The following is a 576,716-nucleotide window of genomic DNA, read 5'->3' as shown; positions in this document are numbered from 1 at the left end:
GGCCCAAGCCCAACGAGCCGCCGCGGGCGGTGCTGGTGCAGTTCCACTGCTTCGTGGACAGGGAGTGTGTCCTAAGGTGGGAAAAGAAAGAGTGGAGCAGCAGGTGGGAGAATGCAGAGGTCTGGCTATACCAGGACTGGAGCGCGGAGGTGGCCAAGAAGAGGGCCGGGTATAATCGGGCTAAGGCGGCGCTGCATCAGAAGGGGGTGAAATTTGGAATGTTGCAGCCAGCGCGACTGTGGGTCACCTTCAAGGACCGCCAGCCGCCACTACTTGAGACGCCGGAGGAGGCATGGACCTTTATCCAGGCTGAAAACTTGGACGGGTTGAGGGTCGGTGGCAAGGGGATGTCGAGAGGGGATTGATGTGATTGTTGTGTTTTGGGGGGATGTTCTGTTCTGTTCGGTACTGCTTTTTCTCTTTTTTTTTGGTTTGTAGTGGGGGTTTGGTGAGAGTGTGGGTGTTGGTGGTTGGAAGAGGGGGCCCCGTTGGGGGGGTGAAGGGAGAGGGGAGGCCTGAGGTGGGGGAGCTGGGATTAGGCTGTGAAAGGGAGCTGCGCCAGAGGGGGCTGGGCCGGCAACTGGGTTGCTGCTGCAATGGCCAAGGGGGAGCTAGAGTCTGTAGAGAGAGTCGGGGCGGGGGTCTGCCGCTGGGGGAACGGAGAGTGCGGGAGGCCCGGGCACGTGGCTGGCCTAGAAAGGGTGATGGCTAATCGGTGGGGGGGGGGGGGGGGGGGGGGGGGGGGGGGCGGGTAGCCCCCGATCCGGCTGATAATTTGGAATGTGAGGGGCCTGAACGGGCCGGTCAAGAGGGCCCGTGTGTTCGCGTACCTGAAGGGACTGAAGACAGATGTGGTCATGCTCCAGGAGGCGCACCTGAGGGTGGCAGACCAGGTTAGGCTGAGAAAGGGGTGGGTAGGGCAGGTCTTCCATTCGGGGTTGGACGCAAAGAATCGAGGGGTGGTGATTCTGGTGGGGAAGCGGGTGTCGTTTGAGGCGCTGAGCATTCTGGCAGACAATGGAGGCAGGTACGTGATGGTGAGTGGTAATCTGCAGGGGGTGCGGGTGGTCTTGGTGAATGTGTATGCCCCGAACTGGGATGATGCTGGATTTATGCGGCGCATATTGGGCCGGATCCCGGACCTGGAGGCAGGGATCTTGATAATGGGGGGGGGGGGACTTCAATATGGTATTGGATCCAGCATTGGACCGCTCTAGATCCAGGATGGGTAGGAGGCCGGCGGCGGCCAAGGTGCTGAGGGGGTTTATGGACCAAATGGGAGGAGTGGACCCATGGAGGTTTGTTAGGCCGGGGGCCAGGGAATTCTCATTCTTTTCCCACGTCCATAGAGCCTACTCCCGGATTGACTTTTTCATGATGAGCAGGGCGCTGATTCCGAGGGTGGAGGACACGGAGCATTTGGCCATAGCCATCTCTGACCATGCCCCACACTGGGTGGACCTTGAGCTTGGAGAGGAGAGGGACCAGCGCCCGCTGTGGCACCTGGAGGTGGCGTTGTTGGCGGATGAAGAAGCGAGTGGGCGGATCCGGGGGCGTATAGAAAGATACCTAGAGGTCAACGATAATGGGGAGGTGCAGGTAGGGGTGGTCTGGGAGGCACTGAAGGCGGTGATCAGGGGAGAGCTAATCTCCATTAGGGCCCACAAGGAGGGGAAGGAGAGGAGAGAGAGGGAGAGGCTGGTGGGGGAGATGGTAAGGGTAGATAGGAGGTACGCAGAGGTCCCCGAGGAGGGACTACTCAAGGAGCAACAAAGCCTCCAGGCCGAGTTCGGCCTGTTGACTACCAAGAAGGCGGAGGTACAGTGGAGGAAAGCGCAAGGGGCAAGGGGCGGTGTATGAACACGGGGAGAAGGCTAGCCGGAGGCTGGCATACCTGCTTCGGAAGCGGGAGGCAGCGAGGGAGATCGGGGGAGTTAGAGATAAAGGTGGGGAAACGGTGCGGAGTGCGGTGGGAATAAATGGGGTATTTAGAGACTTTTATGAGGGGCTGTATAGGTTGGAGGTCCTGACAGAGGAGGGGGGGATGCGCCAGTTTCTAAACCGGCTGAGGTTCCCGAGGGTAGAGGAGGGGCAGGTGGCGGGGCTTGGGGCACCGGTAGGGCTGGAGGAACTGGCTAAGGGGCTGGGGAGTATGCAGGTGGGGAAAGCACCGGGGCCAGATGGGTTTCCGGTGGAATTTTACAGGAAATATATGGACCTGCTGGGCCCACTACTAGTGAGGACTTTCAATGAGGCGAGGGAGGGGGGGTGTCCGACCCCCGACAATGTCTAGGGCGCTGATCTTGAAGCGGGACAAGGACCCCTTACAGTGTGGGTCGTATAGGCCAATCTCGCTCCTCAATGTGGATGCAAAACTGTTAGCAAAGGTGTTGGCTACTAGAATTAAGGACTGTGTCCCGGGGGTCATCCACGAGGACCAGACGGGTTTCGTGAAAGGAAGGCAGCTAAACACCAACGTTTGGAGGCTCCTAAATGTAATCATGATGCTGGCAGTGGAGGGGGGGAGGCGGAGATAGTGGCGGCTATGGCTGCGGAGAAGGCCTTTGATAGGGTGGAGTGGGGGTACCTGTGGGAGGTATTGAGGAGTTTTGGGTTCGGGGAGGGGTTCGTCAGTTGGGTTAGGGGAGGGGTTCGTCAGTTGGGTTAGGGGAGGGGTTCGTCAGTTGGGTTAGGGGAGGGGTTCGTCAGTTGGGTTAGGTTACTATACAAAGCCCCGGTGGCGAGTATGGCCACGAATCGGAGGAGGCCGGAATACTTTTGGCTGCACCGGGGGAACGAGGCAGGGGTGCCCCGTATCCCCCCCTGCTATTTGCATTGGCAATTGAGCCTTTGGCGATGGCTTTGAGGGAGTCCAGGAACTGTAGGGGGGTGTTGCGGGGGGGGGACACCAGGTATCACTGTATGCCGACGATCTGTTTTCTATGTGGCGGACCCGGTGGGGGGGATGCCGGAGGTGATGCAGATCCTCAGGGAGTTTGGGGACTTCTCCGGGTATAAGCTAAACATGGGGAAGAGCGAGCTGTTCGTGGTACACCCAGGGGGGCCAGGGAAGGGGGATAGATGAGCTTCCACTGAAAAGGGCGGAAAGGAGTTTTAGGTACCTGAGGATCCAGGTGGCCAGGAGCTGGGGGGGCCCTACACAAGCTCAACTTGACGAGGCTGGTGGAGCAAATGGAGGAGGAGTTTAAAAGATGGGATATGCTGCCGCTCTCCCTGGCGGGTAGGGTGCAGTCGGTGAAGATGATGGTGCTCCCGAGGTTCCTTTTTATATTGCAGTGCCTCCCCACCCTGATCCCTAAGGCCTTTTTTAAGCGGGTCAGCAGGAGCATTATGGGCTTTGTATGGGCGAAGAAGACCCCGAGGGTGAGAAGGGTGTTTCTGGAGCGGAGCAGGGACAGAGGAGGGCTGGCGTTGCCTAATCTATGCGGGTACTACTGGGCTGCTAACGTGGCGATGATACGCAAGTGGGTAATGGAGGGGGAGGGGGCGACATTGGAGAGGCTGGAGATGGCGTCCTGTGTGGGCACGTGCCTGAGAGCGCTGGTGACGGCACCGCTGCCGCTCCTGCCGACAAGGTACACCACGTGTCCAGTGGTGGCGGCGTCCCTCAAAATTTGGGGGCAATGGAGACACCACAGGGAGGAGGTAGAGGCTTCGGTGTGGTCCCCGATCCAAGAAAACCATCGGTTTCTCCCGGAGAGAATGGATGGGAGGGTTCCTGAGCTGGCACAGGGCAGATCTTAGAAGGATGGGGGACCTGTTTATAGACGGGACGTTCGCTAGCCTTGGGGCGTTGGAGGAAAAATTCGGGCCCCCCCCTGGAAATGCCTTCATGTACATGGAGGTAAGGGCGTTCATAAGATGGCAGATGAGGGCATTCCCGCTGTTGCCAGCAAGCAGGATCCAGGATTGGGTGCTCTCGGGGGCCTGGGTTGGAGAGGGCAAGGTCTCGGCGATCTACCAGGAGATGCAGGAGGAGGAGGAGGCTTCGGTGGAGGAGCTAAAAGGTAAATGGAAGGAGGAGCTTGGGGAGGAGATAGATGAGGGTACGTGGCAGACACCCTGGGTAAGGTAAATTCTTCCTCCTCTTGCGCCAGGCTTAGCCTGATACAATTTAAGGTTCTGCACAGGGCACACATGACTGAGGCAAGGTGTTCGGGGAGCCTGGCAAACCACGCCCACATGTTCTGGGCGTGCCCAGCGCTGGATGAGTTCTAGAGGGGCGTTGCGAGGACGGTGTCGAAGGTGGTGAACACCCGGGTTAAGCCGAGCTGGGGGCTCACAATATTTGGGGTATCGGACGAGCCGGGAGTGCAGGAGGCGAAAGAGGCCGGTATTCTGGCCTTTGCGTCCCTGGTAGCCTGGCGGAGGATTCTGTTGCAGTGGAAGGATGCGAGGCCCCCAAGTGTGGAAGCCTGGATCAGCGACATGGCGGGGTTTATTAAATTAGAGACGGTAAAATTTGCCTTAAGAGGATCCGTGCAAGGGTTCTTCAGGCGGTGGCAACCGTTCCTAGACTTTCTAGCGGAGCGTTAGGAGATGGTCAGCAGCAGCAGCAACCCAGGGGGTAGGATTGGGGTACTTTGTGTTTACTATTGTATTTATTATTGTTTATCGTTTAATGGGGGGGCATGTAGTCTGGTGGAATGTGTGATATAGCTATAATCTGTTTATTTATGCGTTTTTTTGTTGTTTCTCTTATTTTTGTAAGGAGGGGTTTTGTTTGTTGTTGCAAATATGCAAAAAATTTTGAATAAAAATTATTTTTTTAAAAAGATACGGTTAGGTGCAACATTAAACAGGAATTTCAAGAAAATGTTGAGGTATGAAGTGAAGGAACAAGTTGCTGCAAAAATAAATCAATGTCAAAGCAATAAATTGATCATTTAAAATTATGAGCAATTAATGAAGATGACCATTAGAGTACTGGGCGGCAAGGTGGCAAAGTGATTAACCTCACAGCACCATGGTCCCGGGTTCAATTCCGGCCTTGGGTTACTGTCTGTGTGGAGTTTGCATTTTCTCTCTGTATCTGCGTAGGTTTCCTCCGGGTGCTCCGGTTTCCTCCCACAGCCCAAAGATGTGTAGGTTAGGCGGGGTTACGTGGATAGGGCGGGCAAATGGGCCTTGATAGAGTACTCTTTAAGCGGGTCAATGCAGACTAGATGAGCCGAATAGTCTCCTTCTGCACTTCAGAAATTTTATGGTTCCATGTAGTGTGAGAGGGTCAAATTGTGCTTTTCAGACTCAGTCTCTGGGTATTCATTCACTCAAACTCAACTATGGTGTGGGTTCGTCTGGGTGTGTGGCAGTGAGGGTTGATGTGAACCCTGAGCTTAGGACTGAGCCAATGTCCCATTGACAGAGACGCACACTCTCTTACTTACACACAAGCTCAGGCTCACACACACCCACACCCGCTCTCTGTCTCACTCTCTCACATACACACTCTCTTGTGCTCACACACACACTAGGCGCTATCTGATAGCGTCGTCACCCCTGACTAGGTGACGCGACAAGGCCGTTAAATCTCGTGAGAGGCCTCTCGCGGGATTTGTGACACTGTGAACGCCTCGCGAGATCTAACGAGATCTCTTGAGACGTCACGGTCTGGATCTCGACGGCCGAGATCCAGATTAATATATTTAAGTGAGCCATTAGACTAATTTAAACATGTCTAGTCCGGATTCTCTCGATGCCCGGGAACTAGTAAAGTGGCCTCACCTAAGAGACCACACCACGGCACCAATTAGCACTGGTCCACACAATCGTGGGCCAGGCATAACGGCACCTGGAAGGACCTCCCAGGCCACTGGAGGCCCCCTGTGGTACCTTGGCACTCCCGCTGCCAACTGGGCACCTTGGCTTTGCCAACCTGACACCATGGCGCTGCCACTTGGACACCATGGCAGGTGTCATCCTGGCACTGCCAGGGTGCCCGAGTGACACCGTCAGTCTGGCAGGCGCACTACCAGTGTGCCAGGCTGGCAGTACCAATGTGCCAGATTGCCCATGCCAGGGATCGGGCCCAGTGGTGCTGCTCCTTTAAGCGGTGGGGTGCGGGGTTGCTCAAGGACCCCCTGAAAGGTAAGTTGGGGTAGTGAGCAGGTCTGGAGGCCACCGTTGAGGAGCAGAGGAGTGGTGTCGAAAATTTTAAAATGGTGCCCTGATGGCGCACTCGTCTGTGCAGGAAATGAGATAACTGCGGCCTCAGTGGGGCGTTCCCAACCAAGGCCAAAAAAAACGGCAGAGTCCCAAGGCCGAGAACAACCCTGCTGTATGCGCCCAAGACAGGACTCTGTTATTTTGCGCGTTAAATCGCGCCCACGGTCTCACTCACACACCAACAGCCAGTCTCTTTCCCCTGCCCGGTAGTCAGTTTGGTCCCGCCTGGCAGCCATTTCCTCTCCACTTGGCAGCCATTCTCCACGTGCCCAGAAGCTCCTCCAATCAGAGACTGGGAGCGGGATTCTCCGAATCCCCGCCAGGTCGGAGAATCGCCAGGGGCCAGCGTCAATCCCGCCCCCGCCATGTCCCAAATTCGCCGCCATCCGAGATTCAGCGGGGGCGGGAATCGCGCCGCGCCGGTCGGCAGGCCCCCCGCAGTGATTCTCCGGCCCGCAATGGCCCGAAGTCCCGCTGCTTACAAGCCTCTCCCGCCGGCGGGAATCAAAACATGACCGGCGGAATTGGCGGCGTGGGCAGGTGCCGGGGTCCTGGGAGGGCGCGGGGCGATCTGACCCCGAGAGGTGCCCCCACATGTTTGTTTCAAACACTACCTTTCGGTGGACTGCTCCTTCCTCAGGTGAATGAAGAGGTGGGTTCCAGAAACATATATATAGACAAATTCTATAATTTGTCATTCCAAAGGATGGACGCAAAGAAACTGTTTCCGTTAGGCGAGGAGTCGAGGACCCGTGGGCACAGCCTTAGAATTAGAGGGGGTAAATTCAAAACAGAAATGCGGAGACATTTCTTCAGCCAGAGAGTGGTGGGCCTGTGGAATTCATTGCCGCAGAGTGCAGTGGAGGCCGGGACGCTAAATGGCTTCAAGGCAGAGATAGATAAATTCTTGATGTCGCGAGGAATTAAGGGCTATGGGGAGAATGCTGGGAGGTGGAGTTGAAATGCCCATCAGCCATGATTGAATGGCGGAGTGGACTCGATGGGCCGAATGGCCTTACTTCCACTCCTATGTCTTATGGTCTTATGGTCTAAATTCAAAGATGCCAGACAATGCTTGGAATGCAAGCATTTGCAGGGAATTGAATCTTTACAGATCCAGAGATAGGTGTAATCCCAGGTTAAAGAGGTGTGAATTGTCGCAAGCCAGGACAGTTGGTAGGATTTCGCAAGCCCAGGCCAGATGGTGGGGGATGAATGTAACGCGACACGAATCCCAGGTCCCGGTTGTGGCCGTACTCATGTGTGCGGAACTTGCTTATAAGTTTCTGCTTAGCGATTCTGCGTTGTCGTGCGTCCTGAAGGCCGCTTTGGAGAACGCTTACCCAGAGATCAGAAGCGTTCTCCAAGGCGGCCTGAACATACTTCTCCCTTCACCTGAGGAAGGAGCGGTGCTCTGAAAGCTAGTGTTTGAAACAAACCTGTTGGACTTTAACCTGGTGTTGTCAGACTTCTTACTGTGCTCACCCCAGTCCAACGCCGGCATCTCCACATCTTGGATACGTACACTTCAAGTGGGAGATTTCTTAATTTTCAGATTGGAAGACGGAGAACGGCTTTACTGTCACAGCTTATTTTGTGTGCAATATCATCAGAGATTAGCTATGTACAGCATCACCCCCCCCCCCCCCTCCGCCCCGACTATGTACAGTGAGTGGTTGCAACAATTTAATGGTATTGTGTCTGTAGATGATGCTGAGAGGATCATATTATGTGATGCATTCAGAGGATAAAAGGCATTTAGGAACTGTCCCTTGAGCCTGTTCTAACATTCAATGATCACAGCTGATCATAGCACACCAACCGACCTGAGATTTTATGTGAAGCTCAAAGTGCCCTTTCTCAGGAGCTCCTCCATTGTTTTTGCAGGCCTTGACATATCATCCCTCAATCATGGCCAACACGTGAACGTTCACTGTCGAGTCGTTCTGGGTAATGGTGCAATAAGAATCCTGATGCTGCATCTGTTGCTATTGGTTTTAAACTGCCTTGGCTCCACTAGCAAGCTCTCAGCGGGTGACCCTACCAGCTGCAATTATTTTCCTGCAAACGCGTTCCCAATATAATTTCCTGGCTTTCGATCAACCCCAATTTCCCTTATTCTCCCTCCTTTTCTCTCACGTTTTCCCCCCAATTCTTTGCAGCGGCTGAATTGTCAATAACCAGAGGGCACAGGTTTAAGTTGACTGACACAGGAACGAAGGGTAACATGAGGAAAAACCTTTGTATGCACTGAGTGGTTAAAATCTGGAATGTATTGCCTAATTGAGTGATGAATAATGACTCTCTTGTAGCCTTTTGTAATAATTCCAGGAGGCACAGGCTAAAAGGCAAAGCAGGTTTATTCTCCAACACAAATAAAGCCGCCGCCACAGTGTACAAAACAAATATCCCAGCCCAGGACTATAGGGAACTGCTAGTTCGGGTCTAGGGGTCGATATTTAATGCCCATGGGGAGATCAATCAGTGATTCCCCGTGGTCTTCATGAGGGTCATAATGTCTTTGAAAGGGAATTGAGTAAATACTTGTGACCTAAAAGAGACTGCTTTTCACAAAATCTGTGGAACTGATGGGCTAAATGGCTTCCTTCCTAACCTCATCCTGTTAGTCCCTCTTCTTGTATCTTCTCCTCTTTTTCTTCCTCTCCCCTCTCTCCCTTTTCCTTGCTCTCCCCTCCCCTTACTGTCATTCTGTCACTTAAGTGCTTTACATTCATTTTTAAAGAATCGATGCAGTAGCTGTACCTTCAGATCTGCTGACCTTATCAGCCTCTGATCTGTCAGGAGAAGTAATGGCTATGGAAGTGGGCGTTTTGCCTTTTTTCTGTCTCTGGGGAAGCCAGGTCAGACACCAGCACCAAGCGACATGCACTTGGCCAATATAGATCCAAAATAGTAGCGCTGATAGAGTAGCAGGAAAGGTTGTCTGAGTAATTTACTATTCAGCAGAATGCTAATGATTGGAAAACAAGATATACAGCTTGCTTTGTTTGGTAGTTCATTAACATCCTCAGTCATACTTTTACCAATTCTGCTCTTAACAAGTCCAGTCTGTGTGAATTGTTCATCCTATAAGAGCTGAATATAGATATCTTGGCATTACCTAAGAACATAAGAACTAGGAGCAGGAGTAGGCCATCTGGCCCCTCGAGCCTGCTCTGCCATTCAATAAGATCATGGCTGATCTTTTTGTGGACTCAGCTCCACTCACCGTAACTTTTTACTCTTTTACTGTTCAAAAATCTACCTACCTTTGCCTTAAAAACATTCAACAAGGTAGCCTCAACAGCTTCACTGGACAGAGAATTCCACAGCTTTACAATACTTTGGGTAAAGAATTCCACAGCTTTACAACACTTTGGGTAAAGAAGTTCCTCCTCAACTCAGTCCTAAATCTGCTCCCCCTTATTTTGAGGCTATGCTCCCTAGTTGTAGTTTTTTTTAAAAGTATTTTTATTCTCCTTTTTCACATTTTCTCCCAAATTTACACCCACCAACAATAAATAATAAGCAGTAACGAATATAATGTCAATCCTCATATCAACAACAACAATCCCATCCTCCCACCAACCCCCAAATGCCCGCATGTTAACAAACAAATAACAAAAAGGAATCAGGAATCACCCATAGTCACCATTAACACATGCATTCCCCCCCCCCCCCCCCCCCCAATGTTCCATGTTATCCAATTCTTGAAAGTGCATAATGAATAACGCTCATGAATTGTAGAATCCCTCCATCCTTCCCCTCAGTTTAAACTTAACCTTCTCAAGAGTCAAGAATTCTAACAGGTCCCCCCACCACGCCAGGGCACATGTTGGCGAGGTTGCTCTCCAACCCATCAGGACTCGCCTTTGGGCAATCAACGAGGTGAAGGCCACAACATCTGCCTCCGCACCCGTTTCCAACCCCGGCTGGTCCGACACCCCGAATATGGCCTCCCGAGGGCCCGGGTCCAGTGTCACGTGCACCACTTTAGAGATTACCCTAAAAACCTCCTTCCAGTAAACCTCCAGCTTTGGACAGGCCCAAAACATATGAACGTGATTCACAGGGACCCCCCCGCAGCATTCACACATCCTCTACCCCCTCAAAGAGCCGGCTCATCCTCGCCCCCTTCAGCTATATCAGCCCCAACCTCGCGCACGGGGTGGAGGCGTTCACTCTCTGGAGCACCTCACACCAGAACTTCTCCTCCATCTCCTCTCCCAACTCTTCCTCCCACTTTGCTTTGATCCCTTCCAGTGGTGCCTGCTCCTCTTCCAAAATGGTCCCTTAAACCACCGACACTACCCTCTTCTCCAGTCCCCCTGTCGTCAGCACCTCCAACAGCAATGTGGAGGCCGGCTCCACTGGGAAGCTCTATCTTCTTCGTGGCAAAATCTCGAACCTGCATGTATCTAAACATTTCCCCCTGCTCCAGCCCATACTTTGCTCCCAGCTCCTTCAATCCTGCAAACCAAACCCCAAGAAACAAATCTTTCAGTGTCTTAATTCCCTTCTCCTGCCCCCTCGTTCTAACTAGCAGCAGAAAAATACTTTTCACTGTATCTCATTACACGTGACAAACAAATCCAATCTAATCCAATATTAAAATCTCATTTGAAAATATTACGATACCAGCTGATTTTTAAAAAAATGTTTTTATTGGGAATTTTTTTATACAAAACAAAGGTGAAAGTGAACTTACAAAAAAACTAGATACGTCGGTTACCATTCACTATATACATCGGTTACAATTCATATTTTTGTACAAGTGCTTAGCTTTGACTTGGCCTCCAGAACCCAACTGCCCCTTTCTTCCCACTCCCCCTCCCCTTCTTGCTTCTTTGTTTATTGGATCATCCAACCTGGACCTGTTGAGTAGCGTAGTGCTACGTATGCTGTTTACATGTTGGATTTGGTTGAGTTTTGTGCCTCCGTGTTCCCTGCCTCCCTCCTTCTCCCCCCCCTTCTCCCTCCTCCCCCCTCACCTCTTCCCCCTCTTTCTGTTTGTGTCTGTGGTTTCCCCACCCCCCGGCTTATTGGCTGCTGGCTACAAACAGTGTCTTGGAACAGGTTGGTGAATAGCTTCCACGGATTTGACACCATCAACCAGATTAACATAATCTAACAATGAAGCTCGGCCCAATTGCGTGCCAGCTGACCCCCAGATAATGAAAGCAAGGTGAAAAGGTAGTGTCCCTCGTTGGGCTCTCCTCCCAGGGATTGACCAGGAAGCATTTGCTCTTGTCCAAGTTCAACGTGTACCCAGAGAAGGAGCCAAAACTCGTAAGCAGCTTCATTATCTCATCCATGAAGGGTACTGGGCCCGTAATATAGAGAAGTAGGTCATCCGGATAAAGGGAAACCTGATGCTCCACCCCTCCGCAATTTATCCCCCTCCACTTAATAGAGGATCTATAGGAAGCAGTACTATTACCAAGGCAAATAGGAGCGGAGACCGTGGACACCTCAGTCTCGTGCCCCTATTCATCGGGAAGTAGCCAGAGATCAGAGTACCAACACTATCAGTTGGGGGCCCTATACAGTAGTCGAATCGAGGAGACTTGTGTTCAAATCAAAGCCTCCCAAGAATCTCAAACAGATATTCCCACTCCACTCTATTAAATGCCTTTTCAGCATCCAGAGAAGCAATCACCTCCGTTTCGGGCACCAAGGAGCAGAAAATGACAACTTTTCGCAGGCAACATATATTGGCCGACAATTGCCGACCCTTAACAAAGCCTGTCTGATCCTCCAAGATCACCTCTGAGAGGCAGGGCACCAGCCGCAGCACCAGCACTTTAACAAATAACAACATTCGTATTCAAGAGTGAGATAGGTCAATACGACCCACACTCTGTTGTCTTTGTCTGTCTTAAGAATCAAGGAGATAGATGCCTGTGTGAGGGTAAAGGGCAACGAACCCCCGGATAAGGAATCATTAAACATATCCAGAATTAAAGGTACCAACTGTTCTGCAAACCTCTTCTAAAATTCAATGGGGAAGCCATCCTGCCCAGGGCTTGACCAGTCTGCATCAACCCAATGCATTTCATAATTTCCTCTGGGCCCAATGAGGATTCCAACTCCTTGCTCCTCTCCCGCTCCGCAACTGGGGTGGATAAACTGTCCAAAACGTCAGTCTTGACTGATCCCTCGACCGGAAGTTCTGATCTATAGAGATCCCGATAGAACAATTCTGAGAGGTGGGGTGGAAACCAGACTGCCGTTTGCGTTATGTATCTGTACGATCTCCGGGAAGCTGCCTGTCGCTTCAGCTGATGAGCTAAGAGGCAACTGGCCTCCTCCCCGTATTCATAAAACACCCTTTGAGCGTCGCAGCTGGCCCACCACTCTTCCATTGACAATAGCTGGAATTGTGTGCAGTTCTTTTCTACTTGCCAGCATACCCGGCGTTGGGGCAAGTGATTACTGGTGGTCCACCTCAGGAATGGAGTTCACCAGGGTAGCACGGTGGTGCAGTGGTTAGCACTGTTGGCTCACGGCACTGTGATCCCAGGTTCCATCCCGGCTCTGGGTCACTGTCCGTGTGGAGTTTGCACATTCTCCCCATGTTTGCATGGGTCTCACCCCCACAACCCAAAGATGTGCAGGCTAAGTGGATTGGCCACGCTAAATTGCCCCTTAATTGGAAAAATGAATTGGGTACTCTAAATTTATTTTAAAAACGAGTGGAGTCCACCAGCTTCTGCTGCTCCTCCCTCGTTTTTATCACCATGTGCACTTTGTTGGAGATAATCTCCCCTAAGGACCACCTTAAGGGCTTCCCACAGCGTAGAAAGTGACATTGACTCACTTCTATTAAATTTAATTATTCCCCATTGGCAGTGGACATGCGTTCATAATATTTCTTGTCATCTCATAAGCCATGTCCATCCAATCTCCATGGTGGATGCTCGGAGGGACCTGACTCTAGTGCCAAATCAGCAAAATGCAAGGCATGTTCCAAAATCACAATCACTTAGTAACTGGCCGCCACCACTAAAGGGAGGAGAGACCTATCCACCACAAAAAAATCAATCGGCCAATATACAGGATGCACATGTGAGAAAAATGCTTATCGAATTCTTTCGCCAAAGTACTCGAAAGCACCTCTGGGGTTAGTGGAGTGGCCAGGGAACCAGAGGCTGCCTCCGCCATCTTTTCAGCCGATGAGGTCTGAGAAGCCTCTGATTCCCTCAACGAACTTCTACTGACTGCCTTTTTTCCCCAGGCTTTTCTGGGCACCACCTTTATAATAATAATAATCTTCATTGTCACAAGTAGGCTTAACACTGCAATGAAGTTACATGAAAAGCCCCTAGTCGCCACATTCTGGCACCTGTTTGGGTACATAGAGCGAGAATTCAGAATGTCCAATTCACCTGACAAGCACGTCTTTTGGGATTTGTGGGAGGAAACAGGAGCACCCAGAGGAAACCCACGCAGACACAGGGAGAACATGTAGACTCTGCACAGACAGCGACCCAAGACGGGAATCGAACCTGGGACCCTGGTGCTGTGAAGCAACAGTGCTAACCACTGGATCTTTATGCCATTAATTCTGTGGGTTTTCAAACGAAAATACCCCCTTAAACTATGCAAAAAGGGAAGAAAATGCAGTATAGCAGGAGCCACCTCATGCATATCTTCCCCCCACATATCACCCCTACATATCACCACCGGAAGTCCCGATTCTGCAAGCTTAAGTACACAGTCCTGCATGATGTGCACAAACTTGGCATTGCCTGTGTGTGCAAAAGTACAATTTTTTAATATTTATAGACAGGCCCCCATCACAACTATGATCCATTTTTCTCATCCAAGTTCCTTTTGCCCAGATATATATTTGTAATGCCTGCGAACTTGCAGACTCCATTAAAGGTAATATATGAACACAAGTTACTGTTCACAAACCAGTACTGGGGCACTGCAATTTGCTTCATGCATTAGAATAGTATTTTTTGTTACAAACTTTGGCCTGATAACAGGCAGGCATGCATCATGCACATCGCATGTTTAGCAAAACACTCCATACTATTGCAAACACAATCAGTTCTGCGACCAGCCAGGTACTGAATTCTTCATGTGACCTTCAGAATCCAAGTCGGATTGATTTTCTGGAAAAGCATTTCCTTGACTACACATTCTGGGGAGGATGTTTATGCTTTTAAAGTTTCCATGCTTCAGTTCCTGAGGCGTTAGGGACAGGAAATGGGAGCAAGTCCACATTGCCAGGTCTTTGCACCTTTTTACACATGAAGAACATTTCCAAGGTCTAAATGAATGGGGGGGGGGCAGGAAAATCCTGTCTGAAGCAAGCATAAGGATTCATACCCTATGTAACCAACGCAGGTAAAGACACCCTCGGCTTTTGGGCAGGATCTTCTTTTGGAATTATTCAGTGCAGCAGGTTGCACATTGGGGATGTTGACAATCTGATTATTGTCTCTGACGGTGCCCATCTATATTGCAATGTGCTGCTGCATCCCTTTAATATCCCCAGCAGTGCACAATGTTCCATCCCTAGTTTGTATGTCCCCAGCTTCTGTGCAGCACATAAGCTGAAACTGGGAAACTGACTGGGTTTACCTGAGGTTACACGGTGCACATGAAATGTGCGACATTCAACATAAAACGAGCTGTGCAGCGGGTGATGTTCATGTATCTTTTGAAAAAGACCCCAATTAGCAAGATTTGACACCAACATTTACCAGTATCTCTTAATAAATCAGAATATCGATCGCCTAAACACAAGTAAACGCATACGTTGTACATTATTAATATTTGCCGAGATTGTGACAATTCCAAAAATTGTCGCTAGTGAAAAACAGCAGGGTCTGAAATCTACAAACACGGTCTTGCTACATTTCTTAACATCAAACGTGAAACAGGGATTCAATAGAGGATTACGCTGTTTATTGAATGATGGGTTTAGTCTGCCAAGCAGTCCAATTCCTGCTGCTCTTTGGAATCTTTTATTCAGAGTTTTCATGAATTGTTTTGATTGAAATGTTTTGTGGTTTAAATTGCCTTAGAGTTATAATTCTTGCTACCTCAACTGTTACTGACAAACGTGATCAGTAGATTTCTTGTTCACTGGAGTGTTGAACCATGTACACAAGGAGGAAAGGCTAACAAAGAATGCTATGTGTGTGTTAGCGGTTCAAAAAGCTGCACTAATTCCAGCAATGAGCAGAATGAGCTGACTTATTTTAGGTTTCTTTTATTCGTAGCTTCCTGCCCCTCTTTTGTTCTTGTCTACTGTACGTTATTCTACAGCCGAGTGGGCAAAATGACAGCCCCCTGCTCGGCTTCTGCTGTGTTATTCGGTCACTTGGCTGTTTGCCAAAACACCAGTGACCATCCAAACTTTTGTATATGTCTGTTTTTCTTCTCGTTGTCCACTGACCTGATATTTGGTCCCACCCCCAATCTCCCCTGTCCCTCTCCCAATGGACTGGTTGAACTCAGGACATTACATGTGAAGAATGCAGACATTACAATTATTCTATTTCCCCATCCTTTTTCTTTCCTTCTGCAAGGCAGGAATTCACATCCAAGTAAGTATTCTTAGAATTAATGATGTCCTTCGAACATGTGAAAAGCCTTGAACTTATGTCCGATTGCCTTATTTACTAGAAAGGCTTTTGAAACTTTGGAGTGCAATTGCTAAGAAAACAAACATTTGTTATTTAAACGCTTAGGTGCAGTTACTGAAGAAGTGTGTTTGACTTGGAATGATGAATCGGAACACAATGGAAAATGCTGAAAGTTGCAGAATAGTGTAATCATTATTAGAAGGAATGTATAAAGATAAATATTGCATACATGCTGATTTTTAAACTAATTTTCGGAATGCTTAAAAAGGTGCTTTCCACTTTTGTAAGTGTCTCGGGGAAAATCCTCCAGTAATTTTCTTTCGATCTTTTTTTCCTACCTTCAACATTCAGGTGTTTCAAAGAAGCTATCATTTTTTAAAAATTTGTTCAAGAGATGTGGGCATCACTGGCTCGGCCAGTATTTGTTGCCCATCCCTAATTGCCCTTGAGAAGGTGGTGGTGAGCTGCCTTTGTGAACCACTGCTGTTCATGTGATATGGGTACACCCACACTGCTGTTAGGGAGGGAGTTCCAGGATTTTGACCCAGCGACAGTGACGGAACAATGATAAGTTAGGATGGTGTGTGACTTGGAGGGGAGCTTGCAGGTGGTGGTGTTCCCATATGTCTGCTGCCCTTGGCCTTCAAGGTGGTAGAAGTAATGGGTTTGGAAGGTGCTGTAGAAGATGAGCAGTGTGCATTCATTTTTGCTGTCGTATATTCTTAAAGCTGGGAAACCCAATAGTTTGAGTTTCATTCGAAATAAGCAGTTACTGCTCCAGTGCCCAGCATGCATATATGTACAATATGAAACCTCAGTAAATGGACGCCAGCCCTGGGAATAGCTGGTGCCAGCTGCCAAAATGAGGAAAATGCTTACATTCTCCCCGAGGTAATTTTTTTGCAGTTAAAAATGGAAATAGCACCGCTATATCAAAATTTGGTTGAATAGTGCTTCAGTTAAGGGCTCTGTGTAATTATCATGTTCTTCCACAAGAATACAAAGAGAATGCTATTTTACTCATCACCACACCCTTCCCCCAAATGCAGACTTCTGAAAATGATGGCAATTAAGATTGAACTCTCAATTTTCAATGAGTAAGTCATTTTTAAGTCTATTTTCATATTTAGTGGAAATAGCCCAGACTGGCAGCCTTTTACACCGTAAATACCAAAAGGTTCAACGTCTATTTTAAATTATATTAAAGGGAAAGTATAAGAGTTCTTTAAAAGTGCTTATCCTTCTCATAAAATAACTGTCTTAAAAGAATTTCCTGTAGGCGTGATGCTTTTTATTTCCGAAATAGTTTTGCCGCTGCCATGGAGACTGTAAAGTATAGTGTTACTTGCTCCTTGCCAGACTGGCCCGGAGCTGTTAATTATAGGATGTATAATGCAGGTTTTTCCAACCTGTGATGTGTTTGTCCAGAAACTGTAGAGTGATTCTTGACTGCTTTGAAATTGTGCATCCTCAGTGGAGCCCCTCTGGAACAGCACAGAGCATTTCCTGCATTTGCTGACTGCAGTGGTTTGGTCCAATGAATCATAGAATTTACAGTGCAGAAGGAGGCCATTCGGCCCATCGAGTCTGCACCAGCCCTTGGAAAGAGCACCCACGCCTCCACCCTATCCCCGTAACCCAGTAACCCCGCCTAACCTTTTTGGAAACTAAAGGGCAATTTTAGTATGGCCAATCGACCTAACCTGCACATCTTTGGACTGTGGGAAGAAACCAGAGCACCCGGAGGAAACCCACACAGAAGCGGGGAGAAAGTACAAACTCCATACAGTCACACGAGGCCAGAATTGAACCTGGGACCCTGCAGTTGTGAAACAACTGTGCTAACCACTGTGCTACTGTGCTGTCCTCGGGAACAGAGGTTCTGCTTGTGAATCTACACCGTGATGAAACTGACATCTTAAAAAGTGTCTAATAAACTTCTGCTGGAAAAGTTATTTTCTTCTGTAAAAAGGATTGGGACTTTAAACCAAAAGGAAATACGAAGATGTCACAAGTTGACCTGTCTCTTCAATCTCCTAGTATTTTCCCCCTCCCACTTCCCTTACCCTCTGTGTGGAGGGACTTGTCATGTGGATGAATGCAGGCGTTAAGCCTTCTCTCTGTTCCCTGATCCCGAGGATTTTTCAAAATCCCAGCATTCATCTTGTGAATTGCAAAAGTTGCTGGAATTTGCCAGGCAATGATGCTGTGGAAGGAGAAACACGTTTGTAATTTCTTGCTTCCTTTTCACGCACGCACCAGATCTGCATGTCAGGCAAGCTGTGAGATTAGCACTGAGCAAAGACTGTGAAGTACGAGCAAGAATAATCACCCAGGATATCCTCACAGACGTTCTTAAAAGTTGACTGAATAATTGGTCTCCCAGCTCTAGGGGGAGGGGATAACTTTCGAGAAGGAGAGAAACTAAAGTCAAAATATGTTAAAAAGGAGGAGATAAAATCACCACAAACATCATTAAAACTGCTACCATGTGGAACTCTCAATTTTTTGGAAAACAGTCCTAAGGGTTCATGTATTTATGTTTATATTTTGGGACAACATAATTGTACGTTTGAATGCTCTTAAGTGGCTCTTCCAGACTTTTTAGGATATTGAGTAGGATTTTTCTTGTTTATTTAGGTACAATTCTGAACCCCTCAGCTGACTCCCCCCCTCCACCCCCGGTCCCACTCCAGTGACTTTTCAACCGAGACAGTCACTGCCAAGAAAGATCATGTAAACTTGAATACTGATGAGCGAAATAGAGGTTCCTCCACAGAAAAACAAAGGTCTAATTCAGCTGAGGCCAGCATTGATTTTTGTCCAACAAATAACTTCCACTGAACAGGTTGTATCCAAGCAGCTGAAGCAAATTTAGAGTCGGGACCTCCTGGTACTGACTGCCAACTACACAGGCCGGGACGGTCGTTCTTCTGTAACTTGGAGTTCAGCTCAAAGGAGGCTGACAGGAGAGTTGATCATCCAAGAAAGTATTTGCATCAAAGGCTCCCTTGACTCTTGTTAGTGAAGATTCATGCCAGAGTTTAACATGCTGCCCTTTAATCATTACAGAGAATCAAGCACATGCCTTTCTATAAAGAACTTTGAATTTTTAAAAAATTTTCCCCAGTGCACACCTGTTCATGTATTTACAGAAACAGGCATGCATTGTAACGCCAATGTATGGTAGACTGTTTCTACAACAACTTGCAATTATCTAACCGCCTTTATCGTAATAAAATGTCCCAAGCTGTTTCACAGCAATGTCATCCAACCAAATTTGTTACCCGGTCACATAAAGAGGGACAGTAACGAGGTCATAGAGGAATGTTTAAAGGAGCATCTTCAGGGAAGAGAGAAACGGAACGTTTTGGGGAGTGTGACGAGTGGAAGATGTTAGGAAAATTGGATTATAAATGGATTGGGCCATTCAAGTGGTTGGAGGTGGGGGAGGGATGGTGGAACGTGGGTTTCAGCGAAAATTGGCACGAATCACATTGGTTGTTCCGGACCAAATCTGATTGCGATCTTCCTGCACTTAGTCATTTTTTTGAAGCGTGGTGTGTCTTGCACCGACTCTGAGAATGTTGGGGCGTAAATACGTTGGCAGGTCTGGCTCCTCCGAGATAGGGGTGCTTTTTTTTAAATTTAAAGATTCCAATTCATTTTTTCTAATTAAGGGGCAATTTAGCGTGGCCAATCCACCTACCCTGCACATCGTTGGGTTGTGGGGGGGGAAACCCACGTAAACACGGGGAGAATGTGCAAATTCCACAAGTGACCCAGAGCCGGGATCGAACCTGGGACCTCGGCGCTCTGAGGCAGCAGTGCTAACCACTCTGCCACCGTACTGCCCTTGGGGACACCTTTTTAAAATATCTATCTGATCTCAAAGTTAAGTGACAGGCCCCCTTCCCAACCACTCATGCACATTGTGAAACCCTCCCCTGCAGACAAGAAGAATACCCCCACCCTTGACCGCAGAGGGCATCCTCCCTCCCATCATTAAATGCTCGGCTCCCCCCCATCCTAAAAACCATGCAGGCATCCCCCCCCCCCCCCCCCCCCCCACCCCACCACCACCAATTGGAAGCATCAGCCCCCCTCTCAAGTGAACAACACTCCACTATCAGACTGCCAGTCGCCCCACCCTTTAGGACCCACCACATCTGGCACTGTCTCCTGGACCCTGACAGTGCCAACTTGACTGTGCCACCCTAGCACTGCCAGGCTGGTGGTGCCAGGGTGCCAGGAGAAGTGGTAGGGCACTGCCCTGCCATGTCCCCAACCACCTGCGGGCTACTATGGCCTCCGAGACCCATGCATGGTAATCCTGCCTGTTCTCGATTTGTGGAGACCAGGAGTGATTCTCGCTGGCGCCACATAGTATCACAAGTAGCTTACATTAACACTGCAAAATCCTCTAATCACCACACTCTGGCGCCTGTTCAGGTACACAGAGGGAGAATTCAGAATGTCCAATTCACCTAACAATCATGTCTTTCAGGACTTGTGGGAGGAACCCGGAGCACCCGGAGGAAACCCACGCAGACACAGGGAGAACATGCAGACTCCGCACAGACAGTGACCCAAGCCGGGAATTGAACCCGGGTCCCTGGCGCTGTGAAGCAACAGTGCTAACCACTGCGCTACCGTGCCGCCCCATCATCTCACTGGCAGGAACATTACATGTGTCCGGTAGATTCGGCGTCAAGCTGACTTTGCATATTTCAATCCATTTAAATGAATGGTAATTAGGTTCACGCCCTCACTGCATATGAAACTGATTCCGTCTGCTGGGCGGGCTCGGAAACGTCACAAATCTCATTTCAGGACACTCCTGATATTTTCCTGACATCGCAGATTCGCACCGGGGCAATGTGACCAGAAAACCACTCCCAATATCTGACTGTAACAATTAACCTTCAGTCAGGTGATAACCAAGGAACATCTATTTGTGTTTGTAATTATATATGATAATTCAAGCAAAATATTGTTTTTGTTTTTAAAAAAAAAACATTTTATAAAAACATTTATGATTTTATAATAACAAAGTACAAAAACAAATGTAAACATAATTCAGTACATAACACCACCCCCTAACCAATAACCATACCCAGCCAACATGGCTTATATACACAATTCCCCAGTCCTTCCATCTCCTCTCGCTGATCCCACCTAAACTAAACTAACTCCCCTACGCCCCCATTCCCTAATCCCCCTCCCTTCCTGCTAACAGTTTAATTTTCCGCAAAGAAGTCGAGAAACGGCTGCCACCTCCGAACGAACGCTAACATCGATCCTCTCAGGGCGAACTTAATTTTCTCAAGCCTGAGAAACCCAGCCATGTCACTAACCCATACCCCCCGATTTTGGGGGCTCCGAGTCCTTCCTAATAGGATCCATCTCCGAGGTACTAAGGAGGCAAACGCCAAAACGTCAGCCTCTCTCACCCCCTGGACTCCCAGGTCTTCCGATACTCCAAAAATCACCGTCTCTGGACTCGGCGGCACGTTCATTTTTAGCACCATGAACATGACATCAGCAAATCCCTGCCAGAATCTCCTGAGCTTCAGACATGCCCAGAACATGTGAACATGGTTTGGGGCCTGTCCCGCACACCTCACACACCTGTCCTCTACCCCAAAACACCTGCCTATCCGGGCCACCGTCATATGTGCCCAGTGAAGCACCTTGAATTGTATCAGGCTGAGCCTGGCACATGATGAGGACATGTTGACTTTACTCAGAGCATCCTCCCACCCACAGACCTGCCAAGCAAAATATTGTTAACTATCCTTTCACTGCTTGGAAGGCAAATGATGGGCTCTTGAAGCCACTGCCTTGATTTACCCACCAGTAGACATATTTCAGCGAGAAATAAAACGTAAAATGCAATTTGGCAGCACGAGGAAGAATGATCACCCTCACAGACCTTCTTAAATGCTGACTGAATAATTGGTCTCTAAGAATGGGGGAGGAGGGGATGGCTTTAGAGAAGGAGTGAGACTAAAGTAAAAATATAACAAATAAGAGATACAATTATCACAAAGACAATTATAACTGCTACTGTGGGGCAGCACGGTGGCACAGTGGGTTAGCCCTGCTGCCTCAGGGCGCCGAGGTCCCAGGTTCGATCCCGGTTCTGGGTCACTGTCCGTGTGGAGTTTGCACATTCTCCCCGTGTTTGCGTGGGTTTCGCCCCCACAACCTGAAAGATGTGCAGGGTAGGTGGATTCGCCAGGCTAAATTGGCCCTTAATTGCAAAAATGAATTGGGTACTCTAAATTTATGAAAAAATAAAAAAATAAAAATAACTGCTACTGTGTGAATCCCTTCATGTCTTTAAAGCAGTCCTGAGAGCTTATATATTTAACTTGAGGCGGGATTCGCCACCTAGTGGCGGCGGAATCGCGATCAGGTGGAGAATCGTGCTTCAGCTGAAAATTTTTTTTTAAATATTTTTATTCTCCTCCTTTTTCACATTTTCTCCCGAATTTACACCCACCAACAATAAACAATAATCAGCAACAGATATGTCAAACCCCATAACAATAACAACGATCCCATCCTCCCACCAACCCCCAAACATCAGCCAGCATATTAACATAAACAAATGACAAAAAGGAATCACCCATAGTCACCATTAACACACACAGCCCCCTCCCCCTAACCCTCCCACTCACCCCCCCCCAACTAATGTTCGATGTTATTCAGTTCTTGAAAGTGCATAATAATAATGTCCATGACTTGTAGAGCCCTTCTATCCTTCCCCTCAGTTCAAACTTAACCTTCTCAAGGGTCAAGTATTCCAACAGGTCCCCCTGCCACGCCAGGGCACAGGGTGCAGAGGCTGCGGGCGATCTGCCTCTGCACCCGTTTCCAACCCTGGCTGGTCCGATACCCCGAATATGGCCTCCCGGGGATCCGGGTCCAGTTTCACATGCACCACCTTGGAAATTACCCTAAAAACCTCCTTCCAGTACTCCCCTAGCTTTGGACAGGACCAAAACATACGAGCGTGATTAGCCCCCCCCCCTCCCGCAACACTCACACACATCTTCTACTCCTTCAAAGAATCAGATCATCCTCGCCCTCGTGAGGTGCGCTCTGTATACCACCTTCAGCTGTATCAGCCCCAACCTCGCGCACGAGGTGGAGGCATTTACTCTCCGGAGCACCTCACACCAGACACCCTCCTCTATAACCTCTCCCAACTCTTCCTCCCACTTTGCTTTGATCCCTTCCAGTGGTGCCTTATCCTCTTCCAAAATAGCTCCGTACACCGCTGACACTGCCCCCTTCTCCAGTCCTCTTGTCGTCAGCACCTCCTCCAGCAATGTGGAGGCCGGCTCCACCTGGAAGCTCCGTATCTCCTTCCTGGCAAAATTTCGAACCTGCATGTATCTAAATATTTCTCCCTGCTCCAGCCCATATTTCAATTCCAGCTCCCTCAATCCTGCAAACCTACCCTTAAGAAACAAATCTTTTAGCGTCTTAATCCCCTTCTCTTCCCATTTCCGAAAACTTCCATCCCACTTCTCTGGCTCAAATCTGTGGTTCCCCCGAATCGGCATTTCCCTTGACCCTGCCCCCAACCCGAATTGTTGGCGAAACTGCCTCCAGATTTTCAATGAAGCTATTATTACCGGACTTCCTGAGTATTTCCCCGGAGCTATCAGGAGCGGCGCTGTTGCTAGTGCTTTCAGTCCCGACTCCCTGCACAAACACTCCTCCATTCTGACCCACTGGGAATCAACCCCTCTGACCCAGCTCCGCACCTTCTCCACATTCGCCGCCCAGTAGTAGTACATCAGGTTCAGGAGACCCAAACCCCCTGCCTGCCTTCCCCTCTGTAGCAGCACCTTTCTCACTCTGGTCACCTTCCCTGCCCATATGAACGAGGTAATCCTCCCTCAATCTCCCTGAAAAAAGCCTTTGGGTGGAAAATCGGTAGGCATTGAAAAATAAACAGAAATCGCGGCAACACATTCATTTTAACCGCCTGTACCCGACCCGCCAGTGACAGAGGGAGACCATCCCACCTTGCCAGGTTAGCTTTCACTCTCCCCACCAAACTAGAGATGTTGTACCTGCGAAGCCTCCCCCACTCCTGGGCAACCTGCAGCACCAGATACCTAAAGTGAGTCACTGCCCTACGGAATGGCAGCCCCCCACCCCTGCCCCCACCACCGGCGAGACACCACAAAATACTCCCTCTTGTCCAGGTTCAGCTTGTACCCCGAGAACGACCCAAATACTCGCAGTAGCTCCAATATTCCTCCTATCGACGCACTGGGTTCTGACACATACAGCAGCAAGTCGTCGGCATATAAGGACACCCTATGCTCTATCCCCCCCCCCCCCGCACTATTCCTTTCCATGCTCCCAAACATCTTAATGCGATGGCCAATGGCTCAATCGCGAGTGCAAACAGCAGGGGGGACGTAGGACATCCCTGCCTAGTTCCACGGTGGAGAGAAAAGTATCTCGAGCTGATGTTGTTTGTGCGGACACTCGCCTTCAGCTCCTTATATAATAGCTTTACCCAGTTCATAAATCGTGGTCCAATCCCAAACTGCTCCAGAACTGCCATCAAGTACCCCCATTCTACCCGGTCAAACGCCTTCTCAGCGTCCAAAGCCACAACCACCTCTGTTTCCTTCCCTTCCACTGGTGCCATAACGACGTTCAAAACCCTCCTAATGTTCGAAAACAGCTGCCTCCCTTTCACGAATCCCGTCTAATCCTCACCTATCACCTTTGGGAGGCACTCCTCCAGCCTACCCGCCAGTACCTTCGCCAATACTTTTGCCTCCACATTCAGAAGTGATATGGGCCTATATGACCCACACTCCGTCGGATCCTTATCTTTTTTTAGCAACAGTGAAATCGATGCCTGCCCCAAGGTTTATGGCAACACCCCCTTCCCTATCGCCTCTTCAAACATCCCCACCATCAGGGGTGCCAACTTATCCTTGAATTTTTTATAATATTCCACCGGAAACCCATCCGGCCCTGCCACCTTCCCCGACTGCATCCTCCCAATAGCATCCTTTATCTTCTGCTCCACTAGCTTCAGCTGAAAATTGAGGTTGGTGCAGGGCACCCAACAGCTAACGGTGCCCGGTGACGCATCTCTGGCCCTACCATTCCAGCGGCCCCGCATCTCTGACCCAGGCTCCTGCTGCCTCTGAGGGCAGCGACTTGCTACTTGGGGTACCCCCGACTGCCTTGTGGGGCCCTGGCCGTGCTGTCCTCCCATACATCACCCCACGTTACCGGCCTCCCATGCATCGATCGCCCGGGTGGACAATGCTGTCAATGCCCGCAGCCATGGCCCGTTGTGATTCAGCCAGGCTCAGGAGCGCCATAACAATGTCCATATGGCTGAAGTACATGGCTGCCCTGACCTGTACCTCAGCCACCGCCTGCATTCGGGTGCCCCAGGCCTTGGACATCCTGAACCATGGCTGAAACCTTTGCATCCAAGGTCTCCACCACGGACGCCACCCATGCAGTGTTGGCCTGGGTGGTACACATGATTGGCACCACCTCCCCCTGCTGCTGCAGGCACTCTTCCAACTGTACCAGCAGGCGCTGGATGCCTGCTGACAACCCCTCATGTAGTCACGGGCTCTGTGCCTGCATCTCCAACATTGATGGGACCACCCTTTCCAGAACAGCTAGTCCCTGGGGTTGGGCCACCCTCCCGACTGTCCGCCATCTCGAGGGTTCCTACCTTAACCTGATGTGCTGCTGCATGTGTGTGGTGTGCACCAGGGGGTGCCCCAAGAGCCTCTTCACTGAAATGCCCAATCGAGGTGAGTGTCTCTGGGACGGTGGAGGGTGACAGCAGTGACGAGACGTTAGTATCGTCCCCAGACGTGTGCTCCAGGATGTCGCGGGGTTGCAGCGGGGGGGGGCTTGGGATCCCGGACAGTCCTGCCTCGTCGCCCGGCGAGTTGCGTGATTGCGGCTGGGAGCGGGGGACAACAGCCTGTTCCTCATTGTCTGATGGTGACTCTGCAAGACACAAGACACGACGCATGGTTAGACCAGGGTGAGGCGTGGTGTGGGGGTATGACATCACAATACATTGAGCACTCATTTGGTTGTCCCATGTGACCTCTGCGACTGCCCGCTTTCCCACTCTGCCGATCAGATCCAACGCCCTCTGCTCCACGAGGAAACCCACAAAGATACTGATCTGATGTAATCTTCAGCTCCACTTTCCTGCCTTATCCCCATAACCCTTGATTCCCTGACTATTTAAAAACCAGGGTCCCAGGTTCGAGTCCCACGTGTCACTGTCTGTGTGGAGTCTGCACATTCTCCCTGTGTGTGCGTGGGTTTCCTCCGGGTGCTCCGGTTTCCTCCCACAAGCCCCGAAAGATGTGCTGTTAGGTGAATTGGACATCCTGAATTCTCTCTCTGTGTACCCGAACAGGCGCCGGAATGTGGCAACTCGGGGATTCTCACAGTAACTTCATTGCAGTGTTAATGTAAGCCTAATTGTGACAATAATAAAGATGTTTTAAAAATCTGCCTATCTCAGCCTTGAACATATTTAATGACCCAGTCTCTACAGCCCTCTGCAGCAAAGGATTCCACAGATTAATTCACTATCTTCTGAGAGAAGAAATTTTTCCTCATCTGCCTTAAATGGGCGACCCCTTATTCTGAGATTATGCCCTCTGGTCCTAGACTCTCTGATGGTCTGACTTGGATGAGTACAATTTGAGCTTTTCCTCATGTGACCACACCTCCCCAGTTAACAAGCTGTTATTTGCAGTCAACGAGATGTGCCATCGAGAGATGGGGCCAATGTCGGTTTGTAGGGTGTAGAGTGTGTTCCAGTGGGGTCTACAGATTTTGAGTTGAGTGCATTTCAGGTCTTTTGCAGTTTTTTGCTCTGATTGACAGCTGCTGGCCACTTCACAATGCTGAGTACTTTCTGTGGTTAGAAAAGGGGAAGAGAAATCATTGATGCATGCGTGGTGTGGTAGTTTAATCCGTTCTTCCGCTGATGCGGGGGGAGGATGACCCACCTTGATGGGGGGTTTGGGGTGCTCCCTTTGTTAGCGGGGGATCAACATTTGCGTTGTGTGGGGCGGGGGCCTTTCTCTGGATGCTGGGACCATTCAAGTTGACGGCCAGAGACCTGTAAGGTCAGGGAAAGTGGCGTGTTGACCTCTATGTATAATTTAGCTTGGCAAAGGTATGTGAATAGCACCTCAGCGATGCTCCTAGCACCAGCTCCTAGCACAGTCCCGACTCTCCGCCCGGGGGGGGGGGGAACACTTTAGTCTCTGAACGAACTGTATCCCACCCAAGTTCTTAGGCGAATATTCTTTTCTTACAGCAACACCAAAGGAGATACAATGTGTTACTATGGAAGTAAAAGTGGCCAGGAGCCCAAAACACTGGAACCAGGTTTGAATTTTTAAATTTGTTAATAAGTTTCTAAGAGGTGGGAGAAGCCAGGCACAGAATGCGGGGATGGCTCTTGTGAATCCCGTAGAACGGGGTGGGCAAACTACGGCCCGCGGGCCGCATGCGGCCCGCCAAAGGTCTTTATGCAGCCCACCAAGATCAAGTCATAAAAAAAATTTAAAACATTTTTTTTTAAATTAAAATTTTTTTTTTATAAGGTAAATGGGGGGGGGGGGGCTGTTGGGTTACTGGTATAGGGTGGATATGTTGACTTGAGTAAGGTGATCATTGCTCGGCACAACATCGAGGGCCGAAGGGCCTGTTCTGTGCTGTACTGTTCTATGTTCTATATGAGGCGCCCAGAATCATAACCGGGTGAAGCGCCATTTTTGAAAAGTAGAGAAAAAGAGGGCTAAAGGCAGGATGCCGCCGGGGGAAGCGCCAGGGCCGGCTCAAGGCACCGGCAACTCGGGCAGTCGCCCGGGGCGCCATGTGCTAGGGGGCGCCAGAGACTCGGGTCCCGCGCATGCGCAGTTGGGCCGGTGCCAACCAGCGCATGCGCGGGGGCCGCCCTCCCCCAGGGCTGTCCGCCCCCCCCGCTCAGTCCGCCCCCCCCCCCCCGCCCCGCTCAGTCCGCCCCCCCCCCCCCCCCCCCCCCCCGCCCCCCCCGGTCCGCTCCCCCCCTCGGTCCGCTCCCCCGCCCCCCCCCCCCCCCTCGGTCTGGCCCCCCCCCCCCCCCCCCCCCCCCGCCGCCCCCCCCCCCCCCCCCGGCCGCCGCCCCCCGGCCCCCGGCCCCCCCCCCCCCCCCCCCCCGGCCCCTCCGCCCCCCCCCCCGGCCCCTCCGCCCCCCCCCCAGCCCCTCCGCCCCCCCCAGCCCCGCCGCCGTCTGTGTTGAGTTTGCTGATCTTCCTTCTCCTTCAGATACCATGCCCCAAGAGGACAATGGTGATTATGGACTTACATTGGTTTGGTCTGTGAAAATGCTTGACAAAGTACTTCAATGGTTTGCCATTGCCTTCTGCAGTCTGGCTGACCAGGAAACTCTCCCGCCCTTACCACCTGCTTTCAGGTGTATTGAAAGGATTAACAGGCTGATACTCAACCTGTTTGGCCATGTGATGAATATATCTTCCATGGACATCAGGCCCTGACGTGGGACTTGAATCTGGAGCTTCTGGTCCAGAGGAAGGGACACTACCACTGTACCACAAGACCTCCACCCGGGTTTACAGATATCTTTGGAATAATGATACTGTCACTATATTTAGTCTCATCGCCTTTTTATTGGAGAAGGTAAATCACCAACTAAGCTCCTGAAAGCTTCTCAGGGATTCCCTAATCCTTTCCCATTGGAAAGTATATTCATGTTGATGTTTGAGAATTAAAAAGGGACTTATATTAATAATTATAATAATAATCGCTTATTATCACGAGCAGGCTTCAATGAATTTACTGTGAAAAGCCCCTAATGATTAAGGGCAGCATGGTAGCATTGTGGATAGCACAATTGCTTCACAGCTCCAGGGTCCCAGTTTCGATTCCGGCTTGTGTCACTGTCTGTGCGGAGTCTGCATGTTCTCCCCGTGTGTGCGTGGGTTTCCTCCGGGTGCTCCGGTTTCCTCCCACAGTCCAGAGATGTGCAGGTTAGGTGGATTGGCCATGATAAATTGCCCTTAGTGTCCAAAATTGCCCTTAGTATTGGGAGGGGTTACTGGGTCATGGGAGAGGGTGGAGTTGTTGACCTTGGGTAGAGTGCTCTTTCCAAGAGCCGGTGCAGACTCAATGGGCCCTATGGCCTCCTTCTGCACTGTAAATTCTATGATAATCTTTTTTTTTTTTAAATAATTTTTATTGAGAAATTTTGATTTTATACAACATTGACGCACCTTAGTAAAATACCGAAAATAACAATAATATTAACAATCATATACATTCGCCCCATCCCCATGAACAACCCAGCATTTTAACAACAACGCAAATTAACACACTATAAAGTTACAGAATAAACACTACAATTCCAAAGGCCAGGACACCGGCCTCTTTCGCCTCCTGCACTCCCGGCTCTACCGCAACTCCAAAAATCGCGAGTCCCCACCCTGGTTTGACCCTGGATCCAACCACCCTCAACACCGTCCCCGCCACCCCCTTCCAGAATTCTTCCAGTGCTGGGCATGCCCAGAACATATGGGCGTTGTTCGCAGGACTCCCCGAACATCTGGTGCACCTGTCCGCACCCCCGAAGAACCTACTCATCCTAGTCCCGGACATGTGGGCCCGGTGCAGCACCTTAAATTGGATGAGACTAAGCCTCGCACATGAGGAGGAAGAGTTGACTCTCTCCAAGGCATCCGCCCAAGTCCCGTCCTCTATCTGCTCCCCGAGTTCCTCCTCCCATTTAGCCTTCAGCTCCTCCACTGACGACTCCTCCACCTCCTGCATTACCTTATAGATGTCAGACACCTTCCCCTCTCCTACCCACACCCCCGAAAGCACTCTGTCCATCGTCCCCTGCGAGGGCAGCAAAGGGAATCCCTCTACCTGTCGCCTAGCAAACGCCTTTACCTGCAGGTATCTGAACATGTTCCCCTGGGGAAGGCCAAATTTATCTTCCAGTTCCCCCAGGCCCGCAAACCTCCCGCCAATAAACAGGTCCCTCAATTTGCTGATGCCCGCCCTTTGCCACCCCCTGAATCCCCCATCCGTGTTCCCCGGGATGAACCGATGGTTGCCACCCAGTGGAGCCTCCATCGAGCCCCCTGTTTCCCCCCGATGCCGTCTCCATTGTTCCCAGATTCTTAGGGTCGCCGCCACCACCGGGCTCGTGATAAACCTCTTAGGGGAGAGCGGCAACGGTGCCGTTACCATGGCACCCAGGCTCGTACCTCTACATGACGCCATCTCCATTCTTTTCCACGCCGCCCCTCCCCCCTCCATCACCCATTTACGCACCATTGACACATTGGCTGCCCAATAGTACCCCAGAAGGTTGGGCAGTGCCAGCCCACCTCCATCCCTTCCTCGCTCCAGGAACACCCTCCTCACTCTCGGAGTCCCATGTGCCCACACAAAACTCAGAATACTGCTAGTCACTCTCCTAAAGAAGGCCCTGGGGATAAATATGGGCAGGCACTGAAAAAGGAACAAGAACCTCGGAAGCACTGTCATTTTGACGGACTGCACCCTCCCCGCCAACGACAATGGCAGCATGTCCCACCTCCTGAACTCCTCCTCCATCTGATCTACCAGACTGGTAAAGTTATGCCTGTGGAGAGTCCCCCAGTCCCTGGCCACTTGCACCCCCAGGTACCTAAAGCTCTCCCCTGCCCGCCTAAGCGGGAGCCTACCAATTCCTTCCTCCTGGTCTCCAGGGTGCACCACAAACACCTCGCTCTTGCCTAAGTTTAATTTATAACCTGAGAAGGTCCCAAACTCGGCTAGTAACTCCATCACTCCCGGCATCCCTCCCACCGGGTCCGCCACATACAGTAACAGGTCGTCGGCATACAACGACACCCTATGTTCCTCTCCACCTCGCACCAAGCCTCTCCACCTCTCTGAATCTCTCAATGCCATCGCCAGCGGCTCGATTGCCAGTGCAAACAACAAGGGGGACAAGGGGCAACCCTGCCTGGTCCCTCGGTAAAGCCGGAAGTACTCCGACCTCCTCCTATTCGTAGCCACGCATGCCATCGGGGCCTCATATAACAGCCTTACCCATCTAATGAACCCTTCACCAAATCCAAACCTCCTCAACACCTCCCATAGGTACCCCCACTCCACTCTATCGAAGGCCTTCTCCGCATCCAGTGCCACCACTATCTCTGCCTCCCCCTCAATCGCCGGCATCATAATGACATTCAGCAATCTCCGCACATTCGTGTTCAGCTGCCTTCCCTTCACAAAACCTGTCTGGTCCTCGTGCACAACCCCTGGCACACAGTCCTCTATCCTGGTGGCCAGGATTTTTGCCAGCACCTTAGCGTCCACGTTGAGGAGAGATATGGGCCTGTATGAACCACACTGCTGGGGGTCCTTGTCCTTCTTTAAAATTAACGAGATCAGCGCCCGTGACATCGTCGGGGGCAAAGTCCCCCCCTCCCACGCTTCATTGAGTGTTCGCACCAGCAAGGGGCCCACTAGATCCACAAACTTTTTATAAAATTCCACCGGGAACCCATCCGGCCCCGGTGCCTTCCCTGACTGCATCTGCCCGATCCCCTTAACTAGCTCCTCCAGCTCAATCGGCACACCCAACCCCTCCACCTTCTCCTCCTGCACCTTCGGGAAAGAAAGCCCGTCAAGGAACCTCTCCATTCCCCTCCTCTCCCCCGTTGGCTCCGACCGGTACAGTTCCCCGTAAAAATCCTTGAAGACCTCATTCACCTCTACCCCCTTCCGCACCACATTCCCACTCTTATCTCTCACTCCAGCAATCTCCTTAGCCGCATCCCGCTTACGCAGCTGATGAGCCAGCATCCTACTCGCCTTTTCACCATGTTCGTACACTGCCCCTTGTGCCTTCCTCCACTGTGCCTCCGCCTTTCTAGTGGTCAGCAAATCAAATTTAGCCTGCAGGCTGCGCCTCTCCCCCAACAGTCCCTCCTCTGGTGCCTCTGCATACCTCCTGTCCACCTCCAGCATCTTTCCCACCAGTCTATCCCTCTCGCTCCTCTCCCTGTGTGCCCGGATGGATATCAGCTCCCCACGAATTACTGCCTTCAGGGCTTCCCAGACCATCCCCACCTGAACCTCCCCCGTATCATTCACCTCAAGGTACCCCTCAATACTTGCCCGGACCCTCCTACACACCTCCTCCTCCGCCAACAACCCCACATCCAACCGCCACAACGGACGTTGGTCTCGCACCTCTCCCATCTCCAACTCTATCCAATGCGGAGCGTGAATTCTATGATAATCTATGTTCTATGATCTTATCTATGATGTTCCTCAAGCTCAAAGCCTGTTGACACTTGCAGCCTAGGTTCAACACATGAACTTGAAGTATCGGTCTGTGGACAAGATGCCAGGGACTTGATCTTGTGGCCCCTTTAGCTGCGAACGCAAATCCCATAATGGCTGCTAAATCTCAGAGCGACGAAAAACAGGATTTGCGCCGGCGAGGTCTCAGTTTGAAATCTTCCCCATCTCCCGTGGGTGAGATAATCAGGCTCACGCCCAGAGAGTGTGTGCACCTGATTTATATATATCTTTAAAAATGTGCATTTGATTACTGGGCTTGATGCTGTAATTTCAGCCCACGACGTTTCTTCATCCCTCACCCGATGGCATCATGCCAGCACGAATCACTACTTTCACTTTCACAAGCAAGAACCAGTCATAATGACCACGCGGGGGGGGTGCAGAGGTGCCTGTAGACCCCAAGGGTTGAGGGACATGCCTGAACATTGCCTCCTGGCACCCTGGTGGTGCTCCCTGGCAGTGCCCCCTGATATTGCCAGGGGGAACTGCCAAGTTGGCACATGCAGGGGAGGTTACCCCCCTCCATTGTGGGGATTCCCCTCTGCGAGTGCCGCCCACAGGGGGGGGTCAGGATCCCCTTATCCGTGGGGGAAGGGGGGTCCCCTTCTGCGTGTGGATGTTAGGCGCTGTTCCCCTTGTCCGTGGGAATATCCCAATGTCTGTTGGTTTGGGAGCCTTAAATGTAACTTTGAGATCAGAGCGCTGTTTAAAGTTGACACTCCAATCTCTGATTCTCAGCTTTGCTGATGTGTTTAGGCCCTGTCCTGCCAGTTGGCTGTATGATCCCCACCAACCACTCTGAAATTGCACAGAGCTCCGCTTAATCAGGTGAGAAAAGGCAGCTGTGAAGCCAGCAAGTTTCCCACAGCGTTTCTTGCCTGATCAACACTCCGTACAATTTTGTGAAGATTGCAATTGTCCATGAAGTTTTAACCTTCAAGATAAATGGTGAAATGCTAGTGTGCCTGTTGTGTATTTCTGAATTGGCATTTGTAGATTTGTATTTAGAGTGCATTTTTTGAAGACTCTGCCATAATATCTGGAGCCTGAGGAATAATGGCCGGAACTTTCCCAAAAAATGGCAAAGTGTCAGATTCAGTCAGAAGGCCGGCATGTTTCTCCCCAGAGAAACAGGGAGGTTTCCCGACCAGATCTTCCCACACTTTGCCATTTTTTTGAAAGGGAGTGTGTTTTGCGCCGTCTTTATGAGGCTTTGAGGAAGCTTGGCTTTGAGAACTCAAAGTGACCCACCATCGGGACCATCCCACCCCACACTGATGGCATGTTCACCCCCCACAACCTTCATCCCCCAGCCCCCGAATATAGATCACCACCCACAGAGCTGTTTAGCTCACTGGGCTAATCGCTGACTTTGAAAGCAGACCAAGGCAGGCTAGCAGCACGGTTCAATTCTCGTAACAGCCTCCCCGGACAGGCGCCGGAATGTGGCGACTAGGGACTTTTCACAGTAACTCCATTTGAAGCCGACTCGTGACAATAAGCGATTTTCATTTTCATTTCATTTCAGAGCATGCTCTCCCAATGGGTGGTCTGATAATCCCTACCCCCTTCAGACCCCACCCCTTGGCACTGCCAGGGTGCCAGGGCACTGCCCTGCCAAGGCCTCTACCACCCAGGGGCTACAATGGCCTCAATCTCCTCCCCCCTCCCCACCCAACCCCCCACCCTCAGGGGCTGGTTTAGCACACTGGGCTAAATCGCTGGCTTTGGAAGCAGACCAAGGCAGGCCAGCAGCACGGTTCAATTCCCGTACCAGCCTCCCCGAACAAGCGTCGGAATGTGGCGACTAGGGGCTTTTCACAGTAACTTCATTTGAAGCCTACTTGTGACAATAAGCGATTTTCATTTCATTTCATTTTCTGGGGTGGTCGTACCATTTGGTCCCTATTTGTGGAGATCAGTCATGATTCCTGTTGACACCACATCACGCCAGCAGGTGGGAACCTTGCATGTTCCCGGAAGATTCGGTGTTAAACCAATTTTCAATATTTCAATCCATTTTAATGAATGGTCATCAGGTTTACACCCTCGCTGGGTGTCTGCTAGGAGAGCCCGGGAACACCATAAACTGTTTAGCACTTGACGCAAATCCCATTTCTCCTTCTCCCAGAATTTTCCCGACATAGAGAGATTTGCGCCGGGCGCAATGAGGCCGGAAAATCGGCCCCATGGTTGTGAGTTCAAGGAACTACATTTTCAGTTGCAGGAGAAGTTGAGCTCAGTGCAGATGCAATTGAAAATCACGTTCTTGGAGGGCGTTCTGGATCCCATCACCTCCAGAAAACAATTTTCAAAGGCAGCATGGGGAGCTCATTTGTTTTCAATTAAATGCCCATTAAGCTGTTTTGAGGAGTGTGTTAACAGGTCAGGTGGGCCAGGAGACAATTTTCAAATCAGGATTCGCCAAACCCAATGTTAGTTGTGCAGCTACCAGGTTTCATGCAGGGAGTTGCAGAGATATTTTTGAAACCAGAAGATTTTGCCCCTGGAGTTTTTGCTGTCAGATTGGGTGCAGTAACGTTTGGCTGAGCATTTTACCAATTCTCTGAGGGCTAAGACTTCTGGGCCTCCAAATATCTGCTTTCTTACTTGTTTCAAACAGCGGCAGATTTTTTTCTTGACTGCTGTCATCCTTTGACCCTCCCTCTCCAACAGGCATCTTCCACCTCCTCCCAGAGCTCACACCAGTAATTGGGCATCAAGCTCACCCCCAGTCCAATTAGGACACTGACGTTTAGAAAGCACCATGTGAGCGATGCAGGCACTGGAACTGGCACTGATCCATTGTCAGGTTCCCAACCGGAATTGGAAATGAAGCCCCAGAGATCTCCAGTGCTGACTCAGTTTGCCGTAATGATGATCTACTCTTCTCGGTGTTCAGGCTGCTCGATTTCCCGGAAGATTTGGTGTTAAGCCTATTTTCAATATTAAAATCCATTTAAGTGAATTGGAATCAGGTTCAAAGTGATGTTGTACCACTCTGAGTCACAGGGCAGTACGGTGACGCGGTGGTTAGCGCTGCTGCCTCACAGCGCCGAGGACCCGGGTCCGATCCCGGCCCCGGGTCATTGTCCATGCGGAGTCTGCACGTCCTCCCCGTGTGTGCGTGGGTTTCCTCCGGGTGCTCCGGTTTCCTCCCACAGTCCAAAGATGTGCGGGTTAGGTGGATTGGCCATGCTAAATTGCCCGTAGTGTCCTAAAAAGTAAGGTTAAGGGGGGGTTGTTGAGTTACGGGTATAGAGTGGATACGTGGGTTTGAGTAGGGTGATCATGGCTCGGCACAACATCGAGGGCCGAAGGGCCTGTTCTGTGCTGTACTGTTCTATGTTCTATGTGCAGGCGAGGTGAATTGGTCACGCCAAATTACCCCTTAATTGGAAAAAAACAATTGGGTACTCTAAATTTACAAAGTATAATTCTGAGTCACATTTGAGTCATAGTTGTCATTGGCGCTGTCACTAGCTCCTAATAAATGGTTCCAGGACCTTCAAAAGAGTGGCAAGCAAGGAAAGACTGGAGAATTGTCATCCTGTTTAAGGCAGCGCTGGGTCTCTAGAGATGAACAACACTTCTGCATTCAATTGGATGAATTAAATCTTTCTTGTAATTATTCTTATTTTTTTTTACATACCTAGGTATTTATGGGCTTTCTAACAGTCTTCTTGAGACTCCATGGAAAAAACTTGTTTTGGGAAAAAAACTTTTTACAGATACAATTAAGCAAAGCAAGGAACTTTCTCCGGAGAACTTGATGCAAGAACTCATCACTGTGCTGAATAATGATGAGTTGTAAGTATTATTGACAATATTTATCCCCCAAACTGCTTTGAATATGCAGATATCCAAAGTTAAACTGGAGCTGCTCAAATGGTTTGGTCAATACAGCACTGCCATTAGTAATACAAAGCCAAACAGAGCAGAAGCTTCTGGTCGACCACCAGTTCAACTGATGTCGTCGAAGACAGTTAGAGCACAACAAAGCTGTCCTTAGCACCCGTGGACTATAGGGGAAAAGGCCAGACATTGTTTCCTTATCTGATCATTTGTCCTTTTTTGAAAACATTTTATTAAGGCATTTTAAATATATACATGATCACAAAAATACAAAAAACAAGCGCAGCAACTGGTAACAGAACCACCCTACTCCCTACATCTCCCCCCAGACAGTCGACAGCCTCTTGGAGCACTAGTACTCCCAGATCCTCCAACACCCCAACTAACACCACCTCAGGACTCAGAGCTACCTCTACCCTCAAAATCTTTGACATTATGTCCGAAAATCCCTTCCAAAACTCCCTCAACTTCGGACACGCCCATCTACCACCCCTCGATGTCATCATGTGGGCTCTACCTCTACCACCTTAAATTGGATAAGACTTAGCCTACCACGCGACGAGGACGCATTCACCCTCCGCAGAGCTTCCCTACACACACTTGCACCTCACCGGCTCCATGGGAGCACTCTCCCTCCAGATCAGCTCCCCATTCATGTTCACAACCCTGCCCAACCCAATTTCATCCTTGGGCAGAAGCTTATCCTGCAGCACTGGGGCGGCAGCATTGGAAAGGACGGCACCTCCTTCCTAATAAAGTCCCTAACCTGCAGATACCTGAACCTATTCCCCTTTGGTAACTGGTACGTGTCCTCGAGCTCTTCCATGTCTGCAAACTTTTCTCCCATGAACAAATCCCTGAAGTACTCTATCCTCGTGTTTTCCAAACTTTTTTTCCCGGGACCCACTTTTACCAACCGATAGACCTTCAGGACCCATCCTGGCCGACGTCAGCGACCCACGACGACTGACCTTCGCGACACACCATTATTGCTTACCTTTAATGTGGCGGGTGGGCCTGATTTGTCCTCACGATCACTCTTGCTTCGTCATTCAATGTTACATTTCTGCTAAGGATTTCAGCTGATTATTTACGTTCTTGCTACATGTTTTGAAAAAAATCAACAGATTTGTCCTTGAACTCTCCATGCTTAGTCTTCAAATGCCTTTGAAGATTTGAGTGTTTTAAACTTAATTTGTCAGTACTTCCCTGCATCTAACACACATGAGCTTTGCATCCTGATTTCCATTGGCACAATTAGCGTCATACCTCAAGAAATCATCTTTATTCTGCTTTGTTCCCGATTTCAGTTTCTTCGTAATTGTTTGTTCACCAGAGGCCCTGGAGCTTGGGATATAGCCCACACCAGCACTGCCTTGCCCTACCGTGAATTCTCCTGAGACGCTTTCTCTATCAGATTTAGTTGTGAGATCCTGTTCTGTTTCTTTCTCTGGCTCTTGCTGCCTTATTACATAATGACCCATCTTCAGTTCTTCACACAGTCCTGTTGCTTGCTTGCTGGCAGCTACAAAATGGAGGAATCTCACATCTATGATTTTGCACCCAGAGCATTGATGTGCCGGACGCATGACCTTCTCTCTGCCGCTGCCTCTGGCGGAAAGACTCTTCTTTCATATTTAAAGGCCGGTCGCAGCCGACATTCTTTTTTTTTACTTTGAAACTTTATTTCTAATACCTAATTTTTCCAAATTTATGACTTTTTACTGCTAAAAATTAAAACAACATCAGTTGAACATGTGCATCCTTACATTTACACACAGTATTTGTTTGAAATATATTCCCATTTCTTTAGAAATATAACCAGTTACAGAACAAAGTAGAACCTTGTATTTACTTCACAAACTATGACTTTAGAGGCGATGATGTAACTTGTCAAACACGCACAATGTCACAATATTTCTTACTGGTTCCACTGCATTGCACTATCCAAACAGCCAAGTCACCTCCTGCTCCATTCTCACCAAAAGCACTGACTTCCTGGTTTCTAGAGCGTGGTGGCACAAAGTGATGACTGTGTAGGTTTCTTCCAGTGTTCACATATGTCAGACCTGTTGACTGGCCTCGGTTAATCAGTATTCTGACAAACCTGGCCTGACTTCCTCTCACTGTACCCACCTCAGTCACAGACCACTTCCCGACCAGTACTTACCATCGTGGGAGTGCAAACGGACATTGTGCTGGTCGTTGAACGGATTGACCAAATTGCCGCAGATTGCATACTGTTGATCGGTGGTGGGGGACGAGCCGAGCAGCGCACAAATTACGATCAATAGAGCGGAGCTCCAAGTTGGGCCATCGCTGTTAGCATCGCGTCCATGTGGATGCCGTCAGCACCCCCCCCACCCCCCCAACCACCACCACTCTGCACGCGGTGACCAGCACACAGCCCAGCCTCCTGCCCCCTCAAACACCGCAACCAATCGGTGACTGCTCGCGGCCGGCATTCTTAAAAGCTGGACACTACAAGCGATTGCTCCCCAACCCTCGAGACACCCGCCCGCAATCCACCTGTGGGTCGTGACCCTGAGTTTGAAAAACCCTGCTCTATCTCCACCTGCCGCCACCCCTAGAACCTAGTTCTGGACGGAGTCCCTAGACGTGCACTCAGATCCTGCGCAGACCAACTGGCAGATATGTTTGCGGACATCTTCTACCTCTCCCTACTCCGTTCGTAAGGTCCCCACCTGCTTAAAGAAGATCACCATCATACCAATACCAAAGAAGATCCAGGCAACGTGCCTCAATGACTACCGTCCGGTGGCCCTGACATCGATTGTAATGATGTGCTTCGAGAGGTCTACAAAATGATGAGGGGCATGGTCAGAATGGATAATGAGAGACTTTTTCCCAGGGTAGAGGGGTCAATTACTAGGGGGCGTAGGTTTAAGGTGCGAGGGGCAAGGTTTAGAGAAGGTGTACGAGGCAAGTTTTTTACACAGAGGGTTATGGGTGCCTGGAACTCGCTGCCGGAGGAGGTGGTGGAAGCATGGACGATAGTGACGTTTAAAGGGTGTCTTGACAAATACATAAATAGGATGGGAATAGAGGGATACGGACCCCGGAAGTGTAGAAGATTTTAGTTTAGACGGGCAGAATGGCCGGCGCAGGCTTGGAGGGCCGAAGGGCCTGTTCCTGTGCTGTACTTTTCTTTGTTCTTTGAAAGTTAACAATCAATCAGTGAACAGTGTACTGAAGAGCAATAATAACCCCAGCCCCCCCTTTCCCCTCCCCTAATGTTCGATGACAACCAATTCTCGAAAGTGCATAATAAACAGTCCCCGTCAATTGTAGAACCCTTCCTTCAACCCCCTCAGCTCCAACTTCACCTTCTCGAGAGTCAGGAATTCCAGTCAATCCTCCCGCCAAGCCGACAGAACTTGGAGTCATGATCGAGACTAACACTTCAGCGCTATTTGTTTCTGAATTCCTGGATGCACCAAAGTCATCAATTAAATGCATTAACATGGCAGTTTCCAAAATAAAAAGTATGCAGTAGAAGCTCACTCAGTGAAGTTGACATGCTTCTCTGTCTAAACTGTTTTCATACTGTCAGTCTGGTTAAAATAAAAAAAACATAATACTTGTTTTAAACCAACACATTTACAAGTCTGTTGAGTGTTTATGGGTGAACGCCACTGATTTGACATTCCACAACATTGTTTTAAATTGGCCATTTTTATGTTTTGCCCACTCTTACTCCTGTATTCTCTCGACACTCGCCAATGCTAACACCCCTTTGGGGTGGCTGTTAGCCACAATCCAAACTCGGGCTCTCGGGGAGGAGTGCTGTGTCACTCATACACCAGTAATTCTTGCCCAGGTTTATAGGTGAGTGTTATTGTGTATTACTACATATCAGATGATGCATGTACTGTGGTGAAGTTAAAGGAAAGAAAACCTCATGGTAGAAGATTAAAATCTTAAGCAGCTTGACTGCATAATTGGTTGTTGCACTGTTTGACAGTTGATTTTTGTCATTTTATTTCCAGCCAAATGCCAGCTACAGATATAGAGGAGCAGGGTCAGGATTTTGTTCGACCGTTCCTGAAGGAGCTATCAGCCTTGTTTGTCCGCACTTCCTCTTATGGCACCCGGTGAGTTCTTCCTGTTGGGTTGGAATCAGCTTTGTTCTATTTTACCGGTGGTATCAGAGCTCAGCAATGATGAACTAACCATCCATATCATACAAGAGGGTTCTTAGACAGGCATCTAGACTTGAAAGGCAAGTTGAACTTTCATTAGCTGGTGCCCTCAATTCTGCTATTTGATCATAATTTCCATATTGCCTTGTTTTTCTTGTAATGTCTGCAACATTGGGAGTAATTTTAGCCCCCCAAATGGGTTGGTTTAAGTTGAATGAGAAGTTAAAATGTAAAGCATTTCCCAAACCCAACCCTTGTCAACACTTCCCGTTTGAATGATTGTAACACTGTAGCCGCACTGGCTGAACACAGCTGGGAACTGAGGCCCTCAATCTGGGTGGCTGAGATACGAAACAGGCTCATGGCACTGAGGACCTGCGATTAGTTTCAGCTGGACCTGAGGAAACAAGTCCTTTGAGGTTTCCCGTTTGCTAAATTGCACATATTATAAACCCGAGCTGTTGCTCGGATACCGGACTGAAACCCCAATATTTTATTTAATTTGTAAGAATCTGAGGAAAGTATACTTTAGAACATAGAACATAGAACAGTACAGCACAGAACAGGCCCTTCGGCCCTCGATGTTGTGCCGAGCAATGATCACCCTACAAGCCAACGTATCCATCCTATTCCAGTAACCCAACAACCCACCCATTAACCTTATTTTTTAGGACACTAAGGGCAATTTAGCATGGCCAATCCACCTAACCCGCACATCTTTGGACTGTGGGAGGAAACCGGAGCACCCGGAGGAAACCCACGCACACACGGGGAGGACGTGCAGACTCCGCACAGACAGTGACCCAGCCGGGAATCGAACCTGGGACCCTGGAGCTGTGAAGCATTTATGCTAACCACCATGCTACCGTGCTGCCCACTTTGCTCCAGGAGTGACTCCACACACAAATAGGGATATGGTGCATTAAATCATAGAATCCCTACAGTGTAGAAGGTAGCCATTTGGCCCATCGAGTCTGCACTGACCCTCCAAAAGGGCACCCAATCTCGGCCCGCCCGATTCCCGCAACCACACCTAATCTGTAGACACTGAGGGGCAATTTAGCAAACCCACCTCACCTGCACATCGTTAGACTGTGGGAGGAACCCAGAGCACCCGGAGGAAACTCACGCAGACTCGAGGAGAATGTACAAACTTAAACTGAATTTGGCCTTAACTCCACTTTCCTGCCATAACCCTGTCGATCAAAAATCTGTCCAATTCAGCCCTGTCCAACCCTCACCACACTCTGGAGTCGAGAATTCCAACAATTAACCCTCTAAGGGGAGGTATTCCTCCTCACCTTCATCTTAAATGGAAGATCTCTTATTTTGAAACTCTGTCCCTAATTCTAGATCCCCCACAAGAAGGAATATAATCTTGGCATCACCCAAGCATTTAAACATCTACCCTGTCCAGCCCCCTCAGAATCTATTCAATATGTTTCAATAAGAGCACCTCTCATTCTTCGAAACTCCAATGCGTGTGGGCCCAACCTGCTCAACGTTTCCTCATTAGACACCCTCTTTACCCCAGGAAACAGCTTCGTAAATGTTCTATGAACAGCCTCCAATACAAGGATATCCCTCAATTAAGGAGACCAAAGCTGGACACAATCCTCTGGGTGCGAACTCTTTATAGCTGTAGCAAAACTTTCCCCCTCTTTATAATCTAACTCCCTGGCATATCTGCATGCTAATTTTCTTTTATAAATTTAGAGTACCCAATTATTTTTTTCCAATTAAGGGGCAATTTAGCTTGGCCAATCCACCTACCCTGCACATCTTTTGGGTTGTGGGGGTGAGACCCACGCAAACACGGAGATAATGTGCAAACTCGACACGGACAGTGACCCAGAGCCGGGAGCGAACCTGGAACCTTGGTGCAGGGCTAACCCACTGCGCCACTGTGCTGCCCTGCATGCTAACGTTTTAATGATACATGTACATAGACATCCATGTCCCTTTGTACTTGAGCATTCTGCAGCCTCATTCTGTTTAAATAATATTCTGCTCTTGTATTCTTTCTGACAAAATGAAATGAAATGAAAATGAAATGAAATGAAATGAAAATCGCTTATTGTCACGAGTAGGCTTCAATGAAGTTACTGTGAAAAGCCCCTAGTCGCCACATTCCGGCGCCTGTCCGGGGAGGCTGGTACGGGAATTGAACCGTGCTGCTGGCCTGCTTGGTCTGCTTTAAAAGCCAGCGATTTTAGCTGAGTGAGCTAAACCAGCCCCAGACAAAGTGGACAACCTAACATTTTCCCACATTATACTCCATCGGTCACATTTTTGCCCACTCACTTAACCTGTCTGCATCCCTTGAATAATGTTTGGTTGGACCTTACAACTTGTTTGTCTTTGTGCCAGCAGCATAGTTGGCTGCAGTACACTCAGTTCCTTCATCTATGTTATTAATACAGGTTGTAAGTAGTTGAGGCCACAGAACCGATCCCTGTGTCACTCCACTAGACACAGTTGTCAACTTGAAAACATTCCATCGATCCCACCACTCTGTTTCTCATTAGTTGGCCTATCCATGTTGATATATTAATCCCAACATCTTGAGTTCTTAACTTGAGTTGTCAGCTTTTGTAGCACCATATCAAATGCTTTTGGAAATACAAATGCACAATTACTGGTTCCCCTTTATTCACCTTGCTTGTTACATTCTCAAAAAACTAATAAATGACGAGGTGGCACAATGGTTAACACTGTTGCCTCACAGCATCAGGGACCCCAGGGCTGGTTTAGCTCACTGGGCTAAATCACTGGCTTTTAAAGCAGACCAAGCAGGCCAGCAGCACGGTTCGATTCCCGTACCAGCCTCCCCGGACAGGCGCCGGAATATGGCGACTAGGGGCTTTTCACAGTAACTTAATTGAAGCCTACTCGTGACAATAAGCAATTTTTATTTCATTTTTATTTCATTTCAATTCCCCTGCACATTCTCCCAATGTCGGCGTGGGTTTCCTCCGGGTGCTCCGGTTTCCTCCCACAGTCCAAAGATGTGCAGGTTAGGTAGATTGGGCATGCTAAATTTCCCCAAGTATCCAAAGATGTGTAGATTAGGTGGGGTTAGTGATCGGGTGAGGGAATGGACCTAGGTAGGATGCTCTCTCTCAGAGGGTCGGTGCAGATCGATGGGCCAAAAGGCCTCCTTCTGCTCTGTAGGAATTTTATGGTTCTATGGTCCCACTCAGACAGTCACCCAAGATTGAAATCAAATGGTTAGCGGTGCTAACCATTGTGCCACCATGCTGCCCTAAATAAAGTTTATTACTAACACAGGATCAAACTAACTTTAACATCAAACAAAGAATAGCTTTCAATTGCCAGTTAAACAATGCTTAACAATAAAATGAAACACTTCAACGCCCCACTACTATCTTTTTATCAGCAATGAAGCAAATCGTCAAAAACCACTTTTAACTAGAGGTAGCAAACACGGGGCTGGATTCTCCGCTGTCGGGATTCTTCATTACGCCGGCAGCGCACCCACGCTCAGGGATTCCCGACGGCGTGGGGCTGCCCACAATGGCCAGCTGGGTGGGTGGAGAATCCCGCTGCTGGCGGGGGCTTGCTGGAGCCACGGGATGGGGATCCTGCCCAGTATTTCTTGCCAAATATTGGATAGAGATCTTTTGAGACTTTGTGAAGAGTGAGACTTGATCCCCTGTCAGAATAATGCAGAATCTGTGGCTGTATTCTGTATTCTTCAGAAACAGTCCCTCAGCTCGCCATTCAGCCTGCTGGCTCGTCCCGTTTGCTCCATCATCTCTACCCCACCAACTGGGTTATGACCATCTTATATAAGATAAATGCAATGGGCACAATTTATCAGCCTCGTTGTGCCCGACTTGGTGATGCAATGAGGCAGTTGAATCTTGCGAAAGACCACTCGCGAGATTCGCAACAGTTGAGACGTCTCGCTAGATATAAGTGAAGCTAGCGAGGTGTCACTATCTGGATCTCGTCCTCGCTGGACGAGATCCAGGTCAGCATATTTAAATGAGCCGTCCAGCTCATTTAAATATGTCTGCATCGGAGTTTCCCTGCATCCAGGAACTAACGGTCTCCCCAGTGATGCCTCGACCAAGCACCGTTTAGCACTGGTCCACACAAGCATGGATCCTGCCAACGGCACCTGTGAGGTTTTCCAGGCCATTGGAGATCCTTGGGTGGTTGGGGACACGGCAGGATTGCCCTCCGGCTCTCCTTCTGGTACCCGGGCACCTTTGCACTGCCAGCTGGGCACCTTTGCACTGCCAGCTGGGCACATTGGCATTGTTACCCTGGCACTGCCGAGGTGCCCATGTGGCACTGCTCAGATGGCAGGGGCACTGCCAGTGTGCTAGGGTGACAGTGCCAGGGTTCACATGTGCCAAGGTGGCACTGACAAGGGTCAGGGCCTGAGGGGGGGCCATGCCCATGGAAAGGGGAATGATATTTTGGTTGAATTCCACCCAATGTCTTTAATTATTTACTCCCAGGGAACTTTCTTTCTATGAACAAAATTGCATTAGCCATATTCAGGTAAAAAATATACATGATTGAATGAATTATTAACTTAAATTTACAATGCTTTAATTATCCTTCTATAAGGGCAGCACGGTGGCCTAGTGGTTAGCACAGCTGCCTCATGGCACTGAGGTCCCAGGTTCAATCCCGGCTCTGGGCCACTGTCCGTGTGGAGTTTGCATATTCTCCCCGTGTCTGCGTGGGTTTCACACCCACAACCCAGAAATGTGCAGAGTAGGTGGATTGGCCACGCTAAATTGCCCCTTAATTGGAAAATATAATTGGGGTAATCTAAATTTATTTTAAAAATAAAATAAAATATCCTGTAGCCACAAAGTCTGGCCGTCTTTCATACCCGGATATTTTAAACATTACTGCAGCAGTCACATACACACCCTAACCCAGGCCATTACTGCACACATGGGCGGGATGCTCCATTAGCCGGCACTGAAATCAGGAAGTGCGTTTGGGAGTAAAAAGGCTTCAGACGGCAAAATCGCGACAGGCCCCAATTTGATGCCGAATCGCGATTCTCCGTCACCTTAAAAACAGCGTCAATGTGTTTTATTCCTCACCTGCAGTAGGCACCGTTTGCATACCATTAGTTGGCTCGACCCGGTATTTTCCGGAGCTGCCATGATTCTCCGCCTCCGATGGCCCGGGTTCCCGACGGTGCGGTTCACTTGTGCTTTTAAAAATCGTGAAACCGGAGTGGCGGCTGCTGATAGTTGTGCCATTGGCTGGGGGGCTTCTGCCAGGGCTGGGAGGAGCAGTGGGGGTGGCCAGGAGGTGGGCTGTGGGGTCGGTGGATGGACATGGAACACCAATGCCACAGCCAGCAAGGCAGCCATGCAGCTGCGCACGCCGCTACCAGCCCACTTTGAACCTGGTGCCAGGGGTCGTATAGGTGTCCCACCCGGGCACTCCCCTGGGTGCCCTCTGGCCCCAGTCGACCCATCAGCTGTATGGGCGCACTCCAACACAACCAGTGCCATCTTTTTGGCTGGGATAAATGTGTGTGGGGAGTGTAATGTGTATGTGCGGCTGCAGCTTGTCAGCCTCCCGAGTGTCAATAATGAACCCGGTGAATCCCGCACCATTTTTCATCAGAATTTATTGTGTTCCACGCGGCACCGGTAATAGACCCTTAATAGTAGCAGAATCGGTACAGGTGTGGCACCGTTTTGTTTTGTGAAAGTCCACGGATTCACTGTTAGCGTCAATACTTAGTCTCAGAAACAGAGAATCCAGCCCAATATATCTGACATTCCTACATTCATCAGGTTTTATCTGTAGTCTGTACTGAATTCAGCTGCAGCAGTAGTGCTACTAAAATTGTCTCAAACACCTCCTATTATATGGAGGGTATATCGGCCATTTCTGATCACTAGCCATTGACCTCTCTTGGAAATGTGTGCATCTTAGCATTGGATGAAGTCGAATTGTGGTGCCTTTAGAAAGGGGTACTGATCGGCATCAGCGTGACCACTTGCTGGGGAGGCTGATGAATGATGGTAGGCCGATGGATATTGGGTCGCTCTTGTTAATTGTATGGAAATGGGGCATAAATTGTGATAATTGGTTTCCCGCCACACTACGGCGAGATCCCGATTTAGCCCACGGGAGGAGGCCGGTTGCAAACAGTTTGCCGCCTGGTGCAGATCTTGTCTTTTAGCTTCTCCCGCTATTCACTGGTCTCGTTTTGCTTGAGCGAGAGTGTAACGTGGTCGGAGAATCACGCCCTTTGATGTGCCCTGTTGCAACATCTTTAATAATTCCCTTTGTCAGATGTTAAGATAACTGGCCTATGTTTTCCTGCTTTCTGCCTCCCCCCCCCCCTTCTTGAATAAAGGAGTTACATTTGCTATTTTCCAAACTAATGGCACATTCCCCAAATCCAGGGAGTTTTGAAAAATTAAAACCAACACATCAACTCATTAGCCACTTCTTTTATGATCCTAGGATGAAGTCCATTACGACCTGGAGACTTGTCAGCTGACACCTCCCAACAGTTTACTCAGTAAAGTAAAGTCACCTTATCCCAGATGACCATAGGCTGCTTTTCTCCCTTTGAGAGAGAGAGCTGACTGATGGGGATTTAGCCCGAGGAACATCACACCTCAGGCGAGGAGCAAGGCTGAGAAGGTGGGGCCTTCATGAATAACCTCAGTACTCAGAATTGACTCAGTACCACTTTCCTGGTGATCCTAATTTACCAGAGTTCCTCCCTTCCTTCCATTTTCTGATTCACAGGAATGTTTGGAATGTTACTTATATCCTCAAAAGGGAAAACCAATGGTAAATAGTGGTTCAATTAATCTGTCATCTCCTTATTTTCCATGATTAATTCCCCAGACTCACTTTCTATAGAATCAATATTCACTTTGTTAACTCGTTACCATGTAAATATCTTGTTGGTCATGAAACACATCAACTCCATACTCCCAGAAGTCCTTGATCCACTGCAATTCGCATACCGCCGCAACTGGTCCACAGCAGACGCCATCTCCCTAGCCCTACACACATTCCTGGAGCATCTCGACAACAAGGACTCCTACGTCAGGCGGCTAGACATTGACTACAGCTCCGCCTTCGACACCATAATCCCAGCCAAGCTCATATCAAAACTCCAAAACCTAGGACTTGGCTCCTCCCTCTGCAACTGGCTCATCAACGTCCTGACCCATAGACCAGGATAAACAACAACACCTCCTCTACAATAGTCCTCAATACCGGGTACCACAAGGCTGCATACTTAGCCCCCTACTATACTCCCTATACACACATAATTGTGTGCCAAAATTCAGCTCCAACTCCATCTTCAAGTTTGCTGATGACACAACCATAGTGGGTCGGAACTCAAACAACGATGTGTCAAAGTGCAGCAGGGAAATAGAGAACCTACCAGCGTGATATAATGACAATAATCTCTCCCTCAATGTCAGCAAAACTAAGAAGCCAATCAACAGGAAGCAAAGTATCGTACACACCCATGTCTGCATTAATGGTGCCGAGGTGGAGATAGTTGGCAGCTTCAAATTCCTGGGTGTGCACATTACCAACAATCTGTCCTGGTCCTCCCACGTTGACGTAACGACCAAGAAAGCACAACAGCGCCTATACTTCCTCAGGAAACTAAAGACATTTGGCATGTCCACATTGACTCTTACCAATTTCAACAGATGCACCATAGAAAGTATCCTATCTGGCTGCATCACAGCCTGGTACGGCTATGGCTCAGCCCAAGACCGTAAGAAACTTCAGAGAGTCGTGAACACAGCCAGTCCATCACGCAATTCCGACTCCCGTCCATTGATTTTGAGTACACTTCCCGCTGCCTTGGGAAAGCGGGCAGCATAATCCCCGTACCAGCCTCCCCGGACAGGCACCGGAATGTGGCGACTAGGGGCTTTTCACAGTAACTTCATTGAAGCCTACTCGTGACAATAAGCGATTTTCATTTCATTTCATAATCAAAGATCCCTCCCAACCGAGTTATTCTCTCTTCCAACCTCTTCCAACCTCTTCCATCGGGCAGGGGATACAAAATTCTGAGAACACGCACTAACGGATTCAAAAACATATTCTTCTGCCCTGTTACCAGACTCTTGAATGATCCTTTTATGGACTGAACTGATCTCTCCACACATCTTCTAGTACTACACTCCGCATGCTTCACCCAATGTCTATGTATTTACATTGTGTATTAATCATATGTCCTAGGTTTTTCATGTATTGAGGGATCCACCTGGACTGTACGCAGAATAACACTTTTCACTGTACTTTTTACACGCTACAATTGTCATAATATACACACAGGTATATGATGGCGCACAGAGAGACATTGATTGACACACAGGATGATCAATGAACACACAGAACACAGCAGCCAATCAACAGACAGGATACGGCCATTATAAAGCCAGAGGGCACTAGTTTTCCCGCTCTCTCGGGATGCAGCCTCTGAGACAGCCAAAGCCCGTGAGCAACAACACAAACATCCACCATGTGGTAGTCAGATAGTCTGGTCAGGTTAGCCTCAGGTCTCCAGTCAACTCAGCATAGTGTCAACCCACAGTCTAAGTATGTTTAATAGTTGGTGGTTCAATAAAATCGAGTTGCATTTATTCAAGTGTTGGAAGCCTGTCTCTCTCACTGCTGTGGAAAACGCAGTCCTCGCAGACCCAGCATACCCAACACATCATGGTACCAGTGCGTGATGTTAGAGTTTGACGGACCTACCTTGAGATAGTCTGCCTTTGACCAGCGATCAGCCATTCGGTAACATGGACAGCGTCCGCCCTCCCCCGCCGCTCCGCGTCGCCGGCAACCTCGGTGCCAACTGGAAGATTTTTAAGCAGAAGTTTCAGCTGTATCTCGAAGCCACTGACCTCGAAGCCGCATCGGATGCCAGAAAGATTGCTCTCTTCCTCTCTACAGCCGGGGACCACGCTATCCATGTTTTTAACTCCCTCACCTTTGCTGAAGGTGAGGACAAGTCCAAGTTCAAAACAATCCTGCTGAAGTTCGACAGCCACTGTGACATCGAAGTCAACGAGAGCTTTGAATGCTACGTGTTCCAGCAGAGGCTTCAGGGTAAGGATGAACCTTTTCAGTCCTTCTTCACCCATCTCTGTATCCTCGCGCAATCCTGCAACTACGGCTCCACCTCCGACTCCATGATCCGCGACCAGATCATTTTCGAGGTCCACTCCGACCCCCTTCGCCAGCAGCTCCTTAAAGTGAAGCAGCTCACCGTCGCCATCGAGACCTGCGTCCTACATGAGCACGCTAATAACCGGTACTCCCATATTAAGGCAGCAGAGACGGCGCGGCAAGGCCCCCACGATGCGGAGCGGGTGCAGGCCGTAAAACAGCTTCAGGGCCTGAGTCTGGATGAGGGCAGCCATTTTGTGCGCTTTTCTCAGGCTTCTGCGCATGCGCGCAACGGCCGAGGGGACGGCGAGGCCGAGGAGCGAACTGCACAGGTGCGCACATCGTTTGACCGCGCATGCGCGGTGGCGAACGGACCGTCCTGACGTCGGCGCCATGACGTGCAACAACTGTGGCTCCTCCCACTTATAGCGGCAATGTCCCGCGAAATCTCGACGCTGTCTCCGGTGTGGCAAGCTTGGCCACTACGCAGCCCTGTGCAGATCTACTCAACTGCCCACCACACAGCGATCCCAACCGCAGCGCAGGAGCGTCCGGTCAGTGCAGTAACCCGTTGCAGATTCCAACTCTGACATGGTTCCAGATCCCGACACCGAGGATCTCACATCCCCATTCCGGGTGGGCATCATCACCAAGCATACGATGCTTTCCTCAAAAAAGGCCAAGCCCCTCCCAGTGCTGAGCATTGATCCGGACGACGAATGGTGTGCCACCCTTACGGTCAACAAATCTTGCATATGATTCAGGCTGGACACCGGCGCTTCAGCCAACCTCATTTAGCAGTCTGACCTGGATACCATCCATGTCAAGCCCAACATCCTTCCATTGGCCTGCCAGCTTCTCGACTACAATGGCAATGCCATTGCTGCCAGTGGCTCATGCCAGCTTGTGGTACTGCATCGTTCCTTAAGAACCACCCTGCGTTTCGAAATTGTAGGGTCCAACAAAGCTTCCTTGCTCGGTGCTCAGGCCTGCAAGATCCTGAATCTCGTACAGCGGGTTCACTCCATGTCACCCGCTGAGGCATCAGCCTCGCCAGATGCCAACTTCCAAACACAATTAAATTACATCATTGCACGATACCACAGCGTCTTCAAGGGTATGGGCACGCTCCCATACACGTACAAAAGTATTTTGAAACCGAACGCCACGCCTGTGGTTCATGCACCCTGTCGGGTGCCGGCGCCCCTGAGGGACCGCCTCAAGCAGCAGCTGCAGGACCTCCAGGACCAGGGCGTCATTTCTAAGGTTACGGAACCCACGGACTGGGTTAGCTCCATGGTTTGTGTCAAAAAACCGTCAGGGGAACGGCGCATTTGTATCGACCCCAAAGATTTGAACCGCAACATCATGAGGGAACACTAGCCTATCCCAAAGCGCGAAGAGCTCACCTGCGAAATGGCTCGCACCAAATTTTTCACAAAGTTTGATGCCTCCAAGGGGTTTTGGCAGATACAACTTGACGCATCCGGACGGAAGCTCTGCACTTTTAACACCCCATTTGGCCGGTATTATTACAACCGGATGCCCTTTGGTATCATCTCCGCCTCGGAGGTGTTCCACCGAATAATGGAGCAAATGATGGAGGGCATCGAGGGGGTGCGGGTGTACGTCGATGACATCATTGTCTGGTCCACGACTCCGCAAGAACACATCGATCGACTCAAGCGAGTGTCCAGAGGATCCACGAGCATGGCCTCCGACTCAACAGAGCCAAATGCTCGTTCGGTCAAGCAGAAATAAAGTTCCTTGGTGACCATATTTCGCAGTTCGGTGTGCAGCCAGATGCAGATAAGGTGTCGGCGATCAATGCTGTGAAGACACCGGAGGTCAAGAAGGCGGTCCTCCGCTTCCTAGGGATGGTCAACTTCCTTGGGAAGTTTATCCCCAACCTTGCATCTCACACCACAGCTCTCCGCAATCTTGTAAAGAAAACCACCGACTTCCAGTGGCTCCCCGCTCATGAGCCAGAGTTGCGTGAACTCAAGGCGAAACTCACCAAGGCCCCGGTACTGGCATTCTTCGACCCTGCCAAGGAGATGAAGATCTCCACTGATGCGAGCCAGTTTGGCATTGGGGCAGTACTCCTCCAGCACAACGAATCCTCCTCCTGGGCCCCAGTTGCATATGCATCTAGAGCCATGACACCTACTGAGCAGCACTATGGTCAAATCGAGAAAGAGTGCCTGGGCCTCCTCACGGGGATTGACAAATTCCATGACTACGTGTATGGACTCCCCAAATTTACGGTCGAAACGGACCACAGGCCACTGGTTCACATCATACAGAACGTCCTCAACGATATGATGCCACTCCTACAACACATCCTCCTCAAACTCAGACGCTATGATTTCAAACTGGTCTACACCCCGAGCAAGGAGCTCATTGTGGCCGATGCACTCTCTCGCTCCATCACATGCCGTGCGAGCAGTTGGACTTCGTCTGCCAGGTCGATGCCCATGCTGAGTGCGGCGCATCCAACTTTCCTGCCACTGACGAAAGGGTCGTGCAGATTCGTCGTGAAACGGCCAATGATCCTCTACTCCAACGGGTCATGTGCCATCTCACAGATGGGTGGCAAAAGGGCCAGTGCCCACAATTCTACAACATAAAAGACGATCTGGCAGTGGTCGATGGCATTCTGATGAAATTGGACAGGATCGTCATACCACAAAGTATGCGAGAGCTCGTCCTTGACCAGCTCCACGAGGTTCACCTGGGGGTGGAAAAGTGTCGCCGGCGAGCCTGAGAGGCAGTATACTGGCCTGGCATCAATCAGGACATCGCCAACACTGTTCTAAATTGCCCAACGTGCCAACGGTTCCAGCCGGCTTAACCGAAAGAGACTTTGCTGCCCATGAACTGGTGTTGTCCCCATGGACCAAGGTTGGCATTGATCTCTTCCACGCAAAAGGCCGGGACTAGGTCCTCATTGTGGATTATTTCTCTAACTACCCCGAGGTGGTCAGACTGCATGACCTCACATCAGCAACCATCAGGGCGTGCAAAGAGACCTTTGCCCATCATGGCATTCCACTCACGGTCATGACTGATAATGGCCCGTGCTTCTTCAGTCAGGAGTGGACCGATTTTGCCCGACGGTACAATTTCACGCACGTCACTTCAAGCCCCCACTACCCCCTGTCAAATGGGAAAGCTGAAAAAGGGGTACACATTGTCAAACGACTCCTGTGTAAAGCAGCTGATTTGGGTTCAGATTTTAACCTCGCACTGCTAGCCTACAGGGCGACTCCCTTGTCCGCTGGCCTGTCCCCAGCACAGCTGCTAATGAACCGCACACTATGGCCGATGGTGCCGGCTATCCACATCCCGGACCTCGACACCTTTCCGGTCCTGCAAAGAATGCAACAGTCTCGGGCCCAATGCAAGTGGGCGTATGATGCCCACGCCGCGGATCTCCCTGCTCTCGTCCCTGCTGACCGAGTTCGTGTTCAGCTACCTGACAGTGGCTGGTCTGCCACAGCTGTGGTGGTCAAGCAAGTGGCCCCCAGATCATTTCTACTTTGCATGCATGATGGCTCCTTTCTTCGGCGAAATAGGCGGGCACTGTGGCTGCTTCCACGCTCGCCACCTGACCATGACACCCTGCCTCGCCTGATGATTCCTCAGGACACACCCTTCCAAGAGGTCACCGGTCTGCCTCTTCTTTTGCCACCCTCTACAGTCGATGCAGCTCCGCACATTCCAGAGCAAGCGGCCCCGACCCACCCTTGAGGCGGTCAACCAGAATTCGTCGCCCGCCACAGAGACTGAATTTATAAACTAAATGTTTTGTTGCCTTGTTCTTCGTTTACTCGGCTGTACATATTGTTCTTTATAATTTGTTATATGCACTCTATCTGCACTAGACACCTTCCCATGTAAATACGTTCATATTTTTTGCATATAGTCAGGTTCCTGTTCATGTAAATACGCTCACATACTTTGTACATAGTCAGGCACATTCACATACTCACTATTTATTGACATATACACATTTTTTAAAAGGGGGGAGATGTCATAATATACACACAAGTATATGATGGTGCACAGACAGACATTGATTGACACACAGGATGACCAATGAACACACAGAACACAGCAGCCAATCAACAGACAGGACACGGCCACTATAAAGCCAGAGGGCACTAGTTTTCCTGCTGTCTTCGGATGTAGCCTCTGAGACAGCCAGAGCCCGTGAGCAACAACACGAACATCCACCATGTGGTAGTAAGATAGTCTGGTCAGGTTAGCCTCAGGTCTCCAGTCAACTCAGCATAGTGTCAACCCACAGTCTAAGTAAGTTTAACAGTTGGTAGTTCAATAAAATAGAGTTGCATTTCTCCAAGTGTTGGAAGCCTGTCTCTCTCACTGCTATGGTAAACGCAGTCCTCGCAGACCCAGCTTACCCAACACATCAACAATAAAACTAAATCTACTATCTGCCTTCAAGACCTGAATTTTGCAGACTCTCCCTTCCCACCATCCGAAGAGTCGATGGAGAACACATCCTCGCTGACTCCAACTGCCCCGCCGCCATTTCATACTCAAATGAGTGTCAAGTGACTGGAGACGGGTTTTCTGCCACTCACTAGGAAGGGTGTCCAGATAGCTCCCCAATCTCTGCAGTGACATGAGCTGCAATTGACAGAAGAGGTAGTGCACCTGTCCAAGGCCTTACCCCCCCCCCCCCCCCCCCCCCCCCCCACACACACACACACACAAACACACACACACAGCATGACATCACTGTGTGGTTGGGGTGGTGGGAACTTGGGGGGAATTCTTTCAATTTCATCTCCCCACCTATAAACACGACAGAGGGGGTGGGGGGGGGGTGAAATTCTGGCCGCCATTTCTCGCTCCCTTTCATTGGGCCAGGTTTTTTAAAGAGTTGTCATTTACATCTCCTCAGAGGAGTCATGAATCCTCGTCTACATGACGAGATCTTTTAAAATGTAAATTCAAAAGGTCCTCCTCATACCCACTCTACCAAACTCTGACTTCCCACCCACCCCCTGAGACCCCTCACGTCCTCCATGACAAGCTATGGAACCTCCATGTCCATTGATCCACTGGAAACTCATTCATAACATTCTACTTTATTGGAGAAAAGTCATTTCGCTTCCAGCCTTTATAAGTGTCAATCAACTAAACCCTTTAAACAAAAAACCAAAACCACTGAAACTACTTAACCTTGTAACGTTGGCAGCAAAAATCAGAGGGCTGAGCTGTTAATTGAGCGATATTTTCTCCAGGTCACAGGTGTTTCAATAAGCTGAATGGATGTCTGGGCTCGCAGCCAAGCACACATAGGCTTGGATCATATGTCAATGGGCATGGCCATAGCTTGGCAGGGGGGGTGAGGGCCAGAAAGGTTGGTGGAAGGGCAAAGCTTGTCATTGGTGGCATTATGGGCCATTGGGGTGGATAAAAGGGCAAAGCTTGTCATGGGGTACATGAACAGCCAAAGGGGATGGGTGGGAGGACAGAGCTTGACATAGGAGACATGAGGTGCCACGGGTGGGTGAGCGCACGAGGTGAGGCATGGAGAGAGGTCAGAAGGAACTGGGACAAAGTCCCACTGCACCAAGGCGGGCCTTTTAAACAGGCACCTGACAGCCCCTGTGACTGCTTCCAAACTTGATCGCAGGTCAGGTGGCCCAACCCCTGCCCGCACCCGCCACTGGCAATGAAGATCCCGCCTTTACGGACACTTTCTCCCGAGGCGGGTGAGCCATGCTGGGAATTTTCCTGACGCCCACCACCCAACTCAAGGAGAGAAATTGAGGCGTTTGTGAGGGCTGGATTATTCACACATTAACAATCTGAACAACTAAACCATCAGCAATTATATGTCCCAAAATCTACTGGTACTGTAAAATATACAGCCCAAGATCCTGTGATTTGTTTTTATCTAAATGTATTTTATTGGGTTTTGTACCAGTTATGGATACAGGTATATACTTTGCAAAGCACACAGTTTCTGGGAAATATAACCGTTGGAGAGAGGTTCGATACAGTTTATCGTGGATCAATGAACATGGAGGTTCCATAGCTTTTTACATTCTTTGGTGCAGTTGCCTCGGCCCCAATACCCTGTGATTGATTAAAGAGAATAACCAACTAAAAATAAAGCAGAACCATGAATCCATCAATGGTTTCTCTGTGCTGGTTTCAGTGAATCAGGAAGCTGTTGCTTTATTTATTTAATTGGAATGCTTCATTGTCTTTCAAGAGTTAACACTTGATACCGGGGCAGCATGGTAGCACAGTGGTTAGCACTGTGGCTTCACAGCACCCGAGACCCGGGTTCGATTCCCGTTTCAGTCACTGTCTGTGAGGAGTCTGCACGTTCTTCCTGTGTCTGCATGAGTTTCCTCCGGGTGCTCCGGTTTCCTCCCACAAGTCCCGAAACACGTGCTTGTTAGGTAAATTGGACATTCTGAATTCTCCCTCTGTGTACCCGAACAGGCGCCGGAATGTGGCTACTAGGGGCTTTTCACAGTAACTTTATTGCAGTGTTAATGTGAAGCTACTTGGGACAATAAAGATTATTATTATATCATTAATTTACGTACCTTCATACAGTTTTGGACTCGCTATAGTAAGAAAGGCGAGTCAGCACTTTGGTGATCTTTCGATGGAGCTTCATCTCTTTGAAGCCGCTTTTCTCACTGACTTTTGTTCTTTGTGTTTTTTGTCTTTTAACTTCAAAGTTCTTTTTGAGTGCATTGAAAGGTTTGATTTATTATATTGTCAGGACAAACACAGTCATTCTCGTTGATGCAAAAGGTCACGTAAACTTCACAGAACGTACCATGCTCTGCCCCGACGCAAACCAATGGAAAGTCAGCTCCTTCCAGTTTGAACTTGAGATTTAACAGCTTTCCATTCAACACACAGCGAGAAAGAAAGGAACAGAGAACAAAGTTGAATGGAAATTAAAGCATGCTTCACAGATGCTGCAGGTTTCTGGGGGCACTACACATGTAAATAGTTGATTAAATCATACCGCAGCCTAGCAACTGTTTGCTTTTAAAATGCACTTTGTGTTTCATAAATTTAGGGTCCGTGTGTGTGAGTTGAGTGTATGTGTGTTTCGGTAAGTGAATGCTACTGAATGGGTGTGTGAGTGTGTGTTCATTTGTGCAAGTGTGTGTTTGCGTGTGTCCATCTATGTAAGTGTGTATGCGTGCAAGTGTGAATATGTGTGTATGTATGGGCTGGAATTTGTTTCCCAGTGGGGTCAGGGAGGTGAAATGCAAAGTCCTCCTGCCCTGCCATCTCAGCCCCAAATGAGTGTCAGATCCAATTAGTGGTCGTCCCATGTAAAACAAAAAGGCCAATCAGAGATGCAAATGGGCGCTCAGTGCAGACTGTAGGCCAACGTGTCACTTGGCAACAGGGCACTGCTCCATATAGAACATTGGTCACAGCTACAGGTTTAAAGGCCTCTCAGAATCAGTCTTTACTTTTTAATGAAAGGTTCAAAAAAGATACAAGATGTGGTTCAAAAAACAGACCGACGCTGCTCCCTTCACCAGCAGAACCTGCTGCTCCATTCAGCCAAGGTCCGGATCACAGGCCTTATCTCTCTCCCTTGTGCCTCCTCATCGTAGCTGCCGTAATACAATCCCAAACCTTTTCACCCCAATGTCTGAAAAATGCAGCAAGCAACAGAGAAATTGCAGACAGTTGGTTCATTTAATAACTTGTTAATTATTAATAGTGGGTGGGCTGCCGATTTCCACGCCTGCTCAGCTTCCGTAATTTGGGAGACTGGAGTAAATGACCTTGTATTTGCAACCCGTCGTCACGCATTGGGAGGGGGTGTGGGTACCTCCCGCCTAATTTGCAGGCATAAAGACCAGCCCTACGAATGTTTGTGTGTACGTGTGCAGATGTGTGTTTGTGCGCGTCTGTCTGTTTGTTTGAGTGTGTGTGCGATGGATGCCAGAGCATTGAGTACATTTAAGGAGGGGATAGGAAGATTTTTAATTTGCAATGGGCTGAAGGGTTATGGAGAATGGCAGGAAAGTGGAGTTGATGACATCAGCTATGATCGTATTGAATTGCGGAGCTGGCTCGAGGGGCTGAATTACCTCCTCCTGCTCCGAGCTCTGATGTATTTGTGCGACACTTGAGTTAGTGTGTGAGTTTGTGTCCGGAATGTTGCTTTTGTTTGTTTCAGTTTGGTGAATAATTCTACCATTGATCAATGTAATTGTATTCTTAGAAACAATGCAGGTAATTTCAGCTTAAATATGTTTTTATTTTATGAAACAAGTGAACAGAAATTTTGTGTGGAACATAAGGGAAAACTTTTTTTTTTAACCCCCTCATTCTCAACTATTTGTTGTGTATTTTCCTGTTTTTATAAACCTTTGCCCTCCAGTTCACAATCATAGTTATGAGGTGCTGGTGACGTATTCTCTGGATTCTGCTGTGTAACTCAGTAACCAGTCACCAGACTTTGCCTGTCCTGTGGGAAAAGCCTTCCTCAGAGCTGTCTCAGCGTTACTGCCTTCTCAGAAGGAATGGAAGAGAGCACAGCTGAGCGAATCAGCAGTGCAGTGTGAGAGCCCTACCTGATAATCCATGTTCCCGTTGGGAACCTGCTTCAAACTGGTGTTGAGGAACAGTATTTTTAATATCATTTGCTCTTCTCAAGATTGATGGATATAAGTTATTGTTGAAACTGACGGTGCAAGTGTGTCAAAGTAGTTAGTCAATGCACTTAATTTTCCAAAGAGGGGTGAGAATAAAACCATATAGATTCTCTCAAACAGTGGTATCTACTGTAAATTCTACAACTGTGTAAATGACTACATTGTACTGAATGTTATCTTTAGAAATGCCTTTGATACACACAACCTTTTTAATGAATTATTTGAACGTGCCAATCTTTTCAGCCAACGATGTAAGTTAACTGTTGGTAGCTCCATTTGTTTCCATGTGATGCAAGAAATTCCAGCCGTATTAAAAGTGTGGGAGTCTTTAAAGTAGTTCCAGCACAACAAAGGTACTTTTTCTGGCTCACGCAGATAATAAATTTTCATTATTGAATCACACAAACCATCTCGGTCTCCCAGTTCTCTTGCTAAAGGCCCAAACTGCTGTGGCTTTAGGTTCATTCCAAATGTCTGTGCAGTGTTAACGACCCGAGCCAAGCTGACAGTGGAAGTGCAGCAAGTTACATCAGTGGGAAAATGAGTCAGATTCCCTGCTGCTTGTGATGTTCAGTGGCACCTGCTAGGAAGTGCGTATGTGTGGGTTTTCAGTGGGTGGGCGTGGGGTGGGTTCAGTCCTGATTCCTTGGGCGGTTACACACGCATGCCAACGTTCAAACGGGAAGAATGAGTGCTTGGCTGAGATACTGGAGGATTTCCAGTGACTCTGGAGCAAGGAATCAATATCGTCAGGAGGAGAGATAAATTTGTGGCAAAGTTGGGAGAGGAAAGAGCAGTAGCTGCCATGGTAGAAGACAAAACCAGCTTTTTGAATTAGCAATTCCCCCGGGCTCCCATTTCTGTCTGTGATTTGCCAAGTGGAATGAACTCAAAACAGAGATAAGCAGCTTTGATAAAGCTCATTAGTGTTTAATGTAAGAGCGATAATGGTGCAACTTTGGAACGGGAACGTTTCCAGCCTCGCAGAGATGCATGAGACTTTACAGGCAGAAGAAAATACTTGGGAGTGGCACGGGGGCTCAGTGGCTGGCACTGCTACCTCACGGTGCCCAAGATCTGGGTTTGGTCCTGGCCCCAGGTCCCTGTCCGTGTGGAGTTTGCACATTCTCCCTGTGTCTGCGTGGGTCTTACCCCTACAGCCCAAAGATGTGCAGGGCAGGTGGATTGGCCACACTAAATTGCCTCTTAATAAAGAGAAAAGAAAACACTTGAAAATTAAGCCAAAAGGGACATGTGGAGTTCGGGAGAAAAACTCACTTGGGCAAGTCAGATACAAATGATTTTCTGGTTTAATAATCACCGTAGAAATTGATATGGTTTTTGACTCAACAGATGACAGCTGTGTTTTTTTTTAATTTCTGATTCTGGAAGTCAAGATACCGGTGGCTGAAGGGTTCGTTAGCCCACACTGAAACTAAACTGAATTGAGGAGAATGGCCTAATATTTGGTTCTGGTTTGTTTGCCCTGATCTGAATTAACTCAAGTGTGATCAATGTTACCATTCCATAGCTCCTAGTTATGTCTGTAATGACTGTAAAGGGGATTGTATTCAAGCGTTCTATTACACAAAGTTGTTGCTAATCAGAGCCATTCGTCTGGATTCAGTTTGTGATGTGTTTTGAAGCTGGTGCAGACAGTTCAGCCCCTTGATTTGTTCCAACATTCCATTAAATTATGCCTGATTTGAACCTCATTTTTAAAAAATATTTTAATTGAAAACTTTTTTATTGTAACAAAATTATATAATAATATAACATAAAACAGATGCATCAAGTTACAATCTAAAAAGAACACAATCAACAAGCTAGGACACATCCAATCCCCACCCCACAATATAAATCTAAAATCCCCTTTACACCTGACGGTGGCTAAGTCTTTGAAATGGAGTTGAATGCCTGCCATCGACCAACCCACTAACTTGACCGTCTCCAAATGTAGGAACTCCATGAGGTCACCCAACCAAGCCGAGGCACTGAGCAGAGTAGGAGACCTCCACCCAAGCAGAACCTGTCTCCGGGTTATCAAAGAGGCGAAGGTGAGGACATCCACCTTCACCCCTGTCTGGCACCGCGAGAAAAGCCACCAATGGAAAAGGCTCCAGATCGACATTAAGTATCTCAGACTTGGTGTTGATGAAAGAGATCCAAAAGCTTACTAACTTGGGATACAACCAGAACACATGAGTGTGGTTAGCCGGCCCCCGAGAACATCGCTCAGACCAGTCGCCCACACATAAAAAACCCCCCAACCATCCTCACCTTGGTCAGATGAGCCCTGTGCACCACCTTGAACTGGATTAGACTAAGCCGAGCACAGGAGGACGTGGAGTTGACCCTGTGAAGAGCTTCGCTCCACACCTCCTCATCCAGAATAGGACCCAATTCACCCTCCCATTTCACCTTCACCTCATTCACCTTCACCTCATTCAATAGGATCTGGCTGTAAATATTTGAAATACTCCACCCCCCCACCAGACCCACCCAAAGATAAAATCCTCTCCAACAGGGAGGATTTGGATTTGTTTTATTGTCACATGTACTGAGGTACAGTGAAAAGTATTGTTCTGCGTACAGTCCAGACACATCATTCCATACATGAAAAAAACATAGGACATACATAAATACAAAACGTAAATACATAGACACAGACATCGAGTGAAGCATACAGGAGGGCAGTACTACTCAGTAGAGAAGATGTGTGAAGAGTCCATAAGAGGGTCATTCAGGAGTTTGGTAATACGGGGAAGAAGCTGTTTTTCAATCTGTTCGTGGGTGTTCTCAGACTTTTGTATCTCCTGCTCGATGGAAGAAGTTGGAAGAGTGAATAACCTGGGTGGGAGGGGTCTTTGATTATGCTGCCCGCTTTCCCAAGGCAGCGGGAGGTGTAGACAGAGTCAATGGATGGGAGGTGGATTCACGTGATGAACTGGGCTGTGTTCACAACTGGACGGTGGTGCCAAGGAAGAAAAAGAAAATCATGAATCTGGAAATATCTCAACAAATTGGTCCCAGGAGTTAAAATCTTTCCGACAGCTCATTAAAGCTGGCAAACCTTTTCTCCACAAACAGGTCCCCAACCCTCTTCAAGCCCTTCCTCTCCCACGACATAGAGTCAGTGCCCGCTGGGACAAAGAGATGATTATTACAGATAGGAGCCAACAACGACATAGAGCTGAATTTAAGATGCTACCTGAATAGCTTCTCAGAGTGAACACAGCAACTGGATTCAAAGAAAATCTTGGAGGAAAAAACAAAAGCAAAGCTGTTCCTGAAGCACCCAAACTGGAGCCCCTGTAAAAACGCGACTCCGTTGACAGAACTCTGCCTTCAGGTTTCTTTGTCCTGGTCTTTCTGGGCATTTCGCTTCTGTGGGCACCCTATGCTATCACTGAAGTGCGATATTAAACAAAAGTACCCGCAGCAACTGGGTGAAAAAGGCTAAAGATACAGTACCCTCGCAGGAGCCACCACATACTGCCACTGGACGTCCCTGTGTGGGGTTCTCTGTTGGCCGAAGCGAAATGCGATTCAGCGGAGAATCAGATCCGACGGCAAAATCACGGTGGGCACCGATTTGAGGACAAATTGCAATTCTCCGTCAGCTCGATAGTGGCGCAATGCGTACCAGAACGAATGTACAGTAAACAAAGTGAATTGGACATTCTAAATTCTCCCTCAGTGTACCTGAATGTGGCAACTAGGGGATTTTCACAGTAACTTCATTGCAGTATTAATGTTAACGTTTGAGTGTTATTTTGTGTAAATGAGCAGCGTATTGTGTTACTTTGTTTTAAATTTTATCATTCAGTGTACAGTTACTGCTGCCTTGCCAATAGCTGTTGGTAAGGATATGGAAAATATGAAAAAGTAAGGAAAGACTGGTTGTGAACAATGTGATTAAAGTTATTGCTTCTTAGGAAATAAAAATGATTAAATAGGAAAAACGGTGAAATGAATGGCAACAAATAATGAACAGGAAATAGGGCAGGTTGTCAAAGGATAAGAAAAGACTAAAATGGAGAACTACATGGTGAAATTAAAAATAGCATCCAGCAGCAATTAAACATAGTTTGAATCCTTGAAATCATAACGCCCAGACGTGGTGAAAGTCCTCTGCAACGCAGAATTGGGCTGAGTTGAGAAGGGATGGTACCTCCTGGAATCATAGAATTTACGGTGCAGAAGGAGGCCGATCGGCCCATCGAGCCTACACTGGCTCTTGGAAAGAGCACCCTACTTAAGCCCACACCTCCACACTATCCCTGTAACCCAGTAACATTTTTTTGGACACTAAGGGCAACCTAGCGCGGCCAATCCACCTCACCTCACTTCTTTGGACTGTGGGAGGAAACCGCAAGAAACCCACGCAGACACGGGGAGAACGAGCAGACTCGCACAGACAGTGACCCAGTGGGGAATCGAACCTGGGACCCTGGAGCTGTGAAGCAACTGTGCTAACCACTGTGCCACTGTTCACCCTCTCTGCACATTTTCTCTCGGCCATAGCTACAGATCAATTCACATGCACAATGCTTCCCAGACATAATCACACTGAAACAGGAATCAGGGACGTATAAAAAGAGGTAAACGGCATGGTGGAGGGGACCCAATGAGCAGCTTGAGACAAAAATGTGTTTGACAACCTAGTGAGCAACCTGAGAAATGGTGTTTCACTACCTGGCTTTGAATTCTGTTTGGCATGTGACCTCGTATTGGACTGGCTGAGGACCCGACCCGAGTAGGGCCTTAAATTTCCGAACTCTGGCAAGAGACTCTCTTTCTATTCTTTTGTTTTGATTGCATTGGCAAATAGCTTAGTTATCCAGCTAAATATATAGGGAAGATAATTAATGTAAAGATAGCGCTCAACAAAGAGCTAGGTTTCCATTTTGTCTTATTTCCTCATTATTTTGAAGCGCCTCGCTTTTGCAAAACAGACTTTGCAACAATAAAGATAGTCATTGTGCCGTTTACCTGAACTCCCATATTAAAGTGTGCTTAACTCCCTGCTTATAAGATCCCAGCACAAGGCAACAGCCTTGATAATGTTGCACCACTTTTTTAAAAAATGTTTCCAATCAAGGGACAATTTAGCGTGACCAATCCACCTATCCTGCACATCTTTGGGTTGTGGGGGTGAGACCCATCCAGACATGGGGGGAATGTGCAAACTCCACACGGACAGTGACCCGGGGCCGGGATCGAACCCGGGTCCTCGCCTCTGTGAGACAGCAGTGCTAACCACTGCGCCCCTGTTACACCACTTTTAATGAGAATAGGATTTCACCAGATATTCACCAGTGTTAATGGTATTAATCAAATGATTTGAAACATACAAATTCTGAGAATTCAATTTCCTTTGCAGATTACTAATTTTGGATTTAAAAAAATGTCATCCTCTTTTTTTTTATTAGAGGAATTTCTGTCTCCTGGTTTCATTCTTGTAAATGTGCCCAGTTTGTGAGCTCACCAGCACTTGCAATAAAGCTCATTGTTTTAAACTGCAAACAATGATATTTTCATGTCATTCTGTAAGAACTGTCCCTTTAACCCAACTTGTCTTTGCGAGAGTCACAGGTTATTTTAGCTATAACTTCACAAATGCCAATGTTTAAAAATTTAATATAAGCAGCTTATTATTTTGTAAAGTTCTGCTCAGTTGTATGTGGTATTTACGTGTTCAGAATGTGACTTATGTATCCAGGTGGTCAGCAAATGTCACTGCAGGGATTATTTTTTGGGCTTTACCTGAATTTTGAAAAAGATATTGGTGCAATTCTAGAACCATTTGAATAATGTATGCCATTATTCCTGTGGTCATGTCCTTAATTTGTGCAACTTCCCAATTAAGTTAATTCAGCAGAATTACTACTGAAATTGTATTTTGTGACTCAAAGGTTTTTTTTGCAACAATGCAAAATAGAATTTTACATTCCGTAATGATTGTTTTTGATTATTGTTCAGTTTGTAATAAATATCTATAAATTACTATCAATAGAAGTTGCCCTGATTAGAAACTTATGGTGTTGAAAATACAGAGTCACTTTCCTAACTCAACATAATCATCTGATAATGAAATGAACTGATTTTGCAAAGTTTGAACACTTAAAATCATAGACTAGAAAATTCACTTTTCAAGCTGCTCCTACTTGGTCAGTACTACTTTGCCAGAAATTAAGTGGAAACTCTCCATACATGCCAAAATGTCAGGAAGCTCTTTTGCATGCATTAGCAGGTCATGCGTGCTCACTAAAACGATACCTCACCGGAATTAGGTTACCCGCCCAATTAAGTTCCCCACCAGTGAGAAATCAGAAAGTTCACTTTTGCGAGGGTGCATAAGTGGCATGCACCTGACAAGGTCAAATTCTTCCATGATTAACTGTGAGTTGCCACTGCATGGTCCTCTTTGGGGAGCCTTTGTAAAAGGGGAAGTGTTCCTTGCCTTTTCCTCCAAGATAGCCAGATATGTAGTGTTGACAAAGAACATAAAAATAAGAGGTTTGAATCAAAACAAATTTAGTTTATACTACTAAACTTGATCAGGTTCGCACACTTTACTAAGTAACAGATACTAAACTAATAATACTGAATCTGTAGTACAGTAATCAATACTCTCTCTAACAATTAAACTACACTATAACTTGACCGTGTGCGATATCTCTACAATGAAATCTCCCTCTGCTTTCTCATCAGCTTCTCATCATGTTCTCCCAGAATTCCTAGAGATGCTGCCTTATATACAATAACTTAGTAATGCCATCTAGTGTTTTATTTACACATAGTGTCTGATGTTAACCCTTTACTACACTTGTACTATACATATCATCACAGGAAGGATGGGGCAGTGGCCAGGCAAAGGTGGAAAGGATAGTGCAAACTCTCTGGGTGCCCTTTAAACGTTGTGCCTGGACTTTCAACCTCAAGAGGTAACGACGGGGACGCCAACTTCCTGCTTGCCTCTGTCGCAAGAATCAGGAAGCTCATTGTTGATGCGTGTGTAACGGGTTCAACATTAATGTTAGTGTTAGACTTACGATGCATGTGTAACGAGTTGAACATTAGGGTTACGATGCATGTGTAATGATTTGAACAGTGTAAGATGGTGCATGGTTAGTGTAGCCCCATTCCCCCCACCCCCACCAGCAGCAGAAACTATTCCCACTTCCATACCCACCACCAAATTCAGACTTCTGAACAGAAGATTCCGGTTCGCGATTCTGCCACACTTACAGCAAAGTATTACCAACAAAGCAAGGGCAGCTTTGAGAAATGTCCCCGCCATGTTATCGGGAGATAATGGGATGAAAGTGCTAGGGGGAGAAAGGGTCGGGGAGGGTGGAGGAAAGGGCTCAGTAGGAAGATTGAAGTATAAGAAAGGGTTGAAGAAGAAGGATGAGAAAAAGGAATGGAGAGGCAAGATGAGAGGAGAAAGGGTTAAAGGACAGAGAGAGAATTTCAGGGAAGAGGCCTTTGGACCAACATATGGGGACAGATTTTGGGAGTCGGAATAACAAACCCAGCATTATTTAGGTGGTTAGCCATGGACAAGATGGACTGAATGGGACATGGGCACACAGGCTGTGCCAGCATTTATTGCCCAACCCTAATTGCCCTTGAGGGGTCAGTTAAGAATCAACCACATTGCTGTGTGTCTGGAGTCACCAGGTAAGGATGGCAGATTTCCTTGCCTAAAGGACATTCATGAACCAGATGGATTTTTACAACAATCGACAATAGTTTCACGGTCATCATTAGATTTTTAATTCCAGATTTTTATTGAATTCAAATTACACCATCTGCAGTGGCGGGATTTGAACCTGGGAGCCCAGAGCATTACTCTGGGTCCCTGGTTAAGCAGTCCAGTGACAATACCACGGTGCCACCGCCTCTCAGCTGTCCCATTTATATGGTTCATGGGACAGCGAAGTCTGGAGACCACACATGCACAGTTAAATGCGGAGATCCAACAGTCCATGCCGGAGTTCTACCTTTTCAAAGGCAGCGCTGCACAGGTTCGAGAACCATGACATTCAAATGATTGAAACGGTGGGATGCTGTGGTACCGACCTGATAGATACCTACTAAACATGCCAGAAAAGATAGGGGGCTGTATTCCCCGCAGCCCCGTGCCAAAATCGCGTTTGGTGAATTGGGCCTGGCGCCACGCCCGTGATTCTCCGGCCCCCGCCGCCCATCAAGCACCGGGGGGGGGGCCTTATGGGCGGCAATCGGGCGGGTCATATGGAGCGGCGTGGGGCAGATCCGTGGGACCTTGTTTGTTGGTCCAGGTCCGCCGGCTGAGTCCGCCATCACGTTCGGCGCAGCCGCAGGACTCGGAACCGGACAGGCAGGGGGTATCTGCAGCCAAAGCTGCGTGAAGCTCCCCAGGTCCCTGCCAGACCCCTACAGGTAAGTGAAGTCTTTTTTTTTCAGGAAAGTCTGGAGCGAAACACCGTCGTTTTTAAGCCGGCGTGGGGACACAGCCCCATTTTTGGAGAATCCAGCCCAGGGCTTATCTCGTCCAATGTAAGAATTTGGAACAGTATTAAAAGTTTAAATTACTGCCAATCAAACCTTTTGATGTGGTCTAATTTCTTCAGATTTTCATTATTGTTGCAGAATTTTAAACAGGTTTTTAGTTTTTTGATTTTTTTTCTCTTTCTCTCTCTTGGGGTGCGATTTAACGTAAAGAAACCAGAGTCCCGTTTTGGATGGGTATGGAAGGGTTGTTCCCGGTGCTTGTAGCTATGGGAAGGGCCCGGCTGCCGAACGGGACTGTTATTTTTTCAGGCCTCGTCGGGACTACCTCGTCGAGGCCGGACTCAGCTGCATTTCCTGCACTGAGGAGGTCCATTTCTCCCGCCACGCTGGCCCCCGGGTGGCGCTGTCAGCATGGCAGTGTCACAGTGCCCAGGTGGCGTCAGCAGTGCCAAGGTGCCACCCTGCCCAGAGGCCAACCACCCGGGGCTCTCCTATCGCCTGGGCGACCCTCTCCCCTAAGTGCTGTTCCGCCTGTCCCCGTCTGTGGACACCAGTGCTAAACAGCACCCGGCTCGAGTCTCCTTGGTGAGGCCAATAGATAATCTTTCTTATTGTCACAAGTTGGCTTACATTAACACTGCAATGAAGTTACTGTGAAAAGCCCCTAGTCGCCACATTCCGGCGCCTGTTCGGGTACACAGAGGGAGAATTCAGAATGTCCAATTCGCCTAACAAGCACATCTTTCGGGACTTGTGAGAGGAAACCGGAGCACCCGGAGGAAACCCACGCAGACACGGGGAGAACGTGCAGACTCCGCACAGACAGTGACCCAGAGGGTAATCGAACATGGGACCCGGGAGCTGTGAAGCAACAGTGCTAACCACTGTGTTACAATGCCACCCAGTCCCAGGGGCTGGTTAGTTCTGGCAGAGACATAGTTAAGCTCACGTAACTATGCAAGTTTGGATCCTGCCCACTGTGATCTTGTTAGATCTCGCAGGGTGTAACGACCGTCGGGAATCCTGGAAGAGGCCTCTCCTGGGATTTAGCGGCCATATCCCATCATGATTCCAGCGGGACGTGGCTGGTAAGTCGCACCCTCAAAATCCCATCTGATTTTCCTTCTCTTTATTTCATTCTCTATACCTGATATGACATGGAATTGAAAATTCCACATCCCACTTCCCGCCCCATGCACTAAATATTTTTCAATCTGATTGGTTAAGGAGGGCTGCTTGCCTGCAAATGCTCGCATTCTACGCATTGTCTGGCATCTTTGACTTTGTCTATATATATGTTTCTGGAACCTACCTCTTCATTCACCTGAGGAAGGAGCAGTGCTCCGAAAGCTAGTGATTGAAACAAACCTGTTGGACTTTAACCTGGTGTTGTAAGACTTCTTACTGTGCTCACCCCAGTCCAACACCGGCATCTCCACATCTTGGTGAGTATGGGGCTTGCTCGAGTTGAGTGTGACCGTGACTGGACGGTTGTCTCTGGACGGAAAGCAGGAAAGGCAGAGGTGGACAGTGTCTATGTCCTTAACAAAACTAGTGACCGAAGAGAAATCCAATGTTGCATAAAGAATGCTTTCCTACTTTTATTGGAATGCTGCTGATGTACTGACGAGAGATAAGAATCCTCATTCGCATTAAGTTGCCATTTAAAAACATGGTTGTTCAGAACTGACTTTAGCAGGGGAGGGGAAGTTATAAAAATATTCAGTAGAACAAATTTAACAGAATTCCTACAGGGCAGGCAGAAGCGCCTCATCTGAAAGATAGAATCCCTACAAGGGAAGGAGGCCATTCAGCCCATCGGGTTGAACCAACCCTCAGAAAGAGCACCTTACCCAGGCCCGTTTATCCCATAACCCCAGTTAACCTGCGCATCGTTGGACCGTGGGAGGAAACCGGAGCACCCGGAGGAAACCCACGCAGACACAGGAAGAACGTGCAGACTCCTCACAGTCACCCAAGTCTGGAGTTGAACCCAGGATCTGGATTCTCCGCACCCCGATGCAGAAATCGCGTCCCGCGCCAGGGCGGAGAATCCATTTCCGTGCACGGAATCTGGACCGGCGCCGGTTCGCCGATTCTGCGGGCCCCGAAAAATGGCGTACTCGGAGAGTACACTGTGCCGCCTATCCCCTACCTACAGCCATTGCTGGAGGCCCGCCCCACTATTCTCCGCCCCTGACCGGCCAAAGTCCTGACGGCGTGGATCTAACATGGTCCCAGCTGTTCGGGATACTCGCGTGACGGCTGCGGACTCAGTCCTCGGCCGCCATGGTCGGGGGCGGGCCGATCGGAGAGCGGGGAGGGGTCTCATACAGGACCGGGGAAATTTTGGGCGGGCGGCCCGGATCGGGCCATGGATGTCTGCCATGGAGCACGGTATGGCAGCTGGAGGCCACCGCTGTACACATGCAGAGCCTCGGACCCGGAAGTGCGGGGGGGGGGGCTGTATCGGCAGCTGGAGTGGCTAGATTCACGTCGGGTCCCTGCAAGCCCCTACAGGGCTATGAATATGGTCCTTTATTGCGAGTTTTTTTGGCATGAAAGCCCACAGTTTTTACGATGGCGTAGGGATATAGTCCCAAAAACAGAGAATCCAGCCCCATGTCTCTGGTGCTGTGAGACAGCAGTGCTAACCAATGTGCTACCTGTACAAACTCACATTTGAATGGTTAATGTAAGGTGAGATGTTCACTGTTACTAAGGCCTGCAAAACTAGAACAGGTTGTATTTATAATGTATTTATAACGGGGCCTCACGGTAGCATGGTGGTTAGCATCAATGCTTCACAGCTCCAGGGTCCCAGGTTCGATTCCCGGCTGGGTCACTGTCTGTGTGGAGTCTGCACGTCCTCCCCGTGTGTGCGTGGGTTTCCTCCGGGTGCTCCGGTTTCCTCCCACAGTCCAAAGATGTGCGGGTTAGGTGGATTGGCCATGCTAAATTGCCCGTAGTGTAAGGTTAATGGGGGGATTGTTGGGTTACGGGTATACGGGTTACGTGGGTTTAAGTAGGGTGATCATTGCTCGGCACAACATCGAGGGCCGAAGGGCCTGTTCTGTGCTGTACTGTTCTATGTTCTATGTTTATTTAACATTAAAGACTGAGAAAATAATTTCCATTGAAAAGAGGTTGTTTCTGGCATGTGATACCGGGTTCACATCACATCATGTTAACAGATCATTCGGTTTTATATTAATTTCAAAAATAGAGCTCCATTTAGAAAATAGATTATTTATTGATCTTTTACAGTCTGCAAATGACATCATTTATGTCCCAAATGAATTTGCTGAGGCTGAATTTATTCCCAACAATTAACGTCGGATATTGCAAACTGTAATCATTACCTTGCCAACATACACATATCATTGATAAGTTAGTGTAGAGCTTCCCCAAGCACCACATTATCACACAGCTCACAAAGGTCTGACTTAAATTGGTTATTCTCAGATGTGGAGGGCGAGAGAAAAATATCAGCTTGAAAATGCACATGTTGATGACGGGTCGGAATAGCAACTTGTGTTTACAATGCATCTTGAGATAATATAAAGCCTGTGGCCAGAATCCTGTGGGGGGGGGTCTGAGGAATTATTAGCCCAGCACAGGGCGTGGGCAGCGGAGTTGGAATGAGTTGGATGTGATGGAGCTCAGGAGATTGAAAAGGATGTGACAGAATTATGTTGTTCAGACCATTGAAGGGTTTCCATATCAGTGGCAGGCCAGGCAATGTTGGCAGCGACCAATATTGTCCCAATGTAATTAATACGTTCAGGAAATCCTGGAAGGACACAGCCGATAAGGCAGCATTTGGCGCAGTGCCACAGGTGCTGCTGTCTGTGATAAACCACTCTTACACCTGTATTAGGTGATGTAAGGTAGAACCTGTATTACAGGTTCGCCGGTAGCCCCTGCCTGCTGGCTCCGCCCAGGAAGAGGAGTATAAATATGCGTGTCCTCTATTCAACTGCCATTTCGCCCGCTGCTGTAGGAGGCCACGCATCTGACTGCAATAAAGCCACAGTTGTACCCAATCTGAGTCTTTGTACAATTGATCGTGCATCAATTTATTGCAGTAAGATTTTCTACAAGATGGACCTCCGAATCCAACCAGATCGCCTGCAGCTGGATCCACAATCGGCCGACGCCAGAAGAGACTTTAATCACTGGCTAGCTTACTTCGAGGCTTACAGAAACTCAGCGACCAACACACCGGCAGAGGCTTAGAAAATACAGATCCTGTACTCAAGATTGAGCTCCAGCGTGTTTCCGCTGATCCAGGACGCCCCGACTTACGCGCACGCGATGGCGCTCCTCAAAGAGAACTACGCGCAGAAAGCGAACTCACTCTTCGCCAGGCACGTGCTCACCACTCGCTCTCAACTCCCTGGTGAGTCCATTGAAGACTTCTGGCGGGCCCTAATCCCAATCGTCCGGGACTGTGACTGTCAGGCCGTCACGACCACCGAACATTCTAATCTCCTCATGCGCGATGCTTTTGTAACGGGGATTGGGTCGGACCTCATCCGCCAAAGACTGCTCGAAGGGGCCACGCTCGACCTAGCGGAGACTAAAAAGCTAGCGCTCTCCATGACGGTCGCCTCACGTAACGCTCAGGCCTACCCCTCCTATCCCTCATGGACCCCGCAAACGGCCGCCCCAGCTGTGGCCTTACCCAGCCAATACGCCTGCGCCACATGCCAATCCGCGCACCACGGGGGTCCCCGATGTTACTTCTGCGGCGAGCAGAAACACCATCGCCAACGCTGCCCGACTCGCACCGCCATTTGCAAGGCTTGCAGCAAAAAGAGCCACTTTGCCGCAGCATGCCACGCCCGCGCAGTCGCCGCGATCACCCTCTCACCCCTGACACATGCACAATGGACGCCGCCACCTTCGTCCAGGACCACGCGCGGCCAGTGGTCCCCGCCATCTTCATCACCCCGGACCACGCACAGCCAGTAGGCACCGCCATCTTCACCCCCCCCCCCCCTCCCCCGGGGCCATGTGGGCCAGTGTGCGCCGCCATCTTCCCCCCCTCAGTCCACGTGCGGCCCATGGGGGCCGCCATTTTGTCCCCCGGAGGATCTTCAGTCGCCGCCATCTTGTCTTCCCCACAGGGCATGGACGCCGACGACATTCCACAACCGGGGTCACCCACGCTCTCCGTCTTCTGACACCAGTGATGATCAACCGCAGCTCGCCTCGATGACGCTCGACCAGTCCCGGCCTCACAACCTGGCCACCGCTTCGACTACGGTGAAAATCAACGGCCTCTTGCCTGCTGGACTCCGGGAGCACCGAAAGCTTCATCCACTCGGATACGGTAAGGCGCTGCTCCCTCGCAGTCCACCCCGCCAACCAAAGATTCTCCCTGGCCTCCGGATCCCATTCCATTCCGATCCGGGGGTTCTGCACGGTCACTCTCACGGTCCAGGCATAGAATTAAGCAGCTTCCGCCTCTACGTCCTTCCTAATCTCTGCGATGCACTATTACTAGGCCTGGATTTCCAGTGCAATCTCCAGAGCTTCACCCTCAAATTCGGCGGGCCCCTACCACCCCTCACTGTGTGCGGCCTCGCAACCCTAAAGGTCGACACCCCCTCCCTCTTTGCCAATCTAACTGGATTGCAAACCCATTGCCACCAAGAGCAGATGGGACAGCACCCAGGACAAGACCTTCATCAGGTCCGAGGTCCAGTGGCTGCTTCGGGAGGGTATCAACGAGGTCAGCAATAGCCCCTGGAGAGCCCAAGTGGTGGTGGTTAAAACTGGGGAGAAGTACAGGATGGTCGTGGACTACAGCCAGACCATCAATCGGTACACATAGCTCGACGCGTACCCCCTCCCACGCATATCTGATATGGTCAATCAGATTGCGCAGTACTGGGTCTTCTTGATGATTGACCTAAAGTCCGCCTACCACCAGCTCCCCATTCGTAAATCGGACCGTCCATACACTGCCTTCGAGGCGGACGGTTGTCTCTATCACTTCCTCAGGGTTCCCTTCGGCGTCACTAACGGGGTCTCGGTCTTCCAAAGGGAAATGGACCGAATGGTCGACCAGTACGGTTTGCGGGTTTTCCGTACCTAGACAACGTCACCATCTGCGGCCATGATCAGCAGGACCACGATGCCAACCTTGCTAAATTCCTCCGCACCGCCACTCTCCTCAACCTCACCTACAATAAGGAGAAGTGTGTGTTCAGCACGACCCGCTTAGCCATCATCGGCTATGTGGTCCAGAACGGAGTTCTGGGGCCCTATCCCAACCGCATGCGCCCCCTCAATGTGCTCCCCCTTCCCCACTACCCCAAGGACTTCAAACGCTGCCTGGGGTTCTTTTCGTACTACGCTCAGTGAGCCCCAAACTACGCGGACAAGGCCCACCCACTCATTTTCCCCTTATGGCCGAGGCGCAACAGGCCTTTGCCCGTATTAGAGCAGAGATAGCCAAGACTGGGATGCATGCAGTAGACGAGACTCTGCCCTTCCAAGTAGAAAGTGACGCATCAGACGTCGCACTTGCCACCACCCTCAATCAGGCAGGCAGACCCGTGGCATTCTTTTCCCGCACCCTTCATGCTTCAGAAATTCGGCACTCGTCCGTCGAAAAGGAGGCCCAAGCCATCGTTGAAGCTGTGCGGCATTGGAGGCGTTACCTGGCCGGCAGGAGATTCACTCTCCTCACTAACCAACGGTCTGCAGCTTTCATGTTCAACAACACGCAAGATCAAGAATGATAAAATCTTGCGGTGGAGAATCGAGCTTTCCACCTATAATTACGAGATTTTGTATCGCCCTGGCAAACTCAACGAGCCCCCAGACGCCCTCTCCCGAGGTACATGTGCCAGCGCACAAGTAGACCGACTCCGGGCCCTACACGACAGCCTTTGTCACCCGGGGGTCACACGGTTGTACCATCTTGTCAAGGCTCGCAATCTGCCCTACTCCGTCGAGGAAGTACGGACAGCCACCAGAGACTGCCAGGTCTATGCGGAGTGCAAGCCGCACTTCTACCGGCCAGACTGTGTGCGCCTGGTGAAGGCCTCCCGCCCCTTTGAACGCCTCAGCGTGGACTTCAAAGGGCCCCTCCCGTCCACCGACCGCAACACGTACTTCCTCAGTGTGGTTGATGAACATTCCCGAGTTCCCCTTTGCCATCCCATGTGATATGACGTCTGCCACCATCATCAAAGCCCTCAACACCATCTTCGCTCTGTTTGGTTTCCCTGCCTACGTCCACAGCGACCACGGATCCTCATATATGAGCGATGAGCTGCTCCAGTACCTGCTCAACGGGGGCATTGCCTCGAGCAGGACGTCCAGCTACAACCGCAGGGGAAATGGGCAGGTGGAGCGGGAGAATGGGACGGTCTGGAGGGCCGTCCAGCTGGCCCTACGGTCCAGAAATCTCCCAGCCTCCTGCTGGCAGGAGGTCCTCCCCGACGCACGTCACTCCATCCGGTCGCTCCTGTGCACCGCGACTAACGAAACCCCCCATGAACGTCTCTTTGCCTTCCCCAGGAAGTCCACCTCTGGGATTTCGCTCCCAACATGGCTGGCAGCTCCAGGACCCGTTCTCCGTAAACATGTGTGACTCTACAAGGCGGACCCGTCGGTTGAGAGGGTACAGCTACTCCACGCCAACCCGCAGCGCTTACGTAGGGTACCCAGACGGCCGCCAAGACACAGTATCCCTCAGGGCCCTGGCACCAGCTGATTCCCCACACACTCACACGCGCCCCTTCTGCCCCGGCGCCACCCTCCCGCCTCCCCCGGCGCACCCCACTGCAGCCCCCGCTCCAGGAGAATCCGTCCTCCCCTTGCTCCCACCCGGGGATGAAGAGGATGCCGACACGCTCCCGGAGTCGCCGAAGACCAAGCCAACGCCTGAGTCACCACCAGCACTGCGGCGCTCTCAACGGCAGATCAAGGCGCCCGATCGCCTAAATTTGTAACCTTCTCTGTAATTTTGAAAAGCAACCTGTCTATATATAGTTTCCACCACCCCCGCTAGACTCATTTTTAAGAGGGGGTGAATGTGGTAGTCACCACTGTTGTATTATATTGTATATATATATATAAATATATGGGTATTACGGTAAGGCTCCTGTACTACAGGTACGTGGGTAGATCCCTGCCTGCTGGCTCCACCCAGTAGGTGGAGTATAAATGTGCGGGCTCTCCGAACAGCAGCCATTTCATCAGCTGCTGTAGGAGGCCACACATCTCTGTGTAATAAAGCCTCGATTACATCCTACTCTCGTCTCGTCGTAATTGATAGTGCAACAGTTCTCATCTCCATGCTGGGCCTTGACATCACCAAAGACACAATGTCAAGATTCACAGGTACACTGATGATATTCAGCTTTATATCACTACCAAGTCCCGTGACCTCTCCACTATCTATTTGTCAGACTGTTCATCTGACCTGAATGGGTCAACATTCCCTCCAGTAATGATTGGCAAGACAGAAGCAATTATTTTGAGTCATCGGGCCCAATATCCTCGATAGGGTCCCAAACACTGTCTCCCAGTATCTCTCAAATCCCTCACACCCACAAAACACGTGAACGTGATTCTCTCTCCCCCCACCCCCCCAGCTCACATTTCTCACATCCATCTGTCACCCCCGGGAAGAACTCACTCTTCCGAGTCCTGCTCATGTGGACCCTATGCACCATTTTAAACTAAATCAAGCGCCTCCTCACCGCAGGAGGAGGTACAGTTCACTCGCTGCATTGCCTCACCCCCCTGTCCCCATCCCATCTCCCACTTCCGCTTGATCCTTTCCACCCGCGCCTTACCCTGCTCTCCCAACCACCCATATATGTCCCCAATCCTGCCCTCACCCACCTCATCTGGGAGCAGCATTTTCTCCAGCAGAGTGGACTCCGGTAAGTGGGGGAATGTCGGAAACTCCTGTTGCACAAAGTCCCACACCTGCCAGTATCTAAACTCACTCCCCCTCGGTAACTCAAACCTCTCCCAGTTCATCCAACCAGCGCATTTCCCCTCCGAGAACATATCCCTGACCCGCTCCAGCCCTTCCTCCCTCCACCCCCTGTACGTCCCGTCCATCCCACCTGATGTAATGCTATCGGCCGGGATTCTCTGAAAACGCGGCTAAATGTTGACGCCGGGGTAAACACCGGAGTGTTTCACGCCGGCATCAACAGGCCTCTTGTCCCAGTGACTGTTACCCACAGGACGCCAGCACGGCACCGGAATGCTCTACGCTGCTCCAGATGCGGGTCAGCGCATGCGCACGGTGGCCGCTTGCACGCCGGCGCCACGCAACTGGCGGAGCCACACAGCGGGATGGCGCGGAAGAAGGTAGGTCCCCCCGGATCGCGTGCGCTCGCCGGTCGGTGGCTCCCGATCGCGGGCCTGGCCATTGATGTGGCCCCCCCTCGGAGTCTGATCCCCCTGTCCCCCCCCCCCCCCCCCCCCCCCACCAGGACAGCCACCGCGGCTGTGGGTCCGAGCTCCCGCCGGGTGGAACCAAATGGGACCCACGCCGGTGGAACTTGGCGGGAAGTCAGCCGGTCGACCGCGGAGAATAGCCATGGGGCCTCTTTCAGCTGCCCCCTACCAGCGTCACGTCCCGGCATCGGACTGGCGTCAGGGTCCGTCTCGGTGTCAGCGCAGATTCTCCGAGCCAGTGTGCGTTCGGACAGTCCCAGCCATGGTTCCCACACGGTGGCATCAACACCGACATTTGATCCAATTTAAAATGCCTTCTCAGCTGATTCCATATCTTAATTGTTGACTCCACCACCGGACTCCCCGTATACTTCCTCGGAGCAACGGCAACGGGGCCGTCACCAGGGCCCTCAAACCTGAGCACTTACAGGAATTTGTCCCCCTCCCGTCTCCACCAATGCCTCACCGTCTCCACATTCGCTGCCCAATAACAGTGCATCAGGTTCTGGAACGGCAAAAACCCCTCTCTGCCTGTCTTTGTAGCAGCCCCCTCTTCACCCTCGGTACCTTCCCTGACCACAAAAATTCCGAGATCAGCACCTCCAATTTCCAAAAAAATACTTTAATAATTAATTTAATAATCGCTTATTGTCACAAGTAGGCTTCAATGAAGTTACTGTGAAAAGCCCCTTCGGGAGAAAAATCAGGAGGTACTGGAAACAAACAGAAAGCGTGGCTGCACATTCATCGTCACCACCTGCACCCTCCCTGCCAATGTCAAATGCAGAATATCCCACCTTTTAAGATCCCCTTTGACCTCTTCCACTAACCCCGTCAAGTTCCACCTGTGCATTGTGGTCCAGTCAGGCATTACCTGAATCCCCAGATACCGAAACCATTTCCTTGCCACCTTGAATGGCAGCGCCTCCAGGTTTGACCCTCCGCCTCGTTGCATTTGCTGGAAACACTTCGCTTTTCCCTACCTTCAGTTTATAACCCGAAAAGGCCCCGAATCTCTCCAACAAACCCATAATTATGCCCAAATTCTCCAGCGGGTCTGACACAAACAGCAACAGATTGTCCGCATTAATCCCGATATTCCCTACCCCCCCCCCCCACCTCACAATCCCTCCTCACTTAGACAATGCCCAAAAAGCCATCGCAAAGGGTTCGATGGTCAATGTGAATAGCAACGGCAGCAGCAGGCACCCCTGCCTCGTCCCCCTATGCAACCCTAAATACCCAAATTCGTCTCGTTCGTTCACACACTAGCCATGGGGGGGTGCATACAACAATCGAACCCACGCCACAAACCTCAGACCATTTCCATTCCTATTATTTGCCACTGCCTTAGTTGAGCCAGATCCAAGCGGATAACTCATTGGCCCTGATGCTTCCATGTTTTCTGGGCCTCTTATTGCTCCTCCCAAACCCCCCCCCCCCCCCCCCCCCCCCCCGCTCCATCCTCACACAACCACTTAACCATCCCCTCAAACCCTTCAGGTGCCCAGCATTGGGAGCCATAGTCACAATGGGGTTGAACTGTTACATAGAGTATTGCTGTAAGAAGTCTTACAACACCAGGTTAAAGTCCAACAGGTTTGTTTCAAACACGAGCTTTCGGAGCACTGCTCCATCCTCAGGTGAATCTAGAGTATTACTGAAAGAAGAGAGATATAGGGCATGAAATGTTTCTATTGGATTCGATTTCATTTATTGTCATGTGCACCAAGGTACAGTGAAAAGTATTGTTCCACATACAGTCTAGACAGATTGTTCCATACATGAAAATCATAGGACATACATAAACTCACAATGTAAATACATAGACACAGGCATCAGGTGAAGCATACAGAGTGTAGTACTACTCAGTAGAGAAGATGTGTGGAGAGATCAGATCAGTCCATAAGAGGGTAATTCAGGAGTCTGGTAACAGCGGGGAAGAAGCTGTTTTTGAATCTGTTATTTCGTGTTCTCAGACTTTTGTATCTCCTGCCTAATGGAAGAGGTTGGAAGAGAGAATAACCGGGTGGAAGGGGTCTTTGATTATGCTGCCCGCTTTCCCAAGGCAGAGGGAGGTTTCGACAGAGTCGATGGGAGGCGGGTTTGCGTGATGGACAGGGCTGTGTTCACGACTCTCTGAAGTTTCTTACAGTCTTGGGCCGGGCAGTTGCTACATCAGGCTGTGATGCAGCCAGGTAGGATGCTTTCTATGGTGCATCTGTAAAAATTGGTAACAGTCAAACAAGAACTAAGAAAAGATACAGCACAGGAACAGGCCTTTCGGCCCTCCAAGCCTGCGCTGATCCAGATCCTCCATCGAAAACTGTTGCCTATTTTCTCAGGATCTGTATCCCTCTGCTCCCTGCCCATTCATGTATCTGTCTAGATACATCTTAAATGACGCTATCGTGCCCGCCTCTACCACCTCCGCCGGCAATGTGTTCCAGGCACCCACCACCCTCTGCGTAAAGAACTTTCCACGCATATCTCCCTTAAACTTTTCCCCTTTCATCTTGAACTTGTGACCCCTTTTAATTGACACCCCCACTCTTGGAAAAAGCTTATTGCGACCCACCCTGTCCATACCTCTCATGATTTTGTAGACCTCAATCAGATCCCCCCTCAACCTCCGTCTTTCTAATGAAAATAATCCTAATCTACTCAACCTCTCTTCATAGCTAGCGCTCTCCATACCAGGCAACATCCTGGTGAACCTCCTCTGCACCCTCTCCAAAGCATCCACATCCTTCTGGTAATGTGGCGACCAGAACTGTACGCAGTATTCCAAATTGGCCGAACCAAAGTCTTATACAACTGGAACATGACCTGCCAACACTTGTACTCAATACCCCTTCCAATGAAGGAAAGCATGCTGTATGCTTTCTTGACCACTCTATCGACCTGCATAGCCACCTTCACGGTACAATGGACCTGAACACACAGATGAAAAGCCCCTAGTCGCCACATTCCAGCGCCTATTCGGAGAGGCCGGTATGGGAATTGAGCCTGCGCTGCTGGCCTTTTTCTGCATTACAAGCCAGCTGTTTAGCCCACTGTGCTAAACCAGCTCCAGATACCGACAATATATATACAAGCTAATTACTGCGGATGCTGGAATCAGAAACGAAAGAGAAAATGCTGGAAAATCTCAGCAAGTCTGGCAGCATCTGTAGGGAGAGAAAAGAGCTAATGTTTCGAGTCCGATGTCTCTTTGTCAAAGTTAACAGACAGAAAAAGTGGGAAATATTTATACTGTGGAGTGCGAATGAAAGATGAGTCATAGCCACAGAATCCCAGGAAACCGGGTGCTAATGGCCACAGATCCCAAGGGGAAAGAGTGTTAATGGCTGTCCCCAGCGAGAACAAAAGATGTGAAAGGTCAAACAGCAGAGAAACTAACATCAGAGGATGAACTGTAGATGTGGGGGGAGGGGAAGGGGGAAGCAAAGAGGAGAAAAGATAAGGAAAGGTGGATAAGATGGGGGGGTTAATATATAAATGTGCGAATGTGTTGGACAATGGATTCCTTAGACTTACTGGGGCCTCCTGTGTTTCCCTTTTCATATTCAAATGATTAAATCATTTCCAATGTGGGTGACTTTAACCCCTTGCCTGCTGGTTTGCCCTTGACCTGTGCTATTAAAATACTTTGAGACATCTTTATTATGCCAATCCTGACACATATAGCAATTTCTTCCGCTAACACCTTCATTGGCCGGGGCCGGAGTATAAAAATTGGCAAGTCATGTTGCAGCTGTACAGAACCTTAGTTAGGCCACATAGAACGTAGAACATAGAACATTACAGCGCAGTACGGGCCCTTCGGCCCTCGATGTTGCGCCGACCTGTGAAACCATCTGAAGCCTATCTGACCTACACTATTCCATTTTCATCCATATGTCTATCCAGTGACCACTTAAATGCCCTTAAAGTTGGCGAGTCTACTACTGTTGCAGGCAGGGCGTTCCACACCCCTACTACTCTCTGAGTAAAGAAACTGCCTCTGACATCTGTCCTATATCTACCACCCCTCAATTTAAAGCTATGTCCCCTCGTGTTGGTCATCACCATCCGAGGAAAAAGACTCTCACTGTCCACCCTATCTAACCCTCTGACTATCTTATATGTCTCTATTAAGTCACCTCTCAGCCTTCTCTCTAACGAAAACAACCTCAAGTCCCTGAGCCTTTCCTCGTAAGACCTTCCCTCCATACCAGGCAACATCCTAGTAAATCTCCTCTGAACCCTTTCCAAAGCTTCCACATCCTTCCTATAATGTGGTGACCAGAACTGCACGCAGTACTCCAGGAGCGGCCGCACCAGAGTTATGTACAGCTGCAGCATGACCTTGTGGCTCCGAAACTCAATCCCCCTACTGATAAAGGCTAGCACACCATATGCCTTCTTAACAGCCCTATTAACCTGGGTGGCAACTTTCAGGGATTTATGTACCTGGATGCCGAGATCTCTCTGTTCATCTACACTACCAAGAATCTTGCCATTAGCCCAGTACTCTGCATTCCTGTTAGTCCTTCCAAAGTGAACCACCTCACACTTTTCCACATTAAACTCCATCTGCCACCTCTCAGCCCAGCTCTGCAGCTTATCTATGTCCCTCTGTATCCTATAACATCCTTCAGCACTATCCACAACTCCACCGACCTTTGTGTCATCTGCAAATTTACTAACCCATCCTTCTACACCCTCTTCCAGGTCATTTATAAAAATGACAAACAGCAGTGGCCCCAAAACAGATCCTTGCGGTACACCACTAGTAACTGAACTCCAGGATGAACATTTGCCATCAACCACCACCCTCTGTCTTCTTTCAGCTAGCCAATTACTGATCCAAACCGCTAAATCACCTTCAATCCCATACTTCCTTATTTTCTGCAACAGCCTACCGTGGGGAACCTTATCAAACGCCTTACTGAAATCCATATACACCACATCAACCGCTTTACCCTCATCCACCTGTTTGGTCACCTTCTCAAAAAACTCAATAAGGTTTGTGAGGTATGACCTACCCTTCACAAAACCGTGTTGACTATCGCTAATCAACTTGTTCTTTTCAAGATGATTATAAACCCTATCTCTTATAACCTTTTCCAACATTTTACCCACAACCGAAGTAAGGTTCACAGGTCTATAATTACCAGAGTTGTCTCTACTCCCCTTCTTGAACAAGGGGACAACATTTGCTATCCTCCAGTCTTCCGGCACTATTCCTGTCGACAAAGACGACATAAAGATCAAAGACAAAGGCTCTGCAATCTCCTCCCTGGCTTCCCAGAGAATCCTAGGATAAATCCCATCTGGCCCAGGGGACTTATCTATTTTGACATTTTCCAAAATTCATAACACCTCCTCCTTTTGAACCTCAATTCCATCTAGCCTGGTCGACTGAACCTGAGTATTCTCCTCGACAACATTGTCTTTCTCCAGTGTAAACACTGATGAAAAATATCCATTTAACGCTTCCCCTATCTCCTCTGATTCCATACACAACTTTCCACTACTATCCTTGATTGGCCCTAATCTTATTCTAGTCATTCTTTTGTTCCTGATATACCTATAGAAAGCCTTAGGGTTTTCCTTGATCCTATCCACCAACGACTTTTCGCGTCCTCTCCTCGCTCTTCTTAACTCTCCCTTGAGGTCCTTCCTGGCTAACTTGTAACTCTCAAGTGCCCTAACTGAGCCTTCATGGCTCATCCTAACATAAGCCTTCTTCTTCCTCTTGACAAGTGCTTCAACTTCCTTAGTAAACCACGGTTCCCTTGCTCGACAACTTCCTCCCTGCCTGACAGGTACATACTTATCAAGGACATGCAGTAGCTGTTCCTTGAAAAAGCTCCACATTTCGATTGTACCCATCCCCTGCAGTTTCCTTCCCCATCCTATACATCCTAAATCTAGCATCATAATTGCCTTTCCCCCAGCTATAATTCTTGCCTTGCGGTATATACCTATCCCTGCCCATTGCTAAAGTAAACATAACCGAGTTGTGATCACTATCACCAAAGTGCTCACCTACATCTAAATCTAATACCTGGCCGGGTTCATTACCCAGTACCAAATCCAATGTGGCCTCGCCCCTTGTTGGCCTGTCTACATACTGTGTCAGAAAACCCTCCTGCACACAGTGCACAAAAACTGACCCATCTATAGTACTCGAACTATAGTATTTCCAGTCAATATTTGGAAAGTTAAAGTCCCCCATAACAACTACCCTGTTACTCTCGCTCCTGTCGAGAATCATCTTTGCAATCCTATCCTCTACATCTCTGGAACTATTCGGAGGTCTATAGACAACTCCCAACAGGGTGACCCCTCCTCTCCTGTTCCTAACCTCGGCCCATACTACCTCATACGTCCTTTCTACCGCCGTAATACTTTCCTTGATTAACAATGCCCCCCCCCCCCCCTCTTTTACCATCTTCTTTGTTCTTACAGAAACATCTAAATCCTGGAACCTGCAACAACCATTCCTGTCCCTGCTCTACCCATGTCTCCGAAATCACCACAACATCGAAGTCCCAGGTACCAACCCATGCTGCAAGCTCACCCACCTTATTCCCGATGCTCCTGGCGTTGAAGTAGACACACTTCAAACCAGCTTCTTGCTTGCCGATGCCCTCTTTCGAACTTTTAACCCAATCCCTGACCTCACTACTCTCAACATCCTGTACACTGGGACTACAATTTAGGTTCCCATCCCCCTGCTGAATTAGTTTAAACCCCCCCCCCCCCCCCCCGAAGAGCACTAGCAAATCTCCCCCCCAGGATATTGGTACCCCTCTGGTTCAGGTGAAGACCATCCTGTTTGTAGAGGTCCCACCTACCCCAGAATGAGCCCCAATTATCCAGGAAACCAAAACCCTCCCTCCTGCACCATCCCTGTAGCCACGTGTTCAACTCCTCTCTCTCCTTATTTCTCACTTCGCTAGCACGTGGCACGGGTAACAACCCAGAGATAACAACTGTTTGTTCTAGCTCTCAGCTTCCACCCTAACTCCCTGAATTTCTGTCTCAAATCCCCATCTCTCTTCCTACCTATGTCGTTGGTACCTATGTGGACCACGACTTGGGGCTGCTCCCCCTCCCCCTTAAGGATCCCAAAAGCACAATCAGAGACATCACAAACCATGGCACCTGGGAGGCAACACACCAACCGTGAGTCTCTTTTGTTCCCACAGAACCTCCTGTCTGTTCCTCTAACTATGGAGTCCCCAATGACAAGTGCTCTGTTCCTCTTCTCCCTTCCCTTCTGAGCAACAGGGACAGACTCTGTGCCAGAGACCTGTGCCCCATTGCTTACCCCGGTAAGTCATCCCCCGCAACAGTATCCAAAATGGTATACTTGTTATAGAGGGGAACGACCACAGGGGATCCCTGCACTGCCTGCCGGTTCCCTCTCCCTCCCCTGACGGTAACCCATCTACCTTCTTCTTTTACCTGAGGTGTGACTACCTCCCTATAACTCCTCTCAATAACCCCGTCTGCCTCCCGAATGATTCGAAGTTCATCCAGCTCCAGAACGCGGTTCTTGAGGAGCTGGAGTTGGGTGCACTTCCCACAGTTGTAGTCAGCAGGGACACTAGAGGTGACCCTTTCCTCCCACATTCTGCAGGAGGAACATTCAACTGCCCTAGCCTCCATTCCCACTGAACTAACTTCCCAACTACTGAAAACTAAAAAAAAACTTGTTAGTTTAGCAATCCGACGGACAGAACTTTTTTTTTGGTTAGAGGAGGAGGATGGGTGGGAGACACTACGTAAGTAGTGTTTCGGGTAAAGCTGTCACTCGAGAACAGCCCCTTCACAAACCATCTTCAACTTACGCTGACCGCACTGCACGTATGCAAATCTCCCCGGAACAGCCAATCAGAAGCTCTGCTCTGCTGCCCTCTGCTGGTTGCTTGCCTTCCGTCGAACTCCTCGGGTCACTTGTGCAGGTACACCTTCAACTTACACTGACCGCACTGCACGTATGCAAATCTCCCCGGAACAGCCAATCAGAAGCTCTGCTCTGCTGCCCTCTGCTGGTTGCTTGCCTTCCGTCGAACTCCTTGGGTCACTTGTGCAGGTACACCTTCAACTTACGCTGACCGCACTGCACGTATGCAAATCTCCCCGGAACAGCCAATCAGAAGCTCTGCTCTGCTGCCCTCTGCTGGATGTATTGGAGTATAGTGTTAAATTCTGGTCGCCACACTACCAGAAGGATGTGGAGGCTTTAGAGAGGGCGCAGAAGAGATTTACCAGGATGTTGCCTGGTATGGAGGGCATTAGCTATGAGGAGCGGTTGAATAAACTCGGTTTGTTCTCACTGGAATGAAAGAGGTTGAGGGGCGACCTGATAGAGGTCTACAAAATTCTGAGGGGCATATACAGAGTGGATAGTCAGAGGCTTTTTCCCAGGGTAGAGGGGTAAATTACTAGGGGGCATAGGTTTAAGGTGCGAGGGGCAAGGTTTAGAGGAGATGTACGACGCAAATTTTATTTACACAGAGGGTAGTGGGTGCCTGGAACTCGCTGCTGGAGGAGGTGGTGGAAGTGATAGTGACGTTTAAGGGGTGTCTTGACAAATACATGAATAGGATGGGAATAGAGGGATACGGACCCCAGAAGTGTAGAAGATTTTAGTTTAGATGGGCAGCATGGTCGGCGCAGGCTTGGAGGGCTGAAGGGCCTGTTCCTGTGCTGTACTTTTCTTTGTTCTTTATTCTTTTGTAGGAGTGTGTACAATACTTCGCGTCCTGGGTCAATGACCAGGCAGTTTTGCTGGCATTAAGGGATAAATTGTTGCTGCTCGTGAGTGACAAAGTTGGTACATCAGCTTCCCAGTCGATATCAATTCAAATTCCATTTGTAATCTCTTTCTCTGTGCTAACAGCTCCATTGTTGGGGCCATGGAGTACTATCACCTCCAGAATTGAGTCAACCAGCCTCTGCCTGTCTACCCTCACAACCTTGCCTTGTATCAGATTACCTCCCCTCTGATCACTGCCTTCAGCGCTTAAGAATTAAGCAAGATTATGATTAAATTACCAGTCTAAAGGGAACAACAATTTATACTGCATGAGAAGAATGCACTGATTGGAGGGCAGCACGGTGGTGCAGTGGTTAGCACTGCTACCTCATGGTGCCGAGGGCCCGGGGTCAATCCCGGCGCCGGGTCACTGTCCGTGTGGAATTTGCACATTCGCCCCGTGTCTGCGTGGGTCCCTCCTCCACAACCCAAAGTTGCGCAGTGTAGGTGGATTGGCCACACTAAATTGTCTCTTAATTGCGAAAAAAAAAATTGGGTACTCTAAATCAGGGGTGTCAAGAGGAAGAAGGGGGCTTATGTAAGGATGGGAAAACAAGGTTCAGTTAGGGCACTTGAGGGATACAAGATAGCTAGGAAGGGGCTCAAGAAAGGACTTAGGAGAGCTAGGAGGGGGCATGAGAAGTCCTTGGCGTGTAGGATCAAGGAAAACCCCAAGGCCTTTTACACTTATGTGAGGAATAAAAGAATGACCAAGGTGAAGTTAGGGCCGGTCAAGAACAGTAGTGGGAACTGAAGATATAGGAGAGGCTCTAAATGAATACTTTTCTTCAGTGTTCACAAAGGAGAGGGGCCATGTTGTTGAGGAGGATAGTGTGATACAGTAGGCTGGTAGCCTCCAGCTGGTAGGCTGGAGGAGGTAGATATTCGGAAGGGAGATGTGTTAGAAATTTTGAGAAGCCTGAGGATAGCTAAGTCCACCGGGCCTGATGGGATATATCCTAGGATTCTTTGGGAGGCGAGGGATGAGATTGCAGAGCCTATGGCTTTGATCTTTATGTCCTCACTGTCTACAGGAATAGTGCCAGAAGACTGGAGAGAGGCGAATGTTGTCCCCTTGTTCAAGAAAAGGAATAGGTATAACCTTGGGAATTATAGGCCGGTTAGTCTCACTTCGGTCGTAGGTAAATTATTGGAAAGGGTCCTGAGGGATAGGATTTATGATCATTTGGAAAGATACAACTTAATCCAGGATAGTCAGCACGGATTTGTGAGGGGTAAGTCTTGCCTCAGAAGTTTGATTGTATTCTTTGAGGAGGTAACTAAGTACATAGATGAAGGTACAGTAGTTGATGTCGTATACATGGATTTTAGTAAGGCGTTTGATAAGGTTCCCCATGGTCGGCTCATGCAGAAAGTAAGGAGGCATAGAGGGAAATTTGGCCAATTGGATAAGTAACTGGCTATCACATAGAACACAGAGGGTGGTGGTAGATGGTAAATTGGTGGTAGATGGTAAATTTTCATCCTGGAGCCCAGTCACCAGGGGTGTACCACAGGGATCAGTGCTGGGTCCTCTGCTATTTATGATTTTTATCAATGACTTGGATGATGTGGTTGAAGGTTGGGTTAGTAAATTTGCTGATGACACCTGTTGTAGGCTGCAAAGAGACATTGATAGGATGCAGAGCTGGGCTGAGATAGGATGGAGTTTAACCATGATAAGTGTGAGGTGATTGATTTTGGTGGGACAAATTTGAATGTGGATTACAGGGTTAACGGCAGGGTTCTGAAGAATGTGGATTAGTAGAGAGATCTCGGAATTCACGTCCATCGATCTTTGAAAGTTGCCACCCAAGTAGATAGAGCCGTGAAGAAAGCCTTTAGTGTGTTAGCATTTATTAACAGGGGGATTGAGTTTAAGAGCCATGAGGTTATGCTGCAACTGTACAAGACCTTGGTTAGACCACATTTGGAGTATTGTATGCAGTTCTGGTCACCTCATTATAGGAAGGATGTGGAAGCATTGGAAAGGGTGCAAAGGAGATTTCCCAGGATGCTGCCTGGATTGGAAGGTAGGTCTTATGAGGAAAGGTTGAGGGAGCTAGGACTTTTCTCATTGGAGCGAAAGAGGATGAGAGGTGACTTAATTGAGGTGTATAAGATGATGAGAGGGATAGAGAGTGGACGTTCAGCGACTTTTTCCTCGGGTGGATGTAGCTGTTACAAGGGGGCATAACTATAAGGTTCATGATGGAAGATATAGGAGAGATGTCCGAGGTAGGTTCTTTACTCAGAGAGTGGTTGGGGCATGGAACGCACTCCCAGCTATGGTAGTGGAGTCGGACACTTTAGGAACTTTCAAGCGGTTATTGGATAGGCACATGGAGCACACCAGAATGATTGGGAGTGGGTTGATTTGATCTTAGTTTCAGACTAGTTTGGCACAACATTGTGGGCCGAAGGGCCTGTGCTGTGCTGTACAGTTCTATGTTCTAAATCAGACATTGTCAAAGTCGGGGGAGCGACCCACGGGTAGGTCGCAGGCGGGTGTCGGGAGGGTCGGCGGGTGTGGAGCCGTCTGTCGCGGCATGCGCAGAATGAGCGGGCATGCATGCGCATTGCGGCTGCGTTTTTTTAATATGGTAAAAAGGCTGCTCACAGCCGGCATAGTTAAAAGCCGGCTGCTACTCGCTCTGCCCGGTTCGGAAATGCTCGGTTCTTCTGAACGAAGCTAAAGCCGAGATTCCCCCCGGTGACTAACACCATCGGACCCACCCGCAGAGATCCAGCGCCATGGCCTCCATCTCGGAACTCGCCTGTGTCTACAGCGCCCTCATCCTGCATGGCGACAAGGTCACTGTCACCGAAGACAAACTCAATGCCCTGATTAAAACAGCTGGTGTGACCATTGAGCCTTTCTGGCCAGTCTGTTTGCCAATATTGACGTCAATAGTCTGATCTGCAACGTTAATGCTGGTCATCGTGCCCCAGCTGCTGCAGCAGCTGTTTCCACCGCTGCCCCTGCTGCTCCTGAAGAGAAAAAGGAAGAGAAGAAACAGGAAGTATCTGAAGAGTGACGATGACAAGAGGCTGGTTTAGCACACTGGGCTAAACAGCTGGCTTGTAATGCAGAACAAGGAAGCAACACGGGTTCAATTCCCGTACCGGCCTCCCTGAACAGGTGCCGGAATGTGGCGACTAGGGACTTTTCACAGTAACTTCATTGAAGCCTACTTGTGACAATACGCGATTATTACTTTGGTCTCTTTGATCAAATGTGCCGTGCAACAACATTGTTACAATTTACAAAAAATAAATAAAAATTGAATATAAAAGCTGGCTGCTGCGGCTGCAGACCGCGAATTTGCGCAAACTGAGAGGCAGAAGATTTTTTTTTTAAATTCTGTATAATCTTCTTGCCTGAGGGAGGCAGAGAGCAGGTCACAGCCCCTGAACATCGGCATCACGTGCTTTGGGCGCGATTGCGATTCCTCCATTTTGTCAGCAGCAAACAAGGCAAGAGAAAATGGTGGGTCGCGAAGGTCGGCCAGCGTGGGTCGCGAAGGTCGGCCAGCGTGGGTCCCGAAGGTTGGCCAGTTGGTAAAAATGGGTCCCGGAAATAAAACTTTGAAAAACACTGCTCTAAATGTTTAAAAAGTATACTCTGATTGCTGGAGGTATTTCCATGGAGAATGCAGCAGGGAACAGTTAACTGCCAAGCTCGTCTTTAAATTCAAACCAAGCAGATCAATTGGTTAGTCAAGGCAATGCCATGGGGAATGAACCAGGGAATGGCTGCCGCTCAAGATTTTATTTAGTTAAAAAAGACGCGAAATGCGTGCATGCTGTCTCTGTGTGCAAAGGACTCGACCTTATGTGAACATACGTAGCTTCTAGCACACCTAAGTGAGCCATACAGTGAGCCCAATCATGGGATTTGTGCTTCATCGGCCAGCATTTGTTGCCCATCCCTAACTACTCTTGAACTGAGAGGCCATCACATTGTTGTGGGGTTACACAGATGTAGGTCAGACCAAGCATGGATGAGTGAGCCTGATGGGTATTTTGTCACTATGAGCCTGGGTCTCTACGTTACTCATTGTTACCATGTGCCCACCATTTCTTCTTAATTATATTCCATTTGCCGCAGATGCTGCCAGACATGCCAAGTATTTCCAGCATTTGCTGTTTTTATTCCAATTTCCAGCAGCTGCAGTATTTTGCTATTTCAAACAGTATCTTTCCAAAAGACCAAGTCAACAAGACCAAAGATTAAAAAAAATAAAAAAATTTAGAGTACCCAATTATTTTTTTCCCAATTAAGGGGCAATTTAGCGTGGCCAATCCACCTACCCTGCACATATTTGGGTTGTGGGGGTGAAACCCACGCAGACACGGGGAGAATGTGCAAACTCCACACGGACAGTGACCCAGGGCCGGGAATCGAACCCGGGTCCTCAGCGCCGCAGTACCAGTGCTAACCACTGTGCCACATGCCGCCCTCAACAAGACCAACGATATTTAGGTTGGGTAGATTGGCCATGCTAAATCAGCTTTGACAAAGAGTCAACCACACTCGAAATGTCAGCTCCCTTCTCTCTCCACAGATGCTGTCTGATCTGCTGAAATTGTCCTGTATTTTCTGTTTTTGCTTCTGATTCCAGCATCCGTAGTAATGTGCTTTTATGCTCAGTTGTCTGTCCAGAGTCTGCACGTTCTCCCCGTGTCTGCGTGGGTTTCCTCCGGGTGCTCTGGTTTCCTCCCACAAGTTCCGAAAGACGTGCTTGTTAGGTGAATTGGACATTCTGAATTCTCCCTCCGTGTACCCAAATAGGCGCTGGAATGTGGCGAGTAGGGAATTTTCACAGTAACCTCATTGCAGTGTTAATGTAAGCCTACTTGTGACGATAAAGATTATTATATTATTATAATTTAGCGTGGCCAATCCACCTACCCTGCACATCTTTGGGTTGTGGAGGTGAGTCCCCCACACGGACAGTAACCCAGGGCCGGGATTGAACCTGGGATCTTGGCGCCGCGAGGCAGCAGTGTTAACCACTGTGCCGCCCAGGGTGGGTGCAGACTCAATGGGCTGAATGGCCTTCCTCTGCACTGTTGGGGTTCAATGATCCTGACCTCTGGAGGAGGAGAAGGCACCAGAGCTTTGATTGACACTCAGATGGAACAAAGAAAAGTACAGCACAGGAACAGGCCCTTCGGCCATGCAAGCCTGTGCCGACCATGCTGCCCGTCTAAACTAAAAGCTTCTACACTTCCTGGGTCCGTATCCCTCTATTCCCATCCTATTCATGTATTTGTCAAGATCCCTCTTGAATGTCACTATCGTCCCTGCTTCCACCACCTCCTTCGGCAGCCAGTTCCAGGCACCCACTACCCTCTGTGTAAAAAACTTGCCTCGTACATCTCCTCTAAATCTTGCCCCTCGCACCTTAAACCTATGCCCCCTAGTAATTGACCCCTCTACCCTGGCGAAAAGCCTCTGACTATCCACTCTGCCTATGCCCCTCATAATTTTGTAGACCTCTATCAGGTCGCCCCTCAACCTCTGTCATTCCAGAATTCATTTAACCACTCCTCATAGCTAATGCCCTCCAAACCAGGCAACATCCTGGTAAATCTCTTCTGCACCCTCTCTAAAGCCTCCATATCCTTCTGGTAGTGTGGCGACCAGAATTGAACACTATACTCCAAGTGTGGCCAAACTAAGGTTCTATACAGCTGCAACATTACTTTCCAATTCTTATACTCAATGCCCTGGCCAATGAAGGCAAGCATGCCGTATGTCTTCTTGACTACCTTCTCCACCTGTGTTGCCCCCTTCAGTGACCTGTGGACCTGTACACTATCTCTATCAATACTCTTGAGGGTTCTACCATTCACTGTATATTCCCTACCTGCATTAGACCTTCCAAAATGCATTACCTCACATTTGTCGGGATTAAACTCCATCTGCCATCTCTCCGCCCAAGTCTCCAATCTATCTAGATCCTGCTGTATCCTCTGACAGTTCTCATCGCTATCCGCAATTCCACCAACCTTTGTGTCGTCTGCAAACTTACTAATCAGACCAGTTACATTTTCCTCCAAATCATTTATATATACTACGAACAGCAAAGGTCCCAGCACTGATCCCTCCGAAGCACCCTTCCATTGCTACTCTCTGCCTTCTATGACATAGCCTGTTCTGTATCCATCTTGCCAGCTCACCCCATCCCATGTGACTTCACCTTTTGTATGGGGGCGTGCTCAGCACTCGCGGGCTGATTGGCTGAAAGCAGTGTCAATCAAGTTGGGACGTGACGAGCTGCCGTTCCCGGGGCGACGCGCAAGGGAAGGCGGTGCCACAGCTGATGATTGACGTTGACAACCGCTCCGCCCCTCGCGCGGGTGCCGGCCCTCCGAGATGGGCAGGCCGGCCGGTGACTGGCTGAGCGGGACGTCAACCATCCTGCGGACGCATGCGCGGTGGCGCCGGGATAGGCGGGCCGGCCGGTGACTGGCTGAGCGGGACGTCAACTATCCTGCGGACGCATGCGCGATGGCGCCGGGATGGGCGGGCCGGCCGGTGACTGGCTGAGCGGGACGTCAACCATCCTGCGGACGCATGCGCGGTGGCGCCGGGATAGGCGGGCCGGCCGGTGACGGGTTGAGCGGGACGTCGATCATTTTCGTCATCAGCGTGGCGCATGCGCGTGGGCTGGTTCAGGTGCTCGGGGTCGATGGGTGAAGGGAGGGCGATGAGAGTCTGTGGTGTTTATCACTGTATAAGAGGTAGGCTTGGCTCACTGATAAACATGGCCGTGAAAAACACCTTCTGTGTATTGCATGGCAAATAACGTGGTTTACCCTCTGGAGGAGCAGCCTCCCCAGATAAATGCATCTTGTTTGTGATGAAGCCAAGACCAGGCCTCAGGCCTCGGGCTCTCAGCCTCTTTCCCACCCCCTAACTTTCCTTTTTAAATTAGGCAGCAGTGGGACGGCTTCTTGTATTTTCGGACTGTGCGGGTTTTTTAAATAATTGGTGTAATCAGCGACAGGTTGATGGTGGCTGGGTGAAGCTGAACGGCGTTCATGAGGCCTGTTGCTGTGTGGCCTGCATCGATTGGAATCATGCTCCACCTGCCATAGAGCCACCCAGGGAGATGCACACACAGGAGCAGCAACTCTTTCGGAATTTATGGCTGGAGGTGATTATAGCCCAACTCTTTGGGGTTGGGTTGTGGGGGACACACATTTCCCCTTGTTGGTCAGTACTTTTGAACACAGTTTCTGGGTTTAAAGCTGCATCTTTTGTGCCCTTTTAAAAAAAAAAGTTGACATTTTATTTTCTCTTTTTAACAAAGTCTGGAGGGTCGGCAAGGTGGTGCAGCGATTGGCACTGCTGCCTCACGGCTCCGAGGGTTCGATCCCAGCCCCGGGTCACCGTCTGTGTGGAGTTTGCACGTTCTCCCGTTTGCGTGGGTCTCACCCCCACAACCCAAGGATGTGCAACCAGAGGGGCTGGTTTAGCACAGGGCTAAATTGCTGGTTTTTAAAGCATATCAAGGCAGGCCAGCAGCGCGGTTCAATTCCCGTACCAGCCTCCCCGAACAGGCGCCGGAATGTGGTGACTTGGGGCTTTTCACAGTAACTTCATTTGAAGCCTACTTGTGACAATAAGTGATTTTCATTTTTCATTTTCATTTCATGTGCAGGGTAGGTGGATTGCTCCTTGATTTTGATTTTTTTTTAAGCAATGTCTGGATGTATTTATTAGAACTGATTTTTTAAAATGCTGTATAAGAAATGCAGGCTGAAATTTTATGAGTTTAAATTTTTAATGCAGTAGTAGTTAACAGAAATCTCATTGTTATGGTATAGGAGGGAGGCCACCATGTCTGCACTGACTCTCCCAACGATTATTATGTTTAGTGCCATTCCCCTGCCTTTTCCCCTACCCTCTGCATATTGTTTCTGTTCAAAATGTCATCAGATGCCCTCTTGAATGCCTCAATTGAACCTGCCTCTACCACACTTCCAGGCAGTGGATTCAGGAGCTGAACCACTCATTGTGTGAACACTTTTGTTTTCTCACATCACATTTGCTTCTTTTGCAAATCTCTTTAAATCTTTGCCATCTTGTTCTTGATCCTTTGGCAAGCATGAACAGTTTCTCGCCAATCTACTCTGTCCAGCACCATCATGATTTTGAATATCTCTATCAAAACTCTTCTCTAATCTATCCTCATAGCTCAAGTTTCTCATCCTTGGAACCATTCTTGTGAACCTCTTCTGCAGTCTCTCCAATGTGTTCACATCCTTCCAATAGTGTGCTGCCCAGAACTGTACACAATATTCATTGTGCATCAAATCAAAAACATAAGAATGTGTATTGCTGAAAAGAGACATGTTGAAGCAATGGTACAAAAAAGTCTTACACTCATCAGGGTACTTCAGAAAAATACCAGCATAAGGTGAAAACACAATTTATACTGCTTGAGAGGAGATTGTTGATTAATTGACAAATGGCTCTGGTGGAGGTGATGCATGGAGAATGAGTCAATTAAAGGTGACTGACAGATCACAGCCAAGCATTATTTGAAATTGAAACCAGGTAGCTTGATTTGACCTGGATTGGTCAAGGTGTTGTCTTGGGGAATGAATCAGCGAATGGCTGTCAGTTACTTTGTTTTGCTAAAGTGGGTGCAATGTGTGCATGTTTTCTTTCCGTCTGCAAAGAACAAAGTCCTGTGTGTTAATATATGTAGCTTCCTGTACATGCAAATGTACCACACTGCGAGTCTAAATTGGTTGTCAGCATAATTCTTAGCGCTGTGGATTATTTAGCAAATATTGTCCAATTGTCGAATCACATCTAATGTTAGGATTGTTCTTGCTGGAATTCAGAAGAATGAGGGGGGGGGGAGGAGGGAGGGGGGGGGGGGCGGGGAATCTCATAGAGACTTAGAAAATTCTAACAGGACTAGACAGGGTAGATGCAGGGAAGATGTTCCCAATGATGGGCGTGTCCAGAACCAGGGGTTGCAGTCTGAGGGTTCAGATCGGACAGAGATGAGGAGACATTTCTTCACCCAAAGAGTGTTGAGCCTGTGGAATTCATCACCACAGGAAGTAGTTGATGCTAAAACATGGAATATATTCAAAGGCGGCTAAATATTGCACTTGGGAGAATGGGATCAAAGGTTATGGGGAGAAAGCAGGATTAGGCTATTGAGTTGGATGATCAGCCATAAAGAACAATACAGCACAGGAGCAGGCCCTTCGGCCCTTCAAGCCTGCACTGATCACATGTCTTATCTAGACAAACTGCCTGTATCCTTCTGTACCCCTTTGTTCATGTAGCTATCCACATAAGTTTTAAACGTCGCAATATCCATGATCGTGATGAATGGCGGAGCTGGCTCGAAGGGCCAAAAGGCCCCTTCATGCTCCTATCTTCTATGTATCTCTGTAATGTTGGACACTGATTTGAGTTTTGTAAGCACAAGCTGGTTTGGTACAGTCTTTCCCTTGTCCATTGCGATCAGCAGCTGGGGCATGCTTTTTAAATTATTTAATGTGATGCAGACGTCACTGACATGGCCAACCTTTGTTGCCCATCCCTAATCACCTTTGAATTAAGTGGCTTGCGAGGTCATTTTAGAGGGCAGTCAAGAGTCAACCACATTACTGTGGATCTGGAGTCACATGTGGGCCATACCAGGTGAGGACGACAGATTTCCTTCTCCAAAGGACTTAGTGAACCAGATAGGTTTTTACAACAATTGATGATAGCTGACATGGTCACCATTATCGAGAGTAGCTTTCAATTCCAGATGTTTATTAATTTATTCTTTGGTATGTATGGCCTACATACCAAGCGTCACACAGGCACTGAAATGAATTCAACACATTACTAATTTGTGCGACAGGCAGAATGTCTTTTTGGCATGATGGCAGCATTCTGTCAGTGGTGAATACCACTCCTGTTGCTGCTGGATAGTAACAGTGCGAAACAAAAAGCCTGTTGCTCAAACGTTTGAGATACCTTGCTCTTCCAGGGTAATCTGAGGTAGACTGGGCACTTTTCAGGGCCAAAAGTGATGACCTCAGGTCGTTTCATGGATTTCTGTGATTATACAGCACAAAATTATCTGATTGGGTAGCCAGTATCCTGCAGGGTGTATACTGCAGGATGCCTGTGATGTGTCCTTACTTCAGCTTCAGTCTTGTATGATGAGCAAGTGGCTTGGGCCCTATTTACAAGGTGCTGATCCAATCGTGTAGCATATGAGACTGCATGAATCCCAATGCCTAGATTGACCAGTGATAGAGAACCTCCCAGCAGATCTGTCTTTTCAAACAGTATAAATTGCTGTTTCCCTGGTACTGGTATTCTTGTGAAGGGTCCTGTTGAATGCATGATAAAAAAAGTTTTTTTTTCTCAGCAATACTCGAGCTCTGTAATACCAACGGCTATTAATAAGAATGTGATAATACAAGTTTGCTAACACAACAGTAGTGACTGCACTTGGAAGTAATTGTGTGAAACACCTTGGTAGGAGTTTAGTGTGAAGTGTTGTATAACTACAAATTTCTCCCGTTTTGATATCAGGAAGATGTGGTAAATGTGCACCTTGACATGACAAATTTTCTGTGTCCTGATTTCTGCAAGTTGAGTAATACCACACATTACGCTAACATTAATTTTGCATACTATAATGTATGGGTTATTTAATCAACTGCTGGGCTAGTTGTCTACTGTTTGGTGAATAATTCTAAAAAGACTTAGAAAAGTTACAAGTTGTAGATTTGGGTGATTTAATACTCTGAAATACTCGGCAGATTTAATGTGTAGAGGAATACTGCTTTTCAAATTGTTTGTGATCTCACCAGGGCTTCAAATAAAACTAGAGAATTAAATTGTACAACTTGAATAGTCTTTAGAAATAAAAACAGGAACACAAATTTTCAAATACTTTTTCCAGTTCTTTAAAAGCTTTAACACTGAAATTACATTTGCAGGATACTTCTGAACAAATTCCTTACTGCATTAGTTTGGACTTTTTTCTCCATTGCATCAGTGGAGGTGTTAACTAATTTGTTTCAATACTCAAGACCAAAGAAAGAATGAACTAACAAATAAGCCAGTGAAGTAGAGCCACTTTCCTAATGTCGGCGTATGTGGCAGTCCGCCCATGTCCGCACAACAAGGTTGCACACACATGCCAATACAATAAAAGGCTGCATATTGCATTGAATGGCAATGGCTAGGACACTGAACCTTTGCATTGAACTTCAGGATCTTTTACATCCACTTAAGACAGCAGACTGGACGTTGATTTTGTCTCGTATCCAAAAATGTGACACCTGCAACAGTGTAGCACCACCTCAGTACTGCACTGAGGTGTTACTTCAGATTAATATAATAATCTTTTATTGTCACAAGTATGAAGTTACTGTGAAAAGCCCCTAGTTGCCACATTCCGGCACCTGTTGGGGTAAGCCCGGACAGGAATTGAACCCGCGCTGCTGCTCTTGTTCTGCATTACATACCAGTTGTCTAGCCCACTTGAGCTAAACCGGCTTCAAATAAGACTCGAGAATTAAATTGTCCAACTTGAGTAGTCTTTAGAAATAAAAACGTGAACACCAATTTTCAAATACTTTTTCCAGTTCTTTAAAAGCTTCAACACTGAAATTACATTTGCAGGATACTTCTGTACAAATTCCTTACTGCATTAGTTTGGACTTTTTTCTCCAGTGCATCAGTGGAGGTGTTGACTAATTTGTTTCAATACTGTACCAAAGAAAGAATGAACTAACAAAATAGCCAGTGAAGTACAGCCACTTTCCTAATGTAGGCGTATGTGGCAGTCGGCCCATGTCCGCACAACAAGGTTGCGCACACATGTCAATTCAATGATGTGCTCAAGTCTCTGGAGCAGGTCTTGAACAGAGAACAGATGGGAATTTAAGAATGTACTGGTTAGCGTAGTTGTGACAGCTAGGTTTTCACTGACAGTTGATAACCTTTTGGTGAAAATGATTATTTGCATTTTATTGTGTCCCTGCAGGTGGTGATCAGTAGAAGATGATGTCAAGGACTCAAGATGATGAACTCTTGTCTAATCGCAGGCGTTGATTAAGCTGAATACATTGTGATTTCCAATAATTGAGACAGTGATTCTGAAAGCTGTCTACTTTAATGAAAAGAACAATGTAGTCAGCTTAACTGAATCATCTGTAAAATTTGATTAGTACCATAACTTTCAGATAATTTACTTGGACTGGCATATGTTTAATTTCTTAATTGGGTATTTGATTAAGATATAATTTGTTCAGGACTCTTTATAGCTTAGAATTGATATTGGGTTTTGAAAGATGGAGACGTTTGGAAGTATACCACCTATGCCCAAAGAGCCACAGAATGTGGAGAATCAGCCGTGTCCCCCACCTCTTCCTCCAAGCACGCCGCCGCCTCCACCACCTCCCCTGCAAATGTCCAGTGACGCAGAAGTTATGGACGTTGGCTCTGGTGGTGATGGACTTTCAGACACTCCCGCTGGGGACTGTAACGCGTGCAGCCAAGACCAGCTTGTTACGATGGAATCCACTGTCTTTAACAATCAATTCACAACAGTATCGGGAAGCTGTCCACTGAGTCCAAGAACAGCGCGTCACGCACCAGCTGTTCCTAAGTTTGCCCCTGATATTAAGTTGCTCAAGGATGTAAAAATTAGAGTTGTCTTTACAGATAGTAGTAAAAGCAAGGATAGGCAGGTAGTTTATACTGGTGTTGAATCTGGTGAGAAAAATATTGAATTTGTCAATTGTGAGAATGGAGATTTGCATGGCACTCCTTTTGACAGTAATAGGGTAGTGGGGTCAGGGGGCGTCTGCAGTGACGGTACGGATAAGCAAGAAGTTGAAGACAATCAAGAGAAAAAAGTGGAATTTGCAGTACTCGATGAACTAGAAGACTTTACAGAAAACTTCGAAACAGATGATATTGAGGGAACAGGTTTCAAATCTGAAATGATCATTCAACAGGATCACGTCGATGAAGAAGCTCTGAGTTATTCATTTGAGGTATGTGAACAGGGTTCAAAATACTCACGTGCACACGTGACTGCACGTGGAGTTATCCTTGTGTTATATAAATGCCTTGTCTACCTTTTCCTTTTTGTCCCTTTCACCTACCTGGTGCATGTAACCTTTCTTATTAAAGATTGGCCTGTTATTAAATTGCAAAAGAGCATGCCGTCAAAATGTTGACATTTGCAGGCCATTTCGGATCAGATTTCTAATTGTTCACTCTATTTACATGCATCAGGTAATATGCATAGTATTTTGAACCCTGTGTTTTTTTCCAGCCCTTTCAGGCCAGGATACCCTGTCCACCTACATAACTTTTCAAGCTGGCAGAGTTTGAGTCAAAAGTGCAATTTATTTCAGTCACAAGGCAGACAGCTGTATTTATATTTACATACAGTTAGTGAGGGGAAAACATTTCCATTATTGGTGAACATGCAGATCGTCTTAATTTTTTTAAATGCGAAAGTATCCTTCCGTTCCAACTTCGCTTCTTTTCCTGCACCTCAGTCAGTAGAGTGGATGAACAGAAATGCAAACTGCTGCGTAGTTCTGATGCCAGTTCCTTGTCTATGAATTGGTTAGTCGGAGTTGTGTCCACCCATCTGTAGGTGTGTATGGATGAACCAACTCTGAAGACTGACCAGAGCATTAGATAAAGCTCAATACAGTGATGGCATCGAGCCTGGGCTGGAAGTTTAAACTCTGACAACGGAAGTGTGCAACAAGTATCTTTTGCATCTTTTAGTGTATTGTATGTGTTTCAATTTGAAATAACCTACCCACTTTATAAATAGCTGCAAGATCGTAAAATATATATTTTAAAAATAAATATATAGATATATATATAGTGCTTCCAAGTAATTTATTATCATGACCGACTTTAAATTTAAATGATGGCATCCCACATAATGTTTTGTAGTCATAAACTCCGTGGATAAAATACAAGCTTGTCTGTTGGCTCACCAGATTCTTCAGGTATGTTTATTAGTTTATGAAACATTTTTAAAGCAAGCACCTTTAATTGCTTCAGAAGCATTCTTTTAACTTTTTGTAGTATTAAATGCTTTAAAATTGCCCAGAAACAAATTGGGAAGACTGGAATGATCGATTCATTGTTGGTGTGCGAGCTGTAACTTTACTCCACAGAGGAATGTCAGCAGACTTTTGTTTTAGTAATATGCACTCTGTAGTTAATTGACAAGCTTAAGAAGTACGTATATATTTATTTCAGTCACCTTGTACCCCTGTTGTTAAAGGTTTTTGGAGAGCGCGGTAAATGGTCAGTATTTGTGGCCATTGTTACAAAAATCCTGCAGCTTTAGTTTAATGGAACAAAAAATATTTAAATCACACAATTATTGTGTTAATGCAGCTAAAGGGTGGCACGGTGGCACAGTGGTTAGCACTACTGCCTACGGCGCTGAGGACCCGGGTTCGAATTCCAGCCCTGGGTCTCTGTCCGTGTGGAGTTTGCACATTCTCCGCCGTGTCTGCGTGGGTCTCACCCCCACAACCCAAAGATGTGCAGGCTAGGCAGATTGGCCACGCTAAATCGCCCCTTAATTGGAAAAAAAGTAATTGGGTATTCTAAATTTATTTTTAAAGAAGTGAATGCAGCTAGAATTTAAAAAGCATTTTTTTCTTTTGAAATGACCCATTTAGAAATCTTCATACTATTATAGTGGGATGGCCTTCAATGCTGTATTTTACAGGATGATTTTGATAATGATGTTGATGCGCTCCTGGAAGCGGTGCTACCCCCTCCAAGAAAGAGGAAACGGGTAGAAGAGGAGAATACTGGTGACAGTGACCACCAGACTGATGAAGAAACTAGTGTGCAGCCAATGATGACCAAAATTAAAACTGTGTTAAAAAGTAAGTGCATTACACAACCTAACCTGGTTTTCTTCCCTTTCTTGCTGAAGTTTTTTTAAAAACGGGGACTGGACACTGCTTAAGAAAAGGCAACTCATTACCCAATTTTGCATTCGTAGTTAAGCTCGAGTGTGATATATAAAGATTTGGTGTAGGTAAAAGCTCCTGCTCTACCTCGCTCCTACCCTTTTGTGGCCATTATCTTTTTTACACAAACCCTAGTTTTTGATGCTGTCATTGTTCCTGAACTTTATTGAGATTGTGCTAATATTCAAGGGACAGAAAAAGGCCATTTAGCCCTTCAAGCCTGTTTTGTCATTCAGTGGGATCATGGCTGATCTGTGACCTAACTCATAAACCCTGTCTTTAGTTAATCAATCCCTGATTTAAAAATTAATAATTTACCTAGAATCAATGTTTGTGGAAGAGAATTCCTAAATTCTACCATTCTTTCAAGCGTAAGTGTGATTCTTAATTTCACTCCTGAATGTCCAGGCTCTCAATATTTGGGCTATGTTCCATAGACTTGATATTCCCCATCCAGCAGAACTAGTTTCTCTCTACCAATTCCCTCAACACCTTGAAAACTTTGATCAAGTTACTTAATCTTATAAATACTGAGAAATGTAAATCCGGTTTGTGTAATCTGACTTGATTTAACTCTTGGAGAAGAAGAAAGAGAGCTAGGTGGGGATGGCATGAAAGGGAGCGAGTAGCAGGCAAATAGGCTAGAAAAAGCAGGAAGTCCAGGTATCATGCTAGTAAATTCATATCTTCCAAAGCCAGTATAGCCTACCTAAATTGTAGTGCCCAGACCTGCGAGCAGTACACAAGGTGTGACATTTTAATAAGTTCATAAGATATGGGAGTAGAATTATGCCATTCGGCCCATTGAGTCTGCTTCACCATTCTTTCATGGTTGATATGTTCCTCATCTGTTACCTACAATGCTACAGACCAAGAGCTGGATTGTGGAATCAGACAGAACATCTCCTCTCTGGAACACATGACCTAGAGTGGGAGTCGGCGATTTAGCCTCCTGAGCCTAACACCCTCAATGTGATCATGGCTGATCCCATCCTGCCCTCAACTCCACTGTCCTGCCCCTTCTCCAGAACCCTTCAACCCATTACCAACTAAAAATCTATTGAACTCCTCCTTAAATTTACTCACTATCCCAGCACCCACTGCACTATGGGATAGCGAATTCCACAGATTCACAACCCTTTGGGAGAAGTAGTTTCTCCTCAAATCTGTTTTAAATTTGCCGCCTCTTATTCTAAGAGTATGACCTCTCATTTTAGAATGCCCCACGAAAGGAAGCACCTGCTCCACGTCTACTTTATCCATACCGTTTATATCTGACCCAAGTCTCTTTGGTCTCTGGCTGCTTCTGACCTTTCACCATTTAGAAAGTATCCTTTTTAAGCCCAAAGTAGATTACCTCACACTTGCCCATATTGAAATCCAGTTCCACAGTTTTACCCATTCACTGAATCTATTAGTATCTCAGTTATTTTGTGTTTTCATTTATACTACTTAAAATGCTGCCTTAATTTTGTGTCATTTATAGCTTGGATATGTGGCTCTCTATCCCATCATAAGTTGTTAATAAATACAATACACAGTTGAGGCCTAATTGGCAGATCCTTGTGGGATGCCGCAATCCTGTGAATTAGCCTTCTTGTCCATAATCCCTATTCTGTCTCCTGCCGCTCAGCCAGTCTCCTAATCAGGACAATAACTTGTCCTCAATTCCATGAACTTCCACTTCAGTTATGGTGATCGTTCACCAGAACTGAGAAAAGGTTTGCCTGAACTAAACTCGAGGTCTGTTAGTCATTTGTCTCCTAATTGTTCTGTTGGCTACGCTGTTCTCTGGTCTAAAGTTCAGTAGATGACATGGTCCCAGGTCTCTGCCAATGGGTTTTAAAAAAACATCTTAATTTTACTTTAACTCTACGATGCGTTTTCTCATCTACTTGTTGTGTCATTTGGATAGATTTGAGAAGATAAATGTTTTAACTTTATTCGGTGTTCAGCATCCATTTTGATTGTACTTATCCAGCTGCTGTTGTGTTCTGCTGGTGTTCCATTCATTCTCTCTACAGTTTGCAGAAGTTGATACAAGTTTATTCTCTGGTTGAATTTGCTTTACATTATCTCAGAAGCCTGGTTGTGGGTTTTGTTTGTGTCATTGATTTCATGGTTGTCCATTAGTTCTACAATATTTTCATCCCTGATTCTCTTTTGGTATTGTGACTTGAACTAAGATGCCTTGAGCTTTGTCTGGTGCTAAGTTTGTTTTATTCTTTATAGATCGTGGCCGTCCACCAAGTGAGCCCCTTCCTGATGGCTGGATCATGACATTCCATAATTCTGGTATTCCAGTTTACCTGCACAGGGAAACCAGGGTAGTTACTTGGTCGCGACCTTATTTCTTAGGAACTGGAAGCATCAGGGTAGGAAATAAATTAAATATTACATCTTGAAAATATTTACCTGATCCATTTCTGTTGAACACAGTAAGAAGTCTTACAACACGAGGTTAAAGTCCAACAGGTTTGTTTCAAATCACTAGCTTTCGGAGCACTGCTCCTTCCTCAGGTGAACATACCTCTTCATTCACCTGAGGAAGGAACAGTGCTCTGAAAGCTAGTGATTCGAAACAAACCTGTTGGACTTTAACCTGGTGTTGTAAGACTTCTTACTGTGCTCACCCCAGTCCAACGCCGACATCTCCACTTCATTTCTGCTGAAGGCAGTAACTTGTTTTTAAATTCATTCTTGGGACTTGGGCATACTAATCAGGCCATATTTATCGCCATAGGATGGTGATTTGGGGTCTTAATTCATGATTTTCTTTTTCTTTATTCTTTCATGGTATGTGGGCGACAATGGCAAGGCCATCATTTGTTGCTCATCTCTAATTGCCCTTGAACTGAGTGACTTGCTGGGCCATTTAGGAGCATAGTTAAGTGTCAGTCACAGTGCTGTGCGTCTGAGACCAGACCAGGTACGGTTGGCAGATTTCCTTCCCTCGAGGACGTGAGTGAACCTGGTGGGTTTTTAATGGTAGTTTATGGTCACCAATGGTGAGAATAATTTCAATTCCAGATTTCATGAATTGAATTTAAATTCCACCAGTGGGGGAGCTCATGTCAGCAGAGCGCCATCTCTGGGTTGCTAGTCCAGTGATATTATTGATGCGTCACAGCCACGGTCCATGGAGATCCCCATTGGGTCTGACTTAGAGAGTGTTGGATGAGCTGTTTTGCATCTTTGCACTTTTCTGAGAGGTTAACTGGATAACCGTTTTCAAAAATATTTAGAGTACCCAATTATTTTTTTCCAATTAAGGGGCAATTTAGCGTGGCCAATCCACCAACCCTACACATCTTTGGGTTGTGGGGGTGAGACACACGCAGACACGGGGAGAATGTGGAAACTCCACATGGACAGTGACCCGGGGTCGGGATCGAACCCGGGTCCTCGGCGCTGAGGCAGCAGTGCTAACCACTGCGCCACCGTGCCACCTTAACTGGCTAGCAGTTGATGGCTGATGTTATTCCCCTTGTGTAACTCAGGAATGCTGAGTCTATTTACATCAGAAACTCCTCTGGCTAAATTAAAGCTACGTAGGTCTTGGATTGAATCCAGGTTATTTTTGAACTTCCTATTTGGATTCTGATTCCCAGAAAACCATTGTAGAAGTATGTTTAGTTTCGTGGGCGCTATGATTTATTATCATAGATCTCCTTTATTTCTTCTCAACTCACGCTGCCAATTTATTTCTGGAAGGAATAAGCTACAGTGGTAATGTATTAATTTTGAAAGCAGTGGATTTAGTTTATGTGCAGAGTGGATTGAGGTTATTTCTAATAGGCAAGGCATAAAATCACGAACCGCATTGTCTAATTTCACACTTCAAGGTCGATTATGCTACCTGCAGTTTTGTTTTTCCAAGCTACACTCCTTAATGGAGCATTTTTTTTTCTTTCCTTCCAATTCCCCAGCCCAGTTTTGGCCTCAGCCAGGTTGATTGTGTTGTTTAATGCCGCTCTCCCTTTCATTATCTGCACTTCGCACATGATTTGCCTGTGAAAAATGCTTCTTCTGTTGCAACTTCTCTACACTGCTCTATTAGAATTTTCCATGTGATGTGCAAGAAAAACATGGCCGGGGTGACTTGGGAGTTTTATTCTTTTACTGTTCATGGAAAATGTGCAATCTGCAGGTGCCTTCCTCAATGTTGATTGCCAGGAGACATGCAATGGGAGTAGGCGCATGAGAATGGACCATCTTTCTCCCTGTGTCCTTTTTGGTACTTGTCATCGTGGTCTTGCCTTGGAGTTTCCAGGCGAATATTCCTTCCTCAATCTGCACGTTCAGCTGTTTTTTTTAACCAAGTGTCTCTTTGAAATCTTATAAGTGGATCCAAAGTTCATTTTTATATTTGTTCTGTACAGAAACATGATCCTCCACAGAGCAGCATTCCCTGTCTACACTATATGAAGATGAGAGACCAAGAAGAGAGCGAGCAGAATAAACTGGCTAGTAATGGAGAGATAACCAAAGTGACCACGAATGGAGAACTGTCTCCAGAAAATTGTGAGAACACGCCAATAGAGATAAATGAGAAACTAGACCACACTGCCACTGATCACAACTCTGTTACTAATTCAGTACCTCTCAGTAGCTCAGGTACAATATACTCTAAACCCTTAGATGACAGAGAATCCTTGAGTGGAATCATTGCAGCAGGAGCCCTTGGACAGGTGAAGGCTAAAGTAGAAGTATGCAAAGAAGAATCTATTGGTAAGATGATTCTTGATCTCATCTAAAACAGAATGATAGATGTTATTTGGATTAGGAATTTAATGTGTCCCTGCCATGGTATGGAGGTTTGCACGTGTACTGTGGTTTCTGATTTTTTTCTCTCACTTAAGTTCTCTGTGGCAAAGAAAACGTGCTGCCAGGCCTCCCCCATGGCCACCTGGGCTTCAGGTGCATCGGGGACCTAGCCACTTGAATGGTTTGTTGCATACTGCCTTTCTCTTGGCAAGTATCAAGTCCACGCTGCGCTTCCCCGTGATGGCCCAGCCAAAATTCAAAATATCTTGGTTTAAGTTTTTGAACTGTCCTGCAAATTATATTATGCAAACAATTAGAAGGCAGTTCTGTGCACTTGACATGACTATAATTGTTGGTGCTGTGGTGTGTTCTGAAATTGGTTGCCAGATCCATGCAAGTCACCACACAAAGTGAGTTATTTTGTGCCCACTGATGGGTATTGTGCTACCTGACTTGATTGTGTTAGCTGTCTGATCAGAATATAAAAACAAAACACTGGTATTTTCTAAAGAGCCATATTTAAACACGACACCTGTCTTTTGCCAAGTTACATTATTGTTTCTTGTCCGAGCAGTCTGAAGCCTACTACAAATGTTGTATTTATCACCCAGATACTCATTTTATCACCTAAAGATAGTTGTAATTCTGATTTACTATCACAGATAGCCTTTGATTAAGTAGTACAAAATGGATCTTGAGGAACCTCATATCCGTACACAATTATATTTTATCCAACTCTCCACATTTGTTACCTGGGACTGTTGGGTCTAGAAAAGCGCACGGAATGCAGATTTCTCCCGTTCATTTCTCATTTTATTATTTATGCAATTTTTAAAATCTGCAACGTTTCCAGCTATTGACGACTTTAAAAAATACCTGGAAAAACGCTTTGATTTCGAACAAGTCACTGTGAAGAAATTCCGGACCTGGGCTGAACGACGTCAGTTTAATCGGGAGATGAAGCGAAAGCAAGCAGAGGCTGAACGGCCGATTTTGCCAGCCAATCAAAAGCTCATTACACTCTCGGTCCAAGATGCACCCACGAAAAAAGGTAAAAGCAAAATGCTAATTTTCCACGAACTATTTATACAGACTGTTTAAAGCTATGCCTCCCAACATCTTTCAGAAAGTGAACTTGTACTTTGTGAATGCGTGCAAGTGATGGGTAAGTAGACCTATAACCTAAATATTAGGGTGTTGGTATTGGCAGCAGTGTTTAATTCTTGTTTAATTAATGTTTAATTTTTGTTTTTCTTCCTCAAACACCCCCAGCCCCATTTGAGTTAATGGCTGAAAATGTGCAGTTAACATACGAATTGGGAGCTGGAGTCTATCACTTGGCCCCTCGAGCCTCCCCTGGCACTCAGTGAGATCATGGCTGACCTGATTGTAACCTCAATTTCCTTTCACCCCCTTGATAATCAAGAATCTACCCAGCTCTGCCTTAAACACATTCAAATACTGTGCTTCCACCACCTTTTCAGGAAGAGCGTCCCAAAGACTCACGGCCCTCGGAGAACAAAATTCTCATCTCTCTTTATATCAGCAACCCCATACTTTTAAACAGTAACCCCCTAGTGCTAGATTCTCCCACAAGAGGAGACATCCTCCCGACAGCCATTTGGTCAGACAGGACCCCTCAGGATCTTAAAAGGTTTTGGCTAAGTTGTATTTTACTGTTCTAAACTGTGGTGGATACAAGCATAGCCTGTCCATCCTTTCCTCATAAAACACCTGCTCAATCTGGTTGTTAATCTGGTAAACCTTCTCCAAAGTGCTTCCAACGCATTTATGCCTCCTTAAGTAAGGTGACCTATACTGTGCACAGTACTCCAGCTGTGGTCTCACTAGGGCCCTGTTCAACTGAAGCATGACGCCCCTACTTTTGTATTTAATTCCCCTCACCATAAATGACAATATTCTATTAGCTTTTCTAATTACTTGCTGTAGCTTCGTGCTTTGCGATTCATGTATTAGGAACCCAAATCCCTCTGCACCTCCGAGCTGTGCAAACTCCCACCATTTAGATATTATGTTTTTTTTTTATTCTTCCAAAATGGACAATTTCCCATTTTCACACATCACACTCCATTCACCAGATCTTTGTCCACTCATTTAACCTACCTATGTCCCTCTGTAGCCTTCTTATGTTCTCTTCATAACTTTACTTTCCTATTTTTGTCATCAGCAAATTTGGCAACCATTCCTACAATCCCTTCATCCCAGTCATTTATATAAATTGTAAACCGTTGAAATCCCAGCACTGATCCCTGTGACACACCACTCATTTCATTTTGTGACCAGAATGAAAGATCCATTTATGCCCACTCTCTGCTTTCTCTTAGCCAGCAGATCTATTCATGCCAATATGTTACCCCCTATAATATGAGCTTTTATTTTTCACAGTAACCTTTGATGTGGCACTTCATCAAATGCCCTTCTGGAAATCGAAGTACAGTACATCCATCGGTTCCCCTTTATCCACAGCACATGTTACTTCAAAGAACTCCAGTAAATTGGCTAACCATGATTTCCCTTTCACAAAACCATGTTGACTCTGCCTGATTACCTTGAGCTTATCTAAGTGCCCTGTTATAACTTCTTTAATAATATCTTCTAACTTTTTCCCTGTGACAGATCTTAAACTAACTGGTCTGTTGTTTTCCTACTGTCTGTCTCACTCTCCCTTTTTGAATAATGGAGTTACATTTGCTATCTCCCAATCTAACGGAACCTTCCCCGAATCTAGGGAGTTGAGGAAAATTTAAACCAATGCACCTCGCTAGAAAATTCTTCTAAGATCCGAGGATGAAGTCCATCAGGACCCAGGCTCTTGTCAGCCCACAGCTCCAACTATTCACTCAGTACCACTTCTCTGGTGGCTGTAAGAATCTTGAGTTTCTTCTATTCCCCCGTTTATGTTGAAGACTGATGCAAAATGCCTGTTCAACCTTTGTTCCCCATTATCAATTCTCCAGATTATTTCTGTAGAAGCAATGCTCGCTTTAGACTTCTAAAAACTCTGACGATCTGTTTTTATACTTATGCCTCCTGTGTGATATTACGGGTGTGGGAGATTGGCAATGCTCCAGTGTGACTTGTCTCTTTCTGTTAAAATTGGTTTTCTATTTTACCATTGTCCAAATTGCCTATTTTGTTCTCTTTCAAATATTTGACAATTTTTTCACAAGCGTACATCTGGAACATCGTCAACCAAAATGGTTCCCTCTGAATTTGCTCCTTGTCCTATACGTGACTTGTTCTGGGTTAAGTGGCAGGCTGGATTGTGCTGATTGCTCTCGTTGGAGGACGTTCCTTGCCTCTCAAGTAACTCCTTATGGCATGGCTGTGTTTGAGGTTGCCACACTTGCAGTCACAAGAATAACTAGGAAAATGGGAAATAATTTCTTGGATAATTTTCTCCAGGGTATTCTTAAAAAGTAAGATGGATTGCTATGCTGTGTTTTGTTGCACCATAGATCATTGGGATAGATGTATCTCAATTATGGAATGAATTGTCTACATTTAGATAACTAATGGGGCCTCACGGTAGCATGGTGGTTAGCATCAATGCTTCACAGCTCCAGGGTCCCAGGTTCGATTCCCGGCTGGGTCACTGTCTGTGTGGAGTCTGCACGTCCTCCCCGTGTGTGCGTGGGTTTCCTCCGGGTGCTCCGGTTTCCTCCCACAGTCCAAAGATGTGCGGGTTAGGTGGATTGGCCATGCTAAATTGCCCGTAGTGTAAGGTTAATGGGGGGATTGTTGGGTTACGGGTATGTGGGTTTAAGTGGGGTGATCATTGCTCGGCACAACATCGAGGGCTGAAGGGCCTGTTCTGTGCTGTACTGTTCTATGTTCTATGTTCTAATAATAATTGCTTATTGTCACAAGTAGACTTCAATGAAGTTGCTGTGAAAAGCCCTGAGCGCCACATTCTGGCGCTTGTTCTGGGAGGCTGGTACAGGAATTGAACCCGCACTGCTGCCTTGTTCTGCAATGCAAGCCAGCTGTTTAGCCCTTAACTGCTTTTTTGGATGCATTTGCATAGAATAGAAGTAATTTATAGTTAATTGTGTTTATAGGTTAGCAACATGAAAGGACATATGGATGATATTTGAGAATGCACAGTGAATATATTTTGTTCTGTTTTAGATCTCCCACCTGACCGTTGCAATATTTTAATTTGAGTGAGGTAGTACAAGTATATTTTAAAATTTGTTTTGGAAGCAAGGGAGGAATTAACTGTTAGTCTGTTCTTTTCAATCAAAGACATTCCTACAGTTTCCCAGTCTGAGGGTAAGTCCAGCTGCCTCTCCAACCCTCAAGCTTTCACAATCTCTCTTGGTTTAGTCTTTATGTTCAATTTTATGGCCAGCTTTCAGCACATTGGGAAATCTAAACAATGCCATGGTGCTTTGCAAGTTCTACAATAGAGGCAATTATGCTTTTCCAATGTAGTGAGCTCTTTGGCTTCAGATTCCAGCTTAACTAGCAGCATGATTGTTTTTCTTATGATTAGCTTTCAGTCAATCTAGATATTTTAGGTTGACAGTATTAATTTGGGACAGCATCTGAATGAGCTCCCAGACTATGTTTTTCTTCAGCACTTAAAGCATCTTTCAATAACTAGTCTGTTGATTTGAAAGTATCCACCTTCAGACACTAATAACTGGCGGGAAAGTACTGTGAGGACTTGGAGGTATAGTTGTTCAGTCTATGATTGGTTAGGGGTTGGAGTTGCTTGCAGTTTGCAGGGGGCTGTGCAACGCCAGCTAATTTTTGGCAGTCCCAGTGGAGGTTAGTATCACTAAGGAAATGGGATGCAGATAACTTGATAGTTCAGAATAGTAAAGGCACGGTAGCATAGGGTTTAGCACTGTTGCTTCACAACGCCAATTCGCAGTGAGTATAAATTAATCTTACTGCTGCAAAAAGAGACAGTGTTGAAGCTTTTTGTGTTGCACTCATCAGAAATGACACAAGAATGGAGATATGGTGCCGGATTCCGGCATGGCCACTCTCTGCGAGCTCTCCCAAACAGATCCTCTTTTTACATCTCTTATCATGTACTTAATGATCTGTTAGAGCTGCTCACATAAAAATACTTTTCACCGTACCTCAATACATGTGACAATAAACAAATCTAATCCAATCCAGGGTCCCACGTTCGATTCCCGGCTTGGGTCACTGTCTGTGCGGAGTCTGCACATTCTCCCCGTGTCTAGGTGGGGTTTCTCCGGGTGCTCCAATTTCCTCCCACAAGTCCCGAAAGACGTGCTATTAGGTATTTGGGACATTCTGAATTCTCCCTCTGTGTCCCTGAACAGGCACCGGAATGTGGCAACTGGAAGATTTTCACAGTAACTTCATTGCAGTGTTAATGTAAGCTGACTTGTGACAACGATTATTATTATTATTACCAGCATAGGCAAGATGGCCTGAATGGTCTTTCTCCGCACTGAATCATTCTATGATTCTAAGCTGGACATTCTTGAACAGATGATATTTTTCTTTTATCCTTGGGGTGAAAGACAAAAAAAAAGAATAGCACCTTTCATCACCTCTGGCTCTTTGGGACATCCAATGAACTGTTTCAATTTTAGTAGCTGTTGTAATGTAGAAAATGTGGCAACCAACACAGTGGAGTGCCACAAACAGCCTTGTGATAATAACCTAATAATCTGCTTTGATTTTAATTGAGGAATGAATATTGAGCCATGGCTAAGACATCTCCATAACAGTGAATAACTTTTTAAAGACTTATTAATGGTTTATTTTGCTCCATTTTCAACAGCTGTGGTGGTAAAGGAATAAATGTTAGCCTCAAAAAAACATTAGTCTCAAAACCATTTTCTAAAATCAAAATTAAGGCCTAGAATAGTGTATGTTGAACAGGAAAACATTTTTGAAAAGGTAATTGGTTGTACACACTGAATACCAAGTACAGACAAATCTCAAAACAAAGCAACAGCTGCAAACATTTGCACATCAGAACTTTATGGAACACCCCCTTTGAATGGCTTAAAACAAGCATCTCTTGATCCATGCATTCTTTTTGGCACCTGAGGCATTGCCACCTTGCATTGTGTTGTGTTGATGACCTGCACAATTCTGTTTGCTATAGGACTGGATAGAGAAATCATGCCAGGACCACGGCTGTCAGTAGTTTGCCTCATGTCTTGATAGCCACTACCTTGAGAACTGGGTCCAGCAATGCAACTGTTCCGTTGTCCTCCTGATTCACGATGTTCCACCGTCACCTGCCTATAATCCTGGTATCTCTCTGCTATTGCCCGTCTTCCTCCATCTTTGCTATTATATCCAGCCTTACTGTTCGGTGGCCGACTTTGCATACTCTGTCCCCAAGTCCCTGGGCGTATCCGATCTCTCTCTCCCTTGAATTCCTCAAATCATGTTTAGTGGAGCCCATGCTACCACTAAGCTTCCAATCATCTGGTCTCGAAGACTTGGCCAACTGTGGTGGACTGCATGGTCCTCCACGTTCGGATGAATAATTGAGGTTTCACTCTATAGAACTATTTAATCAGTCGTTGAGTACGGGTGAACTGATTATTCCCCGATCTGAGCCATGAATCCATTTTGTAGCATTTACTTAAAGGAATATTCTAGGGAAGTGAACTTTAAACCGAAGACCATGCACTGTTAAAATAAGCAAAGCATTTCACCTGATCAGGATTGAGGGTAATTACATTTAGATTAACAAATAATAACTTCTCTGAATTATTCCTTTAATGTGAAATTAAATTTTTATTAAAAAGGAGATTCACTGATTGGTAAGTGGTAGCACTTGTTCTGAATGTCTGTCAGTGTTTCCTCTCTTCAACAATCTGGAATCTATCGTGTACGAACAGACTGCGCTCAACCAATGTTCCCCATGAGATGCATGTTTGTGAGGCCACGCAGTAATTTTAAAGGCATTGCACGGAGCAACAAATAGATTGCAAATAACAACATTTGGAGGAAACATGAGCCCATTGACAACAAAACTTAATTTCACAAGGGAAGCAATAGAGAAAGGAGTACTTTGGGATCCTCTCCTGTCGCCCAACAGTACAAATATGGATGCATTCCTTGATCCAGGCACCTCAGGCCTTGGTGTGAAGGAGAATCGGGGAGTTTGTTACTCTTGACAGTTCTGCTCGAAGACAGTTTCCAAAGGTCTGCAGTATTGGTTTAGACCCTTAAAGGATATTTAATGTTGATGATGTTTGACAATTGACAACATCCCTGGGCACTTTATTCTTTTAATTAGGAGGTGCTGAGTGCTTGACTTCCATAGCTGTCGAAAAATAGAAATGTGATCTGTAAATCCAGAACATCTAATGTTGCTAGGAATGAATAGAAAAGTAGCAATTTTGGTGATTCTAATGTCTCACATTATCTTCCTATTGGATTGGATTTGTTTATTGCCATGGGTACCGAGGTACAGTGAAAAGTATTTTTCTGCGAGCAGCTCAAACAGATCATTAAGTACATTAAAATAAAAAGAAAATACATAATAGGGCAACACAAGGTACACAATGTAACTACATAGACAGCGGCATCGGGTGAAGCATACAGAGGTGTAGTATTAATCAGTTCAGTCCAGAAGAGGGTCGTTTAGGAGTCAGGTGAAAGCAGGGAAGAAGTTTTTGAATCTGTTTGTCAGTGTTCTCAAAGTTAATTGATGAGGGAAAGGCTGTAGATGTCATATACATGGACTTTAGTAAGGCGTTTGATAATGTTTCCCATGGCAGGTTGATGGCAAAAGTGAAGTCGTATGGGGTTCAGGGTGTACTAGCTAGATGGATAAAGAACTGGCTGGGCAACAGGAGACAGAGAGCAGTGGTGGAAGGGAGTGTCTCAAAATGGAGAAGGGTGACTAGTGGTGTTCCACAGGGATCCGTGCTCGGACCACTGTTGTTTGTGATATACATAAATGATCTGGACAAAGGTATAGGTGGTCTGATTAGCAAGTTTGCAGATGATACTAAGATTGGTGGAGTTGCAGATAGTGAGGGGGACTGTCAGAGAATACAACAAAATATAGATAAATTGGAGAGTTGGGCAGAGAAATAGCAGATGGTGTTCAATCCAGGCAAATGCAAGGTGATGCATTTTGGAAGATCAAATTCAAGAGCGGACTATATGGTCAATGGAAGGGTCCTGGGGAAAATTGACGTACAGAGAGATCTGGGAGTTCAGGTCCATTGTACCCTGAAGGTGGCAACGCAGGTTGATAGAGTGGTCAAGAAGGCATACAGCATGCTTGCCTTCATCGGACGGGGTATTGAGTACAAGAGTAGGCAGGTCATGTTACAGTTGTATAGGACTTTGGTTAGGCCACATTTGGAATACTGCGTGCAGTTCTGGTCGCCACATTACCAGAAGGATGTGGATGCTTTGGAGAGGGTGCAGAGGAGGTTCACCAGGATGTTGCCTGGTATGGAGGGTGCTAGCTATGAAGAAAGGTTGAGTAGATTAGGATTGTTTTCGTTGGAAAGACGGAGGTTGAGGGGGGACCTGATTGAGGTATACAAAATTATGAGAGGTATGGACAGGGTGGATAGCAACAAGCTTTTTCCAAGAGTGGGGGTGTCAGTTACAAGGGGTCATGATTTCAAGGTGAGAGGGGGAAAGTTTAAGGGAGATGTGCGTGGAAAGGTTTTTATGCAGAGGGTGGTGGGTGCCTGGAACGCTTTACCAGCGGAGGTGGTAGAGGCGGGTACGATAGCATCATTTAAGAGGCATATAGACAGGTATATGAACGGGCGGCAACAGAGGGAAGTAGACTTTGGAAAATAGGAGACCGGTTTAGATAAAGGATCTGGATCGGTGCAGGCTGGGAGGGCCGAAGGGCCTGCTCCTGTGCTGTAATTTTCTTTGTTCTTTGTTCTTTTGTATCTCCTGCCCGATGGAAGAAGTTGGAAGAGTGAGTAAGCCGGGTGGGAGGGGTCTTTGATTATGCTGCCCCCTTTCCCCAGGCAGCGGGAGGTGTAGATGGAGTCAATGGATGGGAGGCAGATTTGTGTGATGGACTGGGCTGTGTTCACGACTCTCTGAAGTTTCTTGCGCTCTTGAGACGAGCAGTTGCCATACCAGGCTGTGATGCAGCCAGATAGGATGCTTTCTGTGGTGCATCTGTAAAGGTTGGTAAGGGTTAATGTGGACATGCCGAATTTCCTTAGTTTCCTGAGGAAGTATAGGCGCTGTTGTGCATTCTTGGTGGTAGTGTCGACGTGGGTGGACCAGGACAGATTTTTGGAGATGTGCACCCCTAGGAGTTTAAAGCTGTTAACAATCTCCACCTTGGCCCTGTTGATGCTGACAGGGGTGTGTACAGTACATTGCTTCCTGAAGTCAACGACCAGCTCTTTAGTTTTGCTGGCATTGAAGTTGTGAAGTTGGTTCTTGTTTTTATTTTATTGTAGCCTTTCAAGGAATGTATCATTCACAGTGGGGTGAAGACTTTCTGTTTGCTGAAAAGACTGTTTCAAAAGTCCACATCAGACCCCGATTGTTATTTCTACAATATATACTCTGGCTGGACATTTAAGAACATAAGATTACTTGGCCCATGAAGCAAAAGACAAGGCTGAAGCGTTTGCTACTACATCAGCAAGAACTGCGAGTGGCACTTTGCCAGATCCAGAGGTCCAAACAGTGACAAAATCTAGTATTCGGCCAAATCCATTTGCACTACACAATACCAAGAAATGGCTGATTGTCTCAGTTACAACAAAAGTTGAGAGTCTTGGCCAACAGCCCAGTAGAAGATGTGCTCCAGAATGAGCTATGCCTTGACCCAGGCTGTTCAGATACAGCTACATCATTGACACTTACTTTTTTAAAATAAATTTAGAATACCCAATTCTTTTTTTCCCAATTAAGGGGCAATTTAGCATGGCCAATCCACCTAGCCTGCACATCTTTGGGTTGTGGGGGTGAAACCCACGCAAACACGGGGAGAATGTGCAAACTCCACTCGGACAGTGACCCAGAGCCGGGATTGAACCTGGGACCTTGGCGCCGCGAGGCAGCAGGACTAACCCACTGCGCCACCGTGCTGCCCTCATTGACACTTACTTGACAACATGGACGTTTGTCCAGGTTTGTCTTGTCCATCAAAAGCAGCAAAAATCTAATTGTCTAATGACAGTCCCATCAATCTTCTCTCACTTATTGATGAACGCAGTAAGAAGTCTTACAACACCAATTGTCCAACAGAGTCCAACATGTTTGTTTCAAACACTAGCTTTCTGAGCACTGCTCCTTCCTCAGGTGAATGAAGAGGTAGGTTCCAGAAACACACACATTGACAAAATCAAAGATGCAAAACGATACTTAGAATGCGAGCATTTGCAGGTAATTAAGTCTTTACAGATCCAGAGAGAGGGGTACCCCCAGGTTAAAGAGGTGTGAATTATCTCAAACCAGGAGAGTTGGTAGGATTTCACAAGCCCAGGCCAGATGGTGGGGAGTGAATGTAATGCGACATGAATCCAAGGTCCCGGTTGAGGCCCTACTCGTGTGCGGAACTTGGCTACAGGTTTCTGCTCGGTGATTCTGCGTTGTCGTGTGTCCTGAAGGCTGCCTTGGAGAACGCTTACCCAAAGATCAGAGGCTGAATGCCCTTGACTGCTGAAGTGTTCCTCGACTGGAAGAGGACATTCCTGCCTGGCGATTGTTGCACGATGTCTGTTCATCCGTTGTCACAGCGTCTGCATTGCCTCACCAATGTACCACGCTTCAGGACGTCCTTTCCTGCAGCGTATGTGGTAGACAACGTTGGCCGAGTCGCATGAGTATGTACCTTGTACCTGGTGGGTGGTGTTCTCACGTGTAATGGTGGTACCCATGTCGATGATCTGGCATGTCTTGCAGAGATTGCCATGGCAGTGGTGTCGTGGTGGCTGTTCTGAAGGCTGGGTAGTTTGCTGCAAACAATAGTTTGTTTGAGGTTGCGCACATTAATTAATAATTGCCAACCTTTAATTAAATCATTCTGGTCGGCCTCTATCACCCCTAGAACACACAACTCCAAGCGCAGCGCCAACACCGTATCTATCAATTTGTCGTCGACTGACCTATTCTCCGGGGGCTCTGACCTATAGAGAGGGGTTCCTGTAAAAAGATTGATGGACTTCATTCGGGGCAGAAACCAAACTGCTGCCCGAGTTTTTACTTTGTACAATCTCTCCGGAAGCCGCATGCCGCCTCAGCTGGTGGGCTGGAAGACGGTTGGCATTCTCCCCATACTCTTTTTTTTTTTTTTAAAACAGTCTCGAGCTAGGAGCTGGTTCATTACCTTTCCATTAGACAGCAAATGAAACTGGGCTTGCACCTTCTTCCTACTCACACGCAACTCCAGGGTCGGTTCAGACAAATATTCTTTTCATAAATTTAGGGTACCCAATTCATTTTTTCCAATTAAGGGGCAATTTAGTGTGGCCAATCCACCTACCCTACACATCTTTAGGCTGTGGGGGCTGAAACCCACGCAAACACGGGGAGAATGTGCAAACTCCACACGGACAGTGACCCAGAGCCGGAATCGAACCTGGGACCTTGGCACCATGAGATAGCAGTGCTAACCACTGCACCATTGTGCTGCCCCTAAGTTCAGACAAATGTTGATGATTCGTCTCGAGGAGCACATCCACCAGCCGTTGCCTCACCTGTCCATCTAAATGTGCCGTAAAGGAGATTACCTACCCCAATGCAACCGGCTTAAGGTCTTCCCATAGTGTGGAGGGAGAGCGAGTTGTTCCTATTTCATCTGGTGTACTCCTCGATGGTCCTGGATATGTGCTCACAAAGCTCTCTGTCCGCCAACGAACAGCACTATGTCCAGCCTCCAGGATGGGCAGTGATGAGAATCTGTCTCCAGGGTCAAGTCAATGAAGTGTGGAGCATGGTCCTAGATTGCAGTTGCCGAGTATTCTGCTCTTCATACCCAGGGCAGGAAAATTCCACCAATTAATAAGTCAATCCTGGAATAAACTTTATGCACATGGGGAAAGGACAAGAACTCGTCCCCTGCAATGTGAAACCACCCCACGGGTCTGCACCCCCCACCCGCCACCCCCTCTTACCATCCCTGAGGGAGTAAACAATTTAGGCCTGGATCGATCTAGTTTAAGATACATATACATAGAAGATAGGAGCTGGAGGAGGTCTATTGGCCCTTCGAGCCTGCTCCACCATTCATCCGGCTTTCTCCCCACAGCCTTAGATCCCATTCTCCCCAAGTTCTATATCCAGCCGCCTCTTGAATATATTCAAAGTTTTAGCATCAACTACTCCCTGTGGTAATGAATTCCACAGGCTCACCACTCTTTGCGTGAAGAAATGTCTCCTTGTCTCTGTCCGAAATGGTTTACCTTGAATTCCTCAGACTGTGACCCGTGGTTCTGGACCCATCATTGGTAACATCTTCCCTGCATCTACCCTGTCTAGTCATGTTAGAATTTTATAAGTCTCTTATGAGATTCCCCCCTCATTCTTCTGAACTCCAGCGACAACAATTCCAACCTAGTCAATCTCTCCTCATATGACAGTCCTGCCATCCCTGGAATCAGTCTGGTAAACCTTCACTGCACTCCCTCAAGAGCAATAACATCCTTCCTCAGAGAAGGAGACCAAAACTGCACACAATACTCCACGTGTGGTCTAACCAAGGCCCTGTACAATTGCAGCAACACATCCCTGCTTCTATACTGGAAACCTCTCGCATTGAAGGCCAACATACCATTAGCCTTCTTGACCGCCTGCTGCTCCTGCATGCTTACCTTCAGCGAACGGTGCACAAAGACACCTAGGTCCCGCTGCAAACTCTCCTCTCCCAATTTACAACCATTCAGGTAGTAATCTGCCTTCCTGTTTTTCCTTCCAAAGTGATCTACCATTCATTTGCCCAACCTGTCCAGATCATGCTGTAGGATCCCTGCATCCTCGTCACAGTTCACCCTCCCACCCAACTTGGTATCATCTGCAAACTTTGAAATGTTACATTTTGTTCCCTCATCCAAATCATTAATATATATTGTGAATAGCTGGAGTCCCAGCACCCGATCCCTGTGGTACCCCACTGGTTACTGCCTGCCAATTTGAAAAGGACCCACTAATCCCTACTCTTTGTTTCCTCTCTGCCAACCAGTTTTTTATCCACCTCAATACATTTCCCCCAATCCCATGCACTCTAATTTTACACAATCTCTTATGCAGGACTTTGTCAAACGCCTTCTGAAAGTCCAAATATGCCACATCGCTTGGCTCCTCCTTGTCAACTTTACTGGTTACATCTTCAAAGAATTCCAACAGATCTGTCCAGCATGATTTTCCCTTCATAAATCCATGCTGACAATGACTGATCCAGCCACTGCTTTCTAAATGTTCGCTATAAAGTCCTTGATAATGGATTCAAGCATTTTCCCCACTACCGATGTACGGCTTACTGGTTTATTATTCCCTACTTTCTCTCTACCTTCCCAGGAAGAAGATCCAATTCATAGTTGAAATCCCCACCAACGATCAGTTGGTGTCTCCAATTTGGCGCGTAGATGTTTACTAGTACCACCGACGTGCCTGCCAAAGACCCACTGACCGTCACAAATCTGCATTGGGATCCGCTACAATCCTAGTGGCCGAGAAAAGAACCCGTTTGCTGACTAAGATCACTGGATCTTGGGCTGTCCATCAAAGCCTGAATGGGACAATTGGTCCACTCACCCCTTCCGCAGTCTGGTTTTATCCCATACCTGCCAGTGGGTCTCCTCCTAAAGCACCACATCAACACCGTGCCCACAGAAAATATAACATTTGGGCAGAGGTGATAATTGGAAGCTAATTTTCTCATCAAGCGAGTGCGAGGCAATGACTATAACCAGCAATAGAGAGTCTGGTCATCTGCCCTTGACATTATTATTGACAATCTTCCACCATTGACATCCTGGTGGTAAGAAGCTTAACTGGATCAGCAGACATAAGCAATGTGGCTACAAGAGCAGGTTAGAGACTGAGTATTCTGCATTGAATTACTTGTCTTCTGACGCCCCAAAGCCTGTCCACCAACCGCGTGTCAGGAGTGTGATGGAGTATTCTCCACTTGCCTGGATGAATCTTCCTCCAATAGCCCAAGAAAAAGGAGTCTGCTTGATCAGCACCTTACCCACCACCTTAAACGTTAACTTCTTCTGCCAGGGATGCATGGAGGCAGTACTGTGCACCATTTGCAAAATGCACTGCTGAAGTTTGCTTCTTTGAGATCACCTCTCAAACCTGGGACCTCTGCTACCCAGAAGGACAAGGGCAGCAGGTGCATGGCATCACTAACATCTGCAAGCTGCCAACAAAGTGGCAAAATCTTAGAACTCCCAACCGAACTGCGCTTGGAATACCTACACCACACGGACTACAGCAGTAGTTCAGAAAGGCCAGCTTCTTGGTGGCATTGTTGAGCAAGACGAAATCCCATTTTTTTAAAGCCTCTACTCATGTTCATTTCTCTTTCCTTTGGTTGTGGAACTCATCAAAACTAAAAATGAAGCTGATTTATTTTTGCTTGCACCCCCACGCATATCACTCTGCCGTCTTGTTCATTTGTGTTATCTTGCTCTATTACTATCCCCAGACCTCCAGTTTCTTACTGGACAGGATTTGATTTAGTTCTGCTAGATGGGGAGGAAAGGAAAGTTGTTTCATAGTTTCTCTGTCTTTTGTTGAGTCAAAATCATTGTCACCGGAGTCTTCCATTTTTTCGGGGCTCTGGGTAATGTCTACCACCGTATGATAGATTTTGAGCCTGTAATATTGGAGATAAGTCTATACTAACAGTATGGTCCTGCAGCTCCATTAAGGTTGGGGGGGGGGGGGGTTACAAACAGTTTTTAGCTGCCGTGAGTCTATTGTCCATAGCACAATGGTTAGCCCAGTTGCTTCACAGCACCATGGCCCAGCTTTGATTCCCTGCTTGGGTCACTGTCGGTGCGGAGCCTGCACATTCTCCCCGTGTCTGCGTGGGTTTCCTCCCAGGTGCTCCGGTTTCCTCCCACAAGTCCCGAAAGACATGCTTGTTAGGTGAATTGGACATTCTGAATCCTCCCTCTGTGACCCGAACAGGCGCCGGAATGTGGCAACTAGGGGATTTTCACAGTAACTTCATTGCAGTGTTAATTAGGGGCTGGTTTAGCTTACAAGGCTAAGTCGCTGGCTTTTAAAGCAGACCAAGCAGGCCAGCAGCACGGTTCGATTCCCGTACCAGCCTCCCCGGACAGGCGCCGGAATGTGGCGACTAGGGGCTTTTCACAGTAACTTCATTGAAGCCTACTCGTGACAATAAGCGATTTTCATTTTCATTTCATTAAGCCTACTTGTGACAATGAAGATTATTATAATACTATAAAAAAAAGTTTGGGGCACACCTATTTTCTCTGCCTTCTTCCATTCCTGGAAACTTGGTTTTGAACTTCTCCCCGTCGTCTCTTTTTTTTTTCCCTCTCCCTGTCTGCCTCACTTCTCCCAGGATTCTTGCACCCTTTTTGGGTCTTCCCTTTTTGTGCTGGCGCATGGGGACTTTTGTCTTCAGCTCCAAGTCCTGTTGTCCACGCGCATGGGCATGACCAACATTAAAAATCTATACCGCACATGTGCTCTTTCTCAGCTGGGGCTAGTGGGGGAGGCCCAGGATTCATCGAGTCTTGGCGATGCCAAACGGAGAGCTGAAGATTAGGTTTTGTTTTAGTTTGATTGTATGAATTTTGAATCATTTTCTGCGGCACCCTTGGGGGGGGGGGGGGGTGTTGGCATGTGGGCCTTCACTGTGCACCAATTGGTTGGGATCCACTGGCTTCTCCCTTCCTCCCATTCACAGGGACTGTTATTTCAATTATTTTTGCTTCCACTCCAAATATTTCATCTGACTTTGCACCTGAAAGGTTGCTTTGCTGCATGCCAACCAATATTGAAATAGCGATCAGTGCAGTGGGAAATCTCCGATTGGATTTGTTATGGCATAATGATGAAATCTGTGCACCATATTCCAGTCGTGGCCTCACCACTGACCTGTACAATGTCATAGCTTTTAGTTATCGATTGCTTTCCACCTGCAGCACAATATCTAATTTACCTTATTGACAGCTTCTGCGACTTTCAATTACATTTTAACAACAGCTTGCATTTCGGTACAAGAAGTACTGTTACCTAGAATATAAAAATGTATCGTATGACCTTGACTGATGGGAAAAATTGAACCATTAAATAGACAGATTGTGTAACAGATAATGAACTATTAAAAAAATTACTTATTCTGTATGTGTTTATATGTTGCATTAATCATTATTACTGAATTGACCACTAAATGGAAATTTGATCGAACAAGTATGAAGCATTAATCAAGTGTGTGATTTATTTCATAAGGGATGAGTGATTAATTTAGTGATGGTACTTAATCTAGATTTCAGTTTTATAAATGAAAATCGCATATTGTTACAAGTAGGCTTCAAATGAAGTTACTGTGAAAAAACCCCAGTCGCCACATTCCGGCGCCTGTTCGGGGAGGCTGGTATGGGAAATGTTAATATTTAGCATTCTGGGCACAATCCACAAGGACCTGATGAAACTGCTTGTGATGGAACCTTTCTTTGAATTAAATCAAAATTAATATTCTGTAATTTCTTTGTCAGAATTTGTCATTAATCCAAATGGGAAATCAGAAGTTTGCATACTGCACGAATATATGCAAAGGGTCCTGAAAGTTCGCCCTGTTTACAATTTTTTTGAATGTGGTAAGTCTCCTTTTGTGAAAATGTTTACAAGTTTTTTCCCCCCAGAAGTTTCAACTCCATTTGTCTTTGTCAAAGAGGGCAGCTGACCAGAACTTCTGACTGCTTTAAAAAAAATGGGAAGAATGCTGCTTAAGGAGCTTGGGACTGAGGACCCGGCTCTGGGTCACTGTCTGTGTAGAGTTTGCACCTTCTCCCCATGCCTATGTGGGTCTCGCCCCCACCACAACCCAAAGATGTGCAGATTAGGTGGATTGGCCATGCTAAATTGCCCCTTAATTGGAAAAAAATAATTGGGTACTCAAAAATTATTTTTAAAGAATGGGAAAACCCCACATTGTCAGTTAATTCAGCTTGGGTCACCATGTGTATAATTAGACAGAGTGAGTGCTAATATTAACTATTATTGCTAGTTGCTATCCGTTATGGCGAGTGTACCGAAGCACAATGGCATTGAGGGAAGCCAGGCTTTGATACACAAAAGTAGAAATAGTCCTGCCTTGCCATTAACTGAAAGATATTGGCAGGGAACAAAATATTTGCTCACAAATATCAGGAACACAGTAGTATCATGGTGATGATATTGGACTGAGCACAGATGTTGGGTGCACAAACCCTACAATAGCGAATTGTAAAATTGAATTCGGTGAATCTGCTAATTTGTTGACTGGTGCCAGAAAGAAAACTGATCCAAAAGCTGCAGGATTGTCAGAAAACCCATTCAGTTTAATACGAAAGAGAAAATGCTGGAAAATCTCAGCAGGTCTGGCAGCATCTGTAGGGAGAGAAAAGAGCTAACGTTTTGAGTCCGATGACTCTTCATCAAAGCTAAAGACAGAGAAAGTGGGAATTATTTATACTGTGGAGTGAGAATGAAAGATGAGTCACAGCCACAGAAACCCAGGGAAACCGGGTGCTAATGGCCACAGAAACCAGGGGGAAAGAGTGCTAATGGCAGTCTCCAGAGAACAAAAGATGTCAAAGTCCAAACAGCAGAGAAACTAACATCAGAGGATGAACTGTGACAGATGGAGATGTGGGGGAGGGGAATGGGGAATCAAAGGGGAGAAGGGGAAGGAAAGGTGGATAAGATGGTAGCATGGTGGTTAGCATCAATGCTTCACAGCTCCAGGGTCCCAGGTTCGATTCCCGGCTGGGTCACTGTCTGTGTGGAGTCTGCACGTCCTCCCCGTGTGTGCGTGGGTTTCCTCCGGGTGCTCCGGTTTCCTCCCACAGTCCAAAGATGTGCGGGTTAGGTGGATTGGCCATGATAAATTTCCCTTAGTGTAAGGTTAATGGGGGGATTGTTGTGTTACGGGTATACGGGTTACGTGGGTTTAAGTAGGGTGATCATTGCTCGGCACAACATCGAGGGCCGAAGGGCCTGTTCTGTGCTGTACTGTTCTATGTTCTATGGGGGGGGGGGTTAAATATATATAAAGAAAGACAAGAAAGAAAGAAATGATAAGAGACAGTTGAACTGAAATGGGATGAAAACAAATGGGTCAAGGTGGGGTAGAGCTGATCATCTGAAGTTATTGAATTTGATGTTGAGACCGGACGGCTGTAGAGTGCCTAACCTGAAGATGAGATGTTCTTCCAGTTTGCATTGAGCTTCACTGGAACAGCAGTGGAACTTCATTGCAGCAGGCCAAGGACAGACATGTGGACATGGGAGCAGGGTCTTGTGTTAAAATGGCAAGCAACAGGAAGGTCAGGATCCTGAATGCGCACAGACCGAAGGTGCTCAGCAAAGCGATCACCCAGTGATCTCCGATATGGAGGATATGGAGGAGACCACATTGGGAGCAGCGAATGCAATAGACCAGATTGGAAGAGGTGCAAGTGAAACAATGCTTAACCTGGAATGAGTGTTTTGGGCCTGGGATGTTAAGCATGGAAGAGGCAAAGGGGCAGCTTCTGTGATTGTGTGGGATGGTGCCATGGGTGATGGGAGAGGTACTGGGTATAGCACCTCTCTTTCCGAATCATGGATCCCCGACGGTGTAGAGGGAGGCCTTTGATTCATCGACCATCTCGAAGAGCACTCCATCCAGGCCTAACCCCCCCGCCCTATCTCTGTCACCCCACCTAACCATTGGACACTAAGGGGGAATTTAGCACGGCCAAACCACTTAACCTGCACATTTTTGGACTGTGGGGGGGAAACCAGAACACCCAGAGGAAACCCACGCAGACATGGGCAGAACGTGCAAAACCCACCCAGTCACCCAAGGTCAGAATTGAACCCAGGTCCCATGCGCTGTGAGACAGCAGTGCCACCTTACTGCCCCATGTAAACTTAATATTTTACTGTAAACCCTTTTTATAAAACAGACGACTTAAAAGCCACAGCGTCAAATTATTTGACAAAAGATTTGCTAGTACATTTGATATTTTTCATCAAGAAGTGATAACTTTTCAAATGCATGTATGTTTCAGAAAATCCAAGTGACCCCTTTGGAGCTTCGGTGGTTATTGATGGAGTAACCTACGGTACAGGAACTGCCAGCAGCAAAAAACTTGCGAAGAATAAAGCTGGTACTGATTTCTTATTAAATATTAACTTTTCTTTATTTGTCAAAAATGATCAGTAAAAGGCTGCATGAAGAGAGCCTGTTTGATTTCACCCTTGCAGAACACAAGCTCTCCATAGCAGCAAATTAAAAAATTTAAGTGCAGTGGCCCAAACCATCCTTCCTGATACATATTCCAGCTATTGGTTATGAAGAAATATTTCACAACGTTGTCCTAAATTTGCATTTCATGATTTTAAGCTTGAGCCTTTTATCTGGCTAGAATTGAAGTGTAACTTTGCAGGGATTTTTTGCGAGCTTTCTCCTCTCATTATCCCATAAAACTGTTGCCTTGGTGCTGATTTATGATTCAATGCGAATCATCACCAACTCAGACAATACCCAGACAAATTGCAACTTATTTTGCTTACATTCGTTTTTTTGTTTTTGAAAAGCTAATTTATTTTATTGCAGTGTAATCCCAAACAAGGGTAGGTGACCAAAACAGCCCCTGAACTACCCTCTTCCCAACCTCCTGAAGGAGAGACTTCTTAGTGAACACATCTTGATGCAATTTTCGACACCAATTCCGTTGAGAATGTGCGAAATTTCTGTTGCAATATTGGCTGACTCTGGAGTAAAGTCACGACTAACGAGAGATAGACTGTGGTCTTTTGATTTAAAACTTTATTGAAACATAACATTGATAAATTATTTGGGGCATCGGCCATGGTCAGTTGAAGAATACAATATATTTGTGTTGGAGCCAGGAGAACAATTACATTGTTACAGCCGACTGTTTACATGGAGATTTCAAGTTAAATAAAGAAAATAATGCGGATGCTGGAATCTGAAACCAGAACAGAGGATGCTGGAAAAACTCAGCAGGCCCGCCAAATCTGTAAGGAGAGAGAGCAGGGTTAACGTTTCGAGTCCTTTTGGCTCTTCATCAGAACTAAAGAGAGGGAGCAATGTGTTGGATATTGAACTGTAGCTGAGAGAGATTGCAACAGGATGTAGCAACCTTAAGAACACAGATAGATGGCCTGGTGTGTGAGGATGAAGGGAGAAAGGAGGGGTTTATTTTCCATTGAGACTTATGGGATTTTTTTTTTAAAGAAGGATTTAAGAGGAGAAAGGTCACCATCTAAAGTTGTTAAATTCAATGTTGAGTCCTGAGGGCTGTAACATGCTTAATCAGAAGATGAAATGCTGCTCCTCCAGCTTGTGTTGGGCTTCACGGGCACATTACAACAGGCCAAGGACGGACATGTTGGCATGAGAGCAAGGTGCTGAGTTGAAATTGGAAGCGAACGGAAGGTTGGTCCCTGCGCAGTGTTGACGGGGGATGAGGGGAAGATGTGTTTCTGGTACTATCATTCTTGATACTAGGGCAGCACGGTAACACAGTGGTTAGCACAGTTGCTTCATAGCTCCAGGGTCCCAGATTTGATTCCCGGCTTGGGTCACTGTCTGTGTAGAGTCTACACATTCTCCCCGTGTGTGCGTGTGTTTCCTCCGGGTGCTCCGGTTTCCTCCCACAGTCCAAAGATGTGCAGCTTAGGTGGATTGGTCATTCTAAATTGCCCTTAGTGTCCAAAAAGGTTAGGTTGGGTTACGGGGATAAAGGGGATAGGGTGGTAGCGTGGGGCGCTCTTTCCAAGAACCGATCTAGACTCGATGGGCTGAATGGCCTCCTTGTGCACCCGTAGGTTCATCATCATATTATTCCCCACAACTATCCTTAGCCATGTCTACATGCGTGTTTTATTTTCCCACAGAGAGGTTTTATTAGTTGATTTGGAGTGCAGAACCCTGATCTTTTTTTTAAATCTCCTCCCTCATGGGGTTGTGCTGAAGCCAACTGTGGCATTGCTACTTTCATCTCCATTGAGATAATCTAATTCTGCACACACTGAGTCGAACCCTCCTAGAATCTCTGATTTAATCTCTCTTATGGATAAGCTGCTAAGCTACTGCAGGAGCCTTTTCTTCAAACTTGATGATTGAATGCGAACAGCTCTTCCCTGGAATTTCTCTCAGTGAATATGATGTTTGATAAAGAGGGTTATGAACAAAAATATGTGGCTGGGAAAGTGATGCACGATCAATCACTACTGAAGCGAGATTGTAGAACAATTGAAGGCTTTAATGAACAAGTAGTTACCCCAGCAGCTCTGGTACAGAATGATTGCTGTGGGTGAAACACAGACTCTTATGCTCCGCATACTCATACTACAGTATAAGGTACATCCCACCAAGGTACCGCGATACCCCTAATATAGCCTACCACATTCACCCCCTGTTTAAAAAAGAGTTTGGCGGTGGTGGTGGCCTTGCTTTTACAGTGGTAGAGGTTATAGCGGCACCCGTCGGTGCCTTTACATGCAATACACATATTTACAGACAATTATTTACAAGTTTATTTTATAATGAAACTATCAGCCGGTCGAGGGCCCTGGTCGTCCTCTGCGATCATTGCAGTCCCGGTAGTGATGCTGGCGCGGCTCGGACATCCGTTGGGGGGGGGGGGGGGGGGGGATCCAGCGGGGGCCAGATCCCGGAGGGAGACAGTGTCTTGTCGGCCGTTGGGGTGCGCCACATAGGCGTACTGTGGATTCGCATGGAGGAGCTGTACCCTCTTGACCAGTGGGTCCGACTTGTGGGCCCGTACGTGTTTGCGGAGTAGGACGGGTCCGGGGGCTGCCAGCCATGTTGGGAGCGAGGTCTCCGAGTAGGACATCCTAGGGAAGGCAAGGAGACGTTCATGAGGTGTTTCGTTGGTAGTAGTGCACAGTAGTGATCGGATGGAGTGAAGTGCATCGGGGAGGACCTTCTGACATCGGGACACTGGAAGATTCTTGGACCGTAGGGCCAGTTGGACGGCCTTCCAGACGGTCCCGTTATCCCTCCGTACCTGCCCGTTTCCCTGGGGGTTGTAACTGGTCATCCTGCTGGAGGCAATGCCCTTGCTGAGCAGGAATTGACGCAGCTCATCGTTCATGAAGGAGGATCCCCGATCGCTATGGATGTAGGCGGGGAAACTGAACAGGGTAAAGATGCTGTGGAGGGCTTTAATGACGGTGGCAGCCGTCTACAGGGGCTGGTTTAGCTCACCAGGCTAAATCGCTGGCTTTTCAAGCAGACCAAGCAGGCCAGCAGCACGGTTCGATTCCCGTACCAGCCTCCCTGGACAGGCGCCGGAATGTGGCGACTAGGGGCTTTTCACAGTAACTTCATTGAAGCCTACTCGTGACAATAAGCGATTTTCATTTTCATGTCATGTCGGGCAGGGGATGGCGAAAGGGAACCGGGAGTACTCATCAATCACATTTAAGAAATACGTGTTGCGGTCGGTGGAGGGAAGGGGACCTTTGAAATCCATGCTGAGGCGTTCAAAGGGGCAGGCAGCCTTCACCAGATGCGCTTTCTCTGGCCTGTAGAAGTGCGGCTTGCACTCCGCGCAGATTTGGCAGTTTCTTGTTACGGCCCTGACCTCCTCGATGGGGTAGGGCAGATTGCGGGTTTTAACAAAGTGGAAGAACCGGGTGACCCCCGGGTGGCAGAGGTTGTCGTGGAGGGTCCGGAGTCGGTCTACTTGTACACTGGCATAAGTGCCGTGGGACAGGGCATCAGGAGACTCATTGCGTTTCCTGGGATGATACAAGATCTCGCAATTTATAGGTGGAGAGCTCGATCCTCCACCGTAAGAACTTATCATTCTTAATTTTGCTCTGCTGTGCATTGTCAAACATGAATGCTACCGACCGTTGGTCAGTGAGGAGAGTGAATCTCCTGCCAGCCAGGTAATGCCTCCAATGCCGCACAGCTTCGATGATGGCTTGGGCCTCCTTGTCGACGGAGGAATGGCGGATTTCTGAGGCGTGGAGGGTGTGTGAAAAGAAGGCCACGGGTCTGCCCGCCTGATTGAGGGTGGCAGCCAGAGCTGCGTCTGATGCGTCGCTCTCGACCTGGAAGGGGAGGGACTCATCGATTGCGTGCATCGTCGCCCTGGCGATGTCTGCTTTGATGCGACTGAAAGCCTGGTAGGCCTCTGCCGATAGGGGGAAAAACCGTGGACTGGATTAGTGGGAGGGCCTTGTCCGCATAATTGGGGACCCACTGGGCGTAATAAGAAAGGAAGCCCAGGCAACGTTTCAGGGCAGTGGGGGAGGAGAAACTCCATGAGCGAGCGCATGCATTCGGGATCTGGGCCGATGACTCCATCATGCACTACGTAGCCGAGGATGGCTAGGCGATCGGTGCTGAACACACATTTGTCCTTGTTATAGGTTAATTAAGGATTTTTGCGGTATGGAGGAATTTGCGGAGGTTGGTGTCGTGGTCCTGCTGGCCGTGGCCGCAGATTGTGACCTTGTCGAGGTACGGGAACGTGGCCCGCAGACCGTACCGGTCAACCAATCGGTCCATCTCCCGTTGGAAGACCGAGACCCCATTTGTGACACCAAAGGGAACCCTTAGAAAGTGGTAGAGCTGCCCATCTGCTTCGAATGCAGTGTACTTGCGGTCGTCCGGGCAAATGGGGAGCTGGTGGTTGGCTGCTTTTAAGGTCTACTGTGGAGAAAACCTTGCATTGCGCTATCCAGTTGACCATTTCAGATATGCGGGGGAGAGGGTACGTGTCGAGCTGCGTATACCTGTTGATGGTCTGATTGCCAGCCAATGTTTAAAGTTGCTGTTGGATTTGCCGCGTGGTGGTTGATTTGTAGACACTCTGGCTTGTTGCGGAGAGCCCCCATTCTTAAATTTTGTTCATTAAATTGATGCACGATCAATCACTACTGAAGCGAGATTGTAGTCCAATTGAAGGCTTTAATGAACAAGTAGTTACCCCAGCAGCTCCGGTACAGAATGACTGCTGTGGGTGAAACACAGACTCTTATGCTCCGCCTGCTGGGCGGAACCAGCAGGCAGGTTTTACCACTCATACTACAGTATAAGGTACATCCCACCTAGGTAGCGCGATACCCCTAATATAGCCTACCACAGAAAGTATTACAGGGAATAACAATGATATTTATGGTAAGAAGTCTTACAACACCAGGTTAAAGTCCAACAGGTTAGTTTCAAACACGAGCTTTCGGAGCACTGCTCCTTCCTCAGGTGAATGGCGAGATATGTTCCAGAAACATTTATATAGACAAAGTCAGAGATGCCAGACAATGCTTGGAATGCGAGCATTTGCGGGTGATCAAATCATTACAGATCCAGAGATAGGGGGTAATCCCAGGTTAAAGAGGTGTGAATTGTCTCAAGCCAGGACAGTTGGCAGGATTTTGCCAGGCCAGATGGTGGGGGGGTGAATGTAATGCGACATGAATCTAAGATCCCGGTTGATCCCGGTCCACACCAATGATATTTATAGCAACGTGTGCACAATATACAAGATTTTTGACATAATGATGATGTAGTAAACTTTTTCAATTCTACAGTTATTACACATTTATAAGTAGTGTTGCAAAGTTCCTAGCGGTTAGCAGATTTTTCCAACGGCACCAATTATTTTTAGTAATTTTAATGCTAACTACTATGCCATATTAATATAATTACATCTGTTAACTTTGCCAGCCCGTGCTACACTGGAAATCCTCATTCCTGACTTTATCAAACAGACTGCGGATGAGAAGCCCAAAGACAGTGATGAACTTGAGGTAATTGTGATGTTTTTCATTTTTTTTTTTTAATTTAGAGTACCCAATTCATTTTTTCCAATTAAGGGGCAATTTAGTGTGTTCAATCCACCTATTCTGCACATCTTTCGGCTGTGGGGGCGAAACCCACACAAACACGGGGAGAATGTGCAGACTCCACACAGAGCCGGGATCGAACCTGGGACCTCGGCACCGTGAGGCAGCAGTAGTAACCACTGCACCACCGTGCTGCCCTATTGTGATGTTTTTCTAACCTTTACGTCACTTGGCTGCAATTTAACAGAGCCTGTGGGTGGGATAGGAGGCGGTGTGGGTGGGGTTTCAAAATCTGGAGGGAGGGCAGGATGGTGTGCCCATTAACCTTCCTACCACCATGTGATTTTTACTTGCAGTAGGGTGGGTGGAGGATTGCCCTCTGGCCCAGCGGCCAATTGTTCCACTTAAGTGTTCACTTTGAGAGCCTTTTCTTAAAGTGATGGGAGCCGGGAAGGCAGCTTACTAGCGGTGAGGTGAATACAAACCAGCTGGAGTTCACCAAAATGGCTGAGTTGCCCCTGGTTTTCTGTCGGGACCACCACCACACCGACAGTTCCCCAGCCTCAGTTGTGCTGCAACCAATGGACCCATGTAAAGGATAGTGTTTTAAAATTGTTATACTGTGTTCATTTTGATTGGCTTGTACTGCTTTGCATGCAGCATTTATTGTTTTTTTTACCTGCACGCCATGACCAGCTGTTTCAACATTATGCTTTGTTTCCTATGTTTATTTCTTTTTATGTTCTTCAAAGTGGTGAGTTAAAAAACAACTTTGCTTCAAAATTGTTACTTTAATTATGTTTGCACTGACATTTTTGCCCTTGTTAGTCTGTCTGTAAACAATATAACTCAACAACGGATCAGTGGATCGCAACAAAGCTTGGTACAGAGAATGGGTATGGCGCAAGCAAGAACTGATTAAGTTTTGGTGAAGATAGGTTGTGGATCCTGCAATTTCTGAAAGGAGCTGTTAACATTGGGAAAGAGGGAAAATGTACTCTTGTTTGAAGAGTGCTGTGGGTTGTTTGACCTTGAATGTAGGTGATTGTTTTCGAATGTTGTTGATTGGTGCTATTGGTTACCACTGTTAGTGGGGGAGAGAAGAGGGTCGAGGTTGATGCTCTTTCAGAGGGTCAGCGCAAGTTGTTTGGAGATTCCCCTTCCGGTCAAAAGGGCCTTTGCCAGTTGTTGTGAGGTTCGACTGCACAGTTGGAAATATCATCTTCATTCCACCGAATGGCCGCCTCCTGTACATAGGGATTCTATGATTTGATAATAGATATAAACTCATCCTGTTCTCATGGGCTTTGTGATTTTTCAGATATGGAGAAACGGCGTTTGCAAACAGTTAGTATAATTGTCATTCCTGTTGTCTCAAATCAGAAGTTAGTGGCTTATCGGAACTTAGCTGGCCAATTCTATTTTTTAACTGCTTCAGATGGAGTGTTTTCATGTGAAACTATATTCTACTTCCACGCACCAAATAATAAAGCACAAATTTATCAAAACAGTTGAGCAGAACCATGGACAGAAGCTGATAACACCTTTTGACCTTTATGTATATCAATAACATTTGATGGAGATTCCGCTTCCGGTCAAAAGGGCCTTTGCCAGTTGCTGTGAAGTTCAACTGCATCATCTTCATTCACTTTGTTCTTTGATGAATGTGTAGGTATTGATGTTTGTGTTTCATGGGCTTGGCAAAGTGTTTGGAAATGTTCTTTGTAGTTGGAAATAATTTCCATCTCCCTGAAAATACACCACGTAACATGAATAGTTGGTTGAAATATTAATTATTACACTTCATTAAAGGTTTTGAAAAATTAAGCTCATGGTAACTGGCAATTTGTATCCAGGATAGTTTTGTGATAGTTACTCTTTATCTGATCTAAAATCACCATTTTATAAAGGGACTCGGACTCAGACATCAGGACGAATCATACGGTGGTTACAGCACAGGAGGAAGCTTTCAGCCCGATGTGTCTAAAGGAACAATTCACTGTGTGCCACTCTCCTCTCTTTTCCCCGCAGCCCAGAACATTTTTTCTTTTCAGATAATGATCAAATTTGTTTTTTAATAAATTTTTCCAATTTTACAAGCTATGAACAAATCCTCAAAACTGATCCAGTGCAGCATAAATGCTTCTGCGTACATGAATACAGAAACAAACCGGAGGACACCAAAACAGTGGTTAAGCTTAATAATTAAACCTGGTGCCTCCCATTATACAAGGAAATATAGTGGATGGATTAGCTAGAGAATGGGAGAGAAGAGGATGAAGCCATGAAAACATGGTGCACACCTTCACGTATAGCAAGTTCAAGACTGTGCTATGTAACATATGATAAACCTTTTGGAGCAGGTCAGACATTACGGAACCTGTCGGACATTACGGAACCTGTCGGACATTACGGAACCTGTCAGACATTACGGAACCTGTCAGACATTACGGAACCTGTCAGACATTGCGGAACCTGTCGGACATTGCGGAACCTGTCGGACATTGCGGAACCTGTCAGACATTGCGGAACCTGTCAGACATTGCGGAACCTGTCAGACATTGCGGAACCTGTCAGACATTGCGGAACCTGTCAGACATTGCGGAACCTGTCAGACATTGCGGAACCTGTCAGACATTGCGGAACCTGTCAGACATTGCGGAACCTGTCAGACATTGCGGAACCTGTCAGACATTGCGGAACCTGTCAGACATTACGGAACCTGTCAGACATTACGGAACCTGTCAGACATTACGGAACCTAGCAATTTGAGATAGGGGATTCTATACTTTTGGAATGCATCTGATTTTGAACAGTGTATGTAAGTTAGGAACTGCATTGGGATACTTCCCATGATAATTTTGTCAATTCTGAATTGATGAGGGCAGCATGGTGGCGCAGTGGGTTAGCCCTGCTGCCTCACATGTTAGACGTATTAAATGCTGTGGTATGAAGAGGGAAAAGTTCTCCTTTTTCACCAAACCACTTTTATTTGTTCCAACTGAATCTGCACAGAACTCTGCACATCACCAGATCCAGAGGCCATCTGAAGCCCCTTTACATATCAGTGTCAATCATTGAACACTTAACATAAATGAGACAACTAATTGCAATGTCTCTTAACCCATTACTTAACATCACGGTGCCGAGGTCCCAGGTTCGATCCCGGCCCTGGGTCACTGTCCGTGTGGGGTTTGCACATTCGCCCTCTATTTGAGTGGGGTTTGCCCCCACAACCCAAAGATGTGCAGGCTAGGTGGATTGACCATGCTAAATTGCCCCTTAATTGGAAAAAACAAATTGTGTATTCAAAATTTATTTTTAAAAATAATTAAAAGAAAAAATTCTGAATTGATGGGTGTTTACCGCTAATCCAGGAGCAAGGGATGATTTTTTTTTTCTTTACTCATTCATGTTATGTGTGCGTCGCTGGCTGGGTGGCTCAGGCTGCCCTGAGGGCATTTAAGAGTCGACAACATTGCTGTGGGTCTGGAGTCACATGTAGGCCAGACCAGGTTACGATGATAGATGTTCTTCCCTAAAGGACATCAGTGAGCCAGGTCACTTTTGCAACAATCGACAGTGGTTTCATTAGACTTTCAATTCCAGATTTTTATAGAATTCAAATTCCACCATCTGCCGTTTAGGGATTCGAACCCACATTCCCAGAGCATTACCCTGGGTCTCTGGATTGCTAGTCCAATGAAAATACCACTACGTCACTGTCTCCCCTTCTATGCTGTAAAAGTTAGGATATTATATAGCCTTTTTATTGGCATCAATAATTTTCCTATCTGGGAGACACAGCATTAGGAACAAAGGGTTAAATTCTAACTATCTTCCCACGCTCAGTAGACCAAACAAACCAGATTTAATTTTGACACAGGACCACACAGTGTATGTCGTCTCCCTCGACTACCCTGCACTTTTGGCACAGTGAGGATATAGAAGGGTCAAACCCTGTGTCTCAGGTTTGGTGTGATATGTAGACAAATAAAGAACAAAGAAAAGTACAGCACAGCAACAGGTCCTTCGGCCCTCCAAGCCTGCGCCGACCATGCTGCCCGTCTAAACTAAAATCTTCTACACTTTCGGGGTCCTTATCCCTCTACTCCCATCCTATTCATGTATTTGTCAAGATGCCCCATAAATGTCACTATCGTCCCTGCTTCCACCACCTCCTCCGGCAGCGAGTTCCAAGCACCCACTACCCTCTGTGTAAAAACAACTTGCTTCGTACATCTCCTCTAAACCTATGCCCTCTAGTAATTGACCCCTCTACCCTGGGGAAAAAGTCTCTGACTAGACGGTGTAATATTCTGAACCGAGTCTCCCTCATTCTATTAGACTGAAATTTGGCATTTTCCCATTTATTACCCCAGGCTACCTCATCAATATTAACTGTGCAGTCTTTTTGTCCTCCAATACCACAGTGTTTCTAACACACGCAGAATAGAATCTCTACTGTGCAGAAGGAGGCCAATCAGCCCATTGTGTTTGCACCGACCCTTGGAAAGAGTACCCTCCCTAAGCTCACGCCTCGACCCTGTCCCCAATATTCAGTAACCCCACCTAACCTTTTGGAAGACTATGGGGCAATTTAGCATGACCAATCCACCTAACCTGCGCATCAAGGCTGGATATAGCACTTGGGGTGAATGGGATCAAAGGCTACGGGGAGAAAGCAAGATTAGGCTATTGAGTTGGATGATCAGCCATGATTGTGATGATTGGCGGAGCAGGCTCGTAGGGCCAAAAGGCCTCCTACTGCTCCTATCTTCCATGTATCTATGTATCTTTGGATTGTGGGAGAAAACTGGAGCACCCGGAGGAAACCCACGCAGTCACGGGGAGAAAGTTCAAATTCCACACAGATAGTCACCTGAGGCTGGAATTGAACCTGGTTCCTGGAGCTGTGAGGCAGCAGTGCTCAGCACTGTGTCCTGGGATTTAGAACATAGGATCTAGAACATAGTGTCATGAAACCTGTTAATTAGTTGCTTAGGTTCCATTGCGATCAGGATTTTTGCACCTGGGCAATAGAAACACCCAAGATGCGTAGTTGCTTTATTAACAATAAAGATTCTGAGTTGCAGATATTTGAAAAAGGAGTACCTCGGGATATCAAATTGTTGACGTAGCTACTCAAAAGATGACATAAATGAGAAATTAGTAAAAGGGGGAGGTGTCCCAGTCAGCCTACTCAATGGCATAGCCTCACTCTTTATGAAATTGGTTTTACCACACGAATAAAGACTAAATCTACCCAGCACATCAAAATAGCAGGAGTGGAAACAAGCGGCTTAGATAAAAATAGGAACACGTCATCCATGTGTGATATAATTTTATGTTGCTTCCTTCCACCGTTCAGTCCAAAATCAGAGGGATCTTGCCTAATTGCCTCCCCCCGGGCCTCAATAGCTATTTGTTGTTCATACAATTGACAGAGCAGAAGGAGGCCATTCGGCTCATCGAGCCTGCACAGGCCCTTGGAAACAGCACCCCAACTAAACCCACACCTCCACCCCATCCCCAGCAACCCTACCCAACCTTTTTGGACACTTCAGAGCAATCTATCATGGCTAATCCACTTAATCTGCACATTTTTGGACTGTGGGGGGAAACCGGAGCACCCAGAGGAAACCCACGTAGACACGTGGAGAACGTGCAAACCCCGCACAGACAGTGACCCAAGCCAGGAATCCAACTTGGGACCCTGGAGCTGTGAAGCAACTGTGCTAACCACTGTGCTACTGTGCCACCTATTGCGAACAATAACAGGGATAACAGGCACCCTTGCCCGGTCCCTTGCTGGAGCTAAACAATCTCAGACTTGTACCGCTCGTAAGAACTGCTGCCAGAGGGCTTTTATGATGCACCTGTATCCACTGAATATACTCCCCTCCCAACCGAAAGTTCTGCAACGTATAAAATAAATAATTCCATTCCACCCGGTCAAAAGCTTTCTCTGCATCTAAGATGACTATCTAATTTAATCTCCGGGATAGTGTTACACGAATTCCGACCCTTAATGAACACAGTGTGGTCGCCCCGAGTGATCATTTGGACATCTCCTTCCAGGCGCTGCACCAACACTGAAGACAACAATTTCAAATCTACATTCAGCAGCAAAATTGGCCTATAAGATGCACAATTAAGGGGCAATTTAGCATGGCCAATCCACCTACCCTGCACATCTTTGGGTTGTGGGTGTCAGACCCACGCAGCACGGGGATAATGTGCAAACTCCACACAGTCAGTGACCCAGAGTAAAATGCACACTCTTGAGGATTCTTAACCTGCCTTCAGAATTTAGGAAATGTTCTTTCTCGGAGTGTCTACAGCAACAGACCTTCATTTGAATGACTATACATGTCAATCAGCGGGTCCATTAACAAGCTTTTAAATTCCTTGTAAAATTCACACCCGAAACATTTGGACCCTGGGACACTGCTAGATGGAAACATCCTTCGAGACAAGAGCCACTTCCCCTTTAGAAATAGGGAACGTTCAGGACTCGCCCTTTGGTCCTCTGAGATTGTTGGGAGTTCCTGAGATCCTCCGTTCCTGAGGCTTAAGTGCCGGCGCCAATGGAGATTCTGGGGATGGTTCACGACGGGAAAATTAGCGCAATCCCCTCACCGATCTCAGAGCCAGTCAGGGGCTAGCAACGGCGCCACGTGGATCACCCGCGGATCATACAGAAAACAGCCGGAGAACTGCTGGGTCCCGGGCCGCGCATGCGCAGGCCTGACGAGCTGCACCAGTTGTGCCAGAAAACATGGCGCCGGCCGTGCTGGAACCCTAACCTGCCCACCCCGACTACACAGATCATCTCATGGCCACCCCCCAACACACTTCCTGGCCCGAGCAGAAGCCCCACCCCGGCCAGCAGCGCCGATCCCGGGCGAGTATGGAGGAGCTGGACACTGTCCGCAGAGGCGTGCCATGTTCCTTACCGCTGGGACCACATGGGGCCCGTGCCGTCGGGAACTCGGGCCATTGGGGCCGGAGCATCACGGGTGGGCCAGCTGATGACCATAAGACATAGAAGCAGAATTAGGCCACTCGGCCCATCGAGTCTGCTCCGCCATTCAATCATGGCTGATATTTTTCTCATCCCCATTCTCCTGTCTTCTCCCCATAAGCCCTGATCCCTTTATTAATCAGGAACCGAACTATCGCTGTCTATAACGGGATGACATTGGCTATCCTCCAATCCACTGGGACTTCACTTGTGGCCAATGAGGAAACAAAGATTTCTGTTAGAGGCCCAGCGATTTCACCTCTCGTCTCCCTCATTAATCTGGGATAGATACCATCTGGCCCTGGGGATTTGTCCACCTTAATGCTTTTTAACACACCCAACACTTCCTCCCTCGTAATAATGACTTGTTAGCATATCATAGAATTTACAGTGCAGAAAGAGGCCATTTGGCCCATCGAGTCTGCCCGGCTCTTGGAAAGAGCACCCTACCCAAGGTTAACACCTTCACCCTATCCCCATAACCCAGTAACCCCACCCAACACTAAGGGCAATTTTGGACACTAAGGGCAATTTATCATGGCCAATCCACCTAACCTGCACATCTTTGGACTGTGGGAGGAAACCGGAGCACCCAGAGGAAACCCACGCACACACGGGGAGGATATGCAGACTCCGCACAGACAGTGACCCAAGTCGGAATCGAACCTGGGACTTTGGAGCTGTGAAGCAATTGTGCTAACCACAATCACTTGTTCTAAAGTGTTTACATATCTCTCAGACACCACCAATCAACGTGTCCCTCTTTTGTGAATACCGATGCAAAGTACTCATTTAGGATCTCACTTACTCCTCTGTTTTGACACATAATTTCCCTCCTTTGTCCTTGAGCTCTTTCTAGGGCAGCACGGTGGTGCAGTGGGTTAGCATTGCAGCCTCATGGCACCGAGGTTCCAGGTTTGATCCCGGCTCTGGGTCACTGTCCGTGTGGAGTCTGCACATTCTCCCCGTGTTTGCGTGGGTTTCACCCGCACAACCCAAAAAAAATGATGTGCAGGGTAGGTGGATTGGCCATGCTAAATTGCCCCTTAATTAGAAAAAAAATGAATTGGGCATTCTAAATTTATTTTTTAAAAACTCTTTCTATAGCTACCCTCTTGTTCCTAATATGTTTACAAAATGCCTTAATCTTGTCTGTCAAGGACATTTCATGACCCCTTTTTGCCTTCCAACTCCTTGATTGAGCTCTTTTCTACTTTTCCTATGTTCTTCAGACTATAAGACATGGGAGCAGAATTAGGCCACTCGGCCCATCGAGTCTGCTCCGCCAATCATGGCTGATATGTTTCTCATCCCTATTCTCCTGCCTTCTTCCTATAATGAAATGAAAATGAAAATTGCTTATTGTCACAAGTAGGCTTCAAATGAAGTTACTGTGAAAAGCCCCTAGTCGCCACATTCTGGCGCCTGTTCGGGGAGGCTGGTCCCCCTGATCCCCATATTAATCAAGAACCTATCTATCGTTGTCTTAAAGACACTCAATGATTTGGCCTCCACAGCCATCTGCAGCAAAGAGTTCCACAGATTCATCACCCTCTGGTTCTAGTTTTTCCTACTAGTGGAAAAATCCTCTTCCACGTCCACTCTATCGAGGCCTTGCAGTATCCTGTAAGTTTCAATAAGATCCTCCCTCATGCTTCTAAACTCCAACGAGTAGAGGCCCAGAGTACAGGCCTCATACGACAAGTTCTTCATTCCAGGGATCATTCTTGCGAGCCTCCTCTAGACCCTTTCCATGGCCAGCATATCTTTCCTTAGAAACGGGGCCCAAACCTGCTCACAATACTCCAACTTGGGTCTCCAAATGACACACCAACGGTGTTGCGGCTGTGCGCGGTATGCGTCCCAATTATGCCAATTTGGAGGGGGCAGAGCACCGCGAACCGGCGCCTACCCCGAATCCGGTGTTGGATGCCATTCTCCGCCCGATCTCGATTTCAGCGTCGGGCGACGGAGAATTCCGCCCATAGTGTTTTAGCCGCAACAGCTTTCTGTGGTAGTGAATTCCACAGCTTCACCACTCCCTGAGTGAAGAGATTTCTTCTCACCTCCGATCTAAACAGTCTGCACCGTATCCTCAGACTGTGACCCCTGGTTCTGGGCACCTCCACGATCGGGAACATTCTTGTTTCATCTACCCTGTCCAACCCTGTTAGAATTTTATTGGTTTCAGTGAGATCCCCCTCCATATTCTTCTGAATGCGAGTCAATACTGTCCTAATCGACTCAATATCTCCTCATACATCAGTCCTGCCATCCCAGGAATCAGCCTGGTAAACCTTCACTGCACTCCCTCAATAGCAAGAACATGCTTCCTCGGATAAGGAGACCAAGACTACACATGAATTCCAGGTGTGGCCTCACCAAGGCCCTGTATAATTGCAGCTCCTCTATTCTTGTGCATCAAACTTTCAAAACCGAGATCCACCAAAGGTTAGGGTGACAATTCAAGTCTCTATTCTCTCTTCCCTCTCTCTCTCTTCTCCCCCCCCCCCCCCCCCCCCCACACACACACACACACACACACACACACACACACACACACAAAGGAATTAGCAGATGCCAAGAAGACTTTAGTTGGTCTTCTTAGTCAAGAAGTTGGGGGAATAATTTGGCAGACCATACACATTGATTTTTGAGACGCCTTCCCTTCCGCTCCCCTCCCCGCCCAGTCCTTCACACAGTCACCCCGACTGTTGGTTGAGAACGAGGCAAAAAACACATCCCCTACCTCGTCCCTCTTCAGCTTTAAGTACTCCTTGTCATCTAAATAAGTTTCTGCAAAAAAGCTATGGTAATTTTCTCTTTTTTGAGGAAAAGCAGGATCTTTTTCCTCTTTGTAGGATGATGAACATTCGATGAGCAAATTTTCGAAGTAGCTGCTACCGCATTGGCACAATCAGCCAAAGAGAATATAGGTTACGGTTTTTGCTCCCCATTTGGACTTGCATCAAAACTTACCTCCCCCATTGGCATTGGTGGCACATTATAACATCTTGTTCTCAGATGAGAGACCTGCCTGCACCATGGCAGGACCCAGTCAACGATTCTTCAACCCCAAAAGGAAAGAAAACACACACCATTCACGACAACATTAGTTCTAAGGGGCATTCCTCAATACATATGAGGACCTCCTAGGGCTATCCCTACAACCTTTCCTTCATTACGCTCAGGAGACATACTCCTCAGAAAATGAGGAGATAAGGTATGCCAGAGTATGAATGCCTATCCGCACTCTGACCCCACCTATTAGGACTTGAGCCACTCTTCTGGCACTGGCGCTACTCATAGATATCACAATTAAGGCAAGAAGGCCATCAAGCACCTATTACCATCATAAACATCTGGATAGGGTAGCATTGTGGTTAGCACAATTGCTTCACATCTCCAGGGTCTCAGGTTCGATTCCCAGCTTGGGTCACTGTCTGTGCGGAGTCTACATTCTCCCCGTGTGTGTGAGGGTTTCCTCCGGGTGCTCCGGTTTCCTCCCTCAGTCCAAAGATGTGCCGGTTAGGTGGATTGGCCATGATAAATTGTTCTTGGTGTCCAAAATTGCCCTCGGTGTTGGGTGGGGTTGCTGGGTTATGGGGATAGGGTGGAGGTGTGGACCTTGGGTAGGGTGCTCTTTCTAGAGCCGGTGCAGACCCGATGGGCCGAATGGCCACCTCCTACACTGTAAATTCAATGATCTATAAGAAGAAGAAAAGACGGATATCTATTGTACAGCCTTAGTACCATACCACATACACAGCGCACCCCATAACTAGAAGTAGCAAGCTGATGGGTGTTCATGACAAATGGAAGTCCTGAGATTATAGCGCTGAACACACCCCTGCCAGTATGTTAAATAGCAACATAAGATCAGGCAGGAAATATAATAACGAGGGATAGAATCTGGATTTTGCAATCAACTGCAGATTGTTACTCCAGACTATTATTATTTGCGTTACACGGAGTTAACAAACAACAAGATGTTAGCCGGATTGTCGAATGTCTTTAAGGAGTTGTCGGATGCCACCCTCCGTGTAGCAGGCTAAAGCATGGCATGATTGTGTCGCTTTCTAACTTCATTAAAACCTCTACACTCATTGCCGCCGAGAAATCTTGCGAGGAAGAGATCTTCACCCCTCATGGGGTAAGGCCCCATTACACATCGCTGCTTCCTACCCATCTCTAAAGTTGCGAACATTAATAATTATGGGCCGGCGAGGCTGTTTGTCCGCCGGATACGATGCGCCCTTTTTAACTTGACGTTTATTGCAACCAGCTGATGCAAATGTGGCAGTCGGCTCTCAGACAATTTAATAGGGAGCTTACCCTCCACACTCTGGATAACTGACGACCCAGATATTCTTCTTCTGGTCTCTTGTCCAGATACTGCAGGACCTACCACGTAGCTGGCTTTCCAAGGATTGCAAGTGGGCCTCAACTAAGGAGGTTACATTTTTGACAGTCATGATTCCCTTGTCTGTTTCGCCGAGCCTCGTTCTGCCGTTCTGACTCATGAGCACAGATATTCTGTGCCAACAAGCTGTTTATCGTCAATGACTTTAAAAATATTGACTCATTAGCGAGAAACAAGGCCAGAGGCTGTCTAGGCGAGTTAAAGCAGGGAAAGGGAGAGCAGCTTCAGAGCAAGTAATGGTGCGGAGAGAGGCGGACTTGGTGAGTTAAAACAGCAGGGGAAGGGTGCCGTGGGACTCATCGTAAACAGTGGAGAAAACAGTACATCACAGGGAAAAATGTAAGTTCATTGGTTGGTAAGTCACTGCTAATTTGAATTACCTATTCTAAATTGTTTTCAGATTAAAGGTAAATAGGAAAAATATTTGACAGATAAAACTAAAGACCAGTCGGAAATTTAAAAAACAAATTAAATAAAATAGGGGTGCAGGTCCAGGCAATGTGTTGTACCTGTATGATGTGGGAGCTGGTGGACCCCATTGCGATTCCTCGTGACCACATCTGTAGCAAGTATGGTTGTTCGAGGAACTCCGGCTCAAGAGTTGATGAGCTGGAGTCTGAACATTGGACACTGCAACACATCAGGGAGGGAGAAAGTTACCTGGTTGCTGTGTTTTAGGAGACAGTCGCACACCTTGAATTTGGCCAGTGGTCAGGGATAGGAGGATGTGATTACGAGTGAGGCAAGGAGAGGGATTTAGGAGGTAGGGTTGCAGGAACCTCAGTCCTTGTCCAACAGGTTCAAGATTCTTGCTTCGTGTGAGCACAAGAGCAGGCATTCTGCAGGGAGAATGAGCAAACTGGATAGAGATAAGAATTAGCAAGGGAAAGAAATCCCTGGTGGGAGTAATCTATAGGGACTGGTTTAGCACACTGGGCTAAATCACTGGCTTTGAAAGCAGACCAAGGCAGGCCAGCAGCACGGTTCAATTCCCGTACCAGCCTCCCCGAACAGGCGCCGGAATAGATAGATAGATAGAGAAATACAGCACAGAACAGGCCCTTCGGCCCACGATGTTGCGCCGAACTTTTGTCCTAGGTTAATCATAGAATTTTGGACAATTTGTCATGGCCAATCCACCCAACCTGCACATCTTTGGACTGTGGGAGGAAACCGGAGTACCCGGAGGAAACCCACGCAGTCACGGGGAGGATGTGCAGACTCCACACAGACAGTGACCCAAGTCGAAATCGAACTTGGGACCCTGGAGCTGTGAAGCAATTGTGCTATCCACAATGCTACCGTGCTGCCCTTAAGAAGTTAACCTACACTCCCTTATTCTACCCTAATCCAAGTACCTATCCAATAGCCGCTTGAAGGTCCATAAATTTTCCGACTCAACTACTACCACAGGCAGTGCATTCCATGCCCCCACTACTCTCTGGGTAAAGAACCTACCTCTGACATCCCCTCTATATCTTCCACCATTTATCTTAAATTTATGTCCCCTTGTAATGGTGTGTTCCACCCGGGGAAAAAGTCTCTGACTGTCTACTCTATCTATTCCCCTGATCATCTTATAAACCTCTATCAAGTCGCCCCTCATCCTTCTCCGTTCTAATGAGAAAAGGCCTAGCACCCTCAATCTTTCCTCGTATGACCTGCTCTCCATTCCAGGCAACATCCTGGTAAATCTCCTTTGCACCTTTTCCAAAGCTTCCACATCCTTCCTAAAATGAGGTGACCAGAACTGCACATGGAATGTGGCGACTAGGGGCTTTTCACAGTAACTTCATTTGAAGCCTACTTGTGACAAGCAATTTTCATTTCATTCATTTCTCTGTCCCCAAACAGTTCCGCAGTGTGGCACAATATAATCCAGGAAATATTGGGGCTTGTAGAAAGATACGGCAATAATCGTGGGTGATTTTAATATGCATATGGACTCTATTAATCAAATTAGCAAGGGTTGCCTTGAGGAAGAGTTCATTGAATGTCCCTTGGAGCGATATGTTGTGAAACTAACCATGGAGCAGGCTATTCTGGATTTGGTATTGTGTAATGAGGGATTAATTAAAATATATTCCAGAGAGGAAGAAAGATTGTAAAGAGGGGGAACAAACATCAATGGCTAAGCAATGAAGTTATACATAACATGGTACATGTTGCAAAAGCCAGTGGCGGGCTGGAAGATTGGGAAACTTCTAACGGTAATGGATTCTACCAATTTCCCAATGACAGATATTAAACGAACTGGTCTAGTTTCCTATGTTCTGCCTCCCTGGCACCTTTCACATTTGTCCTCCACCTCCAGAGAGAACCCACTCATTCGTGTTCTGATCTAATGATCAGCAAAGGATTATTTAAAAAGTGATAAAACGAACAAGGGTAAGTTATGAAAGAAAGTGTGCGCAAAATATAAAAAGGGATATCAGTGGCTCCTGATCCACTCCCCCCCCCCCTCCCCCCAAAGCATCATATGAACCCCCTATTCCTTTTCGAAAGCCTCAACTGACCCTACCTCCACCACACTCTTCGGCAGCGCATTCCAAATCCGAACCACTGCTGCGTGAAAAATATTTATCTCGTGACACCATTGCTTCTTTAACCAATTACTTTTAAATCTGTCCTCTCAGGTTCTTCCTTCCACCAGTGGGAACAGTTTCTCCCCGTCCACTCTGCCTTGCCTCCTCAAGATATTGAATGCCTCTATAATTTCCCTCCTCCGCCATCTCCAAGGAGAACTTTCCCAACTTCTCCAATCTGTATAGAACTGAAGTTCCTTATCCTTGAAGCAATTCCCGTGAATCTTTTCTCCAGCCTCTCTGATACCTTCACATTCTTTTTTAGGTATGAAATGAAAAATGAAATGAAAATCGCTTATTGTCACGAATAGGCTTCAATGAAGTTACTGTGAAACGCCCCTAGTCGCCACATTCCGGCGCCTGTCCGGGGAGGCTGGTACGGGAATCGAACCGTGCTGCTGGCCTGCTTGGTCTGCTTTAAAAGCCAGCGATTTAGCCCGGTGAGCTAAACCAACCCCTGCTACCCAGAACTAGAACAATACCCCAATTGAGGCTGAGCCAGTGTTTTTTACGGGTTTAACATAATTTCCCTGATTTTGTAAGCTATTGATAAAGCCCAGGATGCCGTATGCTTTACGAACCGGACTCTCAACCGGGCCTGCCCCCTTTAATGATTTATGCACATAAACACCCACATTCCTCTGCGCCTCCACCCCTTTTAAAGCTCTTCACCTTATGTTGTCTTTCTGCATTCTTCCTACCAAGATGAATCACTTCACATTTCTCGGCATTAAATTTAATCTGCCACTAACCCGCCCATTGCACCAGTTGTCCTTGTGAAGTCCTCCACTTATCCTCCTTATAATTCACAGTACTTCCAAGTTTTTGTATCATCCACAAATTTTAAAAATAGGATTTTAACGCTCGTTAAGAAAAACTGGATTCCTGACGCCGATCACTGGGGAACTCCACTGTAGAACCACCTCCAGTTTGCAAAACAACAGTTTAACACTACTCTCTCGGGCTTGTGTGGCACTTTATCAAATGCCTTTTGGAAGTTCATGTGCACCATAACAAGAACATTACTCTTATCAACCCTCTCTGCTACCTCATCAAACATCTGGTTAAATACAACCTGCTCGTAACAAATCCATGCTGGCTTTCCTTAATTAGCCTTCATTTGCCCAAGTGACAATTACTTTTATTCTGAATTATCATTTCCAATTCGCCACGAATGGGGATGTTTGATATTTGCCAAGTTCGAGGCATTTGAAAAACTTACTTTGGGGGGGGGTTGAACCCAGGAGTGATATCATCTTGCCAAGCTGAAATTCATTAACTCCACAGGGAATCCCCTTAATCCAAACAAAACTGACTCAGCCCAAGCTTTTTATGGTGGCTTAATTGCACCCCGGCTCCCAAAACCTTTGATGTCTTTCAACCTAAGATTCTTTCAAAACATGATTGCAGCGGTTATACATGCACACACACACACTAACCCAGGCTTGTAACCCTTACTCCACCAAATACCCATAATACAATATACCCTAAATTCTTACAATGTACGCATTCAAACTGCATTCTATTAGCTTCCTTTTCCAATGGGTTGGATTCAAAGTCACTTTGTATAATTTCTTCCACGGTTTAGCCTCTCTCTACCTCCTAACACCGTACAAGCCCCAACTAGCAGCCTGTGCCCATTGGCCCTTCACTCTTGAAGCTTCCATGTGGAGTTTGCACATTCTCCCCGTGTCTACGTGGGTTTCACCCCCACAACCCAAAGATGTGCTGTTTAAGTGTATTGGCCACGCTAAATTTCCCCTTCATTGGAAAAAAATTAATAATTGGCTGCTCTAAATTTATTTTTTAAAAACTCTTTAAACTCTTGAAGCTTCTGAATAATCTTACCCTTGACCTGCTGCTTTCTCTCTAAATCTGTCTGTCTGCCTTGTTATTTCTCTCAAATTCCTCTCCTAACTCTTTGTAACTACTCTACATCCAGAAAGTTATTTAGAGTCCTTTATATATTTGCAGTCCCCTAGGTGAATAAAGACAGTTGTAGAAATTTAGAACCGGTGTGAATTGGGGATCTGACTCGTTATACAGGTCTGGCTATTTGTCCCTGACCTTTGGGCCTCTTGGTTTTTGAGTTTGTGGGTTGAGGTGTGTGGATGTGTTTGAGATGCAAAATGTATTGGAACAATGTCTCAAATGTGTGTCTCATCACTTACCACATTGGTACTGGCTAGATGATGTCTCAAAATTAAATGGAAGCAACACATTTCCATGAAACTGCCTACAGCTGCTAATATTGTTTTCACAGTGACCTTTATGTAGCATTTTATTCATTACTTGATTTAGTGTATATGTTCTCTCGTGTGCCAAAAACTAATTTTAGTCTGCTCCCTGTCAAGTTCTAATGTTTGGTGTGGGGGCGGGGTGAAGAATGTATTTGGATGCAATGATGTTCGTCTCTTGTATAAGTCCCCGTGCAAGTTTAGCCTTCAAATAATTAAAAGTTTAACTAATTATTTTGCTTAACGCTGGCAGTCGCAAACTAGGACAGCAACTTGTCGACATTTTAACGTGGCTAGTTATGAATCACATTTTTCTTCCTCCTCACTTTCTTGAAGATTTTGGCTACCAGCCATTGCTGTTGGCTTGGTTTGGATGTCCTTGAATGCCTCCCTAGTAATGATTCAGCTGGTAGGTTGAGCGTCAGCAATCTGTTTGAACATGGGTGGGTGAAGATCAAAGCTGTGCGTGTCCTGTCTGAGGATCCTAATTGCTCACTTTTCAGCAAAAGCCATTCAATAGCTATCGACGTTGCGAGGTTGAAGCTAAGGTAGCTGTGATCATGTAACACAGCACAGACCGGGAAATGAAACTGGGATATTGTGAACTGGTGTACTCAGTAACATACTAACTGAGCTAGTGGGACATATTATTTTTGGCTTGATGTACAGCAGATGTCTTGGCTGCGATGATGAGCTGGAGTCCCAATGTCGAGACCCAGTGCTGCACTTCAGCTGACTGCAGGGAAATGTGAAGGAGTAAATCCAGGGCAGTCATGATTTATTTTAGATTGTGGGAAGTCACTCCTTCTCCAAACAGCAGAACTTGCCCTTTATAACCCTCAGCCTTTGTACCCTTTTCACTCTGTTCCCTTTGTACCTCACCCCTGCAATCTTGCACAATTTCCCTTTTGGTCAGTTTTTCTACTCTCTATATAGTTCATCAGTGCCATCTAGTGTTGATACTTTATGTCAAACTCAGCTGAACGTGTTGCACCAGAATTGTATTTTGTAGTATTGGCTGCTATTCAGAGCTCAACGCCAGTGTAAAAGAAAAGTGAGACTCTGTGCAGTATTGATGTGGATTTCTTTCCATTTTAGTACTTCAACCATATCAATATTGAGGACTCACGGGTATATGAACTGACCAACAAAGCTGGACTCTTGTCACCATATCAAATTCTCCATGAGTGCCTTAAGAGGTAAGTCATATCATCACCTGTATTTCTTGCTTTGTAAGTAAAACTTTGTTTTTAACCTTTGTATTCTGGCATTGCAATAAGATTACTTAAATTCCATACATACAAAGCTCCATTTCGATGTGAGAAATCTTGGGAGTTTATTTGTAACAGCTTTGTGGTTCACTAATAAAAAAGGGGACCATGTGAATTTATTACCATTAATTATACTTCAATAACATATTGTTTGAAGAATGTGTTTGTACCCAGTACAGCAATATTACGTAAAGTAGCAATGTTAGCTTAAGGCTGACTGTACACCAACAATCTTCTGCGCAGTTAATTATCACAAATTACAACAATCTAATTCATAAATATAGGACCATAAAACACACTTCTATTTACATATTTACCTTTTTAAAATAGCCTCTACTAGAATTATCGAATAGAATTTACAGTGCAGAAGGGGGCCATTCGACCCATCGAGTCTGCACGAGCCCCTGGAAAGTGCACCCCACTCAAGTCCACGCCTCCACCCTATCCCAGTAACCCCACCCACATCTTTTGGACACTATGGGGCAATTTAGAATGGCCAATCCACCTAACCTGCAGGGCTTTGGACTTGGGAGGAAACGGGAGCACCCGGAGGAAACCCACGCAGACACGGGGAGAGAGTGCAGACTCCGCACAGACAGTGACCCAAGCCGGGAATTGAACCTGGGACCTTGGAGCTGTGAAGCAACTGTGCTAACCAGTGTGCTACCCTCAAAGTTAGTTTGTGGATTGCAGTTCCAACTCTAGAGACATGCTCACCAAAGTCTGGGCCAACTTGTCTAATACCCGTCATTGGGGAAAAAAATACTAGAATCCATGAGTAAGGACGCAGTAGCAGAACATTTAGAAAATTATAATGCAATCCAGCAGAGTCACATGGTTTTGTAAAAGGGAAATGGGTTTTGACAAATTTATTAGACTTTGAGGATGTAACAAATGGGTGGATAGAGGGGAACCAGGAGATGTAGTGTATTTGGATGTCCGAAAGTTATTCGATGAAGTGCCACATAAAGGTTTACTCCACAAGATAAGACCTCATAGTCGTATGTTCTCATTGATGCAGGATTGGCTATGGAATGGAATCACTAAAACAGATTATTACATTGTTGATTGTGGAACTAACTGCGCATATTGATTTCCTACAGTAACAGTGACTGTGCTTGAAAAGTATTTTGTTGACTGTAAAGGACGGTGAGGACTGAGGTGGTGAAACGTGCTATAGAAATTGCAAGTCTGTCTTTGGGCAGCAGTCTCACTCACCCTCTGGAGAAAACAATGCTGGAATAGCATTCCGCTATAAATTTGCAGTCTTGACATTCACAAACTTCATAGCTGCCATGGCCACAGGCCAGCCTCTCGATCCTGTTCCTATTTTCAGAAAAGAAAAGTCTTTGCTGTTGCTTTTCTTTTCATCTTGTGCTCCACACTTACCTTGTTGCAGTCTGTGAAGCTTTGCTGCCCTCTTCTGGAGTTGGTGGAGTTTTTAATGCAGCTGCTACAGTTGCATAGTCACTATGTTAAACAAAGTGAGTAAATTAACACGGAAAGATGTTCAAACTCTTCGATGTTTAAAGCAGACCGTGGTTGACGCACGCCCAATTTATTTACCACTTTGGTGGTGACGTGATAAGATGTGGAATGTGATCTAATAAGGAAACCAGAAAGAAGATCTACTCGTCGTATGTCTTTCCGTATCCTTTGTACGTAACTGATTTTCCAAATTGTCTACTTTGTCCAATGCCACAAATTTTTTGCATTTGACTATTTTGTGGTTTAATTTTTTTTTGTTGACACTTTTAACCAAAGTGGAAACTGATCAGTTTGTGACCTCCTTGGCCTGAGAGACTGCCTCCAGGCAGCTTCTGTACTGCTGTCTCTGTGAGGGGCCCACTGGCTGACGGGCATTGGCTGACAACTCGCTGTTGCACATGAAAATGAAAATCGCTTATTGTCACAAGTAGGCTTCAAATGAAGTTACTGTGAAAAGCCCCGAGCATCCACTCACCTGTGTTCCTGGTGGGAGGGTGGGGTGGGCGAATGTTTCCTGTTCTTTGTCTCTGTATGATCATAGACTTGAGGGGTGAATGAGTGACAGCTCTGACACAGTTGTGCCTCTGCTGTTGAAGATGCTGTTTCTAGCAGTGAAAGTATAATTAAGTTTAAAATGCTGTCCTTGTGTATTACCGAGTTGAAGCACAGGCTGAATGAATTTGAGCTTTGTTTGTGGGGATGTTGTTAATCTCCATTTCATGTCCTTGTCATATTACCAGAGTGTCTGACTTCCGCTGTGTGGATATTCAAATTCATTTGTGTTGAGTACAGAGTAAATGTGTTTCAATTTTCAGAAATCATGGAATGGGCGATACAACCATCAAGTTTGAGGTAATTCCTGGTAAAAACCAGAAAAGTGAATATGTCATGACCTGTGGGAAACACACAGTGAGAGGCTGGTGTAAGTATGGAAATGAGCTGAGATGATGGTTTGTGTTATGTCCAATATTCTGTAATGTTTTCTTCTCAAAGTCCGTGGATATTTAAAACTGTCAGGAGGTAATTTTATATAATGTAATTTTCATTAGTGAATGTTGGTGTATTTGAGGTGTTCCAAGTCATTATTGGTTTGAGACTTGATTAGAAAACACAGGTGGAGGGAGGGATAGAAAGTATCCTTTTTCTTATGTGATACTTTCATTTTGTGGGTGTAGTTTGAAAAAAACAAATTGTTCGCATGATATATGGTGTTCATGGATTACTACATTCATTGCTTTTTTGATTTGATCTTAAAATATCTGACCCAAACAATATCATCTTCAACATTTTTTGAAACAGACCTTGCTGCTTGAGTGAAGATTGATATTCATTAGGTGCTTTTCATAAGGTCTGTGGAAGATCTATATTGTAATCAACATTATTATACGCAAATTTCAGATTTTTACCTACTGGTAGAAACTTAATAATGATTTATACACCTATGATTAATTGCTGCTGTGAATCTGCATCTAATTTAAGAAGGACCGCTATCTCAGAAGGTCTCGGAGGATAGTGAATCTTTGGAACTCTTTGCTGCAGCGGGCTGTAGGGGCTGTGTGGTTAAGTATGTCCCAAGGTGGAGAGAGACAGATTTTTAATCCAGGGTTACGGGGATATGACAGGAAATTTCATTGAGGATTATCAGATCAGTCATGGCCTGATTGAATGGTAGATCAGACATGATGGGCTGAATGGCCTACTTCTGTTCCCACGTCTTATGGGAAGTGAGCAGCACAGTTGTAATTAATTGGCTTGTGTTTTAAGCTAATTGGGTATTGGCTTCAACAAGTTGTAAACCACACATGCTGATGTTGTGCAGGCATTAATCTTTCTGATCTCATTACAGCATTGCCAGCTTCTTTATATATTGACTCATTCATGAATGTATTTATTTTCCCTTTTCCTATTTTTGAATGCATTGTGAAATACACTTTTTGTTTTAAGTACCTACCTGTTTAACATTCTGTTTCTCCTAAGGGAATGAATATTACTGTTCATTTCTAAATTTTTCAAGGGTTCTGTACATCCTGTTATTTTTGCCTATCAGTAAATTTTTCCTTTATAAATATTAATCCTAAAAATGTCTCCACTTAAGATAGAGCTATAATCATTTTCTTCTACCTTGCCCATGGGTTGGATAATTTATTCTTTGCTTTCACTTCACTCATTTTAATGTTGAATTCAGCCTATTCTAAAATGTTAATATGTTCAAATTTGCAGTTGATTAATGTATCAGAATGCTAGCTCGTGCTGTGGGAGATTTTAAACTTGATTGTTTATATAACATTTTTTCATATTAATGGTATAAATAAGTGCTATTAGCATAGGAGCACGACAGACCCCTATTTAAATTTTTCCTGACTTAATTGTCTATCCAATGAATAGTTAAACTATACAGACCAGTTAGTGCCATGGTTTCAACCCTCTGTCTCTGATGAATTAAGTTGTATGTCAGAACAAGAAAGTATCACTATAGTCTGTTTCAGAACCTGAGATTAATGGAAGGGAAAACCCATCCGGGTTTCCGCCGCTGCCCAATGAGGTATGCTGGAAGGATTGTCTGAGTACGCTCACAGTAAAGTTGCTTTATAAAACCCAAGTTGAACCACACTTGGAATAGTGTGTCCAGTTCTGGTCGTCACATTATAGGAAGGATGTGGATGCTTTGGAGAGGGTGCAGAGGAGATTTACCAGGATGCTGCCTGGACTGGAGGGCATGTCTTATGAAGAAAGGTTGAGGGAGCTAGGGCTTTTCTCACTGGAGCGAAGAAGGAAGAGAGGTGATGATAGAGGTGTACAAGGTGATGAGAGGCATGGGTAGAGTGGATAGCCAGAGACCTTTCCCCAGGGCGGAAATGGCTGTCACGGGGGGACATAATTTTAAGGTGATTGGAGGAAGGTATCGGGGAGATGTCAGAGATTTACACAGAGAGTGGTGGGTGTGTGGAATGCACTGCCAGCTGGGGTGGTGGAGTCAGTCATTGGGGACATTTAAGCGACTCTTGGACAGGTACATGGACAGCAGTACATTGAAGGGGTGTAGGTTAGGTTGATCTTAGATTAGCATAAATGGTTGGCACAACATCGTGGGCTGAAGGGCCTGTACAGTGCTGTACTGTTCTATGTTCTATGATGGTAATGGATTTCAGTTCCTTATTTTGTGAACTGTACCAGGATTATTTGAAGGCTGAATTTGATTTTCTATCCCAATGCATCAATCCTTCATGTAAATTGTGCTGCATTGATTGCACCTTCACCCCGTGTCTGTGTGGGTCTCACCCCCACAATCCAAAAGATATGCAGGGTAGGTAGATGCTAAATTGAAAAAAATATATATTTTTAATTTCAAAAGTAAATTGTGCTGCCAATTATAGTTATTTGCATGTTTTTGTTTATTTGTTTGTTTTGGAGGATTTATTCTGTTTTCCTTCAGGTGTGGTAAGTACAATCTAACTCTTGACACTGTTGTATAAAATGTGGATTTCGTAATCAGGGCTGCGATTTACTCTTGATTCTGTGTACATGGTATTGGGCGTTAGCTTAACGTTTACATGTACTTGTTCATCTCTGGCTTTAATCTGACTAGGGAATGAGGGCTAAGTTATCTGCACTTTCTCGCTGATGTAATTTAAAAACTGCTGCAATTTTCAGGCAAGAACAAACGAGTTGGCAAACAGCTGGCATCTCAAAAAATCCTACAGTTACTACACCCTCACGTCAAGAACTGGGGATCACTACTGCGCATGTACGGCAGGGAAAGCAATAAAATGGTCAAACAGGTAAATTGGGAGGTAATGCAACGAATGTTGCATTTCTGTGGGAGTGGTATCCGGGCTTGACCCTACTGCGTTTCATGGAGAGTTGTTTTTTTTTTGTGGGAACTTTTATAAGTGGGTGCAAATCTCATACTCGGTTTGAAGAAAGTGGTGTGAAATTAAAAAAAGATGAGCTGGGTCGGAAAATGCTTTAAGCCCGAACAGTATCATTTCTGAAGCACTTGGGGCAGCATGAATTGTGAATTTTCAAAGTCGTTCCAAGTGAGAAATGAAATGATTTGACTAACTGGTTAAGTGCCGTTCCATTGTAGCCAAGAGAACCATCAGTCCAACTTAAACTTTGTGATTGTCGTGTTTGTATCCCTCGGGCACCGTTTCATTGATGTATTTTTATCCCAGTTACATAAACAATTGAACATTTTGCTTAATGCTTTTCAAATCTTTTAAGTATACATCTGAAAAGCTTGCAAGGTGGGCTGAGTAAAACCTTCTTTATTTCATGTCAAAAGCACGTTTCTCGCACCCAAGCGCTCAGTGAAAACCAATAAATTAGATACTTTAATTGGCTTTCATATCCTTTAGCAGTGCTTCACAGCTAAGTAATTGTTCTGCATTGAGGTTCAGCTGTGGTATAGCAGTGAATCTATGCATCAGGACCCATAAACAGCAATGAGGTAATTGGCCTGTTGAATCTGTTTCTGTAGGTTTGTGCTCTGGGTGCTATTTATTCAATAATCAGCAGAATGCTGATTTATTTTGGGAAAAGTACAGTAGCATCCTCTATGTGCACCTGAAAAGACAGACAAGATCTTGGTTTAATGTCTGATCTGAAAAATTCTACCTTCAGTAAATACAGTGCTGCAGGAACCTCAGTGTGGACTGTGATCAAATCCGGTCGTGCAATGACCTGATTCGGGTGAAAAATGCTACCACTGACTCTCTCTCACAGAAAATAGGAACCAGGAGGAGGCCATTCGGCCCATCGAGCCTGCTCTGCCATTCAATGTGATCACGGTTTCTCAAACTGAGTTCTGTGGAACATTGGGGGCACACTGAACGCTCCCAGGGGTTCAGTGGCAGGACAGGTTGATGTATAAGATTTGAAAAATGCATGAAACTGCTTGTTCAATCAGAGGCTGGCTTCAACAGGGTGGGAGCCGTGTGGGGATGGGTGGGTGGGAGACACGTGTGTGTGTGTGTGAGACACGTGTGTGTGTGTGTGTGTGTGTGTGTGTGTGTGTGTGTGTGTGTGTGTGTGTGTGTGTGGGGGGGGGGTTAGGAGGAGACGTGTGTGTGTGTGTGGGGGGGCTTGGGTGGATCACTGTGTGTGAGAGTGAGTGAGAGACGTGTGTATTTGTGGGGGGGAGTCACGTTTTTCTGGCTGGGGGACAGACACAGTGGGGGGAGTCGTGGGGATGGTGGGGAGACGTGTATGTGTGTGTGGGGAGGTGGGGGAGACTCGTGTGGGACGGAGACACGTGAGGGTGTGTGTGTGAGGGAGACACGTGTGTGTGTGTGTGTGTGTGTGTGTGTGTGTGTGTGTGTGAGGGGGGGTGAGATAGACACGTGTTAATGATAAATGTTTTCACTTATAATAAATGTACATATAAAATATTAAAATTTTCTATCAATTAGGGCTTTTGTTCAATCATACAATTATATGAACACAATCAATATTATGTTGTTTAACTCAACACAATAAGAATGTTTCTCAAGGGTTCCTTCAGTACTCTTCGGTGGTCGAAGGCTTCTGTGGCCAGGAATGTTTGAGAAACACTGCTCTACCTCAACACCATGTGTCCACTCTCTCCCCATACCCTTTAATGTCATGAAATATATCTCTTTTTCTCAAATACCTTCAGTGACTTGGTCTCCACAGCCTTCTGTGGTGGAGAATTCCACAGGTTCAAGCTAGTATGGCAGGGGGGTGGGTACCGGAGCAATAGGTCAGAAGGCGGCAAAATTGAGGGAGAACTAGGGAATAGGGCCAGTATGGCTCTGAGGAAAAGCAGACAGGGAGATGTGGCTGAAAACAGCGGGACTGGTGGCCTGAAGTGCATATGTTTTAATGCAAGAAGTATAACAGGTAAGGCAGATGAACTTCGAGCTTGGATTAGTACTTGGCACTATGATGTTGTTGCCATTACAGAGACCTAGTTGAGGGAAGAACAGGATTGGCAGCTAAACGTTCCAGGATTTAGATGTTTCAGGCGGGATAGATGTAAAAGGAGTGGAGGAGGTGCACTACTGGTTAGGGAGAATATCACAGCTGTACTGCGGGAGGACACCTCGGAGGCAGTGAGGTGATATGGGTAGAGATCAGGAATAAGAAGGCTGCAGTCACAATGTTGGGGATTTACTACAGGCCACCCAACAGCCAGCGGCGCTAGAGGAGCAGATAGGTAGACTGATTTTGGAAAGGAGTAAAAGCAACAGGGTTGTGATGGGAGACTTTAACTTCCCCAATATTGACTGGGACTCACTTAGTGCTCAGGGCTTGGACGGGGCAGAGTTTGTAAGGAGCATCCAGGAGAGATTCTTAAAACAATATGTAGATAATTCAACTAGGGAAGGGGCTGTACTGGACCTGGTATTGGGGTATGAGCCCGGCCAGATGGTAGAAGTTTCAGTGGGGGAGCATTTCGGGAGCAGTGATCACAATTCAGTAAGTTTTAAAGTGCTGGTGGACAAGGATAAGAGTGGTCCTAGGGTGAATGTGCTAAATTGGGGGAAGGCTAATTCTAACAATATTAGGTGGGAACTGAAGAACCTAGATTGGGGGTGGATGTTTGAGGGTAAATCAACATCTGACATGTGGGAGGCTTTCAAATGTCAGTTGAAAGGAATTCAGAACCGGCATGTTCCTGTGCGGAAGAAGGATAAATACGTCAAATTTCGGCAACCTTGGATAACGAGAGATATTGTAGGCCACGTCAAAAAGAAAAAGGAGGCATTTGTCAGGGCTAGAAGGCTGGGAACAGACGAAGCCTGTGTGGAATATAAGGAAAGTAGGAAGGAACTTAAGCAAGGAGCCAGGAGGGCTAAAAGGGGTCACGAAAAGTCATTGGCAAATAGGGTTAAGGAAAATCCCAAGGCTTTTTACAAGTATATAAAAAGCAAGAGGGTAGCCAGGGAAAGGGTTGGCCCACTGAAGGACAGGGGAGGGAATCTATGTGTGGAGCCAGAGGAAATGGGCGAGGTACTAAATGAATACTTTGCATCAGTATTCACCAAAGAGAAGGAATTGGTGGATGTTGAGTCTGGAGAAGGGTGTGTAGATAGCCTGGGTCACATTGAGATCCAAAAAGACGAGGTGTTGGGCATCTTGAAAAATATTAAGGTAGATAAGTCCCCAGGGACTGATGGGATCTACCCCAGAATACTGAAGGAGGCAAGAGAGGAAAGTGCTGAGGCCTTGACAGAAATTTTTGGATCCTCATTGTCATCAGGTGATGTCCCGGAGGACTGGAGAATAGCCAATGTTGTTCCTTTGTTTAAGAAGGGTAGCAAGGATAATCCGGGGAACTACAGGCCGGACAGCCTTACGTCAGTGGTATGGAAATTACTTGAGATAATTCTTTGAGGCGTGATCTACACCCATTTGGAAGCAAGTGGACGTATTAGTGAGAGGCAGCACGGTTTTTTGAAGGGGTGGTCGTGTCACTAACTTGATAGAGTTTTTTGAGGAGGTCACAAAGATGATTAATGCAGGTGGGACAGTGGATGTTGTCTATATGGACTTCAGTAAGGACTTTGACAAGGTCCCTCATGACAGACTGGTACAAAAGGTGAAGTCACACGAGATCCGAGGTGAGCTGGCAAGATGAATACAGAACTGGCTAGGTCATAGAAGGCAGACAGTAGCAATGGAAGGGTGGTTTTCTGATTGGAGGTCTGTGACTAGTGGTGTTCCGCAGGGATCAGTGCTGGGACCTTTGCTGTTCGTAGTATATGAAATGAAATGAAAATGAAAATTGCTTATTGTCACAAGTAGGCTTCAAATGAAGTTACTGTGAAAAGCCCCTCGTCGCCTTTTCGGAGAGGCTGGTACATATATAAATGATTTGGAGGAAAATGTAACTGGTCTGATTAGTAAGTTTGTGGACGACACAAAGTTTGGTTGAATTGCGGATAGCGATAAGGACTGTCAGAGAATAGAGCAGGATTTAGATCGTTTGGAGACTTGGGCGGAGAGATGGCAGATGGAGTTTAATCCGGACAAATGTGAGGTAATGCATTTTGGAAGGTCTAATGCAGGTATGGAATATATAGTGAATGGTAGAGCCCTCGAGTATTGACAGTCTGAGAGATCTAGGTGTACAGGTCCACATGTCACTGAAAGGGGCAACACGGGTGGAGAAGGTAGTCGAGAAGGCATACGGCATGCTTGCCTTCATTGGCCGGGGCATTGAGTATAAGAATTGGCAAGTCATGTTGCAGCTGTATTGAACCTTAGTCAGGCCACACTATAGTGTTGAATTCTGGTCGCCACACTACCAGAAGGATATGGAAGCTTTAGAGAGGGTGCAGAAGAGATTTACCAGGATGTTGCCTGGTATGGAGGGCGTTAGCCATGAAGAGAGGTTGAATAAACTCAGTTTGTTCTCACTGGAACGACGGAGGTTGAGGGGCGACCTGCTAGAGGTCTACAAAATTATGAGGGGCATAGATAGGGTGGATAGCCAGAGACGTTTCCCCAGGGTAGAGGGGTCAATTACTAGGGGGCATAGGTTTAAGGTGCAAGAGGCAAGGTTTAGAGGAGATGTACGAGGCATGTTTTTTTACACACAGGGTAGTGGGTGCCTGGAACTCGCTGCCGGAGGAGGTGGTGGAAGCAGGGACGATAGTGATGTTTACGGGGCATCGTGACAAATACATGAATAGGACGGGAATAGAGGCATATTGACTCCGGAAGTGTGGAAGAGTTTAGTTTAGACGGACAGCATGGTCGACACAGGCTTGGAGGGCCGAAGGGCCTGTTCCTGTGCTGTACTTTTCTTTGTTCTTTGTTCACCATCCTTTGAGTGAAGAAGTACCTTTTCATCTCAGTCCTAAATGGCTGACCCCATGTTCTAGACCCCCCCCCCCCCCCCCCCCCGACAGAGGAAACAACGTCCCTGCATCGTCTGTCCGTCTCCGTCCGAGTTTTATACGTTTCAATGAGATCCCCTCTCAATTTTCTTAACTTCAGAGAATACGGACCAAGCCTATTTCTTCTCTTAGCAGTGTCCAGAGGGAGGAGCCGAGTGACCCGTTAGTGTTTAAATTGAGCGCCGGGGAACTTTCTGCAGGCGTCAGACTTTCAAAAGAGAGAGAGCCCTAAGCCCTTTAATTTCTAGGCTCACTGGAGTAGATTCTGAGCTACATTTTGTACAGCAAGAGTTTTTTTCTTCTTCTCACACTTTAATTAGAGTGCAGCAAGCTACATTTAACATTTTATACCAACCTGTACTAACCAGGAGACACATTCAATTTTAGGGGTCTATTCGGGAAAGCAGCAACAGTATATTTTTATTAAGGGCCTAACTAGAGTTTAGCTTTTAATCTAACAGCCAACAGAGGGAGAGGAATGTCAATTGGCGGGATTGTGTGCTACTCCTGCATGATGTGGGACATCATGGGCACTTCAAGTGTCCCTGAAGACTACATCTGTGGGAAATGCATTCAGTTGCAGAAGCTGACCGAATGCATGGATCGGTTAGAGCAGCAGCTGGAAGCACTGAGGAGCACACAATTAGCTGAAATTGTTATAGATAATAGCTACAGAGATGTCACACCCAAAGTACAGGAAGATAGATGGGTGACAGCCAGACGGGGTAGGCAGACAGTGCAGGGGACAGCAGCAGCATTGGCCATAGCGAAGGCATCACGACTAGCCCTGCTGCACAGATGGCTGGTACAAAGCGTAGCAAAGCAATAGTTGTCAGGGATTCAATAGTTAGGGGCACAGATGGGTGCTTCTGTGGCTGCGAAAGGGACTCCAGGATGGTAGTTTGCCCCTCTGGTGCCAGAGTCCTGGATGTCTCTGAGCGGGTACAAAGCATCCTCAAACGGGAGGGAAATCAGACAGAGGTCACTGTCCACATTGGCACGAATGACATTGGTAGAAAGAGTAGCGAGGTCCTGCAACGGCAATTTAGGGAGATAGGTAGAAGATTCAAAAGCAGGACGTAGAAGGTGGTACTGTCAGGATTACTCCCCATGCCACGTGCTGGAGGGGCTAGGAACAGTGATATCGTGCAGCTGAACACATGGCTAAAGAACTGGTGCAAGAGGGAGGGCTTCAATTTTTTGGATCACAGGGATGTCTTCCTGGGAAGGTGGAGCCTGTACAAGAAGGACGGGTTGCACCTGAACTGGAGGGGCACCAATATCTTGGCTGGAAGGTTTGCTAGTATGATTTGGGTGGGTTTAAAATAATATGGCAGGGGGGTGGGAATCAGAACAGTAAGCCAGCAAGTGTAGAGACTGGGGATGAGCATGGTACAGGACCAGGCTGTCTAAGAGGAAGGGCAAGTGTGGGGAGGTTGAACTCAGTGAGCCTGAAGTGCATCTGTTTCAATGCATGGAGTATAACAGGTAAGACAGATGAACTCAGAGCCTTGATTCACGCATGAAACCTGATTGCGGTAACGGAGACTTGGTTAAAAAAGGGACAGGACTGGCAGCTAAATATTCCAGGATATAGGTGTTTTAGGTGAGATAGGGAGGAAGGTAAAAAGGCGGGGGGGGGGGGGGGGGGGGGGGGGGGTTGCAATACTGGTTAGAGAACATATTACAGCTGTACAGAGGAAGGACACCATGGAAGAATCAAGTAACCAGGCACTGAGTAGAATTCAGAAACAGGAAGGAGGCAGTCACTCTGATGCGGGTGTACTTTAGGCCTCCCAACAGCCCACAGGAAGTTGAAGAACAGATATGTAAGCAGATTCTGGATAGATGTAGAAATAATAGGGTTGTTGTAGTGGAAGACTTTAATCTTCCTCGTATTGACTGGAAATCCCTTAGGGCTAGGGGTCGGGTGGTGAGGAATTTGTTAAGTGTGTCCAAGAAGGTTTTTTTGGAACAACATGTGGATAGTCCGACTAGAGAGGGGGCTATATTGGACCTAGTACTAGGGAATGAACCCAGCCAGGTCATCAAAGATGCAGTGGGAGAACATGTGGCCAACAGTGACCACAATTCGGTAAGCTTTTGGATACTGATGGAAAAGGACGATTGTTGTCCTCTGGTTAAGGTGCTAAATTGGAGAAAGGCAGGATTTAGAGCGTGTTTGAGGTAAATCCACATTTGGCATGTGGGAATCTTTCAAGGAGCAGTTGATGGGAGTGCAGGACAGGCATGTGCCGATTGGAAAAAGGACAGGAAAGGCAGGACTCGGGAACCATGGATGGCCAGGGAAATTGCGAGTCTAGTCAAAAAGAAAAAGGATGCATACATGACATCTAGTCAACTAAAAACAGATGAAGCACTTGAATAATACAAGGAAAGCAGAAAAGAGCTCAAACGGAGTTAGGACAAAAAGGGGTCATGTAATGTGCTTGGCAGACAGGATTAAGGAGAATCCAAAGGCATTTTATGCATATATTAGAAACAAGAGGGTAGCTAGAGATTCGAGGACAAAGAAGGGAAAATATGCGTAGAACAAAAGGAATTAGGTGACGTCATTAATGAGTACTTTGCACAGGTATTCACAAAGGAGAGGGACACGTTGATTGGTGGTGTCTCAGAGGGATATGTAAACACCTTTGAACAAGTCATTATTACAAAGGACGATGTGTTGGATGTGTTAAAAAGCATTACGGTAGACAAATCCCAGGGCCAGGTGGCATCTATCCTAGGTTACTGCGGGAGACGAGATGAAATCGCTGGGCCTCTAACAGAAATCTTTGTTTCCTCGTTGGCCAGAGGTGAGATCCCAGAGGATTGGAGGATAGCCAATGTTGTCCCGTTATTTAAGAAGAGTTGCAAGGAAATTCTGGGTAATTATAGGCCGGTGAGCTTGACGTCAGTGATATTGAAATTTTTGGAAAAGGTTCTCAAAGATGGGATCTATGCACATTTGGAAGTGAATGGTCTTAATAGCGACGACAGCATGGCTTAATACGAGGGAGGTCGTGTCTCACTAATTTCATTGAATTTTTTTAGGAGGTGACATAAATGATTGACGAGGGAAGGGCTGTGGATGTTGTCTACGTGGACTTTAGTAAAGCATTTGATAAGGTCCCTCATGACAGGCTGGTGCAAAAGATTAAATCACATGGCGTCAGGGTGAACTAGCTAGATGGATTCATAACTTGCATGGCCATAGAAGACAGAGGGTAGCAGTGGAAGGATGTTTATCCGAATGGAGGTCTGTAACTAGTGGTGTTCCACAGGAAACAGTACTGGGACCTCTGTTCTTTGTAATATATATAAATGACTTGGAAGAAAACATAGCGGGTCTGATTAGCAAGTTTGTGGATGGTACTAAGATTGCAGGAGTTGTGGGTAGTGATGAAGATTGTCAGAGAATACGGCAGGATAGACAGGCTGCAAAATTGGGCAGAAAAATGGCAGATGGAATTTAACCCGGATAAATGTAATTCAGGTGGGAGATATAAAATAAATTGCAGAACCATTAGGATTTGGTTTTGGGTAATGAACCAGGCCAGGTGTTAGATCTGGAGGTAGGTGAGCACTTTGGAAACAGTGACCATAATTCGGTGACCTTTACATTAGTGATGGAAAGGGATAAGTATACCCCGCAGGGCAAGAGTTATAGCTGGGGGAAGGGCAATTATGATGCCATTAGACATGACTTAGGATGTGTAGGTTGGAGAAGTAGGCTGCAAGGGTTGGGCACAATGGTTATGTGGAGCTTGTTCAAGGAACAGCTATTGCGTGTTCTTGATAAGTACGTACCAGTCAGGCAGGGAGGAATGGGTAGAGCGAGGGAACCGTGGTTTACCAAAGAAGTGGAATCTCTTGTTAAGAGGAAGGAGGAGGCCTATGTGAAGATAGATAGAACATAGAACATAGAACAGTACAGCACAGAACAGGCCCTTCGGCCCTCAATGTTGTGCCGAGCCATGTTCACCCTACTCAAATGCACGTATCCACCCTATACCCGTAACCCAACAACCCCCCCCCCCCCTTAACCTTACTTTTATTAGGACACTATGGGCAATTTAGCATGGCCAATCCACCTAACCCGCACATCTTTGGACTGATGAGGTGTGAAGTTTCAGTTGGGGCGCTTGATAGTTACAAGGAAGCGAGGAAGGATCTAAAGAGAGAGCTAAGACGAGCAAGGAGGGGACATGAGAAGTCTTTGGCAGGTAGGATCAAGGAAAACCCAAAAGCTTTCTATAGGTATGTCAGGAATAAAAGAATGACTAGGGTAAGAGTAGGGCCAGTCAAGGACAGTGGTGGGAAGTTGTGTGTGGAGGCTGAGGAGATAAGCGAGATACTAAATGAATACTTTTCGTCAGTATTCACTCAGGAAAAAGATAATGTTGTGGAGGAGAATGCTGAGACCCAGGCTATTAGAATAGATGGCATTGAGGTGCGTAGGGAAGAAGTGTTGGCAATTCTGGACAAGGTGAAAATAGATAAGTCCCCGGGGCCTGATGGGATTTATCCTAGGATTCTCTGGGAAGCCAGGGAAGAGATTGCTGAGCCTTTGGCTTTGATTTTTAGGTCATCATTGGCTACAGGAATAGTGCCAGAGGATTGGAGGGTAGCAAATGTGGTCCCTTTGTTCAAGAAGGGGAGTAGAGATAACCCCGGTAACTATAGGCCGGTGAGCCTCGCGTCTGTTGTGGGTAAAGTCTTGGAGAGGATTATAAAAGATACGATTTATAATCATCTAGATAGGAATAATATGATTAGGGATAGTCAGCATGGTTTTGTGACGGGTAGGTCATGCCTCACAAACCTTATCGAGTTCTTTGAGAAGGTGACTGAACAGGTAGACGAGGGTAGAGCAGTTGATGTGGTGTATATGGATTTCAGTAAAGCGTTTGATAAGGTTCCCCACGGTCGGCTATTGCAGAAAATACGGAGGCTGGGGATCGAGGGTGATTTGGAGATGTGGATCAGAAATTGGCTAGTTGAAAGAAGACAGAGGGTGGTGGTTGATGGCAAATGTTCAGAATGGAGTTCAGTTACGAGTGGCGTACCACAAGGATCTGTTCTGGGGCCGTTGCTTTTTGTCATTTTTATAAATGACCTAGAGGAGGGCACAGAAGGTTTGGTGAGTAAATTTGCAGACGACACTAAAGTCGGTGGAGTTGTAGACAGTGTGGAAGGATGTTGCAGGTTACAGAGGGACATAGATAAGCTGCAGAGCTGGGCTGAGAGGTGGCAAATGGAGTTTAATGTAGAGAAGTGTGAAGTGATTCACTTTGGAAAGAAAAACAGGAATGCGGAATATTTGGCTAATGGTAAAATTCTTGGCAGTGTGGATGAGCAGAGGGATCTCGGTGTCCATGTACATAGATCCCTGAAAGTTGCCACCCAGGTTGATAGGGTTGTGAAGAAGGCCTATGGTATGTTGGCCTTTATTGGTAGAGGGATTGAGTTCCGGAGCCATGAGGTCATGTTGCAGCTGTACAAAACTCTGGTACGGCCGCATTTGGAGTATTGCGTACAGTTCTGGTCGCCTCATTATAGGAAGGACGTGGAAGCTTTGGAACGGGTGCAGAGGAGATTTACCAGGATGTTGCCTGGTATGGAGGGAAAATCTTATGAGGAAAGGCTGATGGACTTGAGGTTGTTCTCGTTAGAGAGAAGAAGGTTAAGAGGTGACTTAATAGAGGCATACAAAATGATCAGAGGGTTAGATAGGGTGGACAGTGAGAGCCTTCTCCCGTGGATGGAGGTGGCTAGCACGAGGGGACATAGCCTTAAATTGAGGGGTAATAGATATAGGACAGACGTCAGAGGTAGGTTTTTTACGCAAAGAGTGGTGAGGCCGTGGAATGCCCTACCTGCAACAGTAGTGACCTCGCCAACATTGAGGGCATTTAAAAGTTTATTGGATAAGCATATGGATGATAATGGCATAGTGTAAGTTAGATGGCCTTTAGTTTTTGACTTCCCAAGTCGGTGCAACATCGTGGGCTGAAGGGCTTGTACTGCGCTGTATCGTTCTATGTTCTATATATGGGATCTGGATGTGCAGGTTCACAGATCCTTAAAAATGGCAGCACAGTGGAAATGATGGTAAAGAAAACGTATAGCATGCTTGCCCTCATCGGACGGGGCATCGAGTATAAAAGTTCGCAAGTTATGTTATAGTTATATAGAAAGTTGGTTAGGCCACATTTGGAATACTGTGTTTGGTTCTGGTTGTCACACTACCAGAAGGACATGGAGGCTTTGGAGAGAGTACAGAAAAGGTTTACCAGGATGTTGCCTGGTATGGAGGGTATTAGCCATGAGGAGAGATTGAATAAACTGGCATTGTTCTCCCTAGAGAGATGGAGGCTGAGGGGCGACCTGATAGAAGTTTCCAAAATTATTAGGGGTTTAGATAGGGTGAATAGTTGGAGGCTTTTTCCCCAGGGTGGAAATGACAATTAAAAGGGGCCACAAGTTCAAGGTGAATGGGAAAAGTTTCAGTGGAGATGTGCGGGGCAAGTTTTTTTTTACACAGAGGGTGATGATGGCCTGGAATGCACTACCAAGTGAGGTGGTTGAGGCAGATACATTAGCGACCTTTAAGACTTATCTGGATAGGCACATGAGCAGACGGGTATAGAAGGGGATACAGGTGTTTGGTCTAGATAGGACACGTGCTCGGCACAGGCTTGGAGGGCCGAAGGGCCTGTTCCTGTGCTGTATTGTTCTTTGTTCTTGTTCTTTGTCTCTAAAGTTCCTACGGAAATTCAGCGACATTGAGTTTTGACAGGATGAGAATCAACAAGTGATTTTTGTTTCTGAAAGGTTGAAATTCAGTTTCCAGATAAAGTACTGAATGTCCAAGGCAAAGATGATCCCATACTACTGTATAAAAATCGTATTAAGTTGATCTTTTCTCTACACCTTGCTATAACTGTTAACATATTCTGCAGTCTCTCCTTCCTTCCCTATGTACGGTATGCATTGTTTGTACAGCATGCAAGAAACAATACTTTTCACTGTATACTAATACATGTGACAATAAATCAAATCAAAGACAGTGAAAGCCATGTCAAAAGACATTCCAAGTTGAGTAGAATTTTGTATTCAATTTTTTTGGTTTTAGACGGTTTTAATATACCAACACACTTGAGTCTTGACTTGGTTATGATTGTTGCAGATGGCAAAGCTTAACATTTACTTACTTAGCCTTCCTGTTACTTGATTTCTTTGTGGCACGTTTTATCTTTTCTCCCATCTCTGCCGTACACTATGGTAATTTTGGTGTATTTGTCCATCGTTTACACAGTCCCCATTTAAAATACATCTGTTTCTACTATTTTAACACAGGAAATGTCTGATAAAAGTGTGATTGAACTGCAGCAATTTGCCAAAAAGAACAAACCGAATCTTCATATTTTGAACAAATTACGAGATGAAATGAAGAAACTGGCACGGGATAGGGTAAATATTTTCACTTCTCAGGGTGGGTAGGGAGTGCTACCAAAGGTTTGAATCCTGCTGGGCATGTTTCTGGATAATTGTTTTATGTTTTTGCTCTTGTGTCTTGACTTTCTTTTGCCTACAGCGTTTTCTCTCCTGCCAGCTTTTAAAAAAAATAATTTGAGAGTACCCAATCATTTTTTTTCCAATTGAGGGGCAATTTAGTGTGGCCAATCCACCTACCCTGCACATGAAAATGAAAAAATGAAAATCGCTTATTGTCACGAGTAGGCTTCAATGAAGTTACTGTGAAAAGCCCCTAGTCGCCACATTCCGGCGCCTGTCCGGGGAGGCTGGTACGGGAATCGAACCGTGCTGCTGGCCTGCTTGGTCTGCTTTAAAAGCCAGCGATTTAGCTCAGTGAGCTAAACCAGCCCCATTGGATCTTTGGATTGCAGGGGCGAAACCCACGCAAACACGGGGAGAACGTGCAAACTCCACACGGCAGTGACCCAGAGCCGGGATCGAACCTGCCAGCTTATTCTTTCAATCTTTAACCATGATGAGCGTCAAGAGTGCGGCACAGTCTGGTACTGCCCTCCCTTGACATCTACTTGGAGGTATTTTTTTTTTTCAAACAAAATTTGTACAATTGTCATTTGTTTCTTTCTCTGCCCCGCAAAAGGAGGAAACTCGGAAGAAGCCGAAGATGACAATAATGGAATCAGCACAGCCAGGCAGCGAACCTCTTTGTACTGTTGACGTGTAAAGCACTGCAAAATGGAGAGCAATAACGCACTGGAGAAACTCATCCTCAACAGTTTTTTTTGTTACCTTCTTACATTGTGAAATGCAGGACAATTTTTAAAGGTTTCCTCCACCCCAGCTCGGCAGTGTGCCTCTTTAATTATGATTAGCGCTTTGCATTGCAACAGGGCAATATTACTGAACTTGAACCCCGTACCTCTATTTCAGGAAAGGGCACCAGGTTAATTGGAAGATTGAGATTATATTGGGTGACATTGTTGCGCCAGAAAAGAACATTTAGGTTTTGAACATTTTAGTTTGTCAGTTAAATTTTAAAGGAGATATAATGGCCCAATAAGTTCCCTGCATCTGCCAACTACAGAATGGCCATTAAATTGTCACTGTGCACTGATCTGTTGGATAGTCAGACCCAATGGGAGTAACCTTCTGGAAGACATTATACTTTTCATTGTTTACGTGTAGACTGATGTCAGTGAGAAGTTGCTTTCAATACACACAATTTAAGCTGTTTCTTTTAATATGAGCTTTTCTTTTTGTAAACAAATTTTAAGCAATTTATCAAGGAACTTTGTTGGGAAGCTACTTGTTTTAATGAAGTGACACTTAACCATTATTGAAGAAACACATAGTGTTTATATATGCAGATCGTATGAATTAAGGGTTTTTGGAACCATAGATTTATATTGGAGAATTTGGAGCTTGGGTTACTGGCATTTCAACCGAATAACCTTTGTCGGTGGTAATTATTACTGAGTCATAAATCAAAAGAAATGTGACTATCTTGTCTCTTAATACATGGACACAATGGCTTTTTAAACACTTTTTGTAGCAATTGTTTTGTGACTTTTATTTTGTTACGGGGGTCTGTTAATATGCATCATTTTTATATGTAATTTGGGTCAAGCCGTCTGGATCCTCTATAAGTAAATATAATGCATGCATGAGACTACAAGATCCCTGTTGAATAGCTTGCGGTGTTCGGCTTCGACTCTCCACTTCTGTCATTTGGCACAAGTACAGAATGTGTATTTCTGTGACTGCAGTTTAGTATAACTCGTGCCAAACTGATGTTCAGCTTTGGAATTGCAACAGAGCTGAAGTTGCAGCTATCTTGTGTTTTCTTCTGATTCTGCTTTGCAATGATAGTTTAAGACCAGATCGTTCAAGTTTGGACAATTCCAAAATCTCATCAGTATTTTTTTGATAGCAGCTTTAACGTTGTTGAAGCTGTTGTTGACATTTGTTCATTGTTTTTAATTGTAGTCTGGCCCACTGTTTCAGTTGGAACAAATCATTAATGATGCAAACAAACAGGTTTGATTTGTCTCACTGCTAGAAGTAGAATTGATTTTTTTTTTTAAAAGAATATAATGTTCCTCCACCTATAGTTTAATTTATTATTGGGCATGCAGATCGGAGGTTTTCATATAGAAGCTTGAATTAGTTCTCATTGTCTTATGCTTTGTGTTGGGAAATTATTTTCCTTTCAACAACTTAATTTTACCTCACTTAAACCCAGGATAGCAACCTGAAGGAAACAAAGTACCATGACTGGCTCCAGTGCATTCTTGGTAATGTGAACCAAAGTTTAATAATAGTGTCTTATGCAAACTGACAACATTTTTTTAATGCTTGCTGCAGGCTTCAAAAGTAGCAGAGAGAGGGAAAACAAGATTAAAAATTTGCAATAACTGCTGGAACAAAAACAAAACTTATATTTAAACTGCTGTGCACTGTCATTTTGTGACGTTATGTGTTTTAAATGTTTACTACTATTCTCTGTTGAATACAACTTTTCTTGCCTTTGCACATGAGCACTAGTGCTGCTGCGAGAGAGTACAGATTGTGGTTTTGCGAATTTGCATTTGTGTGATCAACTAAAGTGTGAATTGAAATGGAAACTAATTGTCTTACCTTCATCCTAATTGATTTGTACCTTTAACATTGATATTTATGTGTATGGATTGTAACTTGTCAGTATATTATAGTCAATATGGATCTCATTTTTAAAATTTAAACCCACCAACTAATTTTGCTCCTTAGAAGGTAATCATGAAGTATAGGATTGTAATTTGACTGCCCTTTTTTAAAAATCCATTGGAAGCAAAAATTATTATGGGTTGTACCTTTATAGGGCATAGCTTCATCCTCTTAAGCATGAGTCTGTCTTATTGGTGCATCATTGTGTAAATGGTATTATTCTAGGAAGAAAAGCCAATAAGCTTGAAAAGGTGTTGAACTCTCATTAACTACATGATAAATCACTTCCAAGATTCAGTAAAACATTTACTCTTAAATGCATGTCAAGCACGTAATAGATTTAAATGTTCAATCAAAATGGGGAGGAAAATATTTAAAAATAAAGTAATTTTTAATTACATGCAATAGCCCTCTAACACTCCAAGAAAGTTATCGATGTATTACGCAATCTGTAAAATTTGGAAACCGAGTGAGAGGCAACGCATTTTGTTTTTAATCTTCCATTTGTTTTGTTCAAAGATTTGAGGACTTGACCTCACTTTAAATGTAGCTCTCATTGCAATTACTACTGTTTGTGATGTCTGAAATTTATTCCAGCAAAACTAATGGTATTTTGTATGACTGAAGTGTTTCAAATGTGACTCCTTACAAACTGGCACAAAATAAGTGAATGTGATTATTGAAGCATTCATGGAAAGGCAAATTCTCATTGGAAATATTCTCGAGGCTTGACTTTTGTTTGGTATCCTGGACCCTACTACCTAAACTCTATTCCAGTCATGAAAGAACACTCAGCATCCCTGTCTTTACAATCTGATTCACTCATCTTTTCTCAAGACTTTTTTTTATTTCTTCATTAACTGATTATGGTCTTATGCTGTGGTCTGTTTAAAATCAAAGTTCGAACACTATTATTCAGGCAAGTAATCTCCAGTGGCTAGTGAATGAAGTTCCTCAAATTGAAGGACAAATTTTGTTTTCGTTAGAAAAGTTAATGAAGTCAGAGTGTTTCATAATTGTGCAATTGCATTACGTGGAAGATTTGATCTGGAGTCTTTTTTGAAACAAAGAGCATAATATCCAGTTCATGGTGTGCCCTGTGTTTTTAAGTAGTTTGTGTCTGATTAGGGAACTTGCAGTGCAAGGGTGGTGTTGCACTAATGATTTGTACATTGTGTGCAGTTACCACACTAACTGTGCTATTGTAAGTGGCTTTCAGGCTTCATGTACATGTCCTTTGGCCTATGCTTGCTGCAACCTGCACAGCCATCTGGATGTTTGTGTGTGGTCCTTTACGTGTGACACTTTTTTTTTGCTCTGTAGTTTGAAGCAATAAAGTTTGATAATTCATTATAAAATGTTTGTTCTTTTCCTGGCCCTCCATTTTTTGTTAAACACCACAATACCATGTTCTTTCATATGAAACTTTTAGCAAAATATAGAAGCTTGCTAAATGAGCAGTAGAAATAACATGTAGTGGATTCATTTCTCAGGTTACCAACATCAGTTAAACTTGGATCTTAAACTAGAAATTTAGTTTTATGCAAGTTGAGAAAGGAGACGAAGTTCAAACTGATAAATCCAAATTTGATACCTATCTAACATTAACAGAAATGTAATCACAGTCATGGGTCAGTATTGATACTGACAGGTCCTCAATTATGCCACGGTAGTATGTGTAAAACTCTACTTGTAACACAGTGGTACATAATGTTGCCGTACGCTTCTCCATTTATGGTCTTAAAGTTTCATCTCTGCCAATTAAAAAAAAATCTTTGTCAAGTAGGCTTAACACTGCAATGAAGTTAGTGAGAATCCCCAAGTTGCCACATTCCAGCGCCTGTTCAGGTACACTGAGGGCGAATTCAGAATGTCCAAATTACCCAACGAGCATGTCTTTCGGGATTTGTGGGAGGAAACCCAGGCTAGGAATCGAACCTGGTACCCTGACGCTGTGAAGCAACATTGCTAACCACTTTGGACCAGAAAATAGCTAATATTAATGTGCAGAGGAAAACAATAAAACTGACCTATATGAAGAGGGCAATAGTTACAAATTCAGGAAAAATTAATGTCATGTCTTTTTGATGTTTTCTGTGACACCCCCATATGAATTTATGCCTGGAAGCAAATCAATCAATAGGTTTGTCAGATTCTACTTTCTCAAACCCTTTCACGTGTATCTTCACCACAAAAGACCAGGTTTGCAACCACCTCTCCTGGTTAGTCATATCTACAACAAGGGGAGATGGGCAATGGTCATTGGAGACATCATTCCAGCAGCAAGATATCACCGCAGGTATTCAAGGTAGTGTTTTAGATCCATTTTCAGTTGCTTTTAACAATGTCAGAAGTGGGGATGTTTGACTCATCCACTCTGCATCGTCCCCCTGAAACTACCTAGTCCCCCTGAAACTACCTAATCCCCCACCCTATCCCCAGAACCCCACCTAACTTAGACTAAGGAGCAATTTTAGCATAGCCAATCCACCTAACCACATCTTTTGATTGTAGGAGGGCACCTGGAGGAAACCTGTGCAGGCATGGGGAGAATGTGCAAACTCCACACAGTTGCCAAAGGCCAGAATTGAGGCAGCAGTGCTAACCACCTGGTTATTATGAATACCATTTGCAACTGCTTCAGATCTGTGGAGTTATTGCCATACATAGCTAGACCTGGACAACATCCAGGCTTGGGCTGACAAGTGGTAAATAACATTTCTACCACACAAATGCCAGGAAGTTACCATTTCCACAAGGTGAATCTTAGAATTTTCCATTAGCATTCCTATTAGCACAGTGGGCTAAATTGCTGGCTTTGAAAGCAGACCAAGGCAGGCCAGCAGCACGGTTCAATTCCTGTTCCAGCCTCCCCAAACAGGTGCCAAAATGTGGCGACTAGGGGCTTTTCACAGTAACGTCATCTTGTGATAATAAGTGATTATTAACATTTTCCGTGTTACCATTGACCAGCTAAATAAATACTGTTGGCTACAAGAGCAGGTCAGAGGCTGGGAGTTCTGACTGCCCCAAAATCTATCCCTCATCAACAAGGCGCAAGTGAAGCAAGTACAGAATGCAGCTAAAATAGTGTGCTTGATTGACACCCCTTCCACTTTAAATTTTAATTCTCTGCACCACTACCAGCTACAGGATGGATTGCAGCAACTCACCAAGGCTGTTTCATCAGCACCTGTGACCTCCACCACCTAGGCCAAAGGTAGCAAACCCATGGGAACATCGCCGCCCCAAGTCACACACCATAACAACTTGGAACTACGAAGGGCCTCTGCGGCCATAAACACATTCCTTCATCATTTACACCAGATCAATAACTTGGAGAAGGTGGCTCACTATCACCTTCAAGGGCAATCCGGGTGGGCAGAAAGTACTGACCTAACGAGCAACACAAACGTTTGGTGTGTTGCATATTTCAGCCGCTCACCCGCACTCTGCACCCCCTCACCGAGGTACTGTTCTGTTCTTAGAAATAGTGTTGGAGGACTTCCGGTGGCGGCGATGTACGAGTGAGCCGCACATTCGGTGGGCTCTCACTCCGGCGGGGCTGAACAGCTGATTCCCCGCGATAACGGGACCATGGGGGCGGCAAAAAGGCTGCCGGGAACAGAAGAGGAGAGCGAGCTGCAGCAAATGGAAGTGTGGGAGGCCAGCAGGTGAGGAAGAAAGAGAGAGAGAGAGACGGAGGCAAGGAGGAAGCTGACCTGAAGGGTAAGATGGCGGACCCACGGACCTTCCTTCCTCCAGGACAAAGGAAAAAATAAAGTTTGGAGTTGCTGAGGAGGGACAGCTTGGACCCACTTCAGATGCCCAGGAGGTAAAATTCAAGGAGCTGGGCGAAGGAAAGCAGCAGCGAAGGTGCTGAGGAGCGGGCTGCGGCACATGGAACAGCGGGATTCCAGAAGGCAGAAGAAGAAGGAGAAAAAGGGACAGAGACAAGGACCTGAAGAAAATTACCTGGGACCTAAGATGGCGGACACACGGACCCCGGACTCAGCAATCCAGGTGGCGCTGGATAACATGCTCCAGGTAATGAAGTCCAGTTTTGAAGCGCTGAAGCGGGACAGCTTGGACCCAATCCAGAAAGCAGTGGATCAGCTGAACCAGAGGCTGGACGCCCAGGATGTTAAAGTTAAGGAGCTGGGAGAGGCGGTGGAGGAGCAGGCGGATGCGCAAACGGTTGCAGCGCTAGAAGTGGACGGCCTGAAAGAGCGGCAGAGAAGACTGCTGGACAGAGTGGAGGAGCTGGAGAATAGAGTCCGCAGGAACAATCTGAGGATGGTCGGCCTCCCGGAGGGGGCGGAGGGAGCTGATGCTGCAGCGTTTGTAGCAGACCTGCTGAAGCAGCTGATGGGGGCCGAAGCCTTTCCGCGACCGCTGGAGCTGGAGGGGGCACACAGAGTGCAGGCAAGGCAGGGGCGGCCGGGCGGACCCCCCTGCCCGATGGTGATTAGGTTCCACAGGTTCGTGGACAAGGAGTGGGTGCTGCAGTGGGCAAAGAGCGCCAGGAGCAGCACGTGGAACAACAGTGTGCTCCGCATTTATCAGGACCTAAGCCAGGAGGTGGCTCGGCGGCGAGCAGCCTTTAAGAATGTCAAGGAGGTGCTGTTCAAGAAGCACGTGAAGTTTGGTCTGCTGTTCCCAGCTCGGCTATGGGTCACGCACCAGGGTCAACACCACTACTTCTCCGAGCCCGAAGAAGCGATGGATTTTGTGAGGGACCTGGGGCTGGTCCCGAAAGGAGGCCCCAAGGACGCGAGTTAGGGCCCGAGGATTTCTGTGGGAAGGAACGCCGAATGTGCCTGGACTGCTGCTCAACGGTTTGCTGGGCCAAGGGGGCCAAGCGGAACATTTGAGACTCTTTCCTTTGTTCATGGACATTTATGTGCTTTTTCTCTTTTTTTTCTGTGGTTTTTTCTTTTTTCTTTGGATTCTCGCAGGCTAATAATGGGAGGGGACTTTAACATGGTCCTTGACCCAACTTTCGATCGGTCGTGTCCCAGAACAGGTAGACTCTCAGCAATGTCAAGGGAGCTGAAAGGGTTTATGGAGCAAATGGGGGCAGTGGACCCCTGGAGAGAGGGACAGCCAACAGGAAGGGGCTACTCGTTTTACTCGCACGTCCACAAAGTATATTCCAGGATAGATTTCTTTGTACTAAGCAGGGACTGTATGGGGGAGGTAAAGAACACGGAATACTCAGCAATTACCATTTCAGACCATGCCCCGCATTGGGTGGACCTGCAGTTCGGGGGAGCGAGCTATCAACGCCCGCAATGGAGGCTAGATGTGGGACTGCTGTCGGAGGAGGGGATCTGCGAGAGGCTTCGGAAATGTATAAAAAAATTACCTGCAGGTGAATGACACTGGGGAGGTCTCAGCGGCGACCGTGTGGGAGGCGCTAAAGGCAGTAGTGCAGGGGGAGCTGATTTCAATTGGGGCCCGCAGAGCCAAGGCAGACCGGGCAGAGATGGATAGATTGGCCAGGGAAATGGGTCGGATAGATGAAGAGCACGCGGAGTCCCCGGGGGAGGTTTTACTCAGGGAGAGGCAGAGACTACAGGCGGAACTGGGGGCACTATCCACGAGCAGGGCCGTGGAACAGCTTAGGAAGGCGAGGGGAGTGGTGTACGAGTATGGGGAAAAGGCCAGCAGACTGTTAGCGCAGCAACTCAGGAGGAGGGAGGCGGCCAGGGAAATAGGTAGAGTGAGGGACGAGGGGGGGGGGCGCAAAGTGGAGGATCCGGCAGAATTGAATAGGGTATTCTGGGACTGCTATCGTAAGCTGTATACTTCGGAGCTGCCGGAAGAACCGGAGGGGATGAAAAGGTTTCTGGACGGGTTAACATTCCCAACAGTTGGGGGGGGGGGGGGGGGGTGGAAGAGCTGGGGGCCCCGATCAGAGTAGAGGAGGTATTGGGGGGCCTAAAGGCCATGCAGTCGGGGAAGTCCCCGGGGCCGGATGGATACCCAGTAGAGTTTTATTGGAAGTTCCCTGAGCTGGTGGGCCCGGTCTTGGCGAGGGTTTTCAATGAGGCAAGGGACAGAGGGACCCTGCCGCCGACAATGTCACAAGCCACCATATCTCTGATATTGAAGCGGGGTAAAGACCCGGAGGTGTGCGGGTCCTACAGGCCAATCTCCCTGATTAATGTAGACGCCAAGCTCCTGGCAAAGGTACTGGCGGGTAGAATGGAGGACTGTGTACCGGAGGTGATTGGGGAGGATCAAACTGGGTTCGTGAAAGGTAGGCAGCTGGCGGCCAATCTGAGGAGATTGCTCAATGTGATAATGATGCCCCCGGCGGGTAGAGAGGTGGAGGTAGTAGTGGCAATGGACGCAGAGAAGGCCTTTGACCGGGTGGAGTGGGACTATCTATGGGAGGTGCTCAGACGGTTTGGGTTCGGGGAGGGATTGGTGGATTGGATCAAATTATTATATCAGGCCCCGAGGGCCAGCGTCAGGACCAACAGAGAAGTGTCGGAGTACTTTAGGTTGTACCGAGGGACCAGGCAGGGCTGCCCACTCTCCCCGCTGCTGTTTGCGCTGGCCATAGAGCCGCTGGCGATTGCGCTGAGAGCCGCAGAGGGTTGGAAGGGGATGGTGAGGGGCGGGGTTGAACACAGGGTTTCTCTTTATGCAGACGACCTGCTCCTGTACGTGTCGGACCCAGTGGCCGGGATGGGAACGATACTGGGAATGCTGAGGGAGTTCGGCCAGTTCTCAGGATACAAATTAAATACGGTCAAGAGTGAAATGTTTGTGGTTCAGGCAAGGGGCCAGGAGAACAGATTGAGAGGGCTACCGTTTAGGCTAGTTGAGGAAAATTTCCGGTATTTGGGAATCCAGGTGGCACGAGACTGGGGCAGGCTGCATAAGTTAAATTTGGCCAGGGTGGTGGAGCAAATGAAGGGAGAGTTTCGGAGATGGGATGCACTCCCGCTGTCGCTGGCAGGGAGGGTGCAGACTGTAAAGATAACAATCCTCCCTCCATTTTTGTTTATTTTTCAGTGCCTCCCGATCTTTATCCCACAGTCCTTCTTCAAAAGAGTTAACGGGCTGATCATGAGCTTTGTCTGGGCGGGAAAGTCTCCACGGGTGAAGAAGGCGATGTTGGAGAGGAACCGCAGCGAGGGAGGGCTGGCTTTGCCGAGTCTGGTCAATTATTACTGGGCGGCCAACATCGCTATGATAAGGAAGTGGATGGTGGGTACGGGGTCTATTTGGGAGCGGGTGGAGGCGGCTTCGTGCAGGGGCTCCAGTTTGGAAGCCCTGGTCACGGCTCCTCTACCGCTGCCGCCGGCCAAGTACACCACCAGCCCGGTAGTGGTGGCGACCCTGCGGATATGGGGCCAGTGGAGGAGGCATGTGGGGGAAGATGGGGGCGTCTGTCTGGGCGCCAATCTGCGACAACCATCGGTTTGCCCCCGGCAGTATGGATGGGGGGTTCCGAGTATGGCGGCGAGCAGGGGCGGGAAGGGTGGGTGATATGTTCCTGGAAGGGAGCTTCGCGAGTTTGAGGAGCTTGGAGGAGAAATTTGGGTTGGTAAGGGGAAATGATTTTAGATACCTACAGTTGCGGGACTTTGTTCGTAGACAGGTCCCATCTTTCCCGCGCCTCCCGCCAATGGGGATCCTCGACAGAATAGTCTCTGGGAGGGACGAAGGGGAGGGCAGAGTTTCGGGTATATATAAGGTGCTCATGAGGGAGGAAGGGTCCCAGACAGAGGAACTGAAACTTAAATGGGAGGAGGAGATAGGCGGGGAAATGGAGGATGGGCTGTAGGCAGAGGCCCTGAGTAGGGTAAACTCGACCGCGACATGTGCTAGGCTCGGGCTGATCCAATTTAAGGTCGTTCACCGGGCCCATATGACGGTGGCTCGGATGAGCAAATTTTTCGGGATAGAGGACAAATGCGCTAGGTGCGCGGGAGGACCAGCGAACCATGTTCACATGTTTTGGGCATGCCCGGAGCTGAGGGGGTACTGGGAGGGATTTGCAGGGGTCATGTCCCAGGTGCTAAAAACAAGGGTGGTGATGAGTCCAGGGGTGGCAATTTTTGGGGTTTCGGAAGACCCGGGCGTCCAGGGGGAGAAAGAGGCCGATGTGCTGGCCTTTGCTTCCCTGATAGCCCGGCGACGAATATTATTGGCGTGGAGGGACTCAAAGCCCCCGAAGACTGAGTGGTGGCTTGCGGACATGTCGAGTTTCCTGGGGATGGAAAAAATTAAGTTCGCCTTGAGGGGATCTGTGCAGGGGTTCACCCGGAGGTGGCAACCATTTATTGACTTCTTTGCGGGAGAGTGAGCGTCAGCAGGGGGGGGGGTTAGAGTAGAGTAGGAGGGAAAATATGGCGGGTAGTACCGGTGGGAGGGGAGCGGGCTTGTGCAATATGTTACGATGGAAGTATTGAAAGTACGTGGATGTTTGCACATTTTTGCTTCCTTTCTGATGATGTCTGTAACTTTATAAAGCCAAAAATTACCTCAATAAAATTGTTTATTAAAAAAAAAAGAAATAGTGTTGGAATGTTAAACAAACTGATTCAATGGCAATAATAAAATGTCTTCAATATTGTCTTTACAAAACCCTGCTATGGGAAACAGGTTGCTGTTTCATATATAACAGACTACATTTCAAAGCTTAATTGGCTGGAAAGTGTTTCAGGATGTTGAGTCATGAAAGGTGAGGTTGGATGTGTGGTTTTCTAAGTACAGCTTGCTCCTGGCAGAATAAAATTAGAGACTTCAATACATAATTTCAGCTGACAACAGTACTGAGGGAGAGGTGCAGCATTAGTCCTGTTTTTTTTGGAGATACTGAACTGTTCTTTTGGTGATCTCATTAACAATTATCCCTCAAACTCCAATTAGTACTGTGCCCCTTGCACACAGCACAACAGAAAACCTCAAACATGAACAAATTGTCAAAACTTGATGGTACTGACCACATTTTAATTAGTTCAACAAATTCATACACGTTGGTAACATATACAAAATACATGTACCATTCAGATTGAAGTCCTCATTTTCTTCATGACTGCAGCACAGACTTGGTTAAAATACAAAAATAACAAACATTGCACAAAGACAAAATTGTATTCGACATTATACACAAGAAATAGTTACAGGCTGAAGGCGACTATACATGGTCTGTGAAAATGTGATCTTCAAGGTAGCATTTCCAGTAATTATGTTTTTAAACACTTGGTTATTTGCAAATTTACTATCTTTATATGCCCCAGGAAATTCTGGAGCATGAGTTTATTCCACTCTCTCAAACAATATTAACAGTTCAAAGTACTTTGTGTGCGGGAAAAGATCAACAGCCATGGCTTTAACTGGACGAAAAGGAGATCCCTTCACTCTATGAGATGGGGCACGACAAAGGCTATGGCAAAAGGGGAGAAAATAAATTAGTCTGTTTCCTTAACAAGGAATGAGAACACCATATATTCAAATAATCTGTAATGTGTGTGTATGAAGACCTCCCTAACCCAATGCTGTTGAAAATTAGGTTAATTTTAAACTAAGCGCAATTCAAATTTTAAGCCCCTTTGAGCCTGCTCCGCCATTCAATCAGATCATGGTCGATCTCTTCCTGATCTCAAATCCACCTCCCCACCTGTTCCCCATATTCCGTTAACCTGTTTTTAATTAAAAATATCTCTTTCTTAAATATTTAATAATTCAAATTCCACTCCACTGTAGGCAGCGAGTTCCACAAATTCACCTCCCTCTGGGAGAAGTAGTGCCTCCTCATCTCAGTTCGAAATCTATTGCCTCTCAACCTCTATCTGTGACCTCTCGTCCTAGATTGCCCCACAAGGGGGAGCATTTGGTCTACGTTCACTTTATCAATCCCTTTTAGCAATTTATGTACTTCGATCAGATCCCCTCTAAACCATCTAAACTCCAGCGAGTACAAGGCCAAACTGCTTAATCCCTCATATGTCCAACCCTTCATTCCCAGAATCAATCTGGTGAACCTCCTCTGCACTGCTTCCAATGCCACCACATCCTTCTCAAATAAGGAGACCAAAACTGGACACTATACTGCAGATGTGGTGTATTGTAATTTGTGGTGTACATTTCCCCATTCATTGCACACTTCACTTGTTGGGAAGCATATTCAATTACCTAATCCCAAGCTTCTTAATCATCCTGGTTATCAATAGCTCAGAATCTAGCATTTCAATCATGGGTTCAAGCCAGTATGTACAAGTTGCATGTCCCACTTGTGCAGGTCGGGATAGGCCATTTAGTACTGAGATGAGGAGGAATTTCTTCCTTCAAGAGGGTGCTGAAGCTGTGGAATTCTCTACTGCACAAGGCGGTCAAATCACAATAGAATTTGCAGTGCAGAAGGAGGCTATTCTGCCCATCGAGTCTGCACCGGCCCTTGGAAATAGCATCCTACCTAAGCCCACACCCCCACCCTATCCCAGTAACCCAACCCAATCTTTACGGACACTAAGGGCAATTTATCATGGCCAATCCACCTAACCTGCACATTTTTGGACCATGGGAGGAAACCGGAGCAGCCGGAGGAAACCCACGCACACGGGGGGAGAAAGTGCAAACTCTGTCAGTGACCCAGCAGGGAATCGAACCTGGGACCCTGGCGCTGTGAAGCAACTGAGCTAACCACTATGCTACCAAGCCCCCCCTAAAATGTATTTGAGAAAAAAATAGGTTTCTAGACACTAAAAGCATCGAGGCAACCGGGGGGGGGGGGGGGGGGGGGGGGGGGAGAGCAGGAGTTATGATATCGAGATGGAGGATCAGCCATGATCACATTGAATGGCAGCAGAGCAGGCTCTATGGGCCCAATGACCGACTCCGGTTCCTATTTTCTGTGGTCTTAAGCATCTCCAAAGCTACATAGGGCAGCTCCTGAAATGTTTCTGAACACAACCCTGTCAAACGATGGTGCTCCACACCAGCAGGTGCGACTGCTATACTTCAAGACTGCTCACTCCTGTGACACAGCCTTCATGATGAGGGAGTCAAACACACGAGAGAAATGCAAGGTGATGCCTCGTTTCACATCATCAGCATTGCACATGATCACAAGTGAAGACTAGTGGTGCAGCTCCAACTAACATATATACTTACTCGACAAAATTGTTCATAGCTGCTCGGGCATTGCAAGCAACATAAATCAGAGTTTTCAGGTGCTCTGCTCTTCTTATTGCTAAAACAACTCTGGAATCTGCAAGTCAAAAAAAAAATTAAATGTCAAAATGTTAATAAAATATTGTACGCTCAGCAAGAGAAAAAGAAAACATCTGCAATGCCGGATGGGCAACATTCAATAATGCCGTGCTCAGTTTTAGAATGGTTCTTACGCAGTCCTGCCCTTGGTGGGTCCACAATGGCGACCAGATTTTGCGATGTTATAGAGTTAATTACAGTGGGAAAGAGATCTTCAGCTTTCCCACACAGGAATTCCACATTGGATAGACCTGGATGGAAGCAAAAAATTTAACTGAAGTTAGATTGAAATGCGAAGATAGTACATTTTCTGCCAGTCTCGAATAGGAAAATAGAACTTGAGTGAATTCTTCATTAAGACATTCCGATAAAATAAACACAAACGGAGAACATTTCAAAAATCAGACCATTTCAAGTCAGGTCACCAAGGACAATTTCAAGCAACCCCAGCAAGGTTTCCATCAAACACCAAGAGAGGAGCTGGGTTTAGCGCAGTGGGCTAAACAGCTGGCTTGTAATGCAGAACAGGCTGGCGCGTTCAATACCCGTACCGGCCTCCCCGAACAGGCGCCGGAATGTGGCAGCTAGCGGCTTTTCACAGTAACTTTATTGAAGCCTACTTGTGGAAATAAGCGATTATTATAAAGTTTCAGTACTTAACATAATGCAAGCATTGAGCAACCGCTGCGGATGAATATTTCCTGAGAGTTTCTCTAAGTTTAGTCTGTTTATCTGTGAGGGAAAAAAAAAAGAGAGCTTGGGGCAGAGGGAGAACAAACAAGATTAATACCTTCCCCATACCCTTCACGGCCATGAGCAGATGTGATTTTTGGCTGTGCCTAGCACAGGGCCAAGAGATAGCCTTACTGCTCTTATGGCCAAGGAAGATACTACTGGGGTAGAAAGATTAACATGGTCGCCTATGGGGTGATGGTTCGGAGATGGGAAACCTAAACTAGTACCGGGGGAAGGTATTGATAAGTACCAACCATTTAATTCTGCATTCACTTTAGCGTCTTCAATAGCTTCCTGGCACATTTCAATTCCAATAACTTTCTTCACACCCTGATCAGCAAGATAAAGAAAATGTTAATCATAATTATCCAAACATCCAACCCTAATTTCAGCATCTTTTGTATTATTCTGCTGCTTCAATTTAGTTCAGTTGATTTCCAGTAATGTCAGAAATGGCTGGAGCATGGGGAGGCGTGGTTAGCACTGCTGCCTCACAGAGCTGAGGACCCGGGTTCGATTCCTGGCCCAGGGTGACCGTCCGTGCGGAGTTTCCACATTCTCCGTGTCTGCGTGGGTCTCACCCCCACAACCCAAAGATTTGCATGGTAGGTGGATTGGCCACGCTAAATTGCCCCTTAATTGGAACAATTAAAAATAGATATGGCTGGAGCCTAAAATGTAGCTGCACTGTTTAGCGCTAAACTCAGACGCCTCTGCTCAGGTATTCTCTGTTGGGCCTTTGTCCAGAAGTCAGTTATGGTGGCAGCGTGACTCTCCGTCACATCTCGCCTTGGTCTCTCCCCTCACTCCTTTGAGCATCTTGCCTTGATCCACCCCACATCTCATTTAAAGTCCTCGTCCTCTACTCTATCCAATGATCATTAAAAAGTTATGGGATAGGTCATATGATGTGAGCACAGGAGAGGCCGCGTTTTCACGATTCTGGCTCTGCTAGTCGTTTTTTTTGCTGCTTTTTTAAAAATAGATTTAGAGTATCCAATTTTTTTTTTTTTAAATTAAGGGGCAATTTAGTGCAGCCAATCCACTTAACCTGCACATCTTTTTGGGTTGAGACACCCACGCAGACACGGGGAGAATGTGCAAACTCCACACAGACAGTGACCCGGGGCCGGGATCAAACCTAATAATAATAATAATAGCTTATTGTCACAAGTAGGCTTCAATGAAGTTACTGTGAAAAGCCCCTAGGCGCCACATTCCGGGAGGCTGGTACGGGAATTGAACCCGCACTGCTGGCATTTTTCTGCATGACAAGCCAGCTGTTTAGCCCCCTGTGCTAAACCAGCCCTAGGGTCCTCGGGCCATGATGCAGCAGTGCTAACCACTGCACCACCGTGTCACCCTGGCTCTGCCTATCTTTTTAATCCTTTATTTTATCCCAGTGCACATTTCATAGTTGTCTTTTATTTGGGATGGATGATCCTGATTGGACTTTTGTGACGAGGAGCCAAGTTAATTTGTAGAGAATCCTGGTGGGACTATGATGGTCAGAGTTGGCTGTGGTGAAGCCAGGCTTGCAGTGGCGTTGTTGCTGGTGAGCAGGCTTTTGCCTGGCAGAGCTGTGTGCATCAGGATAATGGCCGCCACTGACAATGCTCTTCTAGACGAGGATCACGGTTCCGGGGCGCAAGTCTTTCTTTCTTTGACGAATGCGAGGTATCCTTGGGAAAATGGTGGAGGCACAGGAGAGAATCCTTGCATTCGATAAGAGTACTTTCCCTGGTAAGGGCCAGTCTTCAACGCATTGAAATCCTGCTGCATGGGGTCATCTAATGTGACGGTTTTGGGAGGTAGGGACTGGAGAAGGAGTGTCTGTGAACCCAATCCTTGGAAGAAATGAGAGGCGAGTTCCCAATTGGCTGTCAGGTTTTAGTAATCTTGATCTGGAAGCATCAGGTTCTATGGAACACAGAATATCTGATCTTCAAAGCCTGGGGTCAGTTGGGCCCCCTGACCATTGACCTGATATTATCCTGCACTCAATGCCTGTTGTGAGGGGTTGGAGTTGGCTGATTGTGCAGTCATTCCCACCCCCGTCCAATTGTTGGGTGTCTTGTCTCTTCAGTGATTGTGCACTGTCATGGGTGTGGTTGGAGAGGTGCAGGATTGGGATGTGCGGGAGGTCCCGGGAGTAGTAATTCCTGTGTCAGTATGTGCTGGGCTAGGCCAGGTCCAGTGCTGTGGCTGATAATCCTGTTGCTCCTGGAGCTTGGGGTGTCCCTTCTCAAAGTCACTTATTAGGGACATCCTGAGAGGCTTTGCTTCTTCCCTACACCGGGCGGGGGAGCAGAGTCCTGTACTTTGGTCGATATCCTGTTGCCTCCCAAATGCTCAGGAGGCTTTCTTCTTTAAATGAGCAGCTTGTTTCCTTCCCCATGTATGGGCGATGGGCGTGCACTGGGGAAATACAAACCCATGGTGGAGTCCTGTGATTCACTCCGAGGAGTTCTAGTTCTCCTTCCTTTTTGTTTTCTTAGGAGGTGGTGTTGATGGCACTGATCAGAATCCGAACATGTCACAGCTGGTCCTCTGTATCAAAGTGTACAATAATGTTGGTTTGCTGCTGGGCCTGAGACTGGGTTATGTTGCGTTGTGTGATATATATATACAACACCCTTTTAGAACTGGGGTTTTTGCATATTTTTGCTCCATGTTTCCTTTGGGGGGGGGGGGGGGGGGGGGGGGGGATGAAGAATCCATGATTGGTTCCTGCATGGGTGCAGATGGGTCTGATCTCCGAGAAGGGGAGGTGGCTGTGTGCCTTTGGCGCCCCTGGGCTGCTGGAGTTGAGGGAGAATGTATAATGATGCGCAACCAAACATGGTGTGAAAACTTCATCCTGAACTCTCGTGGCATCGCGAGTAATCGTTGTGTGGGAATTCACCATTCTTTCATGGTCGCATCCTATTTCTCCCTTGTTCTCTGGTTGGGCTTATAGAGGCATCAGGTGATGTCTAATTATTGTATCGAGCTAGTTATACTGCTGCTCTCCTGTCCCCCTCTGTATTCATGTATGCTGAACCTTTTTATGCTTGCTGTGCTGCCTCAGTCTTGTGGTTTTGTTGTGCTGTTTGTAAAAATGTAAAAGCTTAAATATACTTTAAAAAACAAATTCTCACTGTGACATCTGCATTGATTTTCTCCCTCAGCATCGGCACCAAGTGGATTCTTGTCCTCTGTGATTTCAACCTCCACGGCAATTCATCATGTTCCATTCTGTGTTTACTAATCTCTTTATCCTCCTGTAATCTCTCTCTCCCCATGTAAATTGAACACATTCACTGCCAGTTCCTTTATCGTCATCTCATGTGGCCTTGCTGCTCCCATCATAAAATAGATCAGACCATGTTCTTTCCTGTATCACTCTCCATTCAACACCTCCCAACCCTCACATTTCTCCTGCCAACCCCACTTCCTTCTGTGTTCACCTGTAGAAACTCTATTAATTTACGTACAAAATCCTAACTGTCTAGTCCTTGGCACTCTATCCACAGCTTAATTTCTGCAGCTACTAATTTGTTCAACCACAACCCCACCATCTTTGATACACTCACGAACAGTAAAACCAGAAATCTCTCATCCTTTCTCCTTTAACTCCAAAGGACACAGACTTGAACATATACAACATCTAGCCATTCACCGTTAGACAACAAAAGTACAATCAGGCCCTCCTCACCTTCCAAAGCCACTCATTATGCCAGGAGCAGAATGCAAAGGTAACTCCCAGGTTCTTCTCTACTGCAAGCAGTCTTCTTGGACCCCTCTCCCATCTCCTCCACCCTTTGTCACGAAGACTGAACTCACAGTTCCACCATTAGTAACTGAGCTCAGGAATTCCCAATCTGTCCGCCTTTGAAAACGCTCTTTTGAAACCTCTTCCTTCGATCAAACCGCTGATTATCTGCCCTAATGTCCCCTTATGCAATTCAGTATAAAATGTGATTTATAACGCTATGAAGCGCCTTGGAAAGTATTTAAAGAAAGTTTGCAAATTCTCAGACTCTGCTATGCCACTGCCCATGGGGTAGACAACGCATGGCGGGTTCAAATCCAGTCCACATAGCTAAAAAAAAGACCAGAGAAGTCTTGTGGCACAGTCGCAGCATCCCTGTCTCTGAACCAGAACCTCCAGCTCCAAGTCCCACATATGGACATGGATGGCCTTGGATATGCATAACAGCCAAACACAACCAGCCAATCCTGCTAACACACGCCTGCGGCAGACAGTAAGAGTGGGAGTGTTTCCTGGTCAGACAGGTGATGGAAAGAACGTTGGAGCCTCTCCCATTACTATCCATAGCTCCAGACTACAACATGCATGTAAAAGTGTATTTTGCTCAAGGGTGGTGGGATCCAGGGTCAAGCCAGGATGGGGACTCGCGATCTTTGGGGTTGGGGTAGAGCCGGGAGTGCAGGAGGCGAAAGAGGCCGGTGTGCTGGCCTTTGCGTCCCTAGTAGCCCGGCGAAGGATTTTGCTACAGTGGAAGGACGCGAGGCCCCCAAGCGTGGAGACCTGGATCAATGACATGGCGGGCTTTATTAAGCTTGAGAAGGTTAAATTCGCCCTGAGAGGATCGGTGCAAGGGTTCTTTAAACGGTGGCAACCTTTCCTCGACTTTCTGGCTCAACGATAGGGTACTGGGACAGTAGCAGCAGCAACCCGGGGTGGGGGGGGGGGGGGGGGGGCGTTGATTATGTTAGCTTATTTTATTTAAATTTGATTTATCTAATTTTAATTTATGGTTAAGTTCTCTTGTTTGGGGGGGGGGGTGGGGGAATGTGATACATGTGATGTTACGGTATGGGGGGAATTGTGGGTGTTATGGGGCTGTTAGTTGCATATTACTGCTTTTTGCTATACTTTTTGTTATATTTTCTGCAAAAAATTCCAATAAAAAAATTTAAAAAAAAAAAAAAAAAAAAGTGTATTTTGCTACAGCAACTTGACTCCCTGGGTGGGGACTGATTGGATGGATGGTCGGTGTGAACCAGGTTGGTGCCGACTGCATGGAGCAGATCACGGATCCAGCTGGGATAGATTTGGGACATGCCTCCTTGCGCCAGCTGTGTGGAAATCGCAGTGCTGTGGGTTGGGCCTGACTTTGGAGAGAACACTCATGAAGAACAATATTTTCAGCCTGAATCCAATGTAAATACAAAACTCATCGACCAATTTCCTTTCCAGTGTTGCTTTAGGCGAATGACGATTAGAGATAAAACAGCAAAGGATGCTTAGGCGTGGAAAAAGGTAATTCATGGGCGGCATAGTAGTGCAGTGGTTAGCACTGCTGCCTCACAGCGCTGAGGACCCGGGTTCGACCCCGGGTCACCGTCTGTGTGGAGTTTACACATTCTCCCCGTGTCTGCGTGGGTCTCACCCCCACAGCCCAAAGATGTGCAGGGTAGGTGGATTGGCCACGCTAAATTGCCCCTTCATGGGGGGGTGGAGAATTGGATACTTCCCTAAATGTCAGTGACAGTGAACCCTTATTGGCTCTTCAACCAGGTTTCTCAAAACAAAAAACTTTCAATTTACCTTTGCGAGGGAAAGCCCAATAGTTCCTGTGCCACAGCAAACATCCATCACAATACTATCTTTGTTAAGATTGGCCCAGTCTCCAACTGCTGAATAAAGCACCTCTGCAGCCTGGGTATTGATCTAAATGCAATAATATTTCATTGATTAGGTTATGAAGGTACCAATGCAAAACAAACCTCCACCCACCCCCATCTTAAACAAACAAAAGATATGCAATGTGATATCAATCTGCTTCCAGGTCACAATTAAACCCGTTTTCAGTCAGTCTTTTCTGATATGTGGAGATACCTGGACCCCGGTGGGGAGAGAGAGATTCGTTACTGATTATTGTTTATTGTTGGGTGTAAATTCGGGAGAAAATGTGAAAAAGGAGAATAAAAAATATTTTATATTAAACACCAGTGAGGAGGCACTATTCATCTTCTCTGTGCAGTGAATGTAGAAAATGTTATAGATTATATTTTATATCTTTTAAAAGCCTAAGATAAGACAGGCATTTTTTGCAGTAATATTAATAAAGAACCTTGGCTAAGGTACCCAGACTATGTCTGCCACAGCTGTAATTGAGTCGTAAAAGCACGAGATAATACTGATTGTGAGATAATATTGATTTTAGCCACTAACTTTGTTACTGATAAAGGGCTAATGGAATTGTGTTTGATTGCTGTAGATTCCCTGGAGTGCAGATGATTTATGAGGGAGTGATGTTTAGTCCTAGCTAAGCAGGTCACGAACTTAGTGGGATACAGATGTTGCGATTTATAGGAGGAGCCAGGTCTGTCTGTAGTTTTGCATTTGGTTATAGGATTTGAAGTTGACCAGCAGTTTTGCCAAATTCTGTTAGGTTGAAGTGTACTGGATCGGCTCTTAAAAGGAACTCTGCCCAAAAGTCTCTACACAACTAAGCAAGTAAACGTGTCTTGTTAACTTTATTTATAAGTGGCATTTTAACTCTACTGGGTTGCTTAGGTGGAGTTAGTATAAGGTACAGAGTGTAAATTTAAGTTTTTCCTTGTGTTTAAGAACTGTTTAACTGTTAATTGTAAAGCTATTTCTTTGCTGTTAATGTGGTTAATTCTGCATTTAAAATTTGTTTCATCATAAAAGATACCTATTGGTCAGTCATAACTTCTGGAGTGACGTGTCCCTGCCACAGTTTTACAAATTTTTTAAAAATTGTTTGGGCTCTCGCCCAGTATTCTTGAGTCACTGACTGTGCAGAGTCTGCATGTTCTCCCGGTGTCTGCATGGGTTCCCTCCGGGTGCTCCGGTTTCCTCCCATAAGTCCCAAAAGATGTGGGGCTGGATTCTCCGCCGCCGGGATTCTCCGTTTTGTCGGCAGCCTGGGGTTTTCCCGATGGCGCGGGGCTCTCCCCACAATGGGAAACCCCATTGACCAGCCGGCGAAACAGAGCACCCTGCCGGCATGCTGAACCAGGAATCTGGCGCGAAGGGACGGAGAATCCAGCCCATGCTGTTAGGTAATTTGGTCATTCTGAATTCTCCCTCTGTGTACCCGAATAGGCGCAAGAGTGTGGCGACTAGGGGCTTTTAAAAAAATAAATTTAGAGTACCCAATTATTTTTTCCTAATTAAGGGGCAATTTAGTGTGGCCAATCCACCTACCCTGCACATCTTTTGGGTTGTGGGGGCGAAACCCATGCAGACACGGGGAGAATGTGCAAACTCCACGCAGACAGTGACCCAGGGCCGGGATTCAAACCCGGGTCCTCAGCACTGTAGGCAACAATGCTAACCACTGTGCCACCGTGCTGCCCACCCGACATGGGGCTTTTAACAGTAACTTCATTGCAATGTAAATCTAAGCCTACTTGTGACAATAAAAAAAGGTTACGTTCAACTACACTTTGGCAAAACCCACAACAGAGACCAAGTTTAAAATCTTTTTAGGGTCCAGGTAGTGTCACAGGTTAGCACACTGTCCTTCCCTCCCACCCCACTGCAGCTCGGTTTTAAATCCAACATAGATGGAGTTTGGTTCCCTTCCCCCCCCCCCCCCCCCCCCCCAGATAAAGCCATTATCTACCAAGCGCTTGAACAGCATGAACACACATCCTGGCTGGCTGATGACTGCAGCACAAATAATTCTCTCTTTTTTTTTTTTATTTAGAGTGTCCAATTCATTTTTTCCAGTTAAGGGGCAATTTAACGTGGCCAATCCACCTACCCTGCACATCTTTGGGTGGTGGGGGCGAAACCCATGCAAACACGGGGAGAATGTGCAAACTGCACACAGACAATGACCCAGAGCCGGGATCGAACCTGGGACCTCGGCGCCATGAGGCAGCAGTGCTACCCACTGTGCTGCCCTCACAAAGTAATTCTCAATTTGCCAGTATTCAACAAACTCACTGAGCAGTCACAAGAAGTGTTACTATGCAAAATGATATCACACCGGTACAATGGGCCAGCGTTCCTGTTGAAACGGAGTTGAGCTATCCATTTAGCTATGCTACCTAAATTAGGAATGTTTGACACACATGCAAGAACCTACAATGGTATGTGCCCATTTGCCAGCACTACATGCTCAAACAAAATAAATATGTCATTGGTGGCATGGGCGCACAGTGGTTAGCACAGTTGCTTCACAGTGCCAGGGACCCAGGTTCGATTCCCAGCTTGGGTCACTGTCTGTGCGGAGTCTGCGTGGGTCTCCTCCAAGTGCTCCGGTTTCCTCCAACAAGTCCTGAAAGACGTGCTTGTTGGGTGAATTGGACATTCTGAATTCTCCCTCTGTGTACACGAACAAGCGCCGGAATGTGGCGACGAGGGGCTTATCATAGTAACTTCATTGCAGTGTTAATGTAAGCCTACTTGTGACAATAATAAATATTATTATATAATCTCAAACATTGATAATCAATTTCACCTGGAAAAATGCATGAGGAGAAATGCGGAATTTAAGTCCAAGGAGCTCTTCATATATGTACTTATCCCCAGTCAAATGGTCCAAAGGCAAGTCTTCCAAGTTGGGAGTTTTTCTGGAAGTGGAAATAAGAACTTCTATTGCTACAGCACTGAACACATCCCCAAGATGTACCAAAGCAGCTTTGAATGTGACCATGTGGACAGGTCTCGCAAACAGAAAATTACTGAATAATTGCTTTCAGGTGATGTTGTCGGAGGATGAATATTGGTCAGCACACTCCCAGAACTCTGTTGCCTCAAATAGTATTGTGGGATCTTTTTTAATGACTCAACGGAAATACAGCACCTCAGATAATACAGCACTTCCTCAGTGAAGCTCTCAAGTGTCAGTGCTAGCTATGTACTAAAGTCTATCATGTGATTGGGGTTTAATAAATTTCTCTTGTCAAAGCCACCCAAGCTAAGTACTAAGACACTGCACAATTAATTATAGTCAGAATGGCTTTAGTTCTATTATGTGCTGATTTTCTACCTGCAGAATGTGAAGGATACCAAAGCTATGGTAAGGGTTGAAAAAAAGGAAAACCAGAATGATATAAATCTTAGAGATCTGAGGGTAGGTTCCAAGAGACAGAACACTTAATTCCTGGAGAATCAGAATTATTAACACAATGACCCAGGGTTTCAATACGATCAATTTAGGTAGATTATTTAAAAGGGATAGCATTGGTAAAGTTCGCACTGATATAATCCGGAGATGCTCAAGAAATTTAAACACTCCTCCACCAAACAGTGTTGTAAAAAGCAGCTGTTTTATAGAGGTCCATCGCCCCAAGGGCAGCACATCAGGAAGTTGGAGGGTGTAATGTTTTAAAACCAGAGGGATGGGCTATTACATCATAGCAGCGGTTACCTGTACTTGAGCCTTTTACCCTGCTGACAGAGCATAATGGAAAGCGCAGATGGTAGGACCATCTGGATTGTTCTTCGAAAGAGACATATGCTTGATGGGCCAAATGGACTTGCCCCTGTGCTGCACTATTGCATAATTCTGTGATATTGAACTGACTGAGTTTTCCATTTGTTAACTGCCTTGGAAAATTGATCTTTAGCTCCTCTGCTGTTTTTCTTTCCACCTTCACTTCTGCGATTTGATGGTACAAAAGGCGGAGCGTGAGTGGGTCGAGTCAGGCAATCAGCAATCTGGAAGTGATTTTTTTACAATATAAATTCAGAGTACCCAATTTTTCTTGTCCCCCACTTAAGGGGCAATTTAGCGTGGCCAATCCACCTACGCTGCACATCTTAGGTTGTGGGAGTGAGACCCACGCAGACACGGGGAGAATGTGAAAACTCCACACAGACAGTGACCCAGAGCCGGGATCAAACTCGGGTCCACGCTGCCGTGCGGCAGCGGTGCTAACCACTGTGCCACGGTGCTGCCCACCTGGAAGTGAAATTGGCGCTAAACGGGACTTTCCAAATCTGGATAATTCCTTACCTTTGACCTTCTTCAGCAAAGTAAAGTGACGTCACGCCACAATCCTTCCCATCACCTTCTGTGAAATATCTGGCTAATTCAGCTTGCAATTCTTTGAGTTCTGGTTTGGTTACTTTCTATAAATAGTGGGGAATTTAAAAGACACAGAAACTCATCAAGCAACAGGGGAAATAAAAACAAGGCAACAAGAATCAACAAAAATCAAACTCTAAAATTTAAAGAATAATTATGTATAATTGCGGAGAATACATGCAGTCCCATGTCAGAAATCTCTGAATCGCAAGAAGCCACTATAGAGAGTTGAAGAGCAAGATGTCTTCTCCCTCCTCTTGGGGCAGGTCATGATTAAGAGATGAACGCAGGGCAGCACGGTGGCACAGTGGGTTAGCCCTGCTGCCTCAAGTCGCCGAGGTCACAGGTTCGATCCAGGCTCCGGGTCACTGTCCGTGTGGAGTTTGCACATTCTCCCAGTGTTTGCATGGGTTTCACTCCCACAACCGAAAGATGTGCAGGCTAGGTGGATTGGCCATGCTAAATTGCCCCTTAATTGGAAAAAATTAATTGGGTACTCTAAATTTATAAAAACAAGAGGATTGGAACGTCAGAGGAAGGAGCAAGAAACAGAACTGGAATGTGCAATTTTTTTATTTTAAAAAAAAAGGCAAATTAGCGTGCCTTATCGTGCCTTAAATTGAAGGGGTGTAGGTTAGGTTGATCTTCGATTCGGATAAATGGTCGGAACAACATTGTGGGTTGAAGGGCCTATACTGTGCTGTATTGTTCTATGTTCATGCTTTAGAACTGCAGTCAATGCCAATCCCAGCGCATAGATTTTGTGGAATTACTTTGAAATTAAGTTATTTTACCCGGTGATGGTATGAATGGGACAGAGAGCTGTGAGCCACAATCACAATTCAAGGTATCACTGCAGCAGAATTTCAGGCTGCTGGAGGTATTCTACACAAATGTACGTTCCCAGGCTACCTTCGCCAAGCAAGTGCAAGACATAAAAATACAGGATTACAAGAAAGACAACCAACACTAGCAAGCGGAGAAACAAATTAGCCATCTTCCCAAGACGGTTCAGATCAATTCTAAATTCGGTACATTAACCATTCTGCACCCAATTTCTCTTAAACTGGTATTAAAACACAAAATTACCATTTGTCAAACAGACCAACAAATTAAATATTGTCAACAGTACCTGAGGGTTGAAGTAAATTATAGCCATGATCTGATTAGCTCTAGTGACGCGTACAGTCAACTGTGTCCAGTGACCTTCATACGTTTCTGGGCAATACACAGCATAAGATGATGACCTGTGAACCATAAAATACAATCAGAAATATAATAAACTTTTAAATGAAATGGAGGTATGGGGGAGGGGGGTTTTCCATAGCTTCATTGGTGACCTGAATACTAATTTATTTCAGCACAATCCAATTTTTTACTACTTTTCTTTCCCCGACACCTTGCAGCCAAATTGGCAAGTAGCAAAACGTCAGCCTACATGGTGACTACTCAAGTAGATTTCCCACCGTCTGTGTTTTGCTTGCATGTTGCAAAAGATTGCCCAAAACAATGCTGTTTTGTTTATAGTTTTGACCAAGTCAAACACACCTGAACAACAGCTAAACAGTTTAAAAAGAAATCTTGGCGCATCGTGTTACAGATTGCAAAATAGTATGTCCTGAGTTACTGTAGAGTTACTGCAGGACATTACAACAAAAATACAAAAATGCTGGATTGGTATTTTAAGGAGAAGTAGGCAAACAGCACAGGTCCCATCCTAAGCTGCTGTTTACATGGGGTCTATTTCGCCAAAGCAAGGGGAATAACCAAGTCACCCAGCCTGTCAAAAATTCATATCTTCCTTCAAATTAACATAAAGGAGTATAGAGCAGAACTGGTAGAGAAGTAGTGTCTCAGACGTTTTCCATGTGAATGGAAGGCACCATTTTCAGGGGAGGCAAAGGGAAGCAACAGTAGAAAAGAGATATGAAAATAATATGGTAATAATCCAACTAGAGAAAAATAACTCAGTAATCCACTGAGGTGGTGACTGGCTTTATTAACCTTATGTACTTCTGAAATGTCTTCACAACTTCCTTTGCTTGAGCTGGAATATGAACAGTGTCAAATGGCTCTACAACTTCACACGATCCTCCCTTGTATTTACCCAAGCGACATCCTATAGTTTTATCTTCTCCATTTGCTCCAACGCCAATTAGAAATTCACACTTGTTACGATACCCAGTCTGAAACAGAAAATTCCAACGCTGGAAATAAACTGGCATAACCAAAGCTATAATTAGTACAAATACCAAACTTGCACCATTGTAGCCACCACATTTCACACCACTCAATGGATTCAGGTAATAACCCAGTTATGATTTTGCAAAGTTAGGTAACAATTCACAGGTGAAAAGTGTGTGTTCTCATGTGTCTACACATGCACATGTCAACAACGAGGTAGCAGAAGTGACTACTAAATATCCGCAAACTTTGCTGGACCACAAACACGCCATTAGCTGAAGACGGACTGCCTATTCCCATTTAGCATATGACCTTATTGAAATGTAAAAGACCCTGAGGGAACTTGATCGGGTGGATACCAGGAAGAGTTCCCTCTTACGGGGGACACTAAAACTAGGAGACACAGTTTAAAAATAATCTCTTCGTTTAGCAGGTTGTAAGTCTGTGGAAGGGGGTCGTTTTAGCTCAGTTGGCTGGATGGCTGGTTTGTGATGGGAGCAATGCCAACAGTGCGGGTACAATTCCCATACCAGCTGAGTACCAGCTCCGCCTTCTCAACCCTGCCCCTCGCCTGAGGTTTGAGGTGTGATGTGGTGACCCCCAGGTTAAATCGCCACCAGTCAGCTCTCAAAGTGGAGAGCAGCCTATGGGCCTTTGGGACTGTGGTGACATTTTATTTGTATTTAGTCTGTGGAATTCTCTTCCCCAAATGGCAGTGGAGATCGGGTCACTGAATTTATTCAAGGTAGAGTTAAATTTTTGATAGAGAAGGGACAGATAAGGACTCAGTGTCCCTGCATCCCTTTGCACTTATACAGCAGAATGCATGTGTTCATTGCTTAAGTGAGAATTCCACAGGCTCACCACTCTCTGCGTGAAGAAATGTCTCCTTATCTCTGTCCAAAATGGTTTACCCTGAATCCTCAGACTGTGACCCCTGGTTCTGGACACACCCACCATTGGAAACATTTTCCCTGCATCTTCCCTGCCTAGTCCAGTTAGAATTTTATAAGTCTCTATGAGATTCCCCCCTCATTCTTCTGAACTCCAGCGAGAACAATCCCAACCTAGTCGATCTCTCCTCATATGACAGTCCCGCCATCCTGGAATCGGTCTTGTAAACCTTCGCTGCACTCCCTCGAGAGCAAGAACATCCTTCCTCAGAAAACGAGACCAAAACTGCACACAATACTCCACTTGTGGTCGAACCAAGGCCCTGTACAACTGCAGCAACACATCCCTGCTTCTATACTCAAAACCCCTTGCAATGAAGGCCAACTTACCATTAGCCTTCTTTACCGCCTGCTGCACCTGCATGCTTACCTTCAGCGACTGGTGCACACGGACACCCAGGTCCTGCCTCACACTCCCCTCTCCCAATTTACAACCATTCAGGTAGTAATCTGCCTTCCTGTTTTTGCTTCCAAAGTGAATAACCTCATACTTATCCAAATTATACTGCAGCTGCCATTGATTTGCCCACTCGTCTAACTTGTCCAGATCTTGCTGTAGGATCCCTGCATCGTCACAGTTCACCCTCCCACCCAACTTGGTATCATCTGCAAACTTTGAGATGTTACATTTTGTTCCCTCATCCAAATCATTAATATATATTGTGAATAACTGGGGTCCCAGCACCGATCCCTGTGGCACCTTACTAGTTACTGCCTGCCAATTTGAAAAGGACCATTAATTCCTACTCTTTGTTTCCTCTCTGCCAACCATGTTTCTATCCAACTCAATACACTCCCCCAATCCCATGCGCTTTAATTTTGCACAATAATCTCTTATGTGGGACTTTGTCAAACGCCTTCTGAAAGTCCAAATATACCACATTGATTGGCTGCCCCTTGTCAACTGGTACTAGTTACATCTTCGAAGAAGTCCAACAGATTTGTCAAGCATGATTTCCCCTTCATAAATGCTGACTCGGACTGATCCTGTCACTGCTTTCTAAATGTTCTTCTATAAAGTCCTTGATAATGGATTCAAGAATTTTCCCCACTTCCAATGGTAGGCTTACTGGTATAATTCCGTTTTCTCTCTATCTCCCGTTTTGAACATTGGAGTGACATTAGCTGCCCTCCAATCTGCAGGGACTGTTCCAGAGTCCATAGAATCCCGGAAGATGACCACCAATGCATCCACTATTTCCAGGTCCAGGACAAAACTAAAAACTTTCAATATTCAAGCTTCTCGAAAGGTTCCGAAAGGATTTCAACCACTAAAACTCCATTTGACTTGACGACTGAGTGGAGGGTGTGTAGCTTGAAGCATCCAAAAGGGTTGATCAATCCTTGAATCAGAAAGTCTGTGCATCAGCTTTTCTGTGCAATTACAGGAGAACTTTAGCTCTCTTTCACCCCCACCAGAATCAATATTGTTCACTCGAATCTTAGGAAAGATTCTGGCCTGTGGAGGTGAATTCACATTGTCGTGTGATTTACTGGATGTTAACTTACCTGCAGGGGTGATGGCTTCACTCCCTCTAACGGGCAACAGGTTCCACCAAACATCTTTTTCTGTTGAAACAACCATGGCGCAAAGGCCCGGTTATTGGTTCCTATTTCTCTAATATTTAAAAATGAAATGGGAAGAAGAATTAGAATCAACCAAACGATGTTGTACCATAAAAAGCCAATTAATTGATTGGTTTCAATTTTGCTCGGCTTGATGTAGATTGGCTGCAACAATAATCAGTGGACTTCAAACTTACAGAATTAAGTATTAAGATGTGAGAAAGTGTGACTCAGAAGGGGTCAGTATTGTTTGTATTTAAGTGCGCTAGTCCTTCTTCACCCACTCACGCAATTTTCCGGAGGAGCTTCATTTTCACGGTCAGTTAGCAAGGCCAACCCAGACTAGACTTCTATCTATAGACCAATGCTACTGTGATACATTCTCTCCAGATTCTGCTCCATTGAAATTTCTAATGAGATTATCAAGACCCACCAGGCGTTCAGTGTCCCTGCCTCCCATAGAACAGTGACACAACAATGCATGTGTTCATTATTGCCCCCTAATCCTGACTGAAGGCTCTTACATTTCAAGTCCAGACATCCTGCAGTGCTCAATTAAGGGCCATTGCCTGTCCCTACTGGCATTTTACATGCAGGAGGGCTCTATTTGCCTGCTTCATGGATGAAGGAGGCACCCTCACCTCGCTTCAGTGGCAATGGCTACTCCTGCATCACATCTTGAAAGTGCTTTTCTCAATGTTATCAGCAGGGAGGGGGGCAATTAAGAAGCAGCTGCTAGAACTACAGCCCATAGCAAGGTGAATTGGACATTCTGAATCTCCCCGTGTACCCGAACAGGCGCTGGAGTGTGCCAACTAGGGGATTTTCACAGTAACTTCATTACAGTGTTAATGTAAGCTGACTTGTGACACTAATAAAGATAATTATTATTAAGGTGTCCTTGAACACAAGCTATGTTTATTCTATTGGGCCGGCGTCAGGCACGTAGGCTGCGGCAATTGGGCAGTGGTGGGGGAAAAGCACCTTCACATGGTGGTGCAGTAGCCGCAGGGGTGGCCTTTACCATTGGGGTGAGGCGAGGGTGAAAGGCCAGTAAAAAGAGGTGGCCTTTAATTGGGCACTTAAATGCCACAATTGGCCACAAATGTTCCCACTGCTGGTACAAATTTTCATTTTTTCATGAAGTGTAGAGGAAGAGGGCTTGGGGAGCCTCGGCAGCTGAAAGTAAGTCTGCCGATAGTGGGCAAAGTTTAACAAGCCATGGAGTTCCGGAGGGAAAAGTATGCTATGGAAACGTGGCCCTTGCTGCAAGAGTCTCATGTGAATGACAGTCGGACTACAGTGCGTTCGTTGATCAGTCAATATTAGGACTGTACCAGTGAGCTGTAGGGACCAGCCCCAGAATGTGGAGCAACATTGGCCAAGTAGAATGCCATCCAAGATCTCAAAACGAATGGGTGCTACTGCTGGAGAAAGAAACCAATTTCCATTGTGGCTACTCAAAGGCAAGGCCCCCTCTACTCGGTTCTAACAATGCCTGTAAGCAGCCAAAATAGCATCTGGAATTCAACTAAATTTATTCCATACTTAACCATCGTAGCTGGGTGAGTGAGAATGCAGTTACTGGTTGTGGTGTGATGTGGACTCTAACAAAGGACTGGCATAAGGAATGGTCCAAATCCGGCTCACTTAGAATCCCTACAGTCTGCAGTGACTCCCACCAAGAGTCTGGTGATTTTTGACAATCAGGAAGTCGCTTTACAAAAGGTATGTGTGATGTGCTTATTCTTACAAAAAGGCATGCCTTTACACATGAAGTGCTTCATTATGAAACGCAGAATCCCAACTCTGGTATACATACGTGGTCAACAATGCCAACACTTGCAAGACATTCTGCTCTTTCTTTTTCAGCTGTTCATCGTATGGAATGTTCCATAGTGGTGTCACAACATCAGCAATTTGTTCACTTAAAGGTTTGTCCAAACCTTCCACTGGAACAGCACGCTTGTGTTTGTGATTATCGTTCTCAGTGCTTTCCTGCTTCCGTTTCTGAGCAAAGGGATCAGCTTTGGGCTTTGCTAACCGTACAATCAAATTCCTATTTTTCCAAACTTGCCCCTGAAGGACCTTCATTGCTCGGTCTCGTTCTTGCTCTTCTTTGAAAGTCACAAATGCAAACGGCCGTTTTCCAAGGAGCTTGATTTTGTGAGGAACTAGGTTATTCCTGCTGAGGAATTTTCTTAAATCACTGAAACTCACAAATTTTGGGAGGTTCTGTATTTCAATCTTGTAAATCTCAGATGTAAAAAGATCACCTTTGATGTATCGATACTCTTCAGCCTCAGTCCCATCCATCTGAGTATTGTCTGAGATACTGGAATCTTCGTTTTCCGCCGGCACGGTTAAATTCGCCATTTCATTGGCTTCTTTTTGAACCTCTACAGGAGGAATGCTGGTTCCTTCTTCAGACATTGTTTCTCCAGATTCTAAAATATATAACCATACCAAATTTTTTTTTTTAAAATCTTTTATTGTCACGAGTATGAAGCTACTGTGAAAAGCCCCTAGTCACCACATTCTGACGCCTGTTCGGGTAAGCTGGTACGGGAATTGAACCACGCTGCTGGTCTTGTCCTGTATTACGAACCAGCTGTTTAGCCCACTGAGCTAAACCAGCCCATCATTACTAATCTACAAACACACAAAACTAATATCCAGCGCTCCTAGATCAGGCATTGTACTTCCATATGCCTTTCATACGAGATATTAAATGAAGGTTCATCTACTCTCACCAGTGGATTTAAAATATTAGACAGCATTATTTGGAGAGTAGGGAAGTTCTTGCTTAAAAGAAAAATACTATGGAAGCTGGAAATCTGAAATAAAAACGGAAAATGCTGGAAAAACTTAGTTTGGCATCATCAATGGAGAGAGGACTGAAAAGAGGTAGAAATGTGAAGGGTTGCATACTGTTGAAAAATGGGAAGGGGAATCAGATGGAACAAAATGTAAGGTCAGGGGTAGGTTAGAGGACTGTGGTCATTAAACACCAAAGAAGTCATGGAGGAAAAGGCAAAGGAGTTGTCATACTCGTGGTAAAGATGCAAAGCATTGGCACAGAGTAGGTTTTAATAGAAGAATAGAGGTCTTAAAGCAAAAACAAGACAAACAGGTACGGGAGTGGGGAAGAATTCAAAATGGAAGACTGAGTTCATTGTCTGAAGTTGTTGAATGCTGAGTCCAGAATGTTGTAAAGTACCTAATCGGAAGATGAGATGCTGTTCCTCGAGTTTGCATTCGGCTTCACTGGAGCATGGCAGCAGGCCAAGGACAGAAATGCAAACATGAGAGCAAGATGGTGAACTGAAATGACAACTGAAAGTTGCGGGGCCATGTTTGTGGATTGCACAAAGCAGTCACCCAGTCTGCATTTGGTCTCCTCAATGCACACGAGACCAGATTGTGAGCAGTGAAACAGTAGATTAAATTGAAAGAAAATTGAAAGGTTCCCCACGGTCGGCTATTGCAGAAAATACGGAGGCTGGGGATTGAGGGTGATTTAGAGATGTGGATCAGAAATTGGCTAGTTGAAAGAAGACAGAGAGTGGTAGTTGATGGGAAATGTTCAGAATGGAGTTCAGTTACGAGTGGCGTACCACAAGGATCTGTTCTGGGGCCGTTGCTGTTTGTCATTTTTATAAATGACCTAGAGGAGGGCGCAGAAGGATGGGTGAGTAAATTTGCAGACGACACTAAAGTCGGTGGAGTTGTAGACAGTGCGGAAGGATGTTGCAGGTTACAGAGGGACATAGATAAGCTGCAGAGCTGGGCTGAGAGGTGGCAAATGGAGTTTAATGTGGAGAAGTGTGAGGTGATTCACTTTGGAAAGAATAACAGGAATGCGGAATATTTGGCTAATGGTAAAATTCTTGGTAGTGTGGATGAGCAGAGGGATCTCGGTGTCCATGTACATAGATCCCTGAAAGTTGCCACCCAGGTTGATAGGGTTGTGAAGAAGGCCTATGGTGTGTTGGCCTTTTATTGGTAGAGGGATTGAGTTCCGGAGCCATGAGGTCATGATGCAGCTGTACCAAACTCTGGTACGGCCGCATTTGGAGTATTGCGTACAGTTCTGGTCGCCTCATTATAGGAAGGACGTGGAAGCTTTGGAACGGGTGCAGAGGAGATTTACCAGGATGTTGCCTGGTATGGAGGGAAAATCTTATGAGGAAAGGCTGATGGACTTGAGGTTGTTTTCGTTAGAGAGAAGAAGGTTAAGAGGTGACTTAATAGAGGCATACAAAATGATCAGAGGGTTAGATAGGGTGGACAGCGAGAGCCTTCTCCCGCGGATGGAGGTGGCTAGCACGAGGGGACATAGCCTTAAATTGAGGGGTAATAGATATAGGACAGACGTCAGAGGTGGGTTTTTTACGCAAAGAGTGGTGAGGCCGTGGAATGCCCTACCTGCAACAGTAGTGAACTCGCCAACATTGAGGGCATTTAAAAATTTATTGGATAAGCATATGGATGATAAGGGCATAGTGTAGGTTAGATGGCCTTTAGTGTTTTTTTTTTTTCCATGTCGGTGCAACATCGAGGGCCGAAGGGCCTGTACTGCGCTGTATCGTTCTATGTTCTATGTTCTATGTTCTAATACAAGCAAATCACTGCTTCGCCTCCAAGGGGTGTCTGGGGCCTTGGACAGTGAGGAGGGTAAAGGAGCAGGTGTTAAAAATTCTACTATTGCATGGGAAGGTGCTCTAGGAAGGGCATGAGGCGTTAAGGGTGACAGTGGAATGGACCAGGATGTTGCCGAGGAAACAATTCCTTCGGGGGGGTGGATGGAAAGGGAGGACAAGGAATGCCCTAACGTGGTCCAGGGAGGGAGGGAGGACAAGGGGTGAAGGCAGAAGTGCAGAAATGGGTTGGCAAGTATAGTTGAGGTGTGCTTGTGATGAATATTAGGAGACAATCTATTCTTGGAAATAGAGACAGAGAAGTCAGGGAAGGGAACTGTCGCAGACCACGCAAGTCTGCACATTCTCCTCGTGTCTGTGTGGGTTTCCTCCGGGTGCTCCGGTTTCCTCCCACAAGTCCCGAAAGTGCTGTTAGGTGAATTGGACATTTAGAATTCTCCCTCCGTGTACACGAACAGGCGCCGGAATGTGGCGACTTGGGGCTTTTCACAGTAACTTCATTGCAGTGTTAATGTAAGCCTACTTGTGACAATAAAGATTATTATGAAGGTGAGGGAAGGGTGGAAATTGGAAGTAAAATAGATTGTTTTTTTTAGTTCTGGATAAGAACAGGAAGAGATACCAATACGGTAATTGATGCACTGGAAAAAGTGTTGTTGAAGGGGACCGGAGTAAGACTGGGCTAAAGAATATTCCACGTACCTCTGAAAAAGACAGGCATAACAAGGACCCATAAGGGTACCCAAAACAACACATATTTGGTGGAGGTGAGACAAGTTATCGGATAAATTGTTCAATGAGAACACCAGTTAAGCCAGGCAAAGAAGGATAGGTGATGATTGTTCAGGTCTCTGTTCAAGGAAGCAGAGAAGCTTTGGGGAATGCAAAAAAAAATTCCAAGAATCCCACCCAAGTTTGAGGGACTTCAGTATGACAATAGATTGGAAAAACTGGTGATGCTTTCCTTAGAGAAGGGAGAATCATAGAATTTACAGTGCAGGAGGCCATTCGGCCCATCAGAGTCTGCACCGGCTTTTGGAAAGAGCACCCAACTTAAGCCCAGAACTCCACCATATCCCCGGAACCCAGTAACGCCACTTAACCTAAGATCAACCATAGCATGGCCAATCCACCTAACACTGAGCATTTTTGGATTGTGGGAGGAAACCGGAGCACAGAGGAAACCCACACAGACACGGGAGAATGTGCAGACTTTGCACAGTGACCCAAGCCAGGAATCAAATCTGGGACCCTGGAGCTGTGAAGTGACTGTGCTAACCACTGTGCCACCATGCTGCATAGTGATAGTGGTGTTCAAAATCATGCACGGTCTAGCATGTGGGCAGCACGATGATTGGCACTGCTGCCTCACAGCTTCAGGGACCCGAGTTCAATTCCGGCCTCGGGCAAGTGTGGAGTTTGCACATTTTCCTGGTACTACACGGGTTTCCTCCGGATGCTCCGCCTTCCTCACACAGTCACAAAGTCCAAAACATTAGGTGGGGGTAACTGGGATAGGGTGGAGTGCAGTACTCTTTTCAAGGGCCTGTGCAGACTCTATGGGCCGAATGGCTTCCTTCTGCACTGTAAATTCTATGTCCAGACAGAGTCGATAGAGAAGACGTTCCCTTTGGCAGAGACATTGAAAATAAAAATCAAAGAGTCCTGATTTTAGTGAAAGAACCAAAGACAACTGGAGAAAACATTTAGTTTACTCAGCAATTGGTTGGGACCAGGAACGCACAGCTTGATAGGGCAGTGGAAGAGAATTCAATTGTGGCTTGCAAAAACGCAGCTGAAGGTTTAAAAAACAAGTTAGAGGCATGATGCAGGAGGGTGGGGGAGTGGGGTTAGCCGAATTCTTTTGAGAGCTAACGATGAGAGATAAATGGCATCCTTCTGGCAACTCTGTCGTTTGGCACATGGCTTCAACCAATTTCAGGTGCCCTGCGCAGAAAAGTCGTCCAAGAATATGGTTATGTTCAATGTGTAAACTTATCGCGGGCATTCTTCCTGGGGGGGGGGGGGGGGGGGGGACAAACTAAAATCCCGTTTCAAAACCTAAAGAAGTAACGCGAGCGAGAAATGCAGATCAACGGCAGTGTTTCAAGCATTAAGAGTCGTGGGGAAAAAGGGCGTTTGCGTTTTGAACGCGAGAACAACGAGGAACACATATCACTCAGAAAAATGAACTGCTGGACACCTGAAGATATCATATTGTGGAGGGGACTGGAAATCTGTCCTGGGACCATCGTGGGCTACAAAGGGATCGTACTCTTGAAATCGTACTTTGCACAATTGAGAATATATTAATATGAATTTCAGAAAAACAAACGACCGCCCCATTCCGCCCAACTTGCTGATTTATTTGATGTTTACTTACATTAATTGATTCTCTAAGGATTCAGCAGAGCACACCTGACAAGCGCAGCCATTTTGTGAAGGTCAATCCCAGGGAGCCGTGCCGCGCGGCATTGTGGGGGTGGCCCCGCCAAGGGCCGAGCCCTTTCTTTTAAAATCTTTTTTATTTAAAAAAACAATTTAAATCCCCAATAATGTCTGACGGTCGGTTGCTGAAAAGACAACCATGTCGATTTTGTGTTGCGCGCGCTGAAGAGAAGCGAGGCTATATGGGGGAGGGGAGGCTGGCCGGCCCCTGGTTGCTAGGGAGGCCATATTGGACTGAGGTAAGGTGGGTAAAAAATCAAGCGCGAAAGTAGAACGGGAGCCGGAGCTTTTGTTGTTTATCATCCGCAATCCGCAGCCATCCTCCCTCCAAATGGCAGACGAGAGAGTAAGTATCGGCACCGAGTTGATGCTCAGTGTCCCTGCTTTCCACCCGGGCTGATATTGGTCGGGTTTGATGACTTAACGGTTTTTTAAAAATTGGAGTTGTTGAAAGACGCGATGATCCTGGGCTGGTGGTTGTAGTGGAGGGCGAGGAGGTGGCGGGAAGAGGGTGGGAGGGAATGGCTCGGCCAGAGCCGGCGGCCTGACTCCACACCGGCAGAAAACGTGCGTTAAGATCAGAGAGGTGGAGGCTGCCGACGTTTGTAGGATTGAAATGGTGGAGAGGAGGAAACCTAAAATTGTGCCCCCCCCCCCCCCCCCGTTTAAAGTTAAGTTTTCTCATCTAGTTAGTTTTCCTCCAGGCCTTACTTCGCTCCTTCTGCAGTAAAATTCACACCCATGGTGCAGCGGTGGCCTAGCCCCCAGATGGAGATGAGTCGCTCATTTTTAAAAAATGTGCCCCTTGCCCCCCCCGGTATAGTTTTCTCAAAGTGATTGGGATTTTGTCCCCCCCCCCCCCCCCCCATCAGTTCTGTTTAATCCAATCAGTTCTGTTAAATCAGGGTTGATACAAAGCGGAAGAAAGACCGATTTAAATCTCGATCCTCTATAGCCAGTGGGAATAACGTTCAGTTTGGAAATATTTTATTAAAAACACACCGCCAGCTTCTTTAAGAAGTTACATTGTCTTTTAAAATTGCCATAAAATCGTTCTATCCAGTTAGTGTGACTAACTGGCAAGATTAAAATGTGATCACTGTGGATCATTTTTTGTATTCGGGTGTAAGATTACTTTCATGAGTGATTTTGTTTCATTCTCTTATTAAATTTGAATTTTCTTCCAGGCAGCTGATGTTTTTTTTTGCAGGTATAAGGAAGGATAGGTCCAATTTCTCCACCTTGCTCCTTTTTCACCCCTCCCCCTCGAACTCAGTGGCTATTAATTTGAGTAAACGGCAAACAAAATGCTTTGGATATGGAAAATCTGAAATAAAAGCAAAACGTGGTGGAAATGCTCAGCTGGTCGCACAGCATCTGGAACAGGGTTAACATTACAGATTGTTCTGTTCTAATAAGGCATAGGGGCAGAATCAAGCCCTTGGGGCCAGCTCCACCATTCAATCATGGCTGATATATATGGACAGCACGGTAGCATGGTGGTTAGCATAAATGCTTCACAGCTCCAGGGTCCCAGGTTCGATTCCCGGCTGGGTCACTGTCTGTGGAGTCTGCACGTCCTCCCTGTGTGTGCGTGGGTTTCCTCCCACAGTCCAAAGATGTGCGGGATAGGTGGATTGGCCATGCTAAATTGCCCCGTAGTGTCCTAAAAGGTAAGGTTAAGGGGGGGGGGGGGGGGTTGTTGGGTTACGGGTATAGGGTGGATATGTGGGTTTGAGTAGGGTGATCATTGCTCGGCACAACATCGAGGGCTGAAGGGCCTGTTCTGTGCTATACTGTTCTATGTTCTATATTTTTCTCATCCCCATTCTCCTGCCTTCTCCCCATTACCCCTGATCCCCATGTTAATCAAGAACCGTTCTATCTTTTAAAGACGCTCAGTGATTTGGCCTCCACAGCCTTCTGCGGCAAACAGTTCCACACATTCACCACCCTCTGGCTGAAGAAATTTCTCCTCATCTCCGTTTTAAAGGATCATGCCTTCAGTCTGAGGCTGTGGCCTTGGGTTCTAGTTTTTCCTATTAATGGAAACATCCTCTTCACATCCACTGGATAAAAGCAAATTACTGCAGATGCTGGAATCTGAAACCAAAAAGAAAATTCTGGAAAATCTCAGCAGGTCTGGCAGCATCTGCAGGGAGAGAAAAGAGCGAATGTTTCGAGCCCAGGTGGCTTTGACTCAAAATGTTAGCTCTTTTCTCTCCCTAGATGCCAGACCTGCTGAGACTTTCCAGCATTTTCTTTTTGCTCTCTACATCCACTCAATCCAGGCCTCTCAGTATTCTGTAAGGTTCAATAAGATACTCCCTCATCCTTCTAAACTCCAAGAATGAAAGGCTATCAATCAGTAATGTTAACTTTTTCTATGTAATGTTATTTTGCATCATTTTGAGGGCTGCTGAATTGCATTTTTTTTACTTCTCCCAATGATGGGTTGGCTCGACTTGTCTACATGGGCATTTTGTAAACAAATATTGACAGGTTTGAACTTGGGCCTCTTACCATGAATACTTTTTTTTATGGTTGAGTACTCATTACAATTTGTGTAACATTTTTGTAACTGTCTTGAAAAGGTTTTACAATTAAACATTTTTTATTTATGGTTTGATTGTCATGTTTGCAGGAAAGGCAAATTTAACTGTCGGCGTGCCTGATCCCAATATAAATAATTTGTATTTATATAATGTAAGTAAGACTTCAGAATGAAATGCAGTTTCAGTTGTCTTTGCCTTGGAATCTCAACCATTTGGGACCTAGATCTGCAAGAGTTTTGATCATTGAAGTGAAACCATCTGATACATGGGCACACCAGTCTACAAAAAGAAAAAAAACTGGCAACCCCACTTGAGTCCTGCAACTCAAATGGGAATTGCCTGTGTCACAACTGATGCCTGTGTCTATGTATTTACATTGTATTTATGTATATCCTATGTTTTTTTTCATGTGTGGAATCATCTGCCTGGACTGTATGCAGAACAATACTTTTCACTGTACCTCGGTACATGTGACAATAAAACAAATCCAAATTGAAAATGTATTCCATTAATAGTCATCTTGTGAGTTTTGGGTTTAAGCACATAGAATGTTTTGAGTATGATGTAATGATACATTTGGGGTGGGGGGACAGATTTTCTACCTTGTTCATGATGTCCCTGTATTGCATATGCTTAATGTTGGTCCTGTGTATAGATAATTTTCTTTAAAAGGTTGTTTGCTTGCTAGATATTTCTCCACCTAAACATTACTCTTTCTCTCCCCTCCACAAAATAAAACCTCTAACTTATCCAATCCTTCCAATGGCTGAAAGATTGTGTATCTCAGCAGATTTAATGTAAGGTAACCATTGTGTCATACTAGAAATGAGCTGCCATTCCATGTGCTTTCTAATTCCCCCCATTCAGGCCATCTTTAACCAGTGTTTTGTTGTGCGTAAATGCTGTTCAGTCATTTAAGCTGACCTCTGTTTCCTCCCTGATGGCTGTGTACATTGTAAATCCTGCAGTGACTGATCAGCATTTCAAAATAGTAGTACGAACCTTTTAACCTTGCAAATCACAACCGGTCAAAATTACATAAAGCAGTGCGGATTTGATGGAATGCAATCTATATTTAAACTATTGAATTTAACATCTGCTCTTTCTCAAACTACATCTCAATATAAATTTTAACACAACGAACTAATTACTGAATTTCAGTTATGGTTTGGATTTTTTTTCCTAATCAGTTTTTCACTTCCTGTTTTGAAGATGTTGATTTTTTTTTTTCCTGGGGTATGGTGCCGTGTGTGTTATACCCTTCAGGAACTCTCCCAGGTGGCTACGTTTGAAGCGTGAGCTTTGACAGCAAATGTTAATAAGTTAGTTACGCTGATCTCGTTCTTTCCTGATGACCACAAGTGCCTGCTCCTGTCCATCAGGGATTGCAGCCAAGAGATCAGAGGTGACAGCCTTGGCGTTGAAGTTTGAAAAGCAGAGGATGAGTTGGAATTGAAAAACTGAGATGTAGTGGAGGCCAACATAAAACAAGGATAGAAAACTCTATAATAGTAACAAAAAAAGGGAGAATTTGTTTTGAGCTTTGCCTGCATATAATTTATTTTTATGTTTAGGAATTCCTCATTATAGGAAGAACGTGGAAGCTTTGGAACGGGTGCAGAGGAGATTTACCAGGATGTTGCCTGGTATGGAGGGAAAATCTTATGAGGAAAGGCTGATGGACTTGAGGTTGTTTTCGTTAGAGAGAAGAAGGTTAAGAGGTGACTTAATAGAGGCATACAAAATGATCAGAGGGTTAGATAGGGTGGATAGTGAGAGCCTTCTCCCGCGGATGGAGGTGGCTAGCACGAGGGGACATAGCCTTAAATTGAGGGGTAATAGATATAGGACAGGTCAGAGGTAGGTTTTTTACGCAAAGAGTGGTGAGGCCGTGGAATGCCCTACCTGCAACAGTAGTGAACTCGCCAACATTGAGGGCATTTAAAAGTTTATTGGATAAGCATATGGATGATAATGGCATAGTGTAGGTTAGATGGCCTTTAGTTTTTGACTTCCCATGTCGGTGCAACATCGTGGGCCAAAGGGCCTGTATTGCGCTGTATCGTTCTATGTTTGTATACGGTACTAGCTGGAAATAATAGCAAGTAGGAATGCTAGTAGGAATAATAGCGAAAGGGATTATTATTTAAATGATAAAATATTAAAACATGCCGCTGGTATGTTAAAGGCTGTTTAGCATTTAAACAGCCCTGGGTATCCAGAGGAACCAAGCCACACAGGCTAGGAGGGCACAACTCGTGGATCACATGGCTCTTCATTACTCAATTTTACCTGGAATTAAAGAGATGTTTAAAACATAACCGTCGTATAAACCATCATATTCATAATAGCTGTCCTGTAGCAATGTGTTGTTTCAACATTCGTTTGTCATCCTATATAACAGAGAAAGTACCCCTAAACTGTCTGAATGGCGAATTATTTTTATAACCAACAAAATTAGTGTACCAACCGTTTAATAATTTACAATAGCTTGAAAATTATTGTTTACCTTTTATATTTTTGCCTTTCCCAGGAAATAGGAGACCATGACACTTCTGTAGAGAATGTGACTGAAGATTCCAACCATGATCCCCACTTTGAACCAATAGTTTCTCTTCCTGAGCAAGAGGTAAAAACATTGGAAGAAGATGAGGAAGAACTTTTCAGAATGTAAGTAATATGTAATGAAGTACACATCAAGTGGCTAACAGTCGACTTCTGGTGGACTGATGGTGATTTTCTCTGCCGTTAGCTTGGTGCTGTATGATGCATAGTTTTGTAACTCACCTGTTTCTGACTTGATCAGGTATCTCTTTGTCTTGGACTTGTATTTGGCCTTCCAATTTTTCACAATTCTGGCTTGGGTCTGCTTTGACTCAATTTTATCTGGAAAGTGGGAAAGTGGAAAAAATGACTCGCTTTGGAGCAACCGCAATGCTGAGGACATCATTGATAGCATGTTCGCTGAGTTGGTCACGCCGCAGGTGAAAATTACTGAGGGAGATAGAAAATGGGTGACCAAAAGACAGAGCAAGAGTAGGATGGCAGTGCAGGTGTCCCCTGCAGTCATCTCCCTGCAAAACAGATATACCGTTTTGGACACTGATGAGGGAGATGGCTCACCAGGGGAAGGCAGCAGCAGCCAGGTTCATGGCACTGGCTGGCTCTGCTGCGCAGGAGGGCAGGAAGAAAAATAGCATGGCTATAGTGATAGGGGACCCACTCGTAAGGGGAATAGACAGGCGGTTCTGCGGACCAAATCGAGACTCCAGGATGGTATGTTGCCTCCCTGTTGTAAGGGTCAAGGATGTCTCGGAGTGGCTGCCGGACATTCTGGAGGGGGGAGGGTGAATAGCCAGCTGTCGTGGTGCATATAGGCACCCACAATATAGGTAAAAAAAACAGGGTGAGGTCCTACAAGCTGAATTCAAGCAGTTAGGAGTTAAGCGAAAAAGGGGGACCTCAGAGGTCGTAATCTCAGGATTGTTACCAGTGCCACGAGCTCGTCAGAGTAGGAATGTCAGGATAGATAGGATGAATGCGTGGCTCGAGAGATGGTGCAAGAGGGAGGGGATCAAATTCCTGGAGCATTGGAACCGGTTCTGGGGGAGGTGGGACCAGTACAAACCGGACGGTCTGCACCTGGACTGGAACTAATATCCATGGCGAGATGTTTGCTAGTGCTGTTGGGGAGAGTAGTTTAAATTAATGTGACGGGGGGTGGGAACCAATGCTGGAAGACGGAGGGAAGTAAAAACGGGGAAAGAAGGCAGTAAGGGGGAAAGTGTAAGGCAGAGAAGCTATAGTCAAAAACAAAAAAGGGCCACAGTACAAGGTACAGTGACTGAGGAAAGCACAGTGAATGGGCCCAATAATACTAAAAGGAATAAAACGGGAAGTAAAAACATAAATGGCAAGCGAAGCAGCAGGTTATTACGTGAAGATATGGGTTCAACGGGAGGGAAAATTAGGAGAAACGTTAAAAGGAAAAATAGCTTGGGAGAGGTTACTGATATAGGAGTTAAAAATTCAAAACGGAGGTATAAAAGCCAACATAAGTGTACTTTACCTGAATGCTCGTAGTATTCAGAATAAAATAAATGAGTTGATGGTTATTATTATTAATCATTGTGAATGACTGATTTGGTGGCCATTACTGAAACATGGTTAAAGGATGGTCACGACTGGGAGTTAAATATCCAAGCGTATCAAACTATTCGGAAGGACAGAGTGGATGGTAAGGGAGGTTATTTAAGGATGACATCTGGGCAGTGGTGAAGGATGACATCGGTGCTATGGAGGATAAGGTTGAATCCATTTGAGTGGAAAGCGGGAATAGTTAGGCGAAAAAGTCACTGATCGGAGTAGTAACATTACTAAAGTAGTACCAAATAGTAACATTATGGTGGGGCAGGCAATAAACAAAGAATTTAGCACAGGGCTAAATAGCTGGCTTTTAAAGCAGGCCAGCAGCGTGGGTTCAATTCCCGTACCAGCCTCCCCGAACAGGCGCCGGAATGTGGCGACTAGGGGCTTTTCACATTAACTTAATTTGAAGCCTGCTTGTGACAATGGGCGATTTTCTTTTCATTTTCAACTGATGCATGTAGAAATGGTACAGCAGTTATTTTGGGGGATTTTAATCTACATGTCAATGGTTTAACCAGGTCAGTCAAGGCAGCCTTGAGGAGGAGTTTATGGAATGTATCCACGATAGTTCCCTAGTACAGTATTTAATGGAACCTACGAGGGAACAAGCGATCCTAGATCTGGTCCTGTGTAATGAGACAGGATTGATTAATGATCTCATAGTTAGTGATCCTTTCAGAAGGAACAATCACAATATGGTGGAATTTAAATACAGATGGAGGGAGAGAAAATAAAATAAAATCCTAGTGTTTTGTGCTTAAACAAAGGAGATTACAATGGGACGAGAGAAGAGCTGGCTAAGGTAGAGTGGGAGCAAAGACTTTATGGTGAAACGGTTGAGGAACTGTGGAGAACCTTCCAAGCGATTTTTCACAGTGCTCAGCAAACGTTTATACCAACAAAAAGGAAGGACGGTAGAAAGAGGGAAAATCGACCGTGGATATCTAAGGAAATAAGGGAGAGTATCAAATGGAAGGAAAAAGCATACAAAGTGGCAAAGATTAGTGGGAGACTAGAGGACTGGGAAATCTTTAGGGGGCAACAGAAAGCTACTAAAAAAGCTATAAAGGAGAGTAAAATAGATTATGAATAAACTTGTTCAGAATATAAAAACATAGTAAAAGTTTTGATAAATTTATAAAACAAAAGAAGAGTGGCTACAATAAATATTGGTCCTTTCGAGGATGAGAAGGGAGATTTAATAATAGGAAATGGCTGAGGAACTGAACAGGTTTTTTGGGTCGGTCTTCAAAGTGGAAGACACAAGTAACATGCCAGTGACTGATAGAAATGAGGCTATGACAGGTGAGGACCTTGAGACGATTGTCATCACTAAGGGGGTAGTGATGGACAAGCTAATGGGGTGAAAGGTAGACAAGTCTCCTGGCCCTGATGGAATGCATCCCAGGGTACTAAAAGAGATGGCTAGGGAAATTGCAAATGCACTCGTGATAATTTGTCAAAATTCACTCGACTCTGGGGTGGTCCCAGCGGATTGGATATTAGCAAACGTGACACCACTGTTTAAAAACGGAGGTAGGCAGGAAGCGGGTAATTATAGGCCAGTTAGCTTAACTTCGGTACTTGGGAATATGCTGGAATCTATCATCAAGGAAAAAATAGTGCGGCATCTGGATGGAAATTGTCCCATTGGACAGACGCAGAATGGGTGCATAAAGTGCAGGTTGTGTCTAACTAATTTTGTGGAATTTTTTGAGGGGACTACCAATGCGGTAGACAATGGACAGCCGGTGGATGTAGTATATCTGGATTTCAAGAAAGCTTTTGACAAGGTGCCACTCAAAAAATTACTGCATAAGATAATGATGCATGCCGTTAAGGTAAAGTAGTAGCATGAATAGAGGATTGGTTCATTCATAGAAAGCAAAGAGTGGGGATTAATGGGTGTTCCTCTGGTTGGCAATCAGTAGCTAGTGGTGTCCCTCTGGGATCAGTATTGGGCCCACAATTGTTCACAATTTAGAGAGATGATTTAGAGTTGGGGACCAAGTGCAATGTGTCCAAGTTTGCAGACGACACTAAGGTGAGTGGTAAAGCAAAAAGTGCAGAGGATACTGGAAGTCTGCAGAGGGATTTGGATCGTTTAAGTGAATGCGCTAGGTCTGGCAGATGAAATACAATGTTGACAAATGTGAGGTTATCCATTTTGGTAGGAATAACAGCGAAAGGGATTATTATTTAAATGATAAAATATTAAAACATGCTGCTAAGCCGAGGGACCTGGGTGTCCTAGTGCACGAGTCGCAAATAAGTTGGTCTACAGCTGCAACAGGTGATTAAGAAGGCAAATGGGGTTTTGTCCTTCATTGCTAAAGGAATGGAATTTTAGACTAGGGAGGTTATGCTGCAACTGTATACGGTGTTAGTGAGGCCACACCTGAAGTATTGTGTTCAGTTTTCGTCTCCTTACCTGAGAATGGACATACTGGCGCTGGAGGGTGTGCAGAGGAGATTCACTAAGTTAATCCAAGAATTGAGGGGTTGGATTACGAGGAGAGGTTGAGTAGACTGGGACTGTACTCGTTGGAATTTAGAAGGATGCTGGGGATCTTATAGAAACATAGAAAATTATGAAGGGAATAGATAGGATAGATGTGGGCAGGTTGTTTCCACTGGCGGGTGAAAGCATAACTAGGGGGCATAGCCTCAAAATAAGGGGAAGCAGATTTATGACTGCGTTTAGGAGGAACATCTTCACTCAAAGGTTGTGAATCTATGGAATTCCATGCCCAGTGAAGCAGTTGAGGCTCCTTCATTAAATGTTTTTAAGATAAAGATACAGTTTTTTGAAGAATAAAGGGATTAAGGGTTATCGTGTTCGGTCCGGAAAGTGGAGCTGAGTCCGCAAAAGATCAGCAATGATCTCATTGAATGGCGGAGCAGGCTCGAGGGGTCAGATGGCCTACCCCTGCTCCTAGTTCTTATGTTCTGAACTGTTCCTAATCTCCTGTCTGATCTTGGGATCTCCAGCATTGGTTTTCTGTTCTCCCCTCTGTCTTGTTTCTGGTCCATGTACGGTCACTGCAGGAAATATTTGGAGTCTTTCACATGCCGTAGCATCCCAAAATATTTTGTGGTCACTCATATTTTTATTGGGGAAACCTAGCAAGCGAACTTGATACAGCAAGGTGCTGGAAACAAAAATTGGGTGAATATTGAATTAATATTTTTGGCGGGCGAGGAGTAGGAGTGGCCATGTCCTGAGTGAGAGACAGCCCGAGTGAGTATATTTGGGAATTTGGATCAAAGAGGGAAAGAGCTGCACTCATCCCTAGAGCATCTCGACAACAAGGACTCCTACATCAGACTCCTATTTATTGACTACAGCTCGGCCTTCAACACATAATCCTAGTCAAGCTCATGTCAAAGCTCCAAAACCTAGGACTTGGCTCTCCACTCTGCAACTGAATCCTCGATTTTCGACAGACCACAATCAGTAAGAATGAACAACACCTCCTCCACAATAGTCCCCAATACCAGGGCCCCGCAAGGCTGCGTACTTAGCCCCCTACTCTACTCCCTGTACACACACGTCTGCGTGGCAAAATTTGGTTCCAACTCCATTTACAAGTTTGCTGACGATACAACCATAGTGGGCTGGATCTTGTATAACGACGAGTCAGTATACAGGAGGGAGATAGAGCACCTAGTGGAGTGGTGCAGCGACAACAATCTCTCCCTCAATGCAGCAAAACTAAAGAGCTGGTCATTGACTTCAGGAAGCAAAGTACTGTACACACCCCTGTCAGCATCAACGGGGCCGAGGTGGAGATGGTTAGCAGTTTCGAATTCCTCGGGGTGCGCATCTCCAAAAATCTGTCCTGGTCCATCCACGTCGACGTTACCACCAAGAAAGCACAACAGCGCCTATACTTCCTCAGGAGACTAAGGAAATTCGGCATGTCCACATTAACCCTTACCAACTTTTACAGATCTACCACAGAAAGCATCCTATCGGGCTGCATCACAGCCTGGTATGGCAACTGCTCGGCCCAGGACCGCAAGAAACTTCAGAGAGTCGTGAACACCGCCAGGTCCATCACACGAACCTGCCTCCAATCCATTGACTCCATTTACACCTCCCGCTGCCTGGGGAAAGCGGGCAGCGTAATCAAAGACCCCTCCCACCCGGCTTACTCACTCTTCCATCGGGCAGGAGATACAGAAGTCTGAGAACACGCACGAACAGACTCAAAAACAGCTTCTTCCCCACTGTTACCAGACTCCTAAATGACCCTCTTATGGACTGACCTCATTAACACTACACCCTGTTTGCTTCATCCGGTGCCAGTGTTTATGTAGTTACATGGTATATTTTCTTTTATTCCCTTTTCTTCCCATTTACTTAATGATCTGTTGAACTGCTCGCAGAAAAATACTTTCCACCGTACCTTGTACAAGTGACAATAATCCAATCCAATCTAGGTGCTACTTTGCTTTTGGCTTTCTATATACTCTTCAGAAAGTGGCCTCACCCTGCTGCAGGAGTAACAATCTGAGTATCTAGTAAGTGTTGATAGTTTATTCCATTTCTACAGTTTAAAATGGAATAGGAATTGTTTTGTCAGTTGAAATAATATTTTAAAAGCACCAGAAATAATTAAATTAATTATTTAAAACACATTAAAGATGGCAAGGCATGTGACGCATCAAGGCTGCAGCCTGTGGAAGCTCCTGGAAAACTGCGGACACTGCGACATGTTAGGGAGGGCGAGACTTACCATAGAATTTACAGTGTAGAAGGAGGCCATTCGGCCCATCGAGCCTGCACTGGACCTTGGAAAGAGCACCCTACCTAAGCCCACACCTCCACCCTATCCCAGTAACCCCACCTAACCTTTTTTGACACTAAAGGCAATTTAGCATAGCCAATTTGCCTTACTTGCACATCTTTGGACTGGGTGGGCAGCACGGTAGCATTGTGGATAGCACAATTGCTTCACAGCTCCAGGGTCCCAGGCTTGGGTCATTGTTTGTGCGGAGTCTGCACATTCTCCCCATGTGTGCGTGGGTTTCCTCCGGGTGCTCCGGTTTCCTCCCACAGTCCAAAGATGTGCGGGTTAGGTGGATTGGCCATGCTAAATTGCCCATAGTATCCAAAATTGCCCTTAGTGTTGGGAGGGGTTACAGGGTTATGGGGATAGGGTGGAGGTGTGGACCTTGGGTAGGGTGCTCTTTCCAAGAGCCGGTGCAGACCCGATGGGCCGAATGGCCTCCTTCAGCACTGTAAATTCTATTAATAGACAGGTGGAAACCGGAGCACCCGGAGGAAACCCACGCAGACATGGGGCGAACGTGCAGACTCCTCACAGACAGCGACCCAAGCTGGGAATCGAACCGGGGACCCTGGAACTGTGAAGCAACTGTGCTACCGTGCCGCCAAGGGTGCTTTAATTGAGGAGGAGTTGGATACAGTCTCCTGGATTGGAAAGTGGTCAGTGACGGGGGGGTGTGACTGCAGCTGAGGCAGTTAAGGGGACCCAGAGTGCAAGCATGTCAACCTCTGCAATTGTCCCAACAGGTTTGAGGTTCTCTCAGCTTGTTTGAATGGTGGGGACTGCAGGGTCTATGAGCTGACTGACCATGGAATGGGAAGCCACATAAGAATGTAGTGGTAATAGGGGACAGAATAGTGAAGGGAATTGACACTGTTCTCTCCAGCAAAAAGCCAGAGTCCAAGCTGCTGTGTGGCCCACCTGGTGCCAGGGTTCAGGGCATCTCCGGGCTGAGCTTCGTGCAAATTGGCATAGGGTACATAAATTAGAGGGATGCTTCTCAAAGACTGGTATGGGAGAAGTGGCTTCGAGGGGCACTGACAGTCGCACTGGAGAAAGTAGGGAATGTGCAGTTGCCTGTATTTAAATTGTGCTGGGACCAGTGCAAGCTTTAAACGAATTAGATGGGATGATGGCTTTGGAGAGGGAATGTACAGGAAGCAATTTTGGCAATGATACCCAGGAAGGGACAGGATATACAAACATATTTTTTTAAAGCAGCAAATGGGGGGAGGGGGGTTGATTAAAAAGGAAAAATTAATTGCACTTAAATGCACATCATATTCAGCATAAAATAAATAAATGAATGGCACAAATTGAAGTTAATGGGTGTGATTTTATAGCCATTACAGAGGTGCCCTAAGGAGATCAAAACTGAGAACTATATATTTAGGGGTATGTGACTTTTCGTAAGGAATGGGGTAGCTTTGTTCGTACGAGATGGAATAAGTACGATAGCCAAAAATTATTTTGGATTGATTAAGGGCAGCAGGGTAGCATGGTGGTTAGCATAAATGCTTCACAGCTCCAGGGTCCCAAGTTCGATTCCCGGCTGGGTCACTGTCTGCGTGGAGTCTGCACGTCCTCCCCCTGTGTGCGTGGATTTCTTCCGGGTGCTCCGGTTTCCTCCCACAGTCCAAAGATGTGCGGGTTAGGTGGATTGGCCATGCTAAATTGCCCGTAGTGTCCTAATAAAAATAAGGTTAAGGGGGGGGTTGTTGGGTTACGGGTATAGGGTGGGTTTGAGTGGGGTGATCATGGCTCGGCACAACATTGAGGGCCGAAGGGCCTGTTCTGTGCTGTACTGTTCTATGTTCTATGATTTAGAATCCATATGGTGGAGGTAAGAAATAATACGGAGAAGAATCTTTTGTGCTCAGGATCCTTGTCCTAGGAGCCTTCCAAACCCATTTCAGTTAGTGTGTTTTATTTTGCTGGACTCCACTGCAGAGGAAATGAACTACTCTACCACTTTGTTCCCTTCTCTTAAATAAAAAGGTATAGAGTGGATAATGGCCATCAATAACTGCTTTGAGAAGTAAAATGGTAAGATATAAACTGGCCTAATCTTGTTTTTTTTTCACCAGGCGTGCAAAACTCTTTCGATACGCATCAGAGAATGATCCTCCTGAGTGGAAAGAACGAGGAACTGGGGATGTCAAGTTGCTGAAGCATAAGGAAAGGGGGACGATTCGCCTTCTGATGAGGAGAGATAAAACTCTCAAAATTTGTGCAAATCACTATCGTAGGTCCCTTGCTCTAAATTTTACTTGTAGATTTGACTGCAGTCATCTTAGAGTCTTTCAGAAATTTGTTTCCAGTGATTGTGTAAGTCAGGGGTTCTCAACCTTTTTTGCTTCTGAAGTGATCCCTCACATAAAAATTCCATGGACCCTGTAATTCCGGTACTTTTTCAGTATTATAACTTGACTGCCACTGTCATCCAGTTTTCCTCTTGAGCTGAGATTCTCCTTTCTCCACATTGATATAATAGATCTCATGCGATTATTCTTATAATTCACAACTTCTTTGTACCTTGAGCTTTTTTTAGTTATGTTTATATTATATAAATATAGCACTGGACAGAGTTCTGAATGATACAGCTGACACAGTGTTTTGTGAGGAGAAAGTCACATGCAGGGGGTGGAATTAGAAGAAATCGAAAGCGCAAAGGAGACATGAATACTGAGAAGTTCGCCAAACGATTTTGCGCACATAATCCTGGCACTGGGAAAGCAAGAGATGAATTGTTTAAGTCATGGCCTCTTCCTCTGGCAGTGTGGTTTGCCAGGCAAAAACATAACTGACTTTTTCTTTGTCCTATAGCCTCCCCCTTTTGGGGTCCCACATTTGTCCAAATACCAATCTCCGCATGGGCAGCTTGCTTTCTGCTATCTTAGATTCAACCTCCTTGACGATATATCTCAATCATTATTTGTCCTCACTCAGATTCTAGTTGGTTCACTACCACAAAACATCTTTTCTTACACATTCTCTGGTGTTTTTTGGCATGCCCCTTAAAACTTTCTCACCATCGCCCTACCCACTTGAGAATCACTGGTGTAAGCTACTCTTATCGCATATGGTAAACCCTTTTCTGTACATAAACTGGTCTCTGATTTAAAAGGCCTTATTCAGATCATTCTTTGTCGTGCTCCTATATTTTCATAGAATCCCTACAACGCAGAAGGAGGCCATTTTTGGCCCAATGAGTCAGCAACAACCCTCTGAAAGAGCACCGCACCCAGGCCCAATCCCCCACCCTATCCATGTAACCCCACCTAGGGGCAATTTATCATGGCCAATCCACCTAACCTGCACATTTTTGGACTGTGGCCGGAAACCGGCGCACCCGGAGGAAACCCGCACAGGAAGAATGCAAACTCCACACATTTACCCCAAGGTCAGAATTGAACCTGGGTCTCTGATGCTGTGAGGCAGCAGTGCTAACCATTGTGCCACCATGCAGCCCAATCTTCAGGTTTTATGGCTCTGACTTGCTGCATTCTTTTCCCATGAGAAATAATTATGTTTCTGCTATTGTTAGCACTTCAGAAGCTGCTGGGTAATCAATAGCCGAGGCCTAATGTGTTAGGGTGTCCCTTTAAAGTAATATATATATTTTTTAATATAAATTTAGAGTACCCAATTCATTTATTCCAATTAAGGGGCAATTTAGCGTGGTCAATCCATCTACCCTGTGCACGTTTGTATTGGGGTGAAACCCATGCAAACACTGGGAGAATGTGCAAACTCAACACAGACAGTGACCCAGGGCCGGGATCGAACCTGGGACCTCGGTGCCATGAGGCAGCAGTGCTAACCACTGCTCCACCGTTGTGCCCCTAAAGTAAAATATTTTGACTACTCCGATAGAAAGAAAGAAATAGAAACTATGGGTGCAATCCAATGCCCATGCTGCGCTTGGAAGGCAGCTCATCGCAGCCCAGATTGGCCGTTGAAAGCCGGGGGACCCTACTCCCAGGATCTAGCCAGCTTGCAACATCTCGCTAGATTCAAAACAATCTCCTGAGACGGAGACGTTGGGCGGAATCACCTTTTAGCAAATCTATATCTCACTAATATGCAGATTCCCAAGCCTTTGGTATTCAACCCCTTCACCTCAGAAACCTCGGGTGAGCGCCGCTTGGCACTGGTCCCCACAAACAGGGACCGGGCGGAACCACAATAGTGGGGCTTCCCCCAGGGGATCGGAGCCCCCCAGCTAAATGTCCTCTGAAATCCTCACAAAAGCAACAAACAGAATATGGAGTGCAAAAGGTTGAGTGAGTCAGATTTTGCTTAGTTGGGAAAAATCATTTGGCTTTTGCTTGGAAGTCTCCCAGGAATCTCCAAAAGCTTTCACTAGATCAGTCAGTGCACTAAGCCACTGAGACCAGCTTCTAGTCGTGATCTGCATGAATTGGCTATTCTCAGGAATTGTCTGGTTGGGTACTGGTCAACATGAGTCCTGCTGCTTTCTGTTTCCTGGCGACTGAGTTTGAAATGCACAAGTGAAACCAGATTGGCCGAGAAGCTTGTCAATACAAACTCTGCCTGGTTCGCATAAAGAATGGGCATAAAAATGAGGCATCTGCCTGGTGGAAGGAGCCACCATCTTGAGAATTAAAAGAAGAAGCTGCTGTTTGTAAAGTGATGAATTTAGTTTTTTTTATAATCTTTATTGTCACAAGTAGGCTTACATTAACACTGCAATAAAGTTACTGTGAAAAGGCCCTAGTTGCCACATTCCGGCGCCTGTCGGGTACACAGAGAGAATTCAGAATGACCAAATTACCTAACAGCACGTCTTTCGGGACTTGTGGGAGGAACCTGGAGCACCCAGAGGAAACCCATGCAGGCACGGTGAGAACGTGCAGACTCCGCACAGTCACCCAAGCCAGGAATCGAACCTGGGACCCTGGAGCTGTGAAGCAACAGTGCAGCACTATGCTACGGTGCTTCACACCTATTTTAGTTCTTTAGTTTAATTCTTCATACTAACACTGAAGAACTAAATTGCGACCTGTTGCTCCAGATTGTTTGTTACAAGTGACCAAATGAAAATGCATCTATTGCTGTATGATGAGCAAATGCAATTGTTTGTTAAGTGAAATACAAATTTTGTGTGTTCCTTCTTTCTAGTTACACCTACAATGGAACTACGGCCTAATGTAGGTAGTGACCGGGCATGGGTCTGGAATGCACCTGCTGATTTTGCTGATGAAGAACCCAAACCTGAGCTTTTGGCTATCCGATTCTTGAATAAAGAAAGTAAGTATTTGGATTAGAAATAAACTGTCTGCAGGCATGACTTTTTCTCCAGTAAATACAAATAAAATTATACATTTAACCAGGATTGAATAGGAAAATGTTAAGAGTCCATTATAAAGAATATAATAGCAGAGCATTTAAAAATACACAATCTAATCAAGCAGAGTCAGTGTGGCTTCATGGAGGATAAATCATACCTGACAAATTTATTGGAATTCTTTTGAGGTGGGCAGCACGGTGGTGCAGTTGTTAGAACTGCTGCCTCCGGCGCTGAGGACCTGGGTTTGATCCTGGTCACTGTGGAGTTTGCGCATTCTCCCCGTCTCTGCATTGGTTTCAACCCCTCAATCCAGAGATGTGCAGGGTAGGTGGATTGGCCACGCTAAATTGCCCCTTAGTTGGGGGGGAAAAAATTTGAGGTGGTAACGTGCGAGATAGATAAAGTTAGATGTGTTTGTTTGTTCTGTTTGGGGTTAGGGTTGTTAGTGGTTTATGTTCGCCGTACTGTTTTCTGTATGCATATTTGAGCGGAGTAATCTCTGGGGGCAGGGGTGGTGATAGTTTGCTGATGGTGACTACGCATTTCTCTTCTCTTTGTTTAATCTTATTGGTGGCTTTGTTGGCCATCTTGGGTGGGCCTGGTTGCTGTACTTTCTATGTAACTGTTGGATAATCCGTCTTGGTGGAAGTAGCTGCCTCTGAGGTCGAGGGTGGGAGGCCCCCAATTCATTGGTCACCTGGAATGTCGGGGTTGAATGGCACAGTGAAAAGGATTTTGCTGACCATAAAAGTTTAAATGCTAATGTGGTGTTTTTCTGCAAGAGACTCAATTACGTGTCAGAGACCAGACAAGGTTGGAAGGGGTGTGTGGGACAAGTTTTTAATTCGGGCTTTTAATGGTAGTGCCCAGAGTGTGGCAATTTTAACCCATTAAAGGGTTCCATTTTCTACCGCTAAGGTCTTGGCTGACCCTAATGGTAGATATGTTCTTGTCTGTGGATCTTTGACGGGCACCTTGATGGTCCTGGTTAATGTCTGCTCCAAACAGTTCTGGGCCCCAGGATGGATCGCCCCAGGCCCAAATCTCTGATTCCATCAGGGATGGCCAGGGCATTGTTGGTTTCCATGGAGCAGCAACTCTGGTATTTTCTCGCACCCAAGTGGCGATATCGCCTTTGCTCCCAGGTGTAATCGGGCGTGACATTTTTGTGATGGATAGGTCTCTCCTCCCTTTGGCGGAGGAGGCAGGCTACTCCGTGATTGTGATTGGGACAGGGCTAGAGCAGGGATTGGCCTCGGTAGGGTGGTCTTTCAAAGGGTCAGAGCAGACTCAATGGGCTGAATGGCCTCCTTCTGCACTGTAGGGATTCTATGTCCACTGGTGGCCATTTACGCACTATCAGACCCACCAGTGATGAAGGCGGATGTCCTCTCCTTTGCCTTGTTAACAGCCCGGAGATGAGTTCTGCTTGAGTGGAGGTTTCGTACTCCGCCCAGAGCCTCGGCTTGGTTGGGTAACCTCATGTTAGTCTTGCGTTTGGAGATGGCCAAGTACACCATTAGGGGGATGGTAGAAGGGTTCTCCCAAAGTTGGCAGGCATTCATTCCCTTTTTTTAAAGAGCTAGTTACCGTCAGATGTTAAGGAGTTTAGTTTTGGGTTAAGTTAATTGGGACTTTTGGTTGTTTGTTGCATTCTTTCTCATTGTAACTTGAATTAAATGTTTTCTATCATTTTCTTTATAATGAAAAGTTTTCAATAAACATTTAAAAAGGCATTTGACTGTCATTAGTAAATTACAATTACTGTAATTACATCGCCTATACTAACATTGGGCTGAGAGTCCGTATGCAATGTAAAATACAAATCCATCGGGTAGCAGTGCAAGAATGTGAGCGATAGGATTAAAATGTGGACAGAAGGTAAATATGTAGAATGAAAATCATGGGATACCTATAAAAGCAGCATGTCTTTTTTTTTATAAATTTAGAGTACCCAATTCATTTTTTCCAATTAAGGGGCAATTTAACGTGGCCAATCCACCTGCACATCTTTTGGGTTGTGGGGTGAAACCCACACAGCCACGGGGAGAATGTGGAAACTCCACACGGATAGTGACCCAGCGCCGGGATCGAACCTGGGACCTCGGCGCCGTGAGGCAACAGGGCTAACCCACTGCGCCACGGGCAGCACGCCTTTTAATCAAAACCTGAAATACAAAACATTTTAATTCGAGTGAAGAAAATTCTACACACTTGCCACTTAAGCCATAAATACACAACATTCTAATTATGGCATTGAATTACCAACCTGGAGTTTGAGAGTTTGGTCCTATCATGGATAGTTGTGATTTGAATTTTAAGAATCTGGTAACCTGTAGGGTTATACCTGAAAGAAAAACCATGCACAGATCTGGATTTTCATAAAAGCACAAATGGTTCGCCAGTATATTTCAGGAAAGGAATCTTTATCTACCTGGCCTGATCAATGTGTGATTCCGGACCTACATTTTGTGATTGACTCTTGGTGCCCTTGGGCAACTCTGTGTGGTTAATAAATGCCACTTTCATCTTGGGCGATCTCCATCAGTGGCGCTGAAAACAAGCTGTTGCTTAAATTCTCAGTGGCAGCCTTCTGTCTTGCAAGATGGTGGTTAACTGGGTTAACATCATCTGGTCTGATTTAGGAGCCCCAATCTGGCATGGCAGTTTCTGCAGCATTGCTGTAGAGGACGACAGTTTTTAATGTTTAAATTGGCCCTAAAGGAATAATCATTGCAAATTGCACTAATATCAATTGCTGGTTGTGGCATCTTAAGCACTCTGTTTATTTATTTATTTGAATTAGTGTACCAAATTCATATTTTCCAATTAAGAGGCAATTTAGCATGGCCAATCCACCTACCCTGCACATCTTTGGGTTGTGGGAACGAAACCCACACAAACACAGGGAGAATGTGTAAACTCCACACGGACAGTGACCCAGGGCCGGGATCGAACCTGGGACCTCGGCACCGTGAGGCAGCAATACTAACCACTGTGTCATCATGCTGCCCTAAGTGCTCTGTTTATTTTGGACTGTGTTTACATTTGTTTGAGCCATGTAGATGTAGCAATGCTCCGTTGCAAACCAATGTCAAATTCATTCAATGTCAGTCCTGCTGCATGTACATGGAGGGTGGTAAATGCATTGGATTCCCTAATTCTTTCCACGCCCATCAGTCATGTTCTGTTGCACTCTCTTTTAGAAGGGACACCCTAACCAGCAAAAGATCTAGCGATAGTGCCATTACCTACTTGTCTATTAACGATAAACCAAAGATAATCTGAATTAGCTTTTAAGTTTATTAAATAGTGGGCTGAAATTGTGTGAAGCGTCTTCCAATGTCTCTTAAATGTTGGCTACTAATAGTTTTTCTTTAAATTTTCTTTATTTGATATCACATTTAATACATACAACAACATAAACCCCTCCAAGCACAGATAAATGAGCCGATGTTGAACACATGCAGCACTCCAATCGTGCATTCTCATTGGATTGCATGTTATAATGCTCATAGCAGGCAAATTGCACATACACAAATGTGCCCACAATAAATGGTGAGGACTGATCCCAAAAGCAGTTTTTCCCAAATGTTCCAAGAATCTAAACAACACCCATTCCTGCAAATATATGTACTTCAATCAAATCCCATTGCTATAGGCTTTGTCAAGCTGGTGCAACATACTGACTGGAGAAGACAAAGGTTGATGTGAACCTGTCAAAAACTCCCACTGCAATAGGAATTCAGAACTGAGTTTAGGAAAGTGGCTTACACCATTGGCAGGATGGTGTAATTAAGCATGACCAATTTACTTAATTAGTTTCCATTATAAATCTGGGGGTAGTTTCTTATAAAGATCCGAATGTTATGGACAGGAGGCGGTAATTTAAACAGCCCTGATTTCTCCTCTCGCCACCCATCTGTAAATAACAAGGTGTTTGGATTTTTAGTTTCCCCCCTTCACAGGCAGTGACATATGTCCCAACCTCCAAGTTTTCATGTGATCCAATTCTCTATTAATAACCGAACATAGAATTTACAGTGCAGAAGGAGGCCATTCACCCTTGGGAAGAGCGCCCCATTTAAGCCCCACACCTCCACATTATCCCCGTAACCCAATAACCACACCTTTTTAAAAAAAAATAAAATTTAGAGTACCCAATAATTTTTTTCCAATTAAGGGGCAATTTAGCCTGGCCAATCAATCCACCTACCCCGCACATCTTTGGGTTCTGGGTGTGAAATCCACACCGACATGGGGAGAATGTGCAAACCACACGGACAGTGACCCAGGGTCGGGTTTTCCAATAACCCCATGTAACCTTTTTGAATACTAAGGGCAATTTAGCATGGCCAATCCACCTAACCTGTACATCTTTGGACTGTGGGAGGAAACCCATGCAGACTCCGCACAGACAGTGACTCAGTAATCTCGAGATGGGGGTGTGCTGAACAAGAGGCATAGGTTTATGGTCCATGGGGCAAAGTTTAGAGGAGATGTGCGAGGCAGGCATTTTATGTGGAGGGTGGTGAGTGCCTGAAATACGTTGCCAGAGGAGATTGTGGAAGTAGATACATTAACGCCGTTCAAAAGGCACCTTGACTAACACATGATGAAAAAATGAAAATCGCTCATTGTCACGAGTAGGTTTCAATGAAGTTACTGTGAAAAGCCCCTGGTCGCCACATTCCGGCGCCTGTCCGGGGAGGCTGGTACGGGAATCAAACTGTGCTGCTGGTCTGCTTTAAAAGCCAGCGATTTAGCCCAGTGAGCTAAACCAGCCCCTAGTCATGATTGGGATGGTATAGAGAGATACGGCACAAGGAAGTGCTGAAGGTTTTGGCAAAGGGTGGTATCATGACCAGTACAGGCTTGGTCTTTGTATTTGTTTATTTACACACAAATGGGGAGGCAGGTAGCAATGTGATCTTTTCACCCCCAAAATAAAGGTGGACAAGAGAAAAGAAAGAGGTACTGGAAAATGACCTCAGGAAAAAAATAAGAATTATTTTTCCATGTGAATCCAGCATCAAAGTGTATTCCTTCAGAGTCGGCAGGTTGAAGACCCATGCTTGATAATTATTTTTTCAGTAGAGGTGGTACAGAAATTCCAGTAGAGACCTTGTAGGTGGGGAGCCACATCTTCAACCCTGGACAGAGCCTTTTTTTCTGCCTCTGCCTGCTAGATGGAAAATGGTAGTCTGAGCTTTGCAACTCATTACACAGTGAAACTGGTTCTCGTGGCAGTGGGGTGGGGTGTGATTTGACTCCCACTTCATCCACTTTGGTTTGGATAATGGATATATGTTCCTTTGTTTAGGTTCCTTTTGTCCTATTAGCCAGGTAGTCCCTGGCTGGCGCTCGCCATAGAAATGTAAATAGACGTTGTACGATTCCCTTCGATTTGATCTCTGCAGTTACAGATCATGATTTTCAGTGATAACAAGGTGGTGACTGTTCCCAATTCCAGGAGGTTCCTTTCGTTTGGGTCATAGCCGAAGTTATTTTAAATCCATTGTCCAGTTTTTAAGATTTTATAAATTAGCCAAGATATATATTTTCTAAAAGTATAGAGTGAGGTCTAAGCCCCCTGACACACGAGTCACGCTTGGTCATGGCTCTCCTATGCATTATTGTAGGAGAATGGTTACCTTTTTAAAAATAGGATGATTCTGCTCTCGGAAGTCTCGTATCCTACATGAAAGAATCTAGCTCACCAAGTAAGTAAGTTGTGCTGAATTTTGACATTGTCCAAATTCTACCAGATTTCAATAACTGAATATGTTGTATTTTTGCTCTGAGAATTATTGATCGTGATGGAATTGTTGCAGAACATTGTTCTTTACACATATAAAATGTGATTAAATTGCTTATGCATCTCAGTTTCAGGTGAAGAAACTTAGCAATATTTTTCACTTTCCTATTTAGATGCACAGAAGTTTAAGGCAAAGTTTGAAGAATGCAAGGGGAAGATGCAAGTAAAAGGTGAGTCACCATGTAACTTGCAACATAGTCAGAATATAAAATGCTTACGTGTCAGTGTCTACTCAATTCGCAATCCTGAAGATCGCATGGAAGTCATGAAAGACAGGATTGTCTGCCAGATTAGCTTGAAATTACATCAGTCACGCAGTCCTTGCTTGAACTCCATAATCTTAAAACATAGTAAGAAGTCGTACAACACCAGGTTAAAGTCCAACAGGTTTGTTTGGAATCACTAGCTTTCGGAGCACTGCTCCTTCCTCAGGTGAAGGAGCAGTGATTCGAAACAAACCTGTTGGACTTTAACCTGGTGTTGTACGATTTCTTACTGTGTTCACCCCAGTCCAACGGCAGCATCTCCACATCATGGCTACCATTAAAACATAGTGACAATGGGCAGCACGGTGGCGCAGAGGGTTAGCCCTGCTGCCTCATGGCGCTGAGGTCCCAGGTTCGATCCCGGCTCTGGGTCACCGTCCGTGTGGAGTTCACACATTCTCCCCGTGTTTGCGTGGGTTTCGCCCCCACAACCCAAAGATGTGGAGGCTAGGTGGATTGGCCACGCTAAATTGCCCCTTAATTGGAAAAAAAATGAATTAGGTACTCTAAATTTATTTTTAAAAAAACATAGTGACAATGAAGACCAAGTGAAATTTGTGGCGGAGAATGCAAGCAGGTTTTTGAAAAAATATTTTTTTTATTCTCCTTTTTCACATTTTCTTCAAAATTTACACCCACCAACAACCAATCAATGAAAACAAATACAATGTCAATCCTCTTATCAACAACCATCCCATCCTCCAACCAACCCCCAAACAACAACCCACATGAACCAGCCTCCCCGAACAGGCGCCGGAATGTGGCGACTCGGGGCATTTCACAGTAACTTCATTGAAGCCTACTCGTGACAATAAGTGATTTTCATTTCCTGTCAACACAAACATCAAATAAAGAAGGAATTGGGAATCGCCCGTAGTCACTATCAACATGCACAGTCTCCAACTCCCCCTAATGTTTGATGTCATCCAATTGAAAAAATGCAAGCAGGTTTAAGAAGCTTTTGACTTGTTTTGAAAGTCAGATAGTTTCTGTTCACCAAATATACAATAAATTGATCAATCGATCTGATTGATTGGGCTGAGGATGTGGCATCACGACAACTTTCAAGATGCCAATTTGAGAACTGCCGCAACAATGTTAATTCAGTATGAGAGGTACGATCAGTTAAAGCCACCTCGTTTTCAACAATCTGCTCCTACGTTTTAGTGCTGTTTCTTTTGACCCATGTCGGACATTGTTTCTGCTGTTTGACCCCAGTCCAATTAAAGCAATACCTGGTTGGCAGAAAAAGCATGAGGATGAATATGCTGCTCACTTGATCTTTGTCAAAGAATGCTATTAAGGCGTGCCATTAAAAGTGACTTGAGTTTCCAACCAGTTTCATTATCTCCGCCAGTTGCCTTACAATTCCAATCGATTCTATGAAGGCAGAATGTGAAATCTCAATATACAGTCCAGTATTTACACCCCCATACCCTCCCCCCTTTTCCCAGCAAATAAAGTAAATTGGCACGGGCAAGAAAAACGTAATGTATATATACCACTGTTTATAAATATGAGAAATGCCAAGAAAAGGCTGGTTTAGCTCACTGGGCTAAATCGCTGGCTTTTAAAGCAAACCAAGCAGGCCAGCAGCACGGTTCGATTCCCGTACCAGCCTCCCCGGATAGGCGCCGGAATGTGGCGACTAGGGGCTTTTCACAGTAACTTCATTGAAGCCTACTCGTGACAATACGCGATTTTCATTTCAAAAGACTTTTTTTTAAAAAAGTATTTATGCCCCCAAGGGCAGCACGGTGGCATTGCTGCCTCACGGCGCCAAGGTCCCAGGTTCGATCCCGACTCTGGGTCGCTGTCCGTGTTGAGTTTGCACATTCTCCCCGTGTTTGCGTGGGTTTCGACCCCACAACCCAAAGATGTGCAGGCTAGGTGGATTGGCCACGCTAAATTGCCCCTTAATTGTAAAAAATGAATTGGGTATTCTAAATTTATATTTTTTTAAAAGAGGGGGGGAAAGTATTTACTCCCCAGAGTCACAGCGTGTCAGCTGCAACAGCTGGTGGATGCTGCATTCTGATGTTGAACAAATAAGATGGTTCGTTCATTTTATGAAAGTATGCAGAAATGTGTATTTCCAAGCTCTGGCGGTAATAAAATATAGACAAACTTGTAATGTGTGAATACAGCCAGAAATATAGGAATGTTTTGTTTGCTGTTTATGCCTAGACAGGTATTTGAGGTATTGAATTTTTTCACAATTTGAGTAGATCTCTGCCTAAAAGCAATTACAAATAATACACCGTGAAGTTTGAAAAATTTTAATTTTAAGTTGAGTATGGAGCCTATTTGAGTTAAATCAAATAATAGGTATGTTAACAGGTTGTTGTTCTATGATTCTTCTTCATTCATAACTTTGATTTAATGTCATCAAAACCTGAGAGTTTATCGAGTCATGTACTCTGGGTGTGCTATGTTATTTTGATGATAGTTTGCATGGTGCACTGCACAAACCTATCCATTAGTGAGATCAAAAACACAACTTGCATACAGAAAAAAGTGCATGATTATATTTACTATTGTTAATTAGAGGAACATTGGGCCCTTCAAGTCTGCTACGCCATTTGATAGGATCATGGCTGATCTGCTTGTGGTCTCTGCTCCATTTTCCTGTGTGGCCCCCATAACCTCTGACTTGTCTATCAAAAATCTTAGCTTGGCCTTGAATAAATTCAACGACCCTGTTTTTTTGGGGAAGAGAATTTTGCAGACTAATGAACTTCTGAGATAAAATAATTCTCATCTCCGTCTTAAAAGGGAGACCTCTTTACTCATGAAATGTATCCCCCACTTTTTGTCGTCTCCACAAGAGGAAATATCCTCCAGGTATCCAACCTATCAAGTCCTCTCAGGGTCTTATGTTTTTTTTTGTTTTTTTAGGGTCTTATGTTTTAATAAGATCACATCCCACTCTTATAAATTCCAGTGAACCTTTCTTTGTAAGATAAGCCTTTCATTCCAGGATTTAGTCAAGTGAACCATCTCTGAACTGCTTGTGAATGCAATTAATCAATTTTAAAATCAGAGTGACCAAAACTGCACAGTTCTCCAGAAGTGGTCTTGCCAATGCAGTGTACGGCTGCAGTAAAACTTCCCGACTTTTATATTCCATTCCCTTTGCAGTAAACATCAATGTTCTACCTTCCTAACCATTTGCTGAATAAAAAATAGCATTAACGCTTTCAAGTAGTGTAATGCAGCGATTCCCTGAACTACAACTTGACTACAAAGGAACAATTTTTGTAGGACTTTTTCTTTCTTTCTTTTCCCCCACTTTGCCCTCTATAGATTTATGGTTGAGAAGTTGATCTGGAAAAAACATGGGGGACAAGTTCGCAATTCCTTCCTCTTTGTTGCTGTTGGTGCATCATATTCTTGAATTTCTTGTTCGTCTTGTGAGTTAAAGAAAGAGCAGACCTGTATTTGAATAATATCTACCATATCCTCAAGGATATCCCACGGCACTTTACAGCCAGTGACTATTTTGTTTTAATTCATTCACAGGTTGTGGGTATCGCTAGCCAGTCCAGCATTTATGGCCCATTTCTAATTGCCCTTAAGAAGAGGATAATGAGCTTTTCATAGCAATTTTAGAACAACTGAGTGGCTAGGCAGTCAATCATTCTGTTTGTGGGTCTGGAGTCATTTATAGAGCAGACCATCAAGTAAGGACAGCAGCTTTCCGTTCCCACGGATCAGCAAGCCAGTTGGGTTTTTAACAATGATTGGTAATTCCACAGTTACCATTATTAATGCTGTTTGTTCTACATTTGCTTAATTAACATTTTGAAACTGTTATGGTGGGCTTTGAATTCACACTTTCTGATTACTAGTCCAGTAACAAACACCATGCCAAAAATTAATAACAGTGACTATGCTTCGAAAGAATGCAGGACAATGTGATAGCCTGTTTGCATACCAAGTCCTGTGAATAGATACGCGATAATTGACCAGAAATCTATTTTAGTGGTTTTAGCTGAGGAACTGTTGGCCCAATTGAAGGGACATCTCCCAGTTTCTTTTAAATAAAATTCATTTTGCCTTTTGATGCTCATTTCACTGCCTGTTGTCTGTTTTCTATCAGGTGATGATGAAAGTGCAGATAAAGTTGCTGAAAAGCTAGAGGAGCTAACCGTTAAGGAAGATAAAAAAGAATCTACCAAAGAGGAAGAATGCGAGAAGAAAGAAGTGACCAGTGAAAAAACTGAAGCAAATTAAATATTCCTGGTCCTTGTTTCCCTTTTTCCTTTTTTTACAGCAGACTGTAATGAACTGGATTTGGACACAGAGGAGCCCTTTTCTAGGCTTTTGCCCTGTGCTCCCAAATTGGTTATGAAGATATAGTACCTTCACAGAATGTCATTCCTCAGTCATTAACCACCGTAAATGTGCTATTGTATTCCTTTGAAACTTTAGGAGTGTTAACTACTGCCTTATCTATTTACAGTCTTCTGAGAGAATAATTTAATTCTGTTGCTTTAATTCCTGAAAATTGGTGATTATAACATGCTTTACTGTGTATGACTTGACCTTTTTTTAAATTTCTTTTTGTTTTTTTGTGAATAAGACTCCAAATGCCAGAATTCCCACATTGGGTAGGACATGGTTTATAACTAAATTAAATTCAGTTAAGTTGTATATGAGAAAACTTAGTTTTTTTTTATATTTTTGCCCGACAGTGTTTCTGGATGGGTCAAGTGTGACAACAAGTTGGAAGATTGCATTTAAGACTTTTTTTAAACTTTTACTGTAGATTCCCCTTTTCCTGCCTAAATTGGTTAAATTAGTAACTGACAGATTACACTATGGAAAGATTAGTGGCAAGTTCATTGTGGGTTTAAGTGAAGTTTTATTCTTGGACCTTGAGGGGGAAGAGTCAGAATTTCTGTTGTAAATTGGCAATGCTTGGCTAAAATATCCTAATGAGGAAACTAGCAAGCAGTGGTGGACTGGCCCAGTTCTAGACTGTTGGTCTAGTCTCTTGTCCCCCTTGGAGCCCCCCCCCCCCCCCCCCAAACAATCATAAACCAGAACACGTGCACATACATTACTATCAAATCACACATAAGATATTGTACTGAAACGGAATACTGTCTGTGATGGTACCAACAAGATGCATGAGTAATGCATGTGAAGAGAGAGGTGATGGTTTCACACTGGGCCGTTTTGATTTTCTGCTGGCTACAGCTGTACTGCTGGTATATAGCGGTATCTATTTGTAGCGGTGTGACATTTGGCATGTACAAAATTCGTTACACTGACATTACTTACAGAAAGGGTCACTCAATTTGAGAGAGAAAATTAGTGATAAGTTGCCATGGACCACAAACATTTGCGAATAATCTTGTTTTCTGTTGGAATGAACAAACCACCTTGATCTACTGTTTTGTAATTGGGAAACTCATAAAATGGAACTGTTGAAAATTGATAGTCTCGTTAGGAAATTTGCAATAAAGATTTTTGCAAACGGCACGCAGTTTAGAGAAATAGATTTCTTGGCATCAACTCTGTTTAGATTGAACCCAATCAGTAGATCATTTGATGTCCGGCTGAGATTGTTTCTGAACAATTGGTGTACTATGCAGGATCCAATATTCACCTATATTGTGCAGTGTGTGTTTTCTGGAACTCTCCCCAAACCTTCTGCATTGCTTCACTGTGAGCAGTTCTGGGCACCACACCTAAGGAAGGATATTTTGGCCTTGGAGGGAGTGCAACGTAGGTTTACAAAAATGATACCTGGATTACAGGGGTTGAGTTACAAGGAGAGATTATTCAAATTAGACCCATTTGTACTAGAATTTAGAAGGCTATGGGGTGATCTGATTGATATTAACAGGGAAACACAGGGTAGATAAAGATAAACTATTTCCACTGGTGGGAGATTCTAAAACTAGGGGGTATAGTCTAAAAATTAGGGCCAGACCGTTCAGGAGAGATGTCAGGAAGAACTTCTTCACTCAAAGGGTGTTAGAGGTTTGGAACTCTCTCCCACAAACAGCTGTTGAAGCTAGATCAGTTCTCGATGTTAAATCTTGAGATTTTTGTTAAGTAAAATATTGAGGACTATGAGCCAAAGTAATATGGAGATAGGTCACAGATCAGCCATGATCTCATTGAATGGTGGGACAGGTTTGAGGGGCTGAATGACCTATGTTCACTTCTTTCCATTTGCTCAGTGTCAAATTTGATTTCACCCGCTCTGTGAAATACTTCAGGATATTCCACTACATGCTTGCAATGTACAGTTGTAAGTTGGTGAATTGAATCCTTGGAATATAAGTGCTCTTTGCTACACATTTCCAAGTGAATATTGAATCCAGACAATCTTTCACTAATAACATGCAATTGAAATTCTCTTCAAGTAATTGATGGTGGAGCAGTTGCACATTATGGGTACTAACAATATAGTCTTCCTGGAGTATGTTCCTCAGTATCGCTTGCAAAGCTTTCATGTACCTTCCTACAAATGTGACTTACGCTTAGCTTTTAATACCTGGTTCCACAGGTACCAGTACCTTTAAGCAAGAATGGTCTACACGATGAACTTCCATGTTCTGTTCAACTATGAGATGGCATTGTAGTTGAGCTTGGCCTGTCTTTCTCAACATCCCAAATATTATTCAGTAACAATCATGGGATAGACGTCAGGTGCAGAAATCCATGCCTACTTAGTTCTGTCAACTACCTTAATCACCAATCGCTGCCGTATTGACCAATTTACCACTTGCTTTCTCGATCTTCAGGATTGAGGAGATTGAGGCTTTCTCGATCTCCAGGTGAGACATATTTATCTATTGGCGGTAGGGCGCCCATGTCTCCCTTGTATGAATGAATACTGGAGCAGAATGAGTGATAGGGATGGAGGGCAGAATGGGATACTAAATTTTAACATTATACTTTGTAGCGGGGGCTTGCCTGTGATGTGTTTGCTCCACACTGGTTCAGTCTGACTGCCTATATTTTGGATTTTCATCCTTGGGTTCAAACTCCTTCGCGGCCTTACCTCTCCCTCTTTCCCAACCACCTCCAGCCTTGCAATCCTCCAATGTCTCTGCGCCACTCCAATTCTAGCCTCTGCATCCCTGTCTTTCACCATGTCCGACCATACCATTGGTCGCCCAAGCTCTGGAATTCTCTCTTTAAAATATCCCCTAACTCCTTTTGTAAGATGTACCAGGCGTTTCGTCGCTGGCCCCAGCATGTAGCCAAGTGTCAATTTTTTTTTTTTGTCATCTGATAATGCTCCTTTGAAGCACCTCGGGATGCTTTACATAAATGCAGATTGTTGTAATAGAACTTACAGTGCAGAAGGAGGCTATTCAGCCCATCAAGTCTGCACTGACCATTGGAAAGAGCACCTCAACCCTATCCCAGTAACCCCCACCTAACCTTTTTGGACACTAAGGGTAATTTTGCGTGGTCAAATCACCTAACCTACACATCTTTGGACTGTGGGAGGAAACCGGAGCACCCGGTGGAAACCCGCACAGACACTGGAAGAACGTGCAGACTCCGCACAGGCAGTGACCCAAGCCGGGAATCGAACCTGGGACCCTGGAGCTGTGAAGCAACCGTGCTGCTCTATAATATATCGGTTATATGTGTTTAGACAGCGAGCACAAGATAGTAATAGATGTGAATGGCCATTTGGCCCCATCTTCATTCATCCACAACATCCCAATGTTTCTTAAATGATTTCTACCTTCCGGAAATCTAATACATGCTTCGAAGGATCTCTTGCTAAGTCTAAAACCTTGATTGATTTGAACTGGCATGACCATGTATTCTGCAATTTAATTTACCTTCATCATTCTCGTAACTATTTCAGTTGTCTCTTTCAACTTATCATCTGGATTCATGTTTTTCCAGATGGTAAAACACATTTTTCAGTATTCCTTCAATATTGGGGATCAGTCTCACAAATCCTTTATGGTTTGCTTAAGAATCTCCTTTATTTCAACAACTGGTATTGAATGTTACACTTGAAGTTTGGTCTGACCAGAGCGATATATTGTTTGATCATTATTTATTTTGACTCTCACCTTAGTTGTGTTGACTGTTGCTCTGCGTTGTTTGGATGCTGCTGATTGCTAAGATAATTATGTCCAGCAACTACTTCAATGGTGGCCAATCCACCTAGTTTGCACATCTTTGGGTTGTGGGTGCGGAATGTGCAAACTCTACACGGACAGTGACCCAGAGCCGGGATCGAACCTGGGACCTCGGCGCCGTGAAGCAACAGGGCTAACCCACTGCACCACCATTATGCAAATTATGAAGGTCTAGACAGAGTAGATGGAGAGAGAGACTTCACATTAATGGAAAGATCAAGAATCCAAGGGCACAGATTTAAGTTAATTGGCAGAAAGTGTAGTAGGAAGCCATTCGGCCCATCGAGTCTGCACCGGCCCTTGGAAAGAGCACCCACTTAAACCCACCCTCTCCCTGTAACCCCACCTAACCTTTTTGGATCCTAAGGGCAATTTAACATGACCAATCCACCTAACCTGCACATCTTTGGATTGTGGGAGGAAACCGGAGCACCTAGCGGAAACCCACGCAAACATGGAGATAATGTGCAGACTCCGCACACAGTGACGCAAGTCCAGAATTGAACCCAGGTCCCTGGAGCTATCAGGAAGCAGTGCTAACCCCTGTGCAACTGTGCCGTTGATGAAGGTAGTGCTGTGGATGTGGTGTACATGGACCCAAGCCGGCATTGAAACCTGGGACCCTGGAGCTGTGAAGCCACTGTGCTACCGTGCTGTCCTAAAGAAGCAATGGGGACATGAGGGAAAGCTTACATGCAGCAAGTGGATAGAATCTAGAATTCACTTCCTGAGCATGCGGTTGAGGCAAAAGAGAATTGGATCATCATCTGAAAAGGAAAAGGCTTGCAGAGCTATAGGGAAAAGGCAGGGGGGTGACACAGGCATAAGAGGCCGAATGGTCTCTTGTGCTGCAACCTATGATTCTAAAATGAGGATATCCTTCACTGTCACCTTAACATTATTCATGGTGTATGTAGATCGACTAATTTCCCGTTACATTCATCTATGGAACTTCATAAGCAATCAACTAAATATTGGGCTAGATTTGCTGGGAAAATAACAGCATGTTGTTGATGCGCAAGCTGGTAAGCAAGGTCAGGACACAGAACGCAGGTTGCAGATCTCCAGAACTTGTCGGTCTATATAAGTCGCTCCACATTTTGCTTCACATACATAAGAACTAGGAGCAGGAGTAGACCATCTGGCCCCTTGAGCCTGCTCCGCCATTCAATGAGATCATGGCTGATCTTTTGTGGACTCAGCTCCACTTTCCGGCCCGAACACCATAACCCTTAATCCCTTTATTCTTCAAAAAACTATCTATCTTTACCTTAAAAACATGTAATGAAGGAGCCTCAACTGCTTCACTGGGCTAGGAATTCCATAGATTCACAACCCTTTGGGTGAAGAAGTTCCTCCTAAACTCAGTCCTAAATCTACTTCCCCTTATTTTGAGGCTATGTCCCCTAGTTCTGCTTTCACCCGCTAGTGGAAACAACCTGCCCACATCTATCCTATCCCCTTCATAATTTTAAATGTTTCTATAAGATCCCCCCTCATCCTTCCAAATTCCAATGAGTACAGTCCCAGTCTACTCAACCTCTCCTCATAATCCAACCCCTTCAGCTCTGGGATTAACCTAGTGAATCTCTGCACACCCTCCAGTGCCAGTATGTCCTTTCTCAAGTAAGGAGACCAAAACTGAACACAATACTCCAGGTGTGGCCTCACTAACACCTTATACAATTGCAACATAACCTCCCTAGTCTTAAACTCCATCCCTCTAGCAATGAAGGACAAAATTCCATTTGCCTTCTTAATCACCTGTAAACCAACTTTCTGTGACTCATGCACTAGCACACCCAGGTCTCTCTGCACAGCGGCATGCTTTAATATTTTATCGTTTAAATAATAATCCTGTTTGCTGTTATTCCTACCAAAATGGATAACCTCACATTTGTCAATATTGTATTCCATCTGCCAGACCCCATCTCATTCACTTAACCTATCCAAATCCCTCTGCAGACTTCCAGTATCCTCTGCACTTTTCGCTTTACCACTCATCTTAGTGTCATCTGCAAACTTGGACACATTGCCCTTGGTCCCCAACTCCAAATCATCTATGTAAATTGTGAACAATTGTGGGCCCAACACGGATCCCTGAGGGACACCACTAGCTACTGATTGCCAACCAGAGAAACACCCATTAATCCCCACTCTTTGCTTTCTATTAATTAACCAATCCTCTATCCATGCTACTACTTTACCCTTAATGCCATGCATCTTTATCTTATGCAGCAACCTTTTGTGTGGCACCTTGTCAAAGGCTTTCTGGAAATCCAGATATACCACATCCATTGGCTCCCCGTTATCTACTGCACTGGTAATGTCCTCAAAAAATTCCACTAAATTAGTTAGGCACAACCTGCCCTTTATGAACCCATGCTGCGTCTGCCCAATGGGACAATTTCTATCCAGATGCCTCGCTATTTCTTCCTTGATGATAGATTCCAGCATCTTCCCTACTACCGAAGTTAAGCTCACTGGCCTATAATTTCCTGCTCTCTGCATACCTCCTTTTTTAAACAGTGGTGTCACGTTTGCTAATTTCCAATCCAGCGAGACCACCCCAGAGTCTAGTGAATTTTGGTAAATCATCATTAGTGCATCTGCAATTTCCCTAGCCATTTCTTTTAGCACTCTGGGATGCATTCCATCAGGGCCTGGAGACTTGTCTATCTTTAGCCCCTTTAGCTTGCCCATCACTACCTCCTCAGTGATTACAATCCTCTCAAGGTCCTCACCTGCCATAGCCTCATTTCTATCAGTCGCTGGCATTTTATTTGTGTCTTCCACTGTGAAGACCGACCCAAAAAACCTGTTCAGCTTCTCAGCCATTTCCTCATCTCCCATTATTAAAACTCCCTTCTCATCCTCTAAAGGACCAATATTTACCTTAGCCACTCTTTTTTTGTTTTATATATTTGTAAATCTTTTGCTGTCTGTTTTTATATTCTGAGCAAGTTTACTCTCATACTCTATCTTACTCTTCTTTATAGCTTTTTTAGTAGCTTTCTGTTGCCCCCTAAAGATTTCCCAGTCCTCTAGTCTCCCACCAATCTTTGCCACTTTATATGCTTTTTCCTTCAATTTGATATTCTCCCTTATTTCCTTCGATATCCGTGGTCGATTTTCCCTCTTTCTACCGTCCTTCCTTTTTGTTGGTATCAACCTTTGCTGAGCACTGTGAAAAATCACTTTGAAGGTTCTCCACTGTTCCTCAACTGTTCCACCATAAAGTCTTTGCTCCCAGTCTACCTTAGCTAGTTCTTCTCTCATCCCATTGTAATCTCCATTGTTTCAACACAAAACACTAGTATTTGATTTTACTTTCTCACCCTCCATCTGTATTTTAAATTCCACCATATTGTGATCGCTCCTTCCGAGAGGATCCCTAACTATGAGATCATGAATCAATCCTGTCTCATTACTCAGGACAAGATCTAGGACCGCTTGTTCCCTCGTAGGTTCCATTACATACTGTTCTAGGAAACTATCACGGATACATTCTATAAACTCCTCCTCAAGGTTGCCTTGACCGACCTGGTTAAACCAATCGACATGTAAATTAAAATCCCCCATGGTAACTGCTGTACCATTTCTACATGCATCAGTTATTTCTTTGTTTATTGCCTGCCCCACCATAACGTTACTATTTGGTGGCCGATATACTACTCCTATCAGTGACTTTTTCGCCTTACTATTCCTGATTTCCACCCAAATGGATTCAACCTTATCCTCCATAGCACCGATGTCATCCCTTACTATTGCCCGGATGTCATCCTTAAATAACAGAGCAACACCACCTCTCTTACCTTCCACTCTGTCCTTCCGAATAGTTTGATACCCTCGGATATTTAACTCCCAGTCATGACCATCCTTTAACCATGTTTCAGTAATGGCCACTAAATCATAGTCATTCACGATGATTTGTGTCATCAACTCATTTACTTTATTCCGAATACTACGAGCATTCAGGTAAAGTACACTTATGTTGGTTTTTTTACCTCTGTTTTGAATCTTAACATCTCCAGTTTTAGTCCTTTTAGTATTACTGGGCCTATTCACTGAGCTCCCCTCAGTCACTGTACCTTGTACTGTCGCCCTTTTTGATTTTTGACTATGTCTTCTCTGCCTTGCACTTTTCCCCTTACTTACTTTTGCTTTCACCCTTAACCTTCCTACTATTTCAGAGAAGTTGCTGAACTTGAATATTAATTGTTCCAGAAACTCAGCAGAAAGTTAGGGCTGGAATTTAACAGTTTTTAACAATGTGATAATCATTAATACAATGTGAGTCAACTCCTCTGATCAAGAAGGCAAGCAATTTAAATCATTCTCATCTCATTCCATTATGAAGTGAATTATTAGAAATTTCTCCATTTTTTTTCTCCCATAGGGGCTGGTTTAGCACAGGGCTAAATCGCTGGCTTTTAAAGCAGACCACGGCAGGCCAGCGGCATGGTTCAATTCCCGTACCGGCCTCCCCGAACAGGTGCCGGAATGTGGTGACTAGGGGCTTTTCACAGTAACTTCATTTGAAGCCTATTTGACAATAAGCGATTTTCAGTTCATTTTTAAAGTTTGTTTTGTCTTTTTTCTTTTAATCCGGTCTATAAAACAAAAAAAAAGTTTGGAGGTTCAAATAAAACGTCGAGCTTTATTCAGAAGGTGTTAACCCTAGAGGCTGCGATGTTGGACTTCCTGTTTGTCTGACATCATGAAACCATCCTCTTTAAAGTGCCCCTGTTCAGCCACATGGCTGCTTGTGAGGTAACACTAAAACAGAAGAATGCACAACACTTAAACTTGCTGGCCAACTTTCATTTCTGAAACCAATAGATGTTGCACAGAAGCAAAATACTTTGGATGTGAGATGTCTGAAATTAATGGACAAATCTGGGGATAGACTAGGTCAGGCAGCATTTGTGGAGAGAAAAACAGCAAATGTTTCAAATTGATGATCCTTCATCAGTACTGGATGGGTACACTAATCGAGGAAACCTTTCCCCTCGTGGGCTCAATGTATTTCACCATGGATGTACTCTCCTATGACTAAATTCAACAGTAGGGGGAGTAAGATGCTTAGTTTTCAGCATTCATGGGGAAAATATTGGGACGCGACTGCATTGAAATTAAATGAAAGTCACCATCGTCCCTGAGAACCATAGGGCTTCTTTCCCCATTTGAGAGAGTGCTGGCTGGTGGTGATTTAACCCAAAGATCACCAAAGATCATTGGTCGGCACAACATCGAGGGCCGAAGGGCCTGTTCTGTGCTGTACTGTTCTAATCTAATCTTAAAAAACCTCAGGCAAGGGGCAAGGTTGAGAAAGCTGGGCCTTAGCCAGTACAGGAATTGAACCCATGCAGTTGGCATCAATCCACAGCACAATCCAGCCAACTGAGCCAACCAACCCCCTGGCTTTGAGGTGAGATACAGAAGTCTGAGAACACGCACAAACAGACTAAGAAACAGCTTCTTCCCCACTGTCACCAGACTCCTTAATGACCCTCTTATTTATTGACTGACCTCATTAACACTACACCCTGTATGCTTCATCCGATGCCAATGCTTATGTAGTTACATTGTATATCTTGTGTTGCCCTATTATGTATTTTCTTGAATTGTGTTTAATTCCCTTTTCTTCCATGTACTGAATGATCTGTTGAGCTGCTTGCAGAAAAATACTTTTCACTGTACCTCGGTACACGTGACAATAAACAAATCCAATCCAATCCAAACCTGTAGGGGCTAGTGTTCCCATACATCTGCCCTTGTCCATCTCGGTAATAGAGGTTACAGATTTGGAAGGTGCTATCGTAAGAGCCGTGGTGAGTTCCTGCAGTGCATCTTGTAGATGGTACGCAGGGCTGCCACTGTGTGTCGGGGTTGGAGGGAGTGAATGTTTTAAGGTGGTGTAAGGGTGTCAATTAAGTGGGGTTGCTTTATCCTGAATGGTGTCGAGTTTGTTGAGTGTTCTTGGAGCTTCCTATAGTGTGGCCTGTTTAGTTCAGTTGGCTGGAAAGCTGGTTCGTCATGCAAAGTGAGGCCAGCAGTGCGGGTTCTATTCATGAAGGCCCTGTCTTCTCAACCTAATCATCTTTATTGTCACAAGTAGGCTTACATTAACACTGCAATGAAGTTACTGTGAAAAACCCCTTGTCGCCACATTCCAGCGCCTGTTCGGGTCACAAGAGGGAGAATTCAGAATGTCCAAATTAACTGACAGCATGTCTTCCGGGACTTGTGGGAGGAAACCGGAGCACCCGGAGGAAACACATGCAGACACGGGGAGAACGTGCAGACTCCGCACAGACAGTGACCCAAGCTAGGAATCGAACCTGGGTCCCTGGTGCTGTGAAGTGACAGTACTAACCACTGTACTACCGTGTCAACCTTGCCTGAGGTGTGGTGATCCTTAGGTCAAATCACCACCAGTCAGCTCTCCCCCCTCAAAGGGGAAAGCAGCCTCTGGTCATCACCACTTATAGTGTGGCGACCAGAACTGCACACACTACTCCAGCTGTGGGCTAACCAGCATTTTATACAGCTCCATCATAATCTCCCTGTACTTCTGTTCCATGGCTTTGCTAATAAAGGCAAGCATCCTATACGCCTTCTTAACCACCCTGCCCTGACTGCAGAGATCGAAGGATCTGCACCCAATCCCTTTGATCCTCTGTACTTCCTACAATTCATTGTAAATTCCTTTGCTTTGTTCGTTCCCACAAAATGCATTATTTTGCACCTTTCAGGGTTAAATTCCATTTGCCACTGTTCTGCCTATCTGGCCAGCCCATCAATACCATCCTGTAATCTAAGGCTTTCCTCCTCACTATTTACCCCAGCACCAATTTCTGTGTCATCTGTGAACTTACTAATCACACCATCATGTCCAGATCATTAATGTACTCTACAGACATTTAAGGGACCAAGCACCAATCCCTGCAGAACACAAACTTCCAGTCACAAAAAAAACCTTTGACCATCACCCTCTGCCTCCTGCCACTAAGCCAATTTTGAATCCAATTTGCCAAATCGCCCCGGACCCCATGGGCACCTTCTTGATCAGTCTCCCATGATACCTTTCAAAAGCCTCACTGAAGTCCATGTAAACTACATCAACTGCACGACCCTCATCTACACACCTTGTCACTTCCTCAAAACATTCAATCAAATTTCTAAGACATGATCTCCCTTTGACAAAACCATGCTGACTATCCTTGATTAATCCTCGTTTTCCCAAGTGGAGATTAATTCTGTCCCTCAGAATTCTTTCCGATAGTTTCCCTATCATTGAAGTTAGACTCACTGGCCTGTAATTTCCTGCTTTATCCCTACCACCCTTCTTGAATAATGGTACCACATTAGCTGTTCTCCATTCCTCTGGGACCTCTCCTGTGTCCAGGGAAGATTTGAAAATTGCCAGAGCCTCGGCAATCTCATAGCAGCCCGGAGAACATCCCATCTGGGCCTGGGTACTTATCCATGTTTAAGCCTGCTAAAACTGTTAATACCTCCTCCATCTCAAGTATGACACAGTCCCCTCGCTGATTTCTATCCCTGCATTGTCCTTGTCCATAATGAACACAGGTGTAAAGTACTCATTTAAAACCTCACCTACATCTTCCAGCTCCACACAAGTGTTGCCACATTGTTCCCTCATGGACTCTACTCTTTCCCTGGTCATCCTTTTGCCCTTAATATCCCCATAAAACACCTTGGATTTTCCTTTATTTTACCTGCCAGTGTTTATTCATGCCACATCTTCATTCTCCTTATTTCTTTTTCAAGTAAGTTTCTATACTCCTCTAGGGACTCCCGTCCTTCACCTTTACAGGAACATGTTGCCCCTGTACTCTCTCTATTTCCTTCTTTAATGAATGCCACAGATCTGATGAAGATTTTCTTAGAAGTCGCTGCTCCCAGTCAACTTTGGCCAGATCCTGTCTTGTCCTAGTAAAATTGGCCTTCCCCCAATTCAGATAGTTTATTTCTGGTTCATCTTTGTCCCTTTCCTCAACCAACTTAAATCCTACTGAGTTATGGTCACTGTCATCAAAATGCTCCCCCAGTGAAACTTCAACCATTTGTAGCACTTTCTACATAGTGGCATAAAAATTTCTCCTGGATGCATTTTATGAATTCCATTCCCTCTAAGCCTTTAATACTGTGACTATCCCAGTTTTTTTTATATATAAATTTAGAGTACCCAATTCATTTTTTCAATTAAAGGGCAATTTAGCGTGGTCAATCTTCCTACGCTGCACATCTTTGGGTTGTGGGGGTTAAACCTACGCAAACACGAGGAGAATGTGCAAACTCCACACGGACAGTGACCCAGGGCCGGGATCGAACCTGGGACTTCGTGCCGTGAGGCATCAGTGCTAACCACTGTGCCACAGTGCCGCCCCTATTGACTATCCCAGTTAATATTGGGGAAGTTGAAATCCCCGACTATTATTTCCCTTTTTTTTTACAGTTCTGAGATTTGTCTCCATATTTGCCCTTCAATCTCTCCCTGATTGTTTGGGGGCTACAGCACACTCCCAGAATGTAATCTCCCCCTTTTGTTTCTAAATTCTACCTATATGGCCTCATTTGAGGAACCTTCTAAGATATCATTCCTCCTTATTGTAGTATTTGACTCCTTGAACAATATTGTGACACCACTTCCTCTTTTAACCCCCCCCCCCCCTCCCCGCTCTCGTCCGAAGATACTGTAGCCCCGAATAGGTAAAGTCGTTGAGCAGCAATTTCTGATCCTCCCTCAACCATGTCTCTGTGATAGCAATAACATCATATTCCCAACAACACTCTCAAATCATATGCCTTACTTGCATGACTCCTTGCATTTAAATAAATGCCATCCAGCACTGCCATACTATTCCCTTGTGCCTTCACTTGGATTGGATTGGATTGGATTGGATTTGTTTATTGTCACGTGTACCGAGGTACAGTGAAAAGTATTTTTCTGCAAGCAGCTCAACAGATCATTCAGTACATGGGAAGAAAAGGGAATTGAACAGAATTCAAGAAAATAATGTTAGCTTTAGAATTAATTTTTAAAAGGTTAGAACGAGTATAAATAAAGTTAAAAGTGGATCTGTTGGGGAGAGCCTGCAGAGAGTCACCTCGCTCCGGCGCCATCATCTGGTCATCACTTGTCCATAATCACTCTGCCTTCCAGACTGATTTGTTTTTTTCTTCTATATTTGGCTGTGCATCACCCCCTACTGTACCTCCACACTGAGACCCATCCTCCTGTCAAATTAGTTTAAACCCTCCTCAACAGCACTGACAAAGCTCCCCGCCCAATGCCAATGAGCTTTTGAAGACTGACAACCGTGATGCTGGGGAGATCAGGAGGAGTTGAATCCATCACTCGCACCTCTGACTGAAGATGGTTGCAGATGCTCCAATCTTACCGTCTGCACTGAGGTCCCTCCATCATTGAGGATGGGGATATTTGTGGAGTCTCCTCTTCCAGCAAATAGTTTGATTGTCCACCATGATTGTTCATGACCAGATGTGGCAGGACAGCAGAGCTTAGATCCGATCTGTTGACTTTGGGATCATTTGGCTGTGTCTGTCTGTTGCATGCTGTTTGGAATGCAAGTACGTTAACACCTCATTTTTAGATATTGATCAGCTGAGTGCGGAGCGTGGTTGTGACGGTACGTGGCAACCAGAAGGAGGTTTATTTGCCCATGTTTAACCTGATTCCAGGAGACTTCATGGGATCCAGAGTTGATGTTGAGGCCTCCCAGGGGAACTCCCTCCCCACTGTGCCACCATCTCTGGTGGGTCTGCCCTGTCAGTGGGGTAGAGTGGTGTCCGGGACAGTGCCTGTAAGGTCGGATACCGTGATTATTTCAGGCTGTTGCATGACCAGCCTGGGGATGGCTCTCCCAATTTTGTTCCCAGATGCTAGTAGGAAGGATTGACTGGGAATGTTGCTGTCACTGGTGAACCTAATTGTTCTTGAGAATAGTAAGAAGTCTTACAACACCAGGTTAAAGTCCAACAGGTTTGTTTCAAACACGAGCTTTCGGAGCACTGCTCCTTCCTCAGGTGAGCTGTGCTCCGAAAGCTCGTGTTTGAAACAACCCTGTTGGACTTTAACCTGGTGTTGTAAGACTTCTTACTGTGCTCACCCCAGTCCAACGCCAGCATCTCCACATCATATCTTATAGATGGTACACACGGCTGACACTGTGTTAGTGGTGGAGGGAGTGAATGTTTGAGTGTGGGATGCCAATCAAGTGGGCTGCTTTGTCCTGGATGGTGTTGAGCTTCGAGTTTTGTTGGAACTGCACTCATCCAGGCAAATGGAGAATATCCCATGCCTTGTAGATGGTGGACAGACTTTGGGGAGTCAGGAGGTGAGTTACTCGCTGCAGGATTCCTAACCTCGGACGTGTTAGTGTAGCCACAGTATTTATACGGCTAGTCCAGTTCAGTTCCTGGTCAGTGGTAACCCCCAGAATTTTTTTAGTGGGGATTCAGTGATGGTAATGCCATTGAATGTCCAGTGATATTATCATTGCCGCCCCTCCTAACCCACCAATCACAGTTAACACTGGGTCCATTAATTAAATAAATGATCAATAAATTAATCAAAAATGAGAGTGGTTAAAAGCCCCTGGTGGGGCAGTGTAACTAAAACAAAACCTCAAAGGGTACTTAACTAACTCATTCCCAGCTCCCACAGAACCCACTGGTCACGGGCTGAAGCGCTCTGGAGGACATCGCACGCTCCCCCTCCAAGGCCGCCTGGCTGCAAACGTGGCCGTGGAAGAGGGGCTAACAATCGGGTCAGAAGCCCCCCTCAACCGCCCTCTGCCTGGACCCATTAATGACCAACTTGGCCAGGCACAGTTGCAGGCTTACGAGGTCCACCAAGCTCCCCTCTGCACCAGGTGGTCGAAGGTGAGGAGCGTGGGGGTGAAGTGCAATCAATAGTCCTCAATACTGGGGCCCCGCAAGGCTGCATACTTAGCCCCCTACTCTACTCCCTGTACACACACGACTGCGTGGCAAAACCTGGTTCCAACTCCATCTACACGTTTGCTGACGATACGAACATAGTGGGCCGGATCTCGAATAACGATGAGTCAGAATACAGGAGGGAGATAGAGAACCTAGTGGAGTGGTCCAGTGACAACAATCTCTCCCTCAATGCCAGCAAAACTAAAGAGCTGGTCATCGACTTTAGGAAGCAAAGTACTGTACACACCCCTGTCAGCATCAACAGGGCCAAGGTGGAGATGGTTAACAGTTTCAAATTCTTTGGGGTACACATCTCCAAAAATCTGTCCTGGTCCACCCACGTCGACGCTACCACCAGGAAAGCACAACAGCGCCTATACTTCCTCAGGAAACTAAGGAAATTCGGCATGTCCACATTAACCCTTACCAACTTTTACAGATGCACCATAGAAAGCATCCTATCTGGCTGCATCACAGCCTGGTATGGCAACTGCTCGGCCCAGGACCACAAGAAACTTCAGAGAGTCGTGAACACCGCCCAGTCCACACGAACCTGCTTCCCATCCACTGACTCCATCTACACCTCCCGCTGCCGGGGGAAAGCAGGCAGCATAATCAAAGATCCCTCCCACCCGGCTTACTCACTCCTCCAACTTCTTCCATCGGGCAGGAGATACAGAAGTTTGAGAACACGCACAAACAGACTCAAAAACAGCTTCTTCCCCACTGTCACCAGACTCCTAAATGACCCTCTTATGGACTGACTTAATTAACACTACACCCTGTATGCTTCATCCAATGCCGGTGCTTATGTAGTTACATTGTGTACCTTGTGTTGCCCTATTATGTATTTTCTTTAATTCCCTTTGCTTCCCATGTACTTAATGATCTGTTGAGCTGCTCGCAGAAAAATACTTTTCACTGTACCTCGGTACACGTGACAATAAACAAACCCAATCCAATCCAATCCAAATGTTGAGGGGCTGCCCCTTCAAATAACGAAAAAGGTCCCGCAAACTCTGGCAAGTTACATAAACATGGACCACGGGATGATCTTGGACGCGGAGAAGGATTGCGGCTTGGGAGTCCGTGAACCACATTAACCTACAGTCGCAGGGCACTGCCGCATGCAACACACTCCAGGCTGGGTCCCTGATGGAAAAGGGGAAGACTCCCATTTGGAGAGCCGCCACTGGGGAGCTCCCTCACCCCCAGGCGCTGGATCCCCAGCTAATGCCCACCAGCATACCACTGAACACAATTAGTATTCAAATAACAGAAGTCACTTCTTTTGAATCCATTCCATAATATAAGAATATTATATGAATCTGACCATTTATGTTATAGATCAAAGAATCAGATTACTTTTTGATGACATCAGTTGGTATTTACTTTATTTTTATAAAGTTAGAGTACCCAATTATTTTTATTTTCCGATTAAGCGCCAATTTAGCGTGGCCAACCCACCTATCCTGCACATCTTTGGGTTGTGGGGGTGAAACCCACGCAGACACGGGGAGAATGTGCAAACACCACACGGACAGTGACCCAGGGCCTGGATTCGAACCCGGGTCCACAGCGCCGTAGGCTGCAGTGCTAACCACTGTGCCACCCTAGTTGGTATTTACTTTAACTGATTTTCCAATCTCACTTAATATTTATGGATGAAAACTTGGCATCACCAACATCTGCACAAACAGAGACACCACATGAAGGACCATCGATGCTGGAAGATTTTCCCCACCTTATTGCAGAAACATTAAGTCCATCTGTAGCATCCTTTCTTTCCAGCTTGTGTTGGCCAGCAGTAAGGTACTACAACTGACTTAGCTCACCTGGGATAGACGGGGTTATCAGCCAGGGTTCCCAATCCTAATGCTGGCCCCTGGATGGAAAGAGGATGTGCGCCTTCTGATGAAAAGAGGGCTAAGACTGTGGTGGACTGGTGGCCTCCACAGTCGATCAGCCTGACAAAAGTCACAATCTAGACTCACAGGCGGAAAATCAAAGAACCCCTACAGTGCAGAAGGAGGCCATTCAGCCCATCAAGTCCGCACCGCCTCTCTGAAAGAAGGGTCTATCCCTGTAAGCCACTTAATCTTTGGGCATTAAGGGGCAATTTAGCATGGCCAATCTACCTAACCTGTACATCTTTGGACTGATAAAGGAAACCAGAGCACCCGGAGGAAACCCACGCAGACACAGGGAAAAGGGCAAACTGTACACAGACACTCACCCAAGGTTGGAATTGAATCTGGGTCCCTGGTGCTACGAGGCAGCAGTGCTAACCATTGTGGCACCCAGAATAGTAGAATTAGGCAGAAGAGTGTGGGTAAGTAATGGCAGCAAAACCTATTCCAGAATGGAGCTCGGGCCTTCAGACCAGGAGGAAGAGATCATAGAATTTACAGCGCAGAAGGAGGCCATTTGGCCCATCATGTCTGCACCGGCCCTTGGAAAGATCACCCCACTTAATCCCACACCTCCACCTGATCCCCGTAACCCAGTAACCCCACCTATCCTTTTGGACACTAAGGGCAATTTTTCATGGCCGATCCATCTAACCTGCACACCTTTGGACTGTGGGAGGAAACCGGAGCACCCGGAGGAAACCCACGCACACACGGGGAGAACGTGCAGACTCTGCACAGACAGTCGCCCGAGGTCGGAATTGAACCCGGGTCTGTGAAGCAGCAGTGCTAACCACTGTGCTGCTGTGCCGCGCCGTCAAAGGAGAAAAATGCAGGAGGTAAGCTTTGCCTCAGCTGTAATTCCTCCACAGTTTACCAACATTCTCGATGACTAGGCAGCATTCATGATCATGGGTAAGTTATCCACAGAATCATACTCCAGCGAAACAACATCCGTACCAAAGGAGAAAATCGAGGATCACTTCCAAGAATTTTAATTTGGAAAAAAAGTAAGGCATGGAAGTGAGGTTTTATTTAAATGATACACTCTGATGTGCCACAGTCAATAATTGATCTCTCATGTATGTCAAATCCATTTTATTAGTGTGGCGAACCACGTATTGCTACATATATATTTACCGTTATTCATCCTACTGTTATCCACCACTGTATATATGTTCACTGTTGTTCTTATTCACTGTTACTTACTGTTGTTGTGTTGATGCTTCTGTTGGCTCTACCTGTGGCTCCGCCCCTCGGGCGAGGTATATAATTGGCAGACCTGTGGCCAGCAGCAGGCTGGCATACTTCTTAGCTTATTCAAACCACTGTTCTCTTCTACAACTTAACTCGTGTGAATTGATGGTCCATCAATTAGGTTCCTAACAATTAAATTCAGGCACTGTTGGGGCGGTACTTTGGCGCAGTGGTTAGCACTGCTGCCTCACGGCGCCAAGGTCCCAGGTTCGATCCCAGCCCTGGGTCACTATCCCTGTGGAATTTGCACATTCTCCCTGTGTCTGCATGGGTTTCACCCCCACAGCCCAAAAATGTGCAGGGTAGGTGAATTGGCCACCCTAAACTGCCCCTTAATTGGAAAAAAGAATTGGATATTCTAAATTTATTTTTCAAAAAAAAAAAATTCAGACACTGTTTAGGAGTCAGAACTGTTGGAAAGCTGAAGCTTGTTTGGTGTTATTGTAAAGGCGATTGTACACACTGTATAAAAATAATGGACAATAGATGGAGGAAATCCAATCTCACTTAGTGTTCATGGATGACAATGTGTCGTCACCAACATCCACACAAACACAGGCGCCACATGAAGATGATCGGGACCATCACTGCTGGAAGGTTTCCCCCACCTTATTGCAGAGACATTAAAGCTCATCTGTAACATCCTTTTTCTCAGCTCGTGGTGGCCTACTTCTAACACTGCATTGTTATCATTGAAGGCAACAATTAAAAATAGTGCTGCCAGTTCCAAATTATTTTTCTCCCTATTGATCATGAAAAATAATTTTGTCACCGTGGGAGCTGACTCGGTGCTTTTTATTTAGGTTAATCGTCACTGATTGTCTGATGATAGGATTTGCTCTGAAAGTTAATCCCTTCTGATGCCTCTTTAGGTGCTGCTGATTATAAGGACTGTCTGAAGGCTCTTGGACTTGTCTCTCACACATTGCACAACAAAGATCTGCTGTTGTTACATTGAGGGACAGCCCATATTTTCAATCTGTACTCCCAGCAAGGGATTATTCAGTTTGAGCCAGGTGGCAAGACTTTTTAAAATAAATTTAGACTACCCAATTCATTTTTTCCAATTAAGGGGCAATTTAGCGTGGCCGATCCACCTATCCTGCACATCTTTGGGTTGTGGGGGTGAAACCCACGCAGACACGGGGAGAATGTGCAAACTCCACTCGGACAGTGACCCAGGGCCAGGATCAAACCTGGGACCTCAGCGCAGTGAAGCAACAATGCTAACCACTGCGCCACCGTGATACCCACAGATGACAAGACTTGATGTATGTAAGGCGATGATGGGAGAAATGCGGCCCATCATTTGTGCAGCATTGAGTGTAAACAGAGTACACTAACATTTTACAATAATGGAGCCTTTGTTGCTGCGTTGCTCTACTAAATGCTCCAGGCATTTTTGGTCTTTGGTCTAATTGTGCTCAGGTAACTGGTTCTCAATATTTGGGATATTGCAAATGGCCTCAGAACTCCAGCGTAGGGAGTGGAAAACTCAGCCAGGATTCTGGCCCCTGGGTCAAGAGTGTGTGAGTCACGAGGACGAGGTCAGAGTGGGCTGTGATTCTGTCCACAGTTGAAATGTCAGCTAATTTTCCACGATGCAGATGAGAGGAACGACCACTGGGATGAAGTGGCGGCGGACGAGAGTTGGTATCCATTTTTATTGTCACGTGTACCAAGGTACAGTGAAAATTATTGATCTGCATACAGTCCAGACAGATCGTTCCATACACGAAAAGACCCATAGGACAGACATAAATACACAATGTAAATACATAGACACATGGAACTGCACCAAAGCGAGGCTCAGGAGCTTTGGTGGGTGGTGGTGGAAGAGAAATAAACTGGGGAGAAAGCACATGTCACTTTCCAACAACAATAAGAACAACAAAAATTTGCATCGGTGTTGCATTTTTAATGCAGTAAAATGTTTCAAGGTTTTTTTTGTGGGACTGATAGCAGACAAAATTTGACACCAAGTCATGGAAGTAGATATTAGGTCAGCTAACCAGAAGCTTGGTCAAAGAAGTAGGTTTTAATGACGGTCTTAAAGGGGTCAAGTTGGTTGAGAAACTTCGAAAGCTTAGCACATGACAGCTGAAGGCAGGGCATCGTTGATGAACCGATTAAAATGGGTTTTGTGCAAGAGACAAGAATTGAATGATCTTACAGATGTTGGAGGATTGTAGGTCTGGAAGAGGTTCTAGAGGTAGGGAGAAGAAAGGCCAGGCAAGGGATTTGAAAACAATTCAATATAGCCAACGGTTGCAAGGTCTAAATCTTATCATTTGTTCAATCAAATTTCCCAATAATTTATTTGAAAACAAATATTGGCAATCTGTGTGTGGTATTCTTTGTGATTCTGACCTCAGGATGGATGTTGTAGTGTTGACAAAGAAGCTAAGTTCATTAACAAAGCTAACATTGATTTACACTACTTATTAAAGTTTGACCACTTACTCCTATAGTAAACAATAATCTAGTAATCTACTAACACTAGTCTGTGCACTCTGTCTATAACTGTACTTTACCCATAGAACATAGAACATTACAGCGCAGTACAGGCCCTTCGGCCCTCGATGTTGCGCTGACCTGTTAAACCACTCTAAAGCCCATCTACACTATTCTCTTGTCATCCATATGTTTATCCAATGACCATTTAAATGCCCTCTCTCTTTTTTTTAAATTTAGAGTACCAAACAATTTTCTTTCCAATTAAGGGCCAATTTAGTGTGGCCAATCCACCTAACCTGCACATCTTTGGGTTGTGGGGGTGAAACCCACACAGACAGGGGGAGAATGTGCAAACTCCACAGGGACAGTGACCCAGGGCCGGGATTCGAACCCGGGTCCTCAGCGCCGTAGGCTACAGTGCTAACCATTGTGTGACGTGCCACCCTCTCTCTCATTGCTCTTCTGCAGCCTTCTCCTGTGAGTCAATGCTGCATCTAGCTCCATCTAGTGGTTAATTATGATATGACATTAACCCTAGTGGTGTTCCACAGGGATCCGTGCTCGGACCACTGATGTTTGTGATCTACATAAATGACCTGGAGGAAGGTATAGGAGGTCTGATTAGCAAGTTTGCAGATGATACTAAGATTGGTGGAGTTGCAGATAGCGAGGAGGACTGTCAGAGAATACAACAAAATATAGATAGATTGGAGAGTTGGGCAGAGAAATGGCAGATGGAGTTCAATCAGGCAAATGCGAGGTGATGCATTTTGGAAGATCAAATTCAAGATCAATATGGTCAATGGAAGGGTCTTGGGGAAAATTGATGTGCAGAGAGATCTGGGAGTTCAGGTCCATTGTACCCTGAAGGTGGCAACGCAGGTCGTTAGAGTGGTCAAGAAGGCATACAGCATGCTTGCCTTCATCGGACGGGGTATTGAGTACAAGAGTTGGCAGGTCATGTTACAGTTGTATAGGACTTTGGTTCGGCCACATTTGGAATACTGCGTGCAGTTCTGGTCAGGGCCGGCTCAAGGTACCGGCAACTCGGGCAGTCGCCCGGGGTGCCATGTGCTAGGGGGCGCCAGAGACTCGGGTCCTGCGCATGCGCAGTTGGGCAGGTGCCAACCAGCGCATGCGCAGTGGCCGCCCTACCCCAGGGCGGCCCCCCCCGCTCGGTCCGCCCCCCCCGCTCGGTCCGCTCCCCCCCCGCCCCCCCATCGGTCCGCCCCCCCCTCGGTCCGCCCCCCGCCCCCCCCCCTCGGGTCCGCTCCCCCCGCCCCCCGCCCCCCCCCTCGGGTCCGCCGCCCCCCCCTTGGGTCCGCCGCCCCCTCGGGTCCGCCGCCCCCTCCCTCGGGTCAGCCCCCCCCTCGTGTCCGCCCCCCCCTCGGGTCCGCCCCCCCTCGGGTCCGCCCCCCCCCTCGGGTCCGCCCCCCTCGGGTCCGCCCCCCCAGCCCCCCTCGGGTCCGCCCCCCCCGCCCCCCTCGGGTCCGCGCCCCCCTCGGGTCCGCACCCCCTTGGGTCCGCGCCCCCCTCGGGTCCGGGTCCGCCCCCGCCCCCCCCCATGGCCCCCTCCCTCTCGGCCCCGCCCCCCCGACCCCCCACCTCGGGTCCGCCCCCCCACCTCGGGTCCGCCCCCCGCCCCCGCCCCCTCCTCGGCCCCCCACCCCTCGGCCCCCCCCCCCTCGGCCCCGCCCCGCCCCCTCGGCCCCGCCCCCTCGGCCCCACCCCCCCCAAGGGCGCCGAAGTTCAGCTTGCCCGGGGCGCCAGCAACCCTAGGGCCGGCGCTGGTTCTGGTCGCTACATTACCAGAAGGATGTGGATGCCTTGGAGAGGGTGCAGAGGAGGTTCACCAGGATGTTGCCTGGTATGGAGGGTGCTAGCTATGAAGAAAGGTTGAGTAGATTAGGATTGTTTTCGTTGGAAAGACGGAGGTTGAGGGGGGACCTGATTGAGGTCTACAAAATTATGAGAGGTATGGACAGGGTGAATAGCAACAAGCTTTTCCCAAGAGTGGGGGTGTCAGTTACAAGGGGTCACGATTTCAAGGTGAGAGGGGGAAAGTTTAAGGGAGATGTGCGTGGAAAGTTTTTTACGCAGAGGGTGGTGGGTGCCTGGAACGCTTTACCAGCGGAGGTGGTAGAGGCGGGCACGATAGCATCATTTAAGATGCATCTAGACAGGTATATGAATGGGCGGCAACAGAGAGAAGTAGACCTTGGAAAATAGGAGACAGGTTTAGATAAAGGATCTGGATCGGCGCAGGCTGGGAGGGCCGAAGGGCTCTGTTCCTGTGCTGTAATTTTCTTTGTTCTTTGTTCTTTATATTCTGAACATTTCACATAATGTCACACTGTGCATGAGGTTAGAGTAAACTACTTGTGCACAGTGGTTAGCACAGCTGCCTCACGGCACTGAGAACCCGGGTTCGATCTTAGCCCCGGGTCATTGTCCGTGTGGAGTTTGCACATTCTCCTCCCAGTGTCTGCATGGGTCTCACCTCAACAACCCAAAGATGTGCAGGGTAGGTGGATTGGCCACGCAAATTGCCCCTTAATTGGAAAAAAAGAATTGGGTACACTAAATTTATTTTTAAAAAGAGTAAACTGCTTGCAACTACTCTGATTGGTGTGATGTAACAGGTCATTATGATTTTAAACAGACCACTTAGTCTGTTGAAAAAAAGCACAAGTAATAATAATCGCTTATTGTCACGAGTAGGCTTCAATGAAGTTACTATGAAAAGCCCCTAGTTGCCACATTCCGGCGCCTGTTCGGGGAGGCTGGTACGGGAATTGAACCCGCGCTGCTGGCCTTGTTCTGCATTGCAAGCCAGCTGTTTAGCAATGCCCTGAAATTTCAGTTCTACTTTGCCGGAGTGTTTTTTTAACCATGTGAGGCAAAAGCTGAGAGAAGAAGGAAAACAAACAACTTGATAAAGGAGCAACATCTTGTAATCCCTCAGGATATTTCAGAATATTCATGATTACTTTTGAAATGGCGCCACCAGCAAACACAGCAGCCAATTTTCAGAAAGCTATAAACATCGAAATGGAAAATTTAAACGCTTGCCATTTTTCAAATTTATTTAGCAAATGCTATACAGTGATTTAGAAAAATGTATTTCAGGCATTCCCTTAATTGTATTGCAGAATAGAAAATAACCCAAATAAATCCTGTTTAAGATTAGACAGCTATTCTGTACACTGCCGTTTCTATCTAATCAAAGAATCAATGCCATTGCTTTAATAAAGAGTCATCCAGACTCAAAACGTTAGCTCTCTTCTCTCTCCTCAGATGCTGTCAGACCTGCTGAGACCTCCAGTATTTTGTTTTTGTTTGCGATTCCAGCATCCGCAGTAATTTGCTTGTATCAATGCAGTCAAATCATTTTGAGAATTAAATATTAGTCTGCTATTTTTTGAGAAAGTCACATTGTTTTTTTTCCCCTATTAAGGGGCAATTTAGCATGGCCAATCCACCTTCTTTGCGCTGTGGGGGTGAGACCCATGCAGACACGGGAAAAGAAGGACGCATTGTTTTTTTTTATATAAATGTTTTTTATTGGGGTTTTATTATGGGCCAGGGTTTAGAGAACAACTTTTAATAGATTTTGGTTATGGGGAGCACAAGGGCCCACTTTACAGGTGTGATGCAACAGAGATCTGAAGTATTTTTAAACAAAACAATGTTTATTCTATGAATCCAGTTAACATTTTATAAACACACAGTAAACATCTTATCAACTACCAAAACTGATAACCCCCCCAAAGATGCAGTACTCTATGGGTAACCCTTAGCAACTTTCCTAACAACATCCTTAAGTCAAAGACAATAGGTTTGCATTCCTTACAGAAACAGGTATTACTTTGAAATCATCAAGTGATCTGGAGACATTCTTTAGCATGCAGAGAGAGACCCAAAATACACCTCCTTGGTTTGAATGCAGCTCTCCAACTGAAACTGAAACTAAAACTCAGAGCCAAAAAACAGCTTCCAGCTCAAAACGAAAGTAAAAAGCAGAGCCAGAGCCCAGCACTACCCACACACTGACATCACTGCAGCCACTTGAGAAGACAAACATTTCTTAAAGTGACATTCCCATGACGGTTCCAACAAGTTATGGATACAGGTATATACCTTGCAAAGCAAAACACTCAGGCTCTAGGAAATATAACCAGACGAGAGGGGTCTTTCCTCCCCTCTCCTATTCTTTCCTTTTTAACGAGCATCTAACTGGGGTGGAGGGTAATGCTTTTTACATTCTTCGTGCAGTTGCCTCGGAATTGGCCATTGTTTGTTTCCTCGTCCTGTTTTTTCTTTGCGTTCTCTCGCCATGCTATGGTTGCTGCCACTATCGTCTTTCCTAGTGCTCGCCCCCCCCTCCCACCGTTTTTGGTCTCTTATCTGTTCCCCCTTCTGACGCCCCTCTTTTGTTCTCGCCCCTCCCCACCCTACTTCCCCTCTTCTTCACTGCTGCCCCACATTCTTTCTTGCTGGGTTTTTCTACCTCACCTCGCTCCCCCCGCCCCCACCCCCCTCCCGGGTCCTCCCTCGCTTTCCTCTTTCTGTCTTGTCCTGGCTATTTCTCCCTGGCTACTGGCTACTTATTTATTTATGTGTTGGCCACAAACAGGTCTCGGAACAATTGGGTGAATGGCTCCCATGTTCTGTGGAAGCCATCTTCCGACCCTCGGATGGCGAATTTGATTTTCTCCATTTGGAGAGATTCCGAGAGGTCGGACAGCCAGTCTGCAGCTTTGGGTGGTGCTGCTGACCGCCAGCCGAGCAGGATTCTACGGCGGGCGATCAGGGAGGCAAAGGCAAGGCCGTCCGGCCTCCTCCCCATGAGGAGACCTGGCTGGTCTGATACCCCGACGACCGCCACTTTCGGGCATGGCTCCACCCTCACCCCCACCACTTTGGACATAGCCTCGAAGAAGGCTGTCCAGTAGCCAGCAAGTCTGGGGCAAGACCAGAACATGTGGGCGTGGTTGGCCGGGCCTCTTTGACGCCGTTCACATCTATCCTCCACCTCCGGGAAGAACCTACTCATTTAGGCTCTTGTCAAGTGGGCTCTATGTACCACTTTTAGCTGCGTTAGGTTGAGCCTCGCACATGTGGAGGTGGAGTTTTAAAAAAAATTTAGATTACCCAATTATTTTTTCCAATTAAGGGGCAATTTAGTGTGGCCAATCCACCTAGTCTGCACATCTTTGGGTTGTGGGGGTGAAACCCACACAGACACGGGGAGAATGTGCAAACTCCACACGGACAGTGACCCAGGGCCGGGATCGAACCTGGGACCTCAGCGCCGTGAGGCAGCTGGGCTAACCACTAGGCCACCGTGCTGCCCTATGTGGAGGTGGAGTTGACCCTGTGCAGTGCTTCGCTCTAGAGTCCCCACCCTATTTTGAACCCCACGTTTTCCTCCTATTTCCTCCTTGTAATGTCCAGTTCGGTGGCGGCTCTCTCTAGCAGTTATTCGTGTATGTGACTACAGTTCCCTCTGCCTAGGATGTCTGCGTCCAGTAGCTCTTTTAATGGTGTCTGTCGTGGTGGTCGCGGGTATGCCCTTGTCTCCTTCCGTAGGAAGTTTTTAAGCTGCAGGTATCTGAGTTTGTTGCCTTTAGCTAATTGGAATCTCTGCGTATGTTCGTCCACTGTTGTGACCCTGCCGTTACTGTATAGGTCCCTGACTGTCAATGTCCTCCATGTCCTGTCTCCACCTTTGAAGGTGGCGTCGATGAGTCCTGGTGCGAATCTGCGATTATAGCAGATGGGGGCTTTGTTGGATATTTCGGTCAGTCCGAATTGCTGTCGTTGTTTGAGGGTGGCTATCACCACTGGGCTGCGGGAGTGTTTCTTAGGTGGGGATGGGAGGGCCCAGAGAGAGGTCCTGTTGCAGGAGGCCTCCTCCACGTGCACCCACTCGGCTACTGGCTCCTATGTCCATCCCATCGCTGCCCAGTGCTAGAATTGTAGGTTTGGGAGGGCGAGTGGGAGAGTGGGAGTGTGTTCCACCTCTGCAGGTCCTTTTTGATTTCCTCTGTCAGACTGGTCAGATTCCATTTGTGGATCTCCGTCCAATCATGAGTTATTTGGATCCCCAGGTAGCGGAATTTGTGTTGGGCTTGTTTAAACGGCAGTCCCACCAATTCTGCTTGCGGGTTCACTGGGAAAATGTTACTTTTGCTCATGTTGAGTTTGTAGCCCGAGAAGGCATCAAACTCTTTCAGGAGCGTGATGATTCCTGCCATGCTGCTTTGTGGGTCCGAGATATAGAGGAGCAGGTCATCTGCATAGAGCGACACTCTCTGCTCTCTACCTCCCCTTCGGATCCCCCTCCAGTTCTTTGCTCTCTGAGCGCGATCGCTAATGGTTTGATTGCTAGGGCGAACTGCAGCGGGGAGAGCTGGCATCCCTGCCTGGTGCCCCTGAGCAGCTGGAAGTACTGGTAGGTCACATTGTTGACTTCCTTCTTCACAACAGCAACCTGTTAATGAGTCCTCTGTTGCTTGGTTCTTAATGCCCCTTCTAATGAGCGCCCGGAGGAAATCCATGCAGACATGGGGAGAACATGCAAACTCCTCACAGTCACTCAAGATCAGAATTGAACCTGGGTCCCTGACACTGTGAGGCAGCAGTGCTAACCATTGTGCCACCGTGCTTCCCCTTTGTGTCACTGTGCCTCCCCCATCACTTAGCCATTGCTCCTCATGGCATTCGCACATGTGTAAATGGAGGAGACTGTGACATAGTGGTAAGGTCACTGGACTAATAATCCAGAGGGTCAAGGGGACATGGGTTCAAATCCCACCAGGGCAGCTGATGGAATTTAGGCTGAAAGATAGTTTCAATAACGGTTACCAAGATACTTTCAGTAATGGTGACCACTGTTGACAATTGTTGGAAAATCCCATCTGGTTTATTAATGCCGTTTAGGGAAGGAAATCTGCCGTCCTTACCCGGTCTGGCCTACACGTGACTCCAGACCCACAGCAATGTGGTTGACTCTTAACTGCCCTCTGAAATGGCCGAGCAAGTCACTCAATTCAAGGGCAATTATGGATGGATAACAAATTCTGACCCAGCCAATGACACCCATATCCTCTGGAACAAATGTATTTTTGTAAAATGCTGAGTTAGGATTGGGCTCACCGACTGCCATTGTTGTGATTAATGGACTGAGACTTCTATTCGGAATATGGAACTGAGGTAACGAATTGTATCTCAGCATAAGGAAAATGCATCAAGAGAGAAAGGGAGGGAATAGGAGAGGATCTGCCATTAAAATCTATTACTTAATAATTAATGTCTTCAAACTTGTAGAAAATCATTACAGTGTATATTGCCTTTCTATTGAACAGTTGGCATTGAAGATATTCCCTGATGGCATAGTAACATCATTGTCCTTTCATTCAGTCACATGTCTTGCAATAAAATTGAAATGTGCATAAAGCTCTATTTCTGGAAATGAGCAAATGAATAGCTCTATTATGGTACAATGTTAAAACCTAACAGAAGCTCAACTTGCACTAATCATGGGAAGGCTATATTCCTGAGGATGCAACTTAAATCTATTTTTATATAAATTTAGAGAACCCAGTTCTTATTCTCCAATTAAGGGCCAATTTAGCATGGTCAATCCACCTACCCTGCACATCTTTTTTGGGTTGTGGGGGTGAGACCCACGCAGACACGGGGAGAACGTGCAAACTCCACACGGACAGTGACCCGGAGCCAGGATCGAACCTGGGACCTCGGCGCCGTGAGGCAACAGGGCTAACCCACTGCGCTGCCGTGCTGCCCTTTGATTTCTCTGTCATCAGTTTGTTTCTAAGGGATGCAGATTTGAAAGGATATGGCTGACAACTGATTCAGCCAACTGCTGGATCAGCCTGGTCAACATGAAGCCCTGGATAAAAGCAAATTACTGCGGATTCTGCAATCTGAAACCAAAGAGAAAATGCTGGAAAATCTCAGCAGGTCTGGCAGCACCTGTAGGGAGAGAAAAGAGCGAACGTTTCGAGTCCAGATGACCCTTTGTCAAAGCTGAACAACATGAAGCCCTATTGGGTCCAACCCTGTCTGCTAAAACGGTTCACTATACCAGGATCATCCTGAAATGCAAAGATAACCCTCAGTTTCTTTACAGAAAACCATCTTCTTAAACCCTCTTCACTCTATCCTCATCTCCAACTATAGGCGTGAAGAGCTCATGGACATTTTTATCACTAAGATCATGGCAATCTGATCAGCTGTCTCTGCCACATCCCTCCCTTCCAATAGCCCACCCCAGGCCAAACTTCAGAAGCCCCCCTGCCTTAGCCCTGAAGGACACTTCTCTAGTTTCTCTCCTATCCAACCACATGCCCTCTCTGAGCTCATTTTGTCTCTGAGACTCACCCTCTGCTTTCCCAATCCAATTTCCACTAAATTGTTTTTTAAAAAATATTTTTATTAGGGTATTTGCAATTTTTAAAATAATAACAATGACAGCGACATAAACATGGTACAATAAACATTTCCACCCCCGTCACAATCTTCACACACCCCGACCCTTTGGAATTCTGCTTCTGCTGACATTTTAATTTTCCCGAGAAAGTCGACGAACGGCTGCCGCCTCCGGGAGAACCCTGACATTGACCCTCTTAAGGCGAACTTTATTTTCTCGAGACTGAGAAAGCCAGCCATGTCACTAACCCAGGTCTCTACACTCAGGGGCTTCGAGTCCCTCCACATTAATAAAATCCATCTCCGGGCTACCAGGGAGGCAAAGCCCAAGACGTCGGCCTCTTTCGCCCCCTGGACTCCCGGATCTTCCGACACTCCAAAGATCGCTACCTCCGGACTCGGCACCACCCGTGTTTTTAGTACCGTGGACATTGCCTTTGCAAAACCCTGCCAAAACCCTCTAAGCTTCGGGCATGCCCAAAACATGTGGACATGATTTGCTGGGCTTCCCGCGTACCTCGCACACCTATCCTCTACCCCGAAAAATTTGCTCATCCTCGCCACCGTCATGTGTGCCCGGTGGACTACCTTAAATTGTATCAGGCTAAGCCTGGCACATGATGAGGATGTGTTAACCCTGCTTAGGGCATCCACCCATAAACCCACCTCTATCTCTCTCTCTAGCTCTTCTTCCCATTTGCCCTTGAGCTCCCCAACCGGAGTTTCCTCCGATTCCAAAACTTCCTGGTAGATATCTGCTACCTTCCCCTCTCCCACCCAGGTACTGGAGACCACGCTGTCCTGTGACCCCCATGGCAGCAGCTGCGGAAAGGCCGGCACCTGTTTTCTCAAGACGTCTCGTACCTGCAGGTACCTAAACCCATTCCCTGCCGGCAATTCAAATTTATCCTCCAAGGCTTTCAAGCTGGGAAGCTCTTGTCTATAAATAGATCCCCCATCCTCCTAATTCCTGCCCTTTCCCATCGCCGGAACCCACCATCCAGCCTACCCGGTACAAACCTATGATTATTATAAATTGGGGTCCAAATCGATGCTCCCTCCACTCCCTTATATCTCCTCCACTGCCCCCAGATTCTCAGACCCGTCACCACCACCGGACTTGTGGAGTATCGGGCCGGTGAGAACGGAAGAGGTGCCGTTATCAGTGCTCCCAAACTTGTGTCTTCACGTGGCGCCGCCTCCATCCGCTCCCATGCTGACCCCTCCCCCACTACCCACTTCCTAATCATGGCTATATTAGTCGCCCAATAGTAATTGCAGACGTTCGGCAGCGCCAACCCACTCTCTCCCCAACTGCGCTCCAGCAACACTTTCTTCACTCGCGGGGTTTTACCCACCCACACAAAGCCCAAAATAACCTTATTTACCCATTTAAAAAAGGACTTCGGGATAAAGATGGGGAGGCACTGAAAGACAATCAGAAATCTGGGGAGGACCGTCATTTTCACGGTCTGTACCCTCCCCGCCAGTGATAGCGGGAGCATGTCCCACCTCTTAAAGTCCCCTTCCATTTGTTCTACCAACCGGGATAGGTTTAACTTGTGCAGTGCCTCCCATTCCCGGGCCACCTGGATTCCCAGATATCAAAATCTCTTCCCTACCATTCTAAACGGCAGCTCTCCCAGTCTCTTCTCCTGTCCTCTTGCCTGGATTGCGAACATCTCGTTTTTCCCCATGTTCAATTTATACCCCGAAAAATTACTAAATTCCCCCAAGATTCGCATAACTTCCCCCACCCCCTCCAATGGGCCTAAAATATACAGGAGCAGGTCATCTACGTAGAGCGAGACCCTGTGCTCCACCAACGCCCACCCCCCCCTCCGAACCAGCCCTTTCCAGTTCCTAGAGGCTCTTAACGCCATGGCCAATAGCTCTATGGTCAGAGCAAACAGTAACGGGGAGAGGGGGCACCCTTGCCTCGTCCCTCGGTGTAGTTTAAAATACCCCGATCTCAACCGGTTCATACACACACTCGCTACTGGTGCCTGATAGAGCAACCGCACCCAGTCAATGAAGTTGTCACCAAACCCAAACCTTCCCAGCACCTCCCACAGGTAATCCCACTCCACCCGATCAAAAGCCTTCTCCGCATCCATCACGACCACCACTTCTATCTCCTCCCCTTTTGAGGGCATCTTAATAACATTTAAAAGCCTTCAAACATTGGCCTTGAGTTGCCTGCCCTTTACAAATCCCATCTGGTCTTCCCCTATCACCCCCGGGACACAGTCCGATATCCTTGTGGCCAGTATCTCAGCCAGCAGTTTGGCATCCACATTCAGTAGAGAAATCAGCCTGTATGACCAGCATTGCTCCGGATCCTTCTCTCGTTTCAGGATCAGTGAAATCGAGGCCTCCGACATTGTTGGGGGGAGGACTCCCTTCTCTCTTGCTTTGTTAAATGTCCTCACCAGCAGTGGGCTCAATATCTCCGAAAACTTCTTATAGAATTCCACCGGGTAGCCGTCAGGCCCCGGGCCCTTGCCTGTCTGCATGCCCTCCAGCCCCTCCATTATTTCCTCAATTTAAATTGGGGCTCCTCATCCCCTCCACCTGAGCTGGGGGTTCCGCCTCATATAATTTACTGTAAAAGTCCTTAAACATCTCATTCGTCCTCACTGGGTCCAGGACCTCTACTCTTTGCTCTCCCTATCTCCCTGGCCGCCTCCCTTTTTCTGAGCTGGTTCGCTAACATTCTGCTTGCCTTTTCCCCGTACACATAGATTACTCCCCTTGCCCTCCTCACTGCCTTCCCTGTAGTCAACAGCCCTGATGGAACCATCAATTCACTAGACACGTGCTTTAAGATATGAATAGTGGTTTTAATCTACTTACAACAGAGCCAGCCTGTTCCACGTTGAACTCTCAATGAACTGAACGACTGGTTCTGAGCATTGGTTTTTATACAGCAGTCCAGGGGGAGGAGTCATGGGCGGAGCCAAGGGTGGAGCCCTGTACAAACTCCTAAGCATTCCCAGCGCTACTCCCCATAGTGGTCGGGCAACGCAACTGCGCTTATCAATGCATGGTCTCATGTATATACAATACAGTGTGAATTACGGAGTTACATTCACCACATTCACCCCCGAACAAAAAAATCAAGTCCGGCGGGGGTGGTGGTTCATAAATTGAGTCTGTCCGGTGGTCGAACTCTCCGCTGCGATCTGCGGAGCACCGGGGTTGCAGCCTCTTGCGGTGGCTGGACGGGTGTTGTGGGTTGGGGTACGATGGCGGACTCCAGGGAAGATCTTGTCCGAGCTCCATACCCGTCTGGTTCAACTGGGGACTGGGGGGTGCTGGGGGTTAGCTGGTGCGGGCATGTGAAACAGGTGGAGCGAGCTAGTGGGCTCGGGAGCGCGAGGGGGCGGCTGGGTTGCGCGGAACCAATGCAGCGAGCTAGTGGGCTCGGGAGCCCGAGGGGGCGGCTGGGTGGGGTGTAGGGTAAGGGGTGCATCTGTAGTGATAGAGGGGATGCTGGATCCGGCGGGTGCAAGGTCCCGGAGGGATACGGTGTCCTGGCGGCCGTCAGGGAACTCGACGAAGGGGTTGGAGTTAAGCAGGCGCACCTTCCCTACAAGGGGGTCGGTTTTGTGCGCCCTGACGTGCTTCCTGAGGAGTACGGGGCCCGGCGTCCTCAGCCATGCCGGAAGTTAGACCCCCTTGGTAGTGCCCCTGGAAAAACTAAAGAGCCGCTTGTGAGGGGTCTGATTGGTCGCTGTGCATAGCGTGGAGCGCGTCTGGGAGGACTTCCTGCCAATGGGAGACTTGGACATTCCTGGACCGGAGGGTCAGTAGGACGGTCTTCCAGACCGTCGCATTCTCCCTCTCCACCTGCCCGTTCCCCCTGGGGTTGTAGCCGGTAGTCCTGCTCAAGGCAATGCCCTTGTCGAGCAGGTACTGACGCAGCTCGTCGCTCATGAAAGACGAACCCCGGTCGCTGTGCACGTAGCTACGTAGCTGGGGAAACCAAACAGGGTGAAGACACTTTGCAGGGCCCTAATGACTGTGTGGGAGGTCATGTCGGGGCACGGGATAGCAAATGGGAAGCGGGAGAACTCATCTATGACTTTTAAGAAGTAAACGTTCCTGTTAGTTGAGGTGACCCTGTCTGGTCTATAGAAGTGCGGTTTGCACACCGCACAGATCGGGCAGTCTCTGGTGACGGCTTTTACCTCCTCAGTGGAGAAAGGCAGATTTAGGGCTTTGATGTAGTGGGCGAGCCGGGTGACCCTCGGGTGGCAGAGGTCGTTGTGGATGACTTTCAGGTGGTCGATCTGCGCGCTGGCGCATGTCCCGCAGGATAGGGCATCTGGGGGCTCGTTGAGCTTCCCCGGTCGATACTTAATATTATAGCTGTAGGTGGACAGTTCGATCCTCCACCGAGGATTATATCATTTTTAATTTTGCCCCTTTGCGAGTTGTCAAACATAAAGGCAACCGATTGTTGGTCGGTGATGAGGGTGAACCTCCTACCTGCGAGGTAGTGCCTCCAGTGATGAATAGCCTCCGCAATGGCTTGTGTTTCTTTTTCGACTGCCAAGTGTCGGAGTTCCGAAGCGGAGAGGGTACGGGAGAAAAATGCAACTGGTCTTCCTGCCTGATTTAAGGTGGCTGCTAGAGCTACCTCTGAGGCGTCGCTCTCAACCTGAAATGGAGTGGATTCAGCCACCGCCCGCATGGCTGCTTTGGCGATGTCCTCCTTGATGCAGTTGAAGGCCTGGCGCGCCTCAGCTGACAGGAGAAATAGTGTGGCCTTAAAGGGTGGGCGGGCTTTATCCGCATATTGAGGGACCCACTGGGCGTAGAAGGAAAAGAAACCCAAGCACCGTTTGAGGGCCTTGGGGCAATGGGGGAGGGGGAGTTCTAAGAGCGCCCTACTCTTTAAGGCATACGGTCCGGGTCTGGGCCCAGGACTCCGTTTTCCACGACGTAGCCGAGGATGGCCAGTCTGGTTGTGCGGAAAACGCATTTCTCCTGGTTATAAGTGAGGTTTAATTTCTGAGCCGTCTGGAGAAAACGGTAGAGGTTGGCGTCATGGTCCTGCTGGTCATAGCCGCAGATGGTGACATTGTCCAAGTACGGAAACGTGGCCCGCAGCCTGTACTGGTCCACCATTCGGTCCATTGCTCGTTGGAACACCGTTAGTGACGCCGAAGGGGACCCAGAGGAAATGGAAAAGGCGGCCATCGGCCTCGAATGCCGTGTAGTGGCGGTCCTCCGGGCGGATTGGGAGCTGGTGGTATGCAGACTTCAGATCCACCGTGGAAAAGAGCCAATACTGGGCGATCTGGTTTACCATGTCTGCAATCCTGGGGAGGGGATACGCGTCAAGGAGCGTAAATCTATTTATGGTCTGACTATAGTCGACAGCCATACGGAATTTCCCCCCGGTCTTGACGACGACCACCTGAGCTCTCCAGGGGCTGTTGCTGGCCTCTATGATCCCCTCACTGAGAAGCCTTCGGACCTCCGATCGGATGAACAGCATATCCTGCAGGCTGTACCGCCTGCTGCGAGTGGCTACGGGTTTACAGTCCGGGGTGAGGTTGGCAAAGAAAGGAGGGGGGGGGGAGATTCGCAACGTGGCTAGGCTGCAGATAGTGAGTGGGGGTAGGGGTCCGCCGAAACTGAGGGTGAGACTCTTGAGATTACACTGGAAATCAAGGCCTAATAAGAGTAGGGCGCAGAGTTCGGGCAGGACGTAGAGCTGGAATTTGGCATAGCTAGCGCGTTGGATTGTGAGCGTCACGGCGGTGCGCCCTTGGATCTGGACAGAGTGGGAGCCCGAAGCGAGGGAGATAGTTTGCCGCGCGGGGAAAACAGGGAGCAAACAGCGTCTTACCAGATCTGGGTGTATGAAGCTCTCAGTGCTCCTGGAGTCGCAAAGGCACGGTGTACTGTACCCGTTAATTTGGACCGTCGCCATTGAGTTTTGCAGATGCTTCGGGCGTGATTGGTCCAGAGTGACTGCGCTGAGTTGCAGGTCGTCGGCGGCTCGATCAGCTGTGCTGGAGTGGCCCCGTGATGACTGCCCTCTGAGTTCGTAGTCGTCAAGGTGAGTTTCAGAGTTTGAAGGGGATGGATCCCAAGATGGCCGCCCACATGAGTCGCACATGGCCGGCCGCATGGAGGTGGACTGCCAAGATGGCCGCCCCCATGAGTCGCACATGTCGGGTGGGGGCGGAGTCGGCATAAAGGCTGCAGCATTTCGGGGCCTGCGGGCCTATGAATTCAGGGAACGAGTGCTTTGAGCCGTGGGAGGGTTAGAGGCTGGGGCTTTCTTCGGCAGACACACTCTGGCATAGTGTCCTTTTCACCCGCAGCTGCTGCAGGTCGCGTTGCGGGCCGGGCAGTGCTGCCGCGAGTGCTGATCCTGGCCGCAATAATGGCAGGCTGGGGCAGCATTGTGGCTGGGCGGCCGCATGGCGCAGGCCAGGGGGAGTCGCTGGTCGGGGACCCATGACGGGGAACGAGGTGAGGCTGCGGAAGGAGACCTCCATAGTGGTAGCAAGTTCAACAGTCGCTTCAAGATTTAGGGCCCCCTTTTCCAGCAGTCGTTGGCGCACGTAATTTGACCTAAGGCCCGTAACAAAGGCATCGCGTACAGCAAGTTCTCTATGTTCTGCCGCGGTAACCGCCTGGTAATTACAGTCACTAGATAAAGTTTTAAACTCTCTCAGGGATTCTGCGAGCGATTCTGTAGGCCGCTGGCGGCAAGTAGTAAACACGTAGACCTCATTTACAGGCCTTACATACATTTTGTCGAGTAGCACTAGGGCTTCAGTATACGAACCAGCGCAGTTTAGTTGAGTAGAGATTCTGTGGCTCACCCTCGCGTGCAGTAGGCTCAGTTTCTGCTCCTCTGTTGTTTCGGCTGTGCTTGCTTTAAAACACCGCAGCCAATGAGAAAAGAATTATTTTGCCTCTGCATCCTGCGGGTCAAGTTCCAGTCGCTCAGGCTTGAGGGCTGATTCCATGATTGATCCTGACTGTTTCTTAAGTAGATTAAATTGATGGAACCATCAATTCACTAGACACGTGCTTTAAGATATGAACAGTGGATTTAATCTACTTACAACAGAGCCAGCCTGTTCCATGTTGAACTCTCGATGAACTGAACGACTGGCTCTGAGCATTGGTATTTATACAGCAGTCCAGGGGGAGGAGTCGTGGGCGGACTCCAGTAAACAAACATTAGAAAAAACAGTGGAAAAACAACCACAGAAAAACCAACCACAGAAACCCCCCCATACTTCCACCCAGCTCCCAGTGACAAAGTTAACTTTAGCCATCGAAACAGCCCCTTGTTGCACATAACATTACTTATTCAAACCAGCACAAAAGTGATTGTCAACAAATCGCCATCGCAATACTCTCGCCCAGGATTCAGTGTCTTTAGTTCACATCCAGTCTTTTTCCCCCTGATGAAAGTCATTGTATCGTCTGGTGTTTCGAATTAAAATTCCCGGTCCTCATATGTAACCCACAGACGAGCTGGGTACAACATCCCGAACTTCACCCTCTTCTTAAAGAGGGCTGATTTTGCCCGATTAAACCAGGCTTGCCTCTTGGCCAAATCCACGCCCAGGTCTTGATAAATGCGCAGCTCACAATTCTCCCACCTGCTGCTCCATTCTTTGTTGGCCCACCATAGAACGTGTCCCTTATCCAAGACTCGGTGCAAACGTCCCACCATCGCCCTCGGTGGCTGATTCGTTCGGGGCTTCTTTGCAATGGCTCTGTGCATTCTATCCACTTCCAGGGGCCAAGGGAACGCCTCAGCCCCCATCAACTTCTCCAGCATGTTCGTCACATGGACCCTCGCATCCGATCCCTCACTGCCCTCCGAGAGGCCGACGATTCTCAGGTTCTGCCTCCTGGACCTGTTCTCCAAGTCCTCCAGCTTCTCCTGCATTCTTTTCTGGTGGTCATTCATCATTACCAGCTTGGTCTCCAGCACGATTAGGTATTCCTCGTGCTCAGACACCTTTTTCTCCACGTCCTGGATTGCACGTCCGTGGATTTCTTGATTCTGCACCACCTGATCAATTGAAGCTTTGATCGGGTCCAGCATGCCATTCTTCAGCTTGGTGAAGCAATCTTCAAATACCTTCACCAGCTGCTCCGTCGACCACTGTGCCGCCTCCCCGCGGCCCTGCTTCTTCGCCATGCTTTCCCGAGTTGCCCGCTCTGCTCACATCTTTCTTGTAGTACTTTGTCTTCTTACACGACCACTTCTGGTCCAGTTCTCCATACACTGGAGGGGGACTTCTCCTCACTGTCTCACTCTTCACCGATTCATCCAAGAAAATCCGGAAAAAACGGGAGAAAAAGGTAAAAGTCCATCACTGGCAGGAGCTATCAAATGTGCGACCTACTCCTCCATGGCCGCCACTGGAAGTCTTCCACTGAATTAATAAGTATACAATTTCTCTTCCTGGTTTCCATGGGAGCCGATATCGTTAATGGTTGTCCCTCTTCATAGAGGTGATGTAATCTGCCACCATTGTCCCTCTCCTCAAAAACCAACCCTTGATCCCACTGTGCTTGGCAACGGGCATTTCATCCCTAACCTCACTTTTCTCTCCAAAGTCCTTGAAAATGTTGCCTCCCAAATCTGTGCCTGTTTTCCAAGATGTGGAGATGCCGGCATTGGACTGGGGTGAGCACAGTAAGACGTCTGACAACACCAGGTTGAAGTCCAACAGGTTTGTTTCAAACGCGAGCTTTCGGAGCAGGACGGAGCAGGACGGAGCAGGACGGAGCAGGACGGAGCAGTGCTCCGAAAGCTCGTGTTTGATACAAATCTGTTGGACTTTAACCTGTTTTCCAACACCACAAGTGGAATTTAATGGAAAAATGTCTAAGTTCATTTGTGGCGGCGTTTTTCAGAGAGTTTCCCGTTGGCTCTGCCGGCGAGTTCCCCACCGCTCTTCAATTACACTCAAGTCACTTTTTTGTGCCCTGGGGTGTTTCTCACCGGTTTAGCCCACACTTAGAATTTTTCTTTGGCTCAGAGATGGGGCCGCCATTTTGAAAGGATGCCCCGATCTCTAAGTGAGCTTACACCCCCCCCTCCCCCCCCACGGGCAATGTCATCCCCCACACACATGGGCACTATCCCATCCCCCCACTATCCCATCCCCTCTCTTCAAGCACCCCCATGCCCCCTTACAGGCCTCCCCTCCAGGACCCCCCCCAACATCCCAGAGGCCATGCACTCTTCAAAGCCCCCCCTCCACCCTCCTTTAATGGGCATGGTCCCCCTCAGGCATTGACCCTTGGGAGTGCCACCCTGGCACCTGGACACCCCTGCATTGACAGCTCGTCAGTGCCAATATGCCAGCTGAGCAGTGCCAAGGTGCCCACGTTTCAGGGGGAGGAAGCCAGATCCTTGGGAGACCCCAGAGGCACAGAGATATTTGCTGTGACAGCAGGAAGAGAAACCAAAGCAAATTGATACTCTGGGTATAGTTAGATAGATAACAATGGAACAAGAACAGTCTCACTTGGCAGGACTATTCAGTGGGAGAGGGGTCTCTTTATTTAGGAGTCTCAGTGTTGGGGGGGGGGTCTCTATATTGAGCCGGTCTCTTTATTCAAAGGATCTCTTTGGGGGACTCCTTATTTAGCGGGTCTTGGAGGCACTCTGTTGGGAGGCAGGGGGGGGGGGGTTTGTCCACAATGCCAGGGGCCCAGGTTCGATTCCCGGCTTGGGTCACTCTCGGTGTGGAGTCTGCACGTTCTCCCCGTGTCTGCGTGGGTTTCCTCCGGGCGCTCCGGTTTCCTCAAAAAGTCCTGAAAGACGTGCTTGTTAGGTTAATTGGACATTCTGAATTCTCCCTCTGTGTACCCGAACAGGCGCCGTAGTTTGGTGACTAGGGGATTAATGTGTTAACGTAAGTGTTAATGTAAGCCGACTTGTGACAATAATAATAATTATTCAGATGAGCATTTGAAACATCACCGCTTACAAGGCCTGGAGGACCAATTGCTCGAAAATGGGGTTTTGAATGGGTAGGCGCTTGTCGATGGCCGGAAGGATCTCGTTCTGCACTGTAAAACTCTATAACTCGGGAAGAGTGGTGGAAGCCGATTCATACATGTGCAACATAATTAAGGGCACTGTGTGAACAGCCTCCATCCTGGGCACCATGAGGCTGGGCACGGGGCTCAGCCCTTCACCATCAGGCTGGGCACGGGGCTCAGCCCTTCACCATGAAGCTGGGCACGGCACCCAGCCCTTCACCATCAGGCTGGGCACGGCACCCAGCCCTTCACCATCAGGCTGGGCACGGTACCCAGCCCTTCACCATCAGGCTGGGCATGGCACCCAGCCCTTCACCATCAGGCTGGGTACGGCACCCAGCCCTTCACCATGAGGCTGGGCACCCAGCCCTTCACCATGAGGCTGGGCACGGCACCCAGCCCTTCACCATGAAGCTGGGCACGGCACCCAGCCCTTCACCATCAGGCTGGGCACGGCACCCAGCCCTTCACCATGAAGCTGGGCACGGCACCCAGCCCTTCACCATCAGGCTGGGCACGGCACCCAGCCCTTCACCATGAGGCTGGGCATGGCACCCAGCCCTTCACCATCAGGCTGGGCACGGGGCTCAGCCCTTCACCATCAGGCTGGGCATGGCACCCAGCCCTTCACCATCAGGCTGGGCATGGCACCCAGCCCTTCACCATCAGGCTGGGCATGGCACCCAGCCCTTCACCATCAGGCTGGGCACGGGGCTCAGCCCTTCACCATGAGGCTGGGCACAGCACCCAGCCCTTCACCATCAGGCTGGGCACCCAGCCCTTCACCATCAGGCTGGGCACGGCACCCAGCCCTTCACCATGAGGCTGGGCATGGCACCCAGCCCTTCCCCATGAGGCTGGGCATGGCACCCAGCCCTTCACCATCAGGCTGGGCACGGCACCCAGCCCTTCACCATCAGGCTGGGCACGGCACCCAGCCCTTCACCATCAGGCTGGGCATGGCACCCAGCCCTTCACCATCAGGCTGGGCATGGCACCCAGCCCTTCACCATCAGGCTGGGCATGGCACCCAGCCCTTCACCATCAGGCTGGGCACGGGGCTCAGCCCTTCACCATGAGGCTGGGCACAGCACCCAGCCCTTCACCATGAGGCTGGGCACCCAGCCCTTCACCATCAGGCTGGGCACGGCACCCAGCCCTTCACCATGAGGCTGGGCACGGCACCCAGCCCTTCCCCATGAGGCTGGGCATGGCACCCAGCCCTTCACCATCAGGCTGGGCACGGCACCCAGCCCTTCACCATCAGGCTGGGCACGGCACCCAGCCCTTCACCATCAGGCTGGGCACGGTACCCAGCCCTTCACCATCAGGCTGGGTACGGCACCCAGCCCTTCACCATCAGGCTGGGCACGGTACCCAGCCCTTCACCATCAGGCTGGGCACGGCACCCAGCCCTTCACCATCAGGCTGGGCACGGCACCCAGCCCTTCCCCATGAGGCTGGGCACGGCACCCAGCCCTTCCCCATGAGGCTGGGCACGGCACCCAGCCCTTCCCCATGAGGCTGGGCACGGCACCCAGCCCTTTACCATCAGGCTGGGTATGGCACCCAGCCCTTCACCATCAGGCTGGGCATGGCACCCAGCCCTTTACCATCAGGCTGGGTATGGCACCCAGCCCTTCACCATCAGGCTGGGCATGGCACCCAGCCCTTCACCATCAGGCTGGGCACCCAGCCCTTCCCCATCAGGCTGGGCACGGCACCCAGCCCTTCACCATCAGGCTGGGTACGGCACCCAGCCCTTCACCATGAGGCTGGGTACGGCACCCAGCCCTTCACCATCAGGCTGGGCACGGCACCCAGCCCTTCACCATCAGGGCACAGGGCTCAGCCCTTCACCATCAGGCTGGGTACGGCACCCAGCCCTTCACCATGAGGCTGGGTACGGCACCCAGCCCTTCACCATCAGGCTGGGTACGGCACCCAGCCCTTCACCATCAGGCTGGGTACGGCACCCAGCCCTTCACCATCAGGCTGGGTACGGCACCCAGCCCTTCACCATCAGGCTGGGTACGGCACCCAGCCCTTCACCATCAGGCTGGGCACGGCACCCAGCCCTTCACCATCAGGCTGGGCACGGCACCCAGCCCTTCCCCATCAGGCTGGGCACGGCACCCAGCCCTTCCCCATCAGGCTGGGCACGGCACCCAGCCCTTCACCATCAGGCTGGGCACGGCACCCAGCCCTTCACCATCAGGCTGGGTACGGCACCCAGCCCTTCCCCATGAGGCTGGGTACGGCACCCAGCCCTTCACCATCAGGTTGGGCACAGCACCCAGCCCTTCACCATCAGGCTGGGCAGTGGGCACGGTACCCAGCTGAATGGCACAAACTGAACCCGAACGCCAGGAGGGGGAGCGGCACCTCCGGCCCAGCCAATCGGAATAATGGTGCAGGAGGACCAGCCTCCAATTGAAAGGAGGCAGAATCTCCGCCCATTGTCCCATGCAAAGCAGCTGGGCGGGGCTTCAGGGGAAGGGGGTGGTGCCGAGCGGGCCATTGATTGTCCAATCAGGACGATCGGCAGCCAGCCCCGCCCCTTCGCGCGCCTGCTGTCCGCCTGGCGCGTGCTCCTGCGTCGCCAGCCCCACCCCTTGCCCGGAAGCCCCGCCCGCTTCGACGCTCTCTGTCCAACTGGGGCGGGCCGGCCAGCTCCTCCCCTGCTCCCCCCCTCCCCCCTCCCCCCCGCCTAGCAAGCGCCGCCCCCTTCAGGCTGGCACGGAGCGTGAAGCTCCGCCCCCTAAAGGCTCTCTGATCATTTGGCGCGGGGCCGTGAGGCACCGCCCACTCTCGCGCGCGCGCAAGCCGCCTCGGACGGCCCCTCGCGCACGCGCAGTCCGCCTGGCCCCGCCCCCTCGCGCGCTCGCAGTCCGCCCTGCCCCGCCCCCTCGCGCGCTCGCAGTCCGCCCTGCCCCGCCCCCTCGCGCGCGCGCGGTCCGCGGAGCACCGCCCCCTGTCGCGCAGGCCCCTCCCCCTGGCGTATCCCCCCTGTCCATCTGGCGCGGTTGCTAAGGGAGAGAGAGAAGGGGGGGGAGGAGGGAGGATTTTACTCGTGCCTCCTCCGCCAGCTTCTCCGGCCTCGGCTCCCCCCCCCCTCCCCTTCACTCACTGGCCCGCCCGCCCAGCTTTGTGGCTCAGCTCGCTTCGGTCAGTGCTGGCTGGCGGCGAGGCGTTGCATTTGATCCATTTTAATTTCTTTTTTCTGTTGTTGTTGTTGCTGCGCGCGGCTCAGCCACTCACTCCCCCCCCCCCCCCCCCCCCCCCCCCCCCCGAGACTATGTGGAAATTACAGGATGCCCAGTGGAAAGAAATTTAAACCCACCAAATACATACCGGTCTCCACAGCCGCCGCCTTGCTCGTTGGTGCCACCACCTTATTCTTCGTCTTCACGTAAGTAAATCCCCCCCCCCCCCCCCCCCCCCCCCCAAGGCTGGTTTGTGTCCGGTTGCTAAGGCGGTGAGTTTGACAGCGGCTGCAGGCCGCACGGTGCTGTCTGGGCAGCGGGCTGCTCCCACCTCCACCATCCGGCCGCTCGTATCTTACCCCCCCATTGGATTTATGCACCAAACATGTGCAACATCGCCGCCAAAAGATAAATCCCAATGCAATGTAAATTGCAATCCACTTTTTGATGTGCATTTAAATCTATTCATGTGGCCGTGATTTATTTTGACTCTTGGAATAGTGTGTGTGTGTGTATTCGGTGCAAGGTGAATGCATCTCCCTCTGCATTGCCTGTCTGTCAGTGTATATATTGTGCATGGGTTACTTAAATTACATATTCTATCGCGCCACCCATTTATTTATATATATGCCAAAGCCCATTCGCATTCACTGCCCACCCTTGCTTTCTGGCTGGGGAATGAATGCTCCTCAAAACAGCGGGGACGCGGTTGACGAGGCGTCTCGCTACATCTCATCGCTGTTTGTATGGATTCAAGTGGCATTTTATTCATCATCGGGGAATCAAGTCTTCTCGGCTGTCTGGGGTTCCGAGATGCCGCTTTGCTCCTCTGGTGCCTCCTCCGTGTCTGTCCTGTTAGGTTTGCGATCGTTGGCAATAATTTGTGGGAATGGCCAAATGGTTCGTGTTGGAGAAACTGGAGTTTTTTTCAGTGCGAGAACTACTTGGGGGGCTAAAAGTGTTGTGTTAAAACAAATGAGAGCGATCTGTTAAGGCGCTTTGGGTCGAATTGGATGAAATTTGCAAATGGGAATCCAAACCTGTTGACTTTTTGCTGTTCACAATTGTTGATGTGCGTTGTTTTAAGTATATCCGAAACCGTTTGTGCACGTAAGATTCGAAGGTGAACTAAATATGGAACTATAGCCTAATTCTGACTGAGCAATAAAAAATAGTATGCCGATTTCTTTCAACTCAACTCTTGAAACTCGACTCTGCAGCAGATGTCAACCCAGCATGATGTCATTGTAAAGTTGCACCTACAACTTAAGATGTGTTTAAAATAGCTGAACAAAGCCAGCGATATAAATTATTATTTTGAGCTCTGTGAAAGGGCTAATTTAGTTTCCCAGTTTCACGTGCCTGGTGGGTGGTCTGGAGATGAAATGTTGATATCTGCCCTTTTCTTTTCAGATGTTGCTGCGTGTTCTGTTTTTATTTGACTCCAGGCATTGCGGATTCTTTTTCTTTTCTCTTGTCACTTTTGTTTGATTCACTGCTCTCTTTCCACGCCTCCCCAGCAATGATTTGTTCGCTGTCACTTAAAAAAATCTTATTTATGAATATGTATTTGCCAAAGTCTGCTGCGTATTTTTAAAATTCCAGCCGAGCTGCTCGTTTTGTGTGCACTCAGTTCTTCAACCTTCTTGTTTGTTCTTTTGCTGTTATGCTATAACGTGGCTCGCTTGCAGACTGTCCCAGGATCGATAACCTAACTTTATTAATCTCTCTTTGGCAGCTGATTGTGTTTTCTAGTTTTTAAATTCAGATTTACAGCACTTTTGTTGTTGTTCTGTTTTTATAAAAAAATCTGGCATTTCCCGTCATGTTGTTTGTACTCGATCTGCAGTCTGGATCCGGAGCTGCTTTAATAATGTAGCTATGAGTGGACTGCTCCAGTCATTAAATGTGGTTTGACAGGGGGAAAAAATGATTGTTTGCGCTGTAGCCATTGAAAGTGATGGTGCTGCACTGCATTTGGCTGTAGGAACCTGCTTGGGAGATTATTTCTGTCCACATCAATATTTTATGTAGAATGTGCAATGAGTTGACAGACTGATTTTTGATGGTGCCTGCAATTCCTGGCGTTTTAAGTGTTCCAAGCAGCGTGCTGTGTAAAAGATTTTATATTTGGCCACGGGAGGATGGATTTTAAAGTGCATTATCAATCATCCATTCCACCTCGCACTATAACTGATGGCCACGTTTGCCTTCGCATTTCCATCTTTTTAAAAATGTGATTCTAAGGCTGTTGAATGCACCAACCTTCCCCAAGCTCCTCTCTCTCACCATCCCTCACAATCCCCGAATCAAACACTGGATTGTGAGGCGGAACACGCAAGTCTCTCCATACTCCCGATTTCTGCTTCCACATTCGGGGGGTGGGATGGAAGGTAAAGTGCTCTTGGAAGCAGAAATTGGACACCGTAAGACTTCACTTTGAAAGTTTCCTGTACCATTGGTTGAATAGTTCGTGAGGCTGTGGCGAGAGGCGCTCCGATTAGTGAAGGAATTCATACTGTTGCTGGCACAGCTGGAAATCCAATTGGTGGATGATGCGGAAATGTTTGCATTCCTCCTTGTGCGGAACACTTGGTAAACTGTCCAGCATACGGCACAGTAAATGTGCTAAGGAAAAAAAGGGAGGAGCAATTACTGTACACCTCATTAACTGGAGGAGAAATCGGTCAAGAGCAGGCGGTGGTGATTAGAATGTAGCAATATATAACCATGTTTAGAGATAAATTGAATTGTTGTAAATTATTTGTCTAAAGATCACGATAGAACGATTCCAAAGCTGCATTGACCTGAGAAGGGGTGAAACCAGGTCACCGCTCGATTTGTGCATCTGTGTGATCTCCCGGCAGGGGGCCTGCCATTTAGGCTGGTGAGCCAAAAGACCACGGGCCTTCTCCCCATATTCGTAAAACATGCATCTTGAGCGCCACAACTGGCTCACCGCCCTGCCAGTCGACAATAGTTCGAACTGTGTTTGCAGCTTTTTCCTACTTGCCAGCAGGGTAGGGTCAAGTGAGTAATGATGGTCCACCTCAAGAATGGAGTCCACCAGCCTCTACTGCTTCACCCTCGCTGTCCTCACCAAATGCACTTTTTATAGGAGATCATTTCCCCAGTAAGGACCATCTTAAGTGCGTACCATATTGGCAGGGCAGCACGGTAGCATGGTGGTTAGCATAAATGCTTCACAGCTCCAGGGTCCCAGGTTCGGTTCCCAGCTGGGTCACAGTCTGTGCGGAGTCTGCACGTCCTCCCCGTGTGTGCGTGGGTTTCCTCCAGGTGCTCCGGTTTCCTCCCACAGTCCAAAGATGTGCGGGTTAGGTGGATACCCGTAGCGTCCTAAAAAGTAAGGTTGGGGGGGGGGTTGTTGGGTTACGAGTATAGGGTGGATACGTGGGTTTGAGTAGGGTGATAATTTGCTCGACACAACATCGAGGGCTGAAGGGCCTGTTCTGTGCTGTACTGTTCTATATTCTATATAACGTGGAAGGTGGGATTGACTCAAGTTCTAAACATTTTTATATAGTCCTCTCTGGCATTGGACATGTGCTCACAACATTTCTTATCCACCAGTGTTGTGACAATAGTTGTCTCTAACCCCCATGGCGGATGTTGGGTGGGACTAGACTCCAGCGACAAATCAACAAGTGTGGGGCATGGTCCGAAATAACAATCGCCGAGTACTCAGCCGCTACTAGTGAAGGTTGGAGGATCCTATCTAAAATAAAAAAAATCAATCATCCGCGAATATACCTGATGCACATGCGATTGCAATGAAAAATCTTGATCGCCTGGGTGCAAGAAGCACCAAGGATCTACCTAGCCCCCAATCTGCTCCATACAAGACAACAAAGCCCTAGCCGCCGCCACAATGGAGTAAAATATTTGGGCTTGGACCATCCAGTCTAGGGTCCAAAGTACATTTGAGGTCTCCACCCAAAATGAGCTGATGCAACTCTAAATCGGGGGAGGGGCAGGCCAGCAGGGTTCGGCCATCATGGATAGCTCCGATTCCGGCAAGGCAATCCCATCACTGTGGCTCGAAGTGCCTCTTCCATAGCTTTGATCGTAGTTCCATGGGCTTCCACGGTTTCATTGGTTTTCCCCAGAACTGCTTGAATGAGGGCCAAGGCTTCTTTCATTGATTTCCGACGGTCATCCGATACAATTTGTACTATAAAGCACCTTGGCCATTAGTGGTATGGCTGGAGCACCAGAAACTGACTTTGCCGTTTTACCTGCCAATGACCTCTGAGAAGCCTCTGACTCTGTCGACGAACTTCTGCTTTCCACCTTCTTTCTCCTGACTTTTTGGGACATTTCAGCCATAGACGGTCCTTATTCCATTAACTATGTGGGTGATCAGGGCAGCACGGTGGCGCAGAGGGCTAGCCCTGCTGCCTCATGGCGCTGAGGTCCCAGGTTCGATCCCGGCTCTAGGTCACTGTCTGTGTGGAGTTTGCACATTCTCCTCGTGTCTGCGTGGGTTTCACCCCCACAACCCAAAGATGTGCAGGGTAGGTGGATTGGCCACGGTAAATTGCCCCTTAATTGGAAAAAATTAATTGGGTACTCTAAATTTATTTTAAAAACTATATGGGTGATCAAGAGGAAAAGGGACAAAAAGTACAGTTCTCCAGTGGGAGCCACCTTGTGCAGGTCATCCCCCTACATTTACACCACCCGAAGTCTCAAGTAGGGAGATCTTAACTGTACACACTTGCTACAAGATGTCCTTATTTGTGTCCTTCTACACCTTGCAATAAAGGTTATCATTCCATTTGCTTTCCTAATTGCTTACTCTGCTTCCATATTAACTATGTGGTTCATGCACAAAGATGCCCAAATCCTTTTGTGGGTAGCTGTGGCCTGTGATTGACTCGCACACTGTATAATTCTATTGATACAACATCTGATTTCTAATAATAATAATCACTTATTGTCACAAGTAGGCTTCAATGAAGTTACTGTGAAAAGCCCCTAGTCAGCACATTCCAGCGCCTATTCGGGGAGGCCGGTACGGGAATTGAACCCAGGCAGCTGGCATTGTTCTGCATTACACGCCTGCTGTTTAGCCCACTGTGCTAAACCAGCCCCATTGTGATCCCCATTGTGTATTCCCCTTGTGATCACTGCATCCAAGACTTTGATACTCCATAATGGGTCTCAGTAGTTACTTACAGTAGGAATAATGAACCCTGGGGAGAGACCACCAGAGGTGATTGTCTCTGGACGCAGAAAAGGCCTTTCTTCCCCTTTCCTTGTGCCAGTTCGCAGCAGTACTGTTGGATACAGCCTCATCTCCAATCCCACTTTCCACTCCAAAGACCTTGAATGCATTGTCACCGTCCAAATTTGTCCCCATCTTTCTCGAACTCCATGTTTGAATTCCTGTTGTCAGGTTTCTGTCCAGTCATAATACTAAACTTGCTGTTATCAAATTCACAAATGATAAAGGTAAAATATCCCTCCCTCATCCTTTTGACCTGTCTGCAACCTATTACACAGTTGATGGATCGCACCATCCTCCTCCAATGTCACTGCACCATCGTCCAGCTAGATGAAATGAATGAATGAAAATCGCTTGTGACAGGTAGGCTTCAAATTAAGTTACTGTGAAAAGTCCCTAGTCGACACATTCCGGCGCCTTTTGGGGAGGCTGGTACGGGAATTGAACCGTGCTGCTGGCCTGCCTTGGTCTGCTTTAAAAGCCAGTGATTTAGCCCAGTGTGCTAAACCAGATTATGCTCACCTGGTTGTATTCTTATCTATGAAATTGTAGCCAGACAATTGCTGTCAGTGACTTCCCGACTTGGGTTACTGTCTGTGCGGTGTCTGCCCATTCTCCCCGTGTCTGCGTGTGTTTCCTCTGGATGCTCTGGTTTCCTCCCACAGTCCAAAGCTCTGCAGGTTAGGTGGATTGGCCATGATAAATTGTCCTTAGTGTCCAAAAAGATTAAGTGGGGTTACTGGGTTACGGGAATAGGATGGACGTGGGCTTAAGTAGGGTGCTCTTTCCAACAACCGGTGCTGATTTGATGGGCTGAATGGCCTCCTTCTGCACTGTAAATGCTATGATTCTTCCCATTGCCCCACAATTAGGTCTGCCCCCAATAATCTACCCGTGGCCCTCTCATATTTATCATGCTGCCTGCCCCTCACTGCTACCATCCATGAACTTGCTTTTTCCATATGTACACTGACAATACAATGTTACGTGACCACTCCTTCGTATCTTGATAATTACCTCCAACTCCCTGATATATGGAGTCGTGTTTTGGAGGGTCAGCGCAGAATGGCCTCCTCCACTGTCGTGATTCTATGATTCAATACCTGACGTCGGTGAGGGATGGACAGCAAGGGATGCCAAGTGCGCATGGCACCCAAAGCTGTTCTGCAACAGACAAAACCCTTGGATTTTCAATACTGTGTCTTCAGAATGAATTGCAAGTGTAAAGGTTTATCACAGCTTGGTACGGGCAGCACGGTGGCACAGTGGTTAGCATTGCTGCCTACGGCGCTGAGGACTCGGGTTCGAATCCCGGCTCTGGGTCACTGTCCGTGTGGAGTTTGCACATTCTCCCCGTGCCTGCGTGGGTTTCACCCCCACAACCCAAAAGATGTGCAGGTTAGGTGGATTGGCCACGCTAAATTGCCCCTTAATTGGAAAAAAATAATTGGGTACGCTAAATTTATTTAAAAAAAAGAAATCACAGCTTGGTTAACACCTAGCAATTCTTCTGAATTAAAGTTATGTATTTATGTATCAATGTCCCAAAGATTTAAAGTTTACTGTCTCTAAACATGGCTCTTTTCATCCTGTGCATTACTTTTTAACATTCGCTGAAACTGGCAGTCATTCTGGAATGGAACTAAATGGCTGCTGATTATGGATCATATTGCCTTTTTTCCACTAAACTTGTTGCTGATATTTGCTCTTTACTTTGTGTTTGAGAAATGGGGTAACATCTGGAGGAACATTTTACCAGTAGCAGAAATTCTATTGAGGCAGTGTTAAGAATTTTACAAGTAAAGGTTTCTTGATATGTATTTCCAATTTTCAAATATCACTTACTTGTAATGGCTTTGTCCATTTCTCGTCCACTTTTAAGGTTGCAGTTTTCGTGTAATCTGTACTTGACTAAATTCTTTGTGATTAAAAATGTGTTCATGGTCCCTGGCTTGTGCCCAGTTTACTGGTCCAAGTCGGACACCGCTTTAGTTAGCTCTAATCAATTCTTGGTAATGGGAAACTGTGAGCAAGGTTCCTCTTCTGATTTGCTATGTAATGACTATGTTGGAACATGTAGAATCATAGAAAAGTTACAGCACAGAATGAGGCCATTCGGCCCATCTTGTGCATGCCAGCTGTATGTGCAGTGAAGGCATGGGTTTGGATGGTTAATTTGCAATAACCTGGCTTTCGTTCCCTTGAGTATAGAAGATCGAGCGGTGATTGGATCAAGGTTTTTAAAATGTTAAAAGGATTTAATGGGGGAGGTACTGAAATACTATTCACCTAGTGGGAGGATCGAGAGGGAAGGGACATAATGGGGTTGATTCTCCGAGCCCCGCGCCGGGCCGGACAATCGGCGCAACTGCGCCATGTCACCCCGACGCCAGTGCGCAATTCTCTGAGGTGCGGAGAATCAGTGTAATTTGCTCTGGCGTGTTTGGCGCAGCACCAGCCGCGGGCCCCTGGAATCGGCAGGGCCGCCGATTCTTCGGCCTGGATGGGCTGAACGGCCGCGTGGTTCGGACAGAGTGCCGCCGGCGCCGTTCACCCCTGGTCGCTGCCAGCAGGAACTCTGCGCAAACGGTCGGGGGGGCTCCTTCATTGGGGATGGAGGGGGCCTCCGATGGGGTCTGGCCTGCGATTGGTGCCCACTGATCGGTGGGCCAGCCCCCCCCCGTGGCCGGCCCCTGAACACCGATGCCATTTTGAGTCAGGGCCGGCACGCTAAAGAAGTCCCCCGCGCATGCGCAGGTTGACGCGGCCCAACTGCGCATGTGCGGGTTGGCGTGGTGCCTATTTAACGTTGGGAAAGGAGGCTGGAGTGGCGTGAACCGCTCCAGCACCATGTCGGCCCCCTGTGGTGGCCAGAATCGGTCGTACCCGGGCCCACTTCGCACCGTCGTGAAACGCAATGGCATTCACGACGCGTGAGCACGTGGGCTCCATATTGGAGAATCGTCCCCGATAAAATTAGAACTAGGCCATTCAGAAGCAAATCGGGAAAAACTTTCTGCCACAAAGGGTGATTGAAATTTGGAATTCTCTTTCCCAAAAAGCTGCGATTGCTAGGATGGTTAAAACTTTAAAGATTGAGATGATTAGATTTTTGTTAGGAAAGGAGTTGGAGGCAAGCTGGGAAGTGATAAAGTACAAATCAGAAATGATCTAATTGAAAGGGAGCAGTAAGATCGATAGGCTCAATAACTTACTACTCTCTGTAATGTTAGGCTCAATAACTTACTACTCTCTGTAATGTTCCTAATGACCAAATCAGGCTTAATTGTGATGGCTCTTGCAGGTGAACAGCATTCTGACTCCAGTTGTCGGGGTTCGCATGAAGGTAATGGGTACGTAAGAGATTCTGGAAGATGACTGGTTATATCCCAACAAGGAATGAAAATGAATGAAATGAAATGAAAATCGCTTTTTGTCACAAGTCGGCTTCAAATGAAGTTACTGTGAAAAGCCCCTTGTCGCCACATTCCGGCGTCTGTTCGGGGGGGCTGGTACGGGAATTGAATCCACGCTGCTGGCTGCCTTGCTGGCTGCCTTGGTCTGCTTTAAAAGCCAGCTATTTAGCCCTGTGCCAAACCAGCCCCTGGTTGCCTTCAGGAGGTTAATGGAAAAATTATGACACAATTAATGGAATAATGCATGTCTTCAGGAAGTTAATGGAAAAAGTTGAAAAGCCAACATAAAACTTGTGCTAAAAAGTGGTCCAGCATGTGGTACACCAGTCTTTTGTGCCACAGCTGTGCCTTTATAGGGAGAGATTTAAAGCAGAACCTCAATGTTTCCTATGTGGAGGGAAAAGAAACAGCCCTGGACCACATTTCTATGCTCAGTGGTGACATTTGATTGGCATCGGCAGAGCAGAGATGATATTCTTTTGTTACCATCTCAGCTGGTGAACTATACTACGCAGAAAACAACTTTTGTCTGAACCTCTACTGAAACTTTCAGTGGGAAGAAGCTATTTTTAAAATCATCAGCTGTGGCTCAGGTACCACTCTTGCTTCTGAGTCAGAAGGTTGGGGACTCGTGTCCCAGTCCAGAGCCTTGAGCCCAAAATCCCAGGCTGACACTCAAAAAGTACAGTCACTATTGGAGATACTTTTTGACTGAGAGTTAAACCATCTTTCCTCTTGGGTGGACCCAATGGAATACTGTGGCACTATTTTGACCATGAGCAGAAGATCTATGTCCACCACAATATTTATCCCTCTTTCGATGTTTCTATAAAAAATTATCCAGTCATATGATGTTTGTGAGAGCTTGATGTGCCTCAATTGGCCGCTGTTTCCCACATTGCATCAGTGACTACACTTTATTTTTTAAAATTGTCATTGATTGTAAGGCACTTTGACATTCTGAAGTTGTGAAAGGCAGTATTTAAATGCATGTTTATCCTCTGCTACAAGGCCACCTGTAAACAAGATAGGAGATCGCATACATTGACACAGGCACACAACTGGGCGACAGTCACTGACGGCTGTAGTAAGGGGCCCAGAGAAAACAAGAAGTCAGTAAACCATGCACCGTCTCAACCTACTGTCTTTCTCTGCGGAAAATGTAGCAGATGCCGGAGTAGGGCTCAGGAGCTACACTGGGCAATGCTTAACACAGAGTTGACGACTATTGTTTTATAAGGAAGGGTGCCTTAAATTGTTTTTTAAATGGTTGGAAAGATGTGCAAGGTTTTATATTTGGAAAAAATGAAAGCAGAATCCAGTCACAAATGAGCAAAGAATACGAATTCTATCCTTCCTGCTTACTCTTCAATTGATAAACTTCCGGTTCATCTGATAACAGCAGTTTGATGATCTTTGTTGCTGATCAGTAGAGTGTGTAAAACCCAATGCTCAGCCAACTCTAGGAAAATGCAAAAGGCTTTCAGTCAGGTGATGACTAGGAGTCATTTTCGCTTTTACATCATGCTTGACTGACCCAAGTGAGGCAAATCCTTTAAATTTAAAGATAAGATAATATCTAAACTGCAAAAGCAATTCCTGATTGCCACACCTTTCACAGTATGGAAGAGATATTCTCACTTGGATTTTAGTACAATGTGTAAGTTTCATGCTATTTCCACCTTGACCTGTGAAAGATAACCCATGAGTACAGCTAAATCATAATTATCTGCCTCCCCCTCCCACCTATTTTTGTATTGCTGTGAGATAAGATTATTTGGAGCCACGATGAAGCACTAATGGAACAATTAGAGCACACTAATGAAGTGTATGACACAAGAAGCTTGAGTACAATTTTTCGAGAGGCTTGTGACACCAGTAAGCCTTATAACAAAATTGCAGTGTAGAAACTCCACGTTGTAAACTATCAAATGCATATCTGGTAATCCAGCATTTGAAAAAAAATTAAGGGCACAATCACATTTTACCTTCATATTAATAGACCTACAGTTCTATGGGTCCAGGAAAAAGATAAAAACATGCCCTAAAATGTTTATCTTCAGTTTTTAAAAAAATGGGATGTAGAGAATCAGATGTCTACCATCTGAAAATGTTTTATATTTGATGGAGCTCCACTGGTTCCCACAAGCCACTGATAACCCAATAAAAAGAGGACAATGCATTTAATGTCATAAAATATGCCAAGATGCTTCCCAGGAATGTTATAAAAAGTTTCAAAATTTTTTAAGTCAACACATCTATCGCACCTAAGAATTTAAGGCATAATGCCTTGCATACTCACCCCCAACTACTCATTCCCATCCTTACCGATAACACTCCTTCAACCAGAAGGGTTCATCCTGTGACTTTTCTTTAGAACAACTGCCAGTATTGGGCTGTTTGTTCTCCCACTATCAATGGAATTGATTGTTGTTCCACATCTGGTAGCATTGGTAGGATGCTGGAAAATATCATATAATAATCTTTATTATTGTCACAAATAGGCTTACATTAACAGTGCAATGAAGTCACTGTGAAAAGCCCCTAGTTGCCACACTCGGGTGCCTGTTCGGGTACACAGAGGAAGAATTCAGAATGTCCAATTCATCTAATAAGCCCATCTTTCGGGCCTTGTGGGAGGAAACCGGAGCACCTGGAGGAAACCCACGCAGACACGGAGAGAGCGTGTAGACTCTGCACAGACAGTGACCCAAGCTGGAATCAAACCCGGAACCCTGTGCTGTGATGCAACAGTGCTAGCTACTGTGCTGCCCTTCCATGCTGTCAGTTATCAAGTCTGACTGGCATTCGTCACACGAGAGTCCAAATTTCTATTGTTGCAGTATTTAAATAGTTCCTCAAATTATAATGACATTTTTAAAGCATAAGCCACATGGTCTATCCCTCCACCTTCATTAGGCCACAAAGGTTGAACTGTAGGTATAGGTGTAAATTACCACAAAATGCACTGCAGTGGTGAGTCCAAATTAATAAGATGTTGAACTATGTTGTTTTTTAATATCCTTAAACCCATTTGTGAAACTATGTACAGTAGAATTCAAGTAACCGTTATTCAGGGCTTATTAAGCTTACATTTTAAAACAAAGTGGAAATGCACTGAATCAAATACTGTTCACCCATCCCTTCCTCCCCTCATCCCCAATGTGCATCATAACTAGCATTCAGAGAGACTAGTCTGAATTTAATTTTTCTCCCAGTGATGTCCAGAGCCTGCAGATTAGTTTGCTGTTGGAAAGCAATAATGCCTAACTAATTGGACCGGTCTAGGATTTTCGCACGCTCATTGAATCTCTGTGCTTCAGAGTTAATTCGTTCTGCTTTTTTGTGAAGTGAATAATTCCGGTGAATGGCCCTATTTTGATGTTGTGTCTTTAGGGCCATGTCTATAACAAAACATTGTATTTATATAGGACCTTTGAACTAAAACATCCTAAGGTGTTCAGGGTAAGATACTGGTATGAATTGATGATTGGCTGACTGGCAGAAGGCAGAGAGTGGGGATAAAGGGGTCTTTTTCAGGATGGCAGCTGGTGACTAATGGTGTGCCTCAGGGGTCGGTGTTGGGACCACAACTTTTCACAATATACATTACAATCTGGAAGAAGGAACTGAGGGCACTGTTGATAAGTTTGAAGATGATACAAAGAAATGCAAGCGGGGGGGGGGGGGGGGGGGGCAGCACGGTGGCGCAGTGGTTAGCACTGCTGCCTCATGGCGCCGAGGTCCCAGGTTCGATCCCGGCTCTGTGTGAAGTTTGCACATTCTCCCCGTGTTTGCGTGGGTTTCGCCCCCACAACACAAAGATGTGCAGGGTAGGTGGGTTGGCCACGCCAATTGCTCCTTAATTCGAAAAAAATGAATTTGGTTATAAAACAAAACTAAAACGTCCTAAGGTGTTCAGGGTAAGATGCTGGCATGAATTGATGATTGGCTGACTGGCAGAAGGCAGAGAGTGGGGATAAAGGGGTCTTTTTCAGGATGGCAGCTGAATGCAGAGGGGCAGGTACTATTGAGGAAGCAGGAGTGCTGCAGAATGACTTGGACAGACTAGTAGATTGGACAAAGAAATGGCAGATGGAATACAATGTGGAAAAGTGTGAGGTTATGCACTTTGGCAGGAAGAATGGAGGCATAGACTATTTTCTAAATGAGAAAAAACGTAGGCAATCAGAAGCACAAAGGGACTTGGGAGTCCTAGTTCAAGATTCTCAATGTTAACGTGCAGATTCAGTCGGCAGTTTGGAAGACAAATGCAATGTTAGCATTCATGTCGAGAGGGCTAGTATACAGGACCAGGGATGTTCTTCTGAGGTTGTATAAGGCTCTGGTCAGACCTCATTTGGACTATTGTGAGCAGTTTTGGGCTCTGTATCTAAGGAAGGATGTAGTGGCCTTGGAAAGGATCAGAGCAAGTTCACACATATGATCCCTGGAATGAAGAGCTTGTCATATGAGGAACGGTTGAGGACTCTGGGTCTGTGCTCGTTGGAGTTTAGAAGGATGAGGGGGGATCTTATTGACACTTGCAGGATACTGCGAGGCCTGGATAGAGTGGACGTGGAGAGGATGTTTCCACTGCTCGGAAAAACTAGAACCCGAGGGCACAGCCTCAGACTGAAGGGATGATCCTTTAAGACAGATGAGAAGTTTTTTCAGCCAGAGGGTGGTGAATCTGTGAAACCTTGCCGTAAAAGGCTGTGGTGCCAAATCAGAGTCTCTTTAAATCAGAAATTGATAGGTTCTTGATGAATAAGGGGATCAGGGGTTATGGGGAGAAGGCAGGAGAATGTGGCTGAGAAACAAACAGTCATGATTAAATGGTGGAGTAGACGCATGGGCTGAAAGGCCTAATTTTGTTCCCATGTCTTATGGTCTTGTGGTCTAAGGCACTTCACAAGAACATTATCCAAAAGAATTTGCAACAAACATATTAGTAGATATTAGGGCAGGTGCCCAAAAGCTTGGTTAGAGGGGTAGGTTTTAAGGAGAGCCTTAAAAGGAGGAGGAAGAGGCGGATATCTTTAGGAAGGGAAATCCAGATCTCAGGGACTTGACAGCTAAAAGCACGGTTACTAATTGTGGAGTGATTGTAACAATAAACTGGTCGTGTTTATTTTTTAAACCTGTATGCCCAATCAAACGTCAAGGGGAAAGGAGAGAAATCTTTGTTTATGTAAAAGTGGCCCATGAGATCAATCATGTCTTATTGAAATGTTGAGCAGACTCCATGAGCTGAATGGCCTAGTTCTGCTCCCAAGTCTTATTTGACAAGGAAACTTTCGCTTTCACAGAAAGCAAAATACCGTGGATGATGGCAATCTGATACATAATCAGAAAAGGCTGGAAATATTTAGAGCATCATGTAATGTCACCTGTTGCATATTATTGACATTACATATTATGTAATGTTACCTCTGTTTCTCTAACCTGATCTGTAAATTACTTCCAGCTTTAGTTTCTACTTTAATATGATGTCAAACAATCCTTTGGGAGCTGGCATTTGTGTCTTAAGGGGATTGACCTGCACCAAAGGATGTTTTGATAACCCATATAATTTTGTATTGCAATATTACAAATCATCATTTGACTAACTGTTCTGTGTTCGTATTTGTCATATTGTAACCGGGATTTGGAAGTCATCAAAATATAACACTTCATATTCTGTGCTAGTTCTGATGTATAACCTACAGCTACTGGTCCTGTAGTTTGATCCTGATGAAACAGAGACACCAGGGGCCTATTTTGTGCACTTAGTGATTTGCATTATTCACTGGTATGTGTGATTCAGGAACATTGTGTATCTTTTAGGGGAGAGAGGCCTTGAATTCTGAGTAAATTGCCCAGCAGCTCAATCCATAGAACAGTGGAAATTAATTGATAAACTGTGATTTTGGCCCAGAGTGTGCTGGAGCAGGGCATCTGCAGAAAGATGTGCTGATAGGGTTTGCTGAAGACGGGTGGGAGGAGGCTCATGTGGAGTGTCATGTCAGCATAGAACCGTTCAGCTGAATAATGTAAATTCTGTGTAAACTCACAGTTAGCACTGTGAGTGTTTTTTTCCCTCATCCTTTAGCTCCAGTTAATTTTGCATTGCAAATTGCTGGAAGTGCAAGCTGACAGTGGTGCATCAAGGCTAATCATCTGTCTCTTTTAACCATTCACATCCTTAAATGTCATCGGTTAACAGTTCGAGCTCTAGTGGCAGCTTAGACATCTGATCCTGATCATTTAAACCAAGTTTATGATTGATTTGTTTGGAGGAAGCTGTGCAGCCGGAGTTCTTATGCTCTTGGAGCATGACACGTGAATAAAGCCAACCCCTTTCCAGGGGTATGAATTATTATTGTTTTTTAGAAAACATTTTCTCCAATGTTATGTCCAGTCAATGGTTTCTATGGATATGAAACCTGGACTGTAAGCAATCAAACGATCAAAAGACTCCAAGCTTTTGAAATATGGTCATGCAGAAGAATGCTCAGGACACTTGAAAGTGAGACGAAAGAATGAGAACATCCGAGGGAGAAAGAAGAGCAATGGCAGATCTCATCAAGCACCACAAATTGAGTTATTTTGGCCATCTATAAGGCACAATAATATGCACAATGCTGCTTGAAGGCCGCATTGATGGTAAAAGGAGCCTTGGATAAGTAACGTGAAGGAATAGGCAAACATGAGTGATTGGGAAATTTATGATATAAGCGACTGGCGCAACATTGCATTCAACTCTTGGCAAGAGGAAGGAACCTAAAAAAACGTTCATGACCATCACAAACTGAAGGCAGCTGCGGCCACATGCAAAAACCTTATAGCAATTCAACTTGTGGTATCAGCATGGTGCTTGGTGGTTACTGCAAACTGGTGAAGAAGCCACACTGAAAGTAATTCTAAATCCTAAAAAGCTGAACTTAATTTACTCCCAGTTTAATCAACAACTGTAACTTAAACTTATTAAGTACCTATTATTGTAATAAAACGTCCCAAGACACTTCACAGGCACATTATAAAACAAAGTATGACACTGGATTACATATGGAAATATTAAGTCACATGATCAAAAGCTTAGCCAAAGATGTAGGTTTTAAGAAGTGTCTTCAAGGAGGAAGATGAGCTGGAGAAGCAGAGAGGTGTAGGGTGCGTTTTCCAAAGCTAGGATCTAAGCAGCTGAATACACAGCCAACAATGGTGGAGGAACTAAAATCAGTGATGCATCAGAATTTGAGTGCAGATATCTGAGGGTTACATGGCTTTACGAGATCATAGACATGAGAGGTATGAGCCCATGGAGGGATTTGAAAATAAGGATGAGAATTTTAAAATCAACATGTTGCTTGACTGGAAGCCAGGTCAGCGAGTAAAGGGATGAAAGGGGAATCTTTTAGGTGTCTTTTGAGTTTAGAAGGTAGAATGTGGGAGACCAGTCAGGAGTCCATTGGAAGTGCCAAGTCCACAGGTAACAAAGGCATGAATGAGGTTTTCAATAACAGATGAGTTGGAGTAAGGGTGAAATTGGGTGATGTTATAGAACATAGAAAATACAGCACAGAACAGGCCCTTCGGCCCACGATGTTGTGCCGAACTTTTGTCCTAGATTAAGAACAAATCAATCCACACCCCAGCAGATGGAAATCGGTGGTCATTGTGACGCCATGAATATGAAGTCAGAAACTCCTCTTCAAGTCAAATGTGACACTATGGTTGCAAACAGACAAGCTTAAAATCTCAAGTCTGTTGCTGGGAGAGGGATGGAGAACATTGAAAAACATTGGCTTCAGTCTTCCCAATATTTAAAAGAGGAAATTTCAGTTCATCTAATTCTGGGTGTGGGGAAAAAAAGTCTGATAATTTAGCAATGGTCTAGGAGGTGGTGTGGTGTTATGGTAGAGCTGGGTGTCATCAATGTATAATGTGACCTTGGAAGGGCGGCATGGTGATGCAATTGTTACCACTGCTGCCTCAAGGCTGTTTAGCACACTGGGCTAAATCGCTGGCTTTGAAAGCAGACCAAGCAGGCCAGCAGCACGGTTCGATTCCCATAACAGCCTCCCTAAACAGGCGCCGGAATGTGGCGACTAGGGGCTTTTCACAGTAACTTCATTTGAAGCCTACTCGTGACAATAAGCGATGTTCATTTCATTTCACGGCGCTGAGGTCCCGGGTTCGATCCCGACCCCGGATCACTGTCTGTGTGGAGTTTGCACATTCTCCCTGTGTTTCACCCCCACAACCCAAAGATGTGCAGGTTAGTTGGATTGGCCACACTAAATTGCTCTTTAATTGGAAAAAAATATTTAGGTACTCTAAATTTATTTTAAAAAACGTAACATTGTAATTTTGGAAGATGTTTGATTGTTCCGAACTTTTGTCCTAGGTTAATCATAGAATTTTGGACACTAAGGGCAATTTATCATGGCCAATCCACCCAACCTGCACATCTTTGGACTGTGGGAGGAAACCGGAGTACCCGGAGGAAACCCACGCACACGGGGAGGATGTGCAGACTCCACACAGACAGTGACCCAAGGCGAAATTGAACTTGGGACCCTGGAGCTGTGAAGCAGTTGTGCTATCCACAATGCTACGGTGCTGACCTTAAGAAGAAATTAATCTACACTCCATTATTCTACCCTAATCCATGTACCTATCCAATAGTCGCTTGAAGGTCCCTAACGTTTCCGACTCAACTACTTCCACAGGCACTGTATTCCATGCCCCACTACTCTCTGGGTAAAGAACCTACCTCTGACATCCCCCCTATATCTTCCACCAATGACCTTAAATTTATGTCCCCTTGTAATGGTTTGTTCCATCCGGGGAAAAAGTCTCTGACTGTCTACTCTATCTATTCCCCTGATCATCTTATAAACCTCTATCAAGTCGCCCCTCGTCCTTCTCCGTTCTAATGAGAAAAGGCCTAACACCCTCAACCTTTCCTCGTAAGACCTACTCTCCATTCCAGGCAACATCCTGGTAACTCTCCTTTGCACCTTTTCCAAAGCTTCCACATCCTTCCTAAAATGAGGTGACCAGAACTGTACACAGTACTCCAAATGTGGCCTGACCAAGGTTTTGTACAGCTGCATCATCACCTCACGGCTCTTAAATTCAGTCCCTCTACTAACGAACGCTAGCACACCATAGGCCTTCTTCACAGCTCTATCCAATTGAGTGGCAACTTTCAAAGATCTATGAACATAGACCCCAAGATCTCTCTGCTCCTCTACGTTGCCAAGAACCCTACCATTAACCCTGTATTCCGCATTCATATTTGTCCTTCCAAAATGGACAACCTCACACTTGTCAGGGTTAAACTCCGTCTGCCACTTCTCAGCCCAGCTCTGCATCCTATCTATGTCTCTTTGAAGCCGACAACAGCCCTCCTCACTATCCACAACTCCACCAATCTTCGTATCATCTGCAAATTTACTGACCCACCCTTCAACTCCCTCATCCAAGTCGTTAATGAAAATCACAAACAGCAGAGGACCCAGAACTGATCCCTGCGGTACGCCACTGGTAACTGGGCTCCAGGCTGATTATTTGCCATCCACCACCATTCTCTGTCTTCTATCGGTTAGCCAGTTTGTTATCCAACTGGCCAAATTTCCCACTATCCCATGCCTCCTTACTTTCTGCACAAGCCTACAATGGGGAACCTTATCAAATGCCTTACTAAAATCCATGTACACTACATTCACTGCTTTACCTTCATCCACATGCTTGGTCACCTCCTCAAAGAAGTCAATAAGACTTGTAAGGCAAGACCTACCCCTCACAAATCCGTGCTGACTATCCCTAATCAAGCAGTTCCTTTCCAGATGCTCAGAAATCCTATCCCTCAGTACCCTTTCCATTACTTTGCCTACCACCGAAGTAAGACTAACTGGCCTGTAATTCCCAGGGTTATCCCTATTCCCTTTTTTGAACAGGGGCACAACATTCGCCACTCTCCAATCCTCTGGTACCACCCCTGTTGACAGTGAGGACGAAAAGATCATTGCCAACGGCTCTGCAATTTCATTTCTTGCTTCCCATAGAATCCTTGGATATATCCCGTCAGGCCTGGGGGACTTGTCTATCCTCAAGTTTTTCAAAACGCGCAACACATCTTCCTTCCTGACAAGTATCTCCTCGAGCTTATCAGTCTGTTTCACACTGTCCTCTCCAACAATATGGCCTCTCTTGTTTGTAAATACTGAAGAAAAGTACTCGTTCAAGACCTCTCCTATCACTTCAGACTCAATACACAATCTCCCGCTACTGTACTTGATCGGACCTACCCTCGCTCTAGTCATTCTCCTATTTCTCTCATATGTGTAAAAGGCCTTGGGGTTTTCCTTGACCCTACCTGACCAAAGATTATTCATGCCCTCTCTTAGCTCTCCTAATCCCTTTCTTCAGTTCCCTCCTGGCTGTCTTGTATCCCTCCAGCGCCCTGTCTGAACCTTATTTCCTCAGCCTTACATAAGTCTCCTTCTTCCTCTTAACAAGACATTCAACCTCTCTTGTCAACCATGGTTCCCTCACTCGACCATCTCTTCCCTGCCTGACAGGGACATGCATATCAAAAACACGCAGTACCTGATCCTCGAACAAGTTCCATATTTCACTTGTGTCCTTCCCTGACAGCCTATGTTCCCAACTTATGCACTTCAATTCTTGTCTGACAGCATTGTATTTACCCTTCCCCCAATTGTAAACCTTGCCATGTTGCACGCACCTATCCCTCTCCATTACTAAAGTGAAAGTCACAGAATTATGGTCACTACCTCCAAAATGCTTCCCCACTAACAAATCTATCACCTGCCCTGGTTCATTACCAAGTACCAAATCCAATATGGCCTCCCCTCTGTTCGGACAATCTACATACTGTGTTAGAAAAGCTTCCTGGACACACTGCACAAACACTACCCCATCCAAACTATTTGATCTAAAGAGTTTCCACTCAATGTTTGGGAAGTTGAAGTCACCCATGACTACTACCCTGTGACTTCTGCACCTTTCCGAAATCTGTTTCCCAATCTGTTCCTCCACATCTCTGCTGCTATTGGGGGGCCTATAGAAAACACCCAACAAGGTGACTGCTCCTTTCCTATTTCTGACTTCAACCCATATTACCTCAGTAGGCAGATCCCCCTCGAACTGCCTTTCTGCAGTTGTTATACTATCTCTAATTAACAATGCCACCCCCCCACCTCTTTTACCATCCTCCCTAATGTTGCCGAGGGACAGCATGTAAATGAGAAATAGAAATGGGGCCCAAGGATCGATCATTAGGGAAAACCAGAGGAAATCGCGTGGGGACTGAAGAGAAGCCAGATTTTCTGGTAGACAGATAAGAGTTCCACAGTCCCACCCAACTACATGATGATGGGAGAGGTGTTGAGCGGAAGTGGTCTGGTCAACCGTGTTAAAGGCTACAGACGGTCAAGACGGCCAAGGAGGAAGAGATGTCATTTGTGACAAGTGTTATTTTGGTACTGTTACATTTTTAAACTGGACATTTCTGCCAAATTAAGACAATTAAGATGGCTGACTCTCTGTCTGTTACCAGAACCAAATAACTCATTTCTCAGTATGGAAAAGGCCCACCCATATTATATTCAAGAAACTTCTTCAGATACCCTACACCGAGCAACTTCAAAGAGAACTACAAGAAGCCAATTTGCATTTGATAAGCCAAGCTTATTAGTGAAGTTGGTGAGTCTACAGAGAGGATGACTTGTCAAACACAAACCTCCAACAGATAGCACCTCTTTCAACCCATAATGGCTGAGACGTTATCGGTGTCGTGGGTGGTTGGGGGGGGGGGGGGGGGGGGGGGGGGAGGCAGCCAATTTTGCAGCACTGGATAAACATTCTTGCATTCTTTTTTTAAGTCATTATGGAGAGGTAAAATCACATTACTCAAGTCTGTCTTGCTGAACAGGCTAATATTACTCTTGAGCTGCGCATAAAAGTAGTCTGCTGTTAAACATCCGGCTAGCAGGCCACATGGAAACAAGCTCTGGCCAAGTTGGACAACTGGCCCCCATCTAACCTGACTCTGCTGGGAAGGGGAACTAAAACCAACTTAAACAGCTTCTGAAGAGATACAGCCAGAGCTTCTGCGTGGTTCTGACAGTTTCTTCAAAGCGGTGTCAAAAGATCTTTCTTAAAGAACATCTCTGTAAAGCAAGTATTTCTGAGTGCAAATGGTTAATAGTGGATCGAGAGCTGAGATGTTTTTTTTCTCCCTTATTGTTTAAGTGGGGATAAAGATAGCAGTTAAGGGTATTGTATTCACTGAATTGAGTAGAATTGTTCAAGGGTAATTAAATTATTTTCTTGCACGTTGTTACGGATAGGTTAAAAGTAGATTAGTAATAAAGTCTGTTTTAATATACCAATATACCATGTCTCTATTTCTTTCTGTAATCAATCTTACAAAATTGAAACCAAATATTGGGATTTCTGTCCAGTATCCCAGCAACCTTTGGGGTCTGGTCTGAAATTGTAGTCAAATTGATTCAATCTCTGCACACCTACTAGGGGCTTTTCACAGTAACTTCATTGAAGCCTACTTGTGACAAATTATTATTATTATTTTTATTATTTCATCTAGGGATAGCAACAGCTCTGCAAAATAATTCCTTGATGGGCTTTGATTCTGGACTTTCTCTGTCATCCGTGTACTATATAACCTTTTCTCTATCTCTCCTGTTACTGTATAAACACAAACTGGGAATTTGCACAGGCTCCTTTTCATACATACATGCATACATACAGTGCAGAAAGAGGCCATTCGGCCCATCCCGTCTGCACCGACCCACTTAAGCCCTCATTTCCACTCTCCCCATAACCCAATAACCCCATCTAATCTTTTTGGACACTAAGGGCAATTTAGCGTGGCCAATCCACCTAACCTGCACGTCTTTGGACTTATGTGAGGAAACCGGAGCACCCGGAGGAAACCCACGCAGACACGGGGAGAACATGCAGACTCCGCACAGACAGTGACCCAGCAGGGAATCGAACCTGGGACCCTGTTGCTGTGAAGCCACAGTGCTATCCATGTGTGCTACCGTGCTGCCCTTTATTATATATTTTTTTGAATGTGTGCAATAAGCTAACTTTGAGTTGATCGGGTTTGCTGCGGGGCTGTTAGTAGCGGATCTCACAAAAACCGAGGGGGTTGAGAAATATGCTACCGCTTACTCAAAAAAATTCAAGACACCTTCTGTTTGGGGACGAGTGGAAGGAGAAAAATCGGTGCTGTTTGAACTGACCCCCTCCTATCTGCAACAGCACTGGCAGTAAGTGAAACCTGATTGGAGGGCTTCAAACTTGGAATTCCATGCATCAGGCAAACAAATCAGTTAAACTTGCATTTTAGTTGTGTGCTTCATGTGAAATTAACATCTAAAACAAATGACCTCATTAACAGTGTTCTTGTGTGGTGAGTTCAGCTGGCATTCCCAGCACAAATTGACACACATTGGTGTTTTAAAAGTGACCAGTGAGATTTGGCAAGTGGGCTGTATCTTCAAAAAAGAAAATACTTTTTTGTACAAAAACAAAGATGCTGGAAATCTGAACATAAAATCGTCAGCACGTTTGGCAACATTTGAGGAGAGAGAAACAGATATACTACATCAGAGAAAAATAGATGTGACTCCCTCCTGACCGAGATTGCATAGAAACTGGCCATTTGGCCCAACGTTTCAATGCCAGCATGTATGCTCAATTGAGCCTCTTCCAACCCCTTTTCATGCAACCCTATGAGCACATCTTTCTGGAGGTGCCCTTCTTCAGTAAATTCTGCGCTAAAGTTTCAGTTTATCAATTAAATTCAAATGTTCTGTGGACTGGGCTGCTAGATATTTATTCTGAGTCTAAAGCTTCTCTCCAATCCACCAGAATTTCTGCAAGTCCAACATGAGAGTGGTGAAATTGTCCAGCAATTTGCGGCAGTTCGCAACTCACGCCACATCTCTTCTCGCCGCAAATTGCTTTGTACCTGCACACTAATAATGGCATATATATTAAACTCATTGTTACTTTCCCAGAAATGCCTTGACTTTTACAAAGGTCAACATGAAACTCACAGAAGATTGAGAAGTCACAAAAAATTAACTGTGGGAACATTGCTTTAACGGCCAGTTGGCAGAATCTTTACCCTTGAGGTTTAAGCAATTTGTAATCTGCTACATGCTGTATCAGTTATAATTTCCAATGCTTAATTATAGTCTAATTTAATTTTGTATGAATCATTTCTTAATAAATTAAGTTTTAAGGTGTATTAACTGAACTTGTTAGTCAACATAAGCAAAATAATACCAAGACTTCAGTAAACTGCATTAAATAAAAGGTGCTTTCATTTTCTGTAGCATTTAAAGTGTCATTCTTGGTTAGTCTGCTAACTATTTAAAAGTAGATTGTGATCTGAGATGGGCTTTGTTTGGGTGGAGATAAAGATAGCAATTAAGATTATTTAATTCTATTGATAAGCCTTGTTTAACTGATAATTGAATGCTTTGACTTCATAAAATTAGTAATACTGTGTTAGTAATAAAGTTTGTTTTAACATACCATTTCCCTATTTAGCCCACCTGACTACCCTGGCTCAGCCAGCATATGGTATATTGTTGAGCATACAGTACCTGCGAAGGATAGAAGCAACAGACTTTTTTTTAAACAAACAATTTTATTGAGGTATTTTCTGGCATTGTAAACAGTTACAGATTACAGAAATGTGCAAACATCAACGGAAAACCAGCACTTCAACCAAACCATAATGCACATACCCGCTCCTCTCCCATAGACACTACCCACCTATTTATCCCTCCTACTCTACTCTGATCTCCCCCCCCCTTCTGACGTTCACTCTCCCGCGAAGAAGTTGATGAATGATTGCCACGTTTGGGCGAATCCCAGTACAGATCCCCTCAAGGCGAACTTGATTTTTTCCATACCCAGAAAACTAGACATGTCCGAAAGCCATAGTTCGATCTTCGGGGGTTTTGAGTCCCTCCATGCCAGCAGTATTCGTCTCCGAGCTATCAGGGAAGCAAAGGCTAGAACATCGGCCTCTTTCTCCTCCTGGACTCCCGGGTCTTCTGAAACCCCGAAAATTGCCACCTCTGGACTCATCACCACCCTCGTTTTCAGCACCCGGGATATGACAACAGACTTTTATGTGCTCTTTCCATCTTTCTTTTATTCAAAAATGCACAATGTATAAATATTGCATGACATTTCCCTATCCCCATGGCTCTGCAAATAAAATCAAGGAATGAACTTGTATGCAGAGCTTTTGTGGCAATTTTAAATGAATGAATATGTTCGTGTATGAGTTTCTTTCCATCCCTTACACATGTCATGTCATACAAAGCATCCCTTGGTGAGTGTTGGCACTATCATGTTAATTGCTATGTCAGAAAAATCTACATCCTGACGTTGTGGTTGTTGGGTGAAGCGAGGAGTTGTGCTCTCTTAAATTGTAGCAAAAACACTCAGTCGTTTTGCAATCACTTCAGATTTACTTCAAGTTAAAGTCAATATTTGTTATTTATTTTGAACTATTGAGATGATTTGTAAAGAAATTGGAGTGGATTGTGTGATACTACAAAATAAGTGATGGTGAAATTTGGTCTTCAATATTTCTCGATTTTTAATTTCCATTGTGGAAATAAAAATCGGGAGAGATGTAAAACACGCTGCACATATTGCTGTCACCATTATGTGCTCTTGTGTTAAGTAAAATCTCTGCCCATTCTGTTTAGTAATGAGAATGTTACCCCGAAAGAATTCAATATCAAAGTGTTCTGAATCAATAACAGTAGTTTAAAAGTTAAAATTTATTTTTTTTAAACTTTCTTTTTAAATCAGCCAAATCTAAAGATTGGTTTACAGTGATAAAACATCACTTACAACTAACTGGCATTTGAAAGGTCTCTTTTGCTGACCTTGCTAATATGTTACAAAATGAATCTTAGAAATAGTTTTTGGTCTGCAGAAAGCAAGACAAATCCACGTGGCCAATTCCCATTCCTCCGTCTACTCCTGATCATCAGCAATGTGATAGTAATGAAATGAAATGAAAATCGCTTATTGTCACGAGTAGGCTTCAATGAAGTTACTGTGAAAAGCCCCTAGTCGCCACATTCCGGCGCCTGTCCGGGGAGGCTGGTACGGGGCTAGTAGGTGTCGCCAACTAGTCGCCAACTATCAGCACTTACCCAGCAATAACCTGCTCAGTTTGGGCTCTGCCAGGGCTACTCAGCTCCTGACCTCATTCGCCATGGTCCAAACATGGAGAAAAGAGAAGAACTCCAAAGGTGAGGTGAGCATGACTGCCTTTGACATCAAAACAGCATTTGACTGAGTGTAGCATTAAGTAACCCTGGCAAAATCAAGGGAGGTTGGGGGGGCGGTGGAGACTTGCTGCTGGTTGGACTCCTACCTAGTATAAAGGAAGATGGCTGTGATTGTTTGGAGGTCAGTCATCTTAGTCCTGGGACATTGCAGCAGGTGTTCCTTGGGGTAGTCTGTGTGGGTTTCCTCCGGTTTCCTTCCACAAAGTCCCGAAAGGTGGGCTTGTTTGGTGAATTGGACATTCTGAATTCTCCATTTGTGTACCCGAACAGACGACGGAGTGTGGCGACTATGGGATTTTCACAGTAACTTAATTGCAGTGATACTAATAAAGATTATTATTATTGCCCTAGGCTCAACCATCTTTGTCTGCTTCATCAAATGGGTTAAATGGGTTAGATTCTCTCTTATTGGAGATGGTCACTGGCTGGCACTTGCATGGCATAAATATTACTTGTCACTTATCAGCCCACGCCTGAGCGTTGCCCAGGCCTTGCTACATATGGATGCTGACTGCTTCAGTGTCTGAGTCATCGTGAATGGTACTGAACACTGTGCAATCACCAGTGAACATCACCACTTCTAACCTTATGATGGAGGGAAAGTCATTGATGAAGCAGACAAAGATGGTTGAGCCTAGGACACTAATAATAATCTTTATTAGTATCACTGCAGTGAAGTTACTGTGAAAATCCCCTAGTCACCACATTCCGGTGCCTGTTCGGGTACACGGGGGGGGGGGGGGGGGGGAGAGAATTCAGAATGTCCATAGGGGTAACATATTAACATGGACAAAAGATTGGCTGGCAAAAAACGTAGAACTTTTTCTGATTGACAAGTGGAGTCACGCACTTTGAGTCCATATTGGGGCCTCAACTTTTTGCAATCTAAGTAAATGACTTGGATGAGGGGAGCGAAGGCATGATGGCGAAATTTGCAGATGACCCAAAGATGGGCAGGAAAATTTGTTGTGAAGAGGACACTAGGAGGTGGCAGAAGAATATAGATAGGTTGTGTGAGGAGGCAAAAATTTGGCAGATGGAGTATAATGTGGGAAAATGTGAAGTTCATTTTGGCAGGAAGAATGAAAAGCGGAGTATTAATTAAATAGAAAACTGTCTTAGAATTCCGAGGTGCAGGGGGTTCTATATGTTCTAGTGCATGAGTCACAAAATGTCAGTATGCAGGTACAACACAATTATGAAGGCCAATGGATGCTACCCTTTATTGCAATAAAAATTGAACATAAAACTGAAGATAAAAGCAAATTACCATGGATCTTGGAATCTGAAACAAAAACACAAAATTTTGGAAAATCTAAGCAGGTCTGACAGCATCTGTGGAGAGAGGACAGAGCTAACGTTTCGAGTATGGATGACTCTTTGTCAGTAACGATGTTATGCTTCAATTATACAAGGCATTGGTGAGATCACATCTCAAATAGTGAACTGTTTTGGTCTCCTTATTTAGGGAAGGATGTAAATGCGTTGGAGGTGGTTCAGAGCAGGTTTACTAGATTGATAACCTGGAATGAACGGGTTGGTTTACTGAGGATCGTTTGGACAGGCTGGGCTTGTTTCCACTGGCGTTCTAAGATCCTGAATGGTATTGACAAGTTTCTTTTTGTGGGTGAGTCAATTAGGAGGCATTGTTTTAAAATTAGGGGCCTCCCTTTTAGGACCGAGGTCAGGAGACTTTTTTTCTCCTGGGGGTTATACAACTTTGGAACTCTGTGGCTCAGAAGGCGGTGGAAGTGTGTGGGTGTTGGGGGGGGGGGGGTCATTGAATATTTTTAAGGCGGAGGTAGATTGATTATCTTGCCTAACAAGAATGTAAGGTTATCGGGGGGATGTGCGAATTTGAAACTTGAAACAGATCAGCCATGATCTTATCGAATGGTGGACCAGGCTAGAGGGAGCGACTGGCCTACTTCTGCTCCCACTTCATAGGTTCGTATGATAGCTTTAAATTCCTATTACTGCCATTTTTGTGCTATTTCAAGTTGTTCTATGTGAGGTACCAATCTACCGAAGGTTTTTAACAAAATCTGGACTCCTCCCCTGAAGCATGTAAAATATTTGCTTTATCCAGTGCAAATACTGTAAAATGCATAGGAATAAGATGTTGCTATGGAACATTCCCCTCGCACATCTTCTTTAAACAGTAGAGAGGACCCGGTGAAATGTGACCGGGCCCTGTGTGAATAATGCTGTTGCTGAATAAAAAGACTTTTAAGACACTCGTTGGACTCCTCTCGCTTTATCAAAGGCAGCTATCCAGGAAAGTGGCTTATGACTGGAGGGTGGGGCAGCGCTCTGAGCATAAAGTTGCTGCAAGCACAATAATTACATGCAGACACGGGGGGAGGAAGGAATGTGCAAACTCCACACGGACAGTAACCCAGGGCCGGGATCAAAGCTGGGACCCCAGTGCTGTAGGCAGCAGTGCTAACCACTGCGTGCGTCATCATGTTGTCCTTGCTTGATATATTTTGCGACTAAAACTAATAAAGAAACTGCAGGTGGCGCAGTGGTTAGCATTGCTGCCTCACGTGCTGGGGTCCCAGGTTCCATCCTGGTTCTGGGTCACGGTCTGTGTGATGTTTGCATATTCTCCCCGTGTTTGCATGGGTTTTGCCCCCACAACTCAAAGATGTGCAGGCTAGGTGGATTGGCCACACTAAATTGTGCCGTAATAAAAAAAATGGATTGGGTACTTTAAGTTTTTAAAAAAATGAAAGAAACTGCAAACATTTTCATGTTTGTACTGTATTTTTACAAGATAGTTGGCCAAATTTAACATTTAGAAGCTTGCAAATAGATTGAGGTCTCGCTTCCAGGGAAGTAAGGGAGCAAGGTAGGAAAATATTTACTGGAAAAACTGGATCACTGGTCGGGTCACACCTGGGGGTATCTACATGGCTGAACAACTACAAATCTTTGTTTCAGTACATAAAATGAGCTCAAAACCAGTTGCTGATTATAAGTTTCACCATATCACAGCATTTTTGCCTGCTTTTCCTTTAAACATTTATTTATTGGGGCTTTTCAATTTTTTCACATTCATACAAAACAAGCAAAAGCCGAAAGACAGATACACATGTCAATGTACAACATGCACAACCCAGAACAGCCATTACAGCATTAGGAGGTGGTGGCATAGTGGTATTGTCACTGGATTCGTAAACCAGAGACCCAGAGTAATGCTCACTGCAGATTGAATTCAACAAAAATCTGGAATTAAAAGTCTAATTATGACCATGAACCCATTGTCCACTGTCGTAAAAAGCCATCAGGTTCACTAATGTCCTTTACGGGAGGAAATCTGCTGTCCTGCCCTGGTCTACATGTGACTCCAGACCCACAGCATGTGGTTGACTCTTAATTGCCCCCTCAAGGTGCAATTAGGACAAGAAATGCTGGCCCAGCTTGCGACGCACACGTCAAAGAACAAAGGAAAGTACAGTACGGGAACTAGCCCTTCGGCCCTCCAAGCCTGCGCCGGCCATGCTGCCCGTCTAAACTAAACACTTCCGGGGTCTGTATCCCTCTATTCCCATCCTATTAATGTATTTGATAGGGTGGAGGCGTGGCCTTTAGATAGAAGATAGAACAGTACAGCACAGAACAGGCCCTTCGGCCCTCGATGTTGTGCCGAGCAATGATCACCCTACTCAAACCCACGTATCCACCCTATACCCGTAACCCAACAACTCCCCCCCCCTTAAACTTACTATTAGGACACTACGGGCAATTTAGCATGGCCAATCCACCTAACCCGCACATCTTTGGACTGTGGGAGGAAACCGGAGCACCCGGAGGAAACCCAAGCACACACGGGGAGGACGTGCAGACTCCGCACAGACAGTGACCCAGCCGGGAATCGAACCTGGGACCCTGGAGCTGTGAAGCATTTATGCTAACCACCATGCTACCGTGCTGCTTTCGGAGGGTCCTCTTTCCAAGGGCCGGTGCAGACTAGATAGGCCGAACGACCACCTCCTGCACTGTAGATCCTATGATTCTATGAGCAGAACCAGAGCTCAAGAAAACGCTGCCGCTTCCGCACTCTCATCACGTGATCCCCCCCCTCCTTTGTGCTTTAAAAAAATAAAAAGTATGATTGTTCTATCTTGACTTATTGTGAGATGAGCTGCTTTTTGCTAGCTGACAAATTCATATGTTCCCACCAAATCAAATTATTTAATAGTATTGCCCTCCCTATCTCTGATCTCTTCCAACTGCACAACCCTTTGAGATATCTGTACTGTTCTACTTCTAACCTGTTGAGGATCCCTGATTTTAATCGCTTCACCGTTGACTGCCTGAGCCCTAGATCCAGGGATACCTTCCCAAAACTTCTCTGCCTCTCTACCTTGCTTTCAATCTTTGTCACTTCTTAAAACCTGCCTCTTTGACCAAGCTCTGATCATCTTTCCTGATATCTCCATAGTTTGGCTCGTGTCATATTTTGTTTTATGATGCTTCAGTGAAATACCTTTGTATTTTTTATTCTGTTGAAGGTGCTAAATAAATACAAGTTATTTATTTAAATTTAATTCTCTGGATGTGGGCATTGTCATTTATTGCTCATCCCTAGTTGCCCCGAGAAAGTGATGGTTGACCACCTTAAACTGCAGCAGCCCAAAGTGCTGAAAGTGCACCCACTATGCTGTTGGGTAGGATGTTGAGGATTTTGATTCGGTGACAATGCTATACTTTGGGTACTGCCAGGCAAATGCAAAGGGCAATTAAGAGTGTTTGACGGGATCACGCAAATATAGCAGGTTTCCTTTGTTAAAGGACATTGGGGAACCAATTGGATTTTTATGAGCACGCCATCACTTTTACTGGTGCCAGTTTTGAAACTATTTCCAATTTTTGTTTTAACTGAATTCAAATTCTCAAACCGCCATTGTGGGATTTGAAGTTGCATTCCCTGGATTATTATTCCAGGCCTCTGGATTATTAGTGTAGTGACGTAAACACTGCACAAATGTTAGATCTGGTTCTCCCTTAGAGCTACTCTGACTGGGCTTTTCCAATCTTGCCTGGACTGTATGTTGAAGACGCAAGATGGTTCCTGAGAAAGATTAACTGTACTTGTGGGGGCAGCACGGTGGTGCAGTGGTTAGCACTGCAGCCTCATGACACCGAGGACCCGTGTTTGATCTTGGTCCCGGGTCACTGTCCCTATGAAGTTTGTACATTCTCCCCGTGTCTGCATGGGTCTCACCCCCACAACCCAAAAAGATGTGCCAGGCAGGTGAATTGGCCACACTAAATTGCCCATTAATTGGAAAAAAGAATTGGGTACTCACAATATATATTTTTTTTAACTGTACTTGTGAGCCTTTAGTGGCAATCTTAGAGTGGCACTGGTGTAACCTGAGGTTTCTTGTGCAGCGAATGTTTCTTGTTATGGCAGGATTTCTTTTCAACAGGAGAAGAAAAAATAAGTCAAACAGGGAATTCATTCAACTTTTGGAGATTTTGTATGGGTGATTTTTGGAAATAAGATTTTTTTGCTCCAACATGTATAAAATGGATCCTTTCTCTGGTTTACCGGCATACTGGAAGTCAGTACTGCAGGTTTCACCCTGCACAAACTAGTTTGCATTGAACAATCTAAAAGATGACTAACCTTTTTGAGAAAATTGAAAGGTTACTGGAAGGCATATGTAAGTTATTAGTTTATGGCAGAATTGATACAGAATGAATGCTATTGGTGTGGAAGCTTTTAGTTTTGTTCTGTGTAGCAACGTTGAAGAGCATTGAAAAAGAGTCTATTCACTATCCCTATACACAACTAAAGCGATTCTATTCCCTTGGTGGCTCCGTGCAAATGCATCTCCAAAGCTAAAGGTCAGATATTGTGCTCCTGAGCCCGTCCAGGTGCTGAAAATAAATGTTTGTATTTATTTAGCACCTTAGACCATAAGACATAGGAGAAAAATTAGGCCACTTGGCCCATCGAGTCTGCTCCGCCATTCAATCATGGCTGATATTTTCTCATCCCCATTCTCCTGCCTTCTCCCCAGAACCCCTGATCGCCTTATTAATCAAGAACCTATCTATCTACCTTGTTACATTGAAATGCCTCAAAGCACTTCACAATAAATTTGCTGAGGTATGCAGAGTAACTGATATGCAATTGTGTATGGCATCGGATTCTACAAATGAATGTGTAGCAAATTGCTCTTGTATTTTTTTTTGTGTAGTTGGCTAAGGAATAAATGTTCACCCTGGATTTTTACTGTCTACCTAAACCACTGGAACTGGAAGACAGGAGCAAGTTAGGATATTTACAACAACACATCACTCAGTATTGCACTGGAATCTCAGCTTGGTCTCTCTCTCTCTCTCTCTCTCTCTCTCTCATATACAGACGGGGGGGGGGGGGGGGGGGGGGGGGTAAAAATAATAAGTAAAAGGGACAAAAGACTTTGTTTCAGATGGTTGTCTTATAGCGCTTTCAGTTTGAGGCTTTCAGCGTAAATTCGTGCAGATTCTGTGTGCAGCGTTGCAGCTTTTCTGAAGAAACATGAGGGAGAGAGAGCAGCTCCTTCTCTCTGAGTGTCCAGGACCTAACTAGCTCCCTTGGCGCCCTGGAAAATCATTTCACTCCGGCAAGACTCAATCACCGCCTGGGCCGCTAAAGGCCTTTTGGCCAATTCTTGGGCACCAGCCGACCAATCAAATGGAGCCCAACCGATCTCTCGGGTGCCAAAATGTCTGGGTTCTGCTGTCCGAAAGCTAGCACAGTGTTCTCTTTTGTAACCTGAATTTCCGACCCCCCCCTGCTCGACTTCATCCATGGATCAAAATGATGACAGCAAAAGCAAAGGCGAACAAAGGAAATCAACAGGAAGGGCCCTTGCACTACAGTGAGAAATATATCCCATTATACAGAGCAGACTTGAGAATTCAACATTGATCAATTACTGTAGCTTTGTGTAAACTAGTTGTAATGTAGAGTTTTTATGAACTTCCCTGAGGTTTGCATTGTCCTATGGTGGAAACTAGGAAAAACAAGTAAACACTTCTAATAACTATGTGATTAAAATCCCATGATTGCTATTTTCATTTGTGTTGGGAAAATAAAGGTAGTTTTAAGGGATTTATATTTGTATTGGTAAACATAGAAATAAGGTATAGTGGTAGTTGTATTTAATGTTTTTGTGCGTAGAAGGGTGTTTTGTTTGTGTGGGGGTTGGTTAAGTTCCAATTTTGTTTCTATTGTGCTTGGGGAGGATAGCAATGTGAAGAGTAAATAAGAGCCTAGAGAAGAATAAGATGTTGCTGAGCAACAGAAACCCGCTTTGAGCTAGAAACCAGAGCAGTTGCAGATAGGGCAGAGAGAGAGAAGACAGCTCTGCTAGAAGTTGGTTTTATAAGGCTTGCTCGAGGAAAAGCCATACTATGACCCAATGGTTCAGAAAACCGATGCTGGAAATCCAAAGTCCAGCTAGTTAAGGAAGCTAAAGAAATGGAGAGAGGTGTCCAAGAAGCCTAGATGTTAAGTGAACAGAGACCAAGATATTGTTCAGAAGAATTCAAGGAAGAATAAACAGTGTTTGGAGTTAAAAAGAAAATTACAATAAACAGATTTAAAGTGGGACCGCAGCCTTCAAAGGTAAATCAAACGTCTGATGCCATTTAATATAGTTGTACAGTTTGTACACCCTATCCCCATAACCCAGTGTAATGAACTCCAATTGGCTTTATTGGTTGGCCAATTGGAGTATGAGCTCCCTCAATGATAGCTCATTGAGGGGGCCCATATAATCACCTGTGTAGGCTTTGTGAGCCAGTCTTAAGTTGACTGGACTGCTAGCAGCACTGTTTGTAGCTGCTCCTGTAATATCGTTATTGTAAATAAATATTGGTGTGGTGACGGAACTCCTGACTCCCGTGGATTACTACACCCAGTAACCCCACCCAACACTAAGGGCAATTTCAGACACTAAGGGCAATTTAGCATGACCAATCCACCTAATCTGCACATCTTTGGACTGTGGGAGGAAACCGGAGCACCCAGAGGAAACCCATGCACACACAGGGAGAATGTGCATAATCCGCACAGAGAGTGACCAAGCTGGGAATTGAACCTGGGACCCTGGAGCTGTGACGCAATAGTGCTAACCACTATGCTACCGTGCTGCCCACATCTGTGTGGGCCTCACCTCTACAACCCAAAGATGTGCAGGGTAGGTGATTGGCCAGGCTAACTTGTCCCTTAATTGTAAAGCAGAATGAATTGGGCACTTTAAATTTCTATAAAGAAAGTTTTTGTGATTCATTCATTGATATTGCATGGATTTCACGCAGTTCATGCGAACTAATTGATTTAAAGTTTTACTTGTGAGGTAGGTAGGGAGCAGATATTCAGAGTTTCGTCTAGAGGTTTAGGACTGGAGTCTCTTTAAATTCAGTGGCGAGGTTCATTTGGCATTTTTGGTTAGGGAGGGAAATTTGGAGCAGAATGTGGTAGGACTGGGCTTATTGCTCAACCAGAGACTATCACTGACTAGCTTTTGACAAGCTGGTATATTGATCTGTCCTTTCATTCCCTGTAATAGACCAGATGTGGCATTGTAAAGGTTCATTTTCTCTCTGATCAACAATCGCAACCCGGATTGGCTAACTAGCTAAATGTGCTTATCGCAAATGCGTGTTACCACTCGAGTTACTATTTGTTAAATAAAATACTAGTACAAAGTTTGGGTCCAAAGTGAATTGCTCAGTTTTAATTATGTTTATGTGGTATTTATGTAAGAGACAACATTTGGGTAACACTCAAGATTTTGTTTTAATCAAAATCCCGGAACACCTGCCCCATAGCATTGTGTGTACCTGTCACCTTGCGAAACCAGTTTAACAATGGATTGGAAAAAATGCAATGAATGTATACATTTGTACAGATATGTTAGGAATGCCATAAATAATTGTCTCTTAATATCCAGATCAAAGACAGATATCACCATGATAGATCATGTCACCTGCCCCGCCTAAAGATTTCTCATCTCTTAGGATCTTCTTCTTGTCTTTGAATCAAAAGAGTCAGAGTCATTAAGGTACTGAAGGATAATATTCTGCCTATTAAGTCCCTGTCAGTCCTATGTAGAGCAATTCATTCAGTTCTATCTCCCAGCTCTATTCCATTAGCTCTGCAGGTGCTTATCCAGTTTCCTTTTGATATCATCTATCATCTCTGCATCCCTTTGTAGGCAGTGAGTTCCAGAGGCAGAAATCCTTGACTTTTAGAGATCATAATTTCTCAGACAATCTGTGGTGCAAATATTATCTTCACATGCCTGTTAAAGCCTGAGTAGTGTTTGTCCTACTGTAGGCTTTCATGAGTTGATTTTCTTTTTGGAGGAGTTATCAATGGAGCAGAACACTATTGCCAGTGAATAACCCTACTCCTGAGCTTGTGTAGAAGGAAGGATAATTGATAAAATTGCTGAAGGTGGCTGAACTGAAGATGCTTCTTTGAGGAACTTTTTCATTGAAGTTCTAAGACTGTGCTGGTTGGCACCCAGCACCTGTGACCATTCCCCTTTGTGTCAGATATGATTCCAGCCATTGGAGAATTTTTCCTCTTGTCCCCATTGACCTTCATTTTTCTGGTGCTCAGGGGCAGCACGGTGGCCTAGTGGTTAGCACAGCTGCCTCGCGGCGCTGAGGTCCCAGGTTCGATCCCGACTCTGGGTCACTGTCCGTGTGGAGTTTGCACATTCTCCCCGTGTCTGTGTGGGTTTCGCCCCCACAACCCAAAAATGTGCAGAGTAGGTGGATTGGCCACGCTAAATTGCCCCTTAATTGGAAAAAAAATAAATAATTGGGTAATCTAAATTAAAAAAAAAAAAATAAAATAAAAATTTTTTCTGGTGCTCCTTGGTGTCAAATTTGCTCAAGTACTGCCTTGAAATTGATGGCAGTAACTCCCATATGTTTGTTGCCATTCAGTTCTTCTTCCCATGTGAAGAGTGATAGTCAGAAGCTGTGATTCTGATAGAAATCAAACTCCAGTAAGCAAGTTTATTGTCGAGTGCACCTTGCTGGATAGAAGTATTGACAACTCCTTCTACTACTTTGCTGATAAGTTTGGAAGAGGCAGTAATTGGCATAAGCGTGCGTGCACATTTGAAATGGAGATGAACAAAGCTAAGATGGGATACAAGTAAACAACATGGATATAATTTTTTCTTTCTCTCTTGATAGATGCTGGCAGACCTGCGTTTTTTCCAGCGTCCCTTGTTCTTTCAGATTCCAGCATCCAACATATATTGCTTATTTTGGATAGAAATTTACTTGAGGAGATACCAAAGGTTTGTTGGTGTTTACTTGAAGTTTGAAAAGAAATAACACTGGCAAAGATCATAAATGAATAAAGTAGTTATTAAGACAATTTTTAGCTGAAGTAGTGATCATAAAGGTAATGTGAAATATTTTCATACTTTAGGAAAGGTAACTTTCAAAGAAAATTCAAGAACAATGGGCTTAAAAATGAAAGAGAAAAAATATTTATGGAAAAATTAAAGACCATATGAGAGAATGTGTTGTGCTGGGACAGACCTGTGAAGTAAAGGTAAAGTCACCATAGTCCCAGGTGACCATAGGCTGCTTTCCCCTTTTGAGGGGGAGAGCTGACTATTAGTGGTTTAAGCTGAGGATCGCTACACTTCAGAGGAGGGGCAAGGTTGAGAAGGTGGGACTTCAGGAATAACCTCAGCTTGCACAGGAATTGAACCCTCTGTCTGCATCACAAACCAACTGAGCTAAACCCGAATCCCTGTTTTAATTACTCTGAGGATTTAACCCAATAACACCCTCTAGGGTGCTTGCCGCTCTTCATATTTCAACTAATAAAGAATGACCTCTCATTTGTATAGTGCCTTTCAGACCCAAGAATATTTAGAGCGCTTCGTAGCAAATAAAGTACTTTCTGGTGTATTATTTTCACGTGAGAGTACCTTTAAGAAATGGGTGTTTATAAATGGGTATGTATATAAATATCTGTAGTGAAGTACCTTTTATGAAATGGGTGTTTATTACTGCAGTGATGTCAGAGTGGGTGGAGCTGGGCTGTCTGTGAGCTTTTTACTTTCATTTTAGGCTGTTTACTGCAGGGTGTGTTTTAGCTTTGTTTTCAGAGCTGGATAGCTGCAGTCACAGCCAGAAGGTGTATTAGAGTGTGTCTCTGTAAAGAATGTAAATCGATCCTTTGGTGATTTAAAACTAGTAGTGACTTTAACCTGATGTGCTTCTGTTAAAAAGTTCTTTTTTAAGTCTTATGGATGTTAAAAAGACAGCTTAAGGATTACTTAGTGTTGTATTCTTTGGGGGTTGTATTTGAATTAATGGTTGCTAAGATGTTCACTATGTTTTAAAAAGGTTAACTTGGGCAGCACGGTGGTCTAGTGGTTAGCACAACCGCCTCACGGCGCTGAGGTCCCAGGTTCGATCCCGGCTCTGGGTCACTGTTTGTGTGGAGTTTGTACATTCTCCTCGTGTCTGCGTGGGTTTCGCCCCCACAACCCAAAAATGTGCAGAGTAGGTGGATTGGCCACGCTAAATTGCCCCTTAATTGGAAAAAATAATTGGGTAATCTAAATTTATTAAAAAAAAGGTTAACTTGAGTTCATAGAATAAACATTGTTTTGCTTTAAAAAAAATACTTTTCCATTTCTGCTGTACCACACCTGTAGAGTGGGCCGTGTGCTCCCCATACCACAATCTATTAAAAGTTGTGGGTCAGGTGAACTCCATGATACACTTTAGGATTCTCTAAACCCTGGCCCATAACACTATGGAGGCAACTCTAGCAGCCAGTTTGAAGACCGGAAGACCCTTCATAACAGCATCACATTTTGGTGGTGTTGATTGTGGAGTAAATATTGGTCAAGAAACTGAGAATTACCCTCCCTTTTTTCTTCCAAGTTCTCTTTGGTGCCCTCATGAGTAGGTAAATCGGTTCAAAATATCACTTCATCTTTAAGATGGTAGCTCTAACACTGCAGCATTCCCTCAGTGCTGTATTGAAATGACAGCTTGGACCATTTGTTGAAGCTTTTGGAGTGTATGGGTTTGAATGTAATACCATCAGTGGTATCAGTGAGCTGAAGTTGACAATCCACTACAAACTCAAAAACCCATGTCATTTTCCACACAAAGTTCTACCTATCCCTCCAGTCCTTCACTTTGGTAAATTGATTTGTGTCTTTGTAAAATCACCTTTTATCCATATTTTCCCTTCCCGATCTTGGTAACCACATCAAGCCCTTCAACCCTCGGCCTATCTGCACTCCTCCAGTTTTAACTTCACGCCACCTGATTTCTTTTGCTTCCATTGAAATGAAATGAAAATCGCTTATTGTCACGAGTAGGCTTCAATGAAGTTACTGTGAAAACCCCATAGTCGCCACATTCCGGCGCCTGTTCGGGGAGGCTGGTATGGGAATTGAACCGTGCTGCTGGCTTGCCTTGGTGTGCTTTCAAAGCCAGCGATTTAGCCCTGTGCTAAACCAGCCCTTCAACTGCTGAGGTGCTAAGCTCGGGAATTCACTCTCTATGATCCCTATAGATTGCTCTCCTCCTTCAAGGTGCTCTTTGGCCAAGCTTCTGGTCATCTGCCCTAATATCCGCCAAATTTTGATTAAAATGCTCCTGTGACGTGGGACATTTTTGCCACATTAAAGATGCTGTATCAATGAAAATTGTTGTTGCTTTCACTTTATTCTTTGAACTCAGTTATCATGCTGCCTCAATTTGGCACTCAATCATTCAGTCACCCATTTTCTGGAATTCTCTCTTAAAATCTAAAATCTCTCTTATAATAATAATAATAATAATAATAATCTTTTGTCACATTAACACTGCAATGAAGTTATTGTGAAAATCCCCTAGTCGCCACAGTTGCCTGTTTGGGTACACAGAGGAGAATTCAGAATGTCCAAATGACCTAACCTGCACATCTTTGGACTGTGGGAGGAAACTGTCGGAGGAAACCCATGTAGACACTGGGAGAACATGCAGACTCCGCACAGTGACCCAAGCCGGGAATCAAATCTGGGACCCTAATGCTGTGAAGTGTCAGTGCTAACCACTGTGCTACCGTGCAGCCCCTTCTGCATCTATGTCTTATGGTCACACTCTTTCTATTCCCCTCCTTATCTTGAAAACCTCTTGAGATAACATTTTATTGTTTGTTCCTTTAATCTCTTCCCTTACCTGCTCCATTTGAGGTATTCTTGTTCAATACTCACTTCAACTTCTGAAACGTCAAGATATTCATTTTTGGTGCTCTGCCCTTTTCAGACCTATGTTTGCTGCTAAAATATAAATGAAAGTACAAGAATAGCGAATATGTAGCTCATTCATAATGTATGGCCACCCAGGTATCTATTGAAAGATTGTATTTAATCAGTTGTGATGCAGTGCACATGCCTTTGACTGTTGAACTGTAGGCTACCGAACTCACTAAAAGTTAAGCTTTGTAAATTTTCCAAAACAGCTACAAGATGTAAAGTACCTGCGTTCTGTGACTTTGAATTCATCACAGTCACAAAGGATCAGTCACAAAGGTTCATGTGATGGTCAAAAGCTTTGAAATTGCCAAAATGGAATTAAATATATTTGGTGACTGTTTACAGTCCTTTGCTTAATTGGATGATACCAACTTGTATGTCTCTTTGCCCCATGTTGTCCTAGATAGATGAAGGATACAGGTACAACTTGTTCCTTACTTGCAATTCCAGTTTTGTGATTTGCTTTCTGCAGTTGCTGATTTGCCTCCAGATCTAATGTGCTCTACTTCTAATCTTGAGTGCTGAGTTAACCAGTGGGGTATGGTGGTGTATTCTAACCTCTGCTTCAGTATTAAATAGCCTTGTAAGACTCCAGGTGATCTGAAAATTATTGAATGGTTGATTTATTTGGCTTTGAAAGCAGACCAAGGCAGGCCAGCAGCACGGTCCAATTCCTGTACCAGCCTCCCCGAACAGGCGCCGGAATGTGGCGACTAGGGCCTTTTCACAGTAACTTCATTTGAAGCCTACTTGTGACAATAAGCAATTTTTCATTTCATTTCTTTTCATTTATTTGTGTTTCGGGGATTGGGGAGGTGGGACTGGAACTGGTGGTGACGTAGATTATCCTGAGGGTTGCCAACTTCGGTCTGGCCCTAAGTTCTTACATTATGCAGGGTAGCTTAATAAACCTCTCAAACATATCCACACATTTGAAAATGGAAATCGCTTATTGTCACGAGTAGGCTTCAAATGAAGTTACTGTGAAAAGCCCCTAGTCGCCACATTGCGGCGCCTGTTGGGGGAGGCTGGTACGGGAACTGAACCGTGCTGCTGGCCTGCCTTGGTCTGCTTTAAAAGCCAGCGATTTAGCCTAGTGTGCTAAATCAACCCCTGTTTATTTGCATTCATGATTCGCAACTCCTAGGCATGCAATAGCAGAACTACTTCTGATTCATGTGAATTTCAGGACCAAACTGAGATGTATTTGTGACAAATAAAGGAACGTAGATGCAGGAAAGAAGCGCCTCAGACCACAGCAAGTGGCCTTGAGCAGGAGACCATTTCTGGTGAATGCTCCAAGCCCTTCATGTGATTGAGCTGATAGCGCTGGTACAGGACACTGGTCTTTGAGGTCCGGAGCATTAAAGTTGCTGGCACTATGCATTTTCTTTTATGTTGACCATTTTGTAAATCTGAAGGCAGGTATCTGTGATAAACCTGATGAAGGAATCCCAGGAAATTGGACACCGGTGAAGAAAGACATTAACTGGAAACTGGGTGTAAGAACATGGTATATATTTAGGAATTGCTACATGCCGTGATTGTGTTGCAGCGAGGCAGTCAGCCACTGGTGCTGCTGGAATTTCATAGCTCCATGTTGTACAGTGGAATAGGGTGTGTGCATGCTTGGTTGGTGTGCTCCCAGTCTATATGACAAATTATGCTGTTGCTGTTGCATCTGAACTTCTAATACTTATTGAGAGTTGTCCACTTAGTGAGAGCTCAAATGTCTGTTTCTGAATTGTCCAATGTCAGTCTTGCTTGGGATCATGTAACAAGGTCTCTGGGCCAGAGGGAATTTAAATATGATGTGCTTTTTTTTCCAAAATAATTTTATTAAATATTTTTTTAATATATACAAAACAAATGAACACCCAAAAGAAAATACACCCCCCAACCCATCCATCCAACATCTGATAGGGACCAGTTCCTTGAAATACATGACAAATGGCTGCCATCTTGTATAAAACCTCCCAATTGAGCCTCTCTGCATACATTTAATTTTCTCAAATAAAGATGATATGCTTAAGATGATAAAGATGATAAAAATTTGGAAACAAAGTGATCCTTTATGGTGACTTTGGTGATCTAATACTTGAATCAGGCAGATCCACAGTAGACCAGAACACTGTCGATCAACATGGTATATATTTAAGACACTGGAATGTACTGCCTGGGAAGGGGGTAGAGGTGGGTTGCCTCAAATCCTTTAAAAAGTACCTGGATGAGCAAATGGCACGCCATAACATTCAAGACTATGGACAAGTGCTGGCAAATGGGATCAGGTAGGCAGGTCAAGTGTCTTTCATGCATCGGTACAGATTCGATGGGACGTAGGGCCTCTTCTGCACTGTATTATACTGAATGAAATGAAAATCGCTTATTGTCACGAGTAGGCTTCAATGAAGTTACTGTGAAAAGCCCCTAGTTGCCACATTCCGGCGCCTGTTCGGGGAGGCTGGTACGGGAATTGAACCGTGCTGCTGGCCTGCCTTGGTCTGCTTTTTAAAAGCCAGCGATTTAGCCCAGTGTGCTAAACCAGTCCCAGTGTTAAACCAGCCCCAGTGGTTTGACCCAGTGTGATCAACTAGTCAGCTACCCTCAGTAATAGAACCCCAATATTGGCTGGGGTCCTTTTTGCTCGTCTCGAGTGAATACTGCAGAACAAAGCCTCAGTGGATAGTATGTTCCTAGGTGAATGAGCAACAAAGATTTCTCGTAAACTCAATGATTTTAGTTAGTTAAACTTCTCCAATAACAATGGCTAATGCAGTAGTAACACAACAGGACACTGTTCTTTAGTAGCAGCATCCTCAAGGACAGCCGCGTCCTCGGGACGTGTAACTCAACTGATACTCTATAAGGAGAGGTTTGTAAACTATTGGCTAAAAGTACTCCAGGTACAGTATCATAGGCATGTTTTCAAAAGAAAACTCCCAAGTAAATTAACGAGGTAAACAAAAGCTACTAATTTAGTTTGTTTTCTCTCGCGCATTATCCTCCAATTGCGAACCCTACTGAAAATATACCATAATTATTCCCCTTTTGAATAATTTTATTGTAACACATTTGGAGAATTGCAGTGACTGTGCACTTAGCGGAACCACTGTTTGTGTTTCTTTGAATGTTCCTACCTGTGGTGTTTTGTTGGTTATATAAGATAGGATTCTCTGGTGGTGCTGCTGCGAATTAAGACGGAAAATTTTGGCCATAGCCTTTCTTCCAATGAGCTTTATCATATTTCATAATTACAGATTCTGATTATTTTAATGTAATTTAGGAGAACTGTATGTGATAAGGGGTTTCACAGTAAGTAAGCAAATTAGAAGCTAGGCCTGTGAATTGAGAGAGTTCAGAGCAGTGTGATATTTCTATTTGATTTAAAATGAGTAACTGGGAAGCACACCGAATCATGCTGGCATTTAAATGTGCTTTGGTTTTATTCATTCATGGGACATGGGCACACAGGCTGTGCCAGCATTTATTGTCCATCCCTAATTGCCCTTGAGGGCAGTTAAGAGTCAACCCCATTGCTGTGTGTCTGGAGTCACATGTAGGCCAGACTAGGTAAGGACAGCAGATATCGTTCACTAAAGGACATTAGTGAACCAGATGGGTTTTAACAACAATCGACAATGATTTCATGCACATCATTAGTCTTTTAATTCCAGATTTTTATTCAATTCAAATTTCACCAGCTGCAGTGGTGGGATTTGATTCTGGATCCCCAGAATATTACTCTGAGCCTCTGGTTAACTAGTCTAATATCACTATGCCACCACCTCCCCTTGCTGTCATGTGATTTGCAATTGTTAAATGCGCACCTTTGCTGAATGTGTAGAATAAGGGTATCTGGCGTAGCAAAGGTTAATGTGGGATATATAGAACATAGAACAGTACAGCACAGAACAGGCCCTTCGGCCCTCGATGTTGTGCCAAGCAATGATCACCCTACTCAAACCCACGTATCCACCCTAAACCCGTAACCCAACAACTCCCCCTTAACCTTACTTTTTTTTTAGGACACTACGGGCAATTTAGCATGGCCAATCCACCTAACCCGCACATCTTTGGACTGTGGGAGGAAACCAGAGCACCCGGAGGAAACCCACGCACACACGGGGAGGACGTGCAGACTCTGCACAGACAGTGACCCAGCCGGGAATCGAACCTGGGACCCTGGAGCTGTGAAGCATTTATGCTAACCACCATGCTACCGTGCGGCCCATATATATGTGTTATTTTTAAAACTCACCATACAAGACTTAGACTCATTATATGGACCTACTAAATATATGATGTCCAGAAACATGACTTTCTGTCATGCTATTTTAAATTGAGTGATTTACACTGGCCAGCTGTCTATCTGGGATGCCTGTTTGAAATTTCCTGTGGCATGGAGCACAGGAGTCTGTGAATGGTCAATGGCTACTTGCAAGTAGTCAGTCAGCCTTGCTAAATATGCCCAGAATAGGACGATGGGCGGAATCTTTCCCTCACTACACGGAGTGCTGGCTGAAGCTGGCTGAAGTGGCATGCAGCTCTCCAGCTGGACAGCTGAGTTTTCTCTCCAGATTTTAGTGCACACTGTGGAAACAAAATCTGGGGCATTGTTTTCACTGTCACTGTGGCGGGGCAGGCATGATAGAGCCCGTGCAAGATGTCATGTTAGTGAGGTATGAATATTCAGTGCAGGGAGAACATATTGTGGGAAAGCCCCCTACAATACTACCTATGCGCACACAACTGTGTGGCAAAATCTGGCTCCGACTCCATCCACACGTTTGCTGATGACACGACCATAGTGGATCGGATCTCGAACAACGATGTGCCAGAGTACAGGGGGGAGATAGAGGATCTCGTGGAGTGGTGTAATGACAACAATCTCTTCCTCAACGTCGGCAAAACTAAGGAGCTGGTCATTGAGTTCAGTAAGCGAAGTGTCGTACACACCCATGTCTGCATCAATGATGCAGAGGTGGAGATGGTTGGCAGCTTCAAATTCCTAGGTGTGCATATCACCAACAATCACGCCTGGTCCACCCAAATCGACGCTACGACCGAGAAGGGACAACAGTATCTATACTTCCTCAGGAAACTAAGGAAGTTCAGCATGTCCACATTGACTCTTACCTATTTTTACAGATGCACGATAGAAAGCATCCTATCTGGCTGCATCACAGCCTGGTATGGCAACTGCTCGGCCCAAGACTGTAAGAAACTACAGAGAATCGTGAACATAGTCCAGCCCATTGACTGTCTACATCTCCCACTGCCGTGGGAAAGCGGGCAGTATAATCAAAGTCTCTCTCACCCAGGTTCTTCTCTCTTCAACCTCTTCCATCGGGCAGGAGATACAAAAGTCTCAGAACACGCACCAACAGATTCAAAAACCGCTTCTTCCCCGCTGTCACCAGACTCCTGAATGACCCCCTTATGAACTGAACTGATCTCCCCACACATCTTCTCTACTGAGTAGTACCACACTCCATCTGCCTCATCTGATTCTGTGTCTGTGTATTTACATTGTGTATCTATCATACGTCCTATATTTTTTCATGTATGGACCGATCTGTCTGGACTGTACGCAGGACGTTTTTCACGGTACCTCGGTACACGTGACAATAAGCCCGAATCCAAATGATATTTAAATTTATTGAAGTTGGGATCCCGTCCCTTCTCGGTGGGAACCTCATTATGTCACGGGTGAAGGGCGAGAGTCTCGTTTCCCGACTCTCTCAAAGTTTTGGGTCCATGTCCTGTTTATGCTGTCAGCTAACATTGGTTCAAAATCGTCCTCTATAGATAACTAGGTTTAAAATGGAAATTATTGTTTCATACTAAACTGCTGAATGAAGCCCACAGCTCGGCTGTCTTCAAGAACCATACTCAAAGCATTAATAGGTAATGCAAAGCCTGAAAGGGGCATCAACAAATTTCTAATTGTGCCGTTGAACTTGATTGATTGACAGCTCTTTATTAGGAGTTATTTTGATCTGTGATATATATATATATATATTCCTGATATTTTTCATCTTTATTTTAGTTCAGTCCAATTTCTGGAATTGTTACTTGGATTTGTAGACAAATTAAGTGTATCGTCTATAGACAAGCAGAGAAACCTAGAAAATGGAAGCAGGAGGAGGCCAATCGGCCCTTCGAGCTTGCTCCGCCATTCATTATGATCATGGCTGATCATCAAGTTCAATACCCTGATCCTGCCTTTCCCCTATATCCCTTTACCCCCAAGAGCTATATCTAATTCCTTCTTGAAATGACACAACGTTTTGGACTCAACTGATTTCTGTGATAGCTAATTCCACAGATTCACCATTCTTTGCGTGAAGAAATTTCTCCTCATCAGTCCTAAAAGTTTTACCCCTTATACTCAAACTATGACCACTAGTTCTGGACTCCTCCACCATTGGGAACATTCTTTCTGAATCTACCCTGTCTAATCCTGTAGAATTTTACAAGTTTCTATGAGATCCCCTCTCGCTCTTCTAAACTCCAATGAATATAATCCTAATGGATTTAGTCTCTCCTCATATGACAGTCCCGCCATCCCAGGAATCAGCCTGCTAAACCTTTGCTGCACTTCCTCCACAGCAAGTGTCATATTGGGCATCTGGGAAAAACCTTTTCCTCAAAGTCCTGCAGATTATCAGGCTGTATAAGGAATGCATGAAATTCGTTGCTTTATCCTTTTGTGGATTGATTCAATTAACATGGTATCTGTCTGTTTCTGTGTATTCATAAATTTGGATCTTAATTTTGCCTTGAACATTGTTACCTCCCACACAGCGTGTGTCATCTTTAGTGTAATTTTCAGTAGACAAGCATTTTGTGGACATCTTGAACTGTCTCTGGCATGTTATGCCACAATTAAAAGGGAATTGACCCCATGGTACAATAACCCACTCACAACACATTACCTGCTTATTGAAGCTGCAATTTAGTTCAGAACCAAATTAAGTGCCTGGGGAAGGCCTCACACATGAATGGCACTGCACAAAAATCTAGTTGGAGAGTTGAGTAGGGCTAAACTTTGCCTTGTGAGAAGTTGCCTCAAACAATGCTATGTTTAATACAGAATTATTCACTGTGTTTGATACTTCCTCTGGCATCTATGATTTGTTTTGCTTTTGCAAGGTGGAGGAGGATGGGCAATGTTATTGTACTCAGAATGACTTCCCATTTAACTTTCTCCTTGTAAATTCTGAAAAGTAGCATAATGCAGATTGCTACAATTTTCTGCAAAATTCTGTTGTCAATCATACCACTGGCAGATGTGTGCAGCCAGAGTACCTCCCGTTGGGACAAAGAGTTTGTTTTATCTGAAGCTGATAGGCAGGATTAGGGTAGGAATTACAAAGTCAATGATACAGTATTGAGAGGAGTTAATCTGAAGATTGATATTCTGTGAGCAGTAGTTTTGAGAGAATGTAAAATAAATGATGTTCAGGATTGTTATTGGGGCGGGAAGGACGGGGGGGGGGGGGGGGGGGGGGATGGGATATGATTGAGACTGGAGCTATGTGTGCATGCATATCCATGTAGTATTGTGCTCAGAGGTCATAGAGGTTTACAACATGGAAACAGACCCGTTGGCCCAACTTGTCCATGCCGTCCAGATTTTACCACTAAATAGTCCCAATTGCCTGCATTTAGCCCATATCCCTCCTCTACCATCTTACCCATATAACTGTCTAAATGCTTTTTAAAAGACAAAATTATACCTGCCTCTAATACTGACTCGGGCAGCTTGTTCCAGACATTCATCACCCTCTGTGGAAACAATTGCTCCTCTGGACCCTTTTGTATCTCTCCCCTCTCACCGTAAACCTATGCCCTGTAGTTTTAGACTCTCCTACCTTTGAGAAAAGATGTTGACTTTATCTATGCCACTCATTGTTTTATAGACCTCCATAAGTTCATCCCTAAGCCTCCTACGTTCCAGGGAAAAAAATACAAGTCTATCCAGACTCTCCTAACTCAAACCATCAAGTCCTGGTAACGTCCTAGTAAATCATTTCTACACTCTTTATAGTTTAATAATATCCTTTCTATAATAGGGTGACCATAACACATTACAGTATCCCAGGTGTGGCCGTACTCATGTCTTGTACAACTTCAACAAGACGTCCCAACTCCTGTATTCAATGTTCTGACCAATGGAACCAAGCGCATGCCGAATGCCACCTTCACCACCTTGTCCACCTGTCACTCCACTTTCAAGGATTTATGAACCTGTACCCCTAGTTCTCTTTGTTCTATAACTCTCCCCAACACTCTACCATTAACTGAATAGGTCCTGCGCCGATTCGATCTACCAAAATGCATCAGCTCATATTTATCTAAATTAAACTCTATCTACCATTCATCGGCCGTTTGGTTCAATTGAGCAAGATCCCATTGCAATCTTAGATAACCTTCTTCACTATGCCACCAATCTTGGTGTAATCTGCAAACTTACTAACCATGCCTCCTAAATTCTCATCCAAATCATTAATATAAATAACAGATAACAATGGACCCAGCACTGATCCCTGAGGCACACCACTGGTCACAGACCTCCAGTTTGAAAAACAACCCTCTACAACCACCCTTTGTCTTCTGTCGTCAAGCCAATTTTGTATCCAATTGGCTACCTCACCCTTGATTCCGTGAGATTTAACATTATACAACAACCTACTTGTCAAAGGCATTGCTAAAATCCATTTAGACAACGTCGACTGCACTGCCCTCATTTATCTATCGCCATCCAGATATACATGCCCCGCAGGCGCAACCACAATCAAAAAAGATGAGGCACCATCCTGCTTCTTTCGGCAGGTCTTTGGACTTTGTGGGGAGGGATGTTATAACCCGCACGAGACCTATGAGGACAGACCAATTAACCTCCCTGTGAGCCTCGTGGAATACGAGTTTCCCCACTGAGGGACGGGGCCCCACCAGCGGAGTAAAGGACTCTAGCAGAAAAGCCAGCCCAGATGGGAGTGAAGTATGAGTAGTCCCGGCTGGCACCTGGGTCGCGATTCTCCGCTCCCCACGCCGGGTGGGAGAATCGCGGGAGGGCCGGGCGACTGACGACACGCCCCCCTGGCGCCCCCCGCGATTCTCCCACCCCCCGCTCGGAAGAATCACTGCTCGCCGTTTTTCACGGGGACCGGCGATTCCCCGACCCGGATGGGCCGAGCGGCCTGCCGTTCGCGACCGGTTCACGGCGGCGGCAACCACACCTGGTCACTGCCGTCGTGAACATGGTGCCAAACGCTGGTTTGAAGCTTGTGGGGGGCGGAGAGGGGAGTGAGCACAACGGCCGTGCTCCGGTGGGGACAGACCCGCGATTGGTGCCCACCGATCGTCGGGCCGGCATCTCAAAGGGACACACTCTTTCCCCTCCGCCGCCCCGCAAGATCAAGCTGCCACTAATGCGCGGTTTGAGCCGTCAGCCATCGTAACGTCAGCCGCGCATGGGCGAGTTGGAGCCGGCCTTAGGCGCGTCGGCCGCATCATTCTCGGCGCGCCGCCTTGACGCAAGCATCAAGGCCCGATGGCCGAGAGTTACGGAGCGCCGCTCCTAGCCCCCCGGGTGGGGGTGAATAAGGTGAGAGGAGCGGCCTCCGAGGCCCTTGTGAAACTCGGCCGAGTTCACGACGGCCTTCCCGATTTTTCGCGGGAGCGGAGAATTGCGCCCCTGGAGTATACTCTGTTGTATGTAGTTTTTTAAAATATAAATTTAAAGTATCCAATTCTCTTCTGTTTTGCAATTAAAGGGTAATTTAGCGTGGCCAATCCACCTACCCTGCACATCTTTGGCTTGTGAGGGTGAGTCTCACGCAAAAACATGGAGAATGTGCAATGTCCGCACGGACAGTGACTCCGGACTGGGATCGAATTTGGGTCCTCAGCGCCTTGAGGCAGCAGTGCTAACCACTGCGTCACTGTGCATATAGTTTACTTTGTAATAAAATAAGTTTCTTTACACTTCTCATTGTGGACACTTATGGCCACTAAACATATTTTTTGGCAAGTATCATACTTTGTTTAAATGCTGGTGAATCACAAAATTTTAAATGTAAGAGTAAATTTCCAATTGCTTTTTCTGAGTAAGAAACTCTCCGCTCCAGGAGCTTCAGCTTGCTATACAGTTCTGAAGGCTATAATTTTCTGCCCCTTAATTTAGTGGATGGAAAATTATGGGCTGTGTGCACACATGATTACCCAATGTGCCCTGACAGGAATTGTAATTGGAAAATCTACCCTATAGTTCTCGCTGGGTGTGGTACATAAATCAATTTCCCCCACTCCAAAATATTGGACAGCTTTATTTTGGCATGAAAAAGCACTAGTTAATGCCGTAACTGTTAACAAAACAAAATTGCCTAAATGTGCTGGTAGGAGTTTTGCTTAGTTTGATGTAGATTATGTACATGTAAATTGAAATGTCAGACAATAGCATGTAAAATTAGCAAAGACATCCAGCCAAACTTTAATTGCTGCAATATCCACTGGTTGAAGTTAGTTCCTTGTGTCAGTTATACTCTGTGCTCGAATGTATAAACAGGCATCTACTTGGTGAACTATTCGTTTTTAAAGAGCATATATGTTCTATGGGCAGCACGGTAGCATTGTGGATAGCACAATCGCTTCACAGCTCCAGTGTCCCAGGTTCGATTCCGGCTTGGGTCACTGTCTGTGCGGAGTCTGCACATCCTCCCCGTGTGTGCGTGGGTTTCCTCCGGGTGCTCCGGTTTCCTCCCACAGTCCAAAGATGTGCAGGTTAGGTGGATTGGCCATGCTAAATTGCCCTTAGTGTCCAAAATTGCCCTTAGTGTTGGGTTATGGGGATAGGGTGGAGTTGTTGACCTTGGGTAGGATGCTCTTTCCAAGAGCCGGTGCAGACTCGATGGGCCGAATGGCCTCCTTCTGTACTGTAAATTGTATGTAAAAAAAAAAAATGTTGATATGACTTCTCTGATTAATTTTACTCCCACTTCACTCCGCTTCCTGTCTTTTGAAATTTTAATCCATATACCACTTTGAAATACACAAAATATCCACATTAGAACTGGTAACTGCACATGAACTCTCAGATTAAGCTTTTGAGTTGATCTTCGTTGTGTTACATGTGGTATGTTGGCCTTCAGGTGAAGTGGTCCTGGGACTGATACTGAGGTTCTGGAATATTTGGACCAGTCCTCCTTTTTTCTCAAATCTAATCCATTTGTCATATTTATGTATTTCTCTATCTCCATCTTCTATCCCTTTTTCATTCATTCGTGGACTGAGCGTGTCGCTGGCTAGACCAATATTCATTACGCATCCCAATTTTCCCCTGAGAATGTGGTGGTGAGCTGACTTCTCAACTGCTGCAGTGATGTGGCGTAGATACCCCCACGAGGGAGTTCCAGGGTTGACTCTGAAAGTGAAGGAATGACTATCTTTTTCCATGGTGATGAATGGCTGAAAGGGGAAATTCCAGGTGGTGGTAATCCTATGCATCTGCTACCCTTGCCCTTTTAGATGGTAGTGGAATGTGCTGTCTAAGGAACCTTCGTGAGTTCCTGCAGCGCATCTTTTAGATGGTGCACACTGCTGCCCCAGTGTGTTTGTGGTGAAGGGAATGAATGTTTGTGGATGGGGTGCCAATCAAGCGGGGCTGCTTTGTCCTGGATGGTGTTGAGCTTCTTTTGTATTGTTGGAGCTGCATTCATCCAGGCAAGTGGAGACTATTCCATCACACTACTGACTTGTGCCTTGTAAATGGTGGACTGGCTTTGGGGAATCAGGAAGTGAGTTACTTGCTGCAGGATTCTTAGCCTCTGACCTCTTGTAGCCACAGTATTTTTTAGAAAAAATAATTTTTATTGAAATTTTTTACAGAATATATAACAACAAACAATGAAAAGCAACAATAAAACACCATAATAACTGTAACACCCCCAAGACCGTGTCAACGCATGTATCTCACCCCCCCCCCCACCCCCCCAGACCCAGTAAACAACAAGAGAACTTAAAAATAAATTAAATTAAAATTAAATAAGCAAACATAGTCAACGCCCCTCCCCCCTCCCCCCTGGGTTGCTGCTGCTGCTGACCCAGTATCCTATCGCTGAGCCAGAAAATCGAGGAAAGGCTGCCATCGCCTAAGGAACCCATGTACCGACCCCCTCAGGACAAATTTGACCTTCTCCAGCTTGATAAATCCCGCCATGTCATTGATCCAGGTCTCCACGCTTGGGGGTCTCGCATTCTTCCACTGTAGCAAGATCCTCCGCCGGGCTACTAGGGACGCAAAGGCCAGCACACCGGCCTCTTTTGCCTCCTGCACTCCCGGCTCCACCCCAACCCCAAAAATCGCGAGTCCCCAGCCTGGCTTGACCCTGGATCCTACCACCCTCGACACCGTCCTCGCCACCCCCTTCCAGAACTCCTCCAGTGCCGGTCATGCCCAGAACATATGGGCATGGTTTGCTGGACACCCCGAACACCTGACACACCTGTCTTCGCCCCCGAAGAACCTACTCATCCTAGACCCGAGGGCAGCACGGTGGCCTAGTGGTTAGCACAACCGCCTCACGGCGCTGAGGTCCCAGGTTCGATCCCGGCTCTGGGTCACTGTCCGTGTGGAGTTTGCACATTCTCCCCGTGTCTGCGTGGGTTTCGCCCCCACAACCCAAAAATGTGCAGAGTAGGTGGATTGGCCATGCTAAATTGCCCCTTAATTAGAAAAAATAATTGGCTAATCTAAATTTAAAAAAAAAAAAAAAAAATCCTAGACCCGGACATGTGGGCCCGGTGCAGCACCTTGAATTGGATGAGGCTAAGCCGCGCACATGAGGAGGAAGAGTTAACCCTCTCCAGGGCATCAGCCCAGCCTTCGATCTGTTCCCCCAGTTCCCCCTCCCACTTAGCCTTTAGCTCCTCTACTGACGCCTCCTCCACCTCCTGCATTACCTTGTAGATATCAGATATCTTCCCATCCCTGACCCAGACCCCTGAAAGTACCCTGTCAATCACCCCCCTCGCGGGAAGCAAAGGGAATCCCTCTACCTGCCGCCTAGCAAACGCGTTTACCTGCAGATACCTGAACATGTTCCCCGAGGGGAGCCCAAATTTCTCCTCCAACTCCCCCAGGCTCGCAAACCTCCCATCAATAAACAGGTCCCTCAGCTGTCTGATGGCCGCTCTGTGCCAACCCTGGAACCCCCCATCAATGCTCCCCGGGACGAACCGGTGGTTCCCCCTTAACGGAGCCTCCATCGAGCCCCCCACTTCCCCCCTATGTCGCCTCCACTGCCCCCAAATCTTGAGGGTAGCCGCCACCACCGGACTCGTGGTATACCTCTTAGGAGGAAGCGGCCACAGCGCCGTTACCAGGGCCCCCAAGCTTGTGCCTCCACAGGACTCCATCTCCAACCGTTTCCATGCTGCCCCCTCCCCATCCATCACCCACTTGCGCACCATCGACACATTGGCCGCCCAATAATACCCCAAAAGATTGGGTAACGCCAGCCCCCCACCATCTCTACCCCGCTCCAAGAAGACCCTCTTCACTCTCGGGGTCCCATGCGCCCAAACAAAGCTCATGATGCTGCTAGTCACCCTCCTAAAAAAGGCCCTAGGGATAAAGATGGGCAAACACTGAAAAAGGAACAAGAACCTCGGGAGAACCGTCATTTTGACGGACTGCACTCTACCCGCCAGCGATAGCGGCACCATGTCCCACCTTTTGAATTCCTCCTCCATCTGCTCCACAAGCCTGGTAGAATTAAGCTTATGGAGAGTCCCCCAACTCCTGGCCACCTGCACCCCCAGGTATCTGAAACTCTTCACTGCCCTCTTAAACGGGAGCCTCCCAATTCCCTCCTCCTGATCACCCGGGTGTACTACAAATACCTCACTCTTGCCCAGATTTAACTTATAGCCCGAGAAGCTCCCAAACTCAGCCAACAGCTCCATCACCCCCGGCATTCCCCCCTCTGGGTCCGCCACATACAACAGCAGGCCGTCCGCATACAGCGATACCCTATGTTCTTCCCCACCCCGCACCAGGCCCCTCCACCTCCCCGACTCCCTCAGCGCCAATGCCAAAGATTCTATCGCCAGTGCAAAAAGCAAGGGGGACAGGGGGCTCCCCTGCCTGGTCCCACGGTAGAGTAGCCACAGTATTTACGTGGCTAGTCCAGTTTAGTTTTTGATCAGCTGTAAGCCCCAAATGTTGATGGTGGTAGACTCGATGGTAATGCCATTGAATAGTGTCGAGGGGCAATGGTTAGATTTGCCCTTGTTGGAGATGGTCATTGCCTGGCACTTGTGTGTGCTAATGCTACTTGCCACTTGTCAGCCCAAGCCTATATATTGTCCAGGACTTGCTGCATTTGAACATGCACTGCTTCAGTATCTGAGAAGTTGTGAATGGTGCTGAACATCGTGCAATCATCAGCGATCATCCCTACTTCTGATCTTACGATGTAAGGAAGGTCATTGATGAAGCAGCTGAAGATGGTTGGACCCAGAGTGCTACTCGAGGATTTCCTGCAGTAATGCCCTGAAACTGAATGACCTCCAACAACCACAACCATCTTCCTTTGTGCTAGATATGACTTCAACCAGTGGAGCGTTATTTGCCTGATTCCCATTGACTCCAAATTTGATAGGGCTCTTTAAAACCACTCTTGGTCAAATGCTGCCTTGATACCAAGGGCAGTCACTTTGACGCTTGGAGTTAAGCTCTTTTTTGTTCCTTTTGAACCAAGGTTATAATGAGGTCAGGAGCTGAGTGGCCCTGGTGAAATCCAAACAATGATTTCATGGTTGTCGTTAGACTTGTAATAACAGATTTCAATTGAATTAAGATTACACAATCTCTCTCTCTTTCTCTTTCCCCTGCCCCTCTCGCTCTCACTCTCCCCCTCCCTTTTCCCCTCCCATTTCACTTTTGTCTCCATTACCCTTTTTTTCCTCACTTTTTTTCCCATTCACATCCTCTCCACTTCTTCCGTCTCTTTCTGCTCCTCCCTGGAACTCTTTCACTGGCTCTTTGCTCTCCCTGTTTCTTTAAAGGTTCATGGATTATCTTATTGGTGTGAATACAGGATTGGTCAGGAAACAGAGTGGGCATAAAAGGACATTTTCGGATTGACAAGATGTAACAAGTGGAGCACCACAGGAATCAGTGCTGGGGCCTCAACTATTTACAATCTATATTAATGACTTGAATGACGAGATCAAATTTATGGTTGCTAAATTAGGTGACAAAGATAATTAAGAAAGTAAGTTGGGACGAGGACCTAAGGAGGCTGCAAAGGGATATACGTAAGTTAAGGGCTTGCACAGAAAATGGCGGATGGAGTTAAATGTGTATTTGCCCAATTTGGCAGGAAGAAGAAGAAACAGCATATTACTTAAACGGGGCAATTTTTCAGAATTCTGCAGTGCAGAGGGATCTGGATGTCCTGGCAGATGAATCACATAAAGTTAAGTGAGCAGGTGCAGCAAGTGGGATGTTACCACAAGTGGAATCGAATATAAAAGTCAGAATGTTCTGCTACTGGGCATTGGTGAGACCACATGTGGAGTACGGTGTAATTTTGGTCTAATTTAAGAAATGCCATAAATGTATTGGAAGCAGTTCAGAGAAAGTTCATTTGACTGATAGCTGGGATTGATTGGGATGGGGTTGCAAACCTGGAGTTAGGTTGGGCCTATATCCATGGAGTTTGGAGTTTAGAAGAATGAGAAAATTCTGAGGGGAATTGTAAGGGTGGCTGCTGAAGGCATTTCCCCTTTTGGGAAGACTAGAACTAGGGGACGCTGTTTAAAAATAAGATTGAGATGAGATTTTTTTTCCTGAGAGACATGAGTCTATGGAACTCAGAATGGGGGAAGACAGACTCATTGAATACTTTAAAGACTGACTTAGATAGCATTCTTCGATGACAAGGGAGTCAAAGGGTATAGAGGGTAAGCAGGAAAGTGGAGACGAGGACAGAATCAACCGTGACCTTATTTGAATGGCAGAGCAGGCTTGAGAGGCCGAATGATCGACTGCTCCTAATACACAAGTTTGGCATTAACATGCTTCGAAATGTTGATTATTTCACTGCCTTTTTTGAAGTTTGTTTTTCAAAGCCACCGATCTCAATTTGAAGAAAAATACTGCTGATTGGTACTGATGTATCCTGGGAAACTTGGTAAATTGCACATGTTCAAGCTGCATAATCTAAATTCAGCTCAGCCACAGATCTGAGCAAAAACAACTTCAACCGTAGGCTTTTGGGAGAGGCTAGGCACTTCAAGGCAACAAAGAGACGATAAGTAAAACATCTAATAATTGCCATGATGGTGTAATCAAGATTGCAATATATTTGGGATAAGCCCTTGGTAAATATGAAAAATAGGAGTTAACTATAAGTGTAAGATATCTAATAATCTTTAATATTGTCTTTATAATCTTTATTCGTGTCACAAGTAAGCATCATTAACACTCCAATGACGTTACTGTGAAAATCCCCCAGTCGCCACACTCGATTTGATTTGATTTATTGTCACATGTACCGAAGTACAGTGAAAAGTATTTTTCTGCGGCTGAGGAACGTACACAGTACATATATAGGGAACACAAGAATAATCATTAGAGAACATTGACACTCCGGTGCCCGTTCAGCTATGCTGAGGGAGAATTCAGAATATCCAAATCACCTAACAAGCATGTCTTTCGGCACTTGTGGGGGGAAACCGGAGCACCCGGAGAAAACCTGCGCAGACACAGGGAGAATATGCAGACTCCGCACATAGTGACCCAAGCCGGGAATTGAACCCGAGACCCTGGCGCTGTGAAGTAACTGTGCTAACCACTGTGCTACCGTGCTGCCCAATAAAGTATGTGTCAGAAGTGGGATTCGAACCCACCCAGTTGGAGACCAGAATACCCAGTTTATCGCGGAAGGACTTTAATCCTTGAATCTGGTGCCTTAGACCACTCGGCCAGCCTGACACCCATATACAATATCTCATTAAAGTAGATCACAATTTGAATGCAGGCAGATGTACCTAGGTCTGTTGAGGACTATATGTTTTGATGTGCTGTGCAATTGTCCTAATTCTACAAATGAGCACCAAAAACGCATAAATTGATTGTTTGAAATTTGAATTCCCCAGTGTTTGGGTTTGTAATTGGGTTTGTAATGTTTTGGGCTCAAAGGTGAAGTGTTTTAACGTGAATTCATTTTTAAAAAATTTAGAGTACCCAATTAATTTTTTCGAATTAAGGGGCAATTTAGCATGGCCAATCAACCTACCCTGCACATCTTCGGGGTTGTGGGGGCGAAACCCATGCAACACGGGGAGAATGTAACATGAATTAATTTTTGGTTGTGAAAACAACTAATCACCAACGCATCGGATACAAAATAATCCATTATCTTGAAAATGTTTCCAGCAGGATTTTCTATTAATAATGTTATATGGAACTGCATTAGAACAGTCATATGCCCTGATATTATTGCTAATATTCTACTGTACCCTTATATATTACTTGATGGTATGTGCCTGTGACAACATTTAAGCTCCATGCTAAACATTCTGAAATGGGAATTGCTCAAGAGAGCTATAAATTTCAAAAGCAGAGCGCTGTAACCATGAGAAATATTATATTCTAAAATCTGCACTGGAGCATTGTTCGGTTTTTATAGATTTAATGAGTGCTGCAGTCGTATTATTGCAACTGGTAGCTAGAGTAAAAGAGACAGCTGTAAAACCGTTCATCATTTCATCATTGGAATAACAGCTGCATCTGCTGAGATGTGTTGTAGTATCGGGGACCAGATCAGCAAGAGGATGATAAGCAGATAACAGATGCTTGTGCTGGTGTTCCTATTCAGACATGAAGGTGGATTCCAAAGGACTCAATGGCAGATTCCTGAAATATCGAAAGGGACATGGAGCAAATGGATTAGTAAAACTTTCCAAAAGTCTTCTGTTTAAATTTGAAGAATATTCTGCTTGCTTTGGAACGCATGAATTGTGATGCTGATATACCAGACTGAAAAGATCCAGTTATCCCATGATTATTCATTCTGATATTTATGTCTGAGCTTATTTATTGATAAATAAATAAAAAGGCATTTGGTCTACTCGAGCAACTCCAGCTTACCCAACTTAGCACTCAAAACTGTATTTTGAACTCCCCCAATGTCTTTTTTTTTTATTATAAATTTAGAGTGCCCAATTATTTTTTCCAATTAAGGGGCAATTTAGTGTGGCCAGTCCACCTACTCTGCACATTTTTGGGTTGTGGGGGCGAAACCCACGCAGACACGGGGAGAATGTGCAAACTCCACACGGACAGTGACCCAGAGCCGGGATTGAACCTGGGACCTCAGCGTCGTGAGGCGGTTGTGCTAACCACTAGGCCACCGTGCTGCCCTTCCCCCAATGTCTTTAACTTCACTATCAGATCTGGTAAATTATTCCAAATATTTATCAGCAGTTGAATAAAGGCATCTTTCCGTTTGCATTAACTTGTTGTTGAATTATTTCACTTGCTCTAATTCATTCACTGAGCTCATTTTTATCTTTACAATTTAATTCTGCATTTCCCCCCCGCTATTTCAGTGAAGACTTGCCCTCCTCTTGACCACCCTTGGCTCTACTCCCTTGCTTCTAGATTGCAGAACTTTTTAAGATCATTTTGTTTGGCTCCTTTTGAAGTATTGTAGGTTAAATTGTAAGTAGACTAGGGCGGCATGTGGCGCAGTGGTTAACACTGGGACTGCGGCACTGTGGACCCGGGTTCGGATCTCGGGCCCTGGGTCAATGTCCGTGTGGAGTTTGCACATTCTCCCCGTGTCTGCGTGGGTTTCACCCCCACAACCCAAAGATGTATAGGCTAGGTGGATTGGCCATGCTAAATTGCCCCTTAATTGGAAAAAAAATAATTGGGTACTCTAAATTTAAAAAAAAAGAAAATTGTGGGTGAAATGAATAAATATTTTGCTCCTGACTTCACTTTGGAGGATACAAACAGATTCCACCAACAGCTGTAAATGAGGAGGTTGAAGGGAGAGAGGAACCTGGTGAAATTGGAATCACTAGGGAAGCATCATTGAGCAAACTGATAAATCCGCAGGCTTACAAGTCTCTGAGTCCTGATGGACTTCATCCCAGGGTCTTTAAAGGAGGTGGCTAATGAGGTAGCAAGTGGCTTGGTGTTAATCTTCCAAAATTTGCTAGATTCTGGAAAGGTTCCATCAGACTGAAAAGTAGCAAATATAACCCCTCTATTCAAGTAGGGAGGGACTCACAAAACAAGAAACCTGACATCTGTCGTGGGGAAGGTATTAGAAAAACTCAATTGAAGAGTCAATATGATTTTGTGAAAGGGAAATTGTGTCTAACCAAGTTATTGGTGTTTTTTGATGGATCAACATGTGTTGTGGATAAAAGGGAGCCTGTGGATATATTGTACTTGGATTTCTAGATTACATCTCATAAGGTGCCACATCAAAGGTTATTGAAAATAAAGGCGCATGGTGTCGGGCATGAAAAGATCGACTGGCTGGAGCTAGCCAAAAGACACATAGATGGGTATTTTTTGATTGCAGGATGTGACTAGTGGAGTCCTACAGGCATCTGTGCTGGGCCCTCAATTTCTTACAATTGATATCAATGACTTGGATGAAGGAACAAAGGCATGGTAGCTAAATTTACAGATGATGCAAAGATAGGTAGGAAAGTATGTTGTGAAAAGGACATGAGTTTACAGGCAGATATAGATGGGTAGAGTGAGTGGGCTAAGATCTGGCAGATGGAGTATCATGTGGGAAAATGTGAAGTTGTTCACTTTAGTAGGAAGAATAAAAATTAATATTAAACAAAGCGACTGCAGAATTCTGAGGTGCAAAGGGATCTAGGTACATGAGTCACAAAACATTAGTATGCAGGTAGACCAAGTAATTAAGAAGGCTAATAAATGCTATCCTTTATTATGAGAGGAATTGATCATAAAAGTATGGATGTTATGCTTCACTTATACAGTGTATTGGTGATAACACATCTCAAATACATGTGCAATGCAGTGGAGGTGGTTTAGAGGAAGTTTACTAGATTGATAACTACAATGAGTGGGTTGGCTTATGAGGATAGGTTGACAGGCTAGGCTTGTTTCCACTGGAGTTTAGAAGATTGAAGGCTGATTTGATTGAAGTATATAAGATCCTGAATGGTCTTGACAAGGTGGACGTAGAAAGGATGTTTCCTCTTGTGGGTGTATCCAGCACCAGGAGGTACTATTTTAAAATTAGGAGTTGCCCTTTTAGGACAGAGATAAGGAGACATTGTTTTCTCTGAGAGTTGTGTGACTTTGGAACTCTCTGCCTCAGAAGGAGTTGGAAGCAAGGTCATTGAATATTTTTAAGGTGGAGGTGGATAGATTTGGTGCAGATGGGAATGTGGAACTCAATGCAAACAGATAACCATGATTTTATTGAATGGCGGAAGAAGCTTGAGGGGCTGAATGGCCTACTTCTCCTATTTTGTATGTTCACATAGCTACACCAGCTGCATTTGATTCTGCTACTGTACTTCACCTGGCTGAAGCTGTTTTATTTAGCGTACAAATGTTTCTCGCCTCAAACCTTCCTTTCTGCTCTTCCTATAATTCCCTATACTAGCCAACCTATTTTCTTATACACCAGGTCATATACCCATTGCAGGACAGTGCGGAATACAATAAATTATGAGTTATGTTGGACTGCATGAGGCAGAGACTGTTTTCTCGTAGTCTCTGCTAATGCACAAAGGGACATCCTCTTATGACTTAAATTAACAATTAATAGGACAGGCCCAATGTGTCTTCATGATCTTTCACAAAACTGAAGCTATTATCAACCTACTGGATAACCAAGTCCCTCCGTTTTCAAATGGAAAAAAAATCAAACTCCAAATATCTTGCTGACAGTTTAATGCTACTGGTGCTGTCTCTCTGGAGTGAAAACGATGGGTATTTAAATCAACCGTGCACAAGTGAAAGGTTAAACTCGACAGCTGTCTTGATCTTTTTCTCACAAAAGATTCTTAATGTAATTCTTTTGCACATGTTATATTGCCTTGGTTACAGGCTTGATAGATAACCTAAATGTGAGTGAGTCAAGCAATGTAGAAACACTTAATTGCTTTTGATTTTTTCAAAGGTGGTTTCATTGATGCAAAATAATATGGAGTGTACAAAAATTGTAAGTATGCTTATTGAGGGCAGACTTATTATTGCAGAACAGGTAATTAGTACAACTTAACATACAATGGGCTGGAATCTCCGCCGCCGGTAGCAGAGTTCCTGATGCAGCAAAGAATCCAGAATTGGCCAAAAAAACTGGGCGCCAATCTTATTCCGATACTCCGATCCCCTCCTGGTGGTGGCATAGAGGTTCTCCTCCCCCCGCCTTAGTGGGCTGGACACTGGATTCCGCAAGCCTACGTGAATCTTGGGTCCTCTGGGCTGGGATTCATGTGGGCGAGAATGGTGCAGATATTTCCCAACATGGCCCAGGTGGGCCAAGGGGGGTAACTCTTTTAGGGAGCTGTCCCAAAAGTCCATCAGAGGGCCCCTCCCTCCAAAACTGGTCATATCAAAGGCAGTTAAGTGCTTTCTGCAGAGAAAAAGTGGCCTTATTGTTAATGAGAGCTGTCAATCAGAGCTAGATGTTTATAAACATTGGTTACTTTCACAGCAGGGTACTTGAAATCCACTGGAATATGAAGGGGAATGAGGTTAAACAATTCAGACAGCTGGATGTTGATCACAACCTAGTAAAACTAATTTCACAGTGATGTGAATGAAATCCCTGCAGATCAAAGATCTAAGGGGGTTTAAACCCAGCTGATGTGGTTTTCCCTTTCTAGGATTTTACAGGTGTTGTTTTCTCTGCCTGATCCAGCAGGTGTATTGCACAAGTGAGCTTTAAAGCAGTGATATATATTATCATTGTATCTGTCTGGGCTGCTCTCGAGCTTCCAGGCAGGGAGTCTCTGTAATGGGGGTGAGGCTTCCAGGGAGGGGGTCTCTGTAATGAGGCAGGTGGGGCTTCCAGGCAGGGGTCTCTGTATTTGGGGAGGGGGGGGGGCCGGAAGCAGCCACTGGACCCCTCTGTTAGGCCACCTGAACAAAATAACGGCCCGAAAGCAAGATACCCGACCGAATCGCCGGCAGGCATAAATTAGCATGGCAAGGGGTAGTGAATCGCCCAGTGTGAGCGCAAATCAGAAATGAATCATTTCGGGCCGGAGAACATAGTCTCCCAAATGGAGCATTTCAGCTAATGTCTTTTGGAAAAAATTATTTTGATGTTGGGATATATTTCATTTTTGGAGACCTATAATTGTAGTATGTGGACATTTCATATTCTTTATAATTGCCAGAACAGTGGCACCACAACTGTCTCTGTTGCTTAGCAGAGGAGGGCAAAGTGCAGGAGAGTGATAGTTATAGGGGACTCTATAGTAAGGGGCACAAATAGGCTCTTCTGTGCAAGTGAAAGAGACTCCAGGATGGTGTTGCTTCCCTGGTGCCAGGGTCAAGGATGTCTCCGAACGAACACAGGATATGCTGAAGGGGGAAGGTGAACAGCCAGAGGTCGTAGTACACATAGGTACTAATGACATAGGCAGGAAGAGTGATGAGGTCCTGCAGAAGGAGTTCAGGGAGTTAGGCAGTAAGCTAAGAAGCAGGACCTCTAGGGTTGTAATCTCAGGATTACTCCCTGTGCCACGTGCCAGTGAGGCGAGAAATAGGAGGATAGTGCAGCTAAACATGTGGCTAAACCAGTGGTGTAGGAGGGAGGGTTTCAGATTTCTGGATCATTGGGATCTCTTCCGAGGCAGGTGCGACCTGTTCGAGAAGGACGGATTGCATCTGACCTCGAGGGGCAGCAATATCTTGGCTGGGAGGTTTGCTAGTGTCACTCGGGAGGATTTAAACTAATATGGCAGAGGGGGTGGGAACCAGAGAGTTAGCTTAGAAGGTGTCATAACTGAAGGGGAAATGGAGAACAAAAATAATAGAAATCACCCTCAGACAGAGCAAAAAAGGTGACAAGTGTGAGAAGGGAGGTGGTCAATGCAGGACTGAGGGTATTGTACCTTAAAGCGCGCAGTATACGGAACAAGGTAAATTAGCTTGTTGCACACATTGAAATTGGCCGATATGATGATGTGGGCATCACAGAGACGTGGCTGCAAGGGAATCAGGGCTGGGATCTAAATATACATGGTTTTGTGTTTTATCGAAAGGACAGGCAGATGGGCAAAGGGGGCGGGGTTGCATTGTTGGTAAGGAATGAAGTTAAATCGATAGCAAGATGCGATATAGGATCAGAAGGCATAGAATCTCTGTGGGTAGAGTTGAGGAATCGTAAAGGTAAAAAGACCCTGATGGGAGTTATGTACAGGCCCCCTAGCAGTAGTCAGGATGTGGGGCAGAAAATAAATCAGGAGATGGAGAAAGCATGTAAAAAAGGCAGTGTCACAATAATCATGGGTGACTTCAATATGCAGGTGGACTGGGAAAATCAGGTTGGTAGTAGATCGTAAGAAAAGGAATTTGTGGAATGTTTAAGAGCTGTTTTTGGAGTAGCTTGTGGCAGAGCCCACTAGGGAACAGGCAATTCTGGATTTGGTAATGCGTAATGAGGCAGACTTGATTAGGGAACTTAAGGTGAAAACCTTTAGGGAGCAGTGACCACAATATGATAGAATTTATCCTGCTGTTTGAGAGGAAGAAGCTGGAGTCAGTTGTTAACGGTATTACAATTAAATAAGGGTAACCACAAAGTCATGAGGGAGGAGCTGACCAGAGTTGATTGCAAAAGGAGCCGAGCAGGGAAGACCGTGGAACAGCAATGGCAGGTGCTTTGGGGGGTATTTGGGAGGCACAGCAGAAATTCAACCCAAGGAGGAGCAAAAAATATCAAGGGCAGAGCAAAGCATCCATGGTTGACGAGGGAAGTCAAGGACAGCATAAAAGAAAAGGCATACAAAGTGGCAAGGATTAGTGAAAGCCAGAGGATTGGGAATCATTTAAAAGCGAGCAGAGGACAATTAAAAAAGCAGCAAGGGGAGAGAAGATGAAATGTGAGTGCAAGTTAGCTAGTAATATAAATTAGGTTGGAAGTTTCTTTCAATATACAAAAGGTAAGAGAGAGGTAAAAATAGACATTGGATCACTGGAAAACGTGGCTGGAGAAGTAATAATAGGAAACAAAGAAATCGCGGACAAGCTGAATAGTTACTTTGCATCAGTGTTCATGGTGGAAGATACCAGGGGGATGCCAGAGCTCCAGGGGAATCCGGGGGCAGAGGTGAGTTCAGTGGCCATCACTAAGGAGAAGGTTCTGGGGAAACTGAAAAGGTCTGAAGGTGGATAAGTCACCTGGACCGGATGGACTACACCCCAGGGTCCTAAAAGAGATAGCTGAGGAAATTGTGGAGGCATGGTGGTGATCTTTCAGGAATCACTGGAGACAGGTAGGGTCCCAGAGGACTGGAAAATGGCTTATGTAACACCACTGTTTAAGAAGGGAGGCAGACCAAAAACGGGAAATTATAGGCCGGTTAGCCTGACTTCGGTCATTGGTAAGATTTTAGAGTCTGTCATTAAAGATGAGATCGCGAAGTACTTGGAAGTGCATGGTAAAATAGGACTGAGTCAGCACGGCTTTGTCAAAGGGACCAGACCACCATCTGGCCTGGGCTTGAAAAATCCTACCAACTGTCCTGGCTAGAGTCAATTCACACCTCTTTAACCTGGGGTTACCCCGATCTTTGGATCCATAAAGATTTAATTACCTGCAAATGCTCGCATTCTAACCATTGTCTGGCATCTTTGAATTTGTCTATATATATATATATATATATATATATATATATATATAATATATATATATATATATGTTTCTGGAACATACCTCTTCATTCACCTGAGGAAGGAGCAGTGCTCTGAAAGATAGTGTTTGAAACAAACATGTTGGACTTTAACCTGGTGTTGTAAGACTTCTTACTGTGCTCACTGATGCACGATCAATCACTACTGAAGCGAGATTGTAGTCCAATTGAAGGCTTTAATGAACAAATAGTTACCCCAGCAGCTCTGGTACAGAATGACTGCTGTGGGTGAAACACAGACTCTTATGCTCCGCCTGCTGGGCGGAATCAGCAGGCAGGTTCTACCACTCGTACTACAGTATAAGGTACATCCCACTTAGGTACCGCGATACCACTAATATAGCCTACCACACTCGCCCCAATCCAACGCCGGTATCTCCACAACATTGTCAAAGGGAGATCATGTCTGACAAATCTGTTAGAGTTCTTTGAGGAAGGGCAGCACGGTGGCGTAGTGGTAGCACTGCAGTCTCACGGTGCTGAGGTCCCAGTTTCGATCCCGGCTCTGGGTCACTGTCCGTGTGGAGTTTGCACGTTCTCCCCGTGTTTGCGTGGGTTTCGCCCCCACAACCCAAAGATGTGCAGGGTAGGTGGATTGAACACATTAAATTGACCCTTAATTGGAAAAAATGAATTGGGTACTCTAAATTTAAAAAAAGAGTTCTTTGAGGAGGTAACAAGGAAGTTAGACAAAGGAGAACCAGTGAACGTGATTTATTTAGATTTCCAGAAGGCCTTTGACAAGGTGCCACAGAGGAGACTGTTAAATAGGTTAAGAGCCCATGGTTTTAAGGGTAAGATCCTGGCATGGATAGAGGATTGGCTGACTGACAGAAGGCATGATGTGGAGATGCCAGCGTTGGACTGGGGTGAGCACAGAAAGAAGTCTTACAACACCAGGTTAAAGTCCAACAGGTTTGTTTCAAACACGAGCTTTCGGAGCACTGCTCCTTCCTCAGGTGAATGAGGTGCTTCCTCATTCACCTGAGGAAGGAGCAGTGCTCCGAAAGCTTGTGTTTGAAACAAACCTGTTGGACTTTAACCTGGTGTTATAAGACTTCTTACTGTGACAGAAGGCAGAGAGTGGGGATAAAGGGATCATTTTCAGGATGGCAGCCGGTGACTAGTGGTGTGCCTCAGGGATCTGTGCTGGGACCACAACTTTTCACAATATACATTAATGATCTGGAAGATGAAACTGAAGGCACTGTTGCTAAGTTTGCAGATGATACAAAGGTCTGTAGAGGGACAGGTCGTATTGAGGAAGCAAGGGGGCTGCAGAAGGATTTGGACGGGCTGGGAGAGTGGGCAGATGAAATACAATATGGAAAAGAGAGAGGTTATGCACTTTGGAAGGAGAAATGGAGGCATAGACTATTTTCTAAATGGGGAGATGCTTTGGAAATCAGAAGCACAAAGAGACTTGGGAGTCCTTGTTCACGATTCTCTTAAGGTTAACGTGCAGGTTCAGTCGGCAGTTAGGAAGGCAAATGCAATGTTAGCATTCATGTCGAGAGTGCTAGAATAAAAGACCAGGGATGTACTTCTGAGGCTGTATAAGGCTCTGGTCAGACGCCATTTGAAGTATTGTGAGCAGTTTTGGTCCCATATCTAAGGGAGGATGTGCTGGCTGTGGAAAGGGTCCAGAGGAGGTTTACAATGATCCCTGGGATGAAGAACTTGTCGTATGAGGAACGTTTGTGGATTCTGGGTCTGTACCCGTTTGAGTTTAGAAGGATGAGAGGGGATCCTATTGAAACTTACAGGATACTGCGAGGCCTGGATAGAGTGGACGTGGAGAGGATGTTTCCACTCGTAGGAAAAACTAGAACCAGAGGGCACCATCTCAGATTAAAAGGGACGCTCCTTTAAAACTGAGAAGAGGAGGAATTTTGTCTGCCAGAGGGTGGTGAATCTGTAGAACTCTTTTGCTGCAGAAGGCTGTGGAGGCCAAATCACTGAGTGTCTCTTAAGACCGAGATAGATAGGTTCTTGATTAATAAGGGGATCAGGGGTTGTGGGGAGAAGGCAGGAGAATGGGTTGAGAAAATATCAGCCATGATTGAATGGCGGAGCAGACTCAATGGGCCAAGTGGGCTGATTCTGCTCCTATGTCTTATGATCTTATAAAGCGTCTTCAGTTTTAACACTGCACAAAACATATATTCAGGCAGTTTCCCATTCGCTGAACAGCTTTTAATCTGCTAGAGGATGTCCCAAGGTCTTGAAGCCTTTTTAGTTCATGCTTCAAGTCTATATTTTGGTTCTAGAAGGCCATGATTCTTCAACCTTCAAATTGAAATAAAGACCTGTTCTATGCATCATCGTAGTTTTGAAGATGGCATTGTTTGGGACAGGGTTTGGAGAACCCCAGAGTGTATCATGGAGTTCACCTGAACCACAACCTTTCACAGATTGTGGTATGGAGAGCACACGGCCCACTCTATAGGTGTGGTACAGCAGAAATGGAAAAGTATTTTTTAAAGCAAAACAATGTTTATTCTATGAACTCAAGTTAACCTTTTTAAAACATACAGTGAACATCTTAGCAACCATCAATTCAAATATCCCCCCCCCCCCAAGTATACAACACTAAGTAATCTTTAAGCTGTCCTTTTAACATCCATAAGATTTTTAAAAAAACTTTCAACAGAAGCAAATCAGGTTAAAGTCACTACTGAGAGCAGTTATTAGTTTTAAATCACAAAAGGATTCATTTACAGTCTTTAGATTACAGAGAGAGAGAGACTAATACCCCTTCTGGCTGTGACTGCAGCTATCTAGCTCAGAAAACTAAACCACACCCTGCAGCAAACAGCCTAAAATGAAAGTAAAAAGCTGACAGCCAGTCCAGCTCCACCCACTTTGACATCACTGGTAAACACCCATTTCTTAAAGGTAAATTTCTTAAACACCCATGTCTTAAAGGTACTCTCACATGACAGCATCTAGAAGACCTATGGGCTTTCAGAGGAGTTGTACTATAGTACTGAGTTCCGATTTTGCACCTTTATCCTTTTAAAGTTCAGCTATTATTATTCTGGTAAGCATTTGTGAAATAGATCAGTGTATTTTGAGCTGGCCATTAGTGGTGGGCATTTTAAACATGTTTTTAAGTTTCACGGTAGCAGAGTGGTTATGGGACTGGACTGACAACCTCAAAACTGAAAGTTCAAATCCTAGCATGGAAATTTTCAGAACTGAATCAGTAAATCGGAATAATTGTGGACTGTCACCAGAAAAATGATATTTAAAGTTCATGTGAGAAATCCAATTGGTTCACTAATATGCCTTCAGGAACAGGAACTAGACATCCCTCTGTTCTCTGACCAGATCTACACGTCACTCTTCATGCCCTCTTGTGTTGTCCACATCCCAAGGAAGAATATTTTAAACAGATCCTGTGATGCAGCCACAGGGATGTTTTAGTGTTTGTGTTGGAACGGCTGTATGTGGATTTAGGATAAGAACAGGATTAAGTTCACTTGTGACATTGCATGTTAAAATAATCTGGCCGCATTTACTGTAGTGCTCAAGAAAGAGTAGTGATCACTTAGGCTGCGCCTGTGGACCATTTTAAAATCTAAATGATTTTTTTGATTTAAGACTTGAATGCTGCTAAGCAGTCTTGCCTTGATTTAGGCTCGGGTTCAAAACATTTTAACCGTATTGAAAGCTGTGCATATTGTTTTTTAAAAATAAATTTAGAGTAACCAATTATTTTTTCCAATTAAGGGGCAATTTAGTGTAGCCAATCCACCTAACCTGCACATCTTTGGGTTGTGGGGGTGAAACCCACGCAGACACAGGGAGAATGTGCAAACTCCAAGCTGTGCATATTGTTAAACCATCAACACTCTTCCCACGCACAAAATCTTTAACTTGCATGTTTACAGATCACCTTTTCTTTACATTAAATCAATGTCCCAATAAAGCCGAACAGAGCTCCGAAATCTGTTTTTTATGTTCTGCTTCCTTTGTTTGTATATTTGTTTTTAGCAGGTGAGCAGGCAACTGTGTAGCCGTCTAAGATGGCCACCTGCAAAGGACCATGGGAATTGTGGCCAACCCAGTACTCCGACAGATACAGAGCCTATGTGTATCTGAAACACAAGTAATGAAGCCTGATCGAAATCCCCGCTCATTTGCATTTCAATGGCCCATTTTCCCAGGACAATAGAACTCCAATCAAGCAACTGGTACAGACACAGACTGATCGGCGCCACTCCCTTTACTCCGAAAACCCAACTGCCAAGGTCAGTGACTGCTAAGGACCTGCCCAGCTAGCAAGGCACCCGCCCCTTTATTGGCCAAAATCGAAGACCGTGATCAGAGCCCTTTCGAACTATTGGGTCCAAGGTTAAGGACCGCCCCAAAGAGCGAGAAATCCCAGAGGGATAAAAGAGAGCACAGCCATGTGTTCTGTCTCTTGGATCCGGCCTGTGCCAAACCAACTGTAGCAGGAACAGCCAGCCAAGTTCAAGACCAACGATCGCTACCTGACTGATGAGTCCAGCAGAGCCAGCCACTTTCTTCAAACCAGCCAACTGAAATCCAGATAAAGGCCTTATCCACTTGCACAGTGCCGGTCGTCCTGAAGTTAAGTACAGGTTATTGTAGCTGATGGATGTAGTTTAACTCGTAGTAGATATTCTGTTTGCATGTCGAGGTAACTCTTGTGTGTGTAAATAAACCATCCTTTGAACTAACTAACTGGTTGTGTGGTTATTTGATGATACAAGGGAAGGCTTGTGGTTCACCAACATTATCATTAATATTAGCAACAGTATTGGTGCGTGGTTGGGATCAAAACGGGCAACAACTGTTAGTAAATCTATTTCACAATCTCGTACTGTTATATGCTGATTTTGGCTATTGTCTGAACTTGGAAGGACAAGGCATTGGAATAGACATCAATGGTGTCTCTGGGTGTAGCAATTTTGCTTTCTAATTATGCTGTTTGTTAATCTAGGGCCTCCAATTGGGATTTACACTCAGTATTTAATGTGCTGACTTCACTGTATTCTGGTTTCTTTTTGCGTCGGTTGAATCTCCTGGTATCTGTTGCATTTTTCATGCAAACTGCGTATTTTGTGCATTTCATATAATTTGTACTATTTATATTGGGAATTTAAATAATGGTAAAATACAAGGATATTTCTGCCTTATTGAATACTGCAAGCTATAAATGTGTTGACAAGCTGGAATGCTGACTGTTCAGGGATTGTAAGGTACAAGCCAGAAATAAACGCTATAATGAACCAGACGATTTATTGCATTATGAAAAAAGTACTTGCGGAATTACTTATCTGGTTGCAGCTTTCGATTCTCAGATGGGCAAACGTTCCTGCTGCAGCTGCTGTTTGAATCATGGAATTTGGTGCAGTAGGCTAGCACACATTCCTTTAAAACCGTGGGCCTGAATTTGAATCCGTCACTATCTTCTGAATGCCAGTCTCTTCTGCTGGCTGCAGAAGGTCCAAATAAAACAGATTTAGGCAATCTCAATCCAATTCTGGCTCATGCACGACTGCCCCCGTATACACAATTTGACGTAGTGGGGGGGGGGGGGGGAGAGATAGAAAGAGAGAATAGGAGTCATAGATATGGTATGAAAGGAATTTAAATGCTAGACTGAACTCTTCAGATGGACTATTGGATTGCATTGGCTGGTGGGGTACTCCACCACGCAAACCAAGATGGTCCAATCAATCACTGACTTGGGTTGACTTAACTCCTGGTTGGGGTACAGTTTCCAGTTGGAAAAATACTCTGAACGGAAACTTACAGGACTATGGTGCTGGATAGTGGGAGTAAGGTTTTCATAGAGCTGGGCAGAGGCACAGTGAGACAAATGGTTGCCTCCATTGGAGAAAGAAACAAATTTTATGATTTGAGTCCAATATGACTCCTGTTTTGAACAGTCATTCACTCTTGAATAAGAGTCATATTGGAGTCAAAATATTAACTCTCCACAGATACTGCCAGACTTGCTAAGTTTTTCCAGCACCTGTATTTCAAATCTCCAGTATCTGCTATATTTTGCTTTTATTATAGTGGCCGCTTTCTGTAGTGCATCATTATATGATTCTAACCGCCAAGGACCCGGGTTCAATCCCAACCCTGGGTCACTGTCCGTGTGGAGTTTGCACATTTCCCCCGTGTCTGCGTGGGTCTCACCCCCACAACCGAAAGATGTGCTGAGTAGGCGGATTGGCCACATTAAATTGGCCCTTAATTGGGGGAAAAAAAGTTTGGTTTCCAAAAAAAATTAGGATTCTAACCAGTCTTAGTAGTGGTAATTGTTGGAGGTGTTTTAGGTTCCTTCACTTTCTATAAGGTGGGAAAGAGAAAATTAGCCAGTGGTGGTTAATGGTCTAATGATCATTATTGGAAAGTGGCCATAAGTGTATATAAGATTGGAAGCTGCCGCGATATGATAGTCAAACAACCCACTAGTGCTTATTGTAGAAAACAATTACTTGGGCTAGGTACTGGTGCACTTGGCGCCTAAAGAGTTATATCTCTTTTATCAGGCCACAGAGGTGTCCACACCGAGTAATTCAAAGAAACTTAGTTTATTTGCAATCACTATTACCGACATCACACGGTAGATCCCGCCTGGGTCTGCCATGCCCGTGCCTAATTGCTTGGCTTTATATTCACTACAACTATACATTGTTTCGAAGTCCGCTGCCCCCTTAATAGGGGAGCTCATATTCTACAAGGACCATGTGGAATTTAATTGCGCCCACCCCCCTGTCTGAAGAATCCTCCAACGCCTGTGGGGAAGGAGGGTGCTGGACTATATTTGTGTCTGGTTGTACGGTGAGCACCTGGAGCGTCAGATTGGGTGGCATAAAACTGGAAGTCAAACGTCGCTTCCATTTTGAACACTGTGGTGGCTGCTGAACTATTGACTCCCCATCGGAGATTTCCGATGTTTGAGTTTCCATCTCTGAATCAGTGTCCACAACCTCCGCCATTTCGGCTTCTTGATAGGCCTTCATAGCAAGAGGACCTGAGTATAGGAACAGAAATATTTTACTGCAGTTGTATAGGGAATTGGTGAGGCCACAGCTGGAGTATTGTGTGCAGCTTTGGTGTCTTTATCTAAGGAAGGATGTTCTTGCTATGGAGGGAGTGTAGTGAAGGTTTACCAGGCTGATTCCTGGGATGGCGGGACTGTCATATGAGGAGAGACTAAATCATAGAAGCATAGAATTTACAGTGCAGAAGGAGGCTATTCGGCCCATCGAGTCTGCACCGGCCTTTAGAAAGGGCACACTAATTAATTGCACACCGCCACCCCATCCCCGTAACCCAGCAACCCCAACGGATCTTTTTTAGACACTAAGGGCAATTTAGCCTGGCCAATCCACCTAACCTTCACACATTTGGACAATGGGAGGAAACCCACGCAGACACTGGGAGAATGTGCAGACTCCGTACAGACAGTGACCCAAGCCGGGAATTGAACCTGCGTCCCTGGAGCTGTGAAGCAACTGTGCTACCCATCGGTTCGGATTATATTTATTGGAGATTAGAAGAGTGTGAGGGGATAGAAATATACAAAGTTCTAACAGGATTAGACAGGATTCAGAAAGAATGTTCCCGATGGGCAGAGACAGAGTGGATAGTCAGAGGCTTTTTCCCAGGGTAGAGGGGTCAATTACTAGGGGGCATAGGTTTAAGTTGCGAGGGGCAAGGTTTAGAGGAGATGTATGAGGCAAGTTTTTTTTACACAGGGTAGTGGGTGCCTGGAACTCGCTGCCGGAGGAGGTGGTGGAAGCAGGGATGATAGTTACGTTTAAGGGGCATCTTGACAAATACATGAATAGGATGGGAATAGAGAGATAGGACCCCGGAAGTGTAGACGGGTAGCATGGCCAATGCAGGCTTGGAGGGCCGAAGGGCCTGTTCCTGTGCTGTACTTTTCTTTGTTCTTTGATGGTGGGGGGAGTCCAGAACTAATAATAATCTTTATTGGTGTCACAAGTAAGCTTACATTAACACTGCAATGAAGTTACTGTGAAAATCCCCTAGTCACCAGACTCCAGCTCATATTCAGGTATACTGAGGGAGGATTCAGAATGTCCAACTCACCAAACAAGCACGTTTTTCGAGACTTGTGGGAGGAAACTGGAGCAACTGGAGGAAACCCACGGAGACACGTGGAGAACGTGCAGACTCCACACAGACAGTGACCCAAGTGGGAATCGAACCTTGGATCCTGACGCTGTGAAGCAGCAGTGCTAACCACTGTGCTGCAGCGCCGCCAAACTATGGGTCATAGTTTGAAGATAAGGGGTAAACCTTTTAGGATTGAGGTGAGGAGAAATTTCTTCACACGGAGTGGCGAATCTGTGAAATTCGCTACCACAGAAAGTAGTTGAGGCCAAAACATTGTAATTTCAAGAAGGAATTAGAGAGAGCTCTTGAGACTAAAGGAATCAAGGGATATGGGGGGGGGAAGGCGGGATCAGGGTATTGAACTTGATGATCAGCTATGATAATGAATGGCGGAGCAGGCTCAAAGGGTCGAATGTGTCTGTTTCGGTTCTGTCATGATGTTGTAAATGCAGTCAGACCGATGTTTTCATTCAATAATGATTTGCCAGGGATTCTGAACAAATTATGAGAATAACTTAAAATATTGTTTTAAAATGTCCCGGATTACTTTTAATAGCGGTCAGGAGATTGGTAAATCCAGTACAGTCCTGACCAGTCTGGGAGGGTTGACAACCCTTCGCTGAACTGCCTCCAAAGCAATTATATACCTCCTTGGGTAATAATAATAATAATCTTTCTTAGTGTCACAAGTAGCTTACATTAGCACTGCAATGAAGTTACTGTGAAAAGCCCCTAGTCGCCACATTCCGGTGCCTGTTCGGGTACACTGAGGAAGAATTCAGAATGTCAAATTCACCTAACAAGCACATCTTTCAGGACTTGTGGGAGGAAACCGGAGCACCCGGAGGAAAACCATGCAGATAGGGGGGAATGTGCAGACTCCGCACAGACAGTGACCCAAGTGGTGGACCCGGGACCTTGGTGCTGTGAAGCAACAGTGTTTACCAATGTGCTACCTTGCCGCCCCACCGAGGTTGGGCTCCCGAGTCAACATGAATGCGAGTTGCAGCCCCTTGTATCTTGCCCGGTCCGTGTTGAAATACTTTGGGGTACTTGCCAACATTTTGCCCAAGCAACCGGACCACACCTGGAGGATGCGTTACCAATTTGTTTGCAAGTGCCGCAATCAATCACATCCCAACAAGCTGGGGTGTTGCCCTCTGACCACAATAAGCGGGAGGCTCGCTGACTGGTGACCATAAACCACCAGAGTCATGGTGGCACCTGCAATGTCCAATGGCTCACCAGCATCGGTGGCGAGCGTAGCCTTGGTATTGGTCAGTTTCAAGTCCTTATGCCCTGTCTTAACGCGGCCAAATGTCTTCCATCCCAAAATGGAAACCGCCACGCCAGTGTCCAGCTCCATGTCCAGTGAATGCCTGTTTACCTGCACCGTGATCCTTACGGGGGCCACCCAGGGCACCACCATACAATTTAACTGCATGCAGTCATCTTAGCCAGCTTCTCTCAAGTGGTAGGTATGGGCTCCAGCTTGACGCCTAACTACCTCTACTGGAGCTCCTGGATCTCTGTTTAGTCTGCAGTTTGTGCTCTCGCCTGGGCCAGCGACCACGTGCCTTACAATGACTCTGTTCGTCCTCAGCGGACTCCGGGGAAGTTTCTCATTGGGACAACTCAGCCTTCGGCCAGTGGGTCGGTCCTTTATGGCGCTCAGGGCAGGGCAGGGTAGCTGTCTGGGGAGGTGTCCCGCGCCAGGAGGAGGCGCACCCAAAGATGTTACTCCTATGCCTTGTATTTCATGCACCCGTGCTCCGCACTTTCCCAGGACAGCAAAATTTGTATAGCTTGTTGTAGATTCAGTGACGGTTTGGCCAAGTTTCTTTTGGGTGATGGCAATATTGATGCCGCATACTAAACGGTCTTGCAGCTTTTCCTGCAAGGAAGTGCCTAATTCACAGAACTCATAAATTTTTTGCAAACGTGAACAGTACTCCGTGATGGACTCACCCAGGGTCTGCTTTGCATTATGAAAATGATACCGCTGCAAAATAACGGATCGAGTTGGGTTAAAGTGCTCTCCACTAGACTTACTAGTTGGTCAAAGGTTTGCATGTTGGGCGCCGCTGGGTAGCTAAGGCTCCATATCACTGAATGTAACAAGATGACTGTCTGGTGCTCATTCTCCGTGACATTGTTGTCCCTGAAAAGGTACCACATTAACTTTGCATACTGACTCCAGCCTTCCAAATCTGACATAAAAGACATCTAACTGTCGAGCAGAGGCATAATTAAAAGAGAAATCAAATCTTTATCCAACAGGGACCGGGAGGTGGCTTGTCCAATAGTGTAGCAGTGTTGATAGCTATCCAGTTAGACCCTTGTTGCCAGTTTTATAAGGCCACGACGGGGTCCACACCAAGTTGTTCAAAGTCAGTTGATTTATTTACAATTGCTATTATAAACATCACACAATAGATCCCAAATGGGTCTTCGTGCCCATCTGGCCTGCTTTATATACCTTACAACAACTATACATTGTTTAGAGACCCCTGCCCCCTTAATGAGGGAGCTTATACTCTGCAAGGTCCATGGGGAAGTTCATTGTTCCCATCCCATGAGGTACTTGTGGGTTACAACAATCTCATTAATTGTAATTACCTTCTGCCAATCAAGGGATGGTGACATGCATGACTCGAGGGTACACTTCTGCTATTGGAATTAAGGTCCTTTGCTAAAGGTAGCAAAGTAGATGCTTTAATCTTCATCTGGCTTGGTTTGTGCCCAGAATTGGTTAATAAAAATGATAGGTCCTCAGATTGTCCTGTCAACTCTTTGAGTATATAAAAAAGCTGCAAAAAATACCATCCTTGTTGTGGAGAACATGAATGCCTAGTATCTCGAGTGCTGTAATTTCCAAAGCATTGAAAAGGACTGCCCCACTCACATTTAAAAAAAAAATTAAGTTTAATTTACAGTGCATTTCTGCCTCGTCAAATATTAATATTTTAGCACTGAACGTTTTGTTTAAAGTGGACAAAGTTTGAGATTTAAGACACTTGCTCAGTGAATAAGACACAGGATTCCATGGGTTTTGAGCAAACAAAAATAAACTTTACAAGTTAAGGAAGATACAACAATTTACAATGTCTATTTTATACTTGAAAATTCAGGGTAACAGGGTCCCTGGCGCTGTGAAGCAACAGTGCTACCGTGCCATCTCTCTCTGTCTGTCTCTGTGTGTCTCTCTATCCCCTCTCCCTCTCTTTCTCCCTTTCTTTTTCTCTCTCTCACTCACTCTCAGACTCATGGACTTTTGGTGTGTTTTTCATGTGGTATCACAGGTCAGGTACAGCAGCATAGTCTTTTAAGTTGGATTCAGTTGTAAGTTAGTAACTGACTCGGGAGTCTCAACCTCAAAAATAATTTTTCACCCACCACTTCTCTTTCAAAATCTGAAACTTCTCTCTTATGCCCTGCATATATCACACATGGACTTTGCATCCTTATTTGCATTGGCATAATTGACAAAACTATACCTCAATAAATCATCTTTTTAATTATTTTTTCCTCTCGAGTTAAGTTTCTTCTTTGTAGTTTGTTAACCAGAGACCCTGGAGCTCTGTACAGAGCTAACACCAGCACTGCTCTGTCCTCCCTGACTATGCTGAGTAGCTCTCTCCAGCAGATTCTGTTGTGCAATCCTGTCCAGTAGGTACACTGCCTTTTTGAGTCTTTGACCATCTCTTACTTTTAAGAAAACAATCCATCTTCACAGTTCTCTCACCGCAGCTGGAAAATGGAAGCAGCTCTGCTCCATGATTTAGCGCCAAACGCACATACATGCACTTGACATCAAGTGTACGTGTAGGGCACATGACTTGCTCTCTGCTGCCACTTCTGGATGGAAAAGCTGCAGACAACATCCTTTTCATTTAAAGTCGGTAGTGGCTGTTGTGTGCTTCTCCCATGATCGGGGCCACTGTGGGAATAGTGCAAACAATCGCTTCATGAGGGGGGCAGCAGGGTAGCATGGTGGTTAGCATAAATGCTTCACAGCTCCAGGGTCCCAGGTTCGATTCCCGGCTGGGTCACTGTCTGTGTGGAGTCTGCACGTCCTCCCCCTGTGTGCGTGGGTTTCCTCCGGGTGCTCCGGTTTCCTCCCACAGTCCAAAGATGTGCGGGTTAGGTGGATTGGACATGCTAAATTGCCCGTAGTGTCCTAATAAAAGTAAGGTTAGGGGGGGTTGTTGGGTTACGGGTATAGGGTGGATACGTGGGTTTGAGTAGGGTGATCATGGCTCGGCACAACATTGAGGGCCGAAGGGCCTGTTCTGTGCTGTACTGTTCTATGTTCTATGACATTCCCGGCACCCTCCTGTGACCCATGTGTGGGTAGTGGGGAGCACAGATACGTTAAACATTAAACATGTTTGTGTTTGCATTTGGAGCAACATCAACTTAAGATTTGGAACTATTCATTCATCCTTTGTCTCAGGACTTGAAAGTGGTTAAGGGGGAAGGACTCTGATTTCGCATAGAGGTGTACTGTCTTGCAGCTCAAGTTCCAACTGCTTGCTAAGGTAGAGATTAAAGATACCAAGCACTATGCAAGGAAGAGTAAAGAGCTCTTCCATTTCAACATTCTTTCTTCAAGCAACACCGCAGACACTGATTTAGTCGAAAATCATTCATTTGCTGCTACTAGCAATCCTATTTGCAGTTATTTGCCTACATAAAAGCCGTAATATCATTCCGAAGAAATTCATTGATCATAAATTCCTTTCAATGTCTTTAGATGTGATGCTCTGCTGTATAGATACAATTTTTTTTACTCATGGTCCTATTCACCGAAGTCACTGTCCCAGCTTATTGTAGGTGCCAGCTGCTGTAAGGTTTACTTCTCCTAGGAAATGGTTTGCTTGTTGATGGGGTGACAGGAAAAAGGGGTTGCACCACTTGACCTTCTGATGTATGAACACAAACTGGCATTTCTCCAGTTTCAACAGGTAGTGGAACATTATTCATTCACATTAGATTATAAATTGGGCGGCATGGTAGCACTGTTGCTTCGCAGCGCCAGAGACCCGGGTTCGATTCCTGCTTGAGTCACTGTCTGTGGGGAGTCTGCACGTTCTCCCCGTGTCTGCGTGGGTTTCCTCCGGGTGCTCCGGTTTCCTTCCACAAGTCCCGAAAGACGTGTTTGTTAGGTGAATTGGCCATTCTAGATTCTCCCTCTGTGTACCCGAACAGGCGCCGGAGTGTGACAACTAGGGGATTTTCACAGTAACTTCATTGCAGTGTTAATGTAAGCCTACTTGTGGCACTAATATTATTAGTTCAATGGGCTAAATCGCTGGCTTTTAAAGCAGACCAAGCAGGCCAGCAGCACGGTTAGATTCCCGTACCAGCCTCCCCGGACAGGCGCCGGAATGTGGCGACTAGGGGCGTTTCACAGTAACTTCATTGAAGCCTACTCGTGACAATAAGCGATTTTCATTTCATTTCATTTCAGATTAGTTTGTATGGGTGCTTCAGTCTCACATATGTTGTGCAGAGGGGAGGGCACCACAAAAAACAGTGATGAGCCCTAGTTAACCAGTTAATCTATGTGGAATAGAAATAAATATGGTGGCGGTTCCTCAACACCGCATTCGACAGCAAAATAAATTTCCCTCCCCCAATCACAATTGCTGATTTTGATCCTCTGTGTTGCAATTGGAGGAGGGGCATCAGTCAAAATAACTTTCACCTACAACAACTACAACCGAAATGCAGCACATGAATATAAAATGTCCGAAGCTGTTTAACAGGAGCCTTCTAAAAGAAAATCTGGCACCATATGACATTAAGCGACAGAAGGAGACCTTATCTGAGATGACCAGAATCTTGGTCAAAGTAGTGGACCTTTAAAGGAGGAAATGAGGTGGAGGGGTGCAAGGAGTGAATTCCAGAGATAAGATCCTGGGCTATTTCTATATTCCCATGTTCCGAGCGAAGATCTGGAAGATGACAGGGACCATGATCAGCCTTGCAATTCCGTAGAACCTGCTTGAATTCATTACCCTGCTTATCTGAAAATGAGGGCAAGAGGCTATCAACGTCATTCATAAGAGCAAAATATCGAGTAATGCAGGTGACCTTTTTTTGTGGATGATATTTTTTCTTATTTTTACGAGCCATGAGGCATATCCAGACATACAGTTCAGTAAGATTTAATTTATGTTATTGCTATCCTATTCGCATAATTATCTGAACAAGTTTGACTACATATTTCACTGAAAAATATTTCTAACTTTCTATTGCTTTGAATAGTGTAAAATTTGGGTTAATAAACCCCAGGTGCAATTTTTATTTCTGTACCTTGCCTTTGAAATGCAGTGCGATATCGGTGCTATGCTATATTTAGAGACGTACTGTGTGTTGAAGGTGATAACCACAAAATCAGTTGTCAGAATTTACATTGATATATATTCTATTAGTTGGATGATGTGAAAGTTCACTTTAAACCCTTTGCAATTGTGCCTCTCCGTTCCAGCTTTGGGTTCATAAACTGCTGTGGATTATTGGTGAATTGCCCTCTTTGTCAGTTATGTTTAAGACGTAACTGGGAGGATTTGTTGATGGCAATTCAATAATTTTTTTAAAGTCTAAATAATTATTCAATAATTACTTCATGAAAGATCTACTGGCTTTTTTCTATTGTGACGAATTGAATATAATCATTATTTAGCTCCCAGAGTATCACAGACTGCTATTGTCTCCTATGATTACTTTCAACTCATTAAACTGCTCGCCACCGTTCTTAGCAGAACAGTTTGTAGCTGTAGATAATAGCCAATTGCGTTTTGCCCTAGTTCCAAATTGTGGTTAAGATAAAATAGAAATTGTGAAAGGAATTAATAGCTGCGAATCAATCATTCTGCTGTACATCTAGATTTTGTATTCCACTTCATAATATTGGCTAACGAGTCGGAATACAGGAGGGAGATAGAGAACTGAGTGGAGTGGTGCAGCAACAATAATCTAGCCCTCAATACCAGCAAAATCAAAGAGCTGGTCATTGTCTTAAGGAAGCAAAATACTGTACACACCCCTGTTTGATTGTTGTAGATTGTTGTCGTTGCACCCCTCCACTCGGTTCTCTATCTCCCTCCTGTATTCTGACTCGTTAGCCAATATTATGAAGTGGAATGATTGATTCGCAGCTATTAATTGTCTTAAGGAAGCAAAGTACTGTACACACCCCTGTGAGCATCAACGGGGCCGAGATGGAGATGGTTAGCAGTTTCAGATTCCTAGGGATGCACATCTCCAAAAATCTGTCCTGGTCCACCCACGTCGACGCTACCATCAAGAAAGCACAACAGCGCCTATACTTCCTCAGGAAACTAAGGAAATTCGGCATGTCCACATTAACCCTTACCAACTTTTACAGATGCACCATAGAAAGCATCCTATCTGGCTGCATCACAGCCTGGTATGGCAACTGCTCGGCCCCAAGACTGCAAGAAACTACATAGTCGTGAACACAGCCCAGTCCATCACACGAACCTGCCTCCCATCCATTGACTCCATCTACACCTCCCGCTGCCTGGGGAAAGCGGGCAGCATAATCAAAGACTCCTCCCACCCGGCTTAATCACTCTTCCAACTTCTTCTATCGGGCGGGAGATACAAAAATCTAAGAACACACACGAACAGACTTAAAAACAGATTCTTCCCCGCTGTCACCAGACTCCTAAACGACCCTCTTATGGACTGACCTGATTAACATTACACCCTGTATGCTTCATCCAATGCCGGTGTTTATGTAGTTACATTGTGTACCTTGTCCCTATTGTGTATTTTCTTTTTATTTTCTTTAATGATCTGTTGAGCTGCTCGCAGAAAAATACTTTCACTGTAAACCAATCCAATACTCTTTGTATATTTAAAATACAAAATAACTATTTTTGTATAACGGTTTTTTGGTGGTCGTCTTCTTGACTCCTTTACATTTTTTGTTTTTTTGACTTCTTCCCTTAATTACAGTTCTTAAGCAAGTTCTACTGTGCCGGTGAAATTATTCTATAGGGAACAGAACCCATGGATTCAGTGGGTGATTCTATCTCGTCATTCTAGTGCCTGGCTCAAAAGGTGCCAAAGCCATAAGGAAGAAAATGATGGCCAGCAGACATTTGTCTTTCAGATGTGATGTTAAACTGAGATGTCATCTATCTTATCGAAGGGACATTATAGATTCCATAATAGCATCCGAAGAAGAGTATGAGCATTCTTACCATGGCCTAGCCATTATTTATTTTTCAACGAACATCTTAAAACAGATTATCTCGTAATATAGTTCATTACTGTTTGTAAGACCTTGCTGTGCACAAATTGCTTTTTGCGCTTACTACATTACAACAGTGAAACTACGCAAGTATTTTTCGAACTGTAAAATGCTTTGGGATATCCTGAGGTCACGGAAGATTCTATAAAAATGCTAGTTCTTGCTTTGTAGTATTGGGGGTGTCGGGTTGATGCGAAACGCGAGCAAGTGTTGAACATCTGTACACGTGGTTATAAAACAACTGTCACACGTAGTAATTCCTCCAAGTGAAATCCTTGACGTTATCACCAGTTGCTGTGTAAACAAAGCTGTTTGAGTGGTACGGTCTGCTGGATGCTCTGTCATGAGATTTGAGTCTTACAACACCAGGTTAAAGTCCAACATGTTTGTTTCAAACATTAGCTTTCGGAGCACTGCTCCTTCCTCAGGTGAAGGAAGGAGCAGTGCTCCAAAAGCTAGTGTTTGAAACAAACATGTTGGACTTTAACCTGGTGTTGTAAGACTTCTTACTGTGCTCACCCCAGTCCTAAGCCGGCATCTCCACATCGTGACATACAAGGGTATGTGATCACAACTCAGCACCCAAACTGCAGAATTCTTGAATAAAATCATAAAGGTGGCACTCAGTTAATCTTGTAATTTAAACAACTTTATATTCTAAAGTTCAAGTGTAGTTACACTGAAATATAATCATGATTATTACTAAATGAGTGATTTGATGAATCTAGATATATTTACCTTTATCAGTATAGATTTTATTTGAGCTGCATTTGAAAACACTGCTTTCAGCAGTAATTAGACTTGATACTTAGTGAGACTTTTCACTCACAGTGGGTGGGAAATCAGTGTAAAATGGTGCAGCGTATGCACTGACGTTTCTGATTCGATCAACATTAGGTGTTATTTATCTCTGTTAATATCGTGAAGCAGTTAAGGCTGGCAAAATGGTTGTCGTACAGTCCATACTGTCATTGTTTCTCTGAACTGTAAGAGATGAAGAGAGGTTTGGCTGGATGAAATTTAAGATGACATTTAAATGGATTCTATAAATAGGGTCGTTGCCAGGAGACTCTCCAGATCTCAGATTCCAAAGGAAACAGCTGATGCAGTGTTGGGAAAAGTGCAGTTGGCATTGATCTCAACTAATACAGCATGCTCCTTCTAAAATTAATTGCAAATAATTCTAAAAATACCTTTACAAAAAAGCTAAACAGGCAGTTAAAGTCGTTCTGGGTTTTATTTTCTCAAACCTCCATTCTATCTCTTCACTCTGCTCACTTTTCAGCCTCCTGAAAAACAGCCTCATGTTGCTCCTTCAGGACTACAAAACAAAAGTTTCCCCTGCTCGGCCTACTGACTACAAGTACATTTTCATCCCGTGCTATTCAGTTTTAACTTTCCCGGCAGCTTTATTTGGTTGTTTGAAAGACTGTGATTATTGCTGTTTCAGTTATTTGAAAGAGCAATTGAATTTGGCAATGGTACAATTCCACAAAATGATTTGGAACAAAGGAGAAGGGTATGTTTGGGCCATTTAGTCCTTTGAGACTGTTATGACATTTAGTGAAATCATGGCTGATCTGCAGCTTAACTTCTTTGTTCCATGTCCTTTACTTTTTGGTTAACAAGCTATCCATCTCAGATTTAAAATTTAATAATTGATCTAGTATCAGGAGATTTACAAACTTCTATCACCCTTTGTGTGTAGAATTGTTTCCTAATGTCACTGCTGAAAATGTCTGATTATAATGTTTGGATTATGTCCTATTCTAGGCTCCCCAACCAGTGGAAATAGGCAGTGAGAAATCAAATTGTTCCCCTTAAAATGAAAATGTAGAAGGTGAAGGGGTGATTTGATCTAATTGCAGGGAATACGGCCCTACTTAGTGTAATCTTTCCATGTAATTTAACCATTGGAGTCCAGGTATTATTCTAATGACTCTACGCTGCACTCTTTCCAAGGCGAAGATGTCTTTCCTAAGGTGTGGTGCTGAGAACCAATTGCACTACTCCAGATGTGATTAAGCAGGGCTCCCTTGTCTTCTCATGGGCAGCACGGTAGCACAAGTGGATAGCTCTGTGGCTTCACAGCGCCAGGGTCCCAGGTTCGATTCCCCGCTTGGTCACTGTCTGTGTGGAGTCTGCACGTTCTCCCCGTGTCTGCATGGGTTTCCTCCAGGTGCTCCGATTTCCTCCCACGGTCCAAATATGTGCAGGTTAGGTGAATTGGCCATGATAAATTGCACTTAGTGACCAAAAAGGTTAGGAGGGGTTATTGGGTTATGGGGATAGAGTGAAAGTGTGAGGGCTTAAGTGGGTCAGTGCAGACTCAATGGGTTAATGGCCTCCTTCTGCACTGTACGTTCTATGTTCTCGGCCTTAAAAAGGTCAGCATTTCATCAGTCTTTTTTTATTATCAGGAAAATGTGATTAAGAGTTACTGGATTCCTGATGTCACATATTCCATTGCTTTCTAGTAATTTTTCACACATTGTTTATAAAGTACATTTGGATTAGAGGTGAGTTGCAGCTCCAAATCTCTTCTCATGTGCCTGTGATGCCAGGACACTTTTCAGAGAAGAGCAAGGAGAGTTATCTGGCTAACATTTATCCTTGACACCAACATCACTTAAAAACCGACTGTTTGGACATAATATCATAACTGTTTGAGACCTTGCTGTGCGCATGATCAGGTGCATTTCCTTATATTACACTACGTTTCAAAAATACTTAAGGTCAGGAGGGACCCTCTCTTCTTTTCTTCCCCCACTCTTTTCTCCCTCATTATTAAATTGCTGTATAAACACAAAGCCAGTAATTCTTATGATTAGAGATTTCTAATCAGGTAATTAAGGCATAATAATGATTATCACAATGAGTTTATCTTGGTTGGAATCACACCTACAGAACAATTCACCAAACACTCCAATCATGGCCTTTAGGGTATCCAATAATAGCACCTCCTCCGGTGCGGTAAGATCTGAAGAACCTGCTGCCTCAATGTGAAAACCTGGGGTAGCAAAATAAAAGGCCTGAAGCCTGCACAATATATGCAGCTTTTACTTGCTATAATCCACTTCCCACAAATCATGATCATCATCTTTCGAAGTTTCTGTCATCTACCTGTCACAAGACCTGCAGTGATGGACGAGTGATGTAGCAACTGGTGTGGATTCACTGGGCAATGTAGCTGCGAATCTGCTCACGGGCGGCTCAGGCCATAGGATCATTTTTCATTGCAAGGCAGCAGAAGCAGAACTCGACAGCTCCCCGAGTGAATGAGCAGCCCTTTTCATACCACACTTCGCAGCTCTATAGTACGATAAGGGCCGTAAACATGTCTGCTTCACCCGCAGCTAATAGGGCTCCAACCAAAGTAGAACGGCAACATCGGTAATGTGTGTACCCTCGTGGACAGCACCACAGCCAACAGGCCTGAGAAAAGAACTGCTCTTGCCAGTCGAGAGCTGGCTAGGTACAATGTCCAAATTCCCGCTCTTGGCAAGACTTGTCTACCTGGGGACGGTCATCTCAAGGAAATCTGTGCAAGTGGCACATTCTTTTAGAGGGACTGTGGAAAAGAAGCATGGCATGAAGCTGGTGTCGGCTTTGCTGTCAGTAAGTTGCCTCGCCTTCCTAAGGATGTTAATCATCGCCTGAAGGAGCTGAAACTCCTACTGCACAGCAACAGACAAGCAAACTCTCATCAGTGCGTACGTCTCTACTAAGGAGAACCTTGATGAAATCAAGAATAAATTCAATGACGACTCCATTTCTCAATGTTGTTGTACAACCTGCGCTGTTCAAGACAAGCAATCATTCTTGGTGACGTCAGTGCAAGAATTGGTGCATATTGATGTACCATCAATTGTACGCGAGGCGAGTGATTTACCAAAGTCTGGCTTTAATTGACTAGAACACAGCTCTGCGATCGTCTACAATGGAAAAGGACGATCGTCAGGCGTCTGACCATTTATACCTCGTTAATAGAGGCGTGGTTAACTCAGCCTCTCGGTCGAGAGGCACATGACCGACCAGGGCCAATGGTAAGCCGACGTTCTAGCCCAATGGCAGACAAGTATGCAGATCATATCACCACATTCACCCCTTGCGGAGAAGGAAAGCGGGGGGGGGGGGGGGAGGAGACACGCGACCCAGGATTGGGGAGGGGGGGGGGGGGAGAACTGGTGATATGAGTAGCCGTCGGGAGAATAAATTTTCTCTCCTTACCCTTATCGAATTTGGGGGCTTCCCACTGGCCCAGACATAACGATATTTACAAAAAGTAAAGTCCATGGGGCTGTAGTACTATAGAAGGATTCGATCAGTCTTTTGGTGGTCCTTGACGTCCTGGCAGAGCGCCACAGTGGAGGAGTTGACGTCGGATCGGCCGATGGTCCTGCTGATGTCCTGGAGTCCGGGAGCGATGGACTTCGAGTAGTCTCCGTCGCCTGAGCTGGCCGCGGAGACGCCATGGATGAGGGATGGGGAAGCTGAGTGGGGTGCTGGGGTGAAAAAGGGGAGGGGGGGGTCTGTGGTGGGGGGGGGGGATGGGGCGCACGCCGGCGGGTGCCAGGTCCCGGAGAGAGACCGTGTCCTGCCGACCGTCGGGGTACTCCACATACGCGTACTGCGGGTTAGCGTGGAGTAACTAGACATGCTCCACCAACGGGTCGGACTTGTGCACCCGCACATGCTTCCGGAGCAAGATGGGCCCGGGGGTGACCAGCCAAGTCGAGAGAGGGGATCCGGAGGATGACTTCTGTGTCAGGGTGAACGAAGCTTTCCGTGCTCCCGGAGTCCAGCAGGCAGTCCGTCTCGTGGCCGTTGAGGTGGATCAGCGTTGTCGTTTTGGCGAGCGTGCGTGGACGAGACTGGTCGAGTTGAACGGCCGCGAGCCGTGGAGAAAATCCGTCGTCGCCGTCCGAGTCGATGCTGGAGGGACCTTGCGTGGCAGACCCGGAAGTCGGTGGCCAGGATCCATATGTGAGGTCTGCGCCCCAAGATGGCAGCGCCCAGGATCTGCACGTAGGGTCGGGGCGCCAAGATGGCAGCGCCTAGGATCTGTATGTGGGGTTGGGGCGCCAAGATGGCGGCGCCCAGGACCCGCACGTGGGGTCGGCGCCCCAAGATGGCGGCGCCCAGGACCCGCACGTGGGGTCGGCGCCCCAAGATGGCGGCGTCCAGGAAGCCCTCGTGGCCGCTGGGGGCGGAGCTAGCGTTGCCGGCGCTGCGAGCGGAGGAGGTGAGGCGCGCGGGCGCGCAGGCCAGGTGCAGGAGGCGAATCGGGTGCATCAGCTGTGGGAGGAGGTAAGGCGCGCAGGCCGGGGGCGGGGGGAGCAGATTCGCGCGGCGGGCAGGCAGGGACCGGGGGGGCCCGGAGAGGCGAGCCGGTTGGGTGCCGCGAGCGTGGGGGAGAAACGTGCGCGGCAGGCAGAGAACTGGAGGGGCTGGGGAGGTGCGCTTGTCGGCCGGCGGGGCGCGAGTCGGGAGCAGCTGGGGCGGCCCTGGGGGAGAGAGAGAGGCACACAGGCCATTCGCAGAGGCCTGGGGGCGGGGCGGGGGGGGGGGGGGGGGAGAGGGGGGAGTGCTGTGCAGCTTCCAGAAGCGCTGCAGACAGCGTTTTGGCCTGGCAGACCGTGGAGTAGTGGCCCTTCTTCCCGCAGCTCTTACAGAGGGCGGAGCAGGCTGGGCAGCGCGAGCGAAGGTGTTTTGCGTACCCACAAAAGTAGCAGCGGGGCCCCGCGGATTTATCGGGGCATCCCGCGGCACAAGCCTGAGGGAGGTCGGGAGCGGCGGGTGGGAAGCATGCCAGGAGGCCTGGCCAGGGTCATAGGTGCGAGCGCTTTGATCTGCGACCTCCAGAGAGGCGGAGAGAGTCAGCGTCTCAGTTAAACTGAGTTCGTCTCTTTCCAGCATCCGCTGGCGGATCACGGGAGACAGCATCCCAGCCACGTAAGCGTCTCTGATCAGTAGCTCCATGTGCTCTGTAGCCGAGACCGCTACACAGGAGCAACTTCTCCCCAGGACATAGAGGGCCCGGGCGTATTAGCTTAGAGACTCACCGGGGACCTGCTTTCTGGTGGCCAGCAGATGTCGAGCGAATACCCTGTTGACCGGTTTGATGAATTGTCCTTTTAGCTTTTGTATAGCGTCATCATAATCCGTTTCCTCTTTGATTATTGCGTAAGCGTCGATACCCATGCTGGAGTGGAGGACGTGCAGCTTCTGTGCCCCGGTTGGGGGGGGGGGGGGGGGGGGGGTGGTTGTAGATGCTAGGAACCCTTCGAGGCAAGTCAGCCAGAGTTGGAAAAGTTCTGCAGAGTTCGGAGTTTGCGGGCTGATGCGGAGGCATTCGGTCTTGATGCGGAACTCCATCTTCAAAATCATAGTCAATTAAATTGATGTACCATCAATTGTACGCGAGGCGAGTGATTTACCAAAGTCTGGCTTTAATTAACTAGAACACAGCTCTGCGATCGTCTACAATGGAAAGGGACGATCGTCAGGCGTCTGACCATTTATACCTCGTTAATAGAGGCGTGGTTAACTCAGCCTCTCGGCCAATCGGTCGAGAGGCACATGACCGACCAGGGCCAATGGTAAGCCGACGTTCTGGCCCAATGGCAGACAAGTATGCAGATCATATCACCACACATATCACCAGGCATGAGAGGGGAGTCATAGGGAGAAAACACACATTAGTCAGTTGCAACAGCAGTAACCTCTTCTTGGGGAAGATGCATGCTGGGTATGAGCTTTCTGCCTTCCTAATCACAAGACATCTTGGATACACCTCCATTCCATGCATAGGCACCTAATTGACAATTTCAGCACCTGACAGGATGCACGTGGAACAAAAGCCATGTACAGCGCTGCAATCTGGACTGACCACTCATTTCAAAGCTAAGCATCAAATTTCAGCCTCCTTGGAGAAACCAGTGAGTCACCTGCAGTGAAAGTAGACACACTGCAGAGGATGACTGGGTGACGTTCAGAGATACAATGTACTCCATTGCCCTAGAGGCCCTTTTCTCTTGTAAGCATCAAGATGGATTTGACAAAAACAGAGGTGATCCAGAAACTACTGGAGGATAAATTTTGTTTTTACAGGGCTACCTTAATAATAAGTCATCACGATCCAAGCACGATGCCAACTGAACAATCCACAGGACTGTCCTATGTAAGCTCAGAAAAGACTGGAAGTGATTATGTAATGGTCTGAAATTTGTCCATTGGTCCAGTCTTTTTTTTTAAAATAAAATTTTGAGTATCCAATATTTTGTTTTCTAATTAAGGGCAATTTAGAAGGGTACTACACATCTTTTTGAGTTGTGGGGGTGAGACGCATGCAGACGTGGGGAGAATGCAAATTCCAGATGGACAGTGAATGGGGTCAGGATTGAACCTGGGACCTTGGCTCCGTGAGACAGCAGTGCTAGCCACTGTGACACTGTGCCACCCCACGCCCCAGTCTACTGGTTCGCCATCAATCCTTAGTACCATTGTGTCAACACTGATTACAGATGGGAGCCCAAACTTTAAAAAGATAGACCGAGCACGTTACCTACTTTCTCAATAGGCTATCAACCATCAATGAAGAAGGAATCAAAATTCTGCCACAGTTGCCATCGACTGCTCACTTAATGACTTTGCAATAATGATAAAAATTGTGAAAGTAATCGAACTGTCTGATGGCAAAGCACCATACTGATGCTATTGCAACAGAGGTCTACGGGGCTGGTGATCAGTGGCTGGTACAGAATCTCACGTAATTATTTGTTTATGTAGGAGCACAGATTCATCCTGCAAGAATGCAAAGATACCTCCAATGTCCACTGTACAAGTGGAAAGGAACTGACAATCGTAGAGCAATCTCACTCCTCTCCGTAGCAAGCAAAGTTTTCCCTAGAATCCTTCTGAACTGTAAAGTGCATCATCTCAGCAAGACTCTGCTTGAAGAGAGTCACTGCAGTCTCTGGTGAGGTTGAGGAACCACTAATATGGTGTTGACAGCTCCAGGAGAAATGTCAAGAACAGAACATGGACCTCTACACTACGGTTGTTGACCTGACCAAGACCATTTACAGCCATGAAGGTATCTGGAAGGTAATGGAAAATTCAGTCATTCCAAAACTTATTGCAATGGTTCAGCTGTTCCACGACAGCATGCTTCTGCATGTCCTGGGTGATGGTGAGCCTTCTGATCCATTTCCACTCACAAATCGAGTGAAGCAAGGCTGTGAATTAGCATCAGCTCTCTCCAGCATGTTTTACTGGCATTCGCCCTGGCATCAAAATCAGATATCACATGGATGGGAAGCTGCTCAAATTGAGACGTCTCTGGGCAAAGGCCAGGGTCTCCAAAGACGTAATTTGCGATTCCGTGTTTGCAGATGACTGACTGCACTAGCTGCCGGATTGGAACTAGACATACGATGTAGCATGGATTTATTTACCAATGTATGTGACAGCTTAAGTTTTGGGATAAGCACGAAGAAAAATATACCAGCCTGCTCCAGGAAAAACCTATCTCAAGCCAAAGTTTTCAGTCCATGAACCGAACCAATCAAGCACTCCCTCTTGAGCTGTCCATATAAATAACAATAATTGCCAAAGCAAGTGTAGCCTTTAGCAAACTTCGAACATTACCCTGAGAACGAGGAGTAGTAAGTCCGCCTACGAAAGCCCATAGTGAAATAGTCCTGCCACTCTACGCATGTGTGCATTGGATTGTGGACCAGCTCATGTCAAGAAGCTCTATGTTACTTCAACTGTTTTTGGAAGTTTCTGAAAATCAGATGGCAAGGTACCAGACTGACAAGCTAGCATGCCAATCATCCAACACCATAGAATCATAAAATCCCTACAGTGCAGAAGAAGGCCACCTGGCCCATCGGGTCTGCACCGACCCTTCAAATGAGGACCATATTGAAACAGTCACAACTAAGTTAAGCTGGTCATGTAGCCAGAATACCTGGCACCTGTTTGTAGCCAGAATACCTGGCACCTGTTAACTCCAAGGAGAACTTTGTGTGCTCATGGCAGTTGTAAGAAGTGCTACAAGAATCCTTTGAAGGCTTCGCTTAGGAGTTTCCATATTGAGTCCTGGGAGAATCTAACCCAGGCTTGCAGCACCTGGTGCAACCATCTAAAAGGTGAGGCCTCCTTCGAATACAAGTACTGTTAGAGGCATAAGAGTAAACACAAGGAGAGAGGATAGAGCAGTTGATGTGGTGTATATGGATTTCAGTAAAGCGTTTGATAAGGTTCCCCACGGTCGGCTATTGCAGAAAATACGGAGGCTGGGGATTGAGGGTGATTTAGAGATGTGGATCAGAAATTGGCTAGTTGAAAGAAGACAGAGAGTGGTAGTTGATGGGAAATATTCAGAATGGAGTTCAGTTACGAGTGGCGTACCACAAGGATCTGTTCTGGGGCCGTTGCTGTTTGTCATTTTTATAAATGACCTAGAGGAGGGCGCAGAAGGATGGGTGAGTAAATTTGCAGACGACACTAAAGTCGGTGGAGTTGTAGACAGTGCGGAAGGATGTTGCAGGTTACAGAGGGACATAGGTAAGCTGCAGACCTGGGCTGAGAGGTGGCAAATGGAGTTTAATGTGGAGAAGTGTGAGGTGATTCACTTTGCAAAGAATAACAGAAATGCGGAATATTTGGCTAATGGTAAAATTCTTGGTAGTGTGGATGAGCAGAGGGATCTCGGTGTCCATGTACATAGATCCCTGAAAGTTGCCACCCAGGTTGATAGGGTTGTGAAGAAGGCCTATGGTGTGTTGGCCTTTATTGGTAGAGGGATTGAGTTCCGGAGCCATGAGGTCATGTTGCAGTTGTACAAAACTCTAGTACGGCCGCATTTGGAGTATTGCGTACAGTTCTGGTCGCCTCATTATAGGAAGGACGTGGAAGCTTTGGAACGGGTGCAGAGGAGATTTACCAGGATGTTGCCTGGTATGGAGGGAAAATCTTATGAGGAAAGGCTGATGGACTTGAGGTTGTTTTCGTTAGAGAGAAGAAGGTTAAGAGGTGACTTAATAGAGGCATACAAAATGATCAGAGGGTTAGATAGGGTGGACAGCGAGAGCCTTCTCCCGCGGATGGAGGTGGCTAGCACGAGGGGACATAGCCTTAAATTGAGGGGTAATAGATATAGGACAGAGGTCAGAGGTGGGTTTTTTACGCAAAGAGTGGTGAGGCCGTGGAATGCCCTACCTGCAACAGTAGTGAACACGCCAACATTGAGGGCATTTAAAAATTTATTGGACAAGCATATGGATGATAAGGGCATAGTGTAGGTTAGATGGCCTTTAGATTTTTTCCATGTCGGTGCAACATCGAGGGCCGAAGGGCCTGTACTGCGCTGTATCGTTCTATGTTCTATGTTCTATATCTGTCTAAAACACTATTACCTGTGATGCCCTGTTTGCAGCAGAACCTTCTCAGTGCAGATCAGCCGTAACAGCCACCTATGTAGTCACCAGAACTCTACCAAACATCCCAGATGATGGATGTGATTATTTTTACCTCCAAAGTGTGATAATAAAACTGAGTAAAATACATTTATGGACTAAAAAATGATCACTCTATCCTAGCCTCTGGGGCGGCAAGGTGGTGCAGTGGGTAGCACTGCTGCCTCACGGCACTGAGGATCTGGGTTCGATCCTGGCCCCGGGTCACTGTGTGGAGTTTGCACATTCTCCCCGTGTCTGCATGGGTTTCACCCCCACAACTCAAAGATGTGCAGGTTAGGTGGGTTGGCCACGCTAAATTGCCCCTTAATTGGGAAAAGAAAATTGGGCACTCTAAATTTACTTTGAGAAAACTCTTATCCTGGCCGCTTCGTTTAGTTCCACCTGAAGTGACCACAATATATTGAATAATCTTAGCTCCAAGATAAATGAGTTTTAAGTCATGTTATTGCTGCATAGTATGCTGGGCAGACGCAATACTAAATTGCTGCAATACAGGGCAGAAAGCAGTTTTAGAGACATACATGATTCTTCTCGGCTGGGAAAAGTAAAACTGAACAATACCTTCAGACATGCCAAAATAAGTACATAACATAGACTTGGGAATCTGAAGAGCCAGGTTATAACATGTGCCAAATAGTATTTATTTACACAGATGTGATCAACAGCTGGAGTGAATTATTAAGAAAATAGGTTGTGGTGAGGTCACTGGATTTAATTTAAGGGACTGAAAATGTGGTAAATTCACAGTATGGTTTGTTATTTGGAGAGAAATCAAATGAGCTAAAGGATATTTGATATTATGGCGTTTTGAGGAAACCTGATAAAGTTAATGCTTGAAATATTGCAGAATTTTGTGGGCCTGTTCAAAGAACAGCACTCGCTATTCACTTCGTTGACAGCTGCCCACAAAAGGTTTATGGGATTTGGAGCACACACCGACTCTAATCAAGTATCCGATTTAGCATTTAGTCTCTAAAAGGGATCTGTGGCAGAGGTGACCAGGATAAGAAACAGCAAGGCTCTTCAACCAGTCAGATTCAAAAATGCTTATTGAGACAGAAAACCCTGGTTGTGTAAAGCAGGAAGTATAAATTAGAACAAAATAAACACTTGGGATAAGAAGAGACACTTAATAAAAACACTTATTTACATACAAATAAATTAATTGTATTTATGTGCATGTAAATGGATGGTATTAACAGGTGATTCACCTTTTGCCCTTCTAAATGGACAAATTGAAATTGTGATGGTTGGGTTAGGAAGTGTATGCTTGTAGTATGTAATTTTGTGAATAAACCTATGTAAAAGTGTGATAAGATTGGCTTGAATTCTATCCTTCACAACTGACTTTTTGGAACACCACATGGTAACAGAAGATGACTGCCTGACGATAAACTTTGGAACCTCTGAATTTCTTTTTCAGACCAAAAACTACAGTTGTCGTAATCATTGTTGGAAAATGGCAGGAAACAAATATAAATTGTGAGGTGTATGTTTACTCTTCAATGTTCTCGAAGTCTGAACCGTATGAAAGAATGAAGTGGCAATATGGACATAGGTTATGTCCCCACGGAAAATAGAAACTAGGAGCAGGAGTTGGCCAGTGGCCCTTTGAGCATAGTCTGCCATTCAATATAGCCCTCATGATAGAGAATTCCACAGATTCACTATTCTTTGAGTGTGTGAGGCTAAGCCTCATTCAGTTTAAAGTGATGTACAGACAGGCAGCACAGTGGTGCAGTGGTTAGCATTGCTGCCTCCCGGCGCCGAGGTCCCAGTTTCGATCCCGGCCCTGGGTCACTGTCTGTGTGGAGTTTGCACATTCTCCCCGTGGTTGCGTGGGTTTCACACCCACAACCCAAAGATGTGCAGGGTAGGTGGATTGGCCATGCTAAATTGCCCCTTAATTGGATCAAATTAATTGGGTACACTAAATTTATTTTTAAAAAGTGGTGTACAGAGCATACAAGAGTGTCACGGATGAGTATTTTTTTTCTGAAGGTAGAGGATAGATGCAGGCTGTGCTTGAGGGGACCGGTCAATCATAACCATAATTTCTGGGCCTGCCCAAAGTGTGAAGGAGTTCCGGACGTCCTTTGCGTGGACTATGTAGGAGATTCTGGGGAGGAGGGTGTCTCCGAGCCTGTGGGTGGTGATATTTGAGGTCTTGGAGGATCCAGGAGTGCAGACAGGGAGAGAGGTTGACGGGTTGGCCTTTGACTCCCTGATAGCCTGGAGGCGTATCTTGTTAGGGCGGCGGGATCCGGAGCCGCCTAAGCTGGTGGGGCGGTGAGTAGCTTGGCACAATTACTTCAATTGGAAAAAATAAAGTCTGCCATCAGGGGATCTCAGGAGCAGTTCTTTTCGAGGTGGTGGCTATTTATCACCTTCTTTAAGGTAAGGTAAATGTCAGCCGTGGGGGTGGGGTGCACTGTTGGGGTTATTTTTTACTGCGTTGTGGGTTATTTTGTTTCTGTGGGGTTTTTCTTTTACAAATTTAGTGTACCCAATTTTTTTTCTTCCAATTAAGGGGCAATTTAGCGAGGTCAATCCACCTAACCTGCACATCTTTGGGTTGTGGGGGTGAAACCCACGCAGACGTGGGGGGAATGTGCAAACTCCACACGGACAGTGACCCAGAGCCATAGTCCCAGGGCTAACCACTGCCCCACCACATGCTGCCCTTGTTTTTGTGTTTTTTTTAATCATTGGAAAATAGATTGGGTTGGGACATGCAGGAGTTTTGTAGTAGGGCTACGGTTTATTGATGATGGTTACTTGTGTTCTCTGCTTTCAAAATAATTTGAAAAAGCCTTGAATAAAAATGTTAAATAAAAGAATAGACTGATTAGCCTGCCTAAACTGCCGATGATGTCATTGGTCGAACTCTTAAAGTGACCCTGTTCCAACTAGGAACAAACATGAATACACAACGGGAGTGAATCAGAAAAGTAGGTTTGTCTGTTGAATTGATGATTATCCCGACTAACATCCCACAAGAATAGGGAACGTCGGGGGAAAAAATGATTAGTGCCTATTAGATGCACTTGAGGGCAAGGGTGGCAGAGATCATCTGCATTTAAATTTAATGGATCAATCAACATTTAACTACAACTGTGAGATTCAAAGAAATGTGTTGGTAGGTGACCTGAATCGCAAGGTATTTTGGTGCAGATGTTCAATGTTTTTGTTCCTGAGCAGGTTCACCATGGAGATCTTTAAAGGAGCTGTGATGAGTCTCCACAGTGAGGAGTTTCCAATATATGCTATGATACACCGTATTATCTAATTATGCTACAGATAGAAAACTGTGGCTGCAGGACTCTGATCAGACTTGTCCAAAGCGAATAATATTTTTTTAAAAATTGACAGTCATCCAGACTCTCAACGTTAGCTCCCCTTTCACTCCACAGAAGCTGCAGAGATTGTTCAGTATTTTCTGTTTTTGTTTCAGATTCCAGCACTTGTAGTCATTTGCTTTTATATTAATATTCAAAAAAAGAAAATTTTTTGAGCTTTGGTATTGTTGACCTCTCGTATGCGAAGTTCTACTCCGCTTGTGTGGTGTGTTTGGAGGGGATGGTGTATTCAGGCCATTCCTTTCTTTCAGATCAGTTAGAATAGAAGTTTTGGCAGCTGAAGTCTACTAGATTCTGTGCTGCTTGATAATCAGGACATGACAGAGTGGAATGAGCTTTTATTGAATCCCTGGCAAGAGTTATTGGTAAATGGTAAAATGTACTTTTCTAAGTGAGATTGAATGATGCCACTTTGGGTCATGATTTTACAATCTCTTCTTGGGAATGAGACCTGTGAGAATTTACATTAAAGTGCTGCAACAGATGGGATTGAGCCACAATTGGTATGAGAGGATTATGCATTAAAGAAAATCGAAAGATATGAATGGTTTTTAAACTAACAGTGTTATATAGGCTGGAAAAGTGTCTTCGCAAATATAATTTCAAGGAAATTGCTGACTGAATCTCAGGTTCCATTTCAATGCTGACTTGCACAAAGGAAGATATTAGCTAAATGTCATGCTCGTTGAAGCTTTATGGTGCGTATTGCCTAACTCTGCAGTATACATGTAGAGCAGTTATGATGGAGTGCTAGAGTGTGAAGCAAATTCCCAAATCTGGGATGATTCAGATTTCAAATACCTGTCTTTATTTTTTTTACTTTTTACCTTTGCAAAGTTGTTTGTCATTATCAATCTTCCAGCTAAGATGTCAGAAAAGTCTATTCCAACATCTGTTTCAGTACACCTCTGAAAATCTGGTAAATACCATAATTCAAGGATTCGATGTCAAGTTTTTCCTTTTCCCCTCCGAGGCTGAGGGCCTCAATTCTGTACATTTTCACCTGTTTATCCAGTGAGAACCAATCGACCTTCAGTTGAGGAAGAAAGTGATTTGGTGGCAAACTGGAGGAAGCAGGAGCTATTGTGGAAATAAAAGCTTGTCTGTCATTTTACTTTTCAAAGTAACACCATTATTTATTATGGGCGGGATATACCAGGCACATTGCGCACAAAAAGCGGTCCAGCGCAATGCAACCGGTAGATGCCAGGAGATCCCACTTCCAGGATCTACCTGGCTCCCATGCCTCGCGAGATATAACGTGATCTTGCGGGATGTCGCAATGAGAATCCCACCCATTTTGGGTGGGATCACTTTCTGGAAAATCTACATATTAGAGCGAGACAGCTAGTGTCACTCTATTATGCATTCCCAAACTCTAACTAAGGTGTGGAATCTAACTCCTGCCTTTGAGACCTAGAGCGAGTGCCGATCAGTGCTGGTCTCCACAAATGGGGACCAGACACAACAGCACACGTGGGGTCTCACAGGGTACTGGAGATGCCCTGGTGCATGCCCCCTGTTCTGAGTGCCAGCCTGGCACTACCAAGGTGCCAAGTGGCAGTGCCAGCTGACAGGGGCACTGCCAGGGTACCAGGCTGGCCCTAGCAGTGCCACAATTTTTGCGTGGCAGTCATTGGGCTAGTGTGTGCAATGCGCTGGGGGGGGGGGGTGCATGAGCACTCCTTATAGTGAGTTGAGGGGTGCGGGGGTGGTTTTGGGGGTTGAGTTGGGGTCTCGAGAGATCGGGGTGCCGCCCGGACTCTCGCTACACCGAAGAGTTCTTGTGAGAGAGCCCCTTAGCCCCATTTTCTGCACTAAGTGCGGTGTAATCAGAGAGTTCCCGGAGAGGTACCCGATCTACCCGGATTGACGTTAGATAGCGGGGTGCTACTCGCCACTCCCAGCACCGGAAAACACCTGTCAAATCTCGTGCAATAGGACTCTGTCCCCATTCAGGTAGATCACGCCCTCTGTCTTGTGTTTCAGATGTACAGCATTAGCCTGTTTGACATGAAGATTAGTACTGCAACTACAATATCCTGTGCATGCTAGTACTGGCGTGAAGATAAACTTTTCTGAATAGCTGATCCAAAAGAAAACTCTTGAAGTAGTTTCCCTATACAACTGACAAATTATGGTGTTATTTTTGAATAATTAAAAAAAATTTAGAGTACCGAATTATTTTTTCCCAATTAAGAGGCAATTTAACTCCATTGCAGTGTTAATGTAAGCCTACTTGTGACAATAAAGATTATTAAAAAAAAAAAAATTTTTGGGTGGCCAATCCACCTATCCTGTACATCTTTGGGTTGTGGGGATGAAACCGTATTGCACCCTAACCCCATCAATAAACCCTGCGTCCTCCCCCAACAACTGATGTGAACTGTGGTGCCCATGTTTGTAACGAATTGGAGGCCTCGACATCTGTAAAATATCTTCCATCCCATTGTAATTCAAGCATCTTGAGATAAAAGCCAAAATTCCATCAGCTTATCTTTTTGTAACTGTCTACGAGCTTATAGTGATTTCTGATCTTGGGTTCCTATATATCTCTGCTCATCACAGTAAAGGTAAAGTCACCGTAGTCCCAGATGATCACAGGCTGCTTTCCCCTTTTGAAGGGGAGAGCTGACTGATGGTGGTTTACCTGAGGTTCACTACACCTCAGGCGAGGGGCAAGGTTGAGAAGGCAGGACCTTCATGAATCACAGTACTTACCTTCCAGCCAGTTAGAAAACACACTTGCCCATCTATAATGTATATTGAATCTTATGACTGCACGCGTCCATTATAAATCTCGATGGAAACTACCTACACAAACGGCCATGCTAAAGTAAAATCGTCCTGTCAGTTTGTATTTCTCTGTTCCTCAACTCATACTTCCCGATTGCTGGAAGGTTTGCTACTTACCTAATAAGTAGTATCAAATCAAAGAAATTCATGTATTAAAAGTGGGGACCAGAGTACAACTGCAAACTCTAGTCCAGTTATTTCTTCATCTGACTAAACCTACTTCATCTGACTCCCCATGTCTGTTGCTACATGTTTTAACTGGTAATATAGCTTATATGTCTCCGTGGAATGCAAAGCCATCTTTTATAGTATGCTAATTAATTTCAGTCGAAAGTTCATCCCTGTTTGCATAAAACTATCCACTTGGGGTTACATAAATATGTCCACGATATTGTCACGTATAGAGGGATATAGAAACAGAAGTAAGCCATTTAGCCCCTTGTACCATTCAATGAGATGATGGTTGATCTGAGATCTCGCTCCATCGGATGACACGGTAGCACAGTGGTTAGCACTGTTGCTTCACAGTGCCAGGATCCCAGGTTAGATTCCTGTTTGGGTCACTATGTGCGGAGTCTGCACGCTCTCCCCGTGTCTGCGTGGGTTTCCTTCCACAGCCCAAAGATATGCAGGTTAGGTGGATTGACCAGGCTAAATTGCCCTTTGTGCCCAAAAAGTGGTTAGGTGGGGTTACTGGGTTTCTAAGGGCTGGTGCAGACACAATGGGCCGAATGGCCTTCTGCACTGTAAATTCTATGATAATAACTGCCGTTATCCTTTAATATCTTTGGTGAACAAAAGTCTATCAATCCCTGTTTTAAATTTAACAATGTTAATTGCTGTTTGAGGAAGAGAGTTCCAAACTTCTGCTACACTTTTTGTATGAAGAAGTGTTTCCGAATTTCACTCCTGAAAGGCTTTTAGACTATGTCACCTGGTGCTAGACTTCCAAACCAGCGGAAGTAGTTTTGTCTCCCATTTGATCAAGTAACTCCATTACCATCTAGGCTGTGGGGAATATATCCTTAGTTTGTGAAATTTATTGCTTGGAGTGCAGGGATAATTCTGTTAAATCAATGTTGCCCTTCCTCCAAGACCAACATCTTTTGTAAAATGCGATGCTCAGAAGTGCTTGCAGTACTGAAAAAAGGTCACTGGTGTCCTGCGTGAAAATTTACCAGAAATAGGAACCTGGAGTTTAGATTTTCTATATTCTCTCTTCCTGCCTCTTCTTCCCCATATCTCCAAAGGGGGCATCCTGACCAATTGAAGTAGCTGACATCATTTAACTCAGCACAGACTGACTATAAAAAAGCTGCCGCTTTCTGGTCAGCAGGGCTGAGTATCTTGCCTGGGAATTCAAAGGTTTTAAGAACCTGTTTTCATTCAGTCCTTCAATCTCCACTTAACACGTTGCTTATCTTAAGATCAAAATAATTAGAATAGACAGGCCTCATATTTTAATTTGTATAATCTGTGCTCCAGGAAGACCAGCCTGGAAAGTGGAACAGATCCCTTATGAACACCAGGAAAATCAACCCAAAGGCCCAGTTAATAGGAAATGAGGAAAAGCTGTTCAGTTGTCGGATTTCAAAATTTATTATAAATGCAGATGAAAGGTGGTTTGTGAGGCACTCTCCTACCATGAACAAACTAGGTCAGATAAGGTGTTTATGGTTCTACTTATGGGCACAACTTAAATTTGAAGATTTATGCAGACCGTTGACTCTAAAGCCAGGAGGTCCTATGAGAAGAAAATTTCTTTCGCAGAAAAAATACATGAGCTTATAAGACAATTGGAAAGGGCTGGAATTTTGTTTGTTAGCTGATCCAAACATCAAGGAAATGGAGCAGACTAATCGCTACAGTTAGCAGAAAACTGACACAGATCAGAATAGAAGTGAGTGACCATACATTATTTAAGTCTAATTTTGGGTCAGATGATAGCAGCAAACTATTTGTGCTTTGCTCCTGTGATTTGTGACATTTGGTTTTGTTTATTCTTATGACGTTATCACCCAGATATCTGTTATTAGATAATCTCTATCACATGCAAATAAAAGGAAATATTTAAATCGCTACTAGAAAAAGATCATTACACTCAGTGTGTATAATACTGTGTTTAATACTGAATAACACCGGAAGTATGATTTTACCTAATGCTTTAGGGAGGTCTTCTGATGTAATCAAATGTGTAGCGCTGTAATGTTTTTAGATTCCTTACGGTCAAGGTAAAAACTGGATCACTGACATTTTGTGACCGTTTGGCCATCCCATCTCAAATAACAAGGGCACAAAAATTGTTGTGTTCTTCTGAAAGATCTAGCTTAATGGGGTGCATCTTTCATTAAGGAAATGTTAACCCATGGAGTTCGCCTAAAAAGGCAAAAATATTGTACAAACTGTTCAAATAAAATGTTATTTGCATTCAAATTTAGATGCTTTATATTTTGGTTTTCAGTCTGATGAAAGAAAATAAATGAAATTGTTTTAATTCTAAATCAGGCTATGGTTTAGCACAGTGGGCTAAATTTAGCCCAGGGGCTTGTTTAGCACAGTGGGCTAAATAGCTGGCTTGTAATGCAGAACAAGGCAGCAGCGTGGGTTCAATTTCCGTACCAGCCTCCCCGAACAGGCACTGGAATGTGGCGACTTTGGGCTTTTCACAGTAACTTCATTGAAGCCCACTTGTGACGATAAGCTATCATTATTATTATTATTATTATTATTATTATTATTATTATTATTATTATTATGTGGGAGGGGACAGCTGTTTTATATCATGGGACTTGTGTGCACCGGTACAGATACCTTTATATAGAGCCCTTCTATCATTGAAATGTCTGCAGAGGAAGGGGAGAAAAAGTAGATGAATAGAAAAATGTACAACAGGAAAGGGCAATGATTATTGATGAACTTCTACAATAAACTAGCATGAATGTGAGGACTGCTTCATTTGTATACATGAGTTTTAAAGGAAGAATTGTTCGTTACTGAAACAGGAATATAAAAATATGAGCAATCTCATACATACCCAGTGCTTCCAGGGTTATTTTATTAAGATGCTGATCAAACCTAGAAAATTGCAGATTCCATTCTGCTTTCCTTTTGACAACATTGTGGCGCATTTTGTGTTAAAACATCCCAAGGCCCTTCACAGAAGGGTTATTGAAACATAATTTGTGACCGAGACATATCCAAGGGAATATTTAGATGTGTGACCAGAAGCTTGATTAAAGAGAGATTTTAAGAAGCTCTTCAAACAGGAAAGAGAGAGAGGTGGTGAGGTTTAGGGAGGCTAGGGCCTATGCAGCTATAGGCAAGGTCACCAATGGTGGAATGATGGATATGCAAGAAGCCAGAATTGGAGGAGCATTGATAGCTTGGAGGGATTTGAACACAAGGATGAGAATTTTCAAGGTATTGCGACCATGTAGGCCAGTGAGCAGCCAAATGAAGGACTTTTGGATGAACCCCAGATTATGGAGGGTGCAGGATGGGAGTCCTTGAGGTAACTAAGGCATGGATAAGAGTTTCAGCAGCAACTGAGTTAAGGTAAGGGCAGAGTAGGGCGTTGTTACAGAGCTGGAAGTTGACAGCTTTGGTAATGAAGCAGATATGTGGGCGGAAGCTCATCTCGGGCTTAAATATGACACTAGTGTTACAAACAAAGGAAAACTAAATTTCTGAAAATATGTTTTGGCGTGTATAGAATTTAACAAGACTAGACTTTGCTTTTGGCGCTTTCAGCTCCGGGGTGGACAGACTTTTGGCTTAGTTGTAGCATTCATAGAGAATTAAAAATAAATAATTATCTTGCAAAGTGAATTTGCAGTTTGAATTTGCTCAGTTCCTGGCATTAACTGTTTAGTGGTTATTAAGTGGCCTGTGACTTGGAAATTTAAACAGTGGAAAGTGTTGTTTATAATTTTATCAAGGTTTTATTCTGCAGAATACTTCATTGACTTGCGATGTAATTTTAGGAAAACAGTAAATAATTCTAATGAGTTCTTAAATTTTGGAATGATTGTTTACAAAAGTTATCATTTTACTACAGATTTACTTAACCACAGTTTTGATGCTTTTTTGTAAAGCATGAAAATGCTGCAAGTATGTCTTATGTTTTGGTATTATCTTACCATTTTGCATATATTTGAATACTAACTGGAGAGCTGTTCCACGAGTGAGCTCATGAAGTAATTTTGTTATTGAGCAGAGAGTCGGGATAGGGTGGGGGTGGGTACGGATACAGCATTTAGGGGGAGGCATCAAAGAACGCAGAAACTGATCTTTACAGAGCTGCTGGCAAATACATATTCTGACATCTACAATATTTGACAATGGCATATCATGTATATTGAGCCATTCTGCTGAAAGGAATCCCACACTGGAGAGACGAGACCAAGTTTAAAAATAGGGGTTTCCTATTCAAGATGGATATAAGGAGACATTGTTTCTGTGAGGGTCATGAATCTTTGGAACTCTTCCCCAGAGAGCAGTAGAGGCAGGGACAGTGAATATTTTATAGGCAGAGGTAGGTAGGCTCTTGGCTAACAAGGGAGACAAAGTTTTATCAGAGGTGGGCAGAATGTGGAGTTGAGGTCACAATCAGATCAGCCATGATCTAATCGAATGGCAGAACAGGCTCGAGGGGCTGAATGATCCACTACTCCTAGTCTGTGAGTACTGGGCAAACACCTGCAATTGGGCTTTTTGGAAATGTGGACGGATGAAGTTTCTAACTACCAGTCTCTTTATTTTAGACAGGCCTGTTGTATCACCCAGAAGTTGTATCTGTTCTATTAAAATTGGCTAGGTATCTATCTGAAGAGAAAAAAATTGCAGGTCTACGAAAAGATGAGTTAGAGAGCTGAGTTTCTCTAGCAGTGATCTGACACAGACATGATGTTCTGAATGGCCATCTTCTGTTCTGTAACCATTAAATTATTGTTTTTTTAAAAAGTCCCAGTTTTTAACTGTTTCAGTTATACTTCTGTTTCCTCATACCAGTCAGCATAAACCTGCACCATACTCTGCATCTCTGTTTGCCCTTGAGAATGTGTGGCAAGCTGCCTCCTTCAACTGTTGCAGTCCCTGCGATAAACGGTGTTGTTTAGTGAGTTACTGGATTTTGACGCGGCTCAGCCAAAGGCATAATCTTCAGCTGCTGCCATAAATTCCACACCCTTGCTACAGATTGCCTGCCTCTATTTGTTTTTGTAAACGTAGTGATTGAAATTTTATAAACAAACATTGACCATATTATAAACAATCAACAAGCAAAGATCTAAAAGTCCAAGTACAATGTCAAAACGTTATACACTAATCTTCCATCAAAATTGCAACACAAACCTAACCCCCTAATAACTGACGGTGTCTAAATCTTTAAAGGAGGAGATAAATAGTTATATCGCAGGTAGAACCCGCCCACCGACCCCCTGATAGTTTACTTAATTTTGTCCAAGTGCAGAAATGACACCAAATCGCCCAACCAGGCGGATGCACTGGCCGGGGTGGGAGACCTCCAGCCAAGCAATATTTGCCTCCTGGCCACCACAGAGGCAAAGGCGAAAACATTCGGCCCTACCCCAGAATGAAATACTGGTAGGTCTGCGACCCCTAATATGACTACTAGTAGACAAGGGTCTAAAACCACCTGAAGAATCTCTGATATAGTATTAAAAAAGGAAACCCAAAAGGTAGTGAGTTTGGGACAAGGCCAAAACATGGGAGTGTGGTTAGGTGGCACAAGTGAACAACTTGTCTTCCATATTCTGCAAAGACCCATTCATCCTAGCCCTGGTCCATGCATCCTGTGTAATACTTTAAACTGAATTCGGGGCAGGAAGAAGTGGAGTTCTCCCTGTAGATGGCTTCCCTCGAAGCCTCATCTCTAAGCACAGGTCCCAATTCTCTCCCATCTCTCCCTCGCCCCATCTAAAGGGGCAGGATTGGATGAATGGATAAGGCCATAAAGATCTGAAATAGACCCCCTGCCAGGCTGCACTAAGAGGAAAATCCGCCTCAGCAAGAGGAGGGGAGAGAGGCTAAGGGAAAAGAAGGGAAAGTCTTACGAGAACAATCACGGATTCGAAAGTAACAAAAGAGGGTGGAACTGGCAAACTGGAATTTGTCAGTCAGCTCCTCAAAACTGGCGAAACTCCCCTCTACTAATAGATCCCCAAAATGCACAAGTCCCTTTGCCTTCCAAGACTTAAAGGCTCAAAGGCAAAAAGAGGTGATTATTACAAATAGGGGCCTAAAGAAGACGAGGAGAGAAGTTTGAAATGCTGCCAGAACTGTTTCTAAATCCTGAGGTAAGAAAGCACCACAGGATTTGAAGAAAATCCCGCAGGGGAGAAAGGCAGTGGTGGAGTAATTATAGCGTGGCGAGAGGAGGTGGTGCATGAACAGGCCTCTATTTTGCCCCAAGCTGAGTCAGGGCCACTTAACCATTGTAGGATTTTTTGAATTTGGCAGCCCAAAAGTAAACCAAAATATTCTGGAGGGCTAAGCCTCTCAATCCGCTGTCTCTCTGGAACAGAGCACTGTGGACTCTGGGACACTTACCTGCCCAAAAGGGCGGCATGGTAGCACAATGGTTAGCACTGCTGCTTCACAGCGCCAGGGTCCCAGGTTCAATTCCCAGCTTGGGTCACTGTCTGTGTGGAGTCTGCACGTGCTCCCTGTATCTTCGTGAGTTTCCTCCGGCTGCTCTGGTTTCCTCCCACAAGTCCTGAAAGATGTGCTATTAAGTAAGTTGGACATTCTGAATTCTCCCTCTGTGTACCCGAACAGACGCTGGAATGTGGCGACTAGGGGATTTCCACAGTAACTTCATTGCAGTGTTAATGTAGCCTACTTGTGACAGTAAAGATTATTTATTTATTTATTTAGTTAGTTAGTTAGTTAGTTAGTTAAATATAAACTAAAATCAATTTGTTGATCTCAAAAAAATGATTTGGTCCAAAAAAAATAGGAATGCATTGAAAGAAAATAGAAATCCGGGAAGTTTGGATCCTACCTGCCAGGGACAGAGGGAGGCTGCTTCACCTCTGCATTGATGAGGCTTGAGTAATTTAATTTGTGAAGTGAGGTCCAACTATGGGCTACACGAACCCCCAAAAACTGGTGTAAGGGAGGCAAAATGGCAATGAACTAAATTGCCTCCAACAGTTGGATTCACCGGAAAACACTCACTGTACCTAATTTTAATTTATAGCCGGAAAAAGGTACCAAATGTAGTAGTGAGTGTCCTAATTATACTTTATTTGGAGGGAGTTGGGTCCATAATGTACAGAAGTAGGCCATCTGCCTAAAACAATATCCAATGCTCCATTCCATTCCGACAGATACCCCTCCACTGACCAGAGGTCCTCAACGCTGTTGAGAGAGGCTCAATCACCAAGGCAAAGCGCAACGGGGAGAGAGGACAGCCCTGTCTAGTGTCCCTACCCAAGGGATAGTAATCTGGGAATGCAGTGTTTGTACGAATACTGGCCATAGGGGCATTATACAGAATAATCCAGGAGGAAATGTAGGGCTGAATCCAAATCTCCCGAGAATCTCAAGTAGATAGTCCCATTCCACCCTATCAAATGCTTTTTCTGCATCCAAAGACACTATAACCTCCAGGTTCTGGAACTGTGGAGGGGAGAGGATGATGTTCAGAAGATGTCGAATACTGGTCGACAATTGTCGGCCCTTCACAAAGCCTGTTTGGTCCTCTGATATTATGCCAGGAGACAGGCTCCAGCCGGAGTGCCAGAACTGCAGCCAGCAGCTTCATGTCCTTATTCAAAAGTGAGATGGGTCGGTATGAATCACTGGGTCCTTGTCACCCTTAAGGAGCAAAGAAATTGAGGCTTGAGTGAGAGTCGGGGCAATGAACCCTGAGACAGTGAGTCGTTAAACATCTCCATTATTAAGGGTATGAGCTGTTACGAGAACTTTTTATAAAACTCACTGGGAAGCCGCCAGGACCTGGGGCTTTGCCGGATTGCAGCAGCCTAATAAACTTTAAAATCTCTCCCAGGCATAATGGGGACTCTTATTCTTGTCTCCTATTTTCTTAGATAGTCGTGCAGAAAGCTAGTCATACTTGATTTTTTTCCAAAGTGGGTTCTGACTCATACAGGTCACGGTAATATGATCTGAAAACTGCATTGACCTGGAGAGGGGTGGGAGCAAGTTTGCCATCTTTAATACGAATAATATACGGTGCGGCCGCACCTGGAGTACTGCGTGCAGTTCTGGTCACCACATTATAGGAAGGATGTGGCAGCTTTGGAAAAGGTTCAGAGGAGATTTACTAGGATGTTGCCTGGTATGGAGGGAAGGTCTTACGAGGAAAGGCTCAGGGACTTGAAGTTGTTTTCGTTAGAGAGGAGAAGGCTGAGAGGTGACTTAATAGAGACATATAAGATAGTCAGAGGGTTAGATAGGGTGGACAGTGAGAGTCTTTTTCCTCGGATGGTGATGACCAACACGAGGGGACATAGCTTTAAATTGAGGGGAGGTTGATATAGGACAGATGTCAGAGGCAGTTTCTTTACTCAGAGAGTAGTAGGGGTGTGGAACGCCCTGCCTGCAACAGTAGTAGACTCGGCAACTTTAAGGGCATTTAAGTGGTCACTGGATAGACATATGGATGAAAATGGAATAGTGTAGGTCAGATAGGCTTCAGATGGTTTCACAGGTCGGCGCAACATCGAGGGCTGAAGGGCCCGTACTGCGCTGTAATGTTCTATGTTCTAATAGGAATCTCTCGAGAGGCAGTCTGCCGCTTGAGTTGATGATCCAGAAGATGACTGGCTTTCTCCTAATGATAGAAGGTACCCTGGAGCGCCATAACTGATGCACAGCCTTACTGGTAGACATCAGTTCGAATTGTAACTTTTTCCAGTGCATCAGTAGCTCTGGAGGTGGGACGAGTGAGTATTGGCGGTCCAGCCCCAAGATGGAGTCCACTAACCTTTACAATTAATCTTTAAGATTCACTGCAAGTTTTGTTGGTGTTTATCCAGCTTGATCACCAAAATGCTGGTGGGAGCCTTGTCCGTTAGTTGAGTGGTTGGAGAGGAAGAAGTTACCTCCGCCATCTTACCGCCAGTAGATCCCTGAGATCAGAATCAGTCGACGGGTTTCGGCTCAAAACCTTTTTGGCTCTGCCTCCCTTCGGCATCTCGGAGAAGGAAGAACTCTTCCCCGCTATATTTCAAGAGTTACCGAGAAGTAAAAGACCTGTGGTACCAGTAAAAAGGGCAAAACGTCAGTTTTCCAGCGGGAACCACCTCGGGCTCGTCTTCCCCGCACATCGTGCCACCAGAAGTCCTTTGATACTTAGGATTCGCAGGGGGCTTGACAGGGTAACTGCTGAGAGGATGTTTCCCCTCACAGAGAGTCTAAGACCAAAGGCGTAGTCTTAAATTGGCATCCTTTTATTGTGAGACTGAGATAAGGAGGAATTTCTTCTGAGGGATGAGAGTCTTTGGAACACCTTGCCCGAGAGCTGTGGGGGCAGAGTCCTTGTGTATATTTAAGGCTGAGATAGATTCTTGACCAGTAAGGGAATTGAGGGTTATGAGGAAAGGGCGGGAAAGTGGGCATGAGGAATGTTGGATCAGCCACGATCCTAGCAAATGGCAGAGGGATCGAACGGCCTACTCAATTTCCTATTTCTTATGGTCTTAACTGCTCTATATTTGATTATATGAGTCTGTTTATTACTGATGCTCACTCTGCTTGATTAGTTAAGCTTGGGTGTGGACTCCGGGAAAAGTAAACAGACTGTCGACAAACTGGAGCAGACATTTTGAAGCACTGTGAATAACCATTACAGACTTAGAAACTTGTGTCCTCTTTGCAGAGATGTGAAATACAAAATATACAACCTAAGGAGCCTAGGATTGTGGTGGTAAGGCAGGAAAGGCTGCAATCCAATCAGCCAATCTCAAGGGGTTGACTGGCCTATTCTTGTCACCGTACCAGATCAATTTGACATGAATACCTTAATTTTAAGGCGCACTGTTATAACAGTACTGCAAAGTGATGTACCATCAATGACCACGAGACGAAAGGGTGAAACTATTGAGGCTTTATTGCACTAGATGTTGAGCCTCCTGCAGCTGGAACCAGAATGGGAGCAGCGCAGAGCGCATACACTTTTATACGCCGCCTGCTGGGAGGAGCCAGCAGGCTGGGATTTACTGTGTTAACTGTAGTACAGTGGCAGTACCGTAATACACGTAGTGTGTGACCAGTGGTGTTTACCACACAAAGTTTATGATGTTATCTGTAAGTATGCTAAGAACACGCATGTCCAAACATGCAAATGAAAGCACGTCAATATGTCTGTAGTGCAGAAACAGTCTGCCACGTTTGTTAAAAATCCCAACAGCAGGAGTTAGGAAACCAGTTCTTCTTGTTCCAGCAGTCACTTGTGTATTCCAAGAAACCAACCCGAGTAGATGACACTTGTGCTCCTTTTGTTGCCCACATTCAGCATAATTTTAAGACATTGTTGTTCACATCAACACCTTGCCCCAAACTTTTATCACAGAAAACTGTTTTCTCTTTCAGATAAAACAGCAATTAAGTTTAATTCTAGAGGGATGACTTCTACTTTTAGTAGATTTGAGTTTACTCTGGCTACCTTTTTAATGTATGAATGCAATTTTACATTTCTCTTCAGCATTTTTCATAAGTACCCAAAACCATTCCATCGATGTTATTACAACCGCATGCTATAATCAGTGTGTCAGTGGGGTTCTCTGACTTTCCTGTTGTTTATTAGTCATGTTATTCAAATATATTCATTTTAAAATTATTTGCTGCATAAATATAAAATATTTGGCCAGCGGGCTGGAGTGCACTTGACAGACTCCAATAAAGATTTCAGTGGATGTGTGAATTCACATATCTTTGTTAAACCTGATTCAATGTATCGTTTACTAGTTTTTCTTGCTTTATGCTGCCAAAGGAAGTAGGAATAATAATTATGTGACAAATTTATGTGACAAATTATTTAAATACTGACAAGTTTATAATGCAAGCATGGTGAGGTTAATATTTTTTCTCTCCCTCTCACAAAGAAGGCAGATGTGCTCCCTGTTCAATCAACATCATCTTTTGTTTAGAGAGATACACCAATCCTTTGTTGTCCCAAAAGACGAGAATCAAAAGAAAATGAGGTTTTTACCTTGTCTTGGAGTTTTATCTTTGATCAGTGAGCAGAGTCCGGTGCAACACATTTTTTGTAAGTCAGAATGAGTAGTATTTTGCTTTGCTAATTTGTGATGATATGAATGAGTACAAATCACGTTTTAACACTCTTTAAATCAGGCTATCCCCCCCCCCCATTTCTTTTCCTTCTGTTAAACATTTTCTTGGATGCTTCTTGACTGTCAGTCAAACAGCCATTTCCACCTGCCAGTATTTTTATAATAACAGCAGTGGTATAACTTGTATTGTAGCTTTGATGTAATAAAATGTCCCAAGTGCCTGGACAGGAGCATTATGAACCACGTAGGCAGATATGAGACCAGATGATCAAAGTTTGGTCAAAGTCACAGGTTTTAAAGAATGTTTCAAAGGAGGAAAGTGATGTAGAAATGTGGAGCAGTGTAGGGAAGGTATTCCAGAGCTTTGATATCTGGCGGGGGCCTGGCCCGCGATTGGGGCCCACCGATCGGAGGGCCTGCCTCTCTGGCTGGGGGCCTCCTTTCCTATGCGCCGGCCCCTGTAGTGGCGCCATGTTGCGTCGGAGCCGGCGCGTTGAAGGAGGCCACTGCGCATGCGTACATCGGCGCCACTGCGCATGCGTGGGGATCGGCAGCTGGAGCGGCGTGAACCGCTCCAGCACCGTGCTGGCCCCCTTTAGGGGCCAGAATTAGTCCTGGCAGCGGCCTGTTCACGCTGTCGTAAAACGCGACGGCGTTTACGACAGCATGGACACTCTGCCGTGGGTTTAGAGAATCCCGCCCTGGATTTATAAATGCAAGAGGTTGCTTGACCATGAGCCATTGTAGGTCAACAAATGCAGTGATCACAGTGGAATGGGACTTGCTGCGAGTTAAGATGTGGCAGAGTTTTGGAGGATCTCAGGTTTATGGACAGTCAGATGTGGGAGATCAGCCAACAATGTGTTCCAATAGTCGAGTCTCATGGTAACAAAAGAATGAATGAGGTATAAAATAAAGACACACCTTTTTAATGTCTGAATAACTTTACTCCCTCGGATTGTCTGGGGGGTTCATCTTTAATTTCTGGGGACTGCAGGACAATTCCTTGACGCCTGGGAACCCTAGGTGAAAACCAGACTCCACAAATGCTCCTTATTTATTTTAATTTAATTTTGAATTAGTATCAGTCTCGTTGAAATACGTAATTGAAAGCAGGAACACTGAAGTTGCCTGAAATCCATGACCTGCTTGCAAATAATCAATAATTAGTGTTGCCCATGTAATCTTTTATTGAGTTCTCTTGTTCAACATCCAATGGCCAGCTGCCAGTTGGAATTCTTGGTATTCCCACTCATGTTTCTATCTGAAACTGGAACATTCCTTACTACAATATCATGCTCTTTCTTCACCCACTCCTTCGTCCCCCAGTCAAATTGCCATCTTAAACTCAAAAATAAAATGGAAATTAACTCCCACTTTGTCACATGCAATGTTATTGTACCATTCGTCATAAGAATGACATTTCACCACACCAATGTAGTATTTTATTTTACTGTTGCTTTATACATAGGAAATGAACAATTGGTATTTTTAAGATGGGTGGACTTTATAGACTTTGTCCTGCACAGGACCGGTGGAACTCTGGGCAGAAAGACTCTGCCATTGCCCCCAGCCTATCACTGTCTCTTTCGCGACAGCCCAGGTAGTGTTCTGCTATTGAAGTCCTCCTTTTACTTCACCCGGTCTTCTTTGGCCGGCCCTGTCTTCATCTTCCATCTGGTGGTATTCTTTACACTGCCACTCTGCTGATGTGTATGTTTAGGAGGTGAAACGTGTGTCATAGAATTTCATAGAATTTACAGTGCAGAAGGAGGCCATTCAGCCCATCGAGTCTGCACCGGCTCTTGGAAAGAGCACCCTACCCAAGGTCAACAACTCCACCCTATCCCCGTAACCCCACCCAACGCTAAGGGCAATTTTGTACTCTAAGGGCAATTTATCATGGCCAATCCACCTAACATGCGCATCTTTGGACTGTGGGAGGAAACCGGAGCACCCGGAGGAAACCCACGCACACACGGGGAGGATGTGCAGACTCCGCACAGACAGTGACCCAAGCCAGAATCAAACCTGGGACCCTGGAGCTGTGAAGCGATTGTGCTATCCACAATGCTACCGTGCTGCCCATACCAGTCTCCGTAATTCCTCATGATGTTCCACAGATGCCTCTGACCAGTCCTCCAGAACTTCTTCTTTTTCTCTCCATTGATGCCCAGAATCTTACATAGGCAGCACTGGTGAAAGATGTCCAACTTGCATGACATTTTTGCTGTTCTCTTCCACATCTTGCTGGCATAGATTGAGTTGGTGCTACTGTGGACATGTAGAGTCACAACTTTATGACCGTGTTTATGGTGTTTGCTGCTCAGACATTGGTGAAAGAGAATTCTTATTTGAAGTTAGAAAATGTTCTACCCTCCTTTTTTTTCCTTTTTCCTCTATCAACTTCAGAACAGTAACAGGGAAAGTGCTCCTAAATCGTTATTTATTCATGCTCCTAAGTCGTTAACTGACTGTTATGAGATGAAAATAATTTTTTCCCTTTGTCCCAGTTACTTTGGCTAGGTAAATTGCATGTGCTTCGTGCAAGATATGCCGATGTGGAGTGATTTTGCCAACCCACAGTGTGGAAAACTAACTGCAGATGTCTGTCCAGATGTAACCCAACTGTACAAATGCACAGTGGGATGGAGTTTGCACACATTTTATCAACACAGAAGATCAGTGAATTGTAAATGTAAATTGTGAATATTAAAGCATGCCGCTGTTCAGAGAGACTTGGGTGTGCTAGTGCAAGAGTCACAGAAAGTTGGTTTACAAGTGCAACAGGTGATTAAGAAGGCAAATGGAATTTTGTCCTTCATTGCTAGAGGGATGGAGTTTAAGACTAGGGAGGTTATGTTGCAATTGTATAAGGTGTTAGTGAGGCCACACCTGGAGTATTGTGTTCAGTTTTGGTCTCCTTACTTGAGAAAGGACGTACTGGCGCTGGAGGGTGTGCAGAGGAGATTCACTAGGTTAATCCCGGAGCTGAAGGGGTTGGATTATGAGGAGAGGTTGAGTAGACTGGGACTGTACTCATTGGAATTTAGAAGGATGAGGGGGGATCTTATAGAAACATTTAAAATTATGAAGGAAATAGATAGGATAGATGCGGGCAGATTGTTTCCACTGGCGGGTGACAGCAGAACTAGGGGGCATAGCCTCAAAATAAGGGGAAGTAGATTTAGGACTGAGTTTAGGAGGAACTTCTTCACCGAAAGGGTTGTGAATCTATGGAATTCCTTGCTCAGTGAAGCAGTTGAGGCTCCTTCATTACATGTTTTTAAGGTAAAGATAGATAGTTTTTTGAAGAATAAAGGGATTAAGGCTTATGGTGTTCGGGCCGGAAAGTGGAGCTGAGTCCACCAAAGATCAGCCATGATCTAATTGAATGGCGGAGCAGGCTCGAGGGGCCAGATGGCCTACTCCTGCTCCTAGTTCTTATGTTCTTATGTTCTTATAAGTTAGGTCAAGCATTTATCCACTTTCTATACAGTAGATTGAAATATTTTTTAAAAATATTTTTTAACACTAAAAATTCAATTAAGGGGCAATTTAGTGTGGCCAATCCACCTACTCTGCACACCTTTGTGTGCAGACATGGGGAGAATATGCAAACTCCACCTGGACAGTGACCCGGGGCTGGAATCGAACTCGGGCCCTTTGTGCCGTGAGGCAGCAGTGCTAACCACTGTGCCACCGTGCCGCCCTTCCCACAATTGATTTTTTTTTTTTACTTTATGGCTACATATTTTAAAAGTTAACGTAACCTATCTTTTCTCATGGGTGGCACAGTGGCAGGGACCTGGGTTCAATTCCGGCCGTGGGCGACTGTATGGCGTTTGCACTTTCTCCCTGTGTCTGGGCAGGTTTACTCCGGGTGTTCCGGTTTCCTCCCACAGTCCAAAGATGTGCAGGTTAGGTGGATTGGCCATGCTAAAGTGACCCTTGGTGTCCAAATATGTGTTGGCTAGATAGGGTTGTAGGAATAGAGTGGGGAGTGGGCCAAAGTAGGGTCCTATTTAGGAAGGTCGGTGCAAACTCGATGGGCCAAATGGCCGCCTGCGCTGTAGGGATTCTATGATCTATTTGCAATCTTCCAATTTTTTGATCCTTTTGAAATACAATAGCCAACTTCAAACCAGCTCATTCTTTGCCTTATGTAAATGCTTATGCAAGTTCTCTTGGCACCCTCGGTTCATCATCATATCAACCACTTGCCTTCACACCTTTCTTATTGATGATTGTCCTGCACAGGCTTTCTGCCGCTAATCCCATCCTAACCATGTCTTCCAGCATACAATATGATAGCGATATTCCAAAACCAAGAAATATCAAATCTCCTTTTTCCTGATATAGGTTTGTATAAAGAAGCTCTAATCTACATGGATATTAAGTTTGCAACTCATTTAAGATGCCCGTTCATCAACAACAGCTTGCAGTTATATAACAAGACCACTTGACCTGTGAAGTTTTTCTGCTAATTGTCGACCCAGTATTACATGCATCTAGAAACGCAATAGAATTTAATTGATGGACAGAGATGCAATGTTTTCTAAGGATTTTTCTAACATGGACGCAATAATTTTTTTTTTGGAGTTTTTGGCTACCTTCAGTCAAATGCTAATGTAAGAATTTGGTTGTTAGAAATGCAATTGATTTGCCTGACCAAAAGTTCTACAGGAATAACATTTTCATGTAAAAGAACCAAACACCTGAGGTAATGCAGCTAATCTTTTGCAATGCAAGTTGGGGCTATTTGAAATTATCTATCTTTCCTACTGAATGTGTACATAATACTGGCCGAACTAATTAGTGCAATCATGGCATTTAAAATTTATCATAAGTTGGTAACATTTGTTTGCAGCATTCTCCAGACATGGGGTGGCACAGTGGTTAGCACTGCTGCCTCACAACGCCAGGGACCCAGGTTCAATTCTAGCCTCGGGTGAGTGTCTATCTGGAGTTTGCACTTACTCCCCATGTCTGTGTGGGTTTCCGCCGGGTGCTCCAGTTTCCTCCCACGGTCCAAAGATGTGCAGATTAGGTGGATTGATCATGTTAAATTTCTCAGGGAAGTAGTGTCCAGGGATGTGCAGGTTAGGTTAAGGGGTTTTTGGGACAGGGTGGGAGAAGTGCGCTCGTGTGAGTGCTCTGTCAGAGGGTCGATGCAGACTTGATGGGCTGAAAGGCCTCCTTCTGCACTGTAGAGATTCTATGGAAAGATAAGGAAAATAATGTGTATATAGTATAGTGTGGTAAATGATCCTGTCAGCCTGAAGTTACTGTCTGTTAAACCATTTCTATATACCCCAAGTCTGACACCTAAACCATGGTCCGTTTGTCCTTTTAAAGTGACAGTTACCCAAATAGTTTGTTAGCCAAGTGCTTTACCACTTAGTTTTTTATATTGCAAATGCGTAACTTCAAAGTACATCATCTGCAGCAGATGCTTCTGTGTTGTTCACTTTGTGATCCTGTTGTAATGTGTTGCTCTTTCGAACTTCGCCCCCTCCAAGGAAATTATGAATTGCCTTTCATGATTCATGTAGCCACATACAAAGACAAGCAACATATTCAAGGGGCTTTTGAAAGTGATGCTTGTTTCACTCTTCACCCAAAAATAAAACTCAATTTAAAAATGCAATTTAGTCAAATGTCTACTTGGGGAGCAGTGTGCATATTGTGCTGACCAGGCTAGTCAGAAGAAAGCGAGTCATTTGGTTCCTTCCAAAGAATCGTACATTATAAAATAACCCTCAAGTCATTATCTGGAAGATGTAAAGCCTAATTTGCAGCACAAGGGAAATTAAATAGTTTAATTGATTAAATTTGAAGTCCTATAGGACCTCAATTTGCAAATTGACCATCTGGCACAACTCTGTCTGGTGTTGGTATTTCAGTCCATGTAATCTAGAAAACATGGATAGATGCAGTCACATTATTATTTAGTTTGTTAGTGCCCTAAAATGCTTTGCTACATTAAAGGTGCTATATAATGCAGGTTATTGTATTAGCAGCTGTGTAGCTGGATGGAAGTACCTGAGAACAGCCTGGGTTGCCTCCCTCTAACTTTTATTCTTCTCCCCTCCTCCTTTTCCCATTGTTTGCCTTACGTGAAGAAGGAACTTGTTGGATTTCAGTTGTCTCCTCCCAAAGTTGGCAGACAAAACTCCAGAGCATTGTGGGGTGTTATCACCTGACTTGACAGTTCCTGTGGAAGCACTTACATTTAATGAAGCATTAAATTGATGCCTGCGCTAATACAAATGGAAGGGTTTACAACATACAAATGAGAAATGATACGCAGTCTTATCACTAACTTCCTTTAAATAGCTTTTCCCAATATTAACTATATTATTTTGTGTGCTGAGGCGATGGGAGAACAAAGAACAAAGAAAATTACAGCACAGGAACAGGCCCTTCGGCCCTCCCAGCCTGCGCCGATCCAGATCTTTTATCTAAATCTGTCGCCTATTTTCCAAGGATCTACTTAAAGAACAAAGAAAATTGAATATCTATTATTATTTAAATGCTTGTCTATTTTGTTTTATCAATGTCTGTGTAAGGTGACTGGCTGAGTATGAATTAGCCCAGAAGCACCCAGGTTAGCACTGTTGCTTCATGGCTCCAGGGTCCCAGGTTCGATTCCCAGTTTGGGTCACTGTCTGTGCGGAGTCTGCGCGTTCTCCCCGTGTCTGCGTGGGTTTTCTCCGGGCACTCCGTTTTCCTCCCACAAGTCTCAAAAGACGTGCTTGTTAGGTGAATTGGAGATTCCGAATTCCCCCTCTGTGTACCCGAACAGGCGCCGGAGTGTGGCAATTGGGGGGGTTTTCACAGTAAGTTCATTGTAGTGTTAATGTAAGTCTACTTGTGACAATAACAAAGGTTATGATTATTATGATAAGAGCATCGAGAACCTGCCAGCAGCTGATTTTAATTTAACAGATTTAATGATTGAGCTGAATGATCATTCTTTGGTGATATATGGACAAAATATGTAAAGTTGAATTTCCAACCCATGGATGATTAACGAATATGGAAATACTTCATACGGATTTGTGGTCGTCTATTTTCTGTATTCTGAGTGCTTTCATTATCTAATTGAAAAAGTCTTTGCGTTGAACTGTGTGCCATTATAGGGGTTCAGGAAAGTATTGACGTGTTAATTTCTGTTCATTTATCATTAATTATAATTCCAGGTGGTTTAAATAATTTATTATTGTAGCGTGTTCAGTTGACGTAGGTTTCTGTTATTTTAGTGGACCCACTGGTCCAGAGCTTTCCAAGTGTTTAGATCAAATTATGTATTGCCAGAATGCAATGGTTCTAATCAGACTGACTCAATGGGAGTTCTCTGTGTCAAATGGTTTTATGGTTGGATAATGTATGTTATATTGTGAGGCTAATTTCTGTAAACATGTACCACCTTCATCGCTGACACTGGCTGCTCTGTGTACCATCAAGACGATGCAGCACAGCATCTCTCCCAAGGTTTCTTCAACAGCACCTCCTAAACCCGTGAACTTGAATATTCAGGTGGGCATGGACAAATGGCACATGGAATAACACTGTCCTGGCTCTGACATATTCTCTTTCTTCCATGCTGGGTGAAAATTCTGGAACTCCCAATGTAACAGCACTGTGGGAGTCCCTATCCCATACTGACTGCAGTCGTTCAAGAAGACTGATTTCCCCACATCACCACCTTTTTAAAAATTAAAAGATAAATAAATTTAGCGTACCCAATTTTTTCAATTAATGGGTCAAATTAGCATGGCTAATCCACCTACGCTACATACCTTTGGGTTGTGGGGATGAGACCCATGCAGACATGGGGGGAATGTGCAAACTCCATACGATCAGTGACCTGGGGCCGGGATCGAACACAGACCCTCTGTGCCGTGAGGCAACAGTGCTAACCACATCATCACCTTCTTGAGGGAAAGTAGAGATGCGCAATAAATGCTGTCCCTGCGAGCAAAGTCTATGCACCAATAATTATACATATTTTAAGTTTGGAGTCAAACTTTAGTTTCCTCCTACACACTTCTTAAGGAGCTGAAATAAGTTAAAGGGATGTTTATTCATATCATATTCAATTTTTCTTTCCTCCCATGATATACTGAAGGTGCAAATTCAGTTTTGGAATTTATCCACACAGTATTTCCAAAGGCACTTCCAATTCTACATCTCCTTGGCCAGTTGGTCAGTATTCATGTGTTAGCCTAGGTTGTAAATATCGGCAGGCCATTCTGATGTGGGAAATGAGCCACATCCATTCCTGTTCTCCTCTAACATGTCTTACATCTATCTAGCAAGATTCACTGGCAAGAGTGGGAATTCTGGCTGATTTCCCCACATCATTTCTCTGTTGGCTGCTGAGATCTCTTAATTGATTCACTTGATGCTCTGACCGAGATGAGTTGTTGAAGCCACATTAGGAATTGGACCTGGTTTTATCTGGGTCTTAAAGTGACTTATTTCAAACTTGGAGCTCTAAATAATTCTTTGGCTAAGATCCAGTGTAGTATCTGCTCTGCCTTTTGGCTCAGATCTGGTCTGTCTCTCTTGTGGGGACCACCAATTGGATTCAATTTGAATTGTTTTTTGGAGCACGCAAGGAGCTGGATTAGGGGTTCGCCCCTGTCCACACTCTGAGCCCTGGCTTTGTAACCCAGAAAAAGTAATTTTTAAAAAACCCCCCCATGGAAATCATTAGTTCAGTCTGCAAGCACGACCCTGAATTTCTTGTCACCAATTCATTTTTTCTAATTAAAGGTCAATTTAGTGTCACCAACACTCAGACTCCCTCCCTCCCTACCATCCTCCTTTCCCCTCTCTTTCTCCCCCCCCCCCCCCCTTTTCCCTTCTGTTGTACAGAGGCGAGAGTATCTGGTCTCTCCAGCGCTAAGTTTAGTGCTTCGACCATTTGTTTTTTGTAGAAACGTGTTGTGAACTATTTTAATAATCAGAGAGTATCCCCCTCGCTATACATTGGTACTGAGGGGAGGATATCCTGTTTCTCCAACACAAAATTGGTGTTTCTACCGTTTGGCCTTGTATATATATTTTTTACTGTTTTAATAAAAGGATATGGCCATCCCAAGTACCCTGCATATCTTTGGGTTGTGGGGGTGAAACCCACGCAAACATGGGGAGAATGTGCAAACTCCACACGGACAATGACCCAGAGCCGGGATCGCACCTGGAACCTCTGCACCTTGAGGCAGCAGTGCTAACCACTGTGCCACCGTGCTGCCCTATTTCTTGTCACTTGCTATTTAATTTTTTGTCCCACTCCCTAGCTGACCCATTGGCCATTTTTACTATTCCAAGGACCTCGTGGAACAGCAGCTCATCTGTTGCTTTGGCACTTCTAGACTCAACACCGAGTTCAACAATTTCAAATTATGAATACTGCTTCTAGTTTCTGGGTCAGCAAGTCCTGCTGTTGTTACTCAGACATAAGAATTAGGAGCAGGAGTTGGCCATCTGCCCTTCCAGCCTGCTCTGCCATTCAATGAGATCATCGCTGATCTTTTATGGACTCAGCTCCACTTTCCTGCCTAAACACCATAACCCTTTATTCCTTTATTCTTCAAAAAAGGAGTCTTAACTGCTTCACTGGGCAAGGAATTCCATAGATTCACAACCCTTTGGGGGAGGAAGTTCCTCCTAAACTCAGTCCTAAATTTACTTGACCTTATTTTGAGGCTATGCCCCCTCGTTCTGCTTTCACCCGCCAGTGGAAACAACCTGCCCGCATCTATCCTATCTATTCCCTTCATAATTTAATATGTTTCTATAAGGTCCCCCGCATCCTTCTGAATTCCAACGAGTACAGTCCCAGTCTACTCAACCTCTCCTCGTAATCCAACCTCTTCAACTCTGGGATTAATCTAGTGAATCTCCTCTGCACACCCTCCAGCGCCAGTACGTCCTTTCTCAGGTAAGGAGATGAAAACTGAACACAATACTCCAGGTGTGGCCTCACTAACACCCCATACAGTTGCAGCATAACCTCCCTAGTCTTTAACTCCATCCCGCTAGCAATGAAGGACAAAACTGCATTTGCCCTCTTAATCATCTGTTGCACCTGCAAACCAACTTTTTGCGATTCATGCGCTTGGACACATGAACAGCAGCATGTTTTAATATTTTATCATTTAAATAAATAGCCCTTTTGCGGTTATTCCTACCAAAATGGATAACCTCACATTTATCAACATTGTATTCCATCTGCCAGACCCTAGCCCATTCACTTAAACTATCCAAATCCTTCTGCAGACTTCCAGTAACCTCTGCATTTTTCATCTTAGTGTCATCTGCAAACCTGGACACATTACACTTGGTCCCCAACTCTAAATCATCTATGTAAATTGTGAACAATTGTGGGCCCAACACTGATTCCTGAGGGACACCACTAGCTACTGATTGCCAACCAGAGAAACACCCATCAATCCCCACTCTTTGCTTTTTATTAATTAACCAATCCTCTATCCATGCTACTACTTTACCCTTAATGCCATGCATCTTTATCTCATGCAGTAACCTTTTGTGTGGCACCTTGTCAAAAGCTTTCTGGAAAACCAGATATACCACATCCATTGGCTCCCCGTTGTCTACTGCACTGGTAGTGTCCTCAAAAAAATTACACTAAATTAGTTAGGCACGACCTGCACTTTATGAACCCATGCTGCGTCTGCCCAATGGGACAATTTCCATCCAGATGCCTCGCTATTTCTTCCTTGAAAATGAAAATTGCTTATTGTCACAAGCAGGCTTCAAATGAAGTTACTGTGAAAAGCCCCTAGTCGCCACATTCCGGCGCTTGTTCAGGGAGGCTGGTACGGGAATTGAACCGTGCTGCTGGCCTGCCTTGGTCTGCTTTAAAAGCCAGCGATTTAGCGCAGTGTGCTAAACCAGCCTCAATGCTAAACCTTGATGATAAATTCCAGCATCTTCCCTAATTGGTCTCATTCCCTAATTACCCGCTTCCTGCCTACCTTTTTTAAACAGTGGTGTCACGTTTGCTAATTTCCAATCTGCCGGGACCACCCCAGAGTCTAGTGCATTTTGATAAATTATCACGAGTGCATTTACAATTTCCCTAGCCATCTCTTCTAGTACCCTGGGATGCATTCCATCAGGGCCAGGAGACTTGCCTACCTTTAGCCCCATTATCTTGCCCATCGCTACCTCCTTAGTGATTCACCTGAGGAAGGAGCAGTACTCCGAAAGATAGTGTTTTGAAACAAACTTGTTGGACTTTAATCTGGTGCTGTAAGACTTCCTACTGCGGGACTTCCGGTGGTGGCCATGGATGAGTAGGTCGCACATTTGATAGCTCCCGCTGGTAACGGACTTTTGGACCTTTTTCCCCTGTTTCTTTTCGGATTTTATGAGATAAATCAGTGAAGAGTGGGACAGTAAGGAGAAATCCCCCTCCGATGTATGGAGAATTGGGCCAGAATTGGCCGTGTGAGACGACAAAGTCCTATAAGGGAGACGCAAGCAGAGCTGGTAACACGGGAAAGCAAGGGCCGCGGGGAGACGGCACAGTGGTCGACAGAGCAGCTTGTGAAGTTTTTCGCTGAAGAAGGACACGCTGGACCTGATTTAAGGCTTCGATTGATCAAGTGGTTCAGAATCAGGAACCCACGGGAGAGTGATCCAGGAGGTTAACAAAATTTGTCCCAGCACGAGGAGTATATAACAGTGCTGGAAAGCAACGTGGGGATTATGAACGACCGCCAGAAAAGAATGCAGAAGAAGCTGGAGGACCTGGAGAATAGGTCCAAGAGGCAGAATCTCAGAATTATTGGCCTCCCTGAAGGCAGTGAGGGATTGGATACGAGGGCCCATGTGATGGACATGTTGGAGAAGTTGATGGGGGCTTGGGCGTTCCCTCGGCCCCTGGAATTGGACAGAGCGCACAGAGCCCTCGCGAGGAAGCCCAGAGCGAAAGAGCCACCGAGGGCTATGGTGGTACGTTTTCACCATTTCATGGACAAGGAACACGTTTTGCGGTGGGCCAAGAAAGAACGGAGCAGCAAGTGGGTGAACTGTGAGTTGCGCATCTATCAGGACCTGGCAGCGGATTTGGCCAAGAGGCGAGCTGGGTTCAATCGGGCATAAACGACCCTCTTTAAGAAGGGGGTGAAGTTCGGGATGCTGTACCCAACCCATCTGTGCGTCACACATCAGGAACGGGACTTCTACTTTGAAACACCAGATGAAGTATGGATCTTTATTAAAGAAATGAAGCTGGAAGCAAATTAAGAGACACTTAAGTTTTGGAGTACTGTGGCAACGATTTGTGGTGCAAGATTGTATAAATTTAAGTAGCTTTGTGTGAAATAATGGGCTGTGTGGATGGTTAAAAGTTGCTCTGTTTTGCAGGGACCTTGCTTTGGGGGGGGGGGGGGGGGGGGGGGGGGGGGGGGGGGGGGGTTGGGCTTTGAATTTGGTTCTCTAAAGTGACTGTTTCTTTATTGTTTTTTCTGTTGTTTGTTTACTGGGGAATGTGTTGCTTTTAAAATGTTTATTCATGTGGGGGGGGGAGAGAAGAGAGGAGAGTGCAATAGGGAGACGGACTGCTTGGTGCCGGGGCGGGAGCTATCGAGTCAGCATGGGTCACCTGACTCTCGGTAGCGCAGTGGGGGGTGAGCAGGTGTTAAGCTGGAGCGTGGCTTGAGGGATTGGGTTTCTAGTGTTGTTGGGGGGAGGGAGGGGGGGGGGGAAGTGCTTTGCTGACAGGGGAGGAACTGTTACTAGGAGGTCGGTAACGGCGACAGCCCGAGTGAGGACTCGAGGAAGCGGAGGGCATGAGCTCGAGGCTGGCCTAAAAAGGGGGATGGTTAGTCGGCAGGGGGGAGTGGTGAGAAGCCGCCCGTCCAAGCTGATCACATGGAACATGAGAGGACTGAATGGGCCGATCAAGAGGGCTCACGTGTTCGCGCATTTGAGGGAGCTGAAGGCGGACGTGGCAATGCTACAAGAGACACACCTAAAGGTTACAGACCAGACGAGATTGAGGAAGGGGTGGGTTAGCCAAGTGTTCCACTCAGGACTGGACTCAAGGACCGGGGGGGGGGGGGGGGGAGCGATCTTGACCAGCACGAGTGGTATTCGAGGCAGGGAGAATTGTGTCAGACAAGGGGGGTTGGTACATAATGGTGAGTGGGAAGCAGGAGGGGGTGCGAGTGGTACTTATGAACATATATGCTCCAAATTGGGACGACGTGGAATTTATGAGGCGGGTGTTAGGTAAGATCCCAGACTTAGATTCACATAACCTGATCACTTCAATCCAGTCATTGATCCGGAATTGGACCGGTCAAAATCCAGGACAGGGAGGAGACCGGCTGCGGAAAAGGAATTGAAGGGGTTTATGGAACAGATGGGGGGGAGTAGACCCATGGAGGTTTGCACAGCCGAGGACGAAGGAGTTTTTTTTTTTACATGTCCTTAAGGTATACTCTCGCATTGACTTTTTTGTTCTGAGCAGGGTGCTAATACCGAAGGTGGTGGATACCGAGCACTCGGCAATCGCAGTGTCGGGTCATGCCCCGCACTGGGTGGATCTACGGGTTAGTATAGAGAAAGGGCAACGCCCGCTGTGGAGACTGGATGTGGGGTTGCTACCAGACGAAGCGGTCTGTGGGCGGGTTAACAAGTCCATCCAGAACTACCTGGAAACAAATGATACGGGGGAGGTCTCTGCAGCGACGGTCTGGGAAGCTTTGAAGGCAGTAGTCAGAGGGGAATTAATCTCGATACGGGCCCACAGAGAAAAGGTGGAACGAGCTGAGAGGGATAGATTAGTGGAGGAGATTCTCCAGGTGGACAGGAGATACTTGGAGGCCCCGGATGCGGGGCTACTGAGGCGGAGGCTACAGGTGGAGTTTGGGCTGTTGACCACAGGGAAAGCAGTGGAACAGGTGAGGAAGGCAAGGGGGGCGATCTATGAGTACGGGGAAAAGGCAAGCAGAATGTTGGCGCACCAGCTCAAGAAAAGCGAGGCGGCCAGGGAGATAGGTAAAGTAAAGAATAGAGACGGTAATACTGTCCTGGACCCAGCGGGGGTGAACGAGGTGTTTAACAACTTTTATAGTAAATTATATGAGTCGGAACCCCCGGCTGGGGTGGAAGGGATGAGGCAAGTTCTGGATCAGTTGAGGTTCCTGAGGGTGGAGGAGGATCTGGTGGAGGGGCTGGGAGCCCCAATTGAGATTGAGGAAATAATCAAGGGGCTGGAGGGCATGCAGACAGGCAAGGCCCCGGGGCCTGACGGCTACCCGGTGGAATTCTATAAGAAGTTTTCAGAGATATTGAGCCCACTGCTGGTGAGGACATTTAACAAAGCAAGAGAGAAGGGATTCCTCCCCCCAACAATGTCGCAGGCCCCGATTTCACTGATCCTGAAACGAGAGAAGGATCCGGCGCAATGCGGGTCATATAGGCCGATTTCTCTACTGAATGTGGATGCCAAACTGCTGGCTGAGATACTGGCCACAAGGATAGAGGACTATTCCGGGGGTGATAGGGGAAGACCAGAGGGGATTTGTAAAGGGCAGGCAACTCAAAGCCAATGTTCGAAGACTTATCAATGTTATTATGTATGATGCCCTCAGAAGGAGAGGAGGCGGAGGTGGTAGTAGTGGTGGATGCGGAGAAGGCTTTTGATCGGGTGGAGTGGAAATACCTGTGGGAGGCGCTGCGAAGGTTTGGGTATGGTGAGGGCTTTATTGATTGGGTGCAGTTGCTCTATCAGGCACCAGTAGCGTGTATGCGTACGAACCGGCCAAGGTCGGGGTATTATGAACTACACCAAGGGACGAGGCAAGGGTGCCCCCTCTCTCCGTTACTGTTTGCTCTGACCATAGAGCTATTGGCCATGGCGTTAAGAGCCTCTAGGAACTGGAAAGGGCTGGTTCGGGGGGGGAGGATTGGGGTGGAGCACCGGGTCTCGCTCTATGCAGTTGACCTGCTCCTGTATATTTCGGACCCATTGGAGGGGGTGGGGGAAGTAATGCGAATCTTGGGGGAATTTGGCAATTTCTCGGGGTATAAATTGAACATAGAGAAAAGCGAGATGTTCGCAATCCAGGCAAGAGGACAGGAGAAGAGACTGGGAGAGCTGCCGTTTAGAATGGTAGGGAAGAGATTTCGATATCTGGGAATCCAGGTGGCCCGGGAATGGGAGGCACTGCACAAGTTAAACCTATCCCGGTTGGTAGAACAAATGGAAGGGGACTTTAAGAGATGGAACATGCTTCCGCTATCACTGGCGGGGAGGGTACAGACCGTGAAAATGACAGTCCTCCCCAGATTTCTGTTTGTCTTTCAGTGCCTCCACATCTTCATCCCCAAGGCCTTTTTCAAGCGGGTAAATAAGGTTATTTTGGGCTTTGTGTGGGCGAGTAAAACCCCGCGAGTGAAGAAAGTGTTGCTGGAGCGCAGTCGGGGGGAGCGAATATTTCCACTTGTAGGAGAATCTGAATAGGAGGACAGAAATACAAAAATTTTTAAGTTCTGGAAATACTCTACAGGTCAGGTAGTACCTTCAGGGCAATGTTTCAGATTGAGATGACAGAATGCTCTGGATGCTGTCTGATCTGCTGAGTATTTCTAGCATTTTTTTTAAATTTTGGGTTTCCTGCCTCCACCGTATTTTGCTGTTAATTACATCATAAATACAAAATGGTTGCTATCAATTGTAACTGACACCAGCAAAATAGGCACAGAATTGGATGCATTTTTGGGTATAACCTCCAGGTTGCTCCTGCAAAAATAGTTCCAGGTGTTATGGTGGTGGGGTGGGTTAGCCCTGATGCAAAAATGCTGTTAATCATGTTGAGGTAATTCGTAGAAATCTTGAGTTGCTCGAAATCTTGTAATTAAAACTCCACCAATTGCTATATAAAGAAAGATTGATCGTAAACTCCTTTATTAAAACTGAGGCCAGAAGATTGAACAGTATTTGAAAACCAGCAAAGAATGACTAAAATGACTAGGGGCTGGTTTAGCACACTGGGCTAAATCGCTGGCTTTTAAAGCAGACCAAGGCAGGCCAGCAGCACGGTTCAATTCCTGTACCAGCCTCCCCGAACAGGCGCTGGAATGTGGCGACTAGGGGCTTTTCACAGTAACTTCATTTGAAGCCTACTTGTGACAATAAGCAATTTTCATTTCATTTCAAATAAATTAAAAGGAGGGAGAAAATTAACATATGAGAGAAAGCTAGCTAGAAATGGGTGGCGCGGTGGCACTGCTGCCCCACAGCACCAGGGACCCAGGATCAATTCCAACCTTGGGTGACTGACTGTGGAGTTTACACATCCTCCCTGTTTCTGCATGGGTTTCCTCCGGGTGTTCCGGTTTCCCTCATAGTCCAAAGATTTGCAGGTTAGATGGATTGGCCATGCTAAAATTGCCCCTTAGAGTCCAAAGATGTGCATGCTAGGTGGGGTTACAAGGTTATGGGGATAGAGTGGAGGAGTGGGTCCATGTAGGGTCCTCTTTCACATGGTCGGTGCAAACTCAATGGCCCGAATGGCCTCCTGCACTGTAGGGTTTCTGGGATTCCACTCTGATTCTAAATATAAAAATGGAATGCAAGAGTTTTGACAAAGTATTTGAAAAGGACAAGAGTAACTAAAGTGAGTATTAGTCCTCTAGAGAGTGAATCTGGGGAGTTGTTAATGGGAAATAAGAAAATGGTAGAAGCAATGAGGAGCTAATTTGTGTCTGAACTCACTCCAAACACTTGAGGAGCATCACAGAAATAGAGATGAAAGGGAGGGGCAACTTGAAACAATGAACAAGGAATGTGTATGGAGAAAACTAGTAAACTAAAGGCTGACCAAGACCAGGATGAATTTCATCCTAAGACTCTAAAAGAAGTGGCTGCGGAGATAGCAGATGCATTGGTTTGATTCCCTGGATTCTGGAAAGGTTCCCATCTGACTGGAAAATAACAAATGTAATATATTCAAGAAAGGAAGGAGACAGAAACAGGTAACTATTGGCCAGTTAGCCAAACACCTGTCATAGAGAATATGTTAGAATTTTTTACTGAGATTATAGTAGGGCACTCAGAAAAGCGTAATGCAATCTGGCAGAGTAAACATGGTTAGGAAAAGTAAATCATGTTTGACTAATTTAATAGAGCTCATGGAGGGAGTAACATAGATAAACGGGAACCTATAGGTGTGGTGTACTTGGATTTCCAAGAGGCATTTGATAAGGTGCCATACTAAAGCTTATTGTACAAGATAAGAGCACATGGTGTAAGGAGTAATTTGGCAAGCTGGAACCAGTGGAGTGCCTCAAGGATTAGTGCTGAGGCCTCAACTCTTTGCAAGTTATTTAAATGACTTGGATTCAGGGGCCAAACGTATGGCTGCTAAATTTGTGGATGACAAAAGATATGAAAGTAAATTGTGAGGAGGACATAGTGTTTAAAAAGGGATTTAGATAGGTTACGTGAGTGGTAGGTAGAAAAATGTGAACTTGCCTACTCTGGCAGGAAGAATAACAGGAAGAATAGAAATAGCAGTGTGTTCATAGAATCATAAAATTTACAGTGCAGAAGGAGGCCATTCGGCCCATCGAGTCTGCACTGGCTCTTGGAAAGAGCACCCTACTTAAGCGCACACCTCCGCCCTATCCCCGTAACCCAGCAACCTCATCTAATCTAAGGGCAATTTATCATGGTCAATCCACCGAACCTGCACATCTTTGGACTGTGGGAGGAAACCCGAGCACCCGGAGGAAACCCAAGCAGACACGGAGAACATGCAGACTCCGAACAGGCAGTGACCCAAGCGGGAATCGAACCTGGGACCCTGGCGCTGTGAAGCCATAGTGCTATCCACTGTGCTGCCCCGTGTTATTTAAATGGAGAGAGATTGCAGGACTCTGTGGGTCCTGGGTGTCCTGGTACATGAATTACATAGTTAGTATGCAGGTACAGCAAGTGATTAAGAAGACAAATGGAATGTTATTGTTTTTTGCAAGGAATATAAAAGTAAAGATGTTTTGCTATTATTGGGCATTGGTGCAACCATATCTGGCGTACTATGCACACTTTTAGTCCTCTTGAGAAAGGATATAATAACATTCGAAGCAATTCAGAGAAATGTTTCAATCTGTTTGGAAAAATGTCTTTGCTTTTTGTGCATTGTTGTGTCGTGAACTGTGGCATGCCATAATCAGATGGGCTCTGTTATGTAATCTCTGGTGTCATTCCTTTGAGAATAAAGAATTCACTGAAGATTAAATGCTCTTTAAATGCAAGTATTTTATTTGTTTCCTGCGTCAGTGTATTGTTGCAAGTTGTACTGTGTAAATGTGCCGAAGATGGGGGTTGATTCTCACAGTATTGACCCTTTGGCATTGTCTTCCTATATTGAGATGGCGATAATCCCCAAGAAATGTAATAGGTCAAATTTCAATCAAATGTTTTTAAAGGAGCAGTAATGCACATTCTGTATTCCTGGTACTTTCCAAATCGGTTATGAGACTGCTCATGAAAAGTGTTCAGAGGCACAATGTAGCACTGTCCCTGCCAGCGTCTGCTGTTAGCCCTCTCCCCTATATTTAAAAAAAAATTATTTTAGAGTACCCAATTATTTTTTTCCAATTAAAGGGCAATTTAGCGTGGCCAATTCACCTACCCTGCACATCTTTTTGTATTGTGGGGGCGAGACCCACGCAGACACTGGGAGAATGTGCAAACTACACATGGACGGTGATCCAGGGCTGCGATCGAACCTGGGACCTCAGTTCCGTGAGGCAACAGTGCTAACCACTGCACCACCGTGCTGCCCCCTCTCCCCTATATTAGAGCTCCCTAAGACAAGAAAACTGCAAAGCACATTTATTTTATATGGTGTCTTTATCAATGAATGACACACTGACTTTGACATTCATGTTATAAGGCTGGTTTAGCACAGGGCTGAAGAGCTGGCTTTTAAAGCAGACCAAGGCAGGCCAGCAGCACGGTTCAATTCCTGTACCAGCCTCCCCGAACATGGGCCGGAATGTGGCGACTAGGGGCTTTTCACAGTAACTTCATTTGAAGCCTACTTGTGACAATAAGCAATTTTCATTTCATTTCTTTTTAATTTCATTTCATGTATGACTTTCAAGGACAGTCTTACGGAGGCTGCAGTGTATTTATGAATCCACCCAACAGTATTGCATTTCATAACTATATTAGGAGAGTATCGTGGATTGTGAGGGACAGAGGGGAGATGCATAAAGAATTGAATTAATTTGTTCCCTTTGACATTTTTAGAATTGAATGCATTGCACAATTTCTGTAATGGTGTACTCTGGCATTCTTTCAGCATGTTGTTATTGTGAAAAGTTGCTGATTTTTTTTTGTGATAAAATAGCTTTTCCAGCACTGATGTACTTAGATATCAGATGCAGTTATTGTCAAAAATAAAGGATGGATCACAGTGTAGAACAACTTGAACCATGTGTTAAATCGTAATAAACTGAAATATCACCTGTTACTATGACTTGTTTAATTTGTTGAAGTAGAAAAATAGAAGCCACTTGCATTTAAAGTAAAGTCTTTATTATTGTCACAAGTTGGCTTATATTAACACTGCAATGAAGTTACTGTGAAAAGCCGCTAGTCTCCACACTCCAGCACCTGTTTGGGTACACGGGGCATTCAAAATGTCCAATTCACCTAACAAGCACAACTTTCGTGACTTGTGGGAGGAAACCGGAGCACCCGAAGGAAACCCATGCAGACACGGGGAGAACGTGCAAACTCCATTTGCTTATAGGATCAACCTCCTGCTATTTCTGCAGTGAGCTTTAATCTCAGAGGAGCACTTCCTACTGCGACCAGTGTGATATTTTCAGTTCACATCCTCATCTGGGTGATTTGCTTAATTGTCAACAGTATTCTGACAGTATGCGGTTGCTGAAACCTCTAGGTTGCATTTCCTGCACAAGAATGGTTTTATAATGTGTCAGGCTGGAATTCATAATGTTCTAACACTGTCATTTGGTCCATAAAATTGAATTCTGATGAAACATCACTTCCAATCCACTCATGTATAATTCTACATCAAGCAAGCAAATGTATGTATTTCTTTTCCTCTCCCATTGTGTGCTCTTGGCTCTGCATACTTTGGAGTGCTGATTTTAAAATTCACATCCTTCTGTGATCAACTCCCTCTACGGCTTGATCGCCGTCCCATATCTGTAACTTCTTCCTGCCCTAGGATCCTCAAGGTTCCTTCGCTCATTCAACCCTGGCCTCTTGTGCCTACCTGAATTTAATTAACACACCTTTAGTGGTTGCCTGCATCTAAGTTCTGGGATTTCCTCTCAAAATCTCTCCACTTTAACCTCTCTCTCCATCTCCTTTAAAGTCACTCCTTAAACATACTTCTTTGACCAAACGTTTGGTCACCTGTTTTGATATCTCCTTGCAGGTGGAGAGCCAAGTATGCAGAGTGAAGAACACAGTGGTTAGCACGATTGCTTCACAGCGCCAGGGTCCCAGGTTCGATTCCCGGCTTGGGTCACTGTCTGTGCAGAGTCTGCACGTTCTCCCCGTGTCTGCATGGGTTTCCTCCGGGTGTTCCGGTTTCCTCCCGTAAGTCCCGAGAAGACGTGCTTGTTAGGTGAATTGGACCTTCTGAATTCTCCGTCAGTACCTGAACAGGCGCCGGAATGTGGTGACTAGGGGCTTTTCTCAGGAACTTCATTGCAGTGTTAATGTAAGCCTCCTTGTGATACTAAGAAAGATTATTATGTATCACTGTGTCAAATTTTGTACGATAATGCTTGTGTGAAGTGCTGAGGGGCGCTTTTACTAGATTAAAGATGATCGACAAATGCAAGTTATTGTTGTTTTATATGTCCATTCATTGGACATTAATTGCTAATTTAAAAAAAAATAAACAACAGTGTACATAACATTTGAATTTTGTTTATTTTTGTAAAGCTTTTTGACACTTTTAAAATCCAAAAATTTGACTGCAAATTCTGAAAGTTGCAGTGTGTGAGCTGCAAATTCACGAACAGGTTACTGGAATGACTGTTGTTGGACTACACCACCCTTTGCAGCTAGGTATGCTTCTGAACTCCTTTTGTATTAATTTCAGTAGGAGAAGACTTTATTCTAAGTCTGGTTTTGATGCTAGGGAGATTTTAGTAAACTCTCTGAATATGTTCACTTCGATATTCAGTGTATTTATGCCAGCTGCCTGTTACGGAAGGAATATGTAAAGGTTGCTTTATTCTTCAGAGTTGGTTCTCGGAGCATACAAAAATACTGTCTGCTGTTTATGTACTCATTTAATTGAACATTGTGAATTATCATATTGATTTTAAATAATCAGCAAGAATTACTTGTCAATCCTTTGCAACAAATTAATCAAGTGACCGACCTGAATTTGTTGACATTAAATGACCCACATACTCAATAGGTTTTTATTTATTTACATGCACAATAATTTTGCTTTACAAGTGATATGTTTTAGATGTGCGTGATATGCATATGGATACATACATATTATCAGCAGTTAACTGTTACCTGCTTGAAGCATTTAGCCTATCGTTTGCTTGAATATTGGCTGAGAGATTTTAATTTTGGGGATGTTTCTGTGTTTCAGATTGCTAATACACCATCATTTTCCATCTACTATTTTTATAGGTGGGGAAGGAAAATTCCCTCCTGTCTGGCATTCGGAAAGTTTTGGCTCTCCAGAAACAGTTCAGTTTTCAAAACGTACAAGGGGACAAATCTTGCCCACTTCCCCATTCTGGACACCCAATACCCAGACCTCAGTCCTCTTCTGCCCTTCATAGCAGCATGCTTGAGAATAGGAACGAGGATCAGTTTTCTGCCCAGTCTATTTGTGGTAACACATATTGGTGCGCAATCCAAAGAAAATACTCTGCTATTGTGGTATGATTAAAATTTTCAATAAAAAATACACTTCCTTTTAAGGAAATTTGCCGAAACGCAGAATGCATTTAAGGATGTTGCCTTTTTACTCAATGGAAAATTTCCCTTGGTGAGAAATGTTTATGCTTGAATACCGTTGGCAACCCTCAAACACGTGAAAAATGAAATGAAATGAAAATCGCTTATTGTCACGAGTAGGCTTCAAATGAAGTTACTGTGAAAATCCCCTAGTTGCCACATTCCGGCGCCTGTTCGGGGAGGCTGGTACGGGAATTAAACTGTGCTGCTGGCCTGCCTTGGTCTGCTTTAAAAGCCAGCGATTTAGCCCCGTGTTAAACCAGCCCCTGCCACATTTTCAGCAGCATGAAGTACTGCAGGCGACTTGATGGGGTTGGGAGAAGTGGGCTGTGTCCTGCTCGCTGTCATTGCTATATTATGATCCATTTAAGACTTTTTTGTGAGAAAAGCATGGTTTTGCTGTGTACACTAACACACATTTATTTCTGGAGCTGAAGATACCATCTTTTTTTTATGAGTTCAGAGTCTGTGAAATAATGTGTGTTGTGAATAAGTGTTTTGGCTGCTAAATGATTGTTTCGACTGCCTCAACAGTTTTTTAATAAAATTATTATTTTCAGTATATAACATTGGTGATTTTTTTCCATTAACTTGAGTTCTAAAGGATGATTTAAAATGAGATTTCTTTTTTGCTTAATTCTTTCACCCCTCCGAGCTGCTCATTTGCAGGCTCATCTGATAGCAAGCTGATGATAGATTTAGTCTGCAGCTGTGAATACAATTAGCTACGAGAATTTGATGACTTTTTCATGTATCTGCATGATGCAGTTCAGCCTGACCAAACCCTGATATTTATACAGCTTTTGTCTACTTTTCAGAAAATTCCATGTCAGTGAATGCTGGTGAACTACATTTGTTAAGTCTCAACATTGTTGAATATGATCTATGGGTGAGCTCCATTGGCTGCAACCCACTTCAATTATGCAATTTGTAAGCATACTCTCAATCTCTGTTAACCTGTGCCAATTTTAAAGGATTAAGTCTATATGGATGTTGTTTGATAGGAACAGCATTTCCCACATCTACATCATGTATAGCCATTTTAGTACTTCCCAATTTATCTCTACAAACTTGCCCATGTGATATCAATAACTCTTTCAAGTCAGTTTGTTTTTCCTCTGGAAGGTAACTTAACAAGTCATCCCAATTTTTAAGAACATCCTCATTTTCCAACTTAATTTGAGGTATGTCAAATTCACAGTCATCTGGATTTGGTTCGTCACTTTGAGTTAGAATCATTAAAACTTCCTTTTTCTCTCCTTCCCTTTCAAAGTACTTTTTAAGCATATTCACATGACACACTCGGTGAGTCTTCCTTCTATCTGGTGTTTTTACCACATAATTCACCTCACTTAATTTCCTTTCAATCTGATACGGTCCACAAAACCTCGCTTTTAAAGGCTCACCTACCACTGGTAACAACACTAACATTTTATCCCCACTGACAAAACTCCGAACTTTGGATTTCTTGTCCGCTACCCGTTTCATCACGTTTTGTGCAACTTTCAAATGTTGTCTAACCATTTCACTTGCTCTATTTAATCGTTCCCTAAAATTTGACACGTAATCCAATAGTGTAATTTCCGATTTCTCACCCACCAATTTTTCCTTAATCAATTTAAGTGGTCCTCTTACTTCATGACCAAAAATTAGTTCAAAAGGACTAAATTTGGTAGACTCATTAGCTGCAGCCCTAATTGCAAACAATATGAATGGAATTCCTTTATCCCAATCCTCTGGATAATCTTGACAATACGCCCTCAACATTGTCTTTAATGTCTGATGCCACCTTTCTAATGCTCCCTGCGATTCTGGATGGTACGCAGTTGATTTAAATTGTTTTATCCTAAGCTATCCATAACTTCTTTGAGTAACTTTGAAGTAAAATTCGATCCTTGGTCTGATTGAATTTCTGTTGGTAGTTCATGTCTAGTAAAGAATTGAAGTAACTCCTCCACAATCCGTTTAGCTGTAATATTACGTACTGGAATGGCCTCTGGAAACCTAGTAGACACATCCATTATAGTCAAAAGATATTGATTCCCACTTTTTGTTTTAGGAAGCGGTCCTACACAATCGATTAGATATTGATTCCCACTTTTTGTTTTAGGAAGCGGTCCTACACAATCGATTAGATATTGATTCCCACTTTTTGTTTTAGGAAGCGGTCCTACACAATCGATTAGGGTTTTAAGGGTGCTGGTTTTATCACTGCTTGAGGTTTCCCTATCACTTGACATGTGTGACATGATTGACAAAATTTAACTACATCTTTTCCGGGCCAATAAAAATGTTTCTGGATTTTAGCTTGAGTTTTCCTTATTCCCAAATGACCTCCCACTGGTACCTCATGTGCAACTAGCAACACCTCCTTTCTATACCCTACCGGCAATACTACTTGATGAACTTCTGCCCACTTTTCATCCGCCTGCATATGTACAGGTCTCCATTTTCTCATCAAGACATCACTTTTATGGTAATAACACTCTGGTATGCTCTCAGATTCCTCTTCCGTATATGCTTTCTGATATATCCGTTTTATTTCTACATTTTTCTGTTGTAACTCCACCAATTTTCCTGAACTAAAAATATCCGCATCATCCTCCATCTGTTCTTTTTCAATCATCTGATCAAAAATCGGTTCTGATAATTGCACCTCAACTTCATCTTCACTCTTTGATTTTGCCTCTTGTCTTAACCTGTGACTTTGAGACCGGTTTACTACACAATCTGGATAAATCCCAGGATATTTGTCCTTCAACCCTTCAGTTGTCTGATTTTCCACTGGCTTATCAACCACAGTAGGCATCATTCCCACCTATGATCCAGCTTTATCATTACCCGAGATAAACTGTATTCCTGGACAAGATACTTTCTCTATTACTCCTACTACCACTTCACCACTCTTCACTGGACTTTCCAACCGTACCTTATATAATGGAATGCTACTCCTCTCACCCTGAATTCCACATATCACCACCTTTTCTGGCAACATTCTTCCCAAACTACATAATTCCTCATCTCTTACCATTAAAGATTGACTAGCCCCTGTATCTCTTAAAATTGTGACTTCTTTACCTGCTCCTCCTGATACACATGAGTAAACTTTACCCACACAAGTAAATTCTTTAAAGACATCTGGCACCTTCTTAACAATTACTTCTTGAACAGGCTGTACAATCGTTTGCACCTCCTTCATTTCCCTTGGGCTTTCCTTTACCACTCTAACAAATCCTACTGTCTTATCCTGTTTTACCACATCAGCCTTCCCAGTGCTTTTCTTCAACCACCAACACTGTGACTTTACATGGCCTAGTTTATTACAGTGAAAACATTTGAAACTTTTCATCACTTTTCCACCCTCCTGGGTTTCTTTTTTAATCTGAGGTGCACTCTCTTTATTGTCTCCCATCAGATCACCTTTACCTTTACCACTTGAGTATTTCTCATGTCCCCAGTTTCTATCCCTCACTGGCTGAAACTGATGTTGGAAACCAATCTTTGATTTATGAACTAATTCATAATCATCTGCCATTTCTGCTGCTAACCTCGCAGTTTTAACCCTCTTCTTCCACATGAGTTCTCACTAACCTCATCACTATCAGGAATTGAATTTTTAAACTCCTCCAAAAGTATAATTTCTCTTGGGAGCTTTATACGTTTGATCTATTTTCAAAGCCCTTATCCACCTATCAAAATTACTCTGTTTGAGCCTTTCAAACTCCATGTATGTTTGACCAAATTCTTTCCTTAAATTTCTAAACCTTTGTAGGCTTCAGGCACTAGCTCATATGCACTTAAGATGGATTTCTTCACCTCCTCATGCGTTCCAGATTCCTCCTCCGGTAGTGATGCAAACATTTTACAAGCTCTACCTACCAGCTTTGTTTGAATCAGTAACACCCACATGTCCTGTGGCCATTTAATTTGTTTAGCTACCTTCTCAAATGAAATGAAAAAGGCTTCCACTTCCTTCTCGTCAAACTTTGGCAATGCTTGGACATATTAAAATAGATTCACACTAAGCCTTCGACTATGACACTCGTTCTCACTATCCTCATCACTATCATCCAACTATACGTTTCCCTTTATGTCTACCAATTGTAATTGACTTTCATGTTTCATGGCCATTTTCTGAAGTTCAAACTCCCTCTCTATCTTTTTTTCCTGATCTGTATCTCCCTTTTTCTTTTTGTTCTGCTAAGGCTATTCTTTTCTCCTTTCTTTTCTCTCCTTTTCTTTTTCCTCTCTCTCTCTTTCGTATTCAAGCCGCTTTAATTCTTTCCCATGTTCCATTTGTTTAATTTGCAACTGCATTTTTGTCATTTCCAATGAGTCAGACTCTATCTCAGGCAACTTTAAATGCTTAACCACCACCATAATTACCTCATCTTTTCGCATTTTGTCAGGTAATGTTAACTGCAATGTTTTTGCCATATCTAACAGTCTGCTTTTCATCTCTGTCCGTAAGGTACTGCATGTGACATTCTCTACCCCCAAAAACTTCTGAGCCTCTGAAAGAGCCATTGTTCACAACACTCTCCCCACATAAACTAAAATACCACACCGGAAAAGCAACAATCCTTCACTGTCTTTAAGTTCACAAAAGACAATCCAATAGATACATTTTTACGCCGGACGAGCCCCCAATTGTTATGGGAGCGGCGTTTTTAGAACCCCCAAATGTATCATGGAGTTCAGCCAACCTCTCTCTTTAATGTATTGTTGGTTTTGAAGCACACGGCTTGGTCTCCAGGTGTGGTATTACAATTATGGACATGTGGGTTTTTAAACACAAAACAATGTTTATTCCATGAACTCAACTTAACCTTTTTAAATAAACATTGGATCACCTACTACCCCTTTCTTCAAAGATTACCCCGAAAATAATACAACACTAAATAATCCCTCAAAACGTTCCTTCAAACCTCCAAAAGACTTAACACCTTTAAACAGAAACACATCAGGTTAAAGACATTACTATTATGAGTTTAAATCACCCAAATGATCCAGAGATAGTCTTTCATGGCAGAGATTACAGCAGAATCCAGCTCACTGCAAACACATCCAAGCTCTTTTTCTTCATGCAGCTCTCAGCAAAACAGCCAGGCACTTTTCAGCTGCTCTCTCAAACTGAAACTAAAAGCAGAAGTGAGCTCAGCTCCCCCTACCCTCTTGACATCACTTCAATAATCTGAGCTGCTTCATTTCTTAAAGGTACATTGCTTAAACATCCATTTCTTAAAGGTACTGTCACATGACAATACTGAAAGGCTGAAATGAAGTAGATAGAATGGGAGAAGATGTATTTGGAAAAGCGTTTTTCAAACCTTTTTAAGCGTGACCCACTTTTATTAACCGGCTGACCTTCAGGACCCACATAAGCCAAACTTCGGGACCTTGGCGGCTGACCGTCGCGACCCACGTTCGCTGGCCGACCGTCGCGACCCACGTCGCCCGTCCACCGTCACAACCCACGCCGGCCGACCGTTGCGACCCACGCCGGCCGACCGTCGTAACAGGATTTTCACTTGCCTTTAATGCAACAGGTGAGCCTGCTTGGTCCTCACGAACTCACTTGCTTTGTCATTCAGTGGTTCATTTCTGCTAAGGACTTCAGCAGATGATTTAAGTTCACATGCATAATTTGAAAAAAATCAAGAGGTTTGTCCTCAAACTCGCCATGTTTAGTCTTCAAATGCCTTTGCGGTTTTGAGGGTTTTAAACTCTCATTCGCCTCCATAGAACACATAGGCTTTGCATCCTGATTTGCATTGCCTCAATTAACAAAGCTATACTTCAAGAAGTTATCTGTATACTACTTTGTTCCCAATTTCAGTTCTTTCTTTGGCTGTTGTTGTGGGAGTTTCACCGGTAGTTATTCAACTATAGTGTACTTCACACTCCAACTGACTAGACGAGACAGAGTTTAAGTTCAGTTGAAACTTTTATTGCAGGGGAGCTGCGCGATCGCTAGATGATTTGCCAGCTACCCGAGCACAGAAAATACAGATCAATTATACTTTCCCCTGTTATCTGCAGTAATTAACATACACCAATCAAAAGAATGCATTTGTTCAAAGATTATCTATGTCCACTCACAATTAATAACTAAGATTACATAATGCATTACATATGAGTATAGTTACCCATCATAATCAAGGGACGTACATAATATCATAATATCAGCAGGCGCTTAACCATCTACATCCACTCTAAAGAAAATTTGCATTTATATTGCTGCCACACACAATTATACACCCCAAAAGATCATAAATATTGCTGGCTTTAGTCTTTTAATCAATTTCATAACTACTATATCCACACTCTCAGGACATCCCAAAGTGTTTAAACCAATTAAGTACCTTTGAAATATAGCTACTGTTGTACTATCAGGGAATGCAGCAGCCAATTTATACTCGTTTTCCAACAAGCATCAGTGATATAATGACCAAATATTTTCTCTTAATGATGGCAGATGGGTAAATGTTGGCCAGGATAATGGTAGAATCTTCCTCCTTGTTCTTCTAGATTGCCATGGGATCTTTTCTGTCTTCCTGAAAGGGCAGACAAGCCTGAGTTTAATGTCCCAACTGATGGGCACTGCCTTTGACACTACTGCACTGAGATATATTGGTCTGGATTTTGTGCTCCAGAGTCTGGAATGGGATTTTAAAGCACAACCTTCTGCCTCGGATATGAGATGTGTCACTGATGGTCTAAATATTGAACAGTTTTTCTAATGTAATGCAGCTCAGAACAAGATGCAAAGGAATGGACGATCTGACAATTAATAAATTAGCTGACGCACTTGGGGGAATAGCCTAATAGGATTTATCTCCGTATTGTCATTTTAACTGTAGAATTAAACAACATAGAATTCTATCTTGCTGGACAAAAGACCAAAGCACTAAGGTCAGATGAGCTGATTGTGTTAAAGACAGTGTAATTTAAGACATATAGAACAAGAATGTGTGAATTCCATTTCTACTCGACTGGATTAACTCCTCTCAGCAAAGATGGTAGTAGTGGGTATGTGAGTTGACTTCAGTGGCTCGGAATTAATGAGAACTCAATGAGGTTGCTCACTCCTAATCATTAGCTCATGGCCCCTTCTGGAAAGTAGATGTCAATAAGGACATCACCTCTCCTTCTGAGGTGGAATAGCCCATCAGCACTTTCCACCTATTTTCTCGAACACCTTGGAAAGTACTGGAGGATTGCAGGTGCCAGCAGGAAACTGGCACGATTTGAGCTGGCGGTGGAGTGAAATTTGAACTCCAAACGCACATGTTTTAACTTTCTGGGATATTGTGTCCAGCTGTGTGCGCCTCACTTTAGGAAAGATGTGAAGGCTTTCGAGAGAGTGGCTCCAGGGATGAAGAACGTCAGTTACTTTGATAGATTGGAGAGGTTAGGGTGGCACGGTGACGCAGTGGTTAGATTGGAGAGGTTGGGGTGGCACGGTGATGCAGTGGTTAGATTGGAGAGGTTAGGGTGGCACGGTGACGCAGTGGTTAGATTGGAGAGGTTGTGGTGGCACGGTGACGCAGTGGTTAGATTGGAGAGGTTAGGGTGGCACGGTGACGCAGTGGTTAGATTGGAGAGGTTAGGGTGGCACGGTGACGCAGTGGTTAGATTGGAGAGGTTGTGGTGGCACGGTGATGCAGTGGTTGGCACTGCTACATCACAGCGCTGATAACCTGGGTTCGATCTAGGCCCCAGGTCACTGCCCGTGTGGAGTTTGCACATTCTCCCCGTGTCTGCGTGAGTCTCACCCCCACAACCCAAAGATGTGCAGGGTAGGTGGATTGGCTGCGTTAAATTGCCCTTTAAGGAGAAAAAAAGATTGGAAAAGTTGGGACTGTTCTTGGAGAAAAGGTTGAGAGGATTTTTGATTACGTTATTAGAATTCATAAAGGGTTGAACAGTGTAGATAGGGAAAAAACGTTTCCCACTGGTGAAAGGATCAAGAACGAGAGGATACTACGTCGCTGAAGACCCCGGGTTCGAATCCCGGCCCTGGTTCACTGCCGTGTGGAGTTTGCACATTCTGCCTGTGTCTGTGTGGGTTTTGCCCCCACAACCCAAAGATGTGCAGGGTAGGTGGATTGGCCATGCTAAATTGCCCCTTCATTGGAAAAAATGAATTGGGTACAAGAGGGTGCAAATTTTGATAATTGAATTTTAAAAAACTGAGGTACGAGAAGACACTTCTTCTTGCAGCAAGTGGTGAAGGTCTGGAATGCCCTACGGATGATGTGGGTAGAGGCAGGTTCAATCGAGGTTTAAAGAAACAGTTGGATTATTGTCTGAAAAGGAAGATGTACATGGTCACGGGACAATGACGGGAATGGCACTGGGTGAATTGCTCATTCAGAGAGCCGCTGCAGACCGAGCTGAATGGCCTCCTCTTGTGCTGTAACAATTCTGTGATTTTGTGCACTGCCATAATGTGGAGGTGGGGTGGACACAGTGGGACTGGGGTGGTCACATATGCTGTGACTGTGAACCTGCCTCCATTTCACCTGATGAAGGAGCAGCGCTCCGAAAGCTTGTGATTTCAAATAAATCAGCTGGGCTTTAACCTGGTGTTGTGAGACTTCTCACTTTGTGCATTGCATTACAGATGGGTTCATTTACATTTTCCTCTGAGTGTTCAATCTGGCCAAGAATGAAGCACTGAATAATAGTTGGGCATTTATCTACAGGGAAGACAAAATTTGAGGGCAGTGCGGTCTTATGCACCCTTGGAATGTATTTGAAGAATAGTTTTTCAAGAGACTCAACTGCAGGTTTTGTTCCTTGGTTTTCAGAAGGCTGCTTTGTCTGAGGGGGGGGGGGGGGGGGGGGGGGTGTCAAAGGCAGTCAATCACTTGCTCTAACCTGTGAGTAATGGTGCAGAATTTGTTAAAGCCAAAAATGATCAAACACAGGCATTTCTGTTACAGAAATAGCATCTCAAGTCTTTGAGCTGTCAGAAAATTTCAATTATTTCCCAATAAAGTCACCAGTAGATATTGCCTCCCTCAACCAGAGCAATATTTTGATTTGGGTCTGCAGGTTTAATATAGATTTCTTTGACTTCAAAATGTAGTCACTGCGCTTTAATATGCTGTCACAAGATTAGTAATGTCCGCTAAGTGCCATATGGTACCGATTCATCACAGGGACTTAGTCCCATATGCTGACTGTAATGTTACCAGACTATAAATAGATTTTTCCGATGTTCCATGGTTGTCCTGATGGTGCAGAATATGTACAGGTTATTTTGAAATGTTGAAAATTCAGCTGTTTCACAGTGCTAGTAGGCAATAATTTGTAATTTTTTGACAAGTATTTATTCATAGTGTTAAACATTTCCAATGCTTGTGTCAGTTAATTCTGAATTATAAGGTATTACGCTCATTGAAATAATCTCCTGCAGGCTATGCACGAATAATAAAGTACTGTAAAAATCAAAATTCTAGGGCAGCACGGTTAGCACTGCTGCCTACAGAGCGGAGGGCCTGAGTTCGACCCAGGTCACTGTCCGTGTGCAGTTTGCACATTCTCCCTGTGTCTGCGTGGGTCTCACCCCCACAACCCAAAGATGTGGATTGGCCACACCAAATTGCCGCTTAATTGGAAAAAAATAATTGGGTACTCTTAAATTTAAAATACAATCTAAATTCTCCCAGCATCATCAATGCAGCATTAAGTATTCATGCTTTCCATACATTTCTAGTGAGGAAAAGCAGATGGAGCAACTGCATTCTTAGTAGACGTGGTCTTGTTATAGCTAGTATAATATTGCAGTAATTAGTGTTGCATCAGTTGTACAAGTTCAGGAAAATAATATCAGTTTTGCACTAGCACTCAACTTTTGACAGTGAAGTAGAATAAGACTACCTGTGGGACAACGTGCTCCATGTTGATGGCATTTATATTGAGCTCTATTATATCTCCTAGAAACATCTATTAAACCTCAATGTCGAATTACTTATTTTGAAGTTCAGAGATTGTTCTGAAGGCAAATATGGTGGCAATTTGTGTGCAGCAAGTTATCAGCAATGAAGTGAACGATCAATTAACTTTCTCTGGGGATTTTAGCTAAAGGAAGAATGTTGACCAGGGCACTAGAGACTCCCTGATCTTCTACAAAAAGTGTCATGGAACTGGAGTACTAAAGGGTATGGGGAGCAAGCAAGAGAGTAAGGTTAGACTGGAGAACTATTTGAAGTAAAAATAGCAGTGTTGATCAGCTGTGTGACTTGTTTCTATGTTGGAAAATTTTACGATGCTGTCCTTTACTAGATAAACATTCCTTTTATAAATCTTGGTTTCCTCATGAGTATGTACTTACGTTTAGAATATCTGCTGATTTATATGTTGTATTTTGGAGGGAAGAATCAACATGACATGAATATTCAATGTTGAATGTTGCATCTCAGATTTGCCAATGGTGAGAAAATGTACAGATTAAGCTATCAAGCCTGGAACAATCATTTAGCCTATTAATCCATTATTGACCATTTGTAATTTACATCATTGTTGACCGTGCCCAATTTCTTTATTGTACTTGAGAAGGTCAGTTATCACAGGCAATACTTGAAAGAATATGCAAAATCTTTATTTGATCCTATGATAATCTCATGAATCTCCAGTTGGCATGTGAGCAAGGGCTGAACTAAATTAGGATATGGAGGAGCTCCCTGTTCTTTCATTAACCGGTTCACACACCAGCTGATGAGACAACAGTCTGCATTATTTTTCATTTCAATTTGGTTTTCTTTCATTGTCCCCTCAGTTTTCCCCTTGGAAACCAAAATTTGCTCATGATAATATCCAATCATGTTAGGATATTATTTTAAAATAAAGTTAGAGTACCCAATTATTTTTTTTTCCAATTAAGGGGCAATTTAGCGTGGCCAATCTTGGGTGGTGGGGGTGAAACCCACGCAAACATGGGAGAATGTGCAAACTCCACACGGACAGTGACCCAGGGCCGGGATACAAACCTGGGTCCTCAGCACCGCAGTCCCAGTGCTATCCACTGTGCCACATGCTGCCCTTTCATAGAATTTACAGTGCAGAAGGAGGCCATTCAGCCCATCGAGTCTGCACCGGCTCTTGGAAAGAGCACCCTACCCAAGGTCAACACCTCCACCCTATCCCCATAACCCAGTAACCCCACCCAACACTTAGGGCAATTTTGGACACTAAGGGCAATTTAGCATGGCCAATCCACCTAACCGGCACATCTTTGGACTATGGGAGGAAACCAGAGCACCCAGAGAAAACCCACGCACACACGGGGAGAACATTGTTAGGATATTGAAAATATAAATTAATTGTTCATTTCTGCTGTACATAAATTGAGCATGTTTTAAGAGAAGCTTGCAAATGCTGTTGCTCAGTATTTTCTGTAGCCTTTTTCTTTAGAAAACTCATTTGTTGCTTTAAGATAACAACCGTGGGACAGTTTCAACTCACTAACAGGTCTCTAACAATTTGTGCCTAATTAATATATTTTTTTAAACTTTAGAGTGCCCAATTAATTTTTTCCAATTAAGGGGAAATTTAGTGTGGCCAACCCACCTACCTTGCACATCTTTTGGTTTGTGGGGGCGAACTCCACGCAAACACGGGGAGAATGTGCAAACTCCACACAGATAGTGACCCAGAGCCAGGATCGAACCTGGGACCTTGGTGCAGTGAGGCAGAAGGGCTAACCACTGTGCCACCGTGCTGCCCATGCCAAATTAATTTTAACCAACAAAACTAAACCATCATTCTGCTATGTATCCAAAAACCACAGACTAGTAAAGACATGCACACCAATGTCAAACTGACCATGGTCAGTAGCAATGAAAATGTATTGTATAGTTGAAATTGGATGTACATTGTGCAAATATTATAAAGTTTGGTTTTTGGATTCTAAATCTCTAGCTTTCTTGTTAGTTTCCATGCATTCTGTTAAGAGTTGAGGAGAATATTAAAAAAATTAAATCGGGATAAAATAAAAAGGGGAATTGATAAGAGCAGCTGTCTGAAAGCAGTTTTGATATGCCAATTAGGATACTAGTGTTTACCTATGTGACTAGGTGAAAGCAATGGGATGTAGAAGAGATAACTTCAAAGTGGAGAGATAAGGGAATTGGCACTTTGATGCTAAAAGCCGAATCTACAGGGTGGGGTCCACATGGTGGGTAACATCACTGGGAAAGAATTATATATCCATTGTACTGTAGAAAGGGACACAATGTCAGCAGCTACCATCACAGCCACACCCAGTTGCAAAGATCAGTCTTCCATAAGACAAGTTGTTGTTAAAAGGGCAGCTGGTTAAAAATCCAAAATGCGAACCATGTGCAAACGTGGACAAATAACCTGTGTATGGTAATTATCTGCTGTACTTGGCTCACAGAGTTGTATACTATTGGATGTTGTTTGGGAACAAAGGGGCATCTCAATTCAGGAAACTTGGGTAGTTGGGATCAAAGGGGTAACTTCATATAATACTGTGTGTGTATAGCTGTCTGTATTACTGTTAGAGTATTATTAGAGTGTATTATCATCCGTTTTTTTAAAAGTACTTTTATTCGATAAATTTTCAACATTTCCACAATACAAAAGCAACCCCCAAACAAACAAAAAAAAACCCAACAATTAACGGTAACCAACAATTAACGGTCACCAACTCCCGAAGTTGCATTATGAACAAACCCCAATAGTTGTAGAACCCCTCCTTCACTCCCTTCAGCTCAAACTTCACCTTCTCCAGGGTCAAAAACTCCAGGTGATCCCGCCGCCACGCTGGGGCACAGGGTGGAGAAGCTGACCTCCATCCCAACAAGACCTATCTGCGAGCGATCAGCGAGACGAAGGCAAAGACATCTACCCCCCCCCCACTTGCTTTTCCCTAGATTCAATTTATACCCCGAAAACGTCCTGAATGATCGATGCGCTCAGTTACAAAATATAAACAGCGGTTCATCGGCATATAGTGACACCCTATAGTGGGGAACATAAAAACTGAGTGTAAAGGTTTCTGTAGGTATGTAAAAAGAAAAAGATCGTTAAAAGCAAATTTGTGCCCTTACGGCCAAAAATGGGGGAATTCATAATGGAACAAAGAAGTGGCTGAGGAACTAAATTCGTACTTCTGACTTCACAAAGGAAGACATGAGTAATGTACTGGAAGTTCTGAGAAACACCAGTTTTAGTGAGGAGCTGAAGGAAATTAGTATTAGCAGAGAAATGGTTTTGGGGAAGTAATTGGGATTGAAGGCAGATACATTCCCAAGGGCTTGATAATCTTCATCCTAGAGTACTTAAGGAAGTGGCCCTAGAAATAGTAGATCTTTTGGTGGCCATTTTCCAAAATGTTTTGGACTGTGGAATGAAGAGAGGTTGAATATAACCCCATATACCCCCGCTATTCAAAAAGGGAGCTCGAGAAAACAGAACTATAGGCCAATGAGCCTAATATCGGTAGTAGGGAAGTTGCAGGAGTCCATTATCAAGGATTTCATACAGCATTTGGAAAGCAGTGGTATGATCAGACAAGTAAGAAGTCTTACAACACCAGGTTAAAGTCCAACAGGTGTGTTTCAAACACTAGCTTTCGGCGCACTGCTCCTTCCTCAGGTGAATGAAGAGGTATGTTCCAGAAACATATATATAGACAAAGTCAAATATGCCAGACAATGCCTGGAATGCGAGCATTGGCGGGTAATCAAATCTTTACAGATCCAGAGATAGAGGTAATCCCAGTTTAAAGAGGTGTCCCAGGTTAAAGAGGTGTGACTTGTCTCAAGACAGGACAGTTGGTAGGATTTTGCAAATCCAGGCCAGATGGGATTACCCCTAATGGTGTCCGTATCTGAGGAAGGATGTTCTTGCTATGGAGGGAATGCAGCAAAGGTTTACCAGGCTGATTCCTGGGATGGTGACTGTCTTTTGAGGAGAGGTTTAGTTGGTTAGCATTAGAGATGAGAAGAGGGAGAGGGGATCTCATAGAAACTTATAAAATTGTAACAGGATTAGACACGGTAGATTCAGAAAGAATGTTCCCAATGGTGAGGGAGTCCAGAACTAGGGGGCATAGTTTGAGGGTAAGTTTTAGGACTGAGATGAGGAGAAATGTCTTCACCGAGGAAGTGGTGAATCTGTGGAATTCACTATCACAGGAAATAGTTGAGGTGAAAACGTGTAATTTCAAGAAGGAATTTGATCTAGCTCTTGGCGCTAAAGGGACCAAGGGAAGGCAGGATCAGGGATTGAACTTGATGATCAGCAATGATCATAATGATAGGCGGAGTAAGCTCGAAGGGCCAAATGGCCTCCTCCTACTTCTATTTTCCATGTATGCTTCTATGTAAGAGTCTTTGGTGTTGGGGGTAGTATATTAGCATGGATAACCAATAGAAGACAGTCAGGATAAGAAGGATGGCAACCTGTAACTAGTGGAGTGCCATAGGGATCTGTGCTTGGGCCATAATTATTTACAATATATATGGGGATGTAGTGGTATTGCCACTGGACTAGTAAACCAGAGACCCAGAGTCATTCTGGAGACTGTATTCAAATCCCGCCATGCAGATAGTGAAATTTGAATTCAAGAAAATCTGGAATTAAAAGTCAAAGATGACCATGAAACCACTGTCAATTGTTGTAAAAAAACCATCTGGTTCGCTCATGTCCATGAGGGAAGAAAATCTGTCCTTACCTGTCTGGCCGAATTGTGACTCCACATCTACAGTAATATGGTTAGCTCTTAATCCCCTCCGGGATGGGCAATAAATGCTGGCCCAGCCAACAATAATCACATCCCATAAACAAATAAAAAAATATACAAGAGAAGTGACTGTACTATTGCAAAGTTTGTGGATGACACAAAGAGCCTAAACAGGTTAAGTGAATGGGCAAAAACTTGGCAGATGCAATACAATGCAGGAATATGTGAGGTTCTGCACTTGGTAGGATTAATAAAGGAGCTGAATATTAGTTAAATGGAGAAAGACTGCAGAAAGCTGCACCACAGGGATTTGAGGCTCCTCGTGCATAAATCACAAAAAAGCTGGCATAAAGGTTCAGCAGGTAACAGAGAATGGAATCTTGACCTTTGTTTCAAAGTGAATGAAGTATAAAAATAGGGAAGTCTTGCTAACACTATACAAGGCACTAGTTAGACTGCAGCTGGAATACTGTGAACGATTTTGGTCCCTTATCTAAGGAAATATATACTGACATTGGAGACAGACCAGAGAGGTTCATGAGGTTGATCCCAGGTATGGAGGGATTTTCTTATGAGGAGAGGTTGAATAGGTTAAGCCTTTATTCATTTAGAGTTTCGAATAATGAGAGGCGACCTTTATGAGACATATAGGTTTCTCGGGAGGCTTGACAGGGTAGATGCTAAGAGGTTGTTTCCCTCTGGGGGAGAGTCTAGGACCAGAGGGCATAATCTAAGTAAGGGGTTGCTCATTTTAAACAGAGGTGAGGAGTGATTTATTTGAGGGTAGTGAATCTGTGGAATTCATTTTGGAGGTAGTGACCACAATTCTGTGACTTTCACTTTAGTAATGGAGAGGGATAGGTGCGTGCAACAGGGCACGGTTTACAATTGGGGGATGGGTAAATACAATGCTGTCAGACAAGAATTGAAGTGCAGAAGTTGGGAACATAGGCTGTCAGGGAAGGACACAAGTGAAATGTGGAACTTGTTCAAGGAACAGGTACTGCGTGTCTTTGATATATATGTCCCTGTCAGGCAGGGAAGAGATGGTCGAGTGAGGGAACCATGGTTGACAAGAGAGGTTGAATGTCTTCTTAAGAGGAAGAAGGAGACTTGTGTAAGGCTGAGGAAACAAGGTTCAGACAAGGCGCTGGAGGGATGCAAGATAACCAGGAGGGAACTGAAGAAAGGGATTAGGAGAGCTAAGAGAGGGCATGAAAAATCTTTGTCAGGTAGGATCAAGGAAAACCCCAAGGCCTTTTACACATATGTGAGAAATATGAGAATGACTAGAGCGAGGGTAGGTCCGATCAAGTACAGTAGCGGGAGATTGTGTATTGAGTCTGAAGAGATAGGAGAGGTCTTGGACAAGTAATTTTCTTCAGTATTTACAAACGAGAGGGGCCATATTGTTGGAGAGGACAGTGTGAAACAGACTGATAAGCTCGAGGAGATACTTGTCAGGAAGGAAGATGTGTTGCGCGTTTTGAAAAACTTGAGGATAGACAAGTCCCCCAGGCCTGACGGGATATATCCAAGGATTCTATGGGAAGCAAGATATGAAATTGCAGAGCCGTTGGCAATGATCTTTTCGTCCTCGCTGTCAACAGAGGTGGTACCAGAGGATTGGAGAGTGGCGAATGTCGTGCCCCTGTTCAAAAAAGGGAATAGGGATAACCCTGGGAATTACAGGCCAGTTAGTCTTACTTCGGTGGTAGGCAAAGTAATGGAAAGGGTACTGGGGGATAGGATTTCTGAGCATCTGGAAAGACACTGCTTGATTAGGGATAGTCAGCACGGATTTGTGAGGGGTAGGTCTTGCCTTACAAGTCTTTTTGACTTCTTTGAGGAGGTGACCAAGCATGTGGATGAAGATAAAGCAGTGGATGTAGTGTACATGGATTTTAGTAAGGCATTTGATAAGGTTCCCCATTGTAGGCTTGTGAAGAAAGTAAGGAGGCATGGGATAGTGGGAAATTTGGCCAGTTGGATAACAAACTGGCTAACCGATAGAAGACAGAGAGTGGTGGTGGATGGCAAATATTCAGCCTGGAGCCCAGTTATCAGTGGCGTACCGCAGGGATCAGTTCTGGGTCCTCTGCTGTTTGTGATTTTCATTAACGACTTGGATGAGGGAGTTGAGGGGTGGGTCAGTAAATTTGCAGATGATACGAAAATTGGTGGAGTTGTGGATAGTGAGGAGGGCTGTTGTCGGCTTCAAAGAGACATAGATAGGATGCAGAGCTGGGCTGAGAAGTGGCAGATGGAGTTTAACCCTGACAAGTGTGAGGTTGTCCATTTTGGAAGGACAAATATGAATGCGGAATACAGGGTTAACGGTAGGGTTCTTGCCAATGTGGAGGAGCAGAGAGATCTTGGGGTCTATGTTCATAGATCTTTGAAAGTTGCCACTCAAGTGGATAGAGCTGTGAAGAAGGCCTATGGTGTGCTAGCGTTCATTAGCAGAGGGATTGAATTTAAGAGCCGTGAGGTGATGATGCAGCTCTACAAAACCTTGGTCAGGCCACATTTGGAGTACTGTGTGCAGTTCTGGTCGCCTCATTTTAGAAAGGATGTGGAAGCTTTGGAAAAGGTGCAAAGGAGATTTACCAGGATGTTGCCTGGAATGGAGAGTAGGTCATACGAGGAAAGGTTGAGGGTGCTAGGCCTTTTCTCATTAGAACGGAGAAGGGCGACTTGATAGAGGTTTATAAGATGATCAGGGGAATAGATAGAGTAGACAGTCAGAGACTTTTTCCCCGGGTGGAACACACCATTTCAAGGGGACATAAATTTAAGATAAATGGTGGAAGATATAGAGGGGATGTCAGAGGTAGGTTCTTTACCCAGAGAGTAGTGGGGGCATGGAATGCACTGCCTGTGGAAGTAGTTGAGTCGGAAACGTTAGAGACCTTCAAGCGGCTATTGGATAGGTACATGGATTAGGGTAGAATAATGGAGTGTAGATTAACTTCTTCTTAAGGGCAGCACGGTAGCATTGTGGATAGCACAATTGCTTCACAGCTCCAGGGTCCCAAGTTCGATTTCGACTTGGGTCACTGTCTGTGTGGCGTCTGCACATCCTCCCCGTGTGTGCGTGGGTTTCCTCCGGGTGCTCCGGTTTCCTCCCACAGTCCAAAGATGTGCAGGTTGGGTGGATTGGCCATGAAAAATTGCCGTTAGTGTCCAAAATTCGTATGATTAACCTAGGACAAAAGTTCGGCACAACATCGTGGGCCGAAGGGCCTGTTCTGTGCTGTATTTCTCTATCTCTTTATTTCAGAGGGCTGTAGAGGCTCGGTCATTAAGTATGTTCAAGGCTGCGCTAAAAGATTTTTAATCGGGGTGGCACGGAGTGGTTAGCACTGCTGCCTCATGGTGCTGAGGACCCGAGTCCGATTCCGGGTCACTGTCCGTATGGAGTTTGCACATCTCTCCCCATGTCTGCCTCACCTCCACAACCCAAAAAGATGATCCGGGTAGGTGGATTGGCCACGCTAAATTATCCCTTGGTGTCCAAAAGGTTAGATGGGATTGAGTGGATAGGGTGGGGGAGCGGGACTAGGTAAGCTGTTCTTTCGGAGGGTCTGCACAGATTCTATGGGCTGAATGGCCTCCTTCTGCACAGTAGGATTCTATGTCTTTTTCAATTTCCTATGTCAATTTTCTTAGTGTCAGCTGTGATTCAGTTGGCTGCATCCCTGCCTCTTGAGTCAGAGGGTTCTGGGTTCAAGTCCCAGTTGAAGGACTTAAATGCAATAATCGTGACTGGCATTCTGGTGCAGTACTTAAGGGATTACTACCCTGTCCACAAAGGTGCCGTCGTTTGGTTGAAATGTTGAACTGAAGTCCCATTGGTGGTCTTCAGATCGGAAATTAAATTGAATGGAAACAGAATCAAAGAATAAATACTACAGTGCAGAAGAGGCCCCTTAGCCCATCGTGTCCACACCAACACATAAAAGGCCCTGACCTGCCCTCCGAAACAGAATCTTCCAGTTTCTGACCTGCCCTCTGAAACAGAATCTTCCAGTTCGGGTGGATGTAAAAGACATTAGATCTGTTAGAAATTAGATCCATCTGTCTGATGAAAAGCAGATGAGGACGTTCTCCTGATGTAGGAACCAACATTCCTCCCTTACCAAGCAATACAGATTAACTGGTCGCTATGTTATTTGTTGTTGGTGGGATCTTGTAGGTCTTGCCTGAAATAACAGCAACTACACTTCTGAAGTACTTTTACATATAGAACATACAGTGCAGAAGGAGGCCATTCAGCCCATCGAGTCTGCACTGACCCACTTAAGTCCTCACTTCCACCCTATCCCCGTAACCCAATAGCCCCCTTAACCTTTTTTGGTCACTAAGGGCAATTTAGCATGGCCAATCCACCTAACCTGCACGTCTTTGGACCGTGGGAGGAAACAGGAGCACCCGGAGGAAACCCACGCAGAAATGGGGAGAACGTGCAGACTCCGCAGACAGTAACCCAGCAGGGAATCGAACTTGGGACCCTGGCGCTGTGAATTCACAGTGCTAACCACTTGTGCTACCGTGCTGCCCTTGCTTGTGCTACCGTGCTGCCCATGACTGGCTTTGACATTCAACATGTGTTACGGTTGAGTGCTCGTGTTGCTAAATGCTTTGTCTTTGTGTAAAATTCAAGGTCATTTCAACATGATTGCATTCGAGAAATTGAGACTTTTTCGATTTTTTTTGCATTTTAATCGGGGCAGCTGACAATGTACTGGTCCTTTGTAACAAGGGACATTTAAAGCACATTGTAGTGTTATACGTGTGTGGGTGTTAGGCTTTTATGAAAATCTTTTATTTTTATAAGAAGTGCATAAAACCCATACCACAAGGTTTTTTTTCACACTGGTGGAAGGGTTGGTATAAAAACAAAAAATGCTGCAGTTTCTCAGTAGGCCAGGCAGTATCTGTGGAAAGAGATAATGTTTCAGGTCACTGACCGTTTGTCAGAACACAATGTTGTGTTTACTGGGGTTCAAATGACTAACCTCTCTCATGCATGTAGTAAATTCTAACAAACTAATTTGCTATTGTAACCGATAGGTCAGTGGGAAACAAAAGGTTTATTGAATAGAAATCTGTTGCATATGATTTTCACTTTATTCTTCAAATGTTGAACCTTGGAAAGCTATAAAAGGAAACTCTAGTCTGTCTGATGAGCTTCATAGCCATCCATCCATTCATAAATTAATGATTACTGTCAGCTCACTGCACTAATTATATCTGCCCTTTTTGTACCAGACATATACAGAGCAACAAAAGAAATTGAAACTCATGTTAAAGAGGTATTTATTCATCACTATGAGGTCCTGTGATGTACAGAGCACACTAAGTGAGACACTGGGCTGGATTTTACAGGGTACCGTATCCACCACCCCCCAACAGAACGATCGTCAGCCCATCCACTTGAAATCCGGCTTTTCTGCAGCGATACTATGCTTGGGGCAGCCTTAATTGTTTCAGAGTGGGACTTCCACCCCATCTGCGAAGAAGATCCCTCCCACCTGGAGAGCTGCCTGCTATTCTGATTGGCCAGTGGTTCTGCCCCCCCCCCCCCCCCCCCGCCCAAACAGTGAAAGCTGCCGGGTTACCTGCCTTCCTCTGCTGCACGTAAAATAGCAGAGGCAAAATTAGATGTTTAAGTGGCCATTAATAGGCACTTAAGGGCCTTGATGGGCCCCTGATAGGGCAGGATGCCGGACAGGTTGGAGGGCGAGTGGGAAAGCCACCTTGATTTTACAAGGCCCCTCCACCTTCAAATACTCAGGCAGGAGGCTCTAAAAATCCATTCCACAGAGAATAAAGCTAAAGTAAAGTTTAGCTACTTTTCTTTATCCTTCTGTTCAGGTTTCCTGTGCTGTTAGTAATGTGTAATGTCAAAATGTTGTCAGCCAAGTTCTTTTGTCCCTAGAATTTGCACGTTATTTAAATTAGTACGGGCCAGGAACTGAATCGAACACCTTGTACTGTCAGGTTTAATTAGTGATGTATCTTTACCCATTAAGTTTGGTATGGCTAAGGGCAGCACGGTGGCCTAGTGGTTAGCACAACCGCCTCACGGCGCTGAGGTCCCAGGTTCGATCCCGGCTCTGGGTCACTGCCCGTGTGGAGTTTGCACATTCTCCCCGTGTCTGCGTGGGTTTCGCCCCCACAACCCAAAGATGTGCAGAGTAGGTGGATTGGCCACGCTAAATTGCCCCTTAATTGGAAACAATAATTGGGTAATCTAAATTTTTTTTTAAAAGTTTGGTATGGCTTGATTTTTTTCTCTCTCCGATACAGTGAATCAATATTTATGATTTCCGGGAAATCAAATAAAATATTCTCATCTGTTTAGATGTAAATTTTCTGATTTAAGAGTTGCTGTAATTATAGGACCTTAAAAAATTTACAGTACTCGAGTGCTTCACTTCTCTGTAAGAGCTATTCCCACAGCTTCTGTGCTTTTCCCCATGCCTTTTCGATTTCAAATTGGTAGCCATTTCCTTATTGAAAGCTATATTATGGATTCTGTTTCCGTTATTGTTTCTTCTGGGACATTCTATGTTGAAAGAAGTTTGTGAATCTAAAAAAAAATCTTCGAAACTCTCCCTTTCATTCTAAAAGTAATGGTAAATTTGGATTTATTTTCCTCTACAATGCTCCTTATCAGATTTTCATGATTCAATTTCTATTTCACTCATTTTGCCAACACCTTTGATCTATTGACTGTTCTCTATGTCTTGTATGCTTTTCATTTCTCTGTTCCAGTTTGGTCTCCTTGCTTAAGGAAAAATCTACTTACATTGGACGCAGTTCAGAGAAGGTTCACTTGGCAGCTTCCTGGGATGAAGTTTCAACAGGTTGGGCTTGTACTCGTCAGAGTTTAGAAAAATGAGAAGTGATCTTATTGAAACATTCTGAGGGGGCTTGACAGGGTAGATGCTGAGAGGATGTTTCCATTGTGGGGGTGAAGAGTCTCGAACTAGCGGGCACCATTTAAAAATAAGGAATCTCCCCTTTAACATTTACCATTTTAGGCGGCATGGTGGCGCAGTGGTTAGAACTACTACCTCACAGCACTAAGGACCGGGTTCGATCCCAGCCCCAGGACACAGTTCATGTGGAGTTTGCATATTCTCCCTGTGTCTGCGTGGGTTTCACCCCCACAACCCAAAAAGATGAGCAGGGTAGGTGAATTGGCCATGCTAAATTGCTCTTTAGTTGGGGGGAAAAAAGAATTGGATACTCCTAAATTTAAAAAAAAGATTTACACTTTTCAGATTAAGAGGAATTTCTTTTCTCAGAAGGTTGTTCATCTTTGGAATTCTCTACTCCAGAGAGCAGGAGAGACTATTGAATATATTCAGGGCTGAGTTAAATTGTTCATCTACAAGGCCGTGAAGATTTTTGGAAGACCGGGAAAAAGTGGGGTATGACCACAATCCGATTAGCCTTGATCTTATTGAACGGCGGAGCAGATCATCCTGCTTCTTATAATCTCTCTCGGTCCCGGCTTGGAGGACTGAAGGACCTGTTTCTGTGCTGTTTTGTTCTTTGTTCTCTCATTATACCTCCTATTATCTCCAATGAATATCACTTCTAACTTTGCTGTATGTTATGGACAGGAAGGGGACTAATTTGATTGATTGTCACATGTACCGAAGTACAGTGAAAAGTATTTTTCTGCGGCCGAGGGAACGTACACAGTACGTACATAGTAGACAAAAGAATAATCAACAGAGAACATTGACAAATGGTACATTGACAAACAGTGATTGGTTACAGTGCGGAACAAGGGGCCAAACAAAGCAAATACATGAGCAAAAGCAGCATAGGGCACCGTGAATAGTGTTCTTACAGGGAATAGATCAGTCCGAGGGGGAACCATTGAGGAGTCTTGTAGCTGTGGGAAAGAAGCTGTTCTTATGTCTGGATGTGCGGGTCTTCAGACTTCTGTACCTTCTGCCTGATGGAAGAGTCTGGAAGAAGGCAATGCCTGGGTGGGAGGGGCCTCTGATAATGCTGTCTGCCTTCCTGAGGCAGCGGGAGGTGTAGACAGAATCAATGTGAGGGAGGCAAGCTTGTGGGATGCGTTGAGCTGAGTTCACCACACTCTGCAGTTTCTTGCAATCTTGGACCGAGCAGTTGCCATACCAGGCTGTGATGCAGCCGGATAGGATGCTCTATCGCACGTCTGTAGAAGTTTGAGAGAGTCGATGCAAACATGCCAAATTTCTTCAGCTTCCTTATGAAATATAGACGTTGTTGGGCTTTCTTGACTGTTGCATCAACGTGAGTGGGCATCCTGATCTCTCCACTCAATACACATTCATAAACAGGAAATGATTCTGTCTTTTCGTATCCCCCCTTTTATAAATGGTGAGGTATTTTTCCCAACCATATTAGCATCTACCCTGTCAAGCCCTCTCAGAATGTTTGAATAAGATCACTTCTCATTTTTCGAATAAGACATGGGAGTAGAATTAGGCAATCGGGTCTGATCCATCATTCAATCATGGCTGATATGTTTCTCATCCCCATTCTCCTGCCTTCTCCCCATAACCCTTGATCCCCTTATTTTTTTAAAATTGTTTTTATAAATTTAGTGTACCCAATTCATTTTTCCAATTGGCAATTTAGCATGGCGAATCCACACATCCTGCACATCTTTTGGATTGTTGGAGTGAAACCCACACAAACACGGGGAGAATGTGCAAACTCCAAACAGACAGTGACACAGAGCCGGGATTGAACCTGGGACCTTGGCGCCGTGAGGCAACAGGGCTAACCCACTGCGCCATCATGCTGCCCCCTTGATCCTCTGATTAGTCAAGAACATATCTATCTCTGTCTTAAAGACACTCGGTGACTTGGCCTCTACAGCCTTCTGCGGCAAGGAGCTCTACAGATTCATCACCCTCTGGCTGAAGATATTTCTCCTCATCTCCATTTTAAAGGATCGTCCCTTCAATTTTCTCTATAAATAATCCCACAGGAAACTCGATAAGATTAAATAATAGGGCTAGTTTATTTTACACGCACCCCAAAATCCAGAAGGGGTTTTGCAATGTCTGCCCCTTTTGTATTCACACAATAAATGGGCTAAATCGCTGGCTTTTAAAGCAGACCAAGGCAGGCCAGCAGCACGATTTAATTCCCGTACCAGCCTCCCCGAACAGGTGCCGGAATGTGGCGACTCGGGGCTTTTCACAGTAACTTAATTTGAAGCCTACTCGTGACAATAAGCGATTTTCATTTAATTTCATTTCATAAAAGAGGGATAAGGGAAACAAAGGGGTTCAAGGCAAAGATCGTGATAAAAATAAGAATGATTATTTCACACGAGACCAGAAACCAGTAAGTCAATGTCCAACGATGGTTCTTTCAGGGTGCATCTGTTTGGCATAATTCATAGTTCTGGCCTTAGGAACTTGGTTGCAGGCTGAGTCTGTTGAAGATGCAGCAAAGTATTCTTGTGTACTGGAAATCGGTTCACTGTAGGCGAAAGATTCTTTCTGGAGGTACAGACTTGGAGTGAAGTGGAGGTCAAAGGCTGGCTGCTGCCATGGAGTCCGATTTTTCTGTGGAGTTTAAATCGCAACTTTTAGACCGATGATGGTGAGAGGCAGGCTGAAGTCCTCCTTCTCCAGAGCTTAAAACAGACACTCAAGATAAAATTTAGAAGCTGTATACGCAAAGGAATTCAAACTGGAGTCTTGGTCATGTGAAGAATGATTTTGGATTGTGCTATTAGTTAGCGAGGCTCACTTGTTAAGACCCATTATGTTTTGAGCAGGTAACTGTAGAACCACCAACACAACATTGAAGATGAGGAGTTGCAAATAACCTGCCTTTGTCATAGCTGGCTGGAGTCTTGTCTGCTAATCCATTGAGTCGGCTTGGCTGGAATGTTTATACAAGTCGGAGAGTGTTGCATTCAAGGGGTGGGATGTGTTACCCGCTGTCCATTTTTAAAAAAATGATAAAGTAGCCAGGCTGGCACAGATATATATAAATGTTCTTCATGCCTTCTGATCACAACAATAGTATTTGTTCAGTTCAGTTCCTTTATAAATGTTGTTTAATATCTTACAGTTTCAATAAAGGCTCTAAAGCTGAAGTTCTTCTCTTCTCTGTCTACAGATGCTGCCTCCCCGCTTGAGCTTCAAGCATTTTATGTTTTTCTCTTCAGGTTTTTGTTCATAAATCTGAAGTTGTTCAATTACTGTGACCCAGAATTTCCTCAGAACTACTTCTACTCCATCAATGGAATTTTGCCAAAACTGCAACTGCAATTTTGGTCAAGTTAAATTCTGGATCTTTGATCACCTAGTCACCCAAATGCAATTTACCCACTTCTCCCAGTTCTATTTATCACTCATTTGCTAACTATTTCTCCTTTAATTGCGTTCATCTGCTTCTATGTTTCCCCTCTAATCTGATCATTTTCTGAATTTTAAGGTTCAAAATTGGTATTTTAAACCCAGATAAAATTGTCTGTCTTCATTATATTTTTGTAAAACACCTTTGTTTGTTAGTTTCAGGACTAAGTAACTGTATTCAAGGCCTACTTAGCTGTAATGAGCATACAATTGATTATTTTAATCCTGCCAAATTCTAAATGTTACTTTTGCCACCATCAAAATAACTGAAACGTTTTGAAATTGGCATGCAAAAATGAAGCTAAGCAGCTGCGAAGAACAGAGTGGCAATCAGATGGTGATTGCCAGTCCTTGGGAAGACACTGGCCAATATATTTGTTTCTCTAGCCTGGGCAGAAGAAGCAGTAGTTTGTTTAAGCTTCTTGGGAAGCAAGGTGGCACAGTGGTTAGCACTGCCGCCTCACAACACCAGGACTCTGGTTGGATTCTGACCGTGGGTGACTGTCTTTGTGGAGTTTGTAGTACAGTAAGAAGTCTTACAACACCAGGTTAAAGTCCAACATGTTTGTTTCAAACACTGGCTTTCGGAGCGCTGCTCCTTCCTCAGGTGAATGAAGAGGTGTGTTCCAGAAACATATATATAGACAAATTCAAAGATGCCAGACAATGCTTAGAATGCGAGCATTAGCAGGTAATTGAATCTTTACAGATCCAGAGATAGGGGTAACCCCAGGTTAAAGAGGTGTGAATTGTCTCAAGCCAGGACAGTTGGTAGGATTTGGCAAGCCCAGGCCAGATGGTGGGGGATGAATGTAATGCGACATGAATCCCAGGTCCCGGTTGAGGCTGCACTCGTCTGTGAGGAACTTGGCTATAAGTTTCTGCTCGGCGATTCTGCGTTGTTTGTGGAGTTTGCTCATTCCCCCCATGTCTGTGTGGGAGTCCAAAATGTGCAGGTTAGACTTGTATTGGCCGTGCTAAATTGCCCTTTATTGTCCAAAGGTTAGGTGGTGTTGTGGGGATAGTGCAGGGTGTAGGCCTGGGTGGGGTGCTCTTTGGAGCGTTGGTGCAGACTCAATGGGCCAAATGGCCTCCTTCTACACTGTTGAGATCCTGAGAGTCATTTGGTCATGTTGGTTTAATTTTTCCGTTGATCTGCAATGTGCTGTACTCATTCACTGACCCGTTATGTCATCAACTGAACTGAATTGCACTCTTGTGGCTGGTGCCTTTTATTGTTCATGTTAAAGAGGCTATGGGAGGATGGTGAAGCTCGTGGACATCAGTGGGAGGACGATTGAAGGGATGCAAAAAGAAATATCTTCCCCTTGTTGTCCACTGCTCCTTCTTGTAGTTGTATTGACTAATAGGTGCTGTATAAATGTTTGATGATGCTGTAGGTGGTGGTGTGTTCAGCTTAAACTATAATGAGAGCTATATAAATGATTAGACATCACGGGCTCAGTGGTTAGCATTGCTGCTTACGGCGCTGAGGACCCGGGTTCGAATCCCTGTCTGTATGGAGTTTGCACATTCTCCCCGTGTCTGCGTGGGTTTCACCCCCACAACCCAAAGATGTGCAGGATAGGAAGATTGGCCACTCTAAATTGCCCCTTAATTGGAAAAAATAATTGGGTACTCTAAATTTTTTAAAAAATGAGAGGATTTCCTGATGCCTCATGGGCAGCTATATTCCCTGGTGCGGTACTGATATTAGCTTCTATTCCCTTGATTGTGGGAGATAATGGGATGATTCCAGTGTTGTGTTTAAGATGATTAAAGAGAGGCGATAGAGATAAACTATTTGGGGCCTCACGGTAGCATGGTGGTTAGCATCAATGCTTCACAGCTCCAGGGTCCCAGGTTCGATTCCCGGCTGGGTCACTGTCTGTGTGGAGTCTGCACGTCCTCCCCGTGTGTGCGTGGGTTTCCTCCGGGTGCTCCGGTTTCCTCCCACAGTCCAAAGATGTGCGGGTTAGGTGGATTGGCCATGCTAAATTGCCCGTAGTGTAAGGTTAATGGGGGGATTGTTGGGTTATGGGTATACTGGTTACGTGGGTTTAAGTAGGGTGATCATTGCTCGGCACAACATCGAGGGCCGAAGGGCCTGTTCTGTGCTGTACTGTTCTATGTTCTATCAGTGGTGCTGAGGTTAAAATCCTGATTAAAATATTTGAATCTATTTTCTCATTTATTAATCAGGCATGGGTGATATTTATTGATGTGTGATGGTAATGGTGGGCCACTTCTTCATCTGCAGTCCTTGCAGTGATCATGAAAATGATCACAGAATGATCAGTAAGAATGAACACCAACACCTCCTCCACAATAGTCCTCAGTACCGGTGCCCCACAGGGCTGCGTACTTAGCCCCCTACTCTACTCCCTGTACACACACGACTGCGTGGCAAAACTTGGTTCCAACTCCATCTACAAGTTTGCTGACGATACGACCATAGTGGGCCGGATGTCGAATAACGACGAGTCCGAATACAGGAGGGAGATAGAGAACCTAGTGGAGTGGTGTAACGACAACAATCTCTCCCTCAATGCCAGCAAAACTAAAGAGCTGGTCATCGACTTCAGGAAGCAAAGTACTGTACACACCCCTGTCAGCATCAACGGGGCCAAGGTGGAGATGGTTAGCAGTTTCAAATTCCTAGGGGTGCACATCACCAAAAATCTGTCCTGGTCCACTCACGTCGACGCTATCATCAAGAAAGCACAACAGCGTCTATACTTCCTCAGGAAACAAAGGAAATTTGGCATGTCCACATTAACCCTTACCAACTTTTACAGATGCACTATAGAAAGCATCCTATCGGGCTGCATCACACCCTGGTATGGCAACTGCTCGGCCCAGGACCGCAAGGAACTTCAGAGAGTCGTGAATACCGCCCAGTCCATCACACGAACCTGCCTCCCATCCATGGACTCCATCTACACCTCCCGCTGCTGGGGGAAAGCGGGCAGCATAATCAAGGATCCCTCCCACCCGGCTTACTCACTTTTCCAACTTCTTCCATCGGGCAGGAGATTCAGAAGTCTGAGAACACGCACGAACAGACTCAAAAACAGCTTCTTCCCCACTGTCACCAGACTCCTAAATGACCCTCTTATTGAGTGACCTCATTAACACTACACCCTGTATGCTTCAACCAATGCCAATGCTTATGTAGTTACATTGTATATCTTGTGTTGCCCTATTATGTATTTTCATGTATTTTCTTGAATTTTGTTTAATTCCCTTTTCTTCCATGTACTGAATGATCTGTTGAGCTGCTTGCAAAAAAATACTTTTCACTGTACCTCGGTACACGTGACAATAAACAAATCCAATCCATCCAATCATCAGTGCAGAAGGAGGCCATTCAGCCCATCGAGTCTGTACCGGCCTTTGGAAAGAGCACCCTACCTAAGCCACCCTATCCCCACACCTCTACCCTATCCCTGTAACCCCACCAAACCTTTTTAGGACACTAAGGGCAATTTTTCATGGCCAATCCACCTAACCTGCACATCTTTGGACTGTGGGAGGAAACCGGAGCACCCAGAGGAAACCCACGCAGACACGGGGAGAACGTGCAGGCTCCGCACAGACATTGACCCAAGCCGGGAATCGAACCTGGGACCCTGGAGCACTGAAGCAACTGTGCTAACCACTTGCTAGCGTGCTGCCCCACGTGATGGTGCATTCTTGTCCGAAACAGACATAGCACAGGTCAGGATATTGAATTTCCTTTGCAAGGTCCGAGTCAGGTTACTGTACCTGGGTTGGTGCATTTCTCAATCTGTTTAAAATTATGCATATGTTGTCCATAATTTATTTATATAAGCAATGATCTGATTGCCATGTTAATCTTCATCAACTGTTCAAACAAGAATATGGCTTCAAGGAGAAGGCAAACCAGTGTAAATGCCAACATAAAAGCAAAATGCTCTAGATACAGGAGATCGGAAATAAAAACCAAGTGTGGGAAAAGTCTGCAGGCCTGCCAGCATCTGTGGAGTGAGAAATAGAGTTAACATTTTGAGTCCAATATGACTTGGGTGGCACATGGCACAGTGGTTAACACTGTTGCCTCAACGCTATGGATCCAGGTTCTATTCCAGCCTCTGGTGACTTGTCTGTTTGGAGTTTGCACTTTCTCTCCATGTCTGCGAGGGTTTCCTCCGGGTGCTCCGGTTTCCTCCCACCGGCCAAAGATGTGCAGGTAGGTGGATTGGCCATGTTAATATTGTCCAAAAGCTAGGTGGGGTTACGGGGATAGGAGCGGGGTATTGGGCTGAGGTAGGGTGCTCTTATCGCAGCAAGGGCCGGTGCAGATGCAATGGGCCGAATGGCCTCCTGCACTGTAGGGATTCTATGATTCTATGACTTTTCATCAGAACTGTTGTTTGATCCATGTCTGCAAATTTTGTAAGCTACTGTCATTGGGTTCATTTCATTTGGTGTGCTTTTAATGGCTTATGATGTTTGGCACAGTAGAAATATGAGGAGAATTTAAAAATCCATAACTCCTGAGCACTGAGGCATGAACACGCTACTATATTTCTGAGGAGTAATAGAATGTCAGTAGCTGCCAGCCGTAGCTCTCTGCTGAGAAAGGTGGTATTCAGCCTCTGACTGCCAGTGTTATATGAAAACTGGTTCTGAGATATGTAACCATGCCCAGTGTTCGCTAACTCAACAATTTGCTTTGAAATCTTACGTTTAAACCTACATTTAATCCAATCGCTCCATATGTAGGGCAGTGGGGTGCAAATGGGCTGTGCTACAGATGCTCACTATTCTTTAAACGAGCTCCAACACCACATTCTTCTTCATATTTCACCACATTTTCCTACTTTTGTATTGGGATCCTGTTGAGCCAAGATGTCTTACTATCACCAGCGCACTGTTTTCTATTATTTTTTATCTGAAATGTATAATTTAGGCACTAGTTGGGGACTGTTGCAGACTTTTACTGTAACATGCAAAAAATGCACAGAACCCTTGCTTTCCCCTTCTCTAAAACCAGTTATATTACAGTGTGTGAATGTCTCCATGTTGTTTGATTGCATGTTCTGTAATCAACACCCCAAATCAAGTAGCATAAAAGGAGTTTGTTAAACCTCTGAACTTTTTTTCTAATTCAAATGGGTACAGCATCAAATATTGAAATGACGGGCAGTACGGTGGCGCAGTGATTAGCACGGCTGCCTCATGGCACTGAGGACCCGGGTTTGATCCCGGCCCTTGGTCACTGTCCGTGTGGAGTTTGCACATTCCTCCTGTGTCTGCGTGGGTCTCACCCCCACAGCCCAAAGATGGGCAGGGCAGGTGGATTGGCCACACTAAATTGCTCCTTAATTGGAAAAAAAAGAATTGGGGGCGCGATTCTCCGCAAATCCGGCGTGCCGTGAAGGCTGGCGTGAAACTGGCCGTGTTTCACGCCAGCCTCGGAGCTCCGTCCCGGGACCCGATTCTCCCCCCCGGGCAGGGCTAGTATCGGGGCCGGGGGAATCATGGCGACGCGGAGTTAGCGAACGTTGCTAACTCCGCCCGCCAAGAGTCACGGCGGCTGACGCGCACGATGACGTCAGCCGCGCATGCGCGGGTTGGACGGCTCCAACCCGCGCATGCGCGGATGGCGTCATCATGCAGACGCGTCAAACCCGCGCATGCGCGGGCCGTCATGCCCCTCAGCCGCCCCGCGGACAGATCCTGCGGGGCGGCGGAAGAACAAATAGTGCGCGGGGATCGGACCGCTGCCTGCGATCGGTGCCCACCGATCGCAGGCCCATGCCACCCTTGGCACGGCCGTGGTGCAGCCGTGCCAATCGGTGCCATGGTTGTCCAGGACGGGCACTTTGCGGTCGTTTTCATGAACGCTGAAAGCAGGTGTGATCGCGCCCGTGAAAACGGCCGTAAACTCCGCGGTATTCGGCCCATCGGCCTGCGGAGAATCGTTGTTCGCCGTAAAAAACGGCGAGCAGCGATTTGTGTCGGGGGGCGGCCGGAGGGGGGGAGAATAGCGGGAGGCTGTGAAAATTGTTGGGAAGGCCCTCCCACTATTCTCCGACCCGTCGTGGGCAGCGGAGAATCACGCCCTGGATATTTTAAATCTGGACAAATGATGATCGTAGATTTCAACATTACAAGACCACAGAATCCTGGCTTGTAAATGACGCAGGCAAGTTTTTAAATCGAAAATGCATGTTTTAAGAAACCTTTGTACTTATTTCACTGCGTGCTTGTAACTGCAGGCTAATGATATACAGACATTGTCAAGAGCCTGATGTAGTGCTGAGATAGTACATTTTTAATTTCCTTAGAGGACAGTTGTGTGTGAAATGGATTCAATAAGAAATGGATTCAATAAGAAAGTGTGTTGTGTGGCTTTAGGATCCATTGCGCCATGAACTCAACTGTGAATTTGAAATAAAAACAAAGTGTCGGTGGGACTCGGCATGTCAGGCAGCAACTGGGCAAGAGAGCCAGTTAATGTTTCAGATCTATCACTTCATCAGAACAGAGAAAATACAGCTGAATACCATGGGGCTATCTACAAACATGGCTGGATTCAAAACATGACGGGTGGTATTTAAGCTGAAAGCCGCATAGTATAAGTTGGAGCTGGGATTGAATTGAATTTGATTTATTGTCACGTTTGCTGAGATACAGTGAAAAGTATTGTTCTGTGGGCAGTCCAGACCGATTGTTCCATACATGAAAAAACATAGGACATGCATAAATACACAATGTAAATACTTAGACACAGCATCGGGTGAGCTTATGGAGTGTCGTACTATTCAGCAGAGAAGATGTGTAAGGGCGGCACGGTGGTTAGCACTCCTGCCTCATGGCACCGAAGACCAGTTTCTATCCCGGCCCCAGGTCACTGTCCCTGCATCATTTTCCCTGTGTCTGCATTGGTCTCTCCCCCCCCCCCCCCCCCCCCCCCCCCCCCAAGACACACACACACACGCACAACCCAGAAATGTGCGGGGTAGGTGGATTGGTTATACTAAATTGCACCTTAATTGGAAAAATAATAATTGGGCATTCTAAATTTAAAACAAAGTAGAGAAGATGTGTCTCTACATCAGTTCAGTCCATAAGAGGGGCATTCAGGTGTCTGGTAACAGCAGGGAAGAAGCTATTTTTGAACCTGTTAGTGCGTGTTCTCAGACTTTTGTGTCTCCTGCCTGATGGAAGAAGTTGAAAGAGAGAATAACTCGGGTGGGAGGGGTCTTTGATTATGCTGCCCACTTTCCCCAGGCAGCAGGAGATGTAGACCGAGTCAATGGCTGGGAGGCAGGTTCACGTGATGGACAGGGTTGTGTTCACGACGCTCTCTAGTTTCTTATGGTCCATGGCCGAGCAGTTGCCATACCAGACTGTGATGCAGCCAGATAGGATGCTTTCTATGGTGCATCTGTAAAGACTGATAAGAGTCAATGTGGATGTGCTGAATTTCCTTAATTTCCTAAGGAAGTATAGGCGCTGTTTCTTGGTTGTAGCACTGAAAAGTGGACCAGGACAGATGGTTGGTGATGTGCACACCTAGGAAATTGAAGCTGTCAACCATCTCCACATGCTGAGGAAAAAGATGTTGCTGTGAAAGCAGATTTTGTTAGATACCTAATCAAAAAAAAGGCAGTGAACGTAAACAAGGTATAAGTGATAAATGGAAATCCTGTCAATGGGTGGCACGGTGGTGCAGTAGTTAACATTGCTGCTTCACAGCACTGAAGACCCGGGTTCATTCCTGGCCTCGGGTCACTGTCCCTGTGGAGTTTGCACATTCTCCCCGTGTCTGCGCCCGTGTCTGCGTGGGTCTCACTTCCATAACCCAAAGATGTGCAGGGTAGGTGAATTGGCCACGCTAAATTGCCCCTTAATTGGAAAAAAAATAATCGGGTTCTCTAAATTCAAATGAAAAGGAAATCCTGTCAGAGGGAAAAGCAAAAGTTCTTAAAAGTGGATGGATATTGCTGGAAGCGAAGTGGCAACAAATTAAATACAAATACAAAGTACTGTGAATGCTGTAAATCTGAAATAAAAGCAGAACAAGTTGGAAATGCTGAGTGAGTTCGGTAGAATCTGTAACAAGAGAAATAAAGTTAACATTTCAGGCCAGTGACCATCCTTTATCATTCGACGGTCAGAAATAGAGTTGAGGAAGATTGCAGTAGAATCATTAATATTCTATCTGAATGGCCAATTAAACAAGAGTATGAATCCTGGTGGAATGGATAAGATAATTCTTGACCACTTTTCTAGGGATTTTAAGGAAAGGCAGCGTACAGGCTTGGAGGGCCAAAGGGCCTGTTCCTGTACATATTAAGAAGTCTTATAAAACCAGGTTAAAGTCCAACAGGTTTGTTTCAAACACTAGCTAGTGTTTGAAACAAACCTGTTGGACTTTAACCTGGTGTTGTAAGACTTCTTACTGTGCTCACCCCAGTCCAACGCCGGCATCTCCACATCATGGCTACCTGTACATATTGTTCTATGTTCTTTGCTTATTTTCATTAAAAGGCATAGCAAAATATGGAAAGGGAACAGATCTTTCACAAGTCATGTGTTTTGTGACCACAGCATTTCAAAGAACCCGTTATTCTGTGTCAGCCTTTGATTTTTTTTTTTACAAAAAATTCAGATAGTTTAACTTTGATTTGATAGTGAACATTTAGGGATTGCCAAACATAGTTAACAGCACTGCTGGCAACTTCATGTAACTTAGTGCCATGGACTATGAACTACTGGACCATAGCTGAACACAGTCATCAAAATGACTGAACCTACATCTGTCTGTGACCCAAGAACAAAAGAAGCCACTTTGCAGTTTAGGGGAAAACTCGCACCTCGTTACCTCCGAGGAGTCACAAACAATCACCTGGGGACTGCACAGCCCAGCAATACAAAGGCAATTTGCGTTTGATAACCCAGCTTTGTCATTAGGAGACAAGAGGGTGGGATTCTCCGGCCACACCCACCCAGCGACCGGAAATTCGGAAATAGAACATAGAACATAGAACAGTAGGGGCAGGTTTAGCTCAATTGGCTAGATAGCTGATTTGTGATGCAGAACAAGGCCAGCAGCGCGGGTTCAATTCCCGTACCGGCCTCCCCAAACAGGCGCCGGAATGTGGTGACTAGGGGCTTTTCACAGTCGCTTCATACTTGTGACAATAAACGGTTATTATTATTAATTCCCGCCCAGGCCAGTGGAGCTTTACATGGTCCGCGTCCCACCCATTGTGATCTTGCGGCGGGTGTGGGTGAATAATCCAGCCCAGAGGGTCTGGTAAGATAGTATTTTTCAAACTTTTTTACCCAGGGCCCACTTATACCAACTAGCCGACCTTCGCGACCCATGCCGGCTGATTCCTGGGACGGCGGGACTGTCATATGAGGAGAGATTAAATCGGGTAGGGTTATATTCATTGGAACAAAAGAGAAAATGCTGGAAAATCTCAGCAGTCTGGCAGTAGGGAGAGAAAAGAGCAAACGTTTCAAGTCCAATGACTCTTTGTCAAAGCTAACAATCAGAGAAAGTGGGAAATATTTATACTGTTGAGTGAGAATGAAAGATAAATCATAGCCACAGAAACCGAGGGAAACGGGGTGCTAATAGCCACAGAAGCCAAGGGGAAAGAGTGCTAATTGCAGTCCCCAGAGAGAACAAAGGATATGAAAGGCCAATCAGCAGAGAAACTAACATCAGAGGGTGAACTGTAAATGTGGGGGGAGGGGAAAGGGGAAGCAAAGTGGAGAAGAGGCAAGGAAAGGTGGATAAGATTGGTGGGGGGGGGGAGGTTTAAATCTATATGCCCAAAACACTCATTCCAGGTTAAGCATCGTTTCGCTTGCACCTCTTCCAATTTGGTCTACTGCATTCGCTGCTCGCAATGTGGTCTCCTCTCTATCGGAGAGACCAAACGCATACTGGGTCATCGCTTTGCTGAGCATCTTCAGTCTATGTGCATTCAGAACCCTGACCTTCCCGTTGCTTGCCATTTTAACACAACCCTGCTCCCCCGGGGGCTGTTTAGCACAGGGCTAAATTGCTGGCTTTGAAAGCAGACCAAGGCAGGCCAGCAGCACGGTTCAATTCCCGTACCAGCCTCCCCGAACAAGCGCCGGAATGTGGTGATTAGGGGCTTTTCACAGTAACTTCATTTGAAACCTACTTGTGACAATAAGCGATTTTCATTTTTTTTTGTTTCCCCGTGCCCACATGTCTGTCCTTGGCCTGCTGCATGTTCCAGTGAAGCTCAATGCAAACTGGAAGAACATCTCATCTTCAGGTTAGGCACGCTACAGCCGTCCGGTCTCAACATCGAATTCAACAACTTCAGATGATCAGCTCTACCCCACCTCGACCCATTTGTTTTCATCCCATTTCATTTCAACTGTCTCTTGCCATTTCTTTCTTTTTTTATCTTTCTTAATATAGATTTAACCCCCCCCCCCCCCCCCCCCATCTTAACCACCTTTCCTTACCCCTCCCCTTTGCTTCCCCTTCCCCTCCCCTCCACATCTCCATCTGTCATCGTTTAGCCTCTGATGTTAGTTTCTCTCACACCTTTCGTTCTCTCTGGGGACTACCATTAGCTCCCCGTTTCCCTGGGTTTCTTTGGCTGTGACTCATCTTTCATTCTCACTCCAAAGTATAAATATTCTCCACATTCTCTGACTGTTAGCTTTGACAAAGAGTGATTGGACTTGAAACGTTAGCTCTTTTCTCTCCCTGACAGATGCTGCCAGACCTGCTGAGATTTTCCAGCATTTTCTCTTTCGTTTCATATTCCAGCATCCACAGTAATTTGCTTTTATATTCATTGAAGTTTAGAACTTGAGAGGGGATCTCATAGAAACGTACAAAATTCTAACTGGATTAGACAGGGTAGATTCAGAAATAATGTTCACGATGGTGGGAGGGGTCCAGAACTAGGGACCATAGTTTGAGGATAAGGGGTAAACCTTTTAGGACTGAGGTGAAGAGAAATTTCTTCACCCAGGGGATGGTGAGTCTGTGGAATTCACTGCCACAGAAAGTAGTTAAGGCCAAAACGTTGTTAATTTCAAGACAGAATTAGATATAGCTCTTGGGGCTAAAGGGATCAAGGGATATGGGGGGGGGAGGTGAGATCAGGGTATTGAACTTGATGATCAGCCATGATCATAATGAATGACGGAGCAGGCTTGAAGGGCCCTTCCTGCTTCTATTTTCTATGTTTCTATCTTCGCAGCCCACGCTGGCCGGCCCTCGCGACCTGCGCCGCCAACCGTTGTGACCCGCGCCGGCTGGTCGACCTTAACGACACACCACTTTCACTTATTTTTAATGTGACGGGTGAGCCTGCTTGGTCCTCACTATCCCGCTTGCTTTGTCATTCAATGTTACAATTTTGCTAAAGACTTCAGCTTATAATTTAAGTTCTCACTCCATCGTTTGAAAAAAATCAAGAGGTTTGTCCTCGAACTCACTATGCTTAGTCTTCAAATGCCATTTAAGTTTTGAGGGTTTAAAGCTCTCATTTGCTAGTACTTCCCTGCATATAACATACATGGGCTTTGCATCCTAATGTGCATTGGCACAAGAAATAAAGCTATACCTTAATAAAATCATCTTTATACTGCTTTGTTCCTGATTTTAGCTTCTGAATGGGTTGTTCACTTGAGGCCCTGGTGCTCTGTATAGAGCTCACACCAGCACTGCTTTGTCCTGTCTTAGACTCTCCTGCTCAGCTCTCTCCAAAAGATTCAGTTGTGAGATCCTGGCCTTTTTGTGTCTCTGGTCCTCTTCCTGATAACAAATGATTAATCTTCAGTTCTTCCCCATCCTCTTGCCTTGCTTACTCACAGCTAGAAAACAGAGGAATCTCCTCCATGATTTTGCACTAAAAGCACAGATGTACAGGATGCATGACTTCAGTTTACATGATGGGAGTGTGACCTGCTCACTGTCAACGCTTCTGCCTAGAGGATTGCATTGTTCCATTTAAAAGAAGTCGTGGCTGCCAATCGCAGCCGTTGGGTGCTTCTCCCGTGAACGGGAACTCACCGACCGATCGCTCTCTGAAACTCCTGGTACCCACCCGGGTTGCGACCCGCAATTTGAAAAACGTGTGCTAAGGTCCCTCAAGCATTTCTTCCGGCTCCTAATGACTGAGATGTTTAGCAGTCTTTGAGATCCAGCCGAATTCTAAATATTGGATGCACGTTCTTTGTTAAAGACCTGGTGGAAGGTAGGTCATGTGACCTAGGCCTTTGGCTTGTGGAACAAGTAACATTGTCTTGCTGAACAGTATATCTATGTCCACTGCTTTAACATCTGTCTAATCAGACCACACAAGAAGCTCTGGCCAGGGTAGACAACTGGAGTCGTCTACGATGTTCCTGTTGGAAATTCTGTGCCATTGCCTACATGACTGATTTCATCATGGGCAGCACGGTAGCACTGTGGGTAGCACAGTTGCTTCAGGGTCCAGGGTCCCAGGTGCGATTCCCAGCTTGGGTCACTGTCTGTGCAGAGTCTGCACGTTCTCCCCGTATCTGCGTGGGTTTCCTCCGGGTGCTCCGGTTTCCTCCCACAGTCCAAAGACGTGGTCCAAAGACCGCAGAAAGCATCCTACCTGGCTGCAGCACAGCCTGGTATGGCAACTGCTCGGCCCAGGACCGCAAGAAACTTCAGAGAGTCATGAACACCGCCCAGTCCATCACACAAACCTGCCTCTCATCCATTGACTCCATTTGCACCTCCTCAAGTGTAAATTGATTTTGCTTCAAAGTGTGAATTCCTATGTTCTAGTGTAAATGCTATGTTCTATGATCTCCACAGTGTTGTACACAATTGACAGATTAAGTAAATGTTGGTGCTTTTGTGTCTGTCGTGTGTTCTCCTGAATTATATTCAATATTTTAACACTATTAGTTGGAAGTCAGATGCAGCTTGACATTTGACTACAACACATCTTCAATTGACAAAGCCAACTTCAAGTTCGTTGCTCAAATCAATCCTGATCTTTAATGCCTGGAGGGTTGTCTGCCCTAACTAAACTTTACATATCAATTAATTTGATGCCTGAAAGTCATAATTAGCACTGTTTCTTCACAGCGCCAGGGACCCGGGTTCGATTCCCGGCTTGGATCACTGTCTGTGCGGAGACTGCACATTCTCCCTGTGTCTGTGTGGGTTTCCTCCCACAAGTCCTGAAAGATGTGCTGTTAGGTGAATTGGACATTCTGAATTCTCCCTCTGTGTACCCGAACAGGCGCTGGAGTGTGGCGACTAGGGGATTTTCACAGTAACTTCAATGCAGTGTTAATGTAAGCCTACGTGTGACACTAATAAAGATTATTATTTTTAATAATTATTTATTTGTTTATGTGACGTTGCTGGCTAGGCCAGTGTTTATTTCCCATCCCCAAGTGTTCTTGCGAAGGTGGTAATGAGCCACCTTCTTGGACCACTAGTGCTGTACAGCCGGGAGAACCCACAGAGCTGTAAAGGAGGGAGCTCCACGATTTTGATCCAGCGACAGTGAAGGAATGGCGATATAGTTCCAAGTCAGGATTCTGTGTGGATTTGAGGGGGACTTAGAGGTGGTGGTGTTCCCATGTGTCTGCTACCTTGTACTCCAAAAGTGGATTTGCAAGTTGCTGTTGAAGGAGCCTTGCTGAGTTGCTGCAGTCGGCCGGGTAGATGTACAAATTGCTACCACTGTGCACAGGTGATGAGGGAATGAACGTTTAAAGTAGGGGATAAGGTACCAGCCAAGCAGGCTGCTTTGTCCTGCATGGTATCAGTCTCTTCAGAGCTGTTCGAGCTGCATTCAGAGAATTTACAGTGCAGAAGGCCATTCAGCCCATTGAGTCTGCACCGGTCCTAAGCCCACACCGCCACCCTAACCTCGTAACCCCACCTAACCTTTTTTCTTTGGACACTAAGGACAATTTAGCATAGCCAATCCACCTAGCCCTGCACATCTTTGGACTGTGGGAGGAAACAGGAGCACCTGGGGGAAACTTACACAGACAAGGAGAACGTGCAGACTCCGCACAGAAAGTGACCCTATATTACCAACTTGGATACAGGGATAGAAGGTTCTATTGCCAAATTCGCAGATGACACAAAAATAGGTGAGACAGTAAGTTGCAATGAGGAAATAAGAACCGTACAAATGGATATGGATAGGTTAGAAGACTGGGCCAAAATGTGGCAGATGGAGTTTAATGTGGATAAGTGTGAGGTCATGCATTTTGGTCAAAAAAATGGAAAGGCAACTTGTTATCTAAATGGGGAGAGGCTTGGTGCTCTGCTGCGGAGGGATCTGGATGTCCTCGTGCATGAGTCACAGAAAACGAGCATGAAGGTGTGGCTTATAATAAGGAAAGCAAATGGAATTGAATATAAAGGTAAAGAAGTGTTGTTGCAACTATACCAGGCATTGGTAAGACCGTACCTGGAGTATTTTGCACAGTTTTGACCCCTTATTTGAGGAAAGATGTAGTGGCATTGGAAGCACTTCAGAGGAGGTTCACCTGGATTGATTCCAGAGATGAAGGGTTTGACGTATGAGGAGAGATTGCTCAGTTTAGGACTATACTCTCTTTGAGTTCGGAAGAATGAGGGGAGGTCAAATTCAGGTATGCAAGATACTAAAAGGTATGGGTAACGTGGACGCGGAGCAGATGCTTCCTCTTGTGGGGCATTCTAAAACGAGAGGTCAGAATCTTGGAATAAGAAGTAGCAAACTTCAAACCGATTTGAGAAGAAACTACTTCTCTCAAAGTTGTGAATCTGTGGAATTCGCTACCCCAGAGTGTGGTGGGTGCTGGGACAGTGAGTAAATTTAAGGAGGAGACAGACAGGTTTTTAGTTGGTAATGCGTTGAAGGGTTATGGAGGCTAAATTACCGACTCCCGCTCCAAGGTCATGTGTTCCAGAGAGGAAATGTTCTGTCTGATTCTGCAATCCAGCTCTTGGTCTGTAGCATTGTAGGTAACAGATGTGGAACATATCAGCTATGATAGAATGGCGGAACAGACTCGATGGGTTGAATGGTCTAATTCTGCTCCTATATCTTATGAATTTATTTACTTTTTTATAAATTTAGAGTACCCAATTAAGGGGCAATTTAGCGTGGCCAATCCAAATATCCTGCATATCTTTTGGATTGTGGGGACGAAACCCACGCAAACATGGGGAGAACGTGCAAACTCCACACGGACAGTGACCCAGAGCCAGGATCGAACCTAGGATCTCGCCGCTGTGAGGCAACCGTGCTAACCACTTGCGCTACCGTGCTGCCCACCTTATGGATTTATGAATGAGACGACAGATATTAGCTGTCAAATTTGTAAAATTACTGTTTAATGGTATAACTGAATTTTATTACGCTTCTAGTAAAATATTGAAAAGCCTGGAATGCATATTTTGGCAGTTCTATATTAAAATCTATCTAACCTATAATTAAAATATTAATTGCTTTTTAATTCTATTCATTAGCGAAACATTTCCTTGGATTCTATAATCCAGATAAATATGATCATATAACAACTGGTTCTGCACTTTTAGTGCTCTGATTATTTGCTGAAAAGTGATTTTAAGTGAAGTTATATAAAACAGTAAATAGTTTAGATAGTGTAAATCAGGGCAGTAGGTCAAAGGTTCACAGTCATAAAATACAAACTTAGAACTGACGTCACATGGCAGAGGCAAGTAACCAGGAGTCATTGAAGAAACATTTCAGTACCATAACGGAGGGAGCTTGTAGGGTGTTTGGGTGGATGCACTAAGATGGGTTAAATGGATTCCACATCTTTTGATCTTGTGAAAGTTTCCTTTCATTCCCTTTTGAGGGTGAGGATTTCTTGCTAAAGTGGTTATTAACTTGAGAGCATTGAGAAGACTGAGTGAGATGCTGTTCGACAGTGTAGCTCATCAGGCCTATCCTCCTCATCTGACATCCATGGAGGCCCATTTCAACAAGCGATTCTGGGGTAACAATCCCTGCTGTTTGTTTTCTTTCCCTACTCCTAATTTGGAGTTAAACTGTAGCACTCAAATTGTTTTCTTGATTGAGGATTATTGGTTGGTTAAGAATCAAAACTTGGACCCGATAGCCGCTTTGTTTAGAACAAGTAGCAAGTCTTTTAGTAACCATGGTAGCACTGTTGCTTCACTGTTCCAGGATTCCATGTTTGATTCCTGCTTGGGATACTGTCAGTGCGGAGTCTGCACATTCTCCCTGTGTCTGCGTGGGTTTCCTCCGGGTGCTCCAGTTTCCTCCCATAGGTCCCAAAAGACTTGCTGTTAGGTGAATTGGACATTCTGAATTCTCTTCTGTGTACCTGAACAGGCGCCGGAGTGTGTCGACTAGCAGCTTTTCACAGTAACTTCATTGCAGTGTTAATGTAAGCCTACTTGTAACAATAAAGATTATTATTATTCACCCAGTTATCTAGGGGCAGCACAGTGGCGTAGTGGGTTAGCCCTGCTGCCTCACGGCGCCGAGGTCCCAGGTTTGATCCCGGCTCTGGGTCACAGTCCGTGTGGAGTTTGCACATTCTCCCCGTGTCTGCGTGGGTCTCATCCCCACAACCCGAAAGATGTGCAGGTTAAGTGGATTGGCCACGCTAAATTGCCCCTTAATTGGAAAAAATGAATTGGTACTCCAAACTTTAAAATTAACCCAGTTATCTGTTGAGCCATGATGGTTGTGAAAGTTTCATTTTTGCTCCAGTTCCATGTAGCTGAATTTAATGAAACTCTTGGAAAAATATTGGTCTGGAGAGAGGGAGCAAGAGGTTAACGCTTAATTACCACCAAAAACATCTTGCAGTTATTTAGCATCTTTAACATGCCCCAAGACCCTTCACGGAAGGGCCATTTGTGAAAATTTAACACAAGCCAAATAAGATTGATATTCGGACAGATGACCTAAAGCTTGGCCAAAAGGGTAGGTTTTGTGCAGTGTCTTAAGAGAGGAGAGAGGGGGAAATGAAAATAAGTATGAGAGGGAGCGAGGAGGAAATTTAAAGAAGTACGATAGGGGATTAAAAAGGCAAAAAGAAAAAAAAAACAGGGAATAGCAGTATATGGTTCCGATCCACTGTGTTCCTCAGATGGGGAGCTGTTTTGTTCACAAATAGCTGAATGAAACTTACCAAAGCTGAGTTCACACAAGTTATTTATTATAAAAGAATTGGTATTAAATTTGCTCCCGCAAAAGAGGCATTGCACAAGAAGATGTCAATATAGAATGCAGCCGATAAGCCACACATTGTAAAAATACTATAGCTAAGAGCCAGGAATGGGAATAGTGAGTTTGCGTTTAATATAGCAGTTGGATAATTAGAACAAAGAACAAAGAAAAGTACAGCACAGGAACAGGCCCTTCGGCTCTCCAAGCCTGCACCGACCATGCTGCCCATCTAAACTAAAATCTTCTAAACTTCCTGGGTCCCTATCCCTCTGTTCCCATCCTATTCATGTATTTGTCAAGATGCCCCATAAACGTCACTATCGTCCCTGCTTCCACCACCTCCTCCGGCAGCGAGTTCCAGGCACCACTACTCTGTGTAAAAAAAAAAAAAATTAAAAAAAACTTGCCTCGTACCTCCCCTCTAAACCTTGCCCCTCGCACCTTAAACCTATGCCCTCTAGTAATTGACATCTGTACCCTGGGAAAAAGCCTCTGACTATCCACTCTGTCTATGCCCCTCATAATTTTGTAGAACTCTATCAGGTCGCCCCTCAACCTCCGTTGTTCCAATGAGAACAAACCAAGTTTATTCAACCTCTCCTCCTAGTTAACGCCCTCCATACCAGGCAACATCCTGGTAAATCTCTTCTGCACCCTCCCTAAAGCCTCCACATCCTTCTGGTAGTGTGGCGACCAGAATTGAACACTATACTCCAAGTGTGGCCTAACTAAGGTTCTATACAGCTGCAACATGACTTGCCAATTTTTATACTCAATGCCCCGGCCAATGAAGGCAAGCATGCCGTATGTCTTTTTGACTACCTTCTCTGTGTTTCCCCTTTCAGTGACCTGTGGACCTGTACACCTAGATCTCTCTGACTGTCAATACTCTTGAGGGTTCTACCATTCACTGTGTATTCCCTACCTGCATTAGACCTTCCAAAATGGGCTACAGTCATATGTCCTTTAATCTGTAGTGGAGTATAATATATTGAAACTTGTTTGATGTTGTCCTGATAGAAGTTACAGCTGTTTGCAAAGTTTTATTATTAGTTTAGATAAGTCCTTCAAGCATTAAAAATGAAAATTTGGCTGACAGACATTACACCTACACTGATCTCTGTCATTCACTTAGCCCAAACAGCAGTGAGTTTTCGACAAATAGTAATATATTGCCTAATTGAGTTCAACCATACTGTGTTTCCTCACGTGTCAGACACACAGGCCCATATATGTTTAGCAGTGCAAGCTGCTGAGCATCAGTTTACAGTCAGAACACTGAGGGTAATGGTAACTCTTAATTTACACTCTTGTTCCAAATACTGGCTCAGTCCCCATCCCATTTACACCTGTGCCCACTGGTGACAATAAGGGAGCCAAGGGGCATTAGCCCCAAAGATAATTTGTCCATTAAACCTGAATTCTGACTAATGTTCAACAATTTTACTTCATAATAAATTAGTTGTAATTAATTTCTGGGAAAAATTAGTGATATTTCTATGTAGCCATATTTAGCAGGCTAACTGGATTTTTCTAAAAGGTTCTGCACATTCGCCACATTCATTAATTACAAAAAAAATTTAGAGTACCCAATTCACTTTTTCCAATTCAGGGGCAATTTAGCATGGCCAATTCACCTAGCCTGCACATCTTTTGGGTTGTGGGGGTGAAACCCACGCAAACACGAGGATAATGTGTGCAAACTCCACACTGACAGTGGCCCAGAGCTGGGATCGAACCTGGGACCATGGTGCCATGAGGCAGCAGTGCTAACCACTGCACCACCATGCTGCCCTATTCTCCACATTCCTATCTAGGCAGAGGCAATTGTTCGTTCCAATTCACAGAAGCGCACTTTATCCACTCTCCAAATAAACCCTTCTTCAGGTTCACAGGATCACTTTACCCTCTCCAGCAACTTCCCAAATCAAAATGGTACTTTCTCATTCTGCCATTTCCCCTCCGTATACCTGATTTGTCAAGGTATTCTTCCTCTTTGATATTCTGCTCCTTTGTGACGTTGCCTGCAATAGAGGTTTCCACATGTAGCAGAGAGTCCTGTCCTGGGATGAAGCTGCTGACTCTGCCTCTAGTTGTAATCAGAGGCACCAGTAAGAGGTACATCAGTGAAAGCAGTTGAGCAATTCCTGATTCGATTATCACAGAATCTTTACAGTGCAGACAGAAGCCATTTAGCCCATTGACTCTATACTGGCTCTCCAAAAGAGCATTCTACATGCCCTATCCCCCTGCCTTATCCCCATAACCTCACACATTATTTTTGAAAGCAATCCAATTCCCTTTTGAATACCTTGGTCGAATCTCCCTCCACCACCATTCCATATCAAAACACCCTCTGGGTGACAGAAACTTTCTTCTGATCACTTTTCCTCCTTTTGTCAATTATTTTGAATTTGTGCTCTCTAAGTTTTGATGCTCTCTGTAGTTTCTTACTATTATACCTGCCCATACCCCTCAATATTTTGAATACTTCCATCAAGTCTCCCCTCAGCCTTTTAATCTCCAAGGAAAACAGTCCCAACCTCTCCAATCTATCCTCATAGCTACAGTTCTTTATCCCTAGAATCCTTCTTGTGAATCTCTTCTGTACTCTCTCCAAAGCCTTCATATCCTTCCTCAAATATGGAACCCAGAACAGGACGCAATACTCCAGATGAGATCTGAGTCTTGTACGAGTTCAACATGATCTCCTTACTGTTGTACTCAATGCCCCTATTAAAATATGCTTATTGACTGCTCTCTCAACATTTTGATTTGATTTATTATTGTCACATCTATGATATACAGTGAAACATCCCCTTCCACCTTCAAAGACTATTGTGTACGTACACCGAGGTCCTTCTGTTCCTGCACCTCCCTTTATTTTATACTCTCACTATATTCTTCCTGCCAAAATGAATCGCCTGACACTTCTCTGCATTGAACCTCATCTGCCACTTGTCAGCCCAATCCGCCAACACATTCACATCCTTTTGAAGTTCTCAATCATCTTCATCATAGTTGATAATGTTTCAAATCTTTTTATCATCTGCCAATTTTGAAACTTGTGTATTTGCAGGGCGTTACACCCAATTGCACTGTCATTTATTGCATTATTTTGGGTACATTTTGGGGGAGTTGTGAGTGTAATAAAGATCAACTCTTTCTGGTTGGTATATAATAGAGTATAATGAATATTATCCAGTAATTATACACTTGAGAGGGAAAACAACATCAATACGAAACCTTGAGGTACAGCGCAACACATGGTCTGGCAACTCCTTAGCTCTCAAATTGCAGCCTGTTAGTGTCCTTTTATCTATCTCACAGCTATTACACTATGCACACCAGTCACATAGCAGGGGAGAAAATAAGATCAATGTTTGTCTTGTGTCACAAATCTGACTGTCCAAAAACTGCATTTGTGCAAAACCTGGACGTTATTTGAATAATAATAATCATAATCTTTACTAGTGTCCCAAGTCGTCTTACATTAACACTGCAATGAAGTTACTGTGAAAATCCCCCGGTCGTCACACTCCGCCGTCTGTTCGGGTACACTGAGGGAGAATTCAGAATGTCCAATTCACTTAACCAGCACGTCTTTTGGGACTTCGACTATAAGACATAGAAGCAGAATTAGGCCGCTGGGCCCATCGAGTCTGCACCGCCATTCAATCATGGCTGATATTTTTCTCATTCCCATTCTCCTGCCTTCTCCCCATAACCTTGTGGGAGGAAACCGGAGCACCTGCAGGAAACCCACGCAGACAAGGGGAGAACGAGCAGACTCCGCACAGACAGTGACCCAGCGGGAACCGAACCCGGGATCCTGGCTCTGTGGAGCAACAATGCTAACCACTGTGCAGAATGTGGTGTGCAAACAGTTAAATAAAAAAGACTTACCTGGATAATTCGTCTGGGAGCCACGTTGTCACGGTGTGGCGCCTGAGTAGTTGGTCCCTTTTGCCACTTCTGTGGCAGTCTACTCCAGGCAACCCTTAACTCCACCCAACCCACCTTGTCTGATCCAACCTGAAATCCAGCCAGATCTAAAATTCAGCATGCCTCAGTACATGGGATGTAGGTTTTGATCCACTAGGTGTAATTAAAGAAAATCAAGTCACTTTAGGTATTTATCTTGGAAATTGAGTGACTTAAATGAAATATTGTCAGTTATCTACTCTGTTTTTAGCGCAAATGATTTAATTCTTCAAGAAATCCCATAGCTGATAAAATGGAAATGAGGAGTATGCCATGCACCTACTATGCTCATTGTTTGAAAATCTTCAACGTGGCCTTGCAGAATACTGATCAGATATGCATTCGTTTGAACAATTAGAGGGGACATTTTCTTGCTCTGTTGGAGTACTGGAAAGATGTACCGAAATGCTGAGATCAGGTCGGTGGAATGGGAGAAGACTCCAGCACAGACTAGTTGGCCCGAATGCAGGGCCGGCTCAAGGCACCGGCAACACGGGCAGTCGCCCGGGGCGCCATGTGCTAGGGGGCGCCAGAGACTCGGGTCCCGCGCATGCGCAGTTGGGCCGGTGCCAACCAGCGCATGCGCGGTGGCCGCCCTCCCCCTCGGTCCGCCCCCCCCCCCCCCCCCCGCTCGGTCCGCTCCCCCCGCCCACCCCCCTCGGGTCCGCCCCCTCAGGCCCGCCCCGCCCTCGGGTCCGCCCCCCTCGGCCCCGCTCCCCCTCGGCCCCGCGCTCCCCCTCGGCCCCCCCCCCCCCCCAAAGGGCGCCGAAGTTCAGCTTGCCCGGGGCGCCAGCAACCCTAGGGCCGGCGCTGCCCGAATGGCCTGCTTTTATGCTGTATATTCTATGTAATCCTGCGTAATCTTTTTTGCATCTCATATTGGGATATTAAAGAGTGAGAGAAACTGTGATTGTATAAAATATTATCATTGCATTCTATCGTTAAAAATGGCTAAAATACATGACTAATTTTATACTATATAATCCCAGTCCTGGGTCACTGTCCGTGTGGAGTTTGCACATTCTCCCCGTGTCTGCATGGGTCTCACCCCCACAAGCCAAAGATGTGCAGGGTTGGTGGAATGGCCTCACTAAATGGCCCCTTAATTGGAAATTTAAAAAAAAATTATACTATATAATGATGTTTGCTTTGGTGGGAGGATGGGATCATTGTTATTGATATGGGGATTAACATTACATTCGTTACTGATTGTTGTTTATTGTTGGGTGTAAATTTGGGAGAAAATATGAAAAAGGTGGATAATAAAAAATATTTTTTATAAAAATAATGATTTTTGCACGAGGCTAGGTTGAGGGATATCTTTTGAAATTGCAAAGAAGAATTGCTGAATAAACAATTGAGTATTCTGACTGGTAGCTGTACTAAATAGACTGTTGTAGAATGATGCACTTAAAGCAACTGTTTCTGATCATGTATTCATCACTGTGGTTCAGATACGTGATCTAGATGCTGAAGTAATAACTTGGCATTCATCCAAGACGAGACGCTTTATTACTTTGCATGCACATCTCTCAACACATTATCACTGAAATAATACAGTACCTCACTGTCCAAATACTCTTGACTTTTCAGTAAATAGCAGTCACTTCTCTACATAATTGGTGGAAAAGCCATTTGTGCTTAAAGATGAAAGAAGTTAATGTTCCACGTTGCAGGAAGCCAGTTTTCTTCCACCATGGGTATTGGTTTCACAATCTTTCTTCAGAGAGGGAGGTGAGGAAAAGGTAACATTACTTTAAAAAATCTTTGTTTCGTTTGACACATATTTTATTTTTTGAACCCGAAATGAGGAAACCCAAGTGCATTAACTTGTACCGTGTAAGAGGTCAGAAACACAAAAACTGTGAATCAAATGAAGTTACTGTGAAAAGCCCCTAGTTGCCACATTCCGGCGCCTGTTCGGGGAGGCTGTTACGGGAATCGAACCATGCTGCTGGCCTGCCTTGGTCTGCTTTCAAAGCCAGCAATTTAGCCCAGTGTGATAAACAGCCCCTACTCTTTTCATGCACCCCTTAGAATGTATGGTTCAGGAAAACTAGCACCAATTTAAACCAAATCTCCCCCCCCTCCCCCAGCTGTTACACGATCTAGAGTCAATATGGCCAAGAGCGCCTGCCTTTTAATTTAAACTAGCATTAAATCAATTATTTTTCTCTTTTCAGTTCTGCATAAGTCTACTGTATTGTATTTCTCAAATGTGACCCTGAGAATTAACTTCCATTTGGAACGCAAGGATGGTGTGAGAAAGGGTCATTTAGCATGTTATATTAGCCCATGTTGTCATAAACTCCAACTAAACACTTTAATTTCCTGAAGAAAAATTCAGTGTTGTAGCAGTGCCAAGGTGTCTGCGTTACAGGCTTAGGGCCAGGAGCCACTCTCCACTGACCCTGACCACCCAGGGGCCTTCGATATCCTGAGAGCCCCCCCACCGGGTGCCGTTCTGCCTGGTCCACGTTTGTGTCGACCGGTGCTGATCGGCACCAGGCTGCCGGTAGATCTTGGGAAGCCGATAAACCCCGGATAAGTTCGTCAAAGTCTGTTTGCGAGTGCTGTTTGCTCACGCCCCTTTGGGACGTGATTCTGACTCTTAACGCCTCGCAGGACGTCGGTAGATCCCATGAGGCGTGAAGGCTGCCAGGAAGCCATCGATAAGCCTCTCCCGGCATCCACTGGCTGCGCCACGCTCGAGCGGTTGGTGGATCATGCCCATGGGTTCAAATCCCACCATGGCAGCTGGTTTAATTTCAATACAATTAATTTTTAAAATTGAGTCACTGGGTATGTGGATTTTGTTAGTCTACTTCTGTCCACTTACCTTTTTGCTATCTAATTGATATATTCTAAATTCTAAAATAAAGTATAAAGTTGGAGGATATCTCATGCCTGAATAAATTTGTATAACAGAAATGACTCATTGCAATAATTGTGTTGAGCTTGTTATTGAATGCACAAACATTGGTTACATTGATTGGAAAGAAAATATCAATAAATAGTAATTTGGTATGTCTACATATAACAATTAACAGGCCCTTTAATCAATATCAATTAAGTTATCACCATATGTCATAACTCTTCTTAATACAGTGAGATGAGGTTGGAAAAGCTGAAAATGTCTCGCATGAAGCCAAATCTACAAGTCATTTCATACATAGAATCATAAAATTTACAGTCCGAAGGAGGCCATTCGACCCATTAAGTCTGCACCCGCCCTTGGAAAGCGCACGCACCTCCACCCTATCCCACAACTCAGTAACCCCACCTAACCTTTTTGGACACTACGGGCAATCCACCTAACCTGCACATCTTTGGACTGTGGGAGGAAACCGGAGCCCCCTGAGGAAACCCTCGCAGACACGGGGAGAACGCGCAGCCAGTGACCCAGAGGGGAATCGAACCTGGGACCCTGGAGCTGTGAAGCAACTGTGCTAACCACTCTGCTCCCATTGCGCCCATTATTGAGAATACTCAAAAATAAATACAGTTTAATCTTTTATTTTAAGTAAGCCTAGTTTGGGAAGAAACAATATTCAAGAATATTGAAGCATTTGAATTTTGCCAGTTCAGAAATAGAATCAATCTCCTTGAATATTCAATTTGACCATTGGGCAGCCTCAGTTGGATTAAATTGTGGCAATAGTTCATGTGCTGTTCCAAATTGCATCAGTCCCCAACTGTTACTTGCATAAATGTCAAGTTGCTAGCAACCCCATTTGTTTTAGAAGTTTTCAAACTTTGGATAGGAGTCTATGCTCGTGACACTGCTTGCACTTTGCTGATTAGTTAACTAGGATTTTGAGCCAAGGCTGATGGAATAAATGCGTTTCCACATTTTTCTCGAGTACTTCTAGATAAAGCACAGACAACATCCTTGTTCAAGCCAGTTCAAACCAGCTAGCTGCCTGTACCATTGACAGAGGGAATTGTGTGTCAGAATAGAAATGTGACTCATTGAATGCTTAAAAGTAGATGAGCATCCAACTGTGCTTTGCATCGTTAATTAGTCAATACTCATTAGTGGCACTGAGAAATCGATACAGCTTGTATTAGTGCTGCTTAATGGAGCTGAAAACCGGATTTAGTGTCAACATGCCATACAGTAGAGAAGTGCCCCTTCAGCCCATTGAGTTTGCACTGACAAAACAACAATAAATTTCCACTAATCTCACTTTCCAGAACTTGGCTCATAGCCATGAACGTTATGACATTTAAAGTGCTTATCCACGTACCTTTTAAAGGCTGTGAGGTTTCCCGCCTCTACTCCCCTCCCAAGCTGTGTATTCCAGACTCCCACTACCCTCTGAGCGAAAAGTGTTTTCCTCGAATCCCCTCTAAGCCTCCTACCCCTCATTTATTTTTTTAAATACATTTAGAGTACCCAATTTTTTTTTTTATTAAGGGACAATTTAGCATGGCCAATCCACCTACCCTGTACATCTTTGGGTTGTGAGGGTGAAACCCACGCAGACACGGGGAGAATGTGCAAACTCCACACGGACAGTGACCCAGGGCCGGGATGCCCCTCATTCATGCTGCCTCGTTATTGACCCTTCAACTAAGGGGAAGAGCTACTTCCTATCCACCCTGGCTATACCCCTCAATCTTATACACCTCAATTAGATGCCCCCTCAGCCTTCTGTGCTCTAAAGAAAAAATACCCAAATATATCCAGCCTCACTTCATAGATCAAATGTTCTATCCCAGACAACGTCCTGATGAATCTCCTCTGCACCCTTCCAGTGCAATCACATGCTTCCTCTAGTGAAGCAACCAGAACTGCACACATTACTCCAGCTGTGGCCTAACCAAAGATTTGTGAGATGACAGCAAATTTCTGTGGATTGAAAGCACTGTCATTCATTTACAGCAGCGGATGTTGATTGAACTGAAAATCAATCATTTTCGTTCATGACTTAACCTTTTCAATTTAATTTTCTCAGCTTTTTAATAATATATATAAATAAAAACAAGGGCTTTGCAGCATCAACATTGCTTATGCAGAGGGACAGAAGAATAACCACGAGTGATGAATGTAAGGGATTAGTATTAATATACATATTTATTTTATACAATATATATAGTAGTTTATATCTGTTGCAGTGGGTGCCGCAGTGGTTAGCACTGGGACTGCGGAGCTGAGGACCCTGGTTCGAATCCCGGCCCTGCGTCACTTTCCGTGTGGAGTTTGCAAATTCTCCCCATGTCTACGTGGGTTTCACGCCCACAACCCCAAAAGATGTGCTGGGTAGGTGGATTGGCCATGCTAAATTGCCCCTTAATTGGAGAAAAAATAATTGGGTACTCTAAATTAAAACATATATATCTGTTGTGGTAAGGTATTTTAAAAGCCTGAGTTAAGGTGTATATTAGTTGCACTAATATTATTAAAGGACCTAGGTTAAGGTATCCAGACTGTGTGTATGCTGAAGCTGCAATTAAGAGGTCATAATAGGTGAGGTAATTATTAATTTTAACCATTTACTTGTTTACTGGAAGATGTCGAACAGAACATAGTTATGATTGTTGGAGATTCAGTGGAGAGGAGATCATTTGAGGGATTGTGTTTAGTCCTAGCTAAGTAGGTGATGGAACATCCTAGTTGGATCCAGATGACATAATTAATGGGAGGACCCAGGTCTGCCTGTAGTTTTGGCAGACTGCGAAGGGTTTTAAGTTGAACAGCAGTTTTGCCAAATGCTGTCGGGTTCAGCAGATGAATTTGATAAGACAAAAGGATTTTCAGGTTGTTTCTGAAAGAATATCTCTCTCAAAAATTTTACACAGATAATTAAATCTTTATTTATAAGTGGCATTTGACATTTATTGAGGTTGTTTAATTGGGGTTAGCAGCAGTTCTAGACACAGTTAAGTATTTTCTTGTGTTTAAGAACTGTTACGTTGATGACTGTAAAGCTATTTTTTTAAAATGAAAATGAAAATCGCTTATTGTCACGAGTAGGCTTCAATGAAGTTACTGTGAAAAGCCCCTAGTCGCCACATTCCGGCGCCTGTCCGGGGAGGCTGATACGGTAATCGAACCGTGCTTCTGGCCTGCTTGGTCTGCTTTAAAAGCCAGCGATTTAGCCCAGTGAGCGAAATCAGCCCCTGTTAAAGTGGTTAATTCTGTGCTTAAATTAAAGCTTATTTTAACATAAAAGATACCTATTGGTCAGAGCCATCACTCCTGGGGCGAAGTATCCTTTCCTCTCAGTTTTACAATTAAAAAATTGTTTGTAGTTTTTGTCTGGTATCGTCACAAATATTTTTTTTAATAATCTTTATTGTCACATTACATTAACACTGCAATAAAGTTACTGTGCAAATCTCCTAGTTGCCACATTCCAGCGGCGCCTGTTCGGATACACAGAGGGAGAATTCAGAATGTGCAAATTACCTAACCGTACGTCTTTCTGGAGTTGTGGGAGGAAACCAGAACACCGGGAGGAAACCCACACAGGCATGGGGAGAATGTGCAGACTCCGCAAAGGCAGTGTCCCAAGCAGGAATCGAACCTGGGACCCTGGTGCTGTGAAGCAAGATTGCTAACCACTGTGCCACCGGAGTCTGTTCCATAATCTTAATACATTTTTTTAAAATTTAGAGTACCCAATTCTTATTTTACAATTGAGGAGCAATAGCCGTAGCTGATCCACCTAACCTGCACATCTTTGGGTTGTGGGGACAAAACCCACGCAAACACGGGGAGAATCTGCAAACTCCACACGGACAGACCCAGAGCCGGGATTGAACCTGGGACCTCTGCGCTGTGAGGCAGCAGTGCTAACCACTGTGCCACCGTGCTGCCTGGACCATTTTTAATGGCAGTTGCTGATAGCAGCCAACCTCAAGTTCTAGGTGAACAGAGACCAACGAGATGAGACAATGTAAGTGCCTGATTTTAAAAATTTGTTCATGGGATAAGTACGTCACTTGCAAGGCCAACATTTGTTGCCCAATCATGCCAGTGATGACCTGCCTTCTTGAACATGATTTGTTATGGTCCAGGGTTTAGAGAACATCAAAGTATATCATGGAGTTCACCTGACCCACAACTGTTTATGGATTTTGGTTATGGGGAAAATTTAAACTGAAAAATCGCTTATTGTCACAAGTAGGCTTCAGTGAAGTTACTGTGAAAAACCCCTAGTCGCCATATTCCGGCGTCTGTTAGGGGAGGCTGGTACGGGAATCGAACCGTGCTGCTAGCCTGCTTGGTTTGCTGTAAAAGCCAGTGATTTATCCCAGTGTGCTAAACCAGCCCCTAAGGAGCATAAGAATCTACCTTTCAAGTGTTATTCAACAGAGGCCTTTAATCAAAAAACAAAGTTTATTCTACGAATTCAGTGAACATTTCTATAAACACACACTGTAAGCATTTTTATCAACTACAAACATCAATTCCCCACACAGCTACAGTTCTCTCTCTCTCGCTATAAAACCCTTAACTCCCCTTTCTGCTGTTGCAACTTGATAACAACATCCAATAAAATCAGAACAACCCTTTTTACCAAAACAGTAGATTTGAATTCTTTACAGAAATCAGTTATCACTTTTAAATTATCAAGTGATCAGGGCACCTTTTAACATGAGAGAGAGGAGAAGCGTTCTTTGTCTGAATCCAGCTCTCAGCAGTGTACCAGCTCCCAGCTCAAAACGAAAGTAAAACCCAGAGCCACAGCCTGATCCACCCACACAATGACATAATTGAAGCCATTTGATAAACACACATTTCTTAAAGGGGCACTCTGACAGATGTCACTACTCCCACTGGGTGTTGGAGTTCCAGCAAAGATGAAGGAATGGAGATATTTCCAACCCAGGATGGAATGTGACTTGGAGAGAAACTTGGAGGGATTGGAGTTCCAGTGTACTTACTGCCTTTGCCCTTCTAGGTGGTCGAGGTCACCAATTTAGGTCGCGCTGTTAGAGAAATATTGGCAATTGGCTGAATGCTGACTTCCGTGATGGAGAGATCCTCATCTGGAGGTTGAACTGGATTATTTACTTTGTATTTCTGGTGGTCTGGATGGGACAGTCAAGAGTTCACAGAGGATAGACCGGTGGCCTAAAGTCCAAGCAACATCAATGGCCCTCACCCTATCCCTTCACCATCCCGGCAGGACACAGACCTTACAAAGTGGTGTTTCTAATTTGGTAATCCTCTCATCTGAGTATAAATTCCATTCCATTGCTAGTGCTCCAGTACTAGTGCTACCACCATCTGCTGCTGATCCTTGCAATAACTTGAGTAAGTTTCAAACTCAGGGTCGTTGAGTTTGAGTTGGCGGGTGTTGGGAGGGTCGCGGAGCGATCGGTCGCAGCATTCCCAATTGCAGGAAGAAGTGCCCAATGATCATGACCAGCTTCTAATAAATGTAGGCCGTCCCATGAATGTGTGCCCCCTCAGCCGGATGTAGCAGGGTGCAGGCCCAGAGCCAGGCGGGACAGACCACCTCCTCTGGGCGTCAGCGCACTGTCCCAGGAGCAATTTTAAAAAACAAAATGCCACAAGATGCGGCGGCAGAGAGCAGGTCTCACACCCTGTACACTGACGTCACGTGCTCTGGGGGCTCACTGAAGAGAGATTCCTCCATTTTGTAGCTACAAGCAAGCAACATTTCATAATGAGGAAGAGGGGGCCAGTGGCTCGAGCAAGTCACCACTAAATCTGCTGGAGAGAGCTGCGCAGGAGAGTCCACATGACGACAAAGCAGCGGTGGTGTGAGTGCCAGGGCCTCTCGTGTACAACCCATTTAGAAGAAATCAGGAACGAAGGAGTATAAAAATGATTTCTTAGGATATGACTTTATAAATTGTGCCAATGAAAATGGAATGCCAAGCTCTTGTGTGTTATATGCAGGGAACTACTGGCAAATGAAAATTTAAAATCCTCCAAACTTCAAAGGCAATTCAAGACTAAGCGTGGCGTGTTCGAGGGCAAACCTCTTGATTTTTTTGAAAGGATGCAGTGAGAACTTAAATCATCAGCTGAAGTCATTACCAGAAATGTAACATTGAATGACAAAGTAAGTGAGATTGTGAGAACCTAGTAGGCTCACGTGTTGCATTAAAGGTAAGCAATAATGGTGGGTCACGAAGGTCGGCCGGTGGGGATCCTGAAGATTGACCAGTTGGAAAAAATGGGTCCCAAGAAAAAAAAAGTTTGAAAAACACAGAATTAGAACATCTCTAAGCCACTAATGGAGCATTCACCTTCAACTGCTGTTCTTGTACACTTAAACATTTAATTGGGAATGTATATTTCGGGGAAGGGCAAAATTTTAACATAACTGAAATGATCTGTGTACACCTGGAGACAAAAAAAGGAATGGCCCACATTTATATAGTTTAATTGACACCCTCTCGCTATCCCAAAGCATTTTTCCCGTACCAGCCTCCCTGAACAGGCGCCGGAATGTGGCGACTAGTGGCTTTTCACAGTAGCTTCATTTGAAGCCTACTTGTGACAATAAGCGATTTTCATTTCATTTCATTATAGCCAATTAAGTACATTTGAAATGCAGTCTCTGTTGTAATGTACGAAATCTGGTAACCAAATTGTATGCAGTAGGCTCCCACAAACAACAATGTGATGATAATCTGTTACAGATAATCTGTTCTTCAATGTTTGGGTGCAGGCAAAATATTGGCCAGGAAATCTGGGTGAACCCCCTGATCCTTTTTTAAAATAGTGCAATAGGATCTTTCACAACCACCTGAGAAGCAGATAGGGCTTTGCTTAAAAGTTGGGCTCTCTAATGCGCAACATTCCCTCAATACCTCATTGAAGTGTTAGCTACTTATCACTCAATTCCCTGAAATGCGACTTGAGCCTTCGAATGTGGAAGAGAGAGAATGCTGCCAACTGAATAATACTACTTAATGCAGTATATTTGTTTGCTGCTGGTGAAGTTTGGGGCTATTTGGGCCACTGTTCTGTTATGTACTCTGTCAAACACAGACCACCAAGGTGATGTTGATGTTGTTTACTTCTATAGGTACTTTGATATTTGGCAATGGTTAGCATACTGCACATTGTGTCTTGTGCATTCACGGTTGTTGGCAATTTGACACTGTACCAAGAGGGGAAGATTTGGTACAGAGCACTTGCATTGGATGCAATTTTATTTTGTCTATGATTCACTGTAGCACTTTCCGTTTGCAAATTTATCAGAATTGCTGATTGAGTGAAAAAATACATTTAGGATTGTAGTGCCCTCAGTGAATAAAATATCTCTTCACGGTTTCTCATTTCTCATTTGCATTAATATTGAAACAAAGTTTAAATTGTTTTTGCAACTATGATTTTTTTTTTGTAAAGTCACTTGTTGAGAGATAGAAGGAATGTGAAGGGAATGTTGGCATTTATAGCTAAAGGAATAGAGTATAATGGTGAGAAAGTTTTGTTGCAACACTTGCAATGGTAAAGAAGCTGTTCTTCCCACAGCTACTGGACTCCTCAACGACTCTCCCTCAGACTGATCTGTTCCCTGTAAGAACACTATTCTTGCCGCCCTATGCTGCTCTTGCTCATATATTTGCTTTGTTTGGCCCCTTGTTCCGCACTGTAACCAATCACTAGATTGATTCCAGAGTTGAGGGGTTTGTCATATGAAGAGAGATTGAACAGTTTATGCCTGTGTTCTCCAGAGTTTAGGAGAATGAGGGTAGATCAAATTCAAGTATACAAGATGATAAAAAGTATGGATAAAGTAGCCGTGAGGGGGATGATTCCTCTTGTTGGGTTTTCTAGAATTATAGGTCATAGTCTTGGGGTAAGAGATGGCAAATTTCAAACTAGTTGAGGTGAAACTACTTCTCCCAAAGGGTTGTGAATCTGTGGAATTCGCTCCCCAGAGTGTGGTGGATGCTGGGACAGTTTAAAGAATAAATTTTAGGAAGAGTTAGACACATTTTTAATTGGTAATGGGTTGAAGGGTTATGGAGAACAGGCAAGGACGGTGGAGTTAAGGCCATGATGAGATCATCCATAATTAAATGGCAGGGCAGACCTGATGGGCCAAATGGCCTAATTCTGCACCTATATCTTATGAACTTTGTGGTCCCAAACTGCTTTGCAGTCACACAGCAGTGTGATAGTGGCCAGATAATCTGTTTTTTGATCAAGGGATCAATAATAATAATAATTGCTTATTGTCACAAGTAGGCTTCAATGAAGTTACTGTGAAAAGCCCCTAGTCGCCACATTCCGGCACCTGTTTGGTGAGGCCGGTATGGGAACAGGCGCCAGAATGTGGTGACGAGGGGCTTCTCACAGTAACTTAATTGAAGCCTACTCGTGACAATAAGCGATTATTATTATTATTATTAATAATCTCTCGATCAAAAAAAATATTGGCCCTAACCATTTTCAAAGTAATGCCAGTGGATATTTTATGTTCACCTGAGAGAGCAGGCGGGGCCTCAGTCTCATCAAATTACAGCACATCTGACCTTAGCATTTGCTCAGTACTGCACAGAAGGCTTGATTTTTGTGTTTTAAGTCTGTGGAGAAACTTGCGGTAGTTTATGGAACTAATTTAAGATGACCTTGTTGATGTGTGCAGTAAATTTCTGTTCAATAAATCTAACTGGTAATTGTATAAAATTCACAAGTAGGATTTTTCAATTAAACAGCTTGAGAAAGATTAATTTACTTTTTGGAAGGGCAGGATTCTGTGAATCAGGAAATATTTGCGTAAACAATGATTTACATTACCCAGGGCTACCCAGCCCTTTCACACACAATTCATTTTGTCGAGGCATCTATTTCATTATACAGACGTTAGCAAAAGTGATTGCTCTAGTTCAGCACTTTTCATGTTACACAATACTGCAGGAAAAGAGATTGAAACTAAAAATGCTGGATATGCACAGTAGCTCCATCAGCATCTAAAGTGAAAAGATAGGTTGTTATTTGAGAACTGTCCAGTACTGCAGATATGAATTGACCTGTTGTGTATTTATTTAATTTATGGTTTTATCAAATCAAATCTTTTTAGGCTTTCTACAATGGGGGCAGCACCGTTTTACTTTGCATCTCATAGAGTGACCAGATTAAAAAAAGAAAGACTTGCATTTCTATTGTACATTTAACATCTTCAGAATGCCCTAACGTACTTTACAGCCAGTTCAGTACTTTTAAAGTATAGTTGCTTGCGTACTATAGGAAATGCGGCGACCGATTTACACAGCAAGGTCTCTCAAACAGCAGCTTGCTACTAGCCAGATAATCTAATTTTAGTGATGTTGGCTGAGGGATAAATAGGAACGGTCAGGGCATTGGGGAAGGGTTCCGTGCTCCTCTTCAAAATGGTGCCATTGGATCTTAATTTTGACATCTCATCTGAAAGACACCACCTGCAACAGTGCAACATTCTCTTAGTATTGCACTGAAATATTTTATTGCTCATGTCTGTGGAGTGGGAGATAAATGAGGAATAAATAGTCAGTTGATCTGTTTTTGTGGGAGTGGGTTTAAAGATTAATGTTGACCGGGTTACCAGGTGAACATCTTCAAATAGTGCTCTCCATGTGATCTTTTATGTCCAGCTGAATGGAACCTTGTTTTCATGTCTCATTAATGATAGTAATTTCTGAATTGCTGAGTCAAGATATTTTCTGTACATGGTGAATAAGCTTTGCCTCAACATATCCCATCACTCTAGCATTAGCCCAGAACAGAACACCTAGGCTAGTGGTGAAATGGGAGCACTATTTAAACTGCCCACTTACCACTTGACACTGGAGCCGTGGGACTTTCTGATTCTGCCCCCAGCTTGAATCCAGCAACAACAGAGTCAGGAGCCCAACAATGAATGAATGAAAATCACTTATTGTCACAAGTAGGCTTCAATGAAGTTACTGTGAAAAGCCGCTAGTCGCCCGGGAATTGAACAGTGCTGCTGGCCTGCCTTGGTCCGCTTTAAAAGCCAGCGATTTAGCTGGGTTACGGGTATAGGGTGGATACGTAGGTTTGAGTAGGGTGATCATGGCTCGGCACAACATCGAGGGCCGAAGGGCCTGTTCTGTGCTGTACAGTTCTAAGTTCTATGTTCTATGTTCTAGATCCAGACGGAGAAACTGGAGACAGGGATAATCACAGGTTAAAGAGGTGTGAATTGTCTCAAGCCAGGACGGTTGGTAGGATTTCGCAAGCCCAGGCCAGATGGTGGGGGATGAATGTCATGCGACATGAATCCCAGGTCCCGGTTGAGGCCATACTCATGTGTGCGGAACTTGGCTATAAGTTTCTGCTCGACGATTGTGCGTTGTTGCGCGTCCTGAAGGCCGCCTTGGAGAACGTTTAACCGAAGATCAGAGGCTGAATGCCCTTGACTGCTGACATGTTCCCCGACTGGAAGGGAACATTCCTGCCTGGTGATTGTCGTGTGATGTCCGTCCATCCGTTGTCGCAGCGTTTGCATGGTCTCGCCAATGTACCACGCTTCGGGACATCCTTTCCTGCAGCGTATGAGGTAGACAACGTTGGCCGAGTCGCATGAGTATGTACCGCGTACCTGGTGGGTGGTGTTCTCGTGTGTAATGGTCAGGGCCGGCTCAAGGCACCGGCAACTCGGGCAGTCGCCCGGGGCGCCATGTGCTAGGGGGCGCCAGACTCGGGTCCCGCGCATGCGCAGTTGGGCCGGTGCCAACCAGCGCATGCGCGGTGGCCGCCCTCCCCCAGGGCGGCCCTGCCCCCCCGTTCGGTCCGCTCCCCCCGCCCCCTCCCCTCGGTCGCCCCCCCGCCCCCTCCTCGGGTCCGCCCCCCCCCCCCTCTGGTCCGCCCCCCCCCCCCCCCCGCCTCCCCCTCGGGTCCGCCCCCCCGGGTCCGCCTCCCCCTCGGGTCCGCCCCCCCGCCTCCCCCTCGGGTCCGCTCCCCCTCGGGTCCGCCCCCTCGGGTCCTCCTCGGCCCCCTCCCCTCCTCGGCCCCGCCCCCTCCTCGCCCCCTGCCCCCCCCCGGCCCCGGCCCCCCCTAGGCCCCCCCCCCAACCCTCGGCCCCGCCCCCCACTCCTCGGCCCCGCCCCCCCCCAAGGGCGCCGAAGTTCAGCTTGCCCGGGGCGCCAGCAACCCTAGGGCCGGCGCTGGTAATGGTAGTACCCACGACAGTTTGTTGACTTGCACTTTTTTTTTTACAATGGACATTTCAACCTCCAAAACTGTGAAGCCTCATCTCTGTCAACCCACTGAGATTGCCGTTGAGCAGAAACTGAACTGCACCATCTATATAAATACTGTGGCGACAAGAGCAGGTCAGACTATGAAATCTGAGGTGAGTAACAACCTCCTGACTGCTCAAAGCACGTTGTTACGATCCCAGTGATTTTATAACTGGACGGGAAGCCTCCAAAATGGAACCCTGGCTCAAAAGACCGTAACCTTTCCTTCTTTTTTTATCAACGTGGAGGAACAGAACCACAGGACTGTTAATTAGTTTTAATAACAGTTAAAAATATTTATTGAACATGAAAAATTGAGTTATGATACATTATTCCTTTATTCGTCCCTTAAGCTAACATGGATTGCAAAATACATCTTATGCTACAATGGTCTCAGTAGTACAAAGCCCCTTTAAACACACAGATTGACAGTGGTCAAATTCACACACTCCGTTCTGAACTCTAAAGTTCTCCTCGGAATTGAAGTCACTCACCACCCTGACTTGGAAATGTATCGCCGTTCCTCCGCTGTTACTGGGGCAAAATCCTGGAACTCCCTACCTAACAGCACAGTGGGTGTACCTACACCTGAAGCACTGCAGCGGTTCAAGAAGGCAACTCACCACTACCTTCTGAAGAGCAACTAGGGATGGGCAATAACCAGCAACACCCACATCCTGTAAATGATGTTTAAAAAAAAATTAGTTCATTGTTATTTCAGAACAACTGTGATGAAACGTACTTTACTGCAAAGACCTTTGTTATATCCTTGGGGTCATTAAAGGTTCTATCTAAATGCAATTCCCACTTGCAAAAATTGATGTGAAGAAAGTGCATTTACCCTGGCACTGTATATAAGTATAGTGAAATCCAGTAACAGGCTTATAGTTGAGTGCAACATGACCGCCAATGTTTCTGGACAGGTTGAGGCTGAGAATGTACTCTTTAAAAACTATTATACATTGTCATTTTTGTGCTAAGAAATTCAGCTTTTTGATCAGATATTTTTCAAATAAAAGTTTTTTAAAAACTAACATTTAAATGGCTAAAAGAAGTAATAATTGTTGCATTTTATAGGGTACTATCTCAAAAATGTTGTCTACTATTGCTTTTCTTGGTGCAATTAATTTCTGTAACTTAGCTATTCAGCATGACTTACTGCTGGGAGAGAAATTGGGCATGGCAACAATTTGCTTATATCAAGGCACTGGAATTGGCTTGTCAGGAATGCATGTGAAAACTGTAAAATTTCTAATTCCATTTCCTGCGTCTGGCAATGCAGCTCAGTGCCACCATACGTTCTTATATTATGACTATTCAAAATGCTTTCAATTATAGGTCTGACAGTGCACAATGGTATTAACATGAGAAAATACAACCTTCAGTCAGGAATGGGTTCATTAACTTATGATGTGTTGTGATCGTGGGATGTTCGAAGCAGCAGGGAGGTTTTTTTGGCAGCCAAGATCTGTTAAGTGCTCAACCATGGCATTTAGTCTTTCTTTAATTGCAATTCAAATGGCTGATCGATATGTACATCATTTTTCATGATGGCAGTGCTGATGGCGGCCTCAAAGTTTTCCAGCGAGGTGCATCTCTGAACAACACGTCAACTTGTGAAAACGTGGGGCAAACAATCTATTCCAGAATAATAGCTCCATATAATTGTTTATCCCAATAAAATTGGATGATCCAACTTTTGGGGATAGCAATTAGCCGTGGCTAATTGGGTAGCACTTTGCCTTTGGATCAGAAAGTAATGGAGTCAAGTTGTGCTTTTCAGTGTAATACTGAGGGTGCACTGTTCTCTTGAGGTCCCATCCTTCAGATGATTTTAAACCTCGGCCTCATCTGCCCTCACGGGTCAAGGACCAGATCGCAGACAATATTCAAAGAAGAGCAAGGGTGTTCTCCCATGTGCCTTGGCTACTAATTATCCCTCGAGAAACATTAATTAGACAAATTACCTGGTTTAATTTTTGGTTGTGAGACCCTGTTCTGCACAAATTAAACTGACATGTTTAGAAACATGTCAGTCCCTCGATACCGGCCCCGAGGGACCCGGGTTGGGTGCCGGCCCCGAGGGACCCGGGTTGGGTGCCGGCCCCGAGGGACCCGGGTTGGGTGCCGGCCCCGAGGGACCCGGGTTGGGTGCCGGCCCCGAGGGACCCGGGTTGGGTGCCGGCCCCGAGGGACCCGGGTTGGGTGCCGGCCCCGAGGGACCCGGGTTGGGTGCCGGCCCCGAGGGACCCGGGTTGGGTGCCGGCCCCGAGGGACCCGGGTTGGGTGCCGGCCCCGAGGGACCCGGGTTGGGTGCCGGCCCCGAGGGACCCGGGTTGGGTGCCGGCCCCGAGGGACCCGGGTTGGGTGCCGGCCCCGAGGGACCCGGGTTGGGTGCCGGCCCCGAGGGACCCGGGTTGGGTGCCGGCCCCGAGGGACCCGGGTTGGGTGCCGGCCCCGAGGGACCCGGGTTTGGTCCTGTTGGCAGCAGTGCTAATCACTGCGCCACCGTGCCGCCCCGGCACTTGTGTATATATATATGTTGGAGTTGTCCATTTAGGGTGCTGACATTCCATGTCCCAGATTTTATTTTGACGAGTAGAAGATGCCTGTGATTTTGTTTTTAACATGGCGTAATTGTTGCATGCGGACTGCCACAGGTCTGAGCAGAGCAGGCTCTTGGCCTAGTCGCAAGGGAGACCAGGCCCTGATGTGAGTCATTTGCAAGATCTGTACATGAGCAAAACAGCCAAAATACATTCTCTGCCTGACTGTGCTCGGCACTTTCCAAATTGATCTTGCTCTTTTTATTTTACTATGACGTCACATTTTCTTGTTCAATCAGGTACTTAACCACTTCAAAAGCTTCTACCCTACTCCCTGCCTTTCCATTAATGTGTTAAATACTATTCTCTGATCCAACACTGTGTCAAAGACTTCACTGAAGTCTAAAAATATAAAATTTACTGAGTTCCCCTTGTCAACAGTGTGTGGGATTCAGTTGCTGGATTTTCCTGAGTTACTTCAGCATTGATGTCAGGGGAGGTTGGGTGATGCAAGTGAACTGTGTCAGTGGGGGTGGGGGGGGGGGGGGGGGGGGGATGAACAGGGCAGGGTTATGGCTCTGACTTGTAATGGTGGGTGCTCAGATACGGATTCTGGGCTTGGTACGTGGTTAGGCTTAACTGTAATTCTGTCTTTATTGGAAAATCTTGTGCTGACACATTAAAATATTGGAACACACTTTGGGCAATGGAGTGCTGCCAACACCTGTGGAGCCTTGGTTTAACTTGATTCAACAAGAATCAGGGTGGGAAGGAAATAATTGATTAGGGAAGGCACGAAACATGGTATCAAAAGTGCATTTTCCCCCCCATTGTGGCTGGGTAATTTGAATTCTGAACCAATGTAAACTCCCATGTACAATAGATTACTTTGCATCTTAGTTCAATATCCTAACTTTCCTTATATTTGGAATATTATTTAAAGTATTATTTCAACTGTGAATTTACACAACGTTAATTTCCATTCATGAATCAAGATTGGACAGAGTACTGTTTCGTGAAGTGAAATGAAATGAAAATCTCTTATTGTCACGAGTAGGCTTCAATGGAGTTACTGTGAAAAGCCCCTAGTCGCCACATTCCGGCTCCTGTTCAGGGAGGCTGGTACGGGAATTGAACCGTGCTGCTGGCCTGCCTTGGTCTGCTTTAAAAGCCAGCGATTTAGCCCAGTGAGCTAAACTTTTATCTACAATAAACAAAAATTGTGTTTGGAACATCACACATCAGGCAAGCGAAGAGTCTTTTCTATCACGTTTCTCACTTCTGCCTGGTGGATAGTTGACAAAATTTGGGGAGTCAGGAGGTGAGTAACTCCTATTACAATCCGGTTAGGGACCAGTAACTTTTTATTTAAAGTAGACAAAGTTTGAAATGCAAGTTACCCACCAAGAATAAAGTGACACGGTTCCATGGTTTTAAAGAACTTTACTATACAAAGTCAAAAAAAGTATAACAACCTACACTATCAATCTTATACTCTAACATTCAGCATTAACATGAAGTAAGTATGAATTAACTGACGAGCTATGGTCAAATACACTACACTAAATGTTAAATGGCTGATGATGGGGCAGCAGGGTAGCATGGTGGTTAGCATAAATGCTTCGCAGCTCCAGGGTCCCAGGTTCGATTCCCGGCTGGGTCACTGTCTGTGTGGAGTCTGCACGTCCTCCCCCTGTGTGCGTGGGTTTCCTCCGGGTGCTCCGGTTTCCTCCCACAGTCCAAAGATGTGCGGGTTAGGTGGATTGGCCATGCTAAATTGCCCGTAGTGTCCTAATAAAAGTAGGGTTAAGGGGGAGGTTGTTGGGTTGCGGGTATAGGGTGGATACGTGGGTTTGAGTGGGGTGATCATGGCTCGGCACAACATTGAGGGCCGAAGGGCCTGTTCTGTGCTGTACTGTTCTATGTTCTATGTTCTATGCGACCAAGACGAGTCGCATTGGTCAGCCAAATGTCACTGATTCCTTTTGAGTCACAAAATCTTGGTAAAACTTTGTCTCATTCAGAAGGAATTTCAACCTTTTACTTTCAAAGGAATTTCAACCTTTTACTTTTACAGCTCCAGGGTCCCAGGTTCGATTCCCAGCTTGGGTCACACTCTGTGCGGAGTCTGCACGTTCTCCCCGTGTCTGCGTGGGTTTCCTCCGGGTGCTCTGGTTTCCTCCCACAGTCCAAAGATGTGCAGGTTAGGTGGATTGGCCATGCTAAATTGCCCTTAGTGTCCAAAAAGGTTAGGCGGGGTTACTGGGATAGGGTGGAGGTGTGGGCTTGGATGAGGTGCTCTTTCCAAGGACCCGTGCAGACTCGATGGGCCAAATGGCCTCCTTCTGCACTGTAAATTCTATGATTCTGTGACTGCTTACCTCCCAATTGTTCAATCTTTTCTCCTGTGACTGCTTTTGAGTCCTACCATACTCCAGCATGGAACCAGCAGCTTTCCACCATCAGCTCAGCTTACCAGGACTTCCCTGAGCTGGACCGCCTGGAGGCTGCTAACCTTTTCATTATCCGGCTTCTGTTCCTGCTACAGAACACTCAGATAAATTGAATGCAATAAAATGAAAGAGAACCTTCTTAAGTTCCATTAATCTCCATGGTGGGTGGCACAGTAGTTAGAACTGTTGCTTCACAGCGCCAGGATCCCAGGTTCGATTCCCGCTTGGGTCACTGCGGAGCCTATATGTTCTCCCCGTGTCTGCGTGGGTTTCTTCCGGGTGCTCCGGTTTCCTCCCACAAAATCCCGAGAGACGTGCTGTTCGGTGAATTGGGCATTCTGAATTCTCCCTCAGTGTACCCGAACAGGCGCCGAAGTGTGGCGACAAGGGGCTTTTCCCAGTAACTTCATTACACGTTAATGTAAGCCTACTTGTGACAATAATGAAAATTATTATTATTACTTTGCCTTTCAATCTTCACTGAATGCTTTTAAACCAATTTGGCTCAAACTCACGAGATAAGACCTCTCTTTTACCGCTCTTGCCTTTAGAACATAGAACATAGAACGATACAGCGCAGTACAGGCCCTTCGGCCCTCGATGTTGCACCGACATGGAAAAAAACTAAAGGCCATCTAACCTACACTATGCCCTTATCATCCATATGCTTATCCAAGAAACTTTTAAATGCCCTCAATGTTGGCGAGTTCACTACTGTTGCAGGTAGGGCATTCCATGGCCTCACCACTCTTTGCGTAAAAAACCCACCTCTGACCTCTGTCCTATATCTATTACCCCTCAATTTAAGGCTATGTCCCCTCGTGCTAGCCACCTCCATCCGCGGGAGAAGGCTCTCGCTGTCCACCCTATCTAACCCTCTGATCATTTTGTATGCCTCTATTAAGTCACCTCTTAATCTTCTTCTCTCTAACGAAAACAACCTCAAGTCCATCAGCCTTTCCTCATAAGATTTTCCCTCCATACCAGGCAACATCCTGGTAAATCTCCTCTGCACCCGTTCCAAGGCTTCCACGTCCTTCCTATAATGAGGCGACCAGAACTGTACGCAATACTCCAAATGCGGCCGTACTAGAGTTTTGTACAACTGCAACATGACCTCATGGCTCCGGAACTCAATCCCTCTACCAATAAAGGCCAACACACCATAGGCCTTCTTCACAACCCTATCAACCTGGGTGGCAACTTTCAGGGATCTATGTACATGGACACCGAGATCCCTCTGCTCATCCACACTACCAAGAATTTTACCATTAGCCAAATATTCCGCATTCCTGTTATTCTTTCCAAAGTGAATCACCTCACACTTCTCCACATTAAACTCCATTTGCCACCTCTCAGCCCAGCTCTGCAGCTTATCTATGTCACTCTGTAACCTGCAACATCCTTCCGCACTGTCTACAACTCCACCGACTTTAGTGTCGTCTGCAAATTTACTCACCCATCCTTCTGCGCCCTCCTCTAGGTCATTTATAAAAATGACAAACAGCAACGGCCCCAGAACAGATCCTTGTGGTACGCCACTCGTAACTGAACTCCATTCTGAACATTTCCCATCAACTACCACTCTCTGTCTTCTTTCAACTAGCCAATTTCTGATCCACATCTCTAAATCACCCTCAATCCCCAGCCTCCGTATTTTCTGCAATAGCCGACCGTGGGGAACCTTATCAAACGCTTTACTGAAATCCATGTACACCACATCAACTGCTCTACCCTCGTCTACCTGTTCAGTCACCTTCTCAAAGAACTCGATAAGGTTTGTGAGGCATGACCTACCCTTCACAAAACCATGCTGACTATCCCTAATCATATTATTCCCATCTAGATGATTATAAATCGTATCTTTTATAATCCTCTCCAAGACCTTACCCACCACAGACGTTAGGCTCACCGGCCTATAGTTACCGGGGTTATCTCTACTCCCCTTCTTGAACAAAGGGACCACATTTGCTATCCTCCAGTCCTCTGGCACTATTCTTGTAGCCAATGATGACCTAAAAATCAAAGCCAAAGGCTCAGCAATCTCTTCCCTGGCTTCCCAGAGAATCCTAGGATAAATCCCATCCGGCCCCGGGGACTTATCTATTTTCACCTTGTCCAGAATTGCCAACACTTCTTCCCTACGCACCTCAATGCCATCTATTCTAATAGCCTGGGTCTCAGCATTCTCCTCCACAATATTATCTTTTTCTTGAGTGAATACTGACGAAAAGTATTCATTTAGTATCTTGCTTATCTCCTCAGCCTCCACACACAACTTCCCACCACTGTCCTTGACTGGCCCTACTCTTACCCTAGTCATTCTTTTATTCCTGACATACCTATAGAAAGCTTTTGGGTTTTCCTTGATCCTACCTGCCAAAGACTTCTCATGTCCCCTCCTTGCTCGTCTCAGCTCTCTCTTTAGATCCTTCCTCGCTTCCTTGTAACTATCAGACGCCCCAACTGAAACTTCATGCCTCATCTTCACATAGGCCTCCTTCTTCCTCTTAACAAGAGATTCCACTTCTTTGGTAAACCACGGTTCCCTCGCTCGACCCCTTCCTCCCTACCCGTAAATCTCTTAAATCAACATGGACTCAATTTTTTATTGTAATAGACTCCAAGCTACTTCAATTGCATCTAACCTGTTTTCTACAGTTAAACTTTAATCCTTCCCAGAACTGAATATTACCTCTAAAATATTAACATGAACCATGAACTAGATATTCATCACACTCACCACAGAATTTCCAGCCTCTGACTTGCCCTTGTAGCCACAGTAGTTGTCTGGCAGGATCGGTTACATTTCTAGTCAGTGGTGTTGGGGGATTCAGTAATGGGAATGCCATTGACTATCAAGGAAGTTGGTTAGACTCTCTTTTGTTGGATATGGTCATTGTCTGGCACTTGCAAGGCACAAATGTTACTTAGCACTTATTATCCCAAGCCTGTATGTTGCCTAGGTCTTGCTAGGACTGCTTCAGTGTCTGAGCAGTGTCTGAATGGAGGGTCCCAGGGTGGAAGACACCCCTGGTTATTGGTCTCACAGACTCTCCCAATTCCTTGCAGATTTTACACGGGTGTGGATGATATCTTGACCCCACAGAAGCTGCCCTCGCGGTGCTGCTGCCAGGCCAGGCGGCAGTGACGGCAGCATTGACAGAGACTTGAGGTGGCTACCCATGTGCAGGGCCCCACCCCACACCCTGAAGACCTGGCCGCCCATCAGGCCAGGGAGGGACCCAGAGAGGGGAGACTGGTGACGGCCCAAGATGTGTTGCTGGTCCTTCGAACAGATGACAGGGAGCGTGTGCCTCAGGAGGCTCCGCCTCAACAATGGAACGATGCGGCACCTGTGCCATGTCCTCGCAGACTTGACGCCACATGGAGGAGGATACCCACTCAGTCGCCCTGAAAGTCTACGCTTCTGGATCATTCCAGAGTTCGAGCAGGGGCTTGTGCGGTCTCTCACAAGCTATAGCCCACAAGTGCATCCATGAAGTCACAGATGCCTTGTTTGCCTGGGGAGCAGACTATATAAGCTTTGACATGGACCAGGCCTAACAGGTTGCCCGGACAGCAAGATTCTCCGCCATCAACGGGATGCCTCAGGTTCAGGGTCTAATAGATGGCACACACATCGCCTTGCACTAGCTGGGCCGTCTGAGAGTGCCTTGCATAAACAGAAAGGGATTCCACTCCAGGGTATCCATCTCCTGTGTGACCACCACATGAAGATTATGCACGTGTGTGCATGCTTCCCAGGGAGTGTGCACAACAGCAACACCCTGGGGCAGTCGGACATCCCCGGCCTCTTTGAGGACCACCCCAGGATGGCCGGTTCGCTCTTGGCAATAAGGGGCACCCGCTGGGTACCTGGCTAATGACGCCAGCACAGAGGCCGGTGATCGGTGCAGAGACCCGATTCAACGAGGCAGCCACCCGGGCTGTCATTGAGCAGTGCATCGGGCTCCTCGAGGTGTGGTTCCGATGCCTTGACCGCTCTGGTGGTGCACTGCAGTACACCGCCCAGAGGGGCGCCCGCTTTGTGGTGGTCTGCTTTGTCCACCACAATCTGGCACAGCAGTGGGGCGATGTGCTGGATGTGGAGGGGGAGGACGAGGAGGTGCTGGGGCTGGAGGACAGGCCCGGGGGGGGGACCCACAGGACCAGCCAGAAGTTGGGGAACAGGCAGCAGTGGCAAGGGTACGGCAAGCCTGGAGGGCCAGGGAAGCCCTCATCCTCTCCCGCTTCACATAGGACATGGCCTTGTCCATCAGACCCCCCTCTCCCCAACCACTGCAAACCCCATCCCAATCATACCCCACCCTCACAGGGTCTGTGTAACATTACTCCAAAATGATGGGACCGTGTCGGCAGTGTCAATAGGTCACTGTGGGGGGGGGGGGGGATAACCCGCTGAGAGCTGAGCGCCGGTGCTCCTCATCGAATGCCAAAAGTTTCAGTAATTTAGTGTAATGTTCCTGACACCAAAAATACTTCCGTATAAAATCTTTGAAGCAGAGCTTACAAAGGTCACAGCAGGATATTACATTTCACTGATCATTGATAGCTTAAGAAACACATTCATAGAATGTGCATATCAGATGTGAATATAAAGCCAGTCTTTTCATAAAAACCTTCACAAATCCCTGCTGCCTATACTGATTCTGGTGCTATTGGACACAAGGGATTGTGTGGAGTACACGGTCTTGAATCAGGTGACTGCCATCTGGGGAAACCAGGATGAGCTTTCTATATCTTATCTACAGAATCCGATTCTCCCAGAGTATAATCACTGGGTTAGAAACCATCTTCTCACTGAAATTTCAATAACGTAATAAAAGAGAGTTCAATTGTCTACAGTAACTTCATTGCAGTATTAAAGTAAGCCTACTTGTGACAATAAAGATAATTATAACTAACCAATTCACATTTGAAAACCAAATGTGAACTATGACTGAGTCGGTTAAAAAGAAAATCTCCTCCTGAGCTTTGTCTAGATGAACTTTGGGGGAAAATGATCAAGTTTGCTTGTGTGAGTAAAGCTTGCTGACGGGAGGCAGTGGCGTAGTGGTATTGTCACTGGACTAATAAACCAGAGAGCCAGAGTAATGCTCTGTGGACCCAGGTTCAAATCCCCCCACTGCAAATGGTGAAATTTGAATTGATTAAAATTAAAAGTCTAATAATAATAGGGGCTGTTTAGCACAGGGCTAAATCACTGGCTTTAAAAGCAGGTTCAATTCCCATACCAGCCTCCCCGAACAGGTGCCGGAATGTGGCGACTAGGGGCTTTTCACAGTAACTTAATTTGAAGACTACTTGTGACAAGTGAATTTCATTTCATGATCATGAAACCATTGTCGACTGTCATAAAAACCCATCTGGTTCACTAATGTCCTTTAGGGAAGGAAATCTGCCATCCTTACCTGGTCTGGCCTGGTCTCATTCTGGTCTTGCCCCTCAAGGGCAATTAGAGATGGGAAATAAATGCTGGCGCAGCCTGCGATGCTCACACCCCATGAATGAATTTTTAAAAACTTATTTTGGAAGTAATTTTGGCAATTTCCGTACCCTTTTTATCTAAACCACTGTGTGTTTAACCCATATACGGTGGACAAATGATCACCTAAGTTGTTTAGTACAATATTAATATACACAAGGTTACTTACTTAATCAATCACACGGTCATGCACATTGGACTATAAACTAATACACTAAAAACAACCTTAACTTAACTTCCAGGTGACTGGCAAGTACAGAGCAGATAGGGCCTAATCTGAGATCTGGTAGTCTGGCAGTGCTGGAGTTCTTGTAGCTGGTCACCTGTGTCCTCTGTTTTGGTCCTTCTGTGAATGGCCTGGATGCCGCTCTTCTTGGCTGGTGATGGATTCACTGTTGTTGTTGGCTGTCGAAGCTGCAGTTGCGAGAGCGAGTGGTGGGCTACGTAGTAAATTTTATCCTTCTAGTTTTCGCGACCTTTTAGGCAGTCCCAGGTGAAGGTCCAATGGATCGATAGAGTCTTGATCACCCTGATCGATCCTGACCAATTGGGGGCGGACACCTTGATGGCTATGGCCGTTAGTATCCGAGGCATGTAGGCCTTCCCAAATAAGGAAAGCAGGCGTCACTGAGTCTGCCACTTATTGTCAGTTTCTACCTGGATCCCATTGTCCCGGGAAGACCTTTTACTGGCCTTTCTCCTGTGTTAGTTTCTGCATAAGCCTGAGCTGCAGTTTTGTATATTTGCAGGCCTGTCTGTGTTCAAGCTTGGCCAAATTTCCCATTGATCTTTGCGGGCAGCCATTTTAGATGGCCACACCCCAAACTCCCCACTACGTGTATACACACACACACATGTCACTGGATCATAGTCAAGAGCATGAACTTTGATTAAATGTTTCCTGATCTAGGGACAATAAGATTATCTGTAGGCAAATCTTACTCAATTTGAGTACTGACTCAACATTAAGATCAAACTAAGTTACTGAAATACCATTTGCCTGGTTTTGATCAAATGGGCAGACAACAGATGAGATTATTAATTTGTTTGATTCTGACATTAACATATAGGAATCCCCAAGAGGCAAATACACATCTAACTGAATTGTCTTAAGTAGTTATTGTAGTTATATTAATTTAGAATGCACAGACTTGGTCACCCTTCCATTTCAGGAACTACTTTGTTCCTCTGGTTTTGGCAGTTCTTTTCTGTAGAGGCGCTCCAGCATTTGATGGGATGACCAGAGCCACTTGCCTTTACTCCTAACTACAAGTGATTTGTAACACGGGAATTGTTCAGAAATAGCTACTGTAACATAGTCTATTTAAAGTCCTGCAAGTAGAAAGTATGCCTACTGAAGTATAACAATTTCGGAAGTCACATTTAAAATGTGCCTATTCATTATACTTGGATCTGACTCGACCAAATTCTGTTGCCATGGTGCATCAAGAATGCTGTCCCAAACTATGTCACCTACTCAGTGCACCTTCTTGGTGCCGTTCTGGTCTTCAGCAACTGCTGACCTCAACGCCCCATGTTAACCTTTTCCACTGGTCTACTGACTTCTGGTACCTTCCTGACCGCCCCCCCAAATCTGTGCCTTCCCCTCCTGGTACTCCAAATTCCACCCTACCCATGCCCTCCCAACACTCAACGGTCACCTTCTGTAAGCAATTGCAAAGCAGCAACTGGTATGTACTTTAAAGATGGTGCCTGGCACTTTTTAAACCAAGTTTTACCCTACAGTGGGTTTACACTACATGTGGAATGTAATGGAAGCAATATGAGGCAGCTCTCTTCGAGCAGTCTCACCCTTCAGGGTTATGGTTTCGACATTGCAACAGTGACTGCATGTATTTCATTGGCAGACAGGCATTTGGAGACATCCTGAGTTCATGAAAACTCGAAATGCAAGTTTTTCTTTTCTTTCTTGTCCAGCCCAGTTCTGGGTTTAGACTGTGATGGAGGAGTGGGGCTAAGGGGGTGTCCATTCAGAGGGTGAGTGCAGACTCTGCCAAAGAGCGGCCTCTTGCATTGTAGGAATTCTATGACTCTTATGAAAGTGGAATCTCCTTTACACCAATGTTATTGTTATGATGTAAGTGTACCCTTGAGGTAGCTGTGGTAGAAAGTGCCATCGGTCAACCTCTGCCCCCTCTTAGAGAAGCACCAACTCTCCTTGTCAGGCAGAGAAGAGAGCCAGCAGGATTTTTGATGTGAGTTTGAACCTTCCACATTGCTTAGGAATATTAGTTTAAATTTAGCAATTCAAAGAATAACTTTATTCCTGTGAAACTACTAAAGATTATAATTGAAGGCCATCTCCCAGTCCGAAGTGTGCAGATTCAAGGTTTGTTTTGTTGTAAGTGAATCATAAGGCATTTATTCAGTTACAACAAAAGCAATCGCTGCAACTCTAGATGTTTGTTATCTGATTTTGCATTGTGGTGTGAGTGATGTTGAAATGCTTACGTCTGTATTGTACACTTACAAGTAGTGGAAGTTTAATTTTTTTTTTACTGATTACTTTGTCACCTTATCAGTTCCAGCATTCCCCTAATTCAGTTCCGCCATGCAGGGATATTTCTCAGCTCTGGAAGCACAAAGAGGTTTTTCCTGAGGAGTATGAGTTTTCACAACATTTCTAGGTTGCCTAGTGCAATGTTGGGGATTGTTGTTGGCCAGTGGCAAAGCACATTGTTTCACGTATGACATGTATCCTGGGGTGCTTGAACAAGGATTCTTCCCCATAATGAGTTTGTAATTCCGGTCAGACGGTTTGGGAGAGATGTCAAGTAGAGGCAAGAGTTCTTCCCCAAATGCAGGGGGTAAAGAACTGGTGGGAAAGTTGACCTGCTTCCCTAATTTAGAGCAGCATTGGCTGAGGCTTTGGAACAAGCCTTTCCTGGCTGCAATAGTGCCGGACAGATGACCTTACTTTTAAAAATGAAGAGATCAAAAATAAGTGTGGTTGAAGCTGTTGCAATGCTCAGGATTAAACCCAAAGTAAACTGAACAGCTGAGTTCCCTGTGCTGCACAATTAGATGCTTTAGTTAAGTCACTCCATGCATCATTTCATATTGCATCCATTTCATACTGTCTCTTATTTGAACAGGTAACTTGTTAACCAAAACAAACAATAATGATAATCACTTATTGTCACAAGTAGGCTTTAATGAAGTTACTGTGAAAAGCTCCTAGTCGCCACATTCCGGCGCCTGTTCGGGGAGGCTGGTACGGGAATCCTGCTGGCTCTCTTGTTTAGCATTACAAGGCAGCTGTTTAGCCCACTATGCTAAACCAGCCCAGGAATTTGCTGTAGATAAAGTGAGATTTGATCAGGAATTAAGAGCTGCTAACAAAGTAAAGAATCTACTTTTTGGAGGGAATAATGATGACATCTGTCTGTGCTGCCACCTAGAGGTTCAGTCTGATTCAAGGAGGAGCAAAATAATTTCATGAGCTCATTTTCATTTGTGCCTAACTTGCTGATTCAGGAAATAATTATTTACCTCTGGCATGCGCAGTTTTCTGTGGAATATCATTCTACATCAATCATAAGGATTGTGTAGCATTATGCCAATCTGTTACACATCTGAGATCAAATGAGCGGAAGTTCCATGTTTGTTATATAGTGCCAATAACTTGGGAAAATATTCACAAAGTGCTCAAGAAGACGTGATTTTAAAAGACTCAAGTTAGGGAAGGTTGAGCAAACAAAATGGAAGGCGGAGAGGTGCAGGATTTAGGGAGTGAGTACCAAAATGTGGGACTGAGACAGCTGAAGGCACAGCTGTCGATGGGACGTGGCGGGGGGTGGATACAAAAGAGGGCATGTTACTTGGTTGGAAGAAATACTAACACTTGATCTTCAGCTTAGCCTGAAGAATTGCTGAAGAAGCAATAAACCAAGAGCAAAGACAAGTGAAAGGGAACACTGGAACCACCTTAGTTTTGCTAAAATGTGCAAACTACCCAACAATTGAAAAGCAAAATAACATCAAGTTGCAAAGGATATCTGGAAAAATCCATATGCATGGCAGAACTTTTATCCCACATATTCTCTAATTAATTTTGAATGCATGAACGTTGCCATTTCTGAGCGAAAGCTGGTGTGTTGTGGTCACCTGTGTTTTCAAAGTGTCTTTATTATTATGCACATACCATGATTCATTATAAACCATTGTTAAATGGTTTGTGCTTTTTACAGGCTTAGTTAATATTCCATTTTTGCTAACCAGCTACTTTCAACATTTCTCAAGTTCATTTTCCTTTTTAAAAAGTCGATTGTGTTCAGTTTCAGTTGCGGCTCCTGGAACATCGGTTTAAACATTTGAGCGTTAACACGTGGACCATTATGGCCCAGCAGGAGATTGGTATTTTAGTTTCTAGCCGTTCTGTGCCATATATAAATATAATAGGTAGGAAAATAAATTCAATGCAAGCTGTGCATTTTTCATCAATTATTACAGTGCCTTTTTTGCACACTAACTCATGGGACAGGACATCAAAAAGAGTTGGGAAAAATTAAGTGTGCAGCTGAGCAAAAAGCACAAACTAAGCATTTTTAGAAATAGCAATCCAATTCTGTCTGGTGTAAACAGTGGAATTGTCATAAAAATTAGATGTGAATCGGACACAAATTGATGTTTTGAAATTTAACACCTCACAGTTGCAGTAAGCCACTCATTTCAGGTGGAGTGTTTTTCCCATTTAAGTATGTAAATTGGTGGGGTAGCGCAGTGGCATAGTGGTTAGCACTGCTGCCTCACTGCGGCGAGGACCCGAGTTCGATCCCGGCCCCGGGTCACTGTCCGTGTGGAATTTGCACATTCTCCCCGTGTCTGCGTGGGTCCCACTCCCACAGCCCAAAGATGTGCAGAGTAAGTGGATTGGCCACACTAAATTGCCTCTTAATTGGAAAAAAAATTGGGTACGAGAAATTTACTTTAAAAAAAAGTATGTTAGAGAAGTACCTAATAATGAGTCCCTTGGAGCTCTTACAGTGAGAACATAGTTTGTAATGTTATCATTGCTATTCGGAAAGGGCAATGCCCAGTGATAAGGTCATTTCTCCCAGGTAGGGGATTGATATCAACCTGTTTAAACTTCTGTCCTGTTGAGATGCCAGCTGAAAGGTTCAGTCAGCAAAGGCTTGAAATGCATCTCGGTGAACGGAGTGGTGTGGTGTACGAGGGTAAAAGAAGGATGCAAAATAGCAATACAGCGTGAGTAAAATTACTTTATGATCGTATCACTGTGAAGGTGGCAGGACAAGTTGTTAAAGCTGCTAAAAGAGCATACGGGATCTTTGTCGTCTTGTTTCTATTTATAAAGCCAACAAAGAAGGTATGAAATGCCTTTATAAATCATCGGTAAGGGCTCAGCTGGAATATTGTGTTCAGTTGTGGGCAGCACATTGTAAGGAAGGATATCAAAGCCTTAGAGAGGGTACAGAGGCGATTTAACAGAATGGTATCAAGAATGAACCACTTTAATAATGTGGAAAGACTGGAGAAGCTGAGAATATTCTCCTTAGAGCAGTGAAGGTTATACAGAGATTTGCTGGAGATGTTTATATATTATGGGGCTGTGATTGCATAAATAAAGGGAAGCTATTTCCATTGGCAAGACGGTCAGCAACTAGAGAACACAGATTTAGAGGAGGAAAAACTGGAGAAAATACTGTTTTGACTGAATTCTGATAAATAGCTTTCTGCTTTTGGTTTACCTATTTTTCTTTGTCTCCTTAGAACTGCATATCGTTCGATTGTCAGGGAACTAGACAGTAGATTTTCATTATTTACGACATCACAGATTAAATCGAAATTAACTAGTTTTGCGATGCTTAGAGTTTTCAAAGTGAATGGATTTGTTCAGCAAATCTGTCATCTGATGGTTTTAGTGGAAACCATTCCAACAGTTGCATCTAACATGGCTAAAATGTGGCTTCAACTGTATAAAACTGTGAAAGCCAAATAGAAAAAATATCCCAATCAGGAGCTATGTTTTTTGTTCTTGTATAAAATATCTCTGAGTTTGTCCCTTACCTCTGTATGCAAGGTACAAGGATCTTAAAAATTGAGAAATTTGAATGTAATCACAACTAAAAACAGAACCCAGGTTAATGCCCAGTTTTTTGTTGGAAAGATATTGAGGATGGTTTGTTATCCTTAAGATGCAGATCAGCCATAGTTGAACAGGCTGGAGGGACTGAATGGTGCTATTTCGATAATAACCCTAACCCTATTTTGACAATTCGATGGAATCCCCAAAGTGCAGAAGGAGGATATTTGGCCCATTGAGTCTGCACAAACCTCTGAAAGAGCATCCTACCTATGTCCACTCCCCCACCCTATCCCCCCCAATCCCACCTAACCGACACATCTTTGAACACTAAGGGAAAATTTAGCAGCCAATCCACCTAAACTGCACATCTTTGGAGCACCCGGAGGAAACCCATGTCGACACGGGAAGAATGCAAACTCCGCACAGTCACCCAAGGCAGGAATTGAAACTAATAATAATAATCTTTATTAGTGTCACAAGTAGGCTTGTATTAACACTGCAATGAAGTTACTGTGAAAATCCCCTAGTCGCCACACTCTGGCACCTGTTCGGGTACACGGAGGGAGAATTCAGAATGTCCAATTCACTAACAAGCACGTCTGTCAGGACTTATGGTAGGAAACCGGAGCACCCGGAGGAAACCCATGCGGACACAGAGATTATGTGCAGACGCTGCACAGACAGTGACTCAAGCCGTAAATCGAATATAGGTCCCTGGCGCTGTGAGGCAGCAGTGCTAACCACTATGCAAATTAACGAGGGTGAACGACATCTGAAATAGAACAAAATTGTTCACTGTTCGGTTATTTCGAGCCCTGGCCATTTTCAAATGCTGACCATCAGATATTGCAATTTCAGGGTTTTTTATTATCTCCTTTAAGATAGGGACGCTCAAGCTGTTTAGTTCTGGGGATCATTTGGTTACACACCATAAAGCCTTGGGTGAGGTTACATACCTTCTATCCCTGTTTCCATTTATTTGCATTTGATGTTCTCACCTGCTTTGGGCAACAGAGTAACAACTCTTTTGAAGCCTCCGGGACCAATGAATAAGCAAACACAAAACCTAAGGACATTGTGTTTGGAAAGCTGAATTTCTGGGATAGGTCCTGCTTTAAGGCCAGAGAATTTAATAAGCAACGTCTAGTACAAAATATCACTTTACTAGTTCTTACTGGGGCGACATCTGCTGTACTTTGAGTTGTATTTGACCTGGTGAATCATTCAGACCTTAGCAACAGAGACAGATGTTTTGGCAGATGAATGAAAAGAGCCAATCTGGGATACATTACATGGGACGTGTAAACAGCTGTTGTGGTTCAAAATCTTTTTCTAACTCTTGCTTTGTTTAAAAAAAAACTGATGCAAAGACATTATTAGTAATCATTGATTTCATCATCTGTAATTAATGTTTAGGTGCCTTTTGAAAACCAGTTTGTTTTTGTAATGTCTGGTAGATCTCCTGTGGTGAATTAAGGATTGATAGAATCAAACTGTATGCAAGGAGAACATTCATAGGCCTGGCTGGAACAATTTCTCCTTCAAGTATTTATCCAGTTCCTTTTTAAACCTATTTGTTGAATTTACTTCCACCGCCTCTTCGGATACACTTCTATAATGCAACCTTACTGCAATTCTCTCCTGTTTCTAGCTGCTACAGAAATTCCCATCTTAAGATGAGGCTTCAATCATGGTTTGGCATCACTACAGTGCAGAAGGAAGCCATTCTGCACTGATCCTCTGAAAGAGTACCTTAGCTAGGCCCACTCCCCCTGCTTTATCCCAGTAACCCCACCTAACCTGCACATCTTTGGACACAAAGGGACAATTTATCATGGCCAATCCAGCTAACCTGAACATCTTTGGACTGTGGAAGGAAACCGGAGCACCCGGAGGAAACCCACGTAAACATGGGGAGAAAGTGCAACCTCCACCCAGACAGACGTTCACCTAAGGCCAAACCCGAATCTGGGTCCCTGGCACTGTGAGGCAGCAGTTGCAGTTTCCGTTCCTGAAGAGGGGGGCAGCATTCTGTCTCCCTCTTCCATACATCAAGGTGCCGTTCCAGTTCCTCACTGCCTGTCTCTCCAACTACAGTAAAATGGAATGATTTATCTGTTTTGCATCAAGATCTTCGATTGAACATTCTGAGCTAACAACAGATTGTGAAGAAATAGCTTAATTAAAACATTTAGATTAGATTATTAGAACAGTACAGCACAGAACAGGCCCTTCGGCCCTCGATGTTGTGCCGAGCAATGATCTCCCTACTCAAACGCCAAGTATCCACCCTATACCCATAACCCATCTGATAGAAAAGCTATTTGTGCATTGGTCGGAACTCTGGTCAACTGCTATGACTTTTGTAATGTGGGGGGCAGGGGGGTACTCATCGAAAGAATGAGGGTGGCACAGTGGTTAGCACTGTTGCCTCACAGCTCCAGGTACCCGGGTTCAATTCCGGCCATGGGTGACTGTCTGTGTAGAGTTTGCACTTTCTCCCCGTGTCTGTGTGGGTTTCCTCCGGGTGCTCTGGTTTCCTCCCACAGTCCGAAGATATGCATGTTAGGTGGATTGGACATGTCAAATTTCCCCTTAGTGTCCAAAAGGTAGGATAGGGTGGAGGTGTGGGCTTAAGTGGGTGCTCTTTCCAAGGGCCGGTGCAGACTCGATAGGCCGAATGGCCTCCTTCTGCACTGTAGGGATTCTATGAAAGAAAGACTTGCATTTTTATCATTCCAGGATACTCCAAATTGCTTTGTAGCCAGTGAAGTACGTTTGAAGTGTAGCCACTGCTGCCATGTAGGAAACAGCAGCCAATTTGCGCACATCAAACTCCTACAAACAGCAATGAGACTGACCAGATAATCTTTCTTTAGGTTAATAGGTGTTAGTTGAGGGGTAAATGTTGGTCAACCCACTAGGGAGGACTTCCTTGTTTTGCTTTAAATTGTGCCATGAGATCTTTTTGTTAGCATCTGATGGGGCAGACGTAGCATTTCCTCAGCACTGCAAAGGAATGGCACCCTAAGTTTTGTGCTCAAAGCCCTGGAGGGTTAAACTTGCAACCGTTGGACTGAGAGGTAAGTGTGCTACCAACTGAGCCCAGTGGACATCCATTGAACTGTTGAATGTTTGAGTCCAGGAGGCTTCTGAATATCCAAGTGTTTGAATTAAAGGGGTGGCAGAGAAGTGTAGCTGGAATCCAAAACGTTGAGGCCAGGCTGGCTGTGTTTTGTTTTGTATGTCTAAGGTCAGGACAAAGACTGCCTAGAATTAATACAGCACAGAAGGAAGCCATTTGGACCACCATGCCAGTGCCAGATCTTTGAAAGAATACTCCAATTAGTTCCACTCCCAAAACCTGTTGAACATTTCCTTTGTTGGACTAGATTTGTCAGTACTTTTCTTTTGCATTTCAGACATGGCGGTTAGAAAATTGCTGACGGGCTCAAAATCCATGACAGATATGAGAAACCTTATAGCTGTACAATGTCAGAATCTATAAATAAAGTGATGACTGTGCACCAGAACTCAATGGCACAAAACACGAGGCAAATCTTTTTAAAATAAATTCTGGAGTTGAATTTTCACTAAATCAAGATTCATATGCCGGATTATGTGACATTGGGGAAAAATGCCAAAATATACATAAGACCGTAAGACATAGGAGCAGAATTAGGCCACTCGGCCCATCGAGTCTGCTCCGCCATTCAATCAAGGCTGATATTTTTCTCATCCCCATTCTCCTGCCTTCTCCCCAAAACCCCTGATCCCCTTGCCTTACATTCACCATTGCACCTCCTTTAATTGTCACAACTTTAACAGAAACCTCCTTTCATTGTTTTGATTTATCTAGTTTGCTGCCCTACTTATTTACCATTGCTGCTTTCCCACACTATGGGGTCTGATATTTCAGTTGGGGTCTCAATGCAAAATGCTTGTTAATTTTTGCTTCCATAGAGCCAGCAGTTATATCCCCAATGGGCTGAGATATCCGAGAGCATTTCTCACTGGATAATATTTGCAAATATTCTTTTTTTTTTTAGATCTGCCCAGTTTCTCACAAAGAACAGCGCAGCCCAGTTAAATTTAGCATTTGGATTTTAAAAATGTCCCTGTGCATCTTGCAACCGATGCTGTCTGTAGCTGTGACGAGCAAAGGAAGTAAACTAAACCATGCATAAAAGAATAATGAATGTTTGAAATCTTGCATTTTCAGTGTTACTAATTTTCTCTTGATACTCTGGAGTGGGCAGCGGTGGCACAGTGATTAGCACTGCTTCCTCTCAGTGCCAGGGACCCCGGTTCGATTCTGACCTCGGGTGACCGTCTGTGTGGAATTTGCACTTTCTCCCTGTGTCTGTGTGGGTTTCCTCCGGGTGCTCCAGTTTCCTCCCACAGTTCAAAGATGTGCAAGTTAGGTGGATTGGCTATGCTAAATTTTCCCTTAAAAGGTTAGGTGGGGGTAGGGCGGGGGATTGGACTTCGATAGGCTGCTCTTTCCGAGGGTCGCTGCAGACTCGATGGGACGAATGGCCTTCTGCACTTTAGGGATTCTATGAGTGACTACGATTGTTATTTGAGCAGAGGAAATGGATAGGTGATTTAATCGATGTGTCAAAGTTATGAAGGGATTTGATAGAGTACATAGGATTGCACTGGTACGAGAATTGGTCACCAGAAGAGACAGAGATAAAGTGCGGGCAGAGGCATCAAGTTGTAATGATCGAGAATGTGCTCCCTGGAACGAGGTGCAAGCAGACTCAAAGGAACTGAAGTGGAACTTTGGCAGGGCAACGGGAAAAGAGCTGGGATGTGAAGACTAATTTGCCACATCTTTCAAAGAGCTGACATAGGCATAACCGGCCAAAGTGCTCCATCTTTTTGCAATTCTTCGAATTCCTGAGCAATCTTAGACTTGACAACCTTCACCCCGGTTATTCCTGCTCTGCTGCTGGAACTATCATTTTAATAATAATCTTTGTTGTCACAAGTAGCCTTACATTAACACTTCAATGAAGTTACTGTGAAAAGCCCCTAGTCGCCACACTCCGGCGCCTGTTCGGGTTCACCGAGGGAGAATTCAGAATGTTCAATTCACCTAACAGCGCGTCTTTCGGGATTTATGGGAGGAAACCGGAGCGCCCGGAGGAACCCACACAGAAACGGGGAGAACGTGCAGACTCCGCCAAGACAGTGACCCAAGCCGTGAATCGAACCTGGGACTCTGGAACTGTGAAGCAACAGTGCTAACCACTGTCCTACCTTGCCGCCCATAGGTGGGCAGGCAATGTTGCACCCAAACTAATGTATGGTACTGTCCGTCTCTGTTTATCAGGGTAATGATGTAGCAGTCAAGGTTGACTCAGAAGTCATGAGTTCAAATCCTGAAACGGAATTCAATAAATCTACTAGTTTGTGGGCTGACACTAGGGAAATATGACCATGAATAATGTGTGAGGAGGCAGGCTAGCCTCAACATTCAATTTGGGATACACTTCTCTGCCACCCCAATATTTCAAGCTGCTTAATCTTTGATACCCACCTGAGTAGGCAGTGGCTTTGTTTAACAATGGCACCTCTTGACAATGCAGCACTCCCTCATTAAGGTGCTGAGGTGTGAACCTAGATTATGTGCTCAATTCCTGGAATGTAGAGCATATTCATTATATCGATTTTCAAGCTGTTACGTAGATTTTGATAAATGTCATGAGCAAAACCTGATTTTTTTTCAAATATTAATTTTTCCAAGTTTCTTTAGAAAGTATTGTTACTCAGGTTGAGGGCTTCTGTTAGCTTCCCTCAATATTGTACCTACATTCACTGCAGTTGAGATATGAACATTGACAATGTGACGATTCAATTTCTTCCCAGCTGTTAGCCATTATTAACTAGAGTCCCAATGCCATTAGTGTTCATTAATTAGGACGGCACGATGGCACAGTGGCTGGCACTGTTGCCCCACAGCACCAGAGTCCCCGTTCGATTCTGACCTCGGGTGACTGTCTGTGTGGAGTTTGCACTTTCTCCCCGTGTCTGTGTGGGTTTCCTCCGGGTGCTCCAGTTTCCTCCCACACGCCAAAGATGTGCAGTTTAGGCGAATTGGCCATGCTAAATTTCCCAAACGTTAGGTGGAGTTACGGGGGTAGGAGTGGGGGAGTGGGCCTAGGTATGCTGCTTTATCAGAGCAAGGGCCGGTGCAGACGTGATGGGCCAAATGGCCTCCTGCATTGTATGGATTCTATAATTACATCAAAATAATCAAAGGTTTTTTTGATGGCTAAAACCCATTCTAAAAAAACGAATGTGATGACTCATTAAGTTTGCACAGTTGAATATCATTAACTTTGTTCTTTATAGCACTTTACATGATGGAATAGTTGAGGGAAGCAACTGTTCCTTCTGGATTACAACATGCATCAATAGCAGCGATGTCCAAATTATAACCTGTGGACCATTTCTACCCTTGTCTTGATTATAGAGCCTATAAAATCTGAACAACTCATTCCTTCTATTTAATCATTGCGATTCTGTACCTCTGTTAAGTTTGAAAAGGACAGATTTGTTGCAATTGCTTCATGTGTAAGTACTGCAGTAGACCACCAATATTAGCAGCGTAGAAATATACAAATTTTAACCTTTACATTTGGTGCTTGAGAATCCACGTCTTGTGGCAGAGGATGAGGCCTTGTGTTGGTGTCTGGTGCCATTCAGCCCTCCAGCAACCTAACATAAACTGGAGACAAGATGATGGATTTTGAAGTGCTGTTAAATCACTTTTCTCCCTTCTCAGCAAGTTTGACTGACAAGAATTGAGAACAAAGAGCCTTGTTTGATTCATTTCCCAACCTATATCATCTTTTGTTTCCAACAGGTGTCCTTGGTTAACAAAAGAAATCTCTTCAGCAATTCCAGTCTACAATGGCCTCATATTCTTGTTTGTTTTGGCAAACTTCAGCATGGCAACGTTTATGGATCCTGGAATATTTCCTCGAGGTTTGTGTGTAAAGATTATATGACTGCAGTTTGCAAGTTTCATTGTTTCCGAATGAAGAGTTAGTTATTGCAGAATTTCTGAAGTGTTGGTCATATTAATTTGCAAGAAATTTTGTTGCTAACTCAGTGGTGGCATTAACCATTTGTCTAAACTCAATGAGCGGGTGCTAATAAAACAGAATGGGCATGAACTAATCTGAGATTTTCTCCAAATTTGCAGCACTTTTCTAAATGCTTTCCTGGCAAAATTGTGCACTTGCCTTCAGAATTTTAACTTGCATAATTGATAAATGCTTATGGATTGTCACCATACTACTCCCAACGTGGCTAGCTCCTAATTATTCCTCCACAACAGTGTCAGTAAAAGAGTGGCACAGCAGTGCAGTGGTTAGCACTGCTGCTTCACAGCGCCAGGGACCCAGGTTCAATTCTGGCCTTGGGTGGCTGTCTGCGTGGGTATCCTCCGGGTGTTCCGGTTTCCACCCACCGTCCAAATATGTGCAGCTTGGGTGGGGTTCCATGGTTATGGGGATGGAGTGGGGGCCTAGGTAAGGGTGCTCTTTCTGCACTGTTCCATGGTTATGGGGTTGGAGTGGGGGCCTAGGTAAGGGTGCTCTTTCTGCACTGTTCCATGGTTATGGGGATGGAGTGGGGGCCTAGGTAAGGGTGCTCTTTCTGCACTGTTCCATGGTTATGGGGATGGAGTGGGGGCCTAGGTAAGGGTGCTCTTTCTGCACTGTTCCATGGTTATGGGGATGGAGTGGGGGGCCTAGGTAAGGGTGCTCTTTCTGCACTGTTCCATGGTTATGGGGATGGAGTGGGGGGCCTAGGTAGGGTGCTCTTTCTGCACTGTTCCATGGTTATGGGGATGGAGTGGGGGGCCTAGGTAGGGTGCTCTTTCTGCACTGTTCCATGGTTATGGGGATGGAGTGGGGGGCCTAGGTAGGGTGCTCTTTCTGCATTGTTCCATGGTTATGGGGATGGAGTGGGGGTCTAGGTAGGGGTGCTCTTTCTGCACTGTTCCATGGTTATGGGGATGGAGTGGGGGGCCTAGGTAAGGGTGCTCTTTCTGCACTGTTCCATGGTTATGGGGATGGAGTGGGGGGGCCGAGGTACGGGTGCTCTTTCTGCACTGTTCCATGGTTATGGGGATGGAGTGGGGGCCTAGGTAGGGGTGCTCTTTCTGCACTGTTCCATGGTTATGGGGATGGAGTGGGGGGCCGAGGTACGGGTGCTCTTTCTGCACTGTAGGGATTCTAAACCTATCCACATAGAACCTTTTATATTGTACCATTCAACACTAAGATGATCACTATTTCAACTTCTATAATTCCCCCCCCCCCCTTGTTCCGCCACGCGTGGCAGAACCTTCATCCATCCTGATCCTCGTCTTTTATACTCCCTAACTAAATAACTCTTACCATACCACATTTCTTCCTGGCTAGTAAAACCCACCTGTTGGACCTCGTTGTTAAATCACTTTTACCCATTATATGCTTGGTGTTTAAAGTAAATTTGTCCCTATTATGAACAATCTTGCAACATTATCACTGCACTGTTTATTACCCATCTCTCAAATAGTTTCTATCTCATTATAGTAATCAGTAACAACTGAAAGAAATATGGCATATTTGACTCGTTGTTCATTAGAAAATGAAGACAGCATAATTGTAATTTACATCCAAGTTATCGAAATGCCCTTTGTGCACCATGTTCATTGTATGCTAAAGTTACCCAAATCACACTTTTTTTTTCTTCTTTTAAAAATAAATAAATTTAGAGTACCCAATTAATTTTTTCCAATTAAGGGGCAATTTAACTTGGCCAATCCACCTACTCTGCACATCTTTGGGTTGTGGGGGCGAAACCCACGCAAACACGGGGAGAATGTGCAAACTCCACACAGACAGTGACCCAGAGCCGGGATCGAACCTGGGACCTTGGTGCCATGAGGCAGCAGGGCTAACCCACTGTGCCACCGTGCTGCCCTTCCCAAATCACACTATTAACTATGGTCTCTGAAAATATGTTATCCGTTGAATGGAAAGCAGAGTAGCCTTAGTCCCAGAATTACTGGCTCAATTGTTTGTTCTATTTCATTTTGTTAAAATTGGTGCTAAAGTGTAGAATTTGAAATTTGCCAAGCAATTTGGATTGCTGCTAAGTCTAAACTCTTAAATTTGTGCGAGTTATTGGCGGGACTATAAATGACTTCGCTAAATTCAGCTGTTGTCTAACCTACTGCTTTAGTTTTCCTGTTAAAAATGGAGATTAGAACATGTACAGTGATGAAGCTTACTATTGTCGTCTTGAATTTGCTTATTGCTCCAGATTTGAACTTTTCGTGTTCTGTCTCTGACTGGCCAAATGCTTGCCATTATTGAAAGGTAGCCAGGTTTATTCAATCTGTCGTGTCTTGGATGGAGAAGACTTGTGTGTCTGCTTGTCTCCTTCCATTCCTCTCCCCTCCCATATTACTGATTCCTGCCAGTAAGTCTAATCACCCATCTTGGAGTCGGCTGCCAAGGAATGTGTAAGAGGAGCTTTGGATAACGTGTCCATAGTTGTCATTAAAAGCTGCTGCAGATTTTAAACCAATGACATGGAATCTTTCTTTCATGTTGGTGCGTTCACAAACGTGTTGATTAGCAGCACACTTTAGAAGGCTGGTCATTTTTATGGAAAACATATGTTATGGCAGCTTATAAATCACATCCTTACTTACTGAGGAGTCACAAAAGTCTACATGGAATGGTAAATTGAACATTAAACTTCAGTAAGTCACAATTAAATACAAATATTCAGCGAGAGTGAGAGACTTTATTTAAAATACCGATATAAGTTGTGCATTTAAAGTAAAGATAAACTTAAGATTCTGTGAACACAGTACAAAATTAATTACGCAAATTAACAATTAAAGGGTCCTTCCTGAAATGAAATGAAATGAAAATCGCTTATTATCACAAGTAGGCTTCAAATTAAGTTACTGTGAAAAGCCCCTAGTCGCCACATTCCGGTGCCTGTTCAGGGAGGCTGGAACGGGAATTGAACCGTGCTGCTGGCCTCCCTTGGTCTGATTTAAAAGCCAGCGATTTAACCCTGTGTGCTAAACCAGCCCCTGCTAAACCAGCCCCTGAAGGTGACCTTTAAATTGTGAATTGATCAGACTGATGAGAGACTTCCTCTTGCCCTCTTTTTGTGTAATCTGTGGAATGGAATATTCGGCAAGAGTGTTTTAGATGTTGGAACTTCAGCAGTTACGGTAACAATAGCAAGACTGGCAGAAACAGGGGAGGGAAAGACGAAAGTGAGATTTGGAAATCTGCTGATACTGTGGATTTCAGATCCAATTTGGGTTATTGAGTACTGCATCATTTGGCAGTACTGCAAGTAGGAGTTTCTCAATGATCGCGTGCAGAATATTTAGATTGATTCGGATTTTACTAAAATGACTTTTACTTTTAGAAGTTGCTTTATCAGCCAAGTGTGTGGTCTGTGGTCACATCAGTGTTCAGCTATTCCATCTTCAATTATGTGAATATGGATGGTTTTGACTGAATAAATAAGGAGAACCTGTTTCTACTGCCGGGAGGGTCAGTAACCAGAGGAACAAAAAGATTAAACAATTGGCAAAAGAACCCAAGAGTACATGAAACAAACAAAAATGTGAAATGCTGTGACCTAGAATGCCCTGCCTGAAAAAGTGGTAGGAACAGATTCAATAGGAACTGTCTAAAGGGAATTGGATAAGTATTTAAAAGGGGGAAAATTGTGGGACTACAGAGAGAGAAAGCAGTGGAGTAAGATTAATTAGATAGCTTTTTCAAAGAATTGGTACAAGCATAAGTGTCGGCTCTGGCTTAGTGGCTAACATGCACACTTCTTGAGTTAGAAGAGTGTGGCATAAATTCTGACTCCGGTGCAGAACTGATGGAATGCTACATTGTTGACGATTATGTCTTTCAGGGGCTGTTTAGCTCACAGGGCTAAATCGCTGGCTTTTAAAGCAGACCAAGGCTAGTCAGAAGCACGGTTCGATTCCCGTAACAGCCTCCCCGAACAGGCGCCGGAATGTGGCGACTAGGGGCTTTTCACAGTAACTTCATTTGAAGCCTACTCGTGACAATAGGCGATTTTCATTTCATTTTTTTCATTTTCATTTCAGGCTAGACATTCAAACTTTTCTGCCTCCTCAGGTGGACGGAAAAGATCCTGTGGCATTATGTCAAAGAAGAGCAGGGGAGCATCTGGGTGACCTGGCAAATTGTTATCCCTCAATCAACATCTCAAAAACAAATGATCTGGATATTATCACATTGCTGTTTGTTGGAGTTGGCTGTGCACTGCTGCGTCATGCACTTTATGATTTTAACGTGCTGGGCGGCACAGTAGCACAGTGGTTAGCACCGTTGCTTCCCACTTGGGTCACTGTCTGCACATTCTCCCTGTGTCTGTGTGGGTTTCCTCCGGGTGCTCCGGTTTCCTTCCACAAGTCCCGAAAGACGTGCTTGTTAGGTGAATTGGACATTCTGAATTCTCCCTCTGTGTACCCGAACAGACGCCTGAATGTGGCGACTAGGGGATTTTCACAGCAACATCATTGCAGTGTTAATGTAAGCCTACTTGTGACAATAATAAATTGTCACATAATTTGCCATGGGCAAATGCATATTAAATATGTTAATATGGTTGTCTCCAAGGGTTGTTAACATATTTTGTTTCTAAATATAACTCAACAATTTGGCTTTTTAAAAAAAAAACTTGCATCTTATCCATTTGTGCAAGTATGAGAGATTGAATTGGCATCCAAGCTATCCTATAAAGTCAGATGGACACAAGGTAACCTAGATGAGAGGGGGGGTCAGCGTGAATCCCGCTCCGTCACTGGCTGCCGAATTCTCCACCGCTGGTTTTTAGGCGGGGGCACGGATCACGCCACGCCAGTCAGGGGTCGTTGGCAGCGGCCCACCCCGGCAGTTCTCCAGGTCACGATGGGCCGAGCGGCCACCCATTTTCGGCCAGTCTCGCCTGCGTGAAATGGACATGGTCCATCCCGGTGGGACCTGGCTTGGACAGCGGCTAGCGGAATCCTCGAGAGGGGGGGGGGGGGTGGCCCTCCCGCGATCGGGGCCCACCAATCTGCGGACGGGCATGTGCAGTGGTGGCACTCTTTCTCTTCGCGCTGGCCTCTGTAGGCTCCGCCATGGCTGACGCGGAGAAGAAACTCCCTGCTCATGTGCAGGAAACCCGCTGGCACTTCTGCGCATGCGCCAGAACACGTCGGCAGTTCTGCGCATGCACCAACTCACGCCAGCCCATGGCGGCCCTTCGGCACCGTTTCGCTAGCGCCAACCCCTCCGCCGCCGGCCTAGCCCCCAGAAGTGTGGACGATTCCGCAACTTGCGGGCGGCCCGACGCCGGAGTAGTTCGTCCCGCTCTTGGCACCAGCGTCGAGCCATACGGCCAGTTGTGGGAGAATCCCGCCCAAGGTGTTCATTGAATGTTTTGGGGATAGTTTCTTAGAACAGGACGTTCTGGGGCCATCCAGAGAATGGGCTATATTAGACCTGGTATTGTGCAACGAGATGGGTCAATCAAGATTAAATGCCAAATATGTATTTTTATAAAGGGGCAATTTAACTTGGCCAATCCACCTACCCTGCACATCTTTTGGGTTGTGGGGGCGAAACCCACGCAAACACGGGGAGAATGTGCAAACTCCACACGGACAGTGACCCAGAGCCGGGATCGAACCTGGGACCTCGGTGCCATGAGGCCGCAATGCTAACCACTGCGCCACCGTGCTGCCCAAATGCCAAATATTTGAGAATGCACAGAATAGATACATTCCAACAAGTAAGAAAAAGTCTAATGGACGGACCCAATATCCCTGGTTAACTAGAAAGGTAAAGATAGTGTTAGACTTAAAGAAAAATTATGCAAAGGCAGGTGGCAGGTGCAAAGATAGGAATATAAGGAACAGCAAAGGATGACTAAAGGATTAATGAGGGAAAAAAGAGTACGAGAGAAAACTGGCCAGAAACATAAAAAACAGATAGTAAGAGTTTTTATAAATATTTTTTAATGAGTTAACAAAGGGTGTGTTGGTCCTATAGAAAGTGTCTGGATATTGATGATGGAAAATGGAGAGATGGCAGATTCATTTAGCAGGTATTTTGCATCAGTCTTCACTATAGAGGATATAAGTAACATCCCAGAAGCAGCTAAAAACAGGAAAAGGAAGGAAGGGAGGGAGGAACTCCGGAAAATTACAGTCACCAGAGAAGTGGCACTGAGTAAATTGTTGGAGCTGTGGGCTGATGAGATTGGGTCCTGATAGGCTTCATCCTAGGGCCTTAAAAGATGGTGTTTAGCGAGTTAGTTAATGCATTGGTTTTTATTTTCCAAAACATCCTAGATTCGGGGAAGGTTCCATTTGATTAGAATGTTATTCAAAAAGGGAGAGAGACCGAAAGCAGGAAACTACAGGACAGCTAGCTTAACATCTGTCGCAGGGAAAATGTTAGAAGCTATTAATAAAGAAGTTATAGAAGGGCACTCGGATAACCTCAAGGCAATCAGGCAGCGCCAACGTTGTTTTGTGAAAGGGAAATCATGTTTAACCATCTTATTGGAGTTCTTTGTGCTTGGATAAAGGGGAACCAGTGGATGTAGTGTACTTGGATTCCCAGACGGGCATTTGATAAAGTGCCAGATCAAAGAATATTGTGGAAAGTAAAAGCTCATGTTATAAAGAGTAACATTTTGGCGTGGATAGAAGATTGACTGGCTAGCAGGATGTTGAGAGAAGGCATAAATGGGTCTTTTTCAGGTTAACAGGATGCAACGAGTGGTGTGCCACAACGGTGATTCTTGAGGGCTCAACTGTTCACAATTTATATGAAAATGAAAATCGCTTATTGTCGCAAGTAGGCTTCAATGAAGTTACTGTGAAAAGCCCCTAGTCGCCACATTCCGGCGTCTGTCCGGGGAGGCTGGTACGGGAATCGAACTGTGCTGCTGGCCTGCTTGGTAAGCCAGCAATTTAGCCTAGTGAGCTAAACCAGCCCCTTATATAAATGACTTGGATGAAGGAATAGTTGCCAAATTTGCTGATGACACAAAGATAAACAAGAAAGTAAGTTGTGAAGAGGACAGAAACAGGTTGCAAAAAAATATAGATGGGTTAATTGAGTTGACAAAGATCAGGCAAATGTGTAATTGTCCATTTTGGCAGGACAATTAAAAAACAGCATATTATCTAAATGGCGAGAGTTTGCAGAACTCTGAGGCATAGAGGGATCTGAGTGACCTCGTGCATGAATCGCAAAAGGAGAGTATGCAGGTAAAGCAAGTAATTAGGAAGGCTAATAGAACATTATCATTTATTGCGAGGGGAATTGAATACATAAGTATTACTTCAGTTCTACAGGGCACTAGTGAGACCATATCTGGAGTACTGTGTACACTATTGGTCACCATATGTTTTTTAAAAGTCTATTTATTTGAATTTTCAATGTTTTAACAAAAAAACGCAACAAACAAACCAACAAAAGCAGAAAGATAGAGCTAGGTGTAAATGTACAACAGATACAGCACAAAACAACAGTCATATAATTGGGACACATAAGGCTGGATGATTCAGGGACAGAATCCCCAGCCTGTTCCTTCCACTGATAAATGACCTGTCTGCACTCAAACAGGATACAGGCAACAGTCTCGACCTGTATCTCACCCATAGCTGCCAAACAAAATGGCAGAGCAAGAAAACAAGACCCCGAGCACCCCAGTGCTAAGGGGGAATCGACCAACTCTTACAGTGCAATTCAAACTCTTCTGCACATCCAGATTGGGACAGGCAGCCATCATATACCATCGGAATGGCACAATGACAAAAACAAGGTCAGAGAGAGGACCAGGTACAACCAAACCATAATACTCAGCCTAGGGCCTCTCATAGAAGAAGTAAAAAGAGAACAAGAACAAGAGCCAAGAGCAAGAATCTGAATTTCCATCATCCCATTTCACATCCCCAGATCAAAAAACAAAACCGATCACCATACCAGACCATCAGCACCAGTCAAGCCATCAATAGGACAACAGGATGTCGCCAGGCCAAGAGCCAAAAGGAATGTAAACTGGGGTCTATACCCCACAGAGTGACCCCTGGGAGGGAGGGCAGCTCCCCCACCCCCACACACACACAGCCAGGGCCACTAAAAACAGGAAGGATTAGGCCACCCAAAAGCTAAAGTAGATTTGAATATGAATGCCCATTTCAACAAGACCCACCATCCAACACCACAGCCAGCCCTCACCGGCACCAATACTAAGAGAGAAATAGCAGCCTACCCTTAAAGTCAGAGGTAGAGTGAAGAAGGAGAGCAAGAACTGTCAGAACTAACCCCCTCGGAGCCACAAAGCACCGCCCAAGACATTACCACGAGACGAGAACCAGCCAACCAACCGTAAAGTGGGCCCCTTTCAACTCCCAAGACTAGACTAATAAAGACAATTACTGGACATAACCTTCAGATCCTTCCCCAACCTTCACCTCTCTGGATGTGGATCCACACACACCGGATTCCCCCACAACAACCGCAATGCCGAGCCTGGCCTAGCCCAGCACCGACATAAGGAAAAAAAAGTAGGATTGGAGAATTGGCTCCAAGGACTCCCTCAATATCCCAGTCCCTACACCTCCCAAAGTAGCAAATAAGCTGACTATGGATGACCTTCTTCAAACATAGCAAGGACAAATCTCTACACTTACCACCCACACCCTCCACTCCTCACCCTGCTCATCCTCCCTCCAAGAATATATTAGGATAAAGAAACTGTGCAAATTCCGAACTCACTATTTAGCCTAACATGATAAAACCTTATTAAATCAGGATAACTCATGGTGCAGGACAAACATGGGGCTGGTTTAGCACACTGGGCTAAATCGCTGGCTTTTAAAGCAGACCCAGGCAGGCCAACAGCGCGGGTTCAATTCCCATACCAACCTCCACAAACAGGCGCCAAAATGTGGCGACTAGGGGCTTTTCACAGTAACTTCATTGAAGCCTACTCATGACAATAAGCGATTTTCATTTTCATTTCTCATTGAAAAGATTTACTTGCCTGCAAACAAATGGATTGACAACATTAACAAACAACCACATGATTATCAGGTGGTAAAGTCCAGGTGATAACTAAGAAACAAGGCAGTCATCAGGATAAAGACCACTCCACTGGCACGTGAAGAAAGTAGATATCCAGGATAAAGCAGGATCTGAAACAGAGAGCACTCTTCAGGACCTTCCAAGGATTCCAACGAATGGAGCATGAACGTCCATAGTTGCAACATGCCAATTTGACTGAGCCCAGGCCGTCAGTTACCTCGGCTCCAGCAGTGGGGGGGGGCAGGCTCGCCCGGCTCAGATGACCCCAACCCCTCTCTACTGACAACAGGAACAGGACCACACAGAATCAGGGGCTGGAAGGCCAATCCAACGCAAGGCCGGGGAGATGGGATTAAATGTGCTCGTTCTAATCTAAGCTTTCTGGCCTCTTGATCCAGACTCCTGAGAGATGGCAGCCTGTTCTCAAACTCGGCTGGGAACATCAGACATGACCGGGTTCCTCACCAGCTCCCCTTTGTCTTCACCCGTATTCTTCAGGATGGCAACAGGCCATGCAACAGGAACTCAATCATGTGGAGGCGGGCTTGCATCAGAGACAGTGCTCTCTTTCAACAAGAACCTTTTTGTGCGCTGTCACCACCTCCATAAAGATGCCTCACAACATTGAAATTGGATTTTAGCATCCTGCAGCCCAGAGCCAAGACTGCCAGATGGATTAGCTTCATTGCTAAAAGCTATCATCCGATGTTGTGCACCACATCGCCAGGGCGGAAACCCTTCGTAGGCAGCTGTGCCACCAAAGACAAAGCCCAACTCCAGCTCCCTCCAGCCCCCACAAATCAACGACAATTAAAGCATATTGTCTTGACTCAGAAGTGCTGAAATGTTGACCAACAAATTACGGCACATAGTAAAAGCCTGTAAACCGAAAAAAGACATTGAAGAGACGTGCTTAAGGATAAAAACAAAGATTAAAAGATTAGCAGAGCCGAAGTTTGCGAAAACGCAACAATTCCCATGCTCACATCACATGATCCCTCGGTCACCTTTTTTAAGGAAAGATGTAAATGGAAGCAGTTCAGAGATTTACTAGACTAATACCTGGAATGTGTGGGTTGTCTTATGAGGAAAGGTTGGATAGTCTGTGTTTGTATCCGCTGGAGTTTAGAATAGTAATATGTGACTTGATTGAAACACTTTTTTTAATATAAATTTAGAGTACCCAATTACTTTTTTCCAATTAAGGGGCAATTTAGCATGGCCAATCCACCTACCCTGCACATCTTTGGGTTGTGGGAGCGAAACCCATGCAAACACGGGGAGAATGTGCAAAGTCAACACAGACAATAACCCAGAGCCAGGATCGAACCTGGGACCTCGGCGCCGTGAGGCTGCAGGGCTAACCCACTGGGCCACCATGCTGCCCTTGATTGAAACACTTATGATCCTGAGGGGTATTGATGCAGTAGATATGGAGAAGATGTTTCCTCTTGTGGAAGAATCTAGAACTAGAGGAGACGGTTTAAAAATGAAAGGGTCGCCCATTTAAAACAGATGAGTCGAGTTTTTTCACTCGGGGGCTGTGAACTTTTGAAACTCTCTTCCTGAAAAGGTGGTAGAAGCAGAGTCTGAATATTTTTAAGGCAGTGGTGGATAGACTCTGAGTAAGAAAGGGGATGATAGGTGATGTGACCATCAATTCACAAGACACGTGATTGGAAGTGAACAGTGGTTTTAATAGTCTTACAACAGAGCCTGCCTGCGACGAGATGAACTGGCAGCAGGCTCACGACTGCAGAGCTTTGTACCTCCGGTTAGTGGGAGGAGCCATGGGCGGAGCCAAGGGTGGAGCCCAGTACAAACTCCTCATCTCCCCCTATGGGCAGAGCCGTGCAACGGCTCATATACAGAGCCCACAAGGACACAATACATATAATACAACACAGTGTGAATTACTAGGTTTATAATTCACCACAATAGGTGATCGGGGTAGGTGGGATGCAGACTTGAGTTCAGTATCAGATCAGCCATGACCTTATTGAATGATGGAGCGGGCTCGAGGGGCTGAATGGCCTAATCCTGCTGCTTGTTCGTATGTTTGTATCCGTTTGCCCATTTCACATTAGGCTAAACCTGCTGGTATTCAGTGTGGCACTGCGTGAAATGGACAGACAAGGTTCTCCTTCAAACTGTCTATTTTAATGAAGCTGCTCAGTCTGGCAAATGCACTTGCCTGATGTGGTTTCGGTGTGGAGGAACTAAATCGAAGATTGAGTTGAATAATTGCTTCGAACCAGAATCACAGAAAAGATTAAAACTAGTTTAGAGCTTTGACCAGGCTTCAGTAGGGAATGTTCACCTCTCAGCAACTAAATGTTTTGCTGAAAGAGTTCTGAGCTGCAGCAGAAAGAAATATGATCAGACTGCCCGAGGTGAACTTGAAACGGGCAGGAATTCGAGGCAGAAAACAAAAATGTACTCTTTAAATTCAATACTATCAGAGAAGATCTGGAATTCCTTGGTTAAAAGAAATGGGAAGAGTGATTATACAACACAGTAACTACAATTAGAGTGACTTGTTTGAGACTGGAAGTTTAAAAATAATTCATGTGAATATTTTCATGGTGATGTCAATGTGTCTCTCAAGTGCGAGGGACTCGCAAATTTATTTTATTGAACTGAATGTTCAAACCACAATTATACCATCCCTTATATATTTTTTGGCATAGTTGAGTCATCATCCCAGAATGCAGATACCTGTCGTGTGAAATCTGAACAATGAAGAGAAGCTCTGTAACATTTTAACCACTTCTGTTTCGTAAAAGTAATTGATTTATTTCAGCTAATGAAGATGAGGATAAGGATGACGATTTTAGAGCGCCACTCTACAAGAATGTGGAAATCAAAGGAATCCAAGTACGGATGAAATGGTGTGCAACATGTCATTTTTATAGGCCACCACGATGCTCTCATTGCAGTGTATGCGACAACTGTGTTGAGGTAAGCGATGCTGTCATTACGGTTGCTATTTAACTTGTTGCTGAAATGAGGCCTTTTGTTTTCTGTTTATTGGCATCATCCATTTTTTTCCTACCATCTCCTGAAGACGTTTCTTTGAATATGTCTCCACGAATGCTGAGGACTTTCCATTTAACGTGCCCAAGTAGTCGTTATTCGTGTGTCAATCTTGTCAGCACCAGTTATAAGAACACAAGAACTAGGAGCAGGAGTAGGCCATCTGGCCCCTCGAGCCTGCTCCGCCATTCAATGAGATAATGGCTGATCTTTTGTGGACTCAACTCCACTTTCCCGCCCGAGCACCATAACCCTTAATCCCTTTATTCTTCAAAAAACTATCTATCTTTATCTTGAAAACATTTAATGAAGGCGCCTCAACTGCTTCACTGGGCAAGGAATTCCATAGATTCACAACCCTTTGGGTGAAGAAGTTCCTCCTTAGCTCAGTCCTAAATCCACTTCCCCTTATTTTGAGGCTATGCCCCCTCGCTCTGCTTTCACCCGCCAGTGGAAACAACCTGCCCGCATCTATCCAACTATTCCCTTCATAATTTTATATGTTTCTATAAGATCCCTCCTCATCTTTCTAAATTCTAACAAGCACAGTCCCAGTCTACTCAACCTCTCCTCGTAATCCAACCCCTTCAGATCTAGGATTAATCTACTGAATCTCCTCTGCACACCCTCCAGCACCAGTACGTCCTTTCTCAGGTAAGGAGACCAAAACTGAACACAATCCTCCAGTTGTGGCCACACTAACATCCAGTTGCGGCATAACCTCCCTAGTCTTAAACTCTATCCCTCTAGCAATGAAGGACAAAATTCAATTTGCCGCCTTAATCACCTGTTGCACCTGCAAATCAACTTTCTGTGACTCATGCACCAGCACACCCAGGTCTCTCTGCACAGCAGCATGTTTTAATATTTTATCATTTAAATAATAATCCTTTTTGCTGTTATTCCTACCAAAATGGATAACCTCACATTTGTCAACATTGTATTCCATCTGCCAGACTCTAGCCCATTCACTTAACCTATCCAAATCCCTCTGCAGACTTCCAGTATCCTCTGCACTTTTTGCTTTACCACTCATCTTAGTGTCGTCTGCAAACTTGGACACATTGCACTTGGTCCCCAACTCCAAATCATCTGTGCTATTTTTCCATGAAGATTGAACCTGAAACATCCATTACTCAAGGCACACACATTCACTTCCCGTGGAGGATTGGATTGGATTGGATTGGATTTGTTTATTGTCACGTGTACTGAGGTACAGTGAAAAGTATTTTTCTGCAAGCAGCTCAACAGATCATTCAATACATGGAAGAAAAGGGAATTAAACAAAATTCAAGAAAATACATGAGAATTATTAATAGGGCAACACAATATATACAATGTAACTACATCAGCATTGGCATCGGATGAAGCATACAGGGTGTAGTGTTAATGAGGTCAGTCAATAAGAGGGTCATTTAGGAGTCTGGTGACAGTGGGGAAGAAGCTGTTTTTGAGTCTGCTCGCGCGTGTTCTCAGACTTCTGAATCTCCTGCCCGATGGAAGAAGTTGGAAAAGTGAGTAAGCCGGGTGGGAGGGATCCTTGATTATGCTGCCCGCTTTCCCCCGGCAGCGGGAGGTGTAGATGGAATCAATGGATGGGTTTCGGAGTAGTGATCAGAAATTGGAACAATGAATTATTTGCTGCTCCACCCCGAACTTCTGTCACTAAGGTCAATTGTCCGACCCCTAAAACTACCTTGGTTTTGATCAGCTCACTCAGCACTGACTGAAATTGAATGTAGAGCCTTTCTAGACTGTTCAGCTCACAAACTCAGAGTTTCAACTACTAAAAAAGGCATCTTCCCATGTGTATATTGTGTAGTGGGAGACATCTTCCCATGTGTATATTGTGTAGCGGGAGACATCTTCCCATATGTATATTGTGTAGTAGGAGACATCTTCCCATATGTATATTGTGTAGTGGGAGACATCTTCCCATATGTATATTGTGTAGTAGGAGACATCTTCCCATATGTATATTGTGTAGTAGGAGACATCTTCCCATATGTATATTGTGTAGTGGGAGACATCTTCCCATGTGTATATTGTGTAGTAGGAGACATCTTCCCATATGTATATTGTGTAGCGGGAGACATCTTCCCATATGTATATTGTGTAGTGGGAGACATCTTCCCATATGTATATTGTGTAGTGGGATGCAAACAGAATGGTTAAACCAAAGCTGGCAAAGTTGTGTCAGAGTTTGATCACGCCTCTCAAACTGCAATTTACTGAAAGGAGATAAAAAAGAACCGCATTTGGGGTCGGCTTTTTGAAGATAGTGCAGACATGCATCATTATCAACGTCAATCGGCACGGTGGCACATTAGTGCCACACAATGCCAGGGACCTGGGTTCAATTCCGGCCTTGGTGTGGAGTTTGCATGTTCTTCCTGTGTCTGCGTGGGTTTCCTCCAGGTGCTCCGGTTTCCTCCTTCAGTCCAAAGATGTGCAGGTTAGGTGGATTGGCCATGATCAATGCGGGATGGGGTGAGCGAGTGAGCCGAGGTAGGGTGCTCTTTTGGAAAGTTGGTGCAGACTCTAATGGGCCGAAAGAGCTCCTTCTGCACTATAGGGATTCTGTGAATGGAACTAATAGCTGATGCTGCTGTACTTGTGTTGGGGAAAGGACTGGGTTGGAGTTTCTACCCATTGATTTCCAGTACATTGAAAGGGAGGATCGCCAGAAGATAAATGAAGGTACTATCTGTGCCCGTCTCCTGAGAATTGCAGTGGTTAATGCAAAAGACATGCTGTTCAATTTTGACTGCTTCAGAATAAAATTAAATGATCTTTTTTTTTCTTGGTTCATTGTTTTATTTTTAGGACTTTGATCATCATTGTCCGTGGGTGAACAACTGCATAGGGCGAAGGAACTACCGCTACTTCTTCCTCTTCCTCCTCTCCCTCAGTATTCACATGATTGGCGTGTTTACATTTGGACTGATTTATGTTTTAAAACATGTTGAAATGCTTGATTCCCCGCACACCGCCATCACGTATCCTTTGCTGGATTGCTACATGGTCCTTTATTGAGAAGCCATTCACTTCTATTTTAAGTTTGAAAATGAACTCGTGCATTCTCTGCACATCAAATGGACAGGTCAACAAATAGCCCCTTTAACATTATTAAGCATCCAAAGGTACCTCGCAAGAGGCATCATCAAACAGAATTTGATACCAAAGAAAGGAGGTATTAGGACAGGTGACCAAAGAAATGGCTTAAACATCCAGTCCTCTTTTGTATTCTTTAAACTATTAAGATTTTCAGATTTGCTTGATACCACTGAATGCCACAAATCTTTATAAAAAATTTCATTGGATTTGAGTAAAGTAATTTTCAAATTTAATATTAAATCAGCGTTAAAACAAATCCTAAAACAAAACGCTCTGAATAATGGAAATCAGAAACAAAAACAGAAAATGCTGGAAATATTGAGAAACAGTTCATCTTTCACGTCAATGACCTTGCATTTGAACAGGAATGTTTGAGATGTAACACACTTTAAGCAAATACCGAGGCAGGGATTGTCATTTATGAGATGAAGGATGATGGCAGATTTGCAAAAACATTGATTAAATTCAAGGGTGAATTTAAATGCTTGACGTGGACTTTTGTGTTAGGATTGATTTTGGTTTAACTTTTATTTCAGTTACAATCAAACCTCCAAGTGCATCAAATGATCAGAACTGTTTCTAGGGAACCCATCGCTTCTTTATTAGTTTCCTGCGTGAAACTTTGTTGATGCTCCCAGACATTAAACAAGCAGACCACATCACCCAGGACCTCCATCCTTCAACCCACCCCCGAACCAACCTTCAAGAGGTCCCTTATTACCCACCCTGCACCCTCCCCCCACCCTTCATGCACCCAACTCACACTCCTTTCATGGACATGGTTCCCCCAGGCCCTGACCTTGACAGTGTCATCCAGACTCCCTGGCACTGCCGCCCTGGCAGTGCACCTGCTGGCTTTGCAGTGCCACCTGGGCACCTTGGCAGTGCCAGGGTGGCAGTGCCCAGGTGCCAGCCTGGCGATGCCAAGGTGCCTGTGTTCCCAGGTGGTCTGGGTCCACTCTGCCCTGTCGCTGACCAACCCACCGACGCCCCGTGACACGTTTGTGTGGACCAGTACTGAATGGCGCCTGACTGGGGACTCCCTGGGGAGGCTATCAGATGCGGGGAGCCCTGTAGATCCCAGGTGAGCACGCCTAAGTGAGTATAAAACCTACTTAGACGCGCGAGACTTGGTTACACTCATTATGGGTGGGGTCCTGATCGTACTGGCTGCTGGGAAGCCCACGGGAGGCCTCTCCTGGCATCTACTGGCCGTGTTGCACTCCCGTTTGGGCGTGATGTGGCCGGCAGATCGCATTCTAAATTTCTGTTGAATAATCTTGGAGTATCCTTATCTCAAAGGGCGGTATGGTGGCGCAGTGGTTAGCACTGCTGCCTCACGCCGTCAAAGACCCGGGTTCGATCTTGGGTCTATGTGCGTGTGGAGTTTGCACATTCTCCCCGTGTTTGCGTGGGTTTCGCCCCCACAACCCAAAGATGTGCAGGGTAGGTGGATTGGCCACGCTAAATTGCCCCTTAATTAGAGAAAAATTATTGGGTACTCTAAATTTATTAAAAAGAGTAAGAGTATGCTTAGCTCAAGAGATCACCTATCCATCATCCATCGGCTGTAAGTTGGGCATGGCTTCACTGCTTTTTGGCAGGCAACATAAAATAGTCAAAATTTACTCAGCTGGTCGTTATGTAGCAAAGAGTTGAATTAAACTTGAGTTTTAAAACTGTTTAGAGGTGTTGAAGCATTGAGTGTGAAAAAAAAAAGGCATATATTCAGAAATAATTTTCTCTGTATGCTGAGAGGCATTGTATTTCGCAGTAGTTCATTATGTTTGAAGGGTTTTGAGACACTGAAGAGAATGATACGGTGATGTATAATTAGATGTCTTTCTTATTCATTGTTCCCAACTGACAAAATATAAAGCTCTTCAGAAGAACTGCAGATGCAACATGCTGTAGTTTTGGGGATGTTATTTTAGAATTATCTTCAGAGTATCCTTTCTTTTTAAATATGTTTTTATTGGAGTTTTTCATTTATTACAGGTGAACGCTTGCTTCATATCGTTCCAACTTACAATTGTGTCCCTCCTAACCGAGGTTATAAATAATTTACATCTCTTTTCTATACAAGTGGTCAAAATTTACATTATTGTTATCAAGCATATACGGAGAGCAATGGGGAATAAATAATGAACTAACGGGATAGAACAAAAACACTGCAGCAAAAACTTGTGGTCTATTTACACTGCATTAACTGGCGTTTGTATAAATATATACGGATGGTTTCATTTTCTGAGCCCCTTTTATTTCTCTGCTTTTCTTGACACTACATACAGTTTACATTTTATCCGTCACGTCCATGTGAAAAAAAATGAAAATCGCTTATTGTCACGAGTAGGCTTCAAATGAAGTAGTTACTGTGAAAAGCCCCTAGTCGCCACATTCCAGCGCCTGTCCGGGGAGGCTGGTACGGGAATCGAACCGTGCTGCTGGCCTGCCTTGGTCTGCTTTAAAAGCCAGCGATTTAGCCCAGTGAGCTAAACCAGCCCCTGTTGTGTGGGCACCTGTGCCCCTTGGTGCATTTCCCCTTTTCCTTTCCTTGGTGCGGGCGCTCTCCCCCCCCCCCCCCCCCCCCCCCCCCCCCCCCTCTTTCTCTGGTTCCCACTTCCCGGCTTTCTCCCTCCTAGATGCTGGTGACGAACAGGTCGTCAAAGAGGCTGGTGCATTATTTCCACCTTCGGTGGATTCCTGCTTCTGATTCCCTAATTGCAACTTTTATATTTTCTAAATTTCGGAATTCCGCTAGCCAGTCCGAGGCTCTGGGTGATGCTGCCAACCTCCATCCAAGCAGACGTTTCCACTGGGCAATCAGAGAAGTGAAAGCCAGGGCATCGGCCCGTCTCTCCATAAAGAGTTCTGGATGCTCTGATATCCTGAAGGCTGCCACTGAGTTGATGGCTCCATCTTGACCCCCCCCCCCCCCACTCTGGACATGGCCTCGAAGACGACGGTCCAGAACCCAATGAGTTTGGGGCAGGGCCAGAACGTGTGGGTGTGGTTGGTCGGACCTCCTGGCATTGCTCAAAGTTATCTGGGAAGAACCTGCTCATGTGTGTCCTGGTTAGGTGCACCCTGTGCTCCACCTTTAGCAGCGTTAGGCTAAATGAGGAGGTGGAGTTGACCCTACGCTGAGCTTCGATCCAGAGTGGTCCTCCTCTCTCAATGTCCAGCTCCTCCTCCCATTTTTCTCACATGTTGACCAGTGTGGCCCCTACCTCTTCTAACAGTCATCTGTATATGTCGCTGCATTTACCTTCCTCTAGCACGTCCGTTGCTAGTAGTCTATCCAGTAGGGCGTGTCTGGGTATCTGGAGGATCGTCGCGGTCACCTTGCGGAGGAAGACTTGCAACTGCAAGTACCGAAGCTTGTTCACATTTGGGGGTTGGAGCTTCACTGTTAGCTCCCCTAGGGTTGCTACTCTACAGTCCACGTACATGTCCCACATCATCCGTACCGCTCAGTCCTCTCTCCACATTTTGAAGGTGGAGTCACAAGCTTTTACTATGTTTTTTATGTTTCTGGCCTGCTTTTTCTCGGACTCTTTTTCCCTCAAAGAACAACAAAAGAACAAAGAAAAGTACAGCGCAGGATCAGGCCCTCCAAGCCTGCGCCGAACACGCTGCCCGTCTAAACTAAAATCTTCCACACTTCCGGGGTCCGTATCCCTCTATTCCCATCCTATTTATGTACTTGTCAAGATGCCCCTTAAACATCACTATCGTCCCCGCTTCCACCACCTCCTCCGGCAGCGAGTTCCAGGCACCCACTACCCTCTGTGTAAAAAAAACTTGCCTCGTACACCTCCTCTAAACCTTGTCCCTCGCACCTTAAACCTATGCCCTCTAGTAATTAACATCTGTACCCTGGGAAAAAGCCTCTGACTATCCACTCTGTCTATGCCCCTCATAATTTTGTAGAACTCTATCAGGTCACCCCTCAACCTCCGTTGTTCCAATGAGAACAAACCGAGTTTATTCAATGTCTCCTCATATCTAACACCCTCCATACCAGGCAACATCCTGGTAAATCTCTTCTGCACCCTCTCTAAAGCCTCCACATCCTTCTGGTAGTGTGGCGATCAGACTTGAACACTATACTCCCAAGTGTTGCCTAACTAAGGTTCTATACAGCTGCAACATGACTTGTCTATTCTTATACTCAATGCCCAGGCCAATGAAGGCAAGCATGCCGTATGCCTTCTTGACTACCTTCTCCACCTGTGTTGCCCCTTTCAGTGACCTGTGGACCTGTACACCTAGCTCTCTCTGACTGTCAATACTCTTGAGGGTTCTACCATTCACTGTATATTCCCTACCTGTATTAGACCTTCCAAAATGCATTACCTCACATTTGTCTGGTTTAAACTCCATCTGCCATCTCTCCGCCCAAGTCTCCAAACAATTTAAATCCTGCTGTATCCTCTGACAGTCCTCATCGCTATCCAATGAACAGCAAAGGTCCCAGCACTGATCCCTGTGGAACACCACTAGTCGCAGTGCTCCAATCAGAAAAGCCAGTTCTGTATCCATCTTGCCAGCTCACCTCTGATCCTGTGTGACTTCACCTTTTGTACCAGTCTGCCATGGGAGGCCTTGTCAAAGGCCTTACTGAAATGAAATGAAAGTCGCTTATTGTCATAAGTAGGGTTCAAATGAAGTTACTGTGAAAAGCCCCGAGTCTCCACATTCCGGCACCTACTGAAGTCCATATGGACAACATCCACTGCCCTACCTGCATCAATCATTTTTTTTTTATAAATTTAGATTACCCAATTATTTTTTCCAATTAAGGGGCAATTTAGTGTGTAGCCAATCCACCTACTCTGCACATTTTTGGGTTGTGGGGGCGAAACCCACGTAGACACGGGGGGAATGTGCAAACTCCACATGGACAGTGACCCAGAGTTGGGATCGAACCTGGGACCTCAGCGCCGTGAGGTGGTTGTGCTAACCACTAGGCCACCGTGCTGCCCTTACCTGCATCAATCATCATTGTGACCGCCTCGAAAAACTCTTATCAAGTTAGTGAGACACGACCACCTTTTCACAAAACCATGCTGCCTCTCGCTAATACGTCCACTTGCTTCCAAATGGGAGTAGATCCTGTTCGAAGAATTCTCTCCAGTAATTTCCCTACCACTGACGTAAGGCTCACCGGCCTGCAGTTCCATGGATTATCCTTGCTACCCTTCTTAAACAAAGGAACAACATTGGCTATTCTCCAGTCCTCCGGGACATCACCTGACGACAGCGAGGATCCAAAGATTTCAGGCCTCAGCAATTTCCTCTCTTGCCTCCTTCAGTATTCTGGAGTAGATCCCATCAGGCCCTGGGGACTTATCTACCTTAATATTTTTCAAGACGCCCAACACCTCGTCTTTTTGGATCTCAATGTGACCCAGACTATCTACACACCCTTCTCCAGACTCAACATCCACCAATTCCTTCTCTTTGGTGAATACTGATGCGAAGTATTCATTTAGTACCTCGCCCATTTCCTCTGGCTCCACACATTGATTCCCTCCCCTGTCCTTCAGTGGACCAACCCTTTCCTTGTTGATCTTTTAGTCATCCTTTGCTGTTCCTTATATTGTGTCCTATCTTCTGACCTGCCATCTTCTTTAAGTTAATATTATCTTAAACTTCTTAACCACAGATGGTGGAGGGCAGCACGTGGTACAGTGGTTTGCACTGCAGCCTATGGCGCTGAGGACCCGGGTTTGAATCCCAGCCATGGGTCACTGTCCATGTGGAGTTTTCACATTCTCCCCGTGTCTGTGTGGGTTTTACCCCCACAACCCAAAGATGTGAAGGTTAGGTAGATTGGCCACGCTAAATCTTCCCTTAATTAGAAAAAAAAATTGGGTACTCTAAATTTACTTTAAAAAATAAAATCCATGGATGGTGGGTCTGCAAGAATTTTTATCAATTACAAACGTAAAGATACCCCACAGTAATCTATGTATAACACTTAATGATTTCCCCTTAACTGTTCCAATTCTAAAACAAAATCCCATAAACCAAAAGAAACCTTTTCAAGGGCGTGGCCCAGCACTCTGCATTCTCACTTGAATAAGGCTGCTTTCCCTGAGATCCTGACCCCGTCTCACCAGGTTTAAACCCTTCCGGAAAGCAAACTATATCTTTTAAGTTACTAAAGCAGGTAGCTATAATCAATGGTTTTTTTTACTGGAACATGTGTTTAAAATGAAAATAGAAAGACAGGAACAAAACACTTCTTTCTCCCTGAGTCCACAGCTGTGAAATGTGAAAACGAAACCAAAACTCAGCTCGGCTCCACCCACACAAATTACATAATTGAAGCCATGTGATCAGACAAAAAAACCTTTCTCAAGGGGACAATCTCACAACAGTGCCATTCCCCCCACCCCGGTGGGGTCATAATCACACTCAGAAGGTGCCTGATGTTCGTTGTTAGCTGTCCGCACTTGACAAACCCAGTTTGATGCACCTTATCTCAACCTCCATCCGCCAACAATCCCGAGTCAAACCCCCACCCCAGCCTCTGCTCTCGTCCCGATCTAAGCCGCATCTCCAGCCAGTGGGGCGCACAGTCCGAGACAGCCTTGAGATAGGCCTGATTGAAGTGATCACTTCAGTTTAATTGCTTATATAACTCTGTGTGGCTCTTTAAGTACTATACCATAACAACTATACCTTACTTCATTGCCTGTATAGCACTGTGGGACATTTTGAAATTGTGAAAGTTTCTATATAAATTGCAAAAGTTTCTGTATAAATGCAAGTCATTAAAACCTTCACAAAATACAAGTAGCAGTACCTGAAATCCACTTCCAAAAAACGGTAATGTCTGACAACTGGACATATTTTTTTAAGCATGCCATGCAAGAATTTTAACTGCTATTAAATGAGTGGACAAGCTTCCTGGCTTGTTCAGTGATGTGCTGAGTGGTTATCTATTTGGCTTGCCTGTCATTTCCCACACACCGAGTGGTCAGAGTGACTCTTGATCCCATCTGCCCAGTCTGGGGAGTTACAGTTAACTGCACAAGATTAATCCCGAGTGTTTCTCTAGTATTCCAGTGACCCGAAGTGTACGCAGTTTTTAAGTTGTGACCTTACCACTATCCAGCTTCACTGTGGCTGCCTTAGACTTTGATTTGATCGCTGGCAATACTTATCTAATTACACTACAGGCACAATGCAATGCATTGGGACCTTTTTCTGAAAGCCAGTAAGATCAGTCAAGAGGTTGCTGGTTTTGAGACACTCCACCTGTGTGTTCAATTTTCTTGCGAGATAGTGAAATTCTCCCAAGCAATGTGTTTAAACAACTCATCTCTTCACCTTTAGCTGATACTTAGTACCAATTCCCATAGGTAATTTTATTGCCCTTTCTGTGAATTTCTGTTGTGATATGATACATATGTATATTTAAGGACTGTGTCTTAAACTACTGTCACTTACTACCAGCTCGGCATTTATGTGACGCATTAGTCCCATGATTTGCAGGCAGCTTGCAAGCAGCAGGGTAGAGATCAGATGCATCATACTCTATCTTTACATCTAAAAGAAGAATCTAACATGGTGGCACAGTGGCAGCATGGTTTTGAAGATCTTACTGAAATTATACATGCCTCAACTCCTTCACACACACACACACACAAGAGAAGAGAGATGGTGTGAAAGTGGAACAATAAAGATTCAGTCTGTATAAGGATGGGATTCTACGTACACTACCTTTGTCGCAATTCACTCCAGCCAGCAGCCGTCTGTTCCTAGTAAAATTGTTCAAATCTGGGAGAGCTTAATTAGTAAAAGTCTAACTGCAGCAACGTTTAAGCAGCAATTAAACAGTTGGCTGCAGGGGATATGACTTTGAGTAGAACTCTACAGACAGACAAATTCATTACTATTGAAGGTAAATACAGGAAACTGGGTTGGGAAGAAGAATCTCTCCACTAATAGCTAGAAGAAGCCTGTAAAATAAAAGTTTGCATTGTTGCTTTCACATTGATAGTCCTGCAGCTCGTTTCCTGCTGAAATCGTACTTTTGTCAGCAGAGCTTCCAGTTAAAATGGAAAGAAATAGAGCCCAGCAGTGCCACCATTGCAGTCGAACCATAACCTATGATCAAGGCAGTGTCCACTAAAGGTATTGCAATGTGGAGCATATTAACTCTAAATGTGCTGGAGGAAACCTAATAGATATCAAAAGCTTTAGATCGTATTGAAATGCTGCTACAAGGTGCCACAAAATTCCCAACACTCAATCAGAAATCAGCAGATCATCTATCTGAGTTTACCTTGTCTGAAAACGTGTCAAGTCTGTCCAATGACGGTTGCGAAAAATTGGGAAGATTCTGGGCGCAGGTGTTCGCCGTCTTAGCCAGAATAGTGGAGGAGGAGGTGGACCCGGACCCTTTGGTGGCGATATTTGGGGTTTCAGAGAAGCTGGAGCTCATGGCGAGGTGGAAGGCCGATGTCTTGGCCTTCGCCTCTCTGATTGCACAGAGGTAAATTTTGCTGGAGTGGGGTCGGCATCGCCACCGGGGATAGCGGCTTGGTTGGGTGACCAGTACTCATACCAATAGAGAAGATAAAGTATGAGTTAAGGGTCTCTTCAGGAGGGTTTGAGGAAAGGTGGGGGATGTTTGTGACTGTGTTTGAGGAGCTGTTTGTCGCCGGGGGGGGGGGGGGGGGGGGGGGGGATCTGTACAGACTGTATAGTTGATTGTTGGGAAGTATGTTTCCCGGGGTGTTTATTCGCTGTAACCTGTTTTGATACATGTTTGTAACAAAATACTTTTTTTTTAAAAGTCTGTCTAATGACCATCTTAAAATTCCAGGTGCAAATATGGTCAACATGTGACGACCAGTTATAAGAAAGATCAACTTCAGAATACACCATCTGGAATTAATCTCTTTTAGGCAAAAACCGACCGAGACCATAAACCATAAGTATATGGAGAGACAAGAGGCATGATTGCAACTTTACGGCAGCAGGGTTAGCTGATAGAATGATTGAACTCGCAATAGCATCTACCCCAGTGGAAGTGGACCAACTCAAAGGCTATACCATGGCAGCACGACTACAAAGCAGACGCAATTACAAAGCCATATTGATGGGTAGACTGTCTACAGGCTATGCATAATTTGCCACTGATGGTATGATGGCCAATACAGGCAAGCCTAGTAAGCACTGTTGGTGATGCGGCCTCGTGCATCTAACCAGGAAAGTCTCTGTTTTAATGCTATGCGAGGCATGTGGAACCAGAGTACAATAGAAGCACCAGTGCAGAAAGCAAAAGGTAGAAACGCAATCAAACAGGTCCAGCATTCTAATCAATGAAGAGCATGGTACATGTTGTACATCGTCAGAGCAAAATCCAGTGTCTAACCAAGCTACACTCTTGGATGATAGATCATAGAATCTATGACCCGACCGTGGTTGGTTGGTTAGACTCTGGGTTTTTGATGATGAGGATGACCAAACCATTGGTCCACAAATCGAGACAAAATTCTGCATGGCGAACATCAAAGAATGTGTTAATGCAGTGGTACCAACAGAAGCCTTTGCCACAATTAAGATTATTAGCCCATAGGTGAAGGGTCAGCAAAATCTCTATGCCAAACTGGATACCAGTTCAAACTCCTCCTAGTTGGCACACGGAAACATATTTACCCACAGAAGTGGCAAGTGATGATTCAACCAACCACTGCCAAACTCACCGCGTACATTCATAAGACCATAAGACATAGGAGCGGAAGTAAGGCCATTCGGCCCATCGAGTCCACTCCACCATTCAATCATGGTTGATTTCAACTCCATTTACCCGCTCTCTCCCCATAGCCCTTAATTCCTCGAGAAATCAAGAATTTATCAATTTCTGTCTTAAAGACACTCAACGTCCCGGCCTCCACCGCCCTCTGTGGCAATGAATTCCACAGACCTACCACTCTCTGGCTGAAGAAATTTCTCCTCATCTCTGTTCTAAAGTGACTCCCTTTTATTCTAAGGCTGTGCCCCCGCGTCCTAGTCTCCCCTGCTAATGGAAACAACTTCCCTACGTCCATCCTATCCAAGCCATTCATTATCTTGTAAGTTTCTATTAGATCTCCCCTCAACCTCCTAAACTCCAATGAATATAATCCCACGATCCTCAGACGTTCATCATATGTTAGGCCTACCATTCCTGGGATCATCCGTGTGATCTCCGCTGGACCCGCTCCAGTGCCAGTATGTCCTTCCTGAGGTGTGGGGCCCAAAATTGCTCACAGTATTCTAAATGGGGCCTAACTAGTGCTTTATAAAGCCTCAGAAGTACATCCCTGCTTTTATATTCCAAGCCTCTTGAGATAAATGACAACATTACATTTGCTTTCTTAATTACGGACTCAACCTGCAAGTTTACCTTTAGAGAATCCTGGACTAGGACTCCCAAGTCCCTTTGCACTTTAGCATTATGAATTTTGTCACCATTTAGAAAATAGTCCATGCCTCTATTCTTTTTTCCAAAGTGCAAGACCTCGCACTTGCCCACGTTGAATTTCATCAGCCACTTCTTGGACCATTCTCCTAAACAATGCAGATCATTCACTCAGAGATTCTATCCCTGAGATCCATTACATTCAAGTGCCACTACAAATACTTGCCCTATATATTTTAATTTGAGGATACTACAGGTCTGGTGATCATAGGCCTACTGATGTGCCAGGACCTGTTCTTGGTCATCGTCCGTAGTATCAGAAAGACAATGGTGAGGACCACAGACCACAAGGCGCACCATCAGGAAACCTGTGCTTACTCTGGGGAGGAAGCAACCTAACCTTGCAATGCAGATCATCAGCTAACAGACTAACACCAAACTGACGGCACATATAATCCAGCAGGGATCATCAGCATATACCCAGTACCAAGATTGTTTCAAGTTTGAACATAAAATGGCATGGCAGTGCGACGAAACAGATGCCAACTCCGAACAATACCACAATCAGAAACACTGAATACTCCTATTACACGCCAAACACTGACACAGAAACAAAGCACTCCTCGCCAATATTCTGAAAATATACAGCAATCTCCAGCACAGATCACCATAACTAAAACTGGATGGGTAAACAAACAGTTAATACACTTCAGAGACTTGTAAACTTACCCTCTGTGGTAAAGTACATTCAGGCACAATGTTACTGTTTCATGTAAGTAGATTGATTCTTTCAGGGTAAACCTCTCGTTAGAAAAAAGCGTGGGTCTTCCAGAGGTGACCATGGAGTGAGTGGTCGCACATTGGTGGCTCCCACTCAAAGTGAAATAGTTTGGTCCTTTTCACCCGATTTAGGGGGTGTTTGCTGGTGCAGAGTGCATGAACAGTGAGAGATGGGTCCTCCCGTGGGGCCGGTTTATGGCTTATCGAATGAGGAGTGTAACGAGCAAGGGGCAGCAGTCTGGCCGGGAGGACTTTCAAAGTGCGACAGAGGGAAAGATTGTGGAGAGCTCTGGGGCGTCATTGGCTGGCCAGTGGTCTACCGAGCAATTGGTGGATTTTTTGAATGCCAAGTTCTAGCAGCAGAAGCAAGAAGCCTTGAAGGACCTGGCTAAGGTGGCGTAGCCAATCAAGGCGGATATTGGGAGAATGGAGCAAAGGCTGGAGATGCAGAGATCGGCACTTCAAAAGGTGGAGGAGTCGATGGATCATGAGGACCGGTTGGCCTTGTTGGAGGCAGAGGTGGAGAGTCAAAACGGTTTAGGGAAAAGGTGGAGGACCTGGAGAATCATTCCAGGAGGCAGAATCTCTGGATTTTGGGGCTCCCTGATGGGATTTAGGGAATGCAGGCCACCAAGTACGTGGTGAATATGTTTGAGAAGCTGGTGGGAGAGGAGGGTCTTTGACCATCCTCCCGAGGTGGATCGAGCGCACAGGGCATTCAGGAGAAGACCAAAGACAGGGGAGCAGCCAAAGGCAATGGTGGTGCAGTCGCATTGATTTCTGGGCAAAGAGAAGATTCTGCGGTTGGCAAAGGAGATGAGGGAATGTATCTGGGAAGGAAACGTGGTACGGATCTACTCGGGTTGGCTAAATGGCGGACTGGGTTCGACAGGGTCAAGATGACCCTCTACAAGATAGGAATGAAGTTCAGAGTGTTGTATCCTGCTCGTTGGTGGGTCACACCCTGGAGTTTTACTTTGATACGCTGGGGAAGGGGAGTAATTTTATGAGAGACCATGGACCAGGAGGCTTGTGAGGTCACTGAACTTTGGAGATGCCAACTTTGGCGAATGCGGGTGCGTATGCCAGGCGGATTGTTGTATTTACCATGCCTGGAGGTGAATTGGGTACAGCCCCCCCCCCCCCCCCCCCCCCCCCCCCCCAGTTGATTACGTGAATTGTTCGGGGGTTGATTGGGCCAAATAAGAGGTCCTGTATTTTCACACATTGAATGAGTTTGAAGGCAGACGTGGCTGGGGAACCAGACGAGGTTGAGGAGGGCTGTGTGATGCACGTATTCCATTTGGGGTTGGATATGAAGATGGGGGAGGAGTTGATCGATAGAGGGTGGCCTTTGAGGTGGGGAGTAGAGTGATAGACCTGGAGAGTATAGTGACAGACCTGGAGAGTATAGTGACAGACCTGGGGAGTATAGTGACAGACCTGGGGAGTATGGTGACAGACCTGGGGAGTATGGTGACAGACCTGGGGAGTATAGTGACAGACCTGGGGAGTATGGTGACAGACCTGGGGAGTATGGTGACAGACCTGGGGAGTATAGTGATAGACCTGGGGAGTATGGTGACAGACCTGGGGAGTATGGTGACAGACCTGGGGAGTATAGTGACAGACCTGGAGAGTATAGTGACAGACCTGGAGAGTATAGTGACAGACCTGGAGAGTATAGTGACAGACCTGGGGAGTATAGTGACAGACCTGGGGAGTATGGTGACAGACCTGGGGAGTATGGTGACAGACCTGGAGAGTATAGTGACAGACCTGGGGAGTATAGTGACAGACCTGGGGAGTATGGTGACAGACCTGGGGAGTATGGTGACAGGCCTGGGGAGGATAGTGACAGACCTGGGGAGTATAGTGACAGACCTGGGGAGTATAGTGACAGACCTGGGGAGTATAGTGACAGACCTGGGGAGTATAGTGACAGACCTGGGGAGTATAGTTTCAGACCTGGGGAGTATAGTGACAGACCTGGGGAGTATAGTGACAGACCCGGGGAGTATGGTGACAGACCCGGGGAGTATAGTGACAGACCCGGAGAGTATAGTGACAGACCCGGGGTGTATAGTGATAGACCTGGGGAGTATAGTGACAGACCTGGGGAGTATAGTGACAGACCTGGAGAGTATAGTGACAGACCTGGAGAGTATAGTGACAGACCTGGAGAGTATAGTGACAGACCTGGGGAGTATGGTGACAGACCTGGGGAGTATAGTGACAGACCTGGGGAGTATGGTGACAGACCTGGGGAGTATGGTGACAGACCTGGGGAGTATGGTGACAGACCTGGGGAGGATAGTGACAGACCTGGGGAGTATGGTGACAGACCTGGGGAGTATAGTTTCAGACCTGGGGAGTATAGTGACAGACCTGGGGAGTATAGTGATAGACCTGGGGAGTATGGTGACAGACCTGGGGAGTATAGTGACAGACCTGGGGAGTATGGTGACAGACCTGGGGAGTATGGTGACAGACCTGGGGAGTATGGTGACAGACCTGGGGAGTATGGTGACAGACCTGGGGAGTATAGTTTCAGACCTGGGGAGTATGGTGACAGACCTGGGGAGTATAGTGACAGACCTGGGGAGTATAGTTTCAGACCTGGGGAGTATAGTGACAGACCCGGGGAGTATGGTGACAGACCTGGGGAGTATAGTGACAGACCTGGGGAGTATAGTGACAGACCTGGGGAGTATAGTGACAGACCTGGGGAGTATAGTGACAGACCTGGGGAGTATAGTTTCAGACCTGGGGAGTATAGTGACAGACCTTGGGAGTATAGTTTCAGACCTGGGGAGTATAGTGACAGACCCGGGGAGTATGGTGACAGACCCGGGGAGTATAGTGACAGACCTGGGGAGTATAGTGACAGACCCGGGGAGTATGGTGACAGACCCGGGGAGTATAGTGACAGACCCGGAGAGTATAGTGACAGACCTGGGGTGTATAGTGATAGACCTGGGGAGTATGGTGACAGACCCGGGGAGGATAGTGACAGACCTGGGGAGTATGGTGACAGACCCGGGGAGGATAGTGACAGACCTGGGGAGTATAGTGACAGACCTGGGGAGTATGGTGACAGACCTGGGGAGGATAGTGACAGACCGGGGGAGGATAGTGACAGACCTGGGGAGGATAGTGACAGACCTGGGGAGGATAGTGACAGACCTGGGGAGTATGGTGACAGACCTGAGGAGGATAGTGACAGACCTGGGGAGGATAGTGACAGACCTGGGGAGGATAGTGACAGACCTGGGGAGTATAGTTTCAGACCCGGGGAGTATAGTGACAGACCCTGGGGGTAGATTTGTGATGGTGAGTGGGAGGCTGCACCCATGGTGCGGGTGATTTGTATGCCGCAAATTGGGACAACTTTGAGTTTTTGAGGCTGGTTTTGGCAAAGATTCCGGACCTAAATTCGCACCAGCTGAATATTTTTATTTGGAGTATCCAATTCATTTTTTCCAATTAAGGGGCAATTTAACATATTCAATCCACATACCCTGCACATCTTTGGGTTGTTGGGTCGAAACCCACACAAACTCGGGGAAAATGTGCAAACTCCACACGGACAGTGACCCAGAGCCGGGATCGAACCTGGAACCTCGGCGCCGTGAGGCTGCAGTGCTACCACTGTGCCACCGTACTGCCCTTGGGGGGATTTTAATACAATGCTGGACTGGTTGTGTCCCAGGTCCCTGAAGGTGTCAACATTGAAAAGGAATTGTTGGGGCTTATGGAACACTACCCGTTTGTGAAGTGCTGAATGGCGCTCACCCGACCTTTCCGAGGCAATGGAGATAGACCTCGTGCCTTGGGGGTAACTCAGGAATCTGCACATTGAAGTGAGACTAGCTGTCTCTCTTTACTATGCAGATTTGCTAAAAAAGGGCGGGATTGACATCACAACATCTTGTGCAATCGCGTTAGATCTCACGAGGTTGCGAGCTGGGTAGATTCTGGAAGCGGGGTCTCCCTCCTTTTATCGGCCACACTGCGCCGCAGCGAGCTGCTTTTCGGGCGCACCGTGGCCATTAAATCGCGCCCATGATATTGAATATTTTGTGGGTAACAGTTGCTCTGAGTCCGGAGGTGGCAATATTTGGAGGGTCGGAGGATCTTGGTGTGCAGGTAGGGAGAGAAGCCAATGTATTGGCCTTGGCCTCCCCGATAGCCCGGAGGCTAATTTTGTTGTGCTGCTGGGACTCCTGAGCTGCCGAGCTTCGGGGTGTGGGTGAGCAATTTGGCACAGTTCCTCCACTTAGAGAAAATCATGTTTGTCATGAGGGGTTCAGAGGAGGGGTTCACTTCGAGGCGGAAGCTGTTCAACGCCTTCTTTGAGGAGTATTGAGTTGTCGGGGTGGGGGGGGGGGGGGGGGGGTTCTTCTTCTGTTGGGGTTGGGTTAAAAGTTAAAAACGGTGGATTGAGGACAGGCACCAGTGGGGGGTGGGGGGAAGAGATGGTTAGGGGGTGGGGTTGTTTTGCTGTTACCGCAGTTCTTTGTGTTTTTCTGTTGTTTTTTTATGTATAAATTTGAAAATGCCTTCAATAAAATGTTTTCGAAAAAAACGATTGTGATAATTTGAAGAACTTATCTATTCTATTGTCAGTCACTGCAACCTTGAGACACGATGAGATGTATTAGTCCCATGACTTGCATACAATCTTCAAGCGGCGGGTTAGCAATCAGATGTACCAGTATGCAACTTCTGTAAATAGTGGCATCTTCAGTAAAGAACCAACCGCCACTCCTTGTGTATGAATGGTACGTTTAAGTCTGAAGGAAGAACGTAACAATTTCTGTCTAGGTCTCTTATTTTGTAACTTGATGTTATTTTCAGTATTTCAATTCCCCTTTACCATTAGCAACACTTCTGCAGCTAGACTGTAGGAAACACTCAGTGCTATTTCAATGCTACGTGTGAACAATGTGTGAGTAGTTAGCAGTGAAGTTGAGAGAGATGTGGAGGTGTGGGACTTTGTGTCAAGTCTGAGAAACAGCGGGAAACCAGGTAAACAGAATGGTGAACTGTTCTGCGACAGAAATTACATAAAAGTTGGAGGGTTTTGGTTCAATGAAGCCCTTGGGTCACACAACCCTGAGCACTGTCCAATATCCGTCACAGAAACTTTTCAATCCTGGCGTTCTGATGCATGAAGGTAGACTGCGGTCTTGACTTGGAGAGAATGCAACTGAGCGAGGGCCATAAAAAAGTATGAGAGATGCTTGGTGGTCAAGTCACATGCACTCTACCCAAAGGCCCATTGACCGTGGCTCATTGTCTGCTGATGCTTCATCCTGAACTGTTTCCTCGGCAGTTTTTTGTCGGTGGTGGTTTGCCATTGCCATGGCCTTCCACTCTTGACCCGGAAACCTCAGCCAGATTGGAAGGCTGTGGAGTTATTCTGGACCACATGCTATCCATCTGAGCTATTCAGTACCTCATTAAGTGCTATAGCGAAGGGAAATTGAAAGGTAAGCCACCTCAATAGGACAAGGGAGCGTTGATAGAAACTGATTAAAGGTAAATTTAATTCTGATGTTAGAAAAAATGTTTAACCACAAGAAATCAATCTATGGTAATGAGGTAATATGGTAGAGGCTGGTTTAGCACAGGGCAAAAGAGCTGGCTTTTAAAGTAGAGCAAGGCAGGCCAGCAGCACGGTTCAATTCCCGTACCAGCCTCCCAGAACAGGCGCTGGAATGTGGCGACTAGGGGCTTTTCACAGTAACTTCCATTGAAGCCGACTTGTGACAATAAGCGATTTTCATTTAATTTCATGTATGCTATTATGGAGTTTTAGGCAGTCTTCTCAATAGATTAAGGGGCTTTGACAAAGAGTAATTGGACTCGAAACGTTAGCTCTATTCCCTCCCTACAGATGCTGCCAGATCTGCTGAGATTTTCCAGCATTTTCTCTTTCGTTCGAGTGTCAACCTTGGCTCAATGGATAGTACCCTTGTACCTAAGTCAGAGCTCATGCTTCAAGCCTTATTCCACGACACAAGCACATAATCCAGGCTGATACTTCAGTGCTGCGCATGGCCAAAATGTTGCACTTGACGATTTACATTTGACACATGGTGGGGAATGCACGCAAAATAAAGAGAACATAACTTGTGCCTATGTTCCTTGCGCAGTCGGTTCCCAGTTTCTGCATGGCTTAGAGGAAACATTGATGCTGAGAGAGTGCGGTATTATTGGAAGTGCCCCCTTTGAGATGAGACATTAAACTAATGTCCATTCTGTCCTCTCAGGTGGATATAAAAGACTCCATGCCATTACATCAAAGAAGAGTAGGGAAATTTCCAATATTTACCTTTAGTCAATCCCTCAAGCACATTAACTGATCATTATCTCATTGCTATTTGTGAGCTTGCTATGATGCATTGGCTGGTGCATTTCCTACGTTACAGCAGTGACTTTCCAAAGCCCTTCATTGGATGTGAAACGTCTGTGATATCCTGAGTTTTAGGGCAGGATATACCATGTAACGCGTCGTGTGTTTTTTGGTGGTGGAGGTGGCCCATCAATGGGATTGTCTGGTCCTGCCGTTGTTAACGGCATTTGCCGTTGACTGCACCCCTCATCGCCGGGAAAGCCGTGCGCCACTGGTGGGACAGGAATATCCAATAAATATCACAATATAAATGAAAGTTCTTTTCTTTTGAAGATGGGAAACATTGATGTCCTTATTTGCATTTATCTTGTGATCTCTTCCACATCTATTTGTATTGATACTTCTTACAGATTCAAGTCACTGTGTAGTGTTTATATAGCTGATGCCAGCCAGAAGTTACAAGCCCTTGAAGAATGGAGGAGGGGGAAAAAAATCACCCATGAATCTCACAATGAAGTGAGTGCCAGTGTGGACATGAGGCAAGAACTAGATCCAGTTTAGCGATGATATTCCCATGATCAAATACTATACTGACACTTGATTAAGTCGATATACTGGGAATGAACAATTGGGTCGAAGGCTGTGTAGTGTTCGTACATCAGTAAGAGTTGATGCCTTTTGAAGTGATGGGGAAAAATTAGATATTAAAGTAAAATTAATTGGAAGCATTCTTTTCAAAAAATATCCATGAAACTCAATTGTCTGTGCAAGTGACAAGTTCAATATGTGGTCAAAAAGATGGCAAACTGCACCTCATATTTGAGTAAGACCAGTTTCACTCTTTAGAAGATGTGGAGATGCCGGCGTTGGACTAGGGTGGGCACAGTAAGAAGTCTTACAACACCAGGTTAAAGTCCAACAGGTTTATTTGGAATCACTAGCTTTGGGAGCACTGCTCCTTCCTCAGGCAAGTGAACCTGATGAAGGAGGTACGCTCCAAAAGCTAGTGATTCCACATATACCTGTTGGACTTTAACCTGGTGTTGAGTCTTTTTAGAAAAATGTCTGAAACGTTAAATAATTTTTTATGAAGTATCAAAAAGATGCATTGGATTGAAAATGTTGAGAAAATATATGCAATTTTTGCTGTTAGTCACTGGTTCTAGTATGTAAGAATCAAACTAAATTTGTGCATATTAAGATTAATTTCTGTATGTTGAATTTATCTTTACCCGTACTGAATGTGTGTTCTTTCCTTAACTAAAGTAAATAGCATGGCTGTCATGTGTATAGCGGGTCTTTTCTTCATCCCTGTTGTAGGTCTTACAGGATTCCATATGGTTTTAGTCGCCAGGGGCCGGACAACAAATGAACAAGTAAGCCAATCAAACACAACATTGAATTGCAACTTTGAAGGGCAGCACGGTAGCACAGTGGTTAGCACAGTTGCTTCACAGCTCCAGGGTCCCAGGTTTGATTCCCGGCTGGGTCACTGTCTGTGCGGAGTCTGCACGTTCTCCCCGTGTCTGCGTGGGTTTCCTCCAACAGTCCAAAGATGTGCGGGTTAGGTGGATTGGCTACGCTAAATTGCCCTTAGTGTCCAAAAAGATTAAGTGGGGGTTACGGGGATAGGGTAGAACCGTGCGCTTGAGTAGAGTGCTGTTTGTAAGGGCCGGTGCAGACTCGATGGGCCAAAAGGCCTCCTACTGCATTGTAAATTCTATGTTCTATGATCTATGAATGTGAAAGAAGAATGTGTTGAAACATCAATGGTGTCCCAACTTCTAAAGTAATTTTGCTGCATTGATTTTCCTTCAATCGCTTGTGTACTTTAGTTAAAGGTTTACAAAGTTTTAAAAAAGTGACCACAATTTTTTAATTATATAATTTACCATTTCCACTCTGAGTATAAAGTACTGAATTAGTTTATTATGTATACTAAATCACACATGTCTTACAGGTAACAGGCAAATTTCGAGGTGGCGTAAATCCATTCACCCGTGGATGCTGCGGTAATGTGGAATACGTACTTTGTAGTCCTTTAGCTCCAAGGTAAGTGTTTCTATTAAATTTCTCATTACAAAAATTGAACAGTGAAGGTACAGCAAGTGACTCGTAAATAAGAATACCCAAGTCCTTTGAAGTTCAACACTTCCCAACCCCTCTGCATTTAAGAAATGCTCTGTATTTCTCTTTTTCCACCAAGTGGATAACCTCACATTTTTCCACATTGTATTCCATCTGCCTAATTGTTGCCCACTTGTTTCGCCGCTCCAAATCCCATTGAAGCTTCTTTGCATCCTGTGTGGAGTCTGTACATTCTCCCAGAGTCTCCATGGATTTCCTCCGGGTGCTCTGGTTTTCTCCCACAATCAAAAGATGTGTAGGTGAGGTGGATTGGCCAGACTAAATTGCCCCTTTAATGTCCAGAGATTGGGTGGGATTATGGGGAGTAGGGTGTAGGGAGGGTGTTCTTTCAGGGGTCGGTGCAGACTGGATGGGCTAAGTGACGTCCTCCTGCACGGTAGGAATTTTATTTCCCACTTGTCAGTTTTTCTCCTCTACATTCTGAATTTCCCCTCCAGTTCCCATCCCCCTGCAAATCTAGTTTAAACCCTCCCCAACAGCACCAGCAAACTGCCCTGCAAGGACATTAGTCCCAGTCCTGTTAAGGTGTAACCCATCGTCTTTGTACATGTCCCACCTGCCCCAGAATCGGTCCCATCATACAGATTGTGGTTCTCAATATATAGGAATTTCATGAGTAAACCTTGATTTCAGTTAGTTTTCAAACTTATGCTGGATGTACTAATAGGCATCAATGAATTGATGACTTTTATGACCAAACTGTTATCAGTGCAATCTTCACTATTCTAAAACCCTGTTATGTATGTTACAAATAGTTATCCATAGTCTTTCTTTTGTTTTAATGGATTTTATCCCTGACCCCCAGGTACGTGGTGGACTACAAAAAGAAAGAATTGATAACAGTAAAATCTCCTTTTGTCAGACTTCCATTGTCTGAAAGACAAATTGTATTGAAGATAAATGACAATGGAATTCATGGCAATCTGAACAGGACCAAGGTAAGGAGTTTAAGATTTTGTTTTTAATATTTGAAATACTTTTGCATTATGTCCATTCCCCTCATTTATTTGAGGCTGAGCTCAATGAATTTTGGGCCATGCAAGCTTTTAATACATTTGCACTTCCGTTGAGTTGACTGCCAATCATTCCACATCCATAAAACAACATAATAATAATCACTTATTGAAGTAGGCTTCAATGAAGTTACTGTGAAAAGCCCCTAGTCGCCACATTCCGGCGCCTGTTCGGGGAGGCCGGTATGAGAATTGAACCCGCGCTGCTGGCCTTATTCTGCATTACAAGCCAGCTGTTTAGCCCACTGTGCTAATCCAGCCCCATGAAATCTTCGTGTTTTTAGCATTGAATGACCTCGCGTAGAGTTTGCCCAACAGTGTCCATCACATTTGTTGGTGTACAGGCTGGAGTTCCAGGACTTATTATTGGGTACTTCGTGGTGTCAGATCAGCTTTTTAATTGTGCCAGAGACTTGGTCCAGAACATGTTTGATACATCAGTACCAAAAGTTCAGAAATTCACGACTTTTCAGTTTTACCACTCATCTTATCCTGTTTATAATTCAGTAGTTCAGTAAATTTTAATGTTGGAATTTGATTCCCAATGTGTAGCACTATGAAGTAGCTTTCCTAGCAACTTATTGATGTAATAGGTTACAGATCTCAGCTATGTTATCATCAGATACTTCATTAAGAGCATCAATTGGAATAAAGATTTAAACCAAGCTTGACCAATCTTTTTGCTCCGATGCCATATTTGCATATTTTCGCTCTCAAGACAAGTTTGGCACAACACTAAACTGAGTCCAAAAAAAACTGCAGCTTTAAGGAAAGAAACAATTGCTAAGCAAAGATACAGCAATGTCATAGCAATGAAATGTTAAGTTAAAAAGAATAAGTAATAAAAATGACCAGAGTGTGAGGGTGGGTGGGTGCATGTGAATGTGTTGGTGTGTGGTGGTGAAAGTGAGTGAGAAACCTGAGACTGGGTGTAAGGCAGACCATAAGACATAGGAGCAGAATTAGGCCACTCGGCCCATCGAGTCTGCTCCGCCATTCAATCATGGCTGATATTTTCTCATCCCCATTCTCCTGCCTCCTCCCAATAACCCCTGATCCCCTTATTAATCACCAACCTAATAAAACAGACACATACTCGCTCTCACTCACTCTTTCAGTCTCTCGCCCTCCCCTCCACTCACTTACTTTGTCTCTTCACACTCACCCCCGCTCGCTTATTCAGTCTCTTGCAATCGCCCCAATTCACTCCCTGCCTCTTGCACTCACCCCCACGTACTGTCTTTCACACCCACCCCCATTCACAATCAGTCACTCCCACTCCTACAGATTCACTGCTGCCCTGTCACCTCCCTGACCCCCCAAAACGTTATCCTCCCTGAGCCCCCAAAACGTTACCCTCCCTGGGCCCCCAAAACGTTACCCTCCCTGAGCCCCCAAAACGTTACCCTCCCTGACCCCTCAAAACGTTACCCTCCCTGACCCCCCAAAACGTTATCCTCACTGAGCCCCCAAAACGTTACCCTCCCTGACCCCCCAAAACGTTATCCTCACTGACCCCCCAAAACGTTACCCTCCCTGGGCCCCCAAAACGTTATCCTCCCTGAGCCCCCAAAACGTTACCCTCCCTGGGCCCCCAAAACGTTACCCTCCCGGGGCCCCCAAAACGTTACCCTCCCTGACCCCCCAAAACGTTACCCTCCCTAAGCCCCCAAAACGTTATCCTCCCTGAGCCCCCAAAACGTTATCCTCCCTGGGCCCCCAAAACGTTACCCTCCCTGGGCCCCCAAAACGTTACCCTCCCTGGGCCCCCAAAACGTTACCCTCCCTGGGCCCCCAAAACGTTACCCTCCCTGGGCCCCCAAAACGTTATCCTCACTGACCCCCCAAAACGTTACCCTCCGTGAGCCCCCAAAACGTTACCCTCCCTGACCCCCCAAAACGTTACCCTCACTGACCCCCCAAAACGTTATCCTCACTGAGCCCCCAAAACGTTATCCTCCCTGACCCCCCAAAACGTTACCCTCCCTGGGCCCCCAAAACGTTACCCTCCCTGAGCCCCCAAAACGTTATCCTCACTGACCCCCCAAAACGTTATCCTCCCTGACCCCCCAAAACGTTACCCTCCCTGGGCCCCCAAAACGTTATCCTCCCTGGGCCCCCAAAACGTTATCCTCCCGGGGCCCCAAAACGTTATCCTCCCTGGGCCCCCAAAACGTTATCCTCCCTGACCCCCCCAAAACGTTATCCTCCCTGACCCCCCAAAACGTTACCCTCCCTGACCCCCCCAAAACGTTACCCTCCCTGACCCCCCAAAACGTTACCCTCCCTGAGCCCCCAAAACGTTATCCTCACTGACCCCCCAAAACGTTATCCTCCCTGACCCCCCAAAACGTTACCCTCCCTGGGCCCCCAAAACGTTACCCTCCCTGGGCCGCCAAAACGTTACCCTCCCTGACCCCCCAAAACGTTACCCTCCCTGAGCCCCCAAAACGTTATCCTCCCTGACCCCCCAAAACGTTATCCTCCCTGGGCCCCCAAAACGTTACCCTCACTGACCCCCCAAAACGTTATCCTCACTGACCCCCCAAAACGTTACCCTCCCTGGGCCCCCAAAACGTTATCCTCCCTGACCCCCCAAAACGTTATCCTCCCTGGGCCCCCAAAACGTTATCCTCCCTGAGCCCCCAAAACGTTATCCTCCCTGGGCCCCCAAAACGTTATCCTCCCTGGGCCCCCAAAACGTTATCCTCCCTGGGCCCCCAAAACGTTATCCTCACTGACCCCCCAAAACGTTACCCTCGCTGGGCCCCCAAAACGTTATCCTCCCTGACCCCCCAAAACGTTATCCTCCCTGGGCCCCCAAAACGTTACCCTCCCTGGGCCCCCAAAACGTTATCCTCCCTGGGCCCCCAAAACGTTATCCTCCCTGACCCCCCAAAACGTTACCCTCCCTGACCCCCCAAAACGTTATCCTCCCTGGGCCCCCAAAACGTTATCCTCCGTGACCCCCCAAAACGTTACCCTCCGTGACCCCCCAAAACGTTACCCTCCCTGACCCCCCAAAACGTTACCCTCCGTGAGCCCCCAAAACGTTATCCTCCCTGGGCCCCCAAAACGTTATCCTCCCTGAGCCCCCAAAACGTTACCCTCCCTGAGCCCCCAAAACGTTACCCTCCCTGGGCCCCCAAAACGTTACCCTCCCTGAGCCCCCAAAACGTTACCCTCCCTGGGCCCCCAAAACGTTATCCTCCCTGACCCCCCAAAACGTTATCCTCCCTGGGCCCCCAAAACGTTATCCTCCCTGACCCCCCAAAACGTTATCCTCCCTAAGCCCCCAAAACGTTACCCTCCCTGACCCCCCAAAACGTTATCCTCCCTAAGCCCCCAAAACGTTACCCTCCCTGAGAACCCAAAACGTTATCCTCCCTAAGCCCCCAAAACGTTACCCTCCCTGGGCCCCCAAAACGTTATCCTCCCTGACCCCCCAAAACGTTATCCTCCCTAAGCCCCCAAAACGTTACCCTCCCTGACCCCCCAAAACATTACCCTCCCTGGGCCCCCAAAACGTTATCCTCCCTGACCCCCCAAAACGTTATCCTCCCTGGGCCCCCAAAACTTTATCCTCCCTGACCCCCCAAAACGTTACCCTCCCGGGGCCCCCAAAACATTACCCTCCCTGGGCCCCCAAAACGTTACCCTCCCTGGGCCCCCAAAACGTTATCCTCACTGACCCCCCAAAACGTTACCCTCCCTGAGCCCCCAAAACGTTACCCTCCCTGACCCCCCAAAACGTTACCCTCCCTGGGCCCCCAAAACGTTATCCTCCCTGACCCCCCAAAACGTTACCCTCCCTGACCCCCCAAAACGTTACCCTCCCTGGCCCCCAAAAACGTTACCCTCCCTGGGCCCCCAAAACGTTATCCTCACTGACCCCCCAAAACATCCTCACTGACCCCCCAAAACGTTACCCTCCCTGACCCCCCAAAACATTATCCTCCCGGGGCCCCCAAAACGTTATCCTCACTGACCCCCCAAAACATTATCCTCCCTGGGCCCCCAAAACGTTATCCTCCCTGGGCCCCCAAAACGTTACCCTCCCTGGGCCCCCAAAACGTTATCCTCACTGACCCCCCAAAACATCCTCACTGACCCCCCAAAACGTTACCCTCCCTGACCCCCCAAAACATTATCCTCCCGGGGCCCCCAAAACATTATCCTCCCTGGGCCCCCTAAACATTATCCTCCCTGGGCCCCCAAAACGTTATCCTCCCTGACCCCCCAAAACGTTACCCTCACTGACCCCCCAAAACGTTACCCTCACTGACCCCCCAAAACGTTATCCTCCCTGAGCCCCCAAAACGTTACCCTCCCTGACCCCCCAAAACGTTATCCTCCCTGGGCCCCCAAAACGTTATCCTCCCTGAGCCCCCAAAACGTTATCCTCCCTGGGCCCCCAAAACGTTACCCTCACTGACCCCCCAAAACGTTATCCTCCCTGACCCCCCAAAACGTTACCCTCCCTGACCCCCCAAAACGTTATCCTCCCTGAGCCCCCAAAACGTTACCCTCCCTGACCCCCCAAAACGTTACCCTCCCTGACCCCCCAAAACGTTATCCTCCCTGGGCCCCCAAAACGTTATCCTCCCTGGGCCCCCAAAACGTTACCCTCCCTGACCCCCCAAAACGTTACCCTCCCTGGGCCCCCAAAACGTTATCCTCCCTGACCCCCCAAAACGTTATCCTCCCTGACCCCCCAAAACGTTATCCTCACTGACCCCCCAAAACGTTACCCTCCCTGGGCCCCCAAAACGTTATCCTCCCGGGGCCCCCAAAACGTTACCCTTCCTGACCCCCCAAAACGTTATCCTCACTGACCCCCCAAAACGTTACCCTCCCTGGGCCCCGAAAACGTTATCCTCCCTGACCCCCCAAAACGTTACCCTCCCTGAGCCCCCAAAACGTTATCCTCCCTGACCCCCCAAAACGTTATCCTCCCTGGGCCCCCAAAACGTTATCCTCCCTGACCCCCCAAAACGTTACCCTCACTGACCCCCCAAAACGTTACCCTCCCTGACCCCCCAAAACGTTATCCTCCCCGAGCCCCCAAAACGTTATCCTCCCTGACCCCCCCAAAACGTTATCCTCACTGACCCCCCAAAACGTTACCCTCCCTGAGCCCCCAAAACGTTACCCTCCCTGAGCCCCCAAAACATTATCCTCCCTGGGCCCCCAAAACGTTATCCTCCCCGAGCCCCCAAAACGTTATCCTCACTGACCCCCCAAAACGTTACCCTCCCTGACCCCCCAAAACGTTACCCTCCCTGACCCCCCAAAACGTTATCCTCACTGAGCCCCCAAAACGTTATCCTCCCTGACCCCCCAAAACGTTATCCTCCCTGAGAACCCAAAACGTTACCCTCCCTGGGCCCCCAAAACGTTATCCTCCCTGGGCCCCCAAAACGTTACCCTCCCTGGGCCCCCAAAACGTTATCCTCCCTGGGCCCCCAAAACGTTACCCTCCCTGACCCCCCAAAACATTATCCTCCCTGACCCCCCAAAACGTTACCCTCCCTGACCCCCCAAAACGTTACCCTCCCTGACCCCCCAAAACGTTATCCTCCCTGACCCCCCAAAACGTTATCCTCCCTGACCCCCCAAAACGTTACCCTCCCTGGGCCGCCAAAACGTTACCCTCCCTGACCCCCCAAAACGTTATCCTCCCTGGGCCCCCAAAACGTTATCCTCACTGACCCCCCAAAACGTTACCCTCGCTGGGCCCCCAAAACGTTATCCTCCCTGGGCCCCCAAAACGTTATCCTCCCTGGGCCCCCAAAACGTTATCCTCCCTGACCCCCCAAAACGTTATCCTCCCTGGGCCCCCAAAACGTTATCCTCCCTGACCCCCCAAAACGTTACCCTCCGTGACCCCCCAAAACGTTACCCTCCGTGACCCCCCAAAACGTTACCCTCCCTGACCCCCCAAAACGTTACCCTCCGTGAGCCCCCAAAACGTTATCCTCCCTGGGCCCCCAAAACGTTATCCTCCCTGAGCCCCCAAAACGTTACCCACCCTGAGCCCCCAAAACGTTACCCTCCCTGGGCCCCCAAAACGTTACCCTCCCTGAGCCCCCAAAACGTTACCCTCCCTGGGCCCCCAAAACGTTATCCTCCCTGACCCCCCAAAACGTTATCCTCCCTGGGCCCCCAAAACGTTATCCTCCCTGACCCCCCAAAACGTTATCCTCCCTAAGCCCCCAAAACGTTACCCTCCCTGACCCCCCAAAACGTTATCCTCCCTAAGCCCCCAAAACGTTACCCTCCCTGAGAACCCAAAACGTTATCCTCCCTAAGCCCCCAAAACGTTACCCTCCCTGGGCCCCCAAAACGTTATCCTCCCTGACCCCCCAAAACGTTATCCTCCCTAAGCCCCCAAAACGTTACCCTGCCTGACCCCCCAAAACGTTACCCTCCCTGGGCCCCCAAAACGTTATCCTCCCTGACCCCCCAAAACGTTATCCTCCCTGGGCCCCCAAAACGTTATCCTCCCTGACCCCCCAAAACGTTACCCTCCCTGGGCCCCCAAAACGTTACCCTCCCTGGGCCCCCAAAACGTTATCCTCACTGACCCCCCAAAACGTTACCCTCCCTGGGCCCCCAAAACGTTATCCTCACTGACCCCCCAAAACATCCTCACTGACCCCCCAAAACGTTACCCTCCCTGACCCCCCAAAACATTATCCTCCCGGGGCCCCCAAAACGTTATCCTCACTGACCCCCCAAAACGTTATCCTCCCTGGGCCCCCAAAACGTTATCCTCCCTGACCCCCCAAAACGTTATCCTCCCTGACCCCCCAAAACGTTACCCTCACTGACCCCCCAAAACGTTACCCTCACTGACCCCCCAAAACGTTATCCTCCCTGAGAACCCAAAACGTTATCCTCCCTGAGAACCCAAAACGTTACCCTCCCTGACCCCCCAAAACATTATCCTCCCGGGGCCCCCAAAACATTATCCTCCCTGGGCCCCCAAAACATTATCCTCCCTGGGCCCCCAAAACATTATCCTCCCTGGGCCCCCAAAACGTTATCCTCCCTGACCCCCCAAAACGTTATCCTCCCTGACCCCCCAAAACGTTACCCTCACTGACCCCCCAAAACGTTATCCTCCCTGAGCCCCCAAAACGTTACCCTCCCTGACCCCCCAAAACGTTATCCTCCCTGAGCCCCCAAAACGTTACCCTCACTGACCCCCCAAAACGTTATCCTCCCTGAGCCCCCAAAACGTTACCCTCACTGACCCCCCAAAACGTTATCCTCCCTGAGCCCCCAAAACGTTACCCTCCCTGACCCCCCAAAACGTTATCCTCCCTGGGCCCCCAAAACGTTATCCTCCCTGACCCCCCAAAACGTTACCCTCCCTGAGCCCCCAAAACGTTATCCTCACTGACCCCCCAAAACGTTATCCTCCCTGGGCCCCCAAAACGTTATCCTCCCTGACCCCCCCAAAACGTTACCCTCCCTGAGCCCCCAAAACGTTATCCTCACTGACCCCCCAAAACGTTATCCTCCCTGACCCCCCAAAACGTTACCCTCCCTGACCCCCCAAAACGTTATCCTCCCTGAGCCCCCAAAACGTTACCCTCCCTGACCCCCCAAAACGTTACCCTCCCTGACCCCCCAAAACGTTATCCTCCCTGACCCCCCAAAACGTTACCCTCCCTGACCCCCCAAAACGTTATCCTCCCTGACCCCCCAAAACGTTATCCTCCCTGACCCCCCAAAACGTTATCCTCCCTGGGCCCCCAAAACGTTATCCTCCCTGACCCCCCAAAACGTTACCCTCACTGACCCCCCAAAACGTTATCCTCCCTGACCCCCCAAAACGTTACCCTCACTGACCCCCCAAAACGTTATCCTCCCTGACCCCCCAAAACGTTACCCTCACTGACCCCCCAAAACGTTATCCTCACTGACCCCCCAAAACGTTACCCTCCCTGGGCCCCGAAAACGTTATCCTCCCTGAGCCCCCAAAACGTTACCCTCCCTGGGCCCCCAAAACGTTACCCTCCCTGGGCCCCCAAAACGTTATCCTCACTGACCCCCCAAAACGTTACCCTCCCTGAGCCCCCAAAACGTTATCCTCCCCGAGCCCCCAAAACGTTATCCTCCCCGAGCCCCCAAAACGTTATCCTCCCTGGGCCCCCAAAACGTTATCCTCCCTGACCCCCCAAAACGTTACCCTCCCTGGGCCCCCAAAACGTTATCCTCACTGAGCCCCCAAAACGTTATCCTCACTGACCCCCCAAAACGTTACCCTCCCTGACCCCCCAAAACGTTATCCTCCCTGACCCCCCAAAACGTTACCCTCCCTGACCCCCCAAAACGTTATCCTCACTGACCCCCCAAAACGTTACCCTCCCTGGGCCCCCAAAACGTTATCCTCCCTGGGCCCCCAAAACGTTACCCTCCCTGAGTCCCAAAACGTTATCCTCCCTGAGCCCCCAAAACATTATCCTCCCTGGGCCCCCAAAACGTTACCCTCCCTGACCCCCCAAAACGTTACCCTCCCTGACCCCCCAAAACGTTACCCTCCCTGACCCCCCAAAACGTTACCCTCCCTGACCCCCCAAAACGTTACCCTCCCTGACCCCCCAAAACGTTACCCTCCCTGAGCCCCCAAAACGTTATCCTCACTGACCCCCCAAAACGTTATCCTCCCTGGGCCCCCAAAACGTTATCCTCCCTGGGCCCCCAAAACGTTACCCTCCCTGAGCCCCCAAAACATCCTCACTGACCCCCCAAAACATTACCCTCCCTGACCCCCCAAAACATTATCCTCCCTGACCCCCCAAAACGTTATCCTCCCTGACCCCCCAAAACGTTATCCTCCCTGACCCCCCAAAACATTATCCTCCCTGACCCCCCAAAACATTATCCTCCCTGACCCCCCAAAACGTTATCCTCCCTGGGCCCCCAAAACGTTATCCTCACTGACCCCCCAAAACGTTACCCTCCCTGGGCCCCCAAAACGTTACCCTCCCTGAGCCCCCAAAACGTTATCCTCCCTGACCCCCCAAAACGTTACCCTCCCTGAGCCCCCAAAACGTTACCCTCCCTGGGCCCCCAAAACGTTATCCTCCCTGACCCCCCAAAACGTTACCCTCCCTGGGCCCCCAAAACGTTATCCCCACTGACCCCCCAAAACGTTATCCTCCCTGAGCCCCCAAAACGTTACCCTCCCTGACCCCCCAAAACGTTATCCTCCCTGGGCCCCCAAAACGTTATCCTCCCTGGGCCCCCAAAACATCCTCACTGAGCCCCCAAAACGTTACCCTCCCTGACCCCCCAAAACGTTACCCTCCCTGACCCCCCAAAACGTTATCCTCCCTGACCCCCCAAAACGTTATCCTCCCTGACCCCCCAAAACGTTACCCTCCCTGGCCCCCCAAAACGTTATCCTCCCTGACCCCCCAAAACGTTACCCTCCCTGACCCCCCAAAACGTTACCCTCCCTGACCCCCCAAAACGTTATCCTCCCTGGGCCCCCAAAACGTTACCCTCCCTGGGCCCCCAAAACGTTACCCTCCCTGGGCCCCCAAAACGTTATCCTCCCTGGGCCCCCAAAACATTATCCTTGCTGACATGAGGACAGCCCTGTGACTCCAGTAACCATTGAAATGTATCAGTTATAAGGGTGCAACAAAACTGTATGACCTTAAAAATGAAGGATTGAAAGAAGATGGTCATGTGTTCCTTAAAAGCCATAGTTGCAACTGTTCACTGCAGTTATTTGTTGTTTGTTTTAGTCCAAAGGAAGTTTGGAAGCTTTGGAAGTTCAATCAACAGACGTGGAGCCCCCACTCCCGCCTAAACTAGGTCCAAGCAAATACGCAAACCTTAAAAATCAGCTTGGCGCTTCAAAAAACGAAGGTAATAGAATTGATTGAGAAGTGGGAAAAATACGTTTAGTGAGAAGTAATGTATTAATGGTTAGTTTTCTTGAAATAATTTTAAATGGATATGTGTCTGAAAAATGAACAATTTCCAACCAGTATTTGATGGTGATGCATTTTAAGTGCGAAATAAATATATCAATGTACTTTCTTGCTATCACTCTGCACGTTGACCTTTAAATATGTTCAGGAACTGTGAGTCCAAGATGCAATCAGGTATACTTTTGCACCAATGCATAGCTTTAATAAGTGAGCCTTAGCCATTTCCTCCTCACCCTACCACCTGCCTCCTGACATCCCATGTACAAGTCACAGGTTATTTAATAATCAATCTTCGTGTAGAATCTGTCGCAAACTTCCTAAAAATAAGGGAATTATTTTTTATTACCTCTTAACTTCAGAATATCAGTTATTAGGCGCAATCCAACGGCCATGCTGTGCCAGGAAAGCAGGTCGCCGCAACGCAGCGTGGCCAAGGAAAGCCAGGAGACCCCGCTCCCGGGATCTACCCGGTTCGCAACGCCTCATGAGATTCAACGCAATCTGGCAAGACGTTGCAATGTGAATCCTGCCGACAAATGACGGGATCACTTTTCAGCAAATCTGCCTGTTCGAGCGAGGCCTCACTCGAATATGCAGATACCTGAGGCTTTGGGATTCAACCCCTTACCAAGAGACCTTGGGCGAGTGCTATTCAGCACTGGTCACCACTAATGGGGATCAGGAGGAACTGCACTCGTGGGGGTCTCCCAGGGGATTGGCGTCCCCCAGTTGCATGACCTTTGGGCAAGGTGGTTCCCTGGCACTGCTGGTGCCACCTGGGTACCCTGGAAGTGGCACCCTGGCAATGCCAAAGTGTCCAGGCGGCACTGCGTGCGCGATTGGGCCGGTGGGGTGCCCGGCGAGCAGAGCTCCCCCTGTACAAAACAGGCTATGTGCAGCCTCGGCCGCCCGAGTGCTGGGAAGCACGTGGTTAAACACCCTCGCTAGGGGACTACGTTCCCTTTTGGGAGAATCGCTCTCGTTGATTGCCAATAAGCATTGGAACAATGTGTAAATGTAAATTAGAGGGGGAAAATGCAATGCCAAAAATCTAATGACGTTTTGTTGTCCAAAACATCATTCTTTTTCAGGTATTGGCAGACTTGTTCCAGCATTTTTCACTTTTGAATATAAACTGCTGTACTTTGTGAGAATGAAATGTACCTATAACTCAAATATAATTTGAGTGGGTTTTTTAACATTTATTTCCTCCCCCTCTCTGCCCCAATTTATTTGTTATTTACTCTCCTAAGCATAATCTTTTTCACTATGCAATGAAATGTTTAGAACATTATTGGAAAATAGCTTGGTCAATAGAGAATAGTGCAAAATGCTTTCTTGTGCCATACTGAAAGGTCACATTTAAGGTGTACAAGACCACTGCAGTCTAAGCTTCCCTTGTGAGAATGCCGGCCTTATTTCTGTTTCTTTCCCTCACTCTGTTAGATACCTGGCTGAAATCAGGAGTTCACCTGATGGTTGTAGATAATCCATATCTTGGTGTATTGGTAGATGAATACATTCAGTGTTCAGTTCATATAATAAACTCATTTTTCAGTTTGTTATGAATTATTCTGTTTATCCCATGAATATTTTTATGTTTGGGATGTCTGAAGTGGGGATGTTTGCGGAATGTTCAGAACCATTCGCGACTCCTCAGATAATGAAGCAGTCGAAGTCCAAATGCAGGCTTGGACTGACAAGTGGCAAGTTACATTCACATCACGCAAGTGCCAGGCAATGCCCATCTCCTACAAGAGAGGATCTAACTACCGTCCCTTGATATTTAATGGCATTACCATCGCTGTATCCTACACAATCAACATCCTGGGGGTCACCATTGATCAGAAACTGAACTGGACCCAGCCACATTAATACTGTAGCTATCAGGGCAGGTCAAAGACTAGGAATCCTACAGTGAGTAACTTACCTTCTGACCCCCCCCCCCCCCCCCCCCCCCAAATCCTGTCCACCATCTACAAGGCACAAGTCAGGACTGTAATGGATCACTCTCCACTTGCCTGGATGAGTGCAGCTCCAACAACGCTCAAGAAGCTCGACACCATCCAGGACAAAGCAGCCCACTTGATTGCTCCTCCTTCCAAAAACATTTTAACCCTCCACCACCACCGATCAGTGGCAGCCATGTGTACCATCTACAAGATGCGCTGCAGTAACTCACCAAGGTTCCTTAGTCAGCACCTTCCAAACCCATGACCACTACCATCTAGGAGGACAAGAGCAGCAGCTACATGGGAACCCCACCACCTGGAGGTTCCCCTCAAGTCACTCCCCACCCTGACTTGGAAATATATTGCCATTCCTTCACTGTCGCTGGGGCAAAATCCTGGAACTCCCTCCCTAACAGCACAGTGGGTGCCTAGACCTGAAGGACTGCAGGGCAACTAGGGATCGGCAATAAATGCTGGCCTAACCACATCCCGCAAATGAATTGTTTAAAAGTATGTAATGGGATGTTTCTATCTTGTGTATATTAGTATATGCATCCCTGAGGAAGGAGATGTCTGAGGTGTAAATGCAACTGAATTTGTTTGGCTAGATTAAACTACTTGTTCCCAGCAGAGTGCTCTTTTGTCGGACTGTGCATCATTGTAGTTGAGAGAGTGATATTGGTGGCACGCTGTGCTTCAAACGAGGCTTTTTTCAACTTTGAATGCCGAGCTACAATTTTTGGGATGAAGTGCGTGGCAATGGTGTGAACAGAAGTAGTTCATTGTGATGGAAGATGATATTTGGTGTCATGAGTAAGGATTGTTGGTGAGGGTCGCTAATTGAATTATTACTTGTGTGCAGAGATTTATTGCCAGAGATATTCTCACTTTAGGAAACGTAACAGAAATTAAGTTACAGATCATCAGTACACCATTCAGCAATGGCCTAAATCCTACGCTTGTAGAATAATGGAATGTTATTTTTCTGAAAAGACAACCCACTATTTATAATTTTAAAAATAAATTTAAAAAACACTCAAGCTCAATGGGAAAAACCTTGCTGTGGAATAAAGCAATTTTACCAAGCTCATCAAATGCTTTTTGTTGTGTCTACTCTGCACTCCCAAAAATAAATTGTTGTGTGTTGTGATACTGCGCAGTCTATGATGATTATGCCATAAGATCTGACCCACTCAAGTTATAGTTAACGTGCTGGTACCTTGCTGCATGCTTCAATCTTTCTCCCATTCTGTACTCTCTCCTTGTATTGTCTTCTATCCCTGTCCCCACAGGAAAGTAGTTATTGGTCAATGGCAATGGTTCTTCAAATAGCAACAGCTACCTTGCCTCAAATGGCTATTCTTCAGGTGTGGGTTTGGACAATTAATGTTGGGGGAGGTCCCTGAAACCGATTCTTGCCGAGTCTTAAATGAATGTCTGCACTTACCTACTTTCCATCAGAGGATTGCTGGATAATAATCAGGACTGGGCTCCCTGTTTTGTTTGCGTTATCTATATCCCAGCAGGCCATCACCCCGACTGAAATTGCCTCGCCTGTCCCACAACGAAGGCCACACCTGGAACTGCCTTGATGTGTGTGAATCCTTACCAAACCATATAATGTATTAGTTCATACAATCCTTTGGGAGTGCGTGCTTTTTCCTTGAGAATTAGCCAGAGTATTTCCTTTTAAATTTCAGAATGCTTACGGCAGAGTTAAAATGAGCGTTGTTATAAGTTCTCAATTTCGCTTAAATAAAGCTTTATTGAAAAAATTCACCTTGATGTCTATGTTGATGATCTGCTTGTAATTAATATCTTACTATAGCTATTTAAAAGGTTTTACGGTTGCATAGAACTTTGAATTCATAGTTGAAACATCTTCGTTCAGCTCACATCGTTAAAAGTTTTGATTTTCTTTCACATTACAAAACTAGGGGCTTTTCACAGTAACTTCATTGAAGCCTACTTGTGACAATAAGCGATTATTATTATTGTCTCCGTGCGAGCAATAAATAACTAAATGAGTTCCACATTGTTTCTTTATTTTTAAAACGTCAATGATGACAGGTTGGCTGATGAGTCTTTACAGATGCAAAAATTGGCAATAAATTGGTTGCTGATATAAATCCTTTTTACTGGCGCATAAATACTGCCCCAGTACTCAAAGGGTCCATTGTTGTCTGTTCCAATCCTCTTAATATACGCCGCCATCGTTATATTCCAATCTGTCAGAAAGCTACTGCAGCTTTGCGTTCAATTTTCAGTTTTTGCTGTGTCCTAGAATTGGATCATTGAGTTCCAGTGCACATTTAGTTCCAACATGCAAACGCTCCTGAAAGCTTTATAATAAGGATGTTGTGCATCTAGATTCCTCTGACCTTGCCCTTCTGTTCTTTTTCAGTAGTTCGAGTGTACCTTTGTGTCTGTGTGTACTGCTACCTGTACTACATTGTCGTTGTCTTATTGCAGATAGTGGTCTCTCATCCAAGCCCATCAACCCACCCACTCCTGCCATGTTTAAGTATCGACCAACATTCAGCAATTCCGATGCAAACTCTAAAGTCCTCTACCATGCTGCTAGTGATAAGGTGAGGAAAATGCAGCATCCGGCGCCAGACAATAAGCCTTGTATGTTAGTTTTGTTTTTGTTAAATAACTTGGTTAGAATGAAAAAAGTTTAAAGTCAAAGTGACTGAAACTTCACATCAAAGAGCCTTGGATTTGAAGAGAACCACATCACAATTAATCTCAGACTTCTCTGGCACGCTTGACAGTTGGATAGGTTTAGAGGATTGCTATATTCTGTAAAAAAGCTACCATTTATAAACGTAAATCTCTATGGTCAACAAATATGTTCCTATTGAGTTTGCGAAAAATTAGTTACATTTGTTTCACCGTACAAACATATTAAGCTGCCAGTGGCCGCTATCATTCTCTGTGGCCTGTGGAGGCAATGAAAAATCAAACTTCTAATTTAATTCTGTTTCATTTTCTTAAATGATTTAAAATAGGCATTCAATGATCAATGTTGGGGCTTTGATGGTTATTAATAGTCCATGCTGTCTTGTCCTTTTGCAGAGGGAGGAGCATGCTTCAAGGAAGAAATATTGCAAAGAAGAAATCTTTTTATTCCTTGCCATATATACTTAGGCAAGGGAGTGGAGAAGCATATTGTTATAAAATGTGGTACACTTGGAGATGTCTCAAGTGGATCTCAAAGTGGATAGTGTCTTTGGATGTAGATTGATTCTTATACTTGTATTCTTGTATTAACACCCTGAGCTAGTACACGATCAATTCCAGCCCCACATGCTGCAGAGACACAAGTGAATTAACCAATAATTCTTATAAAAATCCCCAAAGCCTTTGGCCTTTGGCTTCCCAATAATTACAGTCACCAGTTTGTAAATGTAAACAAGGTTACTGTTTATTTATAACCAGAACTGTCATGAACTCTGCAGTAAATGCAACTGGTCAACTATTATTTAACTGCTGATTCCCACTATAACCACCCCACCCTCTACCCACACACACACACACACAAGACAAACACAGAGGGGAGGAAGGGGGTGTAAAATAATGAGGATGAAAATCTAAAGGTGAGAGTCTTTGTTTCAGACGGTGTTTTTTGTTTTGACAACGTTGCTTCAATTCCAGCCTTCAGATCAAGGCCTTTACTGCTGTTTCATTCAGGTATCTGTGGTTTCAAGAATTCAGTACACACAACCTTTCTGGATAGAGTTGTATTGTTCACAGCATTTTCCGGAGAGGCACCGTATTTCACATCAAACTTTGCTTTCAATTCATGGTTCTTCTTCAGGCCTCTGGTGTCTCAGGATAACAGCACCCAGAGGCTTTCTGGAGAGTGAGTCTGGCCTTCTGGACAGTTAGCTGGATCTTTCTGCAGCGAGTTAGTTGGGTCGCTTCACTGCGCTACCAGAACCAAAACTGGAACCATTTCAGTGGGCTCCGATCCCATCACCACTTGTTATCGGGCAGAGCACAGCCTTCTGGGCCAATCCATTGGCTACCAGGCAATCAATCAAACCAAGTCCCAACCCGTCTCTCTCTCTCTCTCTCTCTCTCTCTCTCTCTCTCTCTCTCTCTCTCTCTCTCTCTCTCTCCTCTCTCTCTCTCTCTCTCTCTCTCTCTCTCTCTCACTGACGCCGGCCAGTCTACAGCTTCTGTTTAAAGCAGCAGAGCCTCCTCGATTCTTCCTGCTTGAATTGAAGATACAGGCCTCTTGACTCAGTGACATATCAATGGATCAAAAATGGAACAGCAAAAATAAAAAAAATGGGAAATAAGGGAATAAACAGGAAGCACTGCTGCACTCGATCAAATATTATTCATCAGGAAAAGGCTAAAAACTTTTAGTATCTTTTTGAATATTGTACTGTCCCAGAATGAAAGTTTCAAAACCTGGGAAGAAAGCAATGGTGTTCATATTGGAGAAATGCTGTACTCTGCAGAATCCTGTAACTTGAATCGGACGTGTATAAAATATTGCAATTAACGTAATGAAAACTGTACTGTAATATAATGTGAGAGTGATTCAGATTTCAACAACTAATCAATGTTACAACCTTTGAGAGAGTGCCTTTTTGCTAACCTCTTAACTTGCTTTCCGCAGTCTCCTCCATGTAGTAATTTTCGCATAATGGTTGAAAATTGTGGTGTCAGTATTGCCAAAATTACTTGTTATCTTTAATTTGAACAGGAACAAAATTGAACCTCTTAACTGCAGAATGGCAATGTTGGTGGCAGCAACTGCTTTTGTTGAGTGATGAAATTGATTATTCCTGGTAACTGTCTTGATCTTCCCATTTTATAGATTTCCATGCAGGAAGGACATAAAGAGGCAGTTATTGTGGAAGAGTGCAACAGGGCCCATGACTACAGATCCGAGCCAAATCTGGATATCCCTGACTACAGATCGCCATCACTTCACAAGACTTACCAGTCATCACCGTTCCAACTTGACTCTCTCTCTGTTAGCTCTCGCTCTCTGAGCCTAAAGTCAGCCCATAGGAGAGGAGTAGACAAGGTTCAATTACATCAAATGAAATCGGACAGCTCGTCCCCTAATCCATACAAAAACATTTTTGGTCCGAATTCCTTGTCCAGCAGGAATGGAAGCCTGTCCTATGATAGTTTGCTCAATCCCGCCACACCATATCCTGGGGTAGATTCTGCAGCACATACTGGAGTTGCAGCTGTGGGATACCATTCACCATACCTGTCGGCCAAAATGTGCCAGATCCGAGGAGCGAATCTCCAGCGTCAGCCTGTGCAAGGTTACAGCCCAATCCATAGAGGCTCGCCATCACACCAGCGGGAACCTTCGCCAGTCCGATACGACAACCTCTCGAAGCAAATAATGGCCTCCATTCAGGAGCGGAAGGCAATGGAAGAACAAAGGAAACTCCTTCGAGCCTCACCTGATTCGGTGTTTCTAGATTCAGGGGCACACGACACACCTGGGTCATATAACCTGCAACATCTGAACACTTTACTGGATGACCCGAGAAGGACAACCACTGTCAGATATGGTTCCCGAGATAATCTTGTGTCTCCTAATTACAGCACAAGGAACCCTCTGATGCGCACTTCTGCTTCCTCCCTGTCGAGCACAGTGACGAGGATAGCCAGGACTTCCACAAGTTCCCATCATGCAGACATAGCAAACAACAATGTGCAGCCCCATCACACTTTGCAAAGCAGAGCTGTTGAGACTGCATACAGGTCTCCAGGTCATCAAATCACATCTTCCACGTTAGTCAGGTCCCCCTCTTACGGAAGCCAAAAGCCTCTGTCGTTCGTCACTGCGATGGAAATGTCAGAAGGTGTGCCTCAGCCTCTGATAACCCCATGGTAGGTCGTGTACCTTGTCTTCTGAATCTTGCTAAAACCCTTCTAGTTCAGATTAACCTGTGTTTGTATAAATAATAAAACTATTATTGTACAGGTTCAATAAGGTGGGTTCTAACTCTGATTACGTTTTAGTTGAAAATAGTGGCCTGATGTATGTTTGTGTCTCAATTGGCTCCAGAGAAACACCTGAATTAAAGCAATGCACCAAATGTCATCTTTCTGTTTTTCAGCGATGAGGTTCAGATGAAGGCAGTTCACAGCAAGATTAACGGACAGCCAAAACGTTTATCCAGAGTGGATAGTCGAATAAGCTCAACCTCTAGTTCCCATGGTGCTACAGTCAGTCCCTCCAGACAGTCCAACGTGAAAAAGGTGTCGGGTGTAGGTGGGACCACGTACGAGATCTCGGTGTGAACAGCCATTAGCGACGGCAGCTGTGAAGCTGGCTGCACTGTGAAGACTATTGCAGCAGCTGTGTGTTATTTTTGCCCAACGAGCTGCCTTACCCCTCCAGACATAGTTTTACAACCAATCAGAAACATAGTTTCAATTCAGGGCAGGCCCACTGCAAACGTTTGTCTTTTCTTTCCTCTTCTGCTCCATAAAGTGATCCTTTATCATAGAAGGGAAGCACGGTCATTATTGAAACCTCGATTGTACACATGCCCTCTCCATTGGTATCTTGTGTCAAGTTTTAGGCCGTGATGATTGAATATTAACCTGGACTTCTGTAATGATTTCATGATGGTGGAAAGTTTTAATCTGGCCTACCAATCAAACTTGTCAACGCCAGTTTGACAAATGTAATAACTTTTTATTTTGTGTTAATAGATACTGGCACTACTTACTGTGTGGCGCCAAGCTCGTCGGTTCCTTCCTTCTGTCGAGGAAGTGATGCTCTTCAATCAGCCAAAAGATGTTGTACAACACTCTCCTCTATGCCATTAGACAATATGTCAGATACCCTTGTATGTGAGTATATGTGCGTGTGTGCACTTGTGTGTCTATTAGGCTTGTTTCAAAAAGTTAGAGGGAGTGCATTGTTATCGGGCTTAAAACTTTCAAAGCTTTAAGGAGGTTTGTATTGATACATAATGCAATTTATTAAAACATTAAAGATTCCTATCAGTAATCAAATGTTGGAATTGACAATGTAAACAGTTTTAATAGATATGTAGGGGAGGAGATAACCTGCGCTAAGATAATAATGACAAAAGATTATAAACTTTGCTGGCATAAGCAAATTGCTATTATGCCATTTCTAGACTGATAAAAGTATTAGAGGTCAGGCCATTTTCACACTGCCGCGATATAGTTGAACAGAGGATGTTTGTAACAATGATTTACACGCATGGTCTATTTTGATTAATGCCATGATTTTAAGGAGCTGCTGAGGTGAAATTACTTCACCATACTCCGACGGTCAGAGGTGAAGTCAATGCCTATTCCTCCCCTGTATTTCACAATCAATATCATTGCAGGATCGGGAAACGGTTTCCTACCTCTCCATTCTTGGCCTGGAATGGTTGATGAGGGTAGTTTGCCGAGAGAAATCAGGAGAAAATCAGTTCTAATATCAAACTTTTTATTTCAGTGGGATGTTTCACATAGTATTTTGTTAGTTGTCAGCAAAGAACCCAAACATGGTTTCTCACGAGTTTTTAAGATAACATCAAATGCGTGACACAAAGTAAAATTGGCTACTTAGCATAGATCCTGGTTTTCCAATGTCAAGGTAAGCCATTGAGGTGCATGAGCAGTCGTTCGTTTTGCGGTATAAATAATTTTTGGTTTTGATTTAAACTTTTTATTCCTTATTTTGGTCCTTTTGACTTAGCAACCTCAGCACGTCTGATCTAGATCAATGGAAGTCTCAACATTGGATAAGTGTGTCAGATTTTATTATTGTTTTAAGTGAAATGGATGGAGCCACCTTTATTCTGAGATTTAATTCAGTTAGTGTAGGCTGAAAACTACTCTTGGGAGCCCCATAGTGGCTATTCTGCAAAGAGCATGCTGATTGTCCATAATCCCTCATGTCACAAAACAAATATGAACATGAACGGAATGAAGAGAAACAAAGTTGATGGTTACTTGTGCTATTGAAATCCAAGGAGCTATTTCCCCCATCAAGCTTGTTTTGCTCTTTGGGACCCGAGGGACCATTTTATTTCCCTCTCCCATAACCCCAAGCCCCCAGCCCGCTCTCGCAAAACAAAGCAAAGACTTGTTTCGCTGAACTTTGCAGTGTTAATGCCGGATTGTAATTCATTCTCTAAATTTAAGCCTCAGCCAAAGTTACTCCCCCAGCTTCATCTCACTAACTTTTTCTCTCAAATTTGTAATGCTGTATGTTTCCCCTATGATTCCACATCTCTGGATCCATTTCATCTCATCCTCCTTTATTTTTAATGCCAGAATCATGGTTTGCTGGAACTTTGTTTTAATCAAACTTTTTTCCTTTCATTCGCCACCATTCATCATAGAATCAAGTTGATGGAATTGATTGAAAAATCAGTAATGTGTGCAAAAGTCTTTTCAAAGTTTAGGGCAGCCCGTGATCCAGTTTGGTTTGAATCAGTGTCCCGTTAGTAGTCCTGGACTTGGACTTTACCCATCTGTTGCCTTTGGCACTCTTTGATGCATGGTATTTAAAAGATTTCCGACATATAATGAATTAGCTGTTTCTCACTAAACAATACAGATATTGCCAAATATTTGCAATTCTAAGATTAATTTGTATTACCGTACATAGTTCAATGTACATTTCTATCTGCCCAGCCATTCAGTTAGCATTATCTGTCTACACAAGGCATCTTGTTTTCATAGAATGTACAGTGCAAAAGGGGGCCATTCGGCCCATCGAGTCTGCACCGCCTCTTGGAAAGTGCACCCTACCCAAGCCCACACCTCCACCCTATTCCCATGACCCAGTTAACCCCCCACCCAACACTAAGGGCAATTTTGGACACTAAGGTCAATTTAGCATGGTCAATCCACCTAACCTGCGCATCTTTGAACTGTGGAAGGAAACCGGGGCACCCGGAGGAAACCCACGCACACACGGGGAGAACATGCAGACTCTGCACAGACAGCCGGGAATCAAACCTGGGACCCTAGAGCTGTGAAGCAATTATGCTAACCACTATGCTACCGTGACATGCCCACACAATTTGGTGTAATCTGCACCACTGACGTTTGTCGTCTTCTCTGTATATTCCTCAAGGTCAGGTCAGCACTTAATATCACACAGACAGAGATCCTATCATTGATCATTGTAGCTTAGTTGAAATGGTGCCATTGTTAATTGCTCTCTGGTTCCTATTGCTAAACTTTGTGCAACTTGCTCTGTTATGAACCAGCAGCAAGAGCTTATACAAAATTCCCTCCAACCTCGGTTCCAAATGTACCTCGTTAACTTTCGAAAACTTTTGATTCAGTGGGGAGGGAGCGCAGTCAGCTGACTAATTAACAAGCAAGCATCTCACATTAATATTGCTTTTATTTTGAAATACTTGAAATCAAAACATTTGTTGTACAGCTCTGCCTGAGAAAATTGTGCCTGTAAAGTAGTTTAACCCCTTCCTGGGAAACCACAAATTTTCTGCGTTCGGGGCATTGAAATGGGTTGCTCACAGATGCGCAGGACCCTGTGATGAATGGTCAGTTATGTGTGTCTAAATATGGAAGTCCTATATGACGGGTCATGATGCAATCTGGAAGCAATTGAGTGTATGCTGCACCAAAACAATATTACAATTGCAAGTAAGTCGTGTGTGGTGCTAGTTGATTCATTGAAATAAATAGAGCGCTGATTGAAACTTGAAGTAGGCTGAAAGGACATGATGGATGCCACAGTTGGATTCTGTAGGAACAATCATTTATAATAATCTTACCCGTGTGAATTGGCTCGAGATCATTTGTTCTAGGATAGATGTTTCACCATGCCACCATCATAGGCTGATCGCAAGTGGTGCTGTTTTCCAAGAGTATTCTTGGAGAGCCATGTACGTTTGCTTGGTCAACAGAATGTGTGAAACAAAATTGCTTGCTTATTTGCGAACAGTGGATGTGAGTTAAAGTTTATTGTCATGTCATGTATCCCTTTCTATTAAAACTTAATAATGGAACTTTAAAAATAAAAAAATATATAGTCTTGATCTGAACTCAGCTTTGCGGCTGTTAAAGGGTTCATTTTCCCTTTCTAGAAAAAACAATTGCATTTATATAGCATCTTTCTTCAGGACATCCCAAACTACCTTACAGGCACCAAAGTAAATTTGTAATTGTAGTCACTGTTGTAATGTTGGAAATATGGCAAAGAATTTGCACACAGCAAACGCCCAGACACTGCGATGTGATAATGAAATAAAAATACAAAATGCTGGATAGGGTGGTGGTGTAGGCTTAAGTATGGGTGCTCTTTCCAAGGGCCTTCTGCACTGTAAATTCTTTGATTTTATTATGAAATACTCAGCAGCTTTGGCAGCATCAATAGAGAAGGAAACAGAGTTTATGTTTCAGGTTGACGCCCTGTAATCAGTTCCGAATATTTCCAGCATTTTCTTTTTTCCCCCAGATTTTCAACATCTGCAGTTCTTTGCTCTTGTATTGTAATAATGACCATATAATTTGTTTTGCAGTGTTGATTTCACTCTGATTTAGTACGGATAGAAATAAAGGATATATTGTGACAAACAAGACAATATAACTAATGTCTAAATTTCTATTGACTACACTTCAAGTATTGGTTATAAAGCACTTTGAGACAGAAGTCATGAAGGATGCTGTATAAACGTGTCTCTTTTTTTAAATGTGAGGTTTACTGGGGAAATCATTTACTCATACAAATAGGAGCAGGGGTAGTCCATTCTGTACTCAAGTCTGCTTTACCATTCAATAAGATCATGGCTAATCTGATTGTGGCCTCAACATTACATTCTCGACTACCTCCAGTATCCTTTGACTCACTTGTTAGTGAGGAATCTACCCATCTCGGCCTTAAATATATTCAATGACCCTGCCTTCACTGCTCCCTAAAGAAGGAAGTTCCCGTAGGACCCTTTGAGAGAAAAAAACTCTCATCACCTTTGAAATAGGAAACCCCGTATTTTTAAGCTGTCCTCTAGTTCTAATCTCTCTCTCAAGGGAAAACACCCTTTCGGCATCCATCATGTCAGATCCCTTCCAGATCGTGTATGTTTCAATGAGATCACCGCTCATTCTAATAAACTCCAATGGATACAGATCCAGCCTGTCCAACTTGTCCTCATAAGATTAATCATAGAATCTCTACAGTGGAGAAGGAAGCCATTCGGCCCATCAGGTCTGCACCAACCCTTGCAAAGAGCACCCTACCTAGGCCTCTATCCCGTAAACCAATAACTCCACCTAACCTTTTGGACACAAAGGGCCAATTTATCATGGGCAATCCACCTAACCTGCACATCTTTGAATTGTGGGAGGAAACCAGAGCACCCGGAGGAAACCCATGCAGACACAGGGAGAAAGTACAAATTCCAGACAGTCACCCAAGACCGGAATTGAACCTGGGTCTCTGACGCTGTGAGGCAGCAGTGCTAGCCACTGTGCCACCCTTCCTTCTCCATCCTGGGCATCAGTCGAGTGAACCCTAAGGGGAGACGATGGCATTGTGGTATTGCCATTGGGTTAGTAATACAGAGACTCAGAGTAATGCTCTGGGTACCTTGATTCAAACCCCACCATTGCAGATGGTGAAATTGGAAATCGGTAAAACAAAATCTGGAATTAAAAGTCTAATGATCTCTGTGAAACCAGATGCGACTCCAGAACCACAGCAATGTAGTTGACTCTTAAATGATCTCGGAAATAGCCGAGCAAGCTATTCAGCTCAAGGACAATTCGGAATGGGCAACAAATTCTGGCATTGCCTATATCTAATGAATAAACATTTTTAAAAATCCTTTCTTGCGATAAACCATAACATTCCATTTGGTTTGTGACTCATTTCCTAACTTTTTGTAATGCCTCACCCAGATCCCTCGGTACTGCAGAGTTCTGCAATGGCACCCCATTTAAATAATATGCTGCATTTCTATTCTTCCTGTGGACAAGTTCACATTTTCCCACATTATACTTCTTTAAGAGATGATTAGCCTGTGGTCAACCTTGTCAGTCGGGATTTTTCATGTGTAGCCAATTCACTTTACAACACTATATTTTCAACAAAAATATAATTACCCAAGCAAATTATTTGAAGTAGTTTTGTTTCATCACACAAATTAACAGGTCCGTTTGCTGATAAACCACCAGTTGAATATTCCAAATTAGCATTCTCAATTTACTCATCATTCCTATAAGTGAGGAATATTGCTAAATCTCCCAACGGTTAAGTCCTTTAAGGTGCAGCTTTGACCCCGTCTCTCTTTCATGTGACATTCTACAGATTAACAGATCACCCGTTCAGATTATTGGAGAGTTGAGCTACAGGCAAAATGTCTTTATGTTAAAATTATGAGATTTATAAAATTTTGTTTTGGACTGTGGCTTTAAATTTAGAGTAAAATGAAGTGCGTCATGTGACCTATGATGTGGTCTGTCTGTCGGTTCAAGGTGATGGGGCAATTGAAGACCTAGGTTGTTTTATTGGGAAGAAGTTGCAAGGTATTCACACTTACAGACAATGCAAATGTAACTGATGATGATGGACGGACTGAGAATCTCCGAATCCCAGAGAAGTGTTAAACATGGTAAAAGAATGACCTGTCCATTTTATTCCAGGGAAAGTCGGGGTCTAAAGAATAGCTAATCATCATTTCTGCCTGGATACAAGGCCCATGTGAGTCACCTTGCCATGGAGAAGCCATTGTAGAGATTGGGTTATAGGCTTCTCTAAAATATAACTAAATATTGCAGACATGTTGTTTGGTCTCCCAGGTCACAGGGAGAAGCAGTTAGACCCCAAAAGTCTCACTGCACCTGAATGCGGGTGAAAGTTTGCATCCAGATTGGGAAGACCAAATTTATGAGGAGTTAAAATGAAGCTGAATGATTCACCTAGCTTGTGCTAGAGGGAAGATTCCAGGAATATTCTCACCATGAAGGACAGTTCTGGAATTAGAAGTAACCAAGCTGGGAAAGGAAAAGAAGAGAATTAAACCCTCGGGAGCCAAAAGCCATTTTGGACTGGTTCTGGCAGCATTGATGGTCTACATAAGGGACAGTTTAACGTATAACTTTATTTTTGCTTGTGCTAAAAATAAGAAAGAGGGATTCTGTTCTTTGGTTGAATTATCAGCCGTCTACAAAAATAATAATGTTTAGCCAAGAGTGTTTTTAGTTTTGTGCTGAGTAAAGGACTTAAAATGTGAAATCTTATCCTTTAGCTATTAATTGGTTATCGCTCTTTGCGAAGAGTGTAGCAATTCTCAAAAGTACAGTTAATTTATAATTTCCATTCTTATTCCCATATGCCCAGAGATTTTTTAATTTACACCCCAACATCTCAATCGCTTGACTTTTTATTGAAAACCAGCTTTTTCTTCAGTTCCACAACTTCAATTAGAATTTAACCCAGGCAAATTAAACAGTGTAAAAACTGCAACTCCGAGCAATGCGTGTGATGAGTGAATACTGAACTGTCAGCACGATGAATCAAAAACCTTGTAGTTGGACCATTGCTAGAAACTCAAAATTGAATCCCCCTCCACCATCATCTGGGTTTATTTTAGAAAATGGGCACAGGTCCAAACGCTGTATGCAAACGGCTTATTCCAGTGTAATAGTTTATCATCTCAGTAATTTGATTGATCTGGTCGGTAAAATCGAATAAAATGATTTACTCTCATCATTCTGAAGAACCCCTTGGCTGTGGGTTTTAGTGTCCTTTCAATATCTTGAAAAGTCTTTCTATTCCCTCAGCTCAGCTACTTTTCCCTTTCCTCCAAGAACATGCCAATCGAAAATAATGTGCATCACTTCCATCAGGCATTTGCCAGGATCATTTTGTAATGAGCAGGTCACCATGGGTGTGCCGAGGAGCCCTCGCTGGCTGGCTTTGTTTGTCCTAAGTCCTCAGGTAGGTACACCGCCTCCTGCAGGTGGCATGGTGGCACTTTGTAAAGTCAGCAGATTAATTTATTTTTTTGTTCATAATTCTGAGATGTATTGTACAATAAATCATCAACAATAACAATACTTCAGAGAGGCAAGAAATCCATATTTGGCAGGAATTCTGCTGGTTAAGTTTTTGTTTACTTGATGGTTAACATCTGAGTTATGAGCTTAAGGGTTCAAATCATGCTCGAGTGGCTTGCATACTAACCTTGGCTGACTTTTCCAGGGAAGTACTGAGGGAGTGTTGCACTGTCAGAGATGCTGGGCGAAATTCTCCGCCCCCCACGACGGGTGGGAGAATAGCGGGAGGGCCTTCCCGTCATTTTTGCCGCCCTCCCGCTATTCTCTCCCCCCCCCCCCCCCCCCCCCCCCCCCCCCGCCGAAGTCCCGACCCGAATCGCTGCCGCCGTTTTTTTACGGCCGGCAGCGATTCTCAGCTGTTAGATAGGCCGAAGTCCCAGCCCTTTCCGCCGTTTTTACGAACGGCAAACACACCTGGTCTTGCCGTTCGTAAAAACGGCGTCACAAACTCGCTATTAATAACCATGGCACCGATTGGCACGGCAGTACCACGGCCGTGCCAAGGGTGCCATGGGCCTGCGATCGGTGGGCACCGATCGCGGGCAGCGGGCCCGATGGCCGCGCACTACTTGTCCTTCCACCGCCCCGCAGTATCCATTCGCGGGGCGGCTGAGGGGCAACCCGGCCCGCGCATGCGCGGGTTTCGCGCAAAACCGCGATGACGTCACCCGCGCATGCGCGGGTTAGAGTCTTCCAAACTGCGCATGCGCGGCTGACGTCATATGACGCGTCAGCCGGCGCTAACTCCGGCAAGCGGGCTTAACGATTTTCGTTAAGCCCGTCTTGCCGGAGCCTACGGCGTCGGGCTGCTAGCCCCGACCGGGGACCAGAATCGGTCCCCGGTCGGGAAGGGGCGCGCTGCCGTAAAACCCGGGCGGGTTTTACGGCAGCTTTACGATTTCTCCCGTTTTGGGAGAATCGCGCCCGCTATCTTTCAGATGATCTTTAAAGCGAGGTGGCTGTAAAAGATCCCAGTATTTGGAGATGGGTAGAGGAGCTCTTCCCAGTGTTTTGGACAGTTCGTATCCCTCACCCAACATCACTATAAAGCATTAACACGTCATTCATGGGGGCTTGCTGTACATAAATTGGCTTCCATGTTTGGTACATTATAAACAATTACACTTCAAAAGTTTCCATTGGCTGTAAAGCACTTTGGGATATCATGAGATTGTTAAAGGTGTTGTATAAATGCAATTATTTTAAATATTCAATAAGCTTTCAATCATAGCCCTGATTGATCTCAAACTTGAAATGTCTTTTGTATTTTCGATATATTTCATAAGTGAGGAGATATTGTGCCCCTTGCCTGTTGTGACACAACCTAAGGTGGAGTCTATGCAAGGTAATGAAATGAAAATTGCTTATTGTCACAAGTAGGCTTCAAATGAAGTTACTGTGAAAAGCCCCGAGTCGCCACATTCCGGCGCCTGTTCGGGGAGGCTGGTACGGGAATTCAACTGTGCTGCTGGCCCTTCTTGGTCTGCTTTAAAAGCCAGCGATTTAGCCCTGTGCTAAACCAGCCAATCAGATATCATAAATTACAATATCAAATCTCAGTTCAACCAAAGTTATCCTAGCCTATTCACTTGCAATTTGTAAAATATTTACTTTTTGATATTGTCTGTTCGCAAGCTTCTTTAGTTGATTAGATTCATTTGAACTGAAGTGCAAGTACATGTCATTATCTGGTTGTTCATTCTGTTTGTGGGCCTTGTATACACATTGGCTGCTGTATTTGCCTATATAAGTATCCTTTAAAATAAATGAATTTACTATTTTACTGGGATGTTGAGTCTCTGAGGTATTATAAATGCACCTCTGTCTTATTGGGTTAATGCATGTTGTGGAAGAATGGTATATCCTATTGTAAAACTGTATCCAGTTTTTTTGATCAGAGGCTTGTTTGTCAAGAAATAATAGTGGCAGGAATAGGCGCAGTAAGGTTCCATACCTGTGATTCTACACAGAACAAATGTCCATTAGTGGGAGACTTTTGTCATACTTGGCTTCCATAATGGAAAATAGCAGGTTAACTCCAGGGGAAACATTCTGACATATAGTTTGTTGATTAATGGACAGGTAATGACAAATCAAGCGTGACACAGATTGTTGAAACTCCAAGGAGCATGCAACAAAAGGGCAGAAGTTCACAACTGTAATATCTTTGAGTTTGTGATCTTAACCATGCTGCAGTGGGGGCAGAACAGCTGTAGAGCTGTGAAGGAAGCCTTCTTGTCCATCTCATTCTCTTGGAAGTAACCTGTTGGGAGGCCTCCAAAATGGGGTAATTTGGTGAGACACTATAAAGGATACAAGAGGAGAATATAACCAAAACTTAATACAAATTGATGCACAATAGTTAGATCGCCCAATAAAGATGGCAGATCTTTCAGAGAAACATTTACAATTGAACTTTGAAGGCGATTTCGTGCAAAACTCCTCATCTGCCCATTTACAGGTCTAGCCAGTCCTTTTGGTTGGCTTCATTCATGTCAACACTGACGAGTCCATCTCTTCCCACAGGTATGCATGGCGTTCTTGTTTGTTACTTTGATTGCTACTTATTGCCCTGATGTTGTCTCCTCCATTCTGTGTCCAGTCAGTCTAAAAATATTGATCAGGCTCTTCTTTTATTCCCAACCAATTCTTTAATTGTTCCATTTCTTATCACCATTTAAATTTTCTAGGTTTTATTCCAACTCTGCGGCAACTCTTTGCAGATGCCCCTTTTAAAAAAAATAAATTTAGAGTACCCAATTCATTTTTTTCAATTAAGGGCCAATTTAGTGTGTGGCCAATCCACCTACCCTACACATCTTTGGGTTGTGGAGGCAAAACCCACGCAAACATGGGAAGAATGTGCAAACTCCGCACAGACTGACCCAGAGCCGGGATCGAACCTGGGACCTTGCCGCCTTGAGGCAGCAGTGCTAACCACTGCACCAACATGCTGCCCCTTTTTTTAAACAAGAGCAAGAGACAAGTACAGTCCACTCCTGTGGTGACCTCGTAATAATCTGGTCAAATCACTTTCTTGTACGTTAATGCCATAAACACTTTGTTCAAAAGGTTGTACTTCTGAAGCTATTATCTAGACACAAAGTTACGCAAAGAAAATAAAAGCTAATTCTAACTATTACTGTTCAATTAAACCACGGCAAAGAAGCCATTACAGTTTGGCAAGTGGCCTTTGGCTCCATTTATTCTGCCCATCTAATTTCTGACAGAGGCACTCACCTCCACACTTCTTCCAGATGAGTAGATTGTTGACATTGGATTCCATAGTTGTTTGACTTGATTGTGATCTGAACCAGTGACACACTTACTATTCATGACATTGCTATAGAGGCCCCCTAAGAATGTTCAGACCCTCTGTGTTTCCCATTCCCCCAAAGCTTAGCTCCATGGATATTCAAATTTAGATATCGACCAGAGGTACAAAATTGAAATCTTAAATTGTTAGATTATCTGGACTGTGAATTCATAGGGCAAAAGGTGTCTAAGTGCTACCAAATGTTCTCACCCCAACCCCATTAACATCCAGGTCACACCTTTATGCGTGATATTTGTTCGAAGTTATGTTCCATGAGTATATGACTGGTCTTTTATTATTCACGCCTTTTTAACAGACAATTAATTATGCCGTTTAATAGTTAGCATTGGCGATTTTGATCCACACAACATCTTGGAGCAATTTCAGTTTGGTTACATTCTTCCTGCGAATTGTTGCACATAGATAATGGCAGAGGATCTTATGACAATTTAGAAGTTCCAGTTGTCTGCAAAGGGTACAAAAACATTTTGGACTGTGATGTGCTGCATAACTATTTTGTATTTAATGGATATGTTCTGTGTGTCAGTTGTTGCTTTTAAGTTGATGGACATTCTTCAAAAATGTAACATTTGGTTGCAGTTTCAAACATTTGAGTTTTTTTCACTGCATTCACTTGATGCATAAATGAGGTAGACTCTTTCATTATTGGTGCTAGGTTATCAGAGTGATTTAGAAATAAAAATAGCAAATGCTAAAAGCACTCGAGCAGCTCAGACAGCATCTGTGGAGGGAGAAACAGGTTCCTGCTTCAGGACAAGGACCTTTCATCAGATCCCTCTTGAGATGGCCATGATGTTTAGTGGCCTTGCAAAAAGATGTTTTTAACAGTGTGAAGAATGAAGGAAGGACTGCTTAAATTCTTGCAATTAAGGGTTCGGTGAATACAATTTAGATTCTGCAGGTAAGGGGTGGAACAAAAGTCAGTGATGTTTAATTTTTTTTAAAACTACATGGTGCAAATCTGAATCAACAATCACAAATTGTGAAATGCAAGTCTATCTACATTCTCAAAGGGGAAAGATGGTTGACTGGGGCAGACACTTTGTCACAACTCCAAATTTGACCAAGGATGTACACTTTACCAAAATCAGATTCAGATTTACCAAAGTGTCAATTGTGCTCAGGTGGTAGCACTCTTGGTTAAGTCAAAAGATCGTAGGTTCAAATCTCACTCCAGAGACTTTGGCACAAAGTCTAAGCTGGTTCTCCAGTGTAATACTAAGGGAATGCAGCACTGTCGGCGATGCTTTCTTTTCGAATTAGCCTTTAAATCCATCAAGATATCCATAACATTATTTCGAAGAAGAACAGACGAGCACTTTGGAGTATCCCGGGATGGTGAAAGGTGCTATATAAATGCAACTCTTTCTTAATTTACTTCTGAAACTTTAAGTTTGTCTGTTCAAGCACTGGCTTTTGTGTATTTCCACAGTCACGTGTTTGTTTTCCCAAACGCGGTTTTGGATTATAGCACAGTGGTAACAGGTTAGCGGTGTTATTAAAGGAGAACCCAAAGCAACTCTCCACCTTAGCTGTCCAGGAAAGAAAATTCATGTTTTAGTATGAATTGCTTGGAAAGAGCCCTTTGGGGGAAAAAAGAACTGCATAGACTTTTGCAAAACAAACGTTGCAGGGAATGATTTCTGTGTGCGTGCGTGTAAATAAGTTTGCATGAGTTTATTTAAATGTAAAAAAAAAAGAAAAAATATTTATTTTCACTTGTATTTAAGCACAGAATGGCTACATTTATCTTGTAAATCTTTGACAATAAGGAAATATCCAGCTGTTATCCCCTCTTTCAAAATTCATGGCTTTGTACTGTATTGTTGTTCCTGTCCCATTTATCTCAAATGTTTTCTGTGTTTTATGTATATCCCGTTTTCTACTGGAATGTAATAGCACATTTTTTTTTTCTATGAAAATCAAATACACTAGTGAAATGAGCAGGTTATATTTCTTTTGTACATATTCAAGTTGTTTTAACTTCGCCAAATAGTGGAATGATCTTAACCAATGTTCTGCAAACTGCATTCTTAAATGTTAACAGTCAGGTTTGACGTTTTTGTACTTTTTACTAAAGACCAATGGATTTTAATTGCAATCTGTTCATGTAATTGCCTGCCCCCCCCCCCCCCCCCCCCCGGCCCCTCTCTCTCTCTCTGTTACGGCCCCAGTTACATGGATGATGTGATAGTGGATGGTTTTGCAGCCACCAAAGAGCTTTAAATTTATGTAGAAGTCTATTGTAAATTTGTCAAAGATGATCTATGTGGGGAAGCAATGAATCATTGCACCTTTTGCTACCTGTATTTAGTGTTCTGTAAAGCTAAGCGATTGGAAATGTATATTTTGCGTAAAGCTGATGCTTGCTTAAGGTGTATTATTATCCACTTACATGGGCAAAAGCTATTTTTACCAGTTTCAGACACATGAACATAAGAATTAAACCGTTAACAGACCTTGTATCCCAATGTTAATTACTGACTAATGGAGAAGTGATTCACATAAACCAGGACCGTCCCAGGCTCGTTCCTAGGACTGTGCTGGGTTAACCGACCTCAACCAGAGTAGCAGCAGGGACACTAGGAATGGCCTTGCCCTTTCCGAACAGGGAAGACAGAGGGTGACAATTGTAGCGGTGAGGGGGGGAGGAAATCAGGCAGCATTCCCTCTCCTGTTCACAATTCCAGGATCCTGTGTTTAACCCATTGAGAAGTGTGTCTGAACGTTGCACATGCGATGGATGCCAATTAAGATAAAGTATCCACATTTGATACCTGTAGAGCCCTATCTCATAACGGGTTTGCAACCTTACAGGGTCAGAGAGAGATTTAATTGGTATCTGATTATGATACAGAGCAGCCTTTTGTATCATTTCAATAATAATGATGCTGAAAGTAAAACAAGGAGGTCAGAAGGAAACCTCTTATGTATAACCAGGGGGTAGAATTTGAAAATGAATAAGTGGATAATAGTAACACGATTCCAAGCATTGTCTTGTAATGTCATATGGTTGTTGCATTTGAGATGTTTGTAGAAATGGCTGGTGGGTTCCATACAACCTTATAGCCCCCTTAACTACATTACTGTGTTTAGTAGTAATATAAAGTCTTGTTTTATTGTAGAAACCATTACAAAAGACAAGTCTATAAAAACTTTATATTTTCAGAACTTGCTTTTAAATAAATTTAACAGAAACCCCAAAACATTGCAAATGATTATTATTTTTTATAAACAAATGACATCCTTTGTGGTTTAAATGTATGTGTACTAGTGCCTAGGATTTAAACATCACTTATTAGAGGATGTTAAGCATGTTCTAAACTGCAAAAGGATAACCAAAAAAAGTTCAGGTGAAGAAAGTTATTCAGCTCAAGTTGCTCATCCTTCAATGAAATGCACAACTCCCATTATAGCATCACATTTTCTCAAAAGATCTCACTATTTGAAGAGAAGTGCGGAGTTCTCCACAAGGATAATATTCGATCTTCAATATCATTAAAACAGATTATTACATTGCTGTTTGTGGGATCTTGCTGTGCATCACGTTTCCTTGGATTATAACAATGATTACACGTCATTACAGAAACTTATAAATGTCTCTTTTTTTTATTGAATGTCACCAGAATTTTAGCCCACCTACCTTACCCAAAGGAGGATTCTTAGGATATAAATGTCCAAACAGTCAATGCTCCACTCCAGCCTCCTCCCATCTTTCCTCATCCAAATCTATCATTGTGACTTTCTCTTCCTCACATGCTTGCCTAACTTCCCCTTAAATGTATCTCTGCTATTCACTCAACCACTCCCTGTGGTAGCGAGTTCCATGTTCTCGTCAATCCTGAGATAATTCGAGGTGCTTTTTATAGAAATAGTTCAGGATGTCAGTCAATCCTGACCTTGTCACCATCAGTTTGCATGACCCTTATCCTACCATCACAATTTGCAGGCTCTTCGGCTGATTTTTTTTCAAATTAAAATTCACAACTTATAAATTTTATAAAGACGCTTCTCAATCATTTATTTTCAAAATTGAAGTGACAGGTATTTATTTCTCAGCTTTCCTCTTATCTCAGTCCTCTGACGCTAGAGATCCATCTCATGGTAACTCCTGTTTGTTCTTCAGGGAGAAAATTGCAATATTGTTAAACCACCAGGGGAAGAAGCTAGCACGACTGACATGAAGTCAGTAAAATGTGCCTTTCAGACTTCCGGTGGTGATGATGTGCTGAGCGGTTGCACGAAAGTTGGCTTTCATCTGGGAACTTCAATTTAGGCATTTTTTAACCTGTAAATCAGATTACCCCCCCCACCCTTTTGCTCCAAACTAACGACCATCCAAGGAAATGCCATTGAACCAGCCATGGAGCCAGAAAAATAGTAAAAGTCAGGAGAGGAAGATCCAGACCTCCAGGCGAAGGTATTGTGTACAGTTCTGGTCGCCACACTGCCAGAAGGATGTGGATGCTTTGGAGAGGGCACAGAAGCGGTTTGCTAGGATGTTGCCTGATATGGAGGGCATTAGCTATGCGGAGAGGTTAGATAAACACTCTCTTTTCTCGCTGGAACGACGGAGGTTGAGAGGCGACCTGATAGAAGTCTATAAGATTGAGTGGCATGGACAGAGTGGATAGTCAGATGCTCTTACCTAGGGTAGGAGAGTCAAGTACATGGGGACATAGGTTTAAAGTGCCTGGGGAAAAGTTTAGAACAGATGTGCGAGGCAAGTTTTTTGCATTGAGGGTGATAAATATATGGAACGTGCTGCCTGGCGAGGTGGTGGGAGCAGGTACGATAGCGGCATTTAAGGGGCATCTAGACAAATTTATGAATAAGGTGGGAATGGAAGGATACAGACTCCATAAGTGCAGACGGTTTTAGTTTTGGCAGGTACCATGGTTGGCGCAGGCTTGGAGGGCCGAAGGGCCTGTTCTTGTGCTGTATTGTTCTTTGAGACATGCAGAGCATGGCAGACCGAGCAGGATTGCAACCTGACAGAGCAGTGGATGGAGCTCCTTTCAGTAGAGCTCCAAAAACACAGGGATCGATAAAGAATGTCCTCATGTCGGCCATGAGGTTGACCATAGAAACCACTCTAGCTCCCATCGAAGAGGCATTGGACAGACTGGAGACCCAGGGAACGACGGTGTGTAACCTGGAGAAAGTGGCCACTGACCAGAGCGGTTCGATCACCTCGTTTGAGGCAGAGTTGGAAAGGTTGGTAGCAACACAGAGCGCTCAAGAGGAAGGTGGAAGAACAAGTCCCACCATCAGAGCCTAAGGATTGTGGGGCTAGCTGAGGGCACAGAAACCTGACAAAGTATATTGAGAAGATGCTCGGGAAGCTAGTCGGAGGGGAAGGCTTTGCCAAACCCCCAGACGTGGACAGGGCCCACAGATCGCTCCGGCAAAGACCCAAATCATGAGAACCACCCCGGGCAAGAATAGCGAAACTCCATAAGCTTCAGGACAAGACCGGGTGCTGAACTGGGCAAGGAGCACTCTGTCATGGAGATGGGAGGGACATACAATCCACATCTACTAGGACATTAGGGCCGATCTGGACAAGTGCCGGGCGGAGTTTAATGGGACCAAGGCAGCTTTATTTAAAAACAAGGTATGGGTTGGCATGCTGTACCCATTGGGTAACTTACAGCAACACTATTTTAAAATGCCGGAGGACGGAAATGATTTCATCCAGAAAAATGGGCAGGGAAGATAGCAATAATGGACAACTAAGAACACACTGTTCATTCAGATGCACTGAAACGTGATTTTGGTTGGGGGGGGGGGGGGGGGGGGGGGGGCAGAGAGAGAATGAACTGAGGGTGTGACGGATTTAGGTTATTCCGGACCTGATAATACTTTATTACTAACCTATGATTTAGGTTAAGCCACTAAAAGGGAAATCTGTTTCTCTGCTGAGACTCAGAATGGATCTTACGAAGGGAGAATGCTTTTCCGGGTCTCAGACAGTTAAACAGGATCTCAGTTACTTTTTATGGGAAAAGTTCAGATGTGTCACTCATAACTAAATCGTTACCTCTGTCGTCGTGGGTCCCAGTCATTTAAGGCTTCCTAAATGAGTGTCTAGGATTTTAAACTTTGACAGTAAGTCCACACAGTATAATTTTTAATAAATGTATTTTATTGTAAAATACTCTCCATTGATACATACAGAATTGCAGAGTTAAAAATATAAATTGATTAACGATCTTTAGTTATCTGTTAATATAAAACACGTTAACAGTCCTTTGTTATCTGCTAAAACACTAACTTCTCTTAAGAGAATGAGATATTTAAAACATGGAAAATCCTAAAGTATCTCCTATCAATTTCTAAGGAACTTCTTCACCCAAAGGGTTGTGAATCTATGGAATTCCTTGCCCAGTGAAGCAGTTGAGGCTCCTTCATTACATGTTTTTAAGGTAAAGATAGATAGTTTTTTGAAGAATAAAGGGATTAAGGGTTATGGTGTTCGGGCCGGAAAGTGGAGCTGAGTCCACAAAAGATCAGCCATGATCTAATTGAATGGCGGAGCAGGCTCGAGGGGCCAGATGGCCTACTCCTGCTCCTAGTTCTTATGTTCTTATGTCTAAGATGTTTAACAGAAACACACTTACAAAAACCACAAGGGGCGGAATTCTCCCCCCCCCCCCCCCCCCCCACACACACACACACACACACGCCGGGTGGGCGAATCGGAGGGGCGACAAGCGAGTCCCACCATGCCGCCCCGGCACCCGCACGCGATTCTCCCACCCCCCCCCCTCAAACCGACGTGGCGAGATTCACGGCTGGCCGGTGGGAGAATCGCTGCTCGCCGTTTGTAATGGGCGAGTGGCGATTCTCCGGCCCGAATGGGGCCCACCGATCAGCGGGCCGGACTCTCTGAAGGAGGACCTCCTTCCCTCCACCGCCCCGCAAGATCCATCCAACATCTTCTTGTGGGGCGTCCGCAGGGAGGACGGCAACCGTGCATGTGCGGGTGACATCATTTACGCAGCGCCGGCCGCGTCATTTATGCGGCGCCAAGGCCTGGCGCGCGTAAATGATGTAGCGCCGCTCCTAGCCCCCCGGGGGTGGGAGAATAGGGGGCTGGGAGAGGCCTCCGACGCCGGAGTGAAACACTCCGGTTTTCACTCCGGCGTCGGGACTTAGACTCCCGATGGGAGAATTGCGCCCAAGGTCTTTGTCTGATGAGGCAATCTGGTTTGAACAGAGCTTTACTCCGTTCAGTAGTACTGAAGGAGAAGAGAGTAACTTTCGCCAAAGTACCTCCTTATATACTTAAAATCTTCTATTCGGTCAAGGACTTTTTCTGTTATCTTATCTCTTATTGTTGGTTAATTGCCTAAAGCCAAATGGCTAATTTGATGTATTATTATCAATACGTGTTTCAATGATCTTAGTGTGTGCGTGAATGTCAGGTGTCTTAAGATATATTGGCAAAGAGGGACGCGTATACGAGATCTGCCTCTTTTCAATGTTGTCATGTTTCTTAGATATATAGATTGTCTTTGGGGGTGTTATTCTAAGTGTCAAAAGTTGTATAGCTAACGAAAGATGTGTTTTGTTTATCTGAAGAATGTTCCTGTCTTCACGGTTTGAGTATTTATAATTGTCATGTGAGAGTACCTTTAAGAAATAGAGGGTTTATAAAATAGCTGTAGTGGATGTACCTTTAAGAAATAGTGTTTATCAGTGATGTCAGAGTGTGGGTGGAGCTGGGCTGTTTCTCTGCTTTTACTTTCACTTTGGGCTGTCTGCTACAGGGTGTGTTTAGTTTTGTTTTCGATTTGGAGAAGTTTCAGTCACAGCAAGATGTGTATGAATCTCTGCGAGCTAAAGAATACTCATTTGGTGATTTCAAAGTGGTAACTGCTCTCAGTAGGGAAGTTTAACCTGATGTCTTTCTGTAAAAACGGTGCATTTTGTCTTATGGATGTTGCAAGGAAAGATTGAGTTACTTGTAGGGTACTGTACTCTTTTTGGGGGATTTATTGGTGTTGATAGTTGTTGAGATGTTTACTGTGGGTTTATAAAGTGTTAACTGGTTTCATAAACGTTTTAATTTAAAAGTACTGTAGATTGCTGTTGCATCGCACCTGTAGAGTGGGCCCGTGTGCTCCCCATACCACAATCTATTCAAAGTTGTGGGTCAGGTGAATTCCATGATACACTTTGAGGTCCTCTAAACCCTGGCCCATAACATAATTGTAGGGGAGTGATTTTGAGAATTTACGGTGTGTCAATGTAAAGATTTCCTTATCCTGTATTTGTTTGGGATGTCCTAATGACCTTGAAGTCAGCTAGGAGTTTCTCAGATAAAATGGTGACTTCAGGACGACCTTTAGCTGAAGTGGCTTTACTCCACTTTGAATTAAAATACTTGACATATTAATTTCTGTTGCCTTATTTCAAACCGAATTCTGCGGCGAACGTGATGTCCATCACAAGAGCGGAGGAGGTGCTCCCAGGGGGGAGTAACCATGCTGGCGAGTATACTAGTGCTCTGTAGTTCTTCCACATCCAGCCGCGAATGATGGTGACAATTAAACAACTCACTGGAGGGGGAGCTCTGCAAATATTCCCATCTTCAATGATGGAGGAGCCCAGCACATATGTGCAAAAGACCAGGCTGAGGCATTCGTAATAATCTTCAGCCAGAAGTGCCGAGTGGATGATTCATCTCAGTCTACTCTGGAGGTCCCCAGCATCACAGATGCCAGTTTTCAGCCAACATGATTCACTCCACGTGATATCAAGAAAGGGCTGAAGGCACTGGATATTGCAACGGTTATGGGCCCTGATAATATTCCGGCAGTAACACTGAAGACTTCTGCTTCGCCGGGGTCACTCAACTCCTGACCTCATTACAGCCTTGTTTCAAACATGGACAAATGCCAGAGGTGAGGTGGGAGTGACTGCCCTTGACATCAAGGCAGCATTTTATTTTTAGAAAACATTTTATTGAAGAATTTATAATTTTGACATTTTAACATTCTAAACAACAGAGTGGTCCAACACACGCAAAAAACCCCACAATAACATGTCCAACTTCTCCCCACCCTCCCTAACTCCTAGCTACCCTTATATTAGATTCCCTGCATCATTTTTCACTTCCATGCCCCCCCCCCCCCCCCCCCCCCCCCCCTTCCCGGCTGACTATCAGTTTTTCCTTATAAAAGTTAAGGAACGGCTGCCAGCTCCAAGCGAACCCCTGTATTGAAGCAAATTCATGCGGATGCTGGAAACAAACAAAAGAGAAAATGCTGGAAAATCTCAGCAGGTCTGTAGGGAGAGAAAAGAGCTAACGTTTCAAGTCTGATGACTCTGTCAAAGATTTTGCAGCATTTTTTGTTTCGAACGCCAGTATTGAACCCCTTAAGGCAAACTCAATGTTCTCTAGCCTGAAACACTGCCATGTCACTGACCCACACCCCAGACTTTGAAGTCTCTGAGTCCCTCCATCCCAGCACAATCTGTCTCTGGGCCACCAGGGAGACAGAGGCCAAAATGTCGGCCTTTCCTCCCCCTCCCCCCCCCCACCCCCGGGGCACCCGGATCTTCCGACACTCCAAATATTGCCACCTCTGGACTTGGGAGTCACCCTCCCTTCCAGGACCTCTGACATGATCTCTGAGAATCCCTGGCAAAATCTCCTCCGCTTCGGACAAACCCAAAATATATGTACTTGATTCACTGGACTTCCCCCCCCCCCCCCCCCCCCCCCCCCCCACCCTGAACCGCCCTCGTCTGTCCTCCACCTCAAATTAAGGCAGCATTTGACCTAGTATGGCTTCAAGGCACCCTCGCTAAACTGGAGTCAATGGGAATCGGGGAAAACTCTCCACTGGCTGGAGTCATACCTGCCACAAAGGAAGATGGTTGTGGTGGTTGGAGGTCAATCATCTCAGCTTCAGGACATCACTGCAGGAGTTCCTCAGGGTAGTGTCCTAGGCCCAACGATCTTCAGCTGCTTCATCAATGGCCTTCTTTCATCATAAGGTCAGAAGTGGGGATGTTTGCGGATGACCGGTTTGGGCTGACAAGGGGAAAGTTACATTCGCGCCACAAAAGTGCCAGGCAATGACCACCTCTGACAGGAGAGGATCTAACCATCGCCCCTTGACATTCAATGGCATTACCATCGCAGAATCCCCCACAATCAACATCCTGGGGGTTACCATTGTTCAGAAACTGAACTGGACTAGCCACGTTAATACTGTAGCTACCAGGGCAAGTCAAAGACTAGGAAACTGTGGCGAGTAACTCACTTTCTGACCCCCTCAAAACCTATCCACCATCTACAAGGTACAAGTCAGGAGTGTAATGGAAAGGGCAGCACTGTGGCCTAGTGGTTAACACAACCGCCTCACGGCGCTGAGGTCCCAGGTTCGATCCCGGCTCTGGGTCACTGTCCGTGTGGAGTTTGCACATTCTCCCCGTGTCTGCGTGGGTTTCGCCCCCACAACCCAAAAATGTGGATTGACCATGCTAAATTGCCCCTTAATTGGAAAAAATAATTGGGTAATCTAAATTTTTTTTTTAAAGGAATGTAATGGAATACTCTCCACTTGCCTGAATAAGTGCAGCTCCAACAACACTCAAGAAGCTCGACACCATCCAGGACAAAGCAGTCTGCTTGATTGCTCCCCTCCACCAGTGATGAACAGTGGCAGCCGTGTGTACCGTCTACAGGATGTACTGCAGTAACTCTCCAAGGTTCCTTAGTCAGCACCTTCCAAACTCATGCCACTACCATCCAGAAGGACAAGAGCAGCAAATACCTGGAAACCCCACCCACCTGGAGGTTCTTGGAATTCAGCCTGGCTAACATTCCAGCCTCTCAAGGCTAGGAGCTAAAATCCCACTCCAGAGAGTAGTCTGCATGAATCTAACAGGCCTGTAGCCTTGATTTTTTTCTTGTAGTACTACCTTTTTTGAAGTGTTGTCTTTTGGATAAGATATTATCCAAACTCTCACCAACTTTTACAGATGCACCATAGAAAGCATCCTATCTGACTGCATCACAGCCTGGTATGGCAACTGCTCGGCCCAAGACCTCAAGAAACTACAGAGTTGTGAGCACCGCCCAGTCCATCACACGAACCTGCTTCCCATCCATTGACTCCATCTACACCTCCTGCTGCCTGGGTAATTGAAGAGCAGCACATGGGGATGCCAAAGATCGACTGGAGGGGGCTTTGCTTTCAAATGTAGTGAGAATGGCATTGGCATGTTGGGTGGCAAGACCAATCTGTGCCCTGTTTGAGACATTCCAATTGGACCTTAACCCTACGTTGCAGAGACGGCGCAAAGTCACAAAATAGTACTGAGAGACTGCAGCCATGGCTTCTTGTTCTTTATTATCCTGTCCACAACCTTTAACTCGCTACCATTTAGGATTTGGTAATTCCAATTAGACACATTGCTATAGGTTTCCACATCATCTACTGCTTCCAACCTCCCTCCTGCTATTAGTTACCTGACTTGTCCACCCTCACTATGCCCAGCGTTCCCAGAACATAGAGGGAAGTGGTATTGTCATAGAATCCCGACAGTACAGAAAGAGGCCACTCGGCCCATTGAGTCTCTACCAACCCTCTGAAAGCACACTCCCCAGGCCTACTCTCCGGCCTTACCCCCGTAACTCCATCCAACCTTTGGACAAGAAGGGGCAATTTAACATGGCCAATCCACCTAATCTACACATCGTTGGACTGTGGGAGGAAACCAGAGCACCGGGAGGAACCCCACGCAGACATGGGGAGAACGTGTAGACTCCACACGGTTACCCAAGGGTGAAATCGAAACCAGGTCTCTGGCTCTCTGAGGTAGTAGTGCTAACCACTATGCCACCGTATCGCTTGACTACTAATTCAGGGACCTTGGTTCAAATCTGACCACAGCAGATGTTTGAATTTAAACTCAATTTTTAAAAATCTGGAATTAAAGAAAAAAGTCAAATTGATGGCCATTAAACCATTGTTGTAAAAAACCCAATTGGTCACTAATGTCCTTTTGGGAAGGGAACATCCTTACCTGGTCTGTCCTACATGTGACTCCAGACCCACAGCAATGTGCTTGACTCTTAAATATCCCAGCGAGCCAGTGAAGAAGACACAAAGCAATGAAACCAGACGGACCACCCAGCAGCAACCTCGGCATCGCAAATGACAACAGCAAACTCAGCCCCGGTGACCCACCTTACTAACCTCTGGGGGGGGGGGGGGTTGTGCCAAAAGTGGGAGAGCGGTCTCGCAGCTCACAGACTAGTCAAGCAACATCCTGACATAGTCGTACTCACAGAACCATACCTTATAGAGTAGTGTCCCAGACACCACTTGCACTATCCCAGGGTATATCCTGTCTCACCGGCAGGACAGACCCAGCACAGTGGTGGCACTGGGGAATACAGTCGGTAAGGAGTCCTGGGAGACCTTAACATTGACTCTGGCCCCCATGAAGCCTGATAGTACCAGGTCAAACATGGACGAGGAAACCTGCTGATTAACACGTACCCCCCCACCCCACCCCAGTCGATGAACACCACTCAGAGGAAGCACCAAGGGTGGCAAGGACACAGAATGTACTCTCGGTGGAGACTTCAATGTCCATCACCAAGAGGGGCTGGGTAGTACCGCCACAGACTGAGCTGGCCGGGTCCCACATCGCTTTTTAAAATAAATTTAGAGTACCCAATTCATTTATTTTCTCTATTAAGGGGCAATTTAGCGTGGCCAATCCACCTACTCTGCACATCTTTGGGTTATGGAGGTGAAACCCACGCAAACACGGGGAAAATGTGAAAAACTCCACACGGACAGTGGCCCAGAGCCGGTATTGAACCTGGGACCTCGGCACCATGAGGCAGCAATGCTAACCACTGCGCCACCGTGCTGCCCATGGGAAAAACTTACTTGACCTCATCCTCACCAACCTGCCTGCCACAGATGCATTTGTCCATGACAGTATCGGTAGAAGTGACCACTGCACAGTCCTTGTGGAGACAAAGTCCCAACTTCAAATTGAGGATACCCTCCGTTGTGTTCTGGCATTACCACCTTGCTAAATGGGATAGACTTCGAACAGATCCAGCAAGTCAACACTGGGCATCCATGAGGTGCGAAGCATTTGTAATTTTCATAGTTTAACACATTAACATTTCTTAAACAACCGTGCAGGCCGACACACGCAAAACATCTAAACGAACAAAAAACAGAAAACAACATCCCCTACAACCCCTGCCCTATTCCTTAATTAACCGTACACCAGGTTCCCTGTCCTTATCTAACATTGCCGTGCCTCCTGTTTTCTTCCCCCCAACTTCCCCCCCCCACCCTCCCCCTTACTGCTGACATTCAATTTTCCTTGAAGTAGTCGATGAACGGTTGCCATCTCCGGCCGATCCCCTGAATTAACCCTCTCAAGGTGAACTTGATTTTTTCCCAGACTGTGAAACCCTGCCATATCGCTGACCCACACCCCTGACTTTGGGGGCTCCGAGTCCCTCCATCCCAGCAAAATCCGTCTCCAGGCCGCGAGGGAGGAGAAGTCCAGGACATTGCCCTGCACCCCCCCCCCCCCCCCCCCCGGTCCTGGGATCTTCCGATACCCCAAATATCGGCAGTTCTGGACTCTGAGTTACCCTCTCTTCCAGGACCTCTGACATAACGGCAGCAAATCCTTGTCAGAATCCACTCAATTTCGGACATGCCCAAAACATATGTACACGGTTCGCCGGGCTACACCCACAGCGCCCACCTCCTCAAAGAAGCTGCTCATCCGGGCTGCCATCATGTGGACCTTGTGGACCACCTTCAACTGGATCAAGCTAAGCCTGGCACATGACGAGGATGAATCGACTCTCTTCAAGGCTTTTTCCCCACAGTTCAATTTCCAACTCTTCTCCCAGTTCCTCTTCCCACTTCCTCTTCACCTCCCTGATAGGGGTCCCTTCCCACTCCATCAACTCCAGTGCTGGTTTAGCACAGAGCTAAATCGCTGGCTTTGAAAGCAGACCAAGGCCAGCAGCATGGTTCAATTCCCGTACCAGCCTTCCCAAACAGGTGCCGGAATGTGGCAACTAGGGGCTTTTTACAGTAACTTCATTTGAAGCCTACTCGTGACAATAAGCGATTTTCATTTTGTATATCGCCGAAACCCTCCCCTCTCCAACCCCTGTTTCTGACATCACTTTGTCCTGTAGTCCCCTCAGGGGGAGGCGAGGAAAGCTGGGAACCTGCCTCCGGACAAAGTCCCGCACCTGAAGATACCGAAACCCATTCCCACCCGGCAACTCAAACTCCTCCTCTAGTGCCTCCAAGGTCAGAAAGCCCTCCTGGATGATTAGGTCCCCAAATCTCTCAATCCCTGCCCGCTGCCATCTCTTAAAGTCCACATCCAGCCACCCGGGGCAAACTGGTGGTTGTCACAAATCGGTGACCACACTGACGCCCCCTCCAAATCCATGTGCTGCCTCCATTGCCCCCACACCCTTAAGGCTGCCACCACCACAGGACTTGTAGAGTACCGAGCCAGCAAGAACGACAGGGGCGCCGTTAGTAGAGCCTCCAAACACGTCCCCTTGCAGGATGCCACCTCCACTCGCTCCCAGGCCGACCCATCCCCCACTACCTGACCATTGATATGTTGGCCACCCAGTAATAGTTAATAAAGTTCGGGAGAGCCAAGCCCCCTTCTCCGCGACCACGTTCCAGGAGTGCCCTTTTTATTCGGGGTTTTACCCGCCCACACAAAACCCAATATTGCCACGTTCCTTTTCCTGAAAAAGCCTTTGGGACAAAAATCGGAAGACATTGAAAAAAGAAGAGCAGTCTCGGAAGGACCGTCATCTTTACCGTCTGGACCCTCCCCGCCAGCGTCAGCGGGAGCATGTCCCATCTACGGAAGTCCATTTTCATTTGATCGACCGCTTTGCCCAGATTTAACTTATGAAGCTGCCCCCAATCCTGAGCCACTTGAATCCCCAGATTTCTAAAACTGCTCTCAGCCACTTTAAAAGGTAACTCCCTCAGTCTCCTTTCCTGCCCCCATGCCTGGATCACAAACATCTCGCGCTTTCCCATATAAAACTTGTAACCTGAAAATCGCCCAAATTCTCCTAGTATCTCCATGATTTTGGCCATACCCCCCACCGGGTCTGTGACATCGAGCAGCAAGTCGTCCACATAGAGAGAGAGACCTTGTGCTCCTCCACCCCACCACCCTCATTATCCCCCGCCAGGCATTCGATGATCTAAGGGCTCTATGGCCTTGTGCCCCTACAGAGACCAAAGTATTCTGACCAGACTCGGTTGGTTCTTGCATTTGCCACCGGAGCCTGGTACAACAGCCGGACCCAATCCACAAATCCCTGTCTGAACCCAAACCTGCCCAGGATATCCCATAGGTACTTCCACTCCACCCGGTCAAAAGCCTTCTCCACGTCCATGGCAACTGCCACCTCAACATCGTGCCCCTCCGCTGGTATCATTATAACATTAAGAAGCCGTCTGATATTGGACATCAGGTGCCTACCCTTCACAAATCCTGATTCTCCCAGATTATCTCCGGGACACAATCCTCTAATCGGGTGGCCAAGATCTTTGCCAGCAATTTAGCATCGAATTTCAAAAGGGAGGTTGGCCTGTACGATCCACAGCTCTCCGGATCCTCGTCTCGCTTCAGCACGAGAGAGATTGATGCCTGTGATAGCATTGGGGGGGGGGAGGAGTACGCCCAGCTCCTTGGACTCATTAAAAGCCTTGACCAGAAGCGGCCCCAGTAGCCCAGAAAGCCTTTAATAAAATTCCACTGGAATCCATCAGGTCTCGGGGCTTTACCCAATTCCACTGCCCCCAATCCATCTATCGCCTCCCCGAGCTAATTGGGCCCCCCCAGGACTTCCACCAACTCCTCATCTACCTTTGGGAACTCTACCCTCTCCAGGAATTGAATGTTGGGGAGGTTGAATGGGCCAGTTAAACGGTCGCGAGTGTTCACACATTTGAGGAGTCTGAAGGCGGATGTGGCTTTTTGGCACGAGACGCACCGGAAGCTGGGGGACCAGACTAGACTCAGAAAGGAATGAGCTTGGACCAGTCGACTCCCAAGACAGGGTGTTGGCAGTGGCGAAGGAGCTGAGGGGGTTTATGGAGCGCGTGGGGCGGGGGGGTAGATCCGTGGAGGTTCGGAAGGCCGAGGGCGCAGGAGTTTTCATACGTCTCTCATGTGCACTGGGTGTACTCCTGGGGGGATTTTTTTGTGTTGTCCGAGACATTGCTGGTGGGGGTGGCCGATTTGGAGTATTGGGTGATTGTGGCCTCTGACCTCGCACCGGTGTATTTCTGTGTAGCTCAGGGGTGGGGGTAGTGACCCAGTGGAGGCTGGATGTGGGTTTGCTGGTGGACGAGGTGATGAGACCAATTCACAAGACACATGGTTGAAGTGAACAGTGGTTTTAATAGTCTTACAAAATGGGGGAGACGGGATGTGAGGAGGGGTTAGCGACAGAGGAGGGGGTGGGGTTGTGATTGTTTGTTCTTTTGATTCTTTTTGTATGTATGAAAATGCCTGGAATAAAAATATCTTCAAAAAAAAAATACGGTGTGAACGGGGGGAGGCCATTCAGCCTCTCAAGCCTAGCCCGCTATTCATCGACACCATTACTGATCGGTCCCCAAGTTTTTTTTAAAATCTTTTTTATTGGCTTGTCTCATATTTATAAACAGTTGTTGTGTATATACATTGCATTTTTCTTGCCCGTGCTAATTTACTTTATTTTACAGAGAGGTTTATTTTGTCCTTCATTTGACTAACTCTATGTATATTTTGCTGCTCCCTTCCTCTTCTCTTGTGGTTTCCCCATTATTCTTCCCTCCCCCCTCCCCGGGTTGCTCAGTCCTTTGGTTCTTCATCTTTTTTATTTCTTAACTTACTCCTTGTTGCTGGCCTCGAACAGGTTTTGGAACAGGCCGACGAACTGCCCCCCCCCCCCCCCCCCCGTATCCAGGAAGCCTCCCTCTGACCCTCGGATGGCGTACTTAATCTTCTCCAGGTGGAGAATTCCGAGAGGTCAGCGAGCCAGTCTGCAGCTTTGGGCGGTGCTGCCGATTGCCAGCCCAGCAGGATTCTCCGGCGTGCGATTAGGGAAGCGGAAGCGTGGGCGTTGGCCCCCCTTCCCCATGTGTAGCTCTGGCTGCTCCGATACCCCGAAGATTGCCACTATTGGGCATGTCACCCTCAACCCCACAATCTTGGACATTGCCTCGGAGAAGGCTGTCCAGAACCCAGCAAGCTTGGGGCAAGCCCAGAACATGTGGGTGTGGTTGGCCGGGCCCCTCTGGCACCGCTCACATTTCTCCTCCACCTCCGGGAAGAACCTGCTCATTCGGGTTCTGGTCAGGTGCGCTCTGTGCACCACTTTGAGCTGCATTAGGTTTAGCCTTACACAGGAGGAGGTGGAGCTCACCCTGCTCAGTGCTTCACTCCAGAGTCCCCATCCTACCTCTGTCCCCAGCTCGTCCTCCCATATTTGTCTGGTCCTGTCCCGTGGTGTTCGGGCTCTGTCCAGTAGCTGTCCGTATATTTTCCCACATAGCCCCCCCCTTCTCGCTGCTTGTGCCTATCTGGTCCTCTAGTAGTGTGTTTACTGGGGCCCCGGGGTACCCTACTGTCTCTTTGTGGAGGAAGTGCTTTATTTGGAGGTGTCTCAATTCCTGACTTCTTGATAGTTTCCACTTCCTCGTCAGTTCGTCCAATGTCGCCAGTCTGCGCCCTACATAGAAGTCCCAACCCGTCAGTGTGCCCCCATCCCGCCTCCATCTTTTGAAGGTGGTATCTAGCGTGGCTGGGGGAATCTGTGTTTGCCGCAGATGGGGGCCACGGGGGACATTTTGGTTTTCCCAAAGTGCTGTCTCAGCTGGGTCTACATTCTCAGCAGGCCGCTACCACTGGGCTCGTTGTGTACCTTGTTGAGGAGGATGGGAGTGCTGCTGTAGCCAGGGCCCGGAGGGTTGTTCCTTTACAGGATGTCTCCTCCATTTGTACCCAATCTGTGTCGGGTTCTTGTACCCATCCCCTCACTTTTTCTGCTGTTGCTGCCCAGTGATAGTATTGTAGGTTCAGTAGAGCCAAGCCCCCTCTGACTTTCCCTCTTTGCAGTGTCGGTTTGGGAATTCTCGGGTTCTTGCCCCCCACACAAACGCCATGATTAGCCTGTCTATGTTTTGGAAAAAGGCCTTGGGGATGAAGATCGGGATGGATCTAAACAGGAAATACGTTCATTTTGATCGTCTGCACTCTTCCCGCCAGGGCGAGTGGGAGTGAGCCCCACTGTTGAAGGTCTTTTCTTACTTCCTCCACCAGACTGGTCAGGTTCCACTTGTGGATCTGTGTCCAGTCTCTGGCTATCTGGATCCCCAGGTAACGGAATCTGTTCTGGGCCGTTTTGAACGGGAGCCCCTCCAGCTCTGTCCCTCCCCCATTTGGGTTCACTGGGAATGCCTCGCTTTTGCCCAGGTTACGTTTGTAGCCCGAGAAGGTTCCAAACTCTTTCAGTATTTGCAGTATTGCCTTCAGTCCCTCCTGTAGCTTTGAGACATAGAGGAGCAGGTCATCTGCATAGAGTACGACTCTGTGCTCTCTGTCTCCTCTCCGGATTCCCTTCCAGCTTTTTGAGTCCTGCAGGGTTATCGCCAGGGGTTCGATATCTGTCCCCAAGTTAACTCTACCCTTAGCTCCATATTCCTTAATACCGTTAGCTAGCCAAAATCAACATAATGCAAGGCTAGCAGATTCTGGATGTATTTAAAGCTCCATTTGTTTATATTAACAATTAAGTGTAAGACTTCCATTATTTATAATGACAGCATATTATTTATAATTACAATGTCTTTGTTATTCACTGGGGACGCACTTATGCTGGTAAATGAAGCATTGAATGAAGGTTATGATTAATGGATTTGTTATCCTGGGTATATTCCATGTTCAGCAAGACTGAACAAATGTTTGCAATTCGCAATGGCAACCAACAAAAACACATCAGCAGCACCCACCACATGTAAAATACACAACGCGTGAGAGAAATGAGAAAAACACAAAAGTAATATTGGACTTTTGAGTGAGTTTTATTCTTACATCATCACCAACAGCTGTTAAAGGTGTTATGAAAATACAAGTAATTGTTGGTAAAATCACTTCTTTAAGGACGTTTACTCCTTTGGTTTGATGTCTATTTTTGTGAAGTATTTCAGAACCATTGTCTTTCCACAAGTACAAGTTGTGGTTATTAACAAGTCAGGAATGGGGCAGCACGGTGGCACAGTGGGTTAGCCCTGCTGCCTCACGGCGCCGAGGTCCCAGGTTCGATCCCGGCTCGGGGTCACTGTCCGTGTGAAGTTTGTACATTCTCCCCGTGTCTGCGTGGGTCTCACCCCCACAACCCAAAGATGTGCAGGTAAGGTGGATTGGCCACACTAAATTGCCCCTCAATTTGAAAATTAAAAAAAACACGGTGAGTATACAAGGTCATCGACTTCAGGAAGCAAAGTGTCGAACATATCCCTGTCTGTTTCAATGGTGCCGAGGTGGAGATGGTTGACAGCTTCAAATTTCTAGGTGAACACGTCACCAATAACCTGGTCCACCCATGTCGACGGTACGACCAAGAAATCACAGCAGCTCCTATATTTCCTGAGGAAACTAAGGAAATAAGGCCATAAGACATGGGAGCAGAATTAGGCCACTCGGCCCATCGAGTCTGCTCTGCCGTTCAATCATGGCTGATATTTTCTCATCCCCATTCTCCTGCCTTCTCCCCATAACCCCTGATCCCCTTATTAATCAAGAAAGACACTCAGTGATTTGGCCTCCACAGCCTTCTGCGGCAAAGAATTCCACAGATTCACCACCCTCTGGCTGAAGAAATTCCTCCTCATCTCTGTTTTAAAGGATCGTCCCTTTAGTCTGTGATTGTGTCCTCTGCTTCTAGTTTTTCCTAAAGTGGAAACATCCTCTCCACATCCACTCTATCCAGGCCTCACTGTATCCTGTAAGTTTCAATAAGATCCCCCCCTCATCCTTCTAAATTCCAATGAGTACAGACTGAAGAGTCCTCAAACGTTCCTCATACAACAAGTTCTTCATTCCAGGGGTCATTCTTGTGAACCTCCTCTAGACCCTTTCCAAGGCCAGCACATCCTTCCTTAGATACGGGGCCCAAAACTGCTCACAATATTCCAAATGGGGTCTGACCAGAGCCTTATACAGCCTCAGAAGTACATCTCTGGTCTTGTATTCTATTCCTCTTTACATGATGCTAATATTGCATTTGCCTTCTTAACAGCCGACTGAACCAGCACGTTAACCTTAAGAGAATCGTGAACAAGGACTCCCAAGTCCTTTTGTGCTTCTGATTTCGTAAGCATCTCCCCATTTAGAAAATAGTCTTGGCCTAAATTCCTCCTTCCAAAGTGCATAACCTCACACTTTTCCACATTGTATTTCATTTGCCACTTCATTGCCCACTCTCCTAACCTGTCCAAATCCTTCTGCATCACCCCTGCTTCCTCAATACTACCTGTCCCTCTGCAGACCTTTGTATCATCTGCAAACTTAGCAACAGTGCCTTCAGTTCCTTCTTCCAGATCATTAATGTATAAATATAAGCTGCTCACAATCTGCTCTGGTTCTCCAAATCTCAAATATCTTGTCGAGTTTCTCAATGGCTTGTTCTGCTGTGGTTGTCTTAATTACAACACCTCAGGCCACTTTGAGTGTGCGTCTACAACGACATTGAACATGTGTCCTTCAACTGGACCAGCAAAGTCAACGTGCAGACGTTGCCACGGCATTTTAAGCCACTTCCATGGATACAATGGGGACAACAGCGATGTGTTCCTTACCCGCGTACGTAACTGGCACAGTCGTGCTTTTTCTTCTATTTGGGCGTTAATTCCTGGCCAAAAGTACCTTTATGCTAGTTCCTTCATTCGCACCGTGTCTGGGTGTCCTTTTGTCGTACATTTGGTGTCATCCAACCTGTGCTGTTAATTTGGGGCTCCTGGGAATGTACTGTTTTAACTCAGGATGTATTCCTGCTCGCCTCCCCTTCAACACCAACAGGGGCTGGTTTAGCACACTGGGCTAAATCGCTGGCTTTGAAAGCAGACCAAGGCAGGCCAGCAGCACGGTTCAATTCCCGTACCAGCCTCCCCGAACAGGCGCCGGAATGTGGCGACTAGGGGCTTTTCACAGTAACTTCATTTGAAGCCTACTCATGACAATAAGCCATTTTCATTTTCATTTCATTTTCAACACCATTTCCAGTACCTCCACATCACAGGGTCATTTCTGGTCTGTCTTTGGGCTGGAGATGCAGTCACTGGAATATTCTCGGTCTATGAACAGCAAAAAGTATTATCATGACTAGGTGATATTTGACCAGCTGGTAAAGGCAGGTGCGATAATGCATCTGCATTGGCATGATTTGTGGACTGATGGTATTTGATTTTGTATAAATATGTTGATAGGATTAATGACCATCGTTGGAGTCTACTTGCAGTCCATGAAAAGATACCTTTGTGTGACCCAGAAGTAACTGTTACGGGCTTGTGGTCAGTCAGCAAAGTGAAGTAATGAGCAGACAGGTATTGGTGGAATCGCCGTACACCAGTTATGATGCTCATTATCCATTTTGAGAGGATGAGGAACACTTCAAAATTCAGCTTCAATTTCAAACAATCTACCTGTCCTTGCACTAAAGAACATTATGAAAAGCAAATCAACACATATTTAAAATGCACCATTTCATTTATTACTTGCGTTAAATTGTTTTTTTTAATGAAAAAGGGTCATGTGTAAGATTTTCATAATTCTACTACTTTTTAAGGGTTTATTGCTAGTCTCTAACATCTAGGGATTTTATTCCTTAACCGCTTTTACATGGTTTAGTTTGAATTTCTGTTAATGAGACAATGGACAGTCAAGGCAGTTGGGGATGCTTTGCAGTTATTGTTTGTACAACAAAGAACAAAGAAAAGTACAGCACAGGAACAGGCCCTTCGGCCCTCCAAGCCTGCGCCGACCATGCTGCCGTCTAAACTAAAATCTTCTACACTTCTGGGGTCCGTATCCCTTTATTCTCATCCTATTCATGTATTTGTCAAGATGCCCCTTAAATGTCACTATCGTCCCTGCTTCCACCACCTCCTCCGGCAGCGAGTTCCAGGCACCCACTACCCTCTGTGTAAAAAAAACGTGTAGAAACAACATTTAATTGTTTTACAACTTAAGTTGCCTAAGAGTCTATATTCAGTAGCTCTGTTTGAAGAAATGACTAAAAGTTGCTTCACAGAATCCCTACAGTGCAGGAGGCTATTTGGCCCATTGAGTCTGCACTGACCCTCAGAAAGAGCATTCTAACTAAGCCCATTCCCTTGGCCTTTACCTGTAACCTCACCAATCCACCTAACCTGCTCATCTTTGGACTGTGGGAGGAAACCGGAGCACCCGGAGGAAACCCACGCAGACATGGGGAGAAAGTACAAACTTCGCACAGTCACCCAAGGTCGGAATTGAGCCTAGGTCCCAGGCACTGTGAGGCAGCGGTGCTAACCACTGTGCCATTCTTAGAACCCAGTCTTTCATCAGAACACATGTATAGAGTTCATTAATGAATTCTATTTCTAGGGAAGGACATCAGTATGAGAGGAAACCATTACGTTCTGACATTATGGTATGAAGTGCTATTGACAAGAGGATGTGACTGTTCTGTACCTGAGGAAATATATTATTTGTTAGGAATGGAATGGAATCTTTGAGGGGTCCAAGGCAACAAGGGGTGAATACATGTTTTTAGTCTCTATGGCTTAGTTACAGAGGTGGGGTGGCACGAAATGGCTCACATCCTAAGTCAATGCAAGAGGTGAATTGGAGCTATTTCCAAATAAAGGAGGAGGAATAATGAGAAGTGGGAAAAAAGTTGCCACAATGTTACAATAGCTTCTCGGGTATGACTCTCTACACACAGCTCAACTTCACTTCAAAGGCAGAGAAGAGAAAGACATTGCCAGTGCTGTCAATGTTCAAAGACTCCTCAGATCTTGAGAGACGCGGAACCTCTATGTTGTCTTCAGAGCTTAATGTTAAGTATATGTAAAACCTTGCTTAATAAATTTGACATGATTCATAAATACTAGTTATTTATACCTGGGGGGGGGGGGGGTCAAGCACAACCGAGGACCCTAGTATTAGAAATTTAAAATGCCCACTTTTTTTTTAATTAGAAGGATTTTACATCTGGCAACTCTAAAATCTTACACGCAAAGTCCTGTTGTGAAAAATCCATGATTTATTTTAAGTACGGAATGTACTTCTGGGTGGTTTATAAAAGTGCAGTTAGAAGATATTAAATGGAGATTCCGTGGTGTAATACTCCGAGCCTCTCAACACAACGTCACCGACAGACATAAAAGCTCAAACAATTGAGAAACAGAAAACTCTCCTTGGGCATCAGGAGCAGAATTGAAGCTAATCCCTCAAAACGCCAAAGATGTGCGGGTTAGGTGGATTGGCCATGCTAAATTGCCCGTAGTGTTCTAATAAAAGTAAGGTTAAGGGGGGGGGGGGGGGGGGGGTTGTTGGGTTACGGGTATAGGGTGGATACGTGGGTTTGAGTAGGGTGATCATGGCCCGGCACAACATTGAGGGCCGAGGGGCCTGTTCTGTGCTGTACTGTTCTATGTTCTATGTTCTGTACAAATGGATCGGCATTTTAAAAAAAAATTTAGAGCACCCAATTATTTTTTCCAATTCAGGGGCAATTTAACGTGGCCAATCCACCTATCCCAACCCACATCTTTGGGTTGTGGGGGTGAGACCCATACAGACACGGAGGCAGAATGTGCAAACTCCACACAGACAGTGACCCAGGGCCGGGATTCGAACCCGGGTCCTCAGCGCCAAATGGATCGACATTTGTCAGTAACCTCAGATAATGGGCTATCAATGCTAAGAGCTTATCATTGAAAATAATACCAGCAGTTGATATAAAGTTGCCCTACATTTTCTCATACCCCTTCTCACAATTAAATTGTGCCTGTTCACCTATAATTGTGTTTACTATGAGTTTTCTGTCATAATGTATTTTACAATATACCACCTTTTATCAAAGGCTTCAATTTACTAACAGCCACTCTCAGCAGTAATGCAACACCATTAATTAACAAATGTTAATGCAGGAACAAAATCATGTAAGTAAAACACAATTATATCCAACTATTATGTACTCCCAGCAACAGTAAGGTTTCCGTTCGCGAGAGAGCCTAGATTTCTACATTTGTTATATAGCAATGTAACATTCACAGAGGTCCAGTGAAATAATTATTGTATCCAGAGGATTATAGTCAAAGTTCACCTTATTGACATGTCACCATTTTTCCAATTTTGTTTTTAATTACAAGTTGACAAAGCATCCATTATCTGAGGATTGTTCCACGCTGATTTTAAATCATCTCTCTCTGTTAAAACAAGTCCGGTAAATCAATTTAACTTGTGCAGTTTCATTGTAGTGGATACTGATTGTGGAGAACTGAAGATGAACTGTCTGAGGGTCTGGAACACACAGTCTTCCACCCAGCTGCAAACGGTGGTGCAGCCAATGCCAATCTGGAATAAAACACACATTTGAAAGAGCTGAAAATAAGTTTTTGCTGGAACAACACTTCCAGCCGGCTGCCCCAAAATGTGATCATTTATCTCATTACCTTTTATGGGACCTTGCTGTGAACTATGGCTGTCATGCTTACCCAAGAGTGACAACATATTGACTGTAATTTATGGTGCTAAAAGTGCCAAGGTACAATATAAACACATATTTTGCTGCTGAGGTAACCTTGAGAATATCAGTGCCAGGTGCTATTGAAGTGTAAATCCACAGCAAACCTCCAGCATCTGAACATGTGCAGATTAAGGTATAAATCAGGATGTTGCTGTCTGAGTTACTCTACGATGTGGAGATGCCGGCGTTGGACTGGGGTGAGCACAGTAAGAAGTCTTACAACACCAGGTTAAAGTCCAACATGTTTGTTACAAACAGTAGCTTTCAGAGCACTGCTCCTTCCTCAGGCTCCTTCCTCACTCACCTGAGGAAGGAGAAGTGCTCCGAAAGCTAGCATTTGTAACAAACATGTTGGACTTTAACCTGGTGTTGTAAGACTTCTTACCGAGTTATTCTACTCCAGCAGCTAAACCGGCTGGTTAAGCACAGGGCTAAATCGCTGGCTTTTGAAGCAGACCAAGGCAGGCCAGCAGCATGGTTCAATTCCCGTACCAGCCTCCCCGGACAGGCGCCGGAATGTGGCGACTAGGGGCTTTTCACAGTAACTTCATTGAAGCCTACTCGTGACAATAAGCGATTTTCATTTCATTTCATTTTCAGAAGCTACACAATACCTGTATCGTGTCAGGCAATCCAGTACTCTATCATGATAGGGAGATATTAGAAATTTGGGTTCAGAAATGGGGTCCAAAAATGAAGCAGACAATTTAAAGGTTTAAACAGATTGAAGAAAATGTTGTCAGCCTGAACTCAAAGGTATACACTCATACCTGACTGAGTCACATGCTCCCATTCAGACTTAAACCCGTTAGGGAATGAATAAGTGAGCACTCCCAGTGAATCAGCGGGCACATCCAAGAGTGAACTTGGGAGCTGGGAATTTGAAGTTAGGTGGGAATTGAATGGGTAAGACCATTCCTTTTTAACTTTCAGTAATCTAGTTTAATCTAGAAGTTGTGCAGTAAAGGTTAATAAGGGACTGCCCCACCCACTCACATAACTGAGTGGCTAAAGCCTCATCAGGAGGCACTGATTATAACTGCTTAAGTAATGCTTTAGGGGCTGGTTTAGCTCACTGGGCTAAATTGCTGGCTTTTCAAGCAGGCCAGCAGCATGGTTCGATTCCCGTACCAGCCTCCCCGGACAGGTGCCGGAATGTGGCGACTAGGGGCTTTTCACAGTAACTTCATTGAAGCCTACTCGTGACAATAAGCGATTTTCATTTTCATTTCATTTTGATCTAAAGCTACTTGGTGGGTGAGTCATCTTGGGCCCATTTAAAAGAGTGATTTAAAATTACTCCCAGTGAGCCAGGGGACACATCCTGAGTGAGACACATCGAAGAGCGAGTTTGGGAGCTGGGAATTTGAAGCAAGGTGGGAATTCGAAGCTGGGTGGGGAGGAGGTGTCTTTTAACCCTTGATTTGTTACACTCAAATTTCCAATGGGTGTCCTTGCCCTGCTGCAGGTGACTACAAGGGAGAGAGCTGATTGATGAGTAGCAGGTTAGTCCTTCATATTGGGAGTGCCTTTCTCTGTGTCTGTGAGGGAGAGATCCGGAGTGCAGTCTGGGAAGGTAATGGTGTTTGTGTCTGTGCCTTTCTCTGTGTCTGTGAGAGAGAGATCCGGAGTGCAGGCTGGGAAAGTAAGTGGTTGTGGTGAATGTATTATGCCAATAATCCACCATTGTATTTGTATCTGTGCTATGCTGTTGCCCTTGTGGGCTCCTCTTATGGGCCATTGTATGGCATTATCCATAGAGGAACATGTTGGGGCATGTACGGGCTCCGCCCATGGCTCCTCCCCTTGAAGGGAGGTATAAAGTGCAGTCGACCTGTAGGCCGTTCTCAGTATTG

At 45.6% G+C, this 576,716-nt stretch overlaps 5 protein-coding genes and 1 long non-coding RNA gene across 14 annotated transcripts in view; 4 read left to right on the top strand and 2 right to left on the bottom strand.

The window, feature by feature from the left end:
- Positions 1-58,498, top strand: part of tango2 (transport and golgi organization 2 homolog (Drosophila)) — a 273,616-nt gene extending 215,118 nt beyond the window's left edge. For all 6 annotated transcript variants that reach the window (XM_038809089.1, XM_038808651.1, XM_038808828.1 and 3 more), the window contains 4 exons: positions 27,157-27,227; positions 35,864-36,017; positions 40,073-40,177; positions 56,184-58,498. In XM_038809089.1, the coding sequence (XP_038665017.1) occupies positions 27,157-27,227; positions 35,864-36,017; positions 40,073-40,177; positions 56,184-56,304 (451 nt within the window). In that variant the 3' untranslated portion in view covers positions 56,305-58,498. The remainder of the gene's footprint in view (positions 1-27,156; positions 27,228-35,863; positions 36,018-40,072; positions 40,178-56,183) is intronic.
- Positions 58,499-91,520: 33,022 nt separating this feature from the next.
- On the top strand, positions 91,521-169,111 carry dgcr8 (DGCR8 microprocessor complex subunit). Of its 2 annotated transcripts, XM_038808464.1 has the most exons (14): positions 91,521-91,609; positions 96,895-97,909; positions 99,628-99,790; positions 102,110-102,252; positions 104,260-104,608; positions 105,498-105,695; positions 121,327-121,428; positions 123,868-123,966; positions 129,531-129,613; positions 147,020-147,120; positions 149,496-149,602; positions 152,332-152,459; positions 164,913-165,026; positions 165,691-169,111. In XM_038808464.1, exons 2-14 carry the CDS (start codon positions 97,202-97,204, stop codon positions 165,772-165,774), a joined length of 2,379 nt encoding a protein of 792 aa, XP_038664392.1. In that variant the 5' UTR covers positions 91,521-91,609; positions 96,895-97,201; the 3' UTR covers positions 165,775-169,111. The 2 variants fall into 2 exon arrangements, with proteins under 2 accessions (XP_038664392.1, XP_038664455.1); XM_038808527.1 differs by lacking the exons at positions 91,521-91,609; positions 96,895-97,909 and adding an exon at positions 98,116-98,890.
- A 7,584-nt stretch (positions 169,112-176,695) lies between these two features.
- trmt2a (tRNA methyltransferase 2 homolog A) lies at positions 176,696-201,628 on the bottom strand. The gene is made up of 12 exons (XM_038808173.1): positions 201,493-201,628; positions 196,271-196,895; positions 194,392-194,500; positions 191,750-191,931; positions 190,878-190,992; positions 189,674-189,789; positions 188,174-188,285; positions 185,281-185,403; positions 179,978-180,053; positions 179,123-179,239; positions 178,890-178,986; positions 176,696-177,162 (listed from the first exon to the last, which is right to left on the bottom strand). The coding sequence occupies exons 2-12, from the start codon at positions 196,879-196,881 to the stop codon at positions 177,036-177,038; spliced, it is 1,785 nt and encodes a 594-aa protein (XP_038664101.1). The 5' UTR covers positions 196,882-196,895; positions 201,493-201,628; the 3' UTR covers positions 176,696-177,035.
- A 67-nt stretch (positions 201,629-201,695) lies between these two features.
- Positions 201,696-229,945, top strand: ranbp1 (RAN binding protein 1). Its single transcript, XM_038808301.1, has 6 exons — positions 201,696-201,903; positions 206,646-206,782; positions 215,145-215,302; positions 218,203-218,331; positions 224,303-224,359; positions 228,558-229,945. Exons 1-6 carry the CDS (start codon positions 201,889-201,891, stop codon positions 228,689-228,691), a joined length of 630 nt encoding a protein of 209 aa, XP_038664229.1. The 5' UTR covers positions 201,696-201,888; the 3' UTR covers positions 228,692-229,945.
- Positions 206,899-271,135, bottom strand: LOC119971981. 2 transcript variants are annotated; one of them, XR_005461979.1, is made up of 3 exons: positions 271,068-271,135; positions 220,641-220,718; positions 206,899-206,998 (listed from the first exon to the last, which is right to left on the bottom strand). It is a non-coding gene; the product is annotated as an uncharacterized LOC119971981 (long non-coding RNA). The 2 variants fall into 2 exon arrangements; XR_005461961.1 differs by lacking the exon at positions 271,068-271,135 and adding an exon at positions 247,257-247,527.
- Positions 270,986-539,630, top strand: zdhhc8b (zinc finger DHHC-type palmitoyltransferase 8b). 2 transcript variants are annotated; one of them, XM_038807959.1, is made up of 12 exons: positions 270,988-271,125; positions 306,184-306,290; positions 484,544-484,665; positions 496,636-496,793; positions 499,695-499,867; positions 518,826-518,928; positions 519,513-519,604; positions 520,506-520,638; positions 530,481-530,604; positions 535,094-535,212; positions 537,459-538,498; positions 538,729-539,630. In XM_038807959.1, the coding sequence occupies exons 2-12, from the start codon at positions 306,184-306,186 to the stop codon at positions 538,910-538,912; spliced, it is 2,355 nt and encodes a 784-aa protein (XP_038663887.1). In that variant the 5' UTR covers positions 270,988-271,125; the 3' UTR covers positions 538,913-539,630. The 2 variants fall into 2 exon arrangements, with proteins under 2 accessions (XP_038663971.1, XP_038663887.1); XM_038808043.1 differs by lacking the exon at positions 306,184-306,290 and having other exon boundaries at positions 270,986-271,125.
- The last annotated feature ends 37,086 nt before the right edge of the window (positions 539,631-576,716 follow it).

This window comes from Scyliorhinus canicula, chromosome 1 (genome assembly GCF_902713615.1).
Source record: "Scyliorhinus canicula chromosome 1, sScyCan1.1, whole genome shotgun sequence".
Classification (NCBI taxonomy): Eukaryota; Metazoa; Chordata; class Chondrichthyes; order Carcharhiniformes; family Scyliorhinidae; genus Scyliorhinus; species Scyliorhinus canicula.
Note: the sequence above shows the minus strand (reverse complement) of the source record. Positions and strands in the feature narration are given on the sequence as shown.

Bases quoted from the DNA above. Each gene is read 5' to 3' on its own strand.
- dgcr8 (XM_038808464.1), top strand. From the start codon at position 97,202: ATGGAGACGTTTGGAAGTATACCACCTATGCCCAAAGAGCCACAGAAT. The intron at 123,967-129,530 runs GTACTGATTTCT...TAACTTTGCCAG, and splicing joins ACTTGCGAAGAATAAAGCTG to CCCGTGCTACACTGGAAATC. The intron at 129,614-147,019 runs GTAATTGTGATG...TTTCCATTTTAG, and splicing joins AAGACAGTGATGAACTTGAG to TACTTCAACCATATCAATAT.
- trmt2a (XM_038808173.1), bottom strand. From the start codon at position 196,881: ATGTCTGAAGAAGGAACCAGCATTCCTCCTGTAGAGGTTCAAAAAGAA. The intron at 191,932-194,391 runs GTAAGTTAACAT...TTTCTGTTTCAG, and splicing joins TGAAGCCATCACCCCTGCAG to ACTGGGTATCGTAACAAGTG. The intron at 179,240-179,977 runs GTTGGTACTTAT...GCTTCCATCCAG, and splicing joins AGTGAATGCAGAATTAAATG to GTCTATCCAATGTGGAATTC.
- ranbp1 (XM_038808301.1), top strand. The intron at 215,303-218,202 runs GTAGGTCCCTTG...CCTTCTTTCTAG, and splicing joins AATTTGTGCAAATCACTATC to TTACACCTACAATGGAACTA. The intron at 224,360-228,557 runs GTGAGTCACCAT...GTTTTCTATCAG, and splicing joins GGGGAAGATGCAAGTAAAAG to GTGATGATGAAAGTGCAGAT.
- zdhhc8b (XM_038807959.1), top strand. From the start codon at position 306,184: ATGCTGGCAGACCTGCGTTTTTTCCAGCGTCCCTTGTTCTTTCAGATT. The intron at 306,291-484,543 runs GTTTGTTGGTGT...TGTTTCCAACAG, and splicing joins TACTTGAGGAGATACCAAAG to GTGTCCTTGGTTAACAAAAG. The intron at 518,929-519,512 runs GTAAGCCAATCA...CATGTCTTACAG, and splicing joins GCCGGACAACAAATGAACAA to GTAACAGGCAAATTTCGAGG.